Source organism: Pleurodeles waltl, chromosome 6, assembly GCF_031143425.1.
Source record: "Pleurodeles waltl isolate 20211129_DDA chromosome 6, aPleWal1.hap1.20221129, whole genome shotgun sequence".
Classification (NCBI taxonomy): Eukaryota; Metazoa; Chordata; class Amphibia; order Caudata; family Salamandridae; genus Pleurodeles; species Pleurodeles waltl.
In genome coordinates, this window is record NC_090445.1 from 1,542,349,049 (window position 1) to 1,542,925,764 (window position 576,716).

Below are 576,716 nucleotides of genomic sequence, written 5' to 3' on the forward strand. Positions count from 1 at the left end.
TGCAATGCACCCGCTGCTTTTCAGTATTTTATCAATGAGGCTTTGTGGGACTTTAGTGATCAGTGTGCAGTTGTCCATAATGACAACATTGTGATCTACTCACACCTACACGAAACACGTTAGCTATGTTAAAGCCATTCAACAAGCATTACGGCATCACAATCTCTTCATAAAACTAGAGAAGTGTAGTTTTCATGTCCAGGAAGTGGAGTTACTTGGATATATCTTGAATCCTTAAGGAGTTGAGACGGATCCAAGAAAAGTCAAGGCAATAGCTCAGTGGAAGGCTCTGCAGAACATCAAGGAAGTGCAAAGTTTCCTGGGCTTTGTCAATTTCTATAGATGTTTCATCAGCCACTTTTCCACGATTGTCTCCCCAATCACCAAACTACTTTGTAAATACATGAAATTTCTATGGAGGAAAGAGGCTGATAAAGCTTCCTACAATCTAAAAGACTTGTGCAGTAAGGCCCCCATCCTACAACCTCCAGATCCTACACAACCGGTCATTGTAGAGGCTGATGCCTCTCAGGAAGGGTGGGGTCTTGTCAGAGCATGATTCCCATACGGGAGAGCAACACCCAGTGGCTTATTGCTCCCACAAGCTGAACCCAGTGGAAGTCAACTATTCTTTGGCAGATTGTGAATTATTAGCCATCAAAAGAGCTTTTTTGGAGGGAAGACATAACCTCCCAGGAAGTTTAAACACAATTACCATTCTGACAGATCATAGAAATTTTCAGTTTCTTAAATCTGCACAAGCCTTATCTGCACAATAGCTGAGGTGGTCCCAGTTCTTCAGTGACTATGATTTCCTCATTCAGTTTCAGCCAGGTCGAAAAAATGGGAAGGCGGATGCACTTTCCAGGTTTGGCCACAATAACAGTGAGCGGCTGGAAGAACCAACCGTAATTATCTCATCAGACAAAGTAGCGGGCACCACTATTCTTGACCCAGATGTTTTACATAAGGTAGAACAACAGGAAAGCGCCACAGCTAGAGAAACCCCTTCAGCACTATGCTACGGATATCACTTGTCATGAGGGATTGATGTATGTCACACAGAAATTGTACCTACTAACCAGAGCATTACAAGAAACGGCTTTGGAATGGTGTCACACTAGTACGTTTGCTGGCCATCCTGGGGAAGAAAAAAAAACTTACAGACCCTCCAGTTATATTTTTGGTGGCCATCCATATCCAAAGATGCAAACTTGAAGGGAAGAGTTCACATCAGGCCCCTGCGGGTCCTTTAATGCCTTTACCAGTACCACCTGCACCCTGGCACACTGTGACTTTAGACTTTGCGGAGGAACTACCAAAATATTAGGCTGGCTTTACTGGCGTCTTGATGGTTATGGATTACCTGACAAAGATGGCACACTTTATTCTGTTAAAAGCCTTATCTTCGGCCTTACAATTAGCCCAAATCTTCTAGCAGTCTGTGGTTCACCTCCATGGGCTTCCATCCATTGGCACCTTTGCTCGGGGAACACAATTTGTGTCCAAATTTTGGAAACCCCTTTGCAAAGAATTGGATATGGATGTCCACTTGTCATCTAGTCACTATGCACAATCGGATGGGCAGACAGAAAGAGTTGTCCAGAGCAATATCTGTGTTGTTATCTTTTAAGTTCTGAGGTGGATTGGGCCGATTGTTTATGGTCTGCAGAATCTGCTTACAATAATGTTGTCCATGCATCTACTGAATATTTGCCTTTCTTCTGTAATTATGTCTATCATCCCCATATTTTGGAACTAGATGCGGTGCCAGACTTGCCCACTCCGACTGTACAAGACTTTCTGCAGCAATTAGCAGACATCCAAAAGAAGGCACAAAAAAACCTTAAAAAGTGGCAAAGCAAACGTACAAGACGTACGCAGATAAAAAGATATGCCTAGGGCCTGATTACCATGAAGGAGAAAGAGTGTGGTTGTCAAAAAAGCACTTTAACTTAAAAGGTGTGCAAAAACTCCATCCTAGATTCATTTGGCCTTTCACCGTCACCAAAAAGGTAAATGAGGTGGCAATTAAACTAGTGCTACCTTCTTCTCTACCAATACACCCAGTATTTCATGTCTCTTTATTAAAGCCAGTGTTGGGTACTATGTACTGTCCAAAAGGGTCTCCTCCGATTCTGGTGGAGCATATGTTCATCACACAATCATTTAAATACGCAACCGTGTGTGTATCTTAGACGATAGCCCTAACAGTCCCTGATTCAGCGCATTCGTGTTTTTAACAATATTTCAGTGTGCATCGTTGCCTTCAACAATCAGTGCTTAAAAGCACAAATACTTAGTGTATTCATGTGATAAAAATGTAAATTGGTAATGCACTCAGTTGATTTCTGTTTTGTGTAATGTAGATATTTGGCATATACTCTGAGTAAACGGTGTGTGTAAGCTTGTGAACTATCTGTATTTATGACATTGAAAACGGAACTTGATAATAGTCTGAGCTTACAAATCTATCACTGTTTACTAAAGCTAATGCTAATGTATAATGGGGTGAGCATCTCCAGTATGACGTATTAAAGGTATCCCACAGTTGGGTAGGAAATTTAGATTGACCATAGGGAGAAGAGTGGGTTTAACTGTGAAGTTCCTAGAATCTATCTAGGGAGAGTGAGCTACTAAAATGAGAAAAGGGCTCATCACAGGTATAATAGTGGTCTTATTTGTCGTAACGCATGTCCACATAATTTAGTATAGCTTAATAACTAGTCTCTCTAAATTACAGGAGACGTCCAATCATTGTGCACCAGTCCAGTGAGTGTCTGGCGATCATCAGTCCCCGGCTGAGTGGAACCAACATCTCTCTCTCTTCCATTCCATTCCATTCCATTCCCTTTCCCCCGGTGGATCCCTGTGCTGGTCACGTAATATTCATAGACAGCACTCGGATGCCCAAGTGGAGTTGGGAAACAGCAACCTGGGTCAACCTTGTGTCTCTGTAGGACAAACAGGTTAGTGCTTGACACCATCATTATATCTGCATCGATTGTGTATTGAGATCATGTACAGCAGCAACCTCAAGGTTTACACTGCTGTTCGCCCAGCTAAGTCACTTGAACAGTACCCTTTAGCAAGACTCATTTCTCTGTTGTGCTGTAATTGGACCAATGGTAGCTTATCCTGTAGGACAACCATCTTTCCCTACAGGTGTTTAGCTTTTAGGCATTTAACTTCTGAGTCTGTTTATTCACCAGTGGGGTAAGACTTAATTGTAACTTTGTTCACAGAAAGCAGAGTCTGATATAGTAAGACTGGTGGACGGAACTAATTGATCTTCCTTCTAAAGTGTTAACAAAAGGGCATGATTCTCTGCTATCTCTACAATGGAATCACCTGATGTCAGCGCGAGTCTTCAGGGCCTTGAATTGCAATGGTGGAAATCTCCCTGCACTGCAGAACAAGCTGCATACATTTTTTTTTTTTGTGCCAACTTGACCCAAAGGCCTGCATTATTTGCAAGGTGATGTAAGCCAATGTGATTCATGAGTGGCAATAAAGCTTCTTGTAGCGTGGCAGAAAGTAGCTCTGAGTCAATTTAGGTCCTATTCCAGAGGTTGATCTTGGGGCCTTTCATAGGGCCATTCCTTCAGATGATTGTCTTCCCTCTCCAAAACTTTTTCCTCTAAGTCAGGTAAATCTAAGAGGTCATCTTTGAAATGCTCTTCAACTTCCCCATCCAAACCTTGTGCTTCTTGGCCCCCCCTTTTGCAGTCCACCTGCAAAGTCGGTGTCTGGGCCTGCTCTATGCTATTACGAGTTCCCTGGAATGACACCTGCCCAGCTAAAATAACTTTATAACACCATGCACACCTTCTTTGGCCCACCAACTCCCTCTGGTGTGCCTTCAGGCCCCACAGAGCTGTGAGATGCCCCAGCTGTGCCCCCTCGATCATCCCCAATGCCAGCATGGACCTCTGGATCTGACTATGGTGCCAGCAGTGTCCTCTGGATCTAACCCCCAATCTGGATTGATGCAGCCATGGCTGCATATACCCACCCCTTCAGTCCCTGTGTCACTGACCTTGATGCCACAAGTGCTGCTGGACAACAAACACATACCCATTTCTGAGTCAGTCATGCTGCCTCAATGTCGCCTGATGTCTACTTCAGCGAGATGCTTCACCCATGGGCAACCTCTGCAGAGCCTTTGCTCCCCTTCAGTGAGGCCCTCACCAACATTCTTCTGGGGGCCTGGGCTAAATCTTGCATTGGGGATCCTATGCATCACATGATCGCCCGTTGACACCATCCCACCCAAGAAGACCCAGCCTTTTTCTCCCAGCATCTCTTCCCAGACAGTCTTGTGGTATAAGTATCCACGGCTAAAGTCAACCCAAATGCATTCCTTTTCACCCCACCTGATAGGCAATCCAATAGGATGAGTACTTTCTAAAAGATAATTTTCTCTTCTGCCAGCTTGGCCTTACGGTTGGGGAACACCGCATGCCTCTTGGGACAATATTCCCGTGCTCTATAGGACTCGGTTGCACAGCTGCTACCATGCTTTCTGAAGAAGGCCACATCATCCTTAACCAAGCCGTAGTGGATGGTCAGGATGCAGCGAACTTCATCATCAGGTGTAGACTGGATACAAAGGATTCCCTAGGTAGGGCACTAGCCTCTATGATGGCACTCCACCACGTGCCTGGTTACGGTCTACTTGGTTTTTAGGGGATGTCCAAGTTTACCTCATTGACATGCTATATGAGGGCTCATGCATGTTTGGTGACAAAGCTGATACAGCACTTAAGAGGTTTTGGGAAAGTCAAGTTACCCCAAGGTCCCACCTCACCCTGGCTTCCCACCGACAGCAGCAGTCCTTTTGCCCCTTCTGTGGCCCTGCTTGTAGCATCCATGGTTGTCCACAATACCAGCCTTTTCCTCCAGCACAGCAGGCTGCTTAGCTTTTTAGTGCCCAGGGTCGAGGATTCCAGAAAGTACAGGGGAGTCATACCCAGTGTGCTGTACAGTCTATTGCTCCCCCTCTGGCTGCTGTAACCTCCAAGCTGCTTTAGAAAGCCTTCTATCCGAGCACAGTCATCGTTCTTGTGGGAGGATCCGGCACCACCTGCACCGATAGAGTAACATAACCTCTGAAAATGGGTGCCCCAAATAAGGTAGAAGGGTCATGCCCTCCCATTCGTGGAAAATACTCCATCCTTGCCACAGAATGCCTGATGGAGGACCATCTCTCCTTGTTCTGTCAGAAAGCAGAAAGAGCAGGCTCTGTTGGCCAAAAGAACCACCAAGAGGGTTCCATCATCAGAGGTACAGCATGGTTATTATTCCCACTACTTCCTAGTTCCTGGAAGAGACAGAGATCAAATGACTCTGGTCTTCAGAAAAATCTCAGCTCCACATCAACCTCCTGAAGCTGAAAGCTATCCGGTTGGCACTGCGACCTTCCTTCCATTAAAGGAAGGCTGTTTCAGTTGTTCACAGGCAACACTATTGCTATGTGATACTGAAACAAACAGGGCAAAGTGGAGACGTGGACACTGTGCCAGGAAGCTCTGTGCCTCTGGATTTGGCTGGAGCACCAGGGCATCTTATTGGCTGTGCAGCACTTGGCGGGCTCACTGAATGCCAGGGCAGACAAACTCCGCTGTCCATGCCTTGTGGACCGCAAATGGTGACTACATCTGGAGGTGGCAAAGGTCACTTTCAGGAATGGGGAGAACCCTGGCTCAATATGTTCACCACTGCAAAGAACGCACAATCTCAGCACACCTGAGCAGTGGAGTTTCCAAAGCGGCCTTCACTCAAAGATGCATTCCTCTTTGAGTGGAATTCAGTGCTCATGTGCGCCTTTCCGCTGCCCTGCCTGAGTTCTCAAGATCATCAGGAACGACTGGGCCCAAGTCATCCTAGTGGCTTTGGTTTGGTCATGGAGAGTATGGTATCTTGAACTCCTACACATGAGCATAGGTCTTCCAGTTAGGCTGCCCCTTCAAGAGAATCTTCTATCACAACAGAGCAGGGTCTTGCACTTGAACCTGCGCACTCTCTATGTTCATGCATGGAGATTGAGTGGTGACACTTAAGGGTTTTGAATCTTCCACCCAAGGTCTGTGATGTCATGTTCACATCCAGGTCAATCTTGAGTAAGACTGCATATGCTTGCAGTTTCTTTATATTTGTGGCTTGTTGTCCTCCTGTCAGGTGGACAACATTTCAGCACTGCTGACAGAAGTATTGCTGTTTGTTGGCTTTGCCCTCTAGCCTTTGTGGCTTAGCCCTGGGTACTTTTAGGAGTTACCTGCATGCTATTTCAGCTTTCCTGCAGTTGTTCGATCAACCATGCCTGGTCAAGTCACCAGTTTTGATTCATTTTCTGGAAGGTTTGCAACGTTTTCCCCCTCCTAGTTCCTTTTATGATGCCCCAATGGGACTTCAATCTGAGCCTCACATTTCTCATGTGTTCTCCTAGACAACTGTTCTTTGTGGCTGTTGACCATCAAGATGGTCTCAACCAGGAGTGTCAGTGATCTTCAGTTTCTGTCCATTCACCCGCCATACACCAGCTTTTCCCCCAACAAACGACCTTCAGATGCATGCCTCCTTCCTGCCTAAGGTAGTGACCTCATTTCATGTCTGACAGAACATCATGCTGCCCACATTTTTTGCTCCACCTCATCCTTCTAAGGAGGAGAGATTTCATCAACTGGACTCAAAGAAAGCTCTCTCTTTGTACATCAATCACACCAAAGACCATCAGATGGACGATCAGCTCTTCAACGGGTTCACTGGAGGGAAGAAGGGCAAGGCTGTGCAGAAGTGAACCATCTCTCGATGGATTGTACTCTAAATTAAGATCTGCTACGCATTAGCTAAGAAATAGCCTCCTGGGGGCTTATGGGTCCATTCCCCCAGGGCCAAGGTGGCTACTACCACACTGGCATGCAGGGTACCTGTCCTGGACATCTGCCGAGCCTCTACAGGGGCTTCACTCCACACGTTCACAAAGCACTACTGCTTGGATAGTTCGGTATGTCAAGATTGTAATTTCACCCACTCACTCCTCCAGGACATTTTGGTTTAAGCCCTCTGCAGAATATCCTCTGGGGGACAGGTAGGGTGAGGGTGTTGTCAGATTTCTCATTTTTAGAATATTCCCCAGGAAGCAGCTGGATCCAGAAACCTTTTTCTTAGTACCTCGGTGCACTGGAAGTTGGAACCATGTTACTCTGCATTGATGCTTTACTGCTCCGGAAATAACATGTGGGACCTATATAGGAGCCTTTCTGGAACGTTAATATCAGTTCCTTTCTTTTGCACCCCAAACCCCAATCCAGGGTCCCTTGCCTCTATTTTTCTCGTCTCAAACTTTTTTCAGCGTCTAAGGGATATCACACAAAAAATTCAAGCAGCTGAAGCAGTTTTGCTCCTTCATGCTATTCCCACTCCACCGACAAAATGAGTGGGCAATGCCAACCATCTCACTTCCACTCTCAAAATCAGCAGACATCAGAGCAAATTCTGCAGCTGGTTCTAGCACAACCCGAGTTTACAGAGAATTCAGCCTCATTGTGCCAGATCAAAGAGTTCTGCACAGCTATGGTCCGGCTCTTAGGATCTCTGCTGACTCCCTCTGGTGTGCCTTTGGGCCCCATGGAGCTGAAAGACTTTCCACTCTGATTACAACTGGTGGGTCACTCGTTACCAGCTGGATCCTTTGAGCCACTTCTGTCCCAGCACAAGGTCTGATGCTACCCAAATCCTCATCTGATCTAGGTACGTTGACCTTGCCTCCCGAGAGGCAGTCCTGATTGCCACTAGTCCAAGTTTGACCAGTGCTGCGCCCAACTCTGAATGAGGCATCTCTTCCTGCACTCGACTTCCACATGGCAGGCAACATTCACTGCATTCCTCTTCAGCACTGATTGGGATAATGATTATGACCAGGGTGATGAGTTAACTCAGCCTATGTCTATTGGTATGAGGACTTGCAGGAGGCTAGCGGACTAGAAACCTTCCCAGAGACCGCTCTTTTCTCTCATGGAAGAAGCTGCCTCCTATGATATGGTTATGTACAGGGCAGATTAAGTTCTAGAGCTCCAACTCCCCACCATGGAGGTGAAAACAAATTTGCTGACTGATATACTACAACCTGTCCAGACTACTTCTGAGCCCCTCTCTTTCAATGACACACTGATGGATATGCTCCAAGGGGCTTGGACCAAGCTGTGTACTGGCCCTCCAGTTAACAGACAAATTGCCAGGCGACCTGGCCTTTCTGTAGCAGCACCTTTCTCCAGAGAGCCTGGTGGTGCAGGCCTCCATCAGTCGGACCAACTCCAACAATTTACCTACCGTTCTCCCTGACAGGGAATCAAAGTGAGTAGAGACATTGAGGAAAAGACTCTTTTCATTAGCCCGTTGGCCCTGTGATCGATCAATGCCTCCTGTTTGTTGGACCGTTTGACTCATGCCGTTTAGGACTTGGTGGCTCAAGTCCTTCCGGGTATATCAAGAAAAGCCTTAGCCCTGCCATTTCGCATGTAACTCAAGATGGTCTTGATGCAGTCAAGATCACATTTTTTTATGGCTTGGACACTAATGACTGTTGAGCAAGCTATTGGCACCAACATTACTATTCGCCTCCATGCGTGGCTACAATCAACTGGGTTCTCAGCCAACATCTAATCCTTCCTGATGGACATGCCATTCAATGGGACTCGCCTCCTTGGTGACAAAGCTAACTTTGCCCTTGAACGCTTCATGAAGAGTAGAGTTATTGCTAGCTTTCTCAGCCTCTCTACCCAGCTCAACAATTCCACTGTTCCCTTTGTGGCTTTAGCAGAGGCATCCCTTAATGCCAGCATGTCCCATCCCAGGAGGGAACACAGCTGTTTCACAGGAGACACTGATATGCTTACTGCCCCCGTGGCCAACGTCAATGTACCTCCCATTTCACGGCCCCTCCCCCTTCAGCCCCACTTACCAAACCTTTTTAGTGTACCCATACAGGGCCACAGCCACCTGGTGGGAGGCAGAATCCACTGGTTCTATCTGGCTAGGTAAGAGATCATGTCGGACAGCTGGATCCTACAAATAGTTTGCAAACAATATTTTACCCTTCTTTTCTTCCTTGTGCACTTTCCACCATTTACCCAACCACTGACTCAGGACCATCTCTTCATTTTGCTAAAGGGAGTGAAGCCCTTTTGGCCAAAAAGCTATTGAGCTGGTACCTGTGACAGAAGTAACACATGGTTGGTATTCCTGCTACTTTCTCGTGCCCAAGAAAGACAGAGGCCTTCGTCCTATTCTAGACCTGCATCCGGTCAACGCCTTCCTTCCTTTCGTCCTTCCTCCAGGAGAAATTCAAAATGCTCATCCTTGGCCAGGTCTTGTTGAACTCGACCTTAGAGACTGGATGGTAGTGTTGGGCCTGCAGGATGCCTATTTGCATATTCCCATCCTGTCGGCCCACCAGCACTACCTGTCGTTCATGGTGGAAGAGAAGCATTTTCAGTTCACTATGCTTCCCTTCAGTCTCACAGCACCTCTATGGTGTTCATAAAAGTGATGGCTGTGACGGTAACAAAACTTCAGAGATTAGGGGTACCAGTCCTTTCCTACCTGGACAACTGGCTGTTGAAGGCAGGCTCGCCCCAGACAGTCATCAAACGCCTCCATCCAGACCACCGCAAAACTCTTGTCATGCCAAAGTCACACCTGACTCTTAGTCAGACTCTCCCCTTTATCGGAGCACTTCTAGACACTGTTTGGTTTCATGCCTTTCACCCGGAAAAGAGCACAGGACATTCAGGCTATGATCCCAATGTTTAAGCCTCGGTTCTGGTTTTCAGTGAGATCAACTCTAAGGCAGCTGTGAATGATGACCTCCTGCATCCTGCTAGTCAAGCACACCAAATGGCATATGCAGGCACTGCAGTGGGCTTTGAAGTCCTAGTAGGCCCAATATTAAGGGAACCTCCTCAACCTGCTCCAGATTTCTGAGGCAACTGCAAAAGATCTGCAGTGGTGGTTACTGAGCAGTGACGGACCGCTCTCCCTTCACCACCCAGAGCTGACTGTAGTGACCAACTGTGAAGAAATGGCGTGTTTTATATGATGCATTTGTGCGACTTCATTGTGTAATACACTTACAACCCCTCCTTAGGACCAGCAGGCTTCGTTTGTTAAACCCTCTACCTCAAACCTTGGTAGCTGTGGCTCTGACCAGTAAGGTTTAAACAAAGGAGGAAGTGTAAACCATTTAAATACCAAAAAAACAATTGAAGAAAAGATTCACGAGACACTCAAGAAATCTGACATCAACGTACAAAAATTGTCTGTATTTTTATATATTTTTAAAACACCAGAACAAAATTAATCCACTGGAGAGTTCCAGAGACTTAGAAATCACAAGGTATAGTAAATATGCACTTCTTCACTTAACTGAGAACAAGCATTGGCAATTCAATGAATTTGACACTTAGAAACTTTTTCAAGAAATCTTCAGGTAAGTATCAATGTGCCTAAGTTGGAGTTAACATAGGGCAACCACCTAAGGCAGGGAGCTAATCAAGGGGACCAGGCCCCGAAGGTAGGAGCAGTCGTTAGTGAGTCCCAGGCACTTTTAAGCCTTTTCTATGGGTACCTATGGAGTGATCCTCATGCAAGGGATACAGAATGCTGAAGATGCTCAAGGATGCGATACGGTTGACGGGGTCTTCCTGCAGCTACTCCTTGGTCTTGGTGAGGCAATCCTGGTCACAGGGGTTGACATCCCTCAAAGTCCTCTCGGTTCTGGCAGAAGTCCAGTTGCCACTGGTCTACCAGATGCCCAGAATTGCAGTCACAGCAGAATCTTTCCATGCATGATAACTCACATTCTGGGCGACCAAGCTGCATTCAGGTACCTGTCCAATATGCATGCCAGACAACTACGTAGGCTTCCCTCTATATGTTCACAAAGCTGTATTATCTAGATAGCCATGTTCGCCAAGAGAGGCACTTCGTCCCCTCAATACTGCAGGACTTTCTGGTTTGAATCCATTCACAGACCACCAGCTAAGTGAATTCAGGTGCAACTTTAAGCCTTGGGTCCTGATCTCTGGTGATAAGAAACGGCTGCTTATAGATTTGGGCTACCACCTCACCTCAGCCGGCTTTGGTAGCTGTTGCAGCCCTCCTTTGCTGAGAACAAGTCAAACAATGGACCTTTGGGGTTTCTTGCTTTGGCTAGGTTCCAGAAGGCCTTCTCCACAAACAGGTCACAGCAGGCACAGTCCCTCTCCTTTGCTAGCCACCGGGTTCAGCAGGTGCAGTCTCTCTTTACTGGTTCCATGGTGCAGCAGGGCACTCCTTTGGTCCTTCTTCCAGTCCAGACGAGATATGATTTCAGAGTGACAGGTGTGCCTTTTATGCTCAGAAAATGCCCGCCGAGTAGGATGCGGTAGGTAGCCAATAGGCAATACCGGGCGACGGGTAGCCTGAGCTTAGAAGCTCTCTTTTGGACCAACATTTGTGTGGCTTCCTGCATGAGGGAGGTAGCACCTCTCTCCAGTGCAGACCCCTATTATCTCCTTTCCTGGGAGTTGTTAGCAGATCTCACTAGGAGGGCAGAAAGCTGTCTCGGGGTCAAGCTATTTTTATAACCGTTGAGTGCGCAGGAGATGAAAGGCAGCAAAGTGGCAACTTTGTAGAAGTTTCACACTAACATACTGCAATAATTTCAACTGGAGAATTCAGTCGGGCTTAATGCCACAAGTTGTTTGATACCTTTGAGTATCAACTTTGGTCACACTTTTCAGGAGTTAGCAAAGCTAAAGGGGTTCAGCATGTAACCCTGTACTCACCAATGGAGCCATCAAATTCGTCACACTGTAAAAACAAGTTTCAGCTTTTTACTGTCAGAGCATGTAAGTATATAATTTGGCCGTGAAATATGCTGCACCAAGATTGCTAATCAGGTATAAGCCAGTTCAACATACCCATTTTACAGTCAGGGCACTGACACTGAAATCTGATTACTAGGTCTCTGTGCACTATGAGTTACCCAAAGAAAATACCAGCAGCATCACTACAGAAACTTGGGGGTTACCATACAAAGAGGCATTTCTTTACACCAATAGATCACTCCTAGGCTGGGATGGCCACCTGGGAGAGGTAGAGATCAGAGGTCTTTGGTCTCCAGCGAAACCCTGACTCCATATCAGCTTTCTTTAGCTGAGGGCCATCCACTTGGTGTTGAAAGCCTTCCTGCCTTCTATTAAGGAAAGAATGGTGCAAACAGTCACAGGCAACACCACTGCTATGAGGTACTGTAACAAGCAGGGAGGGGTGGGAAGTGCACCCTGTGCCAGGAGGCCTTGCACCTCTGCACTGGCTGAACTGCCAAGGAATGTTCTGGTCGGTCAACCACCTGGCAGGCTCCTTGAACACCATGGCAGACAAACTAAAGAGTTTGTGCCTAGCAGATCACAAGTGCCTGTTACATCCAGAGGCGTTGCAAGGTCTCTTCTGCGAATGGGAGAACCTTGGCTCGATCTGCTCGCTAGAGCAGAGAACATGCAAGGTTAGCACTTCTACATGTTGGAGTTTCTAAAGTATCTCTCACTCAGACGCGTTCCGCCGCTACCACTCAAAGCCAGAGTTCTCATAGAGATTAGGACTGGCTGGCCCAGTTCATCCTACAGGCTCCATACTGGACAAGGGAGAACAGTGTCCAGAACTCCTATCCTTCAATACCATGTACTTCAATCAGGCTGCCCTCTCAGGGAGGATCTGCAATCGCAGCAGCAGGGCCGGGTTCTCCACCCAGGCATTTGTACTATCTCCCTTCATACATGGAGATTGAGCCGCAATTGCTGAACATCTTCGAGCTTACTCTGGAGGTGATTGATATAGGGAATGTCATCACCATATGTCCGTGACAGAGGCCAATGATATCTGTCTCTTGTGTCTCAGCTTTAAGCATGACTAAGTATTGTGCAACTGCTGTGTGAAGATGAACTGAAGCCATCTGCGACCTCAAAGCCAAACTTGCAGTTATGGAACTCCAAAAGAAGTTGAAGAAGATTGAGTCAGAGTCACAGACACTCTTGTTCCAAAGGCTGATCTCACAATCAGTTGTCATCAAAGTCATAAAGCTCAGGTATGTCCAAGAACCAAAAACCTAAGAAGTACAAACACAGCTCTCATTTGTCCCTCCACTCACACAATCCGAAGTCGTGAGATGCCCCACGTATCTCCTGGCTCTGGAGTTGTTCATCAACTTCAGAAGTTTTGATGCACCCCGATTTCCCCTGGCCATGAGCGACCCCACAACAGCTGCAGTCGCTGAGAACTGCCCCTGGACCTGATCTGTAGTAGCCATCCAAATTCCTCAGGAGCACATTCGGGCCACAGTGATTCGAGGTGGCCTCCAGTCTGTTGCCACCATTGGACCTGTCCTCCAGGCCAACTGGGCCCCTTCTACCGATTCCAGCTCGGGCGCATTGTTCAATGCCACCAATCCTACCCTCAACACCATCACCAATGCTGGAAAAGGAGCCTATAGGTTTGCTGGACTCCAGTACTCATCTGTAACCCCCCTCAGAGATCTCAAACAGCACATCTTTACTCACAGCCAGACATGAAACACCCCAACAATTTGATGAGGACAACCCTGATCATGACAATATTTTCCATGATTTACAAGATGCCAGTGACCTGGATGCCTCTCTCCAGAGAATGGCCTTTCCTCTCCTAATTCTGCAATGGCAACAGAGGAGTCCCCCTCCTTCACAACTGTTATTAGGAGGGCAGCAGAAGTCCCAACAGATGTTCTTAACCCAGGAAAGACTAGTCAACAATTTATTCTACCTTTTAACTAAGATCTTTCTGATGTACTGATTAAACAGTGGGTAAAACCAAGATCTTGCTCTTCAGGCAATAGGGAGGGCCTGGCCCCAGAGACCCAGATTTATCTTACAACAGAAGCCTGCCTCGTAAGAATTGAATTTCTTCTTGCAACATCCCACTCCGAGAAGCCTAGTACTGCAGGTGTCCACAAGCAGAATACAAATGCATTTCTGACTACCCTGCCTAACAGAGCATCCAAACGCATGGACACATTTACCAAAGTCATATTTTACTCTCCTACCTTGGTTTCCGGTTAGTCAATGCCAGCTGCCTCCTGGGAAGGTACTCACATGTGTTTTGGAATAGGGTAGCGGACATCTTGCTGGCCATTCCTAAGTATATTTGGCCAACCATACAAACTCTTATACGAGATGGCCAGGATGTGGCATAGTATTCTAAATGCTCAGGTCTTGTCTTGAGGCCTTCTTGGACCAATGTTGGTTGACCATTTTAGCTTTGTTTTATATTTTACACGTTTTAGTTGACTTCACTTTACGCAACACCCTCAACATCTACCTTCTATGTCTGAACATCAATACAATCCTTGACGCCGACTTTCCTCTATGAATCAACATCGAGACACTCTGCAACATTGAAGTGCTTCGGCTGTGTAGTCACCTTCCACGTTGACCTACTACTTCTCGATGTCAACCCTCGGCTCCTTTTCGAAGTCAATCTAGCATTCAATGGTGAACAAGCTGATATGGTACCTTGTCTTAACATTGAACCTCATCTCTGAACGATGTCGTTTTTGGGCTGTACTTCTATTTTTGGATCTCCCATGCCTTGAGTCCTCAAAGGAAGGAAGCAGAGCCCTGGGAGAGGACTGACCCCGTCCTCGCTCTCTGGCTGTTCCAGCTTCAGGCTGCACCACCTGCTGCCTGAGTTGCTGCACTATGCCATAGAGGAAAATCTTCTCCCATTCCCTCAGAGTATGCCTGGAAACTTCCTGCAGTGTGGACATTTGCCAGGAACCTGGCTCCTGGGAAGGCAGATGATACAGATGTCATGTGGGTTTAACTTGCCTTTCTTTCTTCCACAGGCAGGACACTTGTCAAATAAAGACGGCACTTTATGAGACAGATTTCCATCAGAAAAAGGCAGAAAATCAAAGGGCTGATGAAATATATCGAATTAATCACTTATCACAAAATTGTATGTGAGATTTTTGAAGAGAAAAAAGCCAAAAAGGCTAAGTTTAGTGCTCCAATATCCTGTGACCAGGAGCCGAAAAAAAGGACTGAAGAAACTGCCACCTGCTGGGACTCAGGTGGTCTCTGGGCCTCTAAAGGCACAGATGCTGTTTTTACATTCATTTAATGGCAGCCTATAGGGCTGCACTGCCCTCTTTTAATTCATCTTTCTCTTTTTTAAAAAGGGTTGGTGAAAGAGATTTAAGCATTCTGCCAAAGTATTTGGCTTTAAACTTACATGGGAATTATTACCCTTTTTAAAGCAATCTGAAGAGATTGGCCAATATAGCCTTCCTATTGGACTTCACATTGTTCTGAAGCGTTTCTACATGCCTTCCTAAAGATAGGCGGACATCCGCACTTAAGATACATTGTAAAGAAATACTCTGGGATCACCACACGTGGGCGGGACTATCCAGTGCTTATGACTATCAATGGAGAACCACTGAGAGAGAAATAATGTTTCATTCTGCATTCTTTCATCCTCAAACTGCAATCTGTCTCAAATGTATACCCTAAATCCCTAAAATCCAGCATGAAAAACAAACCTTTAATTAAAACTTTTGATTGTCGCCTCTCCTTTATTTTTTTATTTTATATATTTATTTTCTCTTTTCGAATGTCCCTCTCCTTCCCTTCCATCCCCAGTAATGGAAACGACTTCCTTTCAATACTGCCCTTAGTGCTATGCCAATTTCCTCACCATCTAGTCTGCAATCTCTGCCTCGACCACAAGGATATCATGTGCACGGCCTGCCTCACCTTTCAGACCAAAAAGGTGCATTGGTTTCAACTCAAGCCTAGGTGGGCCCATCAGAGGATGCAGAGACAGGAATCTGAAGATACACCAATACTTTGAGATCATGGCACTGAGGAAGAAGCAGACAGAACTTCATGAGCACATCTTGTCTAATCTTCTCTGGGCCAAGAGCCCTTTTCCTCAGAGACCGAAGAGGAACAGCAGATGGAAACAGGTGCCTCGCAAACATGGATGAAGACAGCAATGAGTACCTTATTCTCGAATACTCAGCTTATGGAGGAGCCGAGAAGGCGGACAAGTAGGGTAGATTCCCATGCCTCTCCGCCAGCCTGCCAAGAATCCCCAGCCAACCGCTCCGTGGGGGCAATTCATAGCACAACCCAGTCTCCCCAAGGCCTGGGAGCACCCTCGCCGCACCAAAGGGGAGGGTGAAGACAGCAATGAGTACCTTATCCTCCAATACTCAGCTTATGGAGGAGTCAAGAAGGCGGATGAGGAGGGGGGGATTCCCATGCCTCTCCACCGGCCTGCTGAGAATCCCCGGCCAACCACCCCACTGGGGACAATTCATAGCACAACCCTGTCACCACAATGCCTGTTAGCATCCTCGCTGCGCCAAAGGAGAGGTGTAAGGAAAGGCCTCCTTGGCATAGTTACCCCCTGACTTTTTGCCTTTGCTGATGCCAAGTTATGATTTGAAAGTGTGCTGAGGCCTACTAACCAGGCCCCAGCACCAGTGTTCTTTTCCTAAACCTGTACCTTTGGTTTCACAATTGGCACACCCTGGCATCCACGTAAGTCCCTTGTAACTGGTACCTCTGGTACCAAGGGCCCTGATGCCAGGGAAGGTCTCTAAGGGCTGCAGCATGTCTTATGCCACCCTGGGGACCCCTCACTCAGCACAGACACACTGCTTGCCAGCTTGTGTGTGCTGGTGGGGAGAAAATGACTAAGTCGACATGGCACTCCCCTCAGGGTGCCATGCCAACCTCACACTGCCTATGGCATGGATAAGTCACCCCTCTAGCAGGCCTTACAGCCCTAAGGCAGGGTGCACTATACCATAGGTGAGGGCATAAGTGCATGAGCATTATGCCCCTACAGTGTCTAAGCAAAACCTTAGACATTGTAAGTGCAGGGTAGCCATAAGAGTATATGGTCTGGGAGTCTGTCATGCACGAACTCCACAGCACCATAATGGCTACATTGAAAACTGGGAAGTTTGGTATCAAACTTCTCAGCACAATAAATGCACACTGATGCCAGTGTACATTTTATTGTGAAATACACCCCAGAGGGCATCTTAGAGATGCCCCCTGAAACCATACCGGACTTCCAGTGTGGGCTGACTAGTTTTAGCAGCCTGCCACACACCAGACATGTTGCTGGCCACATGGGGGAGAGTGCCTTTGTCACTCTGTGGCTAGCCTGTACTGGGTGGAGGTGCCTCTCACCTCCCCCTGCAGGAACTGAAACACCTGGCGGTGAGCCTCAAAGGCTCACCCCCTTTGTTACAGCACCCCAGGGCACTCCAGCTAGTGGAGTTGCCCACCCCCTCTGGCCACGGCCCCACTTTTGGCGGCAAGGCCGGAGGAGATAATGAGAAAAACAAGGAGTCACTGGCCAGTCAGGACAGCCCCTAAGGTGTCCTGAGCTGAGATGACTCTGACTTTTAGAAATCCTCCATCTTGCAGATGGAGGATTCCCCCAATAGGATTAGGGATGTGCCCCCCTCCCCTCAGGGAGGAGGCACAAAGAGGGTGTAGCCACCCTCAGGGCTAGTAGCCATTGGCTACTAACCCCCCAGACCTAAACACACCCCTAAATCGAGTATTTAGGGGCTCCTAGAACCTAGGTAACTAGATTCCTGCAACCTAAGATGAAGAAGGACTGCTGAGCTGAAGAACCTGCAGAGAAGACGGAGACACCAACTGCTTTGGCCCCAGCTCTACCGGCCTGTCTCCCCACTTCAAAAGAACTGCTCCAGCGACGCGTTCCACGGGGTCCAGCGACCTCTGAAGCCTCAGAGGACTACCCTGCATCTAAAAGGACCAAGAACTCCAGAGGACAGCGGCTCTGCTCCAAGGAAGAAGCATCTTTGCAACAAAGAAGCAATTTTTAAAGAACACACGTTTCCCGCCGGAAGCGTGAGACTTTGCACTCTGCACCCGACTCTACTTTTGGAGAACCAACACTACAGGGAGGACTCCCCGGTGACTGCGAGCCCGTGAGTAGCCAGAGTTGACCCCCCTGAGCCCCCACAGCGACGCCTGCAGAGGGAATCCAGAGGCTCCCCCTGACTGCGACTGCCTGCTTCTAAGAACACGATGCCTGGTAAGGACACTGCACCCGCAGCCCCCAGGACCTGAAGGATCCGACCTCCAGTGCAGGAGCGACCCCCATGCCCTTGCCCAGGTGGTGGCTACCGCAAGGAGCCCCCCCCTCTTGCCTGCATCGCTGAAGAGACCCCTGGGTCTCCCATTGAACTACATTGCAAGCCGAACGCCTGTTTGCACACTGCACCCGGCCGCCCCCGTGCCGCTGAGGGTGTACTTTTTGTGCTGACTTCTGTCCCCCCCCGGTGCCCTACAAAACCCCCCTGGTCTGCCCTCCGAAGACGCGGGTACTTACCTGCAGGCAGACTGGAACCGGGGCACCCCCTTCTCCATTGAAGCTTATGTGTTTTGGGCACCACTTTGACCTCTGCACCTGACCGGCCCTGAGTTGCTGGTGTGGTAACTTTGGGGTTGCCCTGAACCCCCAACGGTGGGCTACCTTGGACCCAACTTTGAACCCTGTAGGTGGTTTACTTACCTGCAAAACTAACAAACACTTACCCCCCCCAGGATCTGTTGAACTGTTTCCAGTTTTAAAATAGCTTATTGCCATTTGTGTGAAAACTGTATATGCTATTTTGCTAATTCAAAGTTCCTGAAGTTCCTAAGTGAAATACCTTTCATTTAAAGTATTGTTTGTAAATCTTGAACCTGTGGTTCTTAAAATAAACTAAGAAAATATATTTTTCTATTTAAAAACCTATTGGCCTGGAATTGTCTTTGAGTGCGTGTTCCCCATTTATTGCCTGTGTGTGTACAACAAATGCTTAACACTACCCTCTGATAAGCCTACTGATCGACCACACTACCACAAAATAGAGCATTAGAATTATCTCTTTTTGCCACTATCTTACCTCTAAGGGGAACCCTTGGACTCTGTGCATGCTATTTCTTACTTTGAAATAGTACATACAGAGCCAACTTCCAACAGGAGGGTGCAGGCTAGGGAGAGACAGAATCAGAGTAAGAGCTCAGCGCGTGAAGAGCCCAGCAGACCCCCAAGATGGCAGCACCCGTGGAGCGGCAGGGCGCAGCTGGCCACCACAAACAGAAGATGCCCACGGCTTAGAGAAGAAGCTGGGAAGGGTCCCTCCAGCACCAGTCGTGTGAGTAACAGAGGGGGAGACTACTGGTGTGGCTCGACAAAGGAACCTGGCGGAGCGGCTGAGGGGGGAGTGGCATGGCGGACCTACGAATGAGGGGGTACCAACGGAGTCCCAGGGGTGACCACCTGGTCGGGACGAAAGGAGAGGTTAGGCACAGAGGGGCAAGCAGACCAACCAGATGGGGACGAAGAGGAGTGCCGGCGAGGCGGACCCGGTGAAGGGGCCCTGATCAGTCCACCTCTCCTCGCGGGTGTCTGTCTGAAGGGTTGAGGCGGTGAGTGGACCAACTCGGCAAGCGATGCTGGAAGACAGGCTAGTGACACAGACAACGGAGCGGATAGTGAGGAGAGCAGGGGAGGGCCTGTCATCCCAGGCTAGCAGCGAAGCCCTTTGGGCCGGCCACCGCCAGAGGTGTTCGCAAACCCCCACGGTTGAGGACCTGCGCTGATTGACCAGTAGGAGGAAAAGTGGAGTGGGTGAGGAGGGGGCCTGGGGCAGGAAGACCTGCTGGGGACCTTGACCAGTGGCACGGCCTCTGGGGACTGCGAGGAGAGATGGGCCCCCAGACGAGCGGTCTCTGAGTGCCTAGCCACGGTGAGGTGGAAGGATGGCCGGGAGGACCCAGAGGCCTGGGGGAATGAGGCAGACGGGCTCAGGAAGACGAGGGCCCGAGGTCGGAGCAACAGCCTACCCAACTAAAGTGAGGGCCAGCCCAGGAAGACGCAGCCATCTTCCCCACCTCCGGATCACAGTCAGGTCCAGGCGGCAGGGAGCATGAATAGGGGAGGCTCCCCCCGCACCCGTGGGGAGAGGAGTCTCTTCAGCCATTGAGCTAGCACAGGGGATCCTGCACCAGGGGTTCCCCCAGTGGAGTAGCCGCCCATGAAACAGATGTGGGTGTGCAGACGAGATGCCCCACCAAGACCGCAACTCAGTGACACAACGTGAGTAAAGCACACAGCAAACGAAGGGGTTGAGGAATGGCCAAGACAGACCCTGCCGAGGACAATGGCCACAGCGTGCTCCAAAAAAGACAGATCAGTGAAAGACATGCTTACCAGCTCTGCATTGAGCAAAGCTGAAGGGGATGCAGCTGCCATGGCGTGACAAGGGCGTGAGGGACAGGAGGAGGAAGGAGAGGGCTCTATTACACAGGCATTTCTAGAGGGCCTGTTCACATCACTGAGAGAGGACTTACAAGCAGTAAAAAAGGTACCTATACCAGGCCCTGAAGGAGGTACGACGCAAGCTGGAGGAGGTCGGCGAAAGGGTGGCCTCCTTGGAACATCATGAGTAGCCGGGACGAGGAGGTAGAGCAGCTCCAGCAGGAAGTAATCAGTTTGAAAGAACAGCAGATTGATCTTCAGGCGCATGCGGAGGACCTGGAAAAATCGCTCCAGGCAGAACAATATTCGTATCAGAGGGGTGTGCCAACAGAAACAGAGGACGACAATATTTCCAGGTACACTGGGGCCCTTTTCTGCCAGATCCTCGGGGTGAACGGATAAGGAGATCAGAATGTACAGAGTACATACAGTGGGTCCGCAGAGACCATCACACGAGCCACCAGCTGACATATTGGCCTGCATACAAGAATTCCCCCTCAAAGAGTGCATTCTACGGCTAGCAAGAGAACAAAACCCGCTGAAGTCCCAGAGACACACCTTGCTCCTATACCAGGAAGTGTGAGACTTCACCCTCTGTACCCGATGCCCTCTGCTCGAGCTCCAGAGAACCAACATCACAGGAAGGACTTCCAGATGACTGCGACCTCGTGAGCAGCCCGAGACGACCTCCCGGACCCCCACAGCGACACATGCAGAGAGAATCCAGAAGCTCCCCCTGACCGCGACTGCCTGTAACAAGGAACCAGACGCCTGGACCAAGCACTGCACCCGCAGCCCCCAGGACCAGAAGGAACCGAACCTCAGTGCAGGAGTGACCACCAGGCAACCCTCTGCCTAGCTCAGTCGGTGGCTGCCCCGAGAAGCCCCCCCCTGTGCCCTGCCTGCACCGCTAGAGTGACCCCCAGGTCCCTCCATTGATTTCTAGTCAAAACCCGACGCCTGCTTTGCACACTGTACCCGGCCCGGGGTGTGTTTTGTGTGCCTACTTGTGTCCCCTCCAGTGCTCTACAAAACCCCCCTGGTCTGCCCTCGAGAACGCGGGTACTTTCCTGCTGGCAGACTGGAGCCAGAGCACCCCCTGTTCTCCATAGGCGCCTATGTGTTTTGGGCACCACTTTGACCTCTGCACCTGACCGGCCCTGTGCTGCTGGTGTGGTAATTTTGGGGTTGCCTTGAATCCCCAACGGTGGGCTGCCTATGCCCAGGAACTTAGACTTGTAAGTGTCTTACTTACCTGATAAACTAACCAGTACTTACCTCTCCCAGGAACTGTTGATTTTTTCACTGTGTTCACTTTTAAAATAGCATATTGCCATTTTTACTAAAACTGTGTATGTTATTGCTCGAATTCAAAGTTTCTAACATACCTGTGTGGAGTACCTTGCATTTTATGTATTTACTTCAAATCTTGATCTTGTGGTTCTAAAAATAAATTAAGAAAATATATTTTTCTATATAAAAACTATTGGCCTGGAGTTAAGTCTGAGTGTGTGTACAACAAATGCTTAACACTACCCTCAGATAAGCCTACTGCTCGACCACATTACCACAAAATAGAGCATTAGAATTATCTAATTTTGCCACTATCTTACCTCTAAGGGGAACCCTTGGACTCTGTCCACACTATCTCTTACTTTGAGAGATATTGTATACAGAGCCAACTTCCTACACCCTCCCCCCCACACACTTTTTGCCTAGTTTCTGAATGCAACTTGGACTGGAGTGCACTGGGATTGTGCTAACCAGGTTCCCAGTGCCAGTGTTCTTTCCCTAAAACATGGTAAAAATTATTGGATACACCTTTAGTTACCACTGTAAGTCCCCAGCAAAAGGTACTTAAGTACCCAGGGCATGGGGTACTATGGGTAAAGTCCCCGAGGAAAGCAGCACTGATTTGCCACCCTCAAGAGCTATGCATCCAGGTGCACCCAGCACTGCTGTAGCAGACTGAGTGTCCTGGTGCAAACCTAAAATACAAACTCGACATGACACACTCTGTGTGCCCTGTCCACCCTACACTGCATATGTTATAGGTAAGTCAATCCTTTAGCAGGCCTTCCACTCCTAAGGCAGGGTGCACCATACTATATGTGAGGGCATAATTGCATGAGCAATATGCCCCCACAGTGTCCCTGCCAAACCTGGGACATAGTGAGTTAACAGAGCAGCCATTTTATTATATGTGCTGGACACTGGTAAATATGAGTTTCCCAGCTACATAATGGCTACTTTGAACCCTGGGTTCCTTTGTATCAAACAACTCAGAATAATAAACCCAAACTGGTACCTGTACTAAATGTATCATAAAATGTACCCAGGGGTCAATTTAGAGGTGCCTCCTGCAAAAACCAACTATCCTGGCATGGTTGCTGACTGGTTCCAGCAAGCTGCCACATCCAGACTGCCAATACACAAACCTTGGGGGAAGAGCCCTGGCTCTCTGGTTTGTGAAACAAAGCCCATCCTGGGTGGAGGAGCTAACTCCCCCTCCCTCAGGAAAGTGCACTGCCCTGGCAGTGCGCTTCAAAGGGCTACTGCCCTTGAAACTTGATCCCCAGGCCTGCTGCTAGCAGCAGGTGGCCTCCCCCTTTGCAAGCCCCCGCTCTTGGAGGAAGCAAATGTGGGAAACCATACAAAGAGTTGGAGGAGTGGCCTCACTGAGCCTGCACCACACTTAAGGGCTTGCATGTGAAGTGGACCCTCTGATTCAGTTTTCACCATCTTGGAATAGAGGAAAACAGCCAATGAGGTTTAGGGAAGTGACCCTTCCCACAGGAAGTGATCACTGTAGTGGGTGTAGCCACCCAAGGGTAAGTGTCCCATTGGAAACTACCACGTTCCCCCTAAATTCAGTATTTTGTGGGCTTCTCTAGACCAAGACGTTAGATTTGATACAGATTTTGAAAATGATCCCAAGAAGAAAAGAAGACCAGCACCAAAGAAAAAGGGCAGGCGAGAACTGAGGACCTGCTGCACCAGAAGAGGCGCCAAGACCCCTGCTTGCTGCACCAGAGTCCTGACAATCATGACAGCAGAGGAGCCGAACACAGGACCGACCCCAAGAAACCCAGGGGCCCTCCAGGCTTCAAGGATCATCCCAGATCTCCCTCCTGAGTGGAGGCACCACTCATGAAAAGCAAGGAAACTGAAAAGGACAGAGAAACCAGTGAGGGTCATTTCACTAAATCGCTGTTATCTCCGCTACCGGAAGTCACAGCCAGACCCGACGGGAGCCCAGGAGTGCCCCCCAACTATACCAGGTTTGGTGGCGCTGCAACCCCCAGTGGTCGAGATAGAGCAATACCTTTGGTCCTGGTCAGCAGACGTCAGACCAGGAGAACACCTGCTCCCCCCGAGCTGAAAAAGGATCAGGAGGAAGCCCCCATCGAGGGACTTCAGGAACACCCCCGGACCTCCGACCAGAGTGCCCTGTTGTCCTGTAAGCAGCCCTTAAAGTGACTCACCTCCAGCTCCAAAGGACTCCATTGCGCACAGCTCATAGACTTCCAACTCGCCCTGCACCTGGCCACCTTGGGCCTTGCATCGCGAGATCTGCTGTGTGCCCCGGGTCCATTTGCAGTATAGGCAGACGACGTGGTGGTCTTCTGGAGGGTGTCAAAAAAGACCTGACGGAATGGCAATGGTACCCAATATCCTGTCTAAGGAGAAAAGCTGCAGTAAAACGGTCAATCCTCCCCAAGGTTCTATTCCTGTTACAAGCACTATCAGCAGACCCCCACCGGGCTCCCTGCTGACACTGCACAGGGAAATCGACCACTTCATCTGGGCAGGAAAGAAACCCAGACAGGCCCACGCACTGGCCTGTCAGCCTCTGACAAGTGGGGCCTGGGAGTCCCAGACATACAGTAAGATTATACAGTAGAGCAATCCACATCCACTACTTGGTGGAGTGGTCTTGGCCAGAGTCAGACAGGCAATGGTTGTTTATCTACTGGGCAGCAGCCGGTAATCCTCTCTGGAAGATCCCCTTCCTGCCTCGATGTGACAGACCATGGGGCCTGTCCTACCCCCCCCCCCCCCAACCCACAAAATCACCAGAGCAACCTTGAGGGTTGTTAAAGGATGCTGCGTCACTCTCTGTTTTACCACATTTTAAACAATAAAACTCAGCTCGATCTATCCCAATGGCTTCAAGCCAAGGATGAACGCCACCACAGCAAGGGCCAGGCTCAGAGGTGCATGCATTAAAGACCTTCAACTGGGCCACAACTGCCCCCAGGTCATAGTGGCACCAACCAAAGACTTCGGAGCTGACAATGCTTCCTCCTTCAGGCACTGGAGCAACTCACCCTTCGAGCTTGAAGATTCCTCAAGGGCCCCTGAAGCAGACACTGAGACCTCAGTTGATGCATAAACTGCAGTTAGCAGTGAAACTGCTAACTCAGAGAGCTCAGCCATCACCGAAAGCACTATCACCTGCAGGGTTGTATGCTTAATAGAAGCATCGGTTTATACTTATTCAAACATGCAAAATCACTACTAAGCCTCCACCGAAGCAGACAGACTGACATGTAAGAGAGGCTCACTTTTGAGGAGGAAATTACTTTTGGGTCTCCACTGCCTCTTAGGCTCAATAAACATAAGGCAGGGGCACTAACCCCCTCCCGTTCACCACCCCTCGTCCGCACTGCCTACTCATACTCCACCACCCAGTCCTCCAGACACCTCTCCTCTTCCCCACTTTCCGGAGGGGTCACCTCCTTATGGGGAAGGTAGCCCAATGCACCGTACTGACCCACAGGACATATGGTATTACCCTGTGGCGAAGGATGACACATGGGACAGTTAGAATGTTGATCTCTGGGTGACAAAGGATCCTGAACTATATCCAGCGAGGCCAATCACTTATGCCCCCACCCAAGCTATACTACTTTCTACCATAAGGTTATCCAAAGAGCAGCCACTTACCCTTAAATGGATAAGAATGTTCGCTAGGAAGATAAATTCCAACTGGAGACACTATTCCTCCAATGCTTAAGGGAACGTAAAGACCTGTACACACAACTTTAAGGAGCCTGTTAAAGCAAGGGTAGTCATGCAATGGGTTGACACAAAAGTAAAACCCCTCTACCAACAACCCTTCCTAAATTTTTGGGCAACTTCCGCCTTATTCCCTAGTGGTACATAGTGCCTCCAAACCAACAGAGCATAGGCTACATGTGATGCAACACCCCTTCAGATGAGAGCAAAAATTATTGGTGCTCCTGGAAAGAGGGTAGCAGTGGAAGCATTGCCAACTCTGTCAGTTTGCTTTCCTGGTATGATGAAGTGCACTGGTTTGGAAAGCAAGACCTTCTCAGAAATCTCCCAGAGGAATAAAGGGGGAGGAGTTAGTGGAAGAGGCAAAACAATTTCAGATGCCACCACTGGATGTGCCCTAGATGTTGCTGATATTGCAGCTCATGCATCAATACTAAATTAATTATAATACCCCATGCCAGGCTTTGTGTTTCTGGTTTTAAATGAGAAGTCCAACACATTTACTCAACCTGCGCTTTGATGGCAAACACCTCCAACGTCCACAGGAAGCTTCTTGTGGGGCACTAAGAAAAGCTTGAGTAGCGTGGAGAAGCATGGTTGTCGAGCCCAAATGGGAGCTATCAGAATGAGGGTGAGAGATTTTGCCTGAGCTTCCAACCCACAAATGGAAGAAGAGGGAGAGGCAGGAAAAGAGTAGGTAAATATCCCTATGGTTCATCCATAGAGCTTTGTCCTTGGATAGTGGGTGTGGGAGCCTGAAGGTGAAGTTTGGGCATTTCACGTTGTCCATGGTTGCTAGCAGGTATAACTGTGGAAACCCCCACCTGTGAAAGCAGGGAAGGACTCCTCACGGGTTGGAGTTCCCTTTTATGGACTTTTTGCTGCATCTTACTGAGGAGGTCGGTGGAGTTGTCCGTCCCTGGGAGGTGTCCCGCTAACAGGTAAAAGGCTCATCCTTAGCAGATGTCGGTGCTTGCCTGTTGGCAGTGGTGGTCCATAAGCTGTGGTTTCAGTTGGAATAGAGTCTCTCTTAGTGAGTTGGACAGGTAAATGGGAACTCACTGTGCGCCATCCTGAAGGAAGGTCCCGCATCTATAGGCCAAATTCGATATGGGATAGCTGGAGTTGTGGATGGAAAGTGCCTCTTGCTTAGCTGGCGAGGCCTTGTGCAGTTGTTCCTCTGCCTGTTCGACATCGTGTTGGCCAAAGATGTTGGGTGTCTATCCAGGTCTTTACGCTGCATTTCTCTCCTAAGTGCAAACATTTTATTTCGCCAAAAAGATCACAGTCTTCGTCAGTCGTCTTCGTTATGGTAAGGAGACAGGCACGCGATGGAGGTCAGTGTGCAGGTATTTCGCATGTTAGCTGGGAAAGAATCGAAATATAGTCCGTTCCATTAGCAGCGCATCATTTGTTGAAGCTGATGAGACGAGAAGTACAAGTTACTTACCTTCGGTAACAAGATATCTGGTAGAGATATATTCTAGTTGCAGATTCCTTACCTTAGAATTTTCCCCCAGGCGTTAGACTGGGTACGGAGATTTTTCTTTGAGCAGTACCCTTGCACGTCAGCAGGTGGCATCTGTCGACTCCGCAGGCGTCATAGTCGCTGTGAGTAGTATATAGACGCCGCCCTCACGGAGTGACATCATTTCCTTTAACGACTTTCCACACCAAAGCGTAGAGCCGCTAAGAACACTGAGAATGGTGCGCCAGAGATAAAGTCCTGAAAGGGGGAATCCCTGTCCCTAGAAATCAGTTTGCAAGCGGGCAGGATGGGTGGGCAGTACAGAATCTTCAACTAGGAGTCTCTACCAGATATTTTGTTACCGAAGGTAAGTAACTTGTACATCTGATAGAGACTTCTAGTTGCAGATTCCTTACCTTAGAATAGATACCCAAGCAATGTCATCCTCTGGAGTGGGCTGCGAACCAAGATCATACTAGGAAGTCGTGCAGGACCGAACAACCAAAATAGCCGTCCCGACGGACCTCACTGTCCAGGCAGTAGTGCTTAGCAAATGTGTGCACGGGCGCCCACGTAGCTGCCTGGCAGATATCCAGGACAGGAACTCCGCGTGCTAACGTATTGGAAGCAGCAGTTGCTCTGGTAAAATGAGCACGCAAGCCTTCAGGAGGTTGCTTTTTAGCCAAGGGTAGCACATATTGATGCAAAGATGCCATCGAGAGATGGTACGCTTTTGCACCGCCTTCCCTTTTTTTGCACCCACATACCCAACGAAGAGTTGATCGTCCACCCGGAAATCTTTAGTACGATTGAGGTAGAACGCCAATGCTCTTTTTCGGTCCAGAGTGATGGACTGGCCTACATGAAAAGGTGTAACCACCTTAGGAAAGAAGGAAGCCCTAGTACATAACACGACTTGGTCAGGGTGCACAGACAAGTATGGAGGTTTTGAGGTAAGGGCCTGAAGCTCACTCACCATGTGAGCAGCGGTGATAGCGCCCGGGAAGACAGTTTTGAAGGTGAGGAGCCGCAAGGGACAATTATACATTGGCTTAAAGGGGGTACACATCAAGTAAGTAAGTACAAGATTAAGGTCCCACTAAGGCATGATAAATGGAGTGGGAGGAAATAAATGGGTGAGTCCTTTTAGGTCTCTACTCACAATAGGAGATTTAGAGAGTGAGGGCTGATCAGGTAGCCTAAGAAAGGCTGAAATGGCAGATAAGTACCCTTTAAGGGTGCCCAAAGCAGAGCTCTGCTGGGCCAAAGAAAGAATCAACAGAAGAACCTTGGATAGAGGGGCGGAAAGGGGATCAACAGATTTGTTGGTACACCATGCCACAAATTTATTCTGACAGGCGTATATTTGGTTGATGCAAGAGAACATTGCAGACTTCGGGTGAAAGGGCAAAAGCCGTCAACTGGCACCGCTCAATCTCCATGCATGAAGGCGGAGGTTGGACAGGTTCGGATGAAGAACCGTCCCCTGTTGCTGCGACAGAAGATCCGCCCGAAGAGGCAGTATGAGTGGAGGATCGATGGACATGCTCAATAGCTCTGGGTACCATACTCTCAGTGCCCAGTTCGGAGCCACCAAGATGACTTGGGCCCGGTCGTTCCTGATTTTCTTGAGAACTCTGGGCAGAAGAGGGATAGGCGGGAAGGCGTAAAGGAGGCCGGAGTTCCACTTGAGACTAAAAGCATTCCCGGGTGGGTGCCACCTTGGAAACTCCAACGTGCAAAACAGCTGATATTGCGCGTTCTCTGCGGAGGCGAACAGATCTAACCAAGGCTCTCCCCACTGCTGAAAGAGACCTTGTGCCGCCCCCGGATGGAGAAGCCATTCGTGATCGGCTGTGCATGGACGGCTGAGTTTGTCTACTCTGGCGTTGAGGGAGCCCGCCAGATGTTGAACCATCAGGGTAATGCCCTGATGTTCCAGCCATGTCCAGAGGCGTAGTGCCTCCTGACAAAGGGTCCAGGACCCTACTCTGCCCCGTTTGGTGGAGTACCACATGGCAGTAGTATTGTCCGTGAACACCTGCACTACTTTTCCTTTGAGAGAGAGAAGGAATGCTTTCAATGCAAGCCTGATCACCCTGAGCTCCAGCAAATTTATATGGAGCCCCGACTCCGCCGGAGGCCAGAGGCCTCTGGGCTCCGCCTCTCCCATGTGGCCACCCCAACCCAGAAGTGATGCATTTGTCACTATAGAGAGATCAGGTTGGGAAAGGGAGAGGGATCTGCTGTGGACCCAATTTGGAATCGAAAGTCACCACTGCAGGTCTTTCGCAGTTCCCTCCGAGATCTGGACCAGGTCAGAGATATTCCCCTGATGCTGCGTCCACTGGAACTTCAGGTCCCACTGCAGAGCCCGCATAAACCATCTGGTATGTGTTACTAGCAGGATGAAGGAGGCCATGAGGCCCAGCAGCTTCAGAGTCAGTATCACCGAAACCCAAGATCGAGGCCGAAAGATCAGAATCATAGCCTAAATGTCTTGGACTCGTTTTGTGGGAGGTTAAGCCCAAAACTGCACTGTGTCCAGAACTGCTCCGATAAAAGTGACTTCGCCACGTTGATAGTGAACCCTAGCGTGTGCAGGAGGTTTGCCGTAGTCTGAAGGTGGGAGATGACTTTCTGGGGCGAGTCCACCTTCAACAGCCAGTCGTCGAGGTAAGGGAAAACTGAAACCCCTAGCACGAGAAGATGAGCTGCAACCACGTTCATCACTTTCGTGAACACCCGAGGGGCGCTGGTAAGGCCAAAGGGGAGCACGGTAAACTGAAAGTGCTCGGGACCTATCACGAATCGTAGGTAACATCTGTGGGCAGGCAGGATGGGGATGTGGAAATAAGCGTCCTGCAAGTCCAACACTACCATCCAGTCTCCTGGGTCCAAGGCAGACAGACCCTGAGCGAGGGTGAGCATTTTGAATTTCTCCTTGTTGAGAAAGTAGTTTAGGTCCTGAAGGTCTAGGATAGGACATAAGCCCTTGTCCTTTTTTTGTATCAGAAAGTAGCGGGAATAACAACCACAACACATTTCTGGCACAGGGACCTTTTCTATAGCTCCCTTGACCAAGAGAGCTGTGACTTCCTGGCAGAATTGAAGGATAGAGGAATGGGTGGTGTAGCAGATTCAAAAGGGAGGGAGTAGCCCTTTCGAACGATCTGCAAAACCCACCTCTTTTGTGGTGATATGTTCCCAGTGGGGCAGGTAATGGCGAAATCTGCCACCCACTGGACGGGAGTGAAGGGACGGACTAGGAGGGTTCTGAGGCTGCAGGTAGAAAGGAGGTGGACTGTCCAGACCTCTGGTTCCCTGTCCCACGGCCACGTGGGATTTCACGTCCTCGGACACGCATAGACTGACCAGCATGTGAGGCACGGTGACTGAGTGGAGGACATGACAGGGAGCCCCTTATGTGGCCACAAAAGGGGCAAATAGCGGACTGTGGTGGTCGAAGGACCGAGCCGTAGCCTGGGAATCCTTGAATCTCTCCAAGGCCGAGTCTCCGAAGAGACGGGTGCCATCAAAGGGCATGTCTATGAGTGAGTGTTGGCCATTCCCCAAAAAAACAGAAGTACGTAACCAGGCGTGGCGCCGTAAGGCTACTGTTGTAGCAACCGATCTGCCCAGAGAGTCGGTTGTGTCCAGCCCACAACGGATTGTGAACTTTGCCGCATCTCCCCCATCATTCACAGCTTAGGAGACGATAGCACGGGCCTCCTCTGGTATCTGCGGCAGGACTTACGCAGCCGTATCCCACAAAGAGTGGGTATAGCTGCCCAAAAGGCATGCGGTGTTCAAAGACCGCAGTGCGAGACTGGAGGAAGAAAACAATTTCTTGCCAAACTGTTCCAGCCTTTTAGATTCCCTATCCGGGGGTGCGGAAGGGAATGCGCCTGAAGAAGAGGAAGCCTGGATAACAAGACTCTCAGGCGTGGGGTGTTGGGACAGAAATTTAGGAGCGGGCTGATGGCAGCGTGCAATAGTCCTATTCACAAGAGCCCCTGTGTTGGGTTTGGACCATGTACCCAAAAGGACATTGGTGAGGGTTTCATTAAAAGGCAAAAGGGGTTCTGAAGTAGAAGCCCCAGGATGAAGCACCTCCGTTAGGAGATGAGACCTGACCTCAACAGTGGGAAGCTCGAGACCAAGGACCTCAGCTGCCCTACTGACCACCATACCATAAGCTGCTCCCTCCGCCATAGCCACGGTAGGAGGAGACAGCCTGCCAGTGTCAGGAGAAGTATCCAGACCACAGGCTTCGCCCAATTCCTGAGCCCAGTCCATAGTAGGGTCATCCTGGTATTCATAAGGGTCCAGGGACCCCTCCAATTCCTCCCCATATTCGTACCCAAAAGAAAAAGGGTCCGAATCCGACCTGGGGTGAATAAGCCCCATCGAAGCCTAAGACAGCACCCAAAGGCGCCGTATCGGGGTCGGCCTGCCCAAAGATGAGGTGCATGGCCTCATAAAACTAAGTTGGACGGGGGTCGCTAGGGCTCTGGGAAATTCGGGGAAGCGCGGAGCCGACCCAGACGCAGGCTCCGAGGACAGAGGTCTAGTGCGTGGACGCTCTTTCCGCGTCGCGTCAGCCGGGCGACTGGGCGAAGTCGGAGAGCGATGGGACTTCTTCAACTTCTTCTTACCTTGACTCGAGGATTTAGAGGAAGATGAGTGGTGATGACACTGCGACTGATCTCGAGACCTTCCTCTCGAACGAGACTGGGATCTATGCGGAGTTGAGTGCCGGGCCACCATTAGCTTTAGGGATCGCTCCCTCAAAGCCTTCGGGTGCATGGCCCAGCACTCTGAGCACGACTTCAGGTCGCGCTCGAGACACCACAGACACACCCGATGAGGATCCGTAACCAACATCGGCAAAACGGTTGAATTCGTCCAAAAAATAGCCAGGGTAGCTCTCCTCCGGATCAGCGTGTGACACGGAAAGAAAAGAACTGACGTCACTGCGCAAGGGTGGCGTCTATATACTACTCCCGATGTCATCACTGCGACCACGACGCACGCGGAGTCGACCGACTCCACCTGCCGACGGGCAAGGGTATTGCTCGAAGAAAAATCTCCAGATCCAGTCTGACGCCTGGGGAAAAATTCAAAGGTAAGGAATCTGCAACTAGAAGTCTCTATCAGATAAGGCCTGAACAGGCGAGACTCGAAGGCAGCGACTGGAAAACGTCAGATTGATGGGTTTTCTTCTGTTTTTCACAGGACAACGGCAGAATTCAAACAAAAACAATACCAACGTGCATAGAGGTTAACAACGGACCGAGGAGAGCTCAAAAAAGGTCTCACACTGGAGGTCAGAAGAACATGTCCGAACCTAATGGCGGGAAAAAAAAACAAAAAACAATCTAACAATGGGGTCAATGCACATGGATATTATCACTGGGAGGAGGAGTCACTTTACCTCATAACTAAAGAGACTTCTTTGAAGAAAAATAACTAGCACACATCCGGACCCAACACTAGAAAGCAGGAGTATGCAGAGGAAGTGTATCTACAGCAACACATGCCATTGAACATATTGTTACCAAAAGTAACAAACTTTTCCTTCTGATGGAGTAGACATAATGCCAGTTGGAACATCTTTCTTGGCAGGTTTTGTTTGGCTAATCAGGCAGAATGGTTCCTATTACAACTAAGGTGGCATGGTGGGCAAAAAACACAATGGAGCAGGATGAAGCCCTGATAATTACCCATGGCTTAGATCAATTCAAGCATTTAATTCATCTCTTTTTTGTATGTTTGTCGTTTACGCCCAGATGTGGTCCTATCCTCACTGTGCCCCTGGAACTGAGCAGCACCTGAATGGAGGAGCCCAAATAAGCCAAACATGTCTAGGGTTGCCTGTGTTTTGGTTGGAGAGGACATGGCTTTGCAGTTTGGGCTGGGTTGTTCGTATTGGATCAGTACCAAAGATTATTTGTATATGATTAGGTCTAATCTGAGGTGGCACTGTAGGCAAAGGAAAGTACAGACTGTGATACTGTTGGCGATTTATTCAAGCATTCCAGCCATTGCTTTTTTTTTTTTTTTATTCTTCTTTCTTGGCTAAAACATAGCAAATCTTGATGCAGAGCGTATCCCATTATGAAATTGTCAGCTTGGCTACCACTTTCCCTTTTTAAGCTCCAACAAAGTCCACAAAAGAGCTAATCATCCACTCTGCTTTGAGGAGTATGGTTACAGTAATATGCTGCATCGCTGTGGGACAATCTATGGAGCCTCCTATCCACCTTGTTGCAAAGCGGTGGAGTAAAGGAGGATGGAAGAGAAACAGACTGGCCATGTGGAAATCAAATCTGACATCTGGCAGAAAGAATAAACAGAAGTGAAGTACCAGGTTCTCTGGATGGACCACCATGATAGGTGGCATAACTTAAAGAGCATTTAGTTCACCAATCCTATTAAGTTAATGCCACCAAGAAAACAGTTTTCAGCGTCAGTAGTCAAAGTAGGCAATTGTGCATTGGCTTGAAAGGGGTTGCCATTAAAAAAAATTGCATTACATTCAAATCCAAGAGCAAGACAATAAATGAAATGGGAGGAAACAAGCAGAGCAAATCTTTTAGAAAATGCACTACCAAAGGTGACAAACAAGGGTTGGTGAGGAAGTTGGTGTTGATAGTAGCCACTGCCAGGTCATGCTGGGCGAGAGGTAGTTCAAAGCACAGAATATCACAAAGGCAAGACTGAAATGGGTTCAAAACTCCTTCCAACTGAAATCACATGACAAATGTATTACAACAGCCCACTCAATTGGATTTTCTGGCAGGAGTCCTAGGGAAGCAAAACACAAACGCTGTGGGATAGCGTAACTGGATGGACGGAATGCGGAACCAATCAAACATTCACCCCCAGTCACAGATCTGGGTTTAATCCATCCATTATTTTGCTCACCATGCCACCCCAGTTTGAACCCAGCCATATGCAAATCAGTCTTGACCCTGTTCCTCAAGGGAACAGTCCAGCCCGAACTGCCAGGCCAGGTTCTCCCTGGACCGGAAACAAGCATCCTGGGACCGGTTTCAGGGTTTCACCCCTCATCAGCCAGGCTAGCTTGAATCCAGTGGCACAGTGAGCCCGGGACCCACGTCTGGGCATACCCGACACACTTAGGGCGGCAAAAGCAAAGCAAAACACAAACGCTGTGGGATAGCGTAACTGGATGGACGGAATGCGGAACCAATCAAACATTCACCCCCAGTCACAGATCTGGGTTTAATCCATCCATTATTTTGCTCACCATGGCACCCCAGTTTGAACCCAGCCATATGCAAATCAGTCTTGACCCTGTTCCTCAAGGGAACAGTCCAGCCCGAACTGCCAGGCCAGGTTCTCCCTGGACCGGAAACAAGCATCCTGGGACCGGTTTCAGGGTTTCACCCCTCATCAGCCAGGCTAACTTGAATCCAGTGGCACAGTGAGCCCGGGACCCATGTCTGGGCATACCCGGCGCACTTAGGGCGGCAAAAGCAAAGCAAAACACAAACGCTGTGGGATAGCGTAACTGGATGGACGGAATGCGGAACCAATCAAACATTCACCCCCAGTCACAGATCTGGGTTTAATCCATCCATTATTTTGCTCACCATGGCACCCCAGTTTGAACCCAGCCATATGCAAATCAGTCTTGACCCTGTTCCTCAAGGGAACAGTCCAGCCCGAACTGCCAGGCCAGGTTCTCCCTGGACCGGAAACAAGCATCCTGGGACCGGTTTCAGGGTTTCACCCCTCATCAGCCAGGCTAGCTTGAATCCAGTGGCACAGTGAGCCCGGGACCCACGTCTGGGCATACCTGGCGCACTTGATGACATTCTCAACCTCTGGTGGTAGGCAGAAGGATCTTAGCTGCCACTGCTTAGCCACCATATGCAGCCATAGCGCATTGGGTGAGAAGACCTGACCAACCTGCTGTCAAAGAAGAGGTTGTACAATTTTAACTGCAGCAAACCGATCCACTCAAGAGCAGTCCAGTAGGGAGATAATTCCTGTCACTTCCGGATGAAGTTCTCACTTTTGGACAACTAATGAGATACGACTCAGAGCATCCATGCTCAAGTTGAGGGTGCCAGTGAAGTGGGCTTCTCACTGTCACAGGGCACTGCCATTTCAGCTGATCTAATCAACTGTGGTGGTATCCAACAGAGCTTAAATACTGCTATGAGACGGAAGGCAGGAAGGCTTTCGTGGTAATTAAGACCACCCACAGTTCAAACATATTGATGTGTAGACAACATTCCAAAATGAAGCACAGGCTTAATGTTGAGAAGCTCCCCAGATGGCTACCTCAGGCCAATGAGGAGCTGTAGATAACTACAGTGGCCTGAAGCTGCGGAGGGCTGAGGGAGATGTCTCAACAGCACAGCCACCACTCCATATTTTGAAGGATAGAAATATAGATCTGTACTTGGGCCTAGAACCTCCACTGGTGCTGGATCCATGGTTTCCTCAGGCACCACATAATGGGTCCTCATTCTCTATCTAGTGGATGTCATTAAAAGGATGCATGAGGCCATCAGCTCTAACTGGCATAGGACTTGCATAAAATTGCCCTCACCCACTAATTAATTAGTGGCATGCTTCATCATTGGGCACGCTACTACGCCCAAGTGCAGTCCAACATCCTGAGCGGAGCATTTATTTTGGTGTTATGAAGTCCTGCTTCCTCTTCTCTGGAATCTACTGTTATAGTTGTATATTAAAACTGTCTACATGGGTACCTACTTAAGTCATTATTCTGAAGTCATCCAACAAGAATAAAAAATTTAATTTACATGGGGCGTTAATCAGGATATTAAGGTCTTCGGCCCCACCTTGCTCGTGCCAACATCTTTCAACCCTCTAGTAGCCACTCCGAATCTCTGGGCCTTCTTGAGGGTAACAGATCCCTTCACTCAACCCAAACACCCCCCCCCCCCCCCCAATTACATCTTCAATGCTGGGTCGGATATTTAGGATTCTCAAATGAGTTGCCAATGGACCGCAATCAGGAGAAGGAGAGTGTTACCCAATGGGACACTAACTACAATATCCGTCTCTGTTTGGGACAGACATTTTTAATATAGAACTATATCAGCAGATCCTAGAGAAGAGGAAACAGGACTTCACTACATAATAAACGCTCCAGTCAGGATGTTGGACAGCACCTAGGCGTGGTAGCGTGCCCAATGATGAAGCATGCCACTAATTAGTGGGTTAGGGCATTTTTTTTTTTTTTTTAACAAACCAAAGGGTTCCCACGTGTGATTTAACAGTTAGAACTTCCTAAATGATAAAATTACCTCTATGCCCTCTTGTACTGTGTGTGTGTGTGTGGGGGGGGGATTTGGTCAGGGGGAGTGAGGGCAGAGTGAAGCCTCCTGTCCGCTTGTTAAACAGGCTGTTATCCTGAACATTAATAATCCTCTGAAAAAGCTTCCATTAAGGTTGTGTCGAGTGCTGGTCTTGTGAAGGTCAACCTCTTGGTGGATATGAGATGGGATGACTAGGCATTGACCATGAAGTCCAAGTCATACAAGAGGGTCATTGGGGAGCTAAAGAATTCCGTGACCAGTACAGGGCACCCCACCCTTCACCAGCTAGTCCTAAACACAAGGAAACCATCACATTGGTAAAAACCAGGAGTGCCACCAGTCCAAACAGCAAAAGTTTGCACTGATACTGCTGAGACCCCATAGGTAACTTGGGTAATGCCAGTGATCAGGAAGGTATGGCAGATGAAAGTAGGCATCTGGGAAATCCAGGAACACCAGCCAATTCCAATGTTTAGGGGTCAACGGAACCTGGTTCAAGGGCATCATTTTAAAAATGTCTTACTGAATCAATACATTTAAGAGGCAAATGTCCCGTATTTTTCTCAGACCTCCATCCTTTTTACAGCCCAGGAAGAAAAGGGAGTAGTATTGTTTGTCCCTTTTTTCCTTATTGCACAATTCTAGGACTCCTTTGTTCTACAGAACAAGAATATCTGTGTGGCAGGAAGCACATCCTGGAAGGAAAGAAAGTGCAGAGAACAGTAATTGTGCATGAGCTCGATCAACCAGGAATCAGTGATTATCATCTCACAAATGCTGGTTCCTTGGGAGCCTCTCACCCCCATGGAAGTTGGTGGTGTAGGGGGAATGGTATATTAGTTTGTTGGACTGTCTGGGTTGACTGTGAGGATTGTGCTAGTGGGACTGTTATGTCCTGGAATAGCCCCAGAATTTGCTGTAATTTTGGTGGAATTACTTTGCTGGCGAGACCGCCAAGATAAACAGGCCATGACTAGATTATTTCAAATTGCTTCAGGGAGAAGTTCACTTCCACTCCCAATCCATTTTCACTAAGGTCAAGTCCACAAGAGCCACTTTAACATCTCCCCAGTGGCGCATGCCCAAACATAGTGACAAAGTGACAGCTGTGACCACAGAATGAGCTAATGTGTTTGCAAAATCCTAATTGCACTATAGGATTTGGTTGAGTGCTCAGCCCTTTAATGACCAGATTGGAAAATGTATTTTTTTATGTGAACAGGGAGAATGGTAATTTTTGCCAGATTCAACAATGTTGACATATTGGCCCATAAAGAATGTGGCTTTCAATGTGCAAAGGGCTATGCTACTAGAGGTAATCCATCATTGACTCAGAACTCAACCTCTTTGACTCTTCTATGTGGTATCCAATGGAAAGGCATTTGGGTTTAACTTTGTACAAGAGGTTTAACACACCAAAATCTCGGGAGAGGGATATGACAAGAATTTTGGCTGTCAACTAGATGTCACTAGATCGAACAACGCCTTGCAGAAGGTAGCAGAAGTTGTGAAAAGGCCAGTGAAAGTTTCAGTCAATATGTTTAACTGGGCCGTAGTGGTGGGCAAAGTTAACTCCATATGACCAAAGTGAAAGACCCTCATAAGGAAGGCCCTTTATGGGGTATGTATTTAGACCACTTGCGTTTTGTATATCGAGGTAAAGGTTTGCATCCATATAATAAAATGGAGGGAGTCAATTGTCAGCCTTGGCTATAGCACAGAAAAGACAAAAAAAAAAAAGGGTTACCATCCGGATAACTCTTTAGGCCCCTCTGAGGTGCGCAGCAAGAGGTTGGCAGTCAAAACAAATATTGTCCTTTTGTTTTGCCAACTGAATGACATCAGTCAACTCTGAATGTGGATGAAATCTGCTCGGACCCCATCAGAAATGGCACAGAGTGCAGTGGCACTGGTACATTGGAAGGTGCAGTCTTCCTTGAAAATGTCACCAATGCTGAAGCCTGTGAAAGCACAGAGCCACTAGAATCGGGCCGCCAGAATCACCAAACCCACAGGAAAAGGCTCAACCTTGGGGAGTGTAGCAGAAGTTAATGTGGAGTCCTCATTATGTTATGCATGGCCTACTACAAACCGTTGATCTGTGATGGATCAGATGACAGAGTCCATAAATCAGGTTTCAATATCTTCAAATTCACAAAATGAGGAGGAAACAACTGTTGTCAAATTGCACAGTCTCTCCAAACAGTCCCAGAAGAGTTTCCTCAAGGAAGAAGCAGACCACCTTCATCCTATGATGTTTTTATGGGAAGACCTCTTGTTAGAACACTTTCTGTAAGAGGCTTACCTAAAGGGACAAGGCACCGCTTTGACGTGACCCTACAGGCCTTGGCTAAAAATTATCTTGAAGGCCTTTGGGTGCATCAACGACAACTGAGCTCAGATCAGAGGAATCATATGCAATTGGCAGAGGAGTCAAACAAGGACATACATTTTTTTTCAGCAACTGCAACAGGATTTAGACACTGAACACTTAAGAGGAGACATTTGACATAGTTGCTGATGGAAAACCACCAGGAGGAGCACCAGACACTGTTCACTGTAGCATGTATAAAAAGGAACTGATGCCAGCATGCCTGTCAGTGCCTAAATGTCCTGCTGGATGAATCTGCATGGCACTACCTGGTGAGAGAGGTATTGCTAGGTTCTAGTTCCATATAGTGCCAGGAGAATAGTCACAGGATGAGAAAAAAAAAAAATATATATATATATATAAATATATATATATATATATATATATATATATATATATATATATATATATATATATATATATATATATATATATGGAAAATGTCACTTACCCAGTGTACATCTGTTCGTGGCATTAGTCGCTGCAGATTCACATGCTGTGCACATCCCGCCATCTGGTGTTGGGCTCGGAGTGTTACAAGTTGTTTTTCTTCGAAGAAGTCTTTTTCGAGTCACGAGATCGAGGGACTCCTCCCATTTCGACTCCATTGCGCATGGGCGTCGACTCCATCTTAGATTGTTTTCCCCCGCAGAGGGTGAGGTAGGAGTTGTATATGCTAGTAATAGTGCCCATGCAATGGAGTGAATACGTATGTACATAATGTAGTTTAAAGTAATATATATATTTACAAATATACAGATGTTCAAGATCAACTTCTAAACGGCTACAGGCTCCGGGGGGGCGGGTGGGCGCATGTTAATCTGCAGCAACTAATGCCACGAACAGATGTACACTGGGTAAGTGACATTTTCCGTTGGTGGCATGTGTAGCTGCAGATACACATGCTGTGCATAGACTAGTAAGCAGTTATCTCCCCCAAAAGCGGTGGTTCAGCCTGTAGGAGTTGAAGTTGTCTGAAACAGTGTTCGTAGTACTGCTTGGCCTACTGTGGCTTGCTGTGTTGTTAGCACGTCTACACAGTAGTGTTTGGTAAATGTATGAGGCGTAGACCATGTAGCTGCCTTACATATTTCTGTCATTGGAATATTTCCTAGAAAGGCCATGGTAGCACCTTTCTTTCTAGTTGAGTGTGCCTTTGGTGTAATAGGCAGTTCTCTTTTAGCTTTAAGATAACAGGTTTGAATGCACTTAACTATCCATCTAGCAATGCCTTGCTTAGAAATTGGATTTCCTGTATGAGGTTTTTGGAAAGCAATAAATAATTGTTTTGTTTTGCGAATTAGTTTTGTTCTGTCAATGTAGTACATTAACGCTCTTTTGATGTCCAATGTATGTAGTGCTCTTTCAGCTACAGAGTCTGGCTGTGGGAAAAACACTGGTAATTCTACTGTTTGATTTAAGTGGAACGGTGATATGACTTTTGGTAAAAATTTAGGATTTGTTCGTAGAACTACCTTATGCTTGTGTATCTGAATAAATGGTTCTTGTATGGTAAATGCTTGAATCTCACTTACTCTTCTTAAAGATGTGATGGCAATTAAAAATGCAACTTTCCATGTTAAGTATTGCACTTCACAAGAGTGCATGGGCTCAAAAGGTGGACCCATGAGTCGTGTTAAGACAATGTTGAGGTTCCACGAAGGAACTGGTGGTGTTCTTGGTGGTATAATTCTCTTTAGACCTTCCATAAATGCTTTTATGACTGGTATTCTAAATAGAGAAGTTGAGTGCGTAATTTGCAGGTAAGCTGAAATTGCTGTAAGATGTATTTTAATGGAAGAAAAAGCTAGCTTTGATTTTTGCAAATGTAGTAAGTATCCTACGATGTCTTTGGCAGATGCGTGTAAGGGTTGAATTTGATTATTGTGGCAGTAATAGACAAATCTTTTCCACTTATTTGCATAGAAATGTCTAGTGGTAGGTTTCCTAGCTTGTTTTATGACCTCCATACATTCCTGTGTAAGGTCTAAATGTCCGAACTCTAGGACTTCAGGAGCCAGATTGCTAGATTCAGCGATGCTGGATTTGGGTGTCTGATCTGTTGTTTGTGTTGCGTTAACAGATCTGGTATGTTTGGTAGTTTGACATGAGGCACTACTGAGAGGTCTAGTAGTGTTGTGTACCAAGGTTGCCTTGCCCATGTCGGTGCTTTTAGTATGAGTTTTAGTTTGTTTTGACTCAGCTTGTTTACTAGGAGTGGGAGAGGGGGAAAAGCGTAGGCAAATATCCCTGACCAACTCATCTATAACGCATTGCCCTGAGACTGATCTTGTGGGTACCTGGATGCAAAGTTTTGGCATTTTGCGTTTTCCCTTGTTGCAAATAGATCTATTTGTGGCGTTCCCCAACTGTGGAAGTAAGTATTCAGTATTTGGGGGTGAATCTCCCATTCGTGGATCTGTTGGTGATCTCGAGAAAGATTGTCTGCTAGCTGGTTCTGAATTCCTGGAATAAATTGTGCTATTAGGCGAATGTGGTTGTGAATCGCCCAATGCCATATTTTCTGTGCCAGGAGACACAACTGTGTTGAGTGTGTACCTCCCTGTTTGTTTAAGTAATACATCGTTGTCTGTTTTGACAAGAATGTGTTTGTAGCTTATTATGGGTTGAAATGCTTTCAGCGCTAGAAATACTGACAATAGTTCTAAGTGATTTATGTGAAACTGTTTTTGGTGAGTGTCCCATTGTCCTTGGATGCTGTATTGATTGAGGTGTGCTCCCCACCCTATCATGGAGGCATCTGTTATTACGTATTGTGGCACTGGGTCTTGGAAAGGCCGCCCTTGGTTTAAATTTATACTGTTCCACCATTGAAGCGAGGTGTATGTTTCGCGGTCTACCAATACCACATCTAGAAGTTGACCCTGTGCCTGTGACCACTGTGATGCTAGGCACTGTTGTAAGGGCCGCATGTGCAACCTTGCATTTGGGACAATGGCTATGCATGAGGACATCATGCCTAGGAGTTTCATCACCTTTTTGTCTTGTATTTTTTGATTTGGATACATGGCCTGTATTACATTGTGAAATGCTTGAACCCTTTGTGGACTTGGAGTGGCAATCCCGTTTGCTGTGTTGATTGTCGCCCCTAAGTATTGCTGTGTTTGACACGGCAGAAGGTGTGACTTTGTGTAGTTGATTGAGAAACCTAGTTTGTGTAGGGTTTCTATGACATACTTTGTGTGTTGTGAACACTTTTCTAGAGTGTTGGTTTTGATTAACCAATCGTCTAGGTACGGGAACACATGTATTTGCTGCCTTCTGATTTGTGCAGCTACAACTGCTAGGCACTTTGTAAAAACTCTTGGCGCAATTGTTATTCCGAATGGCAACACCGTGAATTGGTAATGTGTTCCTTGGAACACAAACCTTAAGTACTTTCTGTGTGAAGGATGTATCGGTATATGGAAATATGCATCCTTTAGGTCTAGTGTTGTCATGTAGTCTTGTTGTTTGAGTAGTGGGATTACGTCTTGTAATGTCACCATGTGAAAGTGAGCTGATTTGATGTAGGTATTTAATGTTCGGATATCTAATATAGGTCTCAGAGTCTTGTCTTTTTTGGGTATGAGAAAGTACAGAGAGTAAACTCCTGTTCCTTTCTGGTGTTCTGGTACTAATTCTATTGCTTCTTTTAGTAGTAATGCCTGAACTTCTAGTCCTAGAAGATCTATATGCTGTTTTGACATATTGTGTGTTTTCGGTGGCACGTTTGGAGGGACTTCGAGAAATTCTATGCAATAACCATGCTGGATAATTGCCAGTACCCGAGTGTCTGTTGTTATCTCCTCCCAATGTTTGTAAAATTGTCTTAATCTCCCCCCCACAGGTGTTATGTGTTGGGGATGTGTGACTTGAAAGTCACTGTTTGTTTTGAGGGGTTTTGGGGCTTTGGAACTTCCCTTTATTTTTTGGGAAGTGTGCCCCTCTATATTGCCCCCGAAAACTTCCCCGCTGATATTGGCTTTGATAAGTGGGCCTTTCTTGTGAGGTTGTGGCCTCTGGAGGTAGACCTCGAAATCCTCCCCTAAATTGTGTTTTGCGAAATGTGCCTCTGATCTGTGGGGAGTAGAGTGCGCCCATGGCTTTTGCCGTATCAGTATCTTTTTTGAGTTTCTCAATAGCAGTGTCGACTTCCGGCCCAAACAACTGCTGTTCATTAAACGGCATATTCAGCACGGCTTGTTGTATTTCCGGCTTGAATCCTGGCGTACGCAACCATGCGTGTCTCCTTATTGTTATTGCAGTATTTACTGTCCTTGCAGCCGTATCTGCTGCATCCATTGCTGACTGTATCTGATTATTGGATATGCTTTGTCCTTCTTCCACCACTTGTTGTGCCCTTTTCTGGAACTCTTTGGGTAAGTGTTCTATGAAATGCTGCATTTCGTCCCAATGAGCTCTATCGTATCTTGCCAAAAGTGCTTTTGAGTTGGCAATGCGCCATTGATTTGCTGCCTGTGCTGCAACCCTTTTACCCGCAGCATCGAATTTGCGACTCTCCTTGTCTGAAGGTGGTGCGTCTCCCGAGGTATGAGAGTTTGCTCTCTTGCAAGCTGCCCCGACAAGCACAGAGTCTGGTGTTAATTGCTGGGTAATATAAACAGGGTCTGTTGGCGGTGGCTTGTACTTCTTCTCCACCCTTGGAGTTATGGCTCTGCCTTTTACAGGATCCTGAAATATTTGTTTGGAATGTTTTAGCATTCCCGGGAGCATAGGTAAGCTTTGGTATTGGCTATGAGTGGAGGATAGTGTATTAAACAAAAAGTCATCCTCAATTGGTTCTGCATGCAAGGTGACGTTATGAAAAGCAGCTGCCCTTGAGACCACCTGCGTTGTAGGATGTACTGTCTTCAGGTGGTGACGGCCTCGCAGGATAACAGTCTGGGCTGTTATCTGATACAGGAGCATCATAAAGGTCCCATGCGTCGGGATCATCTTGACTCATTGCAGTATGAGTCGGGGATTGCATCAGTGGTGGAGTGGCTACCGGTGATGTGTGCACTGATGGTGGTGGAGATGGTGGTGGAGTTGTTTGTCTTGCCACCTTTGCCTGTGGCTGCTTGTCCTTTTCTTGAAAGGCAAGTCTTCTTTTCATCTTAATTGGGGGAAGAGTGCTTATCTTCCCTGTGTCCTTTTGAATGTGGAGCCTTCTTTGAGTGTAGTCTGGCTCTACTGATTCAAGTTCTTCTCTGAACTTATGTTTTTGCATCTGGGAGGACAATCCCTGTTCCTCTGTGTAGGAACCTGTTTTCGGTTCCGAGGCTGGATGTTTTGGAATCAAAACCTTTTCGGTCGCCTTTTTGGGCTCCGAGGAAACCTTCTTTATTTTCGGCGTCATGGTGTCTCGGTGCCGACCCATTTCGGTGCCACTGTCTCGGTGCCGAATCTGCTCGGAGCCGCTGTCTCGGGCCCGAGATTGCGGTGTGGCGGTATCTCGACCGGAGTCGGATGACTTCGCCACAAGCGTGCCCTTTTTCAGTACCGATGATCGGTCACCTATTTTTCGGGTTAAGCCATGGCCTGTTGGCGGTGGCGTCCCCTGGGCTTTTGTTGTCTTTTCGTGAGTTTTATGTTTCAACGTCTTACTCACGGTTTTCTGCGTTTCTTCGGGATCGAGCTCGTCCGAGTCTGATTCCTGGATGGAGAAGGTTTCTTCTTCCTCCTCGAAACACCCTTGTCCTGTCGGTGCCGACGCCATCTGCAGTCTTCTTGCTCTTCGGTCTCTTAATGTCTTCCTCGACTGAAACGCTCGACAGGCTTCACAGGTATCCTCCTTGTGCTCTGGAGACAGACACAAGTTACAGACCAGATGCTGATCTGAATACGGATACTTGTTATGACATTTTGGGCAGAAGCGGAATGGGGTCCGTTCCATCAGCCTTGAAGAGACACGTGGCCGGGCCGACCAGGCCCCGACGGAGAATCGAAAAAACCCCGAAGGGCCCCCGGAGCTCTCCAAAAGTCGGTGTCGATGTGTTGTAACTAACCAGATACCGAACGCAAACCATACCGACGATTTTTCCGAGATTCTAACTAACTTTCCGACCCGAAACACGGAGCAAAAAGGAACACGTCCGAACCCGATGGCGGAAAAAAAACAATCTAAGATGGAGTCGACGCCCATGGGCAATGGAGTCGAAAGGGGAGGAGTCCCTCGATCTCGTGACTCGAAAAGACTTCTTCGAAGTAAAACAACTTGTAACACTCCGAGCCCAACACCAGATGGCGGGATGTGCACAGCATGTGTATCTGCAGCTACACATGCCATCGAACATATACATATACATACATATACAGCAGATACATTTCTTTTAACTTGCTGAAAGCATTTCAAGACAATACACCCTGGCAGCACTATTCAATTGTTGAGATTAACAATTAATTTCCCATGATGGGGAACATTTCTATACCATTTGCTATGCAGTTGAAGCCAAATTGCTTTCCTAAAATGTTCAAAAGTATTACAGATAAATTCAAATTGTTACTTCAAACACCACTTTGGTTTATGCTATTGAATGGCATGCATAAAAAAATGTCAGAGAATTGAAAAACAAAGTTTAGATCCAGAGATTTATTGTAGCTTATAGACTGTTGAAACTGACCTATCACCAATATACAAATCTGGAAAGTTAACCATACAGAGCCTACAAATAGCATCATGAAGTTTACACTCCATTTTCAGCAAAAGCAGTTTCTTTCGTTATGATCTGCAGTCTAATTAAAGCAGCTACAGTGAGTAAATGGAAGGAGAATCCCTCTACACATCGACATGGACACAAGACAGCTGTCAGACAGTAGTTAACCCTTGTCAGGTTACTTAAAACTAGCTTTCATGGTATCACATAAAAGTAGGTAAATCATAAAACCATTCTGTTTTAGAAATCTAAAATTTTACATTAAAAAGCTGGCAGTTCACTGACACTGTGAGCTGGCTTCATCCTTTTTTCCAATGCTAGCAAGATCTCCAAGTTAAATGAAGTACACTGCTGGAGTTACAACACACTATTGAAAAATACCTCCGTGTCCATGGGAAGCAAGGAAGTCTGCTGCTAGGGAGCTACCCAGACAGGGCATGAGGCAAAGTAATCAGGAAGAAACTTCTAAATTATCTCATCCAAATTCACTCTTATTGGTTACAATGAATACCCCAAAAAACTCCCATTCAATCTTCTTTGGCAGTGTTCCATCTTTACCCATCAGTTTGTCTGACTTGTGCACTGCTGTCCATGTAAAGTATGCCACAGGTTCTCAAAACAAGGCGGGCTTTCCTAAACTATGGATGCATCGACCCTGATCGTAACTGGTATGAGTGTTCTTACCACTTGACCATCAAAAGTGGTGCATGCCTTCACTTAAAGAATACCGTTAAAACACCATTTGCACCACCTTATACCCGAGAGGTGTGGCATCTGAGGCAGCCAGAGATCGTCGCTCTGAAATACCAAAAGCGACCTGCCCTATGGTAATATAGCACTCCTTGATGTGGAGTTTTCGTACCTTCAATGGTTCTCATCAGATCGAGCTCCAAAAATAAGAGCTTTTATCTACTGTTAAATCAGAAAGCGGCCAAAGCTGAGCATTCTTGGAACACAACATTATTGACTCGATTTACAAGACTGTTTGTACAATTTACAATTATAATTTCACCAGCAGGAAAAACAAATATTACTGAAAATGTAAACAAATGGCATACACACCAGCAATTCAGGCTGATGCAAAGGAAGCCAGAAATCATAGACTGGAGTCACTTGATGTAAGGGGAGAAAAGCCACTCGCAGGAATGAATTGATGCGCCTGGAATGTGGGCCAATACACAAGATTCAAAGTTCACTACCTGGAGTGTTAACTTATCAGCACCACAAACAGAGGGGCTGCGAGCAACAGTTTGCTCATGTAAGAGTTGCTTAAACTAGCGGTCCAAGCAAACACCTGAGCATGTCAGGGGAGTGCAGCAAGCTCTGAAATCTGCCTGCAAGTTTAAAGAGGAGGAAAAAATACAAAAACTGTGCAAGTGGCACCCAATGAACACCTTGCCTCTACAGACTGGCAGTGATCACCACCAAGCCCTGGGCAGGAAGAGTACGGCACTGTGCAAGGACCGCAAACAGCACATTTGTCTCAGAGCTGCAAGGGACACCTTCCACATCATAAAACAGATTCAAAGATGGAGAATGAAAAACTACGCCCATGCAAGGAACTAAAGACCAGGACATCTCATGGTCAGTTAGTTGTAAAACGCATCACAGTGGAATGAGGTAGGGTCCATGACTGGGCCACCACTTCAAATGGACTTTCCTCACCCCTTACTGTAGGGAAAAGAAGGGACAACTAACAGCACAAACCAGTGCCTGCTAAGCATACCGGATACCAGTCAAATAAAGTGCCCCTGCGCAGACTTGAACAAGAACTTTCCAGTCTCTCCTGCTCCATCAACCTTTTTTTGCACCTAAAATCATATTATATGCTTAAAACCCAAACCCTTCTTTCACTACCACAAATGACACTAACATAGCTCAACATATTTACAAAATATTAAAAAGTTAATCTACAATTATTCACCTCAAGTTTGTTTTGCCACTTTTCACATGCACTAACTTGAAGAAAGTGAGATAGACAGATATATATATATTGTATATATACGTATAGTCCACAGGCTGCATGTGACTGCAGCGTAAAACCCTTTGCCAGCTGTGAAACCGGTATAACCTTTACAAAATGTTGAATGACGCCAACGCAGTCCAACGGGTGAAGAATATAGTCCTGAAACCTGTGTGCAATGTCTACCAATCTGTAGAGTCATTCAGCTGAGATGATGGGGAGAAAAGTGCAAGGTGGGTCTATACATAGTGTTAAAAAGTCTCATTACGGAGGAAAAAAGGGCATATCTATTCTACAGACAGACACTTGGGACGAGCCAAAACAGCACAATTTTTTTCTTATTTTTTGAGCGTGTCTGTCGGATCTACTGGCTTTTTTTTTTTTTTCCTTTTTCTTTTTTTACACCTTGGGGTCTTGGAAGGAATGAAGAGGGTTATTGTGGAATCATCTGCAGGAGGAGACAGAGGTCAGCGGATGCTTAATATGTGAGTGTTGAATCATCCCACTCAAGCTGCTGCTGTCGACTGACGTTCTGCTGGTCCTCTTCACGCTCTCCTTCCTCCTCCTCACTGCTTTCAGACTCCGCACTGGTGATGTCATCATCTTCCTCACCATCCTCGCTCTCTTCTTCCTCCTCCTCTTCCTCTTCACCAGCACTGCTGTGCTGGTCCTCATAGGTCTGTGAAACAATAAAACAAAGAAAAAACAGCTCTCATTAACAGACTACATGTTCAGCGATCCAATAATCCCTTACTGTAACGAGGATTCACCCTAGCACATTTTTCTAACTCTGGTCAAGAAGAGCATTAGACAAAAACTAATGGCGGAGTTAAACAGTGTGCTCGCTAAGGTCTTGTGCACTTTGTGCTCAAGTGAGGTCTACTCAATGTTCATGTAGACAAAATACCAGAAATGTAGCTAGCCCCATCAAACCAGCACTCTGAAAGGCCCCCACATAAACATCATACAAAACCCAATTTATAGATGTCGTCAGAGAAATTTACAGAAAAAAATAATTCTTAATTTATTCTCAAATGACTGCCAGTATATCTATATCTATATATAAAAATCTAACTTCTGACACTGTGCAAAGTTTGGCTTTCACTTGGTATCAGAAAAAAAGAAACTATGGAAGGAAAAAAAAAAAAAAAAAAAATAACTGATCTGCTCCTGCTCACTGTTGATTCATGTCTTGTGCAATCCGGGAGAAAAATCAGTCAGCGGATTACATATTTTGCTAAACACGCAAAGTCAAAGTCCACTTTTTAGGGGTAAGATAATATACTGATCGTATTGGAACTGTGCAGTCAAAAATACTCAGTAGGAAAATCCCTTGGTATTTAAACAGAAGCTCCTTCCGAATTTAGAAGACAAATGTAAGGGTATTGTTTGTAGCCTCCCCCCACCCACCCCCCCAAAAATAAATGGCAGGGAAGAGGGTAAAGAACAAGTTAAACCTTCAGTAACACCTTATCTGGTAGACACTATAGCCCTCATTACGACCATGAAGACCACGAAAGCCGCGGGCGCCAGAAGACCAGTAGGTGGGGGAGAAAGTCATCTACCAGGTGACAGGGAATGAATTACCTGTAACCGGTAGCCTTTCCGCCATGGTTTTCGTGGCAGTGCGCCGCGGAAACCATGGCAGAAAGCCGGCTCCTAATACCGCCGGCAGTCTTCTGTGGACCGCCGGGTCAGAGATGATCATCTCCGGCCCGGCTGTTCCGACCGCCATGGCGGTATGTGTGGAGATGTAGTTGGTTTGCAACGGCCAAAACACCACACTCAATGTGGCAGTCTGTACCACCAGCCTGTTGGCTGTGGGACCACCACATTTACCCTGGCGGTTAATACACCAACAGGATCAAAATGAGGGCCTATATCTAACTGCAGATTCCTTACTAATAAGTCCTCTGGAAGACACACGTGAATAATGCTCGGTACGATTTTCTCGTTCCTTGTTATCAGTTTATTTGTAGTAAGACCCCTGACCCGGCTGCCGTCCGCTCCAACTGCTACTTCTCCCTTCATCGCCCATTCCCTTCTAGAATCCCCACATTGCTGAGAGACAGCCGGGTTCCACCACATCTTAAAGACATAATACATAACAACTCTACAATATAACACTTACACCTTTGAATTCTCGCCAGGTGTCCGACTGGATGTGGCAGATTTTTCGTGAGTAGTACCCCTACCAACCCGTAGGCGTCGATCAACTTAACATCAGCAGTTGGCATTGTCTGTGCCGTAAGTGACATTGTGGTACCTATATAGGTGCCACCCAGGTGCGCGGACGTCAGTTTCTTTTCACAGATTTCAACACCAGAAGCGCAGAGCCATGAAGAACACTGACTACTGATGTCAAAATTAGGGTCCTGAAGGGTTATACATGTCCCTATATCTCCGTTGACAGATTAGGGAGCATGGGTGAATCGGTAAGGAATCTGGAGCTAGAAAAGTACATAGAACTGCTTGGCCCACATTGGCTTATTGATGGGTCATGACATTCAGAGTAATGTTTTGTAAATATTAGAGGTATTTTCCATGTAGCTGTCCTGCATATATCAGCCATGGGCATGTTACCTAAAAAGGCCATGAAGGCTCCCTTTAAAAAAAAAATTATAATTAAAAAAAAAAAGTAGAGTGAGCCTTAGGAGGGAAAGGTGGATTTCATTTAGCCTTAATATAACAAGTTGAGATGCATTTCACAATCCAATGAATCCCGATGAATCCTTAGACGTTTCAAGTCCAATTCTTGATGTAGTTTCTAGAGTACTGGTGGAAAGGTCTCTGGGGAATGCCTCAAAGATGCATGTTTTTTCGACTCTGAAACTTGTTTAGGAACATGTATTTTTGGAGCTGAATGTCTCGGATCCAATACTGATGTTTTCAGTGCTGGAGTGAAGTGTTGCTTTGCTTCTGAAGATTTCAGAGCCGAGGGTCGGCTTGAGTCCAATGTTGAGGGCTTTGGGTCGACTAACTAACCCCACCCCCATCCCTTCACGCTGAGCTGTGACTGGGCATTTCTGGATCAGCTGCTCGATGCCGACCATGGGCCAAACGCATTAGTGGCCCAATGTCAGTTTATTTTATGGGATGTTTGATGCTTTGCTGTTGTCGGCGGTATTTGGGTGGAGACGGCACAGTACTCATGAGTTATTGTCCTGGAGTGACCTCTTGTGCCTCTATGTCTGACCCAGATTTGCTGTCTTGGAAGGTATTCCCTTCATCTGCAGCTAATGTCTGTGCCTCTATCTCAAAATCTGAAAACTCCAAACTGAAGAGGTTTGGAACTTCAACATCCCATTGAAACACTTCTTGTCTTTTGATTCCTTACGTGTCTTTTTAATTTGGCAAGACCTGTAGGCCTCACAGGTTGTCTCCTGGTATTTGGAGATAATCACAAGTTACACATCAGGTGTAGGTTGGTGCGTGGAAACTGGGCGTGACACAAAGGACAGAATCCGTTTCATCACCAATTAAACATTCATTGAAAAGAACGCTGAGAAGTTCTACTCCAAAGGGCGAAGGCCCAGATGGGCCTCAGTTGAATCAAAACCCATGGACAAATTTGATGTAGATGGTATGGAAAACAATACCGACGGTATGAAAGAAAAGCCTGATGATGCTATCGACTCAAAGCAGAGAGGAGGTGTCACTATACTGTGCGACTCAAAAGACTTAAAAAAATAATAATAATAATAATTTGCACACTTTCAAGCCAAACATTGGAAAGCAGACTTATTATTGATGGCATGTGTGGGTGTAGATACACATGCTTAGCTTAAGTGTCTTGCAAGTCCAACACTACCATCCAGTCTCCTAGATCCAGAGCAGACATGATCTGAGCCAACATGAACATTTTGAATTTCTCCTTAATGAGGAAAAGATTGAGGGCTCGTAGATCTAAAATAAGGAAACAACCTTTGTCCTTTCTGAAAACCAGAAAGTAGCAGGAATAACAACCCCAGTCTACTTCTGGCACCGTACCCCTCTCCATGGCTCCCTTGGTCAAGAGAGCCATGGCTTCGTTGCGGACAAGGTACAGATGATTCTCCATCTGCCAGCCATGAGATGATGGCACGGGGAGAGGTGTATTCTTGAAGAGAAGAAGCAGCCACTTCAGGCAATCTCAAATCTGCAAAACCTACCTGTTCGATGTTATGGACTGCCAGTAGGGCAGGAGGTGATGGTGATCCTGCCATCAACTGGGTGTCCACAGTGGAAAAGGGGCAAACTAGGAGGGTTTCAAGGCAGCTGCATTGTGGGGGGGAGCAGGGGGGGGGGGGGGGGGGGGTTTGACGGAGGCATTGCAGACTGACCAGCCAGCTGGCCACCTGACCCATGCGGTCTGTGTGAACCACGTCCTCACCCACACTCAGGCTGGGAAGCATGCATTGCATGATGGATGGGCAGGAACTGGCGGATGATGGATGGGCAGGAACTGGCGCGGCTGGAAGCCGCTTCTGTAACCACAAATGAAACGAAGGGCAGATTGAGGGGGACTGGGGATACGATTAAGCCCAAGGTCCTGGCCATAGCCCAAGTCTCGCTGAAGCGCTCTAATGTCAAATGCGCCTTGCCTCCAAAGAGATGGATGCCTGCACAACCGTGTCCCACAGTGTGTGAATAACGTCCCAAAAGGCATGCAGCGTTCACAGACCGCAGTGCCTGGCTTGCGGAAAAAAACATCTTCACAAATGGATCGAACCTCTAGGATTCCCTATCCAGGGAAGTGGTAGGAAAAGAGCTGTGGGAAGTTGAGGCTTGGACAACCAACCTCCCAGGGGTAGGGTGTTGCGTGAGGAAGGTTGGGTCCCCAGGTGAAAGACTATGGCAGGGACAACTGTCCTATTCACAGAAGCTCGTTGCTGGGTTTGGATAAGGTACCCCAAAAGGATAACCGCAAGGGCATCACTGAATGGGATTAGAGGGTTTGGATGTGGATACTCCTGGTTGCAGCACCTCTGTTAAGATTTTAGAGTTGACAGCCGCTGAGAGTAGCTTAAGGTCTAGGAGCTCACTCCACCATTGCATAGGAAGAACCCTCCTCCGTAGCCAGGGTAGGGGAAGACAGCATACAAGTATCTAGAGAGGTATCCAGTCCATTAGCTTCACCCAGATACTCATGCCCTGATAGGGCTGGTATTCTAAAGGGTCCAGCAACCCCTCCCAGTCTTCCCCGAGGCCTAGCCCAAAGGAATAGGGCTCATGCTCCGATCTAGGAGGCAAAACTCCTGCCAGTGTGTGGCGACACCCATCCGGCTCTGTTTGGACTCTGGGATGACAATGGGGATGGCACTGCCAGCAGGCACAAATGGCACCAGGATTGATGGCATCAGGACTGGCAACGGGGAATGTGGAGATGGAATGACCAGCAACGGTCTGGATTCAAGACCAAATCCTTGGGGGCTCATCAGTGTATGGGCTAGAGCTGCTGGCGCAGAACGCAATGGAGTCCCCTCTGACCCCGTGGAGCTCGAAGCCCGCAGACTGCCCAAAAATTAAACGCATGGCCTCAAAGAGCCCCTTAAGTTGGGTGGAGGTCGCTCTGGCTCCCGAAAGCCGGCACGGGTTCCGATGAATGAGGCAGAGAATGCGGATGCTCCCTCCTCATGTTGAACAACTAACAAGGAGAAGTCGAAGACTGTTTTGACTTCTTACTCGTCTTCTTGGGCCTCGACTTGCCAGATCATCCCAAGGACTTGGACACACCAAGAAGTAAAACCTCAAAAATGGTCAAAAAGGTTCAGCCAAAATCTGACTGAGAGGTAGCTCTTCTCTCGGATTAGCGCTCGCTGGTGCAGAAAGACAATGACTGATTCCAACGTGTGAGTGGCGCATATATAGGTACTGCAACACCACTTCCGGCGCTGACGACGACAGATGCCGAGTTGATCGATGCCACCTATTGTTGCACAAGGGCTAATGAAAAAATTTCCAGATCCAGTCTGACACCTGGGGAGAATTCAAAGGTAAGGAACCTGCAGCTAGAAGTCTTTATCAGATTTATAATTTTATGATCCAGAAGAAAACCATTATGTACTATCATTAAGAATGTGACTGCATTATGCATTTTTTTGATTTTTAGAAGAAATATTAACTCCATACTTAAAGGACCTGCAAGTATGCAGAAATGTATGCCAAAGAACTCTAGGAGGAAGGTAGTTTGGTATACTAGACTGACCTGGCAGACAAAATGAACCACTGGAGACAAAGCTTGTTCATGAAGAAGCTGAGTTCAAACTCTGAGGACTACCAGAGTATCTGCCAAAATGAATGAAACTATGGGCAATTTCCTTGGAATGACTCCCCTCCAGCCAATATTGCAATAAGAACAATTACATATAATGATGGAGGCTGAGGTGCCAAGCACAGATAAAAAGACCCAAGCTGCCAGCCTTAGAACGCAGTCCAACCATACATGATTCCCCCTCTAGTCCCACACACTGATACTTTGGGGGGCCTCAGGAGGGAGGACAGATTGTGCTGGGTGGAATATGCCAATTGTCTTTACTCAATGTTTGCCATTAATCACCTTTACACTATGCCGGAGAGGAAACTCCCTGTAAGATGCAACAGTATTTCTTCATGGAATGCCTAGAGATGAATGGGTCTCCTTCATTGAACGTGTGGGCCTGAAAGTGAGGGTGGGATGCACTAGATCCTACTAACTGCAGATTTGTAGATGCAACTAGGGCAAAGTAATTTTTCGGCAGGGTCAGTTTTAAATGTGAGAATGCTGGGAGTCTGTGAGCCTTCTTTAAAGTGCATACGGATGCTGAGAGCCTATTTCTGGTTTCTCATTGTGAATCAGCATGGTGTTTCTTTTGTAGAGTGTATTGATTTTGGAACTATAAATCATTTCTGTTGATACTGACTGCTTAATAAGGTAATGAGTTTTTAAGAGCGCCTGCTCCGAATAAATGTAGATTCCTTTTGAGTTCTCAAGCAATACTTGAGAAACTGCTACCTACTCAATAGCTTTGGTGGGCAAACACATACTTTCCTTTTCTGTTTTGAGACTTTTCCTTTTTAGACGTGTTAAGAAGTCACAATAAACATACAGGTAGTCCGAAAAGCATCAATGAACAAATCAGGTGCGTACAAGTGGCATCTGCAGTGGAGCTGCATTTGAACCAAATATAGACACATATGATAGTCAAAAGTTAAAAAAGAGCAGACAACACAACACCCCAATCAGGGCAAAGACGTGGACTGCCACCAGTGTGACAGGGAACTTACCTGTAGGAGGGAGACTAACACACAGGCAGGTGAAACATCAGTGAGCTTTAATCAAGAGGTCCATCAGTATCAGTGAGAAGATAATCTCACCAGAGGTGCCAGATATCTTTAAGTTGAGATTTAGGGGGCTGCATTGAAGCAAATACTTTGCTGGTGGTGTCACAATAAATCATATCTTTCAACCAAACTGACTCTTTTGGGCGAAATGTACTTCCCATTGTCACTCTGCACTTGGCTAGCAGCAGCACCACTGTGACAAATCTAGGTATGCCTGGTGGAACATTTTAACATAATCTAGTAAAGCCTGCTGGGAATCAGCATAAAAAGTAGTGCCATTCATGATGGATAGAAGCATGAGAACCCATGTCCAGTACTGCTGAATGATAGGACATGTCCAGGCAAGATGTATAAAATCTGCATAGTCAGCGCTGCATTTGGGGGCAATGGCAAGGATGGGTAGGGTCTATTCTAGCCAGGATGTGCGGAGCGGTGTATGCATGGTTTAACAAAGTATTGTTCAGTAGCTAGTGACACTGTTTGGGTCCAGCTTGGTCTGTGCACAGCAGTATCACCAGGTTTTAGCAGGGATAGTATGACCAAGGTCTCGTTCCCATGCAGCCTTGACTTTACTAGTACAATATGGGTGCAGCACAACACAAGCTTGGTATATTTTGAAGACAAGCTGCATCCTCTCAGTGGAACTGATAACTAGTGTCAGCACAGGAAATTGATTAAGCTCCAACAGGAAGGAAGGGAACTAGGAAGGAAGGGAACTAGTCTTGCGAAATGTTATGTAGTCTCTGCAATATGAAGCGGTCCATATAGGTGGCGTCACCAAAATGGTAATGGGCAGCCTGTGTGAGGACATGTTTGTCCATGAACTGCTTCCCCAGTGTGTTTAGATGAAGGACTGTTAGTGTACACTGCACCATCTTTTCCCTTGTGAGGGGAAGCCACGGATTGTTCAGCAGAGCGACTGCTGAAGAACAGAGTAGAACCCCCACCCAAGCAGCGTCAGAGTTTTGTCCAAACCCCAGAAGTGGTCAACAGGGTCTGAATATCCACAGGGTCTCTTGTTAGACAATAGGAAAGAGGGAAGAGAGCAGAACATCCGTAGCAGGCAGCTGGATGATACCAGTAATATGCAAATTGGCACTCATTGGTATGGGAATCTTAGTAAACCGATAAGGAAAGTGGGGCAGAACCACCACCTTAATAATATCAATTCTACCTACCATGAACAGTGGTAGGTAAATCCAGAGTTCAATTTGCCTGGTGAGAGGTTTAAAAGCCAGGCCATAGTTTAAACACACCACCATCTCCTTCTGCCAGTTCAGGGCGATGCCTAGGTATTTAGTAGTCTCATCACACCAGGCCAGGGAATAATTCCAGTGTTGCACTGTTGTAAGGGCCGCATGTGTAACCGTGCGTTTGGGACAACAGCGGTGCATGAGGAAATCATGCCTTGTAGTTTTATTACAAACCTGACTGTGTACTGTTGGTTTGGTTGTATGCTTAACACTATATTGTGAAACGATTGAACTCTTTGTGGGCTTGGAGTGGTGTAGGAAGTTGGCTCTGTATGTACTATTTCAAAGTAAGAAATAGCATGCACAGAGTCCAAGGGTTCCCCTTAGAGGTAAGGTAGTGGCAAAAAGAGATATTTCTAATGCTCTATTTTGTGGTAGTGTGGTCGAACAGTAGGCTTATCAGAGGGTAGTGTTAAGCATTTGTTGTACACACACAGGCAATAAATGAGGAACACACACTCAAAGACAATTCCAGGCCAATAGGTTTTTGTATAGAAAAATATATTTTCTTAGTTTATTTTAAGAACCACAGGTTCAAGATTTACAAGTAATACTTCAAATGAAAGGTATTTCACTTAGGAACTTTGAATTAGCAAAACAGCATATACAGTTTTCACACAAATTACATATAGCTATTTTAAAACTAGACAGTGCAATTTTCAACAATTCCTGGGGGAGGTAAGTGTTTGTTAGTTTTTGCAGGTAAGTAAACCACCTACGGGGTTCAAGTTTGGGTCCAGGGTAGCCCAACGTTGGGGGTTCAGAGCAACCCCAAAGTTACCACACCAGCAGCTCAGGGCCGGTCAGGTCCAGAGGTCAAAGTGGTGTCCAAAACACACAGGCTTCAATGGAGAAGGGGGTACCCCGGTTCCAGTCTGCCAGCAGGTAAGTACCGGTGTCTACGGAGGGCAGACCAGGGGGGTTTTGTAGGGCACCGGGGGGGGGACACAAGTCAACACAAAAAGTACACCCTCAGCAGCACGGGGGCGGCCGGGTGCAGTGTGCAAACAGGCGTCGGGTTCGCAATAGGATTCAATGGGAGACCAAGGGGTCTCTTCAGCGATGCAGGCAGGCAAGGGGGCAGGGGGGGCTCCTCGGGGTAGCCACCACCTGGGTAAGGGAGAGGGCCACCTGGGGGTCGCTTCTGCACTGGAGGTCGGATCCTTCAGGTCCTGGGGGCTGCGGTGCAGTGTCTTTACCAGGCGTTGAGTCTTTGAAGCAGGCAGTCGCGGTCAGGGGGAGCCTCGGGATTCCCTCTGCAGGCGTCGCTGTGGGGGCTCAGAGGGGTCAACTCTGGCTACTCACGGTCTCGTAGTCTCCGGGAAGTCCTCCCTGTGATGTTTGTTCTCCACAAGTCGAGCCGTGGGCGTCGGGTGTAGAGTGCAAAGTCTCATGCTTCCAGCAGGAAACGTGTGTTGTTTCAAAGTTGCTTCTTTGTTGCAAAGTTGCAGTCTTTGGGGAACAGAGCCACTGTCCTCGGGAGTTCTTGGTCCTTCTAGATGCAAGGTAGTCCTCTGAGGCTTCAGAGGTTGCTGGACCCTGGAAAGGCGTCGCTGGAGCAGCGTCTTTAGAAGTGGGGAGACAGGCCGGTAGAGCTGGGGCCAAAGCAGTTGGTGTCTTCATCTTCTCTGCAGGGTTTTCAGCTCAGTAGTCCTTCTTCGTCTTAGGTTGCAGGAATCTGATTTCCTAGGTTCTGGGGAGCCCCTAAATACTGAATTTAGGGGTGTGTTTAGGTCTGGGAGGGCAGTAGCCAATGGCTACTGTCCTTGAGGGTGGCTACACCCTCTTTGTGCCTACTCCCTGAGGGGAGGGGGGCACATCCCTATTCCTATTGGGGGGAATCCTCCAAAATCAAGATGGAGGATTTCTAAAGGCAGGGGTCACCTCAGCTCAGGACACCTTAGGGGCTGTCCTGACTGGTGGGTGACTCCTCCTTGTTTTTTTCATTATCTCCCCTGGACTTGCAGCCAAAAGTGGGGGCTGTGTCCAGGGGGCGGGCATCTCCACTAGCTGGAGTGCCCTGGGGCATTGTAACACGAAGCCTGAGCCTTTGAGGCTCAATGCTAGGTGTTACAGTTCCTGCAGGGGGGAGGTATGAAGCACCTCCACCCAGAGCAGGCTTTGTTTCTGTCCTCAGAGAGCACAAAGGCTCTCACCATATGGGGTCAGAAACTCGTCTCTCAGCAGCAGGCTGGCACAGACCAGTCAGTCCTGCACTGAACAATTGGGTAAAATACATGGGGCATCTCTAAGATGCCCTCTGTGTGCGTTTTTTAATAAATCCAACACTGGCATCAGTGTGGGTTTATTATTCTGAGAAGTTTGATACCAAACTTCCCAGTATTCAGTGTAGCCATTATGGAGCTGTGGAGTTTGTTTTTGACAGACTCCCAGACCATATACTCTTATGGCTACCCTGCATTTACAATGTCTAAGGTTTTGCTTAGACACTGTAGGGGCATAGTGCTCATGCAGCTATGCCCTCACCTGTGGTATAGTGCACCCTGCCTTAGGGCTGTAAGGCCTGCTAGAGGGGTGACTTACCTATGCCACAGGCAGTGTGAGGTTGGCATGGCACCCTGAGGGGAGTGCCATGTCGACTTAGTCATTTTCTCCCACCAGCACACACAAGCTGGTGAGCAGTGTGCCTGTGCTGAGTGAGGGGTCCCCAGGGTGGCATAAGACATGCTGCAGCCCTTAGAGACCTTCCCTGGCATCAGGGCCCTTGGTACCAGGGGTACCAGTTACAAGGGACTTACCTGGGTGCCAGGGTTGTGCCAATTGTGGAGACAATGGTACATTTTAGGTGAAAAAACACTGGTGCTGGGGCCTGGTTAGCAGGGTCCCAGCACACTTCTCAGTCAAGTCAGCATCATTATCAGGCAAAAAGTGGGGGGTAATTGCAACAGGGAGCCATTTCCTTACAAGTGGCAATTGCTTTTTGCGTGTTGAGTGTGGCTCCCATGTATTGTTGTATTTGGGATGGTTGCAAGTGAGATTTTTGGTAATTTATAGAAAACCCTAGTTTGTGTACAGTATCTATTACATATTGCGTGTGACTTTGACACCGGTGTGGAGTGTTGGCTTTTATTAGCCAATCGTCTAGATATGGGAATACGTGCATGTGATGTTTCCTTATATGAGCTGCTACTACAGAGAGGCATTTTGTAAATACTCTGGGTGCTGTTACCCCAAAGGGCAATACTTTGAATTGGTAATGTTTGCCCTGTATGACAAATCTGAGGTATTTCCTGTGAGATGGATGGATGGGTATGTGGAAATACGCATCCTTTAAATCCAGTGTTGCCATGTATTCTTCCTGTTTTAGCAAGGGGACTACATCTTGTAGTGTGACCATGTGGAAATGATCTGATTTGATGAAGAGGTTTAATGTCCTGAGATCTAGAATGGGTCTTAGTGTTTTGTCTTTTTTGGGAATAAGGAAATATAGGGAGTAAATCCCTGTTCCTTTTTGATGGTGTGGTACTAGTTCTATGGCTTGTTTTCTTAATAGTGCTTGCACACCTCTATTTGTAGTAGGTCTAGATGTTGTGCTGACAGTTTGTGCGTCCTTAGGGGAACATCTGGAGGGAAATGTGTGAACTCTATGCAGTAACCATGTTGGATAATTGATAGAACCCATGTGTCCGTGGTTATGTCTGACCAATATTTGTGGTATTTTGTTAATCTTCCCCCCACTGGTGATGTATGTTGGGGAAGTGTGACATTGAAGTCACTGCTTGTTACTGGGGGTCTGCTTGGCAGGATCAAATTTTCCCCTTGCTCTCGGGTATTGTCCCCTGTATGAACCACGAAACCCCCCTCTCTGGTATTGAGACTGGAAGGTGGGTTTTGTTTGGGAGGTGGATGGCTCTGAGGGTTGTTGTCTAAACCCCCCCCCCCCCCCACCCAAACTGTGGCTTCCTAAATGTTCCCCTATACTGGGAAGAGTAGAGTGCGCCCATGGCTTTGGCCGTGTCTGTGTCCTCCATTTTTCTATTGCAGTGTCCACCTCCGGCCCAAATAGTTGCTGCTGGTTGAACAGCATGTTTAATACCGCTTGCTGTATTTCTGGTTTAAAACCAGAACTGCGTCACCATGCATGCCTCCTGATGGTAACTGCTGTGTTGACAGTTCGTTGAAGGATAACACTCAGGACTGTTGTCTGAATATGGTGAGTCGTATAGGTCCCAGGGGTCTGCATCGTCCTGCGTCTGCACAGTATGTGTGGGTGACTGTGCAGTTGGTGTGCCAGCTGGTGACCTTGTCCCTTGTGGCGAGTGAGGTGGCAACATCTCTGGTGTACAGGATGGCACCAATGTCGAGTAGCTGTGATAAAAGAACCAGGTGTGACTTCAGCACATTGATGGAGAAACAAAATAATGTCAACAGGTCGGCGATTTGACCACTAACCAGGCAATCACGGTTTGCGAAGGTCAAATAAAAGGGATTTTGATGTCACTGTGGAAGGAGGGGCTGGGCATTAGGACACAATGCCCTGTGGACCAGAATGCTACTTTTCTGCCCCCCCCCCCCCCGATCAAGGCCTTCTAAAGGACTGCCTGGTCTGCTGCAATTGAGACATCACAGCAGGCATTTTAAACAGCCCTGTTTCTGAAGGTGGCCTTTTCCAAAGCCACGAAAAAGGCATTGCTGCCCAGGAAGCAGACCAGCTGACTGTGCCAAACCAAGAAAGCATGTGGCTGCTTTGCTCTGTTTAAATATTTGAAGGGCTGAGTTTGCCTTAACTCCAGATAGCCTTTTTGCATACAGTTTCATCTTTGCTGATTCTTAATTGGGGGAAAGCAAGGATAATCATTAGGATAGATACAGCTTGATGCTGTAAAAGGAATTCCGATCCCCAGGAGTAGGTCTATCCCTTTTTTGAATTTGTGTATTTATTGGTGGGCAAGATGCTGGTTTATTACAGATACCAACTAACCCATATGTCAAAGCCTCAATGAATGGTAACAATGGCTCCCGTGAGGAATGTGCTGGGTCCATCACTTCTGCAGTTTTTACCTCGAGTGGGTAAAATATGACCAAGAGTTTACGCTGCTGTCCTTATGACTGTAGCAAAGGAGACTATCTCCTCAGTGGCAATTGCAGGATTATGTGATGCCAGTCCAATGTCTGGACAAGTGTCTAGTCCACTTGTGTTCTGTAAATTCTCCACAATAGTCCTCTGAGAGCAAGGCTGATATCCTCTCATATACCCTTCCCTAGAAAACTCAGGCATTAAATTCTAGCAGTAGGAGAAGCACTGGCCTCACAATCTGACAATATAATAAGATCCTCAATTGGGGACGTTGATATTGGACCCAGCGGTTCCGGACTGGACAACTGCGGTGCTGAACATGGTGCCAAAGATGGCGTCAAAGGTGTTGTCGGTCCGGATTTGATGAGCCTGGAACCAGTATCGTCCTCAACCTCAAAATGGGGTGAAGAGGCACAACTGAAATAGAAGCTCTCTCAGATCCATGGGGCCCGAAGGCGCACCAGAGGGAACCAGTATGGTACCGAACACTATCTCCATAGCTCAGGCTGTTGAAGCTGTCCTAGCATTGTCAACGGATCTTGAAGAACTCTGAATGGGAATGGTGTCCGAGCTGGTCCAGCAAGAGGGAAAACAATTTTGTGGCCTATAAGTACATGGTATATCGCACGACTCATTGTGGTGTGAGAGATGTGGGCCAGGGTGACTGGTTTGGTGAGTAAAGTTGCTCAGGGCCCACGATATCAGTTAACCCTAATTGTAAAACATCCAATAGTTTGGCTTCAAATGAATCAGTGTTACAAGTGCAACACAGACACAAACCTCTCCCAGCATCCAAGTAAATAGATTTAATTGAAGGATATGTGACCACCAGAATGACATCCATTACCTTAGCAGGAGATCGAATGCTGTCAACTGCCATTGTTCTTTCTCCATGTAAGGTGGTGTAGAGTGCGCAGGGCCCGGTGTAAGACCCTGCCCTTCTACTGCAACAGAAGGTCCTCCAGAAGCAGCAGCCTTATGATAGATGCTCATAGAAAGAAGTTCCAGGTACCTCGCTCCTTGCCTAATCTGGGACCTCTAAGATGATTTAGGCCTGATCTTCGGTAGAATGTGTTTCAGTGAGAGCCTTATAGGTAACTCCAATGTGCAAGTATTGAAACTGCACATTCTCAGTGGTGGTGAAGAGATTGAGCCAGGGCTCTCCCCTGCATCAGACACCGGATGTAGCTGTCATTCATGATCCACCGCGAGTCATCGGCTGAGTTTGTTTGCCTTGGCATTTAAAGATCCTGCCAGGCAGGTTCAGAAGGTACAGTCGGCACGGAGGGTGGAGGTGCTAGAGGCCTCCATGGAGCTCGAAGGGATCCCACACAGAGCTTGTAAGGTGGTGAAAGTGTGAAGAATGACCTCTTAAAACAAGTCAATTTGATACCGCAGCACTGATGGACCTGGGATATCGAGGTGTATTAGGATCAGCTACCTCCTCAGTGGGGGACCACGTGCAAGACCACAAAGCACCTTGACAACCTCACCGAGTAGTGATTGGCAATACGCAGGCAAATTATTTGGAAGCATATTCCAGTGAGATCCACCCTCTCTCACACATCACTCTTACAACCCTGCCCAGTCATAACAATGATCAGAATAGTGCAGAGATTTTATTCCTGAATAAATAGGTTCTTTCTTTGAAATATCTGCTGGTATGCAAGAGGACCATTCTCAATGGGCACACATACAGGCCGTGATCACAGCCATTCCATGCCAGTATGATGGAGGAAAACAATAAGGCTGGAGGTCATTACTGCTAGGTAGGAATTGCATTCTCAATGAGTAGCCCAGACAACTAAGAAGAAAGACAGGTTCCTTTTGGTGAAATGGCGCTCAGGATGTGCACTCTTTACTGTGGTTATAGTTTCCAGTTCCAACTGTAGTCATGGTGGCTTCCTTAAAAATGTGTTGCCCAAAATAGAAGAATTTACCAAAGGCAAACTCAGTGTGGCGGGTGACTGAATGTAATTTTCTGTACCAAATATGAATGTGTCAGTCTCTTAGGTCTGCAACAAACAATAAATCGATGGAGACATTCTAGGTCCTTAGAGTTGTGGGCTTACCTGATTATTGGTGAGACTCAAATTTTGAGGTAAAGGATTTTACATTCTATTTCCATTCTCATGCAGTAGAGACAACGATAAACTATACTTTTATGCAGGTGAACTTGCGCCCTCTGGTCAAGAATGTGGAGCGGGGCCATATCATCTGCTTATCAGAGCAGTGTGATTTGTGATCTACAAAGGATAATTAAGGACCAACTGTCTAAAATATGGAAACTGAGCACTTTTCTACGAAAGAATGGGGTAGGGGAGTTTTATAGAAAATTGATAGTTCCTAAACCATCTGCTTAAAGGCTTTTGCAGCTACTTGTAAAAGCCTTCTGGTTCACATGGTGAAACAAGAAAGTTAAAGCAAAAACTAAGAAAGCTGGATTATAGAAACCTAACATTCCGTTTAAAAAAAAAAAGAAAAAAAACGACTGACTTACAGCAGTGATGTGGCAGCAGAACACAATTCTTTAAAATATGGCAGTTTTATAGCTCCTGTGGACCAAACAACACTTTTTTTACATTTTAATTTATTTACTGATTTTGCATTTGAAAGAAACAATCATCAAACAACCCAAACCAGCGCTCACAAATAATATACACAATACTGATTTGGCTGGGTAGCCACCACCTGGGCTAGGCAGAGGGTCACCTGGGGGTCGCTCCTGCACTGGAGTTTGGTTCCTTCAGGTCCTGGGTGCTGCGGGTGCAGTGTGGTTTCCAGGCGTCGGGTTCCTTGAAGCAGGCAGTCGCGGTCAGGGGGAGCCTACGGATTTCCTCTGCAGGCGTCGCTGCGGGGCCTCAGGGGGGTCAACTCTGGCTACTCAATCAATCAATCAATCAATCATGGTATTTATAAAGCGCGCTATGTACTCGTCAGGGTTTCGAGGCGCTGAGGGGGGGGGGGGGCGCTGCTGGATTAGCGGTCGAAGAGCCAGGTCTTGAGGAGCCTTCTGAATGTGAGGAGGTCCTGGGTCTGGCGAAGAGATGTGGGGAGAGAGTTCCAGGTCTTGGCGGCGAGGAAGGAGAAGGATCTGCCGCCGGATGTCTTGCGCTGGATTCGGGGTACGATGGCGAGGGCGAGGTTGGCGGATCGGAGTTGACGTGTTGGCGTGTAGAAGTTGAGTCTGGTGTTGAGGTAGGAGGGTCCGGTGTTGTGAAGTGCCTTGTGAGCGTGGGTCAGGAGTTTGAAGGTTATCCTCTTGTCTACCGGGAGCCAGTGGAGTTCCTTTAGGTGAGGGGAGATGTGACTTCGGCGAGGTGTGTTGAGGATCAGTCGGGCGGAGGCATTTTGGATACGTTGGAGGCGTTTGATGTCTTTGGTTGGTATGCCTGTGTAGAGTGCGTTGCCGTAGTCAAGTCTGCTGCTGACGAGGGCCTGGGTCACCGTCTTTCTGGTTTCTGTTGGAATCCACTTGAAGATTCTGCGGAGCATTCGAAGGGTGTTGAAACAGGAGGAGGAGACGGCGCTGACCTGTTTGGACAAGGTGAGGGCGGAGTCCAGGATGAAGCCGAGGTTTCTTGCGTGGCTGGCAGGGGTGGGTGGGAGTCCGAGGACGGAGGGCCACCATGAGTCGTTCCAGGCCGAGGGAGTGCGTCCGAGGATGAGGACTTCCGTCTTGTCGGAGTTGAGTTTCAGGCGGCTGTTGTTCATCCAATCGGCGATGGATTTTAGTCCCTCGTGGAGGTTTGTTTTGGCGGTGAGCGGGTCTTTGGTCAGGGAGAGGACGAGCTGGGTATCGTCGGCGTAGGAGATGATGCTGAGGTGGTGTTGGCGGGCCAGTTGAGCGAGGGGGGCCATGTAGACGTTGAACAACGTGGGACTGAGGGAGGATCCTTGGGGGACGCCGCAGATGAGGTTGGTGGCTTTGGAGCGGAAAGGGGAGAGACGGACTCTCTGCGTTCTGTCGGAGAGGAAGGATGAGATCCAGTGGAGGGCTTTATCTTGGATGCCGGCTTCTTGGAGGCGGGTCAGTAGGGTGCGGTGGCAGACGGTGTCAAAAGCGGCTGATAGGTCGAGGAGGATGAGGGCTGAGGTTTCGCCGTTGTCCATTTGATGTCTGATGTCATCTGTGGCGGCGAGGAGGGCAGTCTCAGTGCTGTGGTTTCGTCTGAATCCGGATTGTGAGGGGTCCAGGATGGAATTGTCTTCGAGGAAGTGGGTGAGCTGAGTGTTGACGATCTTCTCGATGACTTTCGCTGGAAAAGGGAGGAGAGAGATCGGACGGAAGTTTTTGAGGTCGTTGGGGTCAGCCTTGGGTTTTTTGAGGAGGGGTTGGATTTCTGCGTGTTTCCAGCTGTCCGGGAAGGTGGCAGAAGTGAGGGATAGGTTGATGATCTTGCGGAGTTCGGGGGCGATGGTGGCGTTGGCTGAGTTGAAAATATGGTGGGGGCAGGGGTCCGTGGGGGAGCCTGAGTGGATGGTGTTCATGGTTGCTATGGTTTCTGCCTCGTCCACGTGGGTCCAGGCGGTGAGGCGGCAGTCGCGGGAGGAGACGTCAGGGGTGAGGTCTGGCGGTGGACCGGTGATGAAGCTGTCGTGGATGGTGGTGATTTTCTGGTGGAAGAAGGTGGAGAGATCGTCGCAGAGTTTCTGGGAGGGCGGGATGTCGTTGGAGTTGGCTTTCGGATTGGAGAGTTCCTTCACGATGCCGAAGAGTTCTTTGCAGTCGTGGGCGTTGTTGTTGATGCGTTCGGTGAAGTGGGCGCGCTTGGCGGTGCGGATCCGTTGGTGGTGTTCGCGGTTGGCGTTTTTGAGGGCGGCGAGGTTGTCGGGTGTGCGTTCTTGGATCCATTTCTTTTTGAGCTTCTGGCAGTTGCTTTTGGAGGTGGTGAGATCGTCTGTGAACCAGGCTGGTTTTTTCTTTCCTTGGATGGTGGTGGGTTTCTTGAGAGGGGCAAGGGTGTTGGCGCAGTCGAGGATCCATTGATGGAGGTTGATGGCGGCTGTGCTCGGGTCGATTGCGTCGGGTGGAGGGTTGTTGCTGAGGGTGCTGGTCAGTTGTTCTTGGGTGACTTTGCCCCAGCGGCGGTGGGGAGGTAGCTGGATGCGGTGTTGCTCTGTGGTTTTCTTATAGGTGAAATGGACACAGTGATGGTCTGTCCAGTGGAGTTCGGAGGTGTGGTTGAAGGAAATGTGGTTGCTAGAGGTGAAGAGGGGGTCAAGGGTGTGACCGGCGATGTGGGTAGGTGTGTTGACTAGCTGTCGGAGACCGAGGTTGAGGAGGTTGGAGGTCAGTGACGCGGTGTTGACGTCGTTGGCATTTTCCAGATGGTAGTTCAGATCTCCCAGGAGGATGTAATCCGGGGAAGCGAGGGCGTGGGTGCTTGCAAGGTCGGCGATGGTGTCGTTGAAGGGGGCTCTTGGTCCTGGTGGGCGGTAAATGAGGGTTCCTCTGAGGGTCGTGTTGGGGTCCGTGTGGATCTGGAAGTGGAGGTGTTCTGCTGTCCTGAGGGTGTCGTCCGAGTGGGTGTGGATTTTGAGGGTAGCTTTGTGAGCGATGGCTATTCCGCCGCCGATTCCGTTGGTTCGATCTCTTCTGGTGATTTTGTAGCCGTCCGGTATGGCGATGGCGATGTCCGGAGACGAGGAGTCGTTCCACCAGGTTTCGGTCAGGAAAGCCACGTCAGGATGTGGTGTCGAGCAAATCCCAGAGCTCGATGGCGTGTTTTCGTGCGGAGCGGGTGTTGATGAGGATGCAGTTCAGGTGGTTGGGGTTGGATGTTTTCGTAGTTGGAATGGTCGTTCTGGTGCAGGAGAAGTTGCAGGTACGGCAGGAAAAAGGTCCTTTCGTGTGCTTCGGGGATGCCCGGTAGCATTCAGTGGAGGGGCCGGGGTTGAAGGCGCGGAGTTCGTTGATCGAGTAGCGGATGCGGGGGGCGCGAGGGCCAGGGAGTGTGGCGCTGGGCGCGGTCCAGGCGCGGACGGGCGCAGACGGGCTTGCGCAGCGCCAGCCATTAAGAAGGGAGGGGGGAGGGGGGAGGGAGGAGCAGCTGGGAGGCGGGAGGGAGCGGCAAATGGGGGCGCGAGGGGGGCGGGGCCGCAGGGAGGCAGCGGCAGGGAACGAGGAGCGCACAAGGGGCAGAAACACTGAAAAACGAGCAAAATACGAGCAGATACAATAAGAAAAATCACACAAACAGAAAAACAGTATGGCACAATTTACGATCGGGGAGACGGCAATCAGGGGGGCACAAAGGGGGCAGAAGCGCCGGCGGCGAGGCGCTGAAAAAGCGAGAAAACTGAAAAAACACTTACGGGACGGCGGAAGCGGCACACAGGTCAAGCGAAGCTAGTCAGAGCCCACTAGACCCCAGGGATGAGGCGCAGGAGGATGCCTGCGGGTGGAGGAGGGCCTCGAACACGCAAACAGCAGCGTGGTCAGGGGACAGAGGCAGGAGGCAGCAGGTTGGTGCTGCGGTCGTGGGGGGCGAGCTCAGGACCTGAAACAGGTCAGAGGTCGCTCACTCGCGACGCGCAGCGCCAGCCATTAAGAAGGGAGGGGGGAGGGAGGAGCAGCTGGGAGGCGGGAGGGAGCGGCAAATGGGGGCGCGAGGGGGGCGGGGCCGCAGGGAGGCAGCGGCAGGGAACGAGGAGCGCACAAGGGGCAGAAACACTGAAAAACGAGCAAAATACGAGCAGATACAATAAGAAAAATCACACAAACAGAAAAACAGTATGGCACAATTTACGATCGGGGAGACGGCAATCAGGGGGGCACAAAGGGGGCAGAAGCGCCGGCGGCGAGGCGCTGAAAAAGCGAGAAAACTGAAAAAACACTTATGGGACGGCGGAAGCGGCACACGGGTCAAGCGAAGCTAGTCAGAGCCCACTAGACCCCAGGGATGAGGCGCAGAAGGATGCCTGCGGGTGGAGGAGGGCCTCGAACACGCAAACAGCAGCGTGGTCAGGGGACAGAGGCAGGAGGCAGCAGGTTGGTGCTGCGGTCGTGGGGGGCGAGCTCAGGACCTGAAACAGGTCAGAGGTCGCTCACTCGCGACGCGCAGCGCCAGCCATTAAGAAGGGAGGGGGGAGGGAGGAGCAGCTGGGAGGCGGGAGGGAGCGGCAAATGGGGGCGCGAGGGGGGCGGGCCGCAGGGAGGCAGCGGCAGGGAACGAGGAGCGCACAAGGGGCAGAAACACTGAAAAACGAGCAAAATACGAGCAGATACAATAAGAAAAATCACACAAACAGAAAAACAGTAAGGCACAATTTACGATTGGGGAGACGGCAATCAGGGGGGCACAAAGGGGGCAGAAGCGCCGGCGGCGAGGCGCTGAAAAAGCGAGAAAACTGAAAAAACACTTACGGGACGGCGGAAGCGGCACACGGGTCAAGCGAAGCTAGTCAGAGCCCACTAGACCCCAGGGATGAGGCGCAGGAGGATGCCTGCGGGTGGAGGAGGGCCTCGAACATGCAAACAGCAGCGTGGTCAGGGGACAGAGGCAGGAGGCAGCAGGTTGGTGCTGCGGTCGTGGGGGGCGAGCTCAGGACCTGAAACACGGGTTCGCAGTCGCCGGGGAGTCCTCCCTGTAGAGTTAGTTTTCCGCAGGTCGAGCCGGGGGTGTCATGTGCAGAGTGGAAAGTCTCACGCTTCCGGCGGGAAACGTGTGATCTTTAAAAGTTGCTTCTTTGTTGCAAAGAGTTGCAGTTTCTTGAACAGGGCCGCTGTTCTCTGGAGCTTCTTGGTCCTTTAGATGCAGGGTAGTCCTCTGAGGCTTCAGTGGTCGCTGGACCCTGTTGGATGCTGTTGCAGTTTTCTTCGAAGTAGGGAGACAGGCCGGTGGGGCTGGGGCCAAATTAGTTGTCGTCTCAGTCTTCACTCCAGGGCTTCAGGTCAGCAGTCCTTCTTCGTCCGGTTGCAGGAATCTGATTTCCTGGGATCTGGGGTGCCCCTAAATACTAGATTTAGGGGTGTGTTTAGGTCAGAAGGGCAATAGCCAATGGCTATTGTCCTGGAGGGTGGCTACACCCTCTTTGTGCCTCCTCCCTGAGGGGAGGGGGGGGGCACATCCCTATTTCTATTGGGGGAATCCTCCAAAATCAAAATGGAGGATTTCTAAAGGCAAGGGTCACCTCAGCTCAGGACACCTTAGGGGCTGTCCTGACTGGTGGGTGACTTCTCCTTGTTTATCTCATTATCTCCCCTGGACTTGCAGCCAAAAGTGGGGGCTGTGTCCAGGGGGCGGGCATCTCCACTAGCTGGAGTGCCCTTGGGCATTGTAACACGAAGCCTGAGCCTTTGAGGCTCACTACTAGGTGTTACAGTTCCTGCAGGGGGGGAGGTGTGAAGCACCTCCACCTAGAGTAGGCTTTTGTTTCTGTCCTCAGAGAGCACAAAGGCCCTCACCACATCGGGTCAAAAACTCGTCTCTCAGCAGCAGGCTGGCACAGACCAGTCAGTCCTGCACTGAACAATTGGGTAAAATACAGGGGGCATCTCTAAGATGCCCTCTGTGTGCATTTTTTTAATAAATCCAACACTGGTATCAATGTGGGTTTATTATTCTGAGAAGTTTGATACCAAACTTCCCAGTATTCAGTGTAGCCATTATGGAGCTGTAGAGTTCGTTTTTGACAAACTCCCAGACCATATACTTAATATGGCCACAACTGTACTTACAATGTCTAAGAATAGACTTAGACACTGTAGGAGCACATTGCTCATGCAGCTATGCCCTCACCTGTGGTATAGTGCACCCTGCCTTAGGGCTGTAAGGCCTGCTAGAGGGGTGACTTACCTATGCCACAGGCAGTATTTTGTGTGCTTGGCATCCTGTGGGGGATGCCATGTCGACTTTGCCTTTTTCTCCCCACCAACACACACAATCTGCAATGGCAGTGTGCATGTGTTAGGTGAGGGGTCACTTAGGGTGGCACAACATATGCTGCAGCCCTTAGGGACCTTTCCTGGTCACAGGGCCCTTGGTACCACTGGTACCTTTTACAAGGGACTTATCTGTGTGCCAGGGGTGTGCCAATTGTGGAAACAATGGTACATTTTAGGTGAAAGAACACTGGTGCTGGGGCCTGGTTAGCGGGGTCCCAGCACACTTCTCAGACAAGTCAGCATCAGTTTCAGGCAAAAAGTGGGGGGTAACTGCAACAGGGAGCCATTTCCTTACAGGGAGAAAGAAAATTGAAGTGAAATATAGGAAAATCATGTAAAGGGAGGAATGATAAAGATTCCACTGGGGTGCGCTACAGGGGCAGGGAGTATATAATGGAGGATGAAAGAGGCAGGATATAGTATCCAGACTAGGCAGTCATGATATCTGGTAAACCTGACATTTAGGAGCAAAAGCGGTGGGCTTCTGAGAAAGATCTTGGATCCCGGTACTCGTTTACAAATTAAGCACTGAGTGTTCCTGGAATTCAAATACCATGACTTGGCCCACTGGGCTTGTAACAGGAACAATCTGAGAAAGTGAATGAAAAGAATGCACCCAGAGTAATTATTAGTGAAACAAAAATGTCCAATTATTTCCATCCACTACATCTCTGTGCTGTCCAAAAGGTTAAGGGTAATAGTAGCAAAAGGCCCTGGGGTGATTAAAACGTATTAACTTACAATTGATGGTACTGACTGGCTCAAAGAGGTTCGCCAACTGGCTCATTAAGACAGCCACCAGCACTTCAACACTGTGGCTTCTTCTGCTGCCACTGCAGCAGTTTGTGCGTTCCATCCATTTGCACAAGCATTTCAGAATGGTATTTCATGGGATCTTCATATTGTACGTCCATATACCCCACCCTTTATACAGTTTGTTCAGATGTACCCAGAATATTAGAGCAGTACTTTACCTCCATGGGGTTGACTGTGATAGTCAGAGCAGAATCATCCCAGTCCATCTCATTCTCTTTGCCACTATCCTGGTCGGTGATAGATTTCTGATGCGCCGCTCGGATACGAAATACGCCCAAAATGATCATAAATACCAGAAAACTGACACAAACCACAATGACAATAGTGGCTGCACTGGGAACCACTGTGAGGAAACAAATAAAGTATGGTTAATGCACAGCTCGCACCGTACAGAACTGGAAGGCAGTAAGAGAGAAGGCAGCACACAGGGGAAAGTACTTAAAACATGGATGGACCGAGGAAAGGAAGCGCTTTGCATGGCATACCAGGGTGTGCAATAAGAGACCAATTTAAGAACAGTGGGTACAACGGAAGTGAAAGTGCAGGGCAAGTCAGGGGAGGGCAGAACTGAAGGACTAAGACTAAGTGTGTACTGCAGAGCAATATGTATCATTACTGCATAACAAGTGGTGCTGATGAAATTAGATTGAGGGGGACCATGCAGGGTGGAACAGAGGGTCATTGGAAATCTTTCAAATACTGGATAGGGGCAAGTTCTGTAGATGGATGACGGGAGCATAAAGCAATTGCAGAGGGAAAACCGTGGAGTGCCCTCCCCCACATACCCCCAAAGTAAGGGGACTAAGGGACATGCCAAGGTAGGACAAAGGATGCGGAAGACAGAGGGTGCAGCTGCATGATATTTTGTAAATATTTTCATTCTATTGATCGAAAAAAAAAATCACACGGCAAAAATCAACGATCAGATTTTTTCTGCAAAATGACAAAGCTATATGAGCCATATAAACAGTAGATGCTTCATCTTCCCACTGTTCTGTGGAAGTAGAATGTCAATTCCCTGTAGCCATAGTTTTGCAAAAGTTTCACATGCTTGAACCATTCAATTATTAGTCTGGTAAATGTTAACTTCAACTGCAATCATTTAACACTGGATGATATGCAGACCTACTGCAATTCAAAAAATAGATCCCCGTTGCAAATCTAGTTCATGGGACAATAAATCTAAGTACTGGAAAAAACCCAGGCAAGTCTCTAATCAAAATAAAATATTTATCTATTTTCCCCACTTGGGTTTATCACAAAACAATTTTAAAAAATGTAGTTTACCATAATAAATTTATTATGATTAATCAATTGTCACAGTCAACATAATATCCACAATAATAAATGCATAACATCTTTGAAATGACATGCACACAACAACAACAAAAAAGACATTGGTTAAAAAACAAACTATCAACCCATTTGCTACATCCGTTCACCATAACACCCACACTATCATAAACATTACCGTAAAAACTACTCACAGCACTCTATCTTCATAGATTGACATAGAATTTTTCCTCAGACATATTGCAAACCATTGGTTTGTTACTTAACAGTTTCAATTGTATCCCAAGTTATGGAATCCTTCAAATTGCCTTGAAGTTATAATTTTCTTCTGTCTCAGAAGATACCTAAGTGAGACTTCTAGACGCAGATTCCTTATTTGTGAATAGTTATCCAAGCAATACCATCCCTGGAAGTGGGTCTGCGAACCAAGATCATACCAGAAAGTCCTGCAGGATCGAATAAGCAAAGTACCTATCCCTGCGAACCGGACTGTCCAGTCAGGAGGGTTTGGTAAATGTGTGCAGGGAGGCCCACATTGCCGTCTGACAGATAATAAAGGACTAGAACTCTGCATGCTAATGTAGTGGTTGCAGCTCTAGGTCAAGTAGAATGAGCAATCAAACCCTCAGGAGGTTACTTTTTAGCCAGTCCAAAGCAGATTTTAATGCAGAGTACGACCCATCTGCAGATGGTATGCCTCTGCACTAACCAACCTTTCTTTGCTCCCACCTAGCCCGCAAAGAATTGATCATCCACCTGGAACTCTTTTGTACCATCAAAGGAGAATGCCACTGTTCTTTTTGGGTCCAGGCGGTGGGCTCTCTCCTCTTAGAAGGATGTTGGGGGGAGGTGGGAGGTGGAATGGGGGGGGTGTAAGAAGTAGGCGAGGTGATGGATTGGCGTACCTTAAAGGGTATGACCACTTTTGGTAGAAAACAAGCCCTAGTGAGAAGCAATACTGTTTCAGGATGGATAGAAAGGCAGGGCAGCTTACGTGATGATGCCTTCAGCTTACTCGCCGTGCAGGCTGTTTTTAAAGTGAGAAGCCTGAGAGAACAATTATGGAGAGGCTTGAAAGGAGTGCACATCAAAAATGTCAAAACCAATTCAATCCCCATTGGGGCATAATGAACAGGGATGGAGAAAAAAAGTGTGTAAAACCTGTGGGGAATCTATGGTTGATCAGGCAACCTCAGATAAGCAGAAAGACAGAACTTTTTAGCTTGCCCACAGCAGAACTATGCTGGGCCAAGGAAAGGATAAACAGTAGGACCTTGGAAAGAAGAGCAGAGAGGGGGGGGTCAACAGACTTGTCAGTGCACCATTTTAGGAAGTTGGCTCTGTAAATACTATTTCAAAGTGAGAAATAGCGTGCACAGAGTCCAAGAGTTCCCCTTAGAGGTAAGATAGTGGCAAAATTAGGTAATTCTAATGCTCTATTTTGTGGTAGTGTGGTCAAGCAGTAGGCTTATCAGAGGGTAGTGTTAAGCATTTGTTGTAAACACACACATGCAATAAATGAGCAACACCCACTCAAAGACTTACTCCAGGACAAAAGGTTTTTATATTGAAAAATATATTTTCTTAGTTTATTTTAAGAACCACAGGTTCAGATTTACAGTACACACTTCAAATATAAGGTACTTCACTTAGATACTTTAGGAACTTTGAATAAAAGCAATATCATATACAGTCTTTGTAAAAATGGCAATAAGCTATTTTCAAAGTAGGGAGGTAAGTAAAGATTAGATTAGGAGGTAAGTAAAACACAAGTCTCAGTTCTGGGGCATAGGCAGCCCACCTTTGGGGATTCAAGGCACCCCCAAAGTTACCACACCATCAGCTCAGGGACGGTCAGGTGCAGAGGTCAAAGAGGTGTCCAATACACCTAGGCGCCTATGGAGAATAGGGGTGCTCCGGTTCCAGTCTACCAGCAGGTAAGTACCTGCGTCATAGGGGGCAGACCAGGGTTTTTTTGTAGAGCACTGGGGGGGTGGGGGGGGGGGAAACGACGACAAGTAGGCACACAAAACACACCCTCAGCGGCACAAGGGCGGCCGGGTGCAGTGTGAAAAGCAGGCATCTGGTTTCAGGGAGGAAATAATGGAGGGATCTGGGGGTCACTCTAGCGGTGCAGGCAGGCCACAGGGGGGGGCTTCTCAGGACAGCCACCACCTTGGTTAGGCAGAGTGTCACCTGAGGGTTACTCCTGCATTGAAGTTCGGTTTCTTCAGGTCCCGGGGGCTGCGGGTGCAGTGCTGGTTCCAGGCGTCGGGTCCCTTGTTACAGGCAGTTGCGGTCAGGGGGAGTCTCTGGATTCTCTCTGCAGGCGTCGCTGTGGGTTACCAGGGGGGTTGTCTATGGCTACTCACGGGCTCGCAGTCGCCGGGGAGTCGTCCCTGAGGTGTTTGTTCTCTGGATGTCGAGCCGGGGGCATCGGGTGCAGTGTGTGAAGTCCCACGCTTCTGGCGGGAAACGTGCAGTCTTTGAAAGTTGCTTCTTTGTTGCAAGATGTAGCTGGTTTTGAGCAGGGCTACTGCTCACTGAAGTTTCTTGGTCCTTTAGTCCAGGGCAGTCCTCGGAGGCCTCAGAATTCGCTGGTCCCTGTCGGACGCGTCTCTGGTTGCAGGTTTTCGAAGTTGGAGACAAGCCGGGAGGGCTGGGGCCAAAGCAGTTGTCGTCTTCCTCCTTCTCTGCAGGCTTGTAGATCAGTACTCCTCCTGGTTTCTTCAGGTTGCAGGAATCTGATTTACTGGGATCTGGGGTGCCCCTAAATACTGAATTTAGGGTGTGTTTAGGTCTAGGAGGGCAGCAGCCAATGGCTACTGACCTTGAGGGTGGCTACACCCTCTTTGTGCCTCCTCCCTGTGAGGAGGGGGGCACATCCCTAATCCTATTGGGGGAATCCTCCAAACTCAAGATGGAGGATTTCTCAAGGCAGGGGTCACCTCAGCTCAGGACACCTTAGGGGCTGTCCTGACTGGGGAGTGACTCCTCCCCTTGTTTTTCTCATCTCCTCCAGCCTTGCCGCCAAAAGTGGGGGAAGTGGCCGGAGGGGTGGGCATCTCCACTAGCTGGGATGCCCTGGGGCTCTGTAACAAAAGGGGTGAGCCTTTGAGGCTTACCGCCAAGTGTTACAGTTCCCGCAGGGGGAGGTGAGAAGCACCTCCACCCAGTACAGGCCTTGTTCCTGGCCACAGAGTGACAAAGGCACTCTCCCCATGTGGCGAGCAACATGTCAGAAACTGGTCGGCCTACACTAGAAGTCGAATTGGTATTCAGGGGGCATCTCTAAGATGCCCTCTGGGTGTATGTTACAATAAGTTGCACCCTGGCATCAGTGTGCATTTATTGTGCTGAGAAGTTTGATATCAAACTTCACAGTTTTCAGTGTAGCCACTATGGAACTGTGGAGTTCGTGTTTGACAAACTCCCAGACATTATACTCTTATGGCTACCCTGCACTTACAATAGCTAAGGTTTTGCTTAGACACTGAAAGGGCATATTGCTCATGCACATATGCCCTCACCTGAGGGGTGACTTTACCTATGCCACAGGCAGTGTGAGGTTGGCATGTCGACTTAGTCATTTTCTCCCCACCAGCAAACACAAGCTGTGAGGCAGTGTGCATGTGCTGAGTGAGGGGTCCCCAGGGTGGCATAAGACATGCTGCAGCCCTTAGAGACCTTCCCTGGCATCAGGGCCCTTGGTACCAGTTACAAGGGAATCATCTGAGTTCCAGGGTTGTGCCAATTGTGGAGCCAAAGGTACAGTTTAGGGAAAGAACACTGGTGCTGGGGCCTGGTTAGCAGGGTCCCAGCACACTTTCAATCAAAACTTAGCATCAGCAAAGGCAAAAAGTTAGGGGGTAACCATGCCACTGAGGCATTTCCTTACACTACATAACTGCACCACCTGCTTTGAGACAACAAAGCCCAGAAAGTAGTCACCCGCAGGCACAATCCTCTGCTTACAACCCACAAACTACAAACTCAGCCAGCAAACTATTTTCATTTTGAAAGTACACAAGGGCTGATCTATGGTTTGCTGTGGCGATAAATAGTTATGTACTTCCATATATAACTTATAGCCCACAATAATACTTAAACCATAATATGCAGGCCTCAACAACAAATTGTAACTTATTCTTATTAAATTCACATAACATATCTGCTATGAAGGTGGTCCATCATCATCACCACCACCACTGTACAGCCAAAAAAACAAATATCACAAAATCCTTCCAACAACACACCCTAGATGGTGTAGCATGTTACTCACGAAGGTAAGTGCTTCAAGCACCTGACATAGGGGTAAGTAAGCACTACATAAATGCTGTGATACAAATATGGAAATAAATGTCCTATTGGTTCAACGCTACCATCCAATCACTGGTATCTGGGGCACAGAGCACCTGGGCTAGCGTAAGCACCTTGAATTTTTCCTTCTGCAGGATGGAGTTGAGAGGGCAAAGACATAATAGAACAAAGTCCCCCATCCATCAGCACAACTACTTAGTTGGACTAACATCCAGTTTCTACTTTTGAGGCTGGCACACACACTACGGCCCCTTAGGCCAAAGGGGCCTGCACTTTCTGCTACAAGAAAGACAGGTAGTTCCCAGTCAGCTGCACAGACGGTGGCGGGTGGTGTGGCAGGGCAGAAAGAAAGCGGAGGACATAGCACTGATAGACAATGGGTGGGGAACTCACTTATCTCAATGTGATGACCAGCCACCCTGGCAGGAATATCCAATCCTACCTTTGACAAGGTAGCTGTGTGCCGGCAAGGATACATGAAAGTGGTTTTGTGCCTGCTGATGCAGGAAGGGCTGGGGACTGAGCTGTATGTTATATTGCTGCTGTCGTGGGCGGTGACTTTGAGAACTACATGACCTCTGCTTTAAAAGGGCTGAAAGGCCTGCTGAGCTAGTGGAAAGATCTGGCATCTGCAACTCTGAAAACTACTACCATTGCCATTCAGAGGGTAAATTGTTGGAATCGTATGGTTGGGGCAGAAAGTCCCAAGGAACCTGCTGTGGCCTACTCTCCTTAAATAGTTCCACGGCTGAATCCACTTTTTTGCTAAAGAGCGAGACCATTCAAATGGCATATCCATCAAAGACACTTAGATATCCCTCGGGAAGCCGCTACTCGTATCCCGGCGTGGTGCTGAAGTGCCACAGTGGTGCCCACTGGTCATGTCCAAGCCAGAATGTATGCTGAATTTTGCCCAACCACGGCTAACCAGAATAGATTAAGTAAGTGACTTCCAAAGGTCGTTCAGAACAGCTGGTAAAATGTCCACCAAAGTGTACGACAGGGCATTTGGAGAAGTGGCTTTAAAGACAGCTGGCATTAAGTGACCTCAGAGCAAAGCTCTTAAAGGGAAAAGGTTGTTTGCCAAATTTCTCAAATCCACTTTGATTCGCAATCAGGTCGGATGGTAGGAAAGGCATTGGGATGGACTTTACTGGTGGACGGCCCTCTGGTGTTGGATGTTGCATAAGAAAGTCTAGGTCATCTGGTGCTGGATGCTGGTGACAAATGAACTGCCTATAAAAAGGTGGATCCGAACATGGTTTTGCCCAATTGGATATCTGTAAGGACTTTGCTAAATGACAACTGAGACTCAGTAAGGGCCTAATCTGGCTAAAATACCTCAGTCAAAGCATTAGATTTAATCTCCACAGTGGGGCGTTGTAGGTTTAAGAATTATGCCGTACTTCACATAACGACTGCAAAGGAGATGCTTTCCTCTGTAACAGGACCAAGGGAGGCACATGACCAATATACGCACCACTGCCATCTTGGAGTTATTTATACCAGTTTTATCATTTTGTGGGCTATAATAATGCCCTCCATCACCATTGTCATTGTCCAAGTCAGTGCTCTAAAAATTGCATAAAGATTGGGCCCTACCGCATGGTACAGGTAGAGTGTCGGGATCGTAAGAATTGAACGATGGCTGCGTGCTGGACAGAGCTAGACTCACTAGGGCTAGGCCAAGGTGGATTCTGTTTGGAGTCGCATAGTAAAATGGTCTGCAAACCCTCCATCAGTGGCATATGCGTCAATGTGAAGGGAACCTGCACAGGTGGTGGTGCCGAAACCAAAGCCAGTGCTGGACATGTCGTTCCGGGAAAGGACCTGCCAGTGCAAGTCTAATGTGAACAGAGACTGAATCATCTCTAACGGAGGTCGGGAGCAAAACTGGGAGGGCAGGCTGACACTTGCCTTCTTCACTGGAGTAAAAGTAGAGGGAGGAGGCAGATTCCCAATTCGACTTCTTAGGTGTTTTCTTGGACTCATCCAAAGACTTCTCTTCCAAACATCTGTTGGCAACAGTCTACACAGTTTAAACCCTGTGCCTTACGGCTGACATTTAACCTAGCAAACCAGTAAACGTTTGACAACAAATTGGTCTTGTAGATGAAGCAGCAGCTCTGGACCGTGACTTGAAGGCATGGAAAGAAAGGAACCAACATCAGCGCGCATGCGTAGCACTTGTATGTGACTCTGCTGGCAGTTGTCACTGGAGGATAACTAGGGTCAGTGATATTAAAATAATACAGCAATTTTGCATGATTTGACAATCCTAAAGCTTAATGCCTGGCAGTGCCTTCAGTTACAGCCACGTTTTGTGTTTCTCTATGCCAGACAATATATCTAGGGCCTTTAAAGGCCTTCCATCTCCTTTGTATTTGCTGCTTTGCAAATGCAGACGCAAGCTCAATAAATCTACTTGTTGTTTTATAGCCCTCTGGCGAACACAGAGCCTATAATAATCAAGTCAACCACCTTTTCCCAATGCTTCTGCAATTCAGGTCAGGTCCAGAAGATAGGATGAAAATCAGAGCTCATTACTGCACATCTAGGAATTTTGCCTCAGCATTGGTGTAGATTCTAATAATTCTTTTAGGAGTGAGTTATGATCTATGAATATGGTAAAAGTCAAAATCATGCACTGTTTCAGACTTCAGATGCACACCTCATACTTTCTCAGAATTCCACCGTAATAGGCTTACCTATTTCTGCTTCCCAAGTTTCTCTTGGTGGTTGAGGGTATGAGGAGGATGGATTAGCCAATGTTTCCTTCCATTAGGTCTGCTTCTGTTCATCTGTTTCCTAAAATACCTCATAGTATTTGTCCTCTGCTTTACTCTATTTACTAAGTCAGGATTCTCTGTGTTGACCAGGCTGTAGCAAACTGGTTATCCCACTGGATTTGTTCCAATCCACTTGGAGCCCAGATCCTAATCGAACTTCTCTAGAGACCGCTTAACACCCTACATTTCTGGGTATTTATCGTGTAGCTAGGGGAGTATATCAACTGCATACAATGGTATCTGGTGCTGCATCCCTCAATGGTGATGCCTCTAAATAAGCACTCTGTCGCAGCATACATACCAGAGATTCTGCATCAAGGGTGAACACTAGCAGAGTCATGGCACCCCAATCTCGTTCCCCTACTACATATTCCCTCATTATGTGGCCTGTTTTGACTGATTCTTTCAAATGTGTGTACAACAGTACAGTGCAGGTTTTAAAGCCCTCACAAAGCCCCGGTTTTCCCCCCAGGGTCTTCTATAAGAAATCCCATCTTAGGGTGCCAAATGCTTTTGTGATATCAACTGACAGTATTATAGCATCTGGGTGTATATCAATATGGTGGCCTTGTACATTTATTAGTCTTCTTCTGTTTACTGCTGTACTAAGCCTAGAGTTAGTTCAGAGGAATTTGTCGTCTCTCCTTACAGTGTTTTATACCTCGGTCAGAACTAGTGCTAACAAGTCTACATATGTTTTGTAAAACTGTACGGGCAGGAGAACAGGTCCAGGCACCATTCTCCTTCCCATATGCTTTACTACTTTTCTCACCAGCCATTCCGAAAGACTTTCCCCAGTGCCTCATTGTGAAATAGAGTGCAAGTTAGCTTCCAGTACGTAGTCTTGGAGTGTTTGAGCATCAGTCTCTTCTGGTCTTCTCTCAGTTCTTTGACTCTCACTCCCTAAGTATATAGTGCATACTTGTAATGTCCTTAATTTAAGCATGGGATACTTTCTTCTATCAGGGACTCCTAGGCTAGCAACCTGCATGTTTTGATCATGCTCATTGTGTGGGCTTATAAAATATTAGGATATTGCTTTAAATATTATTTTAGTATTGCTTCTAAAACTACTGAATTTTTTACAACCTGTTGATTCCTAGCAATTAATGGGACTATTTAAAGCATCCAAATTTATAACAAATCCAATACTGTAAAACATGTTACTTACTTTAAACACAGTCAGTCATTAGGCACTGCATGTTTGCTAGCACTACATAGTTAATCTTCTTCAACTAAATCTTCACGTTCTTAACTTGAAGAAGCTTTTTATAGTATCTGGTGAAGCAGAAAAAAAAGAAAGCCTGAGGCTTAATTACTGGAAACACTAGACAAAGGCATGGAACGTTCTACACTGGAACACCCTGAGTTACTATTGTAGATTATGCCAATTTAAATGCTATTGTAGTTGAGTGGTGATTCATCAACACTACAGCAAAGATGATCACAGCTGACAATGGAGTGCCAATGAGCACCACCAACAATGGAGTGCTGATGAGTATAGTTGAAGTAGAAGTGCTTCTGTGTGACTTCTCACTGACTAAGTATTTTTTTCGAAGATTAAGACATTAAGTGGGTGGACAGTGCTGGCAATGTTAACAACTCTGGAGTACAACAATTTTGTTACTGTGGAAGAAAGAAGAGATGGTGCTGACAACAAGCGTTGGAGGAAAACCAATTGTCTAACAGGTAGAGACAGCCAACAGAGGGTCTAAGTGTTGGTCTGGGCTAGAAGACCTTGCTCTTCATTGTATGAGGGGGTCTCTCTGCTAACATCTGGCTGCAGAAAAAAAACTGCAAGATCCATGGTTTGACTGAGGTGGAAAGGGGATACTTCGTTGATGAGGAACTTTTGATCAGTTCTTAGAAACACCCTGTCCCTGTGAACCTGAATGAAAGACTTTTGCAGACCACTGATGCAGTTAACAGAAAGTATGGCTAGAAGAAAAGCCATGTTCCACAGAAGGAATGTTTTCAGGCAAGAGTGCAAGGGTTCAAAGTCCATACCCATGATCTTGGCGAAGACTACATTAAGGTTCTACATAAGGGCTACTCCAGGAGGTATGATTCTTTTGAGGTACTCCATGAATTTATTGAGTACTGGAATTCTGAACAAGAAAGAATGTTCCCTGTTTTGCATGTATACCGCAAAAGCAGCAAGATGTAGTGGAATGAAAGTGTAGGTGAGGCCTGACTTCTGGAAATGCAAAAGATACATTAGGTCATGAACAGTGAACCTGAGGGTCCAGAGGCTTGAGAATGCAATGGTGGACAAACCTTTTCCATGCTGCAGCACAAGCCCCTGTAGAAGGCCTACGGGTTTTGCGCAGGATAGTCATGCACTCCTAAGGAAGATGGAGATAGCCATACTCTAAGAACAAAGATGTCAAATTTCTATATTGAGTTATCTAGGGTCTGGGTGCCTGATCTGGCCTAGATTATGCATGATTAAGGTCCAGCCTGATTGGGAGATTCTTGTGAAGGCTGAGGACATTTCAAGGACCATCAAGTACCAAGGCTGTCTGGCCCAAGAGGGTGCCACCAGGAATCATGCAAGTGATGTTTCCTGCATCTTCCTTAACAAGTATTGAGGGAGTGGGAGAGAAGAAAGCGTATACAAAGATCCCTGACCAGTTAATTGACCAAATATTGCCCATGGACACAGGGTACGCATACATGGCAGAATGTCTCAGCATTTTGAGTTGTCATGGACAGTGAACAGGGTTAGTTCCAATGGTGGAAACATGGGCAACTTGTGGACTTCTTAATGCATCCTGCTGAGAACATCCGCAAAGTCGCTGTCCACCCCGGGAAGCACTTTGCCAGGAGCCTGCATGCAGTGGTGGATAGCCTAGTGCCAAATCTCATGCCCTTGTGCTGAGAGCAGGGGAGGTTGTGTGCCACTTTATTTCTGGAGGTAATATATGTGGGTCATGTCTGTTTTGAAGAGAAATACTTTGCCCCAAACTATTTAAAAGAAGTCGTTGAGAGCTAGGACTATGGCCAGGAGCTGAAGGTGTTTGATGTGGCGACCCTGGTATTGAGGGGCCACATCTTCTGTACAATCATATTGTCTACACATGCCCCCCAAACCACAGTCTTAGAGAGAGGAGCACGTACGGATGGTCACCTGAGGAACAGGGTCTGTTAAGGTTGCTACTGTCCAGTGTTTCAGTGAGCAATGGGTGCTAGCTTTCACCAACACTAGATCCTCCAAGTGACCCTCCATTTGTGACCACTGGTTGAAAAGGAACCCCCAAAACAGGGGCAAATTAGAGGCGGGCATGGGGACCTATGGTGATGAATGAGGTCTTTATAGCCAGAAGGCACATTACTGTTCTGTGCTTTGTCTGTAACAATGTTTATGATGACCCCAGGAGAGCTGGCACTTGATGGTCAGTCCCCCTTGGGGCAGTGGTGACCCCAAAGGGCTGTTTTTACAACTGGTAGTGGTAGCCACTTACCACAAATGCTGTGGTCACACAGGTGGGTGGGATGAATGTGAAAGTAGGTGTCCTTGTGGTCTAATGAATTAATGTAGTTGCCTTGTCTGAGCAGAGAAATAACGTCCTGCAGGGTTGTCATATGGAAATGCTCCAACAGGACATATTTGTTAAGGGGCCTGAGGTCCAGGACAGGCCTGAGGGAGCTGCCCTTCCAAGGAATAATTAAGTTAATTGAGTAGACACCTCTGATCCGGTCATGATGGGCGACCCTTTCTATTGCATCATTGTAAGGAAATGCCTCCTTGGCATGGTTGCCCCCTGACTTTTTGCCTTTGCTGATGCTATGTTTACAATTGAAAGTGTGCTGAGGCCTGCTAACCAGGCCCCAGCACCAGTGTTCTTTCCCTAACCTGTACTTTTGTATCCACAATTGGCAGACCCTGGCATCCAGATAAGTCCCTTGTAACTGGTACTTCTAGTACCAAGGGCCCTGATGCCAAGGAAGGTCTCTAAGGGCTGCAGCATGTCTTATGCCACCCTGGAGACCTCTCACTCAGCACAGACACACTGCTTGCCAGCTTGTGTGTGCTAGTGAGAACAAAACGAGTAAGTCGACATGGCACTCCCCTCAGGGTGCCATGCCAGCCTCTCACTGCCTATGCAAGTATAGGTCAGCCACCCCTCTAGCAGGCCTTACAGCCCTAAGGCAGGGTGCACTATACCATAGGTGAGGGTACCAGTGCATGAGCATGGTACCCCTACAGTGTCTAAACAAAACCTTAGACATTGTAAGTGCAGGGTAGCCATAAGAGTATATGGTCTGGGAGTCTGTCAAAAAACTCCACAGCTCCATAATGGCTACACTGAAAACTGGGAAGTTTGGTATCAAACTTCTCAGCACAATAAATGCACACTGATGCCAGTGTACATTTTATTGCAAAATACACCCCAGAGGGCACCTTAGAGGTGCCCCCTGAAACTTAACCGACTGTCTAGTGTGGCAGGCTGCTGGAACTAGTCAGCCTACACAGAGACATGTTGCTGGCCCCATGGGGAGAGTGCCTTTGTCACTCTGAGGCCAGTAACAAAGCCTGCACTGGGTGGAGATGCTAACACCTCCCCCAGGCAGGAGCTGTAACACCTGGCGGTGAGCCTCAAAGGCTCACCCCTTTGTCACAGCCCAGCAGGGCACTCCAGCTTAGTGGAGTTGCCCGCCCCCTCCGGCCACGGCCCCCACTTTTGGCGGCAAGGCTGGAGGGAACAAAGAAAGCAACAAGGAGGAGTCACTGGCCAGTCAGGACAGCCCCTAAGGTGTCCTGAGCTGAGGTGACTAACTTTTAGAAATCCTCCATCTTGCAGATGGAGGATTCCCCCAATAGGGTTAGGATTGTGACCACCTCCCCTTGGGAGGAGGCACAAAGAGGGTGTACCCACCCTCAGGGCTAGTAGCCATTGGCTACTAACCCCCCAGACCTAAACACGCCCTTAAATTTAGTATTTAAGGGCTACCCTGAACCCTAGAAAATTAGATTCCTGCAACTACAAGAAGAAGGACTGCCTAGCTGAAAACCCCTGCAGAGGAAGACCAGAAGACAACAACTGCCTTGGCTCCAGAAACTCAACGGCCTGTCTCCTGCCTTCCAAAGAACTCTGCTCCAGCGACGCCTTCCAAAGGGACCAGCGACCTCTGAATCCTCTGAGGACTGCCCTGCTTCGACGACGACAAGAAACTCCCGAGGACAGCGGACCTGCTCCAAAAAGACTGCAACTTTGTTTCAAGAAGCAGCTTTAAAGAACCCTGCAACTCCCCGCAAGAAGCGTGAGACTTGCAACACTGCACCCGGCGACCCCGACTCGGCTGGTGGAGAACCAACACCTCAGGGAGGACCCCCGGACTACTCTACGACTGTGAGTACCAAAACCTGTCCCCCCTGAGCCCCCACAGCGCCGCCTGCAGAGGGAATCCCGAGGCTTCCCCTGACCGCGACTCTCTGAAACCTAAGTCCCGACGCCTGGAAAAGACCCTGCACCCGCAGCCCCCAGGACCTGAAGGACCGGACTTTCACTGCAGAAGTGACCCCCAGGAGTCCCTCTCCCTTGCCCAAGTGGAGGTTTCCCCGAGGAAGCCCACCCTTGCCTGCCTGCAGCGCTGAAGAGATCCCTTGATCTCTCATTGACTAACATTGCGAACCCGACGCTTGTTCTAACACTGCACCCGGCCGCCCCCGAGCCGCTGAGGGTGAAATTTCTGTGTGGGCTTGTGTCCCCCCCGGTGCCCTACAAAACCCCCCTGGTCTGCCCTCCGAAGACGCGGGTACTTACCTGCTGGCAGACTGGAACCGGGGCACCCCCTTCTCTCCATTATAGCCTATGCGTTTTGGGCCCCACTTTGAACTCTGCACCTGACCGGCCCTGAGCTGCTGGTGTGGTAACTTTGGGGTTGCTCTGAACCCCCAACGGTGGGCTACCTTGGACCAAGAACTGAACCCTGTAAGTGTCGTACTTACCTGGTAAAACTAACAAAAACGTACCTCCCCCAGGAACTGTGAAAATTGCACTAAGTGTCCACTTTTAAAGTAGCTATTTGTGAATAACTTGAAAAGTATACATGCAATTGAAATGATTCAAAGTTCCTAATGTACTTACCTGCAATACCTTTCAAACAAGATATTACATGTTAAATTTGAACCTGTGGTTCTTAAAATAAACTAAGAAAAGATATTTTTCTATAACAAAACCTATTGGCTGGATTTGTCTCTGAGTGTGTGTACCTCATTTATTGTCTATGTGTATGTACAACAAATGCTTAACACTACTCCTTGGATAAGCCTACTGCTCGACCACACTACCACAAAATAGAGCATTAGTATTATCTATTTTTACCACTATTTTACCTCTAAGGGGAACCCTTGGACTCTGTGCATGCTATTCCTTACTTTGAAATAGCACATACAGAGCCAACTTCCTACAATCATTGACAAGTGGTGGTACCTCTTTCTGGAGAATGAGAAAGTGTTCTTTGCTGAGGATGTGTGCGCGCAGAGTGGAACGTTGGTGGGTTTGTGAATTCTATGCACTATTCATGGTGAACAACTGCAAAAACATACTGGTTTGAGGTGATTTCCTCCAAGCAGGGAAAACAGTCTTGCAATCTCCCCTCTGACAGGCAATTAGGGGGTGCTGGGAGGGGTGTGGGGGAGTTTGTCAGGGCAGGACAGAGGCTTGGCAAGTCAGTGTTTGGAGATGGAAGCCTCTTCACCGGAGCCTCCTCCACTCCTACCCTTATTGTTAATGTCCCTTTAGGCACCTTTGGTATAGCCGCTCCCTGGCCTACTGGTAGAAGGACTGCTGTTGCCTCCCATATAAGTGTGGCTGTTCGGGTGAAATGACATTAGTCGTTCCCCTAGACTGGAGCCTCTGAAAGGAGGCCCTAGCAGCTGGACTTCAAAGGGCACCCATTGATGTTGAGAAGCTGGTGTCTTCATTGATTTTCTCCAGCACCTTGTAAACCTGTTGCCCAAACAGGTGTTCTTCATTTGACACGGAGGTTCAGGAGATGCTGTTAGACCTCAAGCTTAAACTCAGAGATGCTGTGCAAGGTGGCGCTGGCAGGCTGTGTCCACCAGATCTTGTCCTCCTCAGACAATCTCTCATCCTCACTCTTTCTGAAATCCTCAGGGAGATGTTTAACCAGCTCCTACATCTCTTCCCATTGGGATCTGTGTTAGCGGGACATGAGCCCTTTAAAGTTTGCTGTACACCAGTGGGTATCCACCACGTGGATCGTGTGGTACTGTCAGAGAGATGCCCTGATGGGGTAGTTATTGAGGTCTGGACCACCTGGGCAAAGGATACTGCAGTTGCCGGACGCGCCACCTGAAGGTCCTGGCTTGAAGTGAGTGTCATGTGGGTTAACAGGTGCAGAGTGGCTGCCTGGACTGGAGAAGGTGCATGGGGACCACTCAGGTGACTCTGTTGAAGACAGTAGGGTTAATGTACATGAGCACAGTAGTGGTGGTGGGTGTGGTGGTGAAGGCGGTGAAAGTAAAGCATAAGTTGGAGGGCTGGTGCCTACGTCTCTTGGACATTGGATCCAGGCAGGTCTCCAAGGCGGGTGCCTCCTGAAAGGCAAACCATTTCTTTCCAGGCAGTCTCTGCTGAGCTTCTGCAAATATAGTTTGGCCAAAACCTTCCCTGTAATGGCATGAACACAGAGACACTTCTGTGTGTTACTGAGCTCCTCCTGGAGTCTTTGCAGGGTTGGCAGCTGCAAATCTTCAGAGCTGGTCATTGACGGTGTTCTGGATATCAGAGTTAGCTTCGAAGTCAAAGGGTGCCTGGGTGTCAGAGCCTTTGTGAGGGCTGAGAGGAACAGACGACCCTTAGAGGGTGCTTTCTAGATCTAAGGCCCATAGCCAGTGCTGACCAAAGCTCAAAAGCCTTGAAGGTAACAATGTTTTATGTGCTGAGCACAACGCCAAACTCCCTCTGCACTGGTGTTCTGCCTCTCCATGAGACCTCTTGTGAGGCTTGAGGTGGATATCTGAGCCGACCATACTAATGACCCTGGGTGTGGTCTTCAGTCAAGTGCTGCTGGTCTTGGGGGCTAGTGAAAACTCCTCCTCTTCTTCCTCCGGTTAGAGAGACTGGAAAAGATGGCCTCTGGGCTGGGTGTGGCTTAGTGCAGCAGAATGCCGAAGGGGCAGGTGTCCTTTACTTCCTCACAGAAGAGGTCTTATTCGGTGAAGATGTTGGGAGTATCGCAGCGGACTACTGGTGCTCCACATTCTCGAATGCCAAAGGCCAGTAAACTGTCAACGTGGACCCAGAAGGGGGTGCGGGCTCAAGAGCTTGCTGTACGTCTCCACAGGGTGTCTATGAACAGAAATCCAGTTGCCGAATCGGTTCTTCTAATTGCTTAGAGTCAAAGTTTCAAACCGTGCCCAAAAAAACATGGGAGAGATATCCACTGCATCTCAGAGCTCCGTCAAAACACATCCAAATCAGATGGAAAAAAAAGCTAACATAGATGAAGCCGTACCCATGCACACTGTCCAGAGGGAGGAGTCATAGTGCATCCTGTGACTTGTAAGGATTCTTCAAAGAAAAACAATTTGCAACATACAAGCTCAACATTATGTAGAAGAGAATGTAGAGCATGTGCATCTACTGTTGCGCAAGCAACAAACTTTGAGGATTTGTTTGCTTGATCACCCTGATCTGCATTGTCCTAGTCACTTTCAGCTCCTAGGATGGAATCCTCAGTCACTATCCAGACCCCAATTGTACTGCCTTCTGATGGAGGCTGTGCTAGTGTTTGCGGACTGACTACTAGAACAGGACTACAAGAATAGGCTTTAAGCTGTAGCACTCTCAGGGACAACTGTAAAAAAGTCCACAAGGGTCACACTGGAATCGTCGATAATTATGTCCGATGCAGTGCTGTCGACAGTGAGGTAATCAACGTAAATGTTGCATGTCAGGTCATGACAGTGGAATCAAGCAATGGACCATTAGCGTTGCTGAGTTTGTCGAGAAAGAAGATGGCCCTGTCACTACTGACAAAGTAGCAGTTTTGACTATGGCTTTTAGTGAGGAGTGAACCTTTAACTATGAGGCTGTTTTCATAGGCAACAAAGCCATCATACCTCTGGTTGTCGCTGGTATAGTCATCCATAAACCTTCAGTGCCTTTACTATACTTCTTAGTCTACATGGACATACTTTAAATCAATACTGCTGTAGACTGCTGAGGAGGTTCCTTTGAAATTGAATGCTGTGGAGATGCTGGTGAAGTTGAAACAGTCTTGGTTTTTGGAGACCTTTGATATAAGCTTTCCAATAACTCTAGAAATCTACACCTTAGAAGCAGGCTCTGGAATTAGGGTGTGGAGGCTGATTAGAGTTGCGGAAGGTACCCACCAGCTTCAAAATGTGCTTTTGGGTATTCTCCCCTGAGCACGCTTTGCTGGCTTTGCCCAAAGGTCCTCGCCTCTCTACCTCTGAGACTGAGGCTAAACTTTTGGCAGATCTCAGGGTTTCTAGTGACACGGCCAGCTTGATGTGCACACAGGCATTTCTTGTGGGGTCATTGTGATAAATTTGGCTGTACCCATATATTTCACATGTTTAAATGGAGCTCTTAATTTAGAAGTGGTGGCAAGCATCTGCATGATTCCAAGGGCTCAATGCTCCAAAAACAAATAGGCACATCAAAATAGCCTACTTACCTTCCTGATAGTGGAGGTAAGAGAATTCCCAAGGAACACTTATGCCCCTGACAGCCAAGAAAATAATGAACAGAGACGAAAAGAGCTTTGAAGGTTCCTCTGCCGTCAGCTTGAGGAGAAAATCTAAACAGCTCATTCTCTGTGAAGGTGGTCCACTCACCTGAATGCCAGAACTCAAGTCACAAGGTCAGTGAATGGACTACTTATAGACAAGGAAGGTTTTCAATGCTATTTGAGTCTACAGACACTGCTATGTTAAGGGGACTGACTAGCAAGACTTTCTGGCTTGATATTTGGTCAAATTAAACAATGTCAATCTACAAAAGATTCAATGCTGGGAAAGCTATGAAAAATTCATAGCTGGAAAGAAAATGGTTTGGGAAATGCCACTTACATCTGTTCATGGCATGTTGCGCTGCAGATTCACATGCTGTGCACTGTTACTGCCATCTAGTGTTGGGCTCGGAGTGTTACAAGTTGTTTTTCTTAGAAGAAGTCTTTTCGAGTAATGGGACCAAGTGACTCCTCCCTCTCGGCTCCATTGCACATGGGCGTCGACTCCATCTTAGATTGTTTTCCCCGCATAGGGTGATGTAGGAGTTGGTAAAATAAGGATACTAAAGATGCCCATGCAATGGAGTAGATATGTATGTACATAGTTTGCAGTAAAGGAATATTTATTTACATATATACAATTTACATGCAACTAAAACGGCTACAGGCTCCCGGGGAGGTGGGAGGGCGCATGTGAATCTGCAGCGCAACATGCCACGAACAGATGTACACTGGGTAAGTGACATTTTCCTTTTGATGGCATGTGTAGCTGCAGATACACATGCTGTGCATAGACTGCAAAGCAGTAATCCTCCCAAAAGCGGTGGTCAGCCTGTAGGAGTGGAAGTTGTTTGAAATAATGTTCTTACTACAGCCTGTCCTACTGTGGCTTGTTGTATTGTTAACACATCTACACAGTAATGCTTAGTAAATGTATGGGGTGTAGACCAAGTGGCTGCCTTACAAATCTCTGTCATTGGTATATTACCTAGAAAAGCCATTGTGGCACCTTTCTTTCTAGTGGAGTGCGCTCTTGGTGTAATGGGTAATTCTCTTTTAGCCTTAAGGTAACAGGTCTGAATACATTTGACTATCCATCTGGCTATGCCCTGTTTGGATATAGGGTTACCGGCATGGGGTTTTTGGAAAGCTACGAACAATTGTTTAGTTTTACTAAATGCTTTTGTTCTGTCTATGTAATACATTAGCGCTCTTTTTATGTATAATGTATGCAGTGCCCTTTCTGCTACGGAGTCTGGTTGTGGAAAGAAGACTGGGAGTTCAACTGTTTGGTTTAGATGAAATGGTGATATGACTTTTGGTAAAAAGTGTGGATTTGTACGGAGAACCACTTTATGTTTGTGTATTTGTATAAAGGGTTCTTGGATAGTAAACGCCTGTATTTCGCTAACTCTTGGTAGTGAAGTGATGGCTATTAGAAAGGCTACTTTCCAAGTCAAAAATTGGATTTGACAAGAATGCATGGGTTCAAATGGTGGACCCATGAGTCGTGCAAGTACAATATTAAGATTCCACGAAGGTACTGGTGGTGTTCTTGGAGGTATGATTCTTTTTATTCCTTCCATAAAGGCTTTAATAACTGGGATTCTAAATAGCGACTTTGTATGCTTAATCTGCAGATAAGCAGATACTGCAGTGAGATGGATTTTTATGGACAAAAAAGCAAGATTTGCTTTTTGTAAGTGTAGTAAATAACTTACAATGTTTTGTATGGAGGCCTCTAGCGGCGTGATTTGATTTGCTTGGCAATAGAAAACAAACCTTTTCCATTTATTAGCATAACAATGCCTTGTTGTCGGTTTCCTTGCTTGTTTAATGACCTCCATACACTCATTTGAAAGGTTTAGATATCCAAATTCTAAGACTTCAGGAGCCAGATTGCTAGATTGAGCGATGCTGGATTAGGGTGTCTGATCTGTTGTTTGTGTTGTGTTAACACATCTGGTCCGTTTGGTAGTTTGATGTGCGGTACTACCGAGAAGTCCAACAGTGTGGTGTACCACGGTTGGCGAGCCCACGTTGGTGCTATGAGTATTAGTTTGAGTTAGTTTTGACTCAATTTGTTGACCAGGAAAGGAATGAGCAGGAGAGGGGGAAAGCGTGAGCAAATATCCCTGACCAGCTGATCCATAGAGCATTGTCCTTGGGCTGAGGGTGTGGGTACCTGGATGTGAAGTTTTGGCATTTTGTTGCAAATAGATCTATGTTTGGTGTCTCCCAGCAGTAGAAGTAATCTTGTAGAATCTGGAGATGTATTTCACGATCTCGACTGAGATGGTCGGCTAACTGATTGTGAACGCCTGGTATATTATTGTGCTATCAGGCGAATGTTGTTGTGAATTGCCCAATGCCAATTTTTTTGTGCTAGGAGACACAGTTGTGACGAGTGTGTCCCCCCCCTGTTTGTTTAGATAATACATTGTTGACATATTGTCTGTTTTGACAAGAATGTGTTAGTGGACTAGAAGGGTCTGAAAGGCTTTTAGTGCTAGAAAGACTGCTAGCAGTTCTAAGAGATGTATGTGAAGTTGTTTTTGTTGACTGTCCCACTGCCCTTGTATGCTGTGATTGTTGAGGTGTGCTCCCCACCCAATCATGGAGGCGTCTGTTGTGATAATGGCGTGAGGCACTGGGTCTTGAAAAGGCCACCCTTTGTTTACATTTACAGGGTTCCAACCATTGAAGCGAAGTGTGTGTTTGGCGGTCTATCAACACTAGATCTTGGAGTTGACCCTGTGCCTGCGTCCATTGTCTTGCTAGGCACTGTTGTAAGGGCAGCATGTGTAGTCTTGCGTTTGGGACATTAGCTATGCATGAGGACATCATGCCTAGAAGTTTCATCACAAACCTGACCGTGTATTGTTGGTTTGGCTGCATGCTTGATCTTATATTTTGAAACGATTTAACTCTTTGTGGACTTGGAGTGGCAATTGCTTTTTGTGTGTTGAGTGTGGCTCCCAGGTATTGCTGTATTTGGGATGGTTGTAAATGAGATTTTTGGTAATTTATAGAAAACCCTAGTTTGTGTAGAGTGGAAAATGTCACTTACCCAGTGTACATCTGTTCGTGGCATGAAACTCTGCAGATTCACATGCTGTGCATTATCCTGCCATCTAGTGTTGGGCTCGGAGTGTTACAAGTTGTTTTTCTTCGAAGAAGTCTTTTCGAGTCACAAGACCGAGGGACTCCTCCCCTTTGGCTCCATTGCGCATGGGCGTCGACTCCATCTTAGATTGTTTTCCCCGCAGAGGGTGAGGTCAGAGTTGTGAATATAGTAATTGTGCCCATGCAATGGAGTAAGTATGTATGTACATAATGTGTCTTAAAAAGTATTTATTTACAAATTTACAAGTTTTACAGTTTTTATGCCACTTATAACTGCTACAGGCTCCCGGGGAGGTGGGAGAGCACTTGTGAATCTACAGCGTCTCATGCCACGAACAGATGTACACTGGGTAAGTGACATTTTCCGTTCGATGGCATGTGTAGCTGCAAATACACATGCTGTGCATAGACTAGTAAGCAGTAATCTGCCCAAAAAGCTGTGGCTTAGCCTGTAGGAGTTGAAGTTGTTTGAAATAATGTTCGTAATACAGCCTGTCCTACTGTGGCTTGTTGTGTTGTTAACACATCTACACAGTAATGTTTTGTGAATGTATGTGGCGTAGACCATGTGGCTGCCTTACAGATTTCTGTCATAGGTATATTCCCTAGAAAAGCCACTGTGGCGCCTTTTTTCCTAGTGGAGTGTGCCTTTGGTGTAATAGGTAGATCTCTTTTTGCTTTGACATAGCAGGTCTGAATACATTTCACTATCCATCCGACAATGCCTTGTTTGGATATTGGATTCCCTGCATGAGGTTTTTGGAAGGCTACACACAATTGTCTTGTTTTGCGAAACTGTTTTGTTCTATCAATGTAATACATTAGTGCTCGTTTAATGTCTAATGTATGTAAGGCTCTTTCGGCTACAGAGTCTGGTTGTGGAAAAAAGACTGGGAGTTCCACTGTTTGGTTTAGGTGTAATGGTGATATAACTTTTGGTAAGAATTTGGGATTTGTACGGAGAACCACTTTATGTTTATGTATTTGTATAAAGGGTTCTTGTATAGTGAATGCTTGTATTTCACTTACTCTTCTAAGAGATGTGATAGCTATTAGGAAGGCTACTTTCCAAGTTAATTACTGTATCTCACAAGAGTGCATGGGTTCAAATGGTGGTCCCATGAGCCGTGTTTACACAATATTGAGATTCCACGAAGGGACTGGTGGTGTTCTCGGGGGTATGATTCTTTTTAATCCCTCCATAAATGCTTTGATGACGGGGATTCTAAAAAGTGATGTTGAATGTGTAATCTGCAGATAGGCAGATATTGCTGTGAGATGTATCTTAATAGAAGAGAACCCAAGTTTAGATTTTTGTAAGTGTAATAAGTAGCTTACAATGTTCTTTGCAGAAACATGTAGTGGTTGAATTTGATTAATATGGCAGTAATAAACAAATATTTTCCATTTGTTTGCATAACAATGTCTTGTAGTAGATCTTCTAGCCTGTTAAATGACCTCCATACATTCTTGTGTAAGGTCTAAATGTCCAAATTCTAAGACTTCAGGAGCCAGATTGCTAGATTGAGCGATGCTGGATTCGGGTGTCTGATCTGTTGTTTGTGTTGAGTTAACAGATCTGATCTGTTTGGTAGTTTGATATGAGGCACTACTGACAGGTCCAGCAGTGTTGTGTACCACGGTTGGCGAGCCCAGGTTGGTGCTATGAGTATTAGTTTGAGTTTGCTTTGACTTAATTTGTTTACCAGATAAGAAAGGAGTGGGAGAGGGGGGAAAAGCGTAAGCAAATATCCTTGACCAACTCATCCATAGTGCATTGCCCTTGGACAGAGGGTGTGGATACCTGGACGCAAAGTCTTGGCATTTTGCGTTCTCTTTTGTTGCGAATAGGTCTATTTGTGGTGTTCCCCAGGGTAGAAAGTAAGTTAGTAGGATTTGGGGATGAATTTCCCATTTGTGTGTTTGTTGGTGAGCTCGACTGAGATTGTCGGCTAACTGGTTTTGAATACCTGGGATGTATTGTGCTATTAGGCAAATGTGATTGTGAATTGCCCAATGCCAAATATTTTGTGCTAAGAGACACAGTTGTGAGGAGTGTGTCCCTCCCTGTTTGTTGAGGTAATACATTGTTGTCATGTCTGTTTTGACAAGAATGTGTTTGTGGGCTATCAGTGGTTGAAATGCTTTCAATGCTAGAAACACTGCCAACAGTTCTAAGTGATTTATGTGCAGTTGTTTTTGTTGAATGTTCCATTGTCCCTGTATGCGGTGCTGGTTGAGGTGTGCTCCCCACCCAATCATGGAAGCATCTGTTGTGATCACGTATTGAGGCAATGGGTCATGGAATGGCCGCCCCTGGTTTAAATTGATAGGGTTCCACCATTGAAGCGAGAGGTGCGTTTGGCGATCTACCAACACTAGATCTTGGAGTTGACCCTGTGCTTGTGTCCATTGTGTTGTTAGGCACTGTTGTAAGGGCCGCATGTGTAGTCTTGCATTTGGGACGATGGCTATGCATGAGGACATCATGCCTAGAAGTTTCATTACAAACCTCACTTGGTAGTGTTGGTTTGACTGTATATTTAATATTGTATCGCAGAACGACTGTACCCTTTGTGGACTTGGGGTGGCAATCGCCCTTTGTGTATTGAGTGTGGCTCTCAAGTATTGTTGTATTTGGGATGGTTGTAGATGTGATTTTTGGTAATTTATAGAGAACCCTAGTTCTTGTAGAGTTTCTATTACGTATTGTGTGTGTAGAAGACACTGTTGCTGAGTGCTGGTTTTTATTAACCAATCGTCCAAGTAAGGGAATACGTGCATGTGCTGCCTCCTGATGTGAGGGGCTACTACTGCAAGGCATTTTGTGAATACCCTTGGGGCTGTTGTTATCCGAATGGTAACACCTTGAATTGGTAATGTACGCCTTGGATTACAAACCTTAAGTATTTCCTGTGGGAAGGATGGATGGGTATGTGAAAATATGCATCCTTGAGATCTAATGTTGACATGTAGTCTTGTTTTTTTTTAGCAATGGAATCACTTCTTGAAGTGTTACCATGTGAAAGTGATCTGATTTGATGTAAAGATTTAGTGTTCTGAGGTCTAATATGGGTCTCAGCGTTTTGTCTTTCTTTGGAATCAGGAAATACAGGGAGTACACCCCTGTTCCTTTTTGATGGTTGGGTACTAGTTCTATTGCTTGCTTTTGTAACAATGCTTGGACTTCTAGTTGTAACAGGTCTAAGTGTTGTTTGGACATAATGTGCCCTTGGCGGCACATCTGGTGGTTATTGTAGGAATTCTATGCAATAACCTTTGTTGGATAATGGCTAGGACCCATGCGTCCGTAGTTATGTTTTCCCAGTTGTGGTAGTATGCAGTAAGTCTCCCTCCCACTGGTGTTGAGCGGTGGGGGTTTGTGACATTGAAGTCACTGTTTGGCTTGATGGGTTTTTGGGCTCTGGAATTTCCCTCTTGCCTTTGAAAATTTTCCACCCCTGTATGTTCCTCGAAAACCTCCTCTTTGATACTGGCCCTGATATGTGGGTCTGACTTGTGAGGTGGAAGGCTCTGTGGTTTGGGAACGAAACCCCCCTCTAAAGTGCGGCTTTCTAAAAGTGCCTCTGCTTTGTGGGGAGTAGAGCGCGCCCATGGCTTTGGCCGCGTCCGTGTCCGTGTCCTTTTTGAGTTTTTCTATTGCTGTATCCAACTCCGGCCCAAACAATTGTTCTTGGTTGAACGGCATATTTAGCACAGCTTGCTGGATTTCTGGTTTAAAACCCGAGCTACGTAAGCATGCGTGCCTACGAATGGTTACCGCAGTGTTCACTGTCCTTGCTGCTGTGACTACCGGGTCCATTGCAGACCTTATTTGGTTGTTTAAGATCGTTTGTCCTTCCTCAACAACCTGTTGGGCACGTTTTTGGTACTCCTTGGGCAAGTGCTGGATGATATCATGCATCTCGTCCCAATGTGCCCTGTTGTAGCGAGCCAGTAGAGCCTGAGAATTGGCAATCCGCCATTGATTGGCTGCCTGTGCTGCTACCCTCTTGCCTGCTGCATCGAATTTCCGACTTTCCTTGTTGGGCGGTGGTGCGTCCCCTGAGGATTGGGAGTTGGCTCTCTTTCGGGCTGCTCCAACTACCACCGAATCTGGAGTTAGTTGCTGTGTTATAAACACAGGGTCAGTTGGGGGAGGTTTATATTTCTTCTCCAACCTAGGCGTGATGGCTCTGCCTTTTACTGGGTCCTGAAACACCTGTTTGGCGTGTTTTAACATGCCTGGTAGCATTGGCAAACTTTGGTATGAGCTGTGAGTGGATGCCAGGGTGTTAAACAAGAAGTCGTCTTCTATGGGCTCTGCATGCATTGCTACATTATGAAATGTAGCTGCCCTTGAAACCACTTGCATATACGCAGTGCTGTCCTCGGGTGGTGACGGCCTTGCCGGGTAGCAATCAGGAGTATTGTCTGAGACCGGTGCATCATATAAGTCCCATGCATCCGGGTCATCTTGTGTCATCCCCGTGTGTGTCGGCGACTGCATTGGGGGTGTTGCTACCAGGGACAGGTGTGGTGAAGGCAGTGGTGAATGCTGTGGCGAGAACCTTGGTGGCGTTGTATCTTTTGCCCTTGGCTGCATTTCTGTCTCCTGGAATGCTAGCTTTCGCTTGATTTTTATTGGAGGAAGAGTTTGGATTTTCCCTGTGTCCTTCTGTATGTGCAGCCCCCTCTGGGTATGATATGGCTCTGCCATGCCCAGTTCTTGTTCAAATCTGTGCCCTTGCATTTGACTTGAAAAGACTTGCTCTTCTGTAAAGGAGCCTGGTTTCAGCTCCGAGGCTGCATGTTTCAGCACCGAAGGTTTCTGTACAGTCTTTTTCAGCTCAGAGGAAACCTTCTTGACTTTCGGCGTGTCGAACTCTCGGTGCCGAGATGATTCGGAGCCAGTATCTCGACCGGAGTCGGATGTCTTCGCCTGCTGGGAGGCCTTTTTCGGTGCCGATGTTTGGTCACCGTGTTTTCGGGTTAAGCCATGGCCTGTTGGCGGTGGCATCCCCTTGGCCTTTATTATTTTTGAGTGAGTCTTTGCTGGGGCTGGTTTACTCACAGTTTGCTGCTGCGTCTTCGGCTGCTCACTTTCGGACTCGTCCGAGTCCGAATCTCGAATCTCTCCTCTTCATCGACGTCGATCTGCTCGGCCGGTGTCGACGCCATCTGGAGTCTTCTAGCTCTTCGATCGCGTAGGGTCTTCTTTGATCGAAATGCTCTGTTCCGGAGATAAACACAGATTACAGACCAAGTGTTGGTCTGTATAAGGATACTTTGCGTGGCAATTCGGGCAGAAACGGAAGGGGGTCCGGTCCATGAGGTTTGAAGATAGATGCAGTCGGGCCGACCAGGCCCCGCTGAAGAGTGGAAGCCCCGAAGGGCCGCCGGAGCGCTTCTTTGTTTCGGTGTCGATGTGCTAACACTAAACCGGTACCGAGCGCGAACAATACAGTCACATTTTCCGATAACTAGGTAACTTTCCCAAATTGAAATACGGAGCGAAGAGGAACACGTCCGATCCCGATGGCGGACAGAAAACAATCTAAGATGGAGTCGACACCCATGTGCAATGGAGCCGAAGGGGAGGAGTCCCTCAGTCTCGTGACTCCAAAAGACTTCATCGAAGAAAAACAACTTGTAACACTCCGAGCCCAACACTAGTTTGCAGGATAATGCACAGCATGTGTATCTGCAGCTACACATGCCATCGAACATCTATTACATATTGCGTGTGACTCTGACATTGTTGTTGAGTGTTGACTTTTATTAGCCAATCGTCCAGATACGGGAATACGTGCATGTGATGTCTCCTTATATGAGCTGCTACTACAGCTAGGCATTTTGTAAATACCCTGGGTGCCGTTGTTATTCCAAAGGGCAACACTTTGAATTGGTAATGTTTGCCTTGTATTACAAACCTGAGGTATTTCCTGTGAGATGGATAAATGGGTATGTGAAAATAGGCATCTTTTAGATCCAGTGTTGCCATGTATTCCCCTTGTTTTAGTAAGGGAACTACGTCCTGTAGTGTTACCATGTGGAAATTATCTGATTTGATGAAGAGATTTAACATTCTGAGATCTAGAATAGGCCTTAACGTTTTGTCTTTTTTTGGAATAAGGAAATATAAGGAGTAAACCCCTGTTCCTTTCTGGTGATAAGGTACTGGTTCTATGGCTTGTTTTGCTAGTAGTGCTTGGACCTCTATTTGTAATGGGTCTAGGTGTTGTAATGACATCTTGTGCGTTCTTGGAGGAACATCTGGAGGGAATCTTGTGAACTCTATGCAGTAACCATGTTGGATAATTGATATAACCCACGTGTCCGTGGTAATGTGTGCCCAACTGTTGTGGTATTTTGTTCATCTCCCCCCCACTGGTGATGTATGTTGGGTAAGTGTGACATTGAAGTCACTGATTGCTACTAGGGGTTTGCTTGGCAGGCTGAAATTTCCCTCTTCCTCTTGGGAACTGTCCTCTGTTGGAACCACAAAAACCCCCCTCTCTGGTACTGAGACTGGTAAGTGGGTTTTGTTTGGGAGGTGGATGGTTCTGAGGGTTGGTGTCTAAACCCTCCCCTAAACTGTGGTTTCCTAAATGTTCCCCTGTATGGAAAGGAGTAGAGCGCGGCCATGGCTTTGGCCGTGTCTGTCTCCTTTTTCATTTTTTCTATTGCCGTGTCCACCTCCGGCCCGAATAGCTGGTGTTGATTGAACGGCATATTCAATACCGCCTGCTGTGTCTCTGGTTTAAAACCATAACTTTGCAGCCATGCATGCCTTCTAATGGTGACTGCTGTATTGATAGTCCGTGCTGCTGTATCAGCAGAGTCTAGTGCAGAGCGGATCTGGTTGTTGGAGATGGCTGTCCCTCCTCCACCACTTGTTGGGCAAGTTTTTGATGCTCTTTTGGTAGATGTTGGATAATATCCTGCATCTCGTCTCAATGTGCTCTGTCGTAGCGGGCAAGGAGGGCTTGTGAGTTGGCAATACGTCACTGATTGGCCGCTTGCGATGCCACTCTTTTCCATGCCGCGTCAAACTTACGGCTTTCCTTATCAGGGGGTGGCACATCCCCTGATGACTGAATTTGCCTGCTTTCTTGCAGCCCCCACTACAACTGAGTCCAGAGGGAGCTTTTGGGTAATAAAAACAGGGTCTGATGGGGGCAGTTTATACTTTTTCTCGACCCTTGGTGTGATGGCTCTCCCTTTTACTGGTTCTTGGAAAACCTGCTGTGCATGTTTAAGCGTGCCCGGTAACATTGCCAGGCTTTGGTAAGAAGCATGCGTGGATGCCAGAGTGTTAAACAGAAAGTCATCCTCCACTGGTTCTGAATGCATTGTAAAATTGTGAAATGTTGCTGCTCTGGCTAGCATCTGCGTGTAGGACGTGCTATCCTCAGGAGGTGAAGGTTTTGAAGGATAACACTCCGGACACTGTTGTCCGAAACTGATGGGTCTAATAGAACCCAGGGGTCTGCATCGTCCTGCGTCATCCCAGTATGTGTGGGTGACTGTGCCATTGGTGTACCCACTGGTGACAGTTGCGGTGATTGAAGTGGGGACGTTTGTGGTGAGAAATGTGGGGGTGGTGACTTTTCTCTAACCACCTTGGCTTTTGGTTGCATTTCAGTCCCATGAAAAGCCAGTTTTCTTTTGAACTTGAGCGGAGGGATGGTTTGTATTTTCCCTGTGCCTTTTTGGATTTGTAGCCTTGGTTGAGTTTGGTCAAGCTCTTCCAAATCCAGTTCCTGCTCGAATATGTGCCTTTCCTTGAGATGTTGAGAGAGACCCTGCTCTTCCGTATGGGAAGTCTTTTTCGGCTCCAAAGCCGTTTTTTTCGGTACCGAAACCCAGATGGAAACTGTCGGTCTCGGCTCCGAGAGGCTTTTCCAAAGTTTGTTCGACTCTACCACTCAATGTCAACTCTTTTCGGTGCCAGTTTCTCGACCCGAGTCGAAAGTCTTCGGCAATATTTTGGCCTTTTTCAGTGCCGATGATGGTATTTGGTCACCACCTTTTCTGTGGGTCGAGCCATGGTCTTCCAGCAGTGGCATCCCCGAGGCCTTTTGTTTCTTTATCTGACCTTGGGTCTGGGACGGGGCAGGTGTACTCACTTTTTGCGCTGCCGTCGATGGCCGATCCCTGGAGTCATCAGAGTCCGAACCCTGAATGGAGATTCTCGTTTCTTCTTTCTTGACGTCAAGGTGTTGTGTCAGCTTCGACGCCATCTGTAAATGTCTTGCGCGTCGATCTATTAGGGTCTTCTTGGATCGAAAAGCTTTGCAGGCCTCACAAGTATCCTCTGTGTTTGGGCGATAAACACAGGTTACAGACCCGATGCTGGTCTGTATAAGGATACTTGGTGTAACACGTCGGACAGAAACGGAAGGGTGGTTTGGTCCATGCGTCTTCGACGACAGGTGTGGTCGGGCCGACCAGGCCTTGGTTAAGTGCAGAAGCCACAAAGGGCCGCCGAAGCAGTCTTGTTGTCGGTGCTGATGTGTTTATACTAAACCGGTCCCAAACGCAAACAATACCGGCGGATTTCGATGATTTTCTAAGTTTTCCCGATTTGAATTACGGAGCGAAGAGCGTAAAAAACCCGATGGCGGAAAGAAAACAATCTAAGAAGGAGTCGACGCCCATGCGCAATGGAGCCGAAAGGGAGTAGTTACTTGGTCCTGTGACTCAAAAAGACTTCTTCGAAGAAAAACAACTTGTAACACTAAGTCCATCACTAGATGGCAGGAACACTGCACAGCATGTGTATCTGCAGCTACACATGCCATCAAACACACATATATATATATATATATATATATATATATATGGAAAATGTCACTTACCCAGAGTACATCTGTTCACGGCATGTTGCGCTGCAGATTCACATGCTGTGCATTGTACAGGCTCCCGGTGAGGTGGGAGGGTGCATGTGAATCTGCAGCGCAACATGCCACAAACAGATATACACTGGGTAAGTGACATTTTCCGTTCAATGGCGTGTGTAGCTGCAGATACACATGCTGTGCATAGACTACAAAGCAGTAATCTCCCCAAAAGCGGTGGTTAGCCTGTAGGAGTTGAAGTTGTCTGAAATAATGTTCTTAGTACAGCCTGTCCTACTGTGGCTTGTTGTGCTGTTAACACATCTACACAGTAATGCTTAGTAAATGTATGGGGTGTAGACCAAGTGGCTGCCTTACAAATCTCTGTCATTGGTATATTACCAAGAAAAGCCATTGTGGCGCCTTTCTTTCTAGTGGAGTGTGCCCTTGGAGTAATGGGCAATTCTCTTTTAGCTTTAACGTAACAGGTTTGTATGCATTTGACAATCCATCTGGCAATGCCCTGTTTGGATAGGGGGTTACCTGCATGTGGTTTTTAGAAAGATACAAACAATTGTTTTGTTTTCCGAAATTGTTTTGTTCTGTCAATGTAGTACATTAGCGCTCTTTTTATGTCTAACGCATATAATGCTCTTTCTGCTACTGAGTCTGGCGGTGGGAAGAAGACTGGGAGTTCTACTGTTTGATTTAGATGAAACGGTGATATGACTTTTGGTAAGAATTGTGGATTTGTACGGAGAACCACCTTATGTTTATGTATTTGTATAAATGGTTCTTGAATAGTAAATGCCTGTATTTCGCTAACTCTTCTAAGTGAAGTGATGGCTATTAGAAAGGCTACTTTCCAAGTTAAAAACTGAATTTGACAAGAATGCATGAGTTCAAATGGTGGGCCCATTAGTCGTGTTAACACAATATTAAGATTTCACAAAGGCACTGGTGGTGTCCTTGGGGGTATAATTCATTTTAGTCCTTCCATAATTACTTTAATAACTGGGATTCTAAAAAGTGATTTGGTATGTTTAATTTGCAGATAAGCAGATATTGCAGTGAGATGTATTTTAATGGAAGAGAAGGCTAGATTGTAACTTACTTACTACACTTAAAAAAAATCCAATGTCTTGTGTGGAGGCGTCTAGTGACGTAATCTGATTAGCCTGGCAGTAACAAACAAATCTTTTCCATTTGTTAGCGTAACACTGTCTGGTTGTGGGTTTTCTTGCTTGTTTAATGACCTCCATACATTCTTTACAAAGGTTTAGATATCCAAATTCTAAGACTTCAGGAGCCAGATTGCTAGGTCGAGCGGTGCAGGATTCAGGTGTCTGATCTGTTTGTGTTGTGTTAACAGATCTGGTCTGTTTGGTAGCTTGATGTGGGGTACTACAGATAGGTCCAACAGTGTGGTGTACCATGGTTGGCGAGCCCACGTTTGTGCTATGAGTATTAGTTTGAGTTTGTTTTGACTCAGTTTGTTGACCAGATAAGAAATGAGCGGGAGAGGGGGGAAAAGCATAAGCAAATATCCCTGACCAACTGATCCATAGAGCATTGCCCTTGGATAGGGGATGTGGGTATCTGGATGCAAAGTTTTGGCATTTTGCGTTTTTGCTGGTGGCGAACAGATCTATGTCTGGTGTTCCCAATTGTTGAAAGAATTTTTGAAGTACTGGAGGGTGAATCTCCCACTCGTGTGTCTGTTGATGATTTCTGCTGAGAACATCCGCTAGCAGGTTGTGTATCCCTGGAATGTCTTGTGCTACCAGGTGAGTTTGATTGTTTTTTTGCCCATTTCCAAATTTTTTGAGTTAGGAGGGAGAGTTGGGACGTTGATCAGGACATTCTTGTGAATAAGGAGAGGATGAAAAGCTTTGAGTGCTAGCAAGACAGCGAACAGCTCTAAGTGATTTATGTGTAGCTGTTTGTGTTGTGAATCCCATTGTCCTTGAATGTTGTGATTGTTGAGTTGAGCTCCCGTGCCAAGCATTGATACGCATCTGTTTTAACTATGGTCTGAGGCACAGGGTCTTGAAACGGCCGCCCTTTGTTTAGATTTGTGGAATTCCACAACTGAAGGGACATGTATGTTTGGCAGTCTATCAACACTAGATCTTGAAGTTGACCCTGTGCTTGTGACCACTGTTGTGCAAGGCACTGTTGCAAGGGCCGCATGTTTAGTCTTGCATGTGGAACAATTGCAATACATGATGCCATCATCCCTAATATTTTCATGACAAGTTTGACAGTGTACTGTTGATCTGTCTGTATTTGTACTATTATATTCTGGAAAGCTTGTTATCTTTGCGTATTTGGACTTGCAATCACTTTTTGAGTATTTGGTACTGGCCATAAATACTGTTGTATTTGCGCAGGCTGTAGTTGTGACTTTTGGTAATTTATCGAGAACCCTAGCGTGTGCAGGGTCTGTATTACATAATGCACATGGTTTTGACACTGCGTATGACTGTTTGATTTTATCAGGCAATTGTCTAGATATGGAAAGACATGTATGTGTTGTCGTCTTAGGTAAGCTGCGACTACAGCTAGGCACTTTGTGAATACCCTTGGAGCGGTTATTCCAAAGGATAACACCTTGAACTGATAGTGCTTTCCTTGAATGACAAACCTGAGATATTTTCTGTGCGCAGGAAAGATGGGTATAGGAAAATACGCATCTCTGAGGTCTAATGTTGCCATGAAATCGTGTTTTTGAAGTAGTGAGATAACATCCTTTAGAGTTACCATGTGAAAGTGTTCTGACAGGATGTTAAGATTGAGGGTCCTGCGATCTAATATTGGCCTTAAGGTGCCATACTTTTTGGGAATGAAGAAATAGTGAGTAAACTCCTGTCCCTACTTGATTTTGTGGCACTGCTTCTATTGCTTGTTTGAGTAATAGAGATTTGACTTCCTCCTGTAACAAAGTGATATGGTCTGTGGCCCTGATGCCAGGGAAGGTCTCTAAGGGCTGCAGCATGTCTTATGCCACCCTGGGGACCCCTCACTCAGCACATACACACTGCTTGCCAGCTTGTGTGTGCTGGTGGGGAGAAAATTAAGTCGACATGGACTCACCTCAGAGTGCCATGCCAACCTCACACTGCCTATGGCATAGATAAGTCACCCCTCTAGCAGGCCTTACAGCCCTAAGGCAGGGTGCACTATACCACAGGTGAGGGCAGAGGTGCATGAACACTATGCCCCTACAGTGTCTAAGCAAAACCTAAGACATTGTAAGTGCAGGGTAGCCATAAGAGTATAGGGTCTGGAGTCTCAAACACTAACTCCACAGCACCAGAATGGCTACACTGAAAACTGGGAAGTTTGGTATCAAACTTCTCAGCACAATAAATGCACACTGATGCCAGTGTGCACTGTATTGTAAAAATACACCCAGAGGGCATCTTAGAGATGCCCCCTGAAAACATACCCGACTCCAGTGTGGGCTGACTAGTTGTTGCCAGCCTGCCACACACCAGACATGTTGCTGGCCACATGGGGAGAGTGACATTGTCACTCTGTGGCCAGGAACAAAGCCTGTACTGGGTGGAGGTGCTTCTCACCTCCCCCTGCAGGAACTGTAACACCTGGCGGTGAGCCTCAAAGGCCTACCCCCTTTGTTACAGCGCCACAGGGCATCCCAGCTAGTGGAGATGCCCGCCCCTCCGGCCACTGCCACCACTTTTGGCGGCAAGGCTGGAGGAGATAATGAGAAAAACAAGGAGGAGTCACGCCCTGCAGTGAAGACAGAGACGACAACTGACTTCGTCCCAGCCCCACCGGCCTGTCTCCCTACTTCGAAGAAAACTGCAACAGCGACACATCCAACAGGGTCCAGCGACCTCTAAAGCCTCAGAGGACTACCCTGCATCTAAAGGACCAAGAAGCTCCCGAGAACAGCGGCCCTGTTCAAGAAACTGCAACTTTTGGAAACAAAGAAGCAACTTTTAAAGACCACACGTTTCCCACCGGAAGCGTGAGGCTTTCCACTCTGCACCAGACGCCCCCGGCTCGACCTGCAGAAAACTAACACTACAGGGAGGACTCCCCAGCGACTGTGAGCCCGTGAGTAGCCAGAATTGCCCCCCCCCCGAGCCCCCACAGCTACGCCTGCAGAGGAAATACAGAGGCTCCCCATGACCGCGACTGCCTGCTTCAAGGAACCCGACGCCTGGAAACCACACTGCACCCGCAGCCCCCAGGACCTGAAGGAACCGAACTCCAGTGCAGCGACCCCCAGATGACCCTCTGCCTAGCCCAGGTGGTGGATACCCCTAGGAGTCCCCCCTGTGCCTGCATTATAAAAGAGACCCCAGGGTTTCCCCATTGATTCCTATTGAAAACCCGACGCCTGTTTGCACTCTGCACCCGGCCGCCCCTGTGCCGCTGAGGATGTACTTTCTGTGCCTGCTTGTATCCCCCGTGCCCTACAAAACCCCCCTGGTCTGCCCTCCGAAGTCGCGGGTACTTACCTGCTGGCAGACTGGAATCGGGGCACCCCTATTTCCATTGAAGCCTATGTGTTTTGGGCACCACTTTGACCTCTGCACCTGACCAGCCCTGAGCAGCTGGTGTGGTAACTTTGGGGTTGCCTTGAACCCCCCCAACGGTGGGCTACCTTGGACCCAACTTTGAACCCTGTAAGTGTTTTACTTACCTGTGAACGTAACATTTACTTACCTTAGAATCCGAGTAAGAGCTCAGCGCGTGAAGAGGCCAGCAGACCCCCAAGATGGCAGCAACCGTGGAGCGGCAGGGCGCAGCTGGCCACCACAAACAGAAGATGCCCACGGCTTAGAGAAGAAGCTGGGAAGGGTCCCTCCAGCACCAGTCGTGTGAGTAACAGAGGGGGAGACTACTGGTGTGGCTCGACAAAGGAACCTGGCGGAGCGGCTGAGGGGGGAGTGGCATGGCGGACCTACGAATGAGGGGGTACCAACGGAGTCCCAGGGGTGACCACCTGGTTGGGACGAAAGGAGAGGTTAGGCACAGAGGGGCAAGCAGACCAACCAGATGGAGACGAAGAGGAGTGCCGGCGAGGCGGACCCGGTGAAGGGGCCCTGATCAGACAGACACGCGCAAGGAGAGGTGGACTGAAGGGTTGAGGCGGTGAGTGGACCAACTCGGCAAGCGCTGCTGGAAGACAGGCTAGTGACACAGACAACGGAGCGGATAGTGAGGAGAGCAGGGGAGGGCCTGTCATCCCAGGCTAGCAACGAGGCCCTTTGGGCCGGCCACCGCCTGAGGTGTCCGCAAACCCCCACGGTTGAGGACCTGCGCCGATTGACCAGTAGGAGGAAAAGTGGAGTGGGTGAGGAGGGGGCCTGGGGCAGGAAGACCTGCTGGGGACCTTGACCAGTGGCACAGCCTCTGGGGACTGCGAGGAGAGATGGGCCCCCAGACGAGCTGTCTCCGAGTGCCTAGCCGCGGTGAGGTGGAAGGATGGCCGGGAGGACCCAGAGGCCTGGGGGAATGAGGCAGACGGGCTCAGGAAGACGAGGGCCCGAGGTCGGAGCAACAGCCTACCCAACTAAAGTGAGGGCCAGCTCAGGAAGACGCAGCCATCTTCCCCACCTCTGGATCACAGTCAGGTCCAGGCGGCAGGGAGCATGAATAGGGGAGGCTCCCCCCGCACCCGTGGGGAGAGGAGTCTCTTCAGCCATTGAGCTAGCACAGGGGACCCTGCACCAGGGGTTCCCCCAGTGGAGTAGCCGCCCATGAAACAGATGTGGGTGTGCAGATGAGATGCCCCACCAAGACCGCAACTCAGTGACACAACGCGAGTAAAGCACACAGCAAACGAAGGGGTTGAGGAATGGCCACAGACAGACCCTGCCGAGGACAATGGCCACAGCGCGCTCCAAAAAAGACAGATCAGTGAAAGACATGCTTACCAGCTCTGCATTGAGCAAAGCTGAAGGGGATGCAGCTGCCATGGCGTGACAAGGGCGTGAGGGACAGGAGGAGGAAGGAGAGGGCTCTATTACACAGGCATTTCTAGAGGGCCTGTTCACATCACTGAGAGAGGACTTACAAGCAGTAAAAAAGGTACCTGTCCCAGGGTGTGTTCCTCATTTATTGCCTGTGTGTGTACAACAAATGCTTAACACTACCCTCTGATAAGCCTGCTGCTCGACCACACTACCACAAAGTAGAGCATTAGAATGATCTCTTTTGCCACTATCTTACCTCTAAGGGGAACCCTTGGACTCTGTGCACACTATTTCTTACTTTGAAATAGTATATACAGAGCCAACATCCTACAGTGTGGTTTTGGTGGATTTTGTATCAATTCTAGGCAATAGCCATTGTGGATAATTGATAATACCCAGCTGTCTGTGGTAATGTTTAGCCAATTGTTGTGGAACTGTTGCAGTTTTCCTCCCACAGGGGAGGTGTGGACTGGAAAGGAAAGGCACAAATCGCTGTTAACTTTGTTGTGAGGCTTATTTAGGTGTTTGATATTTTCCCCTGCCTCTGGGGTACTGGCCTCTATATGAGCTTTTAAAACCACCTCGTTGGTATTGAGGTTGGTAGGCCGGCTTTGCTGTGATGTGGATGCCTCCGCAGTTTGAACCCTAAATCCACCTCTAAATTGGGGTTTGCAAAAGGATCCCCTGTATTATGTGGTGTATAGTGCACCCATCAGGTGTCTGAATCCTTACACATTTTTTCTCTAGCAGTGTCGACCTCTCTGCCGAAAAGCTGTTTCTTGTTGAATGGCATATTCAACACTGCCTGTTGGATTTCGGGTTTGAATCCTGAGGACCTAAGCCATGCATGCCTCCTGATGGTTACAGCAGTGTTGATGCTTCTGGCCGCTGTGTCTGCTGAGTCTAGGCAGCCCTAATCTGATTTTTAGTGATGGCTTGCCCTTCCTCCACTATCTGCTGGGCCCTCTTTTGCTGTTCTTTTGGGGAGATGCTGGATTATATCTTTCATCTCGTCCCAGTGGGCCCTGTCATATCTTGCTAACAATGCCTGTGAGTTGGCTATTCTCCATTGGTTGGCTGCCTGAGATGCCACCCTCTTTTCTGAAGCATCAAACTTCCTACTCTCTTTGTCTGGTGGGGGTGCATCACCTGACTGCGAGTTTGCCCTCTTTCTGGCAGCGCTTACCACTACTGAGCCTGGAGGTAGTTGTTGGGTAATAATGACAGGATCAGAAGGAGGTGGCTTATATTTCTTTTCTACTCTAGGAGTAATTATTCTTGCCTTTGTAGGCTCGCTAAATATTTGGTCAGCATGTTTTAGCATGCCGGGGAGCACAGGGAGCGACTGATATGTTGCATGCGTGGAGAAGAGTGTATTAAATAAAAAATCATCCTCTAACGGCTCAGTGTGCATAGTGACATTATGATATGCTGCCACCCTAGCTATCACTTGATTGTAGCCTGTACTATCATCTGGTGGTGAAGGCTGAGAGGGATAGCAATCTGGGTTATTGTTCGGAATGGGGTCTGGATCATAAAGATCTCATGGATCCACATTATCCTGCTGCGAATCAAATGAGTGCGATGGTGACTGCATAGGTGTAGGACAGGTAGTAGGAGAGATATGTAGATGTGGAGAGTGAGGAAAAGATTGAGGAGGAGAAAATTGAGGCGATGGAGGTCTCTCCTTCGTTTCTGGCACTTTAGCTGGAGGCTGTGTAGTGTCCACTTCCTCCTGAAAGGCTCATTTCCCTCTTTGGTTTTGGAGGAGGTGCAGTTAAAATTCTGCCAGTTTCTTTATGGATATGAATCCTGGCTTGCCGTTCATCCATTACTTCCATTATTGGTTGCATTTGGTGGGGGGTGGGGGGTTTAGTGGGTGGAGTCCTCAGTAGATTTATGGCTTTTTCTAAGTGTTTTTGAAAGTCCATGCTACTCAGTATAACTAGGTCTTTTTGGTTCCGAAGCTGGCTTCTTCGGTATCGAAAAAGATGGGGTTGAGGTTGGTCTCGGCTCGGAAAATGATTTGAGATTTGGACTCAGAGGAGCAGTGTTTGCTTGGTTCGGAGACGGAGCTTCGGCTCGAATCCGATGGCTTCGGAGGAGTGGCCTTTTTCGGTGCAGAACTGGTGGGTTGGTCACCGAGCGTCTTTTTTCGGGTCGAGCCATGGCTTTCCAGCAGTGGCGTCCCCAAGGCCTTATGTTTGGGCTTAGATGGTACAGGGGCAGGCGTACTCTCTAGTTGTCCTGCCGTGACCGGTCTGTCCTCCTCAGAATCCTGGTCAGAGTTGGATCATCGAACGGAGACTGTGGTCTGCATGATCTCTTCCTTGTCGAGATGTTCTGAGCTTTTTGACGCCATCTCAAGCCTCCGTGCTCTTCTGTCACGGAGTGTCTTTTTTGACCGGAAGGATCTGCAGGCCTCGCAATTTTCTTACTGATGGTGGGGGAAAGTCAGATTACAGACGAAGTATTGGTTAGTATAGGGGAATTTAGCGTGGCACAGAGGACAGAATCGGAATGGAGTCCGATCCATAAGGCTTCCACCCGGTCGGCCCGACCAGGCCCGAGTTGGGCACGGGTGCCCCGAAGGGCAAGTAGAGATATTTGTTCTGACGGTACTGAAGTGTGGATCGAAGGTGTAACGCGATCGAAACAATACCGACGAGACATGAAGCTTTTTCAGGGTTTTCCGAATTGAACTAACGACAGAGCGAAAGGAAATACGTCTGAACCCAATGGCGGAAAGAAAACAATCTAACATGGAGTCGATGCCCATGCATAATGGAGTCGAAAAGAAGGAGTCACTCAATCCCGTGAAGAAATCTCAATCTTCGAAGAAAAACAAATTGTAACACTCCGAGCCCAACACTAGATGGCAGACTTCTGCACAGCATGTGTATCTGCAGCTACACATGCCATCGAATGAAATTATTATATATATATATATATATCACTATATTTCTAAGAGCTTATGACTACTGATAAGTATCACCTAGAAGTGAAAGATGCCACTGCTTTCCACAAGAAAAACTGAGGTGTATGGAAGGTGGAACATTCTTCAGTAGTATTTGGAAATTCAGCTGGATAAGGTGTTTAGAGAGATAGTGGTGGAGGCGCAAGTAAGTGTACATATAAGGTTTTACTGATCTTAAAGGTTCCCACACATCCATAAGAGTGCCTTGTCTCACCCTAACGAACACTTTACTGACTATCAAAAAAGATACATATTTCTGGAAGACCTTTACATTAGGTTGTTTCCCCTCTTTCAAAGCACATGTCAAAGTAAAAAGGTGATTGTCTTGCCTACTGCTCTCTTGAAAACGCAAAAGGTCTTTTGGATGTGTTCTGCAGTGTCAGCTTTGTTAAATCTCCATAGCTTTTGCTCCCACTCCCTTTCAAAAGGGAATTTTCCACTCCCTTTCAAAGAAATTTAGAAAAGCACAAGCACTTCAGTTTACAGGAAGTAAAATTAGACATGACCAAGGGAAGAAAAAAAGATAGGTACAAATAGAAAACATTAACAATCCAGGTTCAATAGGAAAATCTAGTTAAGCATTTAAGAGCTTTGCAAGCAAAGTGGTCCCAGAACTGCCCTTACCTGAAGAAGGGTGAGGGTTTGCCAGGTTGTGCCCAGAAAGATCCACAAAGGCATGGTGCATCGGATTAACAAACTGTGGCTGTACAACAATGTGATTGGGCTGCTCCTCTGGGCTCGCTGTGTGGATGACATTAACCTGGAGAAATTAGAAGAAACAGTAGCAAACACTGAAAGTCTTGTAAGACAGTCCCACATGTCTTTTGGGTGTCAGTTTTCCCCTTGCTCAGACATTATGTTAAATATACAGGCCCCACACACTCTTCTGGCCAGACCTTGAGAACTGTTCCATGTGACCTGCAACAATCACTCCAGACAATATTTTATAATATCTTATGTATTACAAGGACATTACAAACAATATATCCTTTTATCACTAAAAAAGAAGCTCAGGCAAACACAGATTAGCGCGAATTGCTTACCTCCACCTTAAACTCATTGCTAACATAGCGCCCATTCAGCTCTGAGCACACCAGCTTAAACTTCCGATCAAACATGGAGTCTGGATGCCAGTTCCTGTACCGGATCAGATGCAAAACTTCCTCATAACTTGCCATGGTGTCTACGCCTATAAAAGCAAAACATTTTCCGGTAAACCACTAACATTATTGGCTGTATTAAACTACAACCAATCATGGTAGATACTTTATCTATGACATATACTACAATACAGAAATCACCAACAATTACTGATGCCTCAGTTCAGGAAATAGGCCTGGGTAATGCCAAAATCAGGAATGTGTAACAGTGAGACGCTGTCTCTTTAGATAATGGCCCAAAAAGAGGTACACTGTGCAAAGAGTCCAGGCAACCCCCAAAACTATCACAGAGACCAAAATGCTCGTTTTTGTAGTAGTGTGGCAGAGCATGTAGGCATGTCAGAGGGGAGTGCTAAGCATGTAAGGCATAGTAAGTGAGACACACTCAAAGAAATCTGATACTGATTTATAAAAAGTAACACTTACATAAATGTAGATACCAAGATCACCGTAATCAGGTAAGTACTTTGAGATATGAATATGTTTTTATAGTTTGCAGAAGTGGACAGTGCATTTAGGGGACCAATTATTTCGACTTAAAGTAAGTATGGGGCAAGATCCAAGGCCACACCAACAAGTCACTCCGGCAGCACTGAGGTGGCTGGGTGTAGTTTAGTGGCAGGTGCCTTGTGTAAGTCTATGGGGATTGAGTCCAGTCCAGGTAAACCTCCAGGGGGTTTAAGTCTTCTGATGCTCAGGGACGCAGGAACACTAGAGGTCCTGTTTTCCTAGGTTCAGGTGCAGAGGTGATTTTGGACTGTCAGATTTACTGTTCTCGGGGTGGCTGCAGTAGAGGGTGCCCACAGAAACAGGCTGCAGGTGTTGACTGGGGGTCCAGTGCGGCTGAACCAACAAGTGGGCTTAGGTCTCTCAAGCCAGGGCGACGTAGGGACACCAGAGTCCCTCTTCTTCTTGGTCTGGGGCATTCAGGTGCAGTGGACCGTCAGGCCTCTGTCACCGGAGGCGGTAGCAGTGAAGGGGGATCTGCAGAAACAGGCTGCAGATGCTGTTGGGAAGTTTACAGTGGGTGAACTCAAGGTGGGCTTCGTCTCCGGAGGGCCTGGGAATCATGCTGACACAGCTGGCCCACTTCAGGTCAGGTTAGGAGGCAGGTAGCTCAGGTGTAGTGGTGATAGCCGGTGTAGAGTTTTGGCGCTCCCAGTCCTTGCACTTCTTTCTTGGGTTGCCTGCTGATGCAGGGAAGCAGCTCCTCTGCTCCAAGGGAGGTCTTCTAGGCGATGCACTAGCATCTTTCCCAGTTTCTTGGAGGCTACAGCAGCAGGACAGGTCAGTTGCTCTTTACGGGTCAGGTGCAGCACGCAGGCTGGCAGGGTTGGCGCTAAGTCTGTTGTACTCCTCCATTCACGGATTCAGCAGACTTAGTGTCCACTCCTTTTATGTCGAGTGAAGATCTGAAGTCCTGGTATCAGGGGGGTCACCTAAATACTCAATTCAGGGGGCATTAACAGGAGTGAAGGGTAGTAGCCAACAGGCTAGTTACACTTGGGGTCACTACACCACCAAGATGACCACTTCCTTTGGGGAGTGGGCCTCAACCTGTCCCAGAATTCCTAATTTCACTAAACACAAGATGGCAGTCTTCATTTCAGGCTGATCACCCTAGGGGTTGTGCCCAGCTTGGAAATGCAACACGCCTCCTGCATAGCTAATTTCTCTGCCTGTTCAGGTGCCAGATGGGCCCTGGGGCAGGGAGGTTGGCATCTTCCTCTGGGAAAGACCGGATGTATGTACCAAGGTGGTGGGCTGTTTTGAAGCTTCCTGCCTTGGAATGCAAATTTGCAGGTCATCCTGTTGGGAGGGGTGTGTAACACCTCTCTCAGAACAGGCTTTGTTTCCGACCTTCAGAGAGAGCAAAGTCTCCCACTGTTGAAGGTCAGACTCATCTGTTGGTGGCAGGCTGGCTAGAACTAGACAGTGAGCCCACCATCTTTTAGTAGGTTTTTAGAAGGCACCTTAGAGGTATATTAATAAATCCATCACTGGAACCAGTGGGGGTTTATTAATACGAGATGTTTGATACCAAACATCCCTATTTTCAGTTAAATCATCATGTAGCTGGGAAACTGATATTGACCAGTGTCCAGCCCATGTATTTAACATGGCAGTTGTTTAGGGAACACATGTTGTATTTTCACTTTTGCCCTAGATACCAGGGGAACCATTTACTAGGGACTTAGAGAGATGCTAAAAGGCCTGTCTACTTGGGCGTCAAGTGACCCGTTTTTTTCTTTTGGGTAAGAAACACTGGCACTTGGGACCTGGTTAGCAAGCACCCAGCGCACAGTCAAGGTTTAATCTAAAGGCATATTAAAAAGTGTGTGTGGGGTGGGAATACTGCAACTAGAATCCAACTTCTACAATGAACCACCAATCAAATTAAATACACCAATAAATGGCCAGCAGCCTGGGAGAAAGCCTCAATATATGGGCCACCAAACCTGAGATGACTCAATGATGGGACCACCAACAATGGGAGATTGCCCAGTCTTACCACTTATGATCATTCCAAGATTAGAACTGCTCATCTCGATGCCCTTTTGTTGAAGCTGGGTCATGTCCACTTCCAGACTCTCCTGCTCCTGGTTCAACTCTTCTCCCACCACGCTGACTTCACACAAATCCAGATTGTGCATAATCTCTTCAGAGACTACAGACTCTTGAACTGAAAGTTGTGAAGAACACAATGAGATTACAGTGGTGCACAACCCCAGCAACAAATGTCTCACTTCAAGGTAAACAGCAGAGATCAGGCATATGGTTAACAACAATATAAAATGTCATAATTCTGTAACTGATGCACACAAGAGAATTAATCCAAGTAGATCAGTGAGTCAATGACATTGAACATTATGAGCTACTTCAGAATTCGGACTTACAAGAGCAAAGGCCAATCCTAAATACATCTGTGGCAGAATTATGAAGTGAAAATCCTGCTGGCTGTAGAGGATTCTTTTTTGATAGTACATTAAAGTGGAGGGTTTGTTTTAATTTTTATTTGTACTTGCAATGTTGTCAGATTAAAATACTAGGAATCAACCATGTATCGATATCTGCAAAGTTTGCTGAAGGCATTACACACTGCGGAGTTCACAATAGAGGATACATCAGTATTGGTGGAATGTTAGAACATCTCTCAAAAATGGCTGCCTTTGGTTAACAGCGTATAAAAAGATGCTGCTGATAAATCAAGAAAACTTCTAAAGTACTGGCTTGGAATCACTTGAAGATCAAATGTGAGGACCCCCCCAAAGGACGAAATCTTCCTAAGAGGTTGCTCCACTGCCCTGATTGAGCTTAAATTCCTCAAACAGTAATAGGTAGCTTTGCATTTAATATTTGTGTATTTTTCCACAGATTAAAAAAATTGAGCCAACACAACAGCATAAAGCAGAGAATGCTAAGAATTCACTTCTCCAAGGGACTATGCAAACGTGAGAAGTTAGTGCATAAAATAAAAAATATCGGAATAAATACAATGAAGGAGGTTGTGTCACATTTTGCAGAGGCCAATAACTGTGTGTTAAGGGGTCAGTGAGAAAAAGGAGAGAGCTGGTGTGTCTGTCTGGCCTGCTCTAATTAACCGAATACATCGCCTGCACCCTAATCCTAAAAAAAAAAAACTATGGAAAATGCCAGAATTATACCAAGGTGGAGGCAACTCTCAGCTCAAGTGGGTGGATGGGCATTAGTGTGTGGCTTGAACCTCTGGACCACAAATGCAAAAAAATAGTAAGAAAAGATACTTGTTTGCAATTGCAGTTCTATATCACAAATGTTTTCTTTGTCTGCATATATTGTATTGCATCACATATACAGGACCTAGAACAAATTTCAAACCTAAAACTTTTGAAAAAAAGTGTCTGTAATGAAAGGAAATGAAAATGTCACTTACCCAGTGTACATCTGTTCGTGGCATCAGTCGCTGAAGATTCACATGTTGTGCATAGCCCGCCATCTGGTGTTGGGTCGGAGTGTTACAAGTTGTTTTTCTTCGAAGAAGTCTTTCGAGTCACGGGACCGAGGGACTCCTCCTCTTTGTCTCCATTGCGCATGGGCGTCGACTCCATCTTCGATTGTTTTCGCGCAGAGGGTGAGGTAGGAGTTGTTTGTTAGTAATAGTGCCCATGCAATGGAGTGAATAAGTATGTACCTATTTAAGATTTAATATATTTACAAATGTACAAAGTTGAGGCTAACTTCCAAATGGCTACAGGCTCCCGGGGAGGTGGGTGGGCACATGTGAATCTTCAGCGACTGATGCCACGAACAGATGTACACTGGGTAAGTGACATTTTCAGTTCAATGGCATCTGTCGCTGTAGATACACATGTTGTGCATAGACTAGTAAGCAGTTATCTCCCCAAAAGTGGTGGCTCAGCCTGTAGGAGTGGAAGTAGTCTGAAATAAGGTTCTTAGTACGGCTTGACCTACTGTGGCTTGTTGTGCGGATAGCACATCTACACAGTAGTGCTTGGTAAATGTGTGAGGCGTAGACCATGTGGCTGCCTTACATATTTCATGCATTGGAATATTCCCCAGGAAGGCCATTGTAGCGCCTTTCTTTCTGGTTGAGTGTGCCCTTGGTGTAATGGGCAGTTGTCTTTTTGATTTAAGGTAGCAGATTTGGATGCACTTAACTATCCATCTGGCTATACCCTGTTTCGATATTGGGTTTCCTGCGTGAGGTTTTTGAAATGCAATAAACAGTTGTTTAGTTTTTCTGATGTTTTTAGTTCTGTCGATGTAGTACATTAGTGCTCTCTTGACGTCTAATGTATGTAGTGCCCTTTCAGCTATGGAATCTGGCTGTGGGAAGAACACTGGTAGCTCTACCGTTTGATTTAGATGGAACGGTGAAATAACCTTTGGCAAAAATTTAGGATTGGTCCTTAGGACTACTTTATTTTTGTATAGTTGGATAAAAGGTTCTTGTATTGTAAGCGCCTGAATTTCACTTACTCTTCTTAGAGATGTGATGGCGATGAGAAATGCAACTTTCCAGGTTAGGAATTGTATTTCGCAAGAATGCATAGGTTCAAAGGGTGGACCCATGAGTCTTGTTAAGACGATGTTGAGGTTCCATGAAGGAACAGGTGGTGTCCTTGGTGGTATAATTCTTTTGAGGCCTTCCATAAACGCTTTAATGACAGGTATCCTAAATAGTGAAGTTGAATGGGTAATCTGCAGGTATGCAGATATTGCTGCGAGGTGTATTTTAATGGAAGAGAAGGCCAGGTTCGATTTTTGTAAGTGTAGTAAGTAACCCACTACATCCTTTGGAGATGCGTGTAATGGTTGAATTTGATTCTGATGGCAGTAGCAAACAAACCTTTTCCATTTGCTTGCATAGCAGTGTCTAGTGGATGGTCTTCTAGCTTGCTTTATGACTTCCATACATTCTTGTGTGAGGTTTAAGTGTCCGAATTCTAGGATTTCAGGAGCCAGATTGCTAGATTCAGCGATGCTGGTTTTGGATGCCTGATCTGTTGTTTGTGTTGTGTTAACAGATCTGGCCTGTTGAGCAACTTGACGTGGGGTACTACTAATCGGTCTAGCAGTGTTGTGTACCATGGTTGCCTTGCCCATGTTGGTGCTATCAGTATGAGTTTGAGTTTGTTTTGACTCAATTTGTTTACTAGATATGGAAGGAGAGGGAGAGGGGGAAAAGCGTACGCAAATATCCCTGACCAGTTCATCCATAGGGCATTGCCTTGAGACTGCCTGTGTGGGTATCTGGATGCGAAATTTTGGCATTTTGCGTTCTCCTTTGTTGCAAATAAATCTATTTGAGGTGTTCCCCAACGTTTGAAGTAAGTGTTTAGAATTTGGGGGTGAATTTCCCATTCGTGGACTTGTTGGTGATCTCGAGAGAGATTGTCTGCCAGTTGATTCTGGATCCCTGGAATAAACTGTGCTATTAGGCGAATGTGGTTGTGAATTGCCCATTGCCATATTTTTTGTGCCAGAAGGCACAGCTGTGTCGAGTGTGTCCCCCCCTGTTTGTTTAGATAATACATTGTTGTCATGTTGTCCGTTTTGACAAGAATGTATTTGTGAGTTATGACTGGTTGAAATGCTTTTAATGCTTGGAAAACTGCTAGTAGTTCGAGGTGATTTATATGCAGCTTTCTCTGATGTACGTCCCATTGTCCTTGTATGCTGTGTTGATTGAGGTGTGCTCCCCACCCTGTCATGGAAGCATTTGTTGTTATCACGTATTGTGGCACTGGGTCTTGGAAAGGCCACCCTTTGTTTAAATTTATATTGTTCCACCATAGAAGCGAGAGGTATGTTAGGCGGTCTATCAACACCAGATCTAGAAGCTGACCCTGTGCTTGTGACCATTGTGATGCTAGGCACTGTTGTAAGGGCCGCATGTGCAACCTTGCGTTTGGGGCAATGGCTATGCATGAGGACATCATGCCTAGGAGTTGTAATATCATCTTCGCCTGTATTCTTTGTGTTGGATACATGCGTTGTATAATCTTTTGGAAATTTTGAACCCTTTGTGGACTTGGAGTGGCTATTCCCCTTGTTTGTGTCTATTGTCGCTCCTAGGTATTGTTGTACTTTGCACGGCAGAATGTGTGATTTCGCATAGTTGATGGTGAAACCGAGTTTGTAGAGGGTTTGTATGACCTGATCTGTGTGGTGTGAGCACCTTGTCAGTGAGTCGGTCTTGATTAGCCAGTCGTCTAGATACGGGAATACGTGTATTTGCTGCCTTCTGATGTGTGCAGCCACTACTGCTAGGCATTTTGTGAAGACTCTTGGTGCAGTTGTTAAACCGAACAGCAATACCTTGAATTGGTAATGTATTCCTTTGAATACGAACCTTAGGTATTTCCTGTGCGACGGATGTATTGGTATGTGGAAATACGCGTCCTTGAGATCTAAGGTTGTCATGTAATCTTGTTGCTTTAGCAATGGTAACACTTCCTGTAGCGTGACCATGTGAAAGTGTTCTGATTTGATGTATGTGTTTAGTGTTCTGAGGTCTAGGATTGGTCTCAGTGTTTTGTCCTTCTTTGGTATTAGAAAGTACAGTGAGTAAACCCCTGTATTTCTTTGTGCATCCGGTACCAGTTCTATTGCGTTCTTTTGCAGTAATGCTTGAACTTCTATTTCTAGGAGGTCCGAATGTTGTTTTGATATATTCTGTGTTCTTGGTGGTATGTTTGGAGGGATTTGTAGAAATTCTATGCAATAACCATGTTGGATAATTGCTAAGACCCAAGTGTCTGTTGTTATTTTCTCCCACGCTTGGTAATACTGACCTATTCTTCCCCCCACTGGTGTTGTGTGGAGGGGATGAGTGACGTGTGAGTCACTGTTTGGTTGTAGGTGTTTTGGGGCTTTGAAATCTTCCCCTGCTTCTAGGGAATTGTCCTCCTCTGTATTGGCCCCGAAATCCTCCCCTTTGGTACTGTCCCTGGTAGGTGGACGGTGTTGAATGTGAGGTACTGGCCTGTGTGGCTTGACCCCGAAACCCCCCTCTAAAGGTCGTCTTGCGGAAGGTGTTGAAAGTGCCTCTGCTCTGCGGGGAGTAGAGCGCGCCCATGGCTTTAGCAGTGTCAGTGTCCTTTTTTAGCTTTTCAATTGCCGTGTCCACTTCAGGTCCGAACAATTGTTGCTCATTGAATGGCATATTGAGCACCGCCTGCTGTATCTCTGGTTTAAAACCAGATGTTCGCAGCCACGCGTGCCTTCGTATGGTTACTGCCGTGTTAATTGTTCTTGCCGCTGTGTCCGCTGCGTCCATAGAGGAGCGTATCTGGTTATTGGAGATGTTTTGGCCCTCCTCAACCACTTGTTTCGCCCTCTTTTGTAGTTCTGTGGGTAGATGCTCAATGAGGTGTTGCATCTCGTCCCAGTGGGCTCTGTCATATCGCGCTAGGAGTGCTTGAGAGTTAGCGATGCGCCACTGGTTTGCAGCCTGTACTGCGACCCTTTTACCGGCTGCATCGAACTTGCGGCTCTCCTTATCCGGGGGTGGTGCATCGCCCGATGTGTGAGAGTTTGCTCTCTTGCGAGCTGCCCCCACCAAAACCGAATCTGGCGGCAGTTGTGAGGTGATGAAAGCTGGTTCTGTGGGAGGTGCTTTATATTTCTTTTCCACCCTCGGTGTTATTGCCCTACTCTTGACAGGCTCTTTGAATATGTCCTTTGCGTGCCTTAGCATTCCTGGGAGCATAGGCAGGCTTTGGTAGGTGCTATGTGTGGAAGAGAGGGTGTTGAAGAGGAAGCCATCCTCGACAGGCTCTGAGTGTAGAGACACGTTATGGAACTCTGCTGCTCTAGCCACCACTTGTGAATATGCTGTGCTGTCATCTGGTGGTGAGGGCTTTGTAGGATACGCCTCTGGACTGTTGTCTGACACTGGGGCGTCGTATAAGTCCCAAGCATCTTGGTCCTGGTCACCTTGGCTTAAGGTGGTGTGAGCCGGTGAATGTGACGGAGTCTGTGTCGGTGAAATGTGAACTACAGGTGGAGGAGAGGGTGGCAGAGTTACCTTCTTCACCAGTTTTGTTTGTGGTGCCAGTTCTTGTTGGAATTCAAGTCTCCTCTTCCTACTAATAGGGGGAAGGGTGCTTATTTTCCCTGTTCCACTCTGTATAAAAATCCTTTTTTGAGTGTGGTCCACCTCGGTGGATTGTAATTCCTCTTCGAATCTATGCTTTCGCATTTGAGAGGCCAGTGATTGTTCCTCTGAATAGGAACCGGTAGTTGGCTCGGTTGCGGGTCGTTTTGGCACCGAAACTATGTCCACGGTCTTTTTCGGCTCCGAGGCGATTTTTCTGTTTTTCGGAGTCGAACCCTCTCGGCGTCGATCCTCCTCGGTGCCGCTGTCTCTGCGTCGAGCAGCTTCGGCTCCGCTTTCTCGGCGTCGATCTTTGCCGGCAGCACTATCTCGGTCCCGAGATGGCTGGGTGCCTGTGTCTCGACCCGAGTCGAACGATCTCGGCACTATTTCGGCCTTTTTCGGTGCCGATGGTCGGTCACCGCTTTTATGGGTTGAGCCATGGCCTGATGGCAGTGGCGTCCCCTGGGCCTTGTCAGTTTTCTTATGTGCTATCTTCGACGTCTTACTCACTGTTTCATGGTCGTCAAATTCGTCCGAGTCCGATTCATGGATCGAGAAGGCTGCTACTTCTTCTTGTTCCTCGAATTCTCGGTGTCCTGTCGGCGTGGACGCCATTTGCAGTCTTCTGGCTCGTCGGTCACGGAGCGTCTTTCGGGACCGGAACGCACAACAGGCCTCACAAGTTTCTTCCCTGTGCTCGGGCGACAGGCACAGGTTACAGACCGAATGTTGGTCTGTATATGGGTATTTGTTGTGGCATTTAGGACAGAATCGGAACGGGGTCCGTTCCATCAGCGTCGGTGTCACACGCGGTCGGGCCTACCAGGCCCCGACGGGGGATCGAAAACTACCCCGAAGGGCAATGGAGATGTTATCGTTTCGATGCGATGTCGATGCTATCTAACCCGATCCCGATCGCAACAATACTGACGTAATTTTCCGAATTTGAGCTAACTTTCCGTTCCGAAACCCGGAGCGAAAGGAACACGTCCGAACCCGATGGCGGAAAGAAAACAATCGAAGATGGAGTCGACGCCCATGCGCAATGGAGACAAAGAGGAGGAGTCCCTCGGTCCCGTGACTCGAAAGACTTCTTCGAAGAAAAACAACTTGTAACACTCCGACCCAACACCAGATGGCGGGCTATGCACAACATGTGTATCTACAGCGACAGATGCCATCGAACATGTCACTGACCCAGTGTACATCTGTTCGTGGCATGAGTCGCTGCAGATTCACATGCTGTGCACAGTCCGCCGTCTGGTGTTGGGCTCGGAGTGTTACAAGTTGTTTTTCTTCGAAGAAGTCTTTGAGTCACGAGACCGAGGGACTCCTCCCCTTTCGGTTCCATTGCGCATGGGCGTCGACTCCATCTTAGATTGTTTTCCCCGCAGAGGGTGAGGTAGGAGTTGTGTATATTAGTAATAGTGCGCCCATGCAATGGAATGAATACTTATGTACATAATAAAGGTTTAGAGATATAGATTTTCAAATGTACAATTGTTTAAGATCTACTTCTAAACGGCTACAGTCTCCCGGGGAGGCGGGTGGGCGCATGTGAATCTGCAGCGACTCATGCCACGAACAGATGTACACTGGGTAAGTGACATTTTCCGTTCGATGGCATGTGTAGCTGCAGATACACATGCTGTGCATAGACTAGTAAGCAGTTATCTCCCCAAAAGCGGTGGTTCAGCCTGTAGGAGGTGAAGTAGTTTGAAATAATGTTCTTAGTACAGCCTGACCTACTGTGGCTTGTTGTGCAGTGAACACATCTACACAGTAGTGCTTGGTAAATGTATGAGGCGTAGACCAGGTTGCTGCCTTACATATTTCGTTCATTGGAATATTCCCTAGAAAGGCCATGGTAGCTCCTTTCTTTCTGGTTGAGTGTGCCTTTGGTGTAATAGGCAGCTCTCTTTTTGCTTTAAGATAGCAGGTTTGAATACACTTAACTATCCACCTAGCAATGCCTTGTTTTGAAATTGGATTTCCTGTATGAGGTTTTTGAAAGGCAATAAATAGTTGTTTTGTCTTCCTAATTTGTTTTGTTCTGTCAATGTAGTACATTAGTGCTCTCTTGATGTCTAATGTATGTAGTGCTCTTTCAGCTACCGAATCTGGCTGTGGGAAGAACACTGGTAATTCTACTGTTTGATTCAAGTGGAACGGTGAGATAACCTTTGGTAAGAATTTTGGATTTGTTCTTAGAACTACCTTATTCTTGTGTATTTGAATAAATGGTTCTTGTATGGTAAATGCCTGAATCTCACTCACCCTTCTTAGAGATGTGATGGCAATGAGAAATGCAACTTTCCACGTTAAGTATTGCATTTCACAAGAATGCATGGGTTCGAAAGGTGGACCCATGAGCCTTGTTAAGACAATGTTGAGGTTCCATGAAGGAACAGGTGGTGTCCTTGGTGGTATAATTCTCTTTAGGCCTTCCATAAACGCTTTAATGACAGGTATTCTAAATAGGGAAGTTGAATGAGTAGTCTGCAGGTAAGCAGATATTGCGGTGAGATGTATTTTTATGGAAGAGAAAGCTAGATTTGATTTTTGCAAATGTAGTAAATATCCTACTACATCTTTTGGAGATATGTGCAATGGTTGAATTTGATTATCATGGCAGTAACAAACAAATCTTTTCCATTTATGTGCATAGCAGTGTCTAGTGGAAGGTTTTCTAGCTTGTTTTATGACCTCCATACATTCTTGTGTGAGGTCTAAGTGTCCAAATTCTAGGATTTCAGGAGCCAAATTGCTAGATTCAGCGATGCTGGGTTTGGATGCCTGATCTGTTGTTTGTGTTGTGTTAACAGATCCGGTCTGTTGGGTAGCTTGACATGAGGTACTACTGACAGGTCTAGTAGTGTTGTATACCAAGGTTGTCTTGCCCATGTTGGTGCTATTAGTATGAGTTTGAGTTTGTTTTGACTCAATAGGTTTACTAGATATGGTAGGAGAGGGAGAGGGGGAAAAGCGTACGCAAATATCCCTGACCAATTCATCCATAGAGCATTGCCTTGGGATTGATGGTGTGGAAACCTGGATGCCAAGTTTTGGCATTTTGCGTTTTCTTTTGTTGCAAATAGATCTATTTGAGGTGTTCCCCAAATTTGAAAGTAAGTGTTCAGTATTTGGGGGTGAATTTCCCATTCGTGGACTTGTTGGTGATCCCAAGAGAGATTGTCTGCTAGCTGGTTCTGGATCCCTGGAATAAATTGTGCTATTAGGCGAATGTGGTTGTGGATTGCCCAATGCCATATTTTTTGTGTTAGGAGACACAACTGTGTCGAGTGTGTCCCCCCCTGTTTGTTTAAATAATACATTGTTGTCATGTTGTCTGTTTTGACAAGAATGTATTTGTGGGTTATCATGGGTTGAAATGCTTTTAACGCTAGAAACACTGCTAACAGTTCTAAGTGATTTATGTGAAACTCCCTTTGATGTATGTCCCATTGTCCTTGGATGCTGTGTTGATTGAGGTGTGCTCCCCACCCTGTCATGGAAGCATCCGTTGTTATGACGTATTGTGGCACTGGGACTTGGAAAGGCCGCCCTTTGTTTAAATTTGTACTGTTCCACCATAGAAGCGAGATGTATGTTTGGCGGTCTATCAACACCAGATCTAGAAGTTGACCCTGTGCCTGTGACCATTGTGATGCTAAGCATTGTTGTAAGGGCCGCATGTGCAATCTTGCGTTTGGGACAATGGCTATGCATGAAGACATCATGCCTAGGAGTTTTAATACCATCTTTGCTTGTATCTTTTGTGTTGGATACATGGCCTGTATTACCTTGTGAAATGTTTGAACCCTTTGTGGACTTGGAGTGACTATCCCTTCTGTTGTGTTGATTGTCGCTCCTAAGTATTGCTGTGTTTGACACGGCAAAAGGTGTGACTTTGCATAGTTGATGGAGAAACCCAGCTTGTGAAGGGTCTGTATGACATACTTTGTTTGACGTGAACACCTTGTTAGCGTGTTGGTCTTGATTAACCAGTCGTCTAAGTAAGGGAACACGTGTATCTGCTGCCTTCTGATATGTGCAGCTACTACTGCCAGGCATTTTGTAAAGACTCTTGGCGCAGTTGTTATTCCGAATGGCAACACTTTGAATTGGTAATGTATTCCTTTGAATACGAACCTTAGGTATTTCCTGTGGGAAGGATGTATCGGTATGTGGAAATACGCATCCATTAGGTCTAATGTTGTCATGTAGTCTTGCTGTTTGAGCAGTGGGATTACGTCTTGTAATGTGACCATGTGAAAGTGGTCTGATTTGATGTAGGTATTTAGTGTTCTGAGATCTAGTATTAGCCTCAGAGTTTTGTCCTTCTTTGGTATTAGAAAATACAGTGAGTAAACTCCTGTGTTTTTCTGTAGGCATGGTACTAATTCTATTGCGTCTTTTTGTAGTAATGCTTGAACTTCTAGTCCTAGAAGATCCATATGCTGTTTTGACATATTGTGTGTTTTCGGTGGGACGTTTGGAGGGAATTCGTGAAATTCTATGCAATAGCCATGTTGGATAATTGCTAAGACCCAAGTGTCTGTTGTTATTTCTTCCCAAGATTCGTAGAATTGGCTTAGCCTTCCCCCCACTGGTGTTGTGTGATGGGGTTGTGTGACTTGTGAGTCACTGTTTATTTTGAGGGGTTTTGGGACCTTGAAATTTTCCCCGACTTCTTGGGAATTGGCCTCCTCTATATTGTCCCCGAAAACCTCCCCTTTGATATTGACCCTGGTAGGTAGGTGGTCTTGTCTGTGAAGTGTTGGTTTCTGTGGGTTGACCCCGAAACCCTCCCCTAAAAGGTGTCTTCCGAAATGTGCCTCTGCTCTGCGGGGAGTAGAGTGCGCCCATGGCTTTGGCTGTATCGGTGTCCTTTTTTAGTTTTTCAATGGCAGTGTCCACCTCCGGCCCAAACAATTGCTGTTCATTAAACGGCATATTGAGCACAGCCTGTTGGATTTCGGGTTTGAACCCAGAAGTGCGCAGCCAAGCGTGCCTCCGTATTGTGACTGCAGTGTTTATTGTCCTTGCAGCTGAATCGGCTGCATCCATGGAAGACCGTATCTGATTGTTCTAGATACTTTGTCCCTCTTCCACCACTTGTTGCGCTCTTTTTTGGAGCTCCTTGGGAAGGTGTTCGATGAGATGTTGCATTTCATCCCAATGAGCCCTGTCGTATCTTGCCAAGAGTGCTTGCAAGTTGGCGATACGCCACTGATTTGCTGCTTGTGCTGCAACCCTTTTTCCCGCTGCATCAAACTTGCTGCTCTCCTTGTCTGGAGGTAGTGCGTCGCCTGATGTATGCGAGTTGGCTCTTTTACGAGCTGCCCCCACAACTACTGAGTCCGGTGTTAGTTGTGTTGTAAGAAATATTGGGTCTGTGGGAGGTGCCTTATATTTTTTCTCCACCCTTGGAGTTATGGCTCTGCTTTTAACTGGCTCCTGAAATATTTGTTTTGAGTGCCTTAGCATTCCTGGGAGCATGGGAAGGCTTTGATACTGGCTATGGGTGGATGACAGGGTGTTAAAGAGAAAGTCATCCTCAATAGGTTCCGAATGTAGCGAGACATTGTGGAATTCGGCTGCCCTTGCGACCACCTGTGCATATGATGTACTGTCCTCAGGTGGTGACGGTTTAGTTGGATATGAGTCTGGACTATTGTCAGACACTGGGGCGTCGTAGAGGTCCCATGCATCGGGATCATCCTGGCTCATTGTGGTATGAGCTGGTGAGTGCATCAGTGGTGGAGTTTGCGCCGGTGATGCATGTGTTGATTGTGGTGGAGAAGGTGGTGGTGTTACCTTCTTTACCACCTTTGCTTGTGGTGGCTTGTCCCCTTGTTGGAAAACAAGTTTTCTTTTCATCTTGATTGGGGGAAGAGTGGTTATCTTCCCTGTGTCTTCCTGGATGTGAAGCCTCCTTTGAGTGTAGTCAGTGTCTACAGTTTGAAGCTCTTTCCCAAATCTATGCAATTGGGTGTTTAGTCCTTGTTCCTCCGTATAGGAACTATTTTTCGGTTCTGAGGATTTTTTCGGTCCCGAAACAGTTTCGGTAGGCTTTTAGGCTCCGAAGAAGATTTCTTTGATTTCGGCGCAGTGTCTCAGTGCCGAACATCTTCGGTGCTGCTGTCTCTGCGCCGAATTTTCTCGGAGCCGGTGGCTCGGCTCCGAGGTTGCTGTGTGGCGGTATCACGACCGGAGTCGGATGACTTCGACACCAGCATGCCCTTTTTCGGTGCCTTGGCTCGGTCACCTAGTTTTTGGGTTAAGCCATGGCCTGTTGGCAGTGGCGTCCCCTGGGCCTTTGTGGACTTTTCGTGAGTCCTAATTTTCGACGTCTTACTCACGGTTATGTCTTCGGCGTCGGATTACCCTGAATCCGACTCGGGGATGGAGAACGCTTCCTCTTCGTCCTCGAACCGATGTTGTCCTGTCGGCGTGGACACCATTTGTAATCTTCTGGCTCTTCGGTCTCTGAGCGTCTTCCTCGACCGAAACGCTCGACAGGCTTCACACGTATTCTCCTTCTGTTCCGGGGACAGGCACAAGTTACAGACCAGATGTTGATCCGTATACGGATATTTGCTATGGCATTTAGGACAGAAGCGGAACGGGGTCCGTTCCATCAGTCTTGAAGTCGCACGCGGTCGGGCCGACCAGGCCCCGACGGGGGATTGAAATTACCCCGAAGGGCCACCGGAGCTCTTCAAGATTCGGTGTCGATTTGTGCTAACTAACCCGATACTGAACAAAACAATACCGACGATTTTTTCCGAGATTCTAACTAACTTTCCGACCCGAAACACGGAGCGAAAAGGAACACGTCCGAACCCGATGGCGGAAAAAAAACAATCTAAGATGGAGTCGATGCCCATGCGCAATGGAACCGAAAGGGGAGGAGTCCCTCGGTCTCGTGACTCGAAAAGACGTCTTAGAAGAAAAACAACTTGTAACACTCCGAGCCCAACACCAGACGGCGGACTGTGCACAGCATGTGTATCTGCAGCTACACATGCCATCGAACACATGTATACAGGTGGCAGAGGTTTTTACTTTTTATAGGAGAAGTCGCTCATAAATTACATTTGAATAAAACACCAATCACAAACCATTTAAAAAAGGAAAAACGTAAGCTTTCAAATGTTTATTTTCACACTGCCAACAAGACTCCAGAAGCTGCAATGTCATGGAACAGACCGGGGTTTGTATGATTAGGACTCAAGAACACAGTCCTTTTGGAGAATTACTACTACAAGACAAAACTATTTTTTTCTTCATCATAATATATTTTTGTTTATTTTAATTTTATTATTTATTCATAACCCACACAATAAAACAAACATTTTCGCTCTGGGTATAGTACAACCCACAATAATTAGATTAAACAAGTATTTGCAATGTAATGGATCTCGCATTTGCCCGAGTTAGAGCTGTTAACACTGTAAATTCCTCACTGGACTTTTCTTGCCACTTCAATTGAAAATTGAAAATGAAAAGTAAAACAGTTGACATAAGCGAACTGATTCAAAGCGCCAAGGCCACCATGAGCGTGAAGTAGAGACATAAAAGGTAAAAAGAAGTTTGCTTGCCCATCATGCAATTATCTATGTAACAGGGTTGATGTCCAAGGCGGTAACAAAACCCCCCCAAAGATGGACAAACAAAGCATTTACCAATGATAAAGGTTTTTTGAAAGGCAAGTCCGTAAACGAGTGATAGTGAAGGGCGTGCGGTGGGCAAGGTTAAAAGCCTGCAATACTTACAACAGGTCAGAGCGTTTACGTGCTCGACCCAAAAAGGACCTTTGCACAACATAAACCAGTAACTCAATCACAAAAAGGATATGCATTGAAGCTTAACCAACTAGATTTCAGTTCAGGAGATAACCGATGCAGCAGTGTTTGGCAAAGATATGATCTGATTTTCAGTCAGCTGGTTTAGAAATCTCAGTTATTTCTTACTTTAAGAATGCTAGTCAAAATGGGCTAGAATGATATTTAATTAAATGTTGCTTTGACTTCATTACTTTAATGTTAACAACAAATATACGTGCTCTCAACATCTAAAGTAATAGGCATCTGTGCTAAAAAATGACAAACGTGGGAGAAATAGGATAATGAAAATTGTCTGATTTACTTAGAATTTAAAAATCACTTTGGGAAGGAAAGATAGGAACTCCTTAACGAGTCTGATGCAACAGAAAAATGTGTGCAGTTCGAGAGCACACAACGTCTGCCAAATCATTTACATCCTAAATCAATGAAACATCTGATACAAAGGTATTCTTTCAAGATAAGCAACAGATGTCTGACCACCTGGTAGTCTTCATTCTTCATAGCAATCACCTGAGCTACAAGGGCAAGTGAGCTTTAGATTCTTTGCACCAAGGAAAAGACCACAATCATTTTCTTAGATTCGTCAGTTTTAAGATCATATGTGGTTTTCACACCAAATAGATGATTTTCTTCTTAACGATTGAAAGCTATGAATGGGTAGGAAGAGACACACTATAAAAGAGGAGAGGAGTATGATACAGCCCGGTGTAGATTGGAGAAGTTTGAGGATGAGTACCCAAAGAGCTGTGAGCTGATTCGGAACGAGACTGCCAAATGGCCCAATATTTTCGGTACTTCTGCAAAAATTAGGTGCAGTCCCAGTGGAGTGAATTAAGTGCCAGTGCCTCCGACCAGAAACCACTGACTCAAATTAACTACTGCCTGTCTTCTTACCTGAAACTACAGTTCATGGTGGGCGGGGAAGTAACCAGACAGCTTTAGCTGTAGTTTTTGTGATGCTCAGATTTCCCATGCCATAGCAAAACCTGTGGTTCCCCTGTTCCCTGCATTATGGTTATCACCCATCGCAATCAGAACGATTACCTGCATTATAGGTATCACCCATCGCAATCAGAACCCCCAGGTAGGAGGAATCTACATCCCCGCCTGAGCCAGTCTAAACTTGTCCCAGGATTCCTAGTTGGGAATGAAGCAAGCACATGCAGGAGAACAGGAGGAGCTAGATGCTCTTCTAGGATATGAGGTAGCTTTGGACATTGAAAAGCTGCCGACTTCCTGTTAGGCTGAAAGCATGCCTCAAACACCACAGTAGTACAAGCACTGACCATTTTGCTCAACGTATTCAGCTCAATAGAGAAGGGCTGTGAACCAGGGAACAAGACAGCAGAGCTGGAGTGAAACCTCTGCATGGGCACCAATCCACCTCCATGCTGGGAGGAGTTACCTTACAACTTGCTCTGTGGAAAGACTGAATACCGACTTACCTCCAAGAGGAGCTAGACTGGGACAGAAGTGATATAATCTGATCAATGAGAAAGCTTAGGCGGCACAACAGACAAAGTGCTCAAGGGGCGCCGGAATGCAGATGACCAGGAGGTGAGGATTTGGGACCAAGTTGAGGACCTGTTTCATACATAAAATTTTCAACCATGCTTTATCCTCGCTCTATGTTCAAAGGCTGATGGAATGTTAATCAGCTTTAACTTCAGTCACCCCAAGGGACAGCGAGTCTTCAAATGCCTTGGCATTTCATTGGTTTTCACAAGCCACCTTTATTCCACAACCATCTGACTGATCTCTCTAGCAGATACACATCAGAAAATATCACCACTCAAAATGAGTATCTCATAACCCTCAATATAAAAAGTTATTAGTGGCTACTGTTTGTCTTGGTGAGGAAAATGTTATTTGCCCAGTAAGCATCTGTTTGTGGCACGTGGTGCTGTAGATTCAAATGCTCTGAATACTTCCGCCATATAGTGCTGGGTCTGGAAGGTTTAAAGTTGTTTGAGTCATGAGGTGTAGTGACTCCTCCTCTTGCAGGTAATGCGCATGTTCTGGACTCCATCTTCAGATTGTTTTCCTGCAGGCGGTTATGAGTGGGGTGTATTGTAAATATGTACAATATATGCGGACCATGTATGTAAAACCTATATTAGATTACTGAAACAACCAGAGGTGTCTGGGGAGGCAGATGGGCGCATGTGAATCTACAGCACTACATGCCACAAACAGTTTCTTACTGGGTAAGTAACGTTTTCTGTTTAATGGCATGTGTGGCTGTAGGTACACATGCTCTGTATAGATTATAAAGCAGTACCTCCCCATAAGTGGTGGCTAACGTGCAGGTGTTGCAGTGTTTTGAAATAGAGTACATAGCACTGCCTGACCTACATTAGATTGTTGGTGTGCTAAAACATCCACACAGAAGTGTTTGGTGAACATGTGAGGTGCTGACCACACACCTGCCTTGCAGATGTCCACTATGGGTAGAATACCTAGAAAAGCCATAGATTCACCAAGTGTGCTCTAGGGGCAATGGGTAGTGGTCTCTTAGCTTTTGCATAACAAGTTTGTATACATTTTACAATCTTGCTATACTTGATTTAGTAACAGGGATGCCTTTATGAGGTAGAGAGAAAGCAACAAATAGTTGCTTTGTCTTTCTAAATGTTTTTTTCCCTTACTGCAGAACGTAAGTGCTCTCTTCAAATCTAATGTGTGGAGGGCTCTTTCAGCAACAGATTCAGGTTATGAAAAGAAAAGTAGCAAAGCATTTGTCTGACTGAGATGAAATTGAGATATTACTTTTGGTAGAAATCTTGGATTGGTACAAAGAACTACTTTGTATTTATGTATTTGTAAAAATGGTTTGTGTAATGTTAATGCCTGGACCTCACTTGTATAACTTAATGAAGTGATTGCAACTAGAAAAGCTACCTTCCATGAAAGAAATTCTAATGGACATGAATGCAATGGTTCAAAAGGCGGTTCCATAAGTCTAGTGAATATCACTTTAAGAGACCAGGAAAGGCACTCGAGGTGATCTTGGTGGCATCACTCTTTTAAGCACTTCCATAAAAGCTTTGATGACCGGGATTCTGGAAAGAGAAGACCTTTATCTGTTCTGGAGATACACAGTGTAGGAAGTTGGCTCTGAATGTACAGCCCATCATAATTACTTACACCACTGCCTTGAATCCAACCATCTAGTGTTTTCACTGAGTAGTCAACAAAGTCAACCCAGGTCTGGCTCGAGGATTTTTGAGCCCCCCTGAACCTAATCCTGTACTCCTCAGTGGAGAATCCAAAGCCCTCAATCAGGGTACCCTTCATGAGGTCATAAGATTCTGCATCTTTTCCAGAGAGTGTGAGGAGTCTATCCCTACACTTTCCAGTGAACATTTCCCAAAGGAGAGCACCCCAGTGAGATCTGTTCACTTTTCTGGTTACACAAGCCCTCTCAAAAGCTGTGAACCACTTGGTGATGTCATCACCATCTTCAAATTTTGTCACAATCCCTTTGGGGATTTTTAACATGTCAGGAGAATCTCTGACCCTATTTATATTGCTGCCACCATTGATGGGTCCTAGGCCCATCTCTTGTCTTTCCCTTTCTATGGCTAGGAGCTGTCTCTCTAAAGCCAATCTTTTGGCCATCCTGGCTAACAGGAGGTCATCTTCACTGAGAGCATCCTCAGTGATTTCAGAAATGTGGGACCCTCCTGTGAGGGACTCACTATTTCTGACTAACACAGTTGGAGACAGGACTTGAGGGGTCCTGTTCTCTCTATTTAGGACTGGAGGAGGGACATTGGCCTCCAAGTCACTAATTTCTTCCTCTGTGAGGTCATCATCAGAGGGGTTGGCTTTTTCAAACTCTGCCAACAGCTCCTGGAGCTGAATTTTGGTAGGTCTGGAGCCAATGGTTATTTTTTTGATATTACAGAGAGACCTTAGCTCCCTCATCTTAAGATGGAGGTAAGGTGTGGTGTCGAGTTCCACCACATTCATCTCTGTATCAGACATTATTTTGCTAAAAGTTGGAAGACTTTTTAGAGAATCTAAAACTGTTTCTAGAATCTAATTTCAAACTTTTAACAAACTTTTAAACTCTAAAAGACAATGCTAAACAGGGACTTAACACACAAGGCCCTAGCAGGACTTTTAAGAATTTAGAAAAATTTCAAATTGCAAAAATGAATTTCTAATGACAATTTTGGAATTTGTCGTGTGATCAGGTATTGGCCGAGTAGTCCAGCAAATGCAAAGTCTTGTACCCCACCGCTGATCCACCAATGTAGGAAGTTGGCTCTGTATGTGCTATTTCAAAGTAAGGAATAGCATGCACAGAGTCCAAGGGTTCCCCTTAGAGGTAAAATAGTGGTAGAAATAGATAATACTAATGCTCTATTTTGTGGTAGTGTGGTCGAGCAGTAGGCTTATCCAAGGAGTAGTGTTAAGCATTTGTTGTACATACACATAGACAATAAATGAGGTACACACACTCAGAGACAAATCCAGCCAATAGGTTTTTGTATAGAAAAATATATTTTCTAAGTTTATTTTAAGAACCACAGGTTCAAATTCTACATGTAATATCTCATTCGAAAGGTATTGCAGGTAAGTACTTTAGGAACTTCAAATCATCAAAATTGCATGTATACTTTTCAAGTTATTCACAAATAGCTGTTTTAAAAGTGGACACTTAGTGCAATTTTCACAGTTCCTAGGGGAGGTAAGTATTTGTTAGGTTAACCAGGTAAGTAAGACACTTACAGGGCTTAGTTCTTGGTCCAAGGTAGCCCACCGTTGGGGGTTCAGAGCAACCCCAAAGTCACCACACCAGCAGCTCAGGGCCGGTCAGGTGCAGAGTTCAAAGTGGTGCCCAAAACGCATAGGCTAGAATGGAGAGAAGGGGGTGCCCCGGTTCCGGTCTGCTTGCAGGTAAGTACCCGCGTCTTCGGAGGGCAGACCAGGGGGGTTTTGTAGGGCACCGGGGGGGACACAAGCCCACACAGAAATTTCACCCTCAGCGGCGCGGGGGCGGCCGGGTGCAGTGTAGAAACAAGCGTCGGGTTCGCAATGTTAGTCTATGAGAGATCTCGGGATCTCTTCAGCGCTGCAGGCAGGCAAGGGGGGGGTTCCTCGGGGAAACCTCCACTTGGGCAAGGGAGAGGGACTCCTGGGGGTCACTTCTCCAGTGAAAGTCCGGTCCTTCAGGTCCTGGGGGCTGCGGGTGCAGGGTCTCTCCCAGGCGTCGGGACTTAGGATTCAAAGAGTCGCGGTCAGGGGAAGCCTCGGGATTCCCTCTGCAGGCGGCGCTGTGGGGGCTCAGGGGGGACAGGTTTTTGTACTCACAGTCTTAGAGTAGTCCTGGGGTCCCTCCTGAGGTGTTGGATCGCCACCAGCCGAGTCGGGGTCGCCGGGTGCAGTGTTGCAAGTCTCACGCTTCTTGCGGGGAGCTTGCAGGGTTCTTTAAAGCTGCTGGAAACAAAGTTGCAGCTTTTCTTGGAGCAGGTCCGCTGTCCTCGGGAGTTTCTTGTCTTTTCGAAGCAGGGGCAGTCCTCAGAGGATGTCGAGGTCGCTGGTCCCTTTGGAAGGCGTCGCTGGAGCAGGATCTTTGGAAGGCAGGAGACAGGCCGGTGAGTTTCTGGAGCCAAGGCAGTTGTCGTCTTCTGGTCTTCCGCTGCAGGGGTTTTCAGCTGGGCAGTCCTTCTTCTTGTAGTTGCAGGAATCTAATTTTTCTAGGGTTCAGGGTAGCCCTTAAATACTAAATTTAAGGGCGTGTTTAGGTCTGGGGGGTTAGTAGCCAATGGCTACTAGCCCTGAGGGTGGGTACACCCTCTTTGTGCCTCCTCCCAAGGGGAGGGGGTCACAATCCTAACCCTATTGGGGGAATCCTCCATCTGCAAGATGGAGGATTTCTAAAAGTTAGAGTCACTTCAGCTCAGGACACCTTAGGGGCTGTCCTGACTGGCCAGTGACGACTCCTTGTTTTTCTCATTATCTTCTCCGGCCTTGCCGCCAAAAGTGGGGCCTGGCCGGAGGGGGCGGGCAACTCCACTAGCTGGAGTGTCCTGCTGGGTTGGCACAAAGGAGGTGAGCCTTTGAGGCTCACCGCCAGGTGTGACAATTCCTGCCTGGAGGAGGTGTTAGCATCTCCACCCAGTGCAGGCTTTGTTACTGGCCTCAGAGTGACAAAGGCACTCTCCCCATGGGGCCAGCAACATGTCTCGGTTTGTGGCAGGCTGCTAAAACTAGTCAGCCTACACAGATAGTCGGTTAAGTTTCAGGGGGCACCTCTAAGGTGCCCTCTGGGGTGTATTTTACAATAAAATGTACACTGGCATCAGTGTGCATTTATTGTGCTGAGAAGTTTGATACCAAACTTCCCAGTTTTCAGTGTAGCCATTATGGTGCTGTGGAGTTCGTGTTGGACAGACTCCCAGACCATATACTCTTATGGCTACCCTGCACTTACAATGTCTAAGGTTTTGTTTAGACACTGTAGGGGTACCATGCTCATGCACTGGTACCCTCACCTATGGTATAGTGCACCCTGCCTTAGGGCTGTAAGGCCTGCTAGAGGGGTGTCTTACCTATACTGCATAGGCAGTGAGAGGCTGGCATGGCACCCTGAGGGGAGTGCCATGTCGACTTACTCGTTTTGTCCTCACTAGCACACACAAGCTGGCAAGCAGTGTGTCTGTGCTGAGTGAGAGGTCTCCAGGGTGGCATAAGACATGCTGCAGCCCTTAGAGACCTTCCTTGGCATCAGGGCCCTTGGTACTAGAAGTACCAGTTACAAGGGACTTATCTGGATGCCAGGGTCTGCCAATTGTGGATACAAAAGTACAGGTTAGGGAAAGAACACTGGTGCTGGGGCCTGGTTAGCAGGCCTCAGCACACTTTCAATTGTAAACATAGCATCAGCAAAGGCAAAAAGTCAGGGGGCAACCATGCCAAGGAGGCATTTCCTTACACACAGCAATAGCTGCAACCTTACAGAAGTATATGCCAACTTTGCTGTTTGCAAGTGTAGAAGATACAAAATAATATTTTGTACGGACACCTGCAAAGGGTCCCACTTTTTAGAGATGCAAATGTGAACAAAGTGTTTCCACCTAGGGTGCTTCTTGGAGGATATCCATACATTCTTGAAGTAGATTTAGATATCCAAATGTTATGGCTTCAGGAGCAAAATTGCAAGATTCAACAAGTTTGGGTGCCTGACTTGTCCCTGGTTCTGGGTGAGAAGGTCTGGGGCTGAGGGGAAGCTTCTCATGGGGTACTATTGACAGATCCAATAGAGTGGTGAACCATGTTTGTCTTGCCCATGTGGGTGCCACTAGAATCAAGTGACCCTGTGCCTGAGACAACTGGTGTGACAGACATTCCTGCAATGGGTGCATGTGAAGATGTGCGTGTGACACTACTGCAATGCAAGAGGCCATCAATCCCAGAAGTTTTTTTTATTAGCTTCACTGGAACCCTATATTGGGACGAAAAGGAAGACTTTGTACTTGAATTCTGAATTCCGTGTAGATTTGGATAAGCTATGCCAAGCTGTGTATTTATTACAGCCCCAAGGTAGAGCTGTATCTGAAATGGGGTGAGATACAATTTCTGGAAATTGATTACGATCCCCAACCAGAGAAGCAAGTTTGTGGTTTGAATATGGTTGAGACACTGATTGTTGGAGCTGGCTTTGATAACCCAGTTGTCTAGGTAAGGGAAGACATGAATCTTCTGTCTGCAGATGTGGGACGTGCAAGACATTTTGAGAACACTCTTGGTGCTATGGTGTAGGAAGTTGGCTCTGTATGCAGTATTTCAAAGTAAGGAACAGTATGCACAGAGTCCAAGGGTTCCCCTTAGAGGTAAGATAGTGGTAAAAAGAGATAATACTAATGCTCTATTTTGTGGTAGTGTGGTCGAGCAGTAGGCTTATCAAAGGAGTAGTGTTAAGCATTTGTTGTACACACACAGGCAATAAATGAGGAACACACACTCAAAAGACAATTCCAGGCCAATAGGTTTTTGTATAGAAAAATATATTTTCTTAGTTTATTTTAAGAACCACAGGTTCAAATTTTACATGTAATACTTTAAATGAAAGGTATTGCAGGTAAGTACTTTAGGAACTTTGAATAATCAAAATAGCATATACAGTCTTCGCATAAATCACATATAGCTATTTTAAAACTAGACAGTGCAATTTTCACAGTTCCTAGGGGGAATAAGAGTTAGTTAGTTCTTGCAGGTAAGTAAACCACCTACGGGGTTCAAGTTTGGGTCCAAGGTAGCCCACCGTTCAGGGTTCAGAGCAACCCCAAAGTCACCACACCAGCAGCTCAGGGCCGGTCAGGTGCAGAGGTCAAAGTGGTGCCCAAAACGCATAGGCTTCAATGGAGAAGGGGGTGCCCCGGTTTCAGTCTGCCAGCAGGTAATTACCCGCGTCTTCGGAGGGCAGACCAGGGGGGTTTTGTAGGGCACCGGGGGGGACACAAGTTAGCACAGAAAGTACACCCTCAGCAGCACGGGGGCGGCCAGGTGCAGTGTGCAAACACGCGTCGGGTTTGTAGTTGAAATCAATGGGAGACCAAGGGGTCTCTTCAGCGATGCAGGCAGGCGGGGGGGGGGGGGGCTCCTCGGGGTAGCCACCACCTGGGCAAGGGAGAGGGCCTCCTGGGGGTCACTCCTGCACTGGAGTTCCGATCTTTCAGGTCCTGGGGGCGCAGAGTCTTTACCAGGCGTCGGGATCTGGGAAGCAGGCAGTCGCGGTCAGGGGGAGCCTCGGGATTCCCTCTGCAGGCGTCACTGTGGGGGCTCAGGGGGGGCAACTCTGGCTACTCACAGTCTCGTAGTCGCCGGGGAGTCCTCCCTGAAGTGTTGTTTCTCCACAAGTCGAGCCGGGGGCGTCGGGTGCAGAGTAGCAAGTCTCACGCTTCCGGCGGGAAACGCAGTTGTTTTAAAGTTGCTCCTTTGAAACAAAGTTGCAGTCTTGGGTGAACAGAGCCGCTGTCCTCTGGAGTTTCTTGGTCCTTCTAGAGCAGGGCAGTCCTCTGAGGATTCAGAGGTCGCTGGTCCCCGGGGAAAGCATCGCTGGAGCAGTGTCTTTAGAAGGGAGAGACAGGCCGGTAGAGCTGGGGCCAAAGCAGTTGGTGTCTCAGTCTTCTCTGCAGGGTTTTTCAGCTTAGCAGTCCTCTTCTTCTTAGGTTGCAGGAATCTGAGTTCCTAGGTTCTGGGGAGCCCCTAAATACTGAATTTAGGGGTGTGTTTAGGTCTTGGGGGTTAGTAGCCAATGGCTACTAGCCCTGAGGGTGGCTACACACTCTTTGTGCCTCCTCCCTGAGGGGAGGGGGGCACATCCCTAATCCTATTGGGGGAATCCTCCATCTGCAAGATGGAGGATTTCTAAAAGTCAGAGTCACCTCAGCTCAGGACACCTTAGGGGCTGTCCTGACTGGCCAGTGACTCCTCCTTGTTTTCTCATTATCTCTCCTGGACTTGCCGCCAAAAGTGGGGGCTGTGTCCAGGGGGCGGGCATCTCCACTAGCTGGGGTGCCCTGGGGCATTGTAACACGAAGCCTGAGCCTTTGAGGCTCACTGCTAGGTGTTACAGTTTCTGCAGGGGGGAAGTGTGAAGCATCTCCACCCAGAGCAGGCTTTTGTTTCTGTCCCCAGAGAGCACAAAGGTCCTCACCACATGGGGTCAGAAACTTGTCTCTCAGCAGCAGGCTGGCACAGACCAGTCAGTCCTGCACTGAACAATTGGGTAAAATACAGGGGGCATCTCTATGATGCCCTCTGTGTGCATTTTTTAATAAATCCAACACTGGCATCAGTGTGGGTTTATTATTCTGAGAAGTTTGATACCAAACCTCCCAGTATTCAGTGTAGCCATAATGGTGCTCTGGAGTTCGTTTTTGACAGACTCCCAGACCATCTACTCTTATGGCTACCCTGCACTTACAATGTCTAAGGTTTTGCTTAGACACTGTAGGGGCATAGTGCTCATGCACCTATGCCCTCACCTGTGGTATAGTGCACCCTGCCTTAGGGCTGTAAGGCCTGCTAGAGGGGTGACTTACCTATGCCACAGGCAGTGTGAGGTTGGCATGGCACCCTGAGGGGAGTGCCATGTCGACTTAGTCATTTTCTCCCCACCCCCACACACAAGCTGGCAAGCAGTGTGTCTGTGCTGAGTGAGGGGTCCCCAGGGTGGCATAAGACATGCTGCAGCCCTTACAGACCTTCCCTGGCATCGGGGCCCTTGGTACCAGGGGTACCAGTTACAAGGGACTTACCTGGGTGCCAGGGTTGTGCCAATTGTGGAGACAATGGTACATTTTATGTGAAAGAACACTGGTGCTGGGGCCTGGTTAGCAGGGTCCCAGCACACTTCTCAGTCAAGCCAGCGTCCGTATCAGGCAAAAAGTGGGGGGTAACTGCAACAGGGAGCTATTTCTTTACATATGGTGACCCCGAATGGCAGCACTTTGAATTGATAGCCCTCGCCTTGTATGACAAATCTGAGAAACTTGTGATGAGCTGGGTGAATAGGAATATGAAAGTAGGCGTCTTTTATATCTAGTGCTGATAGGAAATTGCCTTACTGAAGCAGGGGTAACACATCTTGAAGAGTGACCATTTGAAAATGCTCTGATATTGTGTAATGATCTAAGGGTCTGAGATCCGGAATGGGTCTTAGGGAACCATCTTTCTTGGGGATAGGAATATAAAGGGAATACATTCATGGTCCTTGAAGCTGAAAAGGAACCGGCTATATTGCTCCTTTTGCAAGCAGTGATTGAACCTCCTGTTTGAGGAGAGTAATGTGATCTTGGGAGAGATTGTGAGTGCGAGGTGCAATATTTGGAGGTATGGAACTGAGCTCCAGACAAGAACCATGTTGGATAATATCCAACACCCACTCATCTGTTGTGATGTGCTTTGAGTTTTCATAAAAACTCAAAGTGCCCTCCTGCATGTGTCTGGTGTTCAGAGGGGAGTTTAAATAAGTCACTGCTTGGAAGCAGTGGTAGATGCTCGAGGTGAAGTTGTTTTGCCTCTACCTCTAGTATTGTTTCCTCTACAGAAGCCTCTAAAGAAACCTCTGTGTGAGGATGTATGTTTCTGACCTCTACTGTATGTGGAGGATGACTAAGCTGAGAAACATTTAGAAGCCATTTTGTACTGAGGCCTACGAAAATTCCCTTGTGACTTGGTAAGTTGGAGCACACCCATAGAGTCTGCTATCTAATTATGCTTTTTCTTTTTCTACAGGGTCTGACCTACTTGGGGCCCGAACAGGTGTTTGTCAAAAGGGCAACTTAAAATTGTTCGCTGCACTTCTTGTTTAAAACCAGAGATACGAAGCCATGCATGTCGGCATAGTAGAACACTAGTGTTGATACCTCTGGCTGCGTTATCAGCAGAATCTAATGCCCAGCATAAGGAGCTATTCAATATGAACTGCTTCTCATTAACAATTTCTTGCCCCCTCTTTCTGTTTGCCCCTGGGAGGTATTGGAGCAATTTCTCCATTTCGTCCCAGTGGGCCCTATTGTACCTTGATAGGAGTCCTTGTGTATTAGTGAATCTCCAGTGGTTTGCTGTCTGAGCAGCCTCATGCTTGCCTGATGCATCAGTGAGTTTAGACTGCTTGACAGGAGGGGGTGCACCTTGTGCGGCTTGGGAGTTGACTCTTTTCCTAGCATTGGTTACGACAAGAGTCGGCTGGGATATGACTCTTACTATACACAGGGTCCATCTGAGGTGGAGGCCTTATATTGCTTCTCCAACCTCGAAGTAATAACTTGAGCCCTAATTATATCTTAGAAAATGTCACCTGCATGTCTAAGCATTCCATTAACCAATGGGAGATACTGAGTACCCTTATGAGATGTGTCTCAAAAAGGAAATCTTCCTCTATAGGGTCTGTATGTAAGGGTACCTAATGGTAAGCTGCAGCTCTCCCAACTAGTTCCTGGAAAGTAGTCATCAGGTGGTGAAGGCCTAGCAGGGTATACCTCAACATCTATATCTGTCTATGTATCAACATCATATTGACACCAGGGACCTGTGTCAGTGTGCAACTAGTCTAAGTCACCCCAAGTATCATGTGTAATGTGTGGGGAACAAGGCGAAAACTCCAAGGGATCACTATGCAATTGCTGTGGAGAGAGAATGTGGTGGTTGGTGGAGGCGGTGGAGAGCTGGTGAGCCTCTTGTATGTCCTTATCTGTCCTACTTTGCTTGACTGGAGGTGTAGAATAGTCTAAAGCCTCCTCAAATTAAAGCTGTCTTTCAGAAGGAGTGGAGATAGCAGTTTTTACCAACACACTTCCTGTTCTATGCTTGATCTGCAGCTGAAATTGCTTGCCTTGGAGCTGCTGCTTCATTTTATGGAGGATGGGTTCTGGTAGCGAATTTGGTTCCAAGCTCTCTTTGGACTCCGGTTTTTCTGGTCCTGAAGCAGAGAGTTTCTGTGCTGAATTAGTCAGGGCCAAGGCAATCGGTCTTTTCGGCGCCTAAAGAGCTGGACCCGAATGGGAGGTGGAAGATTTCTGTGCCGAGAGGGATGGTATCTGGCTCGGAGAGAAAGCAACCATTTTCAGCTTAGGTTATGTTGGCGGACGGGCGTCTGAAAAGGTTTTCTGATGCCTGCCATGGCTGGAATGCAGTGGCGGCTCGAGAGTTTTAGCTTCCAAGGTGGTATGTGTTTTCGGTCGGAGCAGGTGGTGTTTTATTCATGGTTTGTTGACCTGGGGGATCTCCCTGCATCTCAAGTGTGACTTCAGTTTTGGAGTCCGAATCTTGTATGGAGAATGCTCCTGCACTGCAGCTGAGGCCTCCTGAATCTCCTGCTCCGTGTCCAACATGGTGTCTTCGATACTGAACATTTCAGGAGTCTGTTCTATCTCCTGCCTCTGCATCGCTTCTTGGACGAACTTTTCTGTCACATAGCGTCTTTTTTTTTACTAAAGGGTTGGCAGGCCTCACAATCCTCCTCTTGTTGCTTTGGCGACAAACAGAGGATACAGACCTGATGTTTGTTGGTCAGAGGAAATTTGGAATGGCAATTCAGACAGAAATGGAAGGGCATCTGTTCCATCAGTCTTTCATTCTCCAAAGATGTAGAGTGAAGAAAATGGCCGCCTGAAGGGCCTGTGTCGAAGAATAACGTGATCAGAAACAATACCAAAGGGGTTGGAGAAGGTTTACCAAACGGAAGAGACTTATTACAGTCTAGAACTGGAGTTTTGAAAAATACAAAAGGACCTGACAGCGGAAGAAAATAATGTGAAGATGGAGTCCAGGACCATGCACATTACCAGCAAGAGGAGGAGTCACTACAGCTTGTGACTAGAAAGACTTTTTCGAACAAAATCAACTTGTAATCTTTCGGACCCAACACTAGATGGTGGTAGTATGCAGAGCATGTTTATCTATAGCCACACATGCCATCAAACCTACTGTTACCTCATGCCGAAGGTTCCCATGCCAAAATAAAATCCAGACTATAGCGAGAAGGTGCAGAGATACAAGCTCCACGGCCCTTTACAGTTCTGAGGGTCAGTAGTGCATATGGCCATTAACAAATTCAACTTGGGTTAATTTGATTTCCATTATACCCTCCTCCCCCCATTTTCTGGGAAAAGGTGACCCTTTACTGTGTGAAGCCTGGCACCATCAGCAGACTTTCATTATTTCAAATGGTGGGTTTCTGAGTAGGAGGCATGGTGATTTCCTTGTGTTAGCCCTTTAATAGTGGGAACTTGGGACCTTTTTTTTTTTTTTTTTTTTTTTTTTTTACTGATGGCCCCTCTTATCCTGCCACCTTTGTTAGTACAAAACGGGCAACCTCCAAATGGGACGTGTGTGTCAGTATCTCTTCTGGTATCAGATAAATCATCTACCATATTTTTGCAAGCACCCAAAGGCTACTAAAAGATTAGATAACCAGAAGCAATAACCGACGGATAACAATGGCAAAAGAGTGCGATATAACTGGGAGTGAACACTAGCACCAAGAAAAAGAGATTTTCAAAACTCTTAAATCATTGACTAGCCCAAAATGTTCTTGGATCTTCTGGTTTTCCTCATGGGTTATACTATTAAGTGTTCTTCTTAACTTACCTGTGATTAAATACACTCTAATTGTTGCACTAAACTGTATGTTAATTTCACTAACATACTATGTTTCTGAGTTTTTTAACACCTCCACTTCCTTCAAAAAGAAGTGACTGCTCAACCCTGATGGCCTAAGAGTCCACTGAGAAAAGGGTGCACTTGGTCAAATGGTTTCAGTAAACTCTGAATGCCCCAGAATCCCAAAAAAGTCCCATAATATATGAATGGTCAACTGGTTATCTGTCAAAGATGGAATGGTACGCGCAGGGCTATCATCATCTAAATAACAATATACAACTGAATAGGTATCACTTAACATTACATGTCACACAAATGTAAAAAGCCCCCATTCAGATAGGACCAGAGCTCGTTTGACAGGAGGAAAGTCTGCTCTGATCAAGAAAGTTCTATATCTGATATTTGAAAGGCAGCTATTTGATGTTAAGGTTTACACGATTGCATATCACTCTAACAATTATGGTTCCGGAGCAAATATGAAAGGTCAGCATCCCAATGGAACCTTTTGATTAAGTGTTCAATATGTTCTTGTACCTCACCAGGGACAGGCAAGCACAATTTTCTATTTATGAATACCAAGCTCTCATGGTGAAGAAGGAAAGGGTGCTAACTTGTAATCCTTGTTCTCCATCACTCTATTCTTTATAAATTTATTAACACCCCACCACAAACCCAAGATAACGGGATTACAAACAATTGAGGATTAATTCTTATATTCTCAAAGGAGCAAGATTTATCTTCCAACTGCCACTATGCCCTATGCTTTTCTTTTTTTAGGCTAATGTTCTTTGGTGATCAGTGTGGAGTACAGGAAGATGTTTTGAAAGTAAAGAAAGCTGGAGATTCTTTCTTTTAACTACAGTGACTTCAAGAGCAAACAAAGGCTTGGAGTAATATAGCATCCCTATGTGCCTTACTTTCATAATGGTTACAGTTGTGGCTCCTTGACCTGTGGAGAGTTTAGAAACAGACTTGCTCCCTCCATACCTAGAATCTTGTTTTCTCCTTTGTTTATGCACAGAAAGCCCTTCATCCAGAATAACATGATGCGGACACCAATTTCCTAGTTGAGATGTCTGGTTGGAACAGGAAACACTAGAGGAATCAATGGCACTACACATGATACAGCGTGCTGACTAGTCAGCTAACCCAATCCCTATTTTTACAGTGCTATTGGTCAGATAAGATTAGATTCATAAGAAAGAGTATCTAGACATGGCCATCCATTGCCTAAGTCTTTTCAAAGGAATAGTGTGGACAACAGTATAAAAAACGTTATGTAGAATGGGGTAAGGAATATGTCCACAGCAGACGTTAGCAGTCACAGAACAAACCATTTTACATTTGATTTTAATTGCTGGATTTTAAAGATGACACTTGTATCAAAGCATAAATGTTTATCTCACTTACAGCCTTGCTGTTAAATGCATAAAATTAAAGATCATCATCAATCGAAGAGACAGCAAGGAAATCCATTTGGTAAGAGCAAAGAAAATGGTGCATTGTCTGTGGTGTAAATTTTCACATCCCGATGGTATATACATTTTTAATCTGAATGCCTTCCTAATTTGAATGCTTTTATCATGTTCTGCTTTCGGTCTGTGAAGAGATAAATATGTACACTTTGTGGGCAGCAGATCTTATTGCAGCTGGGAGAGAAGAATCCTTGTGGGGAGGCTCATCTGTAGTGGAAGGATCCTCAACAAAGGGGCAAGATTATTGGTCTCCTCTTCCATTTACTAATAGACAGGACACCTTGGCAATCTGATACTGAGTGGTGCACTAATGTGAGAAAGTTGGTCACCTGTGAGACGGGTGTATTAGAACACACCGATACACACTTTGTTCTTTCAGCAAATCAAGGGACACCTACTGAAGAAGTTCATCGCAGCAGCGGAGCAGACTTGTGAAGAGACACTTGCCTTAACAAAAGGCAAAATAAACTATCACCTGACAAAATGAGAGATTTTACAACTGAGGCTATTTGATATTGAGGAAAGCTAAACAAAAAATAAAATAAAAATCAGAGCGCAACAACTTTTCCAGTAGACAATACATATAAAAATGGCAGACTGTGTGCAGAAATCCTTGCTCAGTGAGCAGAAGAAACAGTTGTCTAAATAATCTTTCTTTGCATTATGGCAAAGTGCAGCTTCTGGAACGCTTCTTTTTAAAATTATTTTTGAAGGTTTAGAATGGTGTTATCAACAAAAGTACTTCGCACTGATAATTTGCTTTGTTGGGATTCTAAAAACATTTTCCTTTCTACAAACAGGATTTCTCAAAATGATTTTCAAAAATGTATACTCAAAAGGTATTCAGTACACCTTAAATGCCTGCAACTCACCTGTGGGGTCTTCTTCTCCCTCTCCATCTGGCTCAACCTCACGGGTGATGGTGCTGATAATGTGCAGCTCAGGAAACAGAGCTACCCCCTCAGGAGTCTGGAACTCTGAGGCAGCTCGAGCAAAATGGTCAATGCCACTAAGGCTGATCTTGGGTTCCTCTGGCTGCAAAACCATGATATAACCCTCCACGTCTGGAATAGTCAAGCATGTCTCCTCATTGAAACACCTAGAACAAAACACATTTATTGAAAGCACAAGTCAGGAATGTGAAAAAAAGCAACAGAGCTCTCTTATTCATGGCATATGTTCCCTCGCTCCTGAGACCCTAAAGAAATGTGTTCTATCATTTACCTTTCTGCTCCATTCCCTTGCTCTAAACATACCTGACTGATGTGGTTATCTTTAGCCGCCTCATACCCGGTGTTGGAAACTGACGTGAGTTCAGGTACGAAATATGCTGCACGGCTCGATCAAACCTCTCAATGTCATCCCCTTCCAAAGAAAGACCAGACTGGCTGGGATTAAAGTGGATCTAAAAGAAGTAAAGCACAGGTTTTTACGGTTACTTATAAACTGAATAATTTCTAAAGACAATACACAGAAAACCTTTAGGGATTAAAATAGGAGTAGCTCAAAGGGAATACATGTAGAGAGGTAAAAGCAGAACTCTTTAGAGGGAGGAATGTTACAGTCTCAAAAATATCTGTAAATAGAGCCTTAACTGAGTGGGTATGGCACAACCCACTACTGAAAACATGGAAACTTTCACATATTATGGGATCTGGTGTCTAAATTGCTGATCTTTCAACCTGGAAATCTCAACGAGTTATAATCCCAGCTCCTACACAACCAAAGGAAAACCAAGCACTGGCAAAGCCAATAGGTCTTGCCTGTGTGAGAGCTATTGGCATTCCCAATGTCTTTTAGCCATGTTGTACACAGTGCAGCACATCACAAGCACTAAATAGGCAGACGTAAAAAGGAGTGCTCAATTCTTAAAAGCATCATCTGCTAATATCTCAAACTCCAAGTATGATTCAGCATACCTCATGGCACAATACAAACAACTATCGAAATCAAGAAAAATATATATAAATAACAAACTTCTTGACCTTAGTCTTTTTTATATGCTGGCAGAAATGTTAAGAAATTTCTGGTGGATACTATATCCTTCCACTGATTGCTCACAAGGTGCCAGCCTGAATTTAGAAACCATTACGCAGTGCAATAGCTCTCCGGCAGTGGGATGGGGACATCGTACTTTGTCAACAGCAACTCTGCTTTCCCAGGATGTAACGATATTGGAGCTGGAGTCAGTTCCTGGTACTTCTTCTGAGCCTGATTGAGGCTACCAGAGACAGAGAGCATCAACAGGAGCGACAATGCTGCCTACATGCCATTGCTGCATCCCCTGGGTACTTAAATAATGGCACAAACACTCTCAGAGGAGGAATCTACAGGAACATAAAGTATCCACTTGAAAAAAACATTGCAAGTACCTTTTACTTCCGATGAATAGGTCTTCCTCAAGATTCTCTGGATGATGAATGATTCCTAAAGCAATACTATCCAGGAGACATGATTGAATAGTACTGCTTATGGGTCAATTATATTTATTACAATTTTAATTGAACACAGTCATGCGCATACAACCCTTCGGGCCGGCGGCAGATAACAGCAGGTAAAGACTTACTCAACACAGCTCACAACCCGGGGGCCGGCAGGATTAGAAGATGTAACCATAAAGAAAAACAGAAGGAACAACCCAGAAAAAAAAGGTCTCCCTCCCCCCACACCCCAATTAGCTATGAGGCATGTGTATAGGGTGAGTCACTAAAACGTATAAGCTTAGTAAAGACCTCCTGGGCCACTTAGAAAGTGTGTCGTGAGATTAGGTCGGTGTACTATCAGCTGGGGACAAAAGACGTAAAGACTTCAGGTAGTTAGGGCAGGTGAGCTCGTTAAGTTCAGAGGAAATAATTCAGTTCAGAGGCGCCTAAGTAGTAGAGAGATCACAGTTTGGATGCCATGTAGTCAGGTATCTTCTCTGTGCTCCAGAGTGATAAAATAATCTGGTGGGTCGCTCCGAGAGTCAGAGCCATCTGCCCTCCTTTCGTGGAACATAATGGGAAGGTTAGTGGGTTGGATAGGCCCAGTGTAGCGTATGTTGAGAATCAGGGGGATCGTCGTGTTAAAGGCTAAGACGATATCGTCTATTATGCAATCCCAAAAGTGTTTTAACTTTCGACAGTGCAACATAAGATGCAACAATGTACCCATGGTCCTGCAGCCCCTCCAGCATGCTGAGGCCTTAGACGGGTCCAAACAGTAGATCCAGGTCGGTGTGAGGTACCAATATGAGATGGTTTTGTAGGCTGTTCCTATGCTGGCTGAGCTGTAGGTGGAGTGGTAAGCCTGTAAAAAATGTATCCCCTCAAAGCCTCTGTCAGTTCCCTACTGAGTTCAGCTTCCCATCTGCTTTGGCCTGGTGTTTTGGGCAGGTGGGTTTGAGTGGCTAAGAGTAAAAATATCTTGGATGTCAAGTGTTTGTCATCGTGTTTGAAAAACACCCACTTCCCAAATGGTGTGAGAGGTCTTTGAACGGGGAGTTGGATAGTGGGTTGAAGTACCCAGTGGCGCTACTGGATGTATTGTAATCTACCTGCCTCCATTAGGTCATAGTCCTCTTTGAGGCTGGCGAATGATGCCAGATGAATCGAATAAGCTCCCCACTCTCTTGCACCCCCCTGCGTGCCATAAGCTAAAGTTACCGAGGCACATGCCTGGCGCTAGGTTGGGGTTGGTGCATATAGGTGTCATGGATGAAGGAAAGGAGATTATTCCTGCCTTGAGTGCAACCGCATTCCACAACTGAAAGACCGAGCAAGTGATGGGAGGAAAAGTATAGGCTTACAGCTCTGCGTTTACAGGGGAGCCAGAGCTTCTTCCATACATGGGGACCCGACCACGGCCTGGTCCATGAAGTATCAGTGTTTCAGTAAGTGGGCGACTCCATTTGATCAGGAAGCAAAGTTGGCCCCCCCTGAAAGTAGCTAGTGAGGGATGGAACTGCCAGCCCTCCCTCCAGTTTGGGGCGATGCATTAGCGGTCTGGATAAACGTGGGGGTTTCCCATTCTGATAAATTTAAAAATTGCTGTCTGGAGAGAGTGTAGTGTATTTCTCAGTGAGATTAAGGGAGCTTTGAAAGAGATATAGAATAAGTGGGAGGATGGTAATTTTGCTTGTCGCTATGCGCCCTTATGGTGGCGCCATGCCTCCAAATCAACCAGCACAAGTTTTTGTGAGGGAGGTGTAGTTTATGTGGGCAGTTTGCGAGGCAGTGAGGGAGAGTTCAATCCCCAGGAATGGAAGGTGGGTGGACAACCAAAGAATGGGAATTGAGAGCGAAGGGTTGCTATGCATGCGGGAGGAACTGAGGGATTTAGGATTTGGGACTAATGCATGTTTACCCGTAGGCCTGATATCGTCCCAAAGCCGCTTAGTTTGTTGACTACGGCCGGGAGTGAGACCAGCGGCTCGGAGAGGGCTAAAATGACATCCTCGGCATACAAGCTAATAAGGTGATGGTCTCTGCCAAACTTGATCCCTGAAATAGTAAGGTTTGTTCGGATTTTCTGGGCCACAGGCTCCATATACATGGTGAAGAAGACGGGGGGCAGGGGGCATTACTGCCTTATCCCTCGCTGTATCTTGAAGGGTTGGAAGGACACTCCATTCACTCAGACCAAAGTCCTGGGCGAGTTGTAGGTGCATTTGAACCAGCTCATCAGCTTAGGCCTGAAGCCAAACCGAGACAGTATCTCAAATATATAGGGCCAGTGGTCCCTCTCAAAAGCCTTCTCAGTATCCATAGATAGCAGCAGTGCCTCTCGTTTAAATCAGTGGATCTTGTTGAGTAGGTGCAGGAGGCACTTTATATTGTCTCCCCACTGTCTAGTAGGAAATAAGCCTGCCTTGTCCAGGTCTGCCAGGCCAGGCATGAGGAGGTTTAAGCAATGGGCCAGGACATCGGTGAAGAGTTTAGTTTCTATACTAAGTAATGATATGGGGCGATACAACCCATTGGCAGTAGGGTCTCCGCCCTGCTTCTAAATCACTGTGATAGTTGCGTCCAGATTAGTGTCAGTGAAAGAACTGGTGTTGGCAAAAGAGTTGCATAGCCTCTTAAGGAGGGGGGCACGTTCTGTGCAAAAGGTATTGTAGAAGAGTGGCGTAAAGCCATCGGGACCCAGGGACTTCCAGAGTTTCAGGCAAGCGATGGCCGAGATTATTTCTTCTGTGCAGATAGATCTATCGAGGGCCTCCATTTTAGCTTGGGGAAGTGATGGTAAGCCGCACCCATCCAGGTAGGTGAAGAACTCTGTAGCTTAGTCAACCTCAGCTGCATTGATAGATTGGTAGAAGTCTTGAAAGGGAGTGGCTGTCTGGGGATCTGTGCGCACTTAATTTCCTTGAGAGAACCATATCAGCGGCATGGAGGTTGCTCTGGCTCTCAGTTTGTGCGCCAGAAGTTGTCCAAAGCGATTGCCTGAAACGCCCCAAACCCAACCACCCCACCCCTCCAATTACAACTTGGGGTTCAACCAAACCATGGTGTATTCATCCTGGTTGAGATCCAAGCATTTTAGCTGTAGGTGAGCCCTCTTCGATTCTCTCCATACTCTGGAGGTCCCTGTGCGTTTGTCAATCTCCTCCCATTCCGTCAGGGTCAAGGCTTCTATAATGAATGGCTCTTGTTTTGTGTTAGGGGTGTAAATGGAGGCAATTGTAGAGTGGAAGGTGCTGAGTCACATCCTATAGGCAAGCAATCGGCCTTTTGTTTCAGCGACTTTTGTGAGTATCTCTCCTGGGAAGGCTCTAAATATCAGGATAGCCACCCTTTGCTTCTTTGTCTAGGTAAAGGACCACCATTTGGTGTGCATCCAGGGTACATCTTTAGGAAGGAGAGGAGTCTCCTGTAGGAGACAGATGTGACTCTCAGACTGCTTGAGAAGTGAAAGTACAGTGGCCCGCTAGATAGGGTTGTTGAGGCCCCGTACATTGAAGCTCAAGATTTTAAGTTTCCAGTGGGTAGTGGATTACAAAACTCTGTTGAGCACAGCAGCTGGATTAGTAATTGAGGGGCACTGCTAGTGGAGTGGCAATGTCGTGTGATCAGCGGTGCGCAGGAGGGCTGGAGTGAGAACTTGGATTGTGCAGGGGTGTTGTAGTTGGACTCTCACTCTTAGGCTAGACTGCTGGTTTAGGGATGACAACACCCTCCTACAACAAATCGCAATTGTCGGCCCAAACATCCCGGCTCATAAGCAGTACCTCACCAAAAATCCAAACAGTAAAAGGTGATTTCTGGCAGCCTTACGCATGGACTCTAGATTGCGACATCTCAGGGGAGTTGTGGTGGAATGTAAGTAATCCTTTCTGAAGTTAGAAACAAGTCTCAGTCACACACAGGCAATGAAGGAGATGCAGGAGAGTGTTCAATATATTTATTGAAAAGACTGCAATCTATGGTAAAATGCTGCGATAATTAGGATAACAAACCATAAAAGAAGCATAACTGTGAAGATGAGAGCTGTGAATAAAAAGACCCCACAATCTTGCAATAAAAATGGAGTGTCAAAATCCCTAGCATAGGGGACCTTATCCCTAATCTGATGAGAACTAGGTATGATCAACCTAATCTGCCAGTACCATGCCCTTGAGAAGCACCTCCCACCCCCCAAACCCGCATAACCTTGGAATTAGGTCTCTAGGCCAGACTTCGTGGTGACGCAAAGGCAGAGTTCTGCAGCGAGGTGACATGCAGCATAGAGGGCGATGATGGCATCCGGAAGGAATCCCTCTGATAACCTTGTCTGTGTGAGATGTTTTGATACAGACCATGTAGGACCACTGACAGGTATATTCCGAAACAACTGATAAGGAGGCAGACTTGTGGTGGCAATCATGTAAACAATCCCCAACAATTGTACATTATGTTCCTGTCACATACAAGTGAGAAAGGGACATGATGTGAATGAATACCTGCGTACATCACTTGATTATAATGCTGACAGTGATGCCCTCACAGAGTGGCACTGATAAAAAAAAAAAATGATTTGCGTTATCTATAAACAGTGGCAGCCATCTTAAAAGAAATAATAAAATAAATAGACTAAAACAGAGCACGCTAAGAAGGTTAAAAGTCACTAAGTGATGGGGACACAGGCCTGCAGGCCTAAGAGCTAAACTAATCTGAGTCCCAATAATAGCTAATATGGATTCACTACTGAAGGAAAATTAACTCGTAACAACAATATTCCACTTCCGAGCAGTAAAAACTCAAAGTACTAAAACAGAGGCATACCCACAGGATGAGTGTGGGCAACGGCACGGCTGGGTCGATCTATACTGTAGTGAATCCTAGTTTGTTTTAACGGGATAACAGGAGTTAGCTTAGCCGTAGGCTGGTAAACTTGTGCCCCCATCACCCAGGGACTTTTAACCTACTTAGCTTGCTCTGTCCTAGTCCATTTAATTATTTATTTCCGTTAAGATGGCGGTCTTGTCTTTAGTTAGGCCACTTGTTATGGGTTCTATTATCAGTGTCACTGCGCCAAGGCGACAAGATCAAGCATGAAAGACAAACATACAGTAGGCATTCACACTTAGGGATTTTCCCTCTCTATACTTTCGAGGGATGTTGATATTAATTGCCGTCCCAAGCATGCCTGTTATCTATTGTTATGAATAACACTTATGTCAGGGGACCTTGTAGATCTGTATAAATACAACACACTTTTAGACAGATAATCAGAGGGATTCCGACCAGAGGGCATCGCCACCATCGCTGATACCGATGCTGCAGTCATCTTGAACGCTGACCCAGACTTCGTGTCCCTGCGGAGTCTGAGATAGAGACCTCATTCCAAGGTAACAAGGGTTGGGGGCTCCTCTCATGGACACGGTTTTGGCAGATTAAGTTTAACAAACCCAGCTCTCTTTTTTTTTTTTTAGGTAGGAGGTTAGACCTATTCTCCTTAGGGTATTAGGGCTTATTCCATCTTATACATATACATATATTTCTTTCATATATTGCACAACGGTGGGGGTCTTTATAACAATGACTCTCTTCTTCACAATACTGTTGCTTGGTATATTCATTATCCTAATCATTGCAGTTCATGCAACTTATCACAAATTGCAGTTATGTTGAATAAAAACAATTATAACTTCACTGCATCTGTGTTATTGCCTTTGTTTGTATGAGACATAATAAATCTGTGAGAAAAGGGTAATTTCCATTTAACCACAATAATCCTGAGAGATCTTACTTTGAGTCCATGCGTAAGCGACTGCTACAAATCACATTTTACTATTGTGTTTCTGGTGAGGTACTGCTAGTAAGCCGGTAAGGTTTGGACAACAGTTACAACTAATTGTAGGAAGAAACTTAGTCACCTACAAACCAAAGTACTGTCATCCTGAGACCAGCAGTCTTGCTCAGAGCAAGAGCCAAACTACGACAATACAAGGTGTTGTCCAGAAGGCCCCCCACTGCTATAGGCCCTCTGCTAAGAGGCACGAGGAGCCCTGGACCCTGTGGGGTATTGTGCAAGAGGGATCCAGTATTCTCCATCATTAAGTTCCTTAGTTGCTAGTGCCCAAGGTCAAACTAGCCAAGACAGTTTGTCGTTCTTTAGCCAGCAGCCTGACTTCCGCCAGCGTGGGGGCCCACTGGGGGAGCCCTCTCAAGATGTTCATGGTTCGGAGTCTGGTGGGTCGCCGACCAATCCCAGGATGCGCTGGGCATGAGTCTTTGATTTGCAGTTGACCCTCCCAGTGGATGATGAGCTGGAATGGATGCCCCCACCCGTATGAGATGTCTTGAGATATTCCGTGATAAGTTTGAACTCTTTGCACTATTTAAGTGTGTGTAGAAAGGTGTTCTGGTATAGGCCTAACATGTGGCCCAGAACCAAATGGGTCGCTTGTCTCGAGCAGGATGTCTTCTCTGGTATGGAAGTTGTGGAGACACACTAGAATGCCCGTGGGTCTAGAACCAACTCCTCCGGGGCAGCCCAACGGTTGTATGACTAAACAACAGTCAGAACCACGACTGCATCTTCTTCATGCATGCCTTTAACACACATGCCTTTACAACGAAACTCGTAAAAGCATATGTGGTAAAGAAATATGCATGGTAAATTGCACCTCGCCCTGCGCTCTAACACCAGACACTCGTGCCCCGCAATGCACCGCGTCCCCACCCTTAAAACTATCCCACCACCACACATGCCCTATGGCTTTCCACACCCCTCTAATCTTAAAACCCACCCAACCCCCCCGCCCCCAAACAGGCCTAAATTCTCAAAAATACCCGTAGATCCCAAGCCTGTCCAATATGTGAGGCGGTGGTTGTGTCCAAAGTGGATGCGTGTCTGCAAAGTACCGGATGGGCCGCGGGGTCCGACCAGGAAGAGTGCCTGCTGCTGCCTAGCTGCGAGCAGCAAGCGATGAAACGTCTGTGGGTGATAGTGTCGTCTGTGGCTGCCTCGGTGAAGACCCTAAACTCGCTACTGCGTCCTTGTGATGCCTGGGGCAGTTTGGGGAGGCCTCTTATGCTAGCTGGGCAATACCCGACATTGGGCAGACACTGGGTCATAAGGTGTGTTGCCTTCCAGTGTCTGCCGCAGGGCAGGCCCTGGGTTCAATCTGCAGATAGCAGTGAGCGCAGGGGCTGTATTGGGCGAAGCCTACCGAGACAAAGCCAGTTTTTTATATATTTTTTTAAACATATTTTTATTATTTTCACAGCTCGTCATACATTGGTATTCGTTGGGTGTGTCCCAAGAACATTCGTCATGGTGCATTATACATTGTATTGTGCATTTATAGATTTGTCTCACAATATTTACTGTATGTGTGCACCTTTTCGTTAGCATAGTACATTATCCATATACGTCAGTTTATACACGGTCACCCTATTTCACTCAAAACATTTAACATTCCTATCCTACTCACTATTTAAAACTTGACATCTTGGTCTCGTGTTGGTAGGGTGCATTAGCCGCTGTGTAGTCAACTTTAAATTTTTATCTTTGCCTCCTTATCTCTATGGTATATATGTTGTTGGAGGACTTTCCCTTTACCATTACACATGTTTAGTGATCTTACTTCCACGTTATTGGTATTAATAATCTTGTTTTTCCTCTGTGGCTGCTGATCAGTGATATTCCTGTTTCTAACCTGCATCTAACAAACTTGTTCTCGTTAATTCAGGCACTGAGGTTAGACGTGTCAGCAATCAAACTTAAGGACTGGATGTCAGCATAGTAGGATTTTCGGGAGAACTGCATTACAAGCAGTTGCAGAGCAGAGTAAATCCTGGCAAGGAGAAAACACTGAATCTGCAACAAAATTAAAGTCACACTGTGCTCTGAACTCAGACAGATGATTTGTGTGACAAATCTCCTTTCCCACAATGACGCAGAGATTTCATCAAATGGCATTAAGCTAACACTGTGTGTGACACTTGACAGGACTGACAATATTTTACTTAGTGAAAGCTTTTATTCTTTCCATTCTTTATCCTTTACTTATTTTTACTGTTGAATAATTTTTTAGATGTGCATTAAAAGCAAACAAAGGTTTCTAAAATACACCTGCCTTCAAGGTAGTTTTGGTACTATTCTATTAAAATTCTAAGTAATAGTTATTTGCTTTTAATTTATCATTTTTATTCAGCATACATGGCCGTCATGTTTACGAGGAATGTCCTCCATTTTTCCTTTCTTTTATTACCGTGGCATATGCTTACAATAAAAAATAAATAGAAACAAAACCTTTTCACCATCTTCCCAAGGAGATACCTACTGATTTTCCCAGTGTTTGTTTATTTTATGTGCCTTTCCACTGGAAACTTTTTTTTATTTTTATATTTTAAAACAGACCAACTGGCATTATTCATGATTACAAACAAGATGCTGAAGGACACATTTCTTGTTACAAAAGGAAAATTAACAATACTTAAGATGAATGTTGACAAAGACGGGAGTTTTAAGACGCTAAACCTTATATACTAAGGGCCAGATGTATCATCACGGCCCTTTGCGATTCGGAAATAGCAATTTTTAAGAAATTGCTATTTCCGACTCGCAAAGTGCCATGTATCACATTTGCGATTCGGTAATAGCGATTTCTTAAAAATCGCAAGTGCTATTACCGAATCGCAAATTGCTATACTGGCCCCATTCGCAGCTATGGGCCTGTTGGTCCATATCTGCAAATTCTTTGCATTTCCAAAATTGCGATTTCTGAACCAGAAATCGCAATTTTGGAAATGCAAAACCCCAGGGTGCTGGGGGGCTAAGGCCCCCTCTGCTGCACCCCAAAATGTTTGGGGGGACATGTAAGGTGCACACATGCCAAAGGGCATGTGTGCTTTACATGTACAATTTAAAAATGCATTTTAAATGCATTTTTTTTATTTTGCACATGGTTACCACCAAGTTCAAATTGGTGGTAATTAGCGATTCCTAAATGCCAAAATCGCATTTAGGAATTGCTTCATACATGTGCTAAGAAATTGCAAATAGGGAATCCTTATTTGCGATTTCTAATTTAGAGAGTCACAATTTGCGACTCTCTAAACAGGGTCGCAATTTTAAGGAATCGCTATTTTAGCGATTCCTTAAAATTGCATTCAGAATGTATTTTATACATTCTGAACTGGCATTTTGCATTCGCAAACGGGCATTTGCACCGTTTGCGAATGCAAAATGCTGTCATACATCTGGCCCTAAAACTTTACGACCGGTATCAGCAGAACCACATGTTCCTTCATACCTGCTCTGTAAATTGATCTGAGGTACTTTTGCACCCAGAAGGAAGATCCTAAATGCCATACGACTAAGGATCGCCAAAGTCAACCGACAGGAAGGATTGTGGTTTGGGACATTTTGATGATAGAGAGCTGGGATTACATGGAACTTTTCCTTTTCCATCATGGGATCTTGATTGATAGCTCGAAACTCTAAAGAACAGCAAGCTCAGTGTCTGAAAATGTGAGTGTCTACAAAGTAAACTAATCACTTCAAAAAGAAGCTGTACAAATGAGCCAAACAGGTTGCTGAGAGAAACCTGGCCCAATTGCATATCTACTCTGTAGTCAATGTTCAGACAGTAGTATGTGGTTGATGTATTACATGCACTCCAGGCAGCTGCTAAGCAATTCTGTGTGATAAAAAGATTTCTAAGTAAAGTCCCAGCTTTCACCTTGTAAACGAGCACTTGATGTTCCAGAAAGTATTAATTTTTCTGGTGACAGAAAATCATAGATGAGATTATCTATCTTGCTACTGGATGTCTGGAGAGGACAAGGCCTCTTTTAGCAGCACCATAGTTAAAGAAAAGGTGTTTTGACTTCTGGAACCTGTTTTTATCAGCTAACATTTGAACCTTCCCTCATTGAGGGTGCCTCAGACAATGAGTTTTGGAAAAAATGTAGGTTGCAACATGGTTTTATATACATCAAATGGGAAATCGCTTTGGCTAGAAAAGAAGGCTTCGTCCACAAGACTATTTTATTACTGTCAAAGCTTTGGAAGCTTCCAAAAGTCTTATCAATGGAATGGGGAAAAAGGATGATAGTAATACATTTTCCTGGAAGATGCAATAGCTGCAAGAAGTGCCATTATACCACAGAACTGAATGCCAGTCTGCAGAAGTTATGCCAGGTCTACTTCCTCCAGGCAGGTGAAAGAGTTGATGGAATTTTGTCAAACCACATATAGAGACATTCTCTTACATGAAAAGATAAAAAAAAATAAAGAGGGACAATTGACCTTATAATGTCAAAGCTGTCTTGATTTAAAATTAGAAGGCTACTCAGTAAGCGCTCAGCATCTATGCTGCCAGCTTAGTGACGGAAATTCTGGATGTAAGATGTTAGCTTGAAACCTGCAGAAGAGTTTCAGTCTGCATGGCAAACTACCCTCTAACATTTGAAGATCTAGACTCTTATCTTTGAGCTTTTTAATTTGTTGATTATTGTTGAGATCAGAATGATAGAGGGAAAAGCAAAGAAACTCCCAGGTTCTGCCCGTCTGGAGTCAAAAGCACAGAGGCATTCCTGGTTCTCTAAATTTGAGGGTATGTCTTTAGGAGGATATCCAGAGTCAGAGAAATGTCATTAAAATACTGTCATTGAGAATCTTTTCATGCATCATTCTGCTTTAGGCACCATTCTGCACACCCGGAAAATGTACCACTCTAACCGATATGTAGCTGGTTATTAGCCAGTGAACTAAACTAATACACGTAAGCTTTTAGGGTGAATTCTATTGCTTAAAATGAAAAAAAGTCTTATTCTTTTCAGTCTGACCTAGAAACTTGGTTCTGAAGAGGTTGGATATGCTCATACACGTCCATCAATGATTTCTCAGTTAATACGTTTTGACTGTGAATCTGTTGGGGAAAAGGCACTTTTGAGAACATGTTCTTTGTGAGTGCCACCGGTTAAATAATCAGAATGGCTGTATAGATTGTTGAATATATTCTGAAATGCCCTATTTGCTGGATCTTGTGGTTCTTTGGTATTGGAGCAGAGATCTCAAACAAAAAAATTACATGAGTAATCATTCTTAATCAAAATTATTCATATACAAATATTATTCACAGGAACGATGAACCGGGAACAGTGCTTGATTTTTAAATAAAAAGGTGCTGGTGCCCAAAGCCCTCTTCTTAAACACGAGGCTTCTGCAATTAAATGTGTGAACACGGAAAATTGAGGCGGCGTAATCCTGAAGCCTTCTCGGGCCTCTTTAATCCATTTAAAGACACTCCCTGTCCCTTCAGCTCACTCTTGCAGCTTTCTACTTTCTCCCTTTGTGACGCTTTTTCATTCTTTCCTTCTCAGTCTCTCCCATATGTGTCCTTTGGTCGCAGCAAATGCTTGAGGCAGAAAAATAAGCCTCGACCCTCAAAAACCGGAAACAACAAGCACAAATTAAGCACTGACCGGGAATAAATAAGTTCAGATTGAACCATCGTTATCTTTTAAAGCATTACGAAGACTGGCTTTAAGAAAGCTTAACAGAGTGGAAGTGAAACACAGGAGGGCACACAAGTCAATTGACAAAGCTCAAGAAGGCACTGAAATCGAGATTTCTATTCACCAGGGAGATGTTTTAAAGACTGTGTTGGGCACTCCAATGGAGTTTCCGTGAGGTGTCTCCATTTTGTTTCTACTCAGGTGAATTTTCCCCTAGTTTCCTCATTCAATGAAGCTGGCTTCATGTACAGTGAAACGCTGTGAGTGATATTGTCCATCTACAAGCTTTAGTGTGGGATACATTACCTGAAGTTGATCTGGGAGTATGTGTTGTGTCATGACACCCCAATAGTGGGATTCATGAAATGGATGGGGACATGAACATATCTTGGTGTACCAAGGCATCTTCTCTCTTTGTATGGAGAAACACCTATCGATAAATCTGATGCAAGTCTAATGGTTTAAAATATTTGTCTATGACTGCTGCAGCATTAAGAGGGCTTCTAGCATTGAAATGTTCTACACATAGGTCCGTAACGTCTACTTAACATGATGAAATCAATGGTCAAGAACAGGTGGGAGAGAAGCCACTAAGCTGAAAAGCCTCTACAGGGATTGGCTCCTTGAATGCTCCTTAAAACATTACAATTCGAGGTATCTGAATAAGAATAACCTTGTCTGGATGCAGAAACTGCATCAAATTCCTTAGTACATATACCAATAGCACTACAGCCGCCCCTGCTGCCAATTAAAGTGAATGCCAAGAGGTCTTTTTTGCACACTTCAACATTTACAGATAAAGTGCAAATAAATAATGTTTCCTTATGTATAGAGAAAAACTCACAAAAAGTAAACTACCTTCAGAAAAAATTGCTGGCACAACAGTGATTGTCGGAAACTCACACGTTAGTAACAAGTGGTTAAAAACCCTCACAAAGGGCAAAGCTCAGTGTTACAAAATCCTGCTGGCAGTTACTAGGAGGAACAAACACTAATGACAGTGGTGAAGGTACCTGCCAGTGTATCATTTCCAGCTTCCGAAAGTTGCAGAATATCCACCGCCTTTCATATTAATTTCTGCTACGTTTTGCTTTAAAAAAATAATGTATTACTGCAAAACAAGCATTGACAAAGACAACAGGCCTCACCTTTGGGACATATTGGCTTTTCCAATGGTTTTAGCTATGATACACAGCAGTACTGATGCTGCACAACAGCATTACTAACAAACAAGAAAAAACAGCTTATGAGGCCGGCTGTGTCATTTTGTAGGTGCAGACGCTTTTTCTTTTCTTTATCTTTCCTGATCAGAGTTTGATCGGTTTAAAGGAAAAACAAAAAACAAAGTAAAGTGAACAGGTAGGGGAAAGAACTAGTGGTTGGGAAAGAACCGGGGGTGGCAGGAAACACAGAGGGCGCAGGGAGGGAAGCAAACAGAGTAATGAGGGGGTGGGAGCCAACGGACAAGAGGGCAGAGCATAATGTAGGGTTAAAGGGCAAAAGAGTGATTCAAAAGACATTTTAATTTTTTTGTTATGAAAATAGATGTGCTGAAATAAGCGAGCAAACGAAAGCATGCACTTAAGGAAGTTTTATAGAAAGAAATGTGCTGGTAGGATGAGTAAAACAGAGAGAATGGGGGAAGTCCTGCAGTAGTTTCAGCAAAAGAAAACAAAGAACCTGAAAAGCAGACACTTGTGGAAAGATAAAAGGAACTAATCTAAGAAACTGGCTATGCTCCACAGGAGGGACAAAGACTAGATGGACTGACTAAACCAAATAAAACCACTAAATATATAAATTAATAAAATATTTGTGACAAACCAAAAAATGCACTGGAATAGAATGGGTGGAGTAGATTTCCAGGTTAGCTATTTACATGTCCCCAAAAATTACTTTGCAAACCAGAAAACTGTGTTGTCTGGCAGGCTTTGATCTTAACAGCTACCCAATTCTATTTAAGATTAACTTAATAATCCAATATGCTATTTTTAAACGAAATAATAAGCCATTGTATTTACATTGTCAGGAGACTGGAAGATTCATAAAAAAAAGTGTTACATTATAAGGAAAATGTCACTTACCTTGTAAGCATCTGTTCGTAGCGTGCAGTGCTGTAGATCCACATGCCCCTCTTGCCAGTGCCATCTAGTATAGGGCTCAAGCATTTGCAAATAGCTTTTCTTTGGAGAAGCCTTTCGAGTCATGACATGTAATCACTAATCCCTTAATTGGCAATGTGCTTTGGAATCAACTCCATGTTAGATTGGTTTCCACGCAGCAGGTTATTATGAGTAGTGCGTGGACCCCATATGATGCACATGCATACGGCACGAAGAGGATAACAACATAATGAGAGGAGAGATCTGTGTTCAGAGCTATACACATCCGGGGAGGAAGGTTGGTGCATGTGAATCAACAGAACTACACGTTACCAACAAGGTTAAGTAAAATTATCAGTTTGTAGTATGTGTTGCTGTAGATTCACATGCTAGCAGAGACTGTAAGCAATACCCTCCTATAAGTGGTAGTTAGCGTATGGATAAAGAAGTTTACTTAGTAAATGTGGGTGTGGTCAACCATGTAGCAGTTTTGCATATGTCGGCTAGAGGAATGTTGCCTAGAAAGTCCATGCTTTCAACCTTTTTGAGTACAGTGAGGTCCAAGTCTGGCTGGGGAAAAAAGATGGGGAGCTCCTGGGTCTGGTGACAGTGGAATGGAGGCGGGGAGCTTTGTGCACATCTGGGTCTGTGTCGCACGGGGGCATTCAACTTTGTAGTCGTCTCACAGGTCATCAGCAGGCAACGACTCATAAGGTGCATCATAGGGGGTCAGCAGAGTACAGTGGACCACCTTCCTTGTAAGATGAGTAATGTGAACTCTCCGCTGTGCATGGAAGAGGGGAAGTGTCCTGAGGAGACGGTGAATAAAAAGAAGGGAGGAGGAGTGAAAAGTGGAAGTGGAAGAGCGATAGAGGATTGTTTCCCCCCCAATTCTTGTGCGTTTTAAGCTTAGGAAATTGAGAGGCTCCAAAGCAAATTACTCCTCAAAGGTGAGCTTCCTTTTCTGGGGCAAAGTATCTGTTGAAGTTGGAGGCAGCTTGGTAATGATCTTTGTTGTCTGAGGGAGGATGCATAGGAGTTTCTGGCAAGCACTGAGGTCTTGCAGCAGCTGCTGCTGGAAAATGGGTTGTTCCGACTACTCTGAGCCGGTTGTACAGGGTGTTTTCTGCACCAAGTGCACACACTCGACGTGGAGGGTGGTTTTGCAATGATGTGGGTTTTGGTGATGAAGAAGGCTTCGGTAACTGAGGTCCTCTCCGCTTCGAAGGTCCAAGTAGAATCTTTTGGCTCAATAAACACGCCAGATCAGTAAGAAGCATTGTCGGCTCTGAAAGCTTGTGTTGATGCTGTCCCGTGCACAAAGTAAGTGGTGACCCAGGTGGCTGTTTCTTAGGTACCTAATTCGAAACCTGACCCCTGGGTGGCGGTCCTCAACCCAGACTCAGGTCAGTTGTGCTGGCCTGATTTGTGCATCAGATTAGATAACTCACAGTTGGAGTCTCCATTCTGTGACACATCTGTGTGCCCTGCTCTTCTTCCTTGTCGGATTCAGAGGAAAAGGCCGGTTCTTGGCAGGGAGATGACTTAATGAGCTGTGCCCATGAGGGGCCGGCTTCTTCTTTTTGTGCCTCCTCACTGTGTTCTCTGAAGACAACAAGGGTGTTGTCCAACTCCTGCCTCTGCATTCTGTCATGAGCCAACTTTCACTCAAGTCATTACTGAAGGATATTCCAGAAAATGAGGCAGGCCTCACAAGTGGTGTTCTCGTGGTCAGGGAAGAGACAGACTGCAGATCTTGTGCTAGACCAGAGAACTTTTAACTGGCAATGTGGGCACTGCTTGGAAGGGCATCCTTTCCATCACTGTACACAAATTCCCACTTACAAGGTCATCGAGGCAAGGTGACAAGGACCAGTTCTTGAGAAGAAAGGTCAGCAACCTTGAACGTCGCTTAACATGGAGTAGATGACCAGGCACATTGCCCTCTGAGGAAGGAGTGTGAGAAATTGGGTTGTTGGTTGAGTGAGGTGAAACCCTACACAAGCAACAGCCACAGTCATTGCCAGGGTGAACCATGAAAAAAAGTGACTAATTTAACCTGTGTTTAACCCTCCGGAGGCTTGGCACAAAAGCAGTCATGCATAACTGAGAAGAAAACAAGTTACTTAACTGTAACTACAGTTATCCAGTATTGGTATCTTTCATAAATTCACATGCTTGAATCATCCCTGTCGTTGAGGTGGGAGTCCCACGGTACATGAAAAGCAATAAGCACCCAAACATTTTCCATAGGCTATAATGGTAACCCAAATGACTCATATAGCCTATCTCTGTCCTTTTGTGAAAAGAACCCAACCCTGGCTGCTGGCCAATCAGGCACCCTCTAGAATACTCTCCAGAGAGGCTCTTTCCCTCAGATTTTCTAGCACAAGAGTAAAAACCATGACCTGAGGAGGAAATGCGAGTGTCTAAGGGGAGGAGGGTGGGTCGCACGTGAATTTATGAAAGATACTGTAGGAAGTTGGCTCTGTATATACTATTTCAAAGTAAGAAATAGTGTGCACAGAGTCCAAGGGTTCCCCGTAGAGGTAAGATAGTGGCAAAATTAGATAATTCTAATGCCCTATTTTGTGGTAGTCTGGTCGAGCATTAGGCTTATCAGAGGGTAGTGTTAAGCATTTGTTGTACACACATAGGCAATAAATGAGGAAAACACATTCAAAGACTTAACTCCAGGCCAATAGATATTGGCCTGGAGTAAGTCTTTGAGGTTTGTGCTGGACTTCGTTTTTGATGGTTTTGGTACACTGGGCACTTTTACCACTGCTGACCAGTGTTAAGGTGCAAGTGATTTCTGTGTAAATTGTATTGGTGATTAGCTTTTCCATGATTGGCATATTTTGTTCCCACTTGACGGTTCTGTGAATACTGGGGAAGCATAGCCGGTGCCTGATAAGAATCATTGTTTTCGAGGTTGATACTGGATTTGGGAATTCTGCTTTCACCTTCCTCCCTGTCTGGCGTATGAGGCGGTGGGTGGTTGCCTATACTGTTGCTAATAGGCTGGTCTATACAGAGGCTGCTGTTACTGCCTGTAGTAGGAACCTCGAAATGTTGTAAAACCCCTTCCTCTTGCACCCCGGAAGGGCTGCTTCTGGTACTGCAAAGTACCCAGGGACCGAGCAGTGTCTGTGTCAGCCTTGATGGCCTGAAATGCGTTATCTTCGTGTTTGCCGAAGAGAGATTCTGCGTCGTACGGCATGTCAAGAATTCTGGACTGTACCTCTGGTCTGAAAGAGGTAACTTTCAGCCAACCCTGGCAGCGTAATACCACAGCTCCCGACAACTGGCGAAACCTGTGGAGGCTATGTCCAGGGCACAGACAATTATTTCTTCAGACGTACGCTCTCCTTCTTGAAGGATCTTTTGTGCCTCTGCTTGTTTGCTCTCCGGAATGAGGTCCATGAAAGCATGCATATCCAACCACATTTGGCGATCATATCGGCCCAAAATCGCCAGAGAATTTGCTGCACGAACAGTTATGGCCAACAAGGACGAAAGTGTCTTGCCCACATTATCCAGTCTCCTTCCTTCTCTATCAGGAGGAGTAGATATAGGCGCTGACGGGTTCTTAGAACGCCTTTGAGCAGCTTGAGAGATGACAGTCTGGTCTTGGATGACCACTCAAACATGGCGGAGAGTCCTGAGTTGCCTTATATTTCTTGTAGAGCTTCTGTGGCACTGGTGGAACTGTTGCCGGGCTCTGCATGATCTTGATCCCCTCACTCCAAATGAAGTCAATGATAGGGATGGCCCTCACAGACTTCCTTGCTTGTTCCTTAAGTCATGGAGGAAGCATTCAGACTGCGAGACCGATGTTGGCAGGTGGAAACGTGTGGCTTCCCTATCCATCAAATTGTGAAAGCCACTTATATCCTCCAGTGGAGAATCTGAAGGACGAGGTGGTGGTGAAGGAGTAGGGGGGCTAGATAATTGTCCCATTCCTCACTAGGATGCTGTGGTGTTGAAATTTCACTTTCTTCTTCCTCCCCAGACATCGAAACCTCATCTCTAGGGGGAGCGGCTAACACAGATTGTGGAGTCATTCTAGGAGTAGCTGGACGTGAAGGTACACTCCTTGGTGTAACAAGAGAAGTTGGAAGCGGCGGTTGCTCCTTTGCTACAGCTGGGAACCTCCTCCTATAATCCTGCAACATTGACTGCAAGTCCTGAATCAAGGAGGCAGGCATCTGGACAGTGTCTCTTGGTTTCATGGGGGAGGTTCGTAATAGCGTCCCTGATGGTAGTAATAAGGCTGGTATTGATCATACTCATCATCATTCTCCTCCACTTGATATTTGACGTGCAACTGGGATGGGCTGTGTGCATCGCCAAATGGACCCTCATCTGACTCTTCCCAGTCCAGCAGATGACTAGGCAGCAAGGTTGTCACCTTACTTGAAGTGTCCCGAGGATATATAGCACACCTGGTCATTGCTGTGATTTTAACTATGGCACGAAGATCAGGAGACCCAGAAGAAATAGGAATAACATCCATTTGACTCACAGCTACCATTGGCATCGTCGACGGTGTCAATGACTGTGGCCCTGTCGACGGCACTTATTTCATGGATGGTTTTTCTAACAACGACGGTCTCGTCGACACTGATGTAGCCGACTGAGCTCTCGTCGACAGTGTTGCAGTCAATGGGACTTTCATAGACTATGTCGTCAACGTTATCTTGAGCGACGAAGTCTTTTCTGGAGCCTTCGTCGACAGTGGTTTAATGGAAGAAACAGGAGGACATTTCACACGTATAAAACCAGTGAAATAGAGTAGTTCTAGTTATCTGAGCTAACTATAACCTAACCCCTGCAATGCACTGCTTATGACCTCACATTTTACAACACTGTCGGCAGGCCTGGGACATGTTTAAAGGGCTACTTAAATGGGTGGCACAATAAGTGCTACAGACTCACTAATAGCATTTAATTTACCAGCCCCCAGATGATTGACCTGATTGGTGACCAAATTGCTATGCCAGATACAGCTTCATGGCAGTATTGTGCAGTTCACTTCAACCAGATTCACAAATAAATATAGACAGTGGCAACTTTTGTAGGTGGGTGAGGGGGAGAAAGGTATAGAGGAAGGTGAATGGGTGAGAGAGCCTAAGAATAGGTATTAGTGTTAAACGAACCGAGCAAGGAAGCAAAAGTATAAAGTCTGTGTGAGCTGGAGATGCAGGAAATAAAGACCAAAGGGATCTGCAGCAAACTTATTTGGAGTGTTTAAACAGGCAAGCCAGGCTGGAAAAAAAAAATCATTGCCCTAGTGAAAAAATAACGTTGATGGGTTCGAGAAAAGATAGAAATATCTACCAAAGAAATAGGTATTTCAGCATCCTGATTGGTTTCTATGTTTATGGAATTACAAACTGCATTTCCCTTCTTTATTTTTACAATAATGTTTGACGGCTTGTACTAGAAACTTTACCTTCATGCCCTTGCCAACGCCTTCAGTTGCCTGCAAATCCAATCCTTCTTTGCACGTGTACAGGCAGTCTATCACCTTAGTGTTGTCAAGTTTACCAGAACGGATCATCAAACCGGCAAGACTACCTCTGAAGTACTGGGCCATGCGCATGTCGCCCCCTGCAAAGAATAAAAGAAGCTGTGTCATCAATGGTGCAGTAGACTCAACTCAGTGGATTACCTCTGTTATAAGGTTACATGCATGTTAGTGGATGTCCATGGAGGGAATCTTGCAATAATGTAAGCACAATGAAGGGAATGGTACCGTTGATGGTCATGCACAAGATCGTTTAGAAGAGCAACAATAGAAAGTCCTAACAAAAGGCCAAAGTGACCAGCATCCTGCATGCCACACTCTGATAAACATGGGTGAGGAAAACATAATATAAAGTCAAGGGTCTTAGTAGCATGCATATGATCTGGAGGAGCACGGCTTGAAAATTTTAACACCTGGGAATCAGGCCGAAAAATGCATTATAAAACCCAAAGAAGTGAGAAGGGCAAGGCAAGAGTTAAGTAAAGCTAGTTAGGTATGTCATAGAAACTATGGGTAAAAAAAATGGCCAATGCTAAGTGGTAGAGCTCATACAAAGGTTTTAGTATTAAATACAATGATCCAGGAAAAAGACGATCTAGGAAAAAGACGATGACCATCCTAACCAGTGGAGACAGGGCTAAGATGCCAAGAATCATGAACATGATTTTTAGATAAGAACTAAAAATTTGCCTTCCGCTGCTTTACACAAATGAGACCTTAAAGTGCTACTTAATGAAACAAGCCTAACAAGGAAACTGAAATGATCATGCATTTCTACATGTAAAAGTTTAAATTTTTTGATGCATATATGATCTAAAAATGCAAAGTCATCTTCCAGAAGTAGCAAGTGAGCCTCGAAATTGTAGTTGCTACCATGAAAGCATTAACCAGATGCCACTGTGCATTTACTACTAGTCTGAAGCAATAAAACCTTGGAGTAGCACTTGTGAATTATAAACAGACTTCATATTGTTAGGAATGCTTTAACGACTGGATGAATCGTTCTAATGTCCCATAAAATGTACAGGTCTACTAAATGTATACAAGACCTCAGTTTTCAGCTTCATGAACGATTCTAGTGAGGTAGCACTAGCCAGCCTTTCTGAACTTAACACTTTCTAAAGAATCCCATGACACTGATGCTCTATAAGAGAGACACCAGCAACTTTCTATTAGCCCTATAGTCCGCTGCAGAGGGCTATACCAATTGTTAAAGGCCCTGGACCTTCTAATAGGCCCGATCCACAAGCCAGGGCCTACAAGAAGGGTGTGAGCCTCTAACAGCAAGTATAGTTTAAAGTCGAAGTACTAAAAGGCTATAAGACCATTCCATCCACTAAGGGTTGAATGTTCTAAATTCAAATTGAGAAACATTGGAATGTTGGAGCAGAAGGCTTATACCATACATTATAAGCCCAGAGCCACTTCATTGTCTTCAATGGCTCTTTTAACATTCCAAACCTCTAATTAATATAGGTTATGAGAAAAAACTTTGACTGCTCACATACCTCATTTGTGAGGCTTTGGTTGTCTCCTTAGACTTAATGTATGCCTCCATTGTGGTCCTTAGCACTAGTTCGAAAAAGCAGACATCTGAGAATTCAATGTACTTTGGGCTCCTCCTGCATAAGTATAAAGCCACACAAATGCACCCATAATCATACCTCACCTTTATTTACAAAAGAGGCATTGCCTAGAGCTGCTGGGAAGGTCTGTGCATTGTTAGACCAAAATTGTCAGCCACCTAGATCTTGCTGTACGAGGACCAGAGAAGAGTTTGGTTTCCAGTTAGGTCAAAGGGCATGAGCGGAGGACCGGAATTAGTCAAAGACCTAATAGCAAGTAAAAGAAGATCATATTCTGCATTATGACTGTGAAAAGCTTCAAGTCCCAAACTTGGGGAGAAGAACTTTGCACTAAAAAGAGGTTGCAGAAAAGGCAAAGAATGAGTGAGGGATACCTGACGAAGCTGAATGTTATTAGGCTGACACAAGGATGAAGAAAACATACTAGAAAATGATACTGGACATGAAAACAGTAGTAATCCTTCCTCATCATAGAGGCGTAAGTTGTATTGATTACAATCTTTAAGATCACATGTAAGATGATTCTGGCTTCAATTCTAGGGCACAACTTCAACAACTAACATTAAAGTACCCTCAACAACAGTTTTCCAGCAAGTCTTAAAAGACTAAAGACTAACCCACGATTATAACAGTCGGAAGGAAGTTAATGGGTGATAAACTGTTACAGTTATTTATCAATCTGGGCGAGTCACAGCTGGCTATGGACAATCGCACAGCTACACTTAGGACACCCATAGCCGAAAACATTCTTGCAACAGAAGTCACATGTCACCTAAAATTGGAAGCGCTGACTCCCTTCTGGTAAAATGCATCATTCCTCTATCCACTGCAGCCAGTTGGAAGTCCATTTCAAATATGACCTTCATGTGTAAAATCAAGTTGGATGCTGCGTGTGATCAACTACTGTAACCATCTTGCGACTCATCAGAACCAGGACAATGAACAGCCTGGTTTCTAACCACACATGGAACCAAGCCAGTCTGGCCTGTGGCATCAAGAAAGGGTTTCTATGGACAAACAAGAGGCTAAATGGCATGGGAATTCCACTTGATTTCTGAATTTCCTTTGGTAAGTTTCTCAAGTTCTGTGGTGAGAACACCAGGAAGGAGCGGCAGATCTATCTGGGAAAGCAAAAATGTGTTGGGCTCCATGATATTTATTCACTTCAGCCCTTTCTATCTCATGCCCTAAAATGTCACCCATCAGGTTCTGCAGGGCTAGGTGCTCATTCCCCCAGTTTAACAATTAAATGCACCCACTCACAGGAATGCTCATTAAGGTTTCACATGTACGGGCGTAAAACCTAGCTAGCAGCAGCAATGAACAAATCATTACAGACTTTTTAGTTGAAAATTCAGGGTGGATTAGGTCTTGTATACTGGCACTAAATGGGCCCACAACAATAACTGCCAGACTTCTTTCCTTCTCTTGGCTGCTTTCCTTTAGTGGAGTTCTATTAATAGCACCCACTGTGAAATCTATTGCTGGATGGGGACCTTACCATGAATAAAAGTATTTGTGGTAGTCACAATCTGTTATATCTACTTACAGCTGGCAAAAAAAAAATATCTATTGCAGATTCTAAATATACAGGACCATATAATATCAGAAAGACATTGAAAACACTAAAATTTAGGATGTTTCTACTAGGTGTGGGTAAACTGGGAAGGGGGAGAATGTAGAGTTTTTCTATTGATCCCTAAACCCTTCAGAATCACAAGCAAAATATTTTATAAGATCACTAGCAAAACATAGCATGTCGAGTCCAATGAAGCTGCTAGCACACAATCAGTCTCAAATATTCCCTCCCTCACAAATGACAGAGTTGTGCAGGTAGAAACTGCAGCAAAAAACTCTGGCATTGTGAGAGACAAACGGCTGCCGCAGGATGTTTCTTCGTCGCCTCCTTCGTAGGACCACCACCAACCTCTTGCTGTTTCCACTGCCCAGCAGTGCACTGAAGACTGGGCTTTGGTTGCAGGCCATGCCGTGTCAGGGAAGGTAATGAGCCCCAGAATCTGTTTAACAGCAGCAGCACCAGGCAATATCAGCGGAACTGGAATGACTGGCCTCCCAGGCAGGTACCGCGTTTATGGCGAATCTGCGTCTACATCAGTTTTCTACTCCCCTCTATGTAAATGCTGCTGTGGCTGGTGCAGAATGGGAATATAGGGGGCAGCACAGTATGTGAGACGAGAAAAGGGAGAAATACCCCAGTATTGAAAGACAATGGACTTAATTTGTGAAGCCGCCTTCTTCATCTAAGAAGATTCTCTTTTTTTCATCACCCAGCATTGCTGAGTAACATTACACTACACTGACTGCCCGGCAGTACTAAACCACATTTGTTTCTTCACCTGTGCTGCCTCCTGAACACTCCACACTGCATTACTTAAAGCGCTCAATTTTACCTACAGCACGGGATGCTTTGTTCAGCACATGGGGAGTCCAGAGCCCGGAAAGCATTTCATAAGCTAAGCCAAGGTGAAGAAAATTCGTTACTTAGCTGTAACTGTATTTCTCCAGTATTGGAATCTTTCATAGATTCACATGCTTGAATCATTCTGGTCATCGAGATGGGAGTCGCTGGTACCTTTACAAAGTAGTGTCAATATAGACCTAAACATAGAGGCTTTAGGCCCATTAGTTTAGTAATCTATCATTCATTTTTTTTTAAGAGGGACTAATGTGGAGTCCACCAATCAGGGACACTACCCTTTAGAACACTCATAAGAGAAGTTCCAGTCCCTCAGATTTTCTACTGCACATAGTGCTAGGGAGTCTCCACTGAGCTCTGCTCAGCTTTTCACTGTTTGGATATTTTAGAAGACTTTAGTCTCATTGCTTTACTGCTCTGAATGTTCCACCTTTAGTATTCTCAGCTTCACCTTATCAGAAGACTGACATGTCTGACAAGGAGAAGAAAAGTCTCTTTACACCCTGTAAGACTTGTCGCAAAAAGGTTACATTCTGAGGACCCACATCGGAATGGCATTTATTGCCTCTACCATGATCACTCTGCAAAGTATTGCAAGGGATGTTGTATCTTTTCCAGCAAAACTTTAAAGGAAAGAGAAGGAAGGCTGCTTATCTAGCTGCAAAAGCTGAAATCCAGGAAAGAGCCAGTTTCAGATTCTGATAGTGAGGACTCCTCATCATCTTCTACTAGATCCTCCTCAGAACAGCCTAAAAAAAGCCTGCAAAAAGGCCACCTCAGGGTCTTACAAAGGCCACAGCCCTTCTAAATCTCCTCACAGATCCAGGTCTCTCATCTGTAAAAGAGAGAAAAGAATATCGGTCTTTGGAAAAAAAAAAAAATCCTCTGAGCTGCCTACGACACCTGTTAAGGTCTCCCAACCCTCAAAAAACCTTCCTCAGCTGCAGCCATCGATGAACACTATACCGTCGATGAATGCCGATGAGCTCCCCTCCATCGGCGGGAGCGCTGATGACTACCCTACTGTCGATGACAGAGTTGATGATGTCCTTTACGTCTTGGTCGACGAAGTTGCTATAGACAACAAAGAACGGTGACCATTTCTTCCCAGTCTATGGCTGCCTCCTTTTTACCAACGACATTGTTGTCTATGGCATCAGTCCACACTTCCTTGTCGATGACAAAGAAAGTCTCTTCCATCAACAACTGCACTGACGGGTGCATCCCACATCATCCTGTTGACCCTGCCTACCACCTCGTCTACGAGTGAAAAGACTCAGGAAGCAGGAATTGAATGCTGTTGACACCTAAACAAACTTCTTCTAGTATGGCGACTCCTCTCATACAAGCTGATTTGCAGGAGGGGGAAGAGGACTTGGAAGACCAAGGACCCTATGGGATAGGACATAGGCCCTCCCAGTTAACTGTCAGGAGGGGGACAAAGAATATTATGAGAAATATGAACCATGATTTTTTACTTCCTAAGTGCAGCCATAACAGGAAAAGATGGTGTAAATACCAAACTCCATAAATTCTGATCTACAACACATGTTGTGGGATTAAAGAAAGAGTTTTCCACCCGCTGGAGAGATCGCACCCCACCCATCTATGCCTGCTAGATTCCCAGCACCTCAATCAGCCACCCCTCTCCAGAGTTCCAGACACGACCAGACCGGGCATCACTTTCTTCTTCCACTTTAGGAATCTTGGCGTAATGGGGAAGCCGAAGTTAGGCACAGCACAGGCTTCCTCCAGCTCTTCTCAGAGTAAGGCTCAAGAAGGTGACCACAGTAGGTCCACTAATTTATCTTATCTCTCCTCTGCCAGGGGAGCACTTAATGAACAGATCACTCATGTTGAGGAGTAGCACTGATAGATAACCTACTGTCTACCCCAGTTGGGATTAGAATTACATCTTTGGATCAATTACAGGGAATAACGCCTGCTATTATTACTCGGGACAGTCTAACTAGAGATACTAGTTGTATGACTGTGCAAGCGGAGGTGCACCAGCCCAGTTCAGGCTTACCACTGTTCTCGATGAGCAAAACCTATACTCAACACCCAGCTAGAAAGAGGGGAAAAGTCCTAAGGGCAAAAATCAAAAGGGTAGTGAATCAAGGCTCGGGTCCCCTAGAGGGGCAGTAACCCAAAGTATAAGTTCTACAGGAAAGCCTTGTTTGGACTATGAATTGAAAGTTTATTTCAAGATTCCTACAGGCCTTGCCTCAAAAGACTTGAGGCAACTGAAAACTATCTGCCCTGTTTAACTACATAAAGTCTATCCTCGCAAGTCAGGTGACAAGATGGTTGTAAGCTCTGTAGAAGAGCTGGGGCATGGAGTCTAGTACCCAAGCATGTGGGTGTTCACTGTTCTTTCAATGTCTTACAACCTACAAGAGTCTCTACAATGCCTATTAACGTTTTCTCATTATTGCATCCATGTTCTTGGATGGCTTAGCATCCAAATATTCAGAGAAGGCATGACACCTACCCTTTAGTAATAGAGGAAGACCCAGCCCATCGCAGGGTTGTACAGGTGGTTTGCCTCCTAACATAGGGCCTGATTTAGAGATTGGCAGATAGGGTTACTCTGGCACAAACGTGACTGATATCCTGTCGGCCATATTACAATCCCATTATATCCTATGGGAAATGTAATATGGCGGACAGGATATCTGTCATGTTTGTGACAGAGTAACCTGTCTGCGAAACACTAAACCAGGCCATTAAACATGTGTTAACTTAGCTGAGGCAACTCCTTATGTTATCTTAGTTAACTATCCCCACATTGAAAGCTGGCTTGAACAAGCCCTCTGAATAACTTTACTACAAAGTGGGTCACTGGCTAGGGAAGCATCATGGTTGAAGGACCTAGAATGTCTCGATGCATTAACAAGGTCAGGAGTATTGGTTGCACTGGGAGGAACAAAAAATGTTTTGATGTGGATTGTGTCAATATTAATTTCAATTCGATTGGGTTGGTAGGTCAATAGCTGGCTGTGACATCTTTGAAACTGGGTCCGTCTCCCTTATAATAGCCCTCCTATTAGGGTTTGTTATTTTGATATAAACCACCAATAGTATTCTGTGATGCTGGGAGGTATACTCCAACTTTGGAGATGCAGGCAAAGGCAGCCCCTGGTAATTTCACAGTATGCTCTTTTAATAAGTTTGAGCTCTTTGTTGAGCTGCGACCCGCATTGTGGAACATGGATGCGGGGTGCTATTGCCTGCATCTGGAAATTAAGTTATCCGTCCTGTCCGGAGGGCAGCTTCAGGCCTCAGTGTCATTAGTTGGAATGGGGCAAGACTATCTAGTGAAGTCAGTGATCAGATTGGGATTGCTTTCATCAGGTAATTTAACTTAGCTTGCTTGCAGGAAACAAAGGATACTTCATGTAGCTTTTTTTTTTTTGAAGGATACAAATCTTACTTCATTCCCACAATCGCTTCTAGCTCTGGCCGCGCAAGAGGTGGTGGCCTTACTATCTTCTGTGATGTTAAAATGCAGGTTTGAAGAGCTAGTAACTGGTTTCCCTAACCTTCAAGCCATTATGATCACTCACCTCAAATAGTTTTAACGTCCTATTGTTGAATTTTTACCATGCTAATCTCTCCTCGCATAGTATGGTTAATCTACACTTTAAAATGCTACCTCAAAAAGATAGAAGGTAGTACTTCTTCACCTCTTGGTGTCCTATTGTTAGAAGATTTTAATATTCATTCATGTGGGAACACGGAATGGTGCCCTAGGATTGCCTCTTTAGGTGGCACGACGTATGGACTGTACTTGGACCATACTACGCCAGGGGATTTTTAAATGGCCTTTTATGTGAATTTAATCTTGTTTTTTCCTTTGATAAATTTGTCTTTTAACCCCTCTTGTCCTATTCAATTTACTTCCACTGGTCAGAGGTGCTTTTGAACCTGTTGACTTTTTGTCTCAGCCTCTTTTTATTTTAACCTTTTGGAGAGTGAAATGATTCCCATGAGTAGCTTCAGTGATTACAACCATATATCTTTCTCCTTAGAAGTAAACGAGAACCACATGCTCAGAGTGAGAAATATGTATAAAAACCTGGTTCCGTGTGACCAAGCGTGGAAACTGAGGTGGTCTCAAATAGAACATGAAAACAAGAATGAACAACTATTTTGTGATTGCACTCATGACTTTGCTATTTGCTTACTTGAAGTCTCACTTCCTGAGATTGTATACGCGTTTGGAAACAAAGCAAGGTCAAGTCTCACTTTGCACCAACAGTTGTTTATTCAACCCTGTAGGTGGCCTAATAAAGATTGCACACAATAATTTAATGCTTGCCAGTAAAACCAATGCTAGTGCTAACAACTTGGTCACAAGCATGTCAGATTAGATATAATGTGGTGGGTAAAAGAAGGAAACACCTTTTAAAAGGTGCGGTCTGGGATTATCTCCTCCAAGCCAGCTGTCTGAAGAACAGTGAAGCCTTTTGGGAGATTGCTAATCACCCTCTCTTTGCTCATCATGACAATGGTTTGCTCTGCTGTCATACCATTCCAGAAAGGTGGGTGTCACATTTTGCTGAGATTTACAATAGCCAGTTGTCTGAAGTCCACCCGATTGAAGGGTTCTTCAAAAATGTGGGGTCAAACCTAGTTTTTACGTTTGAGGAAGTGGAGCAGGGGACCTTGGAACTTGGCAAGGGCAAACCACCGTGCCTGGATGGAATCTCGCCAAAGTTAACAAATAAAGAACCTGTCCTGAATGCAACTGTTAAGTCAGGCCCTTTGTGTTAACGGCCCCCCTCTATCATAGGACAGAGGTGTTTTAAAAGGGGGACAATGACAATCCACAATGTTATAGATCCATTTCGCCATTTGATTGTGTTGCAAAGGTGATCAGATGAGTTGTTCCTAACCACATATTAATTTGATGGATAACAATCATCTAATCTGACCTGCAATAAGGTTTTAGGTCGGGCAATGACCAGAGCCTGAGTTTATTTTTAATTGTAAATAAATACACATTGGCATGGTCAGGTGCAAGCCATATGGTATTCATTGATCTTACCTCAGCTTCTGATCAAGTTAATTGTTAAAAGTTGCGGAGCATCCTCCTTTCGTTAGGGGTAGATCGGTACCCCATGCTTTTTCTGAAGCATCTCCATATGGATACCACTGCTGTTATGCCAGAGGTTTCTCTTACTCAAGATCTTCTAGTAACAATAGAGGGCTCCGTCAAGGATATATTGTCATGCCATTTTTATTTATTGTGTCTATCAATGGTTTAGAGAACACTATTAGCCAAACGAGAAGACTGTCCCTCAGTAGGAAAAATACTTATTCCAGCTCTGCTCTACGTGGCGACGCCATTCTTTTAGCAAGGGCTGCTGTGGGTTTGCAAAACTCTTCTTTACTCGAGATTCCTTTATGGAAGGCCTGGACCTGTTAACTAATTTTAACAAATCTTTCATCCTGACTGCAGGTCCTAGATCTACTAAAACCAAGTCTTTTAGAACCCAAGGTCTCATGTTACAGAGGGTTCCTTTATCCTATTACTTAGGTATCTTGTTTGATTGGCAATTTTGTTGGATGCCTCTTATTGAAGCAAAAAATTGAATTTAAGCGGCCCATCTCCTCAGGCAATGGTTTTTGATTTAGATTGGGCAGGAAACCTCTGAAGGCATTACTGAAGGTGTACCAAGTAAAGTGTATTTCTAAGGTGGCTTATGGTAGTGACATTTGGGGGTAATTTAACTGTTCAACACACCAGGTTTGTGGTGATAATTTTTTTTTACTGTGTTGCAAAGGGTGCTTTTTTGCGTAGTTCCAGGTTCCCTGTGCACAATTTACCTTTCTCATCTCTGGTCACTTTGTCCACTTCTTTGCTGGGTTTCCATGTGGACAGGGGATATGCTTAATTAAACAAAGACATCTTGCTTGATTGTCTTTCTATGGCTAATGCCAAGAGTATCCTCTGGCATAGCTATATTAAGAATTGTTTTTTAGCAGGAGATGTTTGACAGTCTGAGGTCCCTGGTTAAGAGTGACATGATTTGGGGGGAAATGATTTCTGTTGTGGAAGCAAGCTGAAAGAGAAAGTTTAAAATGTTCTAAAGTCTCAGGTCGGTGTTATGCACTCCTAAAACCTGTTCCTTTCATGGAGCTGTACCTCACTGCTGTAGCCAACAATTACAATCACTTTCTGCACAGAAGGATTAGAATGGACTTAGTACACCAGTTATTAGCCAATCCAAAACAGTGGGGTGAAACAAAAATGTAGGTACTTGTGGCTGCGACCTTGTGTCTCCCCAAGATAACTTCCATTATGCAATGTTTTGCAAATATTATGAGAAACCAAGGAGAGATTTTATCATCCCTATTCTAAAAGGTTTTAGTCTTTACCAAGTTTGTCCAACATTGTTATTTTTGCAGTTCCTCAGTTACTATGTTTAACGGTTGTACGTTTTTTAAGTTGTTCATTAATTATAGGGCATGCTATGGACGGTTGACCTGAGCTGTTGCTTATTTAAGGATTCAATAATTTGAGGGCTTTTCATAATTTAGAATTTTAAAAAGGAGGTGATACATCGCTTAAAGACAGCAAATTATTTTAAACGGACTCTCAGGCGGACCCCTTGAATTATTTGTAAAACACTGTATAAACTAAGAGAACATTCACATTTATCACAGCAAGACAGTGGTTCTTTGCAACACTGAACTTTCCGTGGGTGAGAAAGTGCTTAAGACCCAACAGGAATAGAAGTATAGCCAGAAGGAACAGGAGCTGAACAGTTCACAATGCAAGGGCATGCCTAAAAGAAAATCTGAACTGTGACAATGGTCAGAATGCAAAAGCTGCAACACATGCATAAATGAAAAATAAAATGTGAGGCATCTTTCAAAAATCAAAACAGAAAAAAGTCAGGGAGCAGAACTCCAGCAACCTGAAGAGGACTCAGTCATCAACTCAGGAGAGGTCTCATTTCCTGCGATTTCTGTGGAGGAAGCAAGAAAAGGGACAAAAAGGGGGAGGAGCCAAGTGGTTAAGGACTTTTCAGACAAACACATTACCAAAACAGGAAAAGTTACTTTAATGGGGAGTCACAAATTATTAGCCCGTGGATTCTCTCCTGTGATGAACGTGAAGGAAGTAAGGGCAGGGATAAACATATCTTCTCCATGGCAGTTTTAACAAATAACCATAACGCAAGCACAAAGATACAAAAATCATTATGAGAGCTACCTACCTTGACACACCACTGTTAATATAAAACATTAACACGCCCGTTAGCCCACACACAGTGACTAGTAATACTGTGAACAGAAGAAATCATGTGCTGGGATCACCACATACCTTTTTGATTCACGTATTTAATGCTCTCCTAATCATAGCTAGAGAGAATCCATTTCAACACAGAGGAGGCGGCAGAGGTGGAGGCAGTGTAACCTGAAGTAAACAAGTTACTTGGAGTGAGGTTTACAGAAGGCACATGGAGTTAACCATGCAGGCCTCTGCAAAGCCACTAACTACCCTTTCATTAAATAAGTAAATGCAGGTGTACTTTCTGGAATGGGAGATTATCTGCTTTTACATAATGCTTTAATTCAAGATACTATCAATCCAGTAAGAGGCTCAAAGGCATTAAAGGCCAATGCATCAATCTTAAAAAAAATAGCATGCACAGAGTCCAAGGGTTCCCCTTAGAGGTAAGATAGTGGCAAAAAGAGATAATTCTAATGCTCTATTTTGTGGTAGTGTGGTCGAGCAGTAGGCTTATCAGAGGGTAGTGTTAAGCATTTGTTGTACACACACAGGCAATAAATGAGGAACACACACTCAAAAGACAATTCCAGGCCAATAGGTTTTTATGTAGAAAAATATATGTTCTTAGTTTATTTTAAGAACCACAGGTTCAAGATTTACAATCAATACTTCAAATGAAAGGTACTTCACTTAGGTATCATAGGAACTTTGAATCAGCAAAATATCATGTACAGTTTTGGCAAAAATGGAAATAAGCTATTTTAAAACTAGACAGTGCAAATTTCAACAGTTCCTGGGGGGGGTGAGTATTTGTTAATTTTGCAGGTAAGTAAACCACCTACAGGGTTCAAAGTTGGGTCCAAGGTAGCCCACCGTTGGGGATTCAGGGCAACCCCAAAGTTACCACACCAGCAGCTCAGGGCTGGTCAGGTGCAGAGGTCAAAGTGGTGCCCAAAACGCATAGGCTTCAATGGAGAAGGGGGTGCCCAGGTTCCAGTCTGCCAGCAGGTAAGTACCCGCGTCTTCGGAGGGCAGAGGAGGGGGGCTTTGTAGGGCACCAGGGGGGACACAAGTCAGCACAAAAAGTACACCCTCAGCGGCACGGGGCGGCCTGGTGCAGAGTGCAAACAGGCGTCGGGTTTGTAATAGGTTTCAATGGGAGACCCAAGGGTCTCTTCAGTGAAGCAGGCAGGCAAGGGGGGAGCTCCTCGGGGTAGCCACCACCTGGGCAAGGGAGAGGGCCACCTGGGGGTCGCTTCTGCACTGGAGGTCGGATCTCTCAGGTCTTGGGGGCTGCGGGTGCAGTGTCTTTACCAGGCGTCAGGTTCTTTGAAGCAGGCAGTCGTGGTCAGGGGGAGCCTCTGGATTCCCTCTGCAGGCGTCGCTGGGGGAGCTCAGGGGGGTCAACTCTGGCTACTCACAGGGTCGCAGTCGCCGGGGAGTCCTCCCTGTAGTGTTGGTTCTCCGCAGGTCGAGCCGGGGGCGTCGGGTGCAGAGTGGAAAGTCTCACGCTTCCGGCGGGAAACGTGTTGTCTTTAAAAGTTGCTTCTTTGTTACAAAGTTGCAGTCTTTGTGGAACAGGGCCGCTGTCCTCTGGAGTTCTTGGTCCTTTTAGATGCAGGGTAGTCCTCTGAGGCTTCAGAGGTCGCTGGACCCTCGGGAACACGTTGCTGTTGCAGTTTTTCTTGAAGTGGGGAGACAGGCGATAGGGCTGGGGCCAAAGCAGTTGGTGTCTCCGTCTTCTCTGCACGGCTTCTGGTCAGCAGTCCTTCTTCGTCTTCAGGTGGCAGGAATCTATCTTCCTCGGTTCTGGGAGCCCCTAAATACTCAATTTAGGGGTGTGTTTAGGTCTGGGGGGTTAGTAGCTAATGGCCACTAGCCCTGAGGATGGCTACACCCTCTTTGTGCCTCCTCCCTGAGGGGAGGGGGGCACATCCCTAATCCTATTGGGGGAATCCTAAAAGTCAGAGTCACCTCAGGACACCTTAGGGGTTGTCCTGACTGGCCACTGACTCCTCCTGGTTTTTCTCATTATCTCCTCCAGCCTTGCTGCCAAAAGTGGGTCCGTGGCCGGAGGGGGCGGGCATCTCCACTAGCTGGAATGCCCTGTGGCGCTGTAACAAAGGGGGTGAGCCTTTGAGGCCCACCGCCAGGTGTTACAGTTCCTGCAGGGGGAGGTGAGAAGCACTTCCACCCAGTACAGGCTTTGTTACTAGCCACAGAGTGACAAAGGTACTCTCCCCATGTGGCCAGCAACATGTCTGGTGTGTAGCAGGCTGGTAAAACTAGTCAGCTCACACTGGAAGGCAGGTATGTTTTCAGGGGGCATCTCTAAGATGCCCTCTGGGGTGTATTTCACAATAAAATGTACACTGGCAACAGTGTGCATTTATTGTGCTGAGAAGTTTGATACCAAACTTCCCAGTTTTCAGTGTAGCCATTATGGTGCTGTGGAGTTCATGTATGAGAGAATCCCAGACCATATACTCTTATGGCTACCCTGCAATTACAATGTCTAAGGTTTTGCTTAGACACTGAAGGGGCATAGTGCTCATGCACCTATGCCCTCACCTATGGTATAGTGCACCCTGCCTTAGGACTGTAAGGCCTGCTAGAGGGGTGACTTATCTATACCATAGGCAGTGTGAGGTTGGCATGGCACCCTGAGGGAAGTGCCATGTCGACTTAGTCATTTTCTCCCCACCAGCACACACACAACCTGGCAAGCAGTGTGTCTGTGCTGAGTAAAGGGTCCCCAGGGTGGCATAAGACATGCTGCAGCCCTTAGAGACCTTCCCTGGCATCAGGGCCCTTGGTACCAGGGGTACCAGTTACAAGGGACTTACCTGGATGTCAGGGTGTGCCAATTATGGAGACAAAGGTACATTTGTAGGGAAAGAACACTGGTGCTGGGGCCTGGTTAGCAGGCCTCAGCACACTTTCAAATCATAACTTGTTATCAGCAAAGGCAAAAAGTCAGGGGTTAACCATGCCAAGGAGGCATTTCCTTACACTTACAGTTCAGCTACATTACTAAGTTTGATTAAAGCTTTAAGGGACTACTTAGTATGTGCTTTGCTTATGCAAACTGTCTTAATCTAAAGGAAATATACCAGAGAAACTAGCCTGTGACATTTGCATCAAGTGTTAAAGATTTTGGGATTGTCAGTGCTTAAATAAAATCAAAGTAAAAGATAAAGAAATTATTTAACTGTAACCTTGTAATTTTAACGGAGTAAGGTTTACTTAATGAAACAGACAAATAATGTGTTGCTTGTAAAAAATATAAACAATCTAGTAAAAATGACGGAACAAATAAGAAAACCACTGTGTACTTGTGAAAACTAGGTTAAATGAAGGAGTTGAATGTCTGATCCTACAAGTCTAAAGAATTACCACTCCAAAAGTTGGGTTCCAATACTTTAGCTACTATCGTGATCGTGGGTTTATAAGCAGGTTTTGACAGAGATTTTTTTGTTTTCTTATTTTTGAAGAGCAGAACTCATTTAAGCTAGCCTCAAAGCCAATGAAGTTCCATGCCAAGGTTATAAGACCTATTATCTGCTCTCACAAAGTTTAGATTTAATCATTTCTAGGTATAAATAATCCCAAAACTTTACATTTGTGAGGTTAAGGTGAGGAAACAATTTCTCTGTACTCAAGATTCGAAGTCCAGAATTGGTAAGAGTAAGGACGTGACCGTTCAGCAAAAGCGGACATTTTCTATGGAAGACCTGAGTCTCTTTTTGGGGGAGACTCAAGCGATGTTAACTATGCCTGACAAGTTCAGAAAGACTTAGGCGAACAAACCACGAGATGGCTTAACACCTGTTGAATTACTGCATAATTATCAAACCTCTAGAACTACATAGAGAGAATGTGTGTATGAATTTTCGTTAGCAGATTATAATTAATCTTTTTTGTAGGAAGTCCAGGGCCCTACTCGTGGAGGTGGACAACTAAGAGATTATTTGGCATGGTCCCAAGTTAGGACTAGGTCTTTCAGTGGTCCCAAATGATTAAATATCTTTCTTTTCATTTGTGTTGGGACATGCCTGTCTACTTAATATTTATTTCTTTGTTCTCACTACAGGACATGGACCAGAGAGATGTGGCGATTCAGGACCTCTTCCAAAATCTCCATACCCCAATGGCACAGGTAAGACTAAGATCAGAGTTCTTTTTTAAAGTGCACATAACAGCTGTCATCCAGGGTCATTTTCTCTTAAACGATGAGCAATTATATGGGTGTCCTGCTATGATGTGTGATTTTACTCACCCTGGTGTACTTATCTGGACTACAGCAAGGCCAGGCATATATAGTATGGAGGTTATGAGAGGAATCACAAAGTGTCCATTATGTACAATGGAGCAAATGAAATTTCTATTGGGGTCTCTAATTGGAAAAGGAAAGGAATATATGTGAAACTCTACTGTAGTAACTACCTGCACCAAATTAAGCTGCAGATGTTAACTAAACTGAGTCTGCACCGCCAAATTCATAAGACAGGGATAACAAGTAGAAATCAGGAGATTAGGTTTGTGAGAGTCCCCATTCCTTGCTACAGTTTTGTCTGAACTGCTCACTGAAGTGTCTGAAACACAGATCATACAAACTAGTTCATCCTTTCCAGTACTACTGTAGACACGAGACGCGCATTTGCGTGCTCGGGACGTAACGTGTTCTATTTTTAGATACAACGCATTTGGTTCGTTCGTTAACAGGAACGCCGTAAACTTACTTAAATATGTGTAGAAGCGAGACGCGCGGGAGCGCACTCGCAATATAGCGTTTACTTATCATGAGAATACCAATTTTGTTTTGTTTACAACTTTAGGAGGTAAGGACTCTGGAGAGATTGTATCTGGATTACTGGAGTTGTAAATCTTGAACTTTGATTAATGGTGATTATAGACTTGGGGACTACAAAAATTAAAATATAATATATATATTTCTCTTTAGCCTTGAAGTATACGGCCATCAAAAATTCATGAGCTTCTAAGATTCGAGGAACTAGATGTAAGACTCACGATTTGTTTTAACTTAATTTGGACTTTCAAATTGGGCTTTTGGTTACTTATGTAGTCATGTTGGATGTTGTTCATTGATTTAATAGGTATACCGTTCAGATGTACTACATAGTCAAAATACGGATACTTTAAATTACTCAAGAGTATATGAGATTGTAAGTATATATGGTTGAATTAACTTTAACTATACATTGACAAATGATGTTTTTTTGCTTTTTGAATTTATTCTGTATTGCATATACATAGATTATTTTGTGTGGGTACTAAGAAGTGGTTCATGTCATCACATACATAGGTTTCACCTTTTGTTTCTCTTGTATGTTTTAATTTTATTCTGGTGATTGGTAGCACTGTGACCATCATTATAGGTTAACCTGATAGAGCACCAATGAGGGTGTGCTTTAGGTGATGTTTGGTTATTTGTTATTTGGTGTTTAGAATTGATCATTTAAAGGCTTGATAATCAGGTGAATCACTATTCCTCTCACACCATCTGGTGTTTACTGTCTCTCTTTTTTCTCTTAAGGATATTTTAAATTTGACTCTACGTATTATTTGGTTTGAGCATTTTGGTTTCTAATACAAACTATGTATTCACAATTTAGAGCCCTGAAGAAGTCGTTGGGGACAAAAGGACTATCCCAAGACGAAACACGTGTTGGCTCAATGTGTATGGCTCAAGATGTATCTTCATGAAAGATATTGATTATCAGAAGATGTGATCAAATAAATCTTGGATAGAATTGAACTTGATAAAGACTGGCGTGATATTCATGATTGTGTTCTCTTGAACTTTACTCACTTGAATTTTGACCTGGTTGACTGTTAAATAGATAACTTTGCTACATTTTAAAAAAGATAGAAGAACGAGGGGGGACCTCACATTTTGCTTATCTTTGTTGGGTTCTTGGAACCTTTAAGGGAGGGGTGTTTTCCCTTGTGTAGGTAACCCCTAAGGATATTTTTGGCCAATTAGTTTCCTGAGCGCCATCAGTCCCCTTTTTTTTACACCCAAATTCTCTTTTCATCCTTTCAAGTAGTCTAAGATGGCTGGCACAGCTATTAACAAAACAGCCAAAAAAGACTCATCAAGAATTATTTCATTTTTCCTATTTTAGCAAAAAAGCAGCGAGAGTCAGCAGACATCTGATGTCTTATAAAGCAAATAAATTCAAGGGTTTGTTGCTCCACAGAGCAAAACAATTAACTGCCTCAAATCTTCAAGAGTAATGGCTATCTGCCCCATCTACCACTCTTTGTTTTTAAAAGGGAAGATTAAAAATGAATACGATTAGAAACAAAATCTAAAAACGCTGTCTTTACATAGGCTTCCTTGCTCTTTAAAATGCACATTAAATTGACATAATTCGCAATTTAACACCAACAAAGATGCTATAGTGTTTGGAGACATCAATGGGGGAAGAATCCTGCCACAGAACAGTATTTGAGTTGGAAGATGGGAGAAAAAGCAGGAAGACAGTGTGAGAAAAAAACCCATAAAAAGTAAAACAACAGATAAAACAATGTCCTATAAGACATGATGCCCTGCTCCAGAAGCATCCTTGGTGCAAAGCATTGTTGTATCTTAGAACCAACTGCCTCTGAAACGTAATGGAACAAGTAATCTATTTTTATAGACTTGCCCACATATTTTTCAATGCTTTTGCTTTTAATTTATGATGCTTCTTATGTATGAATAGCTGTAAAATCATCAGTATTTTACAAACAGAAAATAAAAGACGATGCGGTTAGTTTATAAACATTAAGAGGCCCCAAATTGGAGAGTAGACCTCCTTTCAGAAGTCTGCTAGTATAAACTGAAGACAAAAACATTGTACATTAATAAAATTCAACACTCCACACCATGTTTAACCTGAATCCATTTATAAATCCTTTGTATGATTTACTGAACATTGAGAGGAGGATGCTTGATAAAATAGAATGCAACCAACATATTCAAAAACAGCATTCTTTAGAGCAGTGTTTCTTAAGCTGAGGTAGTGGACACCTGTGAGCCTGCAAGGGATAATCAGGGGGTTGCAATGGTTTAGAAAACTAACAAATATTAGCACATTAACAAAGAATATATATGTAAAAAATTAAACATTTTTTTTTCTTTAAAAAATCTCCATAAGCAAATTACAAATTCAAGGCTAAAAATTTAGTTATAATTATCTTGATTTATGGGAGCAACACAAATAAAGCAAACAGAATCTAGTGCAGACTCATCGCCTCAAATGAAGTACTGGTATGTACCAACAAAAAGAGAGCATTCATTAGGTGCAAAAAAGACCAACTGATATGCTACTATCTGCCATATTACTTCATCATTTATCAATAAAACTACATTTTGAAATGCTCCAGGCAAAAATTGAAAAAATAGGTTTTTGCAAATTTTGTGGTTGTGAATAAAAATTAAAAAAAAATCATAATATGTGCATTTGTTTCAACTGTGTGGTTCGGTATTTGTGTATAATTTGAAATTCAAACTGTAAAAACTACCTAGGTGAGGGTTCCATGCTTCTTGTAGTGATTCAGTGGGTTTCCATTCAAGTCAAAAGGTTAAAACACTGCTTTTAGAGCACTAACAACAATGCTAAAGACTTCAACCTAATAAATGAAATATAATTTAATAAATAATATAATGAAAGAAAAAAGTACACACGCTCTTTCCTCAGTGAGGTCAAGTAAACAAAATGGATACAAGAAAATATTATCTGAGAAACAAAGGTGGTGAGAATGGACAAGCACACAAGAAGCAAAGACGTGGGCAGCAGATTAATCACTGCTCTTACAAAGCGCTGTGAACTTCAAGGAAATCGCAGGGATGCATCAAAGGAGGAGAGAGAAAACAGGGGTGGGGGTGACTGTGAGGAGTACATCAAAACGTGGCTCGTTACCTTGCCAACAAGCACCAACCACCATCTGTGGCTCAATGTGCGAAGAATGGAGGGGGTAATCTTCAGTTACCATTAAGGGGTCATACGCAATGCCATCAACATAAAGCGCAACAGTAGGAAATTCCACATTCAGGACATAATGGTGCCATTCCTTATCGCAAACCTGTAAAGAAGAAAAACTTTATTAAATGCCAGCAGTAACACATTTCTGTTTCCTTTTGAAAGCAGGAGATTTAAAACAAGGCCTATTGCTGAAGTCTATAAATAGCAATGGTAACAGTTTGTGCACTGTCATGTCGGTATATCCATAGCTACAACTAAGAATATCGCCTTGTATCTGAGGACAAGGAAGAGGACCCATCTGGCAGGTGCACAAAATATTCGAGGCAAATCAATCTTTATTCTCCCATCTTCCTATTTCATTATGTTTCACAACCCTCCCAAAGAATCTGTAACGATATTCCTTATGAGGTAACTCCCTCTTCTATCTTTAGATAGCAATATTACACAAATACAACTATAAAGAAACACTGCACTTTAAGACTTGTCTGTGGCTGTACAGAGATGTCATTCTGTACTGCTTAGCCATAAAGATCATTAAGCAGAAACCATATCTGCTGCCATCCCAACTGTTGCAGGTGTTACCTCGTGGACTCTGTATCCATTGTTTTATCTTTAAGCTTGCAAACACAGATTTGAGTACCCAATATAGAGTGCAAAAAATTATGATCATTAGGAGTTTGGCGGTCGGACAAGCTGACCGCCAAACTCACAGGGGGATGCCATCCCGAACATATTACAACGTTCCTGCTGGGCTGACCGGCTGGAACATTATATTACGAGGTTACAGTGCTACAGTATTGGCCTCGGCTCCCTTAGGGGAGGCAAGACCAATACTGTAGCACACCAGCACCATCAGAATGTACACTGCCTGCAAAGCATTCCAATGGTGCTGGGCAGGACCCGTTGCACTGCCCATGCCTGTGGCCCCCAGCACTAGCTTTCCGCTAGCTTTTCCATGGAAAGCAGAGTTGCAATCAGCACTGAGTTCAGCGTCGCCCTGGCTGAGTACAACTCTGACCGCTGTCTAGCCATTGGTAACTACGTTTCCTGGCAGAGACAGCAGTCCTCTGGCAGGTCCGCCCACTAGGGTTGTAATGGAGCAGTCGGACTGCCTGGAGTGCAGCGGTCCGACTGTCACCCCAAGTGTGTTGGTCCTCGGACCATCACACTCGTAATGAGGCCCTAGGGTTAGTTAAAACTGGTTACAAATTGCAGTCTTCATTTTTCCACTGCTTGATACAGTAGCAGTACTACTACAAGAGCAATGCTAGTTTCTTGAAAATTATGCCTTGCTCTATGGACACCACTATGGCTCAGCTGTCAAAACAGAAAACAGACAAATAAGAAGCTCAAATTTCAAACCTCTGCATGGATATATAGGAATCCATCCAACCAAAGAGCAGTGCTCAATTAGGCACAAAGAAAATCTCTGGACAGTGCTGTCTCCTCCAGAGTCCAAAAATTCTACTACGATAAAATAGGAACTGTAGAAAGGCAAAGGCCATGTTCATGAAAACAGCTTTTACCTTGCAAATCACATAACATCAATCTTAATAAGCTTTGCTACAGTTGTGCATAGATACTGATGGGAAAGGGCCACCATTAAACCATAGTCAATCCACTATGACATGATCTAACGCCGTAGGAAGGCATATTTGGGTGTATAACCAGGGAACATGGAGCCACCCCAACTACAGTCATACATAATGGGCTACAAGAGATAGAAACTCCATATGTTGGCAGTTCAGCTTTAAATGGGAGGACAGTTTCCCAATCATGCACTTGCCTGGGGCAAGTAATTTATTAAAATAAGGATTTATTTTTTCCTTTTTAAATTTCTACATCTCAAAGTAAGCACACTTCATAAATAAGACAAACCAGCTTCCAATTGTCAGCAAAAATTGACATATGGTGCCCTAAATAAGAAAAAACTGAAAAGAGGGAATGCACCCTATGATGTTGAGCAAGAAAATTAGTTACTTACCTGTAACTGCAGTTCTCCAGTATTGGTATCTTTCATAGATTCACATGCTTGAATCATCCCCGTCGTCGAGGTGGGAGCCTCACGGTAAACTTAAATATATAAAAAGCAGTAAGTCAGTAAAAGTAAAACCAGTAGGCCCTAGTAGGCCTCATAGGGTATTTTACAGTCTATCCACTTTGTTTTGTGAAAAGACCCAAACTTGAGTATCAACCAATCAGGATTCAGCCCCTCCCAAACACTCCCAACAGAGGCTGAATTCCCTCAGATTTTCTAGTAGGAGTGTGAAGTTTAATATCTGTATGATAGGGGAGCCTCTGAGGGGAGGAGGGTGGGTCGCATGTGAATCTATGAAAGATACCAATACTGGAGAACTGCAGTTACAGGTAAGTAACTAATTTTCTTCTCCAGTATTGGATCTTTCATAGATTCACATGCTTGAATCAGAGTAACGAGCAGTAATGTTTTCTTACTTACTGAATTACATTGACTGTAATTCCATCGTAATTCTATACGTGATGTGATTCATATTAGTTCAGTTTTAAATATGCACTTACATATAATTATATTTATATTCATAAACATCCGAATATAAGAGCAATAAAAGGTGTGTGGCAAGAAATCCTGACACAATTTATGCTATTATTATGGAGAATACGACACGTTAACACAGAATAAGAAAATGAACCATTAATGACCATACCTCGAGTGTGGTGGTGGGATGTGTAAGAGGCTCACCTTAACGAAATAGATGCCTCAGCACTGCTTGTCCCACTGCTGTATCGACCTGGTTAGTCTCCTCTAGACAGTAATGTCTTGTAAATGTGTGTTGGCTGGACCATGTCGCTGCTCTACAGATGCTATGTAGTGGTACACCTGCAAAGAGTGCAGCTGAAGTGGCTACCGATCTTGTAGAGTGGGCTCTCACCCTGGTGTGGAGCGGCTTTCCTGCTTTTGAATGGCAGAACTGAATCGCCAGGCCAATCCATCTTGCTAAAGTCTGTTTGGACACCGCGTGTCCCTTTTTTGTTCCGCCGAATGCTACAAATAATTGATCCGACTGGCGGATGGCCTGAGTTTTCTGTAGATAAAACTTTAAACATCTTTTAATATCGAGAGAATGTAATGTTTTTTCCGCCACTGTTTGCGGATTTGGAAAAAAGGTTTTTAAGATGACTGGTTCATTTAAATGAAATGTTGAGGGAACTTTCGGAATTAATTTAGGATTTGTCCGCAGGATAACACCTGAGTTTGTAAACTGGAGGAACGGCTGTTTGATAGTGAACGCCTGAATGTCACTGACTCTTTTTGCCGAAGTAAGAGCTAACATTAACGCTGTTTTCCATGCGAGGAATTTTAGGTCAGCTTTGTGGATCGGCTCAAAAGGAGCTTTCATGAGCTGCATCAACACAACATTCAATGACCATAGAGGCGGAGGTTTCCTAATTGGCGGGAAGACCCGAAAAAGGCCCTTCATAAATTGTTTGACAATTCTTGTGGAACACAAAGAGAGTCTGTCTGGTGATCTGCGGTATCTGGAAATTGCTGCCAGATGTACCCGTATGGAAGAATATGCAAGTCCTGATTTTGCCAGGAGCAGGAGATATGGAAGTATCTGTTCCGGAGTAGAAGATAAAGGATGTATATTTTCCGCTGCACACCAAACACAAAACCGTTTCCATTTAAGTCTATAGGTTTTGTTGGTAGTGTCAGCTCTAGCTTTTGCTAAGATGTCTCTACACTCTGGGGAAATTTTGAGATTTAAGTATTCATTGTGTTCAGGAGCCAAGCCGACAAATGAAGAGACGACGGATGTGGGTGTGTGACTTGTCCCTGGTGCATCGTTAAAAGAGTCGGACTCTGTCTGAGTGGTAGATGTGGTCGTTCGGAGAGCATGAGGAGCTCCGTATACCATATTTGTCTGGGCCATCTGGGAGCTATGAGTAGAAGTCGACACCCCTCCGTCTTCATTTTTCTGATGACTCTCGGAATAAGCGGGATCGGAGGAAAAGCGTAGGCATAAACTCCTGACCATCTCATCGAAAACGCATTCCCCCACGAATCTTTTTGGGGAAGCCAACTTGCGTGGAACTGGCATTTCTTGTTCTCGAGAGTGGCAAATAGGTCTAAGTTTGGTTTGCCCCATAATAGAAACAGGCCATTGAGAGTTTTCTGGTCTAGCTCCCACTCGTGATAAGGAATTACTGTCCTGCTCAGGGTGTCTGCTAGAACATTGATCTGTCCTGGCACATGCTCCGCTTTGAGTGAAATATTGTGTTTGATGGCCCATGTCCAAATTTGTTGGGCTAGCTGCGAGAGTTGTAGGGATCTTGTGCCTCCTTGCTTGTTTAGATAAAACATGCTGGTCATGTTGTCCGTCCGGATTAAGACGCTTGAACATTGTATCTTTGGCAAGAAAGCTTTTAGAGCTAAGTGTATTGCTTTGAGTTCTAGATAATTGATGTGGAGCTGGCTCTCTTGCTGATTCCAGATTCCGCTGATTTGCAGGTCCTGGCAGTGTGCACCCCATCCTTCGAGAGAGGCATCCGTTGTTACTATGTAACTTGGTGTTTGAAGAAGAAAAGACAGCCCTTTTGAGAAATTGGTTGGAGTCGCCCACCACCTCATAGTGTTCTTCATTAGGGGCGTTATGCGAATCTTGTCTTTGAAGGAGCCGTGGACCTGTGTCCATTGTATGTCCAATTGTTCTTGCAGGGGTCGCATATGGAGCCTGCAATCTGGGACTAGCGGAATGCACGATGATATCATTCCGAGCAATGATTTGTAGATGCGGACTGAAACGAACTTTTTTCTGGATAGGTTGTCTGCCAAAGAGGTTAACTTTTGTTTCCTCTCGTGTGATGGGTACGCTTTGCTGCGTACTGTGTCCAAAATTGCTCCCAAGAAACTCAATTCTTGTTTGGGGTATATCTGAGATTTCTGGTAGTTGACTACAAACCCCAGGCTGTGTAACAATTGAAGGCAATAGGAAATATGATTTGTTACTTGGAATTTTGAGGGTGCCTTTATAAGCCAGTCGTCCAGGTAAGGGAAGACCTGGATACCTGACTGGCGAAGATGTGCTGCTACTGGAGCTAACATTTTTGTGAAGATTCTGGGGGCTGATTTGAGACCGAATGGTAGAACCCGGAATTGGAGGTGCATACTTCCTACCCTGAACCTTAAAAATTTGCGATGTTTGCGATATATGGGGATATGAAAATAAGCATCCTGGAGGTCTAGGGATGCCATCCAATCTCCCGTGTTTAAGAGACGCAGGACATCCTGCAACGTTACCATCCTGAACGATTGTTTCTTTAGAAACTTGTTTAGTGCTCTCAAGTCCAGGATGGGGCGCCAGTCTCCGAGGGTTTCTTTAGAAGGAAAAACCGGGAGTAGAATCCTTTGTTCTTTTGAGATAAAGGGACTGGTTCTATTGCTCCTTTTGTTAGCATTATTCTTACTTCCCTGAGAAGTTGGTTCAACCTCGGAGGCGGTGTACCCGATGGAGGGACACTCGGTGGTGTTTGCATGAATTCCAGAGTATGACCTCTGGTCACTACATCTAGTACCCATCTGTCCGATGTTATAGCCTTCCACTTGGGGAAATAAGAATTGATGAGACCTCCGACCTTCAATATTGATTGGGGAGGTGTTGAGATTATCCGCTGGTCATTGCTTTCTGCCTGTATCTCTTCCCCGGGCAGCTCCTCTTCCTCTAGCCGGATGTTTGTAAGCTGCGGCTGGTGGTAATCGATAATGCTGCTGTTGTTGATGGTGCTGATGTCCTGGTCCTGTGGAGGAAGATGGATATTGTGACCTGTATTGTTGGTATCCACCTCGAAAGGAGTAATTACCTCTACCCCTTGCTCCACGAAAAGGTAGTTTTTTATACTGCAGGGTACCTAGGGATTTTGCTGTATCGGTATCCGTCTTGATAGCCTGCAGCATGTCGTCGACATGTTTGCCAAACAAACTCTCTCCATCGAAGGGCATGTCGAGAACACGAGTCTGGACTTCTGGTCTGAATGAAGTAGCTTTAAGCCACCCTTGTCTGCGCAGGACTGCTGCTCCAGCTAATTGTCGAAAGCCAGTGAGGGAAATATCTATTGAACTGTCTATTATCTCTGCGGAGACCCTTTCTCCCTCCTGCAAGACCTTTTTAGCTTCCACCTTGAGATCTTCTCGCAGTGAATCTACAAAAGCGGACATGTCTGCCCACATCTGGCGATCGTACCTTCCCAGGATGGCGAGGGAATTGGCCGCCTTGACCGTTACTGCAGCAACCGAGGAGAATTTCTTACCGATATTGTCTAGTCTCCTTCCCTCTTTGTCTGGGGGAGACGCAATAGGCGTAGAGGGGTTTTTGGATCGTCGTTGAGCCGCCTGTGATATAACCGAGTCAGGTTTCGGCTGTGAGACTAAACAGGCCGGAGAATCATCTGGGGCCTTGTATTTTTTCTCTAGCCTTGGCATTTGTGAAGGCACTGTTGCCGGGTTTTTCATTGCCTTCAAACCCTCCTGCCATAAGAAATCCACAATCGGTATGGCTCTTACAGATCTCTTTGATGGCTCTTTAAAGTCATACAAAAAACACTCAGTTTCATGGGAAACAATTGCCAGGCCAAAACGTTTCGCCGCTCTCTCTATGATATTATGGAAACCTCCTATGTCTTCTGGAGGAGAATCCACTGGAGCTGCTGGAGGTGGAGATGGTGTGGGAACGAGATAATCGTCCCATTCACTAGCCGCTGAATCTGCTAGCTCGCCCTCTTCCCTTTCGTCGTCCGACGAGAGGTAAGCTTCCGGAGCTTGGCTAGTTACAGGTCTACTAGCCTGTGGCTTTTCGGAAACATTAGTAGTTTGAGCTTGCTGGTAACTTTGAGGTCTAGGTGGCGTGGACTGAGTTGACGGTGGGAACCTTTTATAGTAATCCTTCAACATATGTTGTAAATCTGTCACTAATGTGCTAGGCATAGCTAGTGGCGATGGTTGGTTTGCCTGTGGATAAGATGTTGAAGCATAACTATGCTGGTAATGTTGATCCTCTTCTTCATCAAACTCTTGACATTTGACATTTAGTTGGGACGGGCTACTAGCTGCCCCAAACATTCCTTGATCCTCATCATCATCATCGTCTAAAAGATGTTGCGGTGGGTATGGCAGCACTTTACTTGGTGATGTATGCATCGGCAAAATGTCAGATGGCTTGTCCCCTATATTAATAAGGGAAAGGGGTAAGAATCTGGTGGAGTCCTCATGATGGTATGAGGAATGATCTGGTGAAATGTCCAAAGGTTTGTAAACTGTTAATGCTGTGGTGATAGTCGGTTCCATCGTCGACGGTTCCCTCGTCGACGATTCCCTCGTCGACGGTACTGTCGTCGACGGTACTGTCGTCGACGCTTCCGTCCATGACTGCGTCTTTGTCAATGGGTCCTTAGTCGACGGTCCCTTCGTCGACGGGTATTTTACCGACGACGGTCGCTTCGCCGACGTATCTTGCGTAGATGGGAGTGCCCTGGATGATTTGTGAACCCAGGAGGCCTCCGCTGTCGACGCTGTGGTTGCCGACGAAGCTCTTTTGAAGATTTTTGCAGTAATAATCGTCGTCGATGACAACGGCGACGACGTCATAATCATCGGTGAGGATGGTGTTGTGAACGTCGACAATACCGTGGTCGCTGTTACCGTCGACACTGTGTCGACGGGGCGGTCGTCGACGGTTGTTTTTTCACCGAAAAGAGTTGTTCTGGCTCTTTTTGTGGTGACACACCGGAAAAGCACCTCAAAGAAACCATCCCTGTCTAACGGCGTAGTAGGTTCTGAATGAACCTTTTTTGGTCCATGTTTAACTGCCTCTTCTGTTAAGACTTGTTTTGTCTTTTTGTGCATTTTTCTTGGTGGTTCATCCGCACCTCTATCTCTCTCACCTGTTCTTTTCTGAGGGCGAGAAGTTTGTGGTGACTCTTCGCTGTCTGATGAAGGATGCTCTAAGGCTTTCTGTTTTTGCAGCCATAAGAGAAGTCTACCCTCTCGGTCTTTGAGGGTTTTTTGACTAAAGGTGCGACAGATTTTGCAGTCTCTCACCTTATGGTCTGGATGAAGGCAGTAAATACACTTCTTGTGGGGGTCATCAATATGTAGTCTCTTCTTCCCACAGTTGTCACAGTCTCTGAACAGACCCTTCTTTGCCTTTTCAGACATAGTAAAGTTGTAACTAGTTTCCTGAGAGAAAAAACAATCTTCAGTCAGAAAATAGGAAAAAAACTGAGCAGAGCTCAGGGGGACTCCCTTCACACGACATGCGGTAGAAAATCTGAGGGAATTCAGCCTCTGTTGGGAGTGTTTGGGAGGGGCTGAATCCTGATTGGTTGATACTCAAGTTTGGGTCTTTTCACAAAACAAAGTGGATAGACTGTAAAATACCCTATGAGGCTTACTAGGGCCTACTGGTTTTACTTTTACTGACTTTCTGCTTTTTATATATTTAAGTTTACCGTGAGGCTCCCACCTCGACGACGGGGATGATTCAAGCATGTGAATCTATGAAAGATCCAATACTGGAGAAAGTGTAATTAACAAACAAGGTACTTACCTTCGGGTTATGCCTTTCAAGAGTTGGGACTATATCTAGCCAAAGATCGCTACCTTTGAATTTCCTGGGCGCCAGACTTGATTCGGAACATTTTTCATGAGCAGTACCCCTGCAGGCCAGTAGGTGGCTTTGACTGGCTCCACGTCTGTCATCCATGTTGTCCGTGCCATAAGTGACATTGCGGTACCTATTTAGGTACCATCCAGGCACACTTAGTGCTTTTCTTTCTGCACCAGCCAGCGCTGATCGGAAGACGAGCTGCGCATAGGGGTACTGTTGACGAAAAACCTTCCAGATCTAGTGTGACGCCTGGGAAATTCAAGGGTAGTAATCTGCGTCTAGAAGTCTCTATCAGATCTAGGTAATACCTTTTCTTGTTTGAAATACCAGAATAAAAAATAATTCCCCAAGCCCAGAGATCCTGATTGTATTGGAAGAAAATGTGCATTTATAAGGCAGGTCATTAAAGTTAATGATGTGTTTAGAAAGACATGCCTCCAAAAGTTATTTTACTGAGTGGTTTTCCACATTTCAAACAGCTACATATGAAGATCCGAGGATGGAGAACACTAAACTCCTCATCTATCTTTAAGATTAACTTAATGAGAACCTCTTACCAGCACATTTCAGAGGAATGTGATATTTGTGAGTACAGGACTTCTAGAGCCCATAGGTTCTACATTATCTAAAAAGAGATCTTTTGTGCTTTTCTTGCTCAGTCTCCCATTTACACAATAGGTGGTAAAAATCTGAAGAAGGCTTTTAAGTGTTGGGTTTTAAAGTCTATGCATCTTGATAGCTAAAGCTAAGATGCTTAAAGCAGACGTGCCTTAACAAGGTGGTTAAGTTACTGTATTAAGCAGTTTTAATAAAACTTGGTTTCTGAGGATTTAAAATTTGGCAAATGGAAATAATTCGTACATTGAGGTGAGATCCAAGACTAAAAAAAGTTTTTTTTGTTTTTTTAAACAGCAAAATTATTTCTTATGAATGTTAAGTACTCTTCATAATCACAAGCTAAGGACAGTCCTCTGTGAAAGAACACAACCACCCTAAATGTAAATAAATAAACTTTCAACACTTGTCCATCTACAAAGAAGATTATGCTGGAGAATTAAAAGTAATTGCTAATTCACAACCCAGAGGATTACATTAGTCTAAGACTGCAAATTTGAAAATTAATGCTCAAAGAAGCAGCAGCAGCACCACCACCACCACATAAGGCTTTATTTTCTGGCTCTCGTTTTTCTCCGTAATTAGATTTCAGCTACTCCATCCATCAGACTGATGTGCCCACCAAAAGAGAGGCAGTGGGTAGATGTGTGTTTAAGAAACCTCAAATAACCATAGCAAGACAGCGAGAACAGAAATTCCCTGTGGAAGATGCTTAATCACAATAAGGGTGGTCTAGAGGGCGGTGGTGGAGGAGGAAAGGGAGGTGCACTCACCTGGTCCAGGTTCCAGTGGAACTCTGCAGGTTTTGAAGTCTTTTCTTCTGACGGATCTTGGCGGAACAGAAAAACAAGCCTGCAGTTGTGCACAAATAGTGAAAGGCGATGTCGGTTCATATCTGCAATGAATAGAAAATTGTTTTCAATCTACTAGGAAAGGAATACAAAATAGTTTAGCAAACAAAGGGTGCTCGTAAAATGTTTATGTCGCATCTTTACTGCCCCCAAATTATGTAAATATTAAGACTAACAGTAAATAGAAAAGCACATGTCCCATAAGGGACCCTATTACGATAATTCAAAACAGCATATGAATCTATAAAGATATTAATGAATGGAATATATAAATACTGGAACTTTTAGGTCTGCACTAACCGCTCCTGTCATCAGTCTGTGGGAACGTGAATTATGATGTAGAGTGGTTGTCAGACCTCACCATGTAATGATGTCACAATCTTGAGCCGGTCCAGTTAGATTTCCTAATAAACTCTTAGCTCAGTCCTAAGTAGGTGTAGCACAGAGTAGACAGGTTTAATCAAATAACAAGCAAACCACATTTAGAAGTACTAAAACAAAAAATAAGTAAGAAACAACATAATAAAAATCTGCCACTAATTTTAAAAAATAGGTTATATTTTTATCTTATAGTAGACACCAAAAGGACAAAAATATATTGAGCAATACCGGAGGTAAGTAAATCAGCATAGTTCTCTTTTAGAAAATGCAGTAAATCATTTTAAGTGGCTAGAACAGCTACTTCTCTTTATTTGGACGAGCTGTAATAGTTTGAGAGCCAGTCACAGGGACCACTAAAGTTGAGGGAGGCAGTTACTTTCCAGGTCCAGTAGTCTTGTGGTCCTCAGTGCACTTTTCTCCTTTACCAAGTCCAGCCAAGAAGTAGCCTAACGCTCAGGATATAGGATCCTGAAGAGATGCAGTGAATGTTCTTGGTGCTACCCTGGTACCCACGAGCATCAGTAGTCATCTCTGGCCTCATGACTCAATCACCCACGATACAGAAGTATCGCCCAGTTGCCACTAGTCTCCTAGTTACATCAGTCTTAGCAGTTGCTAACAGGTAATTACATTTTTCTTTTTGAAGACCAGTGTCCACTTTGACTATGGCTCCAACGGACATAGGGACACCGTGAGATGGTTAGGACTCAAGTCGTCCAGCAGGCATTTCGGTGTTCAAGCGTTCCTCGGCAGCTTAGCTCTCCAGAAATGCCTTACTTCCTTCCTTTGCTTTTGGTGGTACAGAGGATTAACAGGAGGCTAGCCCATTAGCTTTTGGACTCACTTCTACAGTCCTTTGTACATGTGGACCTCTCTTCCACAAGTGGGCACAGGTAATGTACCTCGTATGCAGTTCAGTATTTAGTGCATCATCCCCTCTCTGAATACCAGCAGCAGCAGGTTAACCACCAAAGGAAGATGTCCAACTTTTTAATACTAAGCACTCTGCCTGGTGGGCTACCTTCTCTATGGGTGGCTTACTGATATTAAAAGGGAAGATTCTAACCTGGCAAAAGGTTTTATTTTTCCATGTCGAGTTGGCAGTTTTAATGCTGTCCAACTAGGCTGCAGTGGTAGGCCTAGAGTCATGTTTCATCTTTATCACTGTAATGGTGCACAATTAAGTGCTGCAATCCACTAGTGACATTTAACGTACTAGCGCTAGGTAGATAAATTACCAAAGCCAACCAGGCATTAGCCAACGGTACAAGTACTTGAGGAGTGGGGGGGGGCACAATAACTGGGGCCTTGATGGCATGGCCCAGTGCACTACAGAGTCGAAAAATCACCACTTAAGTCATCATAAAGTGGGGACAATAGGTGGGGGTAAAAACCTGCAAAAATCCATTTCTCCAAACAGTCTTCTCAAAGCATGAGGTGCAATACAGTGAATCGCAGCCAGCCCACAGTGAAGTTAGTGGGTTCTAAACCACCTGCACCAGGTGTTGCTAAATTCTCAAACAGAGGAATACTCTTGCACAAGGATGGTGGCATCCATTTATATAGCAGACAGTGACTTTCTAGCAGAGTTGGAAGAACATATTCTTTCCCAAACAATTGGGGGGAGGGGTAATAGACAAGTGCCAAGAGTCTTTTTTTCGGAGGCAACAAGCCACCTTATGGTAAACTTTAGTTTTAGAATGTAAATACAATAAAGTAAAACAGTAGGGGCACCAGTAGGATACAAAAGTGCACTATGGCAGACAAGAGGAGAAAGTGGGCAGTAATTAATCTACTTGTAAACCAGCTCCACTAATCAGCAAGCCATGACAATGTCTGCAGTTGACATCAGAAGATCTACTTGAATACTATGCACTTTAAAGAATCCGCTGAATACCTTATATTTGCTTGCTCTATTTCAAATTTGCACTACAGTGCCAGGTGCTTTTTAAAACAAGCCTACTGTTATTTGTTACGTTTTCTATAATGTATGTTAAATGTCTTGTAGGTTAAAGAGTCTTTTCACAATGCTTGTAGTGCAGGAGTCCAGATTATTACTGTGTGATGGAAGGCAATTTAGAATTCTGTGAAAGATCGTTATCTTTTGTCTCTGTGCTTCCAAGGTATTACAGCACATCCATTGCTTAGCATCAGTTGGCTTTATCCCTCACATTTGCTTAAGTCGTATTTCAAGGACTTTGTCCATCATGTCGTTGTCCCTCCTCTGGAGCACAAGAAAATTAGTTAGTTACCTACCTGTAATTGTAGTTCTCCAGTATTGGAATCTTTCATAGATTCACATGCTTGAATCATTCCCCATCGTCGAAATGGAAGCCCCGGTACATCAAAACAGCAATATAGAAGCAACTGCAATGAAAAATAAAATACCCAAAGGTTTTCACTTTAGAAGCCTATCCTTGTCTCTATGAGTAAAAAGGACCAAAGCAAGTCCCAGCCAATCAGGCTTCCCCTCCCTCTAGAACCCTCCTGTGAGAAGCTCCATTCCCTCAGATTTTCTACCAAACATCGTGCTAGGGAGTCTCCATTAAGCTCTGCTCAGTCAAATCTCCAGAAACGTCTATCTCTACAGTTTTTCTTCAAAAGAAGGAAGATTTCTTCAGCAAGTAAGGTGTCATCTTTTCCCTGGCCTAAGGGAGTTATATTTTATCAAAATTCGACATGTCAGACAAGAAAAATAAGAGCCTTTTTAGAGCCTGCAAAACCTGTGGGGAAAAAAAAGAGGCTTCATTTTGAAGATGCACACAAGGACTGCATTTAGTGCCTCTATCCCGACTATGTAGCCAAACTTGGTTAACACTCTATGTGAAGGAAAGTTTTTTTTTTTTCCAGCTCTCTCTCACCCCCAATCCACGAAAAAATCATCACCATGCTGTTTGCTCTTTCTCGCTTCACATCCCCCTTCCACACACAACCGCACTCCGTGTTTTGGCTCCTCCCTTGTGTGCTTATCCTTCTATGCCAACCACTGCAGTCTCTCTCATTTACTTCTATCAAGTGTTGCTCTCGCTCTCCATTGCTTTGCTCAATCCAATCCACCATTTATTTATATATATGTATTATATATGTGTTATATATCTATATATCTATATATATATATCTATATCTATATATATATATATATATATCTATATATATCTATATATATATATAGATATTTATGGAAAATGTCACTTACCCAGTGTACATCTGTTCGTGGCATGTTCCGCTGCAGATTCACATGCTGCGCACTGTTCCTGCCATCTAGTGTTGGGCTCGGAGTGTTACAAGTTGTTTTTCTTCTAAGAAGTCCTTTTGAGTCACGGGACCGAGAGACTCCTCCCTTTCGGCTCCATTGCGCATGGGCGTTGACTCCATCTTAGATTGTTTTCCCCGCAGAGGGTGAGGTAGGAGTTGTTAAAAAAAGGATACTAGAGGTACCCATGCAATGGAGTAAATAAATGTGTATGTACATATCGTATTTAAGTCAAAATTATTTACAATTTTAATGCAACTAAAACGGCTACAGGCTCCCGGGGAGGTGGGAGGGCGCATGTGAATCTGCAGCGCAACATGCCACGAACAGATGTACACTGGGTAAGTGACATTTTCCGTTTGATGGCATGTGTAGCTGCAGATACATATGCTGTACATAGACTACAAAGCAGTAATCTCCCCAAAAGCGGTGGTTAGCCTGTCGGAGTTGAAGTTGTCTGAAAAAATGTTCTTAGTACAGCCTGTCCTACTGTGGCTTGTTGTGCTGCTAACACATCTACATAGTAATGCTTAGTAAATGTATGAGGTGTAGACCAAGTGGCTGCCTTACAAATCTCTGTCACTGGTATATTACCAAGAAAAGCCATTGAGGCGCCTTTTTTCCTAGTGGAGTGTGCCCTTGGAGTAATGGGTAATTCTCTTTTAGCTTTTTGGTAACAGGTTTGTATGCATTTGACTATCCATCTGGCAATGCCCTGTTTGGATATAGGGTTACCTGCAAGTGGTTTTTGGAAAGCTATGAACAATGGTTTCGTTTTACGAAATTGTTTTGTTCTGTCAATGTAATACATTAGCGCTCTTTTTATATCTAACGTATGTAATGCCCTTTCTGCTACTGAGTCTGGCTGTGGGAAGAAGACTGGGAGTTCTACCGTTTGGTTTAGATGAAACGGTGATATGACTTTTGGTAAGAATTGTGGATTTGTACGGAGAACCACCTTATGTTTATGTATTTGTATAAAGGGTTCTTGAATAGTAAATGCCTGTATTTCGCTAACTCTAAGTGAAGTGATGGCTATTAGAAAGGCTACTTTCCAAGTAAAAAATTGGATTTGACAAGAATACAGGAGTTCAAATGGTGGGCCCATGAGTCGCGTTAACACAATATTAAGATTCCACGAAGGCACTGGTGGTGTCCTTGGGGGTATGATTCTTTTTAGTCCTTCCATAAAGGCTTTAATAACTGGGATTCTAAAAAGCGATTTTGTATGTTTTATCTGCAGATAAGCATATATTGCAGTGAGATGGATTTTAATGGAAGAGAAGGCTAGATTGGACTTTTGTAAGTGTAGTAAATAACTTACAATGTTTTGTGTAGAGGCGTCTAGTGGCGTAATCTGATTAGCCTGGCAGTAACAAACAAATCTTTTCCATTTGTTAGCGTAACAATGTCTGGTTGTGGGTTTTCTTGCTTGTTTAATGACCTCCATACATTCTTTAGAAAGGTTTAGATATCCAAATTCTAAGACTTCAGGAGCCAGATTGCTAGGTTGAGCGATGCTGGATTCAGGTGTCTGATCTGTTGTTTGTGTTGTGTTAACAGATCTGGTCTGTTTGGTAGTTTGATGTGAGGTACCACAGATAGGTCCAACAGTGTGGTGTACCACGGCTGGCGAGCCCACGTTGGTGCTATGAGTATTAGTTTGAGTTTGTTTTGACTCAGTTTATTGACCAGATAAGGAATGCGCGGGAGAGGGGGAAAAGCGTAAGCAAATATCCCTGACCAGCTGATCCATAGAGCATTGCACTTGGACTGAGGGTGTGGGTACCTGGACGCGAAGTTTTGGCATTTTGCGTTTTGTTTTGTTTCAAATAGATCTATGTTTGGTGTCCCCTAGCGGTAGAAGTGATCTTGTAGAATCTGGGGATGTATTTCCCATTCGTGAGTTTGCTGTTGATCTCGACTGAGATTGTCGGCCAACTGATTTTGAATGCCTGATATGTATTGTGCTATCAGACGAATGTTGTTGTGAATTGCCCAATGCCAAATTTTTTGTGCTAAGAGACACAGCTGTGACAAGTGTGTTCCCCCTTGTTTGTTTAGATAATACATTGTTGTCATATTGTCTGTCTTGACAAGAATGTCGTTGTGGACTAGAAGTGGCTGAAACGCTTTTAATGTTAGAAATACCGCTAGCAGTTCCAAGTGATTTATGTGCAGTAGTTTTTGTTGATTGTCCCATTGATCTTGTATGCTGTGATTGTTGAGGTGTGTTCCCCACCCAATCATGGAAGCGTCTGTTGTGATAATGGCATGAGGCACTGGGTCTTGAAAAGGACACCATTTGTTTAAATTTACAGGGTTCCACCATTGAAACGAAGAGTGTGTTTGGCAGTCTATCAACACTAGATCTTGGAGTTGACCCAGTGCCTGCGTCCATTGTTTTGCTAGGCACTTCTGTAAAGGCCGCAAGTGTAGCCTTGCGTTTGGGACAATAGCTATGCATGAGGACATCATGCCTAGTAGTTTAATCACAAACCTTACCGTGTATTGTTGGTTTGGTTGTGTGCTTGATCTTATATTTTGAAACGACTGAACTCTTTGTGGGCTTGGAGTGGCAATTGCTTTTTGTGTGTTGAGTGTTGCTCCCAAGTATTGTTGTAGTTGGGATGGTTGCAAATGAGATTACAGAGAAGCCTAGTTTGTGTAGGGTATGTGTCACATACTGTGTGTGATTTTGACACCGGTGTCGAGTGTTGGCTTTTATTAACCAATCAGTGAGATATGGGAATACGTTCATGTGATGTCTCCTTATATGAGCTGCTACTACAGCGAGGCATTTTGTAAATACTCTGGGTGCTGTTATCCCGAAGGGCAGTACTTTGAATTGATAGTGATTGCCTTGTATGAAAAACCTGAGGTATTTTCTGTGAGATGGATGGATGGTTATATGGAAATACGCATCTTTTAGATCTAATGTTGCCATGTATTCTCCATGTTTTAGTAAATGAACTACATCCTGTTCTGATTTGATGAAGAGGTTTAATGTCCTGAGATCTAGAATTGGTCTTAGTGTCTTGTGTTTTTTGGGAATAAGGAAATATAGAGAATAAACCCCTGTTCCTTTCTGGTGGTGAGGTACTAGTTCTATGGCTTGTTTTGTTAATCGTGCTTGTATCTCTATTTGTAATAGTTCTAGATGTTGTGCCAACAATTTGTGCGCTTTTGGGGGAACATCTGGAGGGAAATGTGTGAACTCTATGCAGTAACCATGTAGGATAATTGATAGAACCCATGTGTCCGTGGTTATGTCTGTCCAGTGTCTATGGTAAAGTGTTAATCTTCCCCCTACTGGTGATGTGTGTTTGAGAAGTGTGACATTGAAGTCACTGTTTGTTGCCGGGGGTTTTCTTGGTAGGCTGAAACTTCCCCCTTGATCTTTGGAACTGTCCCCTGAATGATCCACGAAACCCCCCTCTCTGGTATTGGGACTGGTAGGTGGGTTTTGCTTGAGAGGTGGATGCCTCGGAGGGTTGCTGTCTAAAACCTCCCCTAAATTGTGGTTTTCTAAATGTCCCCCTATACTGAGAAGGGTAGAGCGCGCCCATGGCTTTGGCCGAGTCAGTGTCCTTCATTTTTTCGATGGCGGTGACCACCTCTGGCCCAAATAGTTGCTGCTGATTAAACGCCATGTTTAATACTGACTGCTGTATTTCAGGTTTGAATCCTGAACTTCGTAACCAAGCATGTCTTTTGATTGTGACTGCCGTGTTTACAGTTCTTGCGGCAGTGTCAGCGGAGTCCAGTGCCGAACGAATCTGGTTGTTGGAGATGGCTTGCCCTTCCTCTACCACCTGTTGAGCCCGTTTCTGATATTCTTTCGGTAGATGCTGAATGGTATCATTAATTTCATCCCAGTGGGCTCGGTCGTAACAGGCGAGGAGGGCCGGTGAATTTGCGATGCGCCATTGGTTGGCAGCTTGCGACGCCACTCTTTCCCGCTGCGTCAAACTTGCAGCTTTCTTTCTCAGGAGGTGGTGCATCTCCTGATGATTGCGAGTTTGCACGTTTCCTTGCAGCCCCAACCACTACAGAGTCCAGTGGGTGCTGCTGTGTAATGAACACAGGGTCCGACGGGGGTGGTTTGTACTTTTTTCCACCCACGGTGTGATGGCTTTTCCCTTGACCGGCACTTGAAAGACTTGCTGTGCATGCTTAAGCATGCCTGGTAGCATAGGCAGGCTTTGGTATGACATGTGTGGAAGCCAGGGTATTGAAAAGGTAGTCATCCTCCAATAGTTCCGAATGCATAGTGACATTGTGGAATGTCGCAGCCCTGGCCAGGACTTTGGTATAAGAGGTGCTATCCTCTGGAGGAGACGGCTTTGAGGGGTAGCACTCAGGGTTATTGTCGGAAACCGGGGGATCGTAGAGGTCCCAGGGATCTGCATCATCCTGTGTTTGCACAGTATGTGTGGGTGACTGTGCCCTTTGTGGTGAATGTGGTGGCGATATTTCTGGAGAGAAATGTTGAGTTGGTTACTTCTCTCTAGCCACTTTTGCTCTTGGCTGATCGGTTTCAGTCTCTGTTTGTGGCTGAAAAGCCAATTTTCTCTTAAATGTGAGAGGAGGGGCAGTTTGAATCCTTCCAGTATCCTTCTGGATCTGTATTCTTGGTTGATTTTGATCAAACTCTTCAGCATCCAGCTCCTCTTCAAACCTGTGCCTCTCCTTCAGTTGTTTGCAGAGTCCATGTTACTCTGTATAAGAGGTCTTTTTCGGCTCCGAAGCCGGTTTTCTCAGCACCGAAATGCCCATGGTGACGGTTGGCCCCAGCTCCAAAAGGCTCTTTCGAGGCTTAGTGTCTTCAACCCGACGATGTCGACTTTTTTCGACGCCGGTTTCTCGACTCGAGTCGGAAGACTTCGGCATGATCTTGGCCTTCTTCGGTGCCGAAGGTGTTGCTTGGTCACCGCTTTTTTTATGGGTCGAGCCATGGCCTTCAGGCAGTGGCGTCCCCAAGGCCTTTTGCTTTTTTGGCTGAGTTTGGGGTTGGGTCGGGGCACCCTTTTTGGCCCGCTGTCGTAGGTCGGTCTTCGTCGGAGTCATCCGATTCGGATCCCTGGATGGAGATAGCCATCTCCTCCTCTTCGACGTCGAGGTGTTGCAACGATTTCAACACCATCTGCAAGCGTCTCGCCCTCCGATCTCTTAAGGTCTTTTTCGACCGAAAGGCCTTGCAAACCTCGCAAGTATCCTCTCTGTGTTCCGGCGACAGACAGATTACAGACCCGATGCTGGTCTGTGTATGGATACTTCGCGTGGCACGTCGGACAGAAACGGAAGGGGGTCCAGTCCATGAGGCTTCGACGGCAGTGTGGTCGGGCCGACCAGGCATCGGGTGGGCGCGGCAGCCCCGAAGGGCCACCAAAGCGGTTGTCTCGTCTGTGCCGATGTGTCAACAGAACATCTTTCCCAAACGCAACAATACCAACGGTTTTTCGATGATTTTATTACTTTCTCGATTCGAATCACGGAGCGAAGAGGAACACGTCCGAACCTGATGCCAGAAAGAAAACAATCTAAGATGGAGTCGATGCCCATGCGCAATGGAGCCGAAAGGGAGGAGTCCCTCGGTCTCGTGACTCGAAAAGACTTCTTCGAAGAAAAACAACTTGTAACACTCCGAGCCCAACACTAGATGGCAGGAACAGTGCACAGCATGTGTATCTCCTGAACCCCGGTGGTGCCTGTTCAGTGAAACGCACCATAGCATCTATAAATGAGCATTCTCCTCCTACTGTAAGTAAGGCAGGCACTCCAAGAGTGAGTGTAGTTTAACCTTTTATTTAATCACAACAGGAACGTGTTTTGGCATGTTACTGCCTTTGTCAACCTATTCACCACCATCTTAGTTCATTGTTTATTTAGTCACAGTATCGTATTTTCACACGTTTGCAACCCTGATAGCTTTTTTGTGAATTTCCATATATTATCACAAAGCTGACTTACTATATTTCTGATGACCCCATTTACACATTTTCCGCATCGCAATGCTATTTTTTGATTTTGCTCACGTAAAATTGCCCCAATATCACACAACGAGGTGAATAGGTATATAATAGACTAAAAGTCTTAGTGCCTACATTGGCCTGCTCTCCAATTATACAATGCACCCATATGGATCTTCCTCACACAATCTACCTCAAGTGGGCATTATGAGGAACTCCACTTCTTCATCATTTTTGAAGGGCCAGGTAGCAAGTGGCATCCTTTGTGGACTTTCAATTTGTTTTTTTCTGACTTATCTAAGTGGTCGCCACCATCTAAGATCAGCAAATAAAAAGAAGCATTTGCAATGCAATAGGTCTTGCATTTTCTTGAGTTAAAGCTATTGATGTTGTAAATTCGGAACTGGAATTTTCTTGCCATATAAATTGCTCAACCCTGCCTCATAATTTCATCTTTTCCTGCCATGTCTTGGTGATCACTGGTGACTACTGAAATCAGAAATCACAAGCCCTTAAGAAGACGAGAAAACGACTGCACACCTTGAGTTGTGGAAACGTCTGAACAGAAATTGGAAAATAAGACTGGAAAAGTATTTTTCTTTTTATGTTAACAGAATTAAAAGTCTTTCCAGCATCTTTGCCACACATTTTGCAAGGCTCTAATAAAGTTAATAGTAGAGCAGCCTGAAAAGACTTATGGCCCCAAAAAAGGAGATAAGTAATGCCCTTTGTGAGGATGTCTGCGGGCTGGCTGGCAGGGAGGGGGCCTGGAGAGACTCTCCAGATGAGGCTCTGCAAGTTTCACATCATTGCTTCTAGGTTTAGCTACACTCTACCAGAAAGGGCATATTGTAGCTTTCGTGAGCAGTGAGCTAAATGTTTAGGCACCGGGTGTTTCTTTTGTAAAATAATCTTATTTTAGGAGCCAGCGGTAAACGAGGACAGCACTGGAATAAAGCCAAAACAAATGTCAGCAACATGGGAGGAGGTGGGAGAAACGGAATGCTGCAATAAAATGCAGGCAGCTACCAGCCTAACACACCCACAGTGAAAAGTGGGCAACCAAGAAATGACAAAGGTATTCCGTCCCAGCAACACAAAGAAGCCAAAGTGGTATACTACAGAGGTGGTCACTGCTCTGAAACAGAAAAAGGAGGAAGAAAAAGGCAGAACTGATCACTAGCAAGCAAGAATTTTTAAAGGACACTGCAACCAACAAATGAATTCACTTTAAGCCATAAGAAATATACTAAAAGTATACATGAGGTTGAACGCTTACATTCAACCTAAAAATAGCGCCTGCGTCATCCTGTAGCTGCAGAATGACACACAGCAATAGTGACTAAGTCACAAAGTCTTTTTTTTGCGGATACTAAAATCATCAGCAAAAATCACTGGCAAATCTACTAAGTCATAAAGGGGACACCGGTTGGCTTTGCCTTGCTTGTTTTAGGATTTGCTCATGTACAGTAAAAATTAAAACCCATTGTTATATGTTATGAAGATCACCTTGTTGTTAATTATGAAAAAAATGCCAACTAAGAACCTATAAATATGCTGCATAATTGTACGACATATATTTCAATTTGGACAAACTATTATGGACAGAACTGTATAATTGTGTGCACAACTGACAAAACAGTTAAGTGCCTTGCATAAAGAGCTGTTTTATGGCCTAATACTGATTTGAAAGGCAAGTGAGAATAGATAAGAGAAGTTGCTGGCAGAGAGGTAACTGGCAGGACAAGGACTGGCTCAGATTAAATACCTGCTGAGCTGCCTCAAGATCTGAATTATGTACATACCTGTTTTATCAGAGTTACACAAAATGGTCTCTTTCTCGCGTCCACCAGCACTGTGCCGCATCCAGACTGACATAACAAAGGGCCCCTTTAGGCTTGTTGTCACCACCCCCTGGGGAACTTTCACTGCCTGCGTCCCGTTGAAATCAAACACCTGGTCGCTGTCATGGCCGTTATCAGTTGGCAGACCCACAGTCCAGTTGGCAGCACTGCTCGGTTGAGGAAGCAACTCCGCAGTATCAGAGGATGCACCTGCAATGAACAGACATTAAAGAAGAAAGGATACAGGAAATGTTAGAGGAAAACGAAGACACTTTATACCAAAATCTGTACATTTTACTGCTACTAACAGGATAAGCCTGACATTTTATAATTGCCTGACAGAGGTTAAAATGATAGTAAGGAGGCTTTGACCACCTTCATGAATTCCAGTGATTGGTAACCAGATAGGAAGAAGGAAGGGGGGGGGTGATCTTCAATAATGGCATATAAACACATGTAAAGTTCTCCAAAGACTTAGTCCTGTTTTCTATTTGCAATCGGTTATATTTAGTGATTTTTTTCCCCAATGTATATTCAGGTCCAAACGTATCAATGCAAGGCAACAGCACTGTCCAGCACTAGATGAACAATGCCCTTTCCTAAACACTACATAGGCTACAGGAATATCAGAATGTTCCTTCCAGAACAAGTGACTAGGTTCTGCCCTAAAATTTGGGGCCACAAGAATAAGACGCAAGAGTGACACCTATTACTCCCATTGTTATGTTTAATGCAGAGATGGTTGGGGTGTGGTTTGATCATTAAGTCTGCACTACCTGAAGGGGAGTCCCTACCTACCAAAAATTGCATAAATTGCAATCCCAAATAGGATCAAGTAACAACCAAGTATGACTGTTATTGTTTTTTGCTTCAACTTGTTTTGGGGGCTTAGTCTGCAATTGTCAGCATGTTTTGCAGGAAAGTGGGACTAATCATTGGGCCAGATGACCTCGAGTCAGGACTTAACAGGCCTTACGCAAGCTGTATATTAACCCAACTGCACTTGTGTACATACAATGCAACTAACCATTATTCTGGAGCACTGAAGTTAGTCACATCCTTGCAACCTCTCAATTAAAAAAAGGTTTTTCCTCCACGTAAATAGGAAGAAAAATTAATTAAATCGCCCAGAGTATGAAATCAATTTTAATGTATTGTTAACGTTTGATCTCCAAAGGGGTCCACAGACAGACATGATAAAATAATTTCTTATTAATACAGATCTAAAAAGCTTTTAAAAACTGTAAAAAGTTTAAAACATTCAATTTTCCGGAAATAAAAAATGGTGAGCTTTTTCACCTGAACTGATTTTAAATGCTATGAAAGGCTTGAGGTATGGATGACGCATTAAGGGGCAGTGCAAAACATACAATAATTACGTGATCTAGCTCTTGTAACCCGTTTCTGCATAATTCACATATCCTATACTTAAAAGATTGCTTCCTCCACATGCCCGTTACATTCTTCACAGGTAAAATAAACAATGAATTCCATGATTTAAGTTTACATTAAATATAGCTGTGTTTTTTTCTGAAGACAGGAAGTTACAATTGATCATTTACCTTTTTTCAGGCAGAAATTGACATCCAACACAGATATTACAAGAAGACAGTCTGTAGCAGACATTTCAATTGTGACATTGACACTGCTTTAAAGTCAGTTTGCTTGAGGATTCAATGGTGACTGAGAGGCAGACAGGATTAAGGAGCATCCTACAAAACAGTTGCGAGTATGCAGCCCCCCCCCCTTCTCCACATCCCCCCACCACCCCACTGTTCCAAGGTTGGAACCAAAAATGGATAGACCAGGCTTAAATCCGACTCATCTTCTTGTAGACAGCCCTAGTGTTATACCAGATGCAGCTATGTATGCTGCAGGCAGCACTTCCCTTGGGGTAATAGTCTTACGAATGATGCTTGAAATCCCTAAAATCTCTGAAGACAAAGGTTGTAAAATAGTCTTGCTGGTCCGTAAGTGACCCATTGAATTGTGAATGGCAGTTATCGTCGTTGGAAAGGTAAACACAGTTGCCAAGCTGAAAGGCAGAATTACCTCCACGAACTGAATCCTTTTGAAAGGAACTCTCCTTAGATGCTGGTTAAATTAAGTTATTATCAAGGGAAGACCAAGAAAATTAACAAGTATAATCCTAGTACTCTACCCTGAGAAACTCTGCTGATTTCAGAAAACTGCAAAATCTGAGATGGAAAACATGACTTACCTGTAACAGGTTGTTGTGCTGTAAGGTCACAAGCTGTGCACACTCCTGCCATCTAGCAAATACTTTTCAGGTTGTTTTTCTTCAAAGTAGAAGTTTCAGTTTTAAGGTAACTCATGATCCCTCTTGGAAACATACAATGCACAAGGACTAATGCTCCAATTTATACTGTTTTTCCTAAGCGAGTTAGAAAGTATGTCTTGTTGAAACGGGACAGACTATGCACTGGTGCATTCTACATGTAACATGATGGGTGTTACTAGTTCAAACGTTGAGCTTGCAACCATGGAAATAAGAGGGAGCATCTCAATTTACAGCACCATAAGCTACCAACAGATTGTTATAGGTAAGTAACATTGCACGTTAGTTATATAGTCTCATGTATATCATCATTCTTTGCACAGTCTAAAAAGCAGTGCCCTTCTCTCTACAGTGGGGGCTTTCCAGCAGATTGCTTTTGGGGGGGGGGGGGGGGAGACACTTTTTATATAGCACTTACTAATCTTACGAGGCGTCAAAGCATTTTTCTGAGAGAAGCATGCTACTCCAAAAAATATTACTGGTTAATTAGTATACGGGAATATGAAATTAATTTGAGCGGTGGACATGCAAGCCTGTTAGTTGGATTAAAAAGGATAGTGGAGGGATAGGAGAGGGAAGGGTTTAGAAAGTGTTTATTGGAGATCATAGCAGCAGGAGGGGGTTTAGGATGAGTAAAGGAGAGATGGAGGGGGAAGACGTCGGAGGAAAGTGTTTAGAAGGTCTTTTTTGAGGATCTGAATAGTAAAAGAGGATTGAGATGATGGAAGGAGGGGTAGAGGAGGGTATAGTCTAGAAAGTGTTATTTTGATGATCATAGTAGGAAGGGGATGAATCAGAGTGGAGGTAGAGGATATACGGAAAGGGGTATAAGGTGAGGAGTAGGGTAGTGCATTGGAGAGAGTGGGAGAATGAGGTTGGAGATGAGTAGAGAAAGAGGATATATTGAGAGAGGTATAGGGTGAGGAGTAGAGTAGTGCATTGGAGATGCTGAATTAGGAGTAAGGAAATAAATACAGAGATACATACGTACATGGAAAGTATATATGTACAAGGAAGGTAACATGTTTAGATTTATTAAACTGAAGACTTTCAAGTGTTGCTGTACTTTGTCTATTTTTTTTGTTCGATAGTGAAGTAATTGTATACAGTTATATTAAAAATGTACTTATTTATGCAGTCACCTATGTACATGTATACCATAAGTAATATGTAAATTTATTAAGCAGAACTAACAAATATCTATATATTTATAAACAATTATTATAAACATTTATACAGAGGAGTACACGTATCTAGATGCACATATATACTCCAGATACATGCTCATGTACACAGGGATATGCTTTTCATTTATTTACTGGAGCCTCGTGGTTAAGTGGGGGAGAGCCAACTCTTGAGTAGTCTTCTCAAGATAAGATAGCTATCCGTGGACCTTATTTGTTGGGGTAAAGGGTTCCATAGTTTGGCTGCTTGAACAGAGAAGGATGTGCCACCATGTTTTTTTTTTCTTGTATGGTGGGATTTTGAGGCGAGGTGCTAACCTAGAGCTGAGGTTCCTTTGTTGATGTATTTGATTATTTTATTCCTCATGAAGAGTGGCCCTCTTCCATTTATCGCTTTGTGGGTAATACAAAGCAAGACATTAGGAAGTTAGGTTCCCCTAAATGGGGCTTGGTAAAAACTACAAATCCACATTAGTTTTCTTCTGACATCCTGCTCTTTCATAAACAAAGTGTGGTTGCGTAAAGAAAATGGCTAAGTCAATAGTTTGGTTAACATAAAGTGGGGAGACTACCGTGGGCAGAAAATTAGGGTTCGTTCTGAAAGGACCTGATCTTTGTACACCTTGATAAAAGGTTACTCTACACTTAGGGCTTGACCATAACAACTCTAAGTAAGTAAGAGACAGAGATAAGAAATGCCACATTCCATGAAACACATTTTAAAGTATATTAGTGCTTCAGCTCACAAAGCAATCTCATAAGCTGATGGAGGACACCATTAAGGTTCCATGAAGAACTGGCAGCACTCTTGGAGGTATTGGCATTGTCTATTTTGTATTTAAGCTGCTACAGCTACTAAATGAACTCTAATGAAAATGGGCACTAGACCTGACTTTTGCAAGTTCAACAAGTAGAAAATGTCTTGAATCCTATAAGGGCTGCTTATTAATACTGATACAATAGTGGCAAGGAGTTTCCATTTTCCTATGTAGCAGGCTGTTATAATAGGCTTTCGACCACCCTTAAGAATGAGCATGCACATTTCTGGCAGTTGAAAACACCCAAATCTAAGACTTCAGGTGGCAAAACGTAAGATTCATTGCATTGAGGGTGGGGTGAACACAGTTCACCCTGATGAATACCTAATAGCACTGAGTAGGTGCCACAGTTTATTTGCCCATGTAGGTGTGATGAGGATGAGCCTACTGGGTGCCAATCACATTCTCCTCACTAGATCCAGGGTTAGAGGAAGTGGAAGAACACATCAGTGTGGTGTTGTACTGGATAAATAGAAGATGGAAGTAGGCATACTTGGAACTGAGGATCACCATGAAGTCCCCAATACGGAGCAGTGGAATGATGAACTGTAATATTCTTTTTTTTTTTTTTTTTTTAACTGTTATATGATAATGTAAGGAGCATCCTTAGCGTCCATCTTTTTTTTTTTTTTTTTTTTAGAAAGAATACATACAGGGAGTAAACTCCTTTTTCTTGTTGATGGGGTACAATCGCTTCTATCGTTCCTTTTTATGACAATGGCTTCATTTCTTCTCACAACAGCTTTATGTGTTCTTGGCTGCTCATGTGTTGGCATGGTGATTTTGTTGGTATGGGATTTATAAAGGCTTCAAGGGTGCCTTGTGAGCAGATTTTACATCACAGACAGGCTGAACAGTGTAGGTGGCAAGGTTGTGTTTTTCACCTTCAAGATTAGATCTTAACTGACTATCGTGACCAGGCTGTGGGTTTTAGCCTTGAGGCTCAGTTTCCTATCCCTCTGGTGCCAGGTCTTTTCAGGGTCGTACTGCTTTGGGGACAGTGGGCTGAGCTGACTGTTGCGGTTTCTTGTATGATGATCCAGAGCTCAAAGCATGACTTTGCCATTGATCTGCAGATTCTTTTTAAATTGATCTCAGGCAAGAAGATCCTCTGTGCACTGTTAATGCAAAATCCTCTGTGTAGTCTTTGTCATGAGTGTGGATTTCATTAAGGTCCCTGGCGAAGCTTTCTTTACAAAGTCAGAGTCGTTGGTGGATTCATAAATGGCACCCACTTCCTGTTGGTCTCTGGGAGTACTGGAGGTCTCACTGCTTTCTCTGTCAGAGTAAGCCAGGTTGTGTTCCTATCTCTTCGAAGCAGCATAGATTTCCAGCACCAAAAATCTTTACACACCGAGCTGACAGCCTCATTGGTGTCCCTTGGCAAACAAAGGCTGTAGACGCAATTAGAGGTGGGCAAGCCACTGAAATTTCAAGCTAGGCTTGAGCTTGAAGCCTGGTTCTGGCTCAGCTCGAGGTCCCATTTGAACCTTGAGCCCATAATGAGCCAAGCTTTCAAGTGGCTTCTGTATGCCACCCACCTCTACCAAGAATGTGGTATTATTGCCACAGTTGTGGACTGTGGAACTGGGAAAACAAGTTTGAGTCTCAGCGTCGCTCTGCTTCCCATCATTCCTGGACAAATCACTAACCTTCCCCTTGCCTATAAAACTGTACTTGACCTTGCGCAATTTAATTGGTGCTGGTGTAAAGCACTCCAATACCTTAGAGTCTTGCTCCTGCCATTTAAAAAAAACTGAACAAAGAGATAAAAACAAACTGGTAACATTAAAAAAAGGAAAAACAAATACTTGACACACATAGGCAGGCATGGACTGCCCAGTCAAGTAACATGCTGGTGGCTCTGAAAAGCTAATTGGCTGTGGGATGTCTGTCGAATGGCAGGAGACAATTAAAATATGCACTCCTTTTATTCCACAAAATGCAATTAAGGCCTTCAAGTCAGATGTGCTATAGAATGGAAAGACGTTCCAATTTAATATCAGAGTATAGTCCAGAGGATGAGAAGACATTCACCTAATGCGCAGGAGAACATGGAGCACGACATGATGAGGCTTTAGACTTGGATACATCTGCTTAGCAGTAGTGAATGTGTGTGTTTTTTTACAGTACTTTAACAGCACTACTGGGGATGATTGTGAGACTACACAACTGACTTCAGGTCATTGTATATGTAAACTAGCGAGTGAATAAGTGAGCTACCAGACAGTTTGGCACTAATCTTTGGCACTTGTAGTTGATGATTTATCTAAAGTGAAGCCAGAAAACCTGGATAAGTCCAGTTACCCTGCTTAAATTGTGTGACCTTAGACAAATATTTTCTTTTACCAAAATTCCTTAATTATCCCATATGAAAGCATTTTCAATGAGCTCAGAACACCAGGTGTACAATAACCTTTTGTATTTGCTTTAATAGGCTATAATGTTGCTGTATTATAATCTAGGCCACATACAGGATTTATAGAACAACTGTCTTGCCGCTTAGTGCACACATGGTTTTATTAAGTATTTCTCTGTGCAGTACTAAAATGTTTACAAACATTTTCAGGGCTCGGCTGGAGCATTCTGCCATTTAGGACTATAATAATACAGGATTCCACTTAAGCCAAGAGAGTGATTTGGCATGCAAAATTTCAACATATTGAATTTCTGACAGATAATCTCATCCAATGTAAATACTTTTTTTGACCAAAAGAAGCAGTATGCTGATTACAGTATTTTGATTCAAGCGGGGAAACAATGATTTGCAGCAAGCCGCTCTGTAATATGCCATCACTAACATGTTGTCATTTATATCCTAGCTTGGAGTTAGCTTCAAAAGGGAAGGGTCTCCAAACACTGTTCAAAATCTCCCAATCATAATAAGCATGTTGTGGATACTTTTGCATGTTAGTAAGGCCTGTCTGACCAGACTAGAGGGTTTGCAATCATGCACTTGATTACATTTTTAAAAAGGTAACAGAACTTAACTGCAATGTTTAAATATACCTCCACATATTTAAAAACTGCCAAATGCATAGTATAATTGTGAGGAATTCTAATGGGCGGGGGTCAGATTATTGTTTTTTCCCCACTGGTGGGGACCCAAACCAAAAGGTTTGACGACCACTGCCTTAGTGATACTAATGTATAAAGGTCCTGAAGTACTCTCTCTTCTTAATCTGCCCTCAGTAATCAGTCATCCAGATAGTGTTATACAAACGATGAGTGAAGATAAGCAGCTATAACTTGCATGAACTTTAAGAATAGTCTAACAGCCAAATTTCTGTCATCTACAGTGCTTCCTAGGACAGAGCTTGGGATCATAAGCCTCCTTGTTTGTTGATATAATGCAGAGCTGTGGTGTTGCCTGTGCAGATGAGCATGGTCGATCCTTTTATTTTGAGCAGTAATGCTTGTAAAGCTAGATGTATTGCTTTTAATTCCAAGACGCTGATATTCAGAAGTGTCTGAGATAGTGCCAACTTTCCACTGACTTGCAAATCCTTAAGATGAGCTCCCCAACCCTCTGAGACATCTACTGTGTTTACTAAACGTGAAGCTTGGGGTATGAATGTTAGACCTGTGAAGAGATTGGTCTCTCAAATCCACCAAGAAATTGCTGCTTGTATTATTGGAGTGACTTGAATCGTACTGTCAAAGGATCCTTGTGTTTGGACCTACTTTGGTGAGCGCTTCTTGCAATTTCCACATTTGAATGTGGCAGAACGGCACCAACAGAATGCATGAAGAGAACATTCCTTGCAGGGCTTTGGATAGGCGAACTGAAAATGATATTTTTCCTTGCAATGCACATCAAGGACATTAACTTTGAGTCTTTCTACTGTTGGATGTGCCTTGTCCTTCACTGCATTTGAAAAAACTTCTACCCTGCAGTACTCTAGCTTTCATCCACTCAGTTTAAGAGAAAACATGCCCTTTGGGCAATTACTTTGGATCCGTCGGAACTGTTCAAAGAAGGAATGGTTTCTTACCTGTAACTCCAGTTCTCTCGTAGGGGTATTTCCATGATAGTCATAAGCACTGAATAGTTCCACGCGCCTGCGGGGACCCCGGAGCACTGTTGTGTAGTATATTCTTAAGTGCAATCATCAGCTCCTTGACAAAAAAGGTCTGTGAAAATCACTTAAGAATAACAATGTGCAGCCTATGTGAACAGCTACACAGGCCAAATTGTTAGAAGAAAAAACAGTTGTAGTGTAAATTCACGTTTAAACCTCTATTTATTCTATAAATACATAAATAAATACATTCTCATATTTTATTTACACCTCTCATGAGAATAAAACAATGTAGGGCAGTGTAGCCCATAGGCTGCCATTATACAGAATGAAAATAGAGCTGTGCCTTTAAGAAAGTAAAGTCTTCCTGTTTCCCATCATGCACAGCAAAAGGCAGTTGCCTCAGTTCTTTTTTGGAGGCTATTAACCCGACATGAAGAAAAACAAAACATTTGTTGGAGTACCAACCTCCATAATATTCATGTTCTATGTCAACTCCACCGGGGAGGAGGGAGGGTTGCTTATGACTATCATGGAAATACCCCTACGAGAGAACTGGAGTTACAGGTAAGAAACCATTCCTTCTCTCGTAGGGGATTTCCATGTATAGTCATAAGCACTGAATAGAGTAGCAAGCCCATCCCCATAACCGCGGTGGAGTAGATATAAGAATACTGAGAAAAACATGAATCATGCAAACAAATTCTTGAGCAAAGCCTGTCCAACCTGAGCATCTGCCCTAGCGTCTGTATCAAGGCAGTAATGCTTAGTAAAGGTATGGACCGACCTCCAAGTGGCAGCCTTGCATATTTCTGCCAAAGGGACATTTCTCATCAAGGCTACAGTAGCTGCTTTCCCTCTGGTAGAGTGGGCTTTTGGCCTACCACCAAGGGATTTGTTTGCTAACTGATAACATAACATTATACATGAAACAATCCACCTGGATAAAGATTGTTTAGATGTGCCCAAACCTGTTCTGATTGGGCCATAGTTAATAAAAAGCTGTCGTGATTTTCGTAAGCTTTTTGTCCTGTCCAAGTAAAATTTCAAAACTCTCTTTACATCCAGAGAGTGCAGAGTTCTCTCAGCAGGAGTAGCTGGATTCTGAAAGAAAGTCGGTAATGAAATTGTTTGGTTCACATGGAAGTCGGAGACTACCTTAGGTAAAAATTTTGGATGAGTTCTCATTACCACTTTTGCAGAATGAAAAACCGTGTAGGGTTCCTGAGCGCAAAGGGCCTGGATTTCGCTGACCCTACGCGCTGAAGTGATTGCCACCAGAAAAGCAGCTTTCCATGTGAGATGTTGCAGCGATGCCTTATGTATCGGCTCGAATGGCGGCAGCATCAGACGTGATAAGACAACGTTCAGTTCCCATGGAGGAGAAGGCTTTCTAATGGGAGGAAAAACCTTCTTTAAACCTTCTAGGAAATCCTTAATAATCGGAATCCGAAAAAAGGAAGTTTGTGAAGGACTCTTTCTGTATGCCGTGACCGCCGCCAAGTGAACTTTTATTGACGACAGTTGTAAGCCCGATTTTGCCCAACTTAACAAGTATGGCAGGATAGATTGTTCCCCACAGGAAACCGGGTGTAAAGAAATGGCTCCCTGTTGCAGTTACCCCCCACTTTTTGCCTGATACTGATGCTGACTGGACTGAGAAGTGTGCTGGGACCCTGCTAACCAGGCCCCAGCACCAGTGTTCTTTCACCTAAAATGTACCATTGTTTCCACAATAAGCACACCCTGGCATCCAGATAAGTCCCTTGTAACTGGTACCTCTGGTACCAAGGGCCCTGATGCCAGGGAAGGTCTCTAAGGGCTGCAGCATGTATTATGCCACCCTAGAGACCCCTCACTCAGCACAGACACACTGCTTACAAGCCTGTGTGTGCTAGTGAGAACAAAATGAGTAAGTCGACATGGCACTCCCCTCAGGGTGCCATGCCAGCCTCTCACTGCCTCTGCAGTATAGGTAAGACACCCCTCTAGCAGGCCTTACAGCCCCAAGGCAGGGTGCACTATACCATAGGTGAGGGTACCAGTGCATGAGCACTGTACCCCTACAGTGTCTAAGCAAAACCTTAGACATTGTAAGTGCAGGGTAGCCATAAGAGTATATGGTCTGGGAGTCTGTTTTACACGAACTCCACAGCACCATAATGGCTACACTGAAAACTGGGAAGTTTGGTATCAAACTTCTCAGCACAATAAATGCACACTGATGCCAGTGTACATTTTATTGTAAAATACACCACAGAGGGCACCTTAGAGGTGCCCCCTGAAACTTAACCAACTATCTGTGTAGGCTGACTGGTTCCAGCAGCCTGCCACACTAGAGACATGTTGCTGGCCCCATGGGGAGAGTGCCTTTGTCACTCTGAGGCCAGTAACAAAGCCTGCACTGGGTGGAGATGCTAACACCTCCCCCAGGCAGGAGCTGTAACACCTGGCGGTGAGCCTCAAAGGCTCACCCCTTTGTCACAGCCCAGCAGGGCACTCCAGCTTAGTGGAGTTGCCCGCCCCCTCCGGCCACGGCCCCCACTTTTGGCAGCAAGGCTGGAGGGAACAAAGAAAGCAACAAGGAGGAGTCACTGGCCAGTCAGGACAGCCCCTAAGGTGTCCTGAGCTGAGGTGACTCTAACTTTTAGAAATCCTCCATCTTGCAGATGGAGGATTCCCCCAATAGGGTTAGGATTGTGACCCCCTCCCCTTGGGAGGAGGCACAAAGAGGGTGTACCCACCCTCAGGGCTAGTAGCCATTGGCTACTAACCCCCCAGACCTAAACACGCCCTTAAATTTAGTATTTAAGGGCTACCCTGAACCCTAGAAAATCAGATTCCTGCAAACTACAAGAAGAAGGACTGCCTAGCTGAAAACCCCTGCAGAGGAAGACCAGAAGACGACAACTGCCTTGGCTCCAGAAACTCACCGGCCTGTCTCCTGCCTCCCAAAGAACTCTGCTCCAGCGACGCCTTCCAAGGGACCAGCGACCTCTGAATCCTCTGAGGACTGCCCTGCTTCGAAAAAGACAAGAAACTCCCGAGGACAGCGGACCTGCTCCAAAAAGACTGCAACTTTGTTTCAAGAAGCAGCTTTAAAGAACCCTGCAACTCCCCGCAAGAAGCGTGAGACTTGCAACACTGCACCCGGCGACCCCGACTCGGCTGGTGGAGAACCAACACCTCAGGGAGGACCCCCGGACTACTCTCCGACTGTGAGTACCAAAACCTGTCCCCCCTGAACCCCCACAGCGCCGCCTGCAGAGGGAATCCCGAGGCTTCCCCTGACCGCGACTCTCTGAAACCTAAGTCCCGACGCCTGGAAAAGACCCTGCACCCGCAGCCCCCAGGACCTGAAGGACCGGACTTTCACTGGAGAAGTGACCCCCAGGAGTCCCTCTCCCTTGCCCAAGTGGAGGTTTCCCTGAGGAAGCCCCCCCTTGCCTGCCTGCAGCGCTGAAGAGATCCGTTGATCTCTCAGAGACTAACATTGCAAACCCGACGCTTGTTTCTACACTGCACCCGGCCGCCCCCGCGCTGCTGAGGGTGAAATTTCTGTGTGGGCTTGTGTCCCCCCGGGTGCCCTACAAAACCCCCCTGGTCTGCCCTCCGAAGACGCGGGTACTTACCTGCAAGCAGACCGGAACCGGGGCACCCCCTTCTCTCCATTCTAGCCTATGCGTTTTGGGCACCACTTTGAACTCTGCACCTGACCGGCCCTGAGCTGCTGGTGTGGTGACTTTGGGGTTGCTCTGAACCCCCAACGGTGGGCTACCTTGGACCAAGAACTGAACCCTGTAAGTGTCTTACTTACCTGGTAAAACTAACAAAAACTTACCTCCCCCAGGAACTGTGAAAATTGCACTAAGTGTCCACTTTTAAAGTAGCTATTTGTGAATAACTTGAAAAGTATACATGCAATTGAAATGATTCAAAGTTCCTAATGTACTTACCTGCAATACCTTTCAAACAAGATATTACATGTTAAATTTGAACCTGTGGTTCTTAAAATAAACTAAGAAAAGATATTTTTCTATAACAAAACCTATTGGCTGGATTTGTCTCTGAGTGTGTGTACCTCATTTATTGTCTATGTGTATGTACAACAAATGCTTAACACTACTCCTTGGATAAGCCTACTGCTCGACCACACTACCACAAAATAGAGCATTAGTATTATCTATTTTTACCACTATTTTACCTCTAAGGGGAACCCTTGGACTCTGTGCATGCTATTCCTTACTTTGAAATAGCACATACAGAGCCAACTTCCTACACCGGGTCAATGTTGTTGTGTAAACACCAAATGCAGAATCTCTTCCACTTGCTTGCATAGGTTGATCGTGTGGAAGGGCGCTTTGCTTCCTTCAGAATTTCCATACAGTCCTGAGGTAGGTTCAAGTGTCCATATTGCACTAGCTCAGGAGCCATGCTGCCAAACTCAACGATGAGGGGTTGGGATGAGATATCTGCCCTCTGAACTTCGTGAGCAGGTCCGGACGATATGGTAGCCTGATGTGTGGTTTGAGTGACCGGTGAAGAAGGTCTGGGAACCACCACTGGCGTGGCCACTCCGGAGCAATTAGGATCATTTTGGTCTGAGCATTGGACAGCTTCTGGAGGACCGCCGGAATCAGGGGAAGCGGTGGAAAAGCGTAAAGAAATGCTCCTGACCAGCTTATCCATAGGGCATTCCCCAATGTCCCTGGATGGTAATATCTGGAGGCGAAGTTTTGGCATTTTTTGTTGTCTGGGGTTGCGAAAAGGTCTGTAGAGGGGGTACCCCAGAGTGCGAAAATGGAATGAACGACGTCGTCGTGTAGTACCCATTCGTGGTTCTCGTCCATTACCCGACTGAGGGCATCCGCTTGAACATTCTGGATGCCGGGTAGGTGAGTTGCCACTAGCGACAGGTTCCTGGCTAGAAGCCAATGCCAGATTGTCTGAGCCTCTCTGGATAAAATTCTGGACCTGGTGCCTCCTTGTTTGTTCACGTAGTACATAGTGGCCACGTTGTCTGTCTGGAGAAGGAGAGTTTCCGTCCTCAGAGAGGGAAGGAAGGCTTTGAGCGCAAGGTGGACTGCGCGAAGTTCCAGCAGGTTGATGTGATAGAGACTCTCTCTCTGTGACCACTCTCCTTGGACTCGAAGATGTTCCATGTGCGCCCCCCATCCGAGCAGTGACGCATCTGTTACAATGGTTTGAGATGGAGGCCGTTGTTGGAACGGAATCCCCACCAAGAGATTGCTGGGTAAACAACACCACTTGAGGGATTGTAGGGTGTGAGGAGAAAGAAGGACTTTGTTCTCCCAATCGTCCCTCAGTTGACACCACTGATCCTCCAGATTTTCCTGCAATGGTCTCATATGGAGGCGAGCATTGGGAACCAGATGGATACAAGACGCCATCGAGCCCAGTAGAGAAGCTATTATTCTTGCAGTGGCTTGAGGTCTTTCCTGCAGTTGTTTGCACTTTTGGAGAATCGATAACCGTCGTTCCTCCGAAGGAAACACCTTTCCTAGCCTGGTATCTACAATGGCCCCTAAGTAATGCAACCTCTGAACAGGTGTTGCTGTAGATTTCAGGAGATTGACTTGAAGACCAAGTTTTTGCAGCAGTTGTAGAGTCCATTCGAAATGCTGTTGTGCCTCGAGACAACTGGAGGCCTTTATGAGCCAATCGTCTAGATAGGGATAGACGAATATTCGCTGTTTCCTAGAGTGGGCGGCTACTACCGCCATGCATTTGGAAAAAGTTCTCGGCGCTGATTTTAGGCCGAAAGGTAGAACTGCAAATTGGTAATGGCGTTTTCCGACGGTGAACCTTAGGAATTTTCGATGTTTCTTGGTTATTGGGATATGAAAGTAAGCGTCGCAAAGATCTATTGCACAGAGCCAGTCGCCCTGACGTAGATGTGGGTAAATTTGGTGTAAGGCTAACATCCTGAATTTTTCTTTGCGAATCCATTTGTTTGCTGTCCTCAGATCTAAAATGGGACGAAACTCTTGTTTGTCTTTTTTCGGTACAAGGAAATATCTCGAATAAATCCCCTTCCCTTGCTGGCTGATGGGAACGGGTTCTATGGCTCTTTTTTGCAATAGAATATTGACCTCTAACTGAAGAGCTTCGAGATGGCGGTTGGCTGTTTTGGGTGGAACAGATGGTGGAGAACTGGTGAATCTGAGAGCGTAACCATGTCTCACAATATTCAATACCCAGGCGTCTGTTGTGATGCGTAGCCACTCGTCCAGATGATTTGAGATACTTCCCCCTACCGGAGTGGATAACGGAGGAGGGGGAAGCAAAGATTCAGGGCTTAGACGTGGGAGCCTGTCGAGTTGCCTGAGTTTGAGGTGTTGAACGACCCCTTGTCGACCTTCGCTGAGTGGAGAAACCTCTTTGATGCTGCTGCTGTTGCTGCTGCTGGGGGCGCGAAGACATCCAGTGTGGCGACTGATACCGGTGTGTGAAAAGTCGTCGTTGATATGGCCGGAAAACCTTTCTTGGTTCTTTCGGTCTTTCCATGCCTACCGCTTTCAGGGTATCTAGTTCAGCCTTTATTCTAGCCATCTCGTCATCGGCATGAGAACCGAACAAGGTGGAGCCCGAGAAAGGCAAGTTTTGTATTCGCTGCTGCGCTTCAGGTTTGAGTGATGTAAGTCTCAACCATGCATGCCTTCTGAGCGCTATCCCGTGTGCATAATTGTGTGCGGATAGCACCGAAGAGTCAGCTGCAGCACTTATAATTTGGTTAGAAACCATGGCTCCCTCACCCACGACCTCCAGGAAATCTTCCCTTTTATCCTTAGGAAGATGTTCCGCAAACTGCATTAAAGAGTCCCAGAGGGCACGGTCGTATCGCCCTAATAACGCAGTAGCGCTGGCTACCTTCATCGTGACGGCTGCAGTAGAACATACTTTTTGTGCTGCAGCATCTATCTTTCTGCTCTCTTTATCTGGAGGCGAAGAAGAAGACGGTGAGGTTGAATGCAGTTTCTTTGCTGCTACTATGACCACCGAATCAGGTACTGGGTCCGACCTCAAGAATAGAGGATCTTGTTCTGGTGGACGATATTTTTTAATAAGTCTGGAAGGAGCAGACTTTGTTTGCGGCCGGTGCAAGGAAAATATCCATTGCTGGTTCGAGGAGACCTGGAACCAGTGGAAGCAAAGGTCTGGAAGATGTCCTGTGATGCAAAGTCTCGAAGATCACTGACGTCGATGGGGCAGGTACCGCCAGCGGGATGTTCAGCTTGGTCGCCCCTCGTACTAAGACCTCCTGGAACGTATTCACATCATCTATGGGGGACACTCTCGGGGACGGTGAGTCCGATAGGGTTGGAGAGTAGTCCCGTGTAGACGAAGAAGAACGCCTGTGATGTGAATGCTGAGATCTCTGTGATTCATGACGGCGCCGAGAGGAAGAAGAGCGTCTAGAGGAATGTCCAGAACGTCTTACAGACCGCGTTGGAGTCCTCAAAACAGACTGTGAAGGAGGAGCCGGAAGAGGCGCCGTAGGTGTTACCGGCGTCTGTGGCAATGGTGATTGTCGAGGAGAGAGTTGTGGAGATGCTGGAAGGAGGATGAGTGAGGCCGAGGATTCTGAGGTTGTATAAACCCTTCTAGGTCTTTTTGATTGTCTCGACGTCGACACACTCCTCGACGTCGAAGTACGGTGACGGCGAGTGCCCTTCGACGTCGATTCTTCTCGCCGTTGAGAATCTCTCGACGACGACCCTCGACGTCGCCGTGATGACGGTGAACGCCTACGACGTCGAGCACCCCTCGACGTTGATCGCTCTCGCCGTGTCGACGGCGAGCCGGATTCAGATCTCCTCGACGTGTAACGTCCTCGCCGTGTCGACGGCGACCCAGATCTCGACGGCGAAAGTCCACGCCGTCTCGACGGCGAAATCGTCGTCGACGGCGAGCGATGTCTCTTTCTCGCCGGCGAACCACTCCTCGACGGCGAGCATGTTGGTGCCGTTCCTTGCCTCGACGTCGACGCCCTCGACGTCGTCGGAGACCTGTGCCATTTTTGAGCCGGTCTGGTCGGAGTTATAGAGGAAACAGTGTGAGCTCTGGTAGAAGACTGACCTTCTCCTCGCTCTGTGGTAGAATGACCACTTTTCCTCCTGTCCTCTTTCGCCTGGAGTCGGATCTTCTCCCTGTCACGAAGGGTCCTTCTGGAGAAGGTTTTGCAGATGTCACACGACTCCGGTTTGTGGCTGGAAGGAAGGCAAATTATGCAGACCCAATGTGGATCTGTTTTGGCCTTTTTTCTGCCACAAGAAGGGCATTTGTCAAACAGTGAAGGCATTTCTGAAGTAGAAAAACCTCAAAATTCTGTCAGAATCTTACAGAAAACAATAGAAAATTATCACTCAATGTTAAAAACGTCGAGTGAAATTGAAATTCAAAAGATTTTAAATGAATTTCTGTCAAAAGGATTTTGTGAGGTAGAGCTCAATGCTTCAGGGTCCTGTCAGAAAGGAGCCGGAAAAAAGAACTGAGGCAACTGCCTTTTGCTGTGCATGATGGGAAACAGGAAGACTTTACTTTCTTAAAGGCACAGCTCTATTTTCATTCTGTATAATGGCAGCCTATGGGCTACACTGCCCTACATTGTTTTATTCTCATGAGAGGTGTAAATAAAATATGAGAATGTATTTATTTATGTATTTATAGAATAAATAGAGGTTTAAACGTGAATTTACACTACAACTGTTTTTTCTTCTAACAATTTGGCCTGTGTAGCTGTTCACATAGGCTGCACATTGTTATTCTTAAGTGTTTTTCACAGACCTTTTTTGTCAAGGAGCTGATGATTGCACTTAAGAATATACTACACAACAGTGCTCCGGGGTCCCCGCAGGCGCGCGGAACTATTCAGTGCTTATGACTATACATGGAAATCCCCTACGAGAGAAAGAGGGCTTCTTTCAAAAGTCCGATATTCTTATCTCTTGCTTGTTGAAACGTGGGTATCCCAACTGTCACCTCACCAGAGCTCAAAAACGAGCTCGGTATTCACACTGGGTTGACATTTTGAAACGCAATTAACACCCATCAGCAATCAGTAAAAAAAAATTGGCTCTCTCAAATTGGAACATTCTTCAATTGACTGAATCTGATCTGGAGACTCCCGTGTTCACTTTCAACAGAGAGAAAGCTGCGAGAACATTTAGTGAAGGCATCTCAAACTACTGATCCTAAATTTGAGAATCAGATCTGTCAGTTTATGGGACTCAATTCAGTTCTGGGAAGTTTCAAATGTACAGCATGCAGTGTATGTGAATTCATGTGTGACACTAAAGTATTTCAGCATTGGAATGTAGAGTTCACTTTGACATGTCATACATACCGTAATACCCAAAATGCAATCTACGTGATTTGGTGTCAATGTGGCAAAATTTACATCAGGATGACTACTGAAAGAATTCGCTGCAGGTTCCTACAACACCGAATATGTTGCGGGATGATGACTGCTCCATTGGTTGAACATTTCCATCAAATGGGCCACTCAGAGTGACAGAATAAATGGCAATTGACTGAGCAAGTTTGCAAAACAGAAAAAATAACTAACATCTTGTAAACTCTGATGCTCTTGGAATGCAGATGGACTGACTGCTCGAATTCTGTTATCACAGCCTTAACATAAATGATGATACCATCGAGATGCTGGCTACAATATAAGCAAACTGGGTTTCTGACCTTGAGTTTGATGGGTTTACTGTGATTTTCTGAACATCTCTTGATGCGCTGGCATATGTGACATATGGTGCCCTTGTAATGCGTATATATGTTTTTTTTAATTATTGTTCTTGGTTTTTTTACTCCCATGGGTCTTCTGGGTCTTTCGGTTATTTTTGTTCTTTATCTTATTTAGGTTCCTTATCCCAGTACCTTGGACGGGTCATGTTCTGTTCTTTCTGTCTTTATGGTACTATGGTTACCTCTTGAAACTCACCAGGGCTATGACAAACCATATTGGACACAGAGTTTAATGTTTTCCCTTATGCCTTTTTATTTTTGTTTTTTTTCTAGAGCTAGAAGTATAGATGGCAGGAATACAGTGTTTTTCACTATTTAACAGATGAAGGCCCTGTTTAGTAACATATGGTTTTTACATAATTTATATACCGAGCTCCAAAAAACAAGTTTAATTTTTTTCAAAATCAGACAGTGGACAAATATACTGGTCTGGTTGAACGACTGTCCCCACAATCCCTCCATTTAGTTTTGGTTATGTGTGATTAGCTTGCTTTTTAATTCCACATTTGAATTGGACAATAATGCTAGAAATGCATTTTGCTTTTTGTCTAGGTCTTTTTCAAAGCAGTTTGCGAGTCACATACGTGCTAGCCAGGTGTCTCATTGTGATCTGGATACTACAATCCCCAGTGTCTTCCGTGCCAAGCTTCCTCTATGGTTGGGCACCGTGGATTAATCGCTCGTGCCCTTGGAAACTGAAATGTCAGTTCAAGTGCACACATGTTTGACTTCCAGCTGTTGAGGGTCTCCTGGGTATTTATTCCATTACGAGCTGACTGGCTGTAATGATGGCTGGTTATACAGTAAGTCCCTGCATCCCTTTGATCTTTCATGGATATTCATCTATAAATAGGGACTTATATAATTTAATTGGTGACTCATCATGCATTATGCCTTCTCAGGTCACTACCAGCACATGATGGTTGGTGCCTCCCCCCTAATATTGAGCACGTGGTGAGGCAAAGAAAAAAATAAGACTATTGGTGATTCTGTGTTTTACTGGATCCCTCATTCTAGTGCCCTATGCAGCTCTCTCTTGTGCTGGTACGTTTGCCACTACTGCATTTGTGTCAAAATGATATTCTAAGGAATTCCACCTCACTAACCCAGTATTTCTAAATTAACTAGGTATATTCTGTTAGAATTACTCCTCTGTCATACTCTGTTCTGTGGTTGTTCCTCGTAGATGACTATCTCTTCATTTGATTCCACCTAATAAGTGAGTTCCACGGTCGATTGTGCTGATGTGCCCTGGGTGTTTCTCTGGTTTGTGTTAAATAATTAAAATTGCTCTGGGACTACTATGTGGCCTAGATTGCTGTTCAGATCTCTTTTTTAAAATTATTTTAATCCCTTTATGCTCTCTCAGTAAGCCTATACACCTGTTGATGGGCGGTCATCTATATTTCATCACTTGGTTTGTTTTCTTCTCACCCATTCATTGGTTGTTTCCCTTCCTCTATGCAAATAATTTCATAGATGTTTGTTCTACATTATATTTGTTTCCCTTGTTTGTTTAGGTTATAAAAATAGCTCTGTTTTTGCAACACACTGTCCTGATGATAGCCCTGGTCAGGTCAACTTTGGGGCAAAAATGACGACCTGTACTACTATAATATGGACTAGTGTATTAACAGCTTAAGTGTTGATATGTTTGACCTCGAACCCCAAAATTATCTGTTGTCAGACCCAGTCGTCTTGCTGTCTTTTTTGTTGCATAGGCAGCAGCCTATTTCTCTGTATAGTTTATATCAGTTTATCTACCGTCGCTCCTGATTTGCTGTTGATTAAATTCAGTTAAACTTTACGGCTTGCTAACTTCTGCTTTGTGCTGAGCTACATTTGGGTACATACGACTTTACATGGAAATCTTATGAATCCAAATGGAAGAACTTTGAACTGATAATGGCTGCCGGTCACCGTAAATCTTAAAAATGTTTTATGCTATGGATGAATGGAAATAAGCATTCCGGAGATCCTGTGTTGTCATATAATCTCCATGGTTTAGAAGTTGAAGGATGCCTTGAATCATGACCATGCAAAATGTCTATCTCTTTAGCTATTTAAGTTTCACAAATCCACGATGGGCCTCCAAGTCTGTCAGTGCTTCTTTCTGATCAAGAAGAAAAAGGAATAAACACACTTTATTTTCTGGCTTCCAAATACACGTTCTAGGGCCCCTTTGCTAAGCACAGACTGTACCTCTAATTTTAGAAGATGCAGATGTTTTTACAATGATGCTATAGGTGGAGTAGGAGAAGAGTTCCAGCATAGGACCAAATGTAATTAGATCCAACACCCGCTGCTCTTTTGTTATTTTTGTCCATTTGGATAGGTGATTGGGTATTTTTCCTTCAAGCCATGAAGGAGGAGATGAAATTGTAGCAGGCTGGTATGCGGTCATCTGTCTTCCCTCACTGTTGTCTGCCTGTTCCACTGCCCTGTGGTTCTTGTTTCCTTCTCTGGGTCTGCCTTGTGCAGGCTGCTGAAGGAGGTTGCCTGTGTTGATGTCGAAACGTTTGAGGATGCAGATTGGTATAGTTCAAACCTGTATGTTTGCTAACCTCCCCTATAAAACAACTGCCCTCATGCTCTACTAAAAGAACATTATCTATATTGTAGGATTCCCATTGACTTTGCTTGAGTTGTATCTGTTTTTATGGCTTGCAAAGCATTGTCAACAGGCTTTCCGAAGAGAGCTTCAACATCATAAGGAAGATCCAAAGTTTTGCTTTGCACTTACGGGATAAAGGAAGTGGCATTCAACCACCCTCCCTGCCGAAGCACTTTTGCTCCTGCCAGCTGTCTGAGGCCTCTAGCGCAATGCCCATTGCATGGTCAATGATCTCCAAAGAAGCTCTTACTCCTCCTTGCAGGACCTTTCTGGCCTCAGACTTCTCAGCTGGCAGATCTACGTATGGTGCTATATCTGACCACATTTGTCAGTCATAACGTCAGAGTATTGACCAGGAATTTGCTGCTCACACCGTTAATGTACACATAGAGAGGGAATGTGCTTAGACAATATCAATAAAGGTTTCTCCTCTATCAGCTGGTGCAGATATTGGCATTGACTAATTTCTTGAATGGTGTTGAGCTGTCTGTGACACAATGGAGTCAGGCTCTGGGTATCCTACTAGTCATGTTGTGGGATTTTAAGGAGCTTTATATTACTAATCCAAACGTGGTTGCACTGCATGTTCAGCTGCCGGATTTTTCACAAATGTATTACCTTCTCCCCATATATAATTTACAATTGGAAGCGCTCTTATTGTCTTGCGTCATGTCTCTTTGAAATCATTTAAGAAACAGTCTGCTTGTTTTGCAGTCATTGGAAGTTCAAATCTTTCCTGCCCGTTCTAGGAGACTATGAAATCCTCCAATGTGTTCTGGCTCTGGTGGAGAATCAGCTAGTTGTGGTACTGGTGATAACAGAACTGGGCGCAGATAATCAGCCCACTCTATTTACATCTCTCACTTCCCCTTCTTCCTCCGACATACTGTGCTCTACTGGAATATGTTTCAGTTGTGGTGGATGCCTCTGAGAAGTGGCTGCTGGCATATTACGGGGTGTTTGTGGAGTCGAAGGCTGTGTTAGAGGATTGAGGAGGCAGAGTAACCTGCCTAGGGGATGTAGATGTTAATCTATTAGAATTGTCTCTGAGCATGAGATGCAAGTCTGTCAGTGCTTTGGGCACACATACCATGCCCACTCAGAATTGTTGTTGTGGATATGATTAGAATTGGTGTATTCCCTCATGTTAAAGACAATAATCTTGACCACAGTACTCTTCCCCTTCTTTGCCCTGCTGGTACTTGACTTGCAGCTCTGATGGGCTGTGTGGTACACCAAACTGACAATCATCATTCAATTCGTCCTCATCTAAAAGATGACTTGGTGGTAAGTGGGACACTCTACTAGGGGATTTGTGCTCTGGCAGCAGAGGAACAGCTTTCTCCAAATCTTCCTGTTTTTTGCTTGTTGATGACAATGGTCTTACAGCCCACATAGACCTACTGATTTCATCGTCAACAGTGTTGCAGTTGATGAAACAGAAACTAACTTGACTTTCAACAGGATCGTCACCGCTGAACGTGAACTGACAATAACTGCCATCACGGCTGATGTCATAACCAAAAACATAAGAGACAATTTCTTTGTCAATGGTGTACTCGTCGATATCTGTACGTGGTGCTGACTATGTTTTTTTTTTTTATTATTATTTATGAGAAACCTAAGGAGATGGTGTGGCGGGCTCTGGTCTAGATTTCTATGAGCGGGGAAATCATGTTTCTTATCTCTCTGAGAATGTTTGTCAGAGGGGTTTTGCTCCTTATGAGACATATGGTGAGTCTTTTTTGATAATTTCCTGGGAGGTTCTTGAACTTCTGACCTCTCCCTTTTATGTACCATTGAGGCAGATGAGGAAGAGTCCTCTCTACCTTCCCCAGAGAATGAGGTATCTTTGGCATTTAGTTTCTGAAGCTATATGAACAACCTCCCCTCTATATCCTTCAACGTTTTAAATGAAATAGTATGACAGATCTTGCAACCCTTTTCCCTGTGGGATGGGTAGAGACAGTGAATGCAGTTCTTGTGCCAGTGTTCTGAATGCAGCCTATTCTTCCTACAAGTTTCACAAGACCTGAAATGACTTTTTTAGCCACATCTGACATTGTTGGCAGTCAGATTCGTTCAAAAGATGGTAGCTGGTAACATATAGCAATAACCTTTCTGAAATTCAGTAGGAAACGGAACTGGCAGAGCTCAGGGGAGACTGCTCACATGACAAATGATAGACAATCTGGAAGACAGAAGTCTCTGAGGGCGTGTTCTAGAGGATGCTACAACCTGATTGGTTGGAGTTTGGTCTCTTAAATGATAGGGATATGTTACTAAATTGAAGCTTTTATAGCCTTTTCAAGCTATGGTCAGAGCAAATTGAATTATGCAGCAGAGGAGGGCCAAATTATGCGGCAGGGTTAAACCAATTGTGAGGCAAGAAAAGCCATATTATATGGCACGTTTTGTGATAGTATCACTATCATTTTTAGACCTGGTAATAGTGTGTGGGAAAATAATTCACCTTATTAACAATTTAACACCCAAATAGAACAATAAGCAACCTGAAGATGCCACTCTACTTTCCGAAAAGCGTTCCAGTGCCTAGAAACCCAAGTCGTCATATTTTTGTAACTTTTGATCAGTTTGAGCTAGAAACATTCTTTTTTGTTAAAATATGCAAATTATGCAGATGATGGATTATGTGACAAATGCAACATGTACATAATTATGTGAAAAATCACCACAGCTACAGAAACGCAGAATTGCAGTGACCCTGGCTATGGTTAGAATTACACTGTTATCATAGTTGCACTCCCACTTCGAAGCCGGAGAATGATTCAAGCATGTGAATCTATAAAAGATCTAATAATGGAGAACAGAGGATTCTGTGCATATTGTGAGTGTCCTTTGAGCTACACCTTTGTAATGATTCTACCACTCACCTTGAAGGTGGGGGGAAGCTAGTTCACTAGTAACTTTGGTGTTTAACAAACCTTCAAGAAACTTTTTTTTTAGAAGTGCACTTGTGCCTTGTTTGTTCATGGAACGTTTCAGTGTGAATTCTCTATAAGAGACATAGGAGTAAGGGGGGCACTTAGGATGGCAAATGCAAAAAGAACAAGGTAATGGGAGCAGGATCAAGACTGGCTGGGTCCAAACTGGAATGGCATGGCAAGCAAAAGAAGCACTAAAGCAGCCAACAGGTCTCACCTATACAAGAGCTATTGACTCTGGCAAAGCGTTTTGCCATATTGTACACCAGCGTGTCTCCGGTTCAGCCTGGCTTAAAGTTAGTGGCCTGAAGTGTGAGAGTGGACTGGGAGAGTAGTGTGTTGCAGAGTTGATTTGTTGGAATGTTGTAGAGTGGAGCAGGAGGAGGAGTTGACTAGAGGGGATTAGAGTTCAGTGGCAGGCAGAGTGGGGTGGACGTAGTAGGTTGGAGTGGACTGAGGTAGTGAAGTGGATTGTATTGGGGTATAGTGGGTGGATTGAGGAGTTGGGTGGATTGGTGTGGAGTTTATTGGAGTGGGGTGGATTGAAATGGGGTGAGGTGGATGGGATTGGCGTGGGATGGATTAGATTGGATGGTGGGTAGTTTGGATTGAGGTGATAGAGCTGGGGTGGGGTGTGGTGTATTGGACAGGAGTGGGGTGGATTAGAATGGATTGAAGTGGGATGGATTAAATTGGACTGGAGTGGTGTGAATAACAAAATCTAGCTTTCTGCCAAATTTGGTGTAAATCCGTCCACTGGTTCGGCCTGTAGTTGTGTTCAAAACTCCTATAGGAATCAACATGGCAAAAGCACTTTTTTTACTCCCTTTTTTCTCTTCCCCCGGCTGACAGATCACCCTCAAGCTTTACATGAGCAGCAAGAATCACCAAGCACACTTTATTTGGAAAATTTCGTGAAGATTAATTCAATGATGCCAAAGATATAGGCAAGTCATAAAATGCTTTGCCTACGGAAACACGGTCCTAACTATAGGAGATGGATATATATATAAATATATGGAAAATGTCACTTACCCAGTGTACATCTGTTCGTGGCATGAGACGCTCCAGATTCACATGCTTTGCACATCCCGCCATCTAGTGTTGGGCTCGGAGTGTTACAAGTTCTTTTTCTTCGAAGAAGTCTTTCGAGTCACGAGATCGAGGGACTCCTCCCCTTTCGGCTCCATTGCGCATGGGCGTCGACTCCATCTTAGATTGTTTTCCCCGCAGAGGGTGAGGGAGGAGTTGTGTATTAAACTAATAGTGCCCATGCAATGGAGTAAATATTTATGAACATAATGTGGTTTAAGGCGATATATTTACAAATTTACAACTGTTCAAGATCAAATTCAAACGGCTACAGGCTCCCGGGGAGGCGGGCGGGCGCATGTGAATCTGCAGCATCTCATGCCACGAACAGATGTACACTGGGTAAGTGACATTTTCCGTTCGATGGCATGTGTAGCTGCAGATACACATGCTTTGCATAGACTAGTATGCAGTTATCTCCCCAAAAGCGGTGGTTCAGCCTGTAGGAGTTGAAGTTGTTTGAAACAAAGTTCGTAGTACTGCTTGTCCTACTGTGGCTTGTTCTGCTGTTAACACATCCACGCAGTAGTGCTTGGTAAACGTATGAGGCGTAGACCATGTGGCTGCCTTACATATTTCAGTCATTGGAATGTTTCCTAGAAAGGCCACTCTAGTTGAGTGTGCCCTTGGTGTAATAGGCAGTTCTCTTTTTGCTTTGAGATAACAGGTTTGAGTGCATTTAACTATCCATCTAGCAATGCCTGGTTTGGAAATTAGATTTCCTGTATGAGGTTTTTAGAAAGCAACAAACAATTGTTTTGTTTTCCGAATTTGTTTTGTTCTGTCAATGTAGTACATTAACGCTCTTTTCATGTCTAATGTATGTAGTGCTCTTTCAGCTACAGAATCTGGCTCTGGGAAGAACACTGGTAGTTCTACTGTTTGATTCGAGTGGAACGGTGATATGACTTTTGGTAAGAATTAAGGATTTGTTCGTAAAACTACTTTATGCTTGTGTATCTGAATAAATGGTTCTTGTATGGTAAATGCGTGTATCTCACTTACTACTCTTAGAGATGTGATGGCAATTAGAAATGCAACTTTCCATGTTAAGTATTGCATCTCACACGAGTGCATGGGTTCAAAAGGTGGACCCATGAGTCGTGTTAAGACAATATTGAGGTTCCACGATGTAACTGGTGGTGTTCTTGGTGGTATAATTCTCTTTAGGCCTTCCATAAATGCTTTTATGACTGGGATCTTAAATAATGAAGCTGAGTGTGTAATTTGCAGATAAGCTGAAATTGCAGTAAGATGTATTTTAATGGATGAAAAAGCTAGCTTTGACTTTTGCAAATGTAGTAAGTAGCTTACGATGTTTTTAACAAACACGTGTAATGGCTGAATTTGATTATTAAGGCAATAATAAAACAAATCTTTTCCGCTTATTTGCCTAGCAATGTCTTGTGGTTGGTTTCCTAGCTTGTTTTATGACCTCCATACATTCCTGTGTAAGGTCTAAGTGTCCGAATTGTAAGACTTCAGGAGCCAAATTGCTAGATTCAGTGATGCTGGATTTGGATGCCTGATCTGTTGCTTGTGTTGAGTTAACAGATCTGGTCTGCTTGGAAGCTTGACATGAGGCACTACTGAGAGGTCTAGTAGTGTTGTGAACCAAGGTTGTCTTGCCCAGGTTGGTGCTATAAGTATGAGTTTGAGTTTGTTTTGACTCAATTTGTTTACTAGATACGGAAGGAGTGGGAGAGGGGGAAAGCGTATGCAAATATCCCTGACCAACTCATCCATAACGCATTGCCCTGAGATTGATCTTGTGGGTACCTGGATGCTAAGTTTTGGCATTTTGCGTTTTCTTTTGTTGCAAATAGGTCTATTTGTGGTGTTCCCCATCTTTGGAAGTAAGTGTTTAGTATTTGGGGGTGGATCTCCCATTTATGGATCTGTTGGTGATCCCGAGAGAGATTGTCTGCTAACTGATTCTGAATCCCTGGAATAAACTATGCTATTAGGCGAATGTGGTTGTGAATCGCCCAATGCCATATTCTTTGTGCTAGGAGACACAACTGTGTCGAGTGTGTTCCTCCCTGTTTGTTCAGATAATACATTGTTGTCATGTTGTCTGTTTTGACAAGAATGTGTTTGTGGGTTATTATAGGTTGAAATGCCTTCAACGCTAGAAATACTGCCAGTAGTTCTAAGTGATTTATGTGAAACTGTCTCTGCTGAGTGTCCCATTGTCCTTGGATGCGGTGTTGGTTGAGGTGTGCTCACCACCCCATCATGGAGGCATCCGTCGTTATTACGTATTGAGGCACTGGGTCTTGGAAAGGCCGCCATTGGTTTAAATTTATATTGTTCCACCATTGAAGCGAGGTGTATGTTTGGCGGTCTATCAACACTAGATCTAGAAGTTGACCCTGTGCCTGTGACCATTGTGATGCTAGGCACTGTTGTAAGGGCCGCATGTGCAACCCTGCATTTGGGACAATGGCTATGCATGAGGACATCATGCCTAGTAGTTTCATCACCATTTTGACTTGTATCTTTTGTTTTGGATACATGGCCTGTATTACATTGTGAAATGCTTGTACCCTTTGTGGACTTGGATGGCAATCCCTTTTGTTGTGTTGACTGTCGCCCCTAAGTATTGCTGTGTCTGACACGGCTGAAGGTGTGACTTTGCGTAGTGGATTGAGAAACCTAGTTTGTGGAGGGTTTCTATGATGCACTGTGTGTGTTGTGCACACCGTTCTAGCGTGTTGGTTTTGATTAACCAATCGTCTAGGTACGGGAACACATGTATTTGCTGCCTTCTGATATTTGCAGCTACCACTGCGAGGCATTTTGTAAAAACTCTTGGCGCAGTTGTTATTCCGAATGGCAACACCTTGAATTGGTAGTGTACCCCTTGGAATACAAACTTCAAATACTTTCTGTGTGAAGGATGTATTGGTATATGGAAATATGCATCCTTTAGGTCTAGTGTTGTCATGTAGTCTTGTTGTTTGAGCAGTGGGATTACGTCCTGTAATGTCACCATGTGAAAGTGATCTGATTTGATGTAGGTATTTAATGTTCTGAGATCTAATATAGGTCTTAGAGTCTTGTCCTTTTTGGGTATGAGAAAGTACAGAGAGTAAACTCCAGTTCCTTTCTGTTGAATTGGTACTAATTCTATCGCTCCTTTTTGTAGCAACGCTTGGACCTCTAGTCCTAGAAGATCCATGTGTTGTTTTGACATATTGTGTGTTTTCGGTGGGACGTTTGGAGGGAATTTGAGAAATTCTATGCCATAACCATGCTGGATAATTGCTAGGACCCAAGTGTCTTATTTCCTCCCAATGTTTGTAAAACTTGGTTAGTCTCCCCCCCCCCCACAGGTGTTAGGTGTAGGGGATTCGTGACGTGGAAGTCACTGCTTGTTTTGAGGAGTTTTGGGACTTTGGAACTTCCCTCTACTCTTTTGGAATCGTCCCCCTCTATATTGTCCCCGAAAACTTCCTCGCTGATATTGGCTCTGATAAGTGGGCCTTGTTTGTGAGGTTGTGGGTTCTGTAGTTTGTCCTCGAAACCCCCCTCTAAACTGCGTTTTGCGAAATGTGCCTCTGCTCTGTGGGGAGTAGAGTGCGCCCATGGCTTTGGCCGTATCAGTGTCTTTTTTAAGTTTTTCGATAGCAGTGTCCACCTCCAGCCCAAACAACTGCTGTCCGTTAAAAGGCATATTCAGCACGGCTTGTTGTATTTCCGGCTTGAGTCCTGACGTACGCAACCATGCGTGTCTCCTTATGGATACTGCTGTATTTACTGTCCTAGTAGCTGTATCTGCTGTATCCATTGCTGACCGTATCTTATTATTTGAGATACTTTGTCCTTCCTCCACCACTTGTTGTGCCCTTTTCTGGAACTCCTTGGGTAAGTGTTCAATGAAATGTTGCATTTCGTCCCAATGAGCCCTATCATATCTTGCCAGCAGTGCCTGTGAGTTGGCAATACGCCATTGGTTGGCAGCTTGTGCTGCAACCCTTTTCCCACAGCGTCGAACTTGCGACTCTCCTTGTCTGGAGGTGGTGCGTCTCCTGAGGTGTGAGAGTTTGCTCTCTTGCGAGCTGCCCCCACTACCACAGAGTCTGGTGTTAATTGCTGCGTGATATATACAGGGTCTGTTGGTGGTGGCTTGTACTTTTTTTCCCCACTCTTGGAGTTATGGCCCTGCCCTTCACAGGCTCCTGAAACACCTGTTTGGATTGTTTTAGCATTCCGGGTAGCATAGGTAAGCTTTGGTATTGGCTATGAGTGGAGAATAGTGTATTAAACAAAAAGTCATCCTCAATAGGTTCTGCATGCAAGGTGACGTTATGAAATGCAGCTGCTCTTGACCCCACCTGTGTATAGGCTGTACTGTCCTCAGGTGGCGACGGCCTCGCTGGGTAACAGTCTGGGCTGTTATCTGACACTGGCGCATCATAAAGATCCCATGCGTCGGGATCATCCTGACTCATTCCAGTATGAGTTTGGGATTGCATCAGTGGTGGAGTGGCTACCGGTGATGTGTGCGTTGATGGTGGTGGGGATGGTGGCGGTGTTGTTTGTCTTGCTACCTTTGCCTGTGGCTGCTTGTCCTTTTCTTGAAAGGCAAGTCTTCTTTTCATCCTAATTGGGGAAGAGTACTTATCTTCCCTGTGTCCTTTTAGATGTGGAGCCTTCTCTGAGTGTAGTCTGGCTCCATTGACTGTAGTTCTTGTCCGAACTTATGTCCTTGCATTTGGGAGGACAGTCCCTGTTCCTCTGTGTAGGAACCTGATTTCGGTTCCGAGGCTGGATGTTTCGGAATGGAAACCTTTTCGGTAGCCTTTTTCGGCTCCGACGACACCTTTATTTTCGGCGTCCCGGTCTCTCGGTGCCGACTTGTTTCGGTGCCGCCCTCTCGTTGCCGAACTTGCTCGGACCCGCTGTCTCGGGCTCGAGTTTGCTGTGTGCCGGTATCTCGACCGGAGTCGGATGACTTCGACACATGCGTGCCCTTTTTCGGTGGCGATGGTCGGTCACCTATTTTTCGGGTTAAGCCATGGCCTGCTGGCGGTGGCGTCCCCTGGGCTTTTGTGGTCTTCTCGTGAGTTTTGTGTGTCGAAGTCTTACTCACGGTTTTAGGCGTCTCTTCGGGATCGAGCTCTTCCGAGTCCGACTCCTGGATGGAGAAGGTTTCTTCTTCCTCCTCCAAGTGTCTTTGTCCTGTCGGCGCCGACGCCATTTGCAGTCTTCTTGCTCTTCGGTCTCTTAGTGTCTTCCTCGACCGAAACGCTCGACAGGCTTCACAAGTATCTTCTCTGTGGTCTGGAGACAAACACAAGTTACAGACCAGGTGCTGATCTGTATAAGGATACTTGTTGTGACATTTGGGGCAGAAGCGGAATGGGGTCAGTTCCATCAGCCTTGAAGAGACACGTGGTCGGGCCGACCAGGCCCCGACGGGGGATCGAAAAAACCCGAAGGGCCACTGGAGCTCTTCAAAAGTCGGTGTCGATCTGTTGTAACTAACCCGATACCGAACGCAAACAATACCGTCGAATTTTCCGAGATTTTAACTATCTTTCCGAACTGAAACACGGAGCGAAAAGGAACACGTCCGAACCCGATGGCGGAAAAAAAACAATCTAAGATGGAGTCGACGCCCATGCGCAATGGAGTCGAAATGGGAGGAGTCCCTCGATCTCGTGACTCGAAAAGACTTCTTCGAAGAAAAACAACTTGTAACACTCCGAGCCCAACACTAGATGGTGGGATGTGCAAAGCATGTGTATCTGCAGCTACACATGCCATCGAACATATATATATATATATATATATATATATATATATATATATATATACATACATACATACATATATATTTTGTTTCAGTTTTTCTCATGTTAGCAAAATAAATGTTAAAAACATTCCGATGGTAGCGGAAAATCTAAAAAAGAAAAAAAAAAAAAAAGAAAAGGCTTGCTATATAATCGTACTTGGTTTGACTAGGAACGTCACAATGAAGTGTGCCTTACCTACTTCCTCGAATACCACAGGCGGGATATGATCTGAACCCCAACCCCTCAGGCTCAAAGATAATCGCACTACACACCAGCAGTCCTGAGCCACGTCATAGGCAAGGGGCTTGACATGGAGGGCCACAATCTCACGGACCTCTCAATCTAGAAAAGGTGAAGCTCCTTCTCGAACTTGACGGTCCAAGAGTCCGGGAATAGGCTCTTCCTATTCACCTTTGATATTGAGATTAGCAAATGTTGCCTCCTACAGACATGTTTTATTTTTATCTCACTGCATCTTGTTTGTGGAAAAAATACGTAAAAAGTGTTTCCGTGATCGTGCACACGTGCGGATATATTGGGGTGTTAATGGACAGGGCACTTGGTAGTGCAGTGTTTATATCCTTCACAAGTCTGCGTGCTGCAATGCTTGTTTTATCATTGGGATTTATTAGTATTAAAACCTTTACCTTACTTTGGTTAGCATACTCATTTGATTTTATTTTTTTAACAGAAAGTACAAATAAAACAAGATGAACCAAACATCGAGTAGGCACGGTTGGTTTAAAAAGATAAAAGAATCGTCAGGGACCCTGCACAACTTGCTCGAATATCAGCAAAGATTCAATGATGGAACCAACTAAGTTTCACTTTCTGATTGATCTGATAACCTCATAAATAAAGTAAACATGATCCGATTTCAATCTGGCAATTTACATCTCTTATGCAATCAAAAAAATAAAATATGATATGGCTCACACGAGTAATATATTTTTATTAATTGGAAGAGGTTGACATTAGATTTTATATTTTATTTTACATCAAAGTGCACTCATTGGGGGGTGAATAGCCAATGCTCAAGATGGCCACTCAACCCCAGGTCGGGGCCAAAGATCAAGATGACCACGGTTTACACAGGCACTGGGGCGATGACTTTCTCATGTCACCCAAGTAAGTTTCTCAGCTGGTGTGACTGGACATGGGTCGTGGGAGGGCCTGCTTGGCATTGGTGAGGCGAAGGAGCATCAAGTGGGTAGATGCACAGCCTTGAATGTTGATTCCCCCCCATACCCCCCCCCCCCCCACCCCCAATAGGTTACGGAAGGCAATTGTTCCATGTTCCCCAGTATATCCAACAGAATGCTGAATGAGCCATGCCTTTAAGAGATGTGGTGGAAGGCATGTTGTGCTCCCAGGCTCATCGGTCTGGGGAGGCATGGGAAAAAGTATACAGAAGTATGAGAGGGAGGGGACACGGCTGAGCCCCGTGGCATATCTGAATCCAGGGAAAGAGTGGAATACAGCTGCATAGGGCTGCACTTAAGGGAGGGGCATGTTTAAGGAGTAGGTATCTTCAAGGCCCTATGAGATGGCCCCATACATATTGGGATGCACTTGCCTGTGGGATATGATCACTTTACACTCATCTCACAACCTGTAGGTCGTCCTCATGGACAATAAAAAGCACTAAAGGATCAGCCCAGCTCGGTAACTGCAGTGCTGGACAATACATTAAAGAGGCAAGAAATCCAATAAGAGTTCTTTAAACCCTCTATGAGGATAGAGGGAGGGTCCAAAGGAGAGAGATGAAGAGCTCTTCTAGAACCCTGATTTAACCAAAGGCTGGCAGATGCTCCTTCACTCAGCATCTGATCTAAATCAGAAATCTGGGAAGACTGAAGTACCTGTAAAAGCAGAACAAGACAAACTAGAGGGCCTAACAGGATGGGGTTTGAAAGTGAAATAGGTTGTAAGGATGAGGTCCTCCCAGATGTCCCAAATGAAGTCATTATAATGGGCCTGATGACATTATGACCCTGCAAACTTTAAAAACTGTTCCGTAAGCAATCTGGTGAAGCTGGATATGAATACTGAATTTCTGGTTAACATGGGGTTTTAGAGCTATCATCATTTGATGCACACGCTATTAGTCCAGAGAGTAATGGTGGAAGTGATGAAGAACTTACAGGGGTCTCAGGAAAGGAGAAGATGCTAAGACCTAACATGCCTATGAAGGACCATGGAGAGACTCTAGTCAACAATGAAACAGTAAAGGTGGTCTTCAGCTCCACCAACCCAGAGTGTGTTTTTCATCCTGACATACACAAAAAACCTGCATGGTTTAAAGGGGAGTCCTCTTGTGCTCTTCCTGAAATATTTCCACACATGCTGGCCAGGAAAAGGGAACTCACGAAGGACCAGAGAACCAAAGGGATAGAGACCAAACTTGGGTATCCAGTCAAACAAAAATGATCTCTCTTGCGGTGCAGCTTTGTCTCTCCTCACACGAAATCACCTACAGCCTTTGCAGAGGGACTGTCTAAGAGTGAAGGATGACTTTCAGTGTGGTTATTTTCCACAGCGGGATCAGGGAACTCGGTTAAGATGACACGCATACAGGTCCGATGAAGCGGAGAACAGGAAGGATTGAGATTAAGATGGTCTAAACAGGCTGTTGAAAAATTCATTTTGTTCACTTTGTTCTCTGTTCTCAAGGCTCACTCGAGCTGTAGTAATTTCCCACTTATTAGAAAGGCTTCTGTAGTCAGTCAAAAAAATGCATCTGCACTTATGTAAGAATAACTTGGCCAACACTGTCAACATAAGAAATTGTTTCTACTGGTGACTTAATTAAACTAAGCTTATTTAACTGCTGGATATATTAAAGATGATTTAAACAAATGAAAGGACTGTACTGCAAACACTGACAAGTGATCAAATGCCAGACGTGTTGATCGCTAGAACGTTGCCATCTTTAGAAATTAAATTGTCAAGAATTCATTCTTGTTCAGCTTTCACTTGCGATATCACCTTCTAACCCTGCATGGAAGGCCTGGCAATAACACAACCAAGCACTGATAAACACTGACGAAGCAATCCCATTTATAGTTAGAGTAATGATTTATTGACCCCACTAGACCCTTGCCACAGGAAGAAAAGTAACTTAACATACATATTGTAAAGAACAATTGGGTTACTCACCACAGAGTCGGTGAAGGGACTTCTCAGAGTAGGTGTCCCTGTCACACCCTTTCCCAATGTGGCTGGTTTCTAGCTCCACATTTGCTTGTATTGAAGTGATGGGTTCATCACATGTTTCCAGATGCATGCTGGGAAATAAAGCCAAGGAACCAGTGCCTGGCTCATACTCTATCCGTTTGCTCCAACCTGCAATTGTCCAGCAGAGATTAAAAAAAAGACGTGAAAGGTGGTGCTCAAGAGCCAAGGGTAGTTGGAAGGGCACAGTTAATGAAGAGAAGAGGATTACATATGCATGGGTAAAAACTGAATGGAGCATAAGGCAAATTAAAGTATAAGCATAAAAACAAGTGATCTGAAATGGATGAGTGCACAACAGTGGTGGCCAATGGTGACTCGAAGGAACATTAGAAATGGAGGTTTTGATGAATCTAGGGGGGAAGTGGTAATACTGTGGAAGAAAGGCGATGACGTTGGGGAGAAAATTGGGGTATATTTATGCTTACCTTGCCAGCCGGGCTTGCATGTAGGTTTAATGTTTATTTTCACTAGCACATCTTCGGTGGCCCTTTTGTTCCCACAGTCGTAAGCAGTGACCGTGAGCTTGTACAGTCGCTCCTTGCCATAGTTCAGTTTTTCTGTGTTCTTAATGAAGCCTGTGTAACACAGAAGAAAAGATTTGAAACTTGGAAAGGTATGGCTTTCAGCACACTCCTCCTAGTGTGATATTTTTAATTTTAAATGAATCGAACAAAAGAGTAACATCAATTTAAAAACCAACCATGGTAAAAGTTTTTAATTTTTTCCCCTTTTTAAAAAAAAAAAAAAACAAAAGGAGGAAAATGGGTCTCAGAACATGCACCCTCATTGGAATTATATGGCGCTATTGTAGAAGGCATCTTCATTTGCTCGAAGTGTAGTGCTGACACAGTTAAAGGCAGTGTTTTCTGATGTCCCACTTTGAGAAAGGATTTTACACCAGGATAAACAGTTAAGACATTAGCAGATATTTAGTAGGTAAGCAGAATGTTTATTAATTCAAAGACATGATGTGGAATGATGCTGCAGCCTTTATGGCGACTCAGTTATTCCATCCTCTTGGCTCTCCTGCTTTATTTACAGTGGAGTATACAGCCGATCCCCCCACCCCCACCATAAAGGGAAGTAGCAACATCTACGCACCATGAGGGACTAGATCATATGCAGGCACAAAACTAGTCAGTGTAAAAGAGTAAAAGCAACAATTCCCTTGTTAAAGAATAAAGGCAGCCTAGGGTTTGCACTCATCTGATGGCTGAGGATGTGGCAAGAGGGTGTTGATAATTGAAGTGAATGTACAGATTAGGAGTAATAGAGTCATTTAAGTGTAACTGTGTCAAGTAAGAGGAGACTGTACAATTTTGCAGGAAAAGATGTGTCACACGTTGATCTCCACGAAAAACGCTCAATGCCTCATGTACAGTTCTTATGGTAACAGTTTCTCTGCTCTCCTTTTCTCCCTGCTCCATATGTGCTACCAAGACCCTCTCTATGGACTCGTGACAGGTTTCTCTTTTCCCACATTTATTTCCTTTGCCCTGCTATTACTGTCCCTACAGTGCGTCATGGACTTCATAGGCCTATTTTCTGAAGGCTCCCTTCACAGAATATGCGCCTCAGTTGGCCTTTCTCACTCTAAGTTCCCAAAGAGCTTGCCGGTGTCTGCCACAGTCAAGCTGCATTCAGCATTTTGGGCATCACCTGGCATATGATAATTTTGCAATCAGATCTGAACGAAGGATTAGATAATTACCTGTAATCCTAGTTCTCTTCCAGGGGAATTCTCATTGAAGTCATAAGTACTGAATATTCCCACCTACATGCAGGGACCCTGGAGCACACATTATATATATATATGCCATAAAATGTTTCACCAAATTTTTATAGATATAGATATAGATACACACGCACAAATATACATACATCTATGCAGCCTATATTAAAGGCTAAAAATGCCTAATTTACATTGAGTTTTTCTTTATAAAACAATCCCACCAGACGCACGCATTTCTGTAAATCAGAAAAGAGAGAGCATATAGTGCAAACATTGAAAACTGAAAAGAAATCCACAGGCATTGTTAGCCAATAAGCTGCATTAAAGCATGAAGATAGAATACTGGCACCGTGCCTTTAAGACCTCCAGGATCTCCTGTATCCCGTCATACCCCAAAGTTAAGTTAGGTGACAGTTAGGTCAGTTCTTTTTTTACAGTAATATGCAGAAAAGGACTCAGCTGTGTATTGACTGCTCTATGCAAGATTCGTCTGGGGAGGTGGGTGGGTTTGCTTCTGACTTCTATGAGGATTCCCCTGAAAGAGAACGACGATTACTGGCAAGTACCTTATCTTTTCTCTTCCAGGGGATCCTCTTCAAGTCATAAGCACTGAATAGAGTAGCAAGCCCATCCTACATCCCTGCAGACGAAGAAAGAGCAAGCAAAAAGCAGTTGGCATTTTTATTTAAAGAGGTTTATTAAGGAGGTCTGACCTACTTGGGTGTCTGTCTTAGTATCTGAAGCTAGACAGTGCCTTGTGAAAGTATGGTCTGATCGCGAAATGGCAGCCTTGCAGATTTCAGAGATGGGGACACTTTTTAGTAGGGCTCCTGTTGCTGCCTTGCCTCTTGCAGAGTAGGGTTTGGGGACTTGGCAGACAGTTGCTTGTTGGCCAACTGGTAAGTGAACATAATGCAAGAAACTATCCATCTGGAAATGGTTGGTTTAGAGGAGGGGATGCTCGTCCTCATAGGGCCATAATTCACTAACAGTTGGTCAGACTGTCTGAGGTCTTTATTCTTGTCCATATAAAAACTTCAGTACTCTCTTCAGATCTAAAGAGTATAATGGTCCTTCTCCTGGTGTGGACAGATTAGGAAAGAACGTGGGGATTGAAATTGTCTGGTTAATGTGGAGATCGGACACCACCTTGGGAAGGAAACTAGGGTGAGTTCTCATCACTACCGTCTTGGCACTAACACTGTGTAAAGATTTTTGGCACAAAGGGTTTGTATCTCGTGGACTCTTTGTGTTGAAGTGACAGCAACAAAAACAAGCATTTGCAATGCACTAAGGTCTAGCATTTGTCGGAGTTACAACTGTTTACAGTTGTAAACTCCCAACCGGATTTTCCCTGCATTAAAAGAAAAAAAACAGCGCAATCGCGCTGTACACTTTACCGGCAAAAGTGCATTAATGAAGCGCTCGACTTCTGCCCAGCGAGACCGCACTCCAAAAACAGAGGAAAAAGTAGTCCACAACCCCAACGAGCCTTGCATATTTTCCGTACTTGGTCGCTGCGCTCGAGGAGGGCTAACCACGGAAAAGGCATGACGTATGCGTGCCTTCCACTAATAAAAAGAACCAGATTCTAACAGGCAAGCCAACTTGCCAATGAAAGACACAGACGTGACGTCGACGGGGCTCCGAGTCCTTTTCTAATATCTTAAGCGTCTCGCTAGCGATACTCATGCGCTAGCGCATGAGACGCAGGCTCGACCCTAAAAAGCAGTCTTCCAGGTAAGATGCTGCAATGAAGCCTTATGTATAGGTACAAAAGGTGTACCAATGATTTTTTAAATTACCACATTCAACTTCCAAGGCGGAGAGGGGGAACATACAGGTGGGAACAACTTTTTAGTTCTTCTAGGAAATCTTTAACTACAGGTACTTGGAAAAATGACATCTGAGTAAGCAATTTTCTATAAGCAGTAATCACTGCCAGATGCACCTTAACAGAGGAAAACTGTAAACCAGATTAAGCTAGATGACGGAGATAGGGTAATACTACCTCCTCCTAACCTATAATTGAGTTGAAATGATTCTGGATACACCACATTTAGAACATTTTCCATTTGAAAGAATAAGAGCTTCTGGTCAATAGTCTTTTCGACTCTGAGAATATTCATGCATTCCTGAGGAAGGCCTAATTGTCAATACTGCAGGAATTCAGGATCCATGCTGTTAATTGCAGCAAGGGAAGGTTGGGGGTTGACTATCTTCCAACTGAACTTGGAGAGGAGATCCGGTCTGCATGGCAATCTCCTGTGTGGTGTTTCCGATAGGTGCAGAAGATTTGGGTATCACCACTGGCAGGGCCATTCTGGGGCTAGCAGGATTATTCTGGTCCTGGTTCTGTATAGTTTGCTGAGGACTGCTGATATCAGAGGAATGTGAGAAAACGTATACAGAAATACCCCAGACAAGTTGATCAAAAGGGCATTCCCCTTTTTTCCCTGTCGGTAGAACCAGGATGTGCAGTTTGAGCATTTTTGGTTTGCTTCGTCTGCAAATAGGTCTACTTGAAGCTGTCCCCATTCTTGAAAGATCTCTTACGAGGTTGTCGTGCAGTATCCAGTCGTGAGAGTCTGAAGTTTCGGCTTAGAGAGCAAGCGTCATGTACTGGACTAAGGGCAGATGAATCGCCAAGATGGTCAGTTTCCTCGCTATGAGCCAGTGGCAAGTGGCCTGTGCTTCAATGATAAGGGGTGGGAACGTGTGCCCTCTTGTTTGTTCATATAGTGCATCGTGGTCATGTTGTCAGTTCGGATGAGGAGTGCACTGGTTTGGATGGATGGGTAGAAAGACTCGAGGGCTAAGTGTACTGTCCGTAACTCCAGCACGTTTATGTGGTGTTCTTGCTCCTTGGACAACCACAGGCCCTGCATCTATAGGGCACCCATGTGAGCACCCCAGCCCTGGAGGGACTTATCTATGATGATTGGGTAGGAGTGTCCTGGTGCCCACCATGGGATTGACACTTGCGCAGCCAGAGATAGGATGATCTTGGTGTCACAATGGTCTTTGAATTGATCCCAATGATCCTCTAGATTCTGCTGCAAAGGTCTTATGTGGGGCCCTGCACTGGGGACAATAAAGATACAGGACGCCATGGATCCCAGAAGAGACCCCACTTGCCTGGCTGATGGGTGAGTGGTGTGAAGGAGTTGGCACACTTCCTTGCTATTGATGATAGTCTCTCCTCCGAAGGACACGCTTTTGTGACCTTTGTGTCCAGTGTTGCACCTAGTAAGTGTATCCTTTTAGTTGGGACTAGGATGGATTTTTCAAGATTGATCTGCAGGCCTAACAACTGAAGGATATCGATGGAGATCTGATAATAATCACTCGTTAGCTCTGGGGAGGAGCTTTTTACCAGCCAGTCATCTAACTATAGGTAGACGAAGATGTCTTACTTTCTCAGTGCTGCCGCTACAACAACCATGCACTTTGAAAACATTTGGGGTGCCGACTTCAGTCATAACAGAAGCACCCTCTACTGGTAATGTTTGGATGCCACCTTCAACCTTATGAACTTCTGGTGCTTCTTGGCGATTGGAATGTGGAAGTACACATCTTTGACTTGATGGAACCTATCCAATCCTCCTGATTGAGCTGCAGGTATATTTGAACGAGAGCCAGTATTCAAAATGTTTCCTTCCTTATCTGTTTGTTGAGTAGAGGTAAGTCGAGGATGGGTCTGAAGTCTGCATTTGGACCTTTTTCCTTTATATGAAAATAAAGTGAATATACTCCTACTTCCCTTTGAGAGAATGGAACCTCCTTGATTGCCTTGTTGCAAAGTAGAGCAGAGACTTCACACAGCAGGCGCTTTAGCTGGTGACAAGTTTGTTTTGGAGGTGGAACACTCTGAGGAGGGGGCTTGAATCGAAGTGAATAGCCATTCTCAACAATATTTAAGACCCATTTGTCGCTGGTGATGGTGCGCCACTAGCTGAGATGGTTAATGATACTCCTCCGGCCACCACCCCCCTCCACCAGAGTGGGTAACAGTGATGGAGGAAGTGAGACCGCATGGTTTAGTTGGCTTCTTAGAAGTGCCTGGGGTGTGGTGAGTGGTTCCTCGTATAAACGCTGGTATGTGGCTCTGGTATTGAGCCCTGGCGGACTGATGGTGGTGAGCGAGGGGTTTGAACTCTCTGATGGGGGTGTGTGGGGGGGGGGGGGGGAGACCCCGGTCATACTGTCAGTACCGGCGACGGAATTCCTTTTTTTCTAATTCCACTGCTTTAAGGGTATCCTATTCAGTCTTCATTTTAGACATTTTGTCATCTGTGTGGTAGCCAAATAAGTTCCCGGTAAAATAAAGATTCAAGGTGCACTACAGCACCTCTGGTTTAAGGCCTGTGATTCTAACCCATGATGTACGTATGGACCAAATGCCATGCGTGTAGCCATGTGCCACTAGGTCAGAACCATCCGCAGCTGCACTAATTATTTGATTCGTGACCACGCCTCCTCCTTGCAGGATTTCCTCATAATCCTATCTACCTTCCCTTGGGAGTCTGTCCCCAAATCGTGCAAGCGAATCCCAGAGAGATCTAATATAGCATCCTAGTAACACTGTAGCACTAGAGACTTTCATGAAGGAGGCTGATGTGCTACACATCTTCCTGCCCAAGAAATCCATCTGTTGCTTTCCTTGTTTGGTGGGAATGATGCAGGAGCTGCAATAGCTTAAGTCTTCTTTGCTGCTACGATAATTACAGAATCTGGTGGATGATCAGCTCGTAGGAATAAGCAGTCTTGCTCGGGAGCCTTATATTTCTTCAAGATTCTGGCTGGGCCCGATCAAATGGAGGCTGGTGTTAGAAAAGTGTTCATTGCTGGCTGGAGAAGCCATAGGACCAGTGGATACAAGGGTCTTGAAAAGGCCTTATGATGCAGTGTCTCAAAGACGACTGATGAGGTCGCCATGGGAGTTGGAATGTCAATGTTCAACTTATTAGCTCCCCTGACTAACACCTCATTGAATGTGTTCAGATCATCTATCGGGGGTATTCTCACAGGTGGATTATCTCTACAGGTTGGGAAGTAATTCCTCTTCGATGATCCCACAGATGTTGACCATGCAGGCGATCTACATTCATGGTGGTGAAGGTGTGGTAGATGTTTGTCTGGATCTGCCTTGCTATCTACTTCTTGACCGTCTTCTGAGTCTGTGTCTGAGAATCTTCTCTATAGGCCTCGTAGCTGGCTGTGCCAGAAAGCTGGTTTCTAGCAAATGTGCCAGAGGCGTCCTGGGGCATGGGGTTGCTTTCAGAGACTGTGTCCTCAGGGAAGACCTTATAGGAGACACTGTACATGAGACCAGCAAGTCAGGACTTCCTGAAAAGGACCAGCAGTGTACCCTCCCAATGTCTGTCTTCGTGTAGAGGAGTAAGAAGAAGCTACTGACTGACAAACTGAAGCAGCCCTCTGGGAAACAGGACCAGTCTCTGGTTCAGGATGTCTCATTGCGGAACGATGAGATGGTGTCCGCGATGGTGGTCTTATTGTTGTTTCACAATGCCTGGGTAATGAAAAAGCAGTTAGTGATGATTGGTGCCTTGCTGGCGTCAATGGGAAAAACATAGAAGATGGCGGCCTGAGGCCTTCTCGATATCGTACGGTGTCTGGTTGCAGTCGACGGAGACCACTGCCTCAACGTCATTCAGCACCCAGTTACTGCCAACTTACTTACCTTGACGTCTGGTTGCCACTGGTGATCCTTGTCTCGACATCGAACAGCGCCTGGTTGCCATGGACTGATCCTTGCCTCGATGTCAAACTGCGTCTGGATACGTCGACGGAGACTGTCCTCTCGATAGTGAGCGACAGGGAGTGGTAGTCATCGTGTGCCTTGATGTTGAACTGCAAATTGGTACTTGATTCGACGTTGACCGAAGGGACAATGGTTTTGATGGCTTGCGGTGTTTTGTCATCATTGACTTGGGAGGCCCACGAAGTCTGTCATTCTCGCTTCAACTACGATACTCTCAACATCGACAGAGAACAAACCGGTATCTTACTACCTCTAGAAATTGATTTTGTTTCCCTCTTCTGTTGTCTTTCAGGAGATCTGCCTATGGGAGGGTTGTGAATAGAACCAGGTCCCTTAGAGGTGGTTGGAAGGGGTCACTGTTTTTCCAGTTCAAGTTTTCCATCTCTGCTGAAGGGCATGGAGACGCATCTTCTCTCTGTCCTAAAAGGTTCTTTTTGAGAGTTTTTGGCAGTGATGGCATGACTCAGGTTGGTGGGTGACGAGGAGAATGCAGACTTAATGGGGGTCTGTTGGTGCCTTTTTAGCACAGGCTGGAAACTTTACGCATAGGAAATGCATTTTTGACAGGAAAAAATTAAAATCTATGTCACACCAGAAAACGTTTTTCTCTCACTCTATAAGTGAAAAGACATCAAGTGAAGCAGAAAAAAAAAAAAAGTAGTGTAGTGAAGTAATTTTTTTAACTAAAATTCAAAAAGAGAGCTAAATGCTCCAAGATCCTCACTGAAGGAGCCGGAAAAAGTTACTGACTTCTCACCTAACTGTACCTTTAGGGCATGATGGGATACCAGAGGTCTTAAAGGCACAGTGCCAGTATTCTTTAATTATGCTTTAAGCAGCCTATTGGCTAACAACGCCTGTGCATTTCCTTGCAGTTTTTTCTTCAATAAAATCTGAGTTAGCACTCTATGCTGTCCTTTTTCTGCATTACAGAAATGCAGAGTCTGGCGAGATGTTTAATAACGAAAAACTCAATGTAAATTACTAATTTCAAGCCTTTAATATGGGCTGCATAGATAGATATATATATCTATATCTATATTTACATACATATACACTTTTCCAAAATTTCTAGGTAAACATTTTTATGCTACACATATATACATTTAATGTGTGGTCTGGGGTCCCAGCACATAAGTGGGTATACTCAATGCTTAAGACTTTGGTGAGGATCCCCTGGAACAGAACATTTTGCTCTTAGGGGTGCTACTGAGTGCTTCCAGGTGATTACATTAAGTAATCAAAAAGCTAAATAACACTTCTCATCCTCAAAAAAAGATTTCCTTTCATTTTCAAGGGAAACTTGACCTGGCACAATGTAGAAATTATGCATAAAGCAGAATGAAAACAAAACCCTCATTCTCAATTAATCTGTCTCAAGCGATTAAGAACAGCCCAAACCTCGCCAAGTCAAGTAAAATGCAAGCAGCATTTGGATATGTTGAAGTCTCTTAGAAGATGTTGTGGGCAATCCAGAGTTGGTAGAATTGCATATATAGATAAAGTGCAACGTTTTTCGGCATCACGATTTTGTGATTAACATATTTTTTTAGTTTTTTTTTTTTTAAAGGGTAGCGTCTTACATAAAGCTACGTAAAAAATAGCAATTCTTCGAACTATAGAAAACGTGATTAACTAAGGAAAGGCTGGAGTCCACTAAGACACTTCGGTTTCTCACAATTTCAACGGAAGAAGGCACATACCTATTGAGTTAGGCCTCCGGGATTTGATCTAGCTGTTAAGGGTACTATGTGTAAAAAAAATAAACAAAAAAAATTAAATAAAAACAATTAGTCTTAGAGGAGTGTAGTTTGAAGGTGTTTGTTATTCGTCCACCAGTGCACAATTTCTTCTGCCTGAGGGAGACACTTGGTGTCAAGGTCTGCACCTGGCTCCACTTGAAGAGATGGATGTCGTCCAACTGCATGAAGGACAAATCCACTCTATGCCATCAATGAGGTAGATTTGTAATGCACCAGCTGAACAAGAGTGACCACTTAAGAAGTCCGAAGGGACTGATCTGTGCACTGACATGCAGCAAACACCAAAGATTTTTCAGACAGAAAAATATGCCTGCTATGCTGGTTGACACATGACCTATGTCAAATGTAGTTTACTAGCCTACCAGCATCACATCAATGGCATAGTCTCCTTCCAATCACAGTGCTCACCTTGTCCAGAAGGTAGGAGTTAAGTAACTCTGCACTCAGGCTGGGTTTAAACCTAGCCCGAAGAGAGTACATGAGTGAATGGGTTTCTGCCAAACTCTTGAAACTGCATTTTTTCAACACTCTCTAGCTCCTTAGCTGCCTATGTTAATAGAGATATAGAAAAGAAATTGGCAGGATAACACAATAGTAAGTTTTTTCCATTCATGAGCAGTGTGGTGACTGCGGTTTAGTCAGTAGGTACTACTCTCTGCTCAGGAAGCTATTCTCAATCCTCAACAGGGAAGGGGTGAATAAAGTGTAAAAATGGCAGAAATCAAGCATTAGGCTAGCTTGTTACCAGGATCTTATCACATTTATAATGCAAGTTGTAAGGAAATGCCTCCTTGGCATGGTTGCCCCCTGACTTTTTGCCTTTGCTGATGCTAGGTTTACAATTGAAAGTGTGCTGAGGCCTGCTAACCAGGCCCCAGCACCAGTGTTCTTTCCCTAACCTGTACTTTTGTATCCACAATTGGCAGACCCTGGCATCCAGATAAGTCCCTTGTAACTGGTACTTCTAGTACCATGGGCCCTGATGCCAAGGAAGGTCTCTAAGGGCTGCAGCATGTCTTATGCCACCCTGGAGACCTCTCACTCAGCACAGACACACTGCTTGCCAGCTTGTGTGTGCTAGTGAGGACAAAACGAGTAAGTCGACATGGCACTCCCCTCAGGGTGCCATGCCAGCCTCTCACTGCCTATGCAGTATAGGTAAGCCACCCCTCTACCAGGCCTTACAGCCCTAAGGCAGGGTGCACTATACCATAGGTGAGGGTACCAGTGCATGAGCATGGTACCCCTACAGTGTCTAAACAAAACCTTAGACATTGTAAGTGCAGGGTAGCCATAAGAGTATATGGTCTGGGAGTCTGTCAAGCACGAACTCCACAGCACCATAATGGCTACACTGAAAACTGGGAAGTTTGGTATCAAACTTCTCAGCACAATAAATGCACACTGATGCCAGTGTACATTTTATTGTAAAATACACCACAGAGGGCACCTTAGAGGTGCCCCCTGAAACTTAACCGACTGTCTGTGTAGGCTGACTAGTTCTAGCAGCCTGCCACAAACCGAGACATGTTGCTGGCCCCATGGGGAGAGTGCCTTTGTCACTCTGAGGCCAGTAACAAAGCCTGCACTGGGTGGAGATGCTAACACCTCCCCCAGGCAGGAATTGTCACACCTGGCGGTGAGCCTCAAAGGCTCCCCTCCTTTGTGCCAACCCAGCAGGACACTCCAGCTAGTGGAGTTGCCCGCCCCCTCCGGCCAGGCCCCCACTTTTGGCGGCAAGGCCGGAGAAGATAATGAGAAAAACAAGGAGGAGTCACTGGCCAGTCAGGACAGCCCCTAAGGTGTCCTGAGCTGAGGTGACTCTAACTTTTAGAAATCCTCCATCTTGCAGATGGAGGATTCCCCCAATAGGGTTAGGATTGTGACCCCCTCCCCTTGGGAGGAGGCACAAAGAGGGTGTACCCACCCTCAGGGCTAGTAGCCATTGGCTACTAACCCCCCAGACCTAAACACGCCCTTAAATTTAGTATTTAAGGGCTACCCTGAACCCTAGAAAATTAGATTCCTGCAACTACAAGAAGAAGGACTGCCTAGCTGAAAACCCCTGCAGCGGAAGACCAGAAGACGACAACTGCCTTGGCTCCAGAAACTCACCGGCCTGTCTCCTGCCTTCCAAAGATCCTGCTCCAGCGACGCCTTCCAAAGGGACCAGCGACCTCGACATCCTCTGAGGACTGCCCCTGCTTCGAAAAGACAAGAAACTCCCGAGGACAGCGGACCTGCTCCAAGAAAAGCTGCAACTTTGTTTCCAGCAGCTTTAAAGATCCCTGCAAGCTCCCCGCAAGAAGCGTGAGACTTGCAACACTGCACCCGGCGACCCCGACTCGGCTGGTGGAGATCCGACGCCTCAGGAGGGACCCCAGGACTACTCTGATACTGTGAGTACCAAAACCTGTCCCCCCTGAGCCCCCACAGCGCCGCCTGCAGAGGGAATCCCGAGGCTTCCCCTGACCGCGACTCTTTGAATCCTAAGTCCCGACACCTGGGAGAGACCCTGCACCCGCAGCCCCCAGGACCTGAAGGACCGGACTTTCACTGGAGAAGTGACCCCCAGGAGTCCCTCTCCCTTGCCCAAGTGGAGGTTTCCCCGAGGAACCCCCCCCTTGCCTGCCTGCAGCGCTGAAGAGATCCCGAGATCTCTCATAGACTAACATTGCGAACCCGACGCTTGTTTCTACACTGCACCCGGCCGCCCCCGCGCCGCTGAGGGTGAAATTTCTGTGTGGGCTTGTGTCCCCCCCGGTGCCCTACAAAACCCCCCTGGTCTGCCCTCCGAAGACGCGGGTACTTACCTGCAAGCAGACCGGAACCGGGGCACCCCCTTCTCTCCATTCTAGCCTATGCGTTTTGGGCACCACTTTGAACTCTGCACCTGACCGGCCCTGAGCTGCTGGTGTGGTGACTTTGGGGTTGCTCTGAACCCCCCAACGGTGGGCTACCTGGGACCAAGAACTAAGCCCTGTAAGTGTCTTACTTACCTGGTTAACCTAACTAATACTTACCTCCCCTAGGAACTGTGAAAATTGCACTGTGTCCACTTTTAAAACAGCTATTTGTGAATAACTTGAAAAGTATACATGCAATTTTGATGATTTGAAGTTCCTAAAGTACTTACCTGCAATACCTTTCGAATGAGATATTACATGTAGAATTTGAACCTGTGGGTCTTAAAATAAACTAAGAAAAGATATTTTTCTATATAAAAACCTATTGGCTGGATTTGTCTCTGAGTGTGTGTACCTCATTTATTGTCTATGTGTATGTACAACAAATGCTTAACACTACTCCTTGGATAAGCCTATTGCTCGACCACACTACCACAAAATAGAGCATTAGTATTATCTATTTTTACCACTATTTTACCTCTAAGGGGAACCCTTGGACTCTGTGCATGCTATTCCTTACTTTGAAATAGCACATACAGAGCCAACTTCCTACACAAGTTACATCTGAAAACCTCTCAAGCAAGCTTGGAGTGCTACACATGTTTCCAGCATGTACAGATATTAGCTGGACTGGCTACACTTTAAAACTTGTAAGCTAGATTGCATTCGTTTACTTTAAAAAAATATTCAGAGGAGGACTCCACAAATTCAAAGTACAACTAAAACCTTACTTGGATCCAAGAGGTTTTAAAGGATGATGGCTTAAAAAGTTCAAGGGGAACTTCAGTATTAGGGATTTTAATGGAGTACCATCATTATATTTGCTATCAACACATAGGTGTATTTTTTCAGCAGATTACAGAATTTATTTGTGGGATTACAGTATTTCCTATAGCGCTTGCCTTAATTCAAGTGTAAATCCCATGTATTTCAAAAACTGATTATGGGTTTCCTCTGAGTAAAGCCAGCTTACCTGTAATAAGTTATCAGCTTGAAATGCTTTTCCAGGTAATTACAAAAAATTAACTAGTAATCTTTTTCAAGCCACAAGCCTTTGCAGATCAAGATGAAGATATTTTCTATTTATTATGCTCCCCAGTCTTAATATAGGAAAGTGGACCATTAATTGGAGTGGACAGGTGTGCACCTCAACAGAGAAGGCCATCACCTGATTGATGTCACTCATATTACATAAAATAAACCTATGTTCAATTCCTGGTAAGGTGGCGCAAAACCGTCAGGCTTAAACCGAAGCCAATGTGTAAAGTACTTAAGCAGAGTATACACAGTAGAAATAGTCACAAAACAAGAGAAAACATGACAACCATTTTTAAAACAATGTGAACTTTTATGCTGAAATAAGACCAAAACTACCAAAAAAATAAGACGACCCAGTGTTGTAAATTTTTTAAGATTTAAGTGAAAATAGGGCCAAAAGGCACAATGCACCAATGATAGACTATGGAAGCTGTAAAACGGGGACCTAGACACGATTTGACGTGGACCACAATGGAGCCCTGGTTGGATACAAGTAGATTTAGCCAGTGAAATTCTGCAAGTCAAACAATTTGAAGTTTCTAAGTCCCAATGTAGAAAGGGGCTTTGTTACTTTTTGAGAAGAAAAATCCTCCCTGACAGTACATCTTCTAAAACTGTAGCCACTGTTGTGGAACCAAAGGTGGATACCTAAAGCAGGTTGCTCCTGCAGGACTACTGGAACTCTGAGATTACTAGTTGAAACTTGTCTAAATCCCGACATAGAATGGGACTTAGTCATCTTTTGCGGAAGAGCTGGGAGCATTGAGTGGTACGATGCTGAAATTCAATCAGATGCCATGTAGGTGCCAGCCTGATACCTTTTCTCACAGGTCCAGTAAACCTCTGAAGTAAAAGTTTTCAAAAGATTCCAAAGTTTTTTCTGGTGCCCAGTCACAGAAATCTATTTGTAAAGACAACACAACCTTAAAGACTTTCAGGGTGTTAGGCAGAGGCCAAAAGCAAAGTCCAGTCCAGCTACTCTACTTGTAGCTACGAGACTTTAACAGACCAGCAGTAAAATAATGGCTGTCATTCTGCTCCACCCCCCACTTAACGTGCAGTCCAACCGTCTCTCCCATGTTTGGCAGATGATTACAAAAAACAGATGGGGGGGTCAATATTGCACAGGACTGATCCAAGATAAGATTTCAAAAATATTCACCAGTCATTCCACTATGGTGGTGCAGGCAGGTCTCATTCTGTGAAAAAAAAGTAATCAAGTTTGTACCAAAATAATAGGCAGATTGCATGTACTCTCGCTACTTCTTGACAAAGATAAAAATTCAAAAAATAATTTCATCAGATTACTGATCAGAGAAAACAAAGGAACTGGGACAAGAGGGAGGAATCCAATATGCTGCGCATCAACATTATCCCCCACACAGATCGAGGGGACTGGTTGCACAGCATGCATCTAAGAAGCAAATAGATTTACAAATCAATCTGTCCCAGACAAATATTTTCCAAAATTATACAAGTAATCACTGTCAATCTGCAGTCTTTCTTTTTGGTCAGATGACAGTGCTTCAAACGTTTTGAAGTGGATGGAAGTGGAAGCAACCTTCCTCCTTTGTCACATGATTGGGAAATCTTCAGCTACCCCCATTTGGAAGGCTGAATGTTCCACACCTGCTCACACCATAAGGTACTGTGGGATTTACGGAGTGTTCATGAAATTGATGCAGTAGATCCTGAAAACTGGTGGGTAAAATCATTGGTATTCATGACTTCACCTCCAGAAGCGACAAAAAAGAACTGCATATAAGAGCCAACCTTGTGCACGGGTATCTGTTATTTCTCATTCTTTTCCACAACCTCAGATTCAAACCATGACCAACATATTTGAGTTTGTAGTGGCAGTGTGCAAAGTCTAACTTGCAACCTTACTACTATTATTACTATTACTGATGAAATTACACAGTGCAGAATAAGAAGGTAATTGCTCAGTGAGATTTAGCTCTGATGGAATGAGTCTTAATGACCTCAAGAAAGTCCATCTCTAGCAGATCTCTGCCCACTCACATCTTTAACACCACCGAACTGCAGACTAAGAATTGTAAGAAATAGGAAAAATTACAGCAGGCCTTTTCTACCTACGCACCCAGAATCTTGAACAACATTTCTGGTTCCATCAGGACTGCCCCAATGTTGCTCCATTTTAGGAAAGAGTTGAATATTTGTGTCATTGCATTATCCATCGACAACCCACCTCAACTTCCTGACCCACTGACTTTAAGCTTCCACTCGATATCCACGACGATCCAAACACCACAATCCTCTGGAACAACCCTGCAACCCTTGGTCTCAAGCAACTAGTTAACCTCCCCACTCCATCAGCAGGTCATACCCTCGAACCAGTCTTCTTGGCAGGGAACAACATCGCCATATCTCACACCTCCAAAGACCATTGGACCGTCCATCGGTGCAACCATTTTGCCTTCACGAAGAACACCACACGCCACTATGCCGCCGGCAGACGCTGGGGCCAAGTCACAGAAGCACCGCTCACCAAGGTACGCAGCCACCCACCTCCTCCCCCACTCACTGGAAGCCCCAAATGCAAATGACTCAGTATGCAACCTGCACGGCTGGATTACAGAATGCTCCAACAGCGTAGCTCCTTTCAGAAAACCCGCCAAAAACCAGCATCACAAGAAACAAGGATTGTTCACGAAAGAACTTCAAGTCAAAACGCATCTGTAGACGACTGGAACGTAAATGGAGGAACAGCAAAACAACCGAAGACACAGAGCCTACGAAAATGCAGTCACCACGCACCACCAGCGCATCAGAGTCTCCAAGAAAGCTTCCATTCAAGAACACCAGGAGTTCTTCACCATAGTCAAAGAGTTCACAAACCCCGGAACAGACACCTCAGACATTCCCTCCCCTCTCAAGACATGTGCAAAGACCTCGCCACCTTCTTCCACCGGAAAATCCAGGACATATATGAAGGATTAAAGAACTAAAACCTGCCCACCACGCCCCAGCACCACCACAGACCTCACGCCGTGCCAAACCCTGAACCATTGGGCCCCCATCTTCACAGAAGATACCTGGAAACTCTAACACCATCCACTCAGGGGGGCACCCTCGGACCCCGTGCCCACATCACATCTTCAACCTGCTCAGTTCCACCATCGCACCCGAACTCTGCTGGATTATCAACCGTTCTATACAGACCTCCACCTTCCCATTTGACTGGAAACACACAGAGATCAATCAACTCCTAAAGAAACCCTCCACCGACCCAAGGGAGTTCAACTAGAGACATCGCAGCTCCCCTTCCTAGCCAAGGAAACAGAAAAGGGCATCAACCTGCAACTCGCAGAATTCCTTGAGGCAAGCCAGATCCTAGAACCCTCCCAGTCCAGATTCAGGAGCAACCACAAAACCAAAACGGCCCACCTGGCTGCCGCCAATGACATACGCAACATACTGGACCACGAAGAAACATCCGCTTTCATCCTCATCAACCTCTCTGCTGCGTTCAACACAGTCTCCCTCTCCACACCAGACTTCACGACGCCGGCATCAGTGGTAAAGTACTGGAAATGATCTGACCCTTCCTCACCAGAAGAACCCAGAGTGTCAGACTCCTGCCGTTCACCTCGTCACCCAAAGAAACATGCTGCGGAGTACCCCAGGGTTCCTCTCTAAGCCCTACACTCTTCAACATCTACATGGCCCGCTCCCTAAAATCGTCAGACAACACAGTCTAAACAGTTTCCTACGCTGACAATACCCAACTGATCCTCTCCTTGACTAACGATCCATCAACAGCCAAGATAAATTTCCACAACGGAATGAGGGCAGTCGCCACCTGGATTGGAACCAGCTGCCTTTAACTCAACTTGGACAAGACAGAGATCCTCGTACTCTGTTCCACCCTCTCCCACTAGAACGACACCTGGTGGCCAAACTCCCTTGGAAATGCCCCCACCAACCACACACAATCTGGGCATCATCATGGACCTACGCTTTCCATGACCCGTCAAGTCAACACCATCACATTGTAATGCTTCCACACCCTGCGCCTCCTTCAAAAGATTTTCTAGTGGATCACCACTGAGATAAAGACGGTCACCCACACACTTGTCAGCAGCAAACTGGACTAATGCAACTCACTCTCTGCTGGAATTACAATGAAATTTTAAACAAGACTTAAAAGAATCCAGAACACAGCAGCCAGACTCATCCTGGACTTCACCCGCCACAGCCACAACTCTACCCACCTCAGAGACATGCACTGGCTCACGGTCAACAAACGCATCACTTACAAGCTACTGACACACACCTTCAAGGCACTCCACAACATAGGACCAGCATACCTCAGCAGCCGCCTGACCTTCTATACCCCCAACAGACAGCTCCAATCCTTCCTTGACACCATCCATACAAAAAACACAGCTGGGGGCAGATCCTTCTGTTACCTCACAGCCCGGACATGGAACATGCTACCTCTCAACCCCAGATAGACTGACTCGCTGAAGCAGTTCAGGAAAGACCTCAAGACCTGGCTCTTCGAGTGAGCAGCACACCTGAAACCGTGCTTTGACACCCACAGGTGATAAGCCATGCTTGATAGGCCTCCGATTGATTAGTTGGTGCTGGTCTTTGACGATATACAGTGCTCTACTGCCTTTTGGCTAGGTTTGTACTATTGTAATACTGCATACATACTTGTCTCAAGGCAGTATGTATTTAATTTCTCTTAAGTGACTTCACATTTGTTTAAAGAAAGGCGACCAATCTTTTGCATAATCCTTCCCTTTTGCTCAACTGCTGTGGTTAAGTTTTGCATCCCAAGAATCTCCCACATATGGGAATTCCATCCTGTTCTACAGGTTACTTCTTTTAATCTATTAGACAGTCAGCAACTGTCTTGCAGTGAATAGTGCTTGAAAAATATGCCCCCCTCTAGGTGAGTGGAAATGTTTGTGGCTTCTCAAGACCTAGTGAAGTGGAAGTTGCGCATTTCAGTTTGAAATACATCCTAAATTATGTGTGGCACCTCTGCTGAATAGGCCTGAAAACAGGGAGAGTACCACAGGATGTGATGCTTTTATTTGCTTGAGAAACTGCTGTTGAAAATCTTGTGCCATTTCCACAACTGTCATATTGGGGTTAGCAGCCCGCTGCCAGGGCGAACCCTTTTACCTGTGTATTCCTCTGCTCTGAACCAAGTCGTTTAATGCAATTTTGCAGCTGCTCTAGTTCGCAATAATTGCTATTGCACAATAATTCCTTGGAGTTACTTCGATGTAACCGAGTAGTAGTTTATAGTGCAAACTCATCTTGTGTTATCTGTCTACTAACACTCAGTTATCAGAAAGTGGAAATTCTGTTGCTTGCTCTCAGTGTCTCCTACAGGTCTTCATAATTAGATCACTCGTTCACATCTGTATATTGGTCCTTGACAGTTATGAACTGGCTCCAAACTTTCTTTTCAATTACACAGTCAACATGCAAGCCACATGAATGAGATGAGGAGTTGTCCCGCTCTGCAGTCTTAGAACGTTGACCCTTCCAAGTAGTGCCTCTTTATGTTGGCCTGCAATATCCAGAATCCCGGGTGGCTTGAGCTACCTCATAAAGTATTTACTCTCCCCTTCATCTGCCAGAGACGTTGTGGGGAACATCACTCTTGTAAACAACTTTTAGTCATCTTCACCATTCTCATAAAAGCCAAGCGAGGTAGTTTACCATCTTCTTCACCCATTTCACTATGTTGTTGTCAGTGCTCTCCATCACTGAGTATCAGCAGGTTCCTCTCTGGGTCTTTCACACTATACAGCCCAGCAGGAATATGCCTCAGTTTCATGCAGACCTAGATGTCTCTAGGGCCCACTGCTGAAGTCTTTTCCTTTGTGGATGGTCTTAATTAAACAATACAACCTCATTTTCGCAGCTGATCGCTACAAGGCGGCCACTGGATCGCTCCAAGGCATGGTATCTCTTCTTGCCATTCACCTTTGTCATTACGTCAACTCTTGATACACTGGCTCTGTGGCCCAGTTCCCAGCTTACAGATCATTCTCCTTATAGACGTGTTATTAGGTCAGATACAAATTTGTTGTAATAGTTTAGAGTCCTCTTCTCTCAGGCCATGGTGGTAGCAACCTTATTCTGTTCTTTAAGCGATCAGCTTGAACAACCTTGAGTGCTCCTGTTTTGGTATTCTGTTCTCAATTTTATTTTTCTGTGGGTCCTGGTTATCTCCGGACACCATCAGCTGGTCAGAGCACCACAGAAGTCTCTGGTGAGCCCACTCTATACTCTCACAACTTGCTGAATTAGGATGACCTCAAGTGCTCCATCAGACTGCGTCTCTGCTCATGCCACTTTATAATTCATTATGCACGCTTGCAGATGGTCTACTCTAGCACACCTTTGAAGACTAAGTAACAATTATCAGAACGGTCACCTGGTTGGATGGTGAATGTGTAACGCTTTTCCAGTTATAAAGAAAATTCGCTGCTCCATTCCCTACTCAGATTTATAACGACATATAAACACTAAACATATGCAAATTAGAAGGATATTGCAACAGCACTGGCATGTGTTATAAAGTGATCCTGTTATAGGGGCACTAATACCTAATAAACCTAATAAACCTCAGTTGACATATAGGAGGAGTAAATCTACACGAGATGTATTGGTAAAAAGGTATATTAGGAAACAGTGATAATCTGTGGTGGAAACAACAAGATGGGTTTTACAAATGTTCTACATGCAAAGCATGTAAAAATGGTGAGAATATTAAATCGATGTTAGGACATATAACGGTACATAAGATTAGGAGACGATATACATGTAAGAGTGATTATGTAATATATATCCTAAAGTGTAGTTGTCCCAAAATGTATGTAGGGAGTACCAAATTACAGGTACATAAACTGATTTTACAGCATTTGAGAGCTATTCAAAATAAGGGAAAAAAAGTACTCTGTTGCCCACCATATTCATGGAAAACACAATGGAAAGTTTGATTAAATAAAATATAGTGTGATTGATGGAATGGCAAAAGATATTAGAGGTGGAAATAGTTAAAATTGAGAACATTGGAATCAAGGTATACAATTATGTTGGATAGCAATGAACCTAATGGATGAAACAGTAGCGAGGAAATGTATGTACATCTACAATAAAATGTATTTACTGGATTGCATGTCATTTATGTCTTTAAACTTGAACATTTAAATTCAGGCAACAAGGTTTAAGATTATAAGAAAATGTATTAGGTAGCTATGTGCACTTAAATTTAAGAAAATCCAAAATAGACATTACAAATATGTACATCAAAAGTCTATTATTCACACGATGTAGGAATTAATGAACTCTGGAAATTAACAGATATCAAGGTAGTCAGGATGTAATATTTAAATCTCAGTAACTTCTGTGTATTGCAAACATGATGGAACTAATATGCATATTTTATAACTATCCATATGGTTAGGTTGTCCTGTAGGGGTGGTTTTACGAACGTATCAGAGATGTGCAAAAATATAAAAAAATAAAGTATTATGTGTGAGATAAAATATATCATTATTTGATTGTGGAGACTGGCAGATTTACAAAAGCGGAAGACATAAGTTGATACAAAGTACTGATCATGTGATATATAAGGAGAACCCAATATGGCGACCGTGAGGTTGAAGGCATAAACGCCGAAATGCGTTCCTTTGAGTATCAATAAATCATATTTTAGCAATTGTGGAGTGCTGAATCCCTTTTGGAGAAACAAAAGAAGAGCGTGATTATTTGACACTGTGGCGCAAGTCTGATACCGGCACTTAGGAGTGGAGCAGTTATGGCGAGCTAAGTGTAAAAAAAAAATATATATATATATATACACACACACACACACACACACACATATACATACATACATATATATACATCTATATTAATTTTTTTCCACACCAGTTTGACAATGGAGTCAAAAATGCGGCACTCACAGGATTACAGCAGATTTCTTTTATTATATAACAGGACCCCAAACAAACTAACACCAATGCGTTTCGACCTTCCCGGTCTTAGTCACGGTAATTAACCAATCCATTACAAGCACTATTTATACTAATCCTCTAAGCCATGCCCTTAAGTGGCATTCTGGGATATGTAGTCTATACAATGTGTACTATTTCTAAAGCCAAACACAAAACCTTTTGAACCCTAATGTGTATTTCAAATACAAATAAGACTAAAAAATACATGAAATGAAAAACGTAGTGCACATAAACAAAAATATTAAAACAATATACAACAAACATAACAGCTACTCTATTCATCATTCCAGACTGTTAATGTGTACCAGTCTTCTCTTTGCTTGCACTCCCACGTCAACAATGTCCATGACTATTAACAGTTTTTTCATTCCAAACAATTTTTCAATATTTCCCCATTACTCTATAGGGATCCAATTACCATTTCACTTATTTCAATTAATGTACTTCATTGAATTTTATTAAAGTCAACACTAACCACAGTGTTATGTTCTGAATCCCGAGTTTGCACGTCTCCAAACCAAGCATGCGTAGAAAATGCCTACCAGTATAGATAACATGTGAATCCTACACTTTGTAGTCCACTGTAAAGCGCTCCAACACCCTACTGTGGTATAAGAGGTGCTATTTAACAAATGAATTGCATGTAACAGAGAGGTTATGGAGAGAAGAGAGGCCCTTATGGTTTTACTTCCTTTCCCCACCACATTTATATGTGAAAAAGCTTCACAGACCTTATGTACCTAAAACTAGAAACAAATGGCTTGGGAAATGTAGAATCTGACCAGAGGATTCTGCTTCCCTAAATAAAACCAAACATTTAAAAGTTAGTCATTGAGATGCAGTGTCGACCTTCCCATTAAAATCTTTCGATTTTTGTGCATATTTTCAAAAGAAAAATAATTATATCTTTAGTAATTTGAGTATGTGTTTGGTGTGTTCTTGTTTATGTATTTTTGGGGAATTACTGTTTTAATTCTTGAAATTTAAATTGTTCAAATTGCTAGGGGGTCCCAGGCTTTCAACAGTGATTCAGTGGGGAGCCTCTCGAGTCAAAAGATTGGGAACCACTGATTTAGGAGTATCAGAATGAGTTTCAATATGGAGAATAAAAAGCAGTCTTATTTCTCATGAATTAACATCCCATCCCTTTCTGTGGACCAAGATCATAGTTTACTGTATTAGGGTCACAAGTGGTCCTTTCACAATCTAACATGCAAACATTGCCTGATTCCCTCTTGATTAATGTTTTGGGGGAGGGAGGGAGTTGTTAATGAGGATAATAAGTTAAATTGCTCCCCATATTAATGTAGCAGCAGCCATAGAAACTCAAAGGGACCATTGCCCTTTGGATTTCGTGTGGCCTCACAACAAAGCCAGAGTTCTTCTAAATATATGTAAACGTGCAATCTAGGGGCAAATTGAGATTCCACCTGAAGAGCCCAACCTTATATTGAGCAGTTGATATGTGCTCCTTTCAAGGTTGCTTTAATTTATGAAAAACATGCTTTCATCATGCTACAATTTAAAAAGGAAAATAGCCAATCCTAATACAACACTGCAAAAATGACAACTTGTAATACTAATTTAACAATGACAAATTAAATGTATTTATATCTAACACGGGGTCTCTGGGGTAAAACCTTTGTGGCATGTAGTACAACAACCATCATCTCAATATGTTACGAATACTTTGAAGTGTCTCATAAACAATGCAGCTATGCACAAGGTAAAAATGAAGGTCCATGTGGGAACAAAGGACACGCATTTTATTATAATTCCTAGAGAATGATGTATTTCCAAGTGTAGCTCAGTAGCTCTGCCCCAAACAAAAAAAAATTCCAGCTGGTTTAAACTGACAACTACCTTCTAAGACAGAGTCAAGAACAACATTGGGTCAATACTGCAAATCTTACAGTGCCATCAATACAAAAATCACAACAGTCTTTAACAACTGTCCGCATCAGAAAATAAAAGGTTGTGGTATGGGTTGATAAGCAACAGGTGACTATAAATGAACAGCTAAAGTGAACAGAGTTTAGCAAGCATCCAGCTTCACTGAACTACCTGAGGCACACAATTAGCACCAGCTTGGTGCCGTAAAGACTGAACTGACACATAAAGCAGGCCAATGCTTTAGCCTTGACAGACAGAATCTGAAGATACACTGATCAAAACAAAAAAAGTCACTACAATACAGCTTACCAGGCAGAAGAACACACACCATTCTCATTGACACAGAATTAGAAGTACAAATTAGTGATGTTTCTTCTTGATGCATGTACAAAAGATTAATACTACCCACCCACACCGCATCTCTTGTTCCCCAAGGCCACTTCTGTAGTTGTGGCATTTCCCTTACCATCTTTGCCAATGGTGAAGGGTACGTCCGGAGTCACAATCTCATAGCTGCAGATCTGGCTGAACTGGGGAGAGCAGTCAGCATCCAGGGCCTCCACCTGCAGTATACTGTCGTACTTCTTGCCTTCAATAACAGTTGCTTTGTAAGATTTCTCCTTGAATACAGGGGAATACTCATTTACATCGTTCACTTGAATATGGACTGTGGCTCTGTGGACACAACAAAAACAACAGTACAATAAAGTCAACCACACTTCAGACTGAGCCCCTAAAGAAGGGGCTTGGTATTTTGCCTATTAAAGGAGCCAGCACAGGAATATGAACCACTTACACACATCATTATTCATGGCCTCCAAAAAGATGGAGCATTCATGGTGCAGGGCAGTAAAGTACATCTTTGGAGCTAAACAGCAGTGCTCAGCACACAAATGCTTAAATGAATACTCACAATGCCCTCTATTGAAGGTGCCAAGAATATCATACCTTTCTTTCGCAGTTCACCCACAACTGTTGTAGGAAGTATTACATAAAAGCAGTTAACATAAGCATAAAATTCAGAATATGACTGCTTGGTCCAGAGTGTAACACCACAGGGAGTGTCATTAAACGGAGGTACCCCTTTCTCACATGAACAACATGTCTCAATCAAACACAGGCAATGAAGCAGATGCAGTAAAGTTCCAATAGGTTTAATTTAGCGAAACTGCAATCTGCGATGAGTTGCATGGGCTGCAATGATTAGGGTAATGAACAGTGCAAGAAACAGAATGGTAAAGACAAGAGTCATTAATACAAAGACCCCCACCATCTTGTAATAACATGAAATGACATGAGAAGTGAAATATGTCTTAATACCCAAGCATAATGAGCCTAACCTCTAACCTAAAAGAGAGCATGGTGTGTAAACCTAATCTGCCAATGCCATGTCTATGAGAAGAGCTCCCCAACCTTGTTACCTTGGAATGAGGTCTCTAGCTCAGACTCCGTAGGGACACGAAGACTGGGTCAGCGTCAAGGTAACATGCAGCATTGATGGCATCTGGTCGGAATCCCTCTGACTATCTGTTTGAGTGAGGAGTATTTATACAGATCCGCTTGGACCCCTGACGTAGGTCTGTTCCCAAACAATAGATAACAAGACATGCTTAGGACAGTAATTTATATAAACAATTCCTTTGAAAGCGTGAAGAGGGAAAGTACCTAATGTGAACACCTTTAGTTTATCTTTGTTGCTTGATATTGACGCCTTAGCGTAGTGGCACTGATAACGCAAACTAAAACATGGGCCTAACTAAAAAGGCAGCCATCTTAAAAGATTTAATTAAATAAATGCGCTAAAACAGAGCAAGCTAAGTAGGCTAAATGTCACTAGGTGTCTGGGGCACGAGTCTGCAAGCCAAAGGCTGAGCTAACTCCTGTGTCCCATTAAAACAAACTAGGATTCACTACAACCTAGGAAGGTAATTCTCTGTTTAGGCATCATATGGGCCTTCAGCTTGCTGATGACTACTCCAAGGATGAAAGGAGGGTGACCGTAGTTTGTGATTTATCTTATCAAGCTCGTGGCTACCATAATGCTTCCCAGCGCTGTTGATCAGAATGTGCACATACCAATCTGCAATTCATTCATTACTAGTTAGGATACAGCCAGGTTTTGAGACATTTCCCAAATTTGACCTCATCTGGCTCAGTTCTCAAAGTGATTGGTAATTTGTTCCATAATTGGAAGAGAGATAAGAGAAGGAACTTCTGCCCCATTTAAGAGAAGGCTATCCAGTTTTCGCTCGATTTGGGAGAAAGACTGCAGCAAGCCCACCTTTGGCAAGTTACAGTATTCAAAACCTTCCAAGATGGGGCACCACCAGTGATATTATATTTGTAAACATCGGAGTAGCAGTAGTGGAGCCAAAGGGTAGAATGGCAAATAGGGAATGTTCCAACACTACTTAAACCCAAGACAGTGTTTGTGGGGCTGCAGGACAGACACATGAAAGTAAGCAGTCAAGAAGGTCCAAGTACACCATTCAATCTCTTGGATCCAGGGCATAAGAATCTGAGCGAGCTTATTGAATTCGTCCTTCCAGAGGAAGACGTTCAGGGGCCAAGATCTAAATTAGGCCTGAGTCCTCCATCTTTCTTGAGCACCAAGAAATAATGGCAAACTAAATTCTTGCCTTTCTCCACTTTTGAAACCCTCCATATGGACCCTTTGGACAAAAGCAATTGAATTTCCAGTAGAAGGATGGTGGCATGATCCACTGAGGTGTCAGTAAAAACAGGTTGAATACGAGGGGCAGAAGATGAGAAGGGTAGGGGATAAACCCTCATAGCAATATGCAGCACCCACTGATTTGATGTTATAACTATACAACAGTAGAAAAAAAAAAAATCCTGCCCCTTACCACCTGAACGTATCACTGTGAGGGAAAATCAAATTAGCTTTATAGCCGCTGCAGCAGGTCAAGAGGAAGAGGAGTATTGACCTAGTGTACAGGATGCGTAGGCTGCCTTTGATAAGCCAGGACTCGTGAGTATCCTCTGAATTCTCTGTACTGCTATTGGAATTTAAAGGCCTGTGAAAGGACAATTAAGGAGCTAGCTGAAATGTGGCTGTCTTTAAAATGCTTTACACCTGAGTTAGCCTTTTCTCCAGATAGTCTAGAACCAACAAAACTCATGTGCAGGAGTAGAACACAGGACAAATCTGTGACAACCATCCAGGTATAATGCCTGATCACAACAGTGGTGCCCATGGTACAACCCAAACAAACTATTCAGTCAAGGCTGCCCTCTAGACATTTTGCAGGGTCTTGCCTGACAAAGGCATTCCTGAATTATTAAGTGACACCCAGAAAACACTTGGTGGCCTTATTCTGCAGAGTGTGAGTGTATCCATCCAAGAAACAGACAGCGTTCTGGGACTTCAGCACAAGGAAGGCAAAAGAGAATACTTTCACAAAAGGTGTCAATACTCTTCTATTCCATTTCAGGCAGTTAGAAAAGCCAAGTCTCCAGGGGCTGGCCAATGCCACCTAGCCACCAGGCAACTAACTAGCGGTCTAACAGGACTTCACCCATTACACGATCACAGTGTCTAAGCCCTCTTTAAATGATAAGTAGGGTCTTGACATTGCTGTCGCTGGCTTTACGATCTTAGTCAATAGGTGGCTTTTGCCTCCATAGTCAAAAGCTGCAGATCCATTATTCCCTCTGTGGACAACGACCACAAAAGAGCCACCTTCCTCAACAAGAGGTCCCAGGGGAGATTCTAATAGCATTTCAGGGGAAGTGTCTGGCCACTAGCATTTTGAAAAAATATGTATAGTCCACGACAGGTATAATGAAGAGGGAGCAAGTTGGCCACATACTCATGGGAACCATTTTGGGGCCCCTGGAAGGCGTGTTTTCTGAATCTGAGCCAAACAGGGCCTCCAAAGTCTTAGTACCAGCTGCGGTTCATAGAAGGTTCAGTGTTGCATTTTGGTTATCTCACAGCGATGCATGGGTTTTTTTACGGGCAGATGTTGGTTCCACAAAAGAAGTAGGGGAGGTCGAGATGAAGGCCAAAGTGGGCGGGATGGGTGCAGAGCCTGTTGCTGAAGTGTAAGTCCGTGCCTACAGGGAGCAAGGGGAATGGCTCAACGGGAATCAGCTGAGGGCCTGGCACCACGGGAAAAACTAAGTGTGACTGTGGCTCTGTGTCACTAGAAGGAGCTTGAGATAGACCCAGCATCACCTTAACTTTCTGCAGTATGGTCTCTTACAAGCAATTTATCTACTTGGATTCGGGGTGGGGGGAAGTGGGGGCGGGGCCAGGAGCTCAAAGATAGTCCAGGAAACGCATTTAAATCAGGACTATCATCTGACTGGCTGAGAGTCAGACTTTGCCTGCAGAGTCAATCTCTGGAGAGTTGACTATGCTGCTTCTCTCCTGAAAGAGTTACAAGATGGAGAGCAACTTGGCTTGGCTCCCTTATGCTTATGGTGTGACTTAGACCATTGAGACACCTGTATAATAGCTTGGAAACTGGGCCTGCCGCAAGAGCGACCTCACAACTTGGAGTGGGCCTGTTGCATGGAGAGCAGTCTGAACAACTTTTTACATTCGACACAGTTTCACTTCACGCTTTCGACAACCTTTGGGAGCATTTGTCACTTGACTTTTCCCTCACTGGAACATTGACACCCAAGGCAAAAGGTGTGTGGATCTGTGACCGACATATGCTTCCTGCAGTGGCACCATGCCTTAAAGCCTATGGTCTTGAGGGAAGACCTTTCCCCTGGCACATTGTTGAATTCTGATGTACTTTAAAGGTCTGTAAAACTCAAGAAATTAGGAGGTGAGCTCCAGATTGACATCGCACAGAAAGGAAGGAACTAACAAACATGCAGGGGCAACGCACTTACGCGGCTGAGAACAGTTAATGGCAGAGGCAGTGCGAGGCAGTTGTGTCAGATGCTATCACCTACCACCACATATGGGAGTAGGTGTCTGAAAAAAATCCAGACCAGTCTGGACCCTGGGGACGATCAAAAGATGAGGAATCTGCAATCAGAAGTATCCATCAGATTTGCATCCATCTCCAGTCTCGAGTTGAATTCCTGCATCTTTCCTCTTTGTAAAACAGTGCTTGACCCTTGATTTTCCTCTGAAATGTCTACATTTCAGTACCTCAAGATCAACATATGTCACTCTCATGCAGACCTTCATGATGGCAATTTGGGTAAAGCTTTGAGAGCTCTATGTTCCAAGATGACCTTCTGGGCATCCTTACCTCCCAGTGATCGAGAGGGTGGCATTGGCGAAGATGGTGGTCCTCTCTCGCCTCCTTTAATATTCTGGCAATCTCCCCCTTATTTTTATTATTCAGAGTTCCTTCTTCCAACAACTCAACTCTTATTTGGCGGCTTTGCTCTAGCGTGGTGGGCGCCACACTGAAACATCCAATAGAGGCACGAGGACTGGCCGTTACATTACTTACTGTACCACTCCAAACAACTTCCTTCTCCACCCACAATTTTGTTCCACATTGTTGCATTTTTTCTAACTAGAGTGGGCAGGATAAGGGTAAAGCCATCTCTTCCTGCCCCGGCCATTCGTCTGATAGGCCTTCCGACATCAACAGGACGTTTTGAACTGGGACATCTGCATACTTGCCACGTGGCAGGCCACTCCGCAATGGGCGATCTATTCCTCAACGCGGAGTTCCTGGACTTCTCTACCTTAATGTCTGAGCACAATCTCCCTCCTCCACAATTCCTAAAGTATGAACAGATTAAGTGATCACCATAGGAGCTATTTCACATATGGCATGTGACACTTAACACAGCGGGTACAAACTTATCAGGTGGCTCTACAGAGCCTTCTTACAATAGAAGGACAAGTCTTGAACCACATTACGAGTGGCCAGTGAGACAGACCAAGTTCAAACTATACACAACACAGATTTGCAGAAGATATTGGACTACCCTCACAGGGTGTCCTGTGGAACCATATTCCAGTATATTAAATTTGGCATCATTAACAGGGCTTACTTCAGGCCAGTCCAAATAAAAAGATTTTTCCAAGTGTAGCCTATGCTGTCCTTGTGCCTTACCCGAGGTGGACCTTATCCACATGCTGTGGGTCTTCCCCTCCCTGAAGGGTCTGAAAAACGATAATGCTGGGGTTCCATTGTGCTATGTACTAAAAAGTACAAGATATAAGCATATGATCTCATAGATTATGGGCAAGGTGTGAGATCTTGAGTGTTGTTGGAAAAGTACAGTCTACGGTTTGCCTTGTATTGTACTTAATAAATGCATGCACACTGCTGAAATGTGTCCACCAGAAAGGGATCTTAATCCTCAATTACACTGAATTTCAGGTAAGCAGTTTAAATTCAGACGATTGCTTTCAATAACCTAAGTGGAGTCATTTGCCATGCACAAAATAAACAGACATCACAAGATTACGAAGGAGAATTCAGCCAGTTTTGTTTTTTGTATTTTGCTATGCATTTGGCGACTGGCTACAAAAGAGTAAATTAGTTGTGTCAAATAATTTTTGGGAGAATGGGGGGCGTGAACCATATCTTATTCCTTTCAATGAGAGAAAATGTAGTGGCCAATCTGGTGGTTATTTAGTTAACAAGTGCAAAGGTTTTAAAAAATGACAAACGCAGAGTGCTTCAAATTGCTTCTAAAAGTCTGTTTTTCTTAATCAAAAAAATCTTGTTAATGCCATATAACCCTGAAAACTAAGAGGAAAAGTGCAGACACAGAAAAAAGGCAGAGGAAAAAAAGGACAGTGAAGCAAAGAGATAATGGAATAAGGAAAGAAAACAGAATAATGTTAAGAGAAAGATGAATAGAAAGAGAAAGGGAGGAAAGCAAGAATAAAAGGCAAGTGGAGAAACAACGGAGAGAGGGAAGGAGATGCTACAGAAAGGTGGAAAAAGCAAAAAGAAGGGTAGGTGATGTGCAGAGAGGCTGGGAAGGGGTGTTAAAGGAGGATGAGGAGAAGAGGAGTTTGTGAGGTGAAGGGAGAGAGGTAAGAGATGGCAAGAGCTGTATGAAGCACAAACTGAAATAATGCTTCACAAAATGGGGGGGGGAAATCAATCTGTTAAGTGGGAAGGATAAGTTACTTAGCTGTAATCCTAGGACTATTCCTGGGGAATCCTCAAAGTCATTAGCACTGAATTATTCCCACGTGCGTGGGGACCCCGGAGGCACATAACACACATATACACACACACACATATATAATATAGATCTATCTATATAGGAACACACATACACACATATATATCTATATATACACACACACACACACACACACAGCCTATGTTAAAGAGGTAAAAACATGTTTAAGTTTTGTTAAGTTTTCCTTTAATTAATATGAAAAAGAACTCCAGAATTTCTCAAACTCAGAAAGAAAGGATGCATAGATAACAGTGCTGTGTTTTATTGAAGAGAAAACTGTAATGAAAAGCACAGACATCTTTTTTAACCAACAGGCTGCATTCAGATCAATATGGTAAAGCAAATGCGCCTTTGAGGCCTCAGAGACCTTCAGTATCCCACCATGCCTCAGAGGTCAGAGAAAGGTGACAGTTAAAAAAAGTTTTTTTTTTTTTTTTTTAACAGTGAAGTAAAGAATGTGAAGACTCCACTAAAACATGAACTTCTGTATGCAAAGGTTCGTCTGGGGAGGTGGGAGGGTTAGAAGAGAACTAGGATTACAGGTAAGTAATGTATCCTTCTCTTCCAGGCGATCCTCATCAATAGTCAGCAAGCCCATCCCATACCCCTGCCGACGAAGCTGGATTAAGCTACAACAGTTGATCAGTTTATTTAAACAGGTTTCATAAAGAGGCCTGTCCCACTTTGGTATCTTAATCGAGACAATAATGTCCGGTGAAAGTATGTACCGATCTCCACATTGCTGCTGTGCAGATTTCAGATATGGGTACATTTTTCAAAAGAGCTATCATCGCTGCCTTACCCGTGGTAGAATGGGCTTTGGGCCTGGCAGTCAATTGCTTATTGGCCAACTGAGAGCTAAAAACAATGCAAGAAGCTATCCATCTAGAAATAGTTTGTTTGGAAGAAGCCATGCCGGTTCTCATTGGTCCATAGTGCACAAATAAGTGATCAGACTGTCTAATGTCTTTCGTTTTATCCAAATAAAGTGTTAAGCTGTTTCTGCTGGCGTGGAAGGCTTGGGGAAAAATATGGGGAGCGAAACAGTCTGGTTAATATGGAAAACAGAAACCACCTTTGGCAGGAAATTAGGGTGGGTTCTCATAACTACCCTATTGTTGTGGAAGACTTTAAGGCTGTTTTGCACAGAGAGCTTGAATTTTGCTTACTTTGAGTGCTGAGGTATTAGCTACAAGAAACAATGTTTTCCATGTGATATACTGTAGGTAAGACTTATGTATAGGCTCAAAAGTTGGACCGATCCGTTCTAAAAGTACCCCATTTAGCTCCCAATAAGTAGAGGGTGAACGAACAGGGGAGGGGGGGGGGGGGACTTTTTCTAAACCTTTTAAAAAATCTTTAGCAACAGGCATTCGAAAAAAAAGGATGTTTGAGTAGGCGATTTTCTAGAAGCAGTTATATCTGCAAGATGTACCTTTATCGATGAAAACCACAAACCTGATTTTGCCAGATGAGAGGTAAGGTAAAATGGCATCCTTCTGCCCAGAATTGGATGAAAATTATTCTGGATGCACCACATTTAAAATCTTTTCCATTTAAAAGCATATGTGCGTCTCGTTGATGGTCTTTTGGACTCCTTGAGAAAATCCATGCATTCCTGTGAAAGACCTAAATGGCCATATTGCAGGAATTCGGTAGCCATGCTGTCAAGCTCAAGGAAGGAAGGTTGGGATGGAGTATTTTCACCCCGAGTTTGTGAGGGAGATCCAGTCTGCACAGCTTTCTCATGTGTGGTTTCTGTGAGAGATGAAGTAGGTCTGTGTACCACCACTGGCAAGGCCACACAGGAGCTATTAGGATCATCCTGGTCCTGGCTCTGCAGAGCTTGTTTATGACCTCCGGAATCAGAGGAATGGGAAGAAACACATACAGAAAAAAACTTTGACCAGCTGATCAAAAGGGCATTGCCTTTTTTCCCCTGAATGGTAAAATCTTGAATGCGATGCTTGGGCATCTTTTGTTTGCTTCGGCAGCAAATAGGTCTATTTGCAGTTGCCACCATTCCTGAAAAATTGTTTGAACAATGTTGTCTTTTAGAACCCAGTCGTGATCTTCTGTATACATGTGGATCAGAAAACCTGCTTTTGTGTTCAAAGATCCTGGTAGGTGAACCGCCGATATCGTCAAGTTTCTGGCAGACAGCCACTTCCATATTGCTTGCGCTTCCAACAATAGGGTTCATGAACCAGTTACTCCTTGCTTGTTCAGATAATACATTGTGGTGGTGGTGTCCCTTTGAACAAGCAGAGAGGATAAAGGGACTTCAGTGCTAGATGGACTGCTCTGAGTTGCAACATGTTTATATGATAAATGGATCAGTGGATCCACTCTCCTAGATAATGGATGATTTGAGTTGCTATCTGTGTAGATTTTTTTTATGTTTACCTGTAATCCCAGGGTTTGTCAGAGTTTGGAGGCAAACCTGTTAATGCCACTGTGCTAGTTCTGTAGACACACTTTTGATCAGCCAGTTGTCTTGGTATGATTAGATGCAAATTCACTTCTTTCTCAGATGTGCAGCAACTACTGTCATGCATTTCCCAAATGTTGGGGGGCTGATTTTAGGCCGAAAGGTAAGACTTTGCACTGGTAGTGCTTGGATACCCTGAAGCGCAGATACCTCCGATGTTTTCTTGCGATTGGAATATGGAAGTAGGCGTCCTGAAGGTCAATGGAGCACATCCAGTCCCTCTGATGGAGTTTGGGGTAAACCTGATGAAGAGCAAGTATCCTGAATTTTTTTTGTTTTTGGAAGAATTTGTTCAGGTGCCGTAGGTATAAGATCGGCTAGTATTCTTGAGACGGGCCTTTTTTTGGACGCGAAAATAACATGAATAGGCTACTGTGACCCATTGCGAGAGTGGAACCTCCTCTTTTGCTTCTTTAGGTAGTAACATGTCCACTTCCGGTGGCACTTTTGGTCGAGGGGATTTGAACTTGAGTGTTTAACCATTCTGAACAATGTTCAAAACCCATTTGTTGTTTGTTATTTCAAGCCACATTTTTAAATGCCTTTTAATGCTTCCCCCCATACTGAAGCGGAGGACAGAGAAGAGGGAAGCTGGGACTCATTGTTTTGACTGTCCTTTGGAGGAATAAGCAGAAGGACGGGGAGCATTTTTTCCTCTTCTTGGTCGTCAAGAATAGTGATGTGGCCAACCATATTGTTGTTGTTGTGGCAGCCAGAGAGGGGTTTGAACCCTCTGTTGCACATGGCGTTGGTCATAGGGCCTGTATCTTCTTCTGAACTCTGTTTTTCCAGGCCCACAGCTTTTGAAGAGTCTGCTTCTGTTTTCATTCTGGCCATTTCCTCATTGGTGTGTGTACTGAAAAAAGACGGTCCTTGAAGGGAAGATTCAATATTCTCTGCTGAGCCTCAGGTTTCAATCCTGTAAGTCTTAGCCATGATAAATGTCTCGTAGTGATGCTGTGAGAATAACCATGAGGGGAGAGATCGAAGGCATCAGCCACTGCGCTAAGGATGTGGTTTGCCACAAGACCACCCTCTAAGATATTTTGAAAATCTTGTCTGTCTTTAGGCAGTTTCTGTGAAACCAAGCGAGGGAGTCCCATAAAGACCTGTCAAGCAATGCTGTAGCACTGGATACCTTCATGTGTGATGCTGAAGTATTACACATTTTCTTCCCCATAGAGTCAAATTGCTTAATATCTTTATCCTGTGGTGCCGTTGAGGGTGAAGTAGTGGCATGAGTCTTTTTTGCAGCTGCCACAATCACCAAATCTAGGGGAGGATCTGATCGGAGGAACAAAGGGTCTTGATCAGGTGCCATATTTTTTCTGAAGCCTTGATGGTACAGCTCAAACAGACGCTGGAGTCAGAAAAGGCTTCTTGGCCGGTTCAAGGAGACTGGGTACTAAATGCAGTAGTGGTCTGAAGACCTGTGATGAAGAGTTTAAAAAATGATCTGCAAAGTAGACACCAGTGGCGCAATGTCAACGTTTAGCTTTGTCGCCCCTCTGATGAGGACATCATTGAATGTTACGAGGTCGCCCACAGGAGAAACTCTGGGTGGAGGTTAGTCCAACATCAGTGGTGAGTAGTCCCTTATGGAGGAACGAGAAGTCGAAGACCAAGAAGGTGATCTATGTATTCTTCGAGACCTGGAGCGGTAGTGGTGTCCTGGACCGAGATTTGGTATGTGTAGTTCTAGATGGAGATCTATGAGTTTGTGGGTGTTTACTTGGTGTATTCCCTCTGAGTGGACTCCTTGACGTGCATGGTGTCCTTGATGGTGTAAGCGCAAGCACAGGTGTTTTGGATGGTGAATAGGTTCTTGAATAATCCTAACCTGAAGTCTGATGTCATTGACAGATTGTAGAGGGGACTTAGCTGAACCAGTCGTCATCTCTTCATGAACAGATCTTATCTCTGAGAAAAAAGATCTGCTCCTCGACATCTAGAATCTTGGTTGCAATGTCGACCTGGGCCTGTCTCTCTGCCGACTGAGTCACTGTAAACAATACTTGACATCGACCTTCTCCCAAAGTTGATATTGGAACCTCAGCTGGTGGAGTCTACATTGGTTGCCTTGGCATTGAATCCTTTGCCGCCGACATATCCTGCGGCATCGGATTGGTCAATGGTGAGCTCGCTGACATAGGTTGTCTCAACGTCGAGTGACTATGCTTTGACAGAGACCTATGCAAGATCAGTCGTGTCAACATCGACTGGATTGGAACTTTTGATGTTGATCACCCATGCCTCACCAGTGACTTCTAAGACACCGGTCTTGTCGACGACGATGGTTGTCGGACTGGGCCTCTTGACGTCGATCCCAACAGAGATGGGGAACAGAAAGGCACTTCTTTTATCCTACCCGTTAACTGAGGCAAGGAAAGTAGTTTTTCTTTTTACCTTCCTTGATGTTCCAGAGTGGAGGTCTCTGGAAAGGAGGTTTTTACCATCCCCCCACCCCCAAAGGCCACTTGAAGGTCTCACCTTTCCTCTCTTGAAGCACATGAAGTCTGCTCTTATCTCGGTCCCTGAGAATTCTTCTTGACATGGTTTTACAATGATGACATGTCTCAGGATTATGTGAAGTGGGTAAACAAGCAATGCAGACTGAATGAGGGTCAGAGATTGCCATCTTCCTCCCACAGGAAGGGCATTTGTTTAAGAGAGATGGCATTTTGATTGATAAAACTTTAGTTTTCAGTCAGAAAATTGTTTGAAGTACAACATGTACTTAGAAACGTCGAGTGAAGTCAAATTCTTTTGAATTTGTGTGAGAAAAGTCACTTTTATTCACAATAAACAGAGGAGCAAGTGCTCAGGGATCCTTTCTGAAGGAGCCTAAAAAAACTGGATTTAAATGCCACCTATCTCACATCTCTGAGGCATGGTGTGATAATGAAGGTCTCAGAGACCTTAAAGGCACAGTGCCATTTATTTGCTTTACCATGTTAACCTGAATGCAGCCTACTGGCTAAAAAATGTCTGCTTTTTCAATACAGTTTTCGCTTCAATAAAACATAGTACTGTTATCTATGCCTCCTTTCTTTCTGAGTTTCAGAAATTCTGGAGTTCATTTTCAGATTTATTAAAGGAAATCATGAAATGTATACATGTTTTTACACACACACACACATATATACATATTAATATACATATATATACACACACACACTTCCTCTGTGGCACTTAAAGAGTGAACATGCCCTCCATGAAGCATATTCAGCTCTGCAGGAAACAGTAGCATGTAGCACAGTTCGATGACTATTTTTTTTTTTTATTCTGATGAAGGTTTGTCTGAGGCACTGGAAATAAGCTGATATGGTTTTCGAATATGGTGTTGCCCGTTTTCTGGACTGTTCGTGGGATTACATCTCTTGTCACTGTAGTTCAGGATTTCAGTGATCATAGCCGTTGGCAGCGCACCCAGGGGTGGTGGTGCAGCCAGTGTCCTATGAGCTCTCTCTATCATAAACACGTGACAGGTCTTTAGGGTAGCGTGTCAACTTGATCCATTTCTCCAAGAATGATTCAGGGGCTATTCCCTTCACACTTTTAAGGAATCTGATGAAGGAACATGCTGCTTACCTAGTAAGCATCTGTCCGTATCCGGTAGGGCTGTAGATTAACATGCAGGGCATACTCCTGACATCTAATGATGGGCTTCAACGTGCACAGCTTATTTTCCTTTGAAGATCTTTTAGAGTCATTCATCCTAGTGACATCACCTATTAGTGGTGATGGGCATCAGCTCCATTGTTGGATTGTTTTTTTCCCCACAAGGAGGGTGAGTTTGGAGATGGAGCATGAGGGTGGAGAGGGGGCAGGGGAAGAACATATGATTCTGCACTACTACATGCCACAAACAGATGCTTCCAGGGTAAGTAATATTTTCCTTTCATGGCATGTATGGATGTAGATACATATGCTGTGCATTGACTGTAAAGCGGTCCTCCCAAAAGCGGTGGCTTAATCTGAGGACTTTCTCAGAAGACTGAAAGACTGTGCGCAGGACAGCCTGGACAACCTTAGCTTCCTGTCTGGCCAGGACATTTACAGTAGTGTTTGGTAAATGTATGAAGCACAGACCAAGCAGCTGCTTTACAGACCTCAGCTAGTGGTATGTTACCTAAGGCGGCCATAGATGCACCTTTATTGTGAGTGGAATGTCGTCTGGGGAGAGGCAGGGATCGCTTAGCTTTAACGTAATAAGTCTGCATGCACTTGACCAGCCAAAGTACAATGCACGTTTTGGAAATGGCCCGCTCCTTGGAGAAAGACACAAATAGCTGTGTCTTACTGAAGGGTTTAGTTCTGTCAATATAACATATAAGAGCCCTTTTGACATCTAATGTATACAGGGCACATTCTACTACTGTCGCTGGGTGCAGAAAGAAAACTGGGAACTTGATTGTTTGGTTAAGGTGAAAGCTCTAGACTACCTTAGGAAGGAATGTGGGATTGATTCTGAGAACCACTGTATCATGATGGACCTGGAAGAAAGGCTCAGCCAAAGTAAAAGCATGTATCCCACTGACTCTTCTAAGGGACAGGCCGGCTACAATAAAAGCCACCTTCCAGTAGAAGAGTTCCAGAAGGCAAGAGTGGAGTGGTTCAAAAGGAGGGTCCATGAGTCCAGTGAGAACTATGTTGAAGTTCCACCCCGGAGCACGCAGTGTCCTGGGAGGAGTAACCAGTTTGAGGCCTTCGATGAAAGTCTTAATGACTTGTATTCTGAACAACGAAGTAAGTTGACTATTCTGTAAGTAGGTAGCCAGCTGTAACAACATGGAAATGTAAGCGAGGCTTTAACTGAGCATAAGATGGAGGTAACAGAATGTCCCGTAAAGAGGCTGTGAGATAAACAATTTGTTTAGGGAGGTAGTGGTGTATGAATCGTTCCCATTTGGCTGTGCATAAGGCCCTGGTGGTGTGCCTCCGGATCTCCTTGATTATAGACCTTTATTATTCTGTTTTGTTGGAAATAAAATCCAAAACTACAGGAGTCAAAACACAAGGTTGTGCTGCTGAGGTGCCTAAGAGTGCTGTGGTTTTATATGAGAAGGTCCAGCCTGTTGGAGAGCTTATTTTGCAGGACCAGAGATCGCTCCAGCAAGATGGTGTACCATGGCTGGCATGCCCACGTTGGTACTACCAGAACAAGATTGAGGGGTGTTTCCCTCAGCCTCCAGATCACAAGCAGAGGAGAGAGGTGGAAAAGCGCAAGGAAATATCTCTGACCAGTTCATCCATAGTGCACTGCCCATGGACTGTGGGTGTGATAACCTGGTGGCGAAGCTTGGGCATTTTTGGTAGTGGCAAACAGGTCTATCAGCAGAAGCCCCCAACGCTGTAAGAATGGGAGTAGGATTCATGGGTGGAGTTACCATTAGTGACTTGATGATGCGTCCTGCAGAGCAGGTCTGCCAGACTTTTGTCCACCTCAGGAATGTTTTGGGCAAACAGATGTACTCTAATGTATCGCCCACTGCCAGATGCTCTAGGCTACTGTGGATAGCTGTGAGGAGTGGGTGACCCTTTGTTTTTTTAAGTAAAACATGGCAGTTGTGTTGTCCATTCAACCTAAGACTGACTTGTGTTGAATGGGAGGATAGAAGGCGCGGAGTAAGCAGGATAGCAAGCAATTTCAGGTGACTGATGTGGAGGGACTTCTGAGTAAGTGTCAAGTTTACCTTAACAGTAATGTGAAAGAAAGTGCCCTTTGACATGGTCACCCCCACTTTTTGCCTGAGAATTGATGCAATTTTGACTGAAAGTGCACTGGGTTCCTGCTAACCAGGTCCCCAGTGCCAGATTTCTATCCCTAAAACTGTGCAATTGTTCCCCAATTGGCAATACTTTTGCCCCTCCCCCATAAGTCCTTAGTAAATGCTACCCCTGGTAACTAGGGCATGGATACCAAAGGACGGTCCTCAAGGGCTGCAGAATGTTTTGTGCCACCCTCAGGAAGCCTTCACCTAGCAGGTGCAGACTGCTAGTGCCGGCTGCGTGCCTTGGTGCAGCAAACAGTGAAAATACGACATGGCACACAGCTGTGTGCCATGTCCCCTAAAACACTGCATGCAATATATGCAAGTCTACCCTACAGCAAGCCTTACAGCCCTAATGCAGGGTGCATTACATTGCATGTGAGCACATATTTGCATGAACAAATAGGCCCTGCTATGTCTTTGTCGATTCTTAGTCATAGTGAGTGAACAGGGAAGCTATTTTCAGTACATGTGCTGGACACTGGTCACTACGAGTTCCCCAGCTACATGATGGCTTCACTGAAAGTAGGGATATTTGGTATCAAATATCTCATTAATAAACCCTCACTGATGCCAGGGACCGATTTACTAATACATGTACCCAGAGGGCACCATAGAGGTACTCCCTTAGAACCTTCCAAGTACCTTGTGGAGAATAACTAATTTAAGCCAAGCCACCACCAACGACATAAGACACAAGTCTGATCTCCTAGGGTGAGAGACTTTGGTCTCAGGCGGCCAATCACAAAGCCTGCTCTAGTAGAGGTGTCTTCACACCCCACCCAACAGCATGACCTGCAAACCTGCATTCCAAGGCAAGGGGCTTCAAAGAAGCCCACCGCCCATGGTATGCAGATCTAGCTTCAATCACAGGGGAGATGCCCCCCCCAGGGACCATTTAACACATGGAAAGGCAGAAAATTTAAAATTCAGGGAGGTGTGTACACTCCTCAGGTCAATCCCACCCCTAAGGTGAGCTGCCTCACGTGGCCACAACTCTTAGAAATCTGCAATCTTGGTGTTGGCAGAATTAGAAACACTGGGACAAAATTATGTCCACCTCCCAAAGGAAGTGGTCATATAGGGGGTGTATTGACTCCAGGGGTAAGTAGCCCCTAAATGCAGTATTATGGGAGCCCCTAGCACCAGGAAATCAGATTCCTGCTGACCTAGGACACCCAAGAGCTGCAAAAGCAAAAACCAAAGAAGAAGCCCACGACTTAGCCCCAGCCCTTGCTGACCTGTCTAATGTTCCTGCCAAGTTGTGCCAGAGTTTACTTATCCTGCAAGTCGTCGTACCTCCAAAAGCCTGGGAGGTCTGCCTGCCTTCAACAGAGACCCAAAAACTTCTGCGGAGCAACACAGCTGCTTCCTGCAGCTTCCAGGCACCCCAAGACAACTGCGAGAACTCTGGACCACAGGAAACTCGACGCCGGAAAGCATCATTGCACTCATGCTGCCTAGCCCAAGTTGAAGTGAACCAGCGGTTCCAACGTGGTCCCCCAGTCCTCCAGAGACAAAGCCCGCCTTGGACTTGCCCACTGTGGACTCAAAGCTGCCAGCAGCCTTGGCATGCAGGCCCCATCAACCAAGAGCGCTCCGGTGGAAGAAAAAAAAACAGTGCCTCAGGACACCTCTGCACCAGTCGCTCCTGGCCCGTAGAGAAAAGGACTGCAGGTATCCCCTCGTCCCTGGATATTTCAAGATTGGAACCTACTCATTGGTTCCTTACGACTGGATCTCCAGTCCTCACCTGCAGCCTCTTTTCAGCCAGACCAAACCCAAATTACGAATATCGGGCACCTAATGACTTACTACACCCGGCCACGCCAGTACCACTGAGTGTTAAATGTTGGGGTGGTCCTAACCCTTGCGCAATTACTTAAGTCCAGGAGATTGGCCCTGTAGGGCACTCTACTATTCCTGTACTCAGTACTTGCTTTTCTCTCTATAGGATATCATTGCAGCTTTTCACAAATTGCATAAGGTTTGGCTTCAACACTGTAAAGATGTTTTTTGCAAAATGTACTTACCCAAATGAATTGATTCAGGTTCCTAAACATATATAAAGATATTTGTTATTTTTTAAGTTGGTGTGAATCTTCGTTTTGAGTTCTTGACTGTTTATTTGCAGATCTCACACTTCTCTCTGATAAGCCTAAGGCTGCTCGACCACACTAATCCACTAAAAGAGCACCTTGGGATTGCTAGAGCAAGCCCCTGTCCACTAGTCAGAGAACTCCTGGACTCTATCAATGGTATATCTCATTCTGATATATCATATAAAGAATCAGCTTCATCCATATGGTGACTGAAATGCGTGCCTCAGTCAGTGAGCCAGGAGTCTGTAAAAATGGTCTCTCGCTGAACCGGGTCCAGAAAGGACCGCTTGTGCAACACGCTATGTGTGCTCCACCACTTCAGAAAGTGATTTCTGCGGCCCCAATCCAACATTAGATCCTCTAGATGACCATACGCTTCAGACCTCTGTGCCGCTAGGCATCTTTGCAAAGGGCACGTGTAGACTGGAGTTGGGAACTATGACAATGCAGGATGCCACGATTCCAAGCATATGCGTCACTGTTCTGACTGTTACCTGGCTGAGAAAGAGATAGCATGTCTTAGAACCCTTTGCTGGACTGGTGTAAGCCTTCCCCATGTGCGAGTCTAGGACGGCACCAAAGAAGGGCTGTACAAGAAGGTTTTAGTTGTGAGATTTGGCTAGACTGATTGCAAAGCATAATCTGTACAAGAGCTGAATGGTGGTCTGTGTGTAATCAGCCAGTCATCCAGGTAAGGAAATATTAGGATTCTCCTCTTGAGGTGAGTTGCAACCACGGTCAGACATTTAGTAAACACACTGGGGGCAGTGATACCCACAAACAGAAGCACTTTGAACTGGTAATGTTGTCTACACAACATATACTGCAGGTATCTTCCACGTGTTGTATGGATGCATAAGTGGAAGTAAGCGTCCTGTAGATCTAAGGCAGTCATGAAGTTGCCCTGCTCTAGTAGTGGTGTGACATCTTGTGGAGACATTATATGAAAATGTTTCATATAGAATGTATCTGTTGATCGGTCTGAGGTTGAGGATGGATCTGAGAGTGCTGTCCTTTTTAGGAATAAGGAAGTGTAGTTAATAAACCCCTTTTCTGCAGAGTTATGAAGGCACCAGCTCTATAGCTCCCTAGGTGAGGAGAGCCTGTTTCTCCTTGAAGTGGAGGCTCAGATAGTCTGCAGACAGTTTGTGCTGGTGGGGGGAATGCATGGTGGTGTATGTGTGAGTTCTAGGCAATATCCCTCCTGTATATGTCAAAAAACCATCGGTCAGAGGGGATTTCTGTCCAGCAGAGCAGAAACCCTTTAACCTTCTCCAGACAAGTGTCGTGGTGGGGGAAGGAAGACAGAGTTACTGTTCTGGAGGGGCAACCCCTTTGGGGGCTTAGTCCTCTACTCTAACCTTGCCATTGTTACCCATGTGGCCACCTCTGTAGTAGCCCTGTGAAAGTGAGTGCTGGGTGGACCCGGGGAAGCTAGAAGAGGTTTCTAGTGGGGGACTTTGGCTATAGCCAGATACTGGAAGCAGAGAAAGAAGCAACAGGAAGCATGGGTCTGAAGGGTACCCATAGCTTTAGCTGTGTCCATATCCTTTTTAATCTTTGAGCATTTGGTTTACCTGAGAGTCGGAGATGATGACCATCAAAAGGCACCTTAAGAAAGTGTTTCTGGATCTCTGGCTTGATGCAAGAAATGGGAAACGAGTGACTGTGTAAAAGGATACTGGTGTTTATGCCACAAGCAGCTCTATTGGCAGCATCTAGTGCATATTGGATGTTGGAGTTGGGGATGTTCTTGCCCTCCCCCACCAACTGCTGTCCCCTCTTGCAGAACTGTTCTGGGAGACATTGGATAAGATCAGTCAAATCATTACAGCGGGCATGGTCTTACTGGGAAAGGAGGCAGATGTAGTAAGCTATCCGCCAATGTGTAGTGGACTGCCTGCTACTCTATTACCTCCAGCATTGATTTGTTTGGTCTCCTGGTCTGCACTGGGCATATCACCTGTGCCCCAGCTGTTAATGATCCTCCTAGTTGTGTGGACCACTAGAGAGTCTGGGGGCATCTGGCCAATTTGTAATTGGGGGGGGGGGGGGGGGGGTGTCACTGGGAGAGCTCTTGAACTTTATGGACACTAGGTGTGATCACATTCGCCTTGAATGGCTCCTTAAAAGAAGTCAGTGTCAAGCTATGGACCCCTTTGAGTATCAGGGGTGTTCTGTAGGGAATGTTGGGTGGAGGAAAGGGTCTCCATAAGGAAGCTGTCCTCCTCGCCTTGGACATGTATCTCCATTTTATGAAAGGTAGCTGCTCTACTTAAGACCGCGTCGGTGTATTTAGGGACATCATCTGGGGGTGAGGGTTTTGTGGGGTACAGATACGAATAGCTGTCTGCTGGAGCTTCTGTATCACAGTCATCCCTGGGATCTTTTGTCCTGTGGGTGACATGGCGAGAGGTGTCATAAGGATAAGGATTAAAGGTTATTGCTGGACTGCCCAACCCCTACTCCCCCACCCTCAATCCAGCAGAGTGCGAGAAGCCCTGTAGTAAGTGTTGTTGAGAGTCCACAGACAGCCAAGGAGAGGTATATGAAGGTGGAGGGGGAGGAAATGGTGGCAAAAGGGTGTGGAGATTGCGGATAAGGAAGGGAGGAAATAGAGGAGAAAAGGGGAGAGAAGATGGATGAGAAGGGTGAGCAGGAGGTAGTGAAGAGGTGGCCCTGTCCTGTTTCCTAGGGATTGTAGGCATATTTTCCACAGGAGGGTGGCAGTTTCGTCAGAATTGCTGCTGGGGGGGGTTGTGCTGCAGAGGGCAGTCCTGCAATTTTACCATAATCTCTAGGATTTTCACTTCTTGTAGGGCTGCCACCAATTGTTCAATTTCTAGTGATGCCTCTGCTACCTTGTAGAGATCCCCTTCAGAAGGTTAACATATTGAGAGAGGGTGTCCGTTTTAATTTCCAACGAGGAACTGGAATGCTCTATTGCTGTAAGAATTGGGACTAGTGGCTGACCACTAGGGGCTCAGTGGTTCTGTCTGTGTCTCCCTACACTCTGATGTTGGACACTGCTCGACTGTCCTGGAAGCCGTGAACTGGTCAATCTTGGTCTGTTGTGGGACAGAGTTCTGTCCTTCCCAGTGTCCACAGTAGAGAGCCTGCGAGAGCTTATGCTTTCAGGACATAGCTGTGCAAGTGTATGTCTATCTCTCACTTATCTATGTGTTGTGGGTTCCCGTTCTGAAGCGTTCAGCTTAAGGCGCCACTCCTCCCATAGGCATTATCTAAGCATGTTGTGATTCCATGGACTGGGGTGTTTGGGCTGGATGTCTTCCACTGTCACCAAGGGATTCTCAGTCTCATGTGGGGCAGCCTCCCGGACCACCCATTCTCCGCTCTCAGGTCAGTAGCACCGTAGGGTGCTAACTGGCCACCTCAGCCTCCCACCATCATACTGTTCTGCTGGCCCTCTTCGCATTGCTCCCCCACCAGGGGCTCCAACCGTATGTGCTCCTCACCATTGGTGTTCTCGGACCTAATTGTGATTTGTTAGCCACCACTGCAGGACCTTTGCAGTTCCCCCCCGAGATCTGGATCATGTTGGAGAGACTACCCTGATGCTGCACCCACTGGAACTGCAGGTCCCACTGCAGAGCCTGCATCTGGCATGTGTCACTAGCAGGATGCAGGCTCAGTCAGTCTCCTCAAAACCCAGGATAGAAGCTGAAACATCAGTATCATAGCCGGAATATCCTTGACTCGCCGCTCAGGACGTTAAGCCAGAGTCCAGAACAGCTCAAATTTCAGGGAGCTTCTGACAGGGAGTCAGGTGTAACTTCAGCACATTGAATGCAGGAGGAACGCCGTAGTCTGGAGGTGAGAGATGACAGCCTGGGCAGAGCCTGCCTTCAGCAGCGAGTCCACAAGATACAGGAAGACTGACACCCGAGATCTGCGCAGTTGAGCTGTGACCACCGCCATCACCTTGGTGAACACCTGAGGGGCAATGGTACGGCCAAACTGGAGCACGGTACACTGAACGTACCCGTGGTCTACCGTGAGCCGCAAGTAGAGTCTGTGGGCAGGCAGGATAGGAATGTGAAAATAGGCATCATGCAAGTCCAACGCTACCATCCAATCTTTGGGATCCAGTGTAGACAAGACCTGAAACAATGTGAGCCTTTTACATTTCTCCTTTCTGAGGAAGAAGTTAAGGGTTCAGAGATCTAGGATGGGGTGAAGACCCTTGTCCTTCACGGTGACCAGAAAGTAGCAGGGGTAGCAAACACAGGCTATTTTTGGTACTGTAACCCTCTCTTTGACTCTTGGCCAAGAGAGCTTTGACTGTCACGGTGCAAGAACAAATAATCCTCCATCAGCTGGTCGTAAGCTGGAGGTATGGAGGGAGGAGTGGTTTTGAAGAGGAGGGAGTAGCCCCTTCAAACAATCTGTAGAACCCACCTGACCGATGTAATGGGCTGCCAGTGGTGGAGGTGTTGGCTGATCATACCACCAACTGGACGCCCATGACCTAAAAGGGCAAAAATAGGAAGGCCTTGAGGCTGCAGCTGCCAGGGGTGGTGGTTGACCACTTAACCCAGTGGATCGAGAGGAACCATGCCCTCATCCGCACAGAGGATGGGAAGCTTGTGTGGGAAAGTGGCTCGGATAGGTATGGCACAGTTGGAAGCCCCTTCTATAGCCACAGAAGTAGCAAAAGGCTGACTGGGGTGTGACATGGTGCATCTTAGACACACAAAGATTTGGCCATAACCCATGAGTCCCTTAAAGTGCTCCAGAGCCAAGTCTGCCTCGTCTCCGAAGAGATTATTGCCATCAAAGGGCATGTCCATGAGGGAAGCCTGAAAAAACAGATGCTCTCAAGCAGTTGTGGCGTCTTAACACCACTGTTAGGGAAACCACTTGGTTCTGTCCAAACCACAGCATATAGTGAACTTTGGTACGTCTCTCCCATTCTGGACTACTCAGAAAAGAATGTCCCTGGCCTCCCACTGGACCTGTGGCAGGACTTGAGCAACCATGTCCCACAAAGTGTGGGAACAGCAGCCCCATAAGCATGCAGCGTTCACTTACCACAATGGAAGACTGATCGAAGAAAATATTTTCTTATTGAAGCCATCCAGCCTCTTGGATTCCCCGACTGGGGAGGGGGCACCATGGAACCCAAGGACCTACTCTAGATCTAGAAGCTTTCATAACGCATATCTACCAGCAAGTGTTAGAAGTTCCATTTTGGTACCTGAAGTGGCACAGGTATGACATAACTGGATTTATACAGCATCACCCTGGCACACAGACAACAGTTCTTCACCCATTTTTTCCAAGTCCTGAGAGGCAGAGATAATAATGACATGTCAAGCATGAAGTGTAGTGTAACACACTGCCTTGGAATCTTGTTAATATCAGCACTCTGACTATCCTTCAGAATGGGCATATGGGCAACATGCAGGTAGATGGATTATTTGTAAAAAATTGTCAAAAGGATCATTTGTCCTTCTGATGGATACTTCTAGTTTTAGATTCCTCACCTACAGAACACATCCCATAGTAGTAGTATATCCTGGGCGGCGGGCCAAGAGTGGTCAGGCCAAGAAACTGTGAAACACAGAATGAGGGAAATGCCCATCTCTTATTACGTCTGAGCCCAAGAAATAAAGTTTTGTAGAAGTTGCAAGGGAATCAAAAAATAGCACAAGGGCTGCTGGAAAGATCAAGAGAGAACACCCAGGGAAGAGTAGAGGGCTCAGTTTCTCTCCGAGCGACAGAAGGAAAATGTTGGTATTACGGATATCCTAGTAAGTTAAAATAACGGCCCATAACTGCACAGTGTGCACCTAGTTCCAGATTACCCTGTAAAAGGGAGGCATTATATGAGTGTTTCATTTATTTATTTTAATTCCTTTTTAGGTATGCATTCAGTATACTCTTGCCAATTACTAGTCTTAAATGTTATTATGTCTTCACTCTACATATGGAGTTAGTTCACTCTGCGACCATTAAAGTTTAGGCATTTCAATTTTTAGGGTCACTGATTAATTTTCAGATACCCTCTGCCTACTACATCCAATTGTACAAAGGAGGCCCCTTATGTTTATGTGTAGCCGCTTTCATTCTTTGGACAAAACAGGTACAATGAAGCTGGCGATATTTTCATGCCTTGCAAGTGTAGATGCAGTGGTGGTTTTAAGTACCCAATTTTCTCGCTTTGTCTTCACATACTTTCAGGTGTTTATTTGCATGATTATGGTGCACCTGTTTATTTGTTTCATATCACTCTCGGGTGTTTTCATTTGTTGGATTTAGATTTTTCAGTCTAGATAAAGATCTTTGTTAGTTGGTTATATCATGATTATCCTCGTTCTGAGAGAGAAATTTATCATTGTGTTTACACCTAGGTTTTCCTGAAGGTCCACTGTTACGTATATCAGAGTTTGCCCTCAACAGGGTGGTTACTGAAACATAATTTTGTCTACCGGAACGCGCGTCGGCAGGCACATTAGTGGCAATTGATGAAGAACAAGAACTAATGAATTTGGCACCACAGTGGTTTGCGACCGAGTACGAGCATCAATAGATATAAAAACATACGAAACATGAGGGGGATCATTAATACTGGTCTCAGAATAACAGGAATAAAAAAAACTACGTATTTACCTTCGTGTTGATAAAATACAGAGAAGCAGCTATTCATTATCATGTTACTTGGACTTAATTAGAACATAGTATAGAGACTGGATTGCCAGTATAGTTTGGCCATCAAAATAGAGGATGAACTAGTACCCTATTTACATTTCAGATTTCAGTATAACTAGTTTGATTTCTAAGCCTTATTATAATATTTTTGTGCATTCAATATTGGCCATAAACAATTGATTTATTGTCTGGTATAGTTCATTATAATCTCTTCCTTAGAATTGTATATTCCGATTCTTATTCCTTTAGTTATTATCATTCACGTTTATTATTTTCTACTTCAGAAGTTTTTTTATGGATGGTGTTGTAGTTGTTTGCTGCCCTGTACGAGAGATGGAGTGAGTAGATTTTTTTCTTTTTGGACCTCCAGTAATTTTGTCAGAATAATGTGATTTAATTCTTTACCTTTTCGAAGTATTTGTAAATAACAGATTTTCGATATGTTCATATTAAATGTACATCTATTGATTTATATTTAATATGTATTTTTTGTTCCATTTATGGTTTCCAGATTATGTTATATAATCTATAATAATATGAGGTATGTGCACCCACATTAATTTTGGAGAGACTTATTATTTACATGAAGTTGCAAGGGAAGCCCATGTTGCTGCATAACAAATCGCATCCACTATAACACCTGTGGCAAGTGATAAAGTTCATAATGTCACTATGGTGGATGGGTGCAGATTAACTCAGGGGTTGTTTCTTTGCAAGGGCATTTTAATGCACAAGTTGATCAAATGAGGTAAGGTCCTCTGCTGAGCTGCCTCAACCTTTTTGCTGCCTCCCTAGCCAACGAAGAGATGGGTGTCAGACCTAATCTTGCTTACCTCTACATAGTAAGTGACTGCTCTAGGGGTATCCTGCAAAGTAGCCTCTGCTCCTTTTTTGTGGGATGAGGTGGACTGAAAGGTCAGTCTAAACAGGTTAGCCCCATCAAAGGGTTATGCCTATGAAGCTTATCTAGAGGTCACCAGAGAATCCAGTAGACCACAGCCACGCATGTCTTTTCAAGGTTACGGAGGAACAATAGGCTCTGGCCACAGTCAATTATACCCAGGCCTGTCCTTATGATTTGCCTGGAATCATCTTGACCATTACTCACCACCACAGAAAGATGGTCTTTCAGGTGGTCTGGTAAACTTAGCGCCACCATGTCTTCTATATTCCACAAAGCGCAAGTATATCTGGTGAATAGGCCTTTGGCATTCATTGATCTCAAGGTCAAGCTATCCCCCAGGGTCATCATCTTACCAAACGCTTTCAATTTATTTATGACTCCCCTTCCAGAGGTGGTCTAAGAAATACACCTGGATTTTGTTTGGTACAAGACGAGCCCTGTACCACCACGTTTTCTGGAGAGGAGTGTGTTGACCGAAAGAAAGGATTTCCTTGTGCCACCGTAAAAAAGTCATGCAATAAATTTGCAAACAGCTGTAACAGAAGGAGGCTTTTCCCAAGCTGCTTTAATGTGGTCAAGCAAGGCCTCAGTAAAGGGCAACACCAGCTCAGATGCCACCAAATCAGGCAAGAGAACCTTAATATGTTGGATCTGGCCTCCCTGTCTGTCAGAGCAGTTCCAATTTTTCCCCACCTTCCTCTTGACAGGAGGAAAGGTAGTTGCTTCAAATGAGACCAGGCCTGCAGAACATTACATCTTTGTCCACCCACTAGCATTCTGCAATGGTAAGAAATCAGCAGTGTCAAAAGATTAAGGGGTACTGCAAATGTGCTGCACGGATGCCGTCTTCATCATCATGAGGTACGGCGTGAGGAACCTTTTTGTCATCTAAATCAGATCTAAAAAGGTCAACTATAGTCTGTTGAGTTTGGTGTAGGCCAGGGTGACATTCCTCTGTGCATGGGCTCACTGGGTAATCTTTAGGACTCTATCCCAGATCGCGTTAGAATTACCTGGATCTTTAATGGCTATACCTGGGTGGGCACTGGCTGAGTGGTGCTATACTTGGTGACCGTACAAGTGTCACAGGAGCAGCCACTAGCAAAGGTCTTGGCGCAAATTCAGCTCCTATCTGCACCAGAGTCGTGCAATGGAGAGTCCCTTTAGGACTGAATTGCACCTAGTGCTGACAACTTCTGAAATACAAATAAAGCCCAAGCGATCCCAAGGGGACCGGAGAGTACCTAGTGGACTGTAGATTGCCTAAACTGCGTCATCTTTGCATGGAGGGAAAGTGCTAAGTCAACTCTAGGGACCAGGTGGCAGGAAGTCAGCATTAATCCTGAAACAAAAAGAAGGGAGGCAGTGGGCCTGAGATGGACACCCTGGTGGGCATCAGAATCAGCACCATGAGAAGGTGTTCCTAATATGGAGTGACATTCAGGAGCTCCAGCTCAAAGGAACCCAGTAGAGATGGGGAGCATACTGGTGATCTACTTCAAAACCTTGATTGATGTACAGTGTCAGTCATCCCTTCTCTTTTGTTTCCTCTCTCTCATCTTCTAGGACCTGGAGGACGAAGGGGAAAACAGGTCTTGTTAATGTTGTTTATATTTATTCAAGGGTCTAGGTGGTGTAGACACATTAATGCTGGAGTCAGAAATAACTGCATAGCAGGCTCCAGTAATCTAGGGTCAGGCAATGGTAATGTTATTCTTGGGGGTGAAGGTGAATGGGCGGTGGAACTCAAATTGAAAGGTAGTGATTCAGATCTTGAAGTAAAAAGTAGGAATGATTATGATGATGGTCTTCAGGCCTCGATGGCAAAGGCAGAGTGGACGCTGAAGGAAGTCTCAATTTTGAATGTCTAGAGTACTTCAATATGGGATGGCGGTTAAATTTCATTTTCCACGGTGGCATACCTGTTAACAGCAAGCAAGATGATACTGTACCAGTCTTTAATGTCCTAGACCTTGACCTAGTTCTATAACAGCTTCCCTTCATTTATGGTTCCTCTCAACAATCTATCCTTTGGAGTGTCCTTAGAGACTGCAGAGTGCACAGTGGTAGATGGACAAACTTCTCTTTTGTTAAGGGAGTGATTGTTTTGTTTAACTGGCTTCCTTTTTAATAATAAAAACTAAATGAGATTTCACCATTTGTTGCCTGCCAGTAGGCTGCAAATAACAGGTTTTTTTCACTGAGAAACATCAACTAGAGAGTGAGCTATTTTTAATGCTCAAATGTGCAATCCACTGAAATTTATTCTTTAGGTTTAGATAACCACTGGATTTCGCCAGTTAGGTTTAGGAAAGCATACAACGCAAGATTGAATGACACGTTATAATCAAGTTAACATTTATTTGTATCTGTGCAGTTACAAAACATGCTTTGTTGTGCATTTGATCCCCAAACATAACTCCAATAAAACCATGTTTACATTTCAATATTTTTTCTAAGATTTACTTATATTTAAATCCTTGATGTGCAAAGTCTCAGGCCGTGAGCAGCAGGGCAGGGGTGCTCAATTTAGTGTTTGGCTTTGCTTAGGTTTTTTTTAAGCACTTTAACAGTGGCTAAAATTTGCCAGTCAGAAGCGACTTGCGAGTCAGGGACAAAATGTGCATCGAATCCTGCACATAAAATAGCTGCTGGTTAGTCTCCTCCAACTCAAGCGTGGAACTCATTTCTAATTTGGATTTTCCACACATATGGGTACCATGAACACTGCCCTCAGGTTGGCTCCTCATGGTTGCAATTTTTTTTTTCCACATTACAAAACTTGCCAGCTTGAGCAGACTCAAACGTTTTAATGTTGGTTGTAAAAACCTTTCTTAGCCCTAATCCCACCAATCACAGTGTAATTAAGTTTGAAAAAGCGATTTACGGACTCGCAAGTTTAAATGAAAGAGAAATACAAAAGAGTTAACAATTTAAAGCCACTCAGCACCTTTTTTAAACGTTAATACCTCAAAAGAATACTGAACAAATGAGTAATGTTTTACTTTAATGCCAAGTTTGATGTAAAACTGTTAAGTCATTCGGAATGTACAAGAGCAAAAATTCCTATGGGAGCTAAAATGAGAACTCCATTTTTCTCACCCACTTTTAACTCTGTTTCCTGTTGATGCATCTTTATTGAACCTTGGCATGCCGTAAATTAGCTGACCAATTTCACACACTGTCAAATTGCATACAAATCCATCAGTGGGATCAAAAGTTACACGAAAACCAAAAAAAATCTTTTTAATAGAAAGTGTGTCTCAAACATAGCTACACAGTGGTTATCACCACTGTTCTAGGATCCCACATGGACAGGAAAGTTTAGCTTTATTACTACAGGTGGGAATCTAATAATAAAAAAAGAACATGGTTTTGAATCAAGATTGATTTGATTCAGCATCTTGTTAGATCTTCTCGCAATATGTACCTCTGACTGGCTTACTGGGCGTGATTAGACAAAGCGAAAGTTTTAAAATGGCTGAACTACGACTACACTTTTGAAAGGAGCCCCACGTTTGTGGTTTCTCCTTCACTTAAAAACAATGACTAACGTGCTATGTTCATTCATTAAAAAAAGACAATATATTGCCCAACATAATCAGCTTTTCTTGATAAACTTGCTTTGTGAAAATACTAGTATTTAAAAATGTGTTTCACCAATAAACACAGGTAGAAATATAGAACCTTTACAAATATGTCAGACAGAATACCATGATGGAGAACTTCACCTTTGCTGTGTGATCCTGGGTGCATACAACAAGCAAAGCTCATGTCCAAGTTCTGCTATCACTTTACGACATAAGTATAACAAATGTTTCAAAAGGAGTCATTCATAAGAAATATTTCTGGCACATTGATTGGGATAGTGAGGCAACTGAATAGGATAGCCTTTGTAGTAGTGCAAGTTCTTATGAATGACTTTTAGGAACATTTTCTACACACAAGGCCTTTATAACCCTAGTTCCATTGGAATACAGGGCACCCAGTATTTTCTTCTGATCGTTTTAGGACATCAGACACAAAAAGCAGTCATGGAATACATTAATACTACCAGATCAGGCAAAAAAAATCTCTGTACACAAGAGAAAGCACTCCAGCAGGATTCTCTTCTAAAGATTCCAGGCCCATAAAATGTTGCTTCTCTTCCAAAGTCATTGCCGCAAAACTAACAGACTCCTGTGTTCATTGTATGGGCAAACAATTCAATTTAGTTCTCTATGAAGGATATTGTTACTTGACATTAATACTACAATTTACCCGGAACTTTGGTCACTTAGCTAACACTTGGGATGTTCCATGAGTGAGGGGGCGAGCTTGGCTACATTCACACAGTCATCGGCTGGGAATGTCTTGAACATAAAAGACGTGAACTGGAACACAGCTAAAAATATCTACAAGAAAGTAATACATGTTTACGTCCAGCAAGTAAACACCCCTGAAAAAGCAAAAGCCCAGGAGCATGTAGTGATGTTGTGACCACCATGGCATCTTTGCATATCCTTCTGCAGATCCTCACACCTACCATCCATCTTTCTGCATCACCATAAAGGACAATAAAAAAAATGAATTTCCCATGCCACACTATTAAGATGCATCCACTGGAGCAATCCAGCCTGAACTTACTTGTGGGATTTCTTAGCACCAGCGCCATCAGGTCCTTTACCACAATCGAAGGCCTGGAGGGTGAATGTGTACTCCTTCTGCAGCTCACAGTCTAGCTTCTCTTTCGAACGGATTAGCCCTTCCCCCGTTGTCTTATCCACCACCACAGCATCGAAGGGGACATTCTGTCCATGAATCTTAAATCCACAAATCTCACCTGAAGGTTCAACAAGGAGCATGTTAGATAAAGGGCAAACAATAGAATTGCATGTTGTACAGAAATAAAAGAAAATTAGAGGAAATGGCTCAGAGTTCAGCAGCCAGGGGATTGTGAGGTCCATGGACAAGGCAGGAGCACTGTGATTTAAGAAGGGTTAAGGCCTGGGGCTTTAGTAAGAAAGAAAAAGCATATGCTTGCCCTCCAAGCAACTCGCTTCAATTGCATCCAATCATGCAGGAACAAAAAAAAAAAAAAAGAGAAAAATAATATATATATGTAGACAGGCATTTCACAGGAGTACTTGGGGAGTGAGGATAAAATAATCTAGGGCGAAAATAGATCTTAACAATACGCAGCCAGGGAAGATCTTAAGCCAAGCTACTAGGAATAGCTGGGCCACTCAATGCATTTTGTATCAGAGCAGACAATTAAAATGCAGTGTTAGGAGTCGAGAAAAGCTTAAGTTAAAAGGTTCAGCACCATATTTACAGAAATTCTGTCAAAAAGAGATCCAAAAAGAGATGGGGTGGAAAAGTCTTCCTGTGTAATAGACCTGGCTAAAATTGAGGAACCAAAAAAGAAACCACTGGATGAGAACGGTAGAAATAGCAGCTATTCAGACATCCATTTCAACATTCACAAGTGTTCATCTTGACGACTGCTAAAAGATGAACAATGGTGCTTCATAGGTATACAAATCAGTAAGATTCATCTACCTACAAATACCCCAACATATTGAAGAGCATTGGCAGTACATAACAGACTTCCCTTTTCAGTCACACTAAGAACGCACCAAGCACTAACTAGAAGAAGCAGACAGCAGTGTCTCACCAAGTACAAGTGCCATCATTTCCACACTTTCATCACGGTCTCAGACAGTAAAAGGGTTATTAGAAACGTCCAGCTTACCTGCTTCTACCTTTACAATTAGAATACATTTGAAAAAAAGGTGGCAACCAACACGTTTCACCAAATCATAGCAGATATGAGCTGAGAGTAGAAAGGACATTCGGGAAATAGAGATCACTATAATCAAGAATGAAAGCACTGTGTACAGCAAGCATGTCCATCATGAGTACATGAGGCCAGACTCATGCTAGATCATTAGGATATCCACAGACTGTGTAAGAGAGTTCTATGTACACGCAGAGTACGCAAACGTATGTTAAATGAAATCCTGAAGATCTGGCAAGGACCTAGCTCTACATGACATATGCTACACATTCCTTCTGTAAATGGAGAGCTGACAAACGAAACATCAGAAAGGCTACAGGTGATTTATTAGATCTTCTGTGTTTGTTGGCTATGGGATTTGTTTCCGTTACACATCTACCACGTTCCTCTCGTGAGACTAGGAGAAGGTACTCTGCACTGAAAAACAAGTCAGAAGCAGTTGCCAAAACTACACAAAAAACCCACTGCACCAAGTAGTATTGAGGTTGATGATGTGGTAATAGGAATTGAAAACCACTACCAATAGGTTAAAAAGCATCTTAATTTGATATCCTTAATAAAATATTCCAAGAAAGAAACCTAAACACTAGCCAACAGAAAGAAAAGGAAACAGAACAAAAGTAGACTTTAATGACTTAATAGAAAGAGCTACTTACCACCAGTGACACTTTTCTGGTGAAACCTCTACCCATCTACAGATTCCTCACCTTTTGAATTTCCCCATGTGCCAGACTGAATCTAAAAAAACTCAAAAGCAGTGCTCCTGCAGGCAAGTATCTAGCACTGTGCAACACAACTCCAATTCTGTCCAGCTCTGGAAGTGACAAACTGTAGCACATAAGTAGCACCCACGCATGCGACCATCAGTTTCTATCACAAACTCATCTGCACTTTCAGAGAGACCCCATCAGAGACTTTAACAAGCCTACATGTAGATTCTGAAACTGGGATCCTTTTAGATGTAAGAAACAACACCCCAGAGCAGGGAAATGGGAGGGCGACGAGGACGCTGCAGTTAAAATATCCACTAGAAAGAATATTGCCAAAGGTAAGTAACTTGTTCTTCTGATGATATTTCAAACCACTGATGTCTCACTTTGTGAACACATACCAAAGAAGTATCTTCCAAAATGGTGGGTCTGTGAAGTGGTTCAGACTAAAGACTAAAACGTCCAGCAGTACAGAGTAAGCAAAATGCCTACATTGACAGATCTGCTATTGAGGCAGTAGTGCTTCGTGAAGGAGTACACTGATGCTCATATAGCGCCTGACAGATAGTCAGAGCACGCACTCAATATACCAACACAACCACAATAAAAGCAGCCTTGGCTCTGGTGGAGTGTGCCTTTAGACCTTCCATGGACTGCTGATTAGCCAGTGCATAGTATATTTTAATGCAAGGACTATCCAATGAGAGAAGGTCTATTTCTGCACCTTCTCGTCCTTCTTTGCCCCGAGAACCCCATAAAGTGCTGCTCACCACTTCAATTTCCCTTGGTGTAATAAATGAAACCGCGGAGTGCCCCCTTGGGGTCCAAACTATGCAGTCTCTCTCTTACTGCATGAGTCCTTTACACCAAGTTGTGACAAAAAAGGAGGTAAGCAGGACCAAAAGGGTCTTGAGTTCACTCAGCTGGAGTGTGGATGTTATTGCAACAAGGAAGACCACTTTTTAGGTGGGTACACACACAAGGCAACTGTGCATTGGTTCAACAGGAGTACACATAAAAAATGAGAATTTGATTCAAGTCACATTGTGGTATTACAAAGGTAATGTGTGTCCACAGCAGGACCCTACTTGGCCAAAATCAAAGCAAATAACACCACATCCAACATTTGTGCCAGCAACAGGTCCAATTAGAAGGTACCATACCAGGCCACAACTTGTCCCAGGACCCTGTAAACCCAGATTTCTTTGAAGGGCGCCAGGCTGCCAAAATGACATAAAAGACCTCTGGAGGATGATCTAAGGTAGTTCAACTGTCACTGTTCAGTCTCCACACATGAAGGTGCAAGTTGAGCAGGCTCAGTCGCAAGATCTTGCTCTGCTGCTGTGACAGAATGTTAACCTGGAGTGGCAGTCTGATCAGAGGATAAATGCTCAAGCCCTTAAGTTCTGGGTACCACACTCTTCTAGCCCAATCGAGAGATTAAGATGACTTGGACTCAGTCATTCCTGATCTTCTTCAGAACCTGAAGCAGGGGAGTTAGCAGCAGGAAGGTATTTAGGAGTCCGGTGCACCACTCTAGGGTGGAATGCAAGTGCCACTTCTTAGGCTGTCCAATACACAGAAGTTGGGCCATTGCGCTCTCAGTGGGGGCGAAGAAATCAATCCAGGGTTTTCCCCGCTGTCTGAAGATGCCCCTTTGCCATCTCATGGTGCAATTGCCATCTGTGATCTACTAGGCACAACTGGCTGAGTTTGTCTACCCTGGCATTCCCACCAGATGGTATACCAGCAGGGAAAGCCGAGGATAATCAAGCCTGCTCCATAGCAGCAGAGATCCAGGACCCCACCTCGCTCTCCTTGTTGCAATACCACATGATGGTGGTGGTGTCCGCGAGAACCTGCACTAGCCACCCCGCAATGGAGGGAAAGAAGGCCTCCAGGCCAAGCAGATCACCAGCACATTGATGTGGTGGTGGGTCTTTGCCAGAGGCCAAAGTCCTTGGATAACCAAAACCCAACAGTGATGCATCTGTCACACTGTCAATGCTACAAAGGGTAGAGCGAGGGGCCTGCTGCCAGCCAAATTGCGGTTACTACTGCAGATCCCTTGCAGTCTCTGACACCGGGAAGGAATCTGGCAGGTTCCTTTGGTGCTGAGCCCACTTCAAATTCAGATACTAATGTAAACCTTGCATGTTCCATTTGGCACGTTAGGTGACAGAATGCAGCAGTCTAGTAGGCCAAGAAACCTCAGAGACAACCTCACTGAATCATAGGTCAATGGCTGAAGCATAGGGATCATAGACTCAACGTCCTGGACTCATTGGTCCAGAGAAAAGGCTTGAAAGCGCATCATATCCAGGATGATGTAGATGAAGGGAGCCTCTACAAAAGGAGTCTTGTGTGACTTTGTGAGGTTGATTGAGAACACAAATGAAGTCAAGAGATTTGCTGTCATCTGGAGGTACTCTCTGGCTAGCTCTGGTGAAGCCACCTTTAACAGCCAGTCATCAAGGTAGAGGAAATCTGGTACCACTGACTTCCAAAGATGGGCAGTGACCACCGCCATCACCTTTGCTAACACCCAAGGGGCACTGCTGAGGCCAAAAAGAATCACTGCAAAGGAATTTGCGGCCCATCTTAAACAGCAGGTAGCATCTGTGGGTCTGTAGCACAGGGATATAGAAATAAGTGCCCCACAGGCGAAGGGCCACCATCCAGTCTTGAACAAGAGCAGAGAGAACATGGTCAGGGTGAGCATTTTGAGAGTTAAAAGGTGGGAAATTTATAATAGGACTGAAGTCTTTGTTGTTCTTCAGCACTACGGAGTCGTAAGGATAGCACAAAGGCCCTACTTCCAAGGCTGTCACCCTATCTTTAGCCAAATGAGTCTGCACTTCCTGGCAAAAAACAAATGATCACCTGAGAAGTGGTCCGAAGTAGGTGGTAGGTGTGATGGGTGGAAAAGCAAAGGCAGGATATTGTCCCACTGGACAATCTGTAGGTCCCATCTCTTGGAAGTGATGTATTGCTACCCCTATAGAAATGGCCGATCCTGCTTCCTACAGGATGCCTGAATGCAGCTAAGGGTTTTGAGGTTGTGGCCACAGCAGTAGCAGATTGGTATGAATGCTGCTGCTGATGGGTAGGTTGTTGTCTGTTGGGCCCATGACCCAACCTCAAGAAGGCTGGAAGCCCTCGTTTTGGTAGTGGAGCTAGACACTGGTGAAACGCCAAGTCCTGAGTATTTCCCCGAAAAGGACTAAATTCATGTGGGGACTGCTGTATTCAAGCTAAAAGGACCAGGAGAGTGCTGTGGCTTGCCTTTCCTCAAAATGCTCTAGGGCCAAGTCACCTTATGACCAAAAGGTGGGAGCCATCAAAAGGCATGCCCATTATAGATGCCTGGAAGTCTCAGGAGAATTAAGTGCATCTCATTTACATGTGATGTTAAAGCACCATGCTGGTTCCCATATTGCTAGTCACGCAATCCGAGGTGCCCAGGCCTGTGAGGATAATGAATTTGTAAGCCACCCAACCATCTTTATTTGTTTTGGCTAGGAAAGACCACAAGCCTTCTGGAACCCCTAGCAAAATCTCCTCCACCATTTATCACAGTTCATGAGTGTGGCAACCAAGCTTGTGTTAAATTACATCAAGGAAAGGTTGGCTGTGGAGAACATATGCTTATCAAATGTATCCACAAATTCCGAATTCCTATGGGGGAGCGTCTGGGAAGGCATTCGGGTTCACACTACTGGTGGATGCCAGCACCAAAAGAGTTTCTGGGGTGCGATGCAGAGTATATAAATTCAGGTCGCATTGTGCAGGTCTATGGCCGCGGGAGACTTGTATGTTGACTTCGGCTGAGGGGGGACAGACGCAGCAAAGTATAGCCCTAGTGCACAACAGTGGGTCAGTGAGGACTTCATTTAAGGGCAAAAGAGGTTTGGCCAGTGCCTGGCCAGGATGTAGGATCTTGGTTAAGGTGGTTGTCTTCAGCTCCATAAAGACTGTTTCTGGTCGGATGTGAGAAACCAACTAATTATCTGAGTAAGAGTTCAGCTCACTGGCATCCCGCAGGTCCATGCAGTTATCACCAATTGATGAGATGAGCACTTTCCCATTCCCACTATCTCCATATGGCTGGCTCTTGCTATAGTCCGAGCCAAAAGGTTGGTGTAATGTCTGGGAGCGAGTGCAAAATAATGTTATATAGTGTCAGAGCCTGATGGATTTAGTATAGGATGCAGAACATCATTAAGTTGCCTCAGTCGAGCGAAAGCCAGCTCTGAGTCAGACACCATGGTTGCATCGGTACAGAACCTGAAGCAGGTTCGAGGAACAAACCCGCTGGTGGTAACCCAACTGGAGGTTCCTGCAGATCCTTGGAGTCCAAAGGTGCACCAGTGGGGGACAGAAACGTGGTAAAGATGAGCAACATGGCCTATCAAAAGGCTTTGACATCACTGATGGACCTAGAAACATGGGGTGTATCGGGACCAAAGATGGAATCTTCTGCTTTGTTGAACAGGAGTGATACCTGAAGGTAAAGTGACACCTTCATATCTTCTCTGGAGCGCACAACTTTCAGTAAAGAGCAGTTTGGACTTCTCGTGTTTTATTTTTTTACAAAACTTCACACGTGAGTAAGATCTGCCTCAAAAGCGACTTCGAGAGCATGGTCTTCCAGGGCTCTACCAAGCAGACCTGTAGACTTATTTTTTTTTGGTTCTTGGATGGGCTTTGGATTAATCTGAGTGCAGTCCTCACAGACTTGAAGTTGTGAGTTGAACCCAAGCAGCAGAGGAACCCCTTGTGGACATATGTAAGTCATTTGCTTGCAACAGTTGCTGCAAAGTTTAAATCCTGTCATTTTAGGAGACCGCATGTTTCTTGCGCAATGGAAAGTTTTGAGAAAATCCCTTCACATGGTAAATAAAGAAAGAGCAGAGCTCCAGATCTGTGTCTGAAGGTGCTGAAAGAAAGGAACTGATCTTAGGTGGTGCTTATATGCAAGCTCTGTTCATCACTCCAGAGCGGAACTGCTTAGATGCAAACTCACACGGTGCACAGGAGGAATGCTACTTTTGAGTTTAACAAATCCAGTCTTGACCCTGGGGAAACTGACAAGGTCAGGAATATGCAGTTATAAGTATGCAACAGAAAACCAAGGATCATTGGGAAAAAAAGAGTAAACTGCGAAAGCCTACAAAGTACATTTGAATTATTGCTGTGATTCAAGCAAGCAGCATATATCTGTGTCAAAACAATTCTTCCCTGCGGCTTTATTGGGAAATTATCCAAACCAGGACACAATGAAAACAGGTGCACCTCACGTGATCGGCAAGATTAATACAGAGAATGAAGCTGGAGATTTTTTTTTCTTTTTAAGGAGGCAGCAGTAACCTGGGTAAAAGCAGCACTTCAATCTATATCATGATAGTTGATGTGCAAAAGCAGGATGTTGAGTCTAGTCACTGAGACAATGCACCGCCACTTAAAAAAAAAAAAAAAAAACCCTAACAGAGTACAAACTTTAAGTATTTTCTGAGCGGGAAAAATAGGAATACCTGAAGCAAGAAGATTCTCAAAAGGTATTTGAGCCTTCAAACATGGTGGAAAGGCTATGCAAATCAATTCTGCAGGAAATAATTAAAGTAAAGCCGATTCCAACAAGCTCTAAAATGGTCAGATCATACAATCACATGAGCAAAGAGTGACCTATTTCTCACACTGAGAAGAGGGACTTGCTGCGAGAGAGACACTCAAGACTGAGAATAATCTCTGAAGCTACTAGTGCTTCAACAGTGACTGGGACAGTTTCATTTTTAAAGGGCAGCGGTGATAAGTCACCAAATCCGTGACTGAGCTAGGGACGTGGAGTCTGCAATCCAAAGCCTAGTGGGAGTCCTGTGGTCTTTAAAGGGACACATCTTATTCTAATACAACATATATACACCATCAAAAAAGATCAAATATAAAATACTAGCCAAGGAAGACGACCACTACAGAAACTGCTAACCTAGGACCACTCTCAGGCACTCTAGGATTAAGCAGAAAAGCCTGTCAACCTGCTCCACAGTAACTATGCCGCCTGCAAAAACATAGCCACTCTACATAAAAGCATAGCTAAATATTTAGTGGAGAGATCGGGGGTCTTTTCTCCGACATGCCTCCTTCCCAAGGCACTAGTAGTTCAAGCCAGACACCGAGTTACAGAGTGGTTTACCCCAGCTCTCGGAGCAGTAGGAAGTATACTCTTTGGCAGCAGGAAGGAGCAAAGACTTCCTGCTGAGGTGATTCAGTTTCCCACTGATTGAGAGATTGTTGGTTGCAAGAAATAGCGAAGTCTTCTTTACTCACACTAGTGTTATGCATGAGAGCTAACCACTTGAATGCTCCTCATGGTGTGCGCAGGGGCATGTTCCACAGCTATGAAACGAGGCGCTGTTAAACTAATTGCTGAAATAGTTTACAATAATTTCCTACTGGAAGATTATATTCAATTTAGAGTTCATATTCTTGGAAGGAAGATAGGTAGGAAGGAATGCACATTTGGTGCAAGCCAAGTGCTGTGAACCCTGCTGAGGGGTTGCAGTGAAAAAGTTCAAACACCAACATACACACTGAACTCGCAACATGCATCTCACATTTTCGTTTTCCACAGAAGTGTGGAGAAAGAAACCACTCAAATGGATGTCTGAGGACTAGTATTTCTAACCAAGGGGTTTGGTCACATAACAATTTTTAATCAAGGTCAACTTGAAAATATAAAGAAATTGGGAGCATAAAATGGGGTGAGAGCATGACAGGATCTTCTGTTTGAGTGCTGATTCCCCATTTCATAAACAAAGTTAGTGGGTTAATAATAGTCAAAAAAGGGATAGAAAAAGCCCTTCATCACCTTCTTTGGTGACAGTCACCTCAAAACTCTCTAAAGAGGGGAAAAAAGATAAACCCAAGTCAGTCATACAGGACAGATCAAAGAGCAGCACAAACAGGAGGAATTATTCAAAATAGCTTTGGATACATTGCTTCCAGTCTGTCGCAGAAGGCCATGGTACCTGAACACAATAGGGCCTGCCCATTCACAGACTTACTTACCAACAGTGCCACAAGACAGCCTCTTTCCAGTTGGACCCACGCAAGTATAGGCCAACATGTATTTGCCTGCAACTCTGATAAAGGATACCACTATTTTTGTAGCGGTTTTCTTTCTAGGTTTAGATCGCGTTGCCGTTTCACCCCCCTCCATTTATCAATAACAACATTAAAAACTGAATTGTGCATTGGAAAAATACTCCGTTTACATCCTGCAACATCATGCATTTAACTGGGAAATTACTCTGGTTCAGTACTCTCTCTAAAAAGGGAAGATTCTTTATTGGCAACCACTGGGGTGAATGTGGTGCTGTAAGATCTTTTTCAAGAAGAAGATCTGGCGCTGCTCAGATCATATCAAACCCGATGAATGACACTAGGCACAAAACTTCACTTGCCCATTATACACTGTCCTATGTAACACCAACACCTCTACAGACCTAAAACACACCATACCACATTTATTTGGAAATGGCCAAGTAGACGTCGAAACTATAAAAAAACAATCGGAATACCTGCTAGTTTTTGTCTATGTTCACTCAGGCACAAATTCAACCAAGGGGCAGACAAGATTGACACCAAAGTAGCTCACATCCAATAGTATCTCACTGTGAATTACAAGGACACACAGAAACATTTACCAAATAAAACTCTGAAGCATAGAGACTCAGTCACTTCAATCTACTACTTACAAAATGTCCCACTGTAAATCAGATCAGCTAATACTTAGGTCTACAATATGATCGTGGAAATGAGGACATTTGTCTTATAGACTGCCAGCTAGGGTTACCCACTAATGGCATGTGGGATACAAAATAGCAAAAAAAATAATAATAGCATTGCTGATAACAATACTATTATTCTAGAGAGCATCCACTATCAATGATGTCATATTAAAAGGGTCCCTAGGGACCCACAGAACTGAATAATAGGTACGTTTTAATTTTAGAACTACATTTCCCAGATTGCAAAGACTTAGCTGGAGTCCACAGAGATGTTAATAAAGGCTTACCACGACATTTCTCTGAAGAAATGTTATCTTCTTTTCAAGGTGTCAAAATTCTCCAGTGAAGTAAGATGCTAGAGCTTGAAACTCCCACGGCATCATAGTCTCCCTGATCAAGAAGTTGTTCCTTCTACAACCATTTTCAAATACTAGTGATATTAAAGGTTATCCCTCTTGAATCCCCATTTAACCAGTCTCAAAGAAAACACAATAAGCCCCTTTTATTTCTCTTCTCCATGCAGAAAACACAATACCTCAAATCACACACTCTAGTCTTTTAGACTGACGCCAAAACCATTAGAGGCACCCTCAGCAAACCTAAAAGGCACAATTCATACATTAATTTTGTAGAAAGAAATGTCATGTGAGTTATGTCAATCCTACCACTTTTCAATAACTCTGAATAATTTAGTAAGAGAACCGAAATGTGTGTTGCACTACTTGTTTGACTGAATTATGTAATAACAGCATTCAAGTTCCCCCTAGGGAGTTGCTTTGCTATTAAAAAAAGCAATAAATATAAACTGTGCTTCTGACCAACTATCCTCTTCAGTGTTTCACTCTCCTCCAAAAAAGCAGTTGCAGTTGACCCAGGGCAATAGCCCACATTTGAGACCAGATACCGGTCTGTTTTAGATGTTGTGTGAGCTGACAGCAAGTACTTCTGCCCTCTCCCAGAGGAATGGCCAAGTATACAGTCGGGGCATTGGCTGCTAACTGCTACATCTCAGTCTCTTCATGGAACTGTCGGCAGCACAGTTTCATTAGGCTACTTTTGGGGATATTAAACTGGGATGTAATTAGTGTCTTACGCAAAGCTAATATGAAGGCAGTAAACAGTACACAATCAATGTGCTCTGGGCGTGGGCGGAGTATGATGTGGCGGAAGGCCATAACTGCAACACATTAAGAGCATAATTAACTTAGATCAGTATCCCTGAATAATAACTGTGCCATACGTGGGTGACCAAGTTGAGTCATGCAATTGTAAAAATTGCATGAAAAGTGCTAATGAAGTCTTAATCTGTTCCAGCATAGTACATGGATATAGTTACTAACAGCCTATGTTAGCAGAAGCTACTGTGTTTACAGCGTTGCCCAACAAATTTGGATAACACTGCAGATTTCCATAAGGAGCAGGATGGCGATGAAGAAAAAACAACAACAAAAAAAAGTACTTACCTTCTGTAATGATCTTTCTGGTGGACAGTGTACCTGCAGATTTAGCACTTCCTGAACGTCTCTTGGAGCCAGCCTGGATCAAGAAACTTCTCTTAGCTCTCTTCAGCTAGTAATTGGCACCTGCTCCATGCTGGCACCGAATAACTGCACAGGTGTGACATTATCGCAGCCACACCCCCCAACACACTGACATCAGTTTCTGTCAATTTTGTTCCACACCACTGAAGGCTGGTACAAGAACAGCAGATTAATCATTGGATGTGCGCACAGCACCTGCAACTCACAACGATTTTCACCTAAGTAAGGGCCACAAGAAACCCAGTTTAAATATTAGTAAACATAACTCACAAGTGGGAAAGGATTAAAATGGAGCTCCCCATCAATAACAAATGGTCCAGATCCTAAAGGAGCATCACAAAGAGTGTAGAAGAAACATGTTGGCGAGTTGCTTTACAAATCTGATCACAATCAAGAATATGAACAAGGGAGGCTAATTTAAAAGCAGATTAATGCAGACCAGGCTACAATGTAGCTTTTTTACGGTGTCCTCAGCACAAACCTGTTGGGCCAGCACCATATCAAAAACATAAGCCCTCAAACACAATACTATCAGCCAATTCATTTTCTGCTCCACACAACACCATGTGATCAACAGATTCTAAAATTCCTGAGTAAATTGATTTAGTGGAGGGGTGACAACCTGACAATATGATATTGACCATCTCCAGGGACAGTCGGATGTTGCTTAGTGTCCTAATCTCTAGGCATGACTGGGGGGGGGGCTTGGGAGGTTGCAATGCAGAGCTATACCCTTTAAATGGATAAGAAGGTCCACTCACAGAGGTAGATAAAGCAGTGAACACAAGCTGAGTTTCAGGAGATCTGCATAGGACATCCTCTTTGACTAATCCATCACACTCAGAATGATTTCAGCCAAGTCCTGGATATATTTCCTCTAAAGTCAAAAAGCCAGGGTATGAAAAGAAATACATAGGGTACTGGAAAACTCCACTTTAGCCAAAACTAGTTCCCCACAGACCCTGCAACATATACTGTGGGAAGTGAGCATTCTAGTGAGTGAGGAGATGGTCCATCTAATGGGCGCTCCACTGGGCAAATATGCCCTGAACGACCTCAGGGTGAAGAGATTACGCTTGGTTGGGAAGATCACGCTGAATCAGGCTGTTTATTCTGATTTTCAGCGAGCTTGGAAGATGCCTGACATTCAGATTCCATACACAGAGTTTCCTGAGAGAGGAGATGAGACCCCTGATACCTCTGCTTCTTGGCATCCCACATCACAGTTGTGTTTTCAGTTATGATTTGCAAAGGCTAAGCATGAAGGGCAAACAGAATCGTCTTGAGGACCAGATGAGTTGCTCACAGTTCGAGCAGATTAATGTTAAAGACCTGCTCCTCTAGAGACCAAAGGCCTCTTATCTCCAGTTCCTCCATGTACACACTCAGCTCATGCGTCGATGCGTCCAACACTACTGTGATCACTGTTCGGAAGAGTGTGAAACATCATCCCTTGCGAAATTTGCTCCTCGGCTGCTCTTCAGCACTAATCTGCAGCAATGTCCCAAGAGTTCTTATAGTGTACAACAGGTCACCCCTATGTTGGAATTACTGCCAACTAATGCACCACGACAGGCCTCATGTACCAGCATGTGTACATGACCAGTAGTATGTAAGAAGCCTGGAGAACTAGCAGGCAGAAAAACTATTAAGACTGGAATCTGAGATCCCTCCTGAAACATAAGAATCCCATCCCGAACCTCTGAGGCGGAGGGACTCTCCAGGATGATGTGTCCAATACAGCCCAGTGAATAAGAGGTGCTCAGAGGGCTCTATCCGATACTTGGGTACATTGATGGAAAACCCTAAGTTGAAAAACAAGGACACTGTTGCCTGCAGATGGTCCAACATAAGTGGCAGTAAGCACCCCTTATGCACCAATTGTAGAGGTACAGAAGCACAAAGGCTCGTGACTTTCAAACATGCAACGCAACCACTGCTTTCCCCCTAAACACCACCCAGTAGGCAACATTAGCCAGAACCAGTTGACTGCAAACTAGGAGTGTCTGGATCCTACCAAGAACCGTAGGTACCTCCTCTGTGATTGAAATAGTAACTGGAAATTTGCCTACTGCAAGTCAATTAACCCCATCCAGTCTTAAACTTCTAACGCCAAAGTACCTGAGCCAGGGACAGTATGTTGAACTTTCCTTGTGCTGGTAAAACCACAACAGCCTGAGGACCAGCATCATACACAGACTGTCATCCTTCTTGAGGTCAAGGAATTAACACAAGGGATCCTGAAACTAAAGGGTCCGACAGGGACTTTGTTTGAAGGGCAGAGGACAGCCCCTTTCTATTATTTGCAAGGTTAGCCTAGTCTGAGGTTATAGTGCTCCGGGCCTGCAGAAACCAGACACACTTCATCTAACCAGCCACACATGATTTTTTTTAAAGGGGAAGTTAAAACAGATTTCAGTGTGTTGGGGATGAGCAGGATGGCTGCTGGGCTTGATATTCCCTTCCATTAGCTCCTGTATTGTTACAGAAGTTGATTTAGCTACTGTGTCGGATAAGCGGGCTACCAATGTCAAAAGGTGAACTCCTTGGATAAGCCATAAAATAAACTATTTCTTTTAGTCCTGGGATGGGGATGGATATAGATATAGCTCAACCCACCCTGAACTTCTCCAAGGTAAAATCATCCTTGTTTCGAAACAAGCATGTCCCATCTAAGGGCTACGATTATGCACCTTAGCAATGTCTTTACATCACCAGAGAAACCAGTCAGCATAAGCACGCATGTATGTATGTATGCTTCCAACAACTCATGGCTCTGGCTACAGAATCCATGGTATTCAGGTTTGACCCAATGATCTGTGTGAAAGCAGCCTGTCCACCTTTCACTGCTTCTGCAAGGTGTTATGGGAGGCTTCAAACCGCCATGGCTGCTATGTCCCACAATGCATGGGTATAGCTGGCAAGCAGCCTTCATCCACATAAACACTAAACTACCTGCCAAGACCAAAACACTTTTGTACCCACCACGTCTAGTTTCATGGACTCTATATCTGACGGGGCTGTCAGAAAAGCACTTTGTTCTTGCACTGTGCATAATGGAGCTTGCACCACCCAACTCTCTGGGAAACGGTGGACAGAGAGAAAGGCCAGATCTCCACCCAAAGAATACCTGAAATCCACCTGGTATACACATTAAGTAAGCCAAACAAAAGGTTTTGTTTGGGGAGTGGCAATAATAACTACATTCCACACTCATAATATTTTTAAAATATAAGTATTTTATTAATACGATAAAAAAGTCTCTTAAAAACAAAAACGGGCTCAAAGGGTGGCAATCAATCATGCAGAGTGGGGATGCACAGGCACACGGCAACTTTGTATCATGAAAGGCTGTTGTTGCTATTGAAAAACAGTAAAGCACCATATCATCACAAGTTTTGCAACTGCGAAACCAATTGAAATAAAAGATGTTGCTCATTGTTTGGCCCTGAAGATGGAGATGACTCTCTGAAACACATTTGGACTGGGTGTACAACTCAATAACGTATAACAGAGCATAATTATAACAAAGCACACTAAATAAAAGGCCAACAAAATAAAGTAGCAATTTTGTCCTGAAGAAAAAAAGCAGGGCCTTGGATTCAGTTATACAGCCCAATGGTAACCAAGAGAAAAGTTAGCAAGCAGAATGGTGCATGGATAATTGATCACTGAACCTTTGTTTATTGATGTATTCCATAAGAACACCAATAAAGAGACATTTTAAAAAAATGAAATAGTACAGCGTAGATGCACGATTGCAGTCATGCTATTAGAAATTAATACGCAAGCAATGGTGATTTTATATGGTCGAGCGCTGAAATATTAAAAGGCAGTGAAGGTTGTGACTCCACCGAAGTGGGCTGAGAGACTTATCAAATTGTTAGATCTGTGGGAATGGCAAGGCTAGCGACCCAACATGACTGATGCAAGCTTATAGAGCCCAGCCGCCACCTGTCCAGAACAGACTCAGAAGAGCACAGCAGAATCATTTAACCCACCCCACTCTTGTCCCCCAGACTGCATACATTCATTTGCTACCAAAACCGGGGTGGCGGTAGCAATCACCAGGACAACAGACTGCTGAGAGGAGCCACGAGAACTCCAAATTGGTTGCGTCGACACAGGTTTTCGCAGTGCATGACCCAAAGATGATGCGGGGAGCCCAGAGAGGAGAGACCATAGGTTCGGGCTGTACCGGACATCTGATACAATCGCTAGACATAGAATGGAAAAAACAGGAATAAGCAGCCCAAACTTCTCATGGCCTAGAGGAGCAAGGTGACTTATAATGCCCGAGTTAGTTACTTACCAGTAGGAGTAGTTTTGCAGCTTGAAGATTTTCTGGATTCACTTGCATTATTCCACCATCTAATGGTTGGGTCTGGAATAGTCTTTTTCCTTTTCATTGCCAGGGAGGTGGGTGGGTTGCATGTGAGTCCAGAAAACTAAGCTGCAAAACCACTCCAACTGCTAAGCAGCGATTAGCTTTTGAAGCACAAGTCCTTTTGTGGATTCACACGTTGTGTATTAGATGATGTAGCGGTATCCCCGCCTATGGGATGGCTGGCATGAAATGTGGAGGTTTTAGCCAACAGGTGATGAAGTACTCTTTGTCCCACCTGTGCTCCTCATTCATCTGGATAACCACGTTTTGCAAAAGTGTGTGGTGAGGCCCATGTTGCTGCTGTGAAGATTGCCTCCATTGGTGTATTTACTAGGACTGTTAGTGTTGCACCCTCTTTCCATGCTGAATAGGCTCTTGGTCGTGTGGACAGTGTTATTCCTGCCCTAGAATAGCAAGTCTTTATTGTTTCCACAATCCATCTTGAAATTGTTCCCTTGGATATTTCTGAACCCCGGTTGCTTTGACACACAACAGATAGATTTTGTGACGCCTTTTTGTCTCTTGCAGATAGTACATTAAAGCACTCCTTACATTCAATGCATGTAGGGACCTTTCTGTCTGTGTCTTCAATTCTTTGAAGAAAGGTGGTAGCTGAACAGCTTGGTTAACATGAAACTGGATTATCACCTCTGGCATAAGATGGGGGTTAGTTCTGAGGACCATCTTGACATTGTGTGATTGCAGGTATAGATCCTGAATAGATAATGCTTGCAATTACCTTACTCTGCATAGCGATGTGATTGCAATTAGGAACACTGTCTTGAGCATTGATGATTTTAAATTAGTTTTGTGGATAGGTTTGAAGGACTTTGTAATTAACTGCATTAGCACAGTATTTAGCTTCAACAATGGGGCTGGAAATTATCTTGGTGGGGCAATTCTTTTTGACCCTTTTAAGAATCTCTTCACCACTGGGGATGTGAACAAGCTCTTACCTGAAGTGCCTCTGGTGTATGTTACTGTAGCTGTCAGGTCTACCTTTACGGATGGATAGATTTTTAGCCTAGTATTTAACAGATGAGTGAGGTACATTAACTCAGTTTTCTCTCTTGTCCTTGCCTCCAAATATCTGTTGTTTGTGCATCAGTGAATGCATCTTCCCCATTTTGCTCTATTACAGTTTCATGTAGTAGCACTTCTTGCTTCCTTCAGGATTTCCATTGTTCTAGGCAGAAGTCCGAGGGGTTCAATTTCCATTGTTCTAGGCAGAAGTCTGAGGGGTCCAAATTCTAAATGTTCAGGAGCCAGGCCGCAAGGCTGAGTGTTGCTAGCTCAGGGTAGTACCCTCTCCCTCTCCTGTATTGTTAGAAGATCCTGTTCTACATTCATTCAGGGATGTGGAATTCCTATCGCTCGCCGCCCGGGACATCTTGTTTGGGGTCAAGGGCAACAAGTTTTTATGTTTACTTTGTCCTTGGGACAAATAGGCCCAACCCTCTTCAGCACAAACCCTTTGGCTGCTTGTTTACAGGGAGTGGAACTCTCTGCAGTTGAGGTAATGTGTTTCCAAAAGATAATGCTGTTCGAACTTGTATTTATGGTTCATTATTTGAAAGCCTTCATTATTAGGGTGAGTGCTGTAAATAAATGTTTTAAGGTCACACTTCACTACTGACGTTGGTTCCAGTACAAAAAATAAAACGTGTAAACACATGTTTGAAAAGTTTAGGCCATGAGGCTAAGTATAATGCTCCCAGAATGCTCTCTGATTAGATGCAAATGAAGTGTCATTTAGTAAAATGTTTTGATGCATGCTAGTATTTCCCAAAAATATTTCTAATGGAAAATCAGTATAACCATTTTCAACACGATTATGGGAAGCATGAAAATAAACAAACACTGACAAAGCCAACTGATCTGACATATTTTTATGTCTTTTAGTTTCATCAATGCGTGTCTTGTTTTGACATGGCTTTTGTAACACTTTATTGTTGTAGGAGCTACCAGGCCCTCAACATTGTAACAAACACTGGCAAAACCCCCCCAAAACGTTTTTGAACTCTAAAAGCACACGTTGCCACCAGTGGCATAACAAAGACCCCGCAGCCGCCCTCCAGGGGGCCCCTTCAGCACAGCACCTGCCCTGAGTGAGTCTGGAGAGGGGGCTCCTCCATGTTCTTTGCAAAGGGGCACCCTCCAGTTTCGTTACGTCACTGATTGCCACTGTAGTTCCTGACACTGAACAAAACTACTTTGTGTGCCAATATGCTCCTTGTTGAAGAGCAGAATGCGATCACTCACAGTAAAGCCAGCCGAAAGAGAGAGAAATAGAAGTTTAATAAAAAACAAAATGTCTTTGTTAACACCAGACCTAATTAGGGACCAAGACCCACATGTAGGTAGCTTTTTGTGTGTCGCAAACAGCGACTTTCGCTGTTTGCGACGTGCAAAAAGCACATTGCGATGCACAAACCCAGTTTTGTGATTCGGTAACCTGGTTACCGAATCGCAAAACGGGTTTGCGACTCGCAATTAGGAAGGGGTGTTCCCTTCCTAATTGCGACTCGCAGTGCAATGCAGAATTGTTTTGCGAACGCGGGAGCAAACCAATCGCAGTTTGCACCCATTTCAAATGGGTGCTAACACTTTTGCAAAAGGAAAGGGGTCCCCATGGGACCCCTTCCCCATTGTGAAGGTCACTGTAAAAAAAAATTCAGAGCAGGCAGTGGTCCTGTGGACCACTGCCTGCTCTGAAAAAATGAAACGAAAACGTTTAATTTTTCGTTTTTGTAATGCATCTCGTTTTCTTTTTAGGAAAAAAAAAAAAAAAAAATGCTTTATTGAAAAGCAGTCACAGACATGGTGTCCTGCTGTCTCCAGCAGGCCACCATCCCTGTGAGGGCCGCCATTCGCAAGGGGGTCGCAAATTGCGACCCACCTCATGATTATTCATGAGGTGGGCATTTGCGAAGCCCTTGCGAATCACAGATGGTGTCAGGGACACCATCCTACATTCGGATTTGCGAGTCGCTCTGACTCGCAATTTGCGGGTCGCAAATCGGAACCTACCTACATGTGGCCCCAAATTCTTAAAGAAAGTCACAAAGTGCACCCATGGTATATGTGTACCCCTATAAAATATTTGTGAATTTTAGCATGGGTAAATACGCATGTGTAGATTTGCTCATGTGAAAATCTATTGAGCATTTGCAAGTTAATTTTCCCTCCAGCCACTTTCTTCCCAACCCTGGAAGAAGTTCTAATTCTGCTATTGTCAGGAGTAAATGTCCAACCTTTCTTATTATGGGAAAATATTAGAGAGAAGCTGGTGAAAATCTTTAAAACATGCAGGTTAGTAGGTTTGCAGACTCAAAGGCATTCCAGCCCTGGAACTATTGCTTACTGCTTCCTCCAGCCCCAGTATGCAGATCTGCAGAAAGGTGGCAAAATAAGGAAATTGCTACAGCAGGGATTGAAACTGCAAGTATTCAAGCCCTACTGTGGTAGTAGCCCTGGCATAATCAGAGAGGCTATTATCAGAGCTCTTACATAATGAGATTGCTGCCATAATTTGGCGCCACACTACATGGCACCAAAGGGACAAGTAGATCTTTTTACAGGACAAGTAGATTTGAGAAGCAACCTGTCCCCTGGACAAGTAGATATTTTAATAAATTCCACACCCCTGATTCATTATTTGGCCCTAGTAGGTCAGATGACCAGGTTTGTCTAATTCATCGTGGTGCAATGAGGATGAGATGAGTCACTGGTTCTTGGCCTTTTCCAGCATCTTCAGGATTAGGGGTATTGGAGGAAAGGTGTAAGCAAATCTCCCTGACCAGTTTATTGACCGAGCATTCCCCTCTAATAGGTAGTGCTGAAACCTTGAGGTGAAGCGTTGGCATTTTGTGTTCTTTGCTGTTGCGAACAGGTCTATTTCTGGTCTTCCCCAGGCCCTGAATATTTTCTCAAGTGTCTGTCTTAGTTCCCATTTGTAGAAGCTGCTTTCTTGTTTGCTTAGTCTGCCCGCCTGTCTATTTTGTTTTCCTGAAAGGTGAACTGCTTGCAGTGTAATCTTCCATGGTATTGTCCATTTCCGTATCTCTTGGGCTGGTTTGCTCAAGGAGAATAACTTTGTTCTGCACAACATATAATCAGTACTTTCTGTCCAAGGCTTTGGAATGCGGTACATGATAACCTAGCTTGCGTGGCCCATTCTGGAGACAGCTTCTATCACTTAGACACAACATTGCATCAGAACTATATTTCCAATGTGGTATGGTTTATTATATAAAAAGTGCACTGACCCAATGAGGTCAGAGGGCAAACCGGCCACGATTATCCTGCGGCACGCGCTGTGTGACATGCAGCTTGGCTGGCGCTGATCTGTCAACTCCCAGAGAGGATTGCCATCTGCACCACAGGCTAATTCTGGACACTCATTACAGGTATGGGGCTGGGACTTGTCCATCAGATCAAGACAGGCAGAAGGCTACAAACACTATGCCCTCAGAATAGACATAGCATTAGGTAGGAACCTCTAGTACATCAAGAACCACATACATCATGGTTGGATTGTTCATCTTCTTTACCATGTTCGTAATGCTGATTATCTAGCTTTGTTTCATCAACCTAAATATTGCAGCTCACTCTATAAGCTAGACTGCTACTGTTTCAATAAATGTACTGAAAACTTATTTTGCATCATTTTGTCTTGGCATGCATGTGTAATAGTACAAAAGGGGTATGATCTGTTTCCATGGCTTCCTTGCGGAGTCGGGTGTCATGTTCAGGTTGCCATAATTCCCTTTTACCCAGGTAGGTTTGGGTGAGGCACAGTGAGGTAGCCAAGAGTTAGGCTGGCAGTTACGAATTGCGCCGACAGACTCAGTCTTGCACGTTTTGCCATTCTGCCGTCCCAAATACGCAGTCCAGTTACCAAAGTAGGAACCACATAACAGAACCCTCTTCGGTTTAGGATATGCTGGTCTGTCCTTGAGTTTAGTGTCGCTTCCAAAAACAGCTTTCCCTGTTCCCGTTGTGGTGACGATTTTTTGTGGTCTAGTGAGATACCCAGACATTGTCACATGGATAATTCAAGCAGTGATAACACTACATTTTTGTTTGACAGGATAGTAAAGGTACAGTCGTCAATGTATGGGTAGACATGGATAACCCTGTATTTGTATGTGTGCTCCGTCTGTAGAGAGGCACTTTGTGAAGGCTTGTGGTGCTGATTTTATGCTGAAGGGCAGTACTATGAATTGGTAATGCAACTTGTCTAAAATAAATCTGAGTTTTTTGTGCCTTTGGTTCACTGGCATATGTCTGAGGAGATTTTTTTTCCCACTCCTGTGGGTAATTTTTTTATTCTGTCTCCCACTGCTGTTATGCGGGGCTGGTGTTGAAAAGCAAGTCATTTGCTTGTTGCTCTTCCTCCTTGAAGAGCTTGTCCTCTTCCCCTTCCTCTAGCACAAAAGGTCTGTCTAGCTGGATGATGCCACTGTTGGTACGTGGTCTGCTGAGCGGTTTGGTGTGAGCTGCATTGTGGTTGCTGCCCCAGTAAGAAAGACTATCTGTCTGTGGGTCTTCGGGCTATGTGTTCTCCCCTCCTTAATGATCTTCTGTATTATAGAGCCTCCAATGGCTTAGTTGTTTCATTGTCCTTTTTAGGATCAACCCGGTGATAGAATGTGCTAGGGCATGCATATCGCTTGCGTAACACTTTGTATTTAGAAAAGGGCTTTGAGCCCGCCTGTTGCTTATCGTTTGCTCTCTTGCCTGGCACTCTTTACAGCCTCGCAGTTCGTCACGGCTAGCATATCATCATTTCCATTCTTGTCAATGGAGCGGGGACCAAGCACCAATTGATTCAACTTAAATCAGAGCCAATCCACTGCTCCAGATGAGACTGAAGTACTATTTTGTTCTTTTTAACTTCTAGTGCCCTGAAAAAGGTCCAATCCACAGTGCTCCTCTCCAATCCACCTCACTTCAATCTGCCGCTCCCCACTCCACCATTAATTCAATCCAGTCAACCCCCGTTCAATCTACCCCACTCCAATCCATCCAGCCCACCCCAATCGACCCCACCCTAGTCCTATCACTTCATTCCAATCCACCTGTACTGATCCAATCTAATCATCCCACTCCAATCCACGCCAATGCAATCCCCCTCAGTCTGTTTCAATACACTATACTCCAATCCACCCTAATTAATTCAATCCACCCCACTACACAACCCCACTACACACCAATCCACCCCACTACACACCAATCCACCCCACTACACACCAATCCACCCCACTACACACCAATCCACCCCACTACACACCAATCCACCCCACTATACTTCAATACACCCCACTATACTTCAATCCACGGCACAACCCTCTGCCACTGAACCACTGTACTCTACTCCACTCTCTGACACTCTACTCCCTCACTCCACACAAGAAACTTTTAGCAATGCCACACCGAAAGGAGAAATGACCATGATATTAACACTTTATGCATCAAGTCATGGTCAGGACAGCTTCTTAGGGAAGGAATTATGAACACTTGCAGAATTTAATAAGGGATTGATGATCCTCACAGGAAATATCAACAGTCTTACAAAACACACTAGACAGATCCACACTCACCTGGCTCACCAACAAAGAGATGTCATAGCAGTCTCTAACATGCACACACCTGGTTACGCCTCGGCTTGCGGACACAAACGCAAGGAATAGGACATGGAGATTATGAAAACCTCTCATTCAATATTCAAGTAATAGAGCTAAGATTTCAAGCTGCTATAAAATAATACACTGTCATGATCAGAATTAGAGATACTGCTCCAAATACATACTGGGACACTAACAGCAGTACTCACTGAGGAACTGATTGCTCTGGCTACCTCTGTAAAGAAAGAAACACCACTAGAGCATGAATAACTATAATAAGTAAAAAGGATGTTAAATTAACCTGAATTATGGTCATAATTGTAATAAGGAGAGATTATTAAAACATATACAATTTTCATTTAAACCTTTATCAGAAATAAACTTTTGGAATTAGACTGTAACGCTATAAACAGTAAGAAACATGGTGATGTTACCCTATTGTTAGACCCTAGAGGGCATAACCCCATGAGGATGTAATGCACTATAACCATACAATTAGACTCTAGACAACTTTTCTAGGGCTAACAGGCCTACTGTAATATTACAAACAAGGCCTTTAAATCCAAACTTTTCCTAGCTACAAAACAAATGTTCTAGCCATGAAAAAGCTTAAAATACACTGCTGAATGGTGGGAGGGGTTATTATTTTGGAGTCACCACTAACAGCATAGGGACCCAGAGATTATATAGACAGAAAGAGCATATTGTGGTCAATGTTTTGAAGGTCCATTGTCCTAGGACCACCACAGGCTGAGTTATGATCAAAAATGTTTTCTAAAAATAATGCCCTGCAAAGCATTACGGTACAAGTTCCCATGCCACCAATATTTTAATATGTTGATATGATGGCAATGCTTGGAACAGCCCCCTAGAGGACACCACAAATGAAACAGCATTCGTAAGAAACATGGTCATGTACGTCTAAAGTTAGCCCCTAGAGGGAATAACCACATTAAAGAAAGTGCATTAAATAGTACAAAAAGAAAATGGCTATAATTAATGCAGAGTAACCACATATGAAGCCGCTAGAGGGCATAGTGGATGATATATTTTCAGTGGTAACATGCCTACAGCAATATTACAAAGAAGGCCCTTAAAACACAAGCTATCCCCAGCTAGAAAACAAACGTTCCAGCCATGAGAATGCTTAAAAAGACACTGAATGGTGGGATGGGTTATTATTTGGGGATCCTCACTAACCCAGACACTGGAACTATGCCCAAACAATTTAGACACTATAACCAATGTGGCCACAGAAAGAACACTCCGATCAGGAATACAATTAAAAGATTTATTACGGACACAAACTGGAGTCATATAGACAATGCGTAAAAACAAGTTATAAAGGTACATAATCACCAAGGGTTGCCCAAGGCGTCAAAATAAATTCACCCTAACAACGAAAACTAGGCATTCAGGAAGAATAATACACAATGTCAATAAGAATATCTGTGACACGGATGTCACATGATGCTCAGAATTTACAATCATTAGTCAAATCAAATTTAGCAGAGTCAATAATCTTTGGCTGGGCACAGGTCAACCCTACTGCTAACCAAACCAGGAAAATACATGTGTGGGGAGAAACATGTCGACAGAATACAAAAAGGGCAATAAACATCTGGGAAAAGATAATCGTGGACTGCAGAATATACGTTTGAAAAAAAAAAACACATTAAAAAAAAAAAAGTGTAAATGTCAGCATATCAAAAACTCAGGAACGAGTCTTCAGAAAGGGCTAAATAAAAAAATTACTAATTCTAAAAGGGACATTTCAGGGGTAAGGGCGAATGGCAGAGAGGACGATATATCTCCAGGGTTTCAGCACTCAGGGAATCTTCATCAGCAAAACATTAGCAAGTATAAGGATAACCTCTGCAAGCCGCAAAGGTCTGATGGGGACTGCTCAGGAAAATGCTGCAGACTGACCAAAGTTCAAATGTTCACTGTCATTTCAAGATACTTGAATTGCTCAGATTTGCCAAATATGTCAGTTCATGTTACATTGAATAGGCATTTACCAATCAAGACCAGTTGGAAGGCTCTCTTCCTAGGCATGTCATGGGGACATCTCCTTTCCGGGTGACGCCAAGCAGGTATGAAACAAATATATACAACCTCAGTCCTTGTTTCTGCAATGTAATGTTTCCAAGGACAAATGGGTTCATCTCTGCACATTTAAATAATGAACTTATTACAAAAAGACTGCTTCTCATGGGAACGAAATCTGGAAGAAGACTTAACATTTTGAAAAAATAATTCAATACTTTACATGGCTACAAAATGCAAGCTCTGTACTCAATATGGTATAGTAAAACACATAATATTCAAACTTATAAATTCATCATAATGTTTCATCAGTATAAATAATACATTTCATTTAAATGAAAAAATGGCTTTATTACATTTCATTAAGTAGAACAGAATTGCTTCTCACTGTGCACACATTTTCAAACTCAATCTTTCATATATCACAGGAAAAAGTCGATATTATTTCTATGTGCACTTTTAGTCTGTCATCTAAGTTACATTTTAACATCAGTTTTATTCCTCTAACATTTGATTTAATTCAAAAGGCACCTAGGTTGAAATACAAGTAATTGCACATTTAAAATGCATGACAGTGCCTTGCTAAGTTATTTTTTTCAATTCTTACTTTCACTAACTAAAACTGGTCACATCCTGATGACTTTTGTGACATGAGGGACAGCACTAAAATGTACACACTTTCAATAGTTTTAATTGCCGTGGCTCTTTTAATACTGAGGCATTCTATAGTATGAACAGGCTGCTGCTGAGTCACCAAACTCTTTACCATTGCGCTGTCAGACTGTGACTTAGAAGTTAACCGTTTGTTATCTATATTTTACTTTGCCAATTAGACCCATCTCAACTGACACAATAAAGGCAGCATCTAAGAATCAAAAAGCTCCATTTTATACTAAAAACAGTATTCAAACTAAGTAATTCACAACCTAATCCTTGAGTGCAGTAACAATGGTTTTAGTGCTACACAAACTGGGAATAGACTCGAGATAGTTCCCTAGTAGTCCATGCCCAGGGTGGGGCTAGAAATTGGGATTGACCCCAAATTGCTAACTTCAAACACAGCAAGAGTGCCTGAAACCAGACAGCATTAATTCTGAAAGAAAAGACAAAGGATTTTAACTGACTGCGATTCTGAGGCGCACTGATCCCACACTGAGCAAAGATTTTGCACTTGGCCTTTTCCACTGATGAGTCCCAATTCTAATTGCAAAGTGTGGGAAAGTTAGTACGAAAGTAAGAAAGCAGCCAGGGTGAAAGGAGATGACCGTCTACCTCTCCTGTCCTTTATATTTAGTCTGGTACAAAAGTGTTTTTTTCTTATAAGTTGATATCACAACACAGAGACCAGAAATTCCCCACATGTACTTCTACACATCACTTCACAAGTCCAACCAAAAGGACAACAGCATGACCTTTTCTTCAACAAACCTTGCATATGGGCATCATTCTGCCAGAACTATTACCACCCATTAAAACTGTGCAAGGTACATCCAAACCATTGGAGTCCAGAAATAAGCCATATGTAAATAGTGGGATTAGAGCATGTTTCAGCATCATGAACCTTATGGGGAGGCATCACAAAACACTAGGTGACAGTCAACAGTAACATATCTTGAGTTCCAAAACAAAAAACAAAAACAAAAAAACACCTTACAAAATTACGTTTTTTTAAGGCTATGAACTAATTAAAATCAGGAGCAAAGTGCAAAGACAGGCAGCTTGTGATGACCATGCTCTGTTCGGGCTTCAGCATATCTCCCTTTTTCTGAGGCTGACTTTTGAAGCCAGAATGATTCAATGTCCATAAAGTGAAAGGGTGGTGGACTCCACATGAAATATTACACCCAGACCCTCCAGATATGACCAGAAAAAGTAAAACAAGAGCCTGTCTGATGCAGCTGCACATCGGTGACTTCACTGTGGGTCACAGTGACATCTGGGGCTCTCCCTCAAGTAGCACAGTCTTAACATGCAACAGTGGCTCCAAAGAGTGCCAAGAAAAGGACGAGCCATAATGGGCGCAGTTACAGCACCACATATGGGAGGTGAAATCTTGCCCCTTTTGTGAAGTAGGGAAAGGAAGCACAAAGACTGCAGATGCAGAGCATAAGGCACCATTAACACAGAGAACTCCACTCAAGTGGGTCAGACACTATCAAGTCCCTCGATACTCACAAAAATTTCCATAAGTTACAAAACTAACTGGAAAGGCCAATCAGGAGTAAGAGGGTGAAAAACGGCAACAATGTGTGTAGTAAGGTGTGAATAGAATGTACATATAGGCCAGAAAAGAACACACTAGCGGTTTTCATTAATGAAACTTTGGGGTTAAAACATGATGTTTATGAACTATTGCTGTTCTATTGTAGCCAGTGGGTTAAGACGCTTATTGCTGCAACAGATTAAATGACCATGATGCAATGTTTACAAAAAATTGAAGAACTGACAACCAACTTGCTGTGAGGGCCCAACTATGGGCACCTCTTTTAAAGAAGCTACAACCCTTTTATGAGAAAAGCAACTCATTTGAACAGGAAGACAATGGTTTGTGTGGCTTGTGTTGACTCTAGTAATCGGACTTCATGGGCACTGGGAATGAGAGACTGCTAGTTGATCGGTGCTCCGGAAGTGCCATGCCTCAATCCTAACCTACAGTTGCAATGTAAAAGCAAATTGATTTCCTAAGTAGATTTCTAGGTATGTTTTGCGTCAGACAATGCTACAAGGTGTGATTAGCTCCCAAGCATTTTATGTCTAAAACTGATTATAAATGCTGTTTACCTCCAAGTTAAAAAGAGAATAGTCAAGGTGGAAGGCAAGCTTGTTGCAGTTAAAACTCTAAAACTCACTTGACCCAACCGGGGTCACTAAGAGTGACTTAACGTGACTCAATGTGACTCTACACTATCAAAATCAAGATGCTTTTGAGTAGTAGTTAGAGCATGTGCAGACGAATCCGGTATCTGCATCTCTCTAAAGCGTCTGAAGGCATGGGAGTGGAACTTTTATTTGGAAATGAAGTAAACTGTAGGACAAACAAGACAGGAGGGCCAACATTAGCCATAAAAAATGTTCAGTCCTGTTTAGCACAGCTTCATGTTAATTTTTGTTTTTCTTACGTGCCAGTTTTTCATATTTGCCACATCATAAGCCTTGGTTGGTGTCGTAATTGGAGGCCCCTTGACATATGCACAGCACTAGCACAACAACAACAAAAAATAAAAGAATTGGTAAGCACTGATGAAGATGAAAATCTACACAAGGTGCCTTTAAGCCTCTGATTGCCCATAGAAGTTGCCTATCACTTAAAAAAGGAAGCAAGCGCAGGTCTAACTTTTAAGCAAGCGCACGTGTCCATGACTTGCAATCTGATGGCTGAGCCCCATTTTAAAAAGTTTTGCTGTCATGAACAAGACATTCCCACGTAGTGCAGCTAAAGCAGTAATATTAAATAGAAAAAGTACATTACTGTTTCCACAGCACTTCAGACGTTTTGATGAATTACTATTGGGATGCAGCACATGCATTCTTCAATGTGATTGCAAAACACATCCCGCTCGCCGTCCAAAGATTAGCAGTTGCAAAAGGAGGCCCCAGACAACAGTCACTAAAGGGGGGGGGGGACCCAAAGGCATGTGCCTCGGAACACTGGCAGACGTGGCACTAAATAGAGGCCTTGAAATAGAAGTACAAAATGGTTCAAAGCTTTGAAACCGGTAGACAATTAATATACAGAGTCAAAGGCAAGGCTGTTTTTGAGGTAGAGCGCGCCAGCGCTTCACACCTGTTGTAAGTATTGTGGGCTTTTAACCATGCCCATGTCACGCCCATCACTTTCACTCGTTCGGTGACTTGTCTTACAAAAAAATCACTTGATGAAATTGGTGATTGCTTTACATTTGTCCTGCCTTGAGGCTGTTTTGATCACACCTTGCAGATGGCCTCTGTTAAATGGATAATTGCACAATTGCCGGTATACTTCAGCATGGGCAAACTATTTTTTTTTGCCCCTCCCTTCGTGCTGCATGGCCGCCATGGCGCTCACAGCGTGAACAGGCACAACAGCATGAATTCAATCGTGGTATTGAAGCACTGGTCATATTGTTCACCTAATCCGAGTTAAATGTGGCTCTCTGCTTAAAACACTTGAAACTGTTAAATGCTTTACATAGAAAAGAAATCCTCAAAGTGAAAGCGGCTCTCCCAGCACAGCAGGAGATCCAATACTACAACTGCACTTGAGAAAACTTGACCCACAATGCTTTGAAGCATTCTTTTTCACAACATTTTTGCCCATAACGCAGCCTGTCCTGATCTTAAGACAATCATGCCACTATCAAAACACTCATCACGATGCGCTTTGTCTGGGTCATCTCTAGGTCCCCAGACAAGGTTAGTGGGGATCCCAAAATAATCCCTCCCACCCTTCAGTGTGTTTCTAAGCATTTTTGTGGCTGGAACTTCTGTTTTCCAGCTGGGAATAGCTTGTGTTTGAAGGGCCATGTTTGTAATATCATTGCTATAGGCTTGCTACCCCTGAAAATATGTAATGACCTAGGCCCTCTAGGGGCTACATATAGGGTTACTCTGCACTATTTATTGCCATTTTCTTTCCGTGTGGTTATGCCCTCTAGAGATAACTATATAGTTACATGACCATCTTTCTTATAAATGCTATTTTCATTGTGGTGTCCTCTAGGGGCTTTTCTAAGCATTACATTCCTATCAGCATACTAAAGTATTTGTGGCACGGAAACTTGCCCCATAATGCTTTGCAGGGCATTTCTTTTACAAAACATATTTGCTCATAACTCAGCATATGTTGATCCTAGGACAATGAGGCCACCTTCAAAACATTGACCACAATGTTCTCTTTCTGTCTACATAATCTCTGGGTCCCCACACTGTTAGTGGGGACTCCAAAATAATAACCCTTCCCACAATTTAATGTTTGTTAAGCTTTCTCACAACTAGAACTTTTATTTTACATCTAGGAGAAGTTTTGTTTTAAAAGTCTTTTTTGTAATATCGTTGTGGTAGGCCTGCTAGCCCTACAAACGTCCTCTCGGGGTTACGTATATGATAGCACTGCATTACTTTCTCCTGTTTTTTTCCATGGGGTTATGCTCTCTATGGGCTAACAATATGTTTACATGTCTATGTTTATTACAAATTATAATTTTGATATGGCGCCCTCTTGAACCCATTTTGAGCATTTGAGACTAATGCCAAAAGTTTATTTCTGATAAAGGTTTAAATGACAATTGTATAGATTTAATACAATTATGACCATAGGTCAGGCCAACTGAACATCCGTATTACACTATGACTGTTTAAAAACTCTAGATATGGGGGACTGCACTTCTGTCAGTGGGGCGATGAAAGTGATTATATTGGAATCAGCGTGGTAGATTTCAAATAGGATGCTAAATGGCAACACTCATTTTTTGCTGCAGATAGAGGAAGAAGGTAAAAAGGAAGTGTGTTACATGCAGGGCCACTGGAATTAAAAGGCAGGAAAAGACAAAATAATGAGGCAGGGTTGACCAATTTATGTGGCAAGAAAGGTACAGTTATGAATGTACAATGCCAATAGCTCTAACTCAAACAAATGTGAGACTTATTGCATTGCACCTGCTTGTTTCATTTCACTTAACCTACTTAACCATTTTTTCATTCATGGGCTAAATCGGTAATTTGGAACGGAGGCTGTTCAATTATCCAGTTACCTCATTTAGTTCTAAAATTACTGCTGACAATGCCCACCGCTACGCCTTCCTCGTCGCAGCTTAGCTATGTTGTGTCAACTAAAATAGCCATCCGTCACATGATCTGCTGGGCTTGCCGTCCAACCAACCAGAAACAGTAGAAAAAGGCCCAACAAATCGCCACCTGCACAAACTGACAACAAAGTGGGTGTGACAAGTCACACTGCAGTATCAGCAAAGGTCACACAGCTGCTTTCAAAAGAAAGAAAAGCTGGACAAAATGGACAATGAGTGGTCCTTTAATGTTCTTGCTTCCACCACAGGTTCCCAAGGCAGAAGATCACGTGGAAACCATTTCCATTGCATAATTAATTAAACCTAGCCAAACTGTCAAAGTGTTTGCCACAGGGACCTGCTTCTCCATCACAGAATCTTTGATGATATTCTTCAAAAACCCTATCGCATTCGATGTGGGGTGAGGTGTTTGGGAGGTGGGGGAAGTGGGAGGCAGTGGGAGTGGTCTGGCAATGACCTAGCAAGAAAAGTCTGATCATTTTTAGATGTATTTGTGCCATGCTACAAACAAACATGGTTCATTATAATAGATTAGAAACATTTTTCTAGTAGGCAAACATTAACTTAATACTACAGTACAAAAGTCACATTTCAGATTACTGCAACAGTGTAGTCTACAGTGAGATATCACTGGTTACTTCCAATCAGATTCCTTAGTACAATTTACGTTAAGGAGAAGATAAGTGGTCTTTCTCCCTACACTGGATGTCCTCTTTAATACTCTCTGGTCTAGAGTTTCACCTCATTACTACCTACTTGATATGCAAGCACAGCAATTAGCAACTGAAAGATACTCTGGTAAAAAGAGTTTAACTTTGCACCATGCTGTTTTGTTTTTTTAATTTGGTAACTTTTGATCCGTTTGAACTACAATTTTATGTTTAATCTGCAAACTATGCAGGAGATGATGAATTATGTGGCAAGTGCAGTACTTGAAAAGGTTACTTAGCTGTAATGCTTTTTCTAATCCACTTCCGCAAAGCCATAAGCACTGAAGAGTCATTCAAAAGTGTTGGGCTTAGTGAGCACATACATCCCAAACCCACACACATTGCAGGACACACCTTATATGTCATTTTCAGCAAACCACACCCTCATGCGTTCCAAAGGATTATTCCGGTCACCTCGTCAGACCAACACATGGCTGTCATTTCAATACAAGAATGCCCAACCCACCCAGCTAAACTCTGGTTACCCACAAGAACATATTCATCTTGGGACATGCTGACTTTGGAGCCCCTAGAGAAACAGCTTATCTCCTAGAAATCTGGACACAAAGTCAATTCAAAACCCCTATGGGTGGCTCCATGCAGGTTTTGATATACTAATCCCAGAGAAAACATAACGAGATAAAAAGACCTTTTGGATGAATAGAGTAACAAACAAAAAAAATCACAATGCTTCAACAGACCTGGCTCAAACGTACAATCCTCAAGTAAAAAGTGTCTACCACCAATTAAAAGACTACAAGTAATCTACTACTGGATCAGAGCCCACAACACAAAATGCCCCAATAAAGATTTTCTAAAAATACTCTCAGAATGTCGCCATCAAAAATGTGCCAAAGGAGCAAAAATAAATAAAGAGGGCAAAAGAGGACTAAGAAGTGTACCCCAGACCAAACCACTAAATGGCAAAAAAATGCACAGCCTGTTACTCCAGAAAAGGTTCACACTTAAAAACCTATTTCATTTGGCTGGCATTTTGTAACAAGCTGGCAACACGTTACAAAAGCGAAACAGTTATGTTGGATTCATAATTAACACAGAAACGGCACTAGACAGTTTTCAACAAACCTCTCCAAGGGAATGTTCCCACAGCATCTGCTCTCCTTTAAAGAACTATCACCAACTAAATTACAGGGACTTGTCAAAAGTAGTGTCCACACATGTTAAAAGAATGTTTTTTTTAACAACTTCACCAGCCATCCCAGTCACAACACAAATCAATAACTTATTAACAGAAGTTGTTTCAGAAGACTTAAAAACACATAGGCATACATACGCCCATTCGAAACCCTACTGCATAAAAACAAGTGTACCTCAAGGCTCTGGTCAGCTGGCATCTCCTTTTTCAACCTCTACATGAACTCCTTACCAGAACTGATCAATGTTTTTGACTTCACCTGCTATGGAAATGCAGATGACGCACAAAATGGGAAACTACAATTACTAATATGTAATTTAGTCATACGCACTTAACAGATCAATTCCAGCGCTCCTAAAAAGCTAAGAATGAAATAAGAAGGATGGGGCTATCCAAAATGTTACTCAAACATCAATGATCCAACTGGGAGTTGGCTTTTGATTTAGATTCCAAACAAAAATGCCTTGCGAACACGTAGCAGACATCAAAGTGTAACACTACAAAAGTCGGAAACAGACAATTTTTAATAGAGCCATTTTAACTGCTTTGTCACTTGTAGGACTCCCTTTGGACCACCGAAGATTTGTTAGCTAAATGATAAACAAAAATACAGAAGAAAATTCAACTAGAAATCTACTGATTAAATCTGTTCAAATGGGCTTGTGATTGATAAATCAGTGTTCTGACTGAGATATTTAGCCTTCACATAGTAGAACTTTACAGTCCGCTTAATATGAAGAGCACAAAGGGACCATTCTGCTGGGAAAGATGGATTTTTAAGAGGAGTTGATAATAAATGTGCCTGAGTGACATGGAAAGCTGACAATACTTTTGGCTAAAGATGCAGATGAGCCCTCATAATGGCTTTTATCTATCTCACTGACCTTATGAGCCGAAGAAGAACACTGTGTTCCAAGACGAATATTGCAAGGGTGCTTAATCGGTTTGAAAGAAGGAGTCAGTTTGCATATAAAAATGTTAAGCTACTCTAAAGGAGAATGTGGTTCAGCTGGTGGAAGAACCTTCCTAACATCCTCTAATAAATTCTTTATCACTGGCACTTTGAAAAAAGCAGTTTGTGGAGGGTGTCTTATAGAAGCAGAAATGGTTGAAAGCTGTACCTTAATCAAAGAGAAATGCATCCCTGATCGTCCCAAATTGACAAGGTAACTAAGTATCACCTCTTCCCAGAGTATGAATGGACTGAAGGCACTGGTGCTCCGGTCTATGGGTGATTAGCTTCTTCTACATTGTCCAAATAGCCTTAGGGAATTTTGAGATGCTCACGTTGTGAGAGTATGGATCCAAGCACGTTCCACACTCAATGAGAGGTTGGGTGCAGATTCTATTGGACATTTTCATGCTATTTAGACATTCTCATGAACACAATTTTCTGGCAAACCGAACACAGATATCAGACAGGACCACCTGTACCATCTCCCAACCACAGAAGGGACATTTCACAAACAATAGAACGAGAAGGCATTTTGCAACAAAAAAAAAGGGGGGGGGAGGGGGAAATCCTGTCAGGAAATCAAGAAAAAAAAGTGTTTCAATCAAATAAAAACTGATTTTTACAGTTTAAGAGAGTTTCCAATTATGAAAAAAGCCAAAAAGCAGAGTGCAGGCCTCCAGGATTTCTTTTACAGAAGCTAGATTGAAAGACATTACTTTTTAGCATAATCACATAATTATAGTTGTCTTGACTGCTTCTACAGATTAAAAACAATAATGTAGAAGAAAAGATACATACAGCTTAACGAGAGTCCTATTTATTACAATTTTTCAGCGAAAAGCATAACACTCGAGATTCCATCTGGTAGGGGAGTCATAACCCTGCTCCAAACAATGCTAAAACATATTACACTATGCATTACTCTATAAATGTGTATTAAATATATATTCTATATATGCACACACTTTTTCATTACCAATTGCACATAAAAAGGTAACCAGACTCTGCATGCTCTAAAAACATTTATTTTCCCCCTTTAACAAGGAAATGAAAATAAACCTCAGAGAAATAGATCATCACTTTAAGCCAGCCACCTCGAGTCTTATCACTGAGTGTGGGGCAGTAGCAATTGTTACTGTTACCTGTCCTGTTTAAAGCATAGCTCTAATGCAATAGGTTCAACACTCTTACCCTGTCCAACTGACTGCAGGCCAAAGTGTGCACACCTTATCTAAACAGGTATTAGGAAGAGAAACTGCATAACTAGTTGGCAGAATGTGGTTAAATATTAGACTAGATTGAAAGAGTAAGCCATCAAGCGTGCGGGTCCCATGGGTTTGCATATTTGGTCTTTACAGACGTAAAGATCATTTCAGTAACATCAGTATAACTGAGCAGGTGAGGATTTGAACAGACCTGGCAGATGGCCGAATTAAGTGTTGAAGAGCCTGGGTACAACCATAGTTTCTTATGGTACACTTAACTGAACCTCCATCGGAATCACAGTACCAAGTACAAGTATTGCCATTGGAAGCAGCCCTTGACATCTAAGGCACAGTCGACTTAATATAACAAGGTACAGCCTGAAAAAAAAAAAAACAGAGAAGCTGTCCAACTCTTTAGAGCAGTGTTTCTCTAAGGGTCGTCAGCTGATGTTTAGCGGGTCATGATAGTCCACGCAATAAATAAAGATGTCTTTAAATTCTTCATTTATCAAGTTCCATTTGCTGCATTTGAAAGCCAAAGGTCAAATATCAGGCTCTGTCCTCTGACAAATTGCTGTTTATGTTTTTTTAACATTAGTGTTGACAAACTCCTCTCACTTTGCACGCAGAGAAAGAAATGGGAATTATGTGACAATCTTGCAGAGGAACCGAGTGTGCAAGTAAAGGCTGTAGGAAGTCATTTTTAACACACAACAAAATGTAAATACACTGTACAAATTCAGTAGCTAGTAAAGGAAAAAAAGGAAGCATATTTTTTGTAATTCTGGAGTATGATGGAAACAAAGATTTTAATAGAATAAAAATAAATCAAGACATTAAATGGCAATGCACAAATGAGTCACTTAAACCAGATTTTACATATCATCATCTGTGTGCAATATAATTTTATTAGTAAAACTGTATGACTGTGCAAATGTAGGGTCCATTTCAATGGAAAATGTGTGGTCTGGAAACGGCAGTGCGCTGCCACACAATACTTTAGTTACATTAAAAGGAAGAAAAAAAATCGCCAGCCTCATGACCATTGAAGCTAGGTGGATCGTGAATGTTTGTAATTATAAAGTTCAAAAGTGTCTGTAGTTTTAAAATGGTTATGAAGCACTGCTTTAGATGGAGGGTTGAACTATCTGGCACTGATTTGCTGCTCAAGATCTCTCCTTTAAAGAAGCCAGCCTGCTACAATTAGAGAGCATGCAAAGTCAATAAATCAAAATAAAATTCATGAAGGGCCATCTGTAACCAAGAACTTGAAAAAACACTGAAACAGTGGGTTAAACTGAAAATCTCTCTCTTTGAAACAGCAGAAGCCATCTAAGGCATACAGCAACATTCTGATTCCTACAGGGACGATCAAAGGGGAATGGGTTTTTGATGAACTCCTCAGGTGTCTTTTTGATGCTTCCCACAAAGCACCCACATCTATTCATCTTTGATACAACTGATCAAGAGAAGTATAATCATACCAGCCTATGGGTGACCTTGCCACAGGTTCACGTGAACCACCTGAAAAGTCACAATAAAAGGATGTGCAAATTGGATAGCCTACCCGAGCCCAAGGAAGACTCCTGCAAGACAAATACTCATTCCATTCACCTGGCTGTTATAATCTTCATATGTTTTATATTGCTGAGTTATATATGTTAATATATTTAGCAGTATACTGTAAATGCAAGTGCAAACATGCCAATATTGTCAAAGTATGTGTTTCTTTATGACGTGATAATGCAGTTTGCTTTAATACAGTAATGTTTTATTTTATTTTAGCATGGTTTGAATTGCATTTCTAATGATTGCTTCTTAACAATGAACAAGATTTCATAGAACTGGATAGCTTGATTTCTCCATTATCATTTTAAACAGAAGCAGTATTTCACGGGATGAAAGTAGGTTGAAGCTTAGGGCTTTATTTGTAATTGTCGGTTATACAATCTGCAGGCATAGAACAACAACTGAAATGAGACGTTTTATTAAAGAGGAATTTTATCCCAGGAATTCAAGGGAGAGATTTGAATGGTAGCTGTTAACACCATTTTAACGGAAGGTTACAGAGAAGGCACATCAAATCCTCTGGTAAGTCTAGCTTATTAGACAGTCGAGTTACTGTCACGTGGGCACAGGACCAGCAGATACGGTTTAAGCATTGAACACTGTATTCATTGTTCAAAAAGGTGAGCTGGTATAAACCATCTTTGAAAAGCGAATAGATCCTTTTTCAATGCTAAGTTTAGCTTAGTTAGCTAAAGAGAAGGAAGAGTTGGGGTGAAGAACCCTACAAAGCAATCCTAATAATACAATGTTTTTTGTTGTTCTGCCTGTGGGTAAATATCACTGTTGCTATTATATTTATTATCATACATACTATTTATATTGTGTGTTCTAGGGTAGGACTTTGATAAAATCTTGAAAACATTACCCAAATTCTAGTGTCTTGTGTGCATTCACCATGATGGAAGAGGGTTGGAATTCTGCATACCACTCCTATGATGTTTTATAGTACTGATAGTCACCAAATGTGCATCTTACTCACAATGCATAAAGGGTTACCAGTTCATGGAGTTGTTTATCTCCTGTTAGCACACTGACTATGTTCTTGGTGACAAGGGGTGTAAAGAATTCTGTACTGGGCAATGTTCGGAAACTTTTGGGGCCAATCACGGAGTAGATTTTGGATGACACAAGATTTTACCAATTATTACTAATAGAGGAGATGTCCTTCATAATATTGGTCTCATTCAGTTAGTCACACGCTTCCTCTCAGCTATGGCTGCGTCATGCACTTGAATTATAAAAGATTAGTTCCTCAATTTAAAATCCCATGTTTTTTAATGTGTTTTGTAATGGCTCAGAAATCTACACAAATATGTTTACATTTTACGTTGGCAATGACAAGATCTCTAGGATAGGAGTGCACTTAATGCCAGGGTAGTGCAACTTTTATTACAAACGCACATACTGTATACCCTTTTGATATACTTTAATCATGGGTGGAATCTGATGCTGTACATCCCAATACAGGAACACATATATAAAGCATTCCAGGAATAACTCCTAATTATGACCCTATCATGACTTAAAAATCTTTTTGGAATGTCAAGAACATTAGGCATGGTTTGGCAGTGAGCTACCCGCATAGTTTAGAATGTTGCTGTGGGCCACTTGTGGCTACCTGGCCCATGACCACCAGGTAAACATCATACCCTTCCATAGCAAACCTAACAGCACCTGAGGTAAGACACTAAATTAGCTAGCAGACATTTACAGGCGACTTCGCCAGTTTGTTACACATTTATCATTCTAGCACTGGGAGCGTTTCCTGCAGTGCAAGCAACTAGTCCACAGACTCTTAATGACAATGTGGGCAAAACACCACAAAGAGATGAGATTCCATTTTGGATTGTTTATAAAACTAATTGGCTAGAAGCAGTCTATCCTCATGCAACACCACAGGATAAACACAGGATGTTAACTATGTGTGTTCAACTTGGTTTAATCCCACCCAGAGAAGAGCGTACTAGACTACGAACAATCGTTGCAAGTATTTACAGCACTACGCATGGCGCACCGTCATTGGCAGTGTTACCTGCGCATTAAAACAGATCTAGAATGAGCAGAGCTGCACCAGCTCTTGAGTAAGGAATTAATAGGTAATTTTGAAAATGTTTCCTTGTTTTAAAGGAACACTGGAGGAGAAGCTGTAGTTATGGCAGTCGCCAGGGTTAGGCAGCAGATCTTGTTGAAGAACGTGAATGGGAGTTTACAAAAACTACTTCACATGTTGGTCGACACCTCTTTGGGCCATGATACTTCAGATTAGCAAGGTACAAAATCAAAATTCAAAGCAAAAGAGGAGTACCTCCAGGGCATCTCTCTCTTTAGTGGAGCAAAGAAAAAGTAGAAATCAAAACAAGCAAGCATTTGCAATGCAACAGGTCTCGCGTTTGATCAGGTGAGAGCTGACTGCGTTGTAAACTCCTAACCCAACTTTTCATCTATCGGCAAAAGTGCTTTTATGTACGTAACCCGAAAAAGTGAAATTAACTGTGTAAAGCGCTCTACTTCTGCCAAGCGAAATTGCACTAGGAAAATAGAGAAAAAGTAGTCCACGATCCGACAGAAAACAGCGAACCTCGCATGTTTTCTGTATTTGGTCGCTGCGCTCGAGGAGGGCTAGCCACCAGAAAAGGCACAACGTGTACATGCCTTCCACTAATTAAAGCAAGCAGATTTTACTAGGCAAGCCCACGAACCAATCAAACACACTGACGTGAAGTCGACAGGGCTCCGAGCCCTTTTCTAATAACTAAAGCGTCTCGCTGCGATACGGATGCAACGCAGGCTCGACCCTAAAAACTTAGGGCCAGATGTAGGAAGCAGTTTGCACGTCGCAAACAGAGAAACGTGCAAACTGCACTTTACAATGCACAAAAGCTGGTTTGCGATTCGGTAACCTGGTTACCGTATCGCAAAACGGGTTTGCGAGTCACAATTACGAAGGGGTGTCCCCTTCCTAACTGCGAGTCGCAGTGCAATGCAGGATTGTTTTGTGACCGCGAACACGGTCACAAACCAATCGCAGGTAGCACCCATTTCAAATGGGTGCTAACCCATTCGCATAACCCATGGGACCCCTTCCCCTTTGTGAATGACATTAAAAACATTTTTCTAGAGCAGGCAGTGGTCCTATGGACCACTGCCTGCTCTGGAAAAAAATGAAATGAAAACGTTTCATTTTTTAGTTTTGTAATGCATCTCGTTTTCCTTTAAGGAAAACGGGCTGCATTACAAAAAAAAACTGCTTTATTTAAAAGCAGTCACAGACATGGTGGTCTGCTGTCTCCAGCAGGCCACCATCCCTGTGAGTGCTGAGAGTCTCAAGGGGGTCGCAAATTGCGACCCACCTCATGAATATTCATGAGGTGGGCATTTGCGACCCCCTTGCGAGTCGCAAACAGTGTCAGGGGACACTGTTGTGCATAGGCTTTTGAGACTCGCAAACTGAGTCTCGTTCTGACTCGCAATTTGCGAGTCGCAAAACCCAACTTACCTACATCTGGCCCAAAGACAGGATCCACCCCATCACAGGAATGCCGTAGGGGTGAACATCAGTTGAGGGACCAGGAGAAAGTAGAAAGTCAGATAGGTACTAGTATTCTGATAGTTGTAATTTCTATTCTCTGCAGGACTCTGGCTGTAAGAGGACAGAAAGGAGTGAACGGACTAAGCCACAGAATGGATGAATATCTTAGACAGAAAAAGATACTAGTGAGTGAGAATGAAGTTAGCATAAAGAAGAAATAGAAAGGTTTGAACTCAGTGGCTCATTTTAAGAAAAAGAAAGTAGCCGGTTTAGCGGCATACACGCCTTACAAATTACAGAACAGGTCTTGGGCAGCACTTCTGACAAATGCAGCATAAGTGACAATAGCTTACTAGACTCTCAAAAAGCATTGTGTAGTGACTCCAACTACAGCACACACAGGTGGCAACACAGATTGGACATTTGAAACTTTCACACAGGGTTTTGTGAAGTGAAAAGAAGAACTGAAGAGGACATATCTTGCAAAAGCAAATCTATATTCTGGGCTCAATTATCAGACGGGTACGATATCAGCCTTGTAGAGATAAATTGCCTTCTGATTTCCACAGGAGATAAAGGTTATGGATCATGTCAGTCAGCCTACAGTTTTTTGTTTTTTTTTGCACGATGCCTACTAGATCCCTGTTGTCTGCCAAAGAGCATTACCTGAAACACATTTATTCGGAAAACTATTCATGTATTTCAGAAGGTTACAAACATTCTACAGCCTAACCAGGTCTGCCCTAATACGCATCATTACAAGCCTTCCTCTAACACTTCCGGATGACACTGACTCAACTCGAAAGTGGGCAGCAATTAGTCATGTTTAGCACTGAATCACTTCAGAAAAGATGAGGGAATATTGATAAATAAGCAGTTTCCAAAATCTGCCTTCGACATTCATATCGCCAAACCCGTGGATTTTTTAAAAAGGCTTTACCTGCTTTCAACATATGCAAAGTAAAGGTATCCCTTACTAGCATTGGGTACCACCAGTATTATACCATTTCTATGTTTTCTTGCTTAAAAAAAAAAAAAGCTTGCTTCCCCCACATAACAAAAATCACAAACTCAAGAGAAAAATCTATTCCTGACAGGGGTCTCAGAAAACAGCACAGATACATATTTATTAGTGGCTGATACAGTCATGCCAATGTAGACACTGGGGTCCTCACATTTTTAAGGGAACCGGTCTCTCCTCTACTGCTGGCAATTGGTTGTGCAGGTTGTTTTGTACCAGCAACTTGAAAATCTTCAAACAGTGCCATGTTCTCTCTGGGTCCATATATTTTCACTCAGATTTCAACACAGCAATCTTGGAAGAAAGCATTACTCTGGTAGGTCCATTAATGGCGTAGTAAATAAGATGCACCCTGAAGTTTTTGGAACACGGAACACTAGGTAGTGGTCACAATTTGTAGTTTTTACACCGACTGAACTTACAACTTTAAACATTGTGAAAAACCGTCCAGCTTACCACCCCAAATTACCGACATACCTACAGTGCATTAAAAATCTCTTAAAAAAGGATAACTCCAAGCGCTATGAACATAATGGATGCAACAACCTAACAGTCATATTACAAAGTTAAAAATAAATTCAAAACACACAGAAATGCATGCAATCACGCCCAAATTCTTTACCCAATCAAAGTGACACAGGTAAGTGCATGCAACCATGCCTAAGCTCTCAAAGAAACTGAAGGCCCTTCTTCGTGCTGCCCACAAACTTACGCAAACCAACACAAAATAAGAATAGACCTAAAAGGTTAATAAAACCGTTTAACCAATTACACTGCTAAACAGTGCTATCTGACGACCGAATTTAACCACAGTAATGTGCTCCGCGACCTTCACCGCCAACTATCTATGCGGGACGATGACTATTATCAGCCACTCCACAGCCGAGAGCTACAATATTCTGTTTATCACCAACTAATGGTGCTGCCTCCACAGCCCAGGCCACTCTGAGCTTTTAAAAGCTTGTGTGGGAAACCAGTAAAAAGGAAAAACAGCCAACGGAGTGTCGTCAAATCTCAGCATGTCTGAAACAGTTAAGAGGAGCCCGAGGTTGTCATTTCCTGAAAACTACCGAAATGCTGAACGAGGAATTTCAAAACCTATCCTTGTCTGGGTATGTCCACAGCCCGAAGCAGTCTCTTTGGAATCCGCGGAGTTAGAGCTCGAAGCACTATACTGGCCTGGACAAGCTAGTCAGCCTAAGGCGCAGCACTATCACTCGAACAAGAGTCCTCGTGGGGGAGCAGTCTCAAGGTCTGCACACGCTCTTAAGTCTAAAGCAGCATCCTCGGACTCAAACAGGGGTACAGAGCAAACTCATTTGTTCATTTCAAGGTGGAAACTGAAGTGTATGCTCTTCTTAAAGACACCGCAGTATTGAATCTCAGCAAAACTTTACTTATTGTTCTTACTGGCGATAAAATTTTATATTTTGAGAAACCAGAAGAACAACTGGGTTGGCAAACAACTGGGGAACCCTTTAGCAAAGTAGAATTGCTTGTTGGTGGTTTTGCAGATTTGGGGACGCTCCCCAAAGAAAGGATAAGGCAACTGTTATGTTTGGGTTGCAGAAAGCCTTGCACTTCGAGGCCTGAAGTTAGATCCTACCCCAGATTGAGCATGACTCTACTATTAACCAAGCACACGAAAAGTGATGGGAGGAATTGCTTGCAACTACTGTAACCACTGTCAAACACTGGGGTAGCATGCCAATCCATCATACTTTTGCCCACCATGTCACCTCAGTTTGGACCAATCCATAAGCAAATCAGCTGAGACCTTGCCCCAGCAGGAACAGTCCCAGCCCTAATCTGAAGGGGCATAAATCTCAAGGGGCATGGTAGGCAAAAGAACAATGAGTTGAGAAGCTACCACAAGCAAGTGCCAGCGATTAGACTTATTGCAAGCATTCCTCCCATCACCTATTTTTGTGTTTGATGTAATGTGCTATACGGCGGTGGCAGGCGTGGATCCCTTGCTTACAGTGGCGTAACAAAACGTGGGGGTGGGGAAGGCATGCAAGATATGCTGAAGAGCCCCCTCCCCCACAATCACATCTGTAGGGGCTGAGGGCCCCCCCCCCTCCACATGGGCAAGCTGCCCCCCCCCCCAAAAAAAACAGTGAGGGCTGAAGGGGCCTTTGTTAGGCCCCGGCGTGTAATGTACCAGACTGAAGAACCCCAGCCAAGGCAAAACCAGTCTTGAGTTGCTTGGGCTCCAGTCCAGAAAGGACCTGGCTTGGCAGTTTGGGGTGGACTGTTCCTACTGGAGCAGGACCAATACTGATTTGCACATGGCTGAGTCTAATCTGAGCTGGCAAGGTCTGCAAAAGAATGACAGGGTGAAATGCTATCTTGTGCCAGTGGTCAGACTTATTGGAAGCATCCTCCTAACACATTTTGTGTGTCTGCTCTACTCTATCATTCACAAGTGAGTGATTTGTGTGTTATGCTGAAATCTAAAGGTGTTCAATATGCAATGACCAGCACAGTCATGACCACCATGGAAACCAGCTCCCACCATCTGGAACAAGGTTTTCTTCGAAAGGATATGCAGGCGGGTAGAGACACCTGCGCCATGAAGTCACCTAAACTTACATTTGCCGTCTCCTGGTTCTCTCCACCCCCTCCAACCAAACCTCTCTCTTCTCCTCTAATTGGTGTTTAAGTATCTTGACTATCCCTAACTCAGTTCTTGGCACAAATGCAATCTAGCCACAATCTGAAGGCCAGCCTCATGCTGCTACCTACATAGGCTCAGAAATGATATCCTGTTAGAGTCAGTAAATACAACAACTCCTGTTGGAGTCAGAGTGATATTATTCATGCCATTTTGGCAACGTGCACAAATCAATACGGATGCACTGCAGCAGAATGGAGAATGGTCTACTACATTATCTTTCGAAGGAGGTCAACATCCTTTCCAGTTATCTTTACATCAACACCAAGTATTGCAAGGCTAAGCAGTTCCCAAAATGAGAAAACATTTGCTTATTGAAATGGAAATGTATACATAAGAGTGAAAGACATATGTCCCTTTCATCCGCATATTAATTATTACAAGTAGGGGCACAGCTGCTTCATGACTGCAATCCAAAACTACTTTCATGGACTTTAACGGTGCAAAATACATCGCCACTCATCCTTCACTCACCAAGCTAATGATGGCAGACAATGTCAATATGTTAGTGGCAGCCAGTACTGCTGAAGGGAAACAGGGTAGTTTTTTTACAAGTTAATTCTCTTTAAAATTATATTTTGTCTTATAATAGCACCCTTGGTACAATCCAAATACAGTAAGGTCCCATAATGGAGTGCAAAGCATTTAGGACAAGCTGCAATGACCAGGGCAGCGTCCTAGCAAAGCCCCCACTTACAGTGTTGGAGCAGAACTGGAGGAGTGTTGGGAATATATCAAGAAGCCAGTGCCATGAGGCCTTTCGGGCAGAGGGTGGTTAAGAACTATGTGGTTTAAAGCCCCAGACTTGAGACTAATTATTCCTCTGATTCTGAAATCGACCTACACCGGATTATTCCTCTATGATTCTAAAAATCAACCTACACCGGATTGCCTTGCCATGCCATGCCATGCCATGCCACTTTTAGACAGCCAGATGATTTTTAGCTTAATCTCTTGTTTTCCAGTCTTAACTATCAACCTCTCACAGGTGCAGTCACACAAAGGTGAAGTCCACAGCAGCCATTAAGACATTTTCCACTAGACAATTAGTGAAGAGCAGGTGATATGGGGGACCCGAAATAATGGTGAGTTAGCTGCTGCTGTGCATGTTGGTGGGTGGCACAGGCAGGAACAAAGTAACCAAGGGGATTCAGGGCCAATTGAGTCCAGGGGTCCCGAAAGGCACAATAGCATGTTGCTGGCCAAAGCATGGAACGGCATGGCTCCATCCTATCTCAGGTCTCAAAAAATTATGCTTGTACTCAGGAATTTTGATTGAAGGACTGGCAGGTTCAGCCAAATAATACAAGGACTATGATAACCATATTGAGTTTATAGATAGTCAACTTCTTTAGGATGTCATCACACAGTTGCCAAAAAGCGATATCTTCAAAATGCAGGTGCAGTGATCACTGGTTGCAGTTGTGAACAGTAGTTCAACATGACGTAGGTTTCAGACAGACTTTTTTAATTACATTACCACCGTTTTTCACCTTCAACCTGTTAGCTGATAAACTTGTGAAGATTCAAATGAATCATAAATGATAAGACGGCCTTAAAAGTTGTATTTATGAGAACTCGGTCTGCAAAACTGTATCAGATTCAGCACAGCCATGCACCAACATTTAAAATATGCTTCTAATAATTAAAACAACCTTTCTTCAGTTTTGTTTAACAGCTGATCTTTCTAAGAAGCTGTAGAGCGGATTTACACCACAGGGACTATCAAGACTACTGGCAAAGAGGGGATCTAAGCTAGCCAGACTGTCTTCTTAAAAAGGTACTTCATGAAAAGCAAGACTATGCACATAAAATCACAACAGTATCCACACAATTAAAAACCATCAAATTCTTCTGTAAAAAGGACTAATGCTTATTTCTATCCTGCTCTGAATATTCCTAGACAAAGAAAGCACTGAAAGACAGTAGGACTGGTTTGACTGCTTACACATACTATGAGCAATGCAAAGCTAATAGGTCTCGTCTTTGGCTATCACAGCATCATTTTTAGCACTTCCAAAGTTTTTTGCCAGCTGTGTGCATATTATGGGGAAAAAAAACGAAAAGCACGATGACCTGCATTTATGTGTTATCACATGCGCAAGCATGCACGCACACACAGTGTGATTGTCCGGCATATTTTCATTCCTTATTTTATATAGGCAGACATCAATCCTGAAATGGGAAAAATAAAGGCTGTGATGGTGGTAGATCAACAGGGGTGGATAAGAAGCAACAGGTAGTAAACAGTGCGAGCCGTAAAGCACCAAAGAGCTTGAGGTGAGAAAGTGAGGGAAATTATAAAAACAAATATGTGGGGTGGTCAAAGTAACTGATGAACATAGGGAGGGGGGGACGAGGAGGTAGCAACAAAGAGCATTAATGCCAAATATTTGAGGGCGAAAGTGGCACACAAGTGAAACATCAAAAAATCAAATCAACTCAAAGTGCTGAAAGGAAAAGTATTTTCCTGAATGTGAGCAGTGGAAGGATACAAGTGATCCAATCAAAAGTATGATAAAAAGGATGTGCTCCAATGGAATAAACAAGAAGAGAAAAGAGGAACGCTATTGAATATGAAGCAATTGTGATTGACAAGAAAACCAACTAATGCTAGGTAATCGGCTGGCCCAAAGCCCATGCTAGTTGTTGGTTTTGTCACAATCGGTGTATGACAACGGACAGCTAAAAGCAATCAGTGGGTAAGACCTAAAAACGGCTTAAGTTGTATTGTGTTTAGTGTTGAAAGGGGTGGGGATGAGTACTGCACCCAAGCACTCATCTGATGGGACTTAGTCTAAGTCCCCTTTCTTATTGTTTTGGCATTCCTTTTATAATCAGACACAAAAAACAAGCAGTGTAAGGAACACCACAAAAGTAAGTTTCACACTATGGTCACAGAAATTGGCGAGACAAAAGTCGGAGCGCTACACTAATGGCACACAAAGGAATTACACTAGCCTGGGTGCTGTAAAAGGATGCAACAATGAGAATAGAGACATTTACCAAATGCTACTTTTTCCAGTTACAAAACAAATTTAACTCTTTGCATTGCGTGGACATGCAACCGTTGCTCATTAGTATCGATTACTTATTTACACTGCTTATTTACGTCACATATACGCAAACAGGCATTTGTAGCCAAAGTAATGAAAATGTTTGGCGCAAGTGACTGTTTTATAGAAGAGGCAACATTCACGAAATACTCATTTACGAAATAATAACGCATCATTTTATCAGTGTGGGGCTGCATGGGTCAAAACTCGGAACCCCTGCATCTTATATAAACTAGTGAAGCAATCACCCGCCACAAGGAATAAAAACTCATTCTGTTCAGGCCTGCTATGTGGGCACCTGCACCTTGCGGTGTCATACCTGCGTAGCGGAGTGGGGCGTCCTTATCCAAAGCTATGAGTGGAGGATCCAGCAAAACAGCGTCATCATTTTCTGTTAGTATTCCATGATACGTGCTTTCAATCCAGGGCTTGTGCTTGTTAACTGCGAAGAGGGAAAAAATATGAGTTTAGGATGAGGGAACAAAAATTTTATCTTGCCATAGTTTGATTTGCTTCAAAACGTATATATTTCTTAAGTTTGCGAACACAGAATGCACAAATCACAAAGACGAAACACTATCGGCTCCAAAGAAGCATGCTTTTAGAGCTCTGCATTTTACAACTGATAAGACAATAGCAATGTTTTGGACAAATGGGTCATATGTCAATGAGGAGGGAGTTTTCTAAGAAAAATTTATATTTATGTGGCCAGAGCAGTATCCACGATACAACGATTCATCTTACCACTTAAAGCTTTCTGCACAGATACAGCCTAAGGGAGCTAACTTAAATTGTAATTTACAGAGTACAGTTGTAACCTTTGTAATTTTGCCTGCAGTGTAAAAATAAAAAACATTAAAAAAAAAAAAATCTCAGGCACACATTAATCCAACAGCTTGGTATGTGCTATGGGGCTATATTACCATTTTAGCACCCCAGTTTATCCAGCTGCCAAAGAAAGTTAAGCACACCGCGTAATGTGGTAAAGCATGCAGTCAATTCTACTTCCCTGTTATTAGTCACAATGTTTGCCAGGTTGAGGAGCAGATCCTAATAGGAAGAGGATTGCTTTCAAGTCTCTCTGCGTTCTTCATAACTACTTTCTAACCAAACTATCTTGCTATTAATTTTACCTCATCTTCTTGCTTCAACGCTGTCCTCTGCCTCAATTATATAAATACACACACCCCCTCCCATGAGTCAGAACTCACAATCTGCTTACTGTTTTCCTCTCTCGTCTCCGATCAGATTATTAGATCTTGCTTTTACAGCATAGCAGTGAAGCACACCTATTGCTAACAATACTGACAATATACAAAGAGGGTGCGACCCTCTATCAACTACCAGGTTAAGACTTTGTCTATTTTGTCTTGGCTCAGTCCTGTGGAGAATTAATCGCACACCTAATGCCACTGGCTGTTTGAGTGTATCCTTTTGCCTACTTTCAACTGCTGGCATTGAACTGCACGAGGGACTACTTTACAAATTTAGCCCTCTCTTATGGCTCGATCCTATGTATACGATTCGAATGTGTTAACACTGCAAGCATTTGCATATTAATCCCCTACCCATTGGAATTGTCTGTGATTAGTAATAAGATAATTTATCTGTATCCTTTTGATAGAACCCCCAATGGGGCTTAATATAGATAACCAAGGGACATGCCCGAATATGGTGAATGACTTTACATCGAAATGAATATTGGGTGTGGCAACTTTAATTACTAAATATGATTCAAGTCCATATGAATGAGTGATATTTGCATTAAAACTTCAAAAACAAAAAAACAAAAAAACACATCTCTGGACCCCCTCGTCCAATTTTGATAATCTTTGTGTGTTTTGCTCATTGCATTTTCTGGTTTTCCAAAGTGGTTTTAGAATTTCACTACATTGAGCTCTGTACTTTAAAATTGCCTGTAATGCTTTAACTTAACACATACTTTTCTGGGGGCTGCACATACACCACGTTGAGTGCAGTAATGAACTGGGCTGCTCTGCACCCATCTTAATAAGGCACGAATCTCAAATATGGCCGTTAGTGCCCACATACTGCCAGAAGATCAGGACACCCGGCCTATGGGGACTCATCTTATGTGTTTTATTTTACCAATTACTCACATCGTTTTTCTGTCCTGGACCGGTCCTGAACTTATTTAAATCTGCTTGGTAACAGAACATTGCCTCTACCTTCAATGCGACCAAATCAGTGTTGCTTTGGCAACAATTTCAGTTTTAAAGCATATTCCCAACTGTCCTAAGGAGCCAACCCCTTGTGTCGGTTATAGCGCTAATTCTACCCACAGTCCTTGAAGTATAAAAGCTACTACATGCACTAGGCCCATTTGGCATTCGTGAATGGCCTACTTGCCAGCCACTCGGGACACAAGAGGTGGCAACCCGTACCCTGCACATAAAGACCCATGGCTAAGAAAAGTAAGCCAGAGATGCACACTTGCAGCTATGACAAACCCAGGTACCAGCCCTCAAGAGAATACAGAGTACTGATCGCCAAACAGAGAGCGAGACAGAGTAAGAGAGAGAAAAGTGACACTCTCAAATGAAAAAAAAGACATGAGAAGTGGCTAAGCAACGGTTGCCCAAAGTGCTACGTTCACACGAAGATTAACTGCGTTTGCACAGCACAAACAGGCACACTTTAATCGTTACTGTCCGATCTCAAAAGTGAGACAATACCTCTTATTGTGATGACCATGACGCTTAAAACTTGAACAATAAGGTTTCAACAACATGCATATTTTGCACGACATAAAACGTTACTTCTCTGCTATCAAAGCAAATGTGTTTCTAACTTCTTAAGTAGAAAGCGTAATAGTGTACCAAAACCTAATTCCTCTTGCACTTACCAGCACTTTCAAACCGAGTTTTTATAGCAAACAAAGCTATGCTTCTCAGAACACTGTATGACAGGCTGTTTTTTCCTTGCTACTTCTGGTACTACTATCTACACACAGAGCTTAATAACGATGCTTCAACAGGTATAAGTATTACTCTGACAAGGGCACTATATGTATGGCCCATACAAAAGAACAGCTGCTTTTCAGGAGTACAAGTAAGAACTATATCTTACAGGTGACTTGTTTGATGAACCCAAATTCATGATGTTGTACAATCTGGAACTTCAAAGAGTCTGACAATGGAAGAATGATGGAAGGATACTGGAGTGGGCTGCAACACGATCAGTCAGTCTAGGGGAATATACATCTCGTCAGAGAGCTAAGCCAGACTAACAATGCGCCAAGTCTTTCCAGTTTTCAACATTACCTGTATTGGCGCAAGGGAACAAATGCTTTATCTAATTTCTTCTGACTGTTTTGTGTTGCAGTGGACTGACCTCATACCAATAGCGTCATGTCTTTGAATAGTCCAAAGTTGTGATTATGTACACACTTTCTTGGGATGTTTTGTTTACAAATACACTGTGTGACCAGGTGAGCAGTGATAACTTTTTCATTATATGAATAACGACAGAGTATCAAAATAATGCAATCCTGCATTCAATTGTTTTGACTGATTCTACTGCCAGCCGATTTGCCAATATGGATTAAGGTTCCCTTTGAATAGTTCATGAAGTGTAAGCTTTAATATATATATATATTCAAGGAACCCTTGTGTTTTTATTGGGCCACTGGTTTGCATAGCATGCCATTTTGCAGTGCCACTCACTGAGTGGATGAAACAAATGGTGAATCTAGCTGGTCATTCAAAAATACTGTAGTGTTGACTGCTGCTGAGATTAGGGCCGGCCGGTGAGATTCAGTCTTGCAGCAGTTGATCTTAACTGTGGCACTAAATATTGGGGTTCATAGTTTGGACAATACCAATTTTATGTGGAGCTGTGAGGTAGTGTGTATTGCGAGGGTGGTGTCCTAATGCAATGTCATTTAGTGAAACATGGAGAGGTGTGGCGAGATTGTGATGGAGGTGTAGTGCACGCTACTGCTTAGATGAATGGCGTGATAATGGTGAGGAGTGATGGTTATGTGCAATATTAGGGTTTAGTGTATTTTTAAATAGATATTTTGTGGTACTTTTGCAGTGACAGATGGTGATGTGTTAAAGTGTGTGTGGTACTCTGTTAGGACATGTAGTAATATAGCAATGCGGACTGTGCTATACCGTTATACTGTAAAATTATCTGAAGAGGAGTGATATGTAGTGTGCACGATTTGTTGTGGATTTTGAGGGGTAAAGTTAATACTGTGTGGTGCTAGGAGGGGTGGGTGTGTTGCATGGTGGGCTGTGGGTTGGAATGTGATCCACTGTGTGGCTATACACTCAGGCGATGTACGCTATGTCAGCTATCTCAGGGTGCAGGGTAATATGGATGTTGGGGGTGTGCAGTCAAACAATGTTTATCAGTTTTGTGAAGTGTGGTTTATGGTTTTATATTATGGTGTGGGTGGTGCGGTGTTATTCTCTGTTGATTCATTTATAATGTGTTGCAGCACGACTGGTCTGGGATGCTGCAAGATATCTTACTGTGTAGGGGTTGTGAGATGCACAGCATAAAGACTTGTTGACAGGACGTTTCCTCTTGCACGACTGGTCCAAAGCCTTTTTTTGCGGCTGGTTTATAGGGATTTTGACTAGATAAGGTGAAACCTAGAATGAGTAGATGATGCATAATTTGATCTCTATAAGAGGCAAAGGTGCTAGGTGGGTCATGTTATATGATCCATCACGACAGGCTTGTCATTTTCACAATGGATTACTGTCTGATTTAAATGTCAATTAGGTGACAACTACAGAATTATGATCTAAGGGATCTTAGTTGAGTCCTTTATTCTGTTCTCCACATGCTGAGGTGTAGCAAGTATGTTTTCAAGAATAAACGTGTGCTTATTTTCAAGGCACAATTGTTAATGCCAGTATCAAAAATATAGGCAGGCACGTGATTTGATGGTCTGATTAGGTCTTCCGGATGTAGCAATAATGTTTAATTTTCTTTCACATTTTGGTGAATTGGGAAAATTATTGGGGGATAAGATTTGCGGAACAAGCTATACTTAATTGTTCTGTTCACAGTTATGCCTCCATCGGTCGGGCTGCTGGCATTAATGAAGGTATATTGTCTCAGTTTTTGAACTGTCTAATTTATCTGAGTGTGATGCCCATATAAGAAAGAGCTTTCACATCCGAACATCCGAGATTGTTTCTACCGGAATAGGAGGCTAGCATTTCTGGATGTGGCTTGTTCACGTTCTATCGTACTTTCACGTTTGTAATGAGAGAGCAATTAACACAGGATCACACTGCTTTTCACAAGTAATATTGGTTCATTTCACTAGCAAGTGAAGAAGCGACACGTACTGCCTACATTACCACTACATTTAAGATTATCCATCAATTTGGGGTAAATTTTCTTATCTAAACATCCAGTAGTTCAAACTGCATGCCCATTATCCCTTCACCACAGGATATAGCCTCAGCCCAAGAACAGCTCTGGTTCAGCCCCGAAATTCAGACACCAAAGCAAATGTCCATGGGTAATGGGATTGACTCCTTTCTATATTTGGAACATGCAAACCACATCAACCCGTTCAAGGTTAAAACTTGGTTTCAGGATGTACTGTAGCAACGCATACGTCCTAAATAACACCCTCACATACCAATGCATAAATATGGAGTTTTTTGAGGAGCAAACCTCAACTTCCAAAGTGATAGATTTGGTCAGGGGCTACACAACCTCTCTGTGAAGTATGACTCTGTGGCAACGATTAATAGAGCCTGTATATTTGATTCATGAGGCATTGGTGCCACTCGGCATTACATTGCAGATAGGAGTGAATAGGTAATCGGGTACCACAGGACCCCCAGCATTACAACTTGAAGCTTTCGATCCAAGAGAACATGCTTTTGTGCGGCAGCAACTTTGAAGGGTTAGAGTAAGCGTGTTTGGGTGTGGGGAGTTCTTATACTGAAGGATTTAAAACCCTTGTTCTAGAATATGTTATTTCACCCCCACAAAAAAGTATTTGATTTTCATAGCATTGGTTGTTCCTCAATTTAGTGGTCCTCCAAAATTATGTTTAAACAGCTTTGTTTCGCCAAGCTAGTATACTCAACGTTGGAATTTCATAAAACTAAGCTACGTCCAACTACACAATCAATACCAGAGGGTGAAAGACCAAAGAAACCCACCTCTTGCCAGATAGGTGAAAGACAGTTGTGTCTGACAACGTCCTTTTGATTCTGGGAGACCCAGACCCTTTGGGACCAGAGCACTGCAAATTCTACACATCTTTGGTACATACTCCTGCCTCCATCAGCCATAAATAAAAAAAATAAAAATCACCAACCTATCCCATACCCTGTCTGTCAATATGCTGTGGGCATCAGAGATACTAGTTCTTCCTTCTGGGTTCAGATACCTGGGGATTCAAATCACTGGGGTTGCACAGCGCTCTTATGTTGCGCATTTGGTGCCGCAACTGGAGGGCCTGGTGCGCAACTTTAAGTTTTGGACCACCCTCCCTTTGTCTCTGCTGGGATGATCTGTCATTTTGAAAATGGTCTCATTACTGCGCCTCCTCTACCAACTGCAGAACTATCCCTACCTGACTGACAATATTTTCTTTACAAAGGTAAATATGCACATTCAGACGCTACTCTCAGGAGGACTGCCCGCATTGCCCTGGGGAAATGAGGCCGAATGGTTAGGAGGGTGGTACAGCCACTCCAGATATCCTGGACTATTTGGAAATACATCTGTTCATAATCAACAAGCAGTGGTTCAAGGGGTTTGCAGATCGGCATAAGCACTCAAGGGATGGGTTATGGGTCATCAGACTCTCCCACACCTGCTCTAAAGGGGCACCACACTGGTGACACTGCCACGGGCCACACAGGTGGTGCTGGGCGCTTGGACTGAGGCCTGGAAGGATGCTGAATGGGAGGACAGGTTGATTCTTCTAACCCCACAGTGACGGAGTACTAGTCTCCTGCAAGTTGGGGCCCTGCATGACTTCTCTGCATAGGACACCACCGGTATCTCAACACTGGGAGATATTTTCCAAAATGGGACGTTAAAGTCCTTCCAGGACCTGCAGGTGGCGTACAACCTACATCACACAATTTTTTCATTATCTCCAACTTCACCATGTCCTTATGCAGATTATACAGTCAACAGCTGATAGTCCAGAATTCTTCCCACTGGAGGCTAAGCGTCTCCTTAAGGACAGGGATGTGGAATTCCTATCGCCCGACGCCCAGGACATCTTGTTTGGGGTCAAGGGCAACAAGTTTTTATGTTTACTTTGTCCTTGGGACAAGTAGGCCCAACCCTCTGCAGCACAAACCCTTTGGCTGCCTGTTTACAGAGAGTGGAACTCTCTACAGTTGAGGTAATGTGTTTCCAAAAGATAATGCTGTTCGAACTTGTATTTATGGTTCATTATTTGAAAACCTTCATTATTAGGGTGAGTGCTGTAAATACATGTTTTAAGGTCACACTTCACTACTGACGTTGGTTCCAGTACAAATAAAAAAAAACGTGTATACACATGTTTGAAAAGTTTAGGCTATGAGGCTAAGTATAATGCTCCCAGAATGCTCTCTGATTAGATGCAAATGAGGTGTCATTTAGTAAAATGTTTTGATGCATGCTATTTCCCAAAACTATTTCTAATGGAAAATCAGTGTAACCATTTTCAACACGATTATGGGAAGCATGAAAATAAACTCTGACAAAGCCAACTGATCTGACATTTTTATAAGTCTTTTGGTTTCATTAATGCGCGTCTTGTTTTGACATGGCTTTTGTAACACTTTATTGTTGTGGGAGCTACCAGGCCCTCAACATTGTAACAAACACTGGCAAAAAAAACAAAAACGTTTTTGAACTCTAAAAGCACATTTTGCCACCAGTGGCATAACAAAGGCCCCGCAGCCGCCCTCCAGGGGGCCCCTTCAGCACAGCACCTGCCCTGAGTGAGTCTGGAGAGGGGGCTCCTCCATGTTCTTTGCAAAGGGGCACCCTCCAGTTTCGTTACGTCACGGATTGCCACTGTAGTTCCTGACACTGAACAAAACTACTTTGTGTGCCAATATGCTCCTTGTGGAAGAGAAGAATGCGATCACTCACAGTAAAGCCAGCCGAAAGAGAGAGAAATAGAAGTTTAATAAAAACAAAATGTCTTTAACACCAGACCTAATTAGGGACCAAGACCCACATGTAGGTAGCTTTTTGCATGTCGCAAACAGCGACTTTCGCTGTTTGCGACGTGCAAAAAGCACATTGCGGTGCACAAACCCAGTTTTGCGATTCGGTAACCTGGTTACCGAATCGCAAAACGGGTTTGCGACTCGCAATTAGGAAGGGGTGTTCCCTTCCTAATTGCGACTCGTAGTGCAATGTAGGATTGTTTTGCAAACGCGGGCGCAAACCAATCGAAGTTTGCACCCATTTCAAATGGGTGCTAACACTTTCACAAAAGGGAAGGGGTCCCCCTGTGAACCCTTCCCCATTGTGAATGTCACTGTAAACATTTTTTCAGAGCAGGCAGTGGTCCGCAGGACCACTGCCTGCTCTGAAAAAATGAAACGAAAACGTTTAATTTTTCGTTTTTGTAATGCATCTCGTTTTCCTTTAAGGAAAACGGGCTGCATTCCAAAAAAAAAAAAAACTGCTTTATTGAAAAGCAGTCACAGACATGGTGGTCTGCTGTCTCCATTCAGCCGCCATTCGCAAGGGGGTCGCAAATTGCGACCCACCTCATGATTATTCATGAGGTGTGCATTTGCGAAGCCCTTGCGAATCACAGATTGTGTCAGGGACACCATCCTACATTCGGATTTGCGACTCGCAATTTGCGGGTCGCAAATCTGAACCTACCTACATGTGGCCCCAAATTCTTAAAGAAAGTCACAAAAGTGCACCCATGGTATATGTCGTACCCCTATAAAATATTTGTGAACTGTATTTTAGCATGGGTAAATACGCATGTGTAGATTTGCTCATGTGAAAATCTATTGAGCATTTGCAAGTTCATTTTCCCTCCAGCCACTTTCTTCCCAACCCTGGAAGAAGTTCTAATTCTGCCATTGTCAGGAGTAAATGTCCAACCTTTCTTATTATGGGAAAATATTAGAGAGAAGCTGGTGAAGATCTTTAAAACATGCAGGTTAGTAGGTTTGCAGACTCAAAGGCATTCCAGCCCTGGAACTATTGCTTACTGCTTCCTCCAGCCCAAGTATGCAGATCTGCAGAAAGGTGGAAAAATAAGGAAATTGCTACAGTAGGGATTGAAACTGCAAGTATTCAAGCCCTACTATGGTAGTAGCCCTGGCATAATCAGAGAGGCTATTATCAGAGCTCTTACATAATGAGATTGCTGCCATAATTTGGCGCCACGCTACATGGCACCAAAGGGACAAGTAGATCTTTTTAAAGGACAAGTAGATTTGAGAAGCAACCTGTCCCGTGGACAAGTAGATATTTTAATAAATTCCACACCCCTGAAGGAGCACTAAAAGTCCGAGATACACAAGACGCTCACCCTGGTGTGATATGTATTGTTGCTCTGTTTCATAACTAGATATTGTTGTCATAATGATGCCTTGTAACACTGCTAACAAAGCTGTGCACTATTGATGTCCTATGTGAAGAGAGTTTAAAATCACTAAAGTATTTTCAAAATAATATAAAGAGTTAACATGCAAGCAAGGAGCGGTGCTGATGCACGACGGACTGTTGCAAGTGGTGGGCTTCAAAATACCCTACAATAACAGTATACTTTTTGGAAGGTTTCTTTCCTTGATCTTGCCATCTGCACCTCTTGATGTCCACAAGAAGAGTAGGTGAACAGTCAGGACGAAAGACTAATTACAGTGTCATAAAGCATCCTAAGGAGGACCACCTTCAACTCTCATCAAAACAAGAAAACAAAATCGGCCCTTTAAAGACAATGCATTGCACAAAGAGACTTCTTCTGATACGAATATCTATATACAAATACACAGTTCAACAGAATGGTAGAAGACTTCTTATTCCTTGCAGACAAAGAAAAAGATTCTTAAAAAAAACAAAAAACTAAAAACGTTTGAACGTTTAGGCTTGGCCATGCACTAGTATTCTCATTAATGCAAGAGGCCCCTATCGTAACTATTACAGCAAATTTTCGGTTAGTTTTTGGCTGTGGCTTTAGCCAAGACCTTCTGACTTTACTAAAATTATATATAGAAAGTATTTGGTTATACGACCTGTTAACCAACACTCTTTCTACACTTGCCTTTTGTTGACTCAGCCAAGGTTTTTTTTTTTCCCAGTTGGTGATATCAGCTGTGGCATCCGGAAAGTGGCATTCCCTTTTGAAGAATTTGGCTCTTAGGACAACGGCAGCACGTACCATGTTGTCCTCGTTACATAAAGTTCGGCATGAACTAGTTATGTCACCTGATGGATGTTTGTTGAGAGGACACAGGCTTGTCATACCTTTGGCATTGCAACAGTCGGTTGTGGACCTGGCTCATGCCTCCCATCAAGGCATGGTGAAAACTAAGACCAGATTGAGAAGTAAGGTGTGGTTCCCGAGACTGGATGATCATGTGGAGTGGGTGGTACGGCAGTGGATGATGTGTCAGGCTGTTGGTCCTGGTGAACGGCCTCCACCAATTATTACCGAGCCCATTCCTCCTGTTCCCTGGTTTAGGGCTAGTGCTGATTTTGGCAGTTTACCAGATGGTCGTCACACCTTTGTTGTGATAGATGATTTTTCAAAATATCCAGAGGTGGAAATTATTGACTCTGTTACTGCAGCCCAAGTTATTCCACGGCTGGAAAAGATCATGGCCACTCATGGTCTATTGAAGGAGATTCATACTGATAATGGCCCTCCATTTTCCAGCCAAGACTTTGCTAATTATTTGTCATCTAGAGGAATTGTGCATAGGAAAACTACTCCTCGGTGGCCTCAAGCAAATGGAGAAGTGGAGAGATTTATGAGGACTTTGAATAAGGTACTGCGTATAGCCATTGCTGAAGGCCAGAATGTGGACTGTGCAGTGTATTCGTTTTTTAAGAGAATATCGTTTGACCCCGTGTTACTGGAGAAGCACCAAGTACTATCTGTGTTAATAGACCAGTGCGGGATACCATTGCTAGTATTTTGGAACATAATGATCTGTACCAACAGGTGGGGAAAGCATTATCACCGAGGAAGGACAGAAATGATAATATGTCACGGAAGAGGGGGGCTAAGAAATGTGACATCTGTGTTGGTGATACGGTTTTGGTAAAATGTAGAAAAGGGGGTAGTAAGTTTGTATTGCCTTTTGAGAAGGATCCTTGGATAGTGAGTGATGTCAGAGGGACTATGATTACTGCTAAGCGGGGTCCGGAATCAATTACCCGGAACATTTCATTTTATAAGAAGGTATATGCTTCGGATTTTCCAGTACCCATAGACATTTCGTCTGGGGATCAAGATTACGATGATGTTATGTTGCAAAGTTCAGGTTTTGAGACCAATGATGCATTTCTTGATGGTGGTCTGTGTTCTGATGTGCAAAATCCTGGGGGTTGTATGGTGTTGGATCATGGCTCAGGTGATCAGCTGGTTGAGGAATCTGTTACATCTGGATCTGGGCTGGCTGATCCGGTTACCTCAACCCGTGGGGATGGTCCATACAATCTACGCCCTCGTCCACAGTGTTCTACTAGGTTTCGTGATTTTGTAGTGAATTGATTTTATGTTTTGTGTGATTTTTTGTTGTTGTTGTCCGATATATGATATTGTGCGGATTTAAATTTTTGGTAAAGGAGGAATGTTATGTTTCAAGGGCTCTTCCATCGAGGAATTAGTAAAAAGGGGAATGGTTTTAATTCCCCCTTTGATGGCGATCCCCGATGGTAGAGTCCGTGACGTCGTTAATTGATTAATTGTTTAACTATTTGATCGTTTGACTAATAAATACCCTGGGGATATTTTACCCAGTGTGTGAAGCAATGAAGCATTTGGAGTGCGTTTGTCTTCCTGATTGTTTACTGCTATACAACACCCCCTATAGCATGGGGAAATGGGTTGGGGCCCACTTCGGCCATCAGCTTCCTTCACTGAGTGGCGGCATTCTGATCTTTCACAGGAAAAAAAAATGCCCCCCCCAATTAAGTTTAACGAAACCGTGGTGTAACAAAACAAGCAATGACAAAGTCAAAAGGCTGGTAGCCACACCAGACCAATTTGCTTTAAAAGAAAAGTACAGTGATCAACATGAATGCCATTTTCCTTTTGTTTCCTTCTTCTGCCCAAGCTGGCCTGAACTCAGACGTCCGCACACAGATCAGTAGATCAGCAAGGATCAAAATGCAAATCTGTGTTAAAAAAAATATATATATGCACAGACCGCCATAAATAAAAACACTCAGAGAAAGCGTGACCAGGGATCTAATAGCTGCCCTACACATTTAAGAGATATCTGAAAATTCACCAAAGCACCCGACTAGTATGGCATCTAGGAGGAAGCTGAAGTCTTTCAAAATAAGAGGCCAACTAAGACACATATGATAAAATTGCAGCATTTATTGCCTTGGGTAGGTGAAAAGATAATCCAAAATTCTGACGAAACGTGCTCGGAATTAAATTTTAGAAATCCGGTCGAGACTCTGCAGTTTTCTAAGACAAGGAGGTATGAGCTGGGGCTTGGCAAGGCAGATGAATAATATAGTGGTTAAAGTTAAATACTACCAAAACACCTGGCAAGAAAAAGCAATTCAAAGGAGAATGGGCCTTTACATGAGATCAGCAAAGTCTTCAACCCAACTATTTAAAATAACTGTAAAACATCTTGTTATCCAAATAAGTCAAGAAGACAACTAGCCAGGGGCTCAAAAGGCTTGTGCATAGGGGATAAAAGTATGGTTCCACTAACGCAAGGTGTCTCTAATGGGTGGAGTCAAGCATACCAATTTAAAAACTTCCATTAGTGCCTCATTCCTCTGAGAGTGGTCACCTAGCTTGCTGAGTTAAGTCTCCATAGCACAGATATAGCATTTGCAAGACTGATCAGACATCAGAAATTTCTTTGGTGAGTCAGAAGAGACAAAAATAGTCAGTCATGGGCACATATAAGGGATTCAACTGTTACAGAACAAATCCACTTCCTCGTGTATTGTCTGTAGTAGTTTCGTTCCTGGTTGTACACAAGATAGCATATGCCTAGATGAGTAAAGGTGACCAAAAGCTAGCTCTGAAAATCCAAATTCATGAATCTCTGCTCAACTGTTAGTGTTTTAGGTAGTTTGTGGGGGTGTACAGTACAGGCCAGCACTTGTAGGTAGCCAGAAGTGACAAGATATCTGTTAGACTTGACCTGCATTAGGGTGGTCACCCCTAATTTTTTGCCTGCCTCCCTCCACTTTTTGGACTCTGTTTTTACTGGCTTTTGGACTCTGCACACTTTACCACTGCTAACCAGTGCTAAAGTGCATATGCTCTCTCCCTTTAAACATGGTAACTTTGTATCATACCCAATTCGACTATTTAATCTACTTATAAGTCCCTAGTAATGTGCACTGTATGTGCTTAGGGCCTGTAGATTAAATGCTACTAGTGGGCCTGCAGCACTGGTTGTGCCACCCACTCAAGTAGCCCCCTTTACCTTGTCCCAGGCCTGCCATGGCAAGGCCTGTGTGTGCAGTTTCACTGCCAATTCGAGTGGGCATTTAAAAGTACTTGCCAAGCCTAAAACTCCCCTTTTTCTACACATAAGTCACCTCTAATGTGTGCCCTAGGTAACCCCTAGGGCAGGGTGCTGTGTAGGTAAAAGGCAGGACATGTACCGGTGTAGTTTACCTGTACTGGTAGTGTAAAACTCCTAAATTCGTTTTTACACTACTGTGAGGCCTGCTCCCTTCCTAGGCTAACATTGGGACTGCCCTCATACATTATGGAAGTGGTAGCTGCTGACCTGAAAGGAGCAGGAAGGTCATATTTAGTATGGCCAGAATGGTAATACAAAATCTTGTTGACTGGTGAAGTTGGATTTAATATTACTATTCTAGAAATGCTCCTTTTAGAAAGTGAGCATTTCTTTGCACTTAAATCTTTCTGTGCCTTACAATCCACGTCTGGCTGGGTTTAGTTGACAGCTCCTTGTGCAGTCCCCTCAGACACACCCCAAACACAGGGAACTCAGCCACACTTGCATACATCTGCATTTTGAATGGGTCTTCCTGGGCTGGGCGGGTGGAGGGCCGCTCTGACACAAAGGACTGCCACACCCCCTACTGGGACCCTGGCAGACAAGATTGAACTGAAAGGGGACCTGGTGCACTTCTAAGCCACTGTTTGAAGTCTCCACCACTTCAAAGGCACATTTGGGTATAAAACAGGGCCTCTGCCCTACCCCCTCAGACACTTGCTGGAGAAGACACCTGAACCAGAACCTGCACCCTGCCAAGAAGAACTGCCTGGCTGCTCAAAGGACACACCTGACTGCTTTCTACAAAGGACTGCTGCCTTGCTGTTGGCCTGCTGCCTTGCTGAACTCTTGTCTTGCTGCAAAAGTGCTCTCCAAGGGCTTGGATAGAGCTTGCCTCCTGTTCCCTGAAGTCTCAGGACCAAAAGACTTCTCTTTTTCAACTGGACTCCTTGTGTGCCGAAAAATTAGACACACAGCTTGCTCCGCGGTGAAAAACTTCGAGGCATGGCCCGCCTGGACAACGCCGCCCGACTTCGAGAGGAAATCGACGCAACGCCTGCCGTGAGGAAGAAAATTCCACACAGCCCACAGGAACGACGCGCAGCTGGATATCAAGCCGAGGATTCCACGCACAGACCCTGGGACATCTGGTAATCCCGTGACCCACAGAAGGAGACGGTCCGCGTGCCGGAAAACGACGCACGTCTTCCCCGAGTGAAAAAATAACGACGCAAGTCAGTGTGTGAAGGGGCGAAACCGACGTACACACCATTTTTCTTCCCAGAGAACGACTCACGTCTCCCCGCGTGGAAAATAACGACGCAAGTCCATGTGTGAAGGGGCGAAACCAACGCACACACCATTTTTCCACGCATCTCCTCCTCTGCGGCCCTCTGCTGAGATTTTCCACTCCAAACCAGGTACTTTGTGCTAGAAAGAGACTTTGTTTGCTTTTTAAAGACTTAAGACACTTTATATAACTTTTCAGGGATATCTTTACAAATTCATATTGCATCGTTTATCGTTTTGACCTGCAAATATCCAGATAAATAGTATATATTTTTCTAAACACTGTGTGGTGTATTTTTGTGGTGCTATATTGTGTTATTGTAGGATTTAGTGCACAAATACTTTACACATTGCCTTCTAAGTTAAGCCTGACTGCTCAGTGCCAAGCTACCAGAGGGTGGGCACAGGATAATTTGGATTGTGTGTGACTTACCCTGACTAGCGTGAGGGTCCTTTCTTGGACAGGGGGTAACCTGACTGCCAATCAAAGACCCAATTTCTAACAATATCCTTTACTGGTCCGAATATCCAAGTGACTTTATAGAATGTACTGCGAGGCTAGAGATTCAAGGTAGCCTGCTGCGGATATAGGTGTATTCAGTACTTCACAGGACTCTCCTGGGTTGCACATGTGCACAGGTAGCATTGTATATATTGCCCGAAAAGGATCTGATGTGTGAATGAGGTCTGCTGGTAGCAGATAAGTTTGTTTCAGGGCGCAAGACTTTGTAGGTAACATGGGTTCGGGAAATGTTGTTAAGTAGGCTAGCAATGTTAAATAAAGAAAAAGTTTGTAAGAAGGTTAACATAATGTTAAGTCATTGTTAGTAGACAGCATCTTGAGGTGTAGAACCAATCCACGATTTCAAAGCTTCTCGAAGGGGCCCAAAGTGTCTGACAAATGTTTACCTCAAAACTACTGTTGTGTGACCGAGTAGATTGGTGAGGTTGTAGCATAGACAAAAGTTTGTACGCTAACCCAGAGTGGTGTAGCATGCAGTCCGTTTGACCGCATACATGAATGTAAAGCTCTACTTTTGACTTCATATTTTAATAGATTCATGAACGCTCTAGAGCTCTGTTTGACACCATTTATATAGCACACACTACATACACCTGTCTTAGGTGCTGAAATGATATATTGCGTCAGATTTTGAATTGTGTAAAAAGATGAAAAAAAAATAAAGGATTCCTCTAAGAGGACAGAAGCATCACTATTTTAAGACGGACGTTTATGGCTTATACAGAGCACACAAAGGGCTTTCAGACTCTGGCCAAACAGTTTATACGGAGTGTAGATCGGAATCACTATTATTTCAAAACCACTGGCTTGATAATTGAACTCATGCTTTAGCAGCAAAATAATTACGTTTAGGCATTTAAACCGTGTTCTCTGAAATCTAGCCAATCACAGCATCCTGCCCTTTCTAAAGACAACATTGCCTTTTCTAAGATCAGTATGAGGCATTAGAAGAATCTGCTTTGGAAATTAGGTCACTGTATTTAAAAATAGGCAAAGTAAGCTGAATACCTGGAACAACATTCAACCTCTTCAAATGTTGAAGTCACAGACACTGCAAGAGATCAAAACACCGCTCTGAAGCTAACAAAGCACCACAGCAAAGAAAAAGCCCAAGTATGAAAATAAAATCAAAGCTTTGAGGCAGTTTGAGGGTTCCTAGCACCACAATGTTTTAACATTGAGAACTAGCTTTATAGACCCATAGTTCAGCAGTGATTATGTTATGTACTGTTTTGATCGAGAGATGATCAAGCAGCGTGTTGCTCATTGCCTGCTAAGATTGTTGCCCGAAACCAGAGCTCCAGTATCTGGCCCTAACTATCCGTAACAATCTGTTTCTAAGCAGCACCATCACAACCTGCTCTGTGGGATGCTGAGCAAGGTACATTGCTCCAGCGACAAGCCTGTGTCCTGAATCAGACTACTCCTCCCTATGTTACAGACACCGACTAAGCTGGTAAGCTGCGGCCTGCCCTTATGAGCCACTGGAGCCAGGCCCAACTGCTGATGGGGGGCAGCCTGTGGGGTTTGAAATGTTCCAATGGGTTAGAGAGGACATGCAGTTGGCACAATGTGTGTACTGTAGCCAAACTGATGCCTTACCAGCACACCTGAATCTCGATTATGTTGCCTGACTTGTATGGTTACAAAGTGTGCTTTGATCCTCCTCCACCCTACAGTGATCTCTGCGTGCAGCTGCTTTATTTGTACCACATGGGCCAATCACACATCCAGACAAGTTGTCTCCCATTCAGGCTGGTACAGGTTGGGAGACAGGAGGCTACTGTACAATAGGTACCTCCAGACTGTGGACCCTCTCCCTCCCCCAACAGTGAAGGCCCTTGATTCTGCTCAGCGCTACTCACAGAGGCAGTCCACATTCTTCCAGCCCCCTTGTGGGTCTTAGAACCTGTTGGAGACACAAACCTATTTGCTGGGGCACTAGGATGAATTCCTATTTTGACTGGGTATGGGACACAGCAGGGGTGCCTCACCTTCGAGACCTGGTACATGTAGTTCTTTACCACTGCTTCTGGAAGGTGAGGGTGGAAACCACTTGCTCAACATACACTGCAATCTTTTCCTGCAGTAACAGACCACCATCTTTATTACTGCAACCTCATAGCATCTGTGTGCCTATCATTTTTTCCAGTTGCCTTGGGACCTTTCCACGCAATGACATCATGGGCAAAACAAATCCAAGATAGCCACTGACACTACGCATTCTGCCAGACCTCCATCTGAAGCTGGATTTGACTCCTCAAGCTCTGTAGCCTGAGGTCCCCCCTGAGAAGCGGGAAGTGTGTGTTACCCTGCTGGAGATGCAAACCAGCCTCCAGCAGATAGATGACAAGACTGATCACCTAACAATGCATCTTGATGAGATGGTTGGAATAGTTTTGCCTCTCCTGAAAAGGCTATGACGTGTTAAAACTAGGCTTAAGAAGTACAATATATGTGAGCATGATAATAGGGTGACATGGGCTAGACGAATTGGAGAATCCATGCGGTTTGGAATGATACAGAAGTCAAGTAATCAGCAAACATGAGTGACTACTGCTGTGTTGTACATGTTCCTTTTGCCTTGCTTCTTTTTCAACATGTAAACATATATATGACGTATTGAGATGCTCTCTTTCTGCCATTCCAATAGAATTAGTTGATACTCTCTTTGTACAGGGAGTGCAGAATTATTAGGCAAATGAGTATTTTGACCACATCATCCTCTTTATGCATGTTGTCTTACTCCAAGCTGTATAGGCTCGAAAGCCTACTACCAATTAAGCATATTAGGTGATGTGCATCTCTGTAATGAGAAGGGGTGTGGTCTAATGACATCAACACCCTATATCAGGTGTGCATAATTATTAGGCAACTTCCTTTCCTTTGGCAAAATGGGTCAAAAGAAGGACTTGACAGGCTCAGAAAAGTCAAAAATAGTGAGATATCTTGCAGAGGGATGCAGCACTCTTAAAATTGCAAAGCTTCTGAAGCGTGATCATCGAACAATCAAGCGTTTCATTCAAAATAGTCAACAGGGTCGCAAGAAGCGTGTGGAAAAACCAAGGCGCGAAATAACTGCCCATGAACTGAGAAAAGTCAAGCGTGCAGCTGCCACGATGCCACTTGCCACCAGTTTGGCCATATTTCAGAGCTGCAACATCACTGGAGTGCCCAAAAGCACAAGGTGTGCAATACTCAGAGACATGGCCAAGGTAAGAAAGGCTGAAAGACGACCACCACTGAACAAGACACACAAGCTGAAACGTCAAGACTGGGCCAAGAAATATCTCAAGACTGATTTTTCTAAGGTTTTATGGACTGATGAAATGAGAGTGAGTCTTGATGGGCCAGATGGATGGGCCCGTGGCTGGATTGGTAAAGGGCAGAGAGCTCCAGTCCGACTCAGACGCCAGCAAGGTGGAGGTGGAGTACTGGTTTGGGCTGGTATCATCAAAGATGAGCTTGTGGGGCCTTTTCGGGTTGAGGATGGAGTCAAGCTCAACTCCCAGTCCTACTGCCAGTTCCTGGAAGACACCTTCTTCAAGCAGTGGTACAGGAAGAAGTCTGCATCCTTCAAGAAAAACATGATTTTCATGCAGGACAATGCTCCATCACACGCGTCCAAGTACTCCACAGCGTGGCTGGCAAGAAAGGGTATAAAAGAAGGAAATCTAATGACATGGCCTCCTTGTTCACCTGATCTGAACCCCATTGAGAACCTGTGGTCCATCATCAAATGTGAGATTTACAAGGAGGGAAAACAGTACACCTCTCTGAACAGTGTCTGGGAGGCTGTGGTTGCTGCTGCACGCAATGTTGATGGTGAACAGATCAAAACACTGACAGAATCCATGGATGGCAGGCTTTTGAGTGTCCTTGCAAAGAAAGGTGGCTATATTGGTCACTGATTTTTTTTTGTTTTGTTTTTTAATGTCAGAAATGTATATTTGTGAATGTTGAGATGTTATATTGGTTTCACTGGTAATAATAAATAATTGAAATGGGTATATATTTTTTTTTGTTGAGTTGCCTAATAATTATGCACAGTAATAGTCACCTGCACACACAGATATCCCCCTAACATAGCTAAAACTAAAAACAAACTAAAAACTACTTCCAAAAATATTCAGCTTTGATATTAATGAGTTTTTTGGGTTCATTGAGAACATGGTTGTTGTTCAATAATAAAATTAATCCTCAAAAATACAACTTGCCTAATAATTCTGCACTCCCTGTATAGTTGAAAGGGTATCCAGGCCGAGACCTAAACAGAAATCTTAACCCTTGCGGGCCCATCCTCCCTTGAATTGTTAACTATCTGATTTGTCCAGGTGAATGTGGGACTTATCACTTGAAAATTGGGTTATTTATTCAGTATGCAGCAGGGGTAGTGGGAGGTTCTAAGTTATGTTTTTGCAGCATATGTAGACTAGTTCACTTCAGTTCAAAAATGTATTTTGTAGTTACTAAAAACCATTACAAACAGCAGGTTTCTAATAAAAATCAAATAACCAAAGTGTTATGTACAGCTGGTCATTGTTCACATACAGTACCTAATTTAAAGTATGCCATTTGATAGAATCCCATCATACCTAGAACAATCTAAATACAGTAAAATAACAAGCGTTAGCAGTGAACTGGATCCTGTTAAATTAACACACGTTAAATTACCATCATACGGGCAAGACCGTTCTGTGATAGTCTCAACTTCACAGACTCCCACTCAAATTGAAACACTCAATAATTAAGTACCCCTGCAAACCGACTAAAATAGTCAGTTAAAGATTCTAATATACAATTAGCGAGTAAATGATATGTGATTACGATGGCATGTCTTCTATGACAGGCTGTGCTCACATGAAGGTTGTCCAATAATATGGCAATGCATAACCTTGGACAAGAGGCGCACATAGCAAGATATCAAACTTTGTAATTAAGGACTTGCCTTTAATACAGATGGGTGCCAGTGCTGCCGACTGATTAAGCAACTGTCTTGTTGAGTTAACAAACTTGGAGCATCTTTCCTGTGCCCAGGGAGCCATGGGCTTAAAGCAAATGGCAGATGTGTCCAGACATGTGCGCACCGAAGTTGCCAGAAAAAGCGGTTTGAGCAAGGGTCTCCTTTGATTGTCAAGGGCAGGACAACAACATAGCAGATGAACCCATGATTCACACTTATACCTGCATAGCCTACAGCCTCAGTTATTACCTAAACCCGCCCAGGCTGGATTAAAATCTTTTATCAGGAGCACCAATAGTCTCATACATAGGATCTGCCTTCTCATTTCAGCATTTATGGCTTCCATAAAATAGGGCTGTGTTTTCCCCAAGAAATAAGAGTTGTCCAATGGCTGGAACAATGCTGAGTTATCTCCCCGGGTCTTGTTCTCAGGAGATAATTTTCATTTGCTTATTGAATGCCCTCCTCCAGGCACAGTATGGGATAGCATATTCATGGGGGGCAGCTTCTTCTATCCGTAGGGTCGAGATCGCAGCTCTTAGTTGGCTAAACCAGGGATTACCAGGAGGTACAAAAATAAATTGACGTATACTATACTTGCCAGTTGAATTCTTTGATGCTGCAAGTGAGGCTTTTTAAAGCAGTCTGCATTCCTTGTTTGAGGATGCTGCGTGCACAATTTTGTTATTATGTTAACATATGGTGCATGACATTAAAATAATTACCTGAAACAACAGAAGGCTGGGCAACCCCACGAAACAACTACTGGCTTTTCTAGATTAACTGATGTTGAGGTTGCTTTCTTGCAGGAGACTCACTCCTTTGTTGATCGCTCAGAACACTTCTTACATCTCATTTGCCTGTGGGGTGGAGTTATTAATCAGTAAAACACTAAGTTTTATACTGGACTAGAACCATACAGACCCTAGGGGATTGGAGACATATGTGGCAGGAGCACTACAGGATTGTATCCTGCATCCTATGCTGTGACAGACACATTATTGCTCTTTGAAATTATTATGCAACACTGTTGAACAAAAGGGGATCATAATATTTGCCCTGCCCCCTGTCGAACCAATCTCCTGTCTTGCTGGCCATGGCCTTCCCATAGTCCATATACCACCACCTAGTGTGGTCATCACCATCTGCAACTGTAAGTGACCGAATTTTTCATGGGGACATCACTTCCACAGCTGAAGAATTTCTTGAAGTTATTATGGAAGTAGTCCCATCCTTTGGAACAGTCGGGGGAAGCTTCAAGTGTTATATTAAGGCCATCTCCCTATAGAAACAAACACTTATCAAGTCTATTTGTGCACAACTAAATCACACGGAGAAATGCTTGTTTCGGCAGAGCTTCAGTATGCAGTCACCCGCAGCACAGTGCTCTTAAAGGGTTCAATGATTTGGATGCGCAATACAAAGATGCTGCTGACCGCGAGGTAGCCTATGTGAGTAAACATGCAAAGACCTGCACATATAGTGATGGCGAATGGCCCAGTAACACATTAGCTCAGTAGTAGAAAAGCCCAGCTGAGAACGGTTTTCTATTGCTGGATCCCAGTCAGTGGGAGATCATAACTAATAACAAGGACATCCCACATTATTCTTTAGATAACTAAGCCGATGCCTACACTTCACAATTGGGCCCACAATACATTATGGGGGCTTCTCGGGGCTTTAAATTAATTGGGGTACATCAGAGATATTTCAACTCACATAAGAGACACGAATATTCACTCTAAAATTCTCTCTGGTATGGAGGAATAACTCAGTCCGGTACCAGTGCATCAACGTCAATCAGCAAAGACTGTTGAATCTTAGAGATAATGATGGTCCAACTACTGATAGACTGGTGGTTTAGATGGAAAATTAGAATCACCTGCCTCTGTCCACTGCAGGCTGTACTGCACTCATTAAAACGGTGACGAGCCCCAAGTTTCTTTACTTCTTCTTTAATATTTCAATCCACCCTCCGCAAATACATTTTCGCCAGACCACAAGGTTTTGTTAACAGACTGGTTGAGACTCCACAACTCTGTAGAGGTTGGGATGCTACTGAAGGCTTGTGTCAGGCTCAAGCCAGAGGCCTGGCTCTGCCTCAGCTCGAGGTCCTTTGGGACTCTCAAGCTCAAAGTGAGAAGAACTTTCATGTTCCTGTGTCTTCTGCCTGACGCACTTTTTTCATTGTGCAATCCTTCGCTTCTCTTCTCTACCCCTCCAGCAGCAGTAGTGCTGCCCAACACGGCCATTACACAGAGGGGAGACCGTGAACAGCAGTAGAGTCCATCTGCACGCAGACCCGCACAGTGGTTTTGGATTGTCAACGTGGTTTGTTTTGCTTTGCCAAACGTGTAATTTACCTTTGCTACAGTGTTGAGCTGCTTCTAAAGTCATCTTCTTAAGTCAAGTCAGTAGAAACTGATGCCGTCATTAGGAGTAACATGGTACATTATTTAGGAGTGTACTTGTTTAGTGCCTCAAAGACTTAAACACAAAACATTAACCACTTAAGTGAAACGGGAAATGAATACTCATCTAGTGGCTGAATTACACTATGTGGAAACGGAAAAATGGTGATCAATCCCGGCTTATTTGTTTGATAAAAAATTGTGATCCTTGCTATTTACCTGAAATACATCAATTCATTCTGTGCGCTGTACAAAATAGTTTTTCAGACAAAATTGTTGCACCATTTATAACACCACCACATGCCAAACATAGGGGGCACATGGCACCTGCCCGCCTCTCCTGGTTTGTGAACGGCATTGTGGTCAAGGTAGAAGGGAGTTGTTCCTAAGTTAAACTTTAGAAACTTACTTCTAGTAGTAATTGGCACTCAATGTACTGATGTAAATTAATGTACTAATGTGACACTCTTACGAATCTTATCCTATACTTACATGATGTTTCTTGCATTAATTACGTGCCAAACATTTTCATGGCCAGCTCATGCACAGGCTCTTAGTACCAAGCAAGGCCATTGGCTAAGCTCTGGATTCACTCTCCATTAATCTGCTGGCTCACCCAACTCTACAGCTATGCTGGGACAACCTGATTCCGTGTATGAATGGACAAACTTTGCAACCTGACTTCGAGAGATAATTTTATAGAAGCACACAGCTAGTTTGCTATCTACTGGATTGATTTACAATGTACTGCCCTTAGGGTGACAAGGTGCCCCAGATTTGCCATGACAGTCCAGGTTTTTCACCAAAGTCCCGGCAAATGTCAGCAAATTTGGCTTATGTCCCGGTTTTTAGAGGGGGTCAACTGAAAATAGTGAGGCACTTTTTTAGGTGTTCCAAAGCAGGGCTAGATTTCAGTTTTAAGTAAGTAATTTAATTAATTTATTTTCTTAGTGCCTCTTCGGCATTCCGATGTTGATGAGAGCTGTCATTCTACGATGATCAGTTAATGTAAAAATGTAGTCCTTCTATTTTTGCAAATGTCCCGGTTTTTGGTGCTCAAGGTCTGGTTACCCTAACTGCCCTGCATCTGCCAACAGAGAGGGATCAGACATTCACAGTCACTGAGCAATGGGTTTGCCACTAAGCTGCCCAGACTAAACAGATTTGCGGAGACAGTAAGATGTGCACACTGGGCAATATGGCTGATGTCTAAGATGTCCGGCAGGACACATGTTTAATCCCCAGAAATGCCTGTTGGCAATAACCCAGTGTTACTGCCAACACCTGGCAGGTCAGTGCAAGCTGCACTTAATTGTTTGAGCCTGAAGAAAAACAGGGGCAGCTCTTCCCTGAGGGTTGTTTATTCACCCCTGAGTAATTTAGGGAATAAAGTAATACAAAAGCGTTGGACGTATTCATATTTTATAGATTATGCCAAGCTGCTATGGCATGCTGAGACATCTTTGCCTGGGCACCTGCAAATCTTGGCCTGCTGACTCAATTGTTTCTGTTTCCAAGTACGAGAGGGTGGATCTCAAAACTCTGGACTATTTGGATACTGCCTACCTTTATGAGACAGCAAAATCATACTGGGAAGCTGACTTGATGGTGACTGTCTCTTCCAAACTATGAAGGTTCTGCTGTGAGCAAGCAAAGCTAGTGTCAATTAACTACAGACAGAAGATTATTCATTTTAATTTCTTTAACAGGTTCATACCATATACCACACTGCTACCCAGCTTTGATACCTCCAGCCCATCCAACTGATCTAGGTGCTCCGGTGACCTTGCCCTGGCTCTGTCACCCACATTTGTAATTTCTGTGTTGAGGCTACACATGTAATTAATGACAGACTCCTCTCCCTTAACTGATATGCCCCTGACTACACTACTGGGCTATGTCATTGGCGTTGCATGCCCAATAAGGCAATTAGTTGCTTGCTAAATGTAGGGTGGTGAGAGCCTGGGTGAAGAGACCCGCTCTCTAGATAAAAAACAGACAAAGATGTTACTGTAGGTCATGAAAAAGCTGGGACAAACACCACATTACAGCCGCCAAGGTAGAGGCTAAAGAACATATGGTGGTCTCGTCGTGATTTCATATTGCATACGGAAGACACAGTAAGATGCCTGTAGCTACTTAACTGCTTATATGATTTTATGTAATTACACTTGTACCTCATTGTAAGGAAATTGTCCATTCAACTTGATCATTTGCATTATGCCTAATTTAGAGTGTTCTAGCTTACACAGGCATGCTTGGGCTTCGATAGGAAGCTCCTCTGCAACAAGTGATTGCCCACCTTAAGAGGCTTTTTTACGAGAAACTACATTCCTGCATGAAAACCTGTGCGGTTAATGTAAATGGAACAGAATTCTGTATATTCCACTGTCACTCATTACTACAGTGCTATGTCACTATACTGGCACTTGTACTGATTTAGTATGTATTTAAGGCAATTCAGATGTTAGTGTACTTCATGGAAAAATAAAACAGAAATAAAACTAAATGTATTGTTTAGGCCACTGTCAAGGTCGTCCCCGAAGGGGTAGGGGTAGCTTCGCTGGCACCAGTGTAGCTGCTAGATACTACTGCAAAGCTGGTTATATAATGGGGTGGTGGACGGCCGCCGCAGAAAGATTTTATATGCAAGCACAAAGTAGTCCAAGGGACGGAGGATGAAACTCTGTTCACTGGTATAACTGATGCTTGGTGACATCGACAAACACAACCATTTCATACACATAATGTGAGGATCGGTGACCCATAGGGTGGAGTGCAGGGGTCAAACCTGAGAGTAGCAGTCCCACATAACTGACAGTTTCAAATCCATCACACAATAAAAGCCACGAGAACTCACGGTCCTCAGAGTAAGTCTTACACCTCAACTCCGAGACTAGCAAGTCATACACTGCAGAAAGTAGGAGTAAAACAAATAAGTAAGGCTGATATGTGAAAGTAGCTCTTCGTTGATTGGTGAGTTTGAGTGTATAGTGTTGTGAACGGACAAAAACAAGAATGAGTCAATCCGGAGTTAAAAAAAAAAATGCCTCAGTACAAGGATGTGTGACTCAGTGCACGGATGATTAACTGAGTCAATGGGTGGATTGTTCGGTGATTGCGCAGGCTTGAAGCATGCAACCACTTTGTGATAATCAAAACGTATTGGTTTTGCCAGAGCTTGCGAGATCTGGTGCCTTATGAGACAATGGCAGGAGCTGATGAGCAGTGAGGTGATTTCCACCCAAAAAGATGGAGCTTTCTTATCCAATAAATCCACTTGGTCTCAAACAAGCTCTGTAACAGCCTAAACGCTTTGATTAATTCAGGAGTGAGGAAATGGAGATAGCATCATCATTTATATGCATATATGGAAAGCTGAAGCCTCGATCGCATCAGGTCCATTGTCTGGACATTAGCCATCTGAGCAGAAGATCTGTCAATATTGCATACATGTTAACATTTTGAAACTGGGAAGTGGAGATTTTGAAAACAAAAGTTGGGAAATGTATTTTCCTTGTATTCCAACAGGGGCAATTTTAGGCAGGAGGCTCATAAAGAAAAAAAAACTATTTTTGGCTTTAAAAACCAGGAATCTCTCATCTTACTAAGGTCTTCTGGCAGGTTTCAAATTTACACAGTATTTAGTAGGTTTCCAGGCTCCCCCAATTTTGATTACGTAAAATGAGACCTACATAATGATTTGCTAGGCACTCACAATTTCACTTGAGGGAATCCATGATTCGAAATTAGACACCTCTAATACACAGTAGAAGGGGGTGAGCCAACAAATTAACAGGGAGAGCCGAGAAAGAGCTGAATCTAAGTTCTGGCTCGGATTTAGAGGCCCTGCACGAGCCGAGCCCTGCAAATATTTGCTATGTAAATTATACAACAAACATAACGTAAAATCAAATAAAGCCTATTCAAAATTCAAAAAGTGCATTTCTTGGCACAGAGAAGTGCTTACTAAAAGTGATAGTTTTGTACAACTGGCGGTCACTATTTGAAAGTTTAGGTAAAATAAGATCAAGCAGGGGCGTAGCTAGGTCAAAAAGATTTTGGGGAGGGGTGGTAGGAGGTGAGAAACAGATTTCCCAACAATCACGCTGGCACGTAATGTTAAAATACATTAAGCAATAAGCAGGGAGCATGAGAGGGGCAAGGTACAGTGGAATGGGTGACCAATGTGGATTGGTAGGGGTACTCAGTGAGGGAACACAGAATATTTTGTAAACTAACCAACATTTTTGAAGACTTTCAAAACAGAGAGGAAGAAAGTTTGTCCCTTTGTGTCTGTGTGGGCATGCAAAAATTAATGGTGAAATCTGACAGAAACCTCACAATACACAACTGAAAGCCCCTGTACCAAACTATTTATCAAAGAATCAAGTTTTTGTGGGTATATAACAACCCAAACACGACCGCCCCCTCACCCGACCCGCCCCCCCCAACAATTTATCTAGGTTTTCTGGTTTCCATTTTTACAATTAGCCAGTAAATGGGTATTTGTTTTCCCTTATGTTAAGGCTTTGTTTGTTTTTCCTCTTAGTGTTGTTTGAAATATAGCGTGAACTCCCCCCAAGGTATGAGCGCTTTACAGAAGCCCCAGTTACTTTACACAAGGTCACACACATTGTTTATAGGCACGGGAAAATTAAAATATTTGCCCAGATTCACGGGATGATTAGCGGACGCCGAGACCCAACCTGGTTCCCACCTCCCTAGTTGGCAGCTGACCATAAGGTCACATCCTGGACAGAGGAACTGAAGCAGGCAGAAGCCACATGAAAGCTGGCTGAGCTAGAGCCAGGTTTCAGGCTCCAGTTTTCAGTGGTTCGCCTCAACTCTAATATACAGTCAGCAAAGTTGCCACTAGATGACATTTTCTCTTCCTCTGGCTATTTTTTTAGGATAATCCATCTGTAAATTGCTGTTAAAGTGTATAGGCAATGTGAATTACCAGAGATAGCAGTTCTCTTATCAAAGCTCATTTTACATTCTATACACATACTCTATTTTGCAATAGTAATTAAATTGTTTCAGTTAAATGCTTTCTTCGCTTCTATCCCAAATCAATTAGGTTAACCAAGAACTCTGCAAGTGTTAACATATCCAAAAATAAACCTTTCACTGGGAAACGGTTAAGAAAAGCACACAGCTTATACAAAGTGTCATGGTCTTTATCCAGAAGCCAATCTAGTCATGCTTTTGATTTTAGAAAGCGAACTTAAGCTCCCTTTCTATATGGGAGACCACACCTGCTACATGCCCAACACAATACACTGCACCTAGAGTAACCTCTGTGCCTACCCCTGCTACAATCTTTAGAGCTGTACTACACTGTTGCTGCATGTGCGCTACTTTGCAAGCAGAAATTCACATGCAGCACAGAGTAGAGCATTAACTTGGGCCTTTATTCCAGGGCCCAATCCCCGGTGACGGACAACGACAGCATTCACAAGGAATGCAGTATTACCACTGGATTTCTTGCATGCCAAGGCAGACACAGGCTGTTTGACAGCCCCAAGCACGCGCCTGCCCAGGATTCCTAAATTGCGTCATGTGTTTGTGCGGGCAGAGTGGCTCCCGGTCACACAGGGTTTTTTCAGCTTCGTGCTCAGAAAGGAATTCCTTTTCCACAAATGCACTGTCTCATGTGGGCCGAGATTCACGCCAGAACGCCTCTTCCAGGGCTGGGGTTCACATTCCCAGCCCTTTTAAGAGGAAAAGATTGTAGCTGGGCCTGGCAGTAACTAAACACAAGCAAACCATGAAATACCCTTTTAGGCGCTCCATTAAAGGCACAAAGCTTTGTAGAAATGAGGATAACAAATACTGATTTCCACACTCGTTTCTCCTTTAAGTCTACGGCCACAACGGTGCAAAGGTGTCCTCCGCCACCCATCACAGCGCTGACCATGTGAACCAACCTCACCAGTGGAAAAGTGTCACAGATCAATAAGTAAACAATACAGAGATGTAAAAATTAAAAATGTATATGGAGAAATGAGACTACCGTCTCGGTAGCCAAAACACATCGTAGTCAGAAGGAATCCGACACACAAAGAAGACAATGACATGCAGAGGTGTCCACAGAACAGCGACTGTCAGCTGCGCTTTAACGGAAGGAGCTATTCCCAACAGATTTTTATTGGAATGTTAGAAACTAAATAAATAACCTTCTGACTGGCCCAATAAGTGTCTGGCAATTAGATATCAAACCGTGCACCCCAACAGTCTACCAAAACATTAGAAATAAGTTATAGATGCTCACTCTGCCAGCTTACTGCCTAACCACAGATTTTCATTTCAACTGAGCTGAATGATGCGTGTGGTAAGTAAATTATATATCTAATAAAAAAAATTTAAACAGAGCACAAATGCAAACTAATCACTAGATGTGTGACCACAAACTACAGATAAGTGAAGTATACACTACATCGCTGATAAAGCAGGTCAGTGACCTTTAGCTTTGGAAAGCATAAGAGGCGATGGACTGCCGGTCCTGGGGCTAAAGTAGGAGCTCCTCACACTGCCTGTTCATGTGTCTCAAGCTGATCGCATTACCCAGAACTACTGGTCCAGTCTGCCCATATTCACCAAAATGTTTACTCAAACACTGTAAGCACTGCACAGTGTTTGCCTGAGTTCTACAAACTCATAACACCCTCTGGGCATTTTCCCCACAATACTCTGTCCATTTTCCATCAAATTCTGCCTCGCCAGATTCTCACTGTGTAAAGCAAGATCTTAACACTGTTTTTCCACGCCCCCTCATTCTTCTAACAGCGTATGGGTCCCAACCTACGTACACTGCTCCAGGACCTGTTGGAACCTCAAGCCTATAATCAGCCAAGCTTTCACGTGGCTTCTGTCTGCTTTAGTCCCTCTGCCCAGGATGCGACCTTACAGTCAGAGCTGCCAACTATGGAAGTGGGGAACCAGGTTGAGTCTCGGCGTCGCATCATTCTGTGAATCTGGGCAAATAATTTAATTTGCCTGTGCCTATAAACAATGCTTGTGACCTTGTATAATGTAACTGGGGCTTCTGTAAAGCGCTCATGCTTTGGGAGAGTTCACACTATATTTCAAACTGCACTAAGAAGAAAAAAAAAAAAACAGCCTTAACATAAGGGAAAATAAATACCCATTTACTGGCTAACTGTACAAAGTGAGACCAGAAAACCTAGATAAATTGTTGCTTCCTAGATTAAACTGTGTGTTCTTAAACACAGTGGCATAGCTTTGAGGAGAAGGGGGTGGGGGGGAGAGGGGGTTGTTTTGTTAAACCCCCATAAAAATGTGATTCTTTGGTAAATAGCTGGGTGCAGGTGCTTTCAGTCGGGTATTGTGAGGTTTCCGTCGGATTTCACCACAAATTTTTGCATGCCCACACAGACACAAACGGACACACGTTCTTCCTCTGTTTTGAAAGTCTTCAAAAATGTTTGTTAGTTTACAAAATATTGTGTGTTCCCTCACTGAGTACCCCTACCAATCCACATTGGTCACCCATTCCACTGCACCTGGCCCCTCTCATGCGCCCTGCATATTGTTTAATGTATTTTAACATTATGTGCCAGCATGATTGTTGGGAAATCCGTATCTCACCTTCTACGACCCCCCTCCCCACAATCTTATTGGCCTAGCTACGCCCCTGCTTGATCTTATTTTACCTAAACTTTCAAAATATGACTATTGACAACCAGTTGTAAAAATCTATCACCTTTAGAAAGTACTTTCCTGTGCCACTTGTTAAAGAAATACATTTTTTTAATTTTGAACAAGCTTTATTTTACGTAATGTTTATTGTATAATTTACATAGCAAATATTTGCAGGTCTCTGCTTGTGCACAGGCTCTAAATCCGAGCCAGAAAATTGGTTCGGCTCTTTCTCAGATTCTACACTGTCTTTTGCGAGTGGACAAAGCCAAGGTGTCCTAAGCACTAGCCGCAGTCAGTGTTCCTGGGACTTGGGTGAAACGATATCGAGATGGGACTGTGGCATGGACAGGCACGTGGGACCACTCAGACTTCATAGAACCTTTGCTGCACAGAAATGCAGCCCAATTAGAGATCTGGAAGCTAGTGGGTCACAATGCAACTTTCAGGCAAACGTGGTCTTAACACACCGTGTTCCTATTACAAGACTTGTATGCCCTTCGTAACTGTGCTCGCTCATCTGAGACTGAAATAAATGGCAGACATTAGGCAATCTGCATAGCCCCATGGAAGGAAGAGGGAACAGGGAATATTATATATTTACCTTAAACTGCTATGATCTTCTGAAAATTATCTGCGGAGCACAGCTCCTTCTTTCATGCGTTACTTACACTAAAATAAATGGTGGCATGGAAAATCCAGTTTCGGGGGAAAAAAAGTCACACCAATGTACTGAAAAACCTGCCCTGTGCACAAGGACAGACTACACCTCCTAGTAATCTAGATCTTCTAGAAGGCAAAATAAACTTAAAACACTTCTAACACAAACTTTAATAATTCATACAGTAGAAAATAAGGGAAATAATGGAAGCTTCAAGTACACACAGTGTGAAATCCTTTCATGAATTGCGCCAGATTTTCTGGCATCAAGTAAATAAGCTTCATTTACATTCACTGCATGAAAATGAATTTTGTATGGCTATACTAAATATTCTACATTCATCCTGCTCTCCTGGAGCAACAGACACTGCAGCTGTCAGCAAGACATACTGCTGCCAATTCATTAAAATACAGTGTGGGCTTTGGCCCCAAATAGAGTACGATTCACACATTTCATGTCATTGGCTATTTGGTGTATCATTCCACCTTCCAGGAAGTGCTGTCAATGGAAAGCATAAGGGATTATTACTTCTGAAAATAACATTCAATGACGACACAGTCAGCCACATTCAATTCCTTATGTCCTATATGTATTGTTTGGAGCTGATCTCTTTTCACCTCAAATGCATTGCAATTTAGACTTATGATAACTCGAGTTGTGTTTACAATGTCCTAAGTCTTGTACCAACGTCACCGGTATCACGTTCTTGTTATTTGTCATGTCTTATGTTCCAAATCCAGGATAGCAAGACTCGCACTAGTAAACTGAAAACTATTCCTAGAGACCTCTTTGCTATGTTCCAAGGACATTTCAGCTGCCACAGGCTATGGGCATACAAGGTATCCATTGTACTGCTGATTTATTAGAATGATTGTATATTCAATGTAATGCTATCATGAGAAAATTCTCAAAAATATTCTGTAGTAAATTGTTTGTTGTTGCTTATTTGATTGGCGGTATTTGTCCAAAGAACTATAAGGTGGTAGACCTCTGTGGGAATCATCCACCCCTTTCCCTACTCTTAGAAGGAAAATATGTGCTGTATTTTACCAAGAACGGTACAGAGTTCTTTATACTTATGATTTATTTGTTTGCTGCTAACTTCTTGATGGCATATCTCGTACCCTGTCTTTAATTCTCTACATACTGCTTTGAACCTACAACGCTTTCCTGTCATTCTTATTATAAGGTTTATCACCTGCTACTGAGTTGAATGGTGTGACGGCTCTAGTCGAGGGTCATTAAAATCCACTCGGGGACTGCACCGCTACAAGTTGCTGGTGCGCTCATGAATGATATTTAAGGTCGAAAAAGAGCACCCACAGATCCCATGCAGAAAACAATCTTTTTTTATTCTTTTTCCCCCGGCAGTGGTAAAGCCAGTAGAGCAGGCTTTAATGTAATAAACAGCATTTGTGCACACAACATGTAAACAGCATTTGTGAATGCCTCGGTTTATATGCACTTGCACGATAAAGCCAGAACTACTGGCTTTGCTAAAGTTTGTTACTCCCAGTTATCACATGAAATGTAACAAAAACCTACAGACAAGGTAACATAATTAACAAGCTTTTCAAGCAGGTGTGGTCTAGAATGAAGAAGCATTTCACATAAGAATAGATAGGTTGAGCCATACTGTTGCACCTGCCACCTCTGAAATCTACAGAACTGTGCACTGAAAGTAGTTTTTGGTCCAATTCAACAAATCTACATTTGCAGTCTTGAAATGGCGACCATCAAAATGTGCAGTTCTAAAAACTGACTCAACTCTCACAAGCCTGTTTATACGTCACAGACCTGAACATGTAGGTTAAAATAATAACATGTTCAAATGTTTAAAATGAGCCCCATTAAATGGACCCAATCACGTGAACCTGTAGGACTGGGGAGGGATACAGAAATATAAAATTAATACCGCTCTGTACTCTAATTTTAGAGGCCGCTTCCAGCATTTCCACAACTATACAAAGACCAGGGTGGAGGGCAACAATCAGATTCTATAAAATACAAAAGTTCTATTTTCTTAGCTCTGAGAGTGAATTATCACACTAGAAACCAGAAAATGATCCTTAAATACTGCCCTCCATTACAATGAAAAATTGTGAAAGGATAACTCCTCTATGTGCTGTAGATGACCTAGAATTAACACTGAACTGGCATGGTTTTTCTTCTTAGGAAGTATTTTGTTTTTCTTAAGTTCTATGTTTCTTTGCCCACCAAAGACAATGTTTGCTCCACATGTGACAGTGCACAACAAAGGCCTCATTTCATTCTGCCATGGACAGCACAAAGGCTCCCTGAAGAATGCACAATGTAAAGGAGTAACCAACTGCCATTATGATTCAGGTTGTACCTGGATCTTGCAATTGCCAGAATGAGATTTTGGTGCATGTATTGTTAGAGTTACTGAGGAGTTACGGTGGATGCACATATACTTTGGCTTTTTTTTTTTTTTTTTTTTTTTTTTTTTTTTTTAAATCGAAAGACATTTTGCAATGCTTCAAGTTTAGCAGGCGTTGCTGGAAGCAGTCTGCTGTACCGTTCTTTTAGTACCTGTAAAGTTGACTGTGGTTCTATTTTTCTGAGGTTTTCAGTTTGAAAACTTGTGTTTCGATTTTAACATACAATATTCCCGCTTGACCTAGAGCAAGGTGTGATGCACATTAGTTCCCCTATCGAACCAGTGACGTATTAGGGCTGGTCAGTTCAGAGTGGGTGGCTTTTGTTCCTGACATGCCAGTAGGATGTCCCTATTTAAAATCACCTAATCTAGCTAAGACTGCCATCTCTAACAAAGGGTTGCTCATCAATTGTCAAGCACGACTTTTTACCCCTACAACTGAGAACAGCTGTTAAGAACTGGTTTACACACTAAGTAAGGGCCTGGAAAGACAAAGGAGACTAAAGGCTGTTACAGTCCAACATTGGTAAGACAGTTTACTTACTAAATTCAGTGGTGTATAGGACACATCAGTATACGGTCCATTATTAGCTAGTAAGCTGCCTTTGTGGCTTTCTATAAACATCAAAGTAAGGAGGAGGCACTAGATCAGTGGTTCCCAGCCTTTTTAATTCTGTGGACCCCTCCTTAATCAAACCTGGAACCCGGGGCCCAATCTGTTAATATTACAGAATTTTCTAAGCAGTCGTAGACCCCCCTGAGGAGGCTTTGCAGATACCAAGGGGTCCCAGACCACAGGTTGGAAACCAGTGCTCTAGATCACATCCTCGGTACCAAACTATTAGGGAAGCATGGTAAAAAAAAATACAAAGGGATCTGGGCTCCAACGTTTTCATGACTTAACATTGTTTCCTCCCTCACACCCCCCCACCCCCCTTCAACATTTGGTGTCAAGTGCGATACTTGGGGAGCAAAGATCCGTCACTTTAAAATGTTATTTACAACACAGGTTTACTTCTATAATCAGCCTGAGCATCCAAGAAAACTTAACAGTTCATCCACTAGTGCCATGAACAATTCAGCACACAAATCAACCTATTGAATCCCAGAATACCTTGAAATCTGCACGTACCCTGCCCAACAGCAAATGCTACTTACCCCTATGTGGATCTCCTGCTTTACCATATCCCTAAATACACAACCACAACTCTACACTACGTGTGTAGTAAATACTTGCTAAACGCTAAAACCACCCCATTAATAATGGCATCATTAACCCCTGTGAGTGACATAAAAACAGACCTCCTTCAAAGCGCTCATTTCAAATCATGCAAACCTCCTTTGACTGCAGGCCACCGCATTTAAAGACGGCTTCCACCATTTACTATTGTGAAAACCCTCTCCTATCCAACCAGGCTGCAAAACATCTCAGGATCCCCACCTAGCACAAAAGGCCATGGTGTCAAACTGCAAATTAAGCTGTCTTTATCTTCATTTGCACATTGAAACCCCGCAGAGAACTGCCCTGCCCCTTCTAGACTATGTGAAATTGGACCTCTATACCCCCAAACAAATCCACACACGGAGGATCAAACTCTTTGCTGCTCCTAAGCCAGGTATATGCATTAGAAGTTATATAAGAAGCATTACATACGTTACTTGGAGATAAATAATACTTTATAAAAGCAGCTAAAACGTTCACAAACAAATAGGCTAATAAGTAAAACGGTACAAGAGGGGTCTAGAACGTTAAAATGTAGAATAAACAGTTTTTCATAGCTCAAACCTATGGGGTGAAATCCACACGCTATTGGCTGATTTTTTTAAGTAGCTTCATTATTACGGGCAGTCTTTCACTGAAAAACACAAAAGACAAAACTAACAAAAAATCTTTTTGTTTTTAATGGGCACCTCAGAACCCCTTAGGATTGCACCTTTACCAACCATTAAATACTAACAAAATAATAAATAAGAGTTGACTAGACAGGCACACATCATCAGGAATGACATCCCACCTACATCCCTCACATAATTCACTTTTAGTGATTCAAATATGTGCAAGGTATAAGCTGTTTTTGAAAAGTAACTTTTATACTCAGGGTATAAACATTTATATTCAGGGCTCCAATTTTATGACACCACGGGTGTTAACGCCTCCTTTGGTGCGCCACCTGTGAATTTACAGTAACATCGCCAAAAAGGCAGACGTGACAGCTTTGTAAACAGTGTCGTCATCAACGAAATAAACGGTCTCGTGGTTAAATTACCGGCTATGGGACAGGAAATCCAAGGCTCTAATCCTGACAACACTAACGGAGCAAACTGTGGGACTGAGTGCAGAAACTGTTTACAAAACGGCATATTCCCGGGTACTAAGCCAACCGTTACACAGGCACTATATGAGATCTACATATTCTGCAAACACAAAGACACCGTGAATTTACATCGGTTGCACCAGACACCAGAACCCCGTGAACACCACGGTTGAGGAGTTCTTTAAAAAAAAAAAAAATGCAGTAGACCAACAAGCTGCACTGTCTAGGCAGCATATCCACTGTGCTAAAATAGTAAGTTGGCGCTATGAATAAGTGGTGAAGTTATGTCAAAGGATTTGTTCTCAGTCTTGCCTTCTGCTCTCACACGCGGGCAGGCTTTTCAAATGAAAATGTCTTCCTCGGACGCTGAATAGGGCACAAATCCAGCCAAGCCCTTCTCTATAATTAAACTTCCCTGTGCTTGTTGTCAGATAGCATATGTTTTATCCGCATCGCAGTGCGACAGAACAGATTCCTGCAGCCAGCTGGGAAAACGTCCGATTACAGAGACAGCACTACCAGAGCGATGTTACATTTCCACAGCCCACCCAGGAATAGGGTAAAACTAAGTAAGCGGCCATTAAACCGCCTCAGTGGTGTTTATTTAGAGGCTGCAATGACATTACGTTAACAGTAGCAGTCACATTCCTAAAACTGGATCTGTCGAAATAAGAAGTGATAGAAAAAATATTCCACACAAAGACTCGCATCTATGTACTTGAGTCTTAGACCAGGACAAGCACTATTAAATCAAGCGAGGGAGGTGTGTGTTCACCTAATGGGCCTAAAAGAGATCGTCACCATTACCTCGTCCAACACCCTAATTCATGGCTTCCCTGGTGATTGCAACAGCAGGTGACGGAAGGGTGACGTTTCAGTTCCTTGACCTTTGTCGCCATGGGTCTGTGATAGCTTTGCCATTTGAAGTAATCTAGGTATATGCACAGTACTGAATTCAGAATTAGATTTTCAGTTTTTGAAGAATGACCTACAATGTTGGCAGATCGTCGAACTAGCGCTTAGAGAGAGGTTTTGTTTCAAGTCTGTCCCACTGGTAAGCAAGATCTCTGTAGCTCCTGAGTGACTCAGCAGCTGGATACGACCACTACTCAGGCTTTAGTTCACTGTTCCCGATTTCTGGGTCTCGTTGGTCAGGGACATACCCATCAGAACAGTATCGCCTTTTTCAAGTTTAGAGTAGCAGTCATGATCCAAGTTCCACCCCCACCAACATGCAAAGACCTGCCCCTGGTAACTGTCTGTCTGGACTGGCCTAAGAGATTCTTCAGTAGAAGGGAGAGTTTTTATACTCCACTGACATCACTGCTGGGAAGCCAAGGCCAATGGAAATGCAAGCTAATAAACTGAATCACCAAACCAGACATTCTGCCCCTTACCTTGCTCTCCAAAAGCTTAGGATGATGTATGCAACAAAGTCAGATTCTCTTAATCAAGGACTTTTTTGGGGCGCAGCCTACCAGACAGCTCAGCTGTCTAGTTTGCTAAGGACATCTTGGAGACATTCAGAAAGGTTAAGCAGGAGTGCATTCTGCTGCTGCTTGCCATAGGCTTTGTGGTTTGTAACACATTTTCTCGCTTTCCATTTGTTGGCTTTATTTGTTTAAGGCTGTACAGCTTGAGTTTGGTCCTTCTCTTGCCATAGTCTTATTACAGTATCCTTCTAACTGCTCCCTTTGTTAACAGGCCTGTAAAACCTGCTCTATATCTCATCAAATGTGCTGTGCACCTAAAGACCGAGGTCAAATGAAAGGCGCTGTGTACCGAGAGCACTTGTTTCTCAGACTTCAAAGCAAGATAATTTATGTGGCAATCTCGCAGGATACTGGAGGCAGGAAAGTTTTTTTCTATCACACAACAACATTTAAATGAACTGTGTAAGTATTTCAGAATATGCATCACAATTAGGAACACAATGAAGTGTGTTTCTGTTATTTCTGACAAAACAAATCATTGCCCCAGGTGATGAAATGGCGACATATTTTTGTCTGCACTGTATAGTTTTCTTAGTAAAACTGTATGTCTGTGCAAAAGTAATGGTCATTTCAATTGTAAATGTGTTGTTGGTAATTGCAGTGTACTACTACATCATAAATACGCCACTCTACACCGCTCCACACCACTGCACTCTACACCACTCTATTTTACACCACTCCACTGCCCTCTGCACCACTCTAAGCTGTACTACTCTACGCCAATGCACTCTTCGCCACTGTACACCACTGCACTATATGCCAACACACTCCACACCAGTGTATTTTACTTTGTAACACTAAATTCTATTCCCCTGCATTCCACGCCATCCACTGTATGCCACTCTAATCGACTCTGCACCACTGCACGCTACACCACTTTACTCTATGCTATCACTATGCACAACTGCACTCTGCCCTGCACCACTCCACTCTATGTCACTGCACTCTGTACCATCCCACTCTGATCTACCCCAATCTGTTATGCACCACTTTAATCTATCCCACTGCATTCAATGCCACTTCACTCTAACACTACGCCAATGCACTCTACACGAGTCCACTCTACTCTATGCCACTCCAGTGTATGTCACGTTATGTGACTCAACACTATGCCACTCCAATACATAACACTCTACAAGTTGTCTCTCTATTCTACGCCACTAACTTTTGACCATGCTGAACAGCAGCTTTGCTGTGCATACCATGGATGGCTAAAACACACTGGCAAAGCCAACTGCTCAGGCATAGGCAAGACCTATTGGCTTTGCCAATGCTGGTTATTTAGTCCCCATTTCAAGCACCGTCACACAAACCAGAAAATATAAAATTATTGATCACGGTGGCATAACCTGTCTGGAACAGAAAATGCCAACACTGGAACAGACGCAATGCACATCTGTGCGGGTAAATAGGGGTTGATATTTGTAAATGATAATCACACCCAGGCAATTAAAAAAGAAACTAGTACACACAAACTAGATTAGAAAATGTGAGTTTAGGCTTTACTTCAGTAATACAGAATGTTCAAGATTTAGAGAAAGGTGGCTTAGGAATGAGGCACCATTGTTATCCAAGATAGCAAGCTCTCTTAATCACTGTGAAGTGGCTGCAGGCAGCGAAGGCTGTATAACACCTACTGTCCCATATTAAGAATCTTTTTTCAGCATCAGACTTGGTAATGAACACAGCTGCTGCAACACGGCAGGTCGTTCTAAGCACAGGGTACTTATGACTTCCTAAATAAAACTGTATGACCACAATGGATTAAGGGTGCTTTAGCCTGCGACTTAACAGAAAACGCACTAGAACATCAGTTTTGTTCATGGCAGCTCCCAGTTACAGCCTTACAATGAAAAAGCTCACCCCATTTAGTGGTGAGCGTTGGTAGTTAGGGGGGTTGCAGTAGTGGAGCCCTGCTCCCGCCAAACTCTTTCAACAATCTGGCATCTGGGAGTGGGGATGGTGGTGGTGTTCCTGTGAGTGCCCCTTACAATCACCTTCCTCTTGCCTCCTTTTCTCACTCGAAGGTCTCCCAGGTCCTCTGTGGGAGAAGGGTAGGCAAGGCATCTTGAGTGTGTGACGACACTGCAGGCCGATTTTAGGAAGAATGAGGCTATCTAGGCTGGCACCATCTTGGTGTTGGCCTTTTCATTTCTGTGATTTGTGCCAACATGAGCCTCCAAAAGATAAACCTCTACCCATCCCATGTTTTCAGTTCAGGTTACCTGTGTGGTCTTGGGATGGTAGCTATTGGTATCAGACCAGAAAGTGAAGCAGACATTACAAGTAGAGCCTCTCACCACAATAAAGTTGAGATGGCACAGAGGTGGGGAGGTGCCATTTACATTATATGGGAAATCTAACAGAATGTTGGGGGAGAAAGTCAACAGTGCAGACAACAGGTTAGTGCATGAGGCTGTAGATCCTGTTTATACATCAAGATTAACCCCCTCCCACCCTCCTGTTGGGTGGTACCCAGCCAGGTAGGAATTTTGGGGATGTCTGCAGATTCCAGAAGTTTTCAACAACAAAATGTGTGGAAAATGTGTGAGTGCAGGCTAAGTTTGAGGTTTCACTGCATTGTGGCTAAGAAAACCTAATGGGATCCACACATGGATCACCACCGTGGAATCCACAGGTTGTCTAGTTTTAAAAAATGGCTGTGGTTTGTAGGTATGCATCACTAGCACTACAGCCCCCCAAAGACCGCAGTTATCCCTATTAGTTATCTATCAACGCAGCTCTTTAGGGCCTTGTGTGTCATGGTCTTTTAGCCCACCTACACAAGTAGGGCACCGTTCTTATCAGGGTATCCATGGGAACCCAGGGTGGTAGGAAATGTGCGGGGTCCCGCAGTTTCCAGAACTTTCAGTCACAGAAATCTGAGAAAAATGTGTTTGTTTCACCAAAGTTTGACATTTGCAAGGGCTTCTGAGTAAAATTCTTCAGTAAGCCCTTAAGTCACACATCCCTAGACTCCCCTAGTTGTCTAGCTTTAAAAGAAAGTGCAGCTTTGCAACGTTTCACTAGATGCGGCTGAGCTAGAGCCTAAAATCCACAGCCACACACTTTGCGAAAACAAAAAACAAAATAAGGTCAGTTTTGAGTGGGAAGATGTGAAGTATCCATGTTGTGTTTTCGGCTGTTTCCTGTTGCAGGCACTAGGCTTAACCACACAAGTAAGGTAACATTTTTATCAGGAGATTTAGGGAAATGCTGAATAGTAGGAACTTTGTGGCTCCCCGCAGATCCCAGAACTTTCCATCACAGAAATGTGAGGAAATGCGTTTTTTTAGTCCAGGTTTAAGTGTGCAAGGGATTCAGGATTAGAATAAAAAAAATTTAAAAATTAAAAACTTGGTGAGAGCCACAAGACACACCCTACCCTGGATTTCCTCCAGGTGTCTAGTTTTCAAAAATTTGCAAGTTTTCAAAAATGTGCAAGTTTGCTAGGTTTCCCTAGGTGCCTCCTGGGTTAGGGTCAAAAACCCATAGCTACCCGCTTTGCAAAAAAAAAAAAAAAAAGTGGTCAGTTTTGAGTGGAAACACGTGATTAATCCATGTTGCATTTTGGGCATGTTTATGTACTTGGAACTATGCCTAGCCACACAAGTGAGATACCAGCTGCAGCAAGAGACGTGGGGGAACACTGGTTTGAAGGATGTTTGTGGCTCCTTGCAGATTCCACCAGGACTTTCACCTACAGAAATGTGAGGATTTTTTTTTTATTTATTTTTTTAAGTCAAGGTTTGAGGTCTGCAAGGGATTTGGGGGGAACATAAAAAACAAAGGTGAGAGCCCAGTAAGTCCCATTGGATTCCCCAAGGTGTCTCTTATTAAAAAAATGTCTAAGTTTGCTAAGTTTCCCAAAGTCCAACTGAGCTAGAGTCCAAAATCCACAGCTACCCAAATTGTGTAAAAAAAAAAATAATAATAATAATAAAAACAAAAAAATAGATCAGTTTTCAGTGAAAAATGCAGTGTGTCCATGTTGGGGTTCGACTCATTCTTGCTGCGGGCACCAGCCTACCAACGCTAGTGAGGGACCTTTTTTTTTTTTTCTTTCAGAAGACATATGGGAGCATAAAATAGAACATGTTATTACCAATTGGATTTCACTTCATTTTTTCTTCCAAATGTAAGCCAATATGTATGAACAAAGACATTTTGAAAAATACCTTTTAAATCATATGCTAATACACGTACCCACAAACTCAGAGATTATAAAACACTGCTTCTAAACTCCATATCTTGTGCCCATTTCAGAAATACACAAGTTTCCTTGATACCCTTATTTCACTCTACATATTTCAACATATGAATTGGCCTATACTCAGTATACACTGACAAACCATAGTACGGTGCAACTCCGTTGTTGCTTCTGGGTACTTTACGTTCCTAGACAACCTACAAATCCTATACATCACCACAACAAGAAGGGTCTAGCAGACTCAATGGTATACTGCTTTTATAAATTGACCAGTGTGACAAAATATTGCAGATGAAAACACTGTCACAAATGGCCATTTTTTCCTACTAATTTCCAATACATCTTTTATTTCAACAGTTAGTTTCTTTGGGAAAACCTACAGGAATCTACACATTTGAGCCCTTGAGGAATTTGGAATTTAGCCTGCCTTCAAGGAATCTATAGCTATCGTGGATCACCCATGGGTTTCACACTGGTTTCCTCCACAAACTGTAAGCAGGTTGAGAGCACCAAAATTAGGAAAATGGTTGAAAAATGCCAGAACTGTGGTAAAAAATAAAAATAAAAATAAAGAGTTATTTTATTCATCTCTCCATGTTTCTGAAAGCTGGGAAGAGGGTGACTTTAGCACAGCAAACAGTTCATTGATGTAATTTTTATGGCGAAAAACAGACACTTTTATATGGAGCACTTTTTTCCTATATTTCCCGAAAAACTCAGCATATATTTAGCTATAGTTTGCCCATTCTTATAATTCGCTCCAGAGGAATCCACAAACCCTGGGTGCCTTTAGAATCCCTGGAATGTTTGGGGGGAGGCGGGGTGGAAGAGGACCAACTATCCCAAATAGACAAAAAAGGGTTCAGCATATGGTGGGAGGGCGTCAGCAGTTAAGAGGTTAAAGGCAGCCAGCAGAAGTGTTTTGGTTCGGTGGTGTTTTGAATAAAACAGAACCTCCATTGAGTTTTTGAGCCAGTGGGGGGTGGGTGGTAACAGTATCGTACCTTGGTGCCTACCTGGCATGTAATCCCAACAAGCATTTACAATGCATCGGGTCTCACGTTTGCTCGTGTTCGAGCCGATCGCGTTGTAAACTCCTAACCTGACTTTTCACCTATCGGGCAAAAGTGCATTTATGCACGTAACCCGAAAAAGTGAAATCAAGTAGGTAAAGCGCTCGACTTCTGCCAAGCGAGATCGGGCTCGTAAATTAGTTTAAAAAAAAGTCCACCAGCCCGATGGAAAACATCGAGCCTCGCATGTTTTCTGTACTTGGTCGCTGCGCTCGAGGAGGGCTAGCCACCGGAAAAGGCATGACCTATGCGTGCCTTCGACTAATGAAAGCAAGCCGATTTAATTAGGGAAGCCCACGAACCAATAAAAAGCACTGACGTGAAGTTGACAGGGCTCGGAGCCCTTTTCTAAATACTAAAGAGTCTCCCTGCTCTACGCATGCGCGAGCGCATGCAAAGCAGGCTCGACCCTAAAAATGATCAGTCTTAACCATGAGCATCTACAAACCCATGCAAACTGTTCGCCTGCCATTAAATAGAAAAGAAAAACAGATGCAATAAGCAGTTGACTGCTCGACTGCTGTAGAGTGTAGAGCTATACAAAAGTGTTGATAACTAGAAGCAAAAATATAACTGCATGCCTAAAATCAACCATTCTGGGAATAGGAATCCCTGGCATTAAATTAGTATGCTAACAAATTACAGATGAAGTACCAGTTTCAGGAAGTGCAAAACACGAACTCAGATACAGGTATAAAGCATTCAGTAATTGTAAAGAAATGGCTCCCTGTTGCAGTTACTCCCCACTTTTTGCCTGATACTGATGCTGACTTGACTGAGAAGAGTGCTGGGACCCTGCTAACCAGGCCCCAGCACCAGTGTTCCTTCACCTAAAATGTACCATTGTATCCACAATTGGCACACCCTGGCATTCAGATAAGTCCCTTGTAACTGGTACTTCTAGTACCCAGGGCCCTGATGCCAAGGAAGGTCTCTAAGGGCTGCAGCATGTCTTATGCCACCCTAGAGACCCCTCACTCAGCACAGACACACTGCATACAAGCCTGTGTGTGCTAGTGAGAACAAAATGAGTAAGTCGACATGGCACTCCCCTCAGGGTGCCATGCCAGCCTCTCACTGCCTATGCAGTATAGGTAAGACACCCCTCTAGCAGGCCTTACAGCCCTAAGGCAGGGTGCACTATACCATAGGTGAGGGTACCAGTGCATGAGCATGGTACCCCTACAGTGTCTAAACAAAACCTTAGACATTGTAAGTGCAGGGTAGCCATAAGAGTATATGGTCTGGGAGTTTGTCAAACACGAACTCCACAGCACCATAATGGCTACACTGAAAACTGGGAAGTTTGGTATCAAACTTCTCAGCACAATAAATGCACACTGATGCCAGTGTACATTTTATTGTAAAATACACCCCAGAGGGCACCTTAGAGGTGCCCCCTGAAACTTAACCGACTATCTGTGTAGGCTGACTAGTTTTAGCAGCCTGCCACAAACCGAGACATGTTGCTGGCCCCATGGGGAGAGTGCCTTTGTCACTCTGAGGCCAGTAACAAAGCCTGCACTGGGTGGAGATGCTAACACCTCCCCCAGGCAGGAATTGTCACACCTGGCGGTGAGCCTCAAAGGCTCACCTCCTTTGTGCCAACCCAGCAGGACACTCCAGCTAGTGGAGTTGCCCGCCCCCTCCGGCCAGGCCCCACTTTTGGCGGCAAGGCCGGAGAAAATAATGAGAAAAACAAGGAGGAGTCACTGGCCAGTCAGGACAGCCCCTAAGGTGTCCTGAGCTGAAGTGACTCTAACTTTTAGAAATCCTCCATCTTGCAGATGGAGGATTCCCCCAATAGGGTTAGGATTGTGACCCCCTCCCCTTGGGAGGAGGCACAAAGAGGGTGTACCCACCCTCAGGGCTAGTAGCCATTGGCTACTAACCCCCCAGACCTAAACACGCCCTTAAATTTAGTATTTAAGGGCTACCCTGAACCCTAGAAAATTAGATTCCTGCAACTACAAGAAGAAGGACTGCCCAGCTGAAAACCCCTGCAGCGGAAGACCAGAAGACGACAACTGCCTTGGCTCCAGAAACTCACCGGCCTGTCTCCTGCCTTCCAAAGATCCTGCTCCAGCGACGCCTTCCAAAGGGACCAGCGACCTCGACATCCTCTGAGGACTGCCCCTGCTTCGAAAAGACAAGAAACTCCCGAGGACAGCGGACCTGCTCCAAGAAAAGCTGCAACTTTGTTTCCAGCAGCTTTAAAGAACCCTGCAAGCTCCCCGCAAGAAGCGTGAGACTTGCAACACTGCACCCGGCGACCCCGACTCGGCTGGTGGCGATCCAACACCTCAGGAGGGACCCCAGGACTACTCTGATACTGTGAGTACCAAAACCTGTCCCCCCTGAGCCCCCACAGCGCCGCCTGCAGAGGGAATCCCGAGGCTTCCCCTGACCGCGACTCTTTGAATCCTAAGTCCCGACACCTGGGAGAGACCCTGCACCCGCAGCCCCCAGGACCTGAAGGACCGGACTTTCACTGGAGAAGTGACCCCCAGGAGTCCCTCTCCCTTGTCCAAGTGGAGGTTTCCCCGAGGAATCCCCCCTTGCCTGCCTGCAGCGCTGGAGAGATCCCGAGATCTCTCATAGACTAACATTGCGAACCCGACGCTTGTTTCTACACTGCACCCGGCCGCCCCCGCGCCGCTGAGGGTGAAATTTCTGTGTGGGCTTGTGTCCCCCCCGGTGCCCTACAAAACCCCCCTGGTCTGCCCTCCGAAGACGCGGGTACTTACCTGCAAGCAGACCGGAACCGGGGCACCCCCTTCTCTCCATTCTAGCCTATGCGTTTTGGGCACCACTTTGAACTCTGCACCTGACCGGCCCTGAGCTGCTGGTGTGGTGACTTTGGGGTTGCTCTGAACCCCCAACAGTGGGCTACCTTGGACCAAGAACTAAGCCCTGTAAGTGTCTTACTTACCTGGTTAACCTAACAAATACTTACCTCCCCTAGGAACTGTGAAAATTGCACTGTGTCCACTTTTAAAACAGCTATTTGTGAATAACTTGAAAAGTATACATGCAATTTTGATGATTTGAAGTTCCTAAAGTACTTACCTGCAATACCTTTCGAATGAGATATTACATGTAGAATTTGAACCTGTGGTTCTTAAAATAAACTAAGAAAAGATATTTTTCTATACAAAAACCTATTGGCTGGATTTGTCTCTGAGTGTGTGTACCTCATTTATTGTCTATGTGTATGTACAACAAATGCTTAACACTACTCCTTGGATAAGCCTACTGCTCGACCACACTACCACAAAATAGAGCATTATTATTATCTATTTTTACCACTATTTTACCTCTAAGGGGAACCCTTGGACTCTGTGCATGCTATTCCTTACTTTGAAATAGCACATACAGAGCCAACTTCCTACATTGGTGGATCAGCGGTGGGGTACAAGACTTTGCATTTGCTGGACTACTCAGCCAATACCTGATCACACGACAAATTCCAAAATTGTCATTAGAAATTGATTTTTGCAATTTGAAAAGTTTTCTAAATTCTTAAAAGACCTGCTAGGGCCTTGTGTTAGATCCTGTTTAGCATTTCTTTTAGAGTTTAAAAGTTTGTAAAAGTTTGAATTAGATTCTAGAACCAGTTGTAGATTCTTAAAAAGTATTCCAACTTTTAGAAGCAAAATGTCTAGCACAGATGTGACTGTGGTGGAACTCGACACCACACCTTACCTCCATCTTAAGATGAGGGAGCTAAGGTCACTCTGTAAAATAAAGAAAATAACAATGGGCCCCAAACCTACCAAAATACAGCTCCAGGAGCTTTTGGCAGAGTTTGAAAAGGCCAACCCCTCTGAGGGTGGCAACTCAGAGGAAGAGGATAGTGACCAGGAGGAAAATTCCCCCCTACCAGTCCTATCTAGGGAGAACAGGGTCCCTCAAACCCGGACTCCAAAAATAATAGTCAGAGATGCTGGTTCCCTCACAGGAGAGACCAACACCTCTGAAATCACTGAGGATAACTCCAGTGAAGATGACCCCCTGTTAGCCAGGATGGTCAAAAGATTGGCTTTGGAAAAGCAGCTCCTAGCCATAGAAAGGGAAAGAAAAGAGATGGGCCTAGGTCCCATCGATGGTGGCAGCAACTTAAATAGGGTCAGAGATTCTCCTGACATCCTAAAAATCCCCAAAGGGATTGTAACAAAATATGAAGATGGTGATGACATCACCAAATGGTTCACAGCTTTTGAGAGGGCTTGTGTAACCAGAAAAGTAAACAGATCTCACTGGGGTGCTCTCCTTTGGGAAATGTTCACTGGAAAGTGTAGGGATAGACTCCTCACACTCTCTGGAAAAGATGCAGAATCTTATGACCTCATGAAGGGTACCCTGATTGAGGGCTTTGGATTCTCCACTGAGGAGTATAGAATTAGATTCAGGGGGGCTCAAAAATCCTCGAGCCAGACCTGGGTTGATTTTGTAGACTACTCAGTAAAAACACTAGATGGTTGGTTAACTGGAAATGAAGTGTGTGACTATGTTGGGCTTTATAATTTGTTTATGAAAGAGCACATTTTAAGTAACTGCTTCAATGAAAAGTTGCATCAGTATCTGGTAGACCTAGGTCCAATTTCTCCCCAAGAATTGGGAAAGAAGGCAGACCACTGGGTCAAGACTAGGGTAACCAAAACTTCCACTGGGGGTGACCAAAAGAAAGGGGTTACAAAAACTCCCCAGGAGAAAGTGGGTGACCCTAGAAACAAAGAAAAAGAGTCCTCTGTAGGCCCCCAAAAACCAGAACAGGTGGGTGGGCCCCAAGACACAACCCAAAACAAAGGTGGGTACCAGGGTAAGAACTGGGATGCCACTAAGGCATGGTGCCACAACTGTAAACAGTCTGGGCACCACACCAAGGACACTTCTTGTCCCAAAAACAAACCCCAGAACAAAATTCCAGGGGTAACCAGTGTAGCCATGGGAGATGACTCCTCAGATGAGGAGGTCTTCATAGCCTTCAACTGGAAACAGGGCCCAACAGGTGAGTTGGAGATTCCAGAGGGAAGTAGACACTTCCACCACCTACTGGTGAATGGAATCCCAACCACTGCCCTGAGAGACACTTGTGCCAGTCACACTATTGTGCATGACAGGCTGGTACTCTCAAACCAGTACATCCCAGGTGAGATGGCCAGAGTAAGAGTTAGCCCAGACAGGGTCACTAATAGGCCTGTGGCTCTTGTGCCCATAGAAGTGGGTGGAACTTTTAGCTGGAGAAGGGTGGTAGTCAGTACAGACCTCCCCCTTGATTGTCTCCTTGGAAATGACTACCCAGAGGTTAGTCAGAGCCTAAGAGAAGAACTGGTCCAGGGCCAGTCCTCTCCCAAGGATTCTGGAGTGCCTGCCTCTGCAGTAAATGCAAGTAGGCCCCAGAAGAAAAAGAAAAGGAAACAGAGTAGGAAAGGTGGACAACCTTTAGCCAAGGTTCCAGCAAGCCAAGGAGATTCTGCTCCAGTAGGGGAGAACTCCAAAAATGGCTCTGATAAAGTCCAACCTGACCCACAAGAAGTCCTGGCTAGTCAGGCAACTGTTAAGCCTGAGTGGGTGGCTCCTCAGCTAACAGAAGAAAGAGTGGAAGAAGGGTGTTTACTACAAGATGTGGTAACCCCCCACTCTAATACAGCAGACAGGCACCCTGAACCCAAAGAAGCCTGTAACTTAGCCCCTTCCCTTGTAGGTGAAGAGCTAAAGGTGTGGTTCTGGGCACTGACAGCTGTCAGTGGCCTCTGCTGGGTGTTAGCCTTTATGGCTGCACTATCCTTGGCATGGTGGTCTGACCCCATGCCAAATAACAAGTTAGGCCCCCTGACCCTGTTGGTCATGGTGGGGTTACTCCAGCTCTGGGTAACCTCTTTGGGTAAGCTAGGGGTGACCCTGGCTAAGATAAGATTAGCAGAGGTGGATACCTCTGACCTCAAAATAGAGAGAATGGGTAAAGACATAAAAAGCACAGACAAGAGGCAGTTCAGACTAGGTCCTATCACTGTGGAAGTGGGTCAGTTCCCCAGAGGGAATGACCTGAACAGGAGGATGTAAGGCAGAGTAGGCCCTGCAACAAACCAGCCATTTCTCCTACTCTTCCTCGCCTGACAGACTAGGAAGACTCTCCCAGCTTGGGCTGAGTCTCCTGGCCTGTGGGCTTGGGGGGGCTTGTGTAAAGAAATGGCTCCCTGTTGCAGTTACCCCCCACTTTTTGCCTGATACTGATGCTGACTTGACTGAGAAGAGTGCTGGGACCCTGCTAACCAGGCCCCAGCACCAGTGTTCCTTCACCTAAAATGTACCATTGTATCCACAATTGGCACACCCTGGCATTCAGATAAGTCCCTTGTAACTGGTACTTCTAGTACCCAGGGCCCTGATGCCAAGGAAGGTCTCTAAGGGCTGCAGCATGTCTTATGCCACCCTAGAGACCCCTCACTCAGCACAGACACACTGCATACAAGCCTGTGTGTGCTAGTGAGAACAAAATGAGTAAGTCGACATGGCACTCCCCTCAGGGTGCCATGCCAGCCTCTCACTGCCTATGCAGTATAGGTAAGACACCCCTCTAGCAGGCCTTACAGCCCTAAGGCAGGGTGCACTATACCATAGGTGAGGGTACCAGTGCATGAGCATGGTACCCCTACAGTGTCTAAACAAAACCTTAGACATTGTAAGTGCAGGGTAGCCATAAGAGTATATGGTCTGGGAGTTTGTCAAACACGAACTCCACAGCACCATAATGGCTACACTGAAAACTGGGAAGTTTGGTATCAAACTTCTCAGCACAATAAATGCACACTGATGCCAGTGTACATTTTATTGTAAAATACACCCCAGAGGGCACCTTAGAGGTGCCCCCTGAAACTTAACCGACTATCTGTGTAGGCTGACTAGTTTTAGCAGCCTGCCACAAACCGAGACATGTTGCTGGCCCCATGGGGAGAGTGCCTTTGTCACTCTGAGGCCAGTAACAAAGCCTGCACTGGGTGGAGATGCTAACACCTCCCCCAGGCAGGAATTGTCACACCTGGCGGTGAGCCTCAAAGGCTCACCTCCTTTGTGCCAACCCAGCAGGACACTCCAGCTAGTGGAGTTGCCCGCCCCCTCCGGCCAGGCCCCACTTTTGGCGGCAAGGCCGGAGAAAATAATGAGAAAAACAAGGAGGGGTCACTGGCCAGTCAGGACAGCCCCTAAGGTGTCCTGAGCTGAAGTGACTAACTTTTAGAAATCCTCCATCTTGCAGATGGAGGATTCCCCCAATAGGGTTAGGATTGTGACCCCCTCCCCTTGGGAGGAGGCACAAAGAGGGTGTACCCACCCTCAGGGCTAGTAGCCATTGGCTACTAACCCCCCAGACCTAAACACGCCCTTAAATTTAGTATTTAAGGGCTACCCTGAACCCTAGAAAATTAGATTCCTGCAACTACAAGAAGAAGGACTGCCCAGCTGAAAACCCCTGCAGCGGAAGACCAGAAGACGACAACTGCCTTGGCTCCAGAAACTCACCGGCCTGTCTCCTGCCTTCCAAAGATCCTGCTCCAGCGACGCCTTCCAAAGGGACCAGCGACCTCGACATCCTCTGAGGACTGCCCCTGCTTCGAAAAGACAAGAAACTCCAGAGGACAGCGGACCTGCTCCAAGAAAAGCTGCAACTTTGTTTCCAGCAGCTTTAAAGAACCCTGCAAGCTCCCCGCAAGAAGCGTGAGACTTGCAACACTGCACCCGGCGACCCTGACTCGGCTGGTGGCGATCCAACACCTCAGGAGGGACCCCAGGACTACTCTGATACTGTGAGTACCAAAACCTGTCCCCCCTGAGCCCCCACAGCGCCGCCTGCAGAGGGAATCCCGAGGCTTCCCCTGACCGCGACTCTTTGAATCCTAAGTCCCGACACCTGGGAGAGACCCTGCACCCGCAGCCCCCAGGACCTGAAGGACCGGACTTTCACTGGAGAAGTGACCCCCAGGAGTCCCTCTCCCTTGTCCAAGTGGAGGTTTCCCCGAGGAATCCCCCCTTGCCTGCCTGCAGCGCTGGAGAGATCCCGAGATCTCTCATAGACTAACATTGCGAACCCGACGCTTGTTTCTACACTGCACCCGGCCGCCCCCGCGCCGCTGAGGGTGAAATTTCTGTGTGGGCTTGTGTCCCCCCCGGTGCCCTACAAAACCCCCCTGGTCTGCCCTCCGAAGACGCGGGTACTTACCTGCAAGCAGACCGGAACCGGGGCACCCCCTTCTCTCCATTCTAGCCTATGCGTTTTGGGCACCACTTTGAACTCTGCACCTGACCGGCCCTGAGCTGCTGGTGTGGTGACTTTGGGGTTGCTCTGAACCCCCAACAGTGGGCTACCTTGGACCAAGAACTAAGCCCTGTAAGTGTCTTACTTACCTGGTTAACCTAACAAATACTTACCTCCCCTAGGAACTGTGAAAATTGCACTGTGTCCACTTTTAAAACAGCTATTTGTGAATAACTTGAAAAGTATACATGCAATTTTGATGATTTGAAGTTCCTAAAGTACTTACCTGCAATACCTTTCGAATGAGATATTACATGTAGAATTTGAACCTGTGGTTCTTAAAATAAACTAAGAAAAGATATTTTTCTATACAAAAACCTATTGGCTGGATTTGTCTCTGAGTGTGTGTACCTCATTTATTGTCTATGTGTATGTACAACAAATGCTTAACACTACTCCTTGGATAAGCCTACTGCTCGACCACACTACCACAAAATAGAGCATTAGTATTATCTATTTTTACCACTATTTTACCTCTAAGGGGAACCCTTGGACTCTGTGCATGCTATTCCTTACTTTGAAATAGCACATACAGAGCCAACTTCCTACAGTAATGTTCAACAGAAGAATAAAAAATAAACCAGAATAAAGAAGGATCTGTACCCAGCAAGAGAAGTAGTGATATAACGTGTGAAAGGATACTCACAAACTCGCTGCAATACAGCTATATGAGCTGTATTCAGCTGGACAAAAGCGTCCTCATATAAAAAAAAAAAAACTTTAAGATATTCTAAGATTTTGAAAAGCACTACATGGGCTTAGCCTCCTTCGGGTAGGCTGTAGTTTGCAACTGTAGAATATAATTCCAATGTGATGGGGACACTGCATATTAACATTTCTTAAATGGAGAGCCGTTTCCATGGGGCGCTGTTAATGTCAGTACCCTGTTCACAGACTCGATATAGGTGCATTCAAAGGTCTGAACCTCCGTTACAGCATCATACATTACTCAGACCACCTGCATTACGTGGCATTTTAGCCTCAAGTCATTGCTTAAATAGAATTACTTATCTTTAGAATGAGTTATCACAGCCTTTCACTCTGTTTCATACAAACAGCACCAACAACTTTATTTGGTGATTGCATTAACTGTTTTAGCATGAGCCAGAAAGACAACAAAGCTTGCGCCAGAAAAGGCCGTCATTCCTGAGAAGGCGCACCCAACTGTCCATACCATGTGGTATTACAAAAAGCGAAGGAGGGGGTCTTTCTGAAGGGAAAAATTGTAGATCTTCAAAAATAATAATGTAAGCAAGCCTGAACTAGATTGACTTGAGTAATATTTTATTAGGAACTTTCACAGAGGATGACAGGACCTAGCAAGGCTTTAGTTCAGTAGCCTGCCAATATCCCAGAACTCTCCTGGACGTCTTGGGAGTTGCACGTAGCACTAGAAGGCTGACAACCGAAAGAGTGAAACAAAAGGCTCAAAGGCCATGTCTGGTCAGCTGGAGTATTTCTTCAAAATTCATAAATCGCCCTGTCAGCAAAACCCTAATATAATCAACTGTTCATAACTTCAGTCTCCACTATTGAAGTCAGTACAAACACAGATAGAACTTAATATTGACCAGTAATGCAATGTATACAGCACAAACAAATGTGTATTAGGTGTAATGAACGACCTCAACCTTAACCTTGCAGCGCTGGTGGAAATGAAACTAACTAATAAGGTGTTTACAGACTGCAGTCGTGGACACACAATGTGCTAAAAAAACATTCCAGCTGGGAGAAAACTGATGTGTATTAATTTCTGATGCCAGTGGTTGATCCTTTAAGGCACTGTAGTGTCGGTAGTAGAGAATGCTCACCGTTCTCGAATGCCTTGCGCTGGGAATTCTGCACGCGCTTGTATGTTATTGAGGCATTCGAGAACGGTGTGTGGTGAGACGGTTATTGGAGCGGATGGAGCAACTGCACGCCTCCTTCTGCGATGTATCTAAAGGTGAATAAAGTAATTATTTAAGACTCACTCGTTGTCAGGAGATTCCTACAATTGGCGACGAGCGGAGAACCAACCCTACCGCGTTGTTGTACGACGAGTGTGCCGCATAGTGAAGAGCCGCCACTCCGGTGAGTCAGGGGCTGTGAGCACCCACGCTGCACCCGAAGATAGTCTTTTCCGCCACTCTGGTGAGTCAGGCGCTGGGCAGCATTCACGCTGCAGCCGAAGATCGTCTTCACTGGGTGGGTGTGTACTGCTACTGGTACTGCCCCTAACTAATAAGTCATTCTGTCTCAGCGGCCATTTTGGATTGGTCGGGACGTGATCACGCGTCATTTCAAAGCGGCAGCCATTTTAAGTTGGGACAGTTCTGCTGACAGAGAGGCAGCCATTTTAAGTCACACGTCATCTATGCGGCAGACATCTTAAATTGGGACAGTTCGTGCCAACTAAGAGGCAGTTTTTCTTAATGTTAGTATAAGCTAGCTGTCATTTGGACTTTTCACTAAGATGATAATTCTAGCAATGATTTGAATTTGAAAATTGGTTTATTAGTAGTTTTAACACATCATTTAAACCATCTATAACCTACTATAAGCAATTATAGTAATCTTTAGAAGGGAGACCGTGCAAATACATGGCGGCGAACAACCCTTGGAACTTATCACCTCCACAATCATTTATTCCTGTTGCTGGTTCACCAATATTAAAATGGGAGGAATGGAGCGAATATTTCAGGAATTATATCTCTGCCATTGAGGAGGAAGAAGAACTTTCTGCTGAAAAAAAATATAGGATCCTTTTGCATTGTTTAGGACCAGATGGTCTGAAAATTTTCAAAAACATTAAGAAGAAGCCTAGGCAAGCGGGTGATGGCAACCTGTATAAGAATGCGCTTGAAGACTTAGATAACTATTACAGACCTAGAGTTTGCATAGCTGTGGATCGCTATAAGTTTTTTTATCGGAAACAAGGGAAGGAGGAACCAGTAGAGGATTACGTGTCTGCCTTAAAGAATTTAGCAATTAATTGCAGATTCAGTGATTTACATGACAAGCTCATTCGTGACCAGATTGTTATGCAATCGTCAAACTCGAACATTCAAGATAATCTGTGGGCCAAAGCAGAAAGCTCTTTGCAGGAAGTCATTGATATTGTAAAAAGGGCAGAACTGACGGGAAGATGTGCGAAAGAAGTTTTAAATGAAAATAAAAGAGAGGAGACCATAATTGCAAGAGTGAAAGAAAAAAAAACACAGATTCTAAAAAGAGAAGAACAGGGAGAATAGGAATAGAATCTAAGAATTATAAGTCGAATGATAAAAAGAAGTGTTACAGATGTGGCAGTTATGACCACTTGGCGAATGATAAATTGTGTCCGGCAAAGAAACATAAACGTTTAATATGTGGAATTGTAGGTCATTTCCAAAAAGTGTGTCAGAGAAAGAGTGGAGGTAGCAAAATCCTGGATCTAGAAGACACAAACACTTCAGAGGATGACGATTTGTACATGTGTATTTTGTGTGTAAATTCTTCTGACGAAGATACTATTCTTTGCACGAAACAAGAAGAGAAAAATAGAATGAAAAAACCAAGCTGTGAGATTATGCTGGGAGGTGTGACTTTGCGCATTGTAGTAGATTCAGGGTCTCCATATACTATTATTAATCAAAATGTGTGGGAAAGGAGTCTCACGCATATTGTGGGTGAAGAGTTATGCTCACCGGACATAACAATCAAGACATTTACTGGTGAAATTATCGAATTGTTAGGCTACAAGGAATTGGAATTCCAGTATAAGGACAGACAAATGACCGGAAAATTGTATATTGCAGTCACTGGTCCTTCCGTTTTGGGATGGATTGATCAGAGGAAATTGGGCATAATATTGGACCCCCAATAATCCTGAACCAGTATTGTCCATAGAAAAAGGGTCTGGAATTGGTCAACTAGTTCTGCAGAGATTCTCTAAAGTATTTACGGGGAAGATTGGGAAAATGAAAGGCTTTATGCACCTTATTCATTTAAAAAAGGATGCTGTGACACAGGTGCATAAAGTAAGGAATATTCCCATTCCCTTAAAGGAAGATGTTAACCTGCAATTGGATAAACTACAAGAAGAGAAAATTATAGAACCCATTGAATCTTCTGAGTGGGTGGCCCCATTAGTCGTGGTGAAAAAAGCCAATGGGGGTTTACGATTATGCATCGACTGGAGAGATCTTAATAAGAATATACTAGTTGATCAATTCCCCTTACCGCATATTAGTGAAATGTTATCACGCACTAGAGGAATGAAATGGTTTTCCACTATTGATTTAAAAGCGGCCTATCATCAGGTACGGTTACATCCCAGTAGTAGGGACTGGACTGCTTTCATTACATCCTTTGGGTGTTACAGGTTTCGGAGAGTACCATTTGGCTTGGCGTCAGCAGCAGCCATGTTCCAAAGGTTAATGAACTCAATCCTTGCAGGAATAGATAATACGATGGTCTTCCAAGATGATATCCTGGTGATGGGGAGGTCAAGGGATGATCATGACCAGACTTTATTAAAAGTATTGAATACGTTGGATGAAAAGGGCCCGATGGCAGAATTTAGTAAATGCAAATTCGCTTGTGACCATGTCAATTACTTGGGGCATGTTGTATCTGCTCAGGGAATTAAACCAAAGGAGGAGTTATTGTCTGCAATAAGCAAGGCACCTAATCCTCACAATAAGGATGAGGTCCGTGCTTTTCTAGGTTTAGTGGAATTCTATTCCAAATTTGTTAATAACTTTTCTACCAAAACGTATGATTGCTTAAAGCAAAAAAACTAGTTTTTGTGGACAGATGCGTCTCAAAATGCTTTTGACATGTTGAAAAATTATATCTGCAAAGCTCCACCATTGCAAGGCTTTGATTCAAGTCTTAGATGTGTTATTACAACTGATGCTAGTTGCAAGGGAATAGGAGCAGTTCTCACCCAAATTAATAAGGAGGGGTATGAAGATACTATTGCTTTTGCCTCATGTTCATTAACTCCTACTGAGGAGAAGTATTCAGATATTGAGCGTGAGGCACTTGCATGTGTATGGGCAATGGAACATTTTAGACAGTATGTGTGGGGTACTACAGTCATATTAAGATGTGACCAAAAACCACTTGTGAAGGTTTTAACCACGAAGGGGTTGTATAAAGCTTCTCCTAGGCTTGCCAGAATGTCTGTACGTTTGTTTGATTACAACTATGTGGTACAATACTTACCTGGAGTGAAGAATACGGTTGCAGACTTCTTAAGCCGCATGCCCTTGCCATCCAACGATATCGAAGAGTTTCAGAATACCGATGAAGATGGTAAAGAAGACATGTGGGTGGCTATTGTGGAGGAAGGTATATGCAAAGGAATCATGCGAGATGAATGGAATACAGAGCAGAATTTGGATGAGGTGATGAAAGAATTGAGTGTCATGATTACTAAAGGGTGGCCGTTAAAGAAAATGGTTAATAATAATGTGTTACCTTTTTGGGAAGTAAGGGACGAATTAACTATGGAAGAAGGTCTATTTATTAGGAATGGAAAGTTAATACCTCCCATCACCTTAAGAGGGAAAATTCTTGAGATTTGCCACGAAGGCCATCTAGGCATCGGTTAAAACTAAGAATAGAGTGAAACATTGGTACTGGTGGCCGGGGATAGATAAGGAGGTAGAAAGAATAGTGAGAGATTGCCATGTTTGTGATAATGCAGATAAAACGCATGTGATGTTGAAACCGCCTTTACATCCCATTCCTTCTCCCAACATGTCATGGGAAAGAGTAGGTATTGATGTCATGGGACCAATTGGTGAAGAGCAGACTTTCCTGTTAGTGCTTGTAGATCACTTTTCCAAGTGGCCAGAGGTAGGAATTGTAAGGAAGGCTGATGTAAGCAGTATCATCAAATTTATGGATACAATTTTTGTAAGAGAGGGTTTACCAAAATGTATTATGTCGGACAATGGGACACAATTCACGTCTTCTGCTTTCCAAGATTATGTGGGAAGAAATGGAATAAAACATCATACTACTTCAATTTACCTTCCTGCAGGTAATGGTTCTGTAGAAAGGTTTAACCGTGTACTTAAAGGAAGGATTCAATGGTCTAATTGCAATAATTTAGTTTGGAAAACAGAATTATGGAAAACCCTGTGGGCCTTTAGGATTACTGCATGTAACAGTACTAATGCTAGTCCGTTTGAACTCATGAGGGGTAGAACTCCCATGTCAAAAGATAATGTTGGTTGGCTCCAAGCTGCAAAAAGAGAAGAATGGTGTCCGGAGGAGGTGAAGACAAATATTGAGAAAGCTCAGGATACATATAAGAAGTATTATGATGACATACACAAGTGTAAGGAGGTTAAGTTGTTTGTTGGTGATGTTGTGAGAGTCAAGAGCAATAAACACACTATTAAAGGACAAAGTAAATTTTCTTCCCCCATGAGAGTAATTGCTGTGTACAATAATTCAGCAAGACTCAATGATGGTAAAGTGTGGCATGTATCTGCTTTGTCACTGTGTAAGAGTACCAGAGTTGTCTCGGGAACGGAGATTAGTATTCCGAAGAGTCATATGTGGAAAGAATGAGGGAAGAGAAGAACATGTTCATCAATGTCAACATAGAGTGGATTCAGGGAGCACTGATGATTGCCATCTTCCATCAAATGATCGTCGTCTTCCATGAAATGACCTGAGGTCATCTAACAGTTCGAGACTCTAGTGGCTTGGAGGGAATCTGCTGTAGGCGGTGGAAGGTGGAGTAGATCTGGCAGGAGAATTGTAAAACCAAAGAAGTTAAAAGACTATTATTCATAGTAATGTTCTATAGAAACGGGTTATTGGGATGTTCAACTGTTTTATTTATAGGAATATATATATTGTTTATTCTCATATTGTTTTTACTGTAAAGAGAGAAGATATGTAGTGTTGGTAGTAGAGAATGCTCACCGTTCTCGAATGCCTTGCGCTGGGAATTCTGCACGCGCTTGTATGTTATTGAGGCATTCGAGAACGGTGTGTGGTGAGACGGTTATTGGAGCGGACAGAGCAACTGCACGTCTCCCTTCTGCGATGTATCTAAAGGTGAATAAAGTAATTATTTAAGACTCACTCGTTGTCGGCAGATTCCTACAGGCACTATTATTCATACGGCCCATGTGTGATCAAAGGATTTCATACTTGTGTGTTTTTTCTCATTCAAAACATGAAAAGCAAAGCCCGAACAGGGTTGCAGGTGCTGTAAAGGGTACGTTTGTTAGTGCTATACTCCTACAAGTTCAGAAAGGTGGAACTTTCTTGCAGAGTGCCGTGTACCCTAAAATTGGAAGCATCAATCCTATAAGTTTTATTATTTGAGAATAGGGATTTCTCAAGTGCAACTTTATAATTTCACCTGTGGTAAGCAGGTGAAGGCATAAATAACCCTGGACCAGAGGGAATCAGTGAATTCTTGGAGGCCATTAAAACGGTTTAGTTGGTTCCTAAGAACGCATTGTTCCATATACAAATAGCTCTTAAAACTCACTGCTAATATTCCACTCCTTGACATAGGAGAGCCCTACTACAAAGACGCATATTTCAGGTTTTGCAGTGCTTTCATGTTTTTATGGTAATCTAAACGCCTTGCTCTTTAGGAATGGCTTCTAGTCAGGATCCACAGGAAAAGGGAGACGCCAGAAGACATGTTCAGAAGAGCAATGCAGGACAGCAAGACAATCGCCAGCCGAGTTCATCTCGTAAACGAGTTTCAAATATGCGACGGGCACACTATACCAGAAGTTGAGCAGGGGAAACAGTGGCAAGTACAGGTTTGGAGCAACATCTATGCACAAGTATCTTAATGGCATGAACGCTAGCTCAATGCAGATAGGAGGAAGAGAGAGACAGTAGTCAACTACATATTCCTCCGCACTAGAAGTTGTCCTTTAGCAGAGCAAGACAAAAGTGCTCTATGCTATCCCATTATTGGCTTGTGTACTGCTTGATACACGGAAGAGACTTCTCTTGTGAAGGGCAAAGTGGAAGAGGATCAAAAAGAAAAAAAAAAAGAATGAAGTGCTTCCCCCACCATACAAGTAGGTCTGGCTCCTTGCAGCACAAAACCGTGGCTGCCTTCCACAGCACCACATTATGAATTGTCGAGAGAGCATTATTCATAATTACGGTAAGATTTATATCCATACCATCATGCTGCTCAAACCTGAATTTAGAGTTCATTAATACAAAGTCTTTGTAAATCAGGTCAGCAATCTACAGAAGTGCTGTGATCCCCACTGGCACCAATGACAGTGGTTCAAAAATAAAAAATATGCGTAACTGTTGCTAGATTTAACAATGTGAGGCTGCCTATTATGCTCCCAGCATGCTGTCTGGTTAGATGCGAGTATTCACAAAAACCTGAAAGCAAGCTCGATGATTCTGTTCATTCAAAATAAAAACTGTACACAAGATGGGAAGTAGAAGAACAACAATTTGTTAACCTGTGCAATTTTAAGTATCATTTAGCAAAATGTGTTTGATTGTTTAGTACATGTCAGTATTTTAAAATATTAATAAATGAAAATTAGTGTAAAACAAATTTCACCAAGATTATGGAAAACATTAAAATAAACAAGAATTGGCAAAGACGATAAGTATGGCATAGGCTACCACCCTTTTAGTTTTGTCAATGCATGCTTTTTGTGGGAGCGGTTTGGCCCTCACTAATACGTAGCAAAAACAGTGGCGAAAATGTTTTTTCGTCTCAAAATAACAAGACATTGCTACAGTATTCCCTGGCACAGAAAACAAGCATTTGCAACGCAACAGGGTCTCGCATTTCTCCGAGTTACAGCTATTAGCAGTTGTAAACTCCCAACCGGACTTTTCTTGCCACATTAAATTTAGAAAAAAAAAAAAAAAAGGAGGTAGGGAAAAAAAATGCAAAAAAAAAAAAAAAAGCGTGATCGCACTTCTACAGTTCACTCGTAGTGAAACCTATCGGCAAAAGTGCAATTATGTACGTAACCGGCAAAAGTGCAATTAACTATGTAACAGGGTCGAATCATGCAAAGTGCTGGACTTCTGCCAAGCGAGATCGCGCTGCAAAAAAAAAGATAAAAAGTAGTCCACAAACCTGATGGGAAACAGCGAGCCTCGCATGTTTTCAGTACTTGGTCCCTGCGCTCCATGAGGGCTAACCACCAGAAGAGGCATGACGTATGTGTGCCTTCCACTAATGAAAGCAAGCAGATTTTGAAAGGCAAGCCCACGAACCAATGAAAGGCACTGACATAACATGGACGGGGCCCCGAGCCAGTTTCCATCTACTAAAGCATCTCACAAGCGAAAAGCATGCGCAAGCGAAGCAGGCTCGACCCTAAAAAACGACTTCGTGGGGTAATGAGCTCCTTCTGAAAAAGCAGCAAATTAGCACTCAGAGAAGTTAATCACATATGAAGATTAAGATATAACATTTTAAGAAAACCAAAAAGTTCCTGGCTGGTTCCAGACGTAATCAGGGACCCAATTATTAAAGACATTCACAAAAGTGCACACATGGTATATGCCCTTTTGTTAGTGCAGATTTTTAATTTATGAATTCACAAGAATTTACAAAAATAATACGTCTGGAAACCGTACTCCTGTAAAAGGTGAATTGCATTTTAGCGTGAGCAGATATGCTTGTTTGCACTCATGTCAAAATCTGATGAATGTTTTCAAGTTCACACTCTTTACAAGCCCTCTTTCTCCTACCCTGGAAAAACATTTTACTCCTGCCTTTTTCAGGAGTACATTTCCAACATTTGCCAGTGTGGTAAGACAGAGAAAAGTTAAACAAACGTTTGTAGGTGTGCAGACTCTCAAAAGAGAGTATTTTATCCCTGAAACAACCCAATCTCGCTTCGTCCAAACCCAGTATGTGGATTTGCAAAAAGGAGGCAAGATCGGGGCATTGCCAGCTAGGTGGGAGGGTGTCCTGGGTACGACACTTAGAGACAAAGAGTGGGAACAAAGATTCGAACATTCATACATGGTGTTGAGGAACACGCGATTCAAATATACACAACTCAGTTTTTTTGCATATAACATACTTAACATCACATAGGCTGACTGATCATGCAAACACACTCCCTGTTGTTTCAGATGTAGCCCGGCCCTAGCTTATTTTGCACATATAGTATGGTACAGTGGAAAGCTGGAAATAGGTTTCTGGATCTCCCCTTAAGAGTTTCCCATAGGGACATACACTCCACTGAAAATCTCCAGAGGATCCACCACACTCTCCATCTAATACGATATTAGACAACCTTTTTTTCAGTCTCTTAAAGATTTGTTCCTGAAGCCTCAAACATAATTGTATATATCCCCTCTCCCCCAAAAAATCTCCCCCCGGTATGAGACCAAGATTGGCGGCACACCAGGGTGCATCTCCTGAGGAAGATCAAAGATCACAACCCAGCTGCTGTTCGCGATAACTGCCATTTTTATGAGGAGACCCTCAAAGATAAGCAACGCAAGTGGGACACATCTATATGGCAGGATTTGCTAGATGCCGCTAAAGGGTAGACAAGAGGTGCGGTTTTGGCGGATTATCTTGCAGGGCCACTATGCCAACTGACCATTTTATTTTTCCATCACTCTGGACTGACCATTTTTCGATACCTTGTGCTGATACCACAGACACCAGTACTCTTCTGTAAGCTCCTCAATTGAAACCACTGTAGGTGGGAAATATTTCCTTCTCCATAGTGACATAGGACTTGCCATTGAATCCTTACATCAACGAAAGGACCCTGGACCAAACACCATCCCAGACCATTAATATAAATCTAAGATTGACATTTGGGTGCCTTACATCACCTGCCTTTCAAAATAAATTCTTGAAGGAGCGGACTCACTTATACTTGGGCTGGGACCAATATCATTCTGATTTTTTTTAAAAGGCGACAGGACGTAGCAAAATATAAATAAATAACAGGCCTACAAGCCTCTCAGATAACCGCCCAAAAATCTTTTCTTCTAAGCTCCTCACGAAGCTACAAGACTAGCTGGATGAAGCTAAAATCCTTTTCCCCTTCCAGGCCAGGATTCAATGCAAGATCAGTACTATTAACCAAGTCCTCAGATTATTTCTCATCATTTGGAAATATATACATTTTTTGAAAGACCACCTTTTTGTGGCTTTCGTTGATCTTCGCTGATACTCTCTGGGACGTTCTCAGCAATCTCAGAGTTCCTTCTGACATCTTAAACATTTTGATCAGGCTCCATCAATCTAATTATGAGAGGGTGACATGGGGCTTTGGAGGTGAACTGATGGACCTTATTTCAGTACTTAGGGGAGTTCCTTAGGGGTGCATACTCACACCTACTTTATTCTCTCTTTTTACTAATGGGTTGTTGACTATCTCAACGTTGAGAAAGTCAATGCCCTGAAGATTAGCAGAATTAAGATTTCTGCGCTTGTCTTTGCAGACAATATCCTTTTATTTTCCAAGACTCTTTCTGGCTTACAAAACCTTTTAACTAAATTTGAAGGATTCGGTCACTTGAGAGGGCTAGAAATTAACACTCAAAAGACAAAACCCATGGCCTTTGGACCGCAAATACCCATCGCTCTGGTGCAGACAGGGAAACCTGTGTTGTCGCTCGCTCGGTGGGAGCACTTTTAAAGCTCCAGCCAAGAAACAGCAAACAGTAAGTCTGCTCCCAGCAAGTGGGTGCATGAAGAATGCTCCCACCCTCTTAGAGAAGACTATCAGGAAATAGATGAAAAAAATTGCTCCCGCCCACAGGGAGCAGCAATATTACCTTATCCCTGAGGGAAGGGAGCAATGCTGGCTCTGTCTGAAGGCAGGGAGCCGGCTGGGGCCTCAAGGACATTGGGGCTCCCCCATAACTTTCAACAAATGTGCAGTGGGTGTCCTCGATAGGTTACATTTACTGCCTGGGCCCAGAGGATGGTGCCCCATAGCCATGCACTGCTAAATACCCCACATACTACATCAGTCATGATATCTATGACATCATTGATAATTTCATCGCAACATTTGTTAATTAAATTACCGCTGAGAAAACTGTGCATTGCAGGGGCGCAAGTTGTAGTTACTTGAGATAATTATCTATAACTTCTGAATTTCTATGGTTGTGTGTTTGTAAATCGTGAACCTAACTTTAACGTCCCTGTAACCCTTGTTAAATTTAGTGAGTTTAAGGTATTTAAAATGTACCAATGTTCCTGAAACCTTTGGTTTTTGCAATACTTTCATACATATATAATTACAATAGAAATGTTTCAGTAAAGGATAGCATCGTTCAATCTCAATTAGCATCGTATTGGTCCTGGAAGAGATTTAAGTCCTCTTAGATGAAGCATCCTGAGCAGGTCTTTAAGCAAATGAACGAGGTATTTATTAACCTTGAGGCCAAAACACGTTTGTGCTTGAAAGGCAGATTTTCCAGGACTGATCAGTCTATCACGGCACCAAAAAACTGTGACCATCTGCCCTTTGCACTCTACGACTGTGGTCTTATATGCAGAGTCAAAGGTCAGGAGGCCAAGGCCACTGACTACAGAAAGAAGATGTATGCATTTCACCCCCCCACCCCTCCATTGAGATCTGTAAATATACTGATGCTGCAATGCAATGAGTTTAACCCAATCACCCTCTGTGGGCATCAGTGCTGCACACTTGGTGGTTTAGAAACTAACCACTGATCACCTGTGACAGTTGTCCGAAACCAACCTGACAACGACTACACAGCTATGATCCCAGAAGACTAACAGAAACTCTGTATTATCACTCAGACCAGAGGGACCACCTTATACCATGGCAAGTGAAAGGATTTTTGCAGTGATAACAGTAATGCTACATGTGTGGTATATAAAATCTCAAACACACACACACATACACAATATGTGCTACTTTGCTTTTCCTAGAATAATTAGACGTGGCAGACAATGCAATTGTTCAGATCAGAATTTGTTTTTCTTGGGAGAAAGTTGAAAATGGAAGCCATTCGGACTGTCTAGTCCCTCAGACCAGCGCCAGAGAACACCATTCCAGCAGAATGACAAAAGCAGAATCAAACAAACTTCTTTCAACCAGATGAATAATATGGTTTTAAAAGGGGTTGGTCTATGCATGTGCGGCTCAAAAGAACGGAAATACGAGTAGTTCAGCGAGCAAGCAGCAGCTGGTGCATTGCAGTAGGATTATTTTTCTCCACCCCAAGTACCGCAAGTTCAATGAAGGGCCAGCCTATTGTTCAGTCTCACTTACACTGACGTGCTGTAATACAATCAGTTGGGAAAAAATAACCCTTGTTTGTCAAAAGAGATATAGCCTGCACAATCTGCTCACCAGTGGAAGTTCCTCCTTAAGAGCGGAGGAGCGTCGCCCCGCCTGCTGCAAGCACAGCAGGAAAACACAAATAAACAAAATGTAATAATAACAATAACAATAATAACAATAATAATAATAATGCCATTTTATTTTGCCACCATCTCAAGCTGTGTACAGCGCTAGTGTGAAGGCATGGGGCAGGACTGAATCCTGCAACTGCAGGATGACTATTGCCCCCTTTCAGGTTGGCGGGCTGTCTAGCTACAGCCGGCTAGAAAATGCACACTGTAGACCCAGCAATTCCAGGGCTGTTAACCAGCTGGGGAATTGTTGGCAAAGGCCCCAATCTCAAAACGAGCGCTGGGCTAGCCTGCTCCCATGCTGAAAACAGCATGAAAGCCGCTCCAGGATTGGTTGGGTGCGCGTTGGCACTGAGCAGGAAGTCCTTCCATTCCTGCTCATGGACGCCAGGAGAGAAGTGCTGCACCAGGAGGAGGTGCAAATATGGCAAGTTTGGCGCCATCACGTCCCACCACATATTTGTCCTGTAGGCTGCTACTGCTGCTAGCAGCAGAAAAGATTTCTGTACTCAGACAGGACTTGATGTACTCAGCTAGTGGAGGCTGTTTCCCTTTGTGTGTCATTTGACTTCGCGGCGTATTGTTGAGTTGTTCTAAGTGCTACCCCAGTCGGGGTGGTGCGGTGCTTAGGACCCAGGGTCTCAGTGGCCGGAGCCATATGTGCCAGTCTAGCGTTGACCGGCCAAGCACTTCTGCCCTCTTGGCTCATGAGGCGAGAGGGTGGAAGGAGGCTGGGAGTCATGCGTGCGGCATGTCACTTATGGCCGCCCCATCCGTTGGGGGGTATTTAAGTACCCCCAGATTAGGCCGCAGCCTTTCCATGGATGCAGCATTGGCGGTAGGGAGCAGCGATCAGCGTTGGAACTGGGGCGGAATTGCCGCTCAACAGACTTGCAATCTGCGTTTCGGATTTCTTTTGGCGCCCGTGTTGCCGCGCTCTGCAACCTTCTCACTTTCACTTCAGGCTTTCCTCCCGCATCTGTTTTCGCCGCTCTTCAGTCCGGAGCAACTTTGAGGAACTCCTTTAGCACACCGTGTCACCCCTGGTCAGCTTTGGGTGCCCGAGACTACTGAGCTAATTACGCCACGGTCTCTGGTTCAATCCCCATACGGGCCATTGCTCTTCTTGGCATTTAACCATTTGCATTTTGATTTAAGTAACACGGGAAGCAGATGTAGATTTCCACTCATTGGTAGCACCTCGGCAGCGGCCATTTATACTGTTAGAGGCCGTCTGGGTTTGTAGTGGCTGTTTTTACATGTAAATCCTTTGATTCTTTAAAAGGGGCTAACACCACCTTGGATAAGCCCTCTGCAGGTTAGGTTCCCGCACACATTGTTGGCATTAATCACTGAATAACAAGCCTTTCTTTATAAGCCTCAGACATTCCCTTGGACTTCACCCCCCCAACCCTAGCATTCTCTTACTGTATATATCATTTGCCCCGTTGTGCCATCCCTGCCCTGCCTTCCTGACATTGGCTGGGCTGCTCAGGTCATTTTAACAGCTGCGACAGACGTTGGCTCCAGCCTGGGCCTACAAACATGGACCAGGAATACCAGGTAAGTGTGAGCATTAGGGGGAAGTTATTTTTTTTTTGTGTTACTGTGGTGTCTTTTATTAGATCCCGGACCTCATCATTATACATATTGGAGGCAATGACTTGGTTCAGTTGGAGAGCAAAGCTCTGAGTGGCAATTTTAATGGAAATTGCTCGGTTGTCTGAAACAATTCCCAAAGGCTGCCATCCCATGGTCTCACTTGGTACCACATCGCAACTGGGGATATGAATGCGCCTGTGCGACGCCTCAACTCTGAACTGGTGAGGTTGTGCCCTGGACCAGGTGCGCTTAGGGAATATTACACACAGACTGTTAAAGGGAGCAGACATGTTCCATATGGATGGAGTGCATTTATCAGAAGCTGTGACAGACCGTTTTATTGAGGATATTTGGGCCTGCTCACAGTTTGTTTGGGGGTGGGGATGGTGAAGGACGTCTGAGCTCCTGGTCGCCCTTGTGGCGTGAGATGAGATACTAAATTCACCCTAAGCAATAGAGGGGTCCCCAAGGCAACGTCCCCTGGGTAACACCTAAGGCAGGATCCTGCAGTCCTGAACCAACCAGTAGATGTACACACCAGCTTTTGAGGGGGGGTGGGGGGGGGGCTTAGGGTACCCAGATTGCTGGGGTTGGCACGGGGCTCCTGCTCCTGGCCACCCTGTTGTACCCCCTTAGGAGATTGGTGTTTTGGTGGGGGTGGAAGCCTGAGTTTGAGGACAAGGGGCATGGATACAGGTGAGGTACGGTTCACCTGTGTGGTCCAACGGAGTTCAGGAATGCGGGAGGACTCTTGGTTTTTGTGGGTGATTTATTGCCTGATAGAAATTTGCTTTGCATGATATGTTTAATTATAATTTAAATAATTCTGCACAGTGTTGTTTTTGAATTCTAGTGCCATTTGTAAATAAACTCTTCCAATGTTAAAGAATCAAGATTTGTCGGTTTTCGTTTGGTGGGTGTTGGGGCTGGGGCCTACTGGGGACATCCGGGTTCTATAAGCACCACAGAGTACTAATACAATTTCAATGGGACAAACACAAGAGAAGCAACTCACTGCATTAAAAAAAAGTATATATTATTAATATACATGTTGGCGATCCCGGAAATAAAATTGCTAAAATATATCTGTATGCTGAATTCCAGGGATAATAAAATGAACTTAGAATGAAAAACGCTCATAAAAGGTGGTAAATTGCCTGATAAAGTGTAGTCGAGTTAGATTTTATTTACAAACTAAGTGTTTTCATGGTCACTATTGGTTCAAGTTCATTTTCAGGTGACTCCACAAATTCAATTGCCTCAATGCTATTTTTATGTGCATCTAAATATTCCTAACCAGAAACATTTTTGTATTCATTTTCTCACAATCTGGCACATTCTTTTGAGTTCAAGCTACTGGTAACCTAGCATTTGATGGAAGCAAAACCAAATTTTCAGCTATTCTAACTAAGACGTTTTGAAGAGCAAGTAGTGAAATAACGAGAGTGGCATGATGCTCTTTTTCTGAGCAGAACGGCAAACAAAAAAGAGAACTCCAAAGGGGTAAAGCAACCAAACACGTGCGACAGAGCCACTGAACAGAGAGCATTTCCAGCATAAACATCGGAGGTATCGAACTTGAAACAACCGTTTTCCCTTACTTCACCTCACAAGCATAATTGGCTCTCTTATTCCAGACATCAATGCAACAATAATAGCGAAAGGGCAAAAAAATCCGAACAAACACAAAATGAAAACACAGGACAGTGGCAAAGAATCAAGATTGCGTCTAACCTACCACAAAAATGTTAGAAGTGCCTACACAGCCACAGACGGTTCCCTGAAGCAAAGGTACCGAACAGGAAAATTAAAAGCCAAAACCATTAGCTATTTTAGAATTTACTATGCAAAGCGCTCCCAATCCACTTGTAAAGGGCAGCCTTCCTTTTGAACAGAGAAAAGCGTTCATTTCCTGCAATTACTGCAATATGTTTTCGCTACTGAACTGTTTTGCTCTGCAGCAGGAACTCGGAGGACCGAAGTGTTCTCATGCATTTAGTCGCATGAGTGATTTAGACAACCACACAACAATGCATAAAGAATCTCTTCTATGTGTCATCTAAGTGAACAAAAGCGCGCTGCCCAGACATATTTCAGGTCACTTAGAAAACAGGAATTGAACCGAAGCTGGCACTTTCAAACGTCAGCAATGCAGCCAAAGGTTGTGTTCTTATGTCTGGTCAAAGGTTTGAAGGAACTCTGATGAGGCTGTGTATGATCCAGCTAAGAACACATTCAAGTTCACACAAAGGCTGCTGGCAATGTAACAATATAGTCTGAGCCACTTCTGAGAGATATAGAGGAATCAACATGCGTTGGACAACTTAAAAAAACAAACAAACATGCATAGCCAAATAAATAAAAAAAAGCACTGGCAAGCTCACAGGTCTCACCTTGCTGTAAAGCACTACGATACTATGCAACATGGCCAAAATAAAGAAAACTAAGTTAAAAAAGGTGCACTGACAAGGCTGCTGCATCATTTTGTAGAGGCGTGCACCACACATACATGTCAACAAAATCTGAGCTTTTTAATTTAGCAATTTGAAACATCAAATAAATATGGGATGGAAAAAGTTTTTTTTTGGTGATGCTGGAAGAGCAATAGAGAGGGTTGGGGAGGAGAGCAACACAGAAGGTGCTGGTGGGTGATAGCAAGGCCAGCGTGAGGTGGAAGCAACACAGGGGGAGCAGCTGAGTGGAGAAGCAACGTGTGAGAGAGCAACCCAGAGCAGGTGGGGCGAAGTACACAAGTGAGAAAGCAATGGGGTGCAGGGGAGTACATGAGGACGAGCACCACTTTGACGGCAATAGTGCAAGGAGAAGAAGTATACAAGAGAGACAGCTGGAAAAAATACGCTCATGGAGTGTTTGACCCAAAAGAAACAAGCATTTGCGATGCATTAGGTATAGCATTTGCTTGAGTTACAGCTTTTGGCATTGTAAATTCATAACTGGACTTTTCTTGCCTCATGAATTTGTCTGCCATATAGTTTCAGTGGCACTGCATATAACTAAAGCACTTCCATTTACCTTCTTCTGGTAGCTGCAGCAAAACAAATGAACATTTTACCCTTTAGCATCCCAATTTAAATCTGCCATTCTAATTCCAATAGAATACCACTTTCACCACCCCGCTATCAGAGTTGCTGGCTGGCTAACACAATTACCCAAAAAAGACAAGACGACCACAGAGGAGAAATAAACAAGAAGAGTCACCCAAACATATCAAGAGTGTTCAAACAGTCATTGTATAACAAGGATGTTAAGTTGGCCTGAAACGGGGCGTGGCCACGGGCGTCGCGATGGCGGTCGCACTCAGAGTGCTATGGACCCCTCCGTCATCCGCCAAGAAAGCCGACCCTTACTGCATCCAGAAATGCGTGCTGGCTGACTCCTGGATGTCCCCACTTGTTAGGGACCACTAAGATCGGAGAGCCGAAGGGGCAGAGACCGGGAGTGGCCAGAGTGCTGCCTGGCACTGAGGCCGGGAAACGGACGCGATCCACAGCCCTTCGTTGCGGCCCCGTGAGGAGGGGCAGTGAGACCTCCGCGCCCCGGAGGAGTGCGAGGTGAGGAGAGCGGCGGGGGCCGGGCATCCTCCCCCGCTGGGAGCCTGAGGTGGATGACCGGGCTGCCGGGAGGGTTCCCATGCCTGCCGCTGCGGATGAGATGGCGCCCCCCGGGCTGGGGCCATCGATGCACCTGGGGCCGAAAGGGCCGCAACACCCAGCACGATCGGCTGCGGGCCCTGTAGTCAGACCTGCCGGTTCCCCGTGCAGGCCTGCCCCGGCGGCGGGACCAAGCGGCCCGGGGAGCGTCTGCGGACCTGACTGGAGGCATTCCCCGCGTCTCGGATCGTAGACGATGGCTGGGGGGGGGGGGGCGAGGCGCAGTGCACCGGGCCGTCTCCGACTGAGCGGCCGAGGCGGACGTAGCTGCGGCAGCCGGGGACCCGCTCCCATGCGGCCTAAATCCAGGGGCGGCGACTTGGAGGCCCCCAGGGGCAAAGAGACACGCCCGAGACACAGGATGGCCCGGCTGCATGAGACGAGGGCCCCATCGCAGTGGTTCTCAGCAGCAGCTTGGACCTGCACTCCACAAAGGCAATCTGCCTTTCTTGATATAACAAGTCGAAGATCCTATCCATATTGAGGAACCTGTGGTTTTTACAGTAGAAGGATGGGAAATCCCTATTGATCATTGCGCTAAAATTTCACGAGATCCACAGGCCCTCCCGAACCGGGGTCATCCTGACACGGAGGCGGGCAGCCTTAGCGCCTCGCACTGGAGGGCAGACCAGAACCGCAACCTGAGGAGCTGGACCTGAGAGTCAGATAGATTGGCGGTTCCGGCCACCACGAGTGGGACCATGAAAGGGGACACCTAGACCTTGAAATACTGCTGCTGAGCCCCCCCATAAAACACGAACAGTCCTACGAAGCACTAGCGGGGTGGGGGTGGGGCTCCTGCGGGACTCCCCTCTTGCTCACGGAGATCTCCCCTCTGACACCAAGAGCCATAGACACCAAAGGCTCAGAACTAATAGAAGAACAGAGACCTGACATCCTCTTCGCCCTGAAAGGGACCCGACCTGGGGATGCTCCCGTGAGACAGTTGTGCATGAATTGGAGGTATGAAGTGCTAAACGGCGCCTCTCCGCGAGGGCTTGGAGGGGGTCTGACACCCAACAGTGTTGAATCCAAACACCAACTAAATTATCAAAAGTCAGTTTGACGGGTGTCCGCGCTTGCGCCCATCACGCACGTGATCATGTGTCACACGACCGGGACGGGAGGCCGCTCCGCTGGTCCGCCGCTGTCAGAACAATAAGATCCCAAGAACACACCGTGGCAGGGACCGGTTCCCTCAGACTCATAGAACGTAAGGAGATATCGGATACACACAGACAGAATGGGGAAAGAGCGAACAAGCAACCCCCAGGCTCGCAGCAAAAAATTGACCAATACACCACCTCAGCGACCCCCCCATGGGGAGAGCGCCGCGCCGTCTGGGGCCCCTGCATCGGACCGAGTACGCGCAATTCTCCTAGCCATCCAGTCGTCACAACTAGCTGTGGAGACCAAAATAGGAGAGGTGCGTGAGGACATGGGCCTTATTAGGCAGGACCTCAGGAATGCAGTGAGCCGCATCACGGAGGTGGAGACCCGCGTCTCACAAGCAGAAGACGAACTGACCGAGCTCAGAACCAAGGTGTCCCAGCTGCATGCCCGAACCGGTGAGCTCCATCGACGTGCCGAAGACGTGGAAAACCGCTCAAGGCGAAATAATCTACGATTCATGGGCTTTCCGGAGGGGGCTGAGGAAGGCAGGGCGTCCGAGTTCCTGGAAAACTGGATCAGGTCATGGATGCACGACCAGAGCTTGTCACCCTGGTTTTCAATCGAGCGAGCACACAGGGCACTGGCCCCTCGGCCCCCTCCCGGGGGTCCCCGGAGACCGACGATCGCACGCTTCATAAACTTCAAGGACCGTGACAGAGTTCTCGGAGAGGGCAGACGCTTGACTGACCTCCTCTGGGACAACCACAAAATCCTGGTCTTCCCAGACTACACCCGCGAGGTACAAACTAGACGCCGGTCCTCTGAGCAAGTCAAACAGAAACTTAGAGCCATGCAGCTATCCTATATCCTCCTGTTTCCGGCACGCCTAAAAGTCATCATGGCTGGAAAAACATATTTCTTCGATACCCCGGAGGCGGCAGGGGTCTGGTTGACCGAGGAGGGCCCGAGGTCCCGGGGAGGCCCCGGAAGACTGGCAGACGATACTCCCAGAGGCCAACTTCCCTCCCAGTTGGAGCAGCGAAGGGGCCGGAGGCGCACCAGGTCCAGAAGAGGGGGGTCGGGCGGGCCCTGTGAACCTGGCGGGCGAACGCCCAAATCAAGATCCTGGCCCTGGTTCTGGGGGGGGCCCCGGGAGACACCACAGACGCTACGGATCCAGTGCGGGAGATGGGTGACGACCGACTGAGCCAGTCCCCGGCACTGGGCTGACTTGAACCACCGGACCAGATTCGCGGTACCCGGGCTCTGGTGGTGCCGGCCCACACCCAGCACAATCGTGGCAAACTGAACACCCATTGTACAATAAGGTCCTGAGGACTATACGATATACTTGTATCGGCTTTCCAGTCATAAATTGCAGACAATCCGTTTTTCAGGAGGGGTCCACCACTCCAAAGTCAGTTCTGTTGGTTGTATTGGTTGTATTGGTTAAATTGGGCACTAGGGCGACAGATGCTTCTTGGGTGGAGGTAGGGGGAAGTTGGGGGTGTAACAAGTCTACACAGCAGTTCAGTAACAAAGTTCTTATAAGTTTCCTTTGCCGTTGTTCCTTTTCATTTCTGCTCCATTGCCCGAGGCGGTCAACCCGACACACGCAAAATGAAGCCTGGCACTTACATACAACTACCCCGCCCACGCGTTGCTCTGTTTTGATGGTGGTCCCTTTGTCCCAGGACCACCACAGGCTGAGGTATGATCAGAAGAAATTTGTAAAGGTAATGCCCTGCAAAAGCATTATGGGGCACGTTTCAGTGCCAGGAATAATTTAATACGGTGATATGACTGTGATACTTAAAACAGCCCCTAGAGGACACCTCAATGCAAATAGCATTTGTAAGAAACAGTCATGTAACTATACAGTTAGCCCCTAGAGGACAACCCCACAAAACGAAAATGGCAATAAATTAATATGAAAATAAAAAGGAAATATATAATGCAGAGTAACCATATATGTCTCCCCTAGAGGGCATAGTGCATCACATATTTCCAAGGGTAGCAGGCACATAGTAATATTACAAAAAAGGCCCTCAAAACACAAACTATTCCCAGTTGGAAAACAAAAATACCAGTCATGAGAATGCTTAAAAAGAAACTGAATAGTGGGAGGGGTTATTTTTGGGTCCCCACTAACCTAATGTGGGGACCCAAAGATGACCCAGACAGAAAGAGTGTCGTGCTAAACCAGCTATGTTACAAGGCAGGAAAAAACACCAGATTGACGAGCTGGGACGAGCGCCTTGAGACCCTAACGGGCGAGTAGTGCGCTTTATAAATGGATTGACTGATTGATTAAGAAGCAGGCAAATAAGAGTAACAGGAAAGGCAACCAACAATAAGCAATTAGCGGGCTACAGACCCCCGTTTGTTCTTCCTAAGTCCACAACATGTCTTGCAACAGACAGTTAAAGCCCATCTAGTGGGCTTTAATTAACTAGCCTAGAGTGAGTTTATACTTCGAGAAATCCAGCTGAACTACAGCCCCACAACAAATCTCAGATAATTTAACAACTGGAGCTTCAGATGGAAAACCTGGCCTAAAAGATAATTCGGTAACTAAAAACAGCACAAAAATTCGAATCTTAAGGCATTAAAGTAAGGCGGGATAACAACATACCAACAAAATAGTTCACAAAAACAAGCATCTGTGAAATTCTGAAACTTAAAGGAAAAAAACAAACTAGAATCAACACCAATTATGTAAACACAAGTTGGCAATCAAATGCTCTGGGGGATTTTTCAGACAACAAAAAAGGTCCCACAGCCCATATACTGAAGTTGACCCATCACCTTCTGGACCCTCCCCTGAGTTAGTAAAAACCAAAAGGTGCTGGTTGTCACAGTCACATGCATCATAAAATAGGTGACACAATTATGCGCCAACAGGCAGAAATTCTTCCTGCCTGCTCAAACAATAAGCCTGTCTTAGCAGTGGTGGTGCCTTTTTCCAAAAAGAGCTCAGTCTTTGGTAGCTGAAAAGTGAAACAGGATTCAACTAAGCCAAACCTTATACTTTTGTAAAGCATTCTTTTAGTTGTGGCTGCAAAGCGTTAATTTGGCTTGAAGACCCTTTGAGCAAGAACACCCTGGCTGAAGGAACAGCTAATAAGAAAATGTTATTTTTTCTAAATAAAATGGAAATGAAGACTTGGATTTACTGCTGGGAGGAAGTACAAAAGCAGGAGCGAGCAGTAGGAAAAGGAAAAGGGGGATAGAGGAAGACAGCGCAATAGAATAGCAAAGGATAAGAAGGAAAGCGAGGGCACGGACACATTAAGAAATGTAAAGAACAGGAGGGGAAGATTAGGGAGGAGGTAGAAAGCGAGAAGGATAATGTTGGAGCGAGACCAACTTAACAGGACTACAGGGATGCCTTCACTTAAAAATAAAAATAGTTGAACAGTGGCACCTTCTCAGCAGAAAGGGAGTCAGACATGGGCACTGGTGGGGAGCGTGGGAATACGGCACTAATAGACATTTCCAGGTAAAGTGGGGAGTTCAAATGTGACGGTCTTCAGTCCCCAGCGCCTTAAACCTAGTAGCGTCCGAAACAGCCAAATTAGCTCCTAGTGTTCACACAAATAAAGTGCTGTACATAACATCAACAGAAAGACCCAGAGAAAACAAAGAGACCCCTTACATTCCTCTCCACGCGATAGCATCCCTGCAAGCTTAAAGAATTACAAAAATCTAAAGTGATGGCTTGTGTACCACATCTTATGTATTATTTTTTAAGCACATATTCACTGAAGTTCCTTGGCGCTGGAGAGAAATATAATATATAAATATATATATATATACAGGGAGTGCAGAATTATCAGGCAAGTTGTATTTTTGAGGATTAATTTTATTATTGAACAACAACCATGTTCTCAATGAACCCAAAAAACTCATTAATATCAAAGCTGAATATTTTTGGAAGTAGTTTTTAGTTTGTTTTTAGTTTTAGCTATGTTAGGGGGATATCTGTGTGTGCAGGTGACTATTACTGTGCATAATTATTAGGCAACTTAACAAAAAAAAAATATATACCCATTTCAATTATTTATTATTACCAATGAAACCAATATAACATCTCAACATTCACAAATATACATTTCTGACATTCAAAAACAAAACAAAAACAAATCAGTGACCAATATAGCCACCTTTCTTTGCAAGGACACTCAAAAGCCTGCCATCCATGGATTCTGTCAGTGTTTTGATCTGTTCACCATCAACATTGCGTGCAGCAGCAACCACAGCCTCCCAGACACTGTTCAGAGAGGTGTACTGTTTTCCCTCCTTGTAAATCTCACATTTGATGATGGACCACAGGTTCTCAATGGGGTTCAGATCAGGTGAACAAGGAGGCCATGTCTTTAGATTTCCTTCTTTTATACCCTTTCTTGCCAGCCACGCTGTGGAGTACTTGGACGCGTGTGATGGAGCATTGTCCTGCATGAGAATCATGTTTTTCTTGAAGGATGCAGACTTCTTCCTGTACCACTGCTTGAAGAAGGTGTCTTCCAGGAACTGGCAGTAGGACTGGGAGTTGAGCTTGACTCCATCCTCAACCCGAAAAGGCCCCACAAGCTCATCTTTGATGATACCAGCCCAAACCAGTACTCCACCTCCACCTTGCTGGCGTCTGAGTCGGACTGGAGCTCTCTGCCCTTTACCAATCCAGCCACGGGCCCATCCATCTGGCCCATCAAGACTCACTCTCATTTCATCAGTCCATAAAACCTTAGAAAAAATCAGTCTTGAGATATTTCTTGGCCCAGTCTTGACGTTTCAGCTTGTGTGTCTTGTTCAGTGGTGGTCGTCTTTCAGCCTTTCTTACCTTGGCCATGTCTCTGAGTATTGCACACCTTGTGCTTTTGGGCACTCCAGTGATGTTGCAGCTCTGAAATATGGCCAAACTGGTGGCAAGTGGCATCGTGGCAGCTGCACGCTTGACTTTTCTCAGTTCATGGGCAGTTATTTTGCGCCTTGGTTTTTCCACACGCTTCTTGCGACCCTGTTGACTATTTTGAATGAAACGCTTGATTGTTCGATGATCACGCTTCAGAAGCTTTGCAATTTTAAGAGTGCTGCATCCCTCTACAAGATATCTCACTATTTTTGACTTTTCTGAGCCTGTCAAGTCCTTCTTTTGACCCATTTTGCCAAAGGAAAGGAAGTTGCCTAATAATTATGCACACCTGATATAGGGTGTTGATGTCATTAGACCACACCCCTTCTCATTACAGAGATGTACATCACCTAATATGCTTAATTAGTAGTAGGCTTTCGAGCCTATACAGCTTGGAGTAAGACAACATGCATAAAGAGGATGATGTGGTCAAAATACTCATTTGCCTAATAATTCTGCACTCCCTGTATATATATATACACACACACACACACACACACACACACACACACACACACTCTAACATAAATTTAGACAAGTTTAATGAGGTTGGTTAAAAATAAAAGTTTCCAGTCTCCAGTCAACAAAGAGCAATGAAGTGAGACAGTGAAGGCATACTGGGAATTTATTATAGTCTCTAACTGCCGCTATTCAGAAGTCTCTGCAGCCAAACCTTACTTTCAATTGTGGCTTTTACAATATCCATGAGGAACTGGCGGGAGAACCATAGTGTGTGCTGAGGGAGCTATTGGTAGAGCGCCCTCCCAAAATGGGGGGAGCACGGCCCCTTAGGACTCTGGGTCGCCGTGGCCCGAAACCTCACGCACTAGTCGTGCGTCGGGCTGGCCTTAAACACTTCTGCCCTTACACCTTGCGATGTGTGGGGCGGAAGTGATTCCCTGAGGGTCACGCAGGGGCCGTGTCATTTCTGGGTGCCGGCCACCGCGCATAGGATGGGAGGGGGGGGGGGCTATTTAAGTGCCCCCCCACCCCACAGAAAGTCCTCAGCTTTTATTGTTGCGGCGGCGGCCCCCAGAGAGTCTTAATCCCATCTGCCCATCCTCTGTTTTTTAGGTTTGGAGAGGAAGTAATAAAGTCACCATAACCAACAGAGGGGTCCCCAAGGCTAGGTCCCCTGGATAACAACAGAGGTAGAATCCTGAAGTCCTGAACCAACCTGCGGATGTACACACCAGCTTGGGGGGGTGGGGAGGAGCCAAGATCAATGGGATGGCCATGGTGCTCCCGCTCCGGACCGCCCGTTACACCCCCTTGGCGGATTGGTGTTTGGGGAGGGGGCGGAACCCAGAGCATGAGGACAAGGGATGGTGAAGTCGGGGGAGCCGCCCCCACCCCCAGGGTTACAGGTGAGGTACGGTTCACCTGTGTGGGCCAAAGGAGGTTCAGGACAGAAAGACATCCTGTCACATTGATTTATGGCTTGATGAGTAATGCTTATTGAAATGGTTTAAAGATATTTGATGTATTGTATTGTTTTTCCAGGTGAAACAGTAACTGCGTGTCTTTATCAAATAATGTCACATATATAAATAAATTCCTTCCAACAAGTAAGTCTTCTCGGTCTGAGTGGGGCAGGTGTTGGGGTGAGGGCTTTCTGGTGGCCTCCGGGTTCTAAAAGCAAGGTGCGTTTCTGTGAATGGCTAGATGGTAATTATCAATGCTTTGAAAAGGACTTTTTCCCTAATGGGCAGCCTACCGGGGCGTTCCAAAAAGGGCAAAATGTGGTGTAGAGGTGTGTGTCTGTAAAAAAAAAAAAAAAAAAAAAAGTTGCCATGAGAAGCCATCTCCTTAGCTTAACCGGGAAACCCAGATAACGGCAAATTTCAAAATCAAGCCAGTATTTCACCAAGGCCAAAACTACTGTGGTGTGGCAGTCAAGCTCAATGTAGGGCAAAATCTTCTTCAGTAGTTTTAGTTCGAGAAACAGGAACTGACCACTTTGGGAATTTGGTGCTCGAGGTAAAGTTCAGAATCTTTATTCTATTCTAAACAGGAAGAGGTTGGGCAAGTACCCATCATCTCTGGCCAGCTGGTAGAGTTCCACTAGCAAGCAAGGACCCTGGGACAGGTACATCTAAAAATACAAATATTCTTTTTCACACATTCAAACGACAACAAATAGCCAAATAAAACTTACTACAGACGTATGATAACTTTGAGATGGGGGAAAAACAGGCTCATGACATCCATGATGAAAAAAAGGTGCCTTTACACAAAGCTATGTTCAAATATTACAAAGCATTTATACTCGAACATATAAACTAACATGCCTGAAAAGCTGAGGCAGAGCTGTAATCAGTGATCAACAAAGTTTTGCAAAACTTGCCACCACAGATGTAACTCACAACTGCTATCAGCAGAGACAATGTATACTATCCAGAAATTGAAGTTTTCTAAACACCAGGCCTCTTGATTTGAAGGTAGGTATCTCAGATTCCAGACAAGTAAGGTCGCTCTCTCTATTCAAATCTAGATAACTGTACAGAGGAGAGACGAGGAGTAGCTGCATCTAAACCATAACAATACAAATGCTTTTGAACAATGGGGCTGAATTAAAGGTTTAGTGAAAAAACAGAGAGCCTACGACCTGCTGTGATGAAAACGGACTATGTCAAGAGAACCTACATGTGTCACCTTAGTGAGGATTCATGTCATAAACAAGCATTGGAATGCAGCACTTAGTACCAGCCTTTTGGCTTTGCCAATGCTTGTTTTGGCACTGCTTTTGTAAAGCCCAAGTGTGTGTGTGATATATATATATATATAAATATAAATAAAAATTGTAAACGAAGTCTAAATCCAAACATATTTTCGGTCTCAGAAAGCACCCATTTCCAAAGCAGTTTGTAGCATTAAGAAACTACCTTGTGTGCAAAAATGCTCCGTGTGAAAGGGCAGAATGCATTCACTCACTGTGAAGTCTGCCTATGGTTGAAGTGGGTAGGCACACTGCCCCATGATCTATGCTTTAGTGGGTGAAAGTAAAATGCAAATGACATCAGACCAATGGAAGAAGAGGGATTGAACAATCCTCCAAGTATAATTTTTGGTAAAATCAAATGGCCTAAAATCAAATGGCCTTGGCAAATGGCCCAGACCTAAAAAAAACTAACGTGGGTAGATTTATGATCAAAGTTGAAACTAAGACATTTCAGAATTATAAAATTCAATTTGTGTGGAAACATATCATCATCATGCAGGAGTAGGACTTGCACAAGATCTAAAACTTACTGCTGCCTCAATATTGTGACCTCATTGCCTGTTATATCACCCATAACCATTGTGCAACGTTATCAATTTCAGGAGGAGGAAAGACTGAATAAAAGATGCAACATCTCTGGGTTTAGTTAGGGTTGTCCCAGATTTCAGTAGGGGATGCAGTATCCCAAGGGGCAATCTTATCAGCTTTATCCTGGGAACAGCACACATCAATGTACAAAGCGATCTGCTACCTTCAACCCTTTGTCCTGACTCAAACGAGCTCTATTCATTTTAATAATGTACAAAACTTTAATCTATCGTGGGAGCAACAATGCTGAGAATCGCAGTTTTTGGCTTGCATTCAACAACCACTAGGGACGTTTTAGTTCGACTGTGAACAACCAAGATCAATTCCATCCATAGGGTCAGTCTTCTTCCAAAATATTCAGGAAAAAAAAGCATAAGGATTCAACACCTCCCCTCATGAACGCAGCAATTAACAATTCTGTGAATTTATAATCCAGTCATTGTAGGGATGAGGTTACTAGAAATGCTTCAAGGTGCACTGCTGAATATTCAAAAGAATGCTTAACATATGAGTTAGTATTTTAGTAATGCTGATCCTGAAAGTCCAACAATGCTCCTAGGGTTTTTCTCACTCCGCCTAGCCTTCTCTAGGTCAAGCACTAGCCCTGCACTTAAGCCAAGACAACTAGCTGTTATACAAGTGGGCCTCTCAACAGTTAAAACTATGCTTAACTGCTCAAACACCCGAACCACCCCATACATTTCTTTCTTCTCTGAAATTACTATTATTTTTTATTTATTTTTTTTATCTTGGAAGGAAAAAATTTAACACACTGAGCAACCCTCACAAACAACCTATGTTTAAAAAGCCTTGCAAAGGTATACCTTCACTGTTTTTGTTGTGCAGAATGTGTAACCAAGTGCTCGCCCTTTACAAAAAAAGACACGATGCAGAGGAAAACTAGTTGATGCCAGCTCCACTAGAAGAGGGACCCAGGAAGCATATTGAGGCTGCAGACTTATTTACTTGGTGTTCTCGCACTGCACGCAGCGGAGTTTTACAGGTGACAAACTAAGAAGCGAACTCTGGCAAGGATGGCAAGAAACACTAACAGACAATTCTGCCTAAACTTCTGTTTAAATCTATCGCCCTGTGAACAGTTACCTTTTATTTAGGTTATAATTACGGAGAAAATGCAGCGCAGTTAACTGAGCATCTTGTTTTCTGAAAGCTGTACTAGATCGATTTTCAATTGAGAAATCCTAAATTCAAGATTACTTCCACTAAAAATAATTGGTTCGCCCCATTGGTGAGAAGGGACAGCTAAACATACTGGCCTCTAACCTGCGCAGGCTGTGTAAACACATCCATAGGCGATGACTGGCAGTGGCCACATGCAGGCGGACTGAGTGTCCCATTAAACACCGAAGGGGGCCAACACACGAGACACGTGTTAGCCATAGGAAACACCCCCTGCGATGAATTGTATCACTGAGTCAACAGCTCTGCCCCGAAGATCCACTCAGGGTGTGCGCACGTATAAGGGGTGCTAATGAGAGTGCGGTGCCCTTGACAGCATGTTAAAGGCCAAGGGGTGTCCGATCTCGTAAGAGATAAGACTGAGGACAAACACAAGCTGGGCTACAGGAAATGACGGCTAACGACCCAATACGCACCCGTTTACTTCAATGCACAGCACCTCCAATCCATTTGCAGACTAGCAAACACTTCTACTGCGTGACTAGGGAAAATCTGGCTAAGAGCCCATATTGGAACAGGCGCTAGCTTATATCAGACTGGTAGAAGCGACAACACTATCAAGTACGCCATTACACCCGTGATGCTTCTTGCAGCTCGCAGAATGAAGGGGGCATAATCAACCACTAAAAAAAGAAAACAAACTAGAATTTTCATTGCAATAGGTCTCGTATTTGCTTGAATTCGAGCTATTGGCGTAGTATATACTTAAGTGGACTTTTCTTGCCATTTAAATTGGTCAACCATGACACATAATTTGGTCCTTTCTGCCACAGAATTTTAGTGACTCTGCATATAACTAACGCACTTCCATTTACCTTCTTTCTCTATCTGTAGCAAAGAATGAAGATATTGCCAGTATTTATTTTATTGTTCTATATTATCATTTTTGCCCCCCTCCCCAATCTAGTGTGGGATCCAGACGTGACCTAGAGAGAAAGAGCACATGCAGTGAGTTCTGGCCAAAAATGTATTTAAAAGGAATACCCTGCAAAGCATTATGGGGTGAGTTTACGAGTACAAGGAATATTGTAGTGTCTCGACTGTAATGCTCAGAACAGCCCCTAAAGGACACCTTAATAAAAAAAAAGCATTTGTAAGAAACATGATCATGTAGCCATATAGTCAGCCTCTAGAGGGCACAACGACATGAAAACAGAATAGGAGAAAATAATGCAATGTAACCACATATGCAGCCCCTACAGGGCGTAGTACCTTACACATTTTGAGGCCTAGCAGGCCCAATGCAATACTACAAACTACTCCCAGCTGTAAAACAAAAGTTCCAGCCATACAAGAGTTCAAAAAGACAATGAATTGTGAGAGAGGTTACTATTTGCCCCCTGCCCCCCAACCTAGAGTGGGGACCCAGAGATGACCTAGACAGAAAGAGTGTGTCGTGCTGAACGTTTTGATGGTGGGCCTATTGTCCTAAGACCACCACAGGCTGAGTTATGGACAAAAATGTTTTAATAAATAGCCCGCAAAGCATTATGGGGCGGGTTTCCCGGAGTGCAGTGGATATTGTAATATCTTGACTGTAATGCTCAGAACAGCCCCCAGAGGACAACATAATAAAAATAGCATTCATAAGAAATATTGTAGTATCGGCTCTCCTGCTGTGACCTGAGAGCCGCATTGAGGATATCTGTATTTTTTTTTTACTGTTGTAGAGCTATGGTAACCACATGAATAAACAGTGCTGTAACAACGTAGTCCCTTAAAAGTTGGCCCACACTATAGCACTGCCACAGTCGACTTGCAAACATCAAAGCAATAACCATACAACAGTTTTTCAAGGTAAGGGTGGGGGAGCTGCTACACCTGGTGAGACAGCCCACAGTGCAAGGAGCATTCTGTTGTCTAGCTTTGTGCCTTTATGAGGCGGATTTCACAAACCTGTTTCAGGTTATGAAAAAAATGCAGGTTTTGCAGGTGGTTATCAGCCAAGCACTATCCTGTAAAATATTTTAAACCAGGCTCTCTGCATTATGGAGTACATTTACAACAGTTTTCCTTAGCATCTTTCAAAGTAATTCCAGCCCCGCCGTCCCTGCTCAAAAACAAACTTTAGAATGCCTCTCCTTCAACAGGGTCTTAATACTCTAATACCATGAACATATTACTGATCTCCAAAATGGCCACCTGTTCGAGGCCCCAGTAAAAGATTCCTATTAGTTCTAAGAACATGCTCTCCATACAGCAGATTCTCAGTAGATTATATTTGGGGTTGCTCTCCACATGGTCTCCATGCCAGATCTTCAACTCTAGCTCTTCTGGAAAAAAAAAAAAAAATACCCAGCTCACTTTTGGTATCCTGTGATAATGTAAATAAATAAAATCACCAAAATATGTTTTTTTGTATCAACTGTAACAGTCCACTTTTATCATGATGACTGTCATAGAATGGTGATTTTTTGTATTGTTTATTAATTGACATGTACTTGTTTGGCCAAGATATTTTAAAAAAGCACAGATGATGCAAGAGCATTTCCCCGAGACTGCCACCTGGCTGCTTTGTTTCTTCAAGTTGACCAGCACTAATCTGCTGTTTGACGATAATAAGATTTGAAGAATCCCCATGCGAATCAGAGTTAAATTCTATTGCTGAGTATGTTATACTTTCTAGTTCATATATTTGCTAATTAATATTTTCTTCTGAATATATATCAAAATATTTCATTGCACGATACCTTTCACCGGAAATGTTGATTAACTGTGAGCTTACAGACCTTCTAGTTTGAGGGTTTCCAACATATCCAACCACTGAATGAGGAACATCCCTTTGTTTATTGGGGGAACACTGAAGAGAGCATCTCTTTTTATATAGGATGCCCTGAATGGGCAGAAATGTGGAGACCTTTAACAAATCCACCTCCCCACCCAACCGCCAGATACCCAAACCTCCATGAACAGAACATAAATATCTTTATGACATAATGCAGCTAAAATGTTAAATAGGAAATTAGTGTGAAGCTATTATCCTTGTCAGTCAACGTTACTAAAATCAGTGGGGGAAATTGGAGTATGGACACTAGGGTCATGCAGTTGATGATTAGAGAAATATATAGCAATAAGAACTAATGACTGTGTATATCCTTGTTTCTCGGTGATTATACTGATTTTGTTAAACTTATAAATTAAATATGATTTAAAAAATCTGAGGCGTTTTTACTTTTGTACAGAGGAAATATTTTAACAATCTTAACTAATACACACTGCACAAGTACAGCATGATCATGCTTCCTTATACACATAAAGAAAATTATAGCGAGCAGCAGCACCGCTTTGCTGGGGTGCACATGCATAGGTTGTCTACCATTGGTAGGTACAGTTAAAGCCCCAGCTTGTCTTTATTCATCATTGAGCTCCCATACTCCAACAAATGTTCAGAAATAAGTGCTTCAGATTTTGCAGGACAGGGAAACAATCCTGAGGTATTATTCCAAGGCAGATGGGGCTAGATGGCCAAGTATAAAGCCCGTCAGGATGGATGAGACATCCAGGCGCAGAGGACGGATTCTATGTAGACCAGGCTTCCTGTGAGTAGCTCTCCTGTGTGCAGCCCAGCCTACTACTATAGAAGCTTTTTCTTGGTTGAATTATTATAAGCATGCCAAAAATTAAAAACCATACATTTGAAATGAAAATGCGTGTTTTTTCAGTACTCACAAGATATTGTTTGGACAAAAAAGGTTGATTTTCAAAATGTATTTAAATCCACTAGAGATGTATTATTCACATTAATACCTTGGTGCCAGAGTGTTTCAGCTACAGCCGTTTTGTATTACCTATTTAGAGGCTTTCAATCCTGCGTAAAGCACTGATGTGATCACTGCTGACAATCTTGGATGGGGTGGTCACTACTTCATCACTAATATTAGTACCTCAGGATGATTTTCTTTGAACATAAGCTGCTCTTTTTAACAGGAAAGGTTAGAAAAACTTGATGTAGAGACACAAATTCCAGCGGCACAGCAGAAGTCTTGTGCACTTTGCTGGTGAGAAATATCCTCTTCCAAGGAACCACACTGGCTCAGTGTTTAATTCCCAGCCTGAGTGAAATCCTAATTTCACCAGCAAAATGTGAGAAATTAACAAATTTATTAAAATTCATTAATTTTCCTCACAAATTTTGTTTAATTGTTTAACTCCACCATGCATTGTCTGCTCAAACCCATCTCCTGCTGCTAGCCTGCAATAGGACTCGGAAGCCGCCAATAGGCCCTTACCCCCAACACCGGTCATACACCAACAGACAAGACAATTTAGTTTGATGGAAGAAGTATTTATTTTTATATATACTTTCATTAAAATCAGAGAAACAATTTATGCAACTCATCATATGCACATTACTCTATTAAAAAACATTTCACTGCAAAATTAATATATACTGTTATAGATACCTTTTCATTTGTAACCATAAATTATTTTTGACAGGATCCCTTCCTGTCCTGAACCTCTTTTGGACCACACAGGGACTGGTCGTCACCTGTATCCTAGGGGGGGCAGTACCCCTGCTTCCTCTGTTCCTTTCCCCCATGCTCAGGGTTCCGCCCCCTCTCCAAACACCAATCAGCCAAGGGGTGTACCGGGGCGGCCCAGGGCATAAGCCCCGTGATCACCCCAGTGATCTGGGCTCCCTACCCCCAATCAGGTGTGTCCATCCGCAGGTTGGTCCAGGACTTCAGGGTCCTATCTCTGTTGTTATACCGGGGTCCCACCCTTGGGGTCCCCTCTGTTGCTTACGGTTACTTTATTCTCTCTTCTTCCGACTAAAACTAAGGAGAGGGAGGGTGGGTCAACAACAGGCCTGTCCGTTCAGGCCGCCGCGCCAGGAAGAAGAAGGCCGAGCCTTCTGGGGGGGCACTTTTATGCCCCCCACTGGCTCGCGGCGGCCAAAACCGTTCCAGCACCGCCGCCGACCAAAACGTCCTTTATGCGCCACTACTTCCGCTTGCACGCCTCACGGGGCGTGCGAGCGGAAGCCGCAGGCCAGCCCACGCACAACTAGTGCGAGGGCCAGGCCCCCGGCGTCCCCGAGCCCTAAGGGGCCGCGCTCCCCCCATGTTGGGGGGGCGCTTTTCCAATCTTTTAACTCTAGGTATGCGCTCTGGAAAAAGTAACAGGAGATACTGGCAATTCACCACAGAAGCACCGTTTTGTAAGTTCTTCATACAATTTAATGAGAAAAATGTAAATTATTCAGCAAAGTTCTAAATACCACCCTGTGTCTATTTACAGTGTGCTGCAAGTCAAACCTCTTATCTGTTGGCTTATCAAGTGTTTATATTTATTGACATTTTGGATTGCTCCTCTTCAACTGCTGACTGGTAAGGTTGTTACTGTAAATTCATCTACTCAAAAAAGGTAGTGCACGTACGATCCAATGAGTGGCACTGTTCAATTCCCAAGTTGTAGACTTCAGTTTTTAAGTCAGGTTTGGCATTGGTGGCACAGCTGTCTCTAGATACTACAGGATCAACTTAAAAAAAAAAACCTTTCAGGAGTACTACAGAGAGGGGCTTTAGCTCCATTAAAATGATGAACAAGAGTTCGTGTTTTGATTGGGTGGAAATTCCATGATTCTACATAAAGGTGTTTCCCCTCCATGCAGCTAGGATTATTTTGTTTGGTTATCCAGCAACACTATAGATGCTTAGAGAAGGCTCATTATCACCCATTTAGTATCAAGCTTAAATGCGATGTAGTTCAACCTCCTTATGGGAGGCATACATTTGGCATTGTAACACGTTAAAGTGTCTTAGATAAGTAGATCATTTGTGGTGTTTGTTTTTCCTCTGGGAACAGCACAGATAGGAGGGCTGTCATGAGGAATATATTGTTGAACAACATCCCTTTTCAATGTTATCATTCACTTTAAACTTCAGAATGCAGTGGTGTGTTCAACAGCAGTATGGAATGCCAAGAGCTACACTAAGCTATATAATCTATATGCATTTTAGATATGTTTTGCCTTCACATCTGTTGCTAGACCTTATATGATAAAAAAACTGCTTTCAGAGTACTCCTTAGAGGAGGTGTGAGGCTCCACACAAATGTGGGTTCTCCTGTGTGCATGATTTGATGCGGCCCCAAGTTGGGTGCTTCCACTGAAAAGAATGCTTGTATTGCACATTTTGGCTTGTGGTAAAATATACGGTAAATGCAGCAGGATTGATCTCAAGATGGTGGCAAGAAAATGATGATGGCTAATGGCCTGATCTCTTCATTATGATGCGTTATTCTAAAAGGAGAAGGTCATACATATTTACTGTGGCAAGCATATGTTTACATCAATCCATTTGAGAGAGGATTGTTATTAGTCTGTATAATAGCCTGCAGAGAAGGCTTTTGCTACATGTAATCTCACAGATTACAAAAGAGGGAAAGGTCCTTGGTGTTTCTTATCTACTGTGACTAACTGTGGCTACAAAAGATTTTCTTTGAGGGAATTCTTATTTGGACTTCTTCAGAGAGATAGTAGTTTGCTTTGCCAACTATCCTTCTGTATATCTTTGTAATTTTATGGCTGTGTGCCTGGTGGTTTCCATATAGGAAAGCTTACTGTCAAAACAGTAAGCCTGAGTTGGTTACGTGATAAGCTATAGCCCTGATTGGTACACAGAGACGTTATGCCCAATGTCACAGCTCTGATCTGCTCATTATAAAAAGCTATGACAGGCTGTGAAAAGCATTTTTCAAAACCTGTACGTTTTTTTAACAGTGAGTTATTATCACATAATGGTACTGGCTTCAAACAGGCATTTTGATGTGCAATTTCACCGATTACTATAGCAGGCAAGTATTTGGTGCGGGCCACTCTCCCTGCCCAGCCCTGGAGATTTTCACTATGATAATTCCTGTTAAATCCTGTTGACAGGGGTTGTATACCATTTTGCAAACTGTATTTTTCTACATATTTGTAATTTTATAAATGTCTACATGATGGTTGACCGTTTATGTCAGCTTGAATAGAGTTTTGTTTGTTATGGTGGGAAGCCAATTTAAAAGGCTAAAGGCCTTACTGGTTCATTAGGAAAAATTGTGCTAGATTCCACAGGTTTCATCGGTTTATTCTGAAATAATATCGCTAAGGAGGTAGGCTTGACATAAAAATTGTGAAAACCAAGGCTGCAGGTTTTTAAGAGTGGATAGTTAACATACTGTGCTAAGCCTTCTAGGCAAGTATTTTGGTGAACGGCATCTCAGATTACGGTAGTAGGCAAGGGTTTTGTTGTTAGTGAAGCACCCAAACCAACCACGGGGATAAAACGTTTGCACTATGGTAATCCTTAGGCCTTTATATGAGATAATTTATATTGTTCTGACAACTGTAATTTTATACATATTTGTAATGTTTTTGAGGTATAGCTGATGGTCGCTTTGTGGAAAGGTAATGCCTAGCACAGTAGGTGTGAGTTGTTTATGGTGACAAACGAACGATAACAGTCACAAGTCTGATTATTTATTATGGATTAAGGCAGCAGGCCTGACACATTGATTGTGAAAAGTGTATTTTAAATTTAACAGGCAGTTAAGGGTGGATTGGTAGTGTGTATTAAAGCCTATAGAGAGTATTTTGTTACATGAAGTCTCACAAATTACCACAGCAGGGAATGATTTTCAGGTTGGTTGGTTGGTCCCGTGATATACCTCAAGTATAGAAGATTTGCACTGTGAGAATCATTGTAAGACCTTGGGAGAAACAGTATTTTGCTTTTCCAACTATGATTTTGTATACTTTAGTACTTTTATGACTGTATGCTGGGCGGTTATTTTTGCAAAGCTTAAGCACAAGACAGCCTCAGTCCAGCAGGATTGAATTGGTTATGGTGACAAACCAATGTTAACACCTATAAGCCTGGTTGTTTCACTAGGAAAGTGTACATATATCATAAGTGTAATCTGTTTAGAAGAAGCAGTAACAACAAAGGAAGTAGGCCTGATTTAATTACTATGTCAAACATAGGCTAAAGACAATAGGCATTTAAGGAGGGGTTGGTTTTTGCACCATGTTAAAGCCTGCAGTCACCTTTGTTTGGAAGGATTTTGCTCTTGGCTACTCCTTTCACAAAGCCTGTTGGTAAACAATTTTCACAGTAGTATTTCTTGCTAGATTATCTACAGAAGGCCTGACAGACGTAGCTGTCTGCAAGGATCTTCTAATAAAAATTAAATAGTAGATACATCACATCCATAAATACAACTATATATCCATATAGAAACACAGGGTGTTTGTGTCCGCCTTCTTCTACCACTGGTCTGTCTCAGTGTCCTATACACTCTGCAACCTTCTATGACATTGTAATGCATTGGGTGATGGTTCAGTCCGCATAAGTCACTGGCTTCCTTACTCCGTGAATGATGGCATTTTCTGATCACATGTGCACATCCAACTAAAACAAGCATTGACAAAGCCAATAGGTCTCGCCTATGCAATAGCTATTGGCTTAGCCAATGTCATTTAGCCATGCTGTATACCAGCTTGGCAGCTGTTGAGCATGGCTAAAGTGGAGTAAAGGAGAGCTGCATTGAGTGTTGTGTAGTAAGACGGTACTTAGTGGTGTAGAGTAGAGTGGCGTGGAGTGGCATAGTGTTGTGGAGGGAGTAGAGTGTTGGAGAGTGGAAGGGCAGAAATGAGAGGAGTGGCATAGTGCTGAGTGGTACAGAGTGGAGGGGCATAGAGGGTGTTGCACAGAGTGAAATAGAATGGAGTACAGTGTCATAGTGGGATTGAAGTGTTGGAGTAGCACAATTGGAGCACTGGAATTGCATAGAGTGGACTTAATGTATCATAGAATAGAGTGGAAAATCTGGAGTTCCATAGAATGTCAAACTGAAATAGAGTCAAGTAGAGTGGAGTGGCACAGAGTGAAGTACAGTGTAATGGAGAAGCCTGGAGTGTTGTACAGTGGTCTAGAGTGAAGTGGTGTAAAGTATAGTAGTGCAGAGAAGACTGACAGTGCAATGGGTCAGTGTGCACTGGTTTTGAATAAAAAGTGGTGCAGCATCCATTAGTGAAGAGTGCAATGGCGTGGAGTAAAGTGGTGTACAGTGCAGTGGCATAGAGTAGATTGGTTCAGAGTAGAGTGAAATTGTGCAGGGTAAAATGGAATGGTGCAGGATAGAGCGCAAAGGTATAGCGTACAGTCACTTAGATTTTATTGGCATGGAGTGCAGTGGTGCACAGTAAATTACAGTGGCGTAGAGTGTAGTGGCTTAGATTGCATTGTGCATAGTAGAGTGCAGAGAGAGTGCAAAGTAGCGGAGATTTCAGTGGCGGAGAGTGCACTCTTGCAGAGCAGAGTGCCATTACATTGGTTTTGAGTAAAGTGGTGCAAAGTACATTCAGTAAGCAGTGGTTTAGAGAAGAATGGCTTAGAGTGCTGCGAGTAGAGTGGCACAGCATAGAGTAGAGGCATAGAGTGAAGTGGCGTAGAGTAGATTGTTTCAGAGTCGAGTGAGATGGCAGAGTGAAATGGCATAGTGGAGTGGCATAGAGTAGTGGCATAGCATGCATTGGTGTAGAGTGGAATGGAGCAAAGGAGATTGAGTGGCTTAGATTGGAGAGGTGTAAAGTTGTGTAGAGTGCAGTGGTGCACAGCAGATCAGAGTGGCGTAAAGTGCAGTGCCATAGAGTAGAGTGGCCCAGTCACATACAATGAAGTGATACAGAGTGCAGTTAAGCAGTGGCACAGGGTAGACAGGCAGAGAGTTCAGTGGCAGAGAGTCCAGTGATGCATAGTAGAGAGTTGTAAAGTGGCACAGAGAGCAGTGGTATAGAGAGAAGAGATGATATCCTTGTATCCTGTAAGTAAAAAAATAATAATAATAACATAAAAAGAAATCTAACAGAAGCAGTACTTTGTTTTTAATATGTCCTTGATGCCAGATTGTCCTTGTGCGACTGGACCTGCTGCACAAAAAGAAAGACTGACATAAGTGCATGTGCAAAAGGAATACATCTGCTACAGTGTTAGGATATAGTACTGGTGAGGATTTGTTGTTGTTTCAGAAGAGAACATTGGCATAGTTTAGAGGTGATAATGCAAGTAGGCCAAATCTATTTTAAATAAAGGCAGAAGGTAAGGAGACACCAGGCCTCCCTTTTTCCCAATCTGATCCTGGCTGGGTAGGGTTTCAAGGTTCAAACTCAGATGCAAATGGAAAGGAGGATAAAGAAAGTCTCACAGATTGTGATCACTTTACAGGTGGATAAGAGAGGCATGCATTTGACTTTGTTCAGTCCCTGCTAATAAGAGAACTTCATGCACTGTAATAATGTCAGATGTGTTGGTCTGTCCCTGTATCTTCACAAATAACAATGCAAATACCACTTTTATATTTCATTTATAACGCTTCTAATCCCAGTGCAGGATCTCAGGGTGCTTTACATAGCATACATATTAGCTATCTTGCTAAAATAAAAATCTGTCATCCACATGTTACATGATGTGCTACTTAAGGGTTAGGTTATAGCCTTGTAAAGGGAGTATAGGAGGGGCACGAGTTGGCTTCATGTGGCAAGTAATCTGCATTCCTCTTCCCTGTAAACATACTCATTTTAAAGTCAGCGGAAAGAAAAGTTAACACCAAGCTCCCTCAAAGACACAAGTTGACCTTTGGCTTCTGTCTTTGAATGCACAATAAATGTGACAAGATAAGAACAAGATTTAAAGGCCTGTTTACAGAAAGGTAGCTCGTGGAAGAATATGATAAACACTGTTTAGGCAACGAGAGGGACTAATTGAACCTAAAGCAAATGAAGCCAGCAAATAGAAAGCCATAAAATGTGAGTTAAAAACCACAAAGCCACTAGCAAGCAACAGGAGGAATGCATTTCTAGGGCAACTTCCTGAAAGTCCCCAAGATGTCTTTAGCAAACCAGACAGCTGTGCTGAGTAGACTTCAGTGACAGGATGGTTGGCCATCCCTTTAGTTCTCAATTTCCTCGTTACCCTTTCATTTCTTTGCTTCCCTTTTTTATTTTTCTTAAGAGGATACCTAAAGCTCCCCAGACAGTACTAACGAGCTGCCTTGTAGCTGATCATTTAATCTGCAGTGCACCACATCTCACACAGACAATTTTTTAAAACTAGGTTACCATTACAGAATGCTGTTGTCCATTGTGTATCATTATTTTATCTTTACAAGATGGCCAACATATTGGCTCTAACCAGGGTGAAAGACTATGTGGAGTACCACCCCAAGACAGACATCGTGAGTGAGAAGGAGGAACATAAGGACTGGCAACCATATGTGGACATTCCTTTATCCTGCACATCATGCAATGGGCCCATAAACTGCAGGCATATGTGATGGTTGCTCGCCCTGTAGTGCACCAGTTATGCAGGAACACAGAACATGATCAGAGAAAGTGTTGTGGGTAGAGTTGTAGAGAATTATTAAAAATGGGGATTTAAAATGGGGTAGTAAGGAAAATCTGAGACAAGGTAATGCATCACGTTAGAGCAGACTGCATAAGTGCGGATGACCACATTCATGCATTGACTGAAAAAAAGAGGATTACTCAGCCATTCTTACATAGACACATAACAAAGGATGAGCTCTTTCAAAAGAGGCTCTACCAAGTTGTGGGCAAGGATAACTGCAGCTCTGCGCAAGCACACCTAATAGACTGGTGCCCAGTCCAGTTGATAAATATAAGTAATTAAATGTTTCATGGGGGTTGGTGGGGGGGAGGGGGGGGGGGAACAAACCACAAAATCAGGCACAAGAGAAATTGCTCAAACATAGAAAACTATCATATGGAGGCTCAGAAAACTGTTAAGAGGCTACCAATGAGGGGCTATCCTGAAAGGATTCTGTCACAGCCCATCAGAAAAGCCATAAAAGTAATTGCGGAAAGATGTATTGAATGTCTCCCGTAAAAATAAAAATAAATGTTTTAAAAAATAAGGTCGGTCCGCTCAACACCAGGTGAGATTTATCACACACTTTTGTACAGAAAATGAAGCTATTATGACATGTTTTGTAAATGTTGGAATATACAAAGATTGGAAAAAGAACTGAAGGATTCCATTAGCCCACGCCCATTGATCAGGTTTAGTAAGAGAAATATTCTGAGTCTTAGTGATACCCATAAATATGGTCCAGGTAGAGTTTCCACTTGGATAAGGCGGAAACCAGAAGGATGTCATTGCTATCAGAATTGTGTTTGCTGTAAATTTGTTCAGGACAAAACCTGTGAGTTAACCTGAAGTAGGAAAGATAAACACTGATAGTCTAGTGGTTACGGTGTGCAAGAATTAGGATCGGTGGGGTTCCATTCCCGCTCGAGACAAATATTTACCATTGGTTTATCTACTGGCATTAAGAGTTCTATATTTTTAAATTTATGGCTTAATGACACTGAACGGGAAACTTTTTTTTTTTTTTTTTTTACACGCTTTGAGTCTGAAATACTGAGACAAGTGTAATGTTGGAAATACAATTTACTAATATCCTGGAATGGAGTGACTCAGGAGGGTCAATGACTGAAGAATCAGTCCTGGGCTTTTTGGAAAGTAGTTTAGCTGTAACTTGATTAGAACTAAGTAAAACAATAGTAACGGCTGTGCTTCAAGGGAAGTACTTAAACAGGGCCGAAGTTGCCAGATTGGTGACATTGTAGTTTGGACACTAAATTATCAGTAGTTTTGGAGTTAAATACTTAGGTGGGTAGACAGTGTTTAGGGTATGGTAGCTATGGTGTAATTATTATTATATATTTATATATTGTCACACTTCTATTTGGCAATTCCCTCGCTGCTCCTGACCGCCAATGGTGCCTGGTAGACGCGCGCCACCACGTCTGAAATACAAACACTCCCTTATATATAAATAAGGCAACCGGCACTCCGTGAAAGCATAAATGGGATTTAATTCAATCCACACAGGAACGCGTTTCGGCGTCTCCACCTTTCTCAACCTGTGGGGCCGCCATTTTGGCCCCCTTTATATATCATGTTTGACATGTGACACGTATTTCATTTAAAGCAACACAGTAGATTAAATATAATACATATACTTATAATTGTGCAAAATGTATAAGACCCCAAACTAATAAATCATGAATCACAAGTCTACTAACATTTTGGTCGTCTGTTGCAAAAACCCACTTTCAGAATGCGAAAAACTAACAGAATACGAAAAACTAACAACAACAAGTGACTGTGGAAAATAATTATGATAAATATCAACAATGAAATAATGGATAAAATAACTAGATAATAAATAATAATACCAAAAAAATCGTAATGCCAAAAAATCATTGAACTACAAGAAACAAAGGAACTAATCTTGGATTTCAAGGTATGAATTTAAACATGTTAATGATTCCAAATAAGAGCACCATATCATGGAGTATATCTACATCCCCCCACTCAGACAAATATAATGTATTTGTACAGTTATATCTACAACATCACATGGGTAAAAAAACTCATTAATGCATTATAGTCTTATGTATACATTTTTTTTTTTGGGGGGGGGAAGGAGTGGGGGAAATAACTCAATTGGGAGAAATGATATTGACTGCATCTATTAATTCAGATGGATATATAATTCCTCACTGGAGTTCAATCCCGCTGGTTCTCTTGAGTCTAGTGTAAGGATATATCTGGACTCTAACTTTCTCAAGTTGAGAAAGTTTGAGTCCAGATATATCCTTACAGTATTAGTATGAGGTTTTTTGGAAAAAGTGGAGCACCCAAAGTGATGGGAAACTGTTTGTGCGAGATCAGAAAGTAGAGAACGCACAGTGTATTTGAAGCTAGGTTCGCTAACTAGGACATGAGTGATGCGAAAATGTGGGAAACAGGAATGGGTCAGACAGGCAGGTGGAGATCAAGAATAGTTGGAAGTGTTTTTAGACCATTGTATAGAATGAGCTCCTCTAGCAGAAAATGAAAATGTCAACAAAATGGAAAGTTGTTTCCCTCTACAATCAACTCGAGAAGATGTTGAATCTCCAGTTCATACATTTCTGACCTCTCACCGAAAGACTGGGTAAAGCTTTGGTCAGGTTACAAATCTCAGTTCGTCAAGCATGTGCTGTCATTCTGCCTTTTCCCTATGTTAGACACCAGCCCAACATATGGAAAAAACACAATGTTCAACTCAAAAATTGCTACAGAACTAATATTCCACCATTACTTTATATTATCTGTAATCATTCCAGGTTGTATAGCCTGAACTTCCCATTTGAAGCATTACAAGCCTTGACACATGTATTAATCTACTGGGTAAATAGTACCAATTCATCTGGTTGTCTGGGGTTTTATGATTGCAGTTCACATAGAATAGGATGATATTCGGAGTATTTAGAAAAATATGTTTCATTGCAAACTGTGAACTCCTTTAAAATACCTTGGTACATGCCCTCAGAAGAGCCCAAAAGAACATATGCACCGGAAGATACAGTTGGATCACCTACATATTGAAATTCCAAGCACAGAGGGTAAAAGAGCTTTTACCCAACAATGAAGTTATAGCGGTTATTACCGGAACACTGGCATCCCTTGATCATGGCCTTAAAATGGCCTCAGAGAAAAGTAGTATCATAAAAGGATGTCCTAACAACAAAATAGTCCGAGGTAATTCAACTTATCACTGGACGAAATCAGATAGTGTTGTTTCTCCTTTAGGACATCCAAGACAAAAAGTGGCTAAATTGCCTTTACTTTAGGCTGCCAGATAAATGCTGACATGACTAGACCCAGTGCAAATGTCTATGCAAACCAGACAGGAAGTCTTATTAGAGAAGAAGCCTGTAGCCCCAAAGCCCGTTTCATGATAGGCACTGCTAGCTGAATGCTGCATCTCGGAGGAACAAATGGTCAACAAAAATGAAGAGAAGTATTTAGCAGCAAGCTAAGGTGGAAATATTTCACCACTAAACTGAGTAGCAAAATTATATATATATATATATATATATATATATATATATATAGGGTCAGGTGCTCATCACCCTAACGCAACATTTGCTATGAATAATTCCAAAACTATGCCATTTCTAGGGCGTTTGATGCACAATCAAATGACATGACAACACTTGCTAATGATAAGATACTAGCCAATTTGAAGGGCTCCAACTCAACATTTTAACCCAGTTTTGCAATATGCCAAGCTTGTGAGTCTTACGGTCAACACTTACATATTCCCTTTGACTCTTCAGTGAGTAATCTTGTTTTAAGAACATTTTATTACACTTCAGCTTCAAGAAGTTGGTGTAGACATTCTCTAACAGTTTCGTGTAAGATCCCACTGTTGCCTAGAAACTCCATGTGGCAATGAACCAGCCACCAAACAGACCACTGTGGAAACATCCAAGATTCTGGCCACGCTAGGACCTACCAAGTTGCAACTAAATGCTTGGAATGCTAGCCGTCTACCTGGAACACCTATCCAGGTGCTCTTTGTATATGCAGACTTACAAGGTGGCTTCAGTGAAGTGGTGACAAATTAATTGCACTCAATACACACTCAGGTATGGTTCAAATGGCCTTTTTTCCAAATTAACTCAAGTCAGTGGTGTAAAGAGTAGAAAAAAATGAAACTGCACTTCACCGACACATGCATTTCTCAAGACACATAACATAGAAGATGATTACGAATTGCTGAAAAACAACACAACCTTATTTTTAACTAAGTAATTATGAAATGACTTGATTTGCTGGCTCACTAAACTAGAATACTTTTTAAAGGTCCCAAATTACACCACGTCACGTTTACTCCTATAATCTGGAAACAACATGAGCACAAGACTAAAATCCTACACTCCTTCAACACAAACTGCACCCAGAAAAACTTAAAATACATTTAATCCTCCGAACATGCCTGGGGTTGTGTTTGGCTGATTTTCGACTTTGTATATAAAACCTCTAGTTAAATACAGAAGTAAGTAATCGAACTACACGCTAACATATGTCGAAAAAATACAGAAGCTTCTAGAAATCAGCATTAAGATGAAAACTAATAGTGGGTGGTGTGAAGGTTCTTAGTCGACGCAAGCCTCAGAGGGCTGACTGTGTGAAGCATCTAAAGGTTCAATCACACCCACCTCCAGGATTCGAAGCTTACACATAACGAGCGGTGTGATTATCCAGTAATTAACAGTAGCTGGAGGGTAGGAAAATGCAGCAAACTAGCAACCTCAACCACCTAGCAAAATATATTCTTGCTGAGAGAGAAAAGAGGCGGAGAGGTGCCAAAAAGACGGATATGGCTTAAAAACGAATGCGACGCAGCATCCCCCACATTCTGCAGACCCACAGAAGCATTGCTAACAGATTAAAAGGAACGACTGCCATGTTTACTCAAATTGCAGCAATGCTTCTTTACGATATCTAGGTTTGAATCTTAGGACATTTAACGTATTTATTTTACAGACGCCTGAGCAGCAGCGTGGGCGTTATAGCACAGTTTAGCTCTTGTCTTGAAATAGATGTACCCGCTAAATATTGCAGCGCGGAACGCGGGTATTTTTACTTTTGCCGTGAAAGACGAGCAGTGTGTCGACAAACTAAATAAGGGACAAAAATGAACAGCATCAAATACGGAACCAGGGAAGCCAGGCTCCGGACTACTTCCTACTCCAGGGTGGAAGGTGAAAGGGGACATTTTATTTAAGAAGCACGATCGAGTGCTTCCAGAAAAACACTGTTTCCTCCCATGGGAACAAAGATACAATGATGTCAGCAGCAGAAAAGCCCTCCTCCTATTCACTGGGAGAATTTGCATTTTTATTGTGTTACCTGGTCTCACCCTGAGCAATCAATCATCCGCTTTATTTTAACGGAGACACTGTTTCTAAAGGGAACCTCTATCACTTACAGCTGGGGCAGAGGTGTGGAATTTTCAGGCCAAAAAGTATCCACGAAGCGACAGAAATGTATTCAGAGGAACCCTGCAATGCGTATAAAGGGGAGAATCAATCAATAGAAAGGAGCGGTAATGAGAGGGAGGACGAACGACAAAACAGGGTGCGGAGAGTCTCAGCGACTCTAAAAGAGGCCTCCAAATGGACAGCGCCTCATGTATACAACCATGACAAAATGTGATTAAAAAATAAAAATAGGTCAAAGAAGGCTAGGCAGCCTTCCACTGAATAAAACTGAGCTATCATGGGATAGTGACTGGCCATTCACTCAAGGCACAACTCCCATCACACAGAGCAAGAGTTGCTTATTCGCCCAAGACAAGACGTGGCAACTGCCAGCCGTCACATGAAGTATGAAATGGCCAAACTCAGGAGGAGAAAGCCAGTCTTCAAACGACACAAAGGTGTGTGTGTGTATATATATATATATATCGCTCGTCATAGGTATAGACGCCAGTCCATCGCGCAACAACCACCCATCACATTGAGCAGAGGCCTGAGCACCACCCAGGCAAACCATCCATAACAAGGATCAAAAGATGATTCCATAAGCCAAGATAAAAGAGGGCATTCGTCCATTGTCTGGAGCACGGGAAGATTAAGCACTGAGTATAAGTAGTCAACCAAGAAGCTCTGGGCAGTTTATATTACAGGACAAACAACTATGCGCAATAAAAGGACAAGCCAGATAGGCTACAACCCTGCACCAACCTGACACTCAAGCACAGGCATACCATCAACTTGATTCGGGTAAGACAATCACCACGAAAGCAAAGCAGAGTTCTTTGCCAAGGACAAACACACCACAAAAGAACAGAAAAGATCAATTACATACAAGCTGTTACATTAAGGACTAGAGACTACTCCATCACTGGGCAACAGAAGAGATAACCACCCATTGAAAATAACACAGGGTAGACCATCACCAAATGTAAGCAAAGTAGCTTCTTATTATACTTCACACAGACTTAGCCATAAACCCGAACGTGATGGGACAAGAGCCTGATCACATAGCACAGAAGGAGGACAACAATTAAGGCCTCAAGGGTATTGAATGCAACAAGAGGATGCATCTTGTCTTGCTGCTGACGGTCCCTGTACTGCCAGGCTCCTAGGATCTGTATGTCTGTCCCCTGTGGGGTGCCGGGGGACGGGTCACACTGGTTATCCCGGGAGGGGCGCCAACTGGTCATACGAGAGGGTTGGGGGGGGGGGGGGGGGGGGGGGGGGCACACACTAGTCGTCTCTAAGGGAAAGACACACTGGAAGTCCCTGAGGGAAGACATACTGGCACCCATGGGCGGGATAGGGGAAGGGGGGTGAACAAGGGATACATTGGTCATCCCTGTAGGGGTTGAGGGACGCACTGGTCATCACTGTGGGGAAAGGGACATAGTGGTCATCTATGAAGAAGCGAGAGACACACTGGTCATCCATGGGGAGGCGAGGGACACACTGGTCATCCACCTGGCGGCAACGAACACAGTGGCCATTCCTGGGAGCGAGGGACACACTGGTCATCCATGGGGAGGTGAGGGACACACTGGTCGTCTATGGCGGGCCGAAGGTCACACTGGTCATCGGGTGGAGGGGGAACACTGATCATCCAAGAGGGGGGAGTGGCCGAGGATCACACACTGGTCAGCCACTGTGAACAGGGGCGAGGGACACACAGGTCACGGGGGGGGGGGGGGGGGGGGAAGAGCGGCGAGAAACACACCGGTCATCCATAACATACTAGTCTCCATGGGGGTGAAGGACCATTGTTTATCCATTGAGGGTGGGGTGAAGGACACACTGCTCATCCATAGCAAGGAGAATTAGATACTAATCATCAGTGTAGAAGAGGGAGGAAACAGACTGCTCATCCGTGGATAAGAGTGTTGGGGGGGGGGGGGCGGGGCACACTAGTGATCTATGGGAAGTTGGGCGATAGATGGTCTGCTATTAGGGCACGCTGATCATCTTGGGGACAAGGGACCAAAACATGCTTTCCATAAACAAGCTAACTGGGCCCATGTTGGATGGAGTGACGCTGGTTGCCAACATGCATACCACGTTATATCTTTGTTTGCTTTGGTCCTTTAAAACCACTCCGGTCTTCAATGCATTAAAATTGGAAAATGTGTCCTAGGCTCTTACAGAGGGAAAATAAACCTTACAATAAAACGTGAGGCCTGGGTATGTCTTACATCATCATCCTTCCCCGCCCCTCTTACCTCGGGCGGCCCAGGCCCCGCAGAGCATCCCGAGCAAGACCAGAAGTAGCCGCGCCATCTCCGCGGTCCCTCTGTGCGGACTCTGACGCGGGGGCGCGCTCAGAGCCCCGGTGTCTTTGCTGGTGGTGGCCCCGGAAGCCCCTAGCTTCTCAGATCCCTACGTCTCCCACTTCCAGTGTTGCGCTCTCCCTTCGGGTGTCAGCCGCCGGTCCCCAGCTCTCCTTATCTAATACTCCGCTCCCCTCAGCTCCTCCTCATAGAACTAAGATGGCGGCAGCTCTGCTCTCGCCCCAATCTCTCCTCACAGTAGCGCCGCGGTATCCAGGGGCGGAACTCCTGCGTGTGAAACCAAACAGGTCGAGCCGCAACGCGGGAATAGATTGGCCGTTTGAAGGAAGCTGAGGCGGGCCTCGATCAGTAACCAGCAAATCCTGTCATCTGTGGAAGCTGCTATGGGAAAACTAAGGCTAAACTGTTAGCCATGTGAGAGTCAGGCGCGAATAATATAAGCTTTGGCTCCGCAATTCCTCTTGTGTTACCGATGTGGCGGTGTCGCCTGACCTCAAGATGGTCGCCCTACGGGTTTGCCCGAATTCAATAACGCCCCTTGGTTGCTACATTATTATTCCACGCCCTGTTTCTGCGCCGGTAGATTTGTGATTGGAGGAAACAGTCTCCATTCGTGTGATGAGTCGTAGGTGTTTGATGAAACGTATACGAATGCTAAATTGGGTGGCTTGGGGTGTGTAAATCGTGGAATGAGTGATGTCAGTTACTTAACATTGGCCCGTGACGCAGTAGTAGTAGCACTAGAGGGACCTGTCGTTAGTACTTAACAGTGTCCGTTTTAGGACGGTTCTACCTGTGCCATTGCACCAGGTGCCAAGGCTAAGCTCGAAAGGTGGATAGGCGCTATATTTTAAATTGTCTTTCAAACTTAAAGACACCAGCTGCCGGGGTGTGGCTTCGGGCACCAAGATGGCGGTCTCACTCTGAGAGTGCTCTGGACCCCTCCGTCATCCACCCGTGGAAGCCCCCGCCATCCCGCATCTCAAATTACCCCCGGCAGTCCCGGTATGAGGGGTGAGCCTGGGGGTGCGGCGCAAGCCCTGTGAGGGCCACCAAGGAGCGGTACAGCAGCCGCCTGAGGTCGAGTCGGCGGTGCAGCCGGAGAGGCCACGGCTTGAGGAGGGGGCCGCCATCCAGGCACCGTGCTGTGGTCGGGGTGGGGGCCGGCCCTTGGCGGTGCGCCTGCCCCGGAGAGCGGAGAGGCGATGCCGATACAGCACCCAGGACCGTAATCAGAGGCGCGCTGGGCGGTGAGGAGCCCGCGCGGTGACAAGGCGTGCTGGGGCCACGGCTGGGCCTGGGCCGGCCCCTATGAGCTGACTGAGGCTGCGGCCCGGCAAGCGGCAGCGCAGTAGTGGCGAGTGGGCCCCCTTGCCGGGAAACCGAGGTGGCATAGTGGTGGCCCCCAGATGAGGAGCCCGGGGCTATGAATTGCCAGAGGACAGAGGCCCACGCTTCAAGAGGGCGAGGCGGTGGAAGCAAGGCTCTTGTCCTTGACGGAGACGGCGTGGCAGTGGCTATTTTGGCCTACCCGCAGGCGAGGGAGTGAGGTGACTGGCCCCAGTGCGGGGGCCAGAGCCTAGTGTGCTCAGAAGAGCACCTAGGAGGGACGGACCCGCGCGGTGAAGGATCGGGCCAAGTCGACTGCGGGTCCCGGGCCTGCCCCAGAGGGTGTGGCGAGCGGAGGCCCGTGTGCCGAGGAGTGGAGACTTGTTGGGCTGTGTCTCTGGCCAGAGGAGCTGTTGGGGGCCGCCGGAGGCGCCCCCTGGGCTGAGAACAAGGTGCGCAGGTTATGGTGGGGGGCGGGGTGCCTGAAGCAAAGGGGGTTCTCCCTCTCCTCCCCTCTTTCCTCCCTCCCAGACTCATTTCCCCTGTGGTGCGTTGCAGTGTGAGGTAATCTGCGGCAGTCCCGAGAGGGGGGCACACAGCGTAGGGCGCAACTTTGGGTCGCTCGGCCTGGTGAGGCACTATGGGGAAGGACAGAGCTAGCAGACAGCCTCCGGCGTCCCAGCAACGGATTGATCAGTACACCACGCAAACGCCCCCCTGAGCGTGGGAGACCTGGCGTCTGGGGGAGTCTACACCTGATGGTGTGAGCGCAATCCTCCAAGCTATCCAGTCCTCGCAACTTGTAGTGGAAACTAAGATTGGTGAAGTACGCGAGGATGTGGGGTTGTTACGACAGGACCTCCGGACTACAGGGGTTCGGATCACAGAGGTGGAAGGCCGAGTTTCCCAAGCAGAGGATGAACTTGCAGATCTTAAAACTAAAGTGGCTCAGTTGCTGACTCGCACGAGCGAACTGCACCGCTGGGCCAAAGATGTGGAGAACCGCTCCAGGCGCAATAACCTGCCCTTCATTGGCTTCCCTGAGGGGGCATAGGCGGACCAGGCGCTTGAGTTCTTGGAGAGCTGGATTCAATCCTGGATGCCGGAGCAACGCCTCTCCCCCTGGTTTGCAATTGAATGGGCGCACAGGGCGTTCGTGCCCTGGCCCCCGCCTGGCGGGCCTAGGAGACCAATGATTGCCCAATTCCTGAACTTTAAAGACCGGGACACCATCCTTAGAGAGGTCAGGCTGTGCCTAGACCTCCGATGGGAAAACCACAGGATCCTTGTCTTCCCAGACTATACCCGGGAGGTCCAGGCCCGGTGCCACTCATATGAACATGTTAAACAAAAACTCAGGTCGATGCAGCTCACATATATGCTCCTCTTCCCTGCCCGACTGAAGGTCCTCATGGATGGGAGGTCTTTGTTCTTCGAGTCACCTGAGGTGGCATGGGACTGGCTGACTGAGGAGGGCCGCTTGGTTCTGAAGGCCCCCCCCCCCAGACTGGGGGGGCTCTCCGGCTCTTGGCCCTGCTGCCCATGTGGGCACGCAGGGGAGACGCAGACACACCAGGTCCCGCCGCAGGAGGAGGAGTGGTCCGGCCAGCCCAGCCGATGTGGACTCGTGGCGGGATCCCGTCGCCTGGCTGGAGAGGATCCCCTGGATGCCCCCAGGGTCAGGGGTCCTGCATAAGTGAAGGAGGAGGATCGTCTCAGTCAGACTCCTGAGATCTCATGATGATGGGCAGAAGTGTGACCTACGGACTGGCGAACCCGAGTAGGGTTCATCCATCTTGGTTATGGTTGAGGCGGACAGGTGGGGGCTCGATTGCAGACGATCCGCCTGAATGGCGGTGTCCACCACACCATTCTACACTGATGTCAGGCCATTTGTTCCTCAGGTTCTGGTTGAGTCTTCGGGCGACAGATGCTTCAGGGGTGGAAGTATGGGGAGGGGGGCAGTTAGGGGGTGGGGTGTTACTTAAGTCATTAAGTTGTGATGTTTCAGTATGGTTAAGCTGTTGTTACACTTTCCCTTGCCTCTATTTTCTTGACCGGTCACTCCCGAGCCCACTAGCGGGCATGCGACACACAGTTTCATTATTGCGCCCCACTCCCCTTGATGCAGGTTCTTTCATGGAACGTGAACGGGTTCCTGGATAAAATCAAGCGGTCAGCGGTCTTTAATACACTTCGCAGGTATGCCCACTCCGTGGTTCTGCTCCAGGAGACTCATCTGCTTGGCACTAAATACCCCATGCTTACTCGGGGGGGGATACAACAGAATCTACCACGCAGGGTTTTCCAGGGGATCCAGAGGGGTGGCGGTCTTGCTACACCGTTCCCTCCCCATGGTGATAACTACTGTTCAGTCTGACTCACAAGGGCGCTATGTTGCAGTGTCCGGTACGCTCCAGGGGCAACCGATTAATATCCTGAGCGCCTACGCCCCACCTGGAGCGTTTGATCGCTTTTTGCTTGCTCTACAAGACATGTGGTCGGGGCTCCCGCCAGGGCTGACCCTCCTGGGTGGGGTTTTCAGCTCCGTTCTGAACCCAACGTTGGACATCTCTGGTCCCGTGTCCTTGAGTGGCTCCCATCGAGCATCGGGATTGAGGAGCTGGGCCGAGAGCCTTGGCCTTTGCGAGGTATGGCGGTTATGGCATCCTAGAAAACAGCAGTATACTCATACGGCGGCGCACCACACACATGCCAGAATCAATCTCACCTTCATGCCAGCACTGGATGTTTCCATGGTCACTGGGGCGGAGATACTGCCACACGGGGTCTCAGACCATGCACCAGTACAAATCCGCCTGGGGGACACAGACCCCGTCCGGCACCCGACGTGGCATCTGAATGCCTGGTACCTCTAAGATAGGGAGTATACCCAGGCAGTGAAAGACCACCTCACTCAATACTTTGATCACAATTTAGGGTCGGTGGAATCGCCTGGTACGGTTTGGGCGGCTTGCAAGGCCAACCCCGGGGGGCAAGCCAAACATCTGCGTGTGCGGGAGCGTGCACATAACCTCAAGGTGTCTGTCCTTGAGGCCAAGGCATTACAACTCGAACGCCAACTCGCTGTCTCTACTCAAGCCTCAGACATGCAGCAACTTACTCTGGTTAGAGAGGAGATCAGACACTCGGTTCTTGAAACAGCAAAGTATATCTGGCGAGCCTCAGGAGCCCGGGTGTACGGTTGGGGGGACAAAAATTGTAAATTGCTACATTGGTTGGCGACCCAGCCGCTAGCAGGTAGAGTTATCCCCGAGATAGTTGACGAGTCAGGTGCGCTCTCCATAACGCCTAGCGAAATTGCGCAGAGCTTCGTCTCCTATTAGGTGCAACTTTATGATGAGCGGCCACGGCCGCAAGTGGAAAGAGAGGCGCTCATACTAGGAGATGTTGTCCTCCCTAGGCTTTCACCGGCGGAAAGATGTAGCTTGGACGAGGCCGTGAGCCTCAAGGAGGTGGGAGAGGCGATTGAGAAGCTAGGTGCAGGCAGGACACCGGGCCCGGACGGCTTCTCGGTGGAACTTTATAGCAAGTGCAGTGAAATCCTAGCCCCCCCACTTGCTCGCTATGTACGAAGAGGCAGAGAGGACAGGCGGCTTTCCCCTGGGCCTTGATCAGGCCACCATAGTGGTGATTCCAAAGACTAGCCCCCCATCTCCCTTCTCAACACCGAGATTAAGGTGTTGTCCACGATCCTCGCAACTAGACTGAAGGGGTTGTTGCCCTCGCTGATTCACCCAGATCAATGCGGCTTCATGCCCACGCGTGGCACTAGGCACTGCATTAGGCGCCTGCATGTAGCTTTGGCGCACTGATGCGTCTTGACCCCTCCATTGGCGCTCCTCCTACTAGATTTTGAAAAGGCCTTCACCACTGTGGACTGGACTTACTTGGACCAGGTGTTATGGCATAATGGGCTCGGCCCCAGGTTTCGGGGTCTAGTGAAACTCCTCTACTCCAATCTGACTGCATGAGTGGTGGGGTGATCTCAGATCCGTTCTTCATTCGCCGGGGCATCCACCAGGGGTGTCTCCTATCCCCGCTTCTTTTCGCGCTGGCGATAGAGCCATTGGCGAAATTACTGAGGGAGGACCCCCTGATGGACGGATGGTCATGGCCTCCCGGGCTGGAAGACTGAGAGGCACTTTATGCAGATGATGTGCTTCTTTTTCTGGCCAACCCCGCCCGCAGCGGTCATTGGGCACTGCAGATCCTGGGCCTATTCCCGGAGGCCTCCGGTCTGAACCTAAATCCCGGTAAGTCCCTGTTGTTGCCTCTGCACCCCTCCAGAGACTGTGTAGACTGGCAGCAGGACATCCCTATTAGGCGTAACAGCTTCAAATACCTGGGTGTGCAGGTGGCCTTTTCTGCCAGAGCTGGCCTGGGCGCTCAACATTTCCCCGCTCACCCGGAGGGTCAAGGAAGATCTTTAGCGCTGGCAGACCCTGCCCCTTAACCTACTGGGCAGAATAGCAGTCTACAAAATGATGATCCTCCCCCGGTTCCTTTACCTGTTACAAAATTTCCCTCATCCAATGCCCCGGAAATGGTTTAGAGAAATGGAGGCTGTGGCGAGACATTTTTTTTGGTGTGGTGCCCGTCCCTGGCTGGCCCTTGGCATGTGCCAGAGGTATGTTTATGAGGGCGGACTAGGGATGTCTAACATTTATTATTACTATCTTGCGATGCACCTGTTGGTGATAAACGACTGGATGGGGTGGAGGGAGTTGGTCAGATCCGGCGTACCAATTGGAACTTCAGATGATGGGTATCCCCAAGGTGCTTAGCGCGCTGTACGGCTGCCCCCTCCCCCAGGCAACCCCGGACGTGACAAGGGTGGCATTGACAGGCTGGCATGAGGCCCAGAAGGTGTCATGATGGTGGGCCCGTCTCACCCAGCAAACCCCGTTGTTGCACGGGAGATGGTTGGCGGAGGTCTCAACCTTGGAGGGGTTTCAGAGATGGGACCTCATTGGAATCTCGCTGCTTGGTGATGTCTGGGAGGGGTCGCACATGCGGTCTTTTGAAGAGCTTCAGCGACTCTTTTCACTTAACAAGACCCAGTTTCACAAATACCTCCAACTCCGGCACGCATTACACGTAAATGTCCGGGTGGGCGTGGTCCTCCCAGAGTTCAGTCCCATGGAGGCAAAAGTCTGGATGGGGGTCTGGGCAGGGGAGGGGTTTCGTGGATCTACTGCTCTCTAGTCATCAGTACCACTCCGTCTTTGGATAAGCTCCGTTGGAGGTGGGAGGAGTGGCTGGTCCCCCTGGAGGAGGAAGATGGAAGGGATGCTCTGATGGCCCCTAGGGCCCTGACCATGGCCACCCGATTCCGCGTACTGCAGACATATTACCTACACACGGCATACCTCAAACCCGTTTGGTTATATAAGGCAGGTCTCAGATCCCACGCTGACTGTCCTCAGTGTTCTAGCCCTGATGCGACTTCTATCATATGGTGTGGACCTGCCCTATTATTGCTTCCTATTGGAGGGTGGTGGTGGCTAAGATCTCTGAGGTCATGCAGGTGGAGGTGACCGGGCCCCATTGCTGCTTTTATTGGGGGTCATGGAGGGAGTGGGATCTAATAGCACACCAAACCTTCCTGGGCATGGCATATTTGGTGGCCAAAAGAGACATTTTGGCAGAGTGGAAAGCGGAGGCGGTGCCGACTTTGGCCAATTGGCGCCGTGGGGGTAGACTGGTGTGCCCAGAGGGAGAAACTTGTTTATGAAGTGAGAGGATGCCCGAACAGGATCCGGAAAGTGTGGGGTAAATGGGTGGCCGTCTGGGGTGCCGGGTCTGAAAATGAACCGTAGGCATCAGACCGAGGGGCAGCCTGCCGAGACAGGTCCCATTTTCCATTTGGAATATGTTAGTGCTGTCTATTTTGTTGTTCAATAATGCATAGTAGCTTGCTTGGGGGAGAGGGAGATGACCTTTTTTGTACCATGTATTTCCCTGTTTTCGCAAAAAACAATAAAGTTCTTCATAAAAAAAAAAAAGACACCCACTGCCGTCATTCCATAGCCCATGGTTGACTAGTTAGGCCAGTACGTTTTTTTCCTAGGCGAGTTGTAGTATTTAATCCAGTATAAAACTAGGACTATAAGCCCCAGAATTCTCAGAAAACCTGGGACTGACCTAATTAGTCACACATAAATCTGGGAAACGTGGCTTATGTAAAGCGTTGGTGATTAATGTATATACTGGTGAAATCTGTTGTCTAGTTGAGGTTGTGACTCATCATAACATAGTACAGAGTGTTAAAATGGCTGTTACGAAGTCACAACGTGTAATATATTTTTTTCAGTACTGCCAAGCCTGATCTGGCTCACTTACGTTCTAATGTAATCGTCGTACAGGTTGTGCCACTGGTTCCGTTTGATAATAGATGGAAAGTTTGTAAAAGGAGCTAGCATCAGTGCCAATTATAATGAAAGCTTTTTGGCTCCACAATAGTGACAGAGAAGATGGTGTGCAAACTATGAAGGTTTTTTAGCAAATTAATCAAAATTACAAGACTGTGAAAGCAATAGATCAGTTTATCAAATAAGCATATATATCAGCTTGGTCATGCAGTCAGAATTTGTGTATTATATGAAAGAAGATGCAAAATATAATCAGCTAGAGGATACAGAACAAAGAAGTACATTGCTTCCATAAAGGAATGCCCCATGGCTATATAAAGCACAGCGAGAGGTAAAGAAAAAATTCCAAATTGAAAGGCTCAGCATCAGTTGAACCATATTAAGGTTCAAAGGAAATAGGCACAAGCCTTCAAGAGTGAAGCTCAAGAGCCAAGGGTCAGAAATCAACAGATTTAAGTAAATGTCTTCCCTCAGTGAAGTCATGACAGAATCTACTAAACAATTAAGATCACCCAGAAGTCTCTAGAGCTGCGTGTCACAACTTGAGTGCTTCTTACCGCTATAATCAGCCAGTCTCTGGGCACCACTTGGTTTCTTGCTTGTTCTGGATTGACCAAAGTAGGGCAACCCTTTCCAGTTGCCACGGTTCTGCTGATAATATAACACCAAGCAGGCCGTAACTTCCAGAAGGAGTCCCAGAGGAAAAAACCTAATGTGGGAAAAACCTTGGAATCAAGGACTCCTGAAAAAGAAGAACAAAAGTACAAAAAGAACTGGAATAAGTAGCAGGCGGAAAAAGAACAGGAGAAGTCCAAAATCACAGGATACAGGAGTGAGGAGCACAACCACGAAGGAAGTGTTTGCAACACAAGGAACAGAAAACCAACTGTGCTTATATACTGAAAAACAGGAAGTGACATGCAGGAAATATTGAAGACACCATCTTGGATTAGGAAAGACCACATTCAGGTAAATGGAAAAATAGCCATAGTATAGGAAGGTAATGAGCAAAGCATGCAGGAAAAGGAACACAGACTCTCGGGAAGAAGAAACATGGCTAAGGCAAGGAAAAGAAAAAAAGGAAGAAAAAAGAGGAAAACAGCAAGAACAGGTAAGCAACTTAGAAGGGCAAAGAGCGGGGGCAGCGTAAAACAGTGCTCAAAAGGAAAGTTCAGCCAAAAAGTGGACTGCGGCAGAAACGGCCGTCTGAGACACTGACCGCAGCCTGTAAGTGAGGCACCGACAGTCTTCGCGGTGTCACAGTAGGTCCCCTCCCCAAAGCCCCTGGTTTGTCTAGAAAATGTTGAAAACATGAGCAGACCAAACGAGGACCATGGACTGAAGAGGCATCTTCCCATCAACAATCACTGATGGGATATCCTTTTGAGCAAATCAAGAACTGGAAATTATTCCGAAAAATGCGAGAATTGCATATCTCTTGCACCTCCTACTCAGGATGACCATCAACTAGAAGAGGAGGGCAATGGGCATTTCTCTTGTAAGGAACAGGAACGAAAGGTTTGAGTTGGGAAACATGAAAAACAGGATGAACTTTCCAATTAACTGGTAAGTGAAGTCGGACAGAGACTGGATTGATGACATGTAGAACTCTAAAAGGGCCATAGAAACAGGGTTTGAACTTATTTTGCGAGAGGCGAAAACGCAAAAACCTAGAAGAGAGCCAGACCTTGTAAGATGGTGCAGGACTACGCAGAGTATCAGCTACCTTCTTCATGTAACGTTTTGTAACCAAGAGATTGGTACGCAGCAGGTCTTGAACCTGACGGACATTTCGGACAATCGAGGTGACTGCTGGAACAGGGGGTCTTTAGGAATGATGGTAGGAAAAGCAGTAGGATGAAAACCATAAGTTAAAAAAAGGGTGTGGACTTTGTGCACTATGGACTGCATTGTCCTAGGAAAACTCAGCTAATGGTAGATATGATGACCAATTACTTTGAGTTGCATTACACAAATAACGTAGAAATTGTTGTAGTCCTTGATTTAAACGTTCTGTTTGACCATTGGTCTGGGGATGAAAACCGGATGATAGAGCCACCTCTATATGTAAAAACCTACAAAAAGTCCTCCAAAAACGGAGCACATACTGAGGTCCTCGATCAGAAATGATTACTTGCGGGAAGCCATGTAATCGGAAAATATCTCGTAGAAAGAGCTGACTCATTTCCTTAGCGATGGGTAACTTCTTTAGGGCTGAAAAATTTGCCATCTTAGTGAAAGAGTCTACCGTAACTATTATGACCTGATATACTGCAGATGATGGTAATGAACATATAAAATCTGTGGTCATCGTTTGCCATGGAACGGAAGGCACAGGCAAGGGCATCAATAGACTCGCTGGCTTAGTTTGAGGTGTCTTAGTTTGAGCACATATCGGGCAAAATCTTACATATGTTTCCACATCAGATTTTAATGTGGGCCACCAAAAGGAGCGAAGGAGCACTTCCGGTGTGTTATGTATTCCACGATGTCCAGCAATAGGAGAGTTGTGACACATATGCAGGGCTTCCGTTTGTACCTTCTTAATAGGCAAAAATAAGGTGTTCTTTTGATAGTAATACTCCTGGTATTTCTGCACATGGGAACTTAAGGCGTTCCATAGGTACCTTCTGATACTCGGTCTTCACTCGGTCAAGAAAGGATTGAACGACCCCCACTATTCGACATGGTTCTATTATGTGTGGAAAGGTGATAATTGTGCTTTCCGGATATCAGAGGGATAAAGCATCAGCCACAATATTTTGAGATCCAGGTATATAGATCACCACAAAGTCATATTGGCTAAAAAGAAATCCCATCTGGCTTGCCGACTATTCCTGCATTGAAAACTGCGGAGACATTGTAGATTGCAATGATCTGGCCTGACTTCAAAGGTTTCCTGTGAACCCATTAGAAATTGCCACCACTCCTTGCAGGCAGTTTTCAGTGCTACTAATTCTTTTTCCAACACAGAGTATTTTCGTTCTCCATCTGATAGCACATGGGACAGATAAAAGACAGGATGTTCTAGGTCGTCATCATCTTGTTTTTGCAATAATAAAGCTCCATTGGCTCTATCTGATGCATCAGTGACCACTATAAATTTCTTCGGAGTGTCAGGATGGCATAGTATGAGAGCTTGTGTAAAGGCGCGTTTTAGATTCTGAAAAGCTCTTTCAGCTTCTTCTGTCCAAATAAAACCTTTCTTTAGGTTTTCTTTCTTGATGATCTGGGTTATCTGACCTTGTTGTAGTGAAAAGTCCTTTATAAATTGCCTATAGAAATTGGATAACCCTAGAAAGAACTGTGTCTCCTTGACAGAAGTGGGAGTTGGCCAATCTAGTATGGCTTGTACTTTTTCTGGATCCATGGAAATGCCAACTTGATTGATACGGAAACCAAGGTAATGTACCTCGGTTTTGTTTAACTCACACTTTTCAGGCTTACAATATAGATTGTTTTGTCGGAGTCTTTCCAGAACCTGACACACATGTTTAGTGTGATGTTCGGGACAATGAGAATATATTAGAATGTTATCCAGATAGTCTACGACAATTTGATTGAAAAGATTTGAGAAAATTGAATCCATAAATCTTTGGAATATGGAAGGTGCATTAGTCAGACCAAAAGGCATGATGCGATATTCAAAATGAGCTAACGGGGTACAAAAAGCAGTCTTCCATTCATCTCCCTCCTTGATACATAACAGATGATAGGCATCCCGCAAATCTAACTTGGTAAAAATAGTGGCCCGTTGGCCTGCTTCCAAAACATTCTTAATGAGAGGTAGGGTATACCTATCCTTGATGGTAATCTTACGTAACCCTCGAAAGTCAATACAGGGACGGAGATCTTTGGTCTTCTTAGGTACAAAGAAAAGAGAAGCCCCAGCAGGTGATGTAGAGGGAACAATCAAGCCACTTTGCATGTTTCATCTGTGTATACCTTAAGAACCTTCCTTTCTTGCTCTGATAAGCAATACATTCTTCCAAATGGAACCACCTCCCCAGGTATCACAGGAATAGTGCAGTCGTACTCCGGATGAGGAGGCAAAATGTGTCTTTGAGTTTTCTGGAACACGTCGGAGTAATCCTGGTAACATCTAGGTGCTCCTCGAATCAGATTTATAGTATTGCTTGCATCAGTGGAAGAAATAATGGACTCTCTTTGAGACCAATAGGAATCAGTCAGATAGCAATGTACTTGACAAAAGTGGGATGAAAGTAATATGGTCCTTGTTTCCCAATTGATATATGGATTATGACGAGTTAGCCAAGGAATACCCAGAATCATTGTATGGTTAGGGGACGATATCAAGTCAAAAGCAACATATTCCTTATGTTTTTCGAATTGCAGGCAAAGAGTTGAAGTGGTATCCAATACTGGTCCGGAAGTTAAGGGAGAGCCATCAACTGTTTGAACATGTTCGGGAACCTCTTTAGGAACACCACGGGTGTAGGAAGTTGGCTCTGTATGTACTATTTCAAAGTAAGAAATAGCATGCACAGAGTCCAAGGGTTCCCCTTAGAGGTAAGATAGTGGCAAAAATAGATAATTCTAATGCTCTATTTTGTGGTAGTGTGGTCGAGCAGTAGGCTTATCAGAGGGTAGTGTTAAGCATTTGTTGTACACACACAGGCAATAAATGGGGAACACACACTCAAAGACAATTCCAGGCCAATAGGTTTTTATATAGAAAAATATATTTTCTTAGTTTATTTTAAGAACCACAGGTTCAAGATTTACAAGCAATACTTCAAATGAAAGGTATTTCACTTAGGAACTTAAGGAACTTTGAATTAGCAAAATAGTATATACACTTTTCACACAAATGGCAATAAGCTATTTTAAAACTGGACACAGTGCAATTTTCAACAGTTCCTGGGGGAGGTAAGTGTTTGTTAGTTTGGCAGGTAAGTAAACCACCTACAGGGTTCAAAGTTGGGTCCAAAGTAGCCCACCGTTGGGGGTTCAGGGCAACCCCAAAGTTACCACACCAGCAGCTCAGGGCCGGTCAGGTGCAGAGGTCAAAGTGGTGCCCAAAACGTATAGGCTTCAATGGAGAAGGGGGTGCCCCGGTTCAAGTCTGCCAGCAGGTAAGTACCCGTGTCTTCGGAGGGCAGATCAGGGGGGTTTTGTAGGGCACCGGGGGGGACACAAGTCAGCACAAAAAGTGCACCCTCAGCGGCAAGGGGGCGGCCGGGTGCAGTGTGCAAACAGGCGTCGGGTTTGCAATGGAGTTCAATGGGAGACCTAGGGGTCTCTTCAGCGATGCAGGCAGGCAAGCGGGGGGGCTCCTAGGGGTAGCCACCACCTGGGCAAGGGAGAGGGCCACCTGGGGGTCACTCCTGCACTGGAGGTTGGATCCTTCAGGTCCTGGGGGCTGCGGGTGCAGTGTCCTTACCAGGCGTCGGGTCTTTGAAGCATGTAGCCGCGGTCAGGGGGAGCCTCTGGATTCCCTCTGCAGGCGTCGCTGTGGGGGCTCAGGGGGGTCAACTCTGGCTAATCACGGGCTCGCAGTCACCGGAGAGTCCTCCCTGTAGTGTTTGTTCTCCACAAGTCGAGCCGGGGGCGTCGGGTGCAGAGTGCAAAGTCTCACGCTTCCGGTGGGAAACGTGTGTTCTTTCAAAGTTGCTTCTTTGTTGCAAAGATGCTTCTTTCTTGGAGCAGAGCCGCTGTCCTCGGGAGTTCTTGGCCCTTTTAGATGCAGGGTAGTCCTCTGAGGCTTCAGAGGTCGCTGGACCCTGTGGAACTCGTCACTGGAGCAGTTCTTTTGAAGTGGGGAGACAGGCCGGTAGAGCTGGGGCCAAAGCAGTTGGTGTCTCCGTCTTCTCTGCAGATTTTTCAGCTCAGCAGTCCTTCTTCGTCTTAGGTTGCAGGAATCTGATTTCCTATGTTCTGGGAGCCCCTAAATACTGAATTTAGGGGTGTGTTTAGGTCTGAGAGGGCAGTAGCCAATGGCTACTGTCCTTGAGGGTGGCTACACCCTCTTTGTGCCTCCTCCCTGAAGGGAGGGGGGCACATCCCTATTCCTATTGGGGGAATCCTCCAAAATCAAGATGGAGGATTTCTAAAGGCAGGGGTCACCTCAGCTCAGGACACCTTAGGGGCTGTCCTGACTGGTGGGTGACTCCTCCTTGTTTTTCTCATTATCTCTCCTGGACTTGCGGTCAAAAGTGGGGGCTGTGTCCAGGGGGCGGGCATCTCCACTAGCTGGAGTGCCCTGGGGCATTGTAACACGAAGCCTGAGCCTTTGAGGCTCACTGCTAGGTGTTACAGTTCCTGCAGGGGGAGGTGTGAAGCACCTCCACCCAGAGCAGGCTTTTGTTTCTGTCCTCAGAGAGCACAAAGGCCCTCACCACATGGGGTCAGAAACTCATCTCTCAGCAGCAGGCTGGCACAGACCAGTCAGTCCTGCACTGAACAACTGGGTAAAATACAGGGGGCATCTTTAAGATGCCCTCTGTGTGCATTTTTTAATAAATCCAACACTAGCATCAGTGTGGGTTTATTATTCTGAGAAGTTTGATACCAAACTTCCCAGTATTCAGTGTAGCCATTATGGAGCTGTTTAGTTCGTTTTTGACAGACTCCCAGACCATATACTCTTATGGCTACCCTGTTCTTACAATGTCTAAGGTTTTGCTTAGACACTGTAGGGGCATAGTGCTCATGCACCTATGCCCTCACCTGTGGTATAGTGCACCCTGCCTTAGGACTGTAAGGCCTGTTAGAGGGGTGACTTACCTATGCCATAGGCAGTGTGAGGTTGGCATGGTACCCTGAGGAGAGTGCCATGTCGACTTAGTCATTTTCTCCCCACCAGCACACACAAGCTGGTAAGCAGTGTGTCTGTGCTGAGTGAGGGGTCCCAAGGGTGGCATAAGACATGCTGCAGCCCTTAGAGACCTTCCCTGGCATCAGGGCCCTTGGTACCAGGGGTAACAGTTACAAGGGACTTACCTGGGTGCCAGGGTTGTGCCAATTGTGGAGACAATGGTCCATTTTAGGTGAAAGAACACTGGTGCTGGGGCCTGGCTAGCAGGGTCCCAGCACACTTCTCAGTCAAGTCAGCTTCAGTATCAGGCAAAAAGTGGGTGGTAATTGCAACAGGGAGCCATTTCCTTACACAAGCGGCCCACAGGCCAGGAGACTCGGCCAAAGCTGGGAGAGTCTTCCTAGTCTGTCAGGCGAGGAAGAGTAGAGGAAATAGGCTGGTTTGTTGCAGGGCCTACTCTGCCTTACATCCTCCTGTTCAGGTCATTCCCTCTGGGGAACTGACCCACTTCCACAGTGATAGGACCTAGTCTGAATTGCCTCTTGTCTGTGTCTTTAATGTCTCCACCCATTCTCTCTATTTTGGGGTTAGAGGTATCCACCTCTGCTATTCGTATCTTAGCCAGGGTCACCTAACTTGCTATTTGGCATGGGGTAAGACCATCATGCCAAGGATAGTGCAGCCATAAAGGCTAACACCCAGCAGAGGCCACTGACAGCTGTCAGTGCCCAGAACCACACCTTTAGCTCTTCACCTACAAGGGAAGGGGCTAAGTTACAGGCTTCTTTGGGTTCAGGGTGCCTGTCTGCTGTATTCGAGTGGGGGTTACCACATCTTGTAGTAAACACCCTTCTTCCACTCTTTCTTCTGTTAGCTGAGGAGCCACCCATTCAGGTTTAACAGTTTACTTGACTAGCCAGGGCTTCTTGTGGGTCAGGTTGGACTTTACCAGTGCTACATTTGGAGTTCTCCTCTACTGGAGCAGAATCTCCTGGGTTTGCTGGAACCTTGGCTAAAGGTTGTCCACCTTTCCTACACTGTTTTCTTTTCTTTCTCTTCTGGTGCCTACTTGCAGTTACTGCAGGGGTAGAATCTCCAAAATCCTTGGGAGAGGACTGGCACTGGACCAGTTCCTCTCTTGGGCTCTGACTAACCTCTGGGTAGTCATTACCAAGGAGACAATCAAGGGGGAGGTCTGTACTGACTACCACCCATCTCCAGCTAAAAGTCCCACCCACTTCTATGGGCACAAAAGCCACAGGCCTATCAGTGACCCTGTCTGGGCTAACTCTTACTCTGGCAGTCTCCCCTGGTATGTACTGGTTTGAGAACACCAACCTGTCATGCACAATGGTGTGACTGGCACAAGTGTCTCTCAGGGCAGTGGCTGAGATTCCATTCACCAGTAGGTGGTGGAAGTGTCTACTTCCCTCTGGAATCTCCAACTCACCTGTTGGGCCCTTTTTCCAGTTGAAGGCTATGAAGACCTCCTCATCTGAGGAGTCATCCCCAATGGCTACACTGGTCACCCCTGGGATTTTGCTAGGGGGTTTGTTTTTGGGACAAGAAGTGTCCTTGGTGTGGTGCCCTGTCTGTCTACAGTTATGGCACCATGCCTTAGTGGCATCCCAGTTCTTACCCTGGTACCCACCTTTGTTTTGGGTTGTGTCTTGGGACCCACCCACCTGGTCTGGTTTTTGGGGGCCTACAGAGGACTCTTTTTCTTTATTTCTAGTGTCACCCACTTTCTCCTGGGGAGGCTTTGTAACCCCTTTCTTTTGGTCACCCCCAGTGGAAGCTTTGGTTACCCTAGTCTTGACCCAGTGGTCTGCCTTCTTTCCCAATTCTTGGGGAGAAATTGGACCTAGGTCTACCAGATACTGATGCAACTTTTCATTGAAGCAGTTACTTAAAATATGTTCTTTCATAAACAATTTATAAAGTCCAACATAGTCATGCACTTCATTTCCAGTTACCCAACCATCCAGTGTTTTCACTGAGTAGTCTACAAAATCAACCCAGGTCTGGCTCGAGGATTTTTGAGCCCCCTTGAACCTAATCCTGTACTCCTCAGTTGAGCATCCAAAGCCCTCAATCAGGGTAGCCTTCATGAGGTCATAGGATTCTGCATCTTTTCCAGAGAGTGTGAATAGTCTATCCCTACACTTTCCAGTGAACATTTCCCAAAGGAGAGCACCCCAGTGAGATCTGTTTACTTTTCTGGTTGCACAAGCCCTCTCAAAAGCTGTGAACCATTTGGTGATGTCATCACCATCTTCATATTTAGTTACAATCCCTTTTGGGATTTTCAACATGTCAGGAGAATCTCTGACCCTATTTATGTTGCTGCCACCATTGATGGGAGCTAAGCCCATCTCTTGTCTTTTCCTTTCTATGGCTAGGAGCTGTTTCTCCAAAGCCAATCTTTTTGCCATCCTGGCTAACAGGAGGTCCTCTTAATTGAGGCTACCCTCAATGCTTTCAGAGGTAATGGTCTCCCCTGTGGAAGAACCAGTCTCTCTGACTATGATTTGAGGAGTCAGGGTTTGAGGGACCCTGTTTTCCCTATTTAGGACAGGAGGGGGGAAGTCATCCTCCTGTTCACTAATTTCCTCATCTGAAGGATTATCCTCAGAGGGGTGGTCCCTTTTGAACTCTGCCAAAAGCTCCTGGAGCTGTACTTTGGTAGAGTTCGACCCAGTTTTTATCTTTTTGATTTTGCAGAGAGTCCTTAACTCTGACATCCTGAGATGCAGGTAAGGGATGAGGTTGAGCTCCACCACCGTCTCTTCTGCAGTAGACATAATTTCTCTAAAAGTTGGAATACGTTTTTAAGAATCTAAAACTATCTCTAGAACTTAATTCAAACTTTTACAAAACTTTTAAACTCTAAAAGAAATGCTAACAGGGACTATAACAAGGCCCTAGCACGACTTTTAAAATTTTAGAAAAATAGCTCAAATTTAAAAAATCAGTTTCTAATGACAATTTTTGTAATTTAGTCGTGTGATCAGGTATTGGCTGAGTAGTCAAGCAAATGCAAAGTCTTGTATTTTGTGGTAGTGTGGTCGAGCAGTAGGCTTATCAGAGGGTAGTGTTAAGCATTTGTTGTACACACACAGGCAATAAATGGGGAACACACACTCAAAGACAATTCCAGGCCAATAGGTTTTTATATAGAAAAATATATTTTCTTAGTTTATTTTAAGAACCACAGGTTCAAGATTTACAAGCAATACTTCAAATGAAAGGTATTTCACTTAGGAACTTTGAATTAGCAAAATAGCATATACAGTTTTCACACAAATGGCAATAAGCTATTTTAAAACTGGACACAGTGCAATTTTCAACAGTTCCTGGGGGAGGTAAGTGTTTGTTAGTTTTGCAGGTAAGTAAACCACCTACAGGGTTCAAAGTTGGGTCCAAAGTAGCCCACCGTTGGGGGTTCAGGGCAACCCCAAAGTTACCACACCAGCAGCTCAGGGCCGGTCAGGTGCAGAGGTCAAAGTGGTGCCCAAAACACATAGGCTTCAATGGAGAAGGGGGTGCCCCGGTTCCAGTCTGCAAGCAGGTAAGTACCCGCGTCTTGGGAGGGCAGACCAGGGGGGTTTTGTAGGGCACCGGGGGGGGACACAAGTTAGCACAAAAAGTACACCCTCAGCGGCACGGGGGCGGCCGGGTGCAGTGTGCAAACAGGCGTCGGGTTTGCAATGGAGTTCAATGGGAGACCTAGGGGTCTCTTCAGTGATGCAGGCAGGCAAGGGGGGGGCTCCTCGGGGTAGCCACCACCTGGGCAAGGGAGAGGGCCACCTGGGGGTCACTCCTGCACTGGAGGTTGGATCCTTCAGGTCCTGGGGGCTGCGGGTGCAGTGTCCTTACCAGGCGTCAGGTCTTTGAAGCAGGCAGCTGCGGTCAGGGGGAGCCTCTGGATTCCCTCTGCAGGCGTCGCTGTGGGGGCTCAGGGGGGTCAACTCTGGCTACTCACGGGCTCGCAGTCACCGGGGAGTCCTCCCTGTAGTGTTTGTTCTCCACAAGTCGAGCCGGGGGCGTCGGGTGCAGAGTGCAAAGTCTCACGCTTCCGGCGGGAAACGTGTGTTCTTTCAAAGTTTCTTCTTTGTTGCAAAGATGCTTCTTTCTTGGAGCAGAGCCGCTGTCCTCGGGAGTTCTTGGCCCTTTTAGATGCCGGGTAGTCCTCTGAGGCTTCAGAGGTCGCTGGACCCTGTGGAACTCGTCACTGGAGCAGTTCTTTTGAAGTGGGGAGACAGGCCGGTAGAGCTGGGGCCAAAGCAGTTGGTGTCTCCGTCTTCTCTGCAGATTTTTCAGCTCAGCAGTCCTTCTTCGTCTTAGGTTGCAGGAATATGATTTCCTATGTTCTGGAAGCCCCTAAATACTGAATTTAGGGGTGTGTTTAGGTCTGGGAGGGCAGTAGCCAATGGCTACTGTCCTTGAGGGTGGCTACACCCTCTTTGTGCCTCCTCCTTGAGGGGAGGGGGGCACATCCCTATTCCTATTGGGGGAATCCTCCCAAATCCAGATGGAGGATTTCTAAAGGCAGGGGTCACACCTCAGCTCAGGACACCTTAGGAGCTGTCCTGACTGGTGGGTGACTCCTCCTTGTTTTTCTCATTATCTCTCCTGGACTTGCCGCCAAAAGTGGGGGCTGTTTCCAGGGGGCAGGCATCTCCACTAGCTGGAGTGCCCTGGGGCATTGTAACACGAAGCCTGAGCCTTTGAAGCTCACTGCTAGGTGTTACAGTTCCTGCAGGGGGAGGTGTGAAGCACCTCCACCCAGAGCAGGCTTTTGTTTCCGTCCTCAGAGAGCACAAAGGCCCTCACCACATGGGGTCAGAAACTCGTCTCTCAGCAGCAGGCTGGCACAGACCAGTCAGTCCTGCACTGAACAATTGGGTAAAATACAGGGGGCATCTATAAGATGCCCTCTGTGTGCATTTGTTAATAAATCCAACACTGGCATCAGTGTGGGTTTATTATTCTGAGAAGTTTGATACCAAACTTCCCAGTATTCAGTGTAGCCATTATGGAGCTGTGGAGTTTGTTATTGACAGACTCCCAGACCATATACTCTTATGGCTAGCCTGCACTTACAATGTCTAAGGTTTTGCTTAGACACTGTAGGGGCATAGTGCTCATGCACCTATGCCCTCACCTGTGGTATAGTGGACCCTACCTTATGGCTGTAAGGCCTGTTAGAGGGGTGACTTACCTATGCCATAGGCAGTGTGAGGTTGGCATGGTACCCTGAGGGGAGTGCCATGTCGACCTAGTCATTTTCTCCCCACCAGCACACACAAGCTGAGTGAGGGGTCCCAAGGGTGGCATAAGACATGCTGCAGCCCTTAGAGACCTTCCCTGGCATCAGGGCCCTTGGTACCAGGGGTAACAGTTACAAGGGACTTACCTGGGTGCCAGGGTTGTGCCAATTGTGGAGACAATGGTACATTTTAGGTGAAAGAACACTGGTGCTGGGGCCTGGCTAGCAGGGTCCCAGCACACTTCTCAGTCAAGTCAGCATCAGTATCAGGCAAAAAGTGGGGGGTAATTGCAACAGGGAGCCATTTCCTTACAACGGGGTATACCTTTTTCCTTAGCCCAGTTCTCATCTAGGAACATTCCACTGGCTTCACAATCCAATAATGCGAATATTTGTTCTTCCTGATTAGGACACTGTAGAATTACTGAGAATATAAAGAGAGCTGTGGCACTTTCTCTGGAGGAGCAGACAGAAGGTATCTCAGTGCCTCCCGTCCCCTTCCTTCTCACAGGGGATGGGAGTTGGCGTTTCCCGAAGGTCTCATGGGACGGACTTGACACATTTGAATTAAATGCCCGCACTGCCACAATAAAGACACAAGCCTTTGTGTTGTCTGTTTTCTTGCTCTGCTTCAGATAACCATCCACGAGCAACATCTATTTGCATAGGTTCTTTATCTGTAGAAACTGGTCTTTCTAATCGATCCACTTCAGGACGACGTGCAGAGGGGTGCATAAACACAAGCTGTGACGGAAACCTGGACCTTTGTTTCTCCAGTCTATGCTCTCGTAAACAGTAATTGATATTAAGTGCCAGATCCATCAGTTCCTTCCATGATGAAGTCTGGATGGAATGCACCAGTTTATGTTTTATTTCGTCTCGTAACCCTCGACGAAAGAGTGTCACAAAAATACGTTCAACCCAAATGGTTTCAGCTGCTAGTTGTTTGAAACAAGTTATGTAAGTCAGGACATCCTGATTCCCTTGTTGTATCTCGCATAAGGCCTCTTCAGCAGCAGCTTCTAGTCCAGGTTGTTTGAACACTTGTTTAAAGGCTTGAAGAAAATCTGAATAGTTATATAATAATGAGTCATTGGTGGCTACCAAGGGGGTTGCCCAGGCTAGAGCTGGACCAGACAGGGCGGTTATCAAATAACCAACCTTAGTCTTGCCCTGGGTAAACTGAGAAGGTTGAAAAGCAAAGTATACTGTTAAGGAATCCAGAAATTCTTTTACCTTGTTTGGGTCACCAGAATAACGTGGTGTTGAGTCAGAGATACTAGGTACATCAATAGATCGAGTCACCTGGGCCTTTCTTAAAGCAGTATTTTTGGTATGTAGTTGTTGTAATTCTTGTGCCTGTTGCTGTATGATATGAAGCATCGACCGTGCAGTTTCCACAACATCTTCTGGTGCACCCTCCATGGCCTTAGAGCAACGCAGAAATTTTGGGCGTTGCAATCTGTCACAACTTGAGTGCTTCTTACCGCTATAATCAGCCAGTCTCTGGGCACCACTTGGTTTCTTGCGTATTCTGGATTGACCAAGGTAGGGCAACCCTTTCCAGTAGCCACGGTTCTGCTGATAATGTAGCAGCAAGCAGGCCATAACTTCCAGAAGGAGTCCCAGAGGAAAAAAAACAATGTGGGAAAAACCTCGGAATCAAGGACTCCTGAAAAAGAAGAACAAAAGTACAAAAAAGAAATGGAATAAGCAGCAGGTGGAAAAAGAACAGGAGAAGTCCAAAATCACAGGATACGGGAGCAAGGAGCACAACCACAAAGGAAGTGTTTGCAACGCAAGGAACAGAAAACCAACTGTGCTTATATACTGAAAAACAGGAAGTGACATGAAGGAAATATTGAAGACACCATCTTGGATTGGGAAAGACCACATTCAGGTGAATGGAAAAATAGCCATTGTATAGAAAGGTAGTGAGCAAAGCATGCAGGGAAAGGAACACAGGGCCACATGTACGAAAGATTTGAGAGTCGCAAATCGGTCGCATCGCTATATGCGACCTCACAGAAAGCGAAATGGTATGTTCCAATGCCATTTCGGAGTTCCAAATAGCGATGCGACCCATTACCGACTCGCAAAAATTGCGACTCGCAATTAAGAAGTCGCAAATTGTGAGTCGCAAACCGAATGCACAAGGCAGTCGCAAAAATCCAGTTTTGCACACCCAGATTATCACTGATTCCAAACTGGTGGTAACCAGAACCAACGTATAAAAGGAGACCCAGAAGGCATCTGGGTTTCTCAAAATGGCTGCACTCTATGTGATTGCATGGAGGAGCAAAGTCCAGGCTGCCCAGCAGAGGAGGAGGACGCAGAGACAGGAGAGGATATACCGAACCAGGAAGACCCTATTTCAACAAACTGAGGATGAGATTTATGATAAATACAGACTGAGCAGCACAGTTATCCTAGAGATCATTGAACTGCTGAAACCTCAGCTTGAACGCCAGACAATGCGCGCCTGCTCCATCCCCACACATGTGCAAGTGCTCTGCTCACTGCACCTCTTGGCCTCGGGTAGCTATCAGGGGGTGATTGCTGTTGCAGGTGGGGTGTCCCAAAGTGCCCTCTCACGATTCTTCAGACTGTTCCTAGATGCCATACTCGCACACATGTCCAGATATATATACCTTCCCAGGAATGAGACAGAAATTAACAGCACCAAGTTGGACTTCTACAGAATTGCCAACTTCCCCCATGTAATAGGGTGTGTGGACGGGACACAGATACCAATTTGCCCACCTGCAAATCTGGAATATGTGTTCCGCAATAGGAAATGTACCCACTCACTGAACATCCAGGTGGTATGTGATGCCCATAATGTCATTACTGACATAGTGGCTAAATTTCCAGGGAGTACACATGATGCATACATATTCAGGCACAGTGGGATACACCAACACCTAGAATGTGGGGAGTTTGGCAAAGGATATTTATTAGGTACTGTCTAGTACACTCTGATGTCTTAAATACATGTCACTGTATAACCATGTGATGCCCTGTTAATTTTGGCTCCTTTGTCACACAGGTGACAGTGCATATGCTCTGAGACCATGGATACTCACCCAATACCTAACACCTGGCAATCTGAATGAGAGGCGATACAACATAGGACATCGGCGGACCAGAGCTGTCATTGAGAGGACCTTCGGCTTGTTGAAGTCACGTTTCCGATGCCTGCACAAAAGTGGAGGGGCACTCCAGTATGCCCCGAAACTGCATGCAAGATCGTTGCAACATGTGCCATCCTCCACAACATTGCCACCAGATGTGGGCTATATCTCACCCTTGACGACACAGATTCGGAGGATGAGGAGCAAGAGCTACCACACCGACAGCCTGGGGATGGTAGCATCGCATTAGAGGGCAGACAGAGACGGGACCACATTGCAACTCACTACTTTGGCAGGTACGTTGTAACCGTGACAACACTCACAAATGTAAGACACACATAGCCAGGTTGTGTAGTACAACTAATAATCCCTTTAATGTCAGGAATGTAATGATGAACTTTTGACATCTCAACTGCACGAAAAAAGCAAAATGTAATGTCTGACACAGTAAGATCATGTGCCTCAGTCAAAACACAGAATAGATAGCTCACACCCTCCTGCGACTACAGCCACCATGGCCCAATCCTGGTGGTCCCCTGATCCTTGGTGGGCACTGCTACTCCGCAGGATGCGTGCATCCGAGGCTGATACACTGCTGATGCTGGAGATGTCTTCACTATCCTGAGGGGTATCGCCTATGCCCCTTGCTGCCTGGGTGGTCTCTATTAGGTCCACTGCAAGGCTGATGCGCCCTAGTCCACATCACCAGCAAAATGGCCAAGTTCTACCTGCAGCTTTACAATGCGCCATGACAGGCAGGTAGTAGTGGTTGCAAGGCGCCCTATTGATTGACTCAGTCGGTCCAAACGGGTAGCAGTGTAGCGCGCTCTGCGCCTTGCATGGGCCCTATCTGCCACCATTTCCCTGACTAAGTCATTGATGGAGCTGGTGAGGTTTCCCATGTTGTTGTTCATGGCAGTGAATTGGTTGTCCACATTGGCAAAACCCTGGGAGAGGGTCTGTTGTAGTCTGTGCAGGTTCCTATTCATAACTCGCATGTGTTTATTTTGCAGCCGGTGACTTCTCAGTAAGGATGCCTCCAGTCCTAGAAATTGTTCACCGGTGACATCCTCCTCACTGGCTGACTGTGTTGGACGTTGCCGTCTCTGCCCAGACCCAGCTGACCTATGTGGCCGACTTCCACTCATCAGTGGCCCCGGTGTCATGTTGCCTGCCTCAAGATCAATATCTGTCTCGTCGGTGGTCTCTCGTGCATGTTGAACAAGTGGTGTAGTCATGCACTCCCCTGTAGTTACACTGGCTGCCTTGTCTGCTGTGTTGGTGGCAGGTTCTTCTCCCTGCACAGTAGGGTTGTTGGTGGGTCCTTGTGGGAGACCTGTGGGACACAGGGGATACACTGTCAGTGCCTCACATATGCTTGGTGTATCAGAATAAATATTTCTCAAAAGTTGGACTACTGTACTACATTGCCCATAATGCATTGCTCTGTAGGTTGCAATATGTGAATGGAGCATATCTGGAGGATGCATTCTTTTGTGTACTGTGGTTGTGTGCATGGTGCATTGAGTGGTGTAAATAAGTGACTTTTGGGACTTACTTTTGGATGTTCCCGATGCAGAACTGTCCAGGTCTCCAATTCCTATCACAGCCTCCGGCTCCAGAGTGGTCTCCACCATGCTGTCTATGGTGGTAGGGGGTGGTACTGTTGATGGTCCTCCTCCAGTTCCGTGCATCTCCCTCATCTGCTCTGCCACCCATTCCTTGGTCCTGGACCAGCGGTCGTACCACCTTTTGTGGACCTCATCAATGGTGCGATGACTGACTCCGATCGCATTGATCTTACTAAGGATGTCCTGCCAAATCTTCTTCTTTTGGGTGTCAGGGGCACTCATTGATGCCTTGCCAAACAAGACATCATGGTGCAGGCAGCACTCCTCAGTTAGGACCTCCAGCTCCTTTTCAGAAAACTTAAGTTTCCTCTTCCTCCCAGCAGCGGGTGTCTCCTTGTCCTGAGCTGACATGGCTGTAGTTGCTCCTCTCAGCTGGGTGTGCCTCTGCTGTCTGTGCTGGGTAGGCTCCTCCCTGCTCCATGGGGGTACTTCCTGGTTCTGATGTCATCACTCAGAACCAGGAAGTGTGTTTTCATCTATTTTATTTGCACCTGCGTGCAATTTGCGAGCCAGTCGCAATTTGCGACTCCGGACCGCACCCTTGTGCAATTTGCGACCTCGCAAATAGTGATTTCACAAATTGCGAGATCGCAAATTGCGGTGCGACTCCGCATGACTCGCAATTTGGTATTGCGATTTTTGCCTGCATCCCGTTTTGCAAGTCGGAAATAGCGATTCGCAAGGAGTCGCTATTTCCGAATCGCAATTCGTTTGCTTCGTACATGTGGCCCACAGACTCTTGGGAAGAAGAAACATGGCTAAGGCAAGGTAAAGAAAAAAGAGGAAAACAGCAAGAACAGGTAAGCAACTTAAGAGGGCAAAGAGTGGGGGCAGCTTAAAACAGTGCCCAAAAGGAAAGTTTAGCCAAAAAGCAGAAACGGCTGTCCGAGACGTGGACCGCCGATCTGACCGTGGCCCGTAAGTGAGGCACTGCCGGTCCTCGCGGCGTCACACTTCATCCCTCAAACTCCGTCTTAATAAACCAGTCAGGTCACACAGTCTTCTAAGAGCAGGTAGACGCTCTAGGTTCCCCTCAGCAAATAAAGAAGCATACAGCTGCATGACCTTAGAAAGTATCTGTAGTCCAGTCCACCTGGTACAAGAGGCTATCTTCCATCCCCACGCACAGCACAACCTATGGCAAGGCTCAAATTAACATTCCCTAATCTAACAGTTTCTCAATGTACACAAAAGGCTAATCAGCCTAAGGAAGACAATAAAATACACAACCCTGCCAAGTACCATGCATCAGGCATTAGACTAATGCATTTCAGTGTGGTTGTCCGCATCACTGCACCAAAATGCAAAATCACACATTTTAGTGCTTCTCACAGCAGTCATGCTTGAGCACCTATAATACACCATTTATACTGAAGGCTGTGACATTGCACGATGCACACTGCTTCCAGGCAGGCTTGGGGGCTGTTTCATCTGCTGGCTGCTTTCGGCTGTGTAATGCAGTATTTTCATCCCACAAACAGGACAAACTCAGACCCGACCCCATCGGCGCTGGGTTGCTTTTGTGGGAGTGTGTCAGATGGGGGGGAGATCCGTCCTGTTGCCGTGGCGCCGGCTCTGCTCACCTCGACGTAAGTGCAAGTCAGTTTGTATTTCATTGCTTGATTTTGCTTGCAAGAAAGTGTCACTCATATTTTCACTGAAATTATCAAAATGTCACACATGGCAATCTGAAATCTTGGCAGCTATGAATGTATGCAAAGGAACAGGAAATGTGAGAAAGTTTTGAAAAGAGCATCACATTCAAAATATGGATTAATGGATTAATACTTTTTAAATAAGTTTGGCCTTGGAACATTGGTGGGGTTTCAGGTCGGCGCCATTTTATAGACTAGGGGCCACATGTACTAATGTTTTTGCACGTACAAAATAGCGAATTTGTCTGTTTGCGACGTGCAAAAAGCACATTGCGATGCGCAAACCCTGTTTTGCGATTCGGTAACCTGGTTACCGAATCGCAAAACGGGTTTGTGACTCGTAATTAGGAAGGGGTGTTCCCTTCCTAATTGCGACTCGCAGTGCAATGTAGGATTGTTTTGTTACCGCGAACGTGGTCGCAAAACAATCGCAGTGCTAAATCATTCGCAAAAGGGAAGAGGTCCCTATGGGACCCCTTCCCCGTTCTGAATGTCACTGTAAACATTTTTTCAGACCAGGCAGTGGTCCTATGGACCACTGCCTGCTCTGAAAAAAATGAAACAAAAACGTTTCATTTTTTGTTTTTGTAATACATCTCGTTTTCCTTTAAGGAAAATGGGCTGCATTACAAAAATAAAAACTGCTTTATTGAAAAGCAGTCACAGACATGGTGGTCTGCTGTCCGCAGCAGGCCACCATCCCTGTGAGGGCCGCCATTCGCAAGGGGGTCGCAAATTGCGTAAACATTAACTGTAAATGAATTCAGGAGAAGTTGTGGGTCATTGGTGACCAACCATCGTTAAAGAAAATGGTCAAGTCTCCCAAGTCCATTTAACAATCAGTTTCCTAGGTGAGAGAAGTTAATGATGAAAAATCTACTAATAAGAACAGCGAAGTATGTATGTGTTAAGCAAGCATGGAAAAAGAGAGGCGGGTAAACCAAGGAAAAGTGAAGTAAAACTGTCATGCTTTAGATGTGGTAGCTCCTTACATCTGGCTTCTTTCAGGCAGTGTCCTGCACTGGGCAAAAATGGTAAAGTTTGCAGGTGCACAGGACATTTCAGCAGTGTGTATATAGAGGACAGACATATGTTGAGACCAAGAGTTGCCCAAATTTCAAATGACTCATACCATGGCTACCTGGAACCAGTAGAATATGAAGTGAAGCCCGGTGTACCATACATGTCTTGAACAATGAATAAGAAGTTTTGGGCTGACTCAGGATAAACAGATAGCATAATTATTGAAGAAATGTGTGCTAGGAAGTTTGCCCCTTTGGTTGGATCACTGTTAAACCCAGATGGTAAGGTTGTAGCCTTTGATGGAAGGTCAATTGACTTTATTTCCTGAGCTCAAAGGAAGAAGTGAGTACATCAGGAGTTTATGAGACTACAAGAGGTGTGAGCATTTAAGGATGGAAGTACCTGTCAGAGTCACCAGATCCTCGGGGTTTGCGCACGTTCCCAACACGTCCTCTAATGAACAACTCCAAGACTCTGATAGACAATTCACAGAGACTGTGAGAGTTCAAGAGGGGAAGAGGGGATTAGGAAGGGTACTGCTGGGAAGGAGACCTTTAATGGGAAAAAAGGTTAGAACACACAATATAACCTGAAGTAAATATTAATAAACATAGTCTTTCTGAAAATATGAGCAATCTTGAATTGCAGTTTTAAAAATGAACAGATTTTGTGGTGATCAGATACCTGTAATGGAATCAAGATTAATTGAAATAAAACTTTTCTTATTCAAGCATGAATTAGAATAACAAGAATATGCATAATAGGAGCATATAATATTGCATCTAGAACTTCTGATCCTATATATATTTTCCTTGAAATGTTTTCAACACAGATTACACTCTTAAAACACTAGAGAAGAAATATTTTTCAATGGGTTCAATAGTTCAAGAAATATTTCCCATACTTGTCAACTCGAATTGTACCAAGCAATTATCCTGGAATGGTAATATGCAGTTCACAACATAAATAAACTCTAGTAAAAAATTGCATGTCCTGCTGACTCGAATGCCACCATGCAAAGCCAAGAAATGGTTGCACAATAAATAGCGCCAGGTTTTGAAATTATCTTAAATTGAATTATACATTGTGCCACTTCAAAACCTTCTTTTAAATGTCAATAAATAGTAACACACAATGTTCCACAAGCTTTTAAAGCTTCATAAACGAACCGCGCCTCCTGTCGATTCGTGATCAATCATGTATGTGTCAATAAATGCCAGCGCGCAATGCAACTCAAGATTTCAAAGCTTTTCAAATGAATCGCGCCTCCTGCTGATTCATAAATATCCACGTGTATGTCAATAAACACTGGCGCGCAATGTAACATGAGTTTCAAAACTATAAACGAATCGCGCTTCTTGCCGATTCATAAACATCCATGTACACACTTTAACAAAAATACTCAAGTGCACTTTTTATGACTATGACCTTAAAACAAATTGTTAACATAAATAAACGATCAGATCTTAGAATGAGATAATTCTAGATAAAATAAACGATATTGGGAATAAACCCAACTACCGTCTTACCACCCAGGAACAAGATGCACTAATGAAGATTTCAAAGCAGAACTGGGAGATCAAAAAGGCCACTGGAACTGTAGTTCTGGAAATAGCTGCTCTTCTGCACTGTAACCTCTGAATAGTGAGCACTGGGAGTTGGGCTGACTCTCCTTATATAGAGTCTTGGCCCAGCCCAGAACCACGCCCAGGCATGTTGCAGGGAAAGTCTCTGGAAGGCCCTGGAAAGAGGCCACACCCTAACCCACTCTGAAAACCTGTAGCAATACCTTGCAAAGAAACATTATTTGTAAACATATTAAGAATAAGTGTTTATGATTGAACTCTGCAATGTAAAAGGGTAAAATACAACATATCAGCACAATGCATGAATCATGTTATTTTTAAAGTGATGTTTTTTTGCATTGTTTGACGCCAATAGAGCGCGTACTGTTCTGGTGTTGACAGTACTCCCCTCTCCCAGACGTGCTCTAGGGCCTGGTTTGCTTGGATTAAGACGATGAAAGTGTCTCACAAGTACTGGAGCATGAACATCAGATGTGGAAACCCATGAGTTACTTTCAGGACCATAACCTTTCCATGAGATTAAATACCAAAGATTACGTCCTCTCAGTTTAGAATCCAACACTTTCTTGACTTCATATTCTTCTTCCCCTTGTACTAAAACAGGAGCTGGATGAGGATGGACCTTTTGGACTGCCTTTTTCAAGAGGGAAGTGTGGAACACTGGATGAATCCGTAAAGATCCGGGCAATTGTAGTTTAGAAGTCACTGGATTGATTTGCTGAAGGACAGTATAAGGACCTATGAATTTGGGGTTAAACATGTGCTTCTTCTTGAAGTCTATATGTTTTGTGGAAAGCCACACTTTGTCACCTGGTTGATATTGCGGTCCCTCACAATGTTTCTTATCATAATGTCTTTTATATTTTTGTTTGGCTTTTTCTAGATACTGTTGAATCAGCTTCTGGGTTTGATGTAAATGCTGAATGGTTTCTGACACAGCTGGAATAAGAGAACTTTCTTGAGGAATTGTGATGGGCAAGGTGTCAGGATGATAACCAAATAAACCAAAAAAGGGTGTAACGCCAATGGAAGTGTGGAATGAGTTATTGTAAGCTAACTCAGCTAACCAGAGCATAGATGTCCAAGAATGAAGTGCCTTTTCAGCGTAGGCACGTAGGTATTGTTTTAAAGTCTGATTTAGTCTTTCTGTTTGACCATCTGTTTGAGGATGGTGACTAGTAGATAGTGTAGATGTCACTTGGAGTGTTTTACACCATGTCTTCCAGAAATTGGAGGAAAATTGTGACCCCCGATCGGAGAGGATAACCTTTGGTAGTCCATGATAACAAACCACTCTGTTCAGTAAAATGTTTGCCACTTCACTAGAAGTGGGCAATTTTTTACAGGCAATAAAATGTCCATATTTTGTGAGACTATCTACTACCACCAGAATTACTGAATGCTGTTGAACCACTGACAGACTTGTAAAAAAGTCTAATGAAATGTGTTCCCATGGACGACTTGGAGTTGGAAGTGGATGTAATAATCCTTTTGGTTTAGAATGACTTGTTTTAATGTGAGCACAAACTTCACAGTTGTTTACCATTGCTTTTACATCTTTTGTTAGGGTAGGCCACCAAAAATAACGTTGGATCAGTTCAAGAGTTTTAGGAATACCTGGATGACCTGCCGTAGGTATAACATGTAACCAATGAAACACTATCTTGCGAAGTTTGATAGTGGGTATGAATAAACGAGCGTCATGAAAGGATAAACCTTGTTTGATTGACCTTTTGGGATCAGCTTGGGCCCATGTTTGCCATTTTTCAACAGTGAAGGAATTGCGAATTTCTTCAAAGAAATCTTCAGTTTTTATGATACATAGAACCTTGTCTGGAGCAATGATAGCTCTGGAGGCTTGAAATACAGACAACGTGGTAGACTCTTGACGGGACAAGGCGTCAGCCTTGCGATTATCTTTACCAGGCCGGAAGGTTACTACAAAATCAAATTCGGCAAAAAAAAGCATCCAGCGTAATTGCCTAGGGGTCAAAAGTCTGGCGGAACTCATGAATTGAAGATTACGATGATCAGTATATACTGTAACAGTGTATTTGGCACCCAATAAATGATGTCTCCATTCTTTAAAGGCGTCCCGAATTGCCAGAAGTTCTTTTTCAGCAATGACATAGTTTTGTTCGGCTTCGTTCAACTTCCGAGACATATAAGCTACAGGATGAAGTTGACCAGTGTCTTTATTTCGTTGTGATAAGACGGCTCCTATTGCTACATCTGAAGCATCAGCTTCCACTATAAAAGGCTGATTCGCATCAGGATGAGTTAAAACTGGGGCAGTGGAGAAAGCTTTCTTTAAAGTCGAGAAGGCTTGATCAGCTTCTGGGGACCATACAAACTTTTCTTTCTTTCTTAGTAGCTTAGTGATTGGAGCCACTGTCTGGGAGAAATGACTTATGAACCTCCGGTAAAAATTTGCAAACCCCAGGAAGCACTGTACATCACGAACAGTTTTTGGAATGGGCCACTCAGATACAGCTTTTACTTTCTTTTCTGCCATCACCATACCTTGAGGGGTAAGAATAACCCCCAAAAACTCCACTGTGATAACATGAAACTCACACTTGGTTAGTTTACAATATAAATGGTGTTTTCGAAGGGCTGCAAGAATTTTCTTGACATGTTGTACATGCTCGTTTTCATTGTCTGAGTAGATCAAAATGTCATCGATGTAGACTACGGCAAATATGTCGAGGTACTCTCTAAGAACATCATTCAAGAAAAATTGAAAAGCTGCTGGAGCTTTACACAGACCAAAAGGCATGACGGTATATTCAAAAAGGCCATATCTTGTCTTGAACGCTGTTTTCCATTCGTCAGCCTCTCTCATTCTGACCAAATGATAAGCACCTCGAAGATCAAGCTTCGTGTAGATCTTTGCTCTCTTTACTTGTTCCAATAAAACCGAAATTAGGGGTAAAGGATATTTATTCTTGATGGTGACTTTGTTTAAACCTCTATAGTCAATGCAAGTTCGAAGTTCTCCATGAGCTTTTGGAACAAAAAATAAAGGCGAAGCTGCAGGAGACTTAGAGGGGCGAATGAAGCCATTCTCCAAAAATTGATCTAGGTATTTTCGTAAATGTTGGTTTTCATGTTCTGACAGAGCATATACACGACAGTTGGGAAGTGTCGCACCTGGGGCTAGGTCAATTTGACAGTCATAAGATCTATGAGGAGGTAGAGTCTCTGCTCCTTTCTCATCAAATACATCTTTGTACGATGAATACTGTTTGGGCAACTGAGTTTCTTTCTCTGCAGCAGTAGCTATGTTAGAGTTGCAAACTGTTGGTACTTGATTTTTTTGGAGACATTGTTCATTACATAGCGCAGATGAGAACACGATTTGTCGTTCTGCCCAATTGATTTCTGCATTGTGATGAGTTAACCATGGCAAGCTGAGGATAATCCCATATTGGGGAGCATGGATCACATCTAGAATGATTTTCTCTTCATGTTTCTTTCTTAGAATCTTATCTTCACAAATCATTGACAAGGGGATAGTCTGAAGAGTTACCGGATCACCAGTCAAGAGTTTTCCATCGACTGCCTGGATGATTTCTGGGGTTTTCTTTTCAATACATGGGATCCCCCATGCACGAACCAATTGGACATCAACAAAATTCCCAGTAGCTCCAGAATCGACTAGAGCTTTTTTGAAATAGATCTCTTTCTTGACCTGAACTCTTATTTCCAGTTTAAGATGTCTAGATTGTGAAGGGTCCACGGTGACACCCAAGAGCAACCCTTCTCTGCATCTCGGGTGTTTTAGTTTTCCAACTCGACTGGTGCATTGGCTGCGACCTTCTGAACTGGACCTTGCTTGTTCTTTGGTTTGATGGGACAATCTTTGGCAAAATGACCTTTTCGCCCATAATAAAGACATTGTCCATTTTTTCTGCGTAAGTCCTTTTCATCTTTAGTCAAAGGTCTTCTGATGGTTCCAATTTCCATCGGTTCCGACGTTCTTTCTTTCGGAGTTCTTGAATCTCTGTTATCATGAACGCGCCATGAATATTTTTCAATCTTTTTGTGCGTTCCTTTACGTTCTTCTAAACGATGGTCAAGTCTCAAGACAAGATTTATTAACTCTTGACAGTCTGTAGGTTGTGGATCGATTTGCGCTAAGATATCTTTTAATTCCTCTTTGAGTCCCTTGTAAAACAAGACTGCTTGTTTTTCTTCAGGCCAGGAAGTCTCGGCAACTAGCCGGTTAAAGTTGGCTAAATACGACACTAGGTCTTGATTTCCTTGGCGTAAGTTTAATAATTCATGATCTGCTGACTGTGTTACAGTTCTACGATCAAAAACTCTTTCAAATTCACGAACAAAATTTCTCCAATTATACAACAAGGGTCTATTTTTACGCACAAGAGGAATTGACCAAGTAGCTGCATCTCCAGTTAGATATGATAACAAGAAAGCTACTTTGGACTGGGCATCGGGAAAGGTATTTGGTCTGCAGGTGAAGTGTAGTACCACTTGAACCAGGAAAGATTGCGCTTTCAATGGGTCACCTCAGAAACGTTCTGGGGGAGCTAAAGGAATAGCAGCAGGAACATTTAGGGAAATTGGACTACTTCTAGAAGCTTGAGAAGAAGTACTTGGCCAAAACACCCCTGTGGGACTTTGCTCCTTCTTCTCTACTTTATCATGCAACTGACACACTCTCTCTGCTAAGCTGGTTGTCAATTCTTTGGATGATACCACCTCTGCTTGGAGCTGGGTGATAGCCTTAACTAACTCGTCTAGCGTGGCCATGCTGAGAACATACACAAACCAGGAGGATAATAATTTGTGGGCTCACTATTCTGTCAGAGTCACCAGATCCTCTGGGTTTGCACACGTTCCCAACACGTCCTCTAATGAACAACTCCAAGACTCTAATAGACAATTCACAGAGACTGTGAGAGTTCAAGAGGAGAAGAGGGGATTAGGAAGGGTACTGCTGGGAAGGAGACCTTTAATGGGAAAAAAGGTTAGAACACACAATATAACCTGAAGTAAATATTAATAAACATAAGGGGTCATTCTGACCCCGGCGGGCGGTGGGAGCCGCCCACCTGGAGGGAACCGCCAGAATACCGCTGCGCGGTCAAAAGACCGCAGCGGGTATTCTGGGTTTCCCACTGGGCTGGCGGGCGACCGCCAAAAGGCCGCCCGCCAGCCCAGTGGGAAACACCCCTCCATGAGGATGCCGGCTCCGAATGGAGGCGGCGGAGTGGAGGATGTGCGACGGGTGCAGTAGCACCCGTCGCGAATTTCAGTGTCTGCTGAGCAGACACTGAAATTCAAAGTGGGGCCCTCTTACGGGGGCCCCTGCAGTGTCCATTCCATTGGCATGGGCACTGCAGGGGCCCCCAGGGGCCCCACGACACCCCTCACCGTCATCCTGTTCCTGGCGGGCGGAACCGCCATGGCGGATTCCCATGGGCAGCGGAAAGTCGGCGGTACACCGCCGACTTTCCGCTTCTGGCCGCGGCTGTACCGCCGCAGTCAGAATGCCCGGCGGAGCACCGCCAGCCTGTTGGCGGTGCTACCGCCGACCCCGGGGGTCAGAATGACCCCCATAGTCTTTCTGAAAATATGAGCAATCTTGAATTGCAGTTTTAAAAATGAACAGATTTTGTGATGATCAGATACCTGTAATGGAATCAAGATCAATTGAAATAAAACTTTTTTTATTCAAGCATGAATTAGAATAACAAGAATATGCATAATAGAAGCATATAATATTGCATCTAGAACTTCTGATCCTATATATATTTTCCTTGAAATGTTTTCAACACAGATTACACTCTTAAAACACTAGAGAAGAAATATTTTTCAATGGGTTCAATAGTTCAAGAAATATTTCCCATACTTGTCAACTCGAATTGTACCAAGCAATTATCCTGGAATGGTAATATGCAGTTCACAACATAAATAAACTCTAGTAAAAAATTGCATGTCCTGCTGACTCGAATGCCACCATGCAAAGTCAAGAAATGGTTGCACAATAAATAGCGACAGGTTTTGAAATTATCTTAAATTGAATTATACATCGTGCCACTTCAAAACCTTCTTTTAAATGTCAATAAATAGTAACACACAATGTTCCACAAGCTTTTAAAGCTTCATAAACGAACCGCGCCTCTTGCCGATTCGTGATCAATCATGTATGTGTCAATAAATGCCAGCGCGCAATGCAACTCAAAATTTCAAAGCTTTTCAAATGAATCGCGCCTCCTGCTGATTCATAAATATCCACGTGTATGTCAATAAACACTGGCGCGCAATGTAACATGAGTTTCAAAACTATAAACGAATCGCGCTTCTTGCCGATTCATAAACATCCATGTACACACTTTAACAAAAATACTCGAGTGCACTTTTTATGACTATGACCTTAAAACAAATTGTTAACATAAATAAACGATCAGATCTTAGAATGAGATAATTCTAGATAAAATAAACGGTATTGGGAATAAGCCCAACTACCGTCTTACCACCCAGGAACAAGATGCACCAATGAAGATTTCAAAGCAGAACTGGGAGATCAAAAAGGCCACTGGAACTGAAGTTCTAGAAATAGCTGCTCTTCTGCACTGGAACCTCTGAATAGTGAGCACTGGGAGTTGGGCTGACTCTCCTTATACAGAGTCTTGGCCCAGCCCAGAACCACGCCCAGGCATGTTGCAGGGAAAGTCTCTGGAAGGCCCTGGAAAGAGGCCACACCCTAACCCACTCTGAAAACCTGTAGCAATACCTTGCAAAGAAACAGTATTTGTAAACATATTAAGAATAAGTGTTTAGGATTGAACTCTGCAATGTAAAAGGGTAAAATACAACATATCAGCACAATGCATGAATCATGTTATTTTTTAAAGTGATTTGTTTTGCATTTTTTGACGCCAATAGAGCGCGTACTGTTCTGGTGTTGACAGTACCACAGATTTATGTAGATTGTACTGAATCCTAATGCTCCAGATCCAGTTTTAGTGATACAGAAGGATAAAGTGAGTAACAACTTGATTCAAGAATTTCCTAAGACCTTTAAGGTCACACATCACATCAAACTAAAGAATGGCTATGTGCCAATCAGGCAGAAGTTAAAGGGTGTACCCTTAAGCGTAAGAAGGGACTTGCAAAAACAATTCCAGGATTTAATATCACAAGATTCTACTGAAGAAGCAGGATCATCAGAGTGGGTGTCTTTCATTGTTTTGGCAAAAAAGTTATGGTAGCCTTTGCTTGTGTGTCAACCTCAAGGCTCCTAATGCAAACATCGTAATTGATGGACATCCCTTACCTAAAATGAATGAAGTCGTATCTATTCTGGATGGAGCTGCAGTGTTCTCAGCAATGGATTTGTCACAAGCCTATCACTAGGTTGAACTGATGGCAAACTCAAGACCATTAATTGCTTTCATTTCTCCTTTTGGTCTTCTTCAAAACAAGCGTATACCGTTTTGCTTGGCATCTGCACCTTCCGTCTTCCAGAGAGCCATGTATCACATTCTTAAGGATTTGGATGACCATGTGAGATGTTTCCAGAATGACATTCTTGTCTTTTCCAAATATTTCTAGCAACATTTTGAGGTATAACATAAACTTGCTCTAGATTAGAAGCCAACAGCTTAACTCTTTCTTCTTCTAAGTGTAACTTGTTCAAGGAGCAAGTTGAGTATCTGGGTTGCAGTTTAACAACAGAGGGTGTAGTCACCAAAGAGTCCCTTATTAATGCAATTAATATGACTCTACAACCTGGTAGCAAGAATCAATTATTTTCGTTTTGTGGCCTATGTGAATATTATTCACGGTTTAGTAAAAAACTTTGCAGCAGTCATTGAACCCATTTTCTCCACCAGGATCAAAAGTAGGAAGGGGTAGAAATACATAAAGCAGCATTCAAGTTGAGAAAGCAAAACATAACAAATGGTTCCACATTGAGACCATTCACAATTGGCAAGAAGTGCACCATCACTGTTGGTACTAGTCCTTATGGTTTTGGGGTTGTACTGTCAAAAAAGCATGGCCATGATGAGTGGGTGATGGGTTATGCTTTGAAGACTCCTGGCCCAACAGAGAGCCCAGCAGTTTCCAGGCCCAGCTCTATCCGTGCTGCTGCATTGCTCTTGCTCCTGTCTTCACCTTGCTTTCCCCCTGTTTTTGGTGTGCCTTCTCTTTGCTTTACCTTCATTCTCACTGTTTTCTCCTTGCTTTCCCCCTGTTTTTGTGTGTCCCCTCCTTGTTTTTCCCCACTTTCACTGCTTTCTCCTTGCTTCCCCCCTTTTTTGTGTGCATGCTACTTGATTTCCCCTCATTTGCACTGCTTTCTCCTTGCTTTTCCCCCATTTTTGTGTGCCTCTCCTTGCTTTTCCCTCATTCTCACTGCTCTCTCCTTGCATTTTCCCCCTTTTTTTTGAGTGCCTTCTCCTTGCTTTCCCTCATTTTCACTGCTTTCTCCTTGCTTTTCCCCTCATTTTCACTGCTTTCTCATTGCTTTTCCCCCATTGTTTGTGCCTTCTCCTTGCCTTTCCCTTTTTCTCACTGCTTTCTCCTTGTCTTTTCCTAGTTTCTGTTGTGTGCATTCTCCTTGCTTTGCCCCGATTTTCACTGCTTTCTCCTTGCTTTACCTCTTTTTTATTTAGAGTACTTTCTCTTTGCTTTTTTCTCATTCTCACTGCTTTCTCCTTGCTTTCCCCTGTTTTTTTTTTTAGCTTCTCCTTGCTTTTCTCTCCGCTGTTTTCTCCATGACCTGCAAGCGCCTGGATACCTTGTCGGGTGATTAGCTGCACCATATAAATCCTGATTGATTGATTGAAAGACAGCATGCAGTAATCAAAAGAGAACTGTGTTTGGGCGGTATAACACTTCTGACATTTCAAATTGGGTACCAAATTCAGTTTGAAAAAGGACCACCAACCTCTGGTACATATTTTATCACCAGGTCGTAGGATGAATTCTGCAGCCTGCATTGCCAGGTTGTGCAAACAATTAAAGGAATATTGCTTGAACGTTTTGCACGTTCTTGGAAAACCAACAAATGTGCAGATCTTTTGTACAGGTCTCTTTATGTGCATCAGATTGTTGATAACGATGATGAAGGTGATCTAGCTGTGATTGTGAATGTGAGTGAAATATATGGCTTGCAAAATGTACCGTTAACAGAAGAAGCATGGTTCAGAGAGGATGCTGATGATGACGAGCTGTGTAAAGTGAAAGAATATACACAGGCAAGTTGGCACCAATCAGAGAGTTGTGCAGAGAGCTGCAGTCCTTTGCTCAGGTGGCTGACAAAATAAATGTGGCAAGCAACATCAAACTCAGGAATGACAAATGTGTGCTTCCAGAAGCTGTAAGGGGGTCATTTTGAATGTTACTCACCAAAAACATATGGCCATGTCAGCTTTAAAAAAAATAGTTCAGAGCCCAATTTTGGTGGCCGGGTATTGATCTTGAAGTAGATGACCATATGAGGAACTGTGTCGTAATCGTGATAAGACCCTTAAATGTGTTACACCCAATATATCCAGTTACATGGCTCCAAGCCCAGTGGCCTAAGTTAGCTTTCAATTTGTCAGATCCCTTTAAAGGATTACCAACTCGTATGCAATATGCTATTGTGATGATTGATGAAGACTCAAAACAGCCTGAAGTAACTTTTGTTGAAAGAGTGTCAACAGAGGAAGTTTTGAGTTTCATGAGGGAGTTATTTAGCAGAGATGGGTACCCTGAATTTATTTTCACTGACAATGGTATTCTTATTCCATCCAATGTGATGGTGTAATTTCTTAATTCACATAATATATAACGTCATCACAGCAGTGAATGACCCACAGATAAATGGGCTAGTAGAACGTCTCAGTCATTACCTCAAAAACAGTGTTCACATGGTCTTGCAAAATAGAATGTGTTTTTACAGTCTGACCCGGGAAAGGTTGTGGCCATACTGCATAAGTCCGCATTCCACCAGAAGAATTGGTCCCTTTATGTTATTAAGGGGAATAATTCCATCCTTTGATGTGCGTCCATGGTGGTTACTCAAGAGATGCTCCCAGGGCCAATGTAATGGTGAACTTCAGAATTACGATGACATTAGAAGAAGGGTAGAGACAAAACAATGTATGGCCAAAGCAGAGGTACGATATAGCACATAAGGTTAAGTGTCATGATCTGTGTGTGAGAGATACAGTGTGCATCAGGTTACCAGTAACTGTGGAAAAAAGCACGCCTACATTTTCACAACTTTAAAAATCGTAAAATTGAATAAAGAAAGTGTCCTCAGACAAAATGGCAGATGATGGAGTATAAACAGAGTTGCCAAATGTCTAGAGAGGATGAAGCATTCTGATATGGAATGGGAGGTTGATGATGTTGATGTTGGATATTCATATCATGATGCTGATGTGCCCAAAACGCCTACGGATGATGAATCTGAGAATGGCGTTAACCAAAGAATTCAAGCACAACCAAGAAGGGACAATATGGTCAGATAAAAGTCCAACTATGCACATTCCAGTATTGAAGAAAGCACCGTAGCATTCATTAAGGTCAAGAACTCCCTCATGGATGATTCTTCAAGAATAAGTCTTCTGTAAGGGGAAGGATGTTTTGCATCTATTACTGGTATTTAAAACATATATTGTGAGTAGCATTTATTTTTGATATATATGTATATATGTTGTTGTTGTTTCATCTCATGATTCCGGTATACCTTCTCCCTGTCCCTTGAAGTGGTGTGTTTCATGTAATGTTGCTGGGAAATATATGTGATGGTTAGGGCTGGCACCATTTTATGTAATGGATGTGGTCTCTTGCTTAAATCTGAATAAATAATTTTGTGTTTTACTTTTTACTCCTGTGGTTACAGTGGCCTCTTTACAAACGTATAAATTGCCATTTATCAACTCAAAAGTTAATATATCAACATCTCAGTTAACAAATGATTAGTATTATTATAAAACATTAAAATTACGCTGCTTCAAAACCCCCCCTTTATGGCTGGAGTAGGCATAAGAATATTTAACAATTTCAGCAACTGAAGACCATCTCAAAATCATGTCACCCGTTGATGCCTATGCTTGGAGTTTTCCAATTCCACAACTTATCTTCAGCCTTGCTTTGCTTGTCTTCAAAGTCTATCTCTTCTCTCTTTCTCTTGGTACCCTTTCCCTACACAAGCCTCTCCTTAGTCATCATCTACTTAAATCCATTCTCTATAGGAAATAAGCAAACCACACAATCACTATTAATCAAAATAGGCCTCAATATAGTGCCTAAAAGTCAGCCGCCAATATTGCTAAGCCAATTACGTACAGCAGAAAAGCCTTTCACAATTGCTTCCCAGGCACCTTTCGTTTCCAGCTCTTTAAACTCTGTTGATACTCCACTGTTATTCTTTGCATACCCTCTAATCTTCTTACTCTTATAAGGTATGAAGGTGCAGCATTGCTGAACTTTCAGCATTTTGAAGACTCTACTTTCTTTTGTGAGTAAAATATCTAAAACGATGATTCTGAAGAAACAAATCTCTAATGGCTATCAGCTCAGGATCAATGGCTAGAAAAACACCTGCAGTGCTAGTGGCCAGTAATACACCCATGTAGAAAGCTTTCTGATCTTTAAGTCATTCAAAACAACACCTAGAGAAGGAGTCATTTTGGCAAAAATCTCTCTCACAATTTGCGAAGCACTACTGCTACTACTACTACTACTACTACTACTACTACGCTCAGCACTAGTAGGAAATCCAGCTGCTTAACTGTTCATATTATCTATGTGATATAGTTTGAGAAGTGCCAGAGCTAAATTACAGCTTCCCACCCAATTGGTAGGACGTTTAAAGTAAACATTTAGTTCACTCACATAATAATTTAAAGGAATGATGGGAACATTCCCTGCAAATATCTGATCTTTATAACCAATAACATCATACTGAAGATAATAATCACTCTATCTCATTCTTTGGTAATTTGGAACATTCTCCTCTCTTCCCATGAAGCATAACCTCCCCTTCTGTTTCCAGTCCAAGCTCAGCTTACTTTAAGTTCCCAAATGTATATGTCTCCTCTTCCTTCCCCTACGTCTTTCTCAATATTTCTTACCATATCCATCTTCTCCTCAGGAACTGCTCTCCCGTCTTCCAAATCATTAATACATTCCTTCTCAATTGGGCTTAATAAACGTGTTAGGTTTTGTTTATGGGCAGTGTCAAGTTTCTCTTGGGACCTGGAAAATGCCACAAAGTGTTCATTTCCTTTGTATTAGCATGAGGAGTCAGATGTTTGTACATAGGCATTTCCTACAGGACCACAAAAATAAAAATATTCAAGAAGATCTTGGTGATACAGTAGACCAAGATTTATAATACAGAAATACATAAGCAAGGGGAATGTATTGGTAGGTCACACTTCCCTCCACAGACGCAGGCGAGTGCAAACATAGCAATCCTTAGCCTGCATTAACTTCAAATATTCATGTAGCAATTTAAAATAAATGTTTGAAAAAAAATCTACCTCTGAAGCATCCTTATGCAAAATCCTAAAGTCAAATGTGTGCTGTTTACAGGGTATGAAACAGTAGGATTCGATGAGGGATTAGACTTAGTGGGACTACTATCTACAGAAGAACTCAAACTTATTAGTAATACAATCATAAAAACGATAATGACAATCAGCACTGCAGCCACAGTTGCTCTACATTTGTTCTTTGAAAGGATAACCATTGTTTCTTTATAGTCCGACCTTTAAAAAAAGTTGAAAGCAAAATAATTATTTTGACTAGTGCAAAGTTGCACAACTGTGTAATTCTAAACAAATATCTTTACATACAGGTGTCTTTGTGAATTATCTCTAACCTTACTTTAGCTGCTTCTAAAGTGTTAACCCCCAATCTCCCGCAGGAGCCTTGTCCCTAGGGAATCTTCAGTAGTCAGTCAAATTCAGTTAACAGAAAAGGTTTGTTTTAATTAACAAGCTTAGTTCATAAATGGAGTTCACTTGAAATGCCAATGTTCAGAACGTAAACATTTTAACAGTCTCCATGGTGGTAGCTTTATACATTGTGGTCGTACAGGCACTGTCCATTCATCACCAGGTTCATAAAAGATTGCAGGAAATGAACATGGCCCAAAGCATGTTCACTCTGGGAATTAGTACAGTTGACTAGGCACTCTTGTTCTTCTGGATCTTCTGGTTAGTGAGTGATCTCTTCACTGTCATTTAATCCAGTTGACTCGGTCTCCTCAGCGATAATCTGTGGAATGTGTTCTGCAGATATATTCAGTCTCTCACGATTCCTTGGCCACCCTTCTCTTCTACTGTCAACACTGATCACATTGCTTGGACCTTTTCCTGGATCAGAACTAGCATTCATTTGCACATATGTTGATTCACTGCGGCTACTCCTGATTCATCCACTACAAGCTCAGTGCTGGTTTCAACCTGACCATGATGTCCCTTGGCTCTGAAGTACTTGCTAACTTTGGGACACCTGGGTGCTCTCTTCACCCCCCTCAGCTCCTCGAGGAGAAACCGAAGATTGACTTGCTAATTAGTGATCATTGTTACCACTTTTTCTCTATGATGTCTTACCTGCTGAGTGTGAGAGACGTGCACTGAGTTAAGCAGCCTATCACACTTGAGGGCTCTTTTGGTGACCAGGATGACCTGGAAGGGGCCATGCCAATGGGGTTCCAGGCACAACTTTCTAACGTGTTTTTTCACCAGAACCAAGTCTCCAGGACTATGGTCATGGCACTGCTTCTGGCTCTAAAGAGCAGTTGCAGATGTAACCTGGTAGGAGACAGAACACATCAGCCAGTCCCTTGCGGTACTTGAGAATCACATAATCTGAAATATTCACAAGTTATTTAACAGGCACACCAGGCAGCCTCATGGCTGTCTCTGTGACGATCTAATGGGGTGACAATCCCTCTGACCAATCACAGGTACTTTGGATACTCATCAAAACCAAAGGCAAAGCATCCAGCCACTTCAGTGAGGTAGACCTACACTTTGGTAAGGAAGCATATCAGAGTCCATTTTATCTGTTTTATGATTTCAGATGCTTCAGGTCAATATCAACAGTGCAGTTGCAGTTCAGTTTGTGAAGCCACACACATCATTTTCAGAGCCGTATTGTTGAAATGGGTTCTGGATCTGACTTAGGAGAAACTTGGAATCCAAACCTAGGTATTAACTCTCATAGCAGTAGCTTAGCTACAATGAGAATGTCATTTCTCCCAGTTGGGTAGGCATCTACCAGTGGGAGAAGATACACACCGCAACTAGGACATATTGTAGCCCATCACACATGGGCATCTCAATAAAATCCAACTGCGTTCTGTTGAAAGAACCTCCTGACCTCCCTATAGGACTCAGTATTACTGGTGTCCTCCTTCCTAAATTCAATTGCTGGCAGATAACACAACAATGACAAAGATTCTTGGCTACTCTGAAACAGAGGTTAAACCATCTCTCGCTATATATGCAGGGCCATGAAAATGTCTGACCATAGGTGACAACAACCTGTCTGACAGGTCTCCCATCAGAAGAAACACAAATCTTAACTCCATTCTTCACACAATTTGCTTTGCCCAACACTGCTGTTCAGTCTTAGGCACTTCTTCCTGTAGTATGTTGTCCGACCTCCTGCCACCTATCAGCAATGAGCAAACTCATTTGAATATTCTCTGTTGAATGCATAGGACCTATGAGCACAATCCAGAGCAACTTTGTCAGCATATAGATTTCTAGCAGTGACATAATTGTTTCAATTCCTATGTGCTGTGCATTAATACAACTGCTGTTTCCAGGAGTATCTGCAATGCCTTCAGCAGTCTCATGGCATATTTTCCATTTCTGTTTAGATATCCAGAAGACACATTACACCCTCTTTGTGACCACGCAGGCTGACGTTATGGACAACACCAAAGCTGTACTATCAGTGCAAATTGTACGTTTCAACTGGTCTGAAACACAAGAGGCTGTAGTAACAGCGACCAGTACAGCCACTTGGGTGGAGGTTACGTCATGCAGCCAAGAGTCTTCCACTACACCTTCTAAGGTCCAGACAACATAAGCAGCTCTCAGGTTTTCATCTTTGTCTCTTAAGCACAAGCCATCTACCAACAGTACATAATCAGGCTTTGTGAAGGGTTCATTTTTGATGTCAGATCTTGGTTTGATGCACAGTTCAGTTACATGGAGACAGTCGTGCTCACCCTCCCCCATTCATTTCAATTTCTGGCAATGGCAACAAGGTAGCTGGGTTTAAACTAGAATACCTCTTTAATATAATGTTATCTGCCACCAGCATGGTTTGCTGATACTTCTTAAGGCTGCTGCTAGTCATTTGTTGAATCTTAGTCGAGTGAGCAGCACCTCCACCAAGTGGGGGCCATCACTATAAGAAAACAGCCCATTACAATGTACCCGCCCTGTTTAGTGCTGACACCTACCACCGCCACAGCCATTACGCAGCCAGGTAATTCTGCGCCGTTCGGGTCAAGTGTGGCTGAAAAACAGACCACTGGCCTTTGGGAAATTCCATGTGTAATCCCTTAGGGCCAGATGTAGCAAGCATTTTGCATGGTGCAAACTGCGAAAATCGCAGTTTGTGCCATGCAAAATGCTCATCGCGATGCACATTCACAATTTGCGAGTTGGTACTGACTCGCAAATTGTGAATGCGACTCGCAAATAGGAAGGGGTGTCCCCTTCCTATTTGCGACTCGCATCGCGATGCTAAATTGCTTTGTGACCGCGAATGCGTTCGCAAAGCAATTCACAGTTACCACCAGTGTCACACTGGTGGTAACCCATTCGCAAAAGGGAAGGGGTTCCCATGGGACCCCTTCCCCTTTGTGAATGTTGCCCAAAATGTTTTTTCAGAGCAGGCAGTGGTCCAATGGACCACTGCCTACTCTGAAAAAACTAAACCAAATGGTTTCGTTATTTTTTTTATTTTGCAACTCGTTTTCCTTTAAGGAAAACGGGCTGCAAAATAAATTTAAAAAACTGCTTTATTTACAAAGCAGTCACAGACATGGAGGTCTGCTGTCTTCAGCAGGCCACCATCCCTGTGAGTGCAGGGACTCGCTATGGGGTCGCAAAACGCGACCCACCTCATTAATATTAATGAGGTGGGTCTTTGCGACCCCATAGCGAATCGTAGACGGTGTCTGAGACACCGTTCTGCATCCAATTTTGCGAATCAGAAATTGCGAGTCGCACCGACTCGCAATTTCCGATTCGCAAAATCGGAACTTCCTACATCTGGCCCTTAGAGAGCCTGCCCTTCAGTACCACTGCAAAATAGGACAAGCTACTTACTCTAATCTGGCATCCCTAGAGCCGGGGTACGGCAAAGACTTTCTCTCAGCCCCAGGATGGCATTCATGCTTTTGTTGTCCCATTGTGGCGGATCAGGCACATCTTTGTGGGTCAAACTCTGTATAGGCTTTGAAACAAGGGAAAAGTTGAAAATCCTCTAACAGCAGCAGCAGCCTGTTTTCTCTCTGTGTAGATGGAGGATTCATTTTTAGAATGGCAGTGTGACGGGCTGAGTGTGGCCCGCCCGCACAGGAACCGGACTTGTGCTGTCGCTGCCACGTCTAACCCCGACCTTCCTGGTTTCCTTCCCTGTGATTTGCTGGTTCCATTCCGGCCGCGGGAAGATGGGAGGTCAAAAGTAGCAGCGCCAGTACCTGAGGGTGCGGTATTAGGAGGTGGAGAAGAAGACCAGAAGGAAGCCGAAAGCACGCGAGGACGAGAAGAAGAGGACCAGAAGGAAGCCGAAAGCACGGAGGACGAGAAGAAGACGACCGGCCGGACGTGGAGTGCAAGACAGGAGTCCGTGCAGCAGAAGACCGGGAGGGCGAGGGAAGCCTGTGGCCTGATGCGAGCAATCGAACACCGCAACGGGAATCAAACACCAAGGACGGAATCCTCAGCATCGAGAAACCCCGGGGAAACGAAGCACTATTGCCCGCCACGCTTCAGGAGAAACGTGGCTATACCAGGTGCGTGAGACTTGAGGAATAAAGGAGCAGGAGGGCGACGAGGGGAAATCAAAAGGGGTAAAAGGGGAAGGGAAAGGGGGGTGGGGGGGGGGTTGGGCTGGGCACTAATGCACAAACCACTATACAGCACTTAGGCACGGAGTAGCGCACAAAATAGAGCACGGAGAGTCACAAACTGATTAGTACAAGATAGTAGGATTGTTGGCTAAAGCAGAAAAAGGACAAGTGAAACACTACAGGAAGAAGAGACACTTCCCAGAAAGAGAGAAACAAGAAGAGTGGGAACTAGAGAAAGATAGAACAGAGCAAAGCTGAATACGACTGCCAAAAATAGGGAGATACGAGGAAACAGTTCAGGAGAAACGAAGGAGAGAAAACAGAGGTCTGAAACGCGAAAGGAAAGAAAGACAGGGAAAGGCAGGGGAAGAGATAGACGAAAGGAAAGATTACAAGGAACATAACCCAAAATACTTACCGGTATATCTTTCTGTCTCTCCACATGCTTTTTCCCAGGGAACCTGTGAGACGAAGGAAGCCAAAGAGAAGACTGAGAAGAGCAGTCCAAGAGAACAACATCGTAAAAGCTAGAGGAAAGAAGACAGGAACATAACCAGAGCCCAAGGAAAAGAGTACAGAGAGAGACTGTAACTTAAAAGCTATCTAAAAATAAAACCACATAACTCACCGACAACCGACTCACGAGTATTCCCTATACGCCAAGTACGTCACAGGCAGATATTCTCTTCTGCAACACCTTCCCTTCTCCTTTATCAATGTGATGTCCTTCTTATAATATTGCAGTTTACCCTGAGGCACTATGTACATTTTCAGCCATATGATTCAAAAAGGCAATAGTGTCTTGTTTGCAGGCTTCTTGTGATATTGACACTACTAACTGGTTGTCAATTTACTGCACAAGAACTTAGTTACACTGCAACTTAAAAGTCTGCAGATCCCTTTTCAAGATCTGGTTAAAGAATGAGGAACTCAGCACCGCGTCAAAATTCTATTTTGGAACCAGAACACAAAGAGAAACTCGCTCTCTTCTTGCAATGGTATGGAAAAGAAAGCCTAACACAAATCAACCATTGTGCATTACTCAGCTCCACAAGGTATCAATACCAGTGTTACTGTAGGATGCTGTACCAAGGAAAAACAATGTTATTAATCTTTTGAAGATCCTGCACTATGGAGTACTTGATGCTTGTGTTTTGTAGACCCATAATAGGGGAATTACATGGACATCCCATAGTTTCTTTCAGAATCCGTTGCTGTGTCATGGACTCAGTGACTGGGGCAATTCAGCCACTGACTCTTGTGAAAGATTATACTGGGGTGTTCAGGGACAGTGTGCATTTGCTTTGACCATGATTCGAAAAGGCTCTTCACTCTTTATTAGTCCAATATCTGTGAGAAATCCCAGACTTCAGGTGTTACAAAATTTTTCAAATCAGGGGGCAAATCATCTACAGTCATCCTAGGAAACAGCCCAACAGCCATTCCCTGTTTAGCTAACGTAAAACCCACATGCTCATGATAGGTCTAAAACTCGACCCCCCCCCAGTGTACAGTTAATTACGCAATTTAACTTGCATAACAAGTCTCACATCATTGGGCCTTGCGACTGGTGGGGTTCTGCAGTCTCTGCATCTGTGTGTTTTGCATCTGCGTTGGATTAGTATTTTACATTTGACCATCACCAGACATTCTACTAGGGTTCAGCTACACTCCTTTCTCCAATGGGCCAACTTATTGCAATAATTACACGGGTAGGGCTGCTTCAATTTCACCACATCTATTCTAATACTCTGGTCGATGGGTACCCACAATCTCTACCATGTGGAACACAGTTACCATTACCCACAATTTGTCATCCACCTTGAAATCCAACTCACTGCATTTCACCACCATTCCCCATAATATACTTTCCATTCTGAAATCTCTTTTCCACAAGTTTTGTCAGAGCCAACATAAATTTCTCCTTTAGCTTTTTCTATTTCATCTCCATCTCATCACTACAATACTTCACATACCGAAGTATTTTGTCCAAAGGTTTACCCGGCCAACAAATGACATTCTGCTGGGTGTGTGAACTAATCTCTGGGCACAATCCAAGAACAAATTGTAACCCAAAACACATATTGCCCTTTTCAGGATTTTCAGCACTGCTATATTGCCTGAATACTTGCATAAGACCCTTATAATAGGCATGCAGTAACTCATTAGCTTTCTGTGTAGTTTGTGACATCTTCAACCAGTCAACCTGCTTTTGGGTGACCTTACCCTTCAAGAAACTTATCACTTGATCTTACTTTTGCATGACCAAATGAGATGGGACATTTGTCTGAGCTACCCTTTGGGGTTCTGCATTAGTCCACCGTATATTCAGTCAATAAGTCACTAGGAATCACAATGTCGAACGAGGTGTTCAAATCTTCCCACAGCACTTTTGAAATCATGAACCACTCAGAGTGTACCATAAGTCTGGATTTTCAATCGATTTTAGGAACAGATTTGTAAAGGTGGCAAGATCACCTTAACTCCTGTGTACATGCACATACCCCCCTACATGCATTCCCCTCAAACAGGAAAGCACTAGCATCAGTCTCATTTTGAAAGGTCACTTTCCTTGTTCCCTAGAATCCTCTTTTATCCTCTTCTCCTGCTGCTTCTTAGTCCACTGGTCCCCTATTTCATCCAAATTGCTCCATTTTATATACTGATTACCAATTCCCTTATCTGTACCTTCAACACAAGACTCCTAATATTACTAAGTATCTCTTCGTTCACCTGCACCCTAAAACCTTTCTGCAAGGCCTCCCTCTTAGACAAATCAGTATTGTAATTGTTAGCTAGTTCTGTCGTTCTTTAGTGTGCCTTTACAGCAATTTGAGTGACTTCTTTACTTAGGAACTGAAGTTCTTTTTTGTGGGATCTATCCAAATATCTTATATCCCCTTAATTTGTTCACCCAATTTCATATGCAAGCTAACAACTCTAAAGGCATTAGAAGTATTCGAGCTATGGGACAATATTCAACCTCCTCTGTTTGTCCACTCCCCATAGACAATCCTTCCATTCGGGCCGGGACGTGCTTCAAAATCCAAAAACTCAGTAGCACCCTGGGAAATATGTGTCATGAACATTAAAGAAGGTTAGGAGGGAATAGCACGTCCTAGCGTGTTTGGTGTTGATACAACTATTTGTGAGTTTTGAGTGGTCGGGACATTAGTAGGAACAGGAACTCCAGCTGGTACACCTGAAAGCACAGGAAGCGGAGCTGTTATAGTTGGTGCTCTCATAGTAGGAATTACTTGGGTTACTCGCAGAAGGAATTATCACAGTCGGGGCATTTACAGCAGGGTTAGTTACTCAGAATTTTCATGGCTGAGGCTGTTGTAATCAGAACTGTCACAACTGGGGCTGTCAAAGTCGATCTCTGTGCTTTGATTAGAGCCATGCATTGAGAGCCTCACATTGGGCTGGTCTAAATAGGGGTTTCATGTCGTGTAATACCCGTTTCAAGTTCTCCAATTAATTTAGGTTAAAGGTACCGTATTAGGGAATTTGCAGAGCACCATCTTTCTCAGTGGCCTTGTTCCATTGGTTAAATCAAATGCATATGTGGAGCCTGATATTGATTTTCAAACAATGACCTGGCATACCCTCTGGAGGATCTTCCTTCCCCCTACAGACAGGGACCATCACAGTGCCTTTCACAAAATCTCTTAATACACTGAAACATTTCATTTTACTGTGGTTTTCGACAAATTGGAATAAACAATCTCGATTTAAAATAATGAGCAATGAGCAAATCACAATATAATATGTGACAGTAGCAGTGTCTACTCTCAAAGCTGCAATGACCAAACCAGAGCAGAACTCCCACCTAAAAAGCAATGCCAACACAGCATCTGATGAGGTAACATCATCACACACACAAGTGTGTCACAACACACACAAATGAAATCTCAGCCAGCAGAAAATCACCCTGACTAGTGCAGTGTATTCTCTTTGCACAGGGATATACCATTATAAATCTCTATTAGTTCAATCACAACAGTATGTTACAGTTCCCTATCATAATTGTGTGGATGATGGTACCTCCTGGACTGACATCAGAAACCTTAACAGACAAGTTAAACTATAATTTACTTATTATCTATCCTGGGATCTCAGACTGTGATGAGTCCGACAACAACTTGAATTTTTCAGCAAAAAACACTTATACTTTTACATAAGCAACAATATAATTAAAAGGCACATTAGAACTTCTCTTCAGCTTTGCAGTCGTCTCGGACTTAAAATATACTCTACACTGTGAGATGCACAATATCAACACAAACACCACAAGCTTGATATACACAATTTGTGATGCACAGTCCTCCTTATACTCATTCCGCTGCCACAGCAGCTGATGTAAGATATCCCAGAAAACCACAGTACTCCAAACAGGGCCATGGAATTCAGGGACACGGGCTGGACTTGGACAAGTTCCACCCTTTTCGCTACCAATTGATCTGGCACACTTTCTTATATCTTTACGTTCTGGTGTAATTGTTGTACAGGTTGCACCACTACTCATATGGATCTTTGATTATTGACTGAAAATGTTTGAAACTAATTGGCATCAACACCATATTTCAATTACATTGAAACCAATGTGGCTGCAAAAGAACGACATATAGGATGCTGTCCAAACCATGAAGGTTTATTACCAAATTAATCCAAATTACAAGTTAATCAAAATATAATCAGATAGAGAATATAGAACAAAATGTACATTGACTCCATAAAGGAACTTCATGAGGCGAAAAAAAGCATAGAACGTGGTAATGGGAAATTCTAAGTGGAAGCTGTCAGCATCAGTTGAACCAAGTTAAGGCTCAAGGGAAACAGACACATGATGTCAAGACGTAAGCTCAAGAACCAAGGGTTAGAAATCAGCAAAAATGGGGAAAGGTTTTCCCTCAGTGAAGTCAAGACAGGATCTTCTAAGCTATTCTTAGAGATGCACAATTAAAATCAAACATAAGTCACTAGTAGCTTAAACCGTCCAACCCCATCTGATTGGGCCAATCAGGCCACACCGTCTTCTAGGAGCAGGAAGCCTCCCAAGGTTCCTATCACTGAACAAAGAAGCATACAGATGTACAGCCTTGGAAAGTATCTTTTTTAACTGAAACAAAAGCCTACTCCCACTAACAACGATGATAAGACACCTGTTAAGGAAAGGAAAATGTGAGAACATTTTGAAATGTACATCGCAATATGGAAAAAGACTTTTTGAACACATTGGGCCAACTTAAGGCCTACTCCCAGTAAGGACTGTGTTGCACTATATTTGATTAATACAAATACGCTATAAACTATCTATTAAATGTAAGAATATATGATGTGGCTTCTTTATATATGTATATATTTCCCCTTATCGACACGTATGTTAATCTATCGGCATCTTGATTAAAAAATGGATAGTATTATTATGGCATTCAAATTATGTTCTTCCACCCCCAACCTGTGTTACATTTTAAATCTTGACTTTGTGTTTCTCCAGAGCAAGCAGTCTTGACAAATAATGCCTACCAGTAAGGATGACATGTGTCTCCTGCCTGTTGAATCCCTCATTGTCTTCTAAATCTTTTGTACATGTTGCTTTATAAACTTGTATGATTAATTGTCTCTGTATATGTGTCTGATGTAAAGCTCTCTGACACTATACATTGGGATGAGAATCCCTATAAAAACAAATAAATGTTAGGGGGAGTTACAGGACGGTGAGCACTTTTGGAAGATGGTAGTGAAGGAGGTGGAGAAAAAAGTAATGGTAGAAGGGTGGAGCCTATAAAGATTGTCTCACTGGGCACCCCCAGAGATAAAGTTGGCCCTGGTACATCCACCCAAGGACCTTCTAGACATTAACTCCTACCAAAACCATGTAAAATCACATTAAACATTTTTCTGCACCATCTAAAAAGTCCAGGTTTAGTATATGCATACATTGGGAGTGCCAGTTGTTTATTGGGTGTGGCACCTAGGGTGTTACAAGAGCGTCTGGAGGATCTAGCACACATAAGCACTATATGTATGTATCAACACCACCAGTAGCCCAAAATTCTGTGGGAAGTGTTTTAGTGTTAAGTGTGATAGCAAGAGATGCCTATTTACTTACCAGTAAATAGGATTATCCTTAGTCTCTTTTGTCCTTGTCACATTCAGTACTTTTGAGGTGAACTCCACCGCAACCAGGAAAGAAAAATAGGATGTGGTGGGGTAATCCCACCCACCACAAGGTGGTATAAACACACTCGTACTCACATCACTTTTTGACCATACCAAGCCACCCGAAGTCCAGCTGTCACGGTGGACAGGGTGGGTTCTAATGTAATGCCTGCGACAAGAACAAAAGGGACTAAGGGTAATAATATTTACCAATAAGTAACAGGACATTATCCCTACATCCCATGTCCTCGTCCCAGTCATTACTTTTGAGGCTTACCTAAACAAACGCTGGCCTTCGCGACCAACCTCAATTTCAAATAGAAAACTAAAAAACACATTACACTAATCATGCTCACTAAACTTTAATCAGTGTAACAACAAAAGTTCAAATTATGCGGAAAATACTGCATTTAACACATTTTCACCAAATTATGTACCCTCATATACTCTCAATACAATAGTATTGACAAAAGTTGGAGTGAGGTCCAAGTACCTGCTCTACAGATCTCTGACAGGGGAACTCCCTCTGCCTTAGCCCAAGAGCCTGACTCTAGTGGATCTACCTTGATTCCAATCAGGTGGAGAAACATTAGACAAAGAATATGCAGGAAATACTTGAGCCGAACATGGCGACAGGAAGCACCAGTCACAGGAGCTCGTGGGGGATGGGGTTGATCTCTCTGTGGCTCTTGAAGGATTGCACAGCACTTGGGATGACATGATTTCGGATGTCTTTTTTCCCCACTGGTCTTTTTTTTCTGTTGCGAGAACCGACTGTGACTGTTTGGCTAGGACTCTTCTTATGCATGACTCCCTGGGGGAAGGAGAACTTGGCAGGGTGGTTCCGCGTCTGTGTGGAAAGGACGCATGCTGACTGCCCGGGCGGTAGTCAGCTTGCGGGGACGGCACAAGCACAGTCATGCGGCAGGCTGGAGGTCCCTAAAGGCAGTGGGAAAACCCTTGACGATCGGTGCGAGACTAAGAGGCCCTAGCGGCATGGGGTGAATGACGGACTCTTTGAATCAGCTAAAGGTAGCCCAGGCACTGATCCATCCTAGGCAGTGCTTAATTTGTAAATAAAAACGTGCCGGTGCCCATAGCCGTCCTCTTAAACACGCGGCTGCTGCAATTAAATGTGGGAACAGGAAATACTAAAACCGAGTAATCCTAAAGCTATCTCGGGCCTCCTTAATCCATTTACAGCCACTCCCTACCCCTTCAGCTCACTCTTGCAGCTTTCTACTTTCTTCCTTCGGGACGCTTTTTCGTTTTTTCCTTCTTCCATCTTTCCCATTTGTGTCGTTTGCTCGCATAAAATGCTTGAGACAGAAGAATAAGCCCCGGCCCTCAAAAATAAGTGCCGGGGCTCAGCATCGGAAACAACAAGCACAAATTAAGCACTGATCCTAGGCCATATTTACTGAAAGAGGGAGGGAATTGTATTGCTCAGGGGGATGCCGTGAACGTTGCTGCAACTCACCTACCTGGGATGGACAAACAGTGGTCTAATACTCTGGTTGCCAGATCTATAGTGCATGTGGTGAAAAGTACACCAGTCAGTTCATTGGATATTATTACTGCCATCACAGCCCCCGAGATAGATGGACACTCAGATCTGTGAAACATAAAGCACTGTTGAGTCTAGGTGTGGTGTGCTGTGAACAGGAGGAAGTACTGAGGGACCTTCTAAGTAAAATGTACCCCAGAAATTCAGTAAGAGTGCACAATAGAAATATAGGGAGGAAAGAGGATCCCCTAGCAAAACAAAAATGAGAAAAAGTCCTACTCCCTCACAATTTTTTTTTTTTTTTTTTTTTTTTATGGAAACGAAAAGCATTAGTCACTCACAAAAAATATTACAGAGAGGAGATAATGAGGACAGATCCGCCAACTTAAAAAACAAATTTACAGTGTGAGGAGGGGCATGGCCTTGGAGAGGGCGGGGCCTCGTGAGAACTACCTAAGAGACACGTCTGTCCCTTGCCCCCAAACAAACCCCTTTTTTTAAAACAGAAACAAGAGGCTTCAGAGGCTGGTGCATATGTCCTGTGGTGTTTTAACACCTCTTAATGGACATCGGCTATTAAAAGCCTCCAAAGACGACGCGGAAATCCCCTTCCTGCAGTGGTTTGCAGCTGTTTGCCCTACCACCTTGTGAGATGCAGAGAGCCGATATCGGGTGGCACGTGGTGGCACCGTGTGAGATGGCAGGCCTGTGAGGAGGTAAATGAACCCCTGACAAGTACTGTTCAGAAGGGTACCTCCAGTATGCCCTCGGAAAAAGTTCTTGAGATCCCAGTTGCAACCAGGTATGAAATAATATTGTGTGAGTCACAGCAGGAGGAACTCTTGACCAATTCTTCTAATATGAGGACTAGTATTGCACGTCATTCAGTAGGTGGGTCAGCAAGTTAGCACTCCCACAGAGTCTGCTCCACCGATACATGTTAGGCCCCAGCAGGAGGTTGATGGCTTGCTGAGGGTAATTTTAATGGGAGTAAAAACCGAGGTTATGTCAGAGTTTGAGGTTTCAGAGCAAAAGCAAAAGAAAATTCAAGGAGCATGTTCAGCACTAGATACCAAGCTGGATGATTTGGCAGAGTGGACAAGACTGTTGGAGGAAAAAAAGTAATTGTACAAAAAGGCCCAGTCCGAAGGAACTTAAACAGGGAGAAAAAAAAGGTTTTGTTGTATGAAAAACCCTCACCCACCAGGGTTACCCCTTGGTGGCATGCTTCATCATTGGGTTTCCTCCCATTCTGCTACAGAACGAGGCGTGCTGCGACCGACGGAATATGTGGTAGCACTGTTGGTTTCAACAATGTGAATGCTAAAAGGGATAAGAGTGGTGAGGTCTTGGTGAGTTAAAAATACCACCCTCTTGATGATATTACTAACTTAATACGTTTCACAGGGGTGGTATGGTTAAAAAGGGGTGTTGGGAGGAGGGGTATGTTATGTACCTTACCTCCGAAATGGCCTACATGTTTCGGAGTCTACCCCTAGACTCCTCATCAGGACCAAGGTGAACTCTATAGTGTCTCTCCTTGTACACCTACCACTAATGAAAGCACTATTATTACATTCTCTGTGGTGTGGTTAATATCTACAACTAAATTAAATTAAATAACACCCATAGGTATTGATGTTCTGCTGGACAAACCTGTGGAAGGAAGGAAGAATAAAAGAGTAAAAGTTGCTAAATGCATCTCTCGGTGGTGTGGTGCTAATGCCACCATCACCCTGCCCAATGGCACTTGGAGATAAAAATGTAACAGGCAAATTTGGAGCTCGCCAAGAATATTCAAGGAATAGCTAGCTTGAAATAGTAGAATAAGTAATTAAGAGATGCTATTGAAAGGCTAGAGATCAAATCTAGAAGAAATGATCTAAAAATCTTAGATGTACCGAGGGGTCAGAATGCACTTACTTCAAGGGCTTTGTTATTAAGATTCTGAAGGAGGACCCCCTAGAGGACAGGACAGATATTAGTTTGGGAGCCAATATCCAGAGGGTCCACAGCCATCTAAAGCCAAGCTAAAACTATGTCCTACGAGATGTATGCCTACCAAATCTGGTCAGATATGGGAGGAACTATGGTACAAAGGCCCTAATTACAACCCTGGCGGTCGGTGATAAAGTGGCGGTAATACCACCAACAGGGTGGTGGTAATTACTGCCAAATTATGACCATGGTGGTGATAACTCAGATAGACAGCCACTTTACCACACCGACCGCCAGGGCGAAAACAACAGCCACCACGCTGGTAGCCGCCTACAGCCAGCCGGAAGCCAATGTCCCGCCCACCGTATTAAGACCCTGCAATCCGCCACCTTTTCCGGGGCGGTACCAACGACATCAAAAGCCTGGTAGAAACAGACCTCAGAAGTGAAAGGACTCACCATTGGAGACACAGGGAACAACCACGCCGCCATGGAGCCCAAGCTGCATGTCTTCCCAATGCTCTTCTACGTGCTGTTCCACCACGAATACCAACAACGGCGAAGACAACGACGGTGAGTACAGCCGCCTAGCACACAATCAACTGCATTACCAAAACAGTTGTACCCCGTACCTAGGATGAAAAATGCAAGGACAACATGAATTTACCAAAGTGAGTGTAATAAGATCAATACAGTAGAAATTAAGAAATATGCAATGTAACTGGTATATACAAATGTACAGTTCAAGGGGCACTGCCCAGTCCTCAGTGAACGTGGGCCACAGAGCCACAGGCCAAAGTCCAAGGCCCCACTTGTCACCTGCACCAACACAGAGAGAACACTGCAGGGGCATCAGTTGGAAAATAGGCAGGCACCTCAGGGGGACGGGGAACGGGATGGCACCTCAGCCAGCAGATGGAACAAGACCACTGGTCCTCGAGGGGGCAACATGCCCTGTGCTTGTTCCTGGCGAGTGCAAGGCCACAGTCTCTCAAATGGGTGATTTGTCCACATGCTCTGGAGGGGGCAACATGCCCTGTGCTCTTGATCCTGGGGAATGCAAGGCCACAGTCTCTCAAGTGGGTGATTTGCCCACATGCTCTGGAGGGGGCAACATGCCCTGTGCTTGGTCCTGGGGAGTGCAAGGCCAATGTCTCTCGTGTGGGTGACTTGCCCACATGCTCTGGAGGGGGCAACATGCCCTGTTCTCTTGATCCTGGGAATTGCAAGGCCACAGTCTCTCAAGTGGGTGATTTGCCCACATGCCCTGGAGGGGGAAACATGCCCTGTGCTTGGTCCTGGGGAGTGCAAGGCCACAGTTTCTCAGGTGGGTGACTTGCCTACATGCTCTGGACGGGGCAACATATCCTGTGCTCTTGATCCTGGGGAGTGCAGGGTGACTTTCCCACATTCTCTGGAGGGGGCATCGTGCCCTGTGCTCTTGATCCTGGGGAGGCTCGGGTTGGTGGGTGTCTTACCCACTGGTTCTGGAGAGGGCATGGTGCCCTGTGCTCTTGATCCTGGGGAGTGCAAGGTCACAGTCTCTCAGGTGGGTGTCATACCTACTGGGTTTGCCGGGGCAGGCCGCACAGCAGCCCATGCAGGCAGGACTACATACCGTCCGGCGGCGGTGACGGCTCCTCAGTGGTGGTAGTGTTGCTGCTGCTGGTGGAGGGGGGAAGCTCCTGCCTATCCTCTGCAGCCTCAGACGGCTTCCCAATGGTGGTGGTGCTGCTGCTGTTGGTGTGGGGAAGCTCCTGCCCATCCCCTGCAGCCTCAGATGGCTGCCCACTGGTGGTGGGTGGGGGCTCCTTCTGAGTCCCTGCCCCTGGCTCCTTGCCCTTCCTGGCAGCAGCTGGTGCTTACTCCTTGCCCTTCCTGGCAGCAGCTGGTGCTGGCTCCTTGCCCTACCTGGCAGCAGCTGGTGCTGGCTCCTTGCACTTCTGGGCAGCAGCTGGGGCTGGCACCCTTTCCTTGAGGCTGCCTGGTGCAGGCTCCTTTTCACCCTCTGCACAGGTGCCCTGGATCCTTTCCCACCACGAGTGGGTGTGGCAACTACTGGGCCCGTGGAATGGGTGACTGAGGTGCTTGCCTGGGTTTTTGCCACCCTGGTCAGACGTGAAGGATGGGGGGGAGGGGTAGGGAAGAGGTCAATGGTGGAGAAGAAAAGCTTCTTAGGGACATTGGGGCGGGAAGAGGGAGAAGGTTTGGGAGTGGAGGAAGAGGGAGTGGTTGTAGGAGGTGTCTGTCTGCTGATTGTGGGTGCAGGTGCATGGGCTGGATGCTGTTGTGAGGTGGATGGCTGTTGGGTCTCTGAGTGTTTGCTTTTGTGTACTTTGGGGGGGCAGACACAGTGGGAGAGGACACAGGGGACGTGTGCATGGCTGAAGGTGTCTGCCAGTGAAGTGTGTGTTCTGCTAGGTGTGGTGGTGATGCTGGTAGTGGATGAGGATGTAGTGCATGCAGGTGTGAGTGTAGATGCAACTGGGTGGGAGGTGGAGGAGGAAGGGGAGGGGGAGACAGTGGAAATTGTGGATGTTGGTATGTCTGCATCTGGATGGTGTTTGTGTGAGTGCCTGTAGGATGATGTGTGGTGCTTGTGTTTGCCTGTGCCACTCTTGTGTGTTGTCTTGTGTGCATGCTCGTCTGCATGTGTGCTTGGGATAGGTTAGGGTTGAGGGGAATGGGATTGGGAAGAGGAAGTTGTAGGGGGGAGGGTGGAAACAGGGACAATGGCTGCCATCATAGAGGAGGCCAGAGCCTGGATCAATCTCTTTTGGGCCGCCAAGTCAGTGTGAATGCCCTCCAGGAATGTATTAGATTGTTGCATTTGGGCTGCCACCCCCTGGATGGCATTCACAATGGTGGACTGCCCTACAAAGATGGATCTCAGGAGGTCAATAGCCTCCTCACTCAGGGCAGCAGGGCTAACTGGGGCAGGGTCTGAAGTGCCTGGGGCGAAGGAGATGCCCACCTTCCTGGGTGAGCGGGCACAGGGAACTTGCTGAGGGGCTGCTGGGAGGGGGGATGCTGGTACAGAGGGTGGCGGTTGTACCTGTAGCTGGTGTGGTCACAGAGGTGTCCCCCAGCACCAGGGAGCTTCCATCAGATGAGGAATCAGAGTCTGAACTGTCCCCTCCAGGATCCGCCATGGTGCTCCCCTCACCCTCCGTCCCACTTGTACACTCACCGTCGGTACCGCCTGGGTCCTGTGGGATGCAGCTCCCTCCATTGCCAGTGCCTCTGCTCCTCCACCAGATGATGCTAATGCACATAAGGACAGGGTGACAAAACAAAAAGGGGGGGAGACAAAGGATACACCTGGTCAATGGCTGCACCAACCCCACCATTGGCGTACATACCACTCTCACACACAGGGAACAGCCCTACGCACTATGCATTGCACTACCAGTTATTTTGCTAGCCACCAAGGCATGGGGAGGGCCACACACCGCCAAATGCAGCACACCTGGGACCCACACAGCCCTGACCAGTTCTGGATGCCTACGAGCTAGGTAGCATGATTATCCCTTCAGGACCCTTGCCACCAGGGGACCTACTCTGCAATGTCAGGCCTGGGCTAGGGGCACCCACTGACACACATCCCCCACCCGGATACCACCCTACCATGCGTAAGTTGTAATGATGGGCACTGTACTCACTCCCTTGTGGCTGCTGTGATGCCCTCAAGCGCCGATCCAGCTCAGGATAGGCCACCGCCAGTATGCGGGCCATCAGGGGGGTCAGGGTTCAATGGGCACCCCTTCCTCATTGGGAGGCCAACCCCAGCTGAGCCTCCGCCGTCTTCTGTGCCCAGCTTCTCAAGTCCTCCCACTGTTTCTGACAGTGGGTGCTCCACCTGCTGTAGACCCCAGGGTCCGCACATCCTTGGCGATGGCACGCCATATACCCTTTATTTTGATGGGCGCTGACCTGCAGAGGTAATACACACAGGAAAATAGTATCAGTCAGACAGTCCTGTCTGTTACACTTATGGCCCACCATACCCCTTCACATCACCATTTGCACACACATGGTCCAGCACACAACCAATACGCCACCCAGAGGACATTCACCCACACCCCCTTACATGAGGCCTTCACACACACCACTCCATGCATTCATGCCACATGCATTGTGCTCACAGTGTACTCACCTGTTGGTCTGGAGGCCCATACAGCAGTCGGTACTGTGGTAGGACCCCATCCACCAGTCGCTCCAACTCCGTCGAGGTGAAGGCACGGGCCCTTTCCCCAGTCACACGGACCATGGTAGGTTCCAGACACAGGTCACAGCAGCACATGCAGTGTAGGGCCTCTCCTGTTGAAGGTCAGGTAGCAAGTGAGGATTCAGATAGAAAATGGCGGTCAGGTCCGCGGCGGTGCATACTGTCACCGCTGGCGTACATCACCATTGGCCTCTGTACCCCATAGGGCCCAATGTTAACCAACGAGGAGTTGCACAGTGGTTTCTGACGCCTCCCGTAACGGCGCACAACATTGGCGGAATTACCTCACTTCCATCTGTCCCTCCAAACAGGACAGGCGGACGCCATTTCGTGGTGGGGGGTCAGGCCCTGGATAATAACTGCGTCACAGTTAAAATTTGGACATACAGGACAAATCCCACTTACCCAATACAAATTGACAGCATGCATTGTACTGTTGTGGCTCCAATGTTCAGTTTGTGACCGGCTCCTCATTCTTTTGCCCCATAGATTGCTACCGCTGCGGATGAATAGGAGATGGAGACTTACCCCCGTGTACAGACCCCTATTGGACTTGGCAACAATGGAGGACAGGCACATCATCGTCACCTATAGACTGGACAGGGCCACAATCACAGAGCTGTGTGCCCAATTGGAGCCTGCACTGATATCTGATATCCGACACCCCACTGGGATCCCCCTCTTGTGCAAGTTCTATCAGTGCTCCATTTCCTGGCAACTGGTTCTTTCCAAGTGACAGTGGGCCTGGCAGTAGGAATGTCACAGCCAATGTTCTCAATAGTGCTAACCAGAGTGTTGTCTGCCCTGATTAAACACCTGTGCAGCTACATTGTATTTCCCCAGGTGGAGGATTTGGCCACAGTGAAGGCTGACTGCTATGCAATGGAACATATCCCCAACATAATTGGGGTGATTGATGGAACTCATATTGCATTTGTGCCCCCCCGTCACAATGAACAGGTGTACCGAAATTGTAAGAGTTGTCACTCCATGAATGTACAGATGGTATGCTTGGCGGACCAGTACATCTCCCATGTCAATGCTAAGTATCCTGGGTCGGTGCATGATGCCTTTATCCTGAGGAATAGCAGCATCCCAAATATGATGGCCCAACTACAGAGGAACAGGGTGTGGCTAATAGGTGAGCCCTGGATCCCACCCAGTAGGTGTTGGTGTATGGGTATGGTGTTGGCCTTATGGGATAGTGTGTGGCTAAATGTTGTCCCTCAATATTTGCAGGTGACTCTGGTTACCCCAATGTATCGTGGCTGCTGACTCCTGTGAGGAATGCCAGGACAAGGGCAGAAGAATGTTATATTGAGGCACATGGGCGAACAAGACGGATAATCGAAAGAACCTTTGGCCTCCTGAAGGCCAGGTTCCGGTGCCTCCATCTGACAGGTGGATCCCTGTGCTACTCACCCAAGAAGGTCTGCCAGATAATCATGGCATGCTGCATGTTGCAAAACCTTCCCTTGAGACGCCATGTGCCTTTTCTGCAGGAGGAGGAGGCTGGAGATGGCCATGTGGCAGCAGTGGACCCTGTGAACAGTGATGATGAGGAGGCAGAGGATGAGGACAACAGAACAGCAGTTATATGACAATACCTCCAATGACACACAGGTAAGACAGTGTTATTGTCAATTATTTGTGTATCTTGGGCACTGGCACTTTTCCAAGGGTGTTTATTGAAGTGCTAAGAAGAAGAAGGGCAGTGCAAGGGGATGGGGTGATGATGGAGGAAAGTCCATGGTATAGGTTCAGTCTATTTGTAGCAAAAGTGCATTATCCATGCTGACATAGGAAGGGGAGCAATGGCAGTTCAAGGTGGACAGGGTGACAGAGTGGGACACAAAGGTGACAATCAGGAGAGTCTCATTTCCTGGCGGGGGTCTTGGCAATAGTCTCTGGCTTCTGCCTGGATCGCAGGGAACGTTTGCGGGGTGGTTTTCCTTCAGCAGGGGGAGGGGTGCTGGTGGCCTGTTGGTCCTGTGGCGGGGGCCTCCTGTCCACTAGCGGCAGCAGATTTGGAAGGCAGTTCAGATGTCTGGCTAGTGGCAGGGGCCCGCTGTTGTGAGATTGCCTCCCTCATTATGTTGGTCATGTCTGCCAGCACCCCTGCAATGGGGACCAGGGTGGTGTTAATGGCCTGCAAGTTCTCCCTGATTCCCTTGGTACTGTCCCTCCTGCAGCCGCCTGTTCTCCTGCACATTGTCCAGGATCTGGCCCATCATGTCCTGGGAATGTTGGTATGCGCTCAGGATCTAGGTGAGTGCCTCCTGGATAGTCGGTTCCCTGGGCCTGTCCTCCCCCTGGTGCACAGCACTCCTCCCAGTTTCCCTATTGTCCTGTGCCTCTGTCCCCTGAACCGTGTGCCCACTGCCACTGACTCCTGGTCCCTGATTGTCTTGGGTATGAGGTGTGCCCTGGGGTCCCTGTAGAGATGGACATACTGCTGATTGACGTGTCCTGGAGACAGAGGTGTGGGTACGCTGGGTGGGTGCTGTGGTGGTGCTTCCAGATGGAGGAGGCTCTTTGGTGGTGTGTGACTGTGTCTGGCTAACCAACTGTCCAGAGGTCCCTGATGGGCCAGGTTGGTCATTCAGATCCAGAGTTGCTGTCATCCCTGTGTGCCTCTTCAGTTGGGGGACTGGATAGTGCTGGCACCTCTTTTCTGGTAACATTGGCTAGGATACCTGTGGGGATGTAAATGAAGTGTTATTGTTTCTGTGTGTGACATATTGTGCATCGGTGGGTTGCCCTCTTTGGTTGTATTTGCCCTGGCAGCTTTTACTTGTGTAAGTTGGTATGTGGTGGGCTAGCTGATTCTCTCTAGTGTGCATGTTTAGTGATAGGTGTCCATGCAGGGCTGTGAGTGGTGTCCGTGAATTGGTATGGCATGCAGGGCTTGGCATTAGGATGAGTGAGATGTGATGGTGGGGGGTGTAGGAGGTGGTGGAGTGATGGGGGTGAGGGTGAGGGTGGGGGTATGTGATGGCATGCAGGTAGGGGGTAGTAGTAGTAGAGAGTTGACTTACCAGAGTCCAGTACTCTTCCTCCTCCTCTGGCCAGGCCCTTAGGATGCATGATTGCCAAGACTTGCTCCTCCCATGTTGATAGTTGTGGGGGACAAGGTGGGGGTCCACCGCCAGTCCTCTGTACAGTGAGTTTGTGTCTTGCTGCAGTGGATCATACCTTCGCCCGTAGGTTGTTCCACCTCTTCCTGATGATGTCATCCCAGGTTCTTGGGTGCTGTCCCACGGCGTTGACCCTGTATTTGATTCTCCACCATAGATCCATCTTACTAGCTATAGATATCTGCTGCACCTGTGTTCCAAATAGCTGAGGCTCGACGCTGATGATTTCCTCAACCATGACCCTTAGCTCCTCCTCTGAGAATCGGGGGTGTCTCTGTGGTGCCATGGTTGTTGTGTAAGGTGTGTAGGTGAGGGTAATGTTTTGGGGTGTGTGATGTGGGGTGCATGTGTGGTGTATAGGTGTGAGGGGCATGTGGCTCTGGTTGTGTGAGTGCTCTTGCTGTCTCCCTCTGGTGGCAATTATTTGTAGTCATAAAGGGTTCTGGGTAGTGTGGGTGTGTGTTTTATAGTGGTGTAGGTGTGGTGTGTGTATGGGTGTCAGGTGTGTGTTATTTAAATTGTCCAATGTAGTGTTGTTTTGTATGTGTGTGTGTATTTTGAGCGCAGCGGTATGTACCGCTAATGGTTTACCATGGTTGAATGTCCGCTGTGGTGATTTGTGGGTCATAATGTGATGGGCGTTGTTCTGTTGGCGTAACGGTGTGGGTTTGGATACCGCCAGTTTATCACTGACCTTTGGTGTGGCGTACTTGTGTCTGTGGCTGAATAGTGACGGATTGGTGTGTGTCATAAAATGATGAACGGATATCCGCTGCGGCGGTGGTATGTTGGCGTCAGTCAGCATCGCAGTAAGTGGGATTTACCGCCAATGTCATAATGAGGGCCAAAGTCTGTTGGAGTTAGGTGAAATGGTGCATGAGCTGAAAGGACTTGGAGCTAACGTGTAACTGAGATTCCCCACAATGATGAGGGTAATGTGTAATGTGGAGAAATTAAATGCACACCCTTAGAGAGGTGGAAGAACTAGAAGAATTAGTTAAGACAATTAAATCCACACAGTAGGAGCTAATGATTAGGAGGATTGCTGGATATGGGGGATTTTGTTCCTGGTGAAACAGTATGTTTAGTTGTGAAAATCACTGTATTTATAGATTAGACATCCTGAGGTAAAGGATTTTAGCAACTTGGTTATATTAGATATTTTTTTTTGTTTATCCCATCTACCTGAATGAGAAGCTATCATAGGCAAGAAGATGGTGCCATATAATTGAGACAGGGTTCCTCAGGGTGTGGAGCATATGGATACAATTTAAAAAGTCCTTAGGTTGTGCACCAGATGTCCAGAGAAGTAGTAGTAATAAAGGACTAAATACTAGCATTAAAGATGACCTCAGTAGTAAGGTGAAACTGCGGGTGTAAGGAGGTTGGGGATATCTCTACTTTTAGAATATCAACAATTCGAGAACAGAAAAAAAGCAAAGATTGAGAAAGAAATATTTGAGGAGCAAAAAAGCTCAGATTATCACACTTCAGAAGACACACTTAGAGAGTTCAGAGTGTAAACTGTGTTTTAAAAAATGTGCTTGGGTACTGGATATTGTCTGCTCTGATCAAAGAGGACATACAAAAGGGGAGGCTATTATAATCAAGACAGTGAAATGATGAATAATCTTAGAAGGGTATACACTGAGGATATTGACCCAGAGCCGGGTGATATTAAATGGTGGCTTTTAAATACACACTTACCATCCCTTACTGCTGCCTAAATCAAGGGCTTCCAAGCAGGAATCACAGAAGAGGAGATTATAAACCAGGTCAAGAGCATAAAAATAGTAAGGTGGCAGGCCTAGATGGAATCCCAGAGAGCTTTATAGGAGGTTAATTATGGAGTTGATCCCGATCTGGAAGGCATTTTTCAACTCAATGTACATAAATAATGGAGAAAGTTCTCCTTCCTCGTATGAAGCCACGGTGGTAAAGATTTTGAAACCAAAGATCCAACAAAAATCAGATTCATATAGACCTATATCACTATTAAATCGTGACTATAAAATCTTCACAGGAATTATAGCGAAGAGGCTAGTAAATTCTATCCAATCAATTATTCATATGGATCAGAAGGACTTCATACCAGAAAGACAGCTCCATGACTTAACCCATTCACTCAAAGGTGCTATAGATCTAGCAGAGAAATTTAATATCCCCTTAACAATAGCGACCCTTGATGCTCCTAATTCCTTTGACATGTTAAACTGGTGTTATCTATGGGAGGTCTTAGGAGTATTTGGTTTTAGTGTCAATATCATCAAAGTAATATAATCTTTATTTAAATCTCCCAAGGCTGGAAATTTAATAAATGGTGAATTAACTCAAATATTTTCTATTTCAAGAGGAACTAGGCAAGGGAGTCTGTTATCACCGATAGTTTTTGCCCTCTCTATAGAACCTCTAGCCGAAACTATTCGGCTCAATCAAATTATGGTCCCCTTCCAAGTCCACACCTCCCTTTAAAGATTGCCTTTTATGTGGATGATATTATGGTGTATACAGCTAACCTGGAACTCTCTATCCCAAGATTGGAGCAGCATATTGATGAATTTCGGAAAATCTCTGCTTATTCAATAAAGAAGGAAAATACATGGGTAATGTCCTGGGAAGGCGCTAACCATACCAAGAATGTTAAAAATCAAATCAGAATTTGGGAATATTAATAATGCAAAATCATGATGATCTCCCCAGTAAAAAAAAAAAAAATAGGCAAGGTTTGTAAAGAGATTGGGTTTCTGCTAAGGAAGTGGGAAAATCTCCCATTAACTATTTATAGGAGAGTAAATGTGGTCAAGATGCTGATTCTCCCCATATTGAATTTACTTTTTTATACTATTCTGCTACTATTTCAGAGCAATCAAATTAAATAGATACAACGTAATGTGAATAGTATCATCTGGTCAACCCAGGGCATAAGGATATCCTGAAAGAGCTTAAAAGAGGGTGGCTTAGTGCTACTGGACTTTCAGTATTATTGCTATGAATCCCAGTTAAAAAATATCAGGATATTAGAAAGGCTACTGAATCCCAGATTGGGCAAATATTGAGGGCTATGTTTCTGCAACTTGGGCAGGAAAAGTTTGTCTATATAATTTGGAGACCCGGAATTCTTTAAACAAGTGAGGTTGAAGGTCCTCCTTGCAATACTTATGTCATAGTTTTTTTTCTGAGGAAAACTATTGTCATTTATTATTATTCTGACCCCTCGTCTATCTGAGACTTTCCTGGTACACCGGAAGGACTCTGAGATAAACTGAGCTGTACACTTAGGAATGCGATCCTTGTCACTTGAGGAGATTTGAGGGGTGGTAGGATGGGAGGAATCCCACAGCCTGGCAGCATGAAGATCTAGTGAGACACAATGTGTTGTGCAAGAAGAAGTGATCTATGGTACTGGGACTTTGAGAAAGCAGAGGACAGAAACCTAGCTGAGCCATATCGAATATGGGAGAATGACTTGCCAGAGCTTGCAAAGGAAGACTTTTGGCAAATATCTTCATGTTTACTTTATTCAATAGTTAAGCCTGCGTCATTAAGAATAAATCACCTCTTTACCCTTCACATGGCTTATTGGACGCCTCAGTGAATGGCAAAGTTCACTCAAGACGTCCCAAGGAGTAAGAGATGTAATTGTTTGGAAGCAGATTACAAGGAATTTGTTTGTCGATTGTTCCTCTCTCGTGTTGTTTTGGAGGGAAGTAAGTTAGATCCTGAATAAATGTTTTGGAGTCAAAGTCAATGTAAGCTATTCTTTAATCTTGTTTGGCTTAAAACAGGATTAAATAATAGGTAAAGAGGTAAGTAAGAAACAAATGAGACTGACTTTCTACCTTATTTTCTTAGCAAGGAGAGAAATTGGATTTCTACAGAGACCCCACACCGCGTTGATTGGATTATGTCAGTAAATTATGTTAGTCACTTGGATTAAGCCCGTAAAAACAAAACTGCAGAGAAAATATGTAGTAATTACATAACCTGGTAATCTGAAGGTAATGGTCCTATGATTACACCATAATACTGCTGATAGAGAGTGATAGGCATCTGCCTATGGCCAAGAATTCAGCAATAGCAGTGAATTGCCTTTTTCTGGGAAAAGAACACTCCCTCAAATTATGAGAGCGGATAAATCAATGGTGAAACAACAGCTACAAATTCTCTTGTGCTCGCTCTCTCTCTCTCTCTGTATATATATATATACACTTTAAAAAGTAAAGGTTACAGGGACCTTATAGTCAGGCTCTGACTTTACTTGCACAAAACCATAGAAATTCAGCAGTTATAGTTAGAGTTAGAGTTATCTCAAGTAACTATACCTCATGCCCTAAGGTAACTATAACTTGCTCCCCCACCATGTACTGCTAATTACCCCAAAAACTACGGCATAGTTACCTTAAAGCTTGAGTTATAGTGCTGAGGTGCTGAAGCCGAGTCCCAAGATGGCTGGCAACACTTCCTGGTTTGAATTGTTGGCAGTCAATCAGAGCTATGCATTTATTTGCACAAGCTCGTCATTATTCACAAATACCTTGCAAAGGATCTGTGTCCCCAGATATACAAATCTAATTTCCCTTTAATATCTCAAAAACTACTGGACGGATTTACACTAAATAAGCGAAAGAGTACTCTGCATATCGAAAACTATCTCTGCCAAATTTGGAGTAATTTCATCCACTGGTCTGGGCTGTAGTTGTGTCTAAAGGTCCTATGGGAATTAACATGGGAAACACAACATTTTTTACCCCTCTTTTTCTCTGCTCCCGCTTGACGGATCACCCTGATACTTTCTGTGCTTTTTCTATGGAAACATGGTCCTAACTATAACTACCTAGTGGCGTCCGAAAGGAGACAAAGTCCAAGTCTACTCATTTAAAAACCTGTGGGTCACTGACAGGTATGATTATGATGCAACGATCAATGTTATGAATTATGCATATTATTATAAGTTATAGTTATCTTAGGGCACAATTTATAGTTACTTGAAATGACTAACTATAACTGCGGAATTTCAATGTTTTTTCGCATGTAAATTTTGCACCTAACTATAATGTCCCTATAACATTTGGTTTATTTGTGAATTTCTAAGGTTTTATTTCTTAAGTATAACGTCCTTGAAACCTTCATTCTTTTCAGTGAATTACTTTGTTTTTTTAAACGTAAAGTAATATTTTATTACCATACATTAATCCAGCCTCTGCCATGCGCAGCCCTTGGCTGGTTGTGGTGGAGGCCCTGCAGCCAACCCCTCAAAGGCTGTCAACACGGATGAAGGGCACCCAGCCCCCACTCCCTGAGCCAGTTTCAGATCCGGAAACCCCATGCCCTGTGGCCTTAAACCTCTTTTTAAAGCGGAGAGTGGTATGTGTTTCCCCTCCCATGGCCAATATTGTCCCGGGGGAGCCCATCTCCTGGGGGCCTGGCCAGCATCTAATGGGGGGACACGCTGTCCCCCTCCCTGGGCTAATATTGGACTGGGGGACCTCATCCCCGGGGCCTGCCCACCATTTAATGGGGGGGGCACACTTCCTCACCCTGTGCCAATACTGGCCTCCGGGAGCCATCCCCCTGGACCAGCCCATAATTTAAAGGGGGCGCGCAGGCCCTCTCCCCAGGCCAGTACTGGCCTTGGGAGATTCTCCACAGGCCAATATTGGCCCGGGGACACCATTTAACAGGGTGAGGGGGGAATGCAGCCCTCCTCCTCTGGCCAAAATTGGCCCGGGGACCCCATCATTTAAACTGGGAGCACGCATCACCCTCCCTGGGACAGTATTGGCCTTGGGGACCCCATCCTTCAGGCCTGCCCACCATTTAAAGGGGGCACGCAGCCCGAATTCCTGGGCCTATATTGGCCCATGGACCCCATCCCCTGGGGCCTCACCTCAAATTGTTGGGTGCCATTGACCCCATCGAGGACACCCATATTCTTGTTGTTGAAGACTGCGCATGGAAGCCCCAATGACCCCGCGGCTCCCCGCCTCCAGCGAGAGTGGGTTTTGCTGGGTTTTGCTCTCACATGCAGGATGGAGCTAAAAATGCTGCTTCCTGCGTTCAGGAGGAATATTTCCATCTGTTTCACTGCCCGCTTCACCTCAGGCAGGGAAACAGTTGAAAGTCAAACTCACAACGAGCTGGAGCATTTTACATGCTGCTACCTGTTGGTAGCGGACTTACTGTTTGCTCTCGCATGGCAGAAGCTGTCAAGCGAGAGCAAACAGCAGTGCCCAGAGGGTGGGCACCTAGGGACATAGGGAGCTGGCCCTGGGGGGTGGCGAGGCCCTAGGGCCAGTAATGGCTCCAAGAGGGGGGGGTGCGACCCCTTCCTCCTTTTAAAATGCACAGGCTGGCCCCGGGAGGTGATGGTCCCGTGGACGAAAAAGGCCTGGTAAGGGGGGCATGTGGCCCTCCTCCCCATTGTTAAAATCAGCCTGGCACCCGCGAGGTGGTGGTGCTCAGGATCGAAAACGGCTCGGGAGGGAGGGCCACACAACCACACTCCCCTTTTAAAAAATGACCATGTCCCCAGGGCCATAAACGACCCAGGAGGGGGGCCGTGTGCACCCCTCCCCATTATATATAGATATCCATGTATATATATACATCTATATATATCTATATCTATCTATCTATGTATATATATATATATATATATATATATACATATTAATATTGGCTACCAGGACCTGGAGCACCCTGGGACTTCGTTATACACCAGCATGGGAGACCACGCTTTTTTTTATTTTAAAACTTTTGCGCGGATTCGCAGATACTTCACAAATATTTTTTTAAAAAAATATTTTGCCCACAAAGGGGTCTCTGTATGACCCCACCACCAGGCCTAGGGTGTCAGGGTATTCCTACCATGCCCCCTTCTGTTTTTATTTTCTTTTTTCTTGGGACTTGGCTGAGACTAAGGCCCTCATTATGATCTCGGCGGTTTTAACCGCCGAGATCTGTGCTGGCGGTCAATAGAAGACTGCCAGCGCGACTGCCCCCCCCGCCGGCCGCATAATATTTTCCCCGCCGGCCCAGCGGGGAAAAGGGGCGTAACATTGACAGCAGCTCCAAATGGAGCCGCGCCCAATGTTGGTGTGCGGCGGGTGCAGTTGCACCTGTCGCGCAGATCGGCAATGACCTGCGCGATGGGGCACTGCACAGGGGCCCCTGCACTGCCCATGCCAAGTTCATGGGCAGTGCAGGGGCCCCCAGGGGGGCCCCAGAGCACCCCCTCCGCCAGCTTTCCTTGGCAGGCTGGTGGCAGACGGGACCATTATCCAAGGGGCAGCGCTGCCCTGTCGGAAAATGATTCCCTCCACTGTCAGGCTGACTGCCGGCGGAAGCCTGGGGTTGGAGGAGGGCAACCATAGGCGGCCCTCACTGTGTTCATTATATGGCGGATCAGACCGCCATGTCGGTGGCGGTCTTTGCACCTGCCGCCAGCATGGTGGTCTGAACCACCGGGGTTCATAATGACCCCCTAAGTCCCAGGATGGCTGCTAACATTTCATGGTTGAAGTGTTGGCAGCCAATCAAATCTCACCATGAGTACTGTCAGATCTGCGGGGGATTCACGTCCCTAGATATCTGTATTTATTTTTTCTTAAATAACTCTTAAACTACTGAACGGATTTACACCAAATCATAAATCATAAATAAGGCTGTTTCTTGACCAAGAGCTAGCTTTTTGCCAAATTTAGGGTAATACCATTCATCAGTTTGGACTGTAGTTGTGTTCATAATCCTGATGAGAAATTGCATGGCAAAAATGCTTTTTGGGACTCCCCCCTTTTTCCCGTTCCCTGCTTCACACTTTCCAAGACAGCGGCTGAAGTGGCTAGGACACAACTTTTGAAAATGTTGTGAACATTCGTCAGATCGAGCAAAAAGTTATTAGCAAAATGAAAAAAGGCTTTGTCTATGGGAATTACGTCCTAACTAAATACTTGTGACCCCCTGTAGGTTATCTATCTATCTATCTATCTATCTATCTATCTATCTATCTATCTATCTATCTATCTATATATTACCTAGTGGCAGTCGCCACTAGTTAAGGCCTATAGTTTCTATAGAAAGAAAAAAATTTGTTTTGCTAATAATGTTGCCACCTTTTGATGAATCTACTAACCCTGAGATCTTGAATGGACCTACAAGTCTGGATGAGAATCAAGAATAGTAAGACATTTTGTGGGAAGCCATACCATGCTCCCCAGTTGGTAAGAAAGAGAAAGCTGTCTGTGTAAATCAGTAGATTTTTGGAGCCTGTCTTGGCCTTCACTAGGTGTTTTTGCATATTTTTAGTGATGCCTGGCTATGATGCAATAAGTGACCAACTGAAGGTATCCTACAGAGAAATAGAAATGGGAAGCAGATGGGGGTTGAATGCCATAGGTGCAATAAAAAGGGGGACTTCCTAAAGAACTATGTAAGCAGTTATTACGTGGGAATTTCTAAAGGATGGTCACTTGAACCATTCAGACTGATGATTCTGAATGAACTGTCTAAGGGTACTGTTTGAAGGCATTATTCAACCTTACCATTTTCTCAACCGTTTGTGGATGGTTGTCAGGATCAATGGAACGCTCTTACCTGAGGAAGAGGAGCCGTTCCTTTTGTGTTGCAGGGACAACAGGGACTCACCTTTTATCTCCTTGTTCTTTAGTTAGCCCTGTATCCAGCAGAAGATTATCTTGTAGGGGGTGTGATGGAAACTTGCTGGATATTGTGGAAGTGATATGAAGAGTTGTGCTGGTAGTCGTGAGTTGTTTCCAGGAACAGATACAGAAGTCTGTTTTAGTACAAGAACCTATTATTCAAAGTGTGTCTCAGTAAACCAACTATGCATGTGAAAACATTTTCCCACTACTAAAGTACTGGTACAATATGAAAAGAATATCACCTTTTGGCTTGAAATGACTCCTGATTTAACATGAACAAGTAAATTGTGGCTGAGTCCATCTGGTCATGGTATATTGCCAGCGAAATAGCTGACCTTTTCAAATTGGTTCCTTTCTGGAAGACTTAGTGCACCCAATTCTGCCCTGATCCTGGTTTATACTAGTGCAATCGGATTGGGGGGTGGGGATGTTTCTGCTGATTTCTCTTTCCTACCAATGCATGCTGCGCTGCCCTGAGGTTAGCGTTTACCTTTTAATCCTGTATTTTCTTGTTTCCTATAGATGTTGAGCTGTTTGAAAGTCAAGAAAGAATGTTCTGATCTTCGAAGGAACCTACGTGCAGTAAGTAGATGCTCTGAACTTAGGCTCTTCGAGGGTCCAAGAAGGCTTGACCAGGCTCTGGATCTCAGATGGTTTGTGTTTACTCAATTATGATGAGTCATTTTGTAACACTGGTAGAGGAGCTTTTGTGCCGGCTTGATTGGTTCTACACATGTTTCTTCCATGAGGCATCAGCATGCTGTGAAACTGATCTAGCAGGTGCACTTTAATCAGGAAATTAGGAAGGAACAAGTCCAGGCATAATTATGTTCTGTAAAACAAACTCCAAGCGTCAAACAGAGTTCAAACAGGGGTGCCATGTGATACTGTATTCTGGTTATTACTGCGCACCATTAGCTTTCGAGAAAATGTTCAAGCATGATTCCTGACAATGGTAACAGACAAAGTGGTGAATTGTAACCTTTTCATGAGTTCTGGCCAAATGTGGGTGGAGAATTGGACCCCCTTGAGAAACGTGATGGTGTTTGGGAAGCCATGTAGATGTGGTTTCTGCCATGTATGATAACAAATTTAGCAATGAAGCCTTGTGAGTTTGGCAATTCTACAGTGAAATCCAGGGAAAGAGCAGACGAAAGCCTTGTATTAGAATCTTCAGATTCAGCATGAATAGTATATTGTTTGACAAATTATTTGACAGTCTCCCTCCAACCTACCCACCAGCAAAGTCAAGGGAATAGCTCTCAAGACTTTCAATGTCCTGGATGACCTGCTACTGGTGAGTTTTGGCACCACTGAAAAAGCATGATTTTGTACTTTTCGTCATGGAAGTTATAAGTCTTTGCTTAATGTAAGAGAGTTTCCTTTAGTTGTCTTTGGACCTCTTGTTGTAACCATTGTAGACCACTGATTACTTGCTTGGCTGGAGCATCCTCTCCCAGGAAGATTCCAATCATTTCTTTGCAGAGGGGTGATGGCCAAGATGTTTGGAGGGAAGCTTCCTCTTCTTCTTCCCCTGAGTGTCTAAACAAGTTATCCACCTTGGAACGTTGATGACCATGGCAACAGGGGTTCTCATATTGAAATTAGAAGAAGAAGAAGAGGGAACATCTGGAATGTTGAGCATTCATGCATTTCATTGCTGTTAAAAACAAATGTTTTTTTATTAACTATACAGACAGTGATTTTATGGTTAGCTCCTTCCAGATTGCGTGATGAGCAGGAAAAGACTTCTATGATTGCCAATAACTCATGGCCATTGTTGGAAATGGCCTTCTCTACAGGGTCACGCCCAAACATTTTACCTACCTTCCCCTACTTTTTGCTAGATTTTTGCTTGTTGGCATTGGGACATGTTTAATTTACATGTAGGGCCCTTGTAGAGTGGTATACCATATACCCAGGGCCTGTAAAGTAAATGCTACCAGTGGGTTTGCTGCACTTATTGTGCCACCCTCTCATGTAGTACTTAAAAAATGTCCCAGTGTCATGTCAACCTGTCATTTAAAACCCCTTGCCCAGCCTTAAAATCCCCTTTTATTACATATATGTCACCCCTTAGGTAGGCCATAGGTAGCCCATAGGGCAGGGTGCTGTGTTATTAAAAAGTGGGACATGTACTTTTTAGTTCTACATGTCCTAGTATTGAAATACGCCAAAATTCATTTGTTCACTTCAGTAAGGCCTAACCTTCCAGTAGGATAACATTGGGGATTCCTGATTAAATTTATTAAGATGTAACTCCTAGACCAGAGGTGGTAGATATATGATGTTTGTTATCTATGAACTTGTGGTGATAAACCCTCTTTAATGGTAAAGTTGAACTTATCATTACAAGTTTCCTGCCCATAGCCTTCTGTCCCTCCAGCTTGCCTTAGCTCACATGACTCTGTATAACTGACAGTTGAGGTTAGACAGTCACACAATAGTGGGATTACCAGAGCCTGAATGGGCTGTTAATTCACTTGAAGGGAGGGGGGCGGTCAGCGGAGCTAAGCACAGCCCACTTAAACATAAATAGGCTGGACACTGTCACCACATAGTAGGTTTAATGATCCTCTATTGTCTGTGCAGCCAGCTAGGAGCCAGGGCAGGGGAGGCAGGACATTTCTGGAATTTCAGAGAACCCTCCTAGAAACGTCTCCCATCTTCTAGGAGCAGGGCACCAGGGTATAAAAATGGGGCTCTCAGACCCACTCTTCAGTTCACTACTGGACCTGCGGAAGGACTCTTGGAGGACTGCCTGCTGCTGTAATCTTCTCTGCACTCTGCCAGACATCTGCCGTACCTAGAAGGGCTGCTTTGCTGCCTGGTGCCAGCTTGGAGCTTTCAGAGTCCAGGCCTGCTGTAGAGCCCTGCATCACCACCTGCACCCAGGGCTTCAATAGGAGCCCCAAGGGCTAGTGTAGCCGGTCTCCTGTTCTGAACCACAGGGACATAACGGGACCTCACCATCTTAAACCTGTACCTGGACCCAGCCTGAATCTTGGACCACCAAGAGGTCTCCATCCATTCTTGGACCCTTGGTTGTGGTGCTAAAGGTGCCCAGGTGGCCATTTTCCAAAACTGAACACTGGCTGTTTTAAACCTTAAACTATAAAAATTCGGAACTCCAGTTCTACTAATTGGATTTTCACGGTTTTGTTGTAAAATAATTTATTAAACTTTTCTCTATTTTTTCTAAATTGGTTTGGATTTTTTTTAGTTGTGTTTTCACTGTATTGTTGTTTGTGTACTTCATAAATACTTAGCACATTGCCTCTAACGTTAGCCTGACTGCTTTTTGTGCCAAGCTACCTATGGTTAGGCACAGGTCAAATTAGTGAATTTTTGTGGTTCACCCGCAAGGGATTGTGGCTGTTGCTTGACTAGGGCTCACACCCCGGTTAACCAACAACCCAATTTCTCATAGCTATACGTGGTGTAGTTTTGCTTTGCACTAGATAGGATTTGAGAATAATATGCAGCATAATACATAGCTTCAGTTTCTGGCTTTGTAATGGATACAACAGTTCCTAAGGCAAAAGAAGAATTGTCTGTCTCTACCCCGAAAGGAAGCTCTGTCAAAGAAAGGGAACAATGGTAAATGCTATTATTTCAGTGAAGAAAAGCTATTTCCTTGATCGTCACCCGAATTAAACACTTAGGGGGTCATTCTGACTTTGGCGGGCGGCGGAGGCCGCCCACCAAAGTCCCGCCGTCAGAATACCGCTGCGCGGTCAGAAGACCGCCGCGGTAATTCTGAGTTTCCCGCTGGGCTGGCGGGCGACCGCCAGAAGGCCGCCCGCCAGCGCAGCGGGAAACCTTCTTCCATGAGGATGCCGGCTCCGAATGGAGCCGGCGGATTGGAAGGGGTGCGACGGGTGCAGTTGCACCCGTCGCGATTTTCAGTGTCTGCTTGGCAGACACTGAAAATCTTGGTGGGGCCCTGTTAGGGGGCCCCTGCAGTGCCCATGCCAGTGGCATGGGCACTGCAGGGGCCCCCAGGGGCCCCGCGACACCCGTTACCGCCAGCCAGGTTCTGGCGGTCAAAACCGCCAGAGCCAGGCTGGCGGTAAGGGGGTCGGAATCCCCATGGCGGCGCTGCCTGCAGCGCCGCCATGGAGGATTCCCCAGGGCAGCGGGAAACCGGCGGGACACCGCCGGTTTTCCGTTTCTGACCGCGGCGGTACCGCCGCAGTCAGAATGCCCATGGATGCACCGCCAGCCTGTGGGCGGTGCATCCGCGGTCGTTGGCCTGGCGGTAGTCTACCGCCAGGGTCAGAATGACCCCCTTAGGCCCTCATTACGACTTCAGCGGTCTTGCAAAAAGACATCCGAAGCCACGGGCGCCACAATACCGCCAGTGCTGGCTGTATTGGTGGCTCCCTATTATGTCATTTCCGCTGGGCCAGCGGACGGAAACAGCATTTCCGTCCACTGGCCCAGCGGAAAAGTCCCACCAACATTGCAGCCGGCTCATAATAGAGCCGGCGGCAATGTTGATGTGCAGCGGGTGCAGCAGCATCTGTCGCACATTTCACTGCCTGAAATTCAGGCAGTGAAATGCGTGATGGGGCTATGCCTGGGGGCCCCTGCACTGCCCATGCTAAGTGCATGGGCAGTGCTGAGGCCCCCAGGGGCATCCCGAGTCCTCCTTACCACCAGCCTTTCCATGTCTGTGTTTACAGCCATGGACAGGCTGGCAGTTGGGGACTCATAATCCCCAGGGCAGCGCTGCTTGCAGCACTGCCCTGGGGATAATGACCGCCTGGCGGTATGGACGTGGCTAATGCGCCACGGTCATAATACACTGGCCGAACACTGCAAGCCTGTTGTTGGTGTTCCCGCCAGTGTACCGCCGGCCGCCAGGGTCGTAATGACCCCCTTACTGTTTCTTTGCCAGATCTACAATAAGTGCATAAGGAAATACTAGAGGGGCTCGCTGCAAGAAATGGTGAAGGGGCCCTTGCAGTACCCATACCCTCAAGCCGAGGGGGGGGCCTTTTCTTATGGAAGTCTGACCCCCCTCTCCATTACTGAGATTTGAAAAGTTTTCGTCTTTCTTCTTTCCCCATCAGCCTTTGAAAGGAATCACACGTTAATACCACTTCTTTAAGCAACAAGGGGTGCAGAAAAGGAAGTAGATGGAGCCTGCCTGAGATTACAGTAGAATGGGATAGCTGGAAGAGTCTATAACAACAAATCAAACGATTTCCACATGTGCCCCGAATGTACTCATATGCTGTGGTTCGTTGTTTTCCTGCACTGCACTGGAAACTCCCATGTGGTTAATGATCTAGTTATCTGATCCTCCAACGCCCAGCATTCTCACAGCATCCATTTTTTCCCTCTTGGAGTTTGGTGATTCTGCAGTTAACCTAAGGGACAACATCCTTAGCACCTAACCCCTTCCCTCTGTGCTTTGGGACTGAAACCCTGACACACAGTCCTTTAAGCCGACTTTTTTCTCTCAATGTAGCACCAAGAAAGGAGGCTCTATTTTCATCATTGGCATTGTTTTACTGGTACCCAAACTCCAGGTGTAATATGTATTCCTGTGGAAGCATCTTTTACTCAATAATCTTGTATTCCTTGACAGATTGTGCGATATAATGTAATTAACATCAGCAGGCCAAGCTGATGCCTTGCCTGCTGATACCCTGCCTTCTTAGTGGTGGCCACAAAACTTTCAACCATGCCGTTAGCCTGCACCCATAATGTTTTAATGATCTTATGATTAACTCCAATGAAATGCATGAAACTTCTAAACTTTAATCCACTGAAAAGTGGTCCCCTGCATTATTTAAATGTGACTGGTAAGATATGAGTTGCAAAACAATAAGAACACATTAATGTTCATCAATACTTATGAAGACATAGGCCCTCATTACAACCCTGGCAGTCGGTGTTAAAGCGGCGGTAATACCGCCAACAGGCCAGCGTAAAACAAATTGAATCACGACCATGCCGGAAACCGCCAACAAAGACAGCTACTTTAACACTGCAACCGCCACGGCGGTACAAACAAACACCGCGGCGGTTACCGCCAACAGACAGGCGGAGGACAAAGTACCGCCCACTCTATTTCAACACTCCTATCCGCCACCTTTTCCGAGGCGGAACCAACGCTATCAAATGCTCGACGGAAACAGTACACAGAAGGGAAAACATTCACCTCTCGACACCCAACGAGGAACCAGGACGCCATGGAGCCCGAACTACAGGTGTTACCAATGCTGCTCTTCCTCCTGCTCTATCAGGAGCAGGACAGATGCTGTTGATGACCACGGTGAGTACTGCACCTACAACACAGGGGAGGGGGGGAGGGAAAAGAGAGTGACACACACACACACGCAACACGCAATACCCTCACTTCCACCCTCACCCACAACAACATACACACAAATGCATGCAGCAACATTACATATACCCCCCGCACCCCCTGGAAGAACACAAGGACAAAAGAAAATGATTGTAACGATTGTAATCATGAAAAATCTGATAGTCAAAAATCAAAATTCAGTATATACAAATATGTACACCAACTACACAAGTCTGGATAGTGTACCAATCATTGTCCGTGGACCACTGGTCCCAAAATGCATGGGCGAAGCCCACACAAGATACCTGACTGGAAACGGAGAGAACACTGCTGGGGCATCAGATCGATAATAAACAGGCACCTCAGGGGGAGGGGGAGGGGGAGGGGGAGGGGGGGCACCTCAGCCAGATGAACGCACGACGCCACTGCTGCACAAGGGGGCTCCATGCCCATTGCTGTATCCTGGGGAGTGCAAAGCCACAGTCTCTCAAGTCACTCCAGTGGGTGGTTTGCCCACTGCTTTATCCTGGGGAGTGCAAAGCCACAGTCTCTAAAGTCTCTCCAGTGGGTGGTTTGCCCACTGCATGGTCCTGGGGAGTGCAAAGCCACAGTCTCTCTAGTGGATGTCATTCACCACTGGTTCTGGAGGGGGCCTGGTGCCCAGAGTGATTCATCCTGCCAAGGACTGAGGTAGTGGATGTATTTCACCACTGGTTCTGGAGGGGGCCTGGTGCCCAGAGTGCTGCACGTGCGGTGTGGCCGGTACCATTCCCTCACCTGGGTGTGTGTGCCACGAGATTGCCGAGGAACAGGTAGCATGATACGCCATGGAGGCAGTGACATACCCCACACTGCTGCGGCTTTGTCTTCAACCTGCAGGTGCAAACATTGATGGAAGTCATTCCTCATGGAAGCTGGCCAGGGTCCAGGAACTCTCCTCCAGCGTCGGACGACTGACCACTGCGGATGGTAGCCATGTCAGCGGTGGTGCCACTGTCCGAGGACGTCACGGGGCTGGTGGCGGGGCTTGCGGCGGTGTCTGTGGCGGCAGTGCTGGCGGTGGTGCATGGTTCAGCACCTGCTGAGGGACACAGCAGGATGTCTCCTGCAGCCTCGGACGGCTGCACACTGGGGAAGATACTGGGGGACTGTCGCTGAGGCTGTAGACGTGCCGGTGGCGGTGCAGGTTGCGGTGCAGGTGGCAGTGCAGGTGGCAGTGCAGGTGGCGGTGCAGTTGGCGGTGCTGGTGGCAGGGCAGCCTGCGGTGTTCGCCGCTGTACAGGTTGGTGTTGTCATGGACCGTGCCCTGTCCTGACCTACTCTTCTGCTTTTGTCCCTTCCCCACCTTTGATGGTGCCGCAGGTGTCTTGCCACTATCCCCTTTTGTTTTTCCGGAGCCCTTGGTGGCTGGTAGGTGCGGCTTCTCCCTCCGGGATGTGGGCACCTTCTTCACCTTGGCAGGTGGCGGAATGTCCTTGCCCTCGCTAAGTGGCACACTGGCAGCCCTGATGGGTGGCGCACTCAATGACCCCGCAGTTGCTGGGGATTTGGTGGCTGAGGTGCTGGGATGGGACCTGGAAAGCCTGGCCCTAGGGGAAGGACGGGGGGAGGTGAAGGGAAGAGGTCAAGGGTTGCCAGGAAAAGTTTTTTAGACACACTGGGACGGGAAGATGGAGTGGGTTTGGGAGTGGAGGAAGAGGTAGTGGTTGTAGGAGGTGTACGTCTGCTGAATTTGGGTGAAGGTGCATGGGCCGGAGGCTGTTGTGAGGTGGATGGCTGTTGGGTGGGTGTGTGCCTGCGTTTGTGTACTTTGGGAGGAGGGCTCACAGACACACTGGGAGAGGACACAGGGAATGTGTGAATGGTAGTGGGGGTGGTGATTGAACATGAGCGGTGTGAAGTGATGGGCGTGTGGTGATGGAGGTAGTGGCTGAGGATGTAGTGCATGCAGGTGTGAGTAGAGACGAGACAGGGAGGGGGGAGGAGGACGTGGAGGAGAGGGACACAGTGGAGGCAGTGGATGTTGGTCTGTCTGCATGGGGATGGTGCTTGTGAGAGTGCCTGTGGGATGTATTATGGTGCCTATGTTTTCCTGAGCCACTCGTGTGTGTTGATGTGTGTGCATGCTGGTCTGATGGTGTGCTTGGGATAGGCTGAGGTACAGGGGATTGGTTCTGGGTAGTGGAAGTTGGAGGGGGTAGGCTGGACACAGGGACAATGGCTGCCATCAGTGCTGAGGCCAGAGCCTGAAATGCTCTCTTTTGGGCTGCCTGCCCAGAATGAATTCCCTCCAGGTATGCATTTGTTTGTTGCAAATGCCTCTCAACACCCTGGATGGCTTTCAAAATGGTAGATTGCCCAACAGTGAGGGATCTCAGGAGGTCAATAGCTTCCTCACTGAGGGCAGCAGGGCTCACTGGGGCAGGACCTGAGGTGCCTGAGGCAAAGGAGAAGCCCACCCTCCTGGGTGAGCGGGCACGGGACACAAGCTGAGGGGTTGCTGGGAGGGCGGTGCTGGTAGGGGGGTGGCGGCTGTACCTGTTGATGCGGTGGCTACAGAGGTGCCCGCCACCGTAACTGGTGTATGCTTCTGTCCCTGTTGTGGAGCTCCCCTCGCCCTCCGTCCCACTGGTGGCTTCAGACTCAGTTGCTTCACCCTTCAGGGCCAAGTGGGTTGCAGCTCCCTCCTGCTCCGGTGCCACTGCTCCTCCACCTGATGATGCTATTGCACACAAGAACAGGGAGACAACAAAAAGGGGGGGGAGACAGAAGAAAAACATGTTCAGTGCATGCAACATCACTACTGTTGGCGGACACAACACACAGGGAGCATCCCTCAGTACTATGCCATGGACTAACAGTTCCTAGAAAATTCACATGCCCATGGGGTACGAGGCCTTAGCCCAATTGCTGCACACCTTGAAGTCACAGGAGCCTGACTAGGTGTAGATGGCTCTTACCACTTGTGGTGTTGGGGTGCCATATAGCCTGCCTCACAAGGGACCTTGCCTACCAAGTTCGCCCTGGCCTAGGGGAACACACTGCCCACCTCCCCCACCCAGACACCTCGTAATGCGCGCAGAGTCAGCTGAATGAGAGTGTACTCACCCCCTTGTGGCTGCCGTGATGCCCTCAAGTGCCCATCCAACTCCATATAGGCCACCGCCAGGATCCAGTACATCAGGGGGTCATGGTGCGACGGGCACCCCTTCCACGTTGGGAGGTCATCCCCAGCTGGGCCTCCGCCATCTTCTTGCTCCAGCGGCGCAGGTCCTCCCATCTTTTACGGCAGTGGGTGCTCTGTCTGTGGTAGACCCCCAGGGTCCAAACGTCCTTGGCGATGGCACGCCAAATACCCTTCTTCTGGTGGGCGCTGACTTAGAGGAATGGGACAGGGGAAAAGGAAATTACTCACCCGTCCGAACCGTCATACTCATTGCCCACCAGTTCCCATCCATGCCATGACGCACATACACTCACCATCCGGACATGCAGGCCTCAGCCCCCCCCTCCATGTATCTTCCATCCACACCACTCAAAACAGGCATTGCCCAAGCAGCAAGCTCACAGTGTACTCACCTGTTTGTCTGGAGGACCGTACAGTTGCGTGTACTGGGGGAGGACCCCATCCACTAATTTCTCCAACTCCTCCGAAGTGAAGGCAGGGGCCCTTTCCCCAGACACTGTAGCCATCGTCGCTTCCAGACACAGGTCACAGCAGCACTTGCAGTGTAGGTCCTCTCCTGTTGAAGGTCAGGTATCAAGTGAGTGAACAGACAGAAAAAGGCGGTCACGTCCGTGGCGGTGTGTACCGTCACCGCTGGTGTACATCGTCAATGGCTCCTGCAACCCATAGGGCCCAATGATAACCAATGCTGAATTGCGCCGCAGTCTTCAACCGCCTACCGCGACGGTGGACAACGCCAGCGCACTTACCTCATTTCCCCTTGTCCCACCTTAAAGGTCAGGCAGCCGCCATTTCAGGGGGCCACATGGTAGGGCAAATAACTGTGTCACACCTATTTAGGCCAGGAATACCGACAGACAAAGGCACATAGAGAAATTGTAACATTAATGCTAAACAGCCTTGTGAAACCTATGTGTTGTATGACCCTCTGCTCACCGTTCTCCTCCATAGGGCACGTCTGCTGGGGCAGGTGATGAGATGGTGGCATCCTCCGGTGTACTGACCCTTGGCGGACCTGTTGCCAATGGAAGAGAGACATATCATTATCACATACAGATTTGATCGTGCAACAATCCAGGAACTGTGTGCCCAGTTGGAGCCAGACCTGATTTCAGCTATCCGCAATCCCACAGAAATCCCCCCTCTAGTGAAGGTCCTGTCTGCACTCCATTTCCTGGCCAGTGGGTCTTTTCAAACAACAGTGGCCATGGCATCAGGGATGTCCCAGTCAATGTTCTCCAACGTGTTGTCCAGAGTGTTATCTGCCCTGCTAAAACACATGCGTAGCTACATCGTTTTCCCTCAGATGGAGGATTTGCCCACAGTGAAAGGTGACTTCTATGCCCTGGGACATATCCCCAACATCATTGGTGCCATTGATGGTACACATGTGGCATTGGTACTCCCCGCAGGAATGAACAGGTGTACAGAAACCGGAAAAGCTACCATTCAATGAATGTGCAGATGGTGTGTTTGGCAGACCAGTACATCTCCCATGTGAATGCCAAGTATCCTGGCTCTGTGCATGACGCTTACATTTTGAGGAATAGCAGCATCCCTTATGTGATGGGGCAACTCCAGAGGCACCGTGTGTGGCTAATAGGTGAGCCTAAAGTCCCCACACAGTTTCATTAGGGGTCTGGGTATGGGAGATTCCCTAATGTTTGGAGGATGTCTAACAGTTGTCCCTCGATATTTGCAGGTGACTCTGGTTACCCCAACCTGTCATGGCTACTGACCCTGGAATCCCAGGACAAGGGCAGAGGAACGCAACAATGAGGCACATGGGCAGACTAGGAGGATTCTAGAATGCACCTTCAGCCTCCTGAAGGCCAGATTCCGGTGCCTCCATCTGACAGGTGGCTCCCTATACTATTTACCGAAGAAGGTGTGCCAGATAATTGTGGCCTGCTGTATGCTGCACAACCTTGCTTTGCGACGCCAGGTGCCTTTTCTGCAGGAGGATGGGCCAGATGGTGGTCTTGTGGCAGCTGTGGAGCCTGTAGACAGTGAAGAAGAGGAGGCAGAAAAAGAGGATATCGACAAAAGAAACAACATCATCATGCAATACTTCCAGTGAGACACAAGTAAGAAGATGTAACTGCTTCCCACATCTCATACTATTGTTGGAGCTAGCATAAGTCTGTAATTTTCACTCAGTGTATGGACCCTGACTTGTCACTTTGACTTTCCCACTTTGTGCCCTCTGCTATGCTTGCTGCTGGCCTACAGCTGTGTTACATTGGTATGTGAACATGTACCTTGACATTGCTATATTACATAGATATTACAATTACACATTTGTGAAAGCACAGACTGACTCTAGAATGTTTTGTGATTGAAGTGCGTTTATTTCTGTGCAAGTAAGTGGAGGGGGTTGTAAAATGGGCTGGGGTGATGGTGGAGGAATGTCCCTGGCATTGTCCAGTCTATTTGTTTCACAGGTGCATTGTCCAAAGGGGCATAGGAAGGGGAGCAATGGCAGTTTATGGTGGACAGGGTGACATAGTGGGACAGAAGGGTGACATTCAGGGGGGTCTTATTTCCTGGCGGGGGTCTTGGCAATGTTCTCTGTCTTGTTCCTGTATCTCGGGGACCGTTTGCGGGGTGGTTCTCCATCTGCAGGGGGTGGGGTGCTGATGTCCTGTGGTTCCTGTGGCAGTGCCTCCTGTCCACTAGCGCCCGCGGAGGTGGAGGGCTGTTCATCGTCCAGGCTAGTGTCAGGGGCCCGTTGGTGTGCCACTGTGTCCCTCCTGGTGTTGAGAAGGTCTGCCAGCACCCCTGCAATGGTGACCAGGGTGGTGTTAATGGACTTCAAGTCCTCCCTGATCCCCAGGTAGTGTTCCTCCTGCAGCCGCTGGGTCTCCTGAAACTTGGCCAGTACCGTGCCTTTGCTCTCCTGGGAATGGAGGTAAGCTCCCATGATGTTGGAGAGTGCCTCGTGGAGTGTCGGTTCCCTGGGCCTGTCCTCCCACTGTCGCACAGCAGTCCTCCCAGCTTCCCTGTTGTCCTGTGCCTCTGTCCCCTGAACTGTGTGCCCACTGCCACTGCCCCCAGGTCCCTGATCATCCTGTGGTAGTGGGGTTGCCTGTGTTCCCTGTAGTGGTGGACACACTTCTGATTGACGTGTCCTGGGGACAGAGGGATGGGCCCGCCGGGTGGGTGCTGTTTCCTGAGGGGTGAGTTTCAGTGGTGGTTTGTGACTGTGTCAGGGGAACCGACTATCCGGAGGTCCCTGATGGGCCGGGCAGGTCATCTTGATCCAGGCATGCAGAGCTGCTGTCGTCACTGTGTCTGGCACCTCCTGTCCGGTGACATTGGGTAGGGGTCCTGTTGGGGTGTAAGTGCATAGTTATTGTATCTGTGTGTGCCATCTTGTGCAATGGATGAGTGACCCTCTACTCCTGTGCTTGTATTATTGCCGTGGCACGTGTGTGATTGGTGATTTTGGGGCATGAGTGAGTCTCTCTACTGGACATGCTTTGGTGATGGGTGTCCATGCATTGGTGTTACATGCAGGGCTTGGTTTTGGGATGTGTGGGTTGTGTTAGTGGGGCATCTGTGGGTTGTTGGGGGGATGGTTGTGAGGGTGAGGGTGGGAGTAAGTGATGGCATGCAGTTGGGGTGGGGGGGATAAAGTAGTAAGATATGACTTACCAGAGTCCAGTCCTCTTGCTACTCCTGTGAGGCCCTCAGGATGCATGATCGCCAAGACTTGCTCCTCCCATGTTGTTAGTTGTGGGGTGGAAGTGGGGGTCCACCGCCAGTCCTCTGTACAGCAATCTGGTGTCTGGATACCACGGAACGCACCTTCCCCCGTAGGTCGTTCCACCTCTTCCCACTGCTGTCCCACTGCGTTGACCCTGTCGACAATTCTGCACCATAGCTCCATCTTCCTTGCAATGGATGTCTGCTGCACCTGTGATCCGAATAGCTGTGGCTCTACCTGGACGATTTCCTCCACCATGACCCTGAGCTCCTCCTCAGAGAACCTGGGGTGTCTTGGAGGTGCCATGATGTGGTGTGGGTGATGTGTGAGGTGGTGTCTGTTGTGATGGGTTAGGGGATGTGTTGGTGTGTGTTGTTTGAGATGCGAGGATTTTGTGTAAGTGATGGTGTTGTGTGTCTGTGGATGCTGATGTTGTTTTAGGAAGTCTCTCTCTGGCCTTCTTTCAAAATTTTGGTTGTAAGGGTTTGTGGGTGATATGGGTGTGTGCTTTATATGGGATTGGGTGTGTGGGTGTGGTATGTATATTAGGTGTGTGTATTTCGATTTGTCCAATGTGGTTGTGTTTTGTTAGTGTGTGTGTATTTTGAGCGTGGCGCTGTGTACGGCAAATGGTTTACCGCGGTTGAATGACCGCCGCGTTGATTCGTGGGTCGTGATACTGTGAGCGTATTCTTGTTGGCTTGACGGTGGAGGTTTGGGTACCGCCAATTTATCACTGACCTTTGGTGTGGCGGACTTGTGTGGGTGTCTGTATTGTGGCAGATTCTGAGCTGTGGGTCGTGTTTCTGGAATTCCGCAGCCGCAGCGGTATGTTGGCGGTCTTCTGCATGGCGATAAGCTGCATTTACCGCCAGGGTTGTAATGAGGGCCATAGTATCCTGAAACTATAAGTCCATAAAAATCTGCAGTTGCATCAGTCCAAACATGTTCCAGAAGTTCTGTTATCTTGCTTTCCCATGGATTAGGTTTTTCAGTGATCTTGCAATATTGAAAGGGCTGGATCATTTTATTAGTCAACCTGTCTAAGTCTGAAAACCAGTTTCAGGATTCAGATTCAGATTATGTGCACAATTTAGGATCAAAGTTCACCATGTGGATTGAAAATGCAGTTTGTTTATTTTGTTGAAGACTTTGTCACACTCGTTGGTCCCATTGAAAAGGTTTCCTTTTTTGGGTAATTCGCGTAGTGGTTCATTTATTCATGTGAATTGCAGAATGTAAAAAGCACTCTACCATTCCTAAGAAAGATTGAACATTTGAGGCCCAAACTGAACTAATTTTGTTGAGTTAAGTTTCATACCTCTGCCGGAAATTATATGTGCAAATAATATTAATTCTTTCCTGTCAAATTCACATTTTTCATAATTTTGCAAATCAAAACGTCATTATGATTTTTCTAATTTCTTCTAAATACAAAACTATTATCATTGTAATTTAAACTATTTACTGGTCTTATTACTTCTGTATTTGCTTCTTGAAAGATTTCGGCTGCGAAAGAAGTTCTGGAATTGAGTCTTTAATATTGGAAAATGCCTAAATATGTTGTAAAAACAGTAATATCACTCATCTACATTCTTTTAATTGGATTTGGAACAGTTACACTTATCACCAATATCGAGGAGCATATCACCCCATCCCTTTCTCCACTTCATTCTCTTTCACAAAGTGTCCACTCACTCCTTTGCATTACTTTTTCTCACTAGTCATTTCAATTTGCCTAATGTCAGGTGTAATTAGCGCATACATTTATGGCTTTCTGTGTTTCTGGTGATTGTATTTTTGTATTGAATTAAACACCTGAACTCTGTAAGATGCTTATACCTGATGTAGGTCACCTTCTGATTTCGGTTACTGAGCTCCTTTCCTCCCTCCTGGATCTTCCTCCATCTCCCTGCTCATCCATCCCCTTCTCTTCTCCTTTGCATTTTCCAGCCTCTAGTCTGTTCCTTGATTCATCCCCCACCTTTCTGACACTCAAGTCACACATTGGCCCATATTTATACTTTTTGACGCACAACTGCGCCAACGCAGTTGTGCGTCATAAATTTTAACGCCATTCCAAAGCGCCATGCGGGCGCCTTATTTATTGGATGACGTTAGCCGGCGCTGCGGACTGGTGTGCGTCAAAAAAAATGACTCACACCAGGCAGCGCCGGCGTAGGGGAAAATGGAGCTTGGGTGTCAAAAAATGGGGAAAGTCAGGTCTGAGGCAAAATTTTGGCCTCAACCCGATTTGCGCCATTTTTTTTTACGCCCAACCCCCATTGAAATGACTCCTGTCTTAGCAAAGACAGGAGTCATGCCCCCTTGCCCAATGGCCATGCCCAGGGGACATATGTCCCCTGGGCATGGTCATTGGGCATAGTGGCATGTAGGGGGGCACAAATCAGGCCCCCCTATGCCACACAAAAAATCGAAAAAATATACTTACCTGAACTTACCTTAACTTTCCTGGGATGGGTCCCTCCATCCTTTGGTGTCCTCCTGGGGTGGGCAAGGGTGGCAGGGGGTGTCCCTGGGGGCATGGGAGGGCACCTCTGGGCTCCTTCTGAGCCCACAGGTCCCTTAACGCCTGCCCTGACCCAGGCGTTAAAAAACGGCGCCCATCAGGCTGGGCGCCGTTTTTTAAGGCCTGCCCCCTCCTGTGCGTCAAAATGATGTCACAGTATAAATATGGGGCACAGGCCTTAAAGTCATTTTTTGGAAGGGAACGCCTACCTTGCATATAATTAACGCAAGGCTGGTTCACCCTTCTAAAAAATGGTGCACATGGTGGAACTTTGATGCCCGCGGGGTCGGACGTCAAAGTATAAATATGGGTCAGTGTTTGCGCTGAATGTGCGTCAAACATTTTGACGCACATTCGGCGCAAACAGAGTATAAATATGCCCCATTGTATCTTTACTCGTCTGCTGTTCCTCCTCAATTACCTTTTGGTCCCCAGAGCAGCCTGCAGACGTGAGGAGAAAACTATTAGTTTTAAGAAAGTCTATGACACATGAATCAGCCCACTTCAGTGGGACCATAGGCAGCGCTTGAAAATTTAATAATGAGTGTTTTGTATCGACATATCCACAACATCGACTATCAACATCAGCGGCAGTTCCTGCAAAAGGAGCGGAGGAGCTTCGCCTCCCCCACACTGCTACGCTGAAAGCATGACAAATAAAATATTTTAGTACCATTTTATTTGTACTTTCTGCCAGCAAACAGAGTGTGAGGGCAGGGTCAGTGAGTCACTGCTGCTGACTGGCAGCAGTGAGGAGTAGCCACTTTATTTTGAAGGGTGCATGTTGGTTTGTCCGGCTGCCTTGCTGCGGTCAGACCGTCACGCGGAATTCAAAGTACTCCAACCCAGCTGTAATGACAGCTGGGTTGGTGAGCAGGTACAAGCCTCCAATGCTTTTCGGAGCTCTGGGCAGCCTGCTCCAACCAATCCAGACACTTCACTCATGCTGCCTAACAGCATGAGAGCAGCATTTTGATTGGATAAAGGAGTTGGCTGTGCAACAGTGAACCTCGTGCTCGATCTGAAGTCTGGAGCCAGCTACATCAATGACGTACTGCAGAACATTGGAAGTGTAAAGTATGTGAAACATTTTTTGTTTTATACATAAAATGTTTGTCTTGGACTCCTCCTTTTTATTATCCCACCAACTGCCACTGATCAACAAACTGTCAAGGTAAATATATATCGGAAAATAAAGCTTTACTATGTTGTTTCCTCATGAGTATTTCAGCAGCATTACAAACGTGATAAAAGTTACAACACCTGTGCTAACATTGAGATGTCTAATAATAATCAGCATCACGAGAAGTTAAGTTGTTTTTAAATCTTAAAGAGCGGATAGATCTTCTAATAAAGATTTTGGAAAATGCCTCCCTGTCCCACTTCAAACATATACAAGCACCTTGAATGAATGGCTGTCTGCTGTAACCAGGCCTAGTTAAAGTTACATTTTGTGTCACAAGATCATAAGGAAACTCCTGCAACAATAAATCATAAATTGTGGCAATCCTAGCTTTCTGTTTAATAGCTTCAACTAGGGGGTTCTTGGTAACCGCCTTTGAATCCCTCACGTTCCTACAAAGTAAATCCCGCAGTTGCAAAAATTTGAAACATTTCCCTCTGGGAAGACCAAACCACTCTTGTAATTCTGCGAAAGTACAGAGTTGCTCATTGATACAGAAATCTCCCAGAGATGTCCCCCTCCCCCTGTGAACCTATTTGGCAGCTATATAATCTCGAAATACAGCTGGGAGTGTAGAATCAGCCATAATGGGTGTATATGCATTTACTTTTAGGATACCCAGTAGCCGTTTGACCTCATGCCAAACCTAAAAAGCAGCTTTTATGATCTTAAATTGGGGTTTCTTGTAAAAGCTAGGTTCTAAATTCTTACCTAGATAGCCTTTGGCCTGATTCACCAAACTCAATTCATAAATAGTTGGAGTTTCAGCAACACTGACCTTACTCAATTTGGCAGAGAGCAGAATGCCCATATACTGCAGCATACACATTCAATAGTACAAAGTAAATCTAGGAACCGTCCAGTCCCCCCTCACCCCTCAGAACCATGGCAGAATCCTCCATTTGGCTGCTCTCCTACGTCGACGATATCCTCAAAGAAGCCTTCTGCAGGTACTTTCCAGACTGGACAACCACCCTTTGTTGATTTCTAAAGCGATCATTCTTAGACAAAATTTTCATTTTTATGACATTACAGCTCCCAAATGGTGACAAATGTAGATGGTTTTTCTCTCTCTAGATCCCGCTTAATTTTACCTAGCATTGCTGCTTTAGCTCAACTATCTTATTTTCAGCTGTTGTGAGTTCCCCCCCAGATATGGAGCCCCCAAAACCACCCACAGGTATTCAAATCTAGCACCCTCAGTGCTCAATATTTGTGTTTTAGATTCATTAAGCTAATAGCCAGAATGTATCTCAAACAGACACGGGGTCAGAGGTAAACAACGTGGTATCTTCTGTATAAGTCGAAGCCTTGTACTCAGTCTGATGAGTGATAACAGGCTTGATGATGCTACTCTCTTCTAGTTTTTCTAAAAAATAAAAAGGGTTGATATATAAAGCAAATAATAACAGGGAGCACAGGCATCCTTGTCTGGTGCCCTTGAAATATCAAAGCTATCCCGCTCTTGTCCCATTATCCTAATCCTGGCTCTGGGGGTCTTACACAAAGCTCTAATGGCTTGAATGAAGATATTGCCTAAACCTTTCCATTGAAGGACTACCCATAAAAACTGCCACGATATGCAATCAAACGCTTTCTTTGCATTGAGTAAAGCGAGACCCAATGATGATCCTGTGGCTTGCCCAGTGTACAAGAGTGTAATAGCTCTCCCAAACATGGTCTGTTGTGCTTCAACCCAGAATGAAGACATGTTGATGTCTGGATACTAAAGAGGCTATCACTTTCCCTAATCTATTGGTTGGTACCTTACCATAGATTTTGCCATCACAATTGATTAGAGAAATTGTCCTATATGATCCTGTCAATACTACTGGTTTTCCTTTGTTTTGAACACTGCAATTTTGTTGATTTCCCATGACTCTCGAATCATCCCTGCTTGAGCCTGTAAAAAGGTCAACAACATATCTTGTTGAATCTTGCAGAAGAAGAACCTGTAAAACTCAACTGGAATATTATCATGGCCAGGTACATTGCCTGCTGCAAACAGACAAATTGCTTAATGGATCTCTTCCACTCGTAATTGGAGCCTCAAACATGGCCTATTCTGTCTTAGTGATCTTGGGTGGATAGCCCTTGAACGATTTTTGCATAGTTAACATCCAGAGGAGTGGGCTCTCCCGCATATAATGCTTTATAGAATTCCCTAACAATCCTTAGAATATCTGCAGAAGATTCAAACAAATGGTCTGCCTGATCCTCTATAGCCAAAATGTGATTTGCAATTTCTTTCTGTCCATTTTGTTTTGCCAGGAGTTGCCCCATAGCTTCTCCCAGTTCATAACATTGCCTCTTATATAGGAGGAATTTAGCTGTAACCTCAGAACTGTAGATTTAATTGTAGATTTAAGTATTGCTATCGCCTGCTGAAGTCCAATTGCATCCTGTCCACTGCGAATGCACCTGACAAGTTCACCTTCTACCAACCCCAGCCTATCAAACAGGCTGCGAATCTCATCTTGTTTTACCCTTTGTTGATTCAAAGAGAAGCTAAGGGTTTCTCTCCTAACTCTGGCTTTAAAGGAAACCAGACCATGCCTACAATAGCAGTTCCCCATTCCTTTCTAAAAATGCTATAATCCATTTGGACATGTAAACCCGATATGTTTAGTCTAATAGAAGATTCCTGTCAAAAGGCGATGATTTCTTACCACTCATACCGCCTTTGATTGGAATTTCAAAGACTAATGGGTTATGGTCCGACATGACTCTTGGCAGCCTCTTTCTTAATCCACACCTGACCTGCAAGGGCGGTGGAGAAAAATAAATAATCTAACTGGGCTAATTTATTGTGCGGAATCAAGTAAAAAGTAAAGCCCGGATCTGAATCCATCTGTTTCAACCAGACATCAACCAGGCCATGTTCAATCACCAACGGCTGTAAAGCTTTATAGGCCCCCGGTTTCTCCCAGAACAAGAATAGTCCCTCTGTTTAGGTCATTATATTTGTCTAAATGTATATTTAGATCCCCACAGAAGACAAAAGTATGGGGCCAAAAGAGACAACTCTTGGTTCAAACAGTCAACCACACATGCCTCATTGGTGTTGCAGCCATATATAGAGCAGATCATAAACTGAGCACCCCTGATATCACACTGAGCAGTTTCCCAGCGGCCCAGTTTGTCTTCAATCACCTGTTTACAAAATCAAACAGTTTTATTAGCTAATATCACCACCCCACATGATGTAACCCCTTGCTGTGTAAATGCCATTAGAGATAAGCCTAAATCTTCCAGCCAGGAGTGTTTATCGCATGGGATATGTGTCTCTTGTAGACATACTAGATCTGTCTAAATAAATGGTAAACCAAGGGCAACCCTAGCGTGCTTGTTTCTGTCATTAAGACCACAAATATTGATAGTGCAAATGTGTATTTTACCCCCAATAATTATTTGTCTAAGTAATGCCACCTCTCACCTCTCCAGCCTCCCCATTACCCAGTCGTTCCCACGAACCCCCCCTTCTCCTGCCGCTTCATGAAAGCAGTTGGACCAACCAGGTCCCGTAATGGAGTGCTGTCCCTCATAATATACCAAACCTTACTTCTTGGCTCATTACACTCTTCCAACAATCCCCAGCGTAAGTGTAGAAAACACACACAAAGAGAAAGAAGACACAGAGGAAGCCAAAAAGAAAAACAGAGGAGACCCCTTAGCCGATCAGAAGCTTTACATATCCAATTCTCCAGCCGCTTTTAATATATACCTGTAAAGGGGTTTAATTTCACTGAGATTCAAATATTAGCCTAGGTTGCGGAGAAACTTTTGTGCCTTTATCTCTGTTGTAAAACAATAGGTTTATCGCACCAGATCACCTTCAATTTAGCTAGCTACATTAAATAGGCCTGAGCACCCTTTGTGTGAAAAGGTTGGATTAGCTGGTTAAACGCCTCTGTCGCTCCACTGTGTAATGGCAATAATTGGGCCTAACAAAGAATGAGCAATCCTCCCCTGCACGCTTGTGATCTGGACGAGCCAAGTCAGAAGTAGCCTGCCAGAGCAGAAAGTTCCCCCACATAAATGAATAATGCTCTAGGCTTAGCCCCTTCCTCAGACACCTGTGTGTTCAGTCTGAAAGGGAATCTCTGAGCTTGCTTTCCAGGTCCCAGTCCCAGGTAGCCAGCTCTGGAAACGCACTCTTGAAGAGGGCCACAATATATTTACGGGGATTTTCTCCCTCTTGGTCTTCAGGACTCCCTAACACTCTTAAATTGTTGCGTCTTATCTTGTTCTCAAAAGTTTCCAAATTTCATTGGGTGTCCACCAATTGGGATTTCAGGGACCATATTGTGTTTTTCTGAGTTGCTGCCCCACATTCCAGCGTAAGAATTCTTTCTTCCCCTTCTTCTAGTCTGGTTGTGAATTCAGAGCATGTTTTAGAGACCCTTCTGATGGCCCCTTGTAGCTTCCAGCATGCTGATTCAGTCTTGAGATTCCCGGCACAAGTATCATCACAAAGTGCCATTATGCTGTGGCATACAGCTTCCAAAGAAATAGATTCTTGGCCTTCTGGACAGTGCCCCGACTCTCTGAGCGCCCCCTTCCAAGCAGGAGTCCGAATAGTCCCATAAGAGCTCTTTCATACCAGATTTAGATTTTGCTTGCAGGGGTGTTTCTTCCCCCATTTCCTAACTGTGGTGACACTGTATAGAGAGCCCCCTGACCCTCATCTAGGCTGCTTACATCACTTAGTGCACTTAATGGACTGGCCTTCTCATGACTCTCATCACCCGACCAGTCCGATATTGAAAATAACTTGCCCCCGGATTCGAGGTCAAGACGTGACTTAGGGAGAATGATAGCAGGGCAGTGCTGAAGCTGACGTTGACACAACTTATTGCTCCTTGTTTCCCCCACCACGGTTTGCCCCATTGCAGCGAGTAAGCATGTTATCTCCCTCTATCACATTAGGGACCCCCTCAATTACCGTATGATCGTCGAACCACCTGTGACGGGAAGATCGGATTTCACTCCCCCAGCTCCTATAGTGTCAGGAGGTGTCAATTGTGCCCTAGACTGAGGGGGTCCTGTGCAAACTCTGGGACTATTTATTCCAGCTAGCGAGGGTCCCCTTGACCCTCCAGCTGAGGGACTTGTGTCTTGTTTTCAGGGCCTACGTCCCCCTCATAGTTAGCTCCTCCCAAAGGGCAAGCATGGTGAGTTGATACGGGGACTGTGCCTGCTGTAACAACAGCTTCTGAGTCGATTGTACTGCTTGTATTCATTTTCAGGGCTCTGGATTGCATGGGCTTTTAAATATATTTTCCCACGGTCCTGTAGTGCCCATCGCTTTTGCTGCCATCATGCTCTAGTCTGGGTATTGATTGCCTTTCTGTCCTGCTTTCTTGCCCGCCACAGTAAGATCGGACTTCCTCCGATCGTGTTGTGCCACCACGTGGCTCTTCAGCCTCCTCGCTGGTTTTGATGGCTCCATCACTGAACTACACATCCTCCAGCGTGCATGAGCCAAAGCAGCCATCCAGTAGACTGAGGGGAGACCGAGTTTCCTCCAGGCCCAGTATAATGCCAGGAGGTCCCTCAAGGCCCGGGACCATCTGATGCCGAAGCCCCAGTGCTGCACCAGTCTCCTCCCCTGTGAGTGCGCTGGAGAGCAATCTAAAAATCTCTGGGCTGGGCATACGGGAGGCAGAGCCAGCCGTCCTCACATGACAGCCACATTGCTTTCCCCCGCCATCATAGTAGACTCAGTGATGGATCAAAAGTGCTTCATGGTCACACAACAACCACCACCTATGGCACCATCTGGTGTGAAACAAGAACAATGTTTCACCCTGTAAAACCCAGAGTAGCGCGAATATAGGATAACATGTCACACAGAAACAATTCTGTATCTTAGAAAATAATTTGCTGAGGGTGCCGTAGCTCAGCTCTGCGCCTTAAATTCCCCATGTTACAGTGTTGATGACCTAATCAATAATTCAAGGAGCATTCAACTGTCATCAAATCCTCGTTGTAGGGCATGAATGAAGACTTTAAGGGGACTATTAGACCTGACAGCCTTAGGGTAGTTACCCTTAACTTTTTGCCTGCTTCCCTCCACTTTTTGGACACTGTTTTTGCTGGTTTTAGGACTCCGCGCACTTTACCATTGCTAACCTGTGCTAAAGTGCCTATGCTCTCTTCCTTAAAACATGGTGACATTGGTTCATACCCAATTGGCTTATTTAACCTACTTGTAAGACCTCAGTAAAGTGCACTATATGTGTCCAGGGCCTGTAGATTAAATGCTACTAGTGGGCCTGCAGCACTGATTGTGCCACCCACATAAGTCGCCCTTAACCATGCCTCAGGTCTGCTATTGCAAGGCCTGTGTGTGCAGTTTCACTGCCCCTTCACCTTGCCATTTAAAAGTACTTGCCAAGCCTTAAAACTCCTCTTTTTCTACATATATGTCACCCCTAAGGTAGGTCCTAGGTAACCCACAGGGCAGGGTGCTATGTAGGTAAAAGGCAGGACATGTACCTGTGTAGTTTACATGTCCTGGTAGTGTTAAACTCCTAAATTCGTTTTACACTGCTGTGAGGGCTGCTCCTTTTGTAGGATAACATTAGGGCTACCATCATATACTGTTTAAGTGGTAGATTCTGATCTGAAAGGAGTAACAAAGTCATATTTAGTATGGCCAGAATGGTAATACAAAATCCTACTGACCGGTGAAGTTGGATTTAATAGTACTGTTTAAGAAATGCCACTTTTAGAAAGTGAACATTTCTCTGCACTAAAATCCTTCTGTGCCTTACTATCCATGTCTGGCTGAGTTAGTTGACAGCTCCCGTCTGCATTTCACTCAGACAAACACAGGATGCTCAGTCACACCTGCACACATCTACATACTGAATGGGTCTTCCTGGGCTGGGAGGGTGGAGGGCCTGCCTTCCCACAATGGACTGCCAAACCCCCTACTGGGACCCTGGCAGACAGGATGGAACTGAAAGGGGACCTTGTGCACTTCTAAACCACTCTTTGAAATCTCCCCCACTGCAAAGGCACATTTGGGTATTTAAACAGGGCCTCTGACCATACCAACTCAGACACTTCTGGACAAGATACCACTGGTGAAGAAACTCTGAACCAGACCCTGCAACCTGCCAAGAGGAACTGCCTGGCTGCCCAAAGGACTCACCTGACTGCTATTCTGCAAAAGGACTGCTGCCCTGCTGTTGCCCTGCTGCCTTGCTGCCCTCTGCTGAGAAGTGCTCTCCCAGGGCTTGGATAGAGCTTGCTTCCTGTTCCTTGCAGTCTCAGGACCAAAAAGACTTCCTCCTGCAAAGAACTCCTTGTGCGTGAAAATTTGATTCACAGCCTGCCAGAAACGACACACAGCCTGCATCGCGGTGAGTAAATCACTGCACGCTGAACCGGAACGACGCAGCCCTGCTCCCAGAGAGGAGATTGACACAGCGCCAGTGTTGCAACCTGAACTTCGACGCACGGCCCACTGGATCGACGCATAGACGAGCCGGAACAATGCTGCCTGACTTTCTGTGAGACGGATCGACGCAGTGCCCGCCGTGCGACAGAAATTTCTCTTCATTGCCCACAGGATCGACAAAGCTCCTGTGACTTTGTCCAGCATGCCCAGGATATCTCCGCATCATCATAAAACCCCGCAACCCGAAGAGGATCCAAGTCAGCGCGCCAGAAATCGACACAAAGCCTTCCCTGTGTGAAAAATTATCGACCCATCGTCTGTGTGCGCCCAGAGAAACCAACGCACACCTCCCCGTTTTTCACACAACTCCTCCTCTGCAGTCCCTTACGGAGATTTTGAATGCAAACCAGGTACTTTGTGCTTACAAGAGACACTTGTTGCTTTTTAATGACTAAACTTTTGTATCATTTTCTAACTGTGTGGTGTATTTTTGTGGTGTTATACAGTGTTATTGCGTGATTTATTGCACAAATACTTTACACATTACCTTCTAAGTTAAGCCTGACTGCTCAGTGCCAAGCTACCAGAGGGTTGGCACAGGATAATTTGGATTATTTGTGACTTACCCTGACTAGAGTGAGGGTCCTTGCTTGGACAGGGGGTAACCTGACTGCCAACCAAAGACCCCATTTTTAACAGGGACAGATCAGCCTGCATCACAGCTGGCTGAAATGCCCCCATCCTGACACTGTCGCAGGACATTCGCACGGGAGGCCTGTGCACCAGTTGATTAATACCACAACTGCACTGAGTCGAAGCAGTGTGCATGTTCACGTGAACCTTGTTATAGGGAACACTGACCTGGCACAGGGCCAGTTACAAGTGGCCCCTATCACAGGGCAAATTGCTGATATCAGTGTTTACACACAGACACCCATGACTTCAATTTGTGATCTATGGAACGTTACCCTAGGATGCAATAATTGTACACACTTTCATTTGATCTGCGACACTGAGCAGTGTGCTGGTTGCTTCAGAAATAATTTTGTGGAAATTCATCTCTTGTGGCACATCTGTCTATAGAACAATCACCGGCATGCACATGAGATCCATCTTAGTCGCCCTCTTTCTCCACCTCACACTCAGTGACCCGGCGTTTCAATATGCTGTGTGACATGGTACATGTACTAATTTTGCAAAATATCAATGAATCATAATAAATACCACACTTTTTGTGGAGACACCTGAACTTCAAGTAGGCCAAAAGTCCGCACTACCAGGCTTCTAGTTTCCTTGGGGCACCTTGTGCTGCCTTCCAGTTATAGGTAGGTGTAAGAATCCACTTAGGTATGCCATACCTTTCACCTGTGATATACAAAGTATCCTGATAACATATGGTGAAGTGGTCATGACATTCTCACTCATGCCTGTCCTGTGTGTAACCTTAACAAAAGGCATCCGTCTCTATGTTTGTCATTCTGAAGTTGGTAGTTAATTGTGCTGCTGAAACTGAATATGTAGGCATTGTGTATGCTGCCTGGGTACCTACTACTATGTCTGTGATGATGTAACTTTCATCACAGAAGACAAGGACGGTCAAGGATGCTGTTTCTTTCCGCTCATCTACGTGGGCCTTGTTGCTGATGGTGGACCTATCACCACATACGTACCATCTTCAGTTTTAAACACAATGAGGTAGTGAGTGGTGGAATGGAATATGTCCCTCACAACGCATAGAGCTTTGGGCGCGTAAGGGAAGTCTACTTGTTTTCTTTATAGTCAGGAGCCTTGTTCTTAAAAATCGGCCCAGCGAGCGTGAGACTGCTCTCTGTGCCCCCGCCCATTGAAACAACAGATTTGTAGGAGTCAGTGGAAAGTAGATGCAATGAAGTTAGTCCTTGAGGTGTGGTAATGCAAGGCTTCTCTTTCTGTCATGCAGCAGGTACATGTAGCTTCCTGAGTCTAGTGAGCCCTGCCAAATGAATAACTTAGGCCTTCCTAATGAATAATGAATACTTTGGCTAGGTTATATCCTCACCCTGCTGCATTTTACCCCAAGTAATTTTTGAGAATTGGGATGCATTCTCGGCCATCTTTTATAGTATAAACTTTTAACTCCTGTTTTTACTTGATGCAAAGCATTCACTTATTTGCAGAGATTTGCACTTTTCACTAACCTTGCAATTTTTCCAGTTTTTCAATACTGATTTGGAAAGTAGTTTTGCTGTTTCTATTTACTTTTTAGTTTGTGATACCTTTGTGCATGGCGAATTTGCTCTACACAGTTGTAATCGACTTTGTGACTGCTAGCTCTCCAACGTAGCCCCAGAATACACTTTGCACACCTCAAATCATCAGTAGCCAGAATTTGATTGGGTTCTAAATCGTCAAACACATCTGCAAGCAGATCCTTAGACTACTTAACATTCTTCTGAAGATTGGGTTGCATACATGGTCAAGATAATTTGTGCCACAGGAAACCATCTTGGAGATGAATTGCTGTTTATGAGTTAGCATACTTTCCCTTGTTCTTTTCCCTGACCTTCCCTTAGTTTGTTTTCATCTCCCTTTTACCCATTCTTTGGTCGATTAGAATGTTGAGAGTGTAGCTTCTAAGGTATGAGAATGGCACTTGGAAATAACTAGTCATGTGATGGATCTGGAGTAAGTTACCTGTTTTCCTTGATGTTCTTCTTTAAAGCTTTCCCTGTCAGTCCCTGTCTTTACAACACTGGCGTCATTTACCAATACAGTGCCTTAAAGTCGGACATGCTGTTTTAGGTTAGCAACTTGGCCCTCCTGCTGGGCAGATTTCAGAACGCCTTTCACTTCCATATAAGCATGGGGGCAGCAAGGTGGCCCCAAGCAGTACCAATTTTACTGCATGCTACTCTGTGTCAATATTGTGGATGCCATGATCTTCCCACCAAGAGCTGTCAGTCAAAAACCATCAACTCTGTAATGGTGTGGCCATTCACTGGCACTGGCCCAGGAACCTAGTGTCCCACACAACAGGCACCATCTGGAAATGTACTTAGGACACCGAGGGTGGCTGATGTATTCAGAAAATGTAGATTAAACAATGTATGTATTAAGGGTTCTCATGTTCTCTGCCACCTCTCACGTCTCAGGGGCACTGGAGATCTCCAGAAATTCATATTGGCAGCTTACTTGCCTCCACCTCTGATTATCTCAATCTGTGTATTGTCTTCAGTAGACTAATTTTACAGACTCAGTCCCAGCTTTATCAAGGGCTTGCATCTCCATTGTATCATGCAAGGCAACCCACGCCCTTAAGTCAGATACACTATGCCACATAGAGCCATCCTGCAAGTCTCTGCATGGCATAGTAAATCTGGAGTAAGGTAAGGCAGTGCAAGTCATTGCCTCGTGTTATTCTGCCTTGGGAATGCATTTCAACGGGTGGAGATTGGGTGTGCATCCACCTGTGGTTTTTGGTGCATTCACAGAGATACTAAGACTAGTAAAACTGTGAATGCATCAAAATGCCAAGCCTTCCCTGGTGAGGTGTAACCAGGAGGTATATGTTTATTTTTCCTCATTATTTTCTCTTTTTATGTGTGCTGCATTCTGCAGCACACATAGAAAGAGGCAAAAGTCTGTGAGTATATTTTTGTGCAGGAAGGTGGGCATCCAGTAGAGCCATGGGCTGTGTGTGCCCCCTGTATGTCAGCCCTGCTTGACTGTTTGAAGCACAACAGACTGCAGTGTAACCCAGATAAGAAGGAGGTTTTACCTTTTGGGTGGAATCCACTTCCAGGTTAGGTTGGTGCATGGTCCAACAGTGTGCCACTGATAACGCGTCCCGACCTAGCTAATTTTACTTATATGGGGACTCGTTTTAGGCCAATGAACCGTTTGACCCTCATTGGGGACTCCTTAGGACGAGATAGCTGTTTGGCATTTCGATCAATCACTTCTTCGATGTTCCCAATAACTAATCGATTCGACTTATCAATACTCTCCAACAAGAATGAAACACCATAACCTTAGAACCAATAAATGATCACGCAAAGCTGATAAAGTTAAGATATTTATTCCCTATTAGTTACAATTCTAAGGTCATGTTTATTAGTCTCAATAACAATAAGCACATCAAAAGCATTATATGGCAACTTGAATAAGACTTAATCAAAGCAAAAATCAGGAACATCAGAACAAAGCACGATGTCAACATGGATCAACTTTAGCAGAGTAACATTAGTACAGTATTCAACAAAGCAAAGATCCAATTGTTTGTCTATTTGCACCCAATATTAGTGAATTACTTAACTAACCTCTAATTAACAGCAGCATGTTGGGCTTCATGCAAAACAATTTAGTAACAAATTTAGAAAACATCTAACTATGGTCTCTGTCAAACAGTTGGTACCTAGAAAGAAAAGGCAAACAGACAATTACAATTTATCATCAGGTAGGTACCCCTCCAAATGGGTCGGCAGGCAGTATCAGTCTTCGTCATCAGGACAGCAGTTGATTCGCCATCAGCCAGGATAGAACAGAAAGTCTCGGCAAGTTGAGAAAAAACTCTTCCCCCATAAGGAAGAGAAGTGCGTTATAGGGCAAGGACAGGATGAGGATGGTTTAGGGTATCAGAACAACAAAGTCTTAAGGCAGAATATCAGAGTAACAGCAAGGGGGTACCTATAATAATAATGGCTCATTAAAAGGCGTGCAAGGTCTAGGTAATGTCTGATTTTTTCTTGTGTCACGTCGTTATATTAATCTTGTCGAACAAGTCTCTAATTTCCAATTGGGCAATATTTGGTGCATCGTTATCTCTGTCCAATAATCCGTTGATCACTTTACTAGAATTTTCACCTAAGACAGTTCTCATGCAGTTTATTGGTTCCTCTGATTGACGTCTTCAACGGGTAGAATGTCAGGTAAGAAAATTTACACTAGTCGCTCCAGTCAGTAGTTCCATTGTCTTTACCAGTTTAGGCAACCTTGTACCTGTTGCGAATTACACTGTTGCATTCGGCAAGAATGTCTCCTTGAGCAAGTCGGGTCTCATGAGAAAGAATTTACTACGGTTACACAAACACATCTCTAGCTTCTGGAAAAGTACAGCTTCATGTCCTTAAGGGAGTCAGCACAGTGCACGTTAGAAAACACAGTTAATATGAGACCAGGCAGCTAGGCCCAGGCCCTTGCTAACTAAGGCCTAGTGATTAATTTAGCAAACCTTAATACAAAATTCATAATGCTAATGCAGAATCATACATGAATACATTATTAATTCATTATTAGTCAAGTTTCATTTCTCATCGTATACATTGGTGGCCACTCCCCGTGGGCACATTTCAAACGTGTGCATTACACTAAAAGGTTTTCTATGCAGCTTCATTATGCATTATTTTGCAAGCTCTCTACACCGGTCGCTGGAAATCTGGGTGTGCGGTTTGACGCCCAGCTTTCGATTGGTGCACAGGGGTCTGTTGTGGTGAAAACATGTTTTTGGATTCTTCGCATGTAGAAGAAATTCCTTTATCTTCTTCCTCAGGAGGCTCATGTTACTGTTGTCAGGGCACTGATCTTATCAAGGTTAGATTATGCCAATGTCTTGTACCTAGGTATTTCAGAATATCTGATCCATCAGCTACAAGTGATGTAGAATATGGCAGTATGGCTACTGTACAACATTCCGAAAAGTACTTCAATATCTCCATTTTAGGAAAGACTTCACTGGCTACCAATTCGTCAAGCGCATAATTTATAAGGCTCTGACCATAACGCACCAAGGCTTCTATAATAGAGGGCCCTTGTAGCTCAATGAGTGCATTCAGAACTACAGACCTGGTAGGCCCTTGTGTTCTGACAATGCAGGTCTTAATGTGGTTCCTCCTTCACCCTCAAAGCAGCAGGCTTGTGGATCACGCTGCCGTACATCTGTGACTTATCTCAAAAGAACCCAGATTCAAAAAAAAGAGCTGAAAACATACTTATTCAGATGTTAGGGCTGGCAATTCACTGTCATATTCACTGGTGGTACCAAAAAGCACCGGGACACTCTTGTGAGTAGCCGTGAGCCTATAAAAATGCCCGTTATTCATTCATTCAAGAACAACCTTGCCTGTAGTGCAGGCACCCTTGCACCATGTTGCGAGGGTGCCAACATTGGGGCTAGACAGTACTCAGTCCAGATATGGCACTTTCTTGCTCTCTCCCTTTCATGGAGCACAGCAAGTTGTCTTGCTGCTTTGCTTTCCATTACTTTTTAGTAAATCTGGGCCTCAGTTTCACTTGGAACAAGACAGGAAGCAACAGAGACACAGTATGTATTGTGGCCACTAGTGGTGGTACAGCTGTTGTTGAATATAGTGCATCTTGAGGTAGGCATTTGAGATGCCTTCAAAATCCAAAACCCTCTGAAACAAGCACATTTGTGCCATATAATGGGAGATAAAATGACGAGAAACGTCCTGCAATACCTAAATAGTATTAGAGCATTTCAAACTTAAGTGTCCATAAAGGCCCATTGATGGCATCTTGGGACCAAGAATTGAGCAGTTTTCATCAATCTGTACCATGTGTGAACTGGTAAGGCAATGATTAATCATGAGTATTGTGAGGTGCCATTTGTGGCACCCATGCTACTGCACATGAGTATACTTAAAATACTACTATTTGGTCCGGACTCATTTTGTCATCTACTTTCAATACCCAAATTGGTCTGCATTATCTTCCCCAGATGGCCTAATCTCGTGTACATCAGCAGAGTGGATTCTCTTCCACCGCACAACTGTCCATCTATCATCTCTTTCTCCTGGTCATATAGGGGCACTCCAATTCAATGAGCCAGATTTACAATTTGGCAGACGGGTCACTCTGGCGCAATGGATATTTTTTTTTTAACTGTCTGTCACCACCAGAAATATCCTGGCAGTGAGGGATAGTAAAAACAATAAACAAAACAAAAGTGATCCCCCCCATATGGGAGAATACTCCCATGGTGTAAGGGTCACTAGTTTTTACTTTTCCAAAAAAAAACTTCTTTTTTGTTTTTGGAAAAGTAAAAACTCAAAAGTTTAGTGTAAGCAGTAGTTTTTACTTTTTGAAAAAAACCTTCTTTGGAAGATTGTTCTTGGAAAAGTAAAAACTTTTAAAAGTTTATTGTAAGCAGTGATGGATGCACACCAAACTTTTAAGTGGCTTCATATGAACTGCTTTTACAGCGGTTCGTACAAACCCACAGAGCTTACTGCAGGGGGTGTAGTGAACTCTAAATTTGCCAGGCAGAGTAAAGGCAGGATGATGGATGTAAAGTCCTCTGCCACACGGACTGTCCTTGCTCCATCTGCAAAACTCTAAATTAGACCACCAGTCTCCATTCAATCTAATTGACGCCATGGCAGGCGCGGCTCCTCTTTTAGGGTAGAGGAGCGTCCACACCCTCCGCCAGCAGCAGCCGCTGCAAATCCTTTAACAAACAAAACAGTAATAATGTTTCGTTTGTTAAAAGGGTGGGGCATTGGGGATGATGAGGATGAGGGGAGAGCACTGAGCATTCCCCTTAGTGCACAAGTATGTTTGGCCGGCCGTCTCAGGACGGCCAAACATACATGTGCAGTAGGCTCTCTCCAGCCCAGCAACACAGTTTCCAGGCTGGAGAGAGCAGGCACTGCCTCCCAGTCTGCCTCGGAGCACCCTGGCTCGGTGCTCCCAGCCAATCAAAACGCTGCTTTGAGAAGCATCACGATTGGCTGTAGGGTAGGCTGGGAGCCTGTGCCTGCAGTGTAGGAGAGGAGCAGTGCAGCGGCGGAGAAGCAGGTAAGTGATTTTTTTATTAAAATTAATTTGCCCCCCCCAACACCCTTTCCCCGCCCTGCCCCAACAAAGCAACACGAGCCGCTCCTGTGCCACGGGCCAGCCACTTTTTACATTCTCTTGGTTTGCACCTTTGTTGCACAGCCAGAAACCCCACTCTGTTTGGACATGCCTTGTAGGGACTGGGAACTGTAATTTCATTTATTACTTTCCTGTTTCAAAGTCAACTATATTAGAAAACAGTATTTACACCCTTTGAAAAAGGTAGAGAACTTAGGGGCCTATTTATGAGTCTGTTCGCATCGCTTTTGCACCAGGCAACATGCTGCAAGAGCGAGACAATACTTAAGACAGATTTTTGAAAGCCACGTGAAGCCACTTAACCTGGCTCTGAGTGGCTCCAAAAATCTGGAGTAACGCAACACAGCCCAACTCGCTGTCTTACGTTATTCTGCCATGGGAAGGCATTCCATGGGCGTTGCATGGGTGTTCCCTCGCAACACCCATGGATTTTGAACGTGTAAACCTGGGGATGCGCCAGAATCGTACACATTCCCAGGGGAAGGGGTAACAAGGAGAAATATCTGTATTTCACGTTGTTTCTTCTTCTGTGTGTGCTGCATTATGAAACAGAAATAGGCCTTCCAGGATTTTTTTCTACAGGAAGGTGTCCTGCATGCAACATAGGCACCCTTGCACCATGATGTATGGGTGCTTGCGTCGGTGCTAGGCAGGCTATTGTGCACTAGTGCATGGGAAAGGACACGAATGCACCATATTGCCTTAAATATAACGCATTCCTGCCCTTTCCCTGTCCCGCAGTGCAGCAAGGTGACTTTTCTGCACTGCACTGCATGACTTCCTCATAGATAAGGCCCTCAGGACTTTTAGTCTGCCTTTTGAGCTTTTACTTGCAATGAACACTCCAAACGTGGTCATCAGAGTTTACTGTTTTTTTAAAGCCTACTATGTCTTAATTTTTTTCTAATCTTTGTAATACTGGATAGTATCATTCTGAAACAGTTGCTACTCTGTAGAACTGATTTGTTTGAATAAACTCCTGTTAATTGAATCGACTGGCATGTATCATTGGCCTCACCAGGGAATGCCAGACTGCCTGGGCCGCTGGCTAGAAAGAAAGCGCGCAGAGGGTGGGACTCGCCTTTCATCTTTGCTATTACTGGGCCTGCCCGGTCTCTCTTTGACATGATAATTCCAGGGCTGGTTCTCTTCTAATTAAGACAATTACAGTAATGAGGAACGCTCTGTCTGTAGCTCCATTGTTTCCCTCTGCTTACTGCTGCTGTGATGCCTTCCTCTGGCTGCTCGGATTCCAGTTAACTCCCACCTCTGTTTACTCGTCTGCCTGCATATTGTGAAATGCTGACTATGCCATGGGTGGAACTCTGAAGTTTTCCATTACCATGTTTGGGAAGCTCAATCAAACCAGATTTTTTTCTCCATTCTGAGATTTGTAGTTCACGTGCTCCATTATAAAACTAGGACAAGTGCCAGGATGCAAAGAAAAAACACTGGACTGGCTGAGCTACATGTGCTTGGTATGTTGGAGCACTCTACTGGTGGTGAGACAGTGAAAGTACCAGTAGCCAGTACAACCATCTCCTCACCATAATGGTTTTGTCACTTTTCTTCTTTTTGGGGCGAAGAATCTCCTGTTGTTGAAGGCGGAGTACATTACTTTTAAAAGGTGGTGAGTACAAGTTTGCAGTAACAGAGTTTTTCTAAACGATAGTGTGGGCTATGGTGACTCCCACTGGGTTTAGATCACCAGATAGCTAGGGTTAGAACTCCCTTTGGAGTCAGGCCATCTAATTGCTAAGGGTAGGCCACTAATTGGATCTATATTACCTTATTGCTAGGATTGGTCACCTGACCACAAGGGCTTTGCCACCTATTTAAGTAGAACCTTTAGGGTCCAAGTAAATGGCATCACCCGTTTGGGCTTATTTTCTACCTCTCCAACCCCAGGTAAAGTAGGTAAAACACCAGGTAAAGGAGGGAGACTACCTACTCCTGGACACACCACTCCTGTGTACAATTCACAGGCACAATAATACTTTTCGACATAGACCATTATATTTTTAGGCAGTGTGAGACAACCTGTAGAAGTGAATTTTAGGGGGATCACACATTGGACCATAGATAAAACATGAGGGGCCACAAGCAAATTATATTTCAAAAGAGTGCACTGATGCTTGATATATGGATGACCAGGCACTTTATTGCACATTACAATGTGGCAGTCTCATTAATGTCCTGGCGCATTAAGACTCTCACTGGAGCCTTTCTTACAGGTGAACAGCATTTGCAAGGTAAAGTAACCACGTGCTTTTAAAAGCAAACCAGTTGGTAATTCAGTGGTCTTAATGAAAATATATTCCCCAAAATGCACATTGAAAACAAGTGAAAATGAGGTTGGACTGCAGTGCTTCGCACTTCAATCAAGCTTAATACATCCAAAAGGCACTCCAGTCATAGTTAAAAAAACAAAGTAATTTCCAACGTGTGTTTGCTCAAAATATATCTGTGCTGCCACAGTCACTTTTTATATCTCTGTTGCTGCGTCAGTCTCCATAACAAGCACGAGGTGGTATGAATACCCTCTCACCACCCTCGCTCTCCTCCATCCATTATACATATATATATATATATATATATATATATATATATATATATAATAATGTAAACAACACCATTTCAAGCTTAGAGTGCCACATACATTATGCAAAAAAGTAAGCAACGAGCCCTAAGTATTTCCCACGTTTTGGTGGAGATTAGCTCCAATATAGAGCACCCTACAACACCACAGACACTCTGAATCTGCTGACATCCGATATCTGTTTTTCTAGAAACGTTTTTAAGCACACGATTAGTGCAGTGCCCTACATGCTGAGCTAGAAAGGGACAAAGCCTTTTTCTATTTTTACAGCAGTCTTTAAGCTTCCAATTAGCGAGTATCATCCATGCCGAGTTGACAAAAGCCTTTTACAACTCCAGGCACAGTATTACTGCTCTGGCGTGGTAAAATAGCATTCAAGGCAGCCTGTAATATACAAAAACAACCCTTGACATGTGTTTTGCTCCTATTAGAGCTCTTCAGAGAGGTATAGCTTTGTTCAAACACAGGGGAGCACCTTGCATAAGTCAAAACAATACAATTTCAGGCGTAGAGTGATGCATTATGCAAAAAAGGAAGTAGGGATCTCCCACACCTGTAGACTTTTCTGGTTTGGTCCCCATTTCCCCAGGGCCTTTTTTATAAAACAGCTTTATTGATTTTATTGCAGAACAAAAAGACAACACAGCATAACACCACTGGTCACAATTTGCCTCCTCCGATTGAACACTACACAGATAGGTCATAATCACAGGACTTATAATCCCCATATAGTCTCCATAAAGTCTTAGGTGCACTTCCCCAAGCTCACACCGAGGGATCACGCCCAGTGTCCTCCTCCCAGGATCCCAGCCATCTCCCCCACACCTGTTCATATTTAGCAGGACAACCCCGTGCTTCATAAACCAGTTTTTCTTGGGAGGCGCACCAGTCCATCCCGTGGTGCCACGTCGCCAGCGCAGGGGCAGACTCCGCTCTCGAGTCTGAGGCAATATCCCTTTTGGCCACTAAACAAGCCATTCCTACAAAGGTGCGCTCTGCCCTGCTGGAGCCCACTCCCTCGAGAACCCCCAGCAAGACAAGTAGGGGGGCGGGATCAATCTCCGCCCGCGAAACCCTTGACACCTCCGCTAACACTGCGCGCCAGTAGGCAGCGATATCGGGACATGTCCACACCATATGCAAAAAATGTGCTGACGGGCTCGCACACCGTGGGCACTCCGCTTGCCACCTAAGGCCAGCCGTGTGCAGCCTTTTGGAGGAGAGATACGCTGCATGAAGAAAATAAGTATGCACCAATCTAAGACGTGAGGTCATAGTTAACAGTCTTGGGGCCATCAGGGTGTCTCTCCAGTCCTCCTCCATCATCGGGCCCACCCAGTGCTCCCATCGTACACAAAGCTTATCAAGTGGCTGTGCTGTATTAGTGGTCAACATGCAGTATATACATGATACCCCCCCTTTGCATAGGTGTCCCATAAGTGTCTTGGTTTCCACGGGGCTGAATTCTGGGAGAACTGTTGCTGCCTGGAGGTGCACCTGAAGGGCATGACGGAGCTGTAAGTACTTATGAACTGGGTCTGGCTGAGCGAGAATTGCTGTTGAAGTTCCTGGAAGGACCGCATGTGTGTACCCGCCCAGATGTCTCCGAGTGACGATAGCCCAATAAGATCCCACTTATGGAACCCCTGGAGCGCCAAGACCTCCCTCAGCCAAGCACCCTGCCACAATGGGGTTTATTGGGTAGGCCGACGCCACCACCCCAGCACTCCGTGCGCCGCCCTCCACCCTGTACGCACCACCCTTGTCACTTCGGGAATCCCACGTGGCACAGGGTCCCCGTAGAGCATCCCAAACAAGTCAGGGAAGCCGATGGTCAGAAACTCCAGCTGATAGGCGGAGTCTGACCAGCCTCCCCCAGCCAGTCGTTAATCACCAGCAGGTGTGTCGCCAGGTGATAAAGGTGAAGATTGGACAGCCCCAGGCCACCCTCGTAGACATCCCGCTGACAGACCCGAAGCGCCAGACGTGGACGGGATCCATGCCACAAAAACTGATGCGCCGCGGCCTCCATGTCGGCAAACCACCGTCTGGGAACATAATAGGGGAAGTTTTGAAGTAGGTAAAGGAACCGGGGGAGTACCATCATCTTATATAGTGCGATCCACCCGAGGGTATTGAGCGGAAGGGATCTCCATCTTTGGAGGTCTTCCCTGACCTGCCTGGTTAGAGGCTTGACATTCAAAGCCCATGCCAACTCTGGCAACAGTGCTATTTGGATCCCCAAGTACCGGAAGCTGTTTCGTTTAATAGGAATGCTGTGCTGCCAATCATAACAATTCCTAGAGTGAATGAGCGGGATCAGTAAAGATTTACTAGGATTAACCACTAGGCCTGACGCCTCTGCAAACAGTCCCAGTAGCTGCAGCACCCTGGGACCACTGCTGGCCGGTTTAGCCAGGTACAGAAGGACATTGTCTGCATACAACCCTATAGGGTCCTCCCTCCCGGTGACCCACGACCATCCTTCAACCAGGGGGTCCTTCCAAATTAGTTTCGCCTGCATCTCCATCACCAGACCGAAGAGGAGCGGGGAGAGGGGACAACCCTGGCGGGTCCCCCTACAGATGGGGAACCGATCCAATACCACCCCGTTGACCTGCACCCGGACTGACGGAGTAGAGTAAAGGAGGCCCACTAATGCACGGAACCACGGCCCGAGCCCCACCCTCGCAAGGACGCAGCGCAGGTACGACCAATCTACCGTGTTGAATGCCTTTTCAAAGTCCACCAACAGAAGCGCCAGTGGAGGGGTGAGAAGGGCCCTGTGAGCCAGAGCCACGTGCAAGCGCCTAATACAGTGCCGGGTACTTCTGGCAGGCATGAAACCGCACTGGTCCTGGTGAACCAACACGGGCAGCACCCTCTTCAGTCTCCGGGCCAATACTGTGGAGAAAATCTTGAGCTCCGTATTGAGGAGCAATATGGGGCGGTAAGCTGAGCAGTCCCGCGAGGGGGGCCTAGTCTTTGGGATCACCACAATAGTGGCCTGATCCAAGTCTGGGGGGAAGCCCCCTGTGTTTTCGGCTTCCTCATACATTGCCAGAAGGTGGGGGGCAAACGTGTCCCAGAACTTTGTGTAAAACTCAGCAGGAAACCCGTCCGGACCGGGTGTCTTCCCCGTCGCCAGCTCCGTCATTGCCGCCTCAACCTCCTCTAAGCGGAGAGGCTCGTCAAGCTCACGCCTCTCCACGTCAGAAACAGTGGGGAGGGTCACTTCCATCAACAATGGGGCCTCAATCTCAGCAAGGGGTCTAGGCCGTTCCTCATAAAGTCTCTGGTAATAGGCAGCGAAGCTCTACGCAATCTCACTCGGGGTCTGCGAAACAGCACCCGAGTCGTCAACGATCTCCGGGACCACCCTGTCTACCATCGGCCTAGTGGCGATCCAATGCAGGAGCTTGCCATTTTTGTCCCCCCACCCGTACACACGGGCTACGGAGGCTCGCCACATATGTTTCGCAGTCTCAAGCGTTATGTGTTTAATTTCCTCTCGGACCAAGGCAATTGCCGCGTGACCTCCACACCCGCCGCCCGTCAATTTGGCCTTCCAGGTGCACCGCCCTCGCCTCAAGTACCGATATTTTATGATTGCATGCATGCTCCCTTGCTTGGAGGAGCTGCCTGGCATGACCCCTGACAGTGGCCTTACAGGCCCCCCAAAGGATGCCCGGTGACGCCGTGGATCGCAAGTTATGCGTAAAAAACTCGGAGAGCCGATCGCCCAATTCCTGGGTGTACTCGCCATCCTGCAGACACCAGGTATTGAGTCGCCACATCGGTCGTCGTCCGGGGCCCCCTCCGTCGAGACCAAAGAGAAGTGGTGCATGATCCGATACCCCATGAGGAAGGATCTCCACTCCTGTGAATCGAGGTACATCGAAGGTGGGTGCTAGAAAGAGATCAATTTGTGCAAGAGTGTGGTGTGCCGCTGACGTATGGGTATACTGCCGCAAACGGGGGTGCCAAACCTGCCACACGTCGCAAAGACCCAGACCTTCCATCCATCTTTGCAAACCGGATGCCCCCACCCTCCGACTCGAGGACGGGGGCCCAGTGACATCAACCTCGGGGTCTACGACAGAGTTAAAATCCCCTCCCAGCACGGTCAGACCCAGGGGAAGTCCTGCCACCACCTCCCCAAGGGACACCAAGTAACTGCTCTCGCGCCCCTGGAGGGGCGTAAACACTAAGGAGATTAATCGAGTATCCTCCAAGCAAACCAGACACCACCACGTATCGCCCCTGCGGGTCGGACCGGGAATCTGCTACCACCAGCGCCAAGGAATGGTGCAGCAAGACCGCAACTCCTCTCGAGCCCCTGGAAAATCCAGCATGATAGACTCTGTCATACCCCCCTTCATAAGAAGCACCTAGTACCCAACAGATGGGTTTCCTGGACCAGAACCACAGACGGGGTAGACCTGCGGATAGAGGAAAAAAACACAGACTGCTTAATTTTATCCAAGAGTCCATTTACATTCCATGAGAGGACCCGTTTAGACTGTTCCAGCATAGGTACATGTGTGATGGCTTCCCGTGAAGTGCCCCTACTTTAGCCTCCCTGTGTGACCAGTGGACCCAACATAGAAAAACATAATATGCGCCCAACCATAGGCAACAGTGTATGAACAATCCCACCCTGCCCCCCCAAATGCCCCCCTCCCATACTTCCAACCCCGAAGCATCTGTCGCCCAAAACTGTAAATACAGAGTGTCAACAGTAAGCGTGGAGTGGTGGACCCATCCTGCATGTCGGAGAATTGCAATACGGCACTCTGCCACCCGAGTCCAGTGTCGTACAGACATCGATGCCCATTACCTCTCCTTCAGCGCAGAGTTCCAAGAGATCAGCCACAAGAAATCCAAGGGGACTGGCTGAGGCGTTCACCCTCCTGGGCCGACACCTGACCCTCGCCGCCAGGGCCCTCCAGCATTGCCCCGTCCACGGGCTGGCTTGGTCCTGCCCCGTCGTCCCCCGTCAACCCTCCACGCAGGCCTCTCCGCCTCCTCCTGTGGGACTAGGTCCGCCTGCGCCCCCCCCCCTGGGTCCCAGGGGAGCCGCCGGGAGTGGGCGCCCACCTCGCCCCTCCCAACCTGGGAGAGTTCCTCTGGGCCATCCGGTGCTCCTCCGTAAGCCAGTCCCAAGCTGCCTCTGGGGACTCAAAGAAGAAGAATTTTCCGTTGTGGAGAACCTTGAGGCGAGTGGGGAAAAGGAGCATATAGGTAAACTGCATCGCCCGGAGCTTCTGTTTGACCCCTTCATATGATCGCCTCCTGGCCTGCACCTCCTGGGTGTAGTCGGGGAATATGAGGATCTTATGGTTGTCCCAGCGAAGGTCCGGGTGTGCCTTCGCCTCCCGAAGGATCACGTCTCCGTCCTTGAAGTTGAGGAACCGCAAGATCATTGGCCTCCGAGGGCCACCTGGCGGGGGTCGGGGCTCTATGCGCGCGTTCAATGGCAAACCAGGGGGAGAGTTTCAGGGCGGGGACCCACGACTTTATCCAACTCTCCTAGAAGTCAATTGCGCGCCTTTCCTCTGCGTCTTCTGGACATCCCACAAAACGCAGGTTATTGCGTCGGGCTCGATTTTCTGCGTCCTCCGCTCTGTGATGCAGCTCACCTGTACGTGTTTGCAACTGCGCAACCTTGACTTTATGATCTGCGATCTAGTCTTCAGCCTGGGAAACCCGGTCTTCCACCTCCTTGATACGACCCGCCGCGGTCTGCAGATCTTGCCGCAGAAGGCCCACGTCCTCACGCACCTCTCCGACCTTGGTCTTGACAGCCAACTGCGAGGATTGGATGGCCTGCAGGATGGTGTGGACCCCATCGGTCGCCGTCGCCTCTGGAGTTGAGGCGCCCACCCTCCCGCGGGGATGTCTGTTTGGCAAAGTGGTCAATACACTGCTGGGATGCCGGGCTGCTTACTTGCTTTTTGTCCTTCCCCATCGCCGTCTCCAGACCAGTAGCTGCGATATGCACAGAACTCCACCCAAGGCCCTGGTCAGACCCCCCCGGGGGCCACCACGGAGTCAGACCCTGCTCACCGGGATCCATAAAAAGATGCCCGCCTGGGCCAAAGGTGCCCTCTCCCCCCGGGGGCCTGGGGACCACTCCGGGTCGGTCCGGGCGGCCGCAGACCTCTCGGGCCTGCTCCTCCCCGCACTGGCACCAATCCGACGGGCGTGGGTCCCGACTCAGGTCCCTCCCAACAGCTGCGTCTCTCTTCTGGCTGCACCTGCTGCCCCGCTCACCCCTGCGCCTCACTCCACGCCGGCATCCTCGGGGCACTGCAGCCGATCCGCTGCCCGATTGCGCCGCCACTGCACCTTTCCTTCCGCACAGCTGTAGGCCTGAAAGCCCTCGGTCCCGGGCCCAGACCGGCAGCCACCAGTTCAGCACTCCGCCTGCCCTCCACTGGTGCTCCAGCAGGGCCCTCATAAGCCCAGGCGGGCACCGATGCTTCAGAGTCCTGACCGCACCCTGTGGTGCGGGCCCCCACTTGCCAGTCTGCACGCAGGCCTCAACCCCGGCCCCCGCCCCGGTCATCGCTCTGGGGGGGGGGAAGAGGGGAAGCCCAGGCGCCCCCCGGGACCTCTGCTTTCTCACGCTGCCACGTGGGGGACACCCGGGAGTGGGCACGATCCTCCCCACCCCTCCCTCAGACAGCACTGTTCGCGGAGCCCCCCCTCTCCTAGGGGGCCACTGACCCAGCTCATCGGGTGCAGGTGACCAGGCCCGGCAAACTGAGCGGGGGCCCGACCACACACGTGGCGCGGGCCTCAACTCTTCCGCCGTGAGGCCCTTCGCTCCCCGGCCGAGGCTCAGGCCGCATCCGCTGCACGGAAAGGCTTCCCCGTCTAGGGGAGGCGAGGATCTGCAGCGCGATCTCGACATGCGCCGCCCCTCCCACACGGGGCACCGCTCCGAAGTACTTTTGCGCTGCCCGGGTGGCCACCAATCCCCGGACAGGAACGCTGCGAGCACGCAGGCCCAGGGCGCCAGCCCCAGGCCGCGAGGCCAGACACACCCCCGGGCCTCCAGCGCAGTGTTCCAGCCTGCTGCTCGCCCCCGCCGCTCCCCCAACTCACGGGGAGCTGGCTGGGGCCCAGAAAAGTCCCAGGGCGGCCGGCCCTAACAGGGCGGATGACGGAGGGGTCCGGAGCACTCCTAGAGTGCGACAGCCATCTTGACGCCCTTAGCCGCCAGGGCCTTTTTTAAGGGGAGCAGGGTGAATTACTTCCGTCCCTGAGCTAGTAGTCGCCCCAGGGATCCCATACTGCAGGGCCTTCTTGAATATAGGGAAGAGGGTGCATGGCCACACTCTTGCTGGCAGAAAAATTTTTTTTTAGTGCCAGTCAGAGATCTGTGGATGCGTAGCCCGGACCCTGTGGCCAACCCTTGCCGCACACAGCCATTTAACGTTTGCTAAATAAATATTACTTTACGTTAAAAAAAAAGAAATTTGCTAAAAAACAAAGGTTAGAGGTGCATTATAGTTGGGTTCACATTGTACACACACAAAACCATAGAAATTCTGGAAATATAGTTGTACTTATCTGAAGAAACTATAAGTTGTACCGTAAAGTAACTTTAGGCCACAAGTTATAGTCTTACCATAAGGATAACTATAACTGCTGAAATTCTATGGGTTTGTTTGTGTAAAATGTGAGCCTAACTATAACCCCCTGTAACCTTTGTATTTTTTTTGTGAATTTGTGTGTGTATGTACAGCAAATTTGGTGAAAATGTAGCTTTCAGTCCTCAGATCACTTTTTTTTAAATTTGGTGTAAGTTTGGTCAGTAGTTTTCAAGATATTAAAGGGAGAGAAACTTGTATATCTAGGGCCGCGGATCCAGGGAGCTCGCCTGATGAGATCTGATTGGCTGCCAACACTTCAAAAAAAAAAAAAAAGAAAAGGGGCAGGGTATGTATACCCTAACCCCCTGGTCTTGGTCCAGGTGTCCCCGTAGGACCCTGTCAAGGCTAAATATCATTTTTTTTTAAATTCTTGGTGAAACCTGCAGCTGGAGCCGTGGATAAGTGGAAAATTTAAAGAAGAATGAGCACGGACCCCCAAGCTTATAGTTTAATTAGTGCCTGGGTGGGCCAGGACCTGGAGGCATTCTGTTTATTATAAAAGTATGGAGGGAGCACATTGGGCTCCCCTCCTAGGGATTATTGAAGCTCCGGGGACAACCACGTCCCCGGGGCTACATTTTATGTTTTGCAATGGGGGGGCTGCGTGGACCCCTCCTGTTCCCAGGGACCACCATCTCCCCGGGGCAACAACATAACAGATATGGGGAGCCGTATGGACCTCCCAGGTTCCGAAGCCCACTAAAACAGATTATGAGGTGGGTGGAACACAGACCCCCTCTCCCCCCCCCCCCCCCCCGGGGACCACCACATCCCCAGGCCCCCCAATAAGTAAATAAAAATGGGGGGGCATGTGGAACACTCCTCCTTCCCCCCAGGACCACCACCTCCTGGGGCTGCAATAAAAATATGATGAGGTAGGCCCGACGGGCGCCCCCCCGCACCCCCCCGGGCTCACCACCTACCTGGGGCCAATCACTGTATTAAAAATATAGGAGCAACCACCACCTCTCCAAGGCGGCCGGTGCCCAATAAAGGAGGGGGGCCACAGGGCCCTCCTCCTCGAGCTATATATGGGCCTGGGGACCGCCACTGTCACGGCCGGCTCCTGCTACCTCCTGAGGTGACGACCCTCAGGAGTTAGTTGCTTGCCTTTGCTTGGTGAACGCTATGACCGCTCTCGCCAACCAAAAGCAAACACCGCTTTCAGCAAGGAGGAACTTTAAAAATGCTCCCACTTCCTGAAAGCAGAGATTTAATCTCTTTCCCTGCCCGCTGTCATGTGGGTAGGGAAAGAGATTGAATGACTGCTCTCGCACACAGGGAGCTGCTATTTGCAGCAACTCTCTGTGTGTGGGAGCAATACCGGATCTCGCAGGAGACGAGAGCCGGTGGGTTTGCAGGGGCCTTGAGACACCCCCGGCCCGATAAGTCTTTATTGGGCACCCTGGGGCCAGGGCACCCATGAACATGTGGCTGGGCCCCAGGGGATGGGGTCCCAGGGCCAAAATCGGCCTTAGGAGGGGAGCTACTATTTTAAAGTAATTATATGGTCGCATGAAGGTGGGAGTCTTTGGTGGGGAGTTTGCCCTCACCCTCTCTTATATTAATACAATTTAGACTTGGGGAGGTAGTGGGGCTTGGCAGGGTCTCCGCGGGCCCCCACTTTTTTTTTTTTTAATATAGCCCCGAGGAGGTGGTGGTTCTCGGGTCCCATGTGGTCTACGCACTCTCCTACTTTATTTTATTGTCGTACCCCGGGGAGGTGGTGGTCCAGGGCCCAAGGGGTGCTTGCCCCTGTGTGTTTTTTTTAAAATATAGCCCTGGAGAGATGGTGGTCCCCGGGGGGTCTATACAACCCGCTACTTCATTTTATTGTTGTAGCCCCAGGGAGGGGATGGTCCCCGGGGCCCCGCAGAGGTGGTGGTTCCTGGGATCCAGGGGTGGTCCACTCAGGTCCCGCACTTTATTGTAGTGTTGTAGCCCTGGGGAGAGGTAGTCTCTTGGGCCTGGGGGGAGTTCACATGACCCCACACCCTTATATGACTTTAATGTAGTCCAGGTGGCCCCCATAACAAATGCTATCATGTTGTCCTGGGGAGGTGGTAGTCCCAGGGGCCCGAGGGGGGGGCTGTGCATTCCCCCTTATATTTATTTAATGCTGTCTTGGGGAGGTAGTGGTCCCCGAGAGGGGTGTGTTCATGGCCCCCCTGAGTTTATTAGGTTGGCCAGGAGAGGTGGTTGTCCCCGCGGCCCAAGAGGGCCCGTGCGGCTGTCTATAGTAATCAAAATTACTTTAAGTTAAAACAACCATAGAAATTCACTGAAAAAAATCAAAGGTTACAGGGACGTTATAGTTAAGAAATAGATTCCATTTTAAACTCACAAAACCGTAGAAATTCAGCTGTTATAGTTAGTTATTTCATATAGCTACAAATCGTGCCCTAAGGTAACTATAACTCCCGCCCTCGCCGTGCACTGCTAATTACCCCAGATATTACAGCACTCATGACATCTTTGATAACATAATTTATAATATCAATGTAATACAGGGAGTGCAGAATTATTAGGCAAGTTGTATTTTTGAGGATTAATTTTATTATTGAACAACAACCATGTTCTCAATGAACCCAAAAAACTCATTAATATCAAAGCTGAATATTTTTGGAAGTAGTTTTTAGTTTGTTTTTAGTTTTAGCTATGTTAGGGGGATATCTGTGTGTGCAGGTGACTATTACTGTGCATAATTATTAGGCAACTTAACAAAAAAATATATATACCCATTTCAATTATTTATTATTACCAGTGAAACCAATATAACATCTCAACATTCACAAATATACATTTCTGACATTCAAAAACAAAACAAAAACAAATCAGTGACCAATATAGCCACCTTTCTTTGCAAGGACACTCAAAAGCCTGCCATCCATGGATTCGGTCAGTGTTTTGATCTGTTCACCATCAACATTGCGTGCAGCAGCAACCACAGCCTCCCAGACACTGTTCAGAGAGGTGTACTGTTTTCCCTCCTTGTAAATCTCACATTTGATGATGGACCACAGGTTCTCAATGGGGTTCAGATCAGGTGAACAAGGAGGCCATGTCATTAGATTTCCTTCTTTTATACCCTTTCTTGCCAGCCACGCTGTGGAGTACTTGGACGCGTGTGATGGAGCATTGTCCTGCATGAAAATCATGTTTTTCTTGAAGGATGCAGACTTCTTCCTGTACCACTGCTTGAAGAAGGTGTCTTCCAGGAACTGGCAGTAGGACTGGGAGTTGAGCTTGACTCCATCCTCAACCCGAAAAGGCCCCACAAGCTCATCTTTGATGATACCAGCCCAAACCAGTACTCCACCTCCACCTTGCTGGCGTCTGAGTCGGACTGGAGCTCTCTGCCCTTTACCAATCCAGCCACGGGCCCATCCATCTGGCCCATCAAGACTCACTCTCATTTCATCAGTCCATAAAACCTTAGAAAAATCAGTCTTGAGATATTTCTTGGCCCAGTCTTGACGTTTCAGCTTGTGTGTCTTGTTCAGTGGTGGTCGTCTTTCAGCCTTTCTTACCTTGGCCATGTCTTTGAGTATTGCACACCTTGTGCTTTTGGGCACTCCAGTGATGTTGCAGCTCTGAAATATGGCCAAACTGGTGGCAAGTGGCATTGTGGCAGCTGCACGCTTGACTTTTCTCAGTTCATGGGCAGTTATTTTGCGCCTTGGTTTTTTCACACGCTTCTTGCGACCCTGTTGACTATTTTGAATGAAACGCTTGATTGTTCGATGATCACGCTTCAGAAGCTTTGCAATTTTAAGAGTGCTGCATCCCTCTGCAAGATATCTCACTATTTTTGACTTTTCTGAGCCTGTCAAGTCCTTCTTTTGACCCATTTTGCCAAAGGAAAGGAAGTTGCCTAATAATTATGCACACCTGATATAGGGTGTTGATGTCATTAGACCACACCCCTTCTCATTACAGAGATGCACATCACCTAATATGCTTAATTGGTAGTAGGCTTTCGAGCCTATACAGCTTGGAGTAAGACAACATGCATAAAGAGGATGATGTGGTCAAAATACTCATTTGCCTAATAATTCTGCACTCCCTGTATTTGTATTTTTTGAGGAAACAATTGTGGATAGCAGGGGCGTGAGCTATAGTTACCTTAGGGCACAAGTTATAGTTACTTGAAATAACTCTCACTAGAACAGCTGAATTTCTGTGGTTTTGTACATTTAAAATGTGAATCTAACTATAACGTCCTGTAACTTTCATTTTTTTTAAATGAATTTCTATGTTTAAAAAAAAATTATATTTCTTAACTATAACATCCCTTTTGTTGCACTAAGTGCACCAGGTATGCTCAGACGTGGGTCCGCTCACTATGCCACTGGATTCAAGCTAGCTTGGCAGATGAATGGTGATACCCCAAAACCGGCCCCAAGATGCATGTTTTCTGTCCCAGGGAGGTCCTGGCCTGGCAGTTCAGGAATGACTGTTCCCATAGGGAACAGGGTCAAGACTGATTTGTACATGGATGAGTCCAAACTGGAGTGGCACGGTGAGCAAATTAGTTGATGGATTAAACCCAGATCTGTGACTGGGGGGTGAATGTTTGATTCTGCATTCCGTCCATCATTTGTGTTTGATTTTATCGTAGCAAGAAGATCGCTGTTCAAAGCACTGTGCATAGCACACAGAGCCTCCCAAGGAAAAGGAGCACAATTTGTTCAAACAAAACTTAGACTGTACAAACAAAACGGCCATCTCTGCTACACACTAGCCCCTTGGAGTGTCGAAACACCTTTCAAAAAAGAATCCATAGGAGCATCTTCTCTTTCACTCCAAGCAGCAAACTTGGAACTCTCTAACGCCCATGACCTGCAGCGTACAAGAATACGTAAAGTTCAGGGGAGGAGGAAACCTGCCTGTTCTCAAGGTAGCCATTACCAGTCACCAACCTGCAACACACTGGAACATTGGAATCTAGTAAATGATACCCTCTGTTGGATACAGCCTTTAGCAGCCCTCTTTGGATGGTAAGCCCAGGGCACCTACCTCTGGTTTGCTGCTCTGTTAAACAGTCAGGGGGCTTGTAACCTAGACAGGTAGAGGATAAACACCCATCAGTTTTGAGCAGAGACAGATGAGATGGGATGATTTCAGAACTGCCCTTTGAGCACCTGTCCTAACCCAGACTGCTGCAAATAGGTACCCTACAGCAACTGGAGAGACTGCCTCCAAGTATAGGCATGCCATGGAGAGATGTACTAAACATGCTTGCCAACACAGGACTCTAGTGCTGACGCTGCCGGTCCCCACCAGCTATATATTCTGACCTTAACTTATCTCCCTACCTTGATGATCACATAGTAGGGCTGTATCACAGTCTATCGGACCACATCTTTGACACTCTCCTCTAATACCTCTCCTGTCTAGTAACATCGTAGCGTGGTCGACCTTAATGCTCCCACCAAATCAGAAACAGGGTAGTATAACTACAAATACCACAAATAGACCTGGAGGGGTAACTGATGACGGCAGCCTATCTAAAAACATAAATTGTGCACCTGTTCCTCACACAATAACTGCCCCCCATGCACAACATGGAAGCACTTCACAATTAGGCTAATATTAAGACAACAATCACCCAACCACACACTCTGCACGGTGAGCAAACCTTGTAGTGCCACATCTATGGACAAAAAGCGCTATATAAATGTAACAGCACAACACAGTCCTCTACAGGCGTCCTAGCCTGTATCTTTGGAATTCTTTACACCCCAAAATTTGGCGCTCCTGTCTCTTACTGCGTTTGATTTTGTTTTACACAGCCGTGAAAAGTCGTCTTTCAAGTTAGGTGTGTGAAGTTTGTTGGTTGTTTTCGGATTCTTAATTTCCTTGCCTGCTGTTTGATTTGTGTTCACCTTTCTTTTACCGAACGGTTATTTAATTTTGAAAATCATATTTTCATATCTGGCGTTACTGTTTTATTGCATATTGCTTGTTTTAGTTTTCTCCCCACCCCCGGGTTTTGATTTTCGAGCGAGAAGCACTGTATGAACCTCGCACTGCATTCAGCCACCCCCCCAGAGCTCTTAGTTGGCCCTTTATAAACACCACTCACACAAGGTGACCTCACACAGACAGGACACGGTACACTAATACAACCCTAAGATGCTGCATTAAACAAGCATTTGCAATGCATTAGGGTCTCGCATTTCTGCGAGTTACAGCTATTAGCAGTTGTAAACTCACAACCGGACTTTTCTTGCCACATTAATTGGAAATAAACAGCGCAATCGCACTGCTACAGTTCACTCGTACGGACAGCTGAAGATGGCATGCAGGTAGAAAAAAAAAAAAAGCATAAAAAGACCGCGATCGCGTAGTGAAACCTATCGGAAAAAGTGCAACTATGCAAAAGTGCAATTATGTACGTAACCGGCAAAAGTGCAATTAACTATGAAACAGGGTCTATGTCATGCAAAGCGTTGGACTTCTGCCAAGCGAGATCGCGCTGCGAAAAAAAGATAAAAAGTAGTCCACAAACCTGACAGGAAACAGCGAGCCTCGCATGTTTTCAGTACTTGGTCGCTGCGCTCGAGGAGGGCTAACCACCGGAAAAGGCATGACGTATGCGTGCCTTCCACTAATGAAATCAAGCAGATTTTGAAAGGCAAGCCCACTAACCAATGAAAGACACTGATGTAACATGGACGGGGCTCCGAGCCCTTTTCTATCTACTAAAGCGTCTTGCAAGCGAAACGCATGCGACGCAGGCTTGACCCTAAAAAGCAACAAAAACCGGCATCCTGGAAACAGCAAGTACTCTCAGGGAAGTACATTAGGTAAAACACATAAAATGGAACCAGGAGCTATCTCTCTGACATGGATTACCTTAATGGTTTTACAGTCATTTTTATGGTGATATCGTTTTTGGGTAATCCGTCAATGTTTGACCTGTTAGGAACATTAATTTGTCGGATAAGGACACGTTTCAAAGCAATTTTTGAATTACTGCCAGGTCTGAGACTAGCCTAAAGTGCTGGAGATGATAAGCTTTAGTTCAGATGTTTAGGGTCACGAGATTAGCTATCTTCTAGGTGGGGATGGAGAGCAGTAGGTTGTTGAGTTATGCGACATTTAGGAAGATGGCACCAGTGAGATAAACAAGTTGAGGGTCATTGGCATAGGTGGAATTCCAGATCTTTGTGTGCTTGGATGTCATCCAGTGGCTTCATTAAATTCTTTAACTTGACTGGTGAAAGGGCAGGAAAATTAGGAAACTCAGTAAGTTGGCAGGTTCATGTTGGATGTGGTGTGTTAGCAAACAAGGGAGCTGTGGTTCAACAGCAGTAACTTGTATGCTTTGGTGAGTCTAGGCAGCAAAGGCCCGACTGGACAATACCTTGAGTAGGTGGGTGGTCGATGGAGTCTCACACTGTGAAAATGGGAACTGATTTTCTGCTATTGATCAACTGAAAAGCTTTGTTGTGAAAGTCTGGTTTCCTATGGACGATAAACTACTGAGGTTGTCAGTCTAGTAGAGGAGGGCACAGTTCATATTGTCAATTGCTGGGAAAAGGTGATCCCTGATGCTGCAAATTATATTGTTGATTAGTTTCTCTGATGTCAAGGAGGGAGGATTGGCTGTTGTCGATCACTGTAAGCTGTTTGTTAACAATGTCAGCAGGCGAGTTTGCATCTGTCCGTCATCTGCAACAGATGTGAGATCAATAAAAACAACTCTGTCAATCAATTGAAGCAGGTTGTTGGTGATATTGTAAATTTTGTTAGTTATTGACATGGTGTTGGAGCGGTAAGTGCTGATTTCCTGTTTGAAGCATGTTGTTGGTGACATCATACTAGTTCTTCATGATCAGTCAGTCGGACCATGTTGAGGACAGCTGCTTTGACACTGCTGATCTGCTGGGGCAGGATTTTTCTAAAAGTGGGAATGGTTGCTTGCTGCTGTGAAGAAGAATGGTTTCATATTAGTACATCTTTGTTTAGCTAGATGGTCTGCTGAGTCTGGAGGAAAGTGGTAGCCAGTGTCCAGTTACACTGGCCACTGATGTCTACTCCATTCGAGAGGCTGCTCGAGGCTTACAAACCCCATCAACATATGGTCAGCTAATCTGTGAGACAGGACTGAGATCCACCTCAGTGCAGACAACTCCTGTTTATAATATACAGTTCTTTCTAAATTCTGCAAAAGGTTTACTTCCCATCTTACTACTTAATGGAAAGCTTTAAAGAATTTACTGTGTTCCTTAGCTAAAATGTCTTTGGGCTGTACTGCCCAATGCAAGACAGTGTAAATGTCTAGAAAGCACTGAGTGACAGTTGTTGGCAATGACCATCTGTAATACAGCACACAAGGTCGGAATTTGCGTCTGTGATCTATGTGCAACCTACAGATCTTGGGTTCAGACCAGGGTGGAACAGACTCAGACGGTTATTTTTCAGAGGTCGTGAAAAAATGACCATCAAGCCTGGTATTAAGAAACCAAGTCACCATGTGGTTTGCTTTGAATGTTTTTTGTGGCTACACTATACAGCTGCTGGGTTTGAATCACAGTTCGGAAATATTGATACCTCATAACATCATGCTGAAAACAAGGTTCTGAAGTATGCAAAAGTACGATTACAATTTGCAATACTATAATCTTGAAAACATAACTGTAAAGAAATGGCTCCCTGTTGCAGTTACCCCCCACTTTTTGCCTGATACTGATGCTGACTTGACTGAGAAGTGTGCTGGGACCCTGCTAACCAGGCCCCAGCACCAGTGTTCCTTCACCTAAAATGTACCATTGTATCCACAATTGGCACACCCTGGCATTCAGATAAGTCCCTTGTAACTGGTACTTCTAGTACCAAGGGCCCTGATGCCAAGAAAGGTCTCTAAGGGCTGCAGCATGTCTTATGCCACCCTAGAGACCCCTCACTCAGCACAGACACACTGCTTACAAGCCTGTGTGTGCTAGTGAGAACAAAATGAGTAAGTCGACATGGCACTCCCCTCAGGGTGCCATGCCAGCCTCTCACTGCCTATGCAGTATAGGTAAGACACCCCTCTAGCAGGCCTTACAGCCCTAAGGCAGGGTGCACTATACCATAGGTGAGGGTACCAGTGCATGAGCACTGTGCCCCTACAGTGTCTACACAAAACCTTAGACATTGTAAGTGCAGGGTAGCCATAAGAGTATATGGTCTGGGAGTCTGTTTTACACGAACTCCACAGCACCATAATGGCTACACTGAAAACTGGGAAGTTTGGTATCAAACTTCTCAGCACAATAAATGCACACTGATGCCAGTGTACATTTTATTGTAAAATACACCACAGAGGGCACCTTAGAGGTGCCCCCTGAAACTTAACCAACTATCTGTGTAGGCTGACTGGTTCCAGCAGCCTGCCACACTAGAGACATGTTGCTGGCCCCATGGGGAGAGTGCCTTTGTCACTCTGAGGCCAGTAACAAAGCCTGCACTGGGTGGAGATGCTAACACCTCCCCCAGGCAGAAGCTGTGACACCTGGCAGTGAGCCTCAAAGGCTCACCCCTTTGTCACAGCCCAGCAGGGCACTCCAGCTTAGTGGAGTTGCCCGCCCCCTCCGGCCACGGCCCCCACTTTTGGCGGCAAGGCTGGAGGGAACAAAGAAAGCAACAAGGAGGAGTCACTGGCCAGTCAGGACAGCCCCTAAGGTGTCCTGAGCTGAAGTGACTAACTTTTAGAAATCCTCCATCTTGCAGATGGAGGATTCCCCCAATAGGGTTAGGATTGTGACCCCCTCCCCTTGGGAGGAGGCACAAAGAGGGTGTACCCACCCTCAGGGCTAGTAGCCATTGGCTACTAACCCCCCAGACCTAAACACGCCCTTAAATTTAGTATTTAAGGGCTACCCTGAACCCTAGAAAATTAGATTCCTGCAACTACAAGAAGAAGGACTGCCTAGCTGAAAACCCCTGCAGAGGAAGACCAGAAGACGACAACTGCCTTGGCTCCAGAAACTCACCGGCCTGTCTCCTGCCTTCCAAAGATCCTGCTCCAGCGACGCCTTCCAAAGGGACCAGCGACCTCGACATCCTCTGAGGACTGCCCCTGCTTCGAAAAGACAAGAAACTCCCGAGGACAGCGGACCTGCTCCAAGAAAAGCTGCAACTTTGTTTCCAGCAGCTTTAAAGAACCCTGCAAGCTCCCCGCAAGAAGCGTGAGACTTGCAACACTGCACCCGGCGACCCCGACTCGGCTGGTGGAGATCCGACACCTCAGGAGGGACCCCAGGACTACTCTGATACTGTGAGTACCAAAACCTGTCCCCCCTGAGCCCCCACAGCGCCGCCTGCAGAGGGAATCCCGAGGCTTCCCCTGACCGCGACTCTTTGAACCTAAAGTCCCGACGCCTGGGAGAGACCCTGCACCCGCAGCCCCCAGGACCTGAAGGACCGGACTTTCACTGGAGAAGTGACCCCCAGGAGTCCTTCTCCCTTGCCCAAGTGGAGGTTTCCCCGAGGAACCCCCCCCTTGCCTGCCTGCAGCGCTGAAGAGATCCCGAGATCTCTCATAGACTAACATTGCGAACCCGACGCTTGTTTCTACACTGCACCCGGCCGCCCCCGCGCTGCTGAGGGTGAAATTTCTGTGTGGGCTTGTGTCCCCCCCGGTGCCCTACAAAACCCCCCTGGTCTGCCCTCCGAAGACGCGGGTACTTACCTGCAAGCAGACCGGAACCGGGGCACCCCCTTCTCTCCATTCTAGCCTATGCGTTTTGGGCACCACTTTGAACTCTGCACCTGACCGGCCCTGAGCTGCTGGTGTGGTGACTTTGGGGTTGCTCTGAACCCCCAACGGTGGGCTACTTTGGACCAAGAACTGAACCCTGTAAGTGTCTTACTTACCCGGTAAAACTAACAAAAACTTACCTCCCCCAGGAACTGTGAAAATTGCACTGTGTCCACTTTTAAAACAGCTATTTGTCAATAACTTGTAAAGTATACATGCAATTTTTATGATTTAAAGTTCCTAAAGTACTTACCTGCAATACCTTTCGAATGAGATATTACATGTAGAATTTGAACCTGTGGTTCTTAAAATAAACTAAGAAAAGATATTTTTCTATACAAAAACCTATTGGCTGGATTTGTCTCTGAGTGTGTGTACCTCATTTATTGTCTATGTGTATGTACAACAAATGCTTAACACTACTCCTTGGATAAGCCTACTGCTCGACCACACTACCACAAAATAGAGCATTAGTATTATCTATTTTTACCACTATTTTACCTCTAAGGGGAACCCTTGGACTCTGTGCATGCTATTCCTTACTTTGAAATAGCACATACAGAGCCAACTTCCTACATTGGTGGATCAGCGGTGGGGTACAAGACTTTGCATTTACTGGACTACTCAGCCAATACCTGATCACACGACAAATTCCAAAATTGTCATTAGAAATTCATTTTTGCAATTTGAAATTTTTCTAAATTCTTAAAAGTCCTGCTAGGGCCTTGTGTGTTAAGTCCCTGTTTAGCATTGTCTTTTAGAGTTTAAAAGTTTGTTAAAAGTTTGAAATTAGATTCTAGAAACAGTTTTAGATTCTTTAAAAAGTCTTCCAACTTTTAGCAAAATAATGTCTGATACAGAGATGAATGTGGTGGAACTCGACACCACACCTTACCTCCATCTTAAGATGAGGGAGCTAAGGTCTCTCTGTAATATAAAGAAAATAACCATTGGCTCCAGACCTACCAAAATTCAGCTCCAGGAGCTGTTGGCAGAGTTTGAAAAAGCCAACCCCTCTGAGGATGACTTCACAGAGGAAGAAATTAGTGACTTGGAGGGCAATTCCCCCCTTCCAGTCCTAAATAGGGAGACCAGGGCCTCTCAAGCCCTGTCTCCAAAAATGATAGTCAGAAATGTTGCTTCCCTCACAGGAGGGTCCAGCATTTGTGAAATCACTGAGGATGCTCTCAGTGAAGATGACCCCCTGTTAGCCAGGATGGTCAAAAGATTGGCTTTGGAAAAGCAGCTCCTAGCCATAGAAAGGGAAAGAAAAGAGATGGGCCTAGGTCCCATCAATGGTGGCAGCAACTTAAATAGGGTCAGAGATTCTCCTGACATCCTAAAAATCCCCAAAGGGATTGTAACAAAATATGAAGATGGTGATGACATCACCAAATGGTTCACAGCTTTTGAGAGGGCTTGTGTAACCAGAAAAGTGAACAGATCTCACTGGGGTGCTCTCCTTTGGGAAATGTTCACTGGAAAGTGTAGGGATAGACTCCTCACACTCTCTGGAAAAGATGCAGAATCTTATGACCTCATGAAGGGTACCCTGATTGAGGGCTTTGGATTCTCCACTGAGGAGTATAGAATTAGATTCAGGGGGGCTCAAAAATCCTCGAGCCAGACCTGGGTTGATTTTGTAGACTACTCAGTAAAAACACTAGATGGTTGGTTAACTGGAAATGAAGTGTGTGACTATGTTGGGCTTTATAATTTGTTTATGAAAGAACACATTTTAAGTAACTGCTTCAATGAAAAGTTGCATCAGTATCTGGTAGACCTAGGTCCAATTTCTCCCCAAGAATTGGGAAAGAAGGCAGACCACTGGGTCAAGACTAGAGTAACCAAAACTTCCACTGGGGGTGACCAAAAGAAAGGGGTTACAAAAACTCCCCAGGAGAAAGTGGGTAACACTAGAAACAAAGAAAAAGAGTCCTCTGTAGGCCCCCAAAAACCAGAACAGGTGGGTGGGCCCCAAGACACAACCCAAAACAAAGGTGGGTACCAGGGTAAGAACTGGGATGCCACTAAGGCCTGGTGCCACAACTGTAAACAGTCTGGGCACCACACCAAGGACACTTCTTGTCCCAAAAACAAACCCCAGAACAAAATTCCTGGGGTAACCAGTGTAGCCATGGGAGATGACTCCTCAGATGAGGAGGTCTTCCTAGCCTTCAACTGGAAACAGGGCCCAACAGGTGAGTTGGAGATTCCAGAGGGAAGTAGACACTTCCACCACCTACTGGTGAATGGAATCCCAACCACTGCCCTTAGAGACACTTGTGCCAGTCACACTATTGTGCATGACAGGCTGGTGCTCTCAAACCAGTACATCCCAGGTGAGACTGCCAGGGTAAGAGTTAGCCTAGACAGGGTCACTAAGAGGCCTGTGGCTTTAGTACCCATAGAAGTGGGTGGCACTCTTAGCTGGAGAAGGGTAGTAGTCAGTACAGACCTCCCCCTTGATTGTCTCCTTGGAAATGACTACCCAGAGGTTAGTCAGAGCCCAAGAGAGGAACTGGTCCAGTGCCAGTCCTCTCCCAAGGATTCTGGAAGTCCTGCCTCTGCAGTAAATGCAAGCAGGCCCCAGAAGAAGAAGAAAAGAAAACAGAGTAGGAAGGGTGGACAACCTTTAGCCAAGGTTACAGCAAGCCAAGGAGATTCTGCTCCAGTAGGGGAGAACTCCAAAAATGGCCCTGATAAAGTCCAACCTGACCCACAAGAAGTCCTGGCTAGTCAGGCAACTGTTAAACCTGAGTGGGTGGCTCCTCAGCTAACAGAAGAAAGAGTGGAAGAAGGGTGTTTACTACAAGATGTGGTAACCCCCCACTCCAATACAGCAGACAGGCAACCTGAACCCAAAGAAGCCTGTAACTTAGCCCCTTCCCTTTTAGGTGAAGAGCTAAAGGTGTGGTTCTGGGCACTGACAGCTGTCAGTGGCCTCTGCTGGGTGTTAGCCTTTATGGCTGCACTATCCTTAGCATGGTGGTCTGACCCCATGCCAAATAGCAAGTTAGGCCCCCTGACCCTATTGGTCATGGTGGGGTTACTCCAGCTCTGGGTAACCTCTCTGGGTAAGCTAGGGGTGACCCTGGCCAAGATAAGGTTAGCAGAGGTGGACACCTCTAAGACCAAAATAGAAAGAATGGGTGGAGACATTGAAGAGGCAGACAAGAGGCAATTCAGACTAGGTCCTATCACTGTGGAAGTGGGTCAGTTCCCCAAAGGGAATGACCTGAACAGAAGGATGTAAGGCAGAGTAGGCCCTGCAACTAACCAGCCTATTTCTCCTACTCTTCCTCGCCTGACAGACTAGGAAGACTCTCCCAGCTTGGGCTGAGTCTCCTGGCCTGTAGGCTGGGGGGGGCTTGTGTAAAGAAATGGCTCCCTGTTGCAGTTACCCCCCACTTTTTGCCTGATACTGATGCTGACTTGACTGAGAAGTGTGCTGGGACCCTGCTAACCAGGCCCCAGCACCAGTGTTCCTTCACCTAAAATGTACCATTGTATCCACAATTGGCACACCCTGGCATTCAGATAAGTCCCTTGTAACTGGTACTTCTAGTACCAAGGGCCCTGATGCCAAGAAAGGTCTATAAGGGCTGCAGCATGTCTTATGCCACCCTAGAGACCCCTCACTCAGCACAGACACACTGCTTACAAGCCTGTGTGTGCTAGTGAGAACAAAATGAGTAAGTCGACATGGCACTCCCCTCAGGGTGCCATGCCAGCCTCTCACTGCCTATGCAGTATAGGTAAGACACCCCTCTAGCAGGCCTTACAGCCCTAAGGCAGGGTGCACTATACCATAGGTGAGGGTACCAGTGCATGAGCACTGTGCCCCTACAGTGTCTACACAAAACCTTAGACATTGTAAGTGCAGGGTAGCCATAAGAGTATATGGTCTGGGAGTCTGTTTTACACGAACTCCACAGCACCATAATGGCTACACTGAAAACTGGGAAGTTTGGTATCAAACTTCTCAGCACAATAAATGCACACTGATGCCAGTGTACATTTTATTGTAAAATACACCACAGAGGGCACCTTAGAGGTGCCCCCTGAAACTTAACCAACTATCTGTGTAGGCTGACTGGTTCCAGCAGCCTGCCACACTAGAGACATGTTGCTGGCCCCATGGGGAGAGTGCCTTTGTCACTCTGAGGCCAGTAACAAAGCCTGCACTGGGTGGAGATGCTAACACCTCCCCCAGGCAGAAGCTGTGACACCTGGCGGTGAGCCTCAAAGGCTCACCCCTTTGTCACAGCCCAGCAGGGCACTCCAGCTTAGTGGAGTTGCCCGCCCCCTCCGGCCACGGCCCCCACTTTTGGCGGCAAGGCTGGAGGGAACAAAGAAAGCAACAAGGAGGAGTCACTGGCCAGTCAGGACAGCCCCTAAGGTGTCCTGAGCTGAAGTGACTCTAACTTTTAGAAATCCTCCATCTTGCAGATGGAGGATTCCCCCAATAGGGTTAGGATTGTGACCCCCTCCCCTTGGGAGGAGGCACAAAGAGGGTGTACCCACCCTCAGGGCTAGTAGCCATTGGCTACTAACCCCCCAGACCTAAACACGCCCTTAAATTTAGTATTTAAGGGCTACCCTGAACCCTAGAAAATTAGATTCCTGCAACTACAAGAAGAAGGACTGCCTAGCTGAAAACCCCTGCAGAGGAAGACCAGAAGACGACAACTGCCTTGGCTCCAGAAACTCACCGGCCTGTCTCCTGCCTTCCAAAGATCCTGCTCCAGCGACGCCTTCCAAAGGGACCAGCGACCTCGACATCCTCTGAGGACTGCCCCTGCTTCGAAAAGACAAGAAACTCCCGAGGACAGCGGACCTGCTCCAAGAAAAGCTGCAACTTTGTTTCCAGCAGCTTTAAAGAACCCTGCAAGCTCCCCGCAAGAAGCGTGAGACTTGCAACACTGCACCCGGCGACCCCGACTCGGCTGGTGGAGATCCGACACCTCAGGAGGGACCCCAGGACTACTCTGATACTGTGAGTACCAAAACCTGTCCCCCCTGAGCCCCCACAGCGCCGCCTGCAGAGGGAATCCCGAGGCTTCCCCTGACCGCGACTCTTTGAACCTAAAGTCCCAACGCCTGGGAGAGACCCTGCACCCGCAGCCCCCAGGACCTGAAGGACCGGACTTTCACTGGAGAAGTGACCCCCAGGAGTCCTTCTCCCTTGCCCAAGTGGAGGTTTCCCCGAGGAACCCCCCCCTTGCCTGCCTGCAGCGCTGAAGAGATCCCGAGATCTCTCATAGACTAACATTGCGAACCCGACGCTTGTTTCTACACTGCACCCGGCCGCCCCGCGCTGCTGAGGGTGAAATTTCTGTGTGGGCTTGTGTCCCCCCCGGTGCCCTACAAAACCCCCCTGGTCTGCCCTCCGAAGACGCGGGTACTTACCTGCAAGCAGACCGGAACCGGGGCACCCCCTTCTCTCCATTCTAGCCTATGCGTTTTGGGCACCACTTTGAACTCTGCACCTGACCGGCCCTGAGCTGCTGGTGTGGTGACTTTGGGGTTGCTCTGAACCCCCAACGGTGGGCTACTTTGGACCAAGAACTGAACCCTGTAAGTGTCTTACTTACCCGGTAAAACTAACAAAAACTTACCTCCCCCAGGAACTGTGAAAATTGCACTAAGTGTCCACTTTTAAAACAGCTATTTGTCAATAACTTGTAAAGTATACATGCAATTTTTATGATTTAAAGTTCCTAAAGTACTTACCTGCAATACCTTTCGAATGAGATATTACATGTAGAATTTGAACCTGTGGTTCTTAAAATAAACTAAGAAAAGATATTTTTCTATACAAAAACCTATTGGCTGGATTTGTCTCTGAGTGTGTGTACCTCATTTATTGTCTATGTGTATGTACAACAAATGCTTAACACTACTCCTTGGATAAGCCTACTGCTCGACCACACTACCACAAAATAGAGCATTAGTATTATCTATTTTTACCACTATTTTACCTCTAAGGGGAACCCTTGGACTCTGTGCATGCTATTCCTTACTTTGAAATAGCACATACAGAGCCAACTTCCTACAATAACCCTGAAATGTACTTAACAAATGAAAGCAATATTTATTGAACAGAGGCTAACTTTATGCTTAGCTCTCACTTTCAACCCTTTACATAAGCCAAATGGTAAACTTTAACCCCAGCCCAACAGTGGTCCTTACACTAGTGGTAACACCAAAAATAACAGTAACTTTGACCCTTGCCTAAGGTAAAGCTAAATCTAGGCACCAAACCCAAGTCGGACGCCAGCCCAGCTCTAACCAGAGACCAGTGCTAAGTCTACGCAAGGCAGCTCTCGTTAATGGAAATAACATCTTACCTATTAGAAGGTAATAAAGTTGTTAAAAGTGCCTCATTTGCTAAAGATCAATAACATATATTTTAAACATTAACGTTCTATCTAGAGTTGTGTTCGATTTTGGTAATAAAGGGTGTGTTTTTAATACAATATTCCAAATGAAAGTATTTCAACTATTATTTTTGTTAATTTAGTTAGATGTATTGTAATTGCCTACCTTGTTGTTCGCATCCTTTGGGTTGCTTCAGAAAGAACCTAAAGCTGCCGAAACCTATCAAACACTAACATTTGTCACAAATTGGGACTGATTTCATTTGGTGGCATTTTGTGCATTACGCAACATACTGATCGGAAGATGTGCACTCAAGTCCAGTCTTCTGCTACTTACTTAATTCTTAAAGATCTTCCATTCCAAAATCTGCTTTCCTTGGTTAGAATGACTCGACTCCTGTGGATTTTGGGACTGATCTCCAAAGCAGTCAAAGGTTTGAGCGTACAATAAGGCTTCACCTGTAGGTCGTCACATAGCTCTGTAACAGCTTGTGTCTCGACCACCAGAAAACAAGTCAGAAATGAGAAGTCACAGAAAGCCTTACATCTAGTTTTGTGGTGCTTGGCAGAATCTGGTCAATTTAGGGAAAATGTGAATTCGTCCTCCTTACTTCAGCATACCTCTGCATGATCAAAGACGCTGGAATGAGAACATCAAGTCAGCAGTCTAAGACGGTGGTCTTCTTGTTCACAGGTGCCTTCTGTCATGGGTTCAGGAAGTGCAAGAGTCATTTGAAACTAATGATGGATGCAGCTTTTTACGACAGTATCCATCATCCTTGTCCCAGTTAATATTTATAAGCCAAATCCGAACTAGAGGCAGGAGCTCTGCTAACATACTGCAAAAGTACACCTGGCCCTATTGCTGCTCTAACCGGATTGGCACTAACAGCATCCTCCTGCCATTACCTGAAGGACGGACAAGTGAAAAGGGGAGGGCAAGTAGGCTGAAACAAATGGGAGAAAGAGGAGGACGAATGAATATTATCTCTAAATAATTGGCTGTTTCCCCACTGTTTCGTTTAAAAGGCAGCAGGAGTGGCAGCAGTCAGACTTCAAAGAGCGTTATGCTGCAACGAATAAAGGTCCACCTACTCTCCCATCTGTCAGGATCCTTTGATCCTACCATAGGGTGGCTCTATTTAAAGACCTTCAGTTAGCCTCCTTCCACTGTAAACACTAGTTTGGAACTTGTGCTGCACTTCCATGTTCATTCACAGACTTTACTAATCTTGGTGATCACATCCACTCCTGATTCCATTCAACATATCAATTCCTAATGCAGTGTGGTACTTGAATGCCTTACCCAAGCGTGAGAGCTGGAAAGGATCTTTTGGGTGAATCTTACTGTACTTTGAACTCTGGGTTACCACAAACTAGCATGCCCATTTGCTTCACTGCAAGAATTCCTGCCTTATTTTGAAACAAGATCCGATTCTTGTTCTACTCTGGAGTTTTGTTTTGCTTCCTAGAACTTCAGTGCACCCCTTTGTGCAAAGAGCTGGAGAAGGGACTTAAACTGCTCGCACCTGCAAAGTGCTGCAGCTAGCTCACACCTTCTCTACGTTCTACGACTGCCTTCTACTTTCAGATTCATGCTTCAGCTGCTGTTACTGGGAGCTTTCTTCTTCTCCTGTTGCCTGCACTGCTGGAAATCCTGAGAGGAGTCTTTTTTCCTTGTACTGCTTTTCACATTGTCCTGCTTTCCCGTGCTTGCCCTGTGCAGCATTCAGCTTTTTGTGATTTCCTTGCTTCTCAGTCTCCCCTTTTTTTGTTCAACCTATCCTTTCTATCCTATATCCTGAAATCTATATTCTTTGTTCAGCTTTTGACCACATAATCAGTGACTGGCAGCAGTTCCTTTTGCTTCCTTGCTTTGATTTACTGTTCGGAATTATGTCATAATTACTGTTTTGTGTTACTCCATGTATCAGCAAGAGATTGCTTGTTCCGGTGCCTGTTGGGCACATTCTTGAACTCCTTGTTCTGTATCATAATTTCGGTTTTTCTGTACCAACAAGGCATAACTTGTCCCAGTGCCTTGGGTACTTTGCTCTTGATCTTAGTGTTCCTGTTCTTGATTTCTGAAGCCCTGTTCATAAAGCCTTGTCTTGGTTTTCTCCCCATTTTCATACTGTCTTGTCTGTCCTGGTTATTCTTTCCACTCTGGTTTTTAGTCCCATTCCATATCCAATCCACTGTCAGTTGCAGTCCATATCTGTTTACAGTGTGACCTTTGGCTTGGTCTCCCTTCTGCTCAGTCGAGAGAAACATATCTTTTGTTGCTCCCAGGTCCTTTGGAGTCCTACATGTCTCAGTGTTGATGTCAGTCTCAGTCCATCTTGCACTGAATACTTAGGTCGTCTCTAAAACAGCAGATACAACTATAACTTTGTTGTATGTCAGCCCAAAGGGCATATCCTAAGCTACTAAGAGACCTCTTATCATTTACCAGTACATCCCTTACTTTGATCAAACCTAGTTCTGGTCTGTCTTCTGTCTCTCTCTCCTGGTCCCTGTCTCCTGTAGTTCTATGGCCACAGTTATACTTTGCATAGCCCGTATTCTCCTTGGCCTGTCATCTTACTAAGTTCTACCTCTGGAATCACCCATCTCTGCCTTCACTCCCTGACACCATCATCTATAGAGGAATAGCCAGGCAGACTGACCTTGCCTGCCTGCCTGCCTGCCCGCCCGCCCGCCCGCCCGCCCTCTTCCAACTTTGCCATCCACGGCATACCTACCAACTTTGAAAAATTGTTCACCATGTGGGTAGGGCCAAAGCTTTCAGGTCATGACAGCCAGAGCACTATGGAAAGACATTAAAAGGATGTGGTCTGGAGGGGACAGAAAGGCTTACAGAACCAAGTGGGCAAAATGGCCCAACTGTCCGAACTGACGGCAAAGGCAGTAGTGTTTTATGAACGTGTGCACGGACTTCAATGCCACATTCAACCTAGCAACCTTCCCACCAATTCTGTGGTAGCTGCTGGAATGAACCCTCAGGTCTTCCGGGGCTTGATTCTTGGTCAGAGTTGATCATATTTTGATGGAAAGGGCTAGCCACGACAAAGGCTTTTTCAGTATCTCCTACTCTACTTTGCTTTGCTTCTGAGAGTTCTACAAAGAAATGGTCATGCCATGATATTTTTTTGTGTTTTCAAGGTAAAAGCAAAATTTGGGGGTTTAACCAAGGGGTCTCTTCTTTTTGAGGGGTCAGGAGGAGCAAAAAAATAATAATAAATTGGCAAAGTGACAGAATGGCCGATTTGAAACGGTGTCACAAATTTTGGTAGTAATAGTGCCCTTGTCCACAGTACCAATTAATCAATGAGACGGTTGTGTAGGGCGGTTTCACCGAGAGTGCCTGCAATTCACTCACATGGCACACAGAGGTGATGGCAAATGGGAAAACTCTTCAGCATCAGAAGCCACAGTGAGCAGCTGTGCATTGGCTCAGAGGGCATGCATATCAAAGTCCAATTATGGCACAACAAATGTCATTGGGGGAAACATGCAAGTCACACTTTCAATAAAATGCATTGGCACTGGTGCTTTAAATAGAGAGGGTTGATCAAGTAAACACAGAAAAGCAGAAAGGGCCAAGAGATAACCCTTAACTGTGCTCACCACAAGACCTGCTAGGCCAACAATTAAACAAACAATAACACCTTCAAATGATTAGCCTGCAGGTGGTTTGTGTGGTGTGTGCTTTAACAGGCAACAAATAACTCCCAGTGCCCAGTCTAGACTGCCTTTGTCAGAGGTCATCAGGCTGCAAGTATAACAGACTACTACAGCTCACAGATAGAATCTATTTAATTGCAACTGCTCAGACTCAAGTGTTGAGGTGTAGGCTGCTGTGACTCTGGTGCAGGATCTTCCCCTGTTTCTGAAACCAGATGTGCATTCGAAGTGGTAGCTGTAATGGAGGGCATATGCTCAGGAATTCTTGGCACCATACTCTCTTGCCACAATCCAGGACTATTAAGGCGACATGGGCCTGGTCAGTCTAGACTTTCACCAAAATTCTAGGCAGTGGGAGGAATTTGTACAGGCGACAAAGTTCCATTGCAATGGGAATGGTCTCTCCGTACCTTTCCTGGAGGACTTTTCAGTGTGTAGTAGTTTCTCATGGGTGGTAAACAGATCTAGTCCCATTGATCAAACATGCTCCTTGTTACATGGAGGCAGAGATCAACTGACATCTGCTCTGACATTCAGAGATCCTGCTAGATGGTTGGTTACCAGAAAGATGTTCTGCTGGGCCAGCCACCTCCAGCGGCTTTGGGCCTCCTGGCAAAGCATACATGACCCCAACTCTGCCCTGCTTGTTGCAGTACCACTTGGCAGTTGTGCTGCTTCTGTTAACATGCACCACCCTCCCCTTGATGACAGGAAGGAATTTCCAGGCTTACAGGATCATCAGAAACTCCGAAAGGTTGATGTGTATCTGGCTCTCCATCGGAGACCTGAGGCCTCTGATGTCCACCTCTCCAGGGGACCCACCCAATCTATTAGCGATGCCTGTCACAGCCGTGAAATCTGGGAGGGGAAGCGAGAGTGGCCTGTTGCACGTCAGATCGGTGCTTCTCTGCCACCGAAAAATATCCTGAACCATGTCTGGATGGAGTCTGGGAGGAGGACCTGACTGGTGCTGGACCCACTAAAATCTAGACGTTCCAGTGTAAGGACCACATCTACCCCCTGGCGTTCGGGACAAGGGTGATGCACAAAGCTAGGAGTCCAGGAAGCCTCTGCCATCCTCAGACCCAGGATTGAGCACAAAACATGACATCATATCTTAAATATCAGGGACGTGGAAAGGCCTTGAATTTCATGTGGCTAGGTCTGTCCCAATAAAGGAAACCCTCTGAGTGGGGCTCCTTTGGGACTTCGGCTGCATGATGGAATACATCAAAGATGTCAGGCATTCAGCTGTTGTCTGAAAGTAGTTTACAATTGACTGCAATGAGCCCAACTTGAGCAGTTACTGATCTAGGAATGAGAACATATGTATTCCCCACCTTTGAAGGTGGGCAGTGATCACTGCCATCACTTTCAAGCACACCTGAGGTGAAACCGGAAGGGAGCACAGCAAATTGGTAGTGTTCCGATTCCCATCCTGAACCACAAATCAAACCTTTGGGACTGCAGGATAGATATTTAAAAATATAGCTGTGCAAGGCTCATTGGTCCAGAGCAGAAAGAATCTGCAACATTCAGTCAATGGATGGAGCTCCAGGTCTTGTTCAGACGAGGAAGTAGCATGCATAGCACCTCTTTCGTCTCTGTGAAACAAGTCTTCTCTCAGTGGCACCCTTGGCCAGAAGATCTTGCACGAAGATTGCAGAATGGTCCCCAGACAGTTGCTCCGGCATGCGGTGGGGAAACAAGGCAGGGAGGAAATGAGATAGGGTGTAACCCCTTTTAATGATTTGCCAGACCCATCTGTCTGACATGATGGATTTTCAGCAGTTGAGGAAATGCTTTACCCTGCGTCTTATCAGCTGAATGAGGGTATGCTAGGGCAAATTAAATAAATTAAAGGGGCTTAGCAGCTGCTGCAGGAGGAGAAGAGCTAGAGGAGAGCTGCCCCTTCGGCTGCAGTCAGCCTCAACAGCAACCATGACCTGCACAGGATTTGTTTTGGTGGGGGGGGGCTGGTGTTTTCTGTGATCTAGGGTCCCTAGAGTAACCCCTAAAATTACAATACTGTTGGTGGAACAGCATGGTGGCAGGCAAGAGTCCCACACGTCCTGCAGTAGCTTAACTATCCTTAGATAATTCAAACCCTGAATCAGGATTCTCTCCACACAATCTACAGCCATCAAAGTGCATGTCTATAATCAATGCTTGGACATCTCCTGGAAACCTGGTGGATGGCATCCAGATGTGCTTTCTAATTACTACGCTGGTGCCACCAGAACTGTCAACGCAGCTTGGCTAGTAAGAAAGACATACTTCACAGTGTCCTGCCATAGTGTATCGTTTGAGCTAGCAAGGTTGCAAGGTCTCTCAGCATGGCTGGCAAGATCTTTCTGGCCATATCCTATAGGGCATGGGTGTGCCTGCCCATAAGGCACACCGTGTTCAGGATCTTAAGGCTAAACTAGCGAAAGAGAACATTCTCTTCTCAAAGGCATCAATAAAGTTCAGCTATCTGTCAGAAGAGTGGTCAGGAAGCCGTTAGGAAGTACCTTATTTGTTGACACTTGTAACACCAGGTTTTGAATTGTAGGATGTCCTGTCAGAAAATTGGTATCACTTGAGGTCAATCCATGTCACCTGACCAGAGGGCCCAAGCACTGTCACGACTCACGTGCTGCTTGCGCCTGGAATTTGCAGATCTGGTGGCGTGAATCTTCAATGTTCGGCTTTGGCCCAAAAAGGGGCGACTCTTTCTGGTAGCCACGGTGCTGTAGGCAATGGAGACACCAAGAACAGACTGTGCCCTTCAGAAAGTAGCGCCAGAGGGAAAAACCCCTTCCAAAGGGGAAAAACCTCCAAACAGGAAAAGTCCTGGAGAAAAACAAGAACAAACAAACAGGAATCCAAAAGGAGCAAAAATCAGAAAACACAGAATGCTGAGTCCAAAACCAAAAGGCAAGGAAATCAGGAGCGAAGACACCAACTGAGCAGAAAGTGTTGCAGCGCAAAGAAAGAGGAAAAACACAGCCCTTATATACCAAAAAACAGGAAGTGACCCACAGGAAGTAAAAGGACACCATCTTAGATAGGGAAACAATATATAGAACAGAATAGTAGAGGAACCATAGAGAATAGGGAACAATGAATGCTGGGAAAGCACAGGAATCTGGGAAGGAGGAAAAGACATAAAGAAAGGCACACAACAGACTGCAAAAAGAAGAAAGGACAAAGAAACGAAGAAAAACAGGTAAGAGGGTTCAGAGACCCCTGGGACAGTGAAAGGCAGAAGGAAGAACGAGGCCCCAAGCAAATCTGGGGCCTCGAAACGCGCAGGAGAGGCTGGGGGCGCGCCGCGTCTTAATAACGCGGTGCGCGGCCCGAGCCGAACGCCCGGCAGAAGTCGAGCTCTCGGCTCGCGCCGCACCGCGCGGCGCGACAGTAGGTCCCCCTCCCGAAGGCCCAGGTTTAAGAGGGAATAAACCGTGAAAGCGTTGAGTCAGGAGAGGAGCGTGAACGGAAGAGGCATCTTCCCATGAACATTCACTGAGAGGATAACCCTTCCAATGAATCAGATACTGAAGTCGTTTATGAAAAAGACGAGAGTCACAGATTTCCTGCACTTCATATTCAGGAGCATCATTCACAAGGACAGGAGGTGGACAAGGAAACTGACGTGAGTAAGGATCAGGCACATAAGGTTTAAGCTGAGAAACATGAAAAACCGGATGGATCTTCCATGTATGGGGTAAGTGAAGACGGACAGTGACAGGATTGACCAACTGGAGAATACGGAAAGGCCCATAGTAACGAGGTGTGAACTTGTTTTGAGAGAGACGTGAGGGCAAGAATGTGGAGGAGAGCCAGACTTTATCTTGCAGATGATAATTTGGATTGGTTGTACGTCTCTTGTCTGCAGCCTTCTTCATATACCTCTTGGTATGTAACAAATTAGATCGAATTAGTTTATGGAGTTGGAGAAGGCGTTTGGAGAAATAGTTAATAGCAGGTAGAGGAGAGTTGGATTGTGGAGAAGTAGGGAAAGAGGTAGGATGAAAACCATAGGAACAGAAAAAGGGAGTGACCTTGGAGGCACTATGGACTGAGTTATTGTAGGAAAATTCAGCTAAAGAGAGGTAAGTGCTCCAGTTACTTTGGGTAGAATTGCAAAAGCATCGAAGATATTGCTCTAGTCCTTGGTTCAGACGCTCAGTCTGTCCGTTGGTCTGAGGATGGAACCCTGAAGACAGGGCTCTATTCATATTCAGTGTTTTACAAAAATGCTTCCAAAATCGGGAGATGTACTGAGGTCCTCTATCAGAGATTATGGTATGTGGAAGTCCATGGAGACGGAAGACATGATCTATGAATATTTGACCTAGTTCTTGGGAAGTAGGCAGCTTTTTTAGGCCAGTGAAATGAGCCATCTTTGTGAAAGAATCCACTGTGACCATGATAACCCGGTTTCCTGCTGATGGTGGGAGCGAACACATAAAATCAGTAGAGATAGTATGCCATGGGGCCGATGGAACAGGCAAAGGTTGTAGTAATCCTGCCGGTCTGGTGTGAGGTATTTTGACTTGGGCACATATGGGACAGGCCTGAACGTATCTTTCCACATCCAGTTTCCAGGTAGGCCACCAAAAAAATCGTGAAAGTAGTTCTTGTGTGGCTTTGATGCCTCTGTGACCAGCTACAGGGGAATCATGGCACATTTGTAATGCTTTCTTTTGCACCTTGTTTGTAGGGAGGAATATCAGGTCTTGGTAATAAAAATATCCTTGTTTCTTGTACAATAATGGTCTTAGTTCTTCTATGTCATGGTCCGATAGGTTGGCGTATTCTTGTTGTACTTCTTCCAGGAAAGACTGAGCCACTCCAATGATCTTACTGGGTTCTAGAAGATACTGGGATGAGGAAGGAGAAC

The 576,716-nt window shown here is 45.1% G+C and overlaps 1 protein-coding gene across 4 annotated transcripts; it reads right to left on the reverse strand.

The window, feature by feature from the left end:
• Positions 1 to 45,143: 45,143 nt before the first annotated feature.
• CLSTN1 (calsyntenin 1) lies at positions 45,144 to 437,511 on the reverse strand. Of its 4 annotated transcripts, XM_069241166.1 has the most exons (19): positions 436,943 to 437,511; positions 337,998 to 338,120; positions 300,490 to 300,519; positions 291,759 to 291,954; positions 262,504 to 262,712; positions 239,334 to 239,483; positions 238,831 to 239,016; positions 205,078 to 205,326; positions 193,589 to 193,710; positions 183,499 to 183,661; positions 175,248 to 175,298; positions 164,221 to 164,378; positions 143,986 to 144,134; positions 143,602 to 143,828; positions 113,188 to 113,358; positions 110,559 to 110,704; positions 110,140 to 110,275; positions 70,643 to 70,827; positions 45,144 to 47,864 (listed from the first exon to the last, which is right to left on the reverse strand). In XM_069241166.1, exons 1-19 carry the CDS (start codon positions 436,998 to 437,000, stop codon positions 47,664 to 47,666), a joined length of 2,910 nt encoding a protein of 969 aa, XP_069097267.1. In that variant the 5' UTR covers positions 437,001 to 437,511; the 3' UTR covers positions 45,144 to 47,663. The 4 variants fall into 4 exon arrangements, with proteins under 4 accessions (XP_069097267.1, XP_069097268.1, XP_069097269.1 ...); XM_069241167.1 differs by lacking the exon at positions 300,490 to 300,519; XM_069241168.1 differs by lacking the exon at positions 175,248 to 175,298 and having other exon boundaries at positions 436,943 to 437,271.
• Positions 437,512 to 576,716: the final 139,205 nt, after the last annotated feature.

Excerpts from the sequence above, each read along its gene's own strand:
- CLSTN1 (XM_069241166.1), bottom strand. The coding sequence starts at position 437,000 with ATGGCGCGGCTACTTCTGGTCTTGCTCGGGATGCTCTGCGGGGCCTGG. Across the intron at positions 338,121-436,942 it reads CGGGGCCTGGGCCGCCCGAG|TTAACAAGCACAAGCCCTGG; the intron begins GTAAGAGGGGCG and ends CCCTCTTCGCAG. Across the intron at positions 143,829-143,985 it reads AAGATAACCACATCAGTCAG|GTGTTTCAATGAGGAGACAT; the intron begins GTATGTTTAGAG and ends GTTTTGTTCTAG.